The following is a 576,716-nucleotide window of genomic DNA, read 5'->3' on the forward strand; positions in this document are numbered from 1 at the left end:
AGAAGAGCACACTGAGTCAGCCCTTAACCCCAGTGATCAGAAATTGTCAAAACGTGTTTTTCAGCAGAAATAAACACGTTTTGGCAACTTTGGTCTCCCCCATGTAAGTTATATGGCTGGAACAGCACAGTTTTCAAAACGTGTTTTTCAGCCCGAAATAAACGCTTTTTCTCAGCCCTTGGAATCGCAGTGTAACTGCCTGGCTCAGAAGAGCACACTGACTCAGCCCTTAACCCCAGTGCTCAGAAATTGTCAAAACTTGTTTTTCAGCAGAAATAAACACGTTTTGGCAACTTTGGTCACCCCCATGTAAGTTATAGGGCAGGAACAGCACAGTTTTCAAAACGTGTTTTTCAGCCCGAAATAAACGCGTTTTCTCAGCCCTTAGAATCGCAGTGTAACTGCTTGGCTCAGAAGAGCACACAGAGTCAGCCCTTAACCCCAGTGATCAGAAATTGTCAAAACGTGTTTTTCAGCAGAAATAAACACGTTTTGGCAACTTTGGTCACCCCCATGTAAGTTATAGGGCAGGAACAGCACAGTTTTAAAAACGTGTTTTTCAGCCTGAAATAAACGCGTTTTCTCAGCCCTTGGAATCGCAGTGTAACTGCCTGGCTCAGAAGAGCACACTGACTCAGCCCTTAACCCCAGTGTGCAGAAATTGTCAAAACGTGTTTTTCAGCAGAAATAAACACGTTTTGGCAACTTTGGTCAACCCCATGTAAGTTATAGGGCAGGAACAGCACAGTTTTCAAAACGTGTTTTTCAGCCCGAAATAAACGCTTTTTTTCAGCACTTGGAATCACAGTGTAACTGCTTGGCTCAGAAGAGCACACTGAGTCAGCCCTTAACCCCAGTGATCAGAAATTGTCAAAACGTGTTTTTCAGCAGAAATAAACACGTTTTGGCAACTTTGGTCACCCCCAAGTAAGTTATAGGGCAGGAACAACACAGTTTTCAAAACGTGTTTTTCTGCCCGAAATAAACGCGTTTTCTCAGCCCTTGGAATCGCAGTGTAACTGCCTGGCTCAGAAGAGCACACTGACTCAGCCCTTAACCCCAGTGTGCAGAAATTGTCAAAACGTGTTTTTCAGCAGAAATAAACACGTTTTGGCAACTTTGGTCAACCCCATGTAAGTTATAGGGCAGGAACAGCACAGTTTTCAAAACGTGTTTTTCAGCCCGAAATAAACGCTTTTTTTCAGCACTTGGAATCACAGTGTAACTGCTTGGCTCAGAAGAGCACACTGAGTCAGCCCTTAACCCCAGTGATCAGAAATTGTCAAAACGTGTTTTTCAGCAGAAATAAACACGTTTTGGCAACTTTGGTCACCCCCATGTAAGTTATAGGGCAGGAACAGCACAGTTTTCAAAACGTGTTTTTCAGCCCGAAATAAACGCGTTTTCTCAGCCCTTAGAATCGCAGTGTAACTGCCTGGCTCAGAAGAGCACACTGACTCAGCCCTTAACCCCAGTGTGCAGAAATTGTCAAAACGTGTTTTTCAGCAGAAATAAACACGTTTTGGCAACTTTGGTCACCCCCATGTAAGTTATAGGGCAGGAACAGCACAGTTTTCAAAACGTGTTTTTCAGCCCGAAATAAACGCTTTTTTTCAGCACTTGGAATCACAGTGTAACTGCTTGGCTCAGAAGAGCACACTGAGTCAGCCCTACACCCCAGTGATCAGAAATTGTCAAAACGTGTTTTTCAGCAGAAATAAACACGTTTTGGCAACTTTGGTCACCCCCATGTAAGTTATAGGGCAGGAACAGCACAGTTTTCAAAACGTGTTTTTCAGCCCGAAATAAACGCTTTTTTTCAGCACTTGGAATCACAGTGTAACTGCTTGGCTCAGAAGAGCACACTGAGTCAGCCCTTAACCCCAGTGATCAGAAATTGTCAAAACGTGTTTTTCAGCAGAAATAAACACGTTTTGGCAACTTTGGTCACCCCCATGTAAGTTATAGGGCAGGAACAACACAGTTTTCAAAACGTGTTTTTCAGCCCGAAATAAACGCGTTTTCTCAGCCCTTGGAATCGCAGTGTAACTGCCTGGCTCAGAAGAGCACACTGACTCAGCCCTTAACCCCAGTGTGCAGAAATTGTCAAAACGTGTTTTTCAGCAGAAATAAACACGTTTTGGCAACTTTGGTCACCCCCATGTAAGTTATAGGGCAGGAACAGCACAGTTTTCAAAACGTGTTTTTCAGCCCGAAATAAACGCTTTTTCTCAGCCCTTGGAATCGCAGTGTAACTGCCTGGCTCCGAAGAGCACACTGAGTCAGCCCTTAACCCCAGTTATCAGAAATTGTCAAAACGTGTTTTTCAGCAGAAATAAACACGTTTTGGCAACTTTGGTCTCCCCCATGTAAGTTATATGGCTGGAACAGCACAGTTTTCAAAACGTGTTTTTCAGCCCGAAATAAACGCTTTTTCTCAGCCCTTGGAATCGCAGTGTAACTGCCTGGCTCAGAAGAGCACACTGACTCAGCCCTTAACCCCAGTGATCAGAAATTGTCAAAACTTGTTTTTCAGCAGAAATAAACACGTTTTGGCAACTTTGGTCACCCCCATGTAAGTTATAGGGCAGGAACAGCACAGTTTTCAAAACGTGTTTTTCAGCCCGAAATAAACGCGTTTTCTCAGCCCTTAGAATCGCAGTGTAACTGCCTGGCTCAGAAGAGCACACTGACTCAGCCCTTAACCCCAGTGTGCAGAAATTGTCAAAACGTGTTTTTCAGCAGAAATAAACACGTTTTGGCAACTTTGGTCACCCCCATGTAAGTTATAGGGCAGGAACAGCACAGTTTTCAAAACGTGTTTTTCAGCCCGAAATAAACGCTTTTTCTCAGCCCTTGGAATCGCAGTGTAACTGCCTGGCTCCGAAGAGCACACTGAGTCAGCCCTTAACCCCAGTGATCAGAAATTGTCAAAACGTGTTTTTCAGCAGAAATAAACACGTTTTGGCAACTTTGGTCTCCCCCATGTAAGTTATATGGCTGGAACAGCACAGTTTTCAAAACTTGTTTTTCAGCCCGAAATAAACGCGTTTTCTCAGCCCTTAGAATCGCAGTGTAACTGCTTGGCTCAGAAGAGCACACAGAGTCAGCCCTTAACCCCAGTGATCAGAAATTGTCAAAACATGTTTTTCAGCAGAAATAAACACGTTTTGGCAACTTTGGTCACCCCCATGTAAGTTATAGGGCAGGAACAGCACAGTTTTCAAAACGTGTTTTTCAGCCCGAAATAAACGCGTTTTCTCAGCCCTTGGAATCGCAGTGTAACTGCCTGGCTCAGAAGAGCACACTGACTCAGCCCTTAACCCCAGTGTGCAGAAATTGTCAAAACGTGTTTTTCAGCAGAAATAAACACGTTTTGGCAACTTTGGTCAACCCCATGTAAGTTATAGGGCAGGAACAGCACAGTTTTCAAAACGTGTTTTTCAGCCCGAAATAAACGCTTTTTTTCAGCACTTGGAATCACAGTGTAACTGCTTGGCTCAGAAGAGCACACTGAGTCAGCCCTACACCCCAGTGATCAGAAATTGTCAAAACGTGTTTTTCAGCAGAAATAAACACGTTTTGGCAACTTTGGTCACCCCCATGTAAGTTATAGGGCAGGAACAGCACAGTTTTCAAAACGTGTTTTTCAGCCCGAAATAAACGCGTTTTCTCAGCCCTTAGAATCGTAGTGTAACTGCCTGGCTCAGAAGAGCACACAGAGTCAGCCCTTAACCCCAGTGATCAGAAATTGTCAAAACATGTTTTTCAGCAGAAATAAACACGTTTTGGCAACTTTGGTCACCCCCATGTAAGTTATAGGGCAGGAACAGCACAGTTTTCAAAACGTGTTTTTCAGCCCGAAATAAACGCGTTTTCTCAGCCCTTAGAATCGCAGTGTAACTGCTTGGCTCAGAAGAGCACACAGAGTCAGCCCTTAACCCCAGTGATCAGAAATTGTCAAAACATGTTTTTCAGCAGAAATAAACACGTTTTGGCAACTTTGGTCACCCCCATGTAAGTTATAGGGCAGGAACAGCACAGTTTTCAAAACGTGTTTTTCAGCCCGAAATAAACGCTTTTTTTCAGCACTTGGAATCACAGTGTAACTGCTTGGCTCAGAAGAGCACACTGAGTCAGCCCTTAACCCCAGTGATCAGAAATTGTCAAAACGTGTTTTTCAGCAGAAATAAACACGTTTTGGCAACTTTGGTCACCCCCATGTAAGTTATAGGGCAGGAACAACACAGTTTTCAAAACGTGTTTTTCTGCCCGAAATAAACGCGTTTTCTCAGCCCTTGGAATCGCAGTGTAACTGCCTGGCTCATAAGAGCACACTGACTCAGCCCTTAACCCCAGTGTGCAGAAATTGTCAAAACGTGTTTTTCAGCAGAAATAAACACGTTTTGGCAACTTTGGTCAACCCCATGTAAGTTATAGGGCAGGAACAGCACAGTTTTCAAAACGTGTTTTTCAGCCCGAAATAAACGCTTTTTTTCAGCACTTGGAATCACAGTGTAACTGCTTGGCTCAGAAGAGCACACTGAGTCAGCCCTTAACCCCAGTGATCAGAAATTGTCAAAACGTGTTTTTCAGCAGAAATAAACACGTTTTGGCAACTTTGGTCACCCCCATGTAAGTTATAGGGCAGGAACAGCACAGTTTTCAAAACGTGTTTTTCAGTCCGAAATAAACGCGTTTTCTCAGCCCTTAGAATCGCAGTGTAACTGCCTGGCTCAGAAGAGCACACTGACTCAGCCCTTAACCCCAGTGTGCAGAAATTGTCAAAACGTGTTTTTCAGCAGAAATAAACACGTTTTGGCAACTTTGGTCACCCCCATGTAAGTTATAGGGCAGGAACAGCACAGTTTTCAAAACGTGTTTTTCAGCCCGAAATAAACGCTTTTTTTCAGCACTTGGAATCACAGTGTAACTGCTTGGCTCAGAAGAGCACACTGAGTCAGCCCTACACCCCAGTGATCAGAAATTGTCAAAACGTGTTTTTCAGCAGAAATAAACACGTTTTGGCAACTTTGGTCACCCCCATGTAAGTTATAGGGCAGGAACAGCACAGTTTTCAAAACGTGTTTTTCAGCCCGAAATAAACGCGTTTTCTCAGCCCTTAGAATCGTAGTGTAACTGCCTGGCTCAGAAGAGCACACTGACTCAGCCCTTAACCCCAGTGTGCAGAAATTGTCAAAACGTGTTTTTCAGCAGAAATAAACACGTTTTGGCAACTTTGGTCACCCCCATGTAAGTTATAGGGCAGGAACAGCACAGTTTTCAAAACGTGTTTTTCAGCCCGAAATAAACGCTTTTTCTCATCCCTTGGAATCGCAGTGTAACTGCCTGGCTCAGAAGAGCACACTGAGTCAGCCCTTAACCCCAGTGATCAGAAATTGTCAAAACGTGTTTTTCAGCAGAAATAAACACGTTTTGGCAACTTTGGTCTCCCCCATGTAAGTTATATGGCTGGAACAGCACAGTTTTCAAAACGTGTTTTTCAGCCCGAAATAAACGCTTTTTCTCAGCCCTTGGAATCGCAGTGTAACTGCCTGGCTCAGAAGAGCACACTGACTCAGCCCTTAACCCCAGTGCTCAGAAATTGTCAAAACTTGTTTTTCAGCAGAAATAAACACGTTTTGGCAACTTTGGTCACCCCCATGTAAGTTATAGGGCAGGAACAGCACAGTTTTCAAAACGTGTTTTTCAGCCCGAAATAAACGCGTTTTCTCAGCCCTTAGAATCGCAGTGTAACTGCTTGGCTCAGAAGAGCACACAGAGTCAGCCCTTAACCCCAGTGATCAGAAATTGTCAAAACGTGTTTTTCAGCAGAAATAAACACGTTTTGGCAACTTTGGTCACCCCCATGTAAGTTATAGGGCAGGAACAGCACAGTTTTAAAAACGTGTTTTTCAGCCTGAAATAAACGCGTTTTCTCAGCCCTTGGAATCGCAGTGTAACTGCCTGGCTCAGAAGAGCACACTGACTCAGCCCTTAACCCCAGTGTGCAGAAATTGTCAAAACGTGTTTTTCAGCAGAAATAAACACGTTTTGGCAACTTTGGTCAACCCCATGTAAGTTATAGGGCAGGAACAGCACAGTTTTCAAAACGTGTTTTTCAGCCCGAAATAAACGCTTTTTTTCAGCACTTGGAATCACAGTGTAACTGCTTGGCTCAGAAGAGCACACTGAGTCAGCCCTTAACCCCAGTGATCAGAAATTGTCAAAACGTGTTTTTCAGCAGAAATAAACACGTTTTGGCAACTTTGGTCACCCCCAAGTAAGTTATAGGGCAGGAACAACACAGTTTTCAAAACGTGTTTTTCTGCCCGAAATAAACGCGTTTTCTCAGCCCTTGGAATCGCAGTGTAACTGCCTGGCTCAGAAGAGCACACTGACTCAGCCCTTAACCCCAGTGTGCAGAAATTGTCAAAACGTGTTTTTCAGCAGAAATAAACACGTTTTGGCAACTTTGGTCAACCCCATGTAAGTTATAGGGCAGGAACAGCACAGTTTTCAAAACGTGTTTTTCAGCCCGAAATAAACGCTTTTTTTCAGCACTTGGAATCACAGTGTAACTGCTTGGCTCAGAAGAGCACACTGAGTCAGCCCTTAACCCCAGTGATCAGAAATTGTCAAAACGTGTTTTTCAGCAGAAATAAACACGTTTTGGCAACTTTGGTCACCCCCATGTAAGTTATAGGGCAGGAACAGCACAGTTTTCAAAACGTGTTTTTCAGCCCGAAATAAACGCGTTTTCTCAGCCCTTAGAATCGCAGTGTAACTGCCTGGCTCAGAAGAGCACACTGACTCAGCCCTTAACCCCAGTGTGCAGAAATTGTCAAAACATGTTTTTCAGCAGAAATAAACACGTTTTGGCAACTTTGGTCACCCCCATGTAAGTTATAGGGCAGGAACAGCACAGTTTTCAAAACGTGTTTTTCAGCCCGAAATAAACGCTTTTTTTCAGCACTTGGAATCACAGTGTAACTGCTTGGCTCAGAAGAGCACACTGAGTCAGCCCTACACCCCAGTGATCAGAAATTGTCAAAACGTGTTTTTCAGCAGAAATAAACACGTTTTGGCAACTTTGGTCACCCCCATGTAAGTTATAGGGCAGGAACAGCACAGTTTTCAAAACGTGTTTTTCAGCCCGAAATAAACGCTTTTTTTCAGCACTTGGAATCACAGTGTAACTGCTTGGCTCAGAAGAGCACACTGAGTCAGCCCTTAACCCCAGTGATCAGAAATTGTCAAAACGTGTTTTTCAGCAGAAATAAACACGTTTTGGCAACTTTGGTCACCCCCATGTAAGTTATAGGGCAGGAACAACACAGTTTTCAAAACGTGTTTTTCAGCCCGAAATAAACGCGTTTTCTCAGCCCTTGGAATCGCAGTGTAACTGCCTGGCTCAGAAGAGCACACTGACTCAGCCCTTAACCCCAGTGTGCAGAAATTGTCAAAACGTGTTTTTCAGCAGAAATAAACACGTTTTGGCAACTTTGGTCACCCCCATGTAAGTTATAGGGCAGGAACAGCACAGTTTTCAAAACGTGTTTTTCAGCCCGAAATAAACGCTTTTTCTCAGCCCTTGGAATCGCAGTGTAACTGCCTGGCTCCGAAGAGCACACTGAGTCAGCCCTTAACCCCAGTTATCAGAAATTGTCAAAACGTGTTTTTCAGCAGAAATAAACACGTTTTGGCAACTTTGGTCTCCCCCATGTAAGTTATATGGCTGGAACAGCACAGTTTTCAAAACGTGTTTTTCAGCCCGAAATAAACGCTTTTTCTCAGCCCTTGGAATCGCAGTGTAACTGCCTGGCTCAGAAGAGCACACTGACTCAGCCCTTAACCCCAGTGATCAGAAATTGTCAAAACTTGTTTTTCAGCAGAAATAAACACGTTTTGGCAACTTTGGTCACCCCCATGTAAGTTATAGGGCAGGAACAGCACAGTTTTCAAAACGTGTTTTTCAGCCCGAAATAAACGCGTTTTCTCAGCCCTTAGAATCGCAGTGTAACTGCCTGGCTCAGAAGAGCACACTGACTCAGCCCTTAACCCCAGTGTGCAGAAATTGTCAAAACGTGTTTTTCAGCAGAAATAAACACGTTTTGGCAACTTTGGTCACCCCCATGTAAGTTATAGGGCAGGAACAGCACAGTTTTCAAAACGTGTTTTTCAGCCCGAAATAAACGCTTTTTCTCAGCCCTTGGAATCGCAGTGTAACTGCCTGGCTCCGAAGAGCACACTGAGTCAGCCCTTAACCCCAGTGATCAGAAATTGTCAAAACGTGTTTTTCAGCAGAAATAAACACGTTTTGGCAACTTTGGTCTCCCCCATGTAAGTTATATGGCTGGAACAGCACAGTTTTCAAAACGTGTTTTTCAGCCCGAAATAAACGCTTTTTCTCAGCCCTTGGAATCGCAGTGTAACTGCCTGGCTCAGAAGAGCACACTGACTCAGCCCTTAACCCCAGTGATCAGAAATTGTCAAAACTTGTTTTTCAGCAGAAATAAACACGTTTTGGCAACTTTGGTCAGCCCCATGTAAGTTATAGGGCAGGAACAGCACAGTTTTCAAAACGTGTTTTTCAGCCCGAAATAAACGCGTTTTCTCAGCCCTTAGAATCGCAGTGTAACTGCTTGGCTCAGAAGAGCACACAGAGTCAGCCCTTAACCCCAGTGATCAGAAATTGTCAAAACATGTTTTTCAGCAGAAATAAACACGTTTTGGCAACTTTGGTCACCCCCATGTAAGTTATAGGGCAGGAACAGCACAGTTTTCAAAACGTGTTTTTCAGCCCGAAATAAACGCTTTTTTTCAGCACTTGGAATCACAGTGTAACTGCTTGGCTCAGAAGAGCACACTGAGTCAGCCCTTAACCCCAGTGATCAGAAATTGTCAAAACGTGTTTTTCAGCAGAAATAAACACGTTTTGGCAACTTTGGTCACCCCCATGTAAGTTATAGGGCAGGAACAGCACAGTTTTCAAAACGTGTTTTTCAGCCCGAAATAAACGCGTTTTCTCAGCCCTTAGAATCGCAGTGTAACTGCCTGGCTCAGAAGAGCACACTGAATCAGCCCTTAACCCCAGTGTGCAGAAATTGTCAAAACGTGTTTTTCAGCAGAAATAAACACGTTTTGGCAACTTTGGTCACCCCCATGTAAGTTATAGGGCAGGAAAAGCACAGTTTTCAAAACGTGTTTTTCAGCCCGAAATAAACGCTTTTTTTCAGCACTTGGAATCACAGTGTAACTGCTTGGCTCAGAAGAGCACACTGAGTCAGCCCTACACCCCAGTGATCAGAAATTGTCAAAACGTGTTTTTCAGCAGAAATAAACACGTTTTGGCAACTTTGGTCACCCCCATATAAGTTATAGGGCAGGAACAGCACAGTTTTCAAAACGTGTTTTTCAGCCCGAAATAAACGCGTTTTCTCAGCCCTTAGAATCGTAGTGTAACTGCCTGGCTCAGAAGAGCACACTGACTCAGCCCTTAACCCCAGTGTGCAGAAATTGTCAAAACGTGTTTTTCAGCAGAAATAAACACGTTTTGGCAACTTTGGTCACCCCCATGTAAGTTATAGGGCAGGAACAGCACAGTTTTCAAAACGTGTTTTTCAGCCCGAAATAAACGCTTTTTCTCAGCCCTTGGAATCGCAGTGTAACTGCCTGGCTCCGAAGAGCACACTGAGTCAGCCCTTAACCCCAGTGATCAGAAATTGTCAAAACGTGTTTTTCAGCAGAAATAAACACGTTTTGGCAACTTTTGTCTCCCCCATGTAAGTTATATGGCTGGAACAGCACAGTTTTTAAAACGTGTTTTTCAGCCCGAAATAAACGCTTTTTTTCAGCCCTTGGAATCGCAGTGTAACTGCCTGGCTCAGAAGAGCACACTGACTCAGCCCTTAACCCCAGTGATCAGAAATTGTCAAAACTTGTTTTTCAGCAGAAATAAACACGTTTTGGCAACTTTGGTCACCCCCATGTAAGTTATAGGGCAGGAACAGCACACTTTTCAAAACGTGTTTTTCAGCCCGAAATAAACGCGTTTTCTCAGCCATTAGAATCGCAGTGTAAGTGCTTGGCTCAGAAGAGAACACAGAGTCAGCCCTTAACCCCAGTGATCAGAAATTGTCAAAACATGTTTTTCAGCAGAAATAAACACGTTTTGGCAACTTTGGTCACCCCCATGTAAGTTATAGGGCAGGAACAGCACAGTTTTCAAAACGTGTTTTTCAGCCCGAAATAAACGCTTTTTTTCAGCACTTGGAATCACAGTGTAACTGCTTGGCTCAGAAGAGCACACTGAGTCAGCCCTTAACCCCAGTGATCAGAAATTGTCAAAACGTGTTTTTCAGCAGAAATAAACACGTTTTGGCAACTTTGGTCACCCCCATGTAAGTTATAGGGCAGGAACAACACAGTTTTCAAAACGTGTTTTTCAGCCCGAAATAAACGCGTTTTCTCAGCCCTTGGAATCGCAGTGTAACTGCCTGGCTCAGAAGAGCACACTGACTCAGCCCTTAACCCCAGTGTGCAGAAATTGTCAAAACGTGTTTTTCAGCAGAAATAAACACGTTTTGGCAACTTTGGTCAACCCCATGTAAGTTATAGGGCATTAACAGCACAGTTTTCAAAACGTGTTTTTCAGCCCGAAATAAACGCTTTTTTTCAGCACTTGGAATCACAGTGTAACTGCTTGGCTCAGAAGAGCACACTGAGTCAGCCCTTAACCCCAGTGATCAGAAATTGTCAAAACGTGTTTTTCAGCAGAAATAAACACGTTTTGGCAACTTTGGTCACCCCCATGTAAGTTATAGGGCAGGAACAGCACAGTTTTCAAAACGTGTTTTTCAGCCCGAAATAAACGCGTTTTCTCAGCCCTTAGAATCGTAGTGTAACTGCCTGGCTCAGAAGAGCACACTGACTCAGCCCTTAACCCCAGTGTGCAGAAATTGTCAAAACGTGTTTTTCAGCAGAAATAAACACGTTTTGGCAACTTTGGTCACCCCCATGTAAGTTATAGGGCAGGAACAGCACAGTTTTCAAAACGTGTTTTTCAGCCCGAAATAAACGCTTTTTCTCAGCCCTTGGAATCGCAGTGTAACTGCCTGGCTCCGAAGAGCACACTGAGTCAGCCCTTAACCCCAGTGATCAGAAATTGTCAAAACGTGTTTTTCAGCAGAAATAAACACGTTTTGGCAACTTTGGTCTCCCCCATGTAAGTTATATGGCTGGAACAGCACAGTTTTCAAAACGTGTTTTTCAGCCCGAAATAAACGCTTTTTCTCAGCCCTTGGAATCGCAGTGTAACTGCCTGGCTCAGAAGAGCACACTGACTCAGCCCTTAACCCCAGTGATCAGAAATTGTCAAAACTTGTTTTTCAGCAGAAATAAACACGTTTTGGCAACTTTGGTCACCCCCATGTAAGTTATAGGGCAGGAACAGCACAGTTTTCAAAACGTGTTTTTCAGCCCGAAATAAACGCGTTTTCTCAGCCCTTAGAATCGCAGTGTAACTGCTTGGCTCAGAAGAGCACACAGAGTCAGCCCTTAACCCCAGTGATCAGAAATTGTCAAAACATGTTTTTCAGCAGAAATAAACACGTTTTGGCAACTTTGGTCACCCCCATGTAAGTTATAGGGCAGGAACAGCACAGTTTTCAAAACGTGTTTTTCAGCCCGAAATAAACGCGTTTTCTCAGCCCTTAGAATCGCAGTGTAACTGCTTGGCTCAGAAGAGCACACAGAGTCAGCCCTTAACCCCAGTGATCAGAAATTGTCAAAACATGTTTTTCAGCAGAAATAAACACGTTTTGGCAACTTTGGTCACCCCCATGTAAGTTATAGGGCAGGAACAGCACAGTTTTCAAAACGTGTTTTTCAGCCCGAAATAAACGCGTTTTCTCAGCCCTTGGAATCGCAGTGTAACTGCCTGGCTCAGAAGAGCACACTGACTCAGCCCTTAACCCCAGTGTGCAGAAATTGTCAAAACGTGTTTTTCAGCAGAAATAAACACGTTTTGGCAACTTTGGTCAACCCCATGTAAGTTATAGGGCAGGAACAGCACAGTTTTCAAAACGTGTTTTTCAGCCCGAAATAAACGCTTTTTTTCAGCACTTGGAATCACAGTGTAACTGCTTGGCTCAGAAGAGCACACTGAGTCAGCCCTACACCCCAGTGATCAGAAATTGTCAAAACGTGTTTTTCAGCAGAAATAAACACGTTTTGGCAACTTTGGTCACCCCCATGTAAGTTATAGGGCAGGAACAGCACAGTTTTCAAAACGTGTTTTTCAGCCCGAAATAAACGCGTTTTCTCAGCCCTTAGAATCGTAGTGTAACTGCCTGGCTCAGAAGAGCACACAGAGTCAGCCCTTAACCCCAGTGATCAGAAATTGTCAAAACATGTTTTTCAGCAGAAATAAACACGTTTTGGCAACTTTGGTCACCCCCATGTAAGTTATAGGGCAGGAACAGCACAGTTTTCAAAACGTGTTTTTCAGCCCGAAATAAACGCGTTTTCTCAGCCCTTAGAATCGCAGTGTAACTGCTTGGCTCAGAAGAGCACACAGAGTCAGCCCTTAACCCCAGTGATCAGAAATTGTCAAAACATGTTTTTCAGCAGAAATAAACACGTTTTGGCAACTTTGGTCACCCCCATGTAAGTTATAGGGCAGGAACAGCACAGTTTTCAAAACGTGTTTTTCAGCCCGAAATAAACGCTTTTTTTCAGCACTTGGAATCACAGTGTAACTGCTTGGCTCAGAAGAGCACACTGAGTCAGCCCTTAACCCCAGTGATCAGAAATTGTCAAAACGTGTTTTTCAGCAGAAATAAACACGTTTTGGCAACTTTGGTCACCCCCATGTAAGTTATAGGGCAGGAACAACACAGTTTTCAAAACGTGTTTTTCTGCCCGAAATAAACGCGTTTTCTCAGCCCTTGGAATCGCAGTGTAACTGCCTGGCTCAGAAGAGCACACTGACTCAGCCCTTAACCCCAGTGTGCAGAAATTGTCAAAACGTGTTTTTCAGCAGAAATAAACACGTTTTGGCAACTTTGGTCAACCCCATGTAAGTTATAGGGCAGGAACAGCACAGTTTTCAAAACGTGTTTTTCAGCCCGAAATAAACGCTTTTTTTCAGCACTTGGAATCACAGTGTAACTGCTTGGCTCAGAAGAGCACACTGAGTCAGCCCTTAACCCCAGTGATCAGAAATTGTCAAAACGTGTTTTTCAGCAGAAATAAACACGTTTTGGCAACTTTGGTCACCCCCATGTAAGTTATAGGGCAGGAACAGCACAGTTTTCAAAACGTGTTTTTCAGTCCGAAATAAACGCGTTTTCTCAGCCCTTAGAATCGCAGTGTAACTGCCTGGCTCAGAAGAGCACACTGACTCAGCCCTTAACCCCAGTGTGCAGAAATTGTCAAAACGTGTTTTTCAGCAGAAATAAACACGTTTTGGCAACTTTGGTCACCCCCATGTAAGTTATAGGGCAGGAACAGCACAGTTTTCAAAACGTGTTTTTCAGCCCGAAATAAACGCTTTTTTTCAGCACTTGGAATCACAGTGTAACTGCTTGGCTCAGAAGAGCACACTGAGTCAGCCCTACACCCCAGTGATCAGAAATTGTCAAAACGTGTTTTTCAGCAGAAATAAACACGTTTTGGCAACTTTGGTCACCCCCATGTAAGTTATAGGGCAGGAACAGCACAGTTTTCAAAACGTGTTTTTCAGCCCGAAATAAACGCGTTTTCTCAGCCCTTAGAATCGTAGTGTAACTGCCTGGCTCAGAAGAGCACACTGACTCAGCCCTTAACCCCAGTGTGCAGAAATTGTCAAAACGTGTTTTTCAGCAGAAATAAACACGTTTTGGCAACTTTGGTCACCCCCATGTAAGTTATAGGGCAGGAACAGCACAGTTTTCAAAACGTGTTTTTCAGCCCGAAATAAACGCTTTTTCTCATCCCTTGGAATCGCAGTGTAACTGCCTGGCTCAGAAGAGCACACTGAGTCAGCCCTTAACCCCAGTGATCAGAAATTGTCAAAACGTGTTTTTCAGCAGAAATAAACACGTTTTGGCAACTTTGGTCACCCCCATGTAAGTTATAGGGCAGGAACAGCACAGTTTTCAAAACGTGTTTTTCAGCCCGAAATAAACGCGTTTTCTCAGCCCTTAGAATCGCAGTGTAACTGCTTGGCTCAGAAGAGCACACAGAGTCAGCCCTTAACCCCAGTGATCAGAAATTGTCAAAACGTGTTTTTCAGCAGAAATAAACACGTTTTGGCAACTTTGGTCACCCCCATGTAAGTTATAGGGCAGGAACAGCACAGTTTTAAAAACGTGTTTTTCAGCCTGAAATAAACGCGTTTTCTCAGCCCTTGGAATCGCAGTGTAACTGCCTGGCTCAGAAGAGCACACTGACTCAGCCCTTAACCCCAGTGTGCAGAAATTGTCAAAACGTGTTTTTCAGCAGAAATAAACACGTTTTGGCAACTTTGGTCAACCCCATGTAAGTTATAGGGCCGGAACAGCACAGTTTTCAAAACGTGTTTTTCAGCCCGAAATAAACGCTTTTTTTCAGCACTTGGAATCACAGTGTAACTGCTTGGCTCAGAAGAGCACACTGAGTCAGCCCTTAACCCCAGTGATCAGAAATTGTCAAAACGTGTTTTTCAGCAGAAATAAACACGTTTTGGCAACTTTGGTCACCCCCATGTAAGTTATAGGGCAGGAACAGCACAGTTTTCAAAACGTGTTTTTCAGCCCGAAATAAACGCGTTTTCTCAGCCCTTAGAATCGCAGTGTAACTGCCTGGCTCAGAAGAGCACACTGACTCAGCCCTTAACCCCAGTGTGCAGAAATTGTCAAAACGTGTTTTTCAGCAGAAATAAACACGTTTTGGCAACTTTGGTCACCCCCATGTAAGTTATAGGGCAGGAACAGCACAGTTTTCAAAACGTATTTTTCAGCCCGAAATAAACGCTTTTTTTCAGCACTTGGAATCACAGTGTAACTGCTTGGCTCAGAAGAGCACACTGAGTCAGCCCTACACCCCAGTGATCAGAAATTGTCAAAACGTCTTTTTCAGCAGAAATAAACACGTTTTGGCAACTTTGGTCACCCCCATGTAAGTTATAGGGCAGGAACAGCACAGTTTTCAAAACGTGTTTTTCAGCCCGAAATAAACGCTTTTTTTCAGCACTTGGAATCACAGTGTAACTGCTTGGCTCAGAAGAGCACACTGAGTCAGCCCTTAACCCCAGTGATCAGAAATTGTCAAAACGTGTTTTTCAGCAGAAATAAACACGTTTTGGCAACTTTGGTCACCCCCATGTAAGTTATAGGGCAGGAACAACACAGTTTTCAAAACGTGTTTTTCAGCCCGAAATAAACGCGTTTTCTCAGCCCTTGGAATCGCAGTGTAACTGCCTGGCTCAGAAGAGCACACTGACTCAGCCCTTAACCCCAGTGTGCAGAAATTGTCAAAACGTGTTTTTCAGCAGAAATAAACACGTTTTGGCAACTTTGGTCAACCCCATGTAAGTTATAGGGCAGGAACAGCACAGTTTTCAAAACGTGTTTTTCAGCCCGAAATAAACGCTTTTCATCAGCACTTGGAATAACAGTGTAACTGCTTGGCTCAGAGAAGCACACTGAGTCAGCCCTTAACCCCAGTGATCAGAAATTGTCAAAACGTGTTTTTCAGCAGAAATAAACACGTTTTGGCAACTTTGGTCACCCCCATGTAAGTTATAGGGCAGGAACAGCACAGTTTTCAAAACGTGTTTTTCAGCCCGAAATAAACGCGTTTTCTCAGCCCTTAGAATCGCAGTGTAACTGCCTGGCTCAGAAGAGCACACTGACTCAGCCCTTAACCCCAGTGTGCAGAAATTGTCAAAACGTGTTTTTCAGCAGAAATAAACACGTTTTGGCAACTTTGGTCACCCCCATGTAAGTTATAGGGCAGGAACAGCACAGTTTTCAAAACGTGTTTTTCAGCCCGAAATAAACGCTTTTTCTCAGCCCTTGGAATCGCAGTGTAACTGCTTGGCTCAGAAGAGCACACAGAGTCAGCCCTTAACCCCAGTGATCAGAAATTGTCAAAACATGTTTTTCAGCAGAAATAAACACGTTTTGGCAACTTTGGTCACCCCCATGTAAGTTATAGGGCAGGAACAGCACAGTTTTCAAAACGTGTTTTTCAGCCCGAAATAAACGCGTTTTCTCAGCCCTTAGAATCGCAGTGTAACTGCTTGGCTCAGAAGAGCACACAGAGTCAGCCCTTAACCCCAGTGATCAGAAATTGTCAAAACATGTTTTTCAGCAGAAATAAACACGTTTTGGCAACTTTGGTCACCCCCATGTAAGTTATAGGGCAGGAACAGCACAGTTTTCAAAACGTGTTTTTCAGCCCGAAATAAACGCGTTTTCTCAGCCCTTGGAATCGCAGTGTAACTGCCTGGCTCAGAAGAGCACACTGACTCAGCCCTTAACCCCAGTGTGCAGAAATTGTCAAAACGTGTTTTTCAGCAGAAATAAACACGTTTTGGCAACTTTGGTCAACCCCATGTAAGTTATAGGGCAGGAACAGCACAGTTTTCAAAACGTGTTTTTCAGCCCGAAATAAACGCTTTTTTTCAGCACTTGGAATCACAGTGTAACTGCTTGGCTCAGAAGAGCACACTGAGTCAGCCCTACACCCCAGTGATCAGAAATTGTCAAAACGTGTTTTTCAGCAGAAATAAACACGTTTTGGCAACTTTGGTCACCCCCATGTAAGTTATAGGGCAGGAACAGCACAGTTTTCAAAACGTGTTTTTCAGCCCGAAATAAACGCGTTTTCTCAGCCCTTAGAATCGTAGTGTAACTGCCTGGCTCAGAAGAGCACACAGAGTCAGCCCTTAACCCCAGTGATCAGAAATTGTCAAAACATGTTTTTCAGCAGAAATAAACACGTTTTGGCAACTTTGGTCACCCCCATGTAAGTTATAGGGCAGGAACAGCACAGTTTTCAAAACGTGTTTTTCAGCCCGAAATAAACGCGTTTTCTCAGCCCTTAGAATCGCAGTGTAACTGCTTGGCTCAGAAGAGCACACAGAGTCAGCCCTTAACCCCAGTGATCAGAAATTGTCAAAACATGTTTTTCAGCAGAAATAAACACGTTTTGGCAACTTTGGTCACCCCCATGTAAGTTATAGGGCAGGAACAGCACAGTTTTCAAAACGTGTTTTTCAGCCCGAAATAAACGCTTTTTTTCAGCACTTGGAATCACAGTGTAACTGCTTGGCTCAGAAGAGCACACTGAGTCAGCCCTTAACCCCAGTGATCAGAAATTGTCAAAACGTGTTTTTCAGCAGAAATAAACACGTTTTGGCAACTTTGGTCACCCCCATGTAAGTTATAGGGCAGGAACAACACAGTTTTCAAAACGTGTTTTTCTGCCCGAAATAAACGCGTTTTCTCAGCCCTTGGAATCGCAGTGTAACTGCCTGGCTCAGAAGAGCACACTGACTCAGCCCTTAACCCCAGTGTGCAGAAATTGTCAAAACGTGTTTTTCAGCAGAAATAAACACGTTTTGGCAACTTTGGTCAACCCCATGTAAGTTATAGGGCAGGAACAGCACAGTTTTCAAAACGTGTTTTTCAGCCCGAAATAAACGCTTTTTTTCAGCACTTGGAATCACAGTGTAACTGCTTGGCTCAGAAGAGCACACTGAGTCAGCCCTTAACCCCAGTGATCAGAAATTGTCAAAACGTGTTTTTCAGCAGAAATAAACACGTTTTGGCAACTTTGGTCACCCCCATGTAAGTTATAGGGCAGGAACAGCACAGTTTTCAAAACGTGTTTTTCAGTCCGAAATAAACGCGTTTTCTCAGCCCTTAGAATCGCAGTGTAACTGCCTGGCTCAGAAGAGCACACTGACTCAGCCCTTAACCCCAGTGTGCAGAAATTGTCAAAACGTGTTTTTCAGCAGAAATAAACACGTTTTGGCAACTTTGGTCACCCCCATGTAAGTTATAGGGCAGGAACAGCACAGTTTTCAAAACGTGTTTTTCAGCCCGAAATAAACGCTTTTTTTCAGCACTTGGAATCACAGTGTAACTGCTTGGCTCAGAAGAGCACACTGAGTCAGCCCTACACCCCAGTGATCAGAAATTGTCAAAACGTGTTTTTCAGCAGAAATAAACACGTTTTGGCAACTTTGGTCACCCCCATGTAAGTTATAGGGCAGGAACAGCACAGTTTTCAAAACGTGTTTTTCAGCCCGAAATAAACGCGTTTTCTCAGCCCTTAGAATCGTAGTGTAACTGCCTGGCTCAGAAGAGCACACTGACTCAGCCCTTAACCCCAGTGTGCAGAAATTGTCAAAACGTGTTTTTCAGCAGAAATAAACACGTTTTGGCAACTTTGGTCACCCCCATGTAAGTTATAGGGCAGGAACAGCACAGTTTTCAAAACGTGTTTTTCAGCCCGAAATAAACGCTTTTTCTCATCCCTTGGAATCGCAGTGTAACTGCCTGGCTCAGAAGAGCACACTGAGTCAGCCCTTAACCCCAGTGATCAGAAATTGTCAAAACGTGTTTTTCAGCAGAAATAAACACGTTTTGGCAACTTTGGTCACCCCCATGTAAGTTATAGGGCAGGAACAGCACAGTTTTCAAAACGTGTTTTTCAGCCCGAAATAAACGCGTTTTCTCAGCCCTTAGAATCGTAGTGTAACTGCCTGGCTCAGAAGAGCACACTGACTCAGCCCTTAACCCCAGTGTGCAGAAATTGTCAAAACGTGTTTTTCAGCAGAAATAAACACGTTTTGGCAACTTTGGTCACCCCCATGTAAGTTATAGGGCAGGAACAGCACAGTTTTCAAAACGTGTTTTTCAGCCCGAAATAAACGCTTTTTCTCATCCCTTGGAATCGCAGTGTAACTGCCTGGCTCAGAAGAGCACACTGAGTCAGCCCTTAACCCCAGTGATCAGAAATTGTCAAAACGTGTTTTTCAGCAGAAATAAACACGTTTTGGCAACTTTGGTCACCCCCATGTAAGTTATAGGGCAGGAACAGCACAGTTTTAAAAACGTGTTTTTCAGCCTGAAATAAACGCGTTTTCTCAGCCCTTAGAATCGCAGTGTAACTGCCTGGCTCAGAAGAGCACACTGACTCAGCCCTTAACCCCAGTGTGCAGAAATTGTCAAAACGTGTTTTTCAGCAGAAATAAACACGTTTTGGCAACTTTGGTCAACCCCATGTAAGTTATAGGGCCGGAACAGCACAGTTTTCAAAACGTGTTTTTCAGCCCGAAATAAACGCTTTTTTTCAGCACTTGGAATCACAGTGTAACTGCTTGGCTCAGAAGAGCACACTGAGTCAGCCCTTAACCCCAGTGATCAGAAATTGTCAAAACGTGTTTTTCAGCAGAAATAAACACGTTTTGGCAACTTTGGTCACCCCCAAGTAAGTTATAGGGCAGGAACAACACAGTTTTCAAAACGTGTTTTTCTGCCCGAAATAAACGCGTTTTCTCAGCCCTTGGAATCGCAGTGTAACTGCCTGGCTCAGAAGAGCACACTGACTCAGCCCTTAACCCCAGTGTGCAGAAATTGTCAAAACGTGTTTTTCAGCAGAAATAAACACGTTTTGGCAACTTTGGTCAACCCCATGTAAGTTATAGGGCAGGAACAGCACAGTTTTCAAAACGTGTTTTTCAGCCCGAAATAAACGCTTTTTTTCAGCACTTGGAATCACAGTGTAACTGCTTGGCTCAGAAGAGCACACTGAGTCAGCCCTTAACCCCAGTGATCAGAAATTGTCAAAACGTGTTTTTCAGCAGAAATAAACACGTTTTGGCAACTTTGGTCACCCCCATGTAAGTTATAGGGCAGGAACAGCACAGTTTTCAAAACGTGTTTTTCAGCCCGAAATAAACGCGTTTTCTCAGCCCTTAGAATCGCAGTGTAACTGCCTGGCTCAGAAGAGCACACTGACTCAGCCCTTAACCCCAGTGTGCAGAAATTGTCAAAACGTGTTTTTCAGCAGAAATAAACACGTTTTGGCAACTTTGGTCACCCCCATGTAAGTTATAGGGCAGGAACAGCACAGTTTTCAAAACGTATTTTTCAGCCCGAAATAAACGCTTTTTTTCAGCACTTGGAATCACAGTGTAACTGCTTGGCTCAGAAGAGCACACTGAGTCAGCCCTACACCCCAGTGATCAGAAATTGTCAAAACGTCTTTTTCAGCAGAAATAAACACGTTTTGGCAACTTTGGTCACCCCCATGTAAGTTATAGGGCAGGAACAGCACAGTTTTCAAAACGTGTTTTTCAGCCCGAAATAAACGCTTTTTTTCAGCACTTGGAATCACAGTGTAACTGCTTGGCTCAGAAGAGCACACTGAGTCAGCCCTTAACCCCAGTGATCAGAAATTGTCAAAACGTGTTTTTCAGCAGAAATAAACACGTTTTGGCAACTTTGGTCACCCCCATGTAAGTTATAGGGCAGGAACAACACAGTTTTCAAAACGTGTTTTTCAGCCCGAAATAAACGCGTTTTCTCAGCCCTTGGAATCGCAGTGTAACTGCCTGGCTCAGAAGAGCACACTGACTCAGCCCTTAACCCCAGTGTGCAGAAATTGTCAAAACGTGTTTTTCAGCAGAAATAAACACGTTTTGGCAACTTTGGTCAACCCCATGTAAGTTATAGGGCAGGAACAGCACAGTTTTCAAAACGTGTTTTTCAGCCCGAAATAAACGCTTTTCATCAGCACTTGGAATAACAGTGTAACTGCTTGGCTCAGAGAAGCACACTGAGTCAGCCCTTAACCCCAGTGATCAGAAATTGTCAAAACGTGTTTTTCAGCAGAAATAAACACGTTTTGGCAACTTTGGTCACCCCCATGTAAGTTATAGGGCAGGAACAGCACAGTTTTCAAAACGTGTTTTTCAGCCCGAAATAAACGCGTTTTCTCAGCCCTTAGAATCGCAGTGTAACTGCCTGGCTCAGAAGAGCACACTGACTCAGCCCTTAACCCCAGTGTGCAGAAATTGTCAAAACGTGTTTTTCAGCAGAAATAAACACGTTTTGGCAACTTTGGTCACCCCCATGTAAGTTATAGGGCAGGAACAGCACAGTTTTCAAAACGTGTTTTTCAGCCCGAAATAAACGCTTTTTCTCAGCCCTTGGAATCGCAGTGTAACTGCTTGGCTCAGAAGAGCACACAGAGTCAGCCCTTAACCCCAGTGATCAGAAATTGTCAAAACATGTTTTTCAGCAGAAATAAACACGTTTTGGCAACTTTGGTCACCCCCATGTAAGTTATAGGGCAGGAACAGCACAGTTTTCAAAACGTGTTTTTCAGCCCGAAATAAACGCGTTTTCTCAGCCCTTAGAATCGCAGTGTAACTGCTTGGCTCAGAAGAGCACACAGAGTCAGCCCTTAACCCCAGTGATCAGAAATTGTCAAAACATGTTTTTCAGCAGAAATAAACACGTTTTGGCAACTTTGGTCACCCCCATGTAAGTTATAGGGCAGGAACAGCACAGTTTTCAAAACGTGTTTTTCAGCCCGAAATAAACGCGTTTTCTCAGCCCTTGGAATCGCAGTGTAACTGCCTGGCTCAGAAGAGCACACTGACTCAGCCCTTAACCCCAGTGTGCAGAAATTGTCAAAACGTGTTTTTCAGCAGAAATAAACACGTTTTGGCAACTTTGGTCAACCCCATGTAAGTTATAGGGCAGGAACAGCACAGTTTTCAAAACGTGTTTTTCAGCCCGAAATAAACGCTTTTTTTCAGCACTTGGAATCACAGTGTAACTGCTTGGCTCAGAAGAGCACACTGAGTCAGCCCTACACCCCAGTGATCAGAAATTGTCAAAACGTGTTTTTCAGCAGAAATAAACACGTTTTGGCAACTTTGGTCACCCCCATGTAAGTTATAGGGCAGGAACAGCACAGTTTTCAAAACGTGTTTTTCAGCCCGAAATAAACGCGTTTTCTCAGCCCTTAGAATCGTAGTGTAACTGCCTGGCTCAGAAGAGCACACAGAGTCAGCCCTTAACCCCAGTGATCAGAAATTGTCAAAACATGTTTTTCAGCAGAAATAAACACGTTTTGGCAACTTTGGTCACCCCCATGTAAGTTATAGGGCAGGAACAGCACAGTTTTCAAAACGTGTTTTTCAGCCCGAAATAAACGCGTTTTCTCAGCCCTTAGAATCGCAGTGTAACTGCTTGGCTCAGAAGAGCACACAGAGTCAGCCCTTAACCCCAGTGATCAGAAATTGTCAAAACATGTTTTTCAGCAGAAATAAACACGTTTTGGCAACTTTGGTCACCCCCATGTAAGTTATAGGGCAGGAACAGCACAGTTTTCAAAACGTGTTTTTCAGCCCGAAATAAACGCTTTTTTTCAGCACTTGGAATCACAGTGTAACTGCTTGGCTCAGAAGAGCACACTGAGTCAGCCCTTAACCCCAGTGATCAGAAATTGTCAAAACGTGTTTTTCAGCAGAAATAAACACGTTTTGGCAACTTTGGTCACCCCCATGTAAGTTATAGGGCAGGAACAACACAGTTTTCAAAACGTGTTTTTCTGCCCGAAATAAACGCGTTTTCTCAGCCCTTGGAATCGCAGTGTAACTGCCTGGCTCAGAAGAGCACACTGACTCAGCCCTTAACCCCAGTGTGCAGAAATTGTCAAAACGTGTTTTTCAGCAGAAATAAACACGTTTTGGCAACTTTGGTCAACCCCATGTAAGTTATAGGGCAGGAACAGCACAGTTTTCAAAACGTGTTTTTCAGCCCGAAATAAACGCTTTTTTTCAGCACTTGGAATCACAGTGTAACTGCTTGGCTCAGAAGAGCACACTGAGTCAGCCCTTAACCCCAGTGATCAGAAATTGTCAAAACGTGTTTTTCAGCAGAAATAAACACGTTTTGGCAACTTTGGTCACCCCCATGTAAGTTATAGGGCAGGAACAGCACAGTTTTCAAAACGTGTTTTTCAGTCCGAAATAAACGCGTTTTCTCAGCCCTTAGAATCGCAGTGTAACTGCCTGGCTCAGAAGAGCACACTGACTCAGCCCTTAACCCCAGTGTGCAGAAATTGTCAAAACGTGTTTTTCAGCAGAAATAAACACGTTTTGGCAACTTTGGTCACCCCCATGTAAGTTATAGGGCAGGAACAGCACAGTTTTCAAAACGTGTTTTTCAGCCCGAAATAAACGCTTTTTTTCAGCACTTGGAATCACAGTGTAACTGCTTGGCTCAGAAGAGCACACTGAGTCAGCCCTACACCCCAGTGATCAGAAATTGTCAAAACGTGTTTTTCAGCAGAAATAAACACGTTTTGGCAACTTTGGTCACCCCCATGTAAGTTATAGGGCAGGAACAGCACAGTTTTCAAAACGTGTTTTTCAGCCCGAAATAAACGCGTTTTCTCAGCCCTTAGAATCGTAGTGTAACTGCCTGGCTCAGAAGAGCACACTGACTCAGCCCTTAACCCCAGTGTGCAGAAATTGTCAAAACGTGTTTTTCAGCAGAAATAAACACGTTTTGGCAACTTTGGTCACCCCCATGTAAGTTATAGGGCAGGAACAGCACAGTTTTCAAAACGTGTTTTTCAGCCCGAAATAAACGCTTTTTCTCATCCCTTGGAATCGCAGTGTAACTGCCTGGCTCAGAAGAGCACACTGAGTCAGCCCTTAACCCCAGTGATCAGAAATTGTCAAAACGTGTTTTTCAGCAGAAATAAACACGTTTTGGCAACTTTGGTCACCCCCATGTAAGTTATAGGGCAGGAACAGCACAGTTTTCAAAACGTGTTTTTCAGCCCGAAATAAACGCGTTTTCTCAGCCCTTAGAATCGCAGTGTAACTGCTTGGCTCAGAAGAGCACACAGAGTCAGCCCTTAACCCCAGTGATCAGAAATTGTCAAAACGTGTTTTTCAGCAGAAATAAACACGTTTTGGCAACTTTGGTCACCCCCATGTAAGTTATAGGGCAGGAACAGCACAGTTTTAAAAACGTGTTTTTCAGCCTGAAATAAACGCGTTTTCTCAGCCCTTGGAATCGCAGTGTAACTGCCTGGCTCAGAAGAGCACACTGACTCAGCCCTTAACCCCAGTGTGCAGAAATTGTCAAAACGTGTTTTTCAGCAGAAATAAACACGTTTTGGCAACTTTGGTCAACCCCATGTAAGTTATAGGGCCGGAACAGCACAGTTTTCAAAACGTGTTTTTCAGCCCGAAATAAACGCTTTTTTTCAGCACTTGGAATCACAGTGTAACTGCTTGGCTCAGAAGAGCACACTGAGTCAGCCCTTAACCCCAGTGATCAGAAATTGTCAAAACGTGTTTTTCAGCAGAAATAAACACGTTTTGGCAACTTTGGTCACCCCCAAGTAAGTTATAGGGCAGGAACAACACAGTTTTCAAAACGTGTTTTTCTGCCCGAAATAAACGCGTTTTCTCAGCCCTTGGAATCGCAGTGTAACTGCCTGGCTCAGAAGAGCACACTGACTCAGCCCTTAACCCCAGTGTGCAGAAATTGTCAAAACGTGTTTTTCAGCAGAAATAAACACGTTTTGGCAACTTTGGTCAACCCCATGTAAGTTATAGGGCAGGAACAGCACAGTTTTCAAAACGTGTTTTTCAGCCCGAAATAAACGCTTTTTTTCAGCACTTGGAATCACAGTGTAACTGCTTGGCTCAGAAGAGCACACTGAGTCAGCCCTTAACCCCAGTGATCAGAAATTGTCAAAACGTGTTTTTCAGCAGAAATAAACACGTTTTGGCAACTTTGGTCACCCCCATGTAAGTTATAGGGCAGGAACAGCACAGTTTTCAAAACGTGTTTTTCAGCCCGAAATAAACGCGTTTTCTCAGCCCTTAGAATCGCAGTGTAACTGCCTGGCTCAGAAGAGCACACTGACTCAGCCCTTAACCCCAGTGTGCAGAAATTGTCAAAACGTGTTTTTCAGCAGAAATAAACACGTTTTGGCAACTTTGGTCACCCCCATGTAAGTTATAGGGCAGGAACAGCACAGTTTTCAAAACGTATTTTTCAGCCCGAAATAAACGCTTTTTTTCAGCACTTGGAATCACAGTGTAACTGCTTGGCTCAGAAGAGCACACTGAGTCAGCCCTACACCCCAGTGATCAGAAATTGTCAAAACGTCTTTTTCAGCAGAAATAAACACGTTTTGGCAACTTTGGTCACCCCCATGTAAGTTATAGGGCAGGAACAGCACAGTTTTCAAAACGTGTTTTTCAGCCCGAAATAAACGCTTTTTTTCAGCACTTGGAATCACAGTGTAACTGCTTGGCTCAGAAGAGCACACTGAGTCAGCCCTTAACCCCAGTGATCAGAAATTGTCAAAACGTGTTTTTCAGCAGAAATAAACACGTTTTGGCAACTTTGGTCACCCCCATGTAAGTTATAGGGCAGGAACAACACAGTTTTCAAAACGTGTTTTTCAGCCCGAAATAAACGCGTTTTCTCAGCCCTTGGAATCGCAGTGTAACTGCCTGGCTCAGAAGAGCACACTGACTCAGCCCTTAACCCCAGTGTGCAGAAATTGTCAAAACGTGTTTTTCAGCAGAAATAAACACGTTTTGGCAACTTTGGTCAACCCCATGTAAGTTATAGGGCAGGAACAGCACAGTTTTCAAAACGTGTTTTTCAGCCCGAAATAAACGCTTTTCATCAGCACTTGGAATAACAGTGTAACTGCTTGGCTCAGAGAAGCACACTGAGTCAGCCCTTAACCCCAGTGATCAGAAATTGTCAAAACGTGTTTTTCAGCAGAAATAAACACGTTTTGGCAACTTTGGTCACCCCCATGTAAGTTATAGGGCAGGAACAGCACAGTTTTCAAAACGTGTTTTTCAGCCCGAAATAAACGCGTTTTCTCAGCCCTTAGAATCGCAGTGTAACTGCCTGGCTCAGAAGAGCACACTGACTCAGCCCTTAACCCCAGTGTGCAGAAATTGTCAAAACGTGTTTTTCAGCAGAAATAAACACGTTTTGGCAACTTTGGTCACCCCCATGTAAGTTATAGGGCAGGAACAGCACAGTTTTCAAAACGTGTTTTTCAGCCCGAAATAAACGCTTTTTCTCAGCCCTTGGAATCGCAGTGTAACTGCCTGGCTCCGAAGAGCACACTGAGTCAGCCCTTAACCCCAGTTATCAGAAATTGTCAAAACGTGTTTTTCAGCAGAAATAAACACGTTTTGGCAACTTTGGTCTCCCCCATGTAAGTTATATGGCTGGAACAGCACAGTTTTCAAAACGTGTTTTTCAGCCCGAAATAAACGCTTTTTCTCAGCCCTTGGAATCGCAGTGTAACTGCCTGGCTCAGAAGAGCACACTGACTCAGCCCTTAACCCCAGTGATCAGAAATTGTCAAAACTTGTTTTTCAGCAGAAATAAACACGTTTTGGCAACTTTGGTCACCCCCATGTAAGTTATAGGGCAGGAACAGCACAGTTTTCAAAACGTGTTTTTCAGCCCGAAATAAACGCGTTTTCTCAGCCCTTAGAATCGCAGTGTAACTGCCTGGCTCAGAAGAGCACACTGACTCAGCCCTTAACCCCAGTGTGCAGAAATTGTCAAAACGTGTTTTTCAGCAGAAATAAACACGTTTTGGCAACTTTGGTCACCCCCATGTAAGTTATAGGGCAGGAACAGCACAGTTTTCAAAACGTGTTTTTCAGCCCGAAATAAACGCTTTTTCTCAGCCCTTGGAATCGCAGTGTAACTGCCTGGCTCCGAAGAGCACACTGAGTCAGCCCTTAACCCCAGTGATCAGAAATTGTCAAAACGTGTTTTTCAGCAGAAATAAACACGTTTTGGCAACTTTGGTCTCCCCCATGTAAGTTATATGGCTGGAACAGCACAGTTTTCAAAACGTGTTTTTCAGCCCGAAATAAACGCTTTTTCTCAACCCTTGGAATCGCAGTGTAACTGCCTGGCTCAGAAGAGCACACTGACTCAGCCCTTAACCCCAGTGATCAGAAATTGTCAAAACTTGTTTTTCAGCAGAAATAAACACGTTTTGGCAACTTTGGTCACCCCCATGTAAGTTATAGGGCAGGAACAGCACAGTTTTCAAAACGTGTTTTTCAGCCCGAAATAAACGCGTTTTCTCAGCCCTTAGAATCGCAGTGTAACTGCTTGGCTCAGAAGAGCACACAGAGTCAGCCCTTAACCCCAGTGATCAGAAATTGTCAAAACATGTTTTTCAGCAGAAATAAACACGTTTTGGCAACTTTGGTCACCCCCATGTAAGTTATAGGGCAGGAACAGCACAGTTTTCAAAACGTGTTTTTCAGCCCGAAATAAACGCGTTTTCTCAGCCCTTAGAATCGCAGTGTAACTGCTTGGCTCAGAAGAGCACACAGAGTCAGCCCTTAACCCCAGTGATCAGAAATTGTCAAAACTTGTTTTTCAGCAGAAATAAACACGTTTTGGCAACTTTGGTCACCCCCATGTAAGTTATAGGGCAGGAACAGCACAGTTTTCAAAACGTGTTTTTCAGCCCGAAATAAACGCGTTTTCTCAGCCCTTAGAATCGCAGTGTAACTGCCTGGCTCAGAAGAGCACACTGACTCAGCCCTTAACCCCAGTGTGCAGAAATTGTCAAAACGTGTTTTTCAGCAGAAATAAACACGTTTTGGCAACTTTGGTCACCCCCATGTAAGTTATAGGGCAGGAACAGCACAGTTTTCAAAACGTGTTTTTCAGCCCGAAATAAACGCTTTTTCTCAGCCCTTGGAATCGCAGTGTAACTGCCTGGCTCCGAAGAGCACACTGAGTCAGCCCTTAACCCCAGTGATCAGAAATTGTCAAAACGTGTTTTTCAGCAGAAATAAACACGTTTTGGCAACTTTGGTCTCCCCCATGTAAGTTATATGGCTGGAACAGCACAGTTTTCAAAACGTGTTTTTCAGCCCGAAATAAACGCTTTTTCTCAGCCCTTGGAATCGCAGTGTAACTGCTTGGCTCAGAAGAGCACACAGAGTCAGCCCTTAACCCCAGTGATCAGAAATTGTCAAAACATGTTTTTCAGCAGAAATAAACACGTTTTGGCAACTTTGGTCACCCCCATGTAAGTTATAGGGCAGGAACAGCACAGTTTTCAAAACGTGTTTTTCAGCCCGAAATAAACGCGTTTTCTCAGCCCTTAGAATCGCAGTGTAACTGCTTGGCTCAGAAGAGCACACAGAGTCAGCCCTTAACCCCAGTGATCAGAAATTGTCAAAACATGTTTTTCAGCAGAAATAAACACGTTTTGGCAACTTTGGTCACCCCCATGTAAGTTATAGGGCAGGAACAGCACAGTTTTCAAAACGTGTTTTTCAGCCCGAAATAAACGCGTTTTCTCAGCCCTTGGAATCGCAGTGTAACTGCCTGGCTCAGAAGAGCACACTGACTCAGCCCTTAACCCCAGTGTGCAGAAATTGTCAAAACGTGTTTTTCAGCAGAAATAAACACGTTTTGGCAACTTTGGTCAACCCCATGTAAGTTATAGGGCAGGAACAGCACAGTTTTCAAAACGTGTTTTTCAGCCCGAAATAAACGCTTTTTTTCAGCACTTGGAATCACAGTGTAACTGCTTGGCTCAGAAGAGCACACTGAGTCAGCCCTACACCCCAGTGATCAGAAATTGTCAAAACGTGTTTTTCAGCAGAAATAAACACGTTTTGGCAACTTTGGTCACCCCCATGTAAGTTATAGGGCAGGAACAGCACAGTTTTCAAAACGTGTTTTTCAGCCCGAAATAAACGCGTTTTCTCAGCCCTTAGAATCGTAGTGTAACTGCCTGGCTCAGAAGAGCACACAGAGTCAGCCCTTAACCCCAGTGATCAGAAATTGTCAAAACATGTTTTTCAGCAGAAATAAACACGTTTTGGCAACTTTGGTCACCCCCATGTAAGTTATAGGGCAGGAACAGCACAGTTTTCAAAACGTGTTTTTCAGCCCGAAATAAACGCGTTTTCTCAGCCCTTAGAATCGCAGTGTAACTGCTTGGCTCAGAAGAGCACACAGAGTCAGCCCTTAACCCCAGTGATCAGAAATTGTCAAAACATGTTTTTCAGCAGAAATAAACACGTTTTGGCAACTTTGGTCACCCCCATGTAAGTTATAGGGCAGGAACAGCACAGTTTTCAAAACGTGTTTTTCAGCCCGAAATAAACGCTTTTTTTCAGCACTTGGAATCACAGTGTAACTGCTTGGCTCAGAAGAGCACACTGAGTCAGCCCTTAACCCCAGTGATCAGAAATTGTCAAAACGTGTTTTTCAGCAGAAATAAACACGTTTTGGCAACTTTGGTCACCCCCATGTAAGTTATAGGGCAGGAACAACACAGTTTTCAAAACGTGTTTTTCTGCCCGAAATAAACGCGTTTTCTCAGCCCTTGGAATCGCAGTGTAACTGCCTGGCTCAGAAGAGCACACTGACTCAGCCCTTAACCCCAGTGTGCAGAAATTGTCAAAACGTGTTTTTCAGCAGAAATAAACACGTTTTGGCAACTTTGGTCAACCCCATGTAAGTTATAGGGCAGGAACAGCACAGTTTTCAAAACGTGTTTTTCAGCCCGAAATAAACGCTTTTTTTCAGCACTTGGAATCACAGTGTAACTGCTTGGCTCAGAAGAGCACACTGAGTCAGCCCTTAACCCCAGTGATCAGAAATTGTCAAAACGTGTTTTTCAGCAGAAATAAACACGTTTTGGCAACTTTGGTCACCCCCATGTAAGTTATAGGGCAGGAACAGCACAGTTTTCAAAACGTGTTTTTCAGTCCGAAATAAACGCGTTTTCTCAGCCCTTAGAATCGCAGTGTAACTGCCTGGCTCAGAAGAGCACACTGACTCAGCCCTTAACCCCAGTGTGCAGAAATTGTCAAAACGTGTTTTTCAGCAGAAATAAACACGTTTTGGCAACTTTGGTCACCCCCATGTAAGTTATAGGGCAGGAACAGCACAGTTTTCAAAACGTGTTTTTCAGCCCGAAATAAACGCTTTTTTTCAGCACTTGGAATCACAGTGTAACTGCTTGGCTCAGAAGAGCACACTGAGTCAGCCCTACACCCCAGTGATCAGAAATTGTCAAAACGTGTTTTTCAGCAGAAATAAACACGTTTTGGCAACTTTGGTCACCCCCATGTAAGTTATAGGGCAGGAACAGCACAGTTTTCAAAACGTGTTTTTCAGCCCGAAATAAACGCGTTTTCTCAGCCCTTAGAATCGTAGTGTAACTGCCTGGCTCAGAAGAGCACACTGACTCAGCCCTTAACCCCAGTGTGCAGAAATTGTCAAAACGTGTTTTTCAGCAGAAATAAACACGTTTTGGCAACTTTGGTCACCCCCATGTAAGTTATAGGGCAGGAACAGCACAGTTTTCAAAACGTGTTTTTCAGCCCGAAATAAACGCTTTTTCTCATCCCTTGGAATCGCAGTGTAACTGCCTGGCTCAGAAGAGCACACTGAGTCAGCCCTTAACCCCAGTGATCAGAAATTGTCAAAACGTGTTTTTCAGCAGAAATAAACACGTTTTGGCAACTTTGGTCACCCCCATGTAAGTTATAGGGCAGGAACAGCACAGTTTTCAAAACGTGTTTTTCAGCCCGAAATAAACGCGTTTTCTCAGCCCTTAGAATCGCAGTGTAACTGCTTGGCTCAGAAGAGCACACAGAGTCAGCCCTTAACCCCAGTGATCAGAAATTGTCAAAACGTGTTTTTCAGCAGAAATAAACACGTTTTGGCAACTTTGGTCACCCCCATGTAAGTTATAGGGCAGGAACAGCACAGTTTTAAAAACGTGTTTTTCAGCCTGAAATAAACGCGTTTTCTCAGCCCTTGGAATCGCAGTGTAACTGCCTGGCTCAGAAGAGCACACTGACTCAGCCCTTAACCCCAGTGTGCAGAAATTGTCAAAACGTGTTTTTCAGCAGAAATAAACACGTTTTGGCAACTTTGGTCAACCCCATGTAAGTTATAGGGCCGGAACAGCACAGTTTTCAAAACGTGTTTTTCAGCCCGAAATAAACGCTTTTTTTCAGCACTTGGAATCACAGTGTAACTGCTTGGCTCAGAAGAGCACACTGAGTCAGCCCTTAACCCCAGTGATCAGAAATTGTCAAAACGTGTTTTTCAGCAGAAATAAACACGTTTTGGCAACTTTGGTCACCCCCAAGTAAGTTATAGGGCAGGAACAACACAGTTTTCAAAACGTGTTTTTCTGCCCGAAATAAACGCGTTTTCTCAGCCCTTGGAATCGCAGTGTAACTGCCTGGCTCAGAAGAGCACACTGACTCAGCCCTTAACCCCAGTGTGCAGAAATTGTCAAAACGTGTTTTTCAGCAGAAATAAACACGTTTTGGCAACTTTGGTCAACCCCATGTAAGTTATAGGGCAGGAACAGCACAGTTTTCAAAACGTGTTTTTCAGCCCGAAATAAACGCTTTTTTTCAGCACTTGGAATCACAGTGTAACTGCTTGGCTCAGAAGAGCACACTGAGTCAGCCCTTAACCCCAGTGATCAGAAATTGTCAAAACGTGTTTTTCAGCAGAAATAAACACGTTTTGGCAACTTTGGTCACCCCCATGTAAGTTATAGGGCAGGAACAGCACAGTTTTCAAAACGTGTTTTTCAGCCCGAAATAAACGCGTTTTCTCAGCCCTTAGAATCGCAGTGTAACTGCCTGGCTCAGAAGAGCACACTGACTCAGCCCTTAACCCCAGTGTGCAGAAATTGTCAAAACGTGTTTTTCAGCAGAAATAAACACGTTTTGGCAACTTTGGTCACCCCCATGTAAGTTATAGGGCAGGAACAGCACAGTTTTCAAAACGTATTTTTCAGCCCGAAATAAACGCTTTTTTTCAGCACTTGGAATCACAGTGTAACTGCTTGGCTCAGAAGAGCACACTGAGTCAGCCCTACACCCCAGTGATCAGAAATTGTCAAAACGTCTTTTTCAGCAGAAATAAACACGTTTTGGCAACTTTGGTCACCCCCATGTAAGTTATAGGGCAGGAACAGCACAGTTTTCAAAACGTGTTTTTCAGCCCGAAATAAACGCTTTTTTTCAGCACTTGGAATCACAGTGTAACTGCTTGGCTCAGAAGAGCACACTGAGTCAGCCCTTAACCCCAGTGATCAGAAATTGTCAAAACGTGTTTTTCAGCAGAAATAAACACGTTTTGGCAACTTTGGTCACCCCCATGTAAGTTATAGGGCAGGAACAACACAGTTTTCAAAACGTGTTTTTCAGCCCGAAATAAACGCGTTTTCTCAGCCCTTGGAATCGCAGTGTAACTGCCTGGCTCAGAAGAGCACACTGACTCAGCCCTTAACCCCAGTGTGCAGAAATTGTCAAAACGTGTTTTTCAGCAGAAATAAACACGTTTTGGCAACTTTGGTCAACCCCATGTAAGTTATAGGGCAGGAACAGCACAGTTTTCAAAACGTGTTTTTCAGCCCGAAATAAACGCTTTTCATCAGCACTTGGAATAACAGTGTAACTGCTTGGCTCAGAGAAGCACACTGAGTCAGCCCTTAACCCCAGTGATCAGAAATTGTCAAAACGTGTTTTTCAGCAGAAATAAACACGTTTTGGCAACTTTGGTCACCCCCATGTAAGTTATAGGGCAGGAACAGCACAGTTTTCAAAACGTGTTTTTCAGCCCGAAATAAACGCGTTTTCTCAGCCCTTAGAATCGCAGTGTAACTGCCTGGCTCAGAAGAGCACACTGACTCAGCCCTTAACCCCAGTGTGCAGAAATTGTCAAAACGTGTTTTTCAGCAGAAATAAACACGTTTTGGCAACTTTGGTCACCCCCATGTAAGTTATAGGGCAGGAACAGCACAGTTTTCAAAACGTGTTTTTCAGCCCGAAATAAACGCTTTTTCTCAGCCCTTGGAATCGCAGTGTAACTGCCTGGCTCCGAAGAGCACACTGAGTCAGCCCTTAACCCCAGTTATCAGAAATTGTCAAAACGTGTTTTTCAGCAGAAATAAACACGTTTTGGCAACTTTGGTCTCCCCCATGTAAGTTATATGGCTGGAACAGCACAGTTTTCAAAACGTGTTTTTCAGCCCGAAATAAACGCTTTTTCTCAGCCCTTGGAATCGCAGTGTAACTGCCTGGCTCAGAAGAGCACACTGACTCAGCCCTTAACCCCAGTGATCAGAAATTGTCAAAACTTGTTTTTCAGCAGAAATAAACACGTTTTGGCAACTTTGGTCACCCCCATGTAAGTTATAGGGCAGGAACAGCACAGTTTTCAAAACGTGTTTTTCAGCCCGAAATAAACGCGTTTTCTCAGCCCTTAGAATCGCAGTGTAACTGCCTGGCTCAGAAGAGCACACTGACTCAGCCCTTAACCCCAGTGTGCAGAAATTGTCAAAACGTGTTTTTCAGCAGAAATAAACACGTTTTGGCAACTTTGGTCACCCCCATGTAAGTTATAGGGCAGGAACAGCACAGTTTTCAAAACGTGTTTTTCAGCCCGAAATAAACGCTTTTTCTCAGCCCTTGGAATCGCAGTGTAACTGCCTGGCTCCGAAGAGCACACTGAGTCAGCCCTTAACCCCAGTGATCAGAAATTGTCAAAACGTGTTTTTCAGCAGAAATAAACACGTTTTGGCAACTTTGGTCTCCCCCATGTAAGTTATATGGCTGGAACAGCACAGTTTTCAAAACGTGTTTTTCAGCCCGAAATAAACGCTTTTTCTCAACCCTTGGAATCGCAGTGTAACTGCCTGGCTCAGAAGAGCACACTGACTCAGCCCTTAACCCCAGTGATCAGAAATTGTCAAAACTTGTTTTTCAGCAGAAATAAACACGTTTTGGCAACTTTGGTCACCCCCATGTAAGTTATAGGGCAGGAACAGCACAGTTTTCAAAACGTGTTTTTCAGCCCGAAATAAACGCGTTTTCTCAGCCCTTAGAATCGCAGTGTAACTGCTTGGCTCAGAAGAGCACACAGAGTCAGCCCTTAACCCCAGTGATCAGAAATTGTCAAAACATGTTTTTCAGCAGAAATAAACACGTTTTGGCAACTTTGGTCACCCCCATGTAAGTTATAGGGCAGGAACAGCACAGTTTTCAAAACGTGTTTTTCAGCCCGAAATAAACGCGTTTTCTCAGCCCTTAGAATCGCAGTGTAACTGCTTGGCTCAGAAGAGCACACAGAGTCAGCCCTTAACCCCAGTGATCAGAAATTGTCAAAACTTGTTTTTCAGCAGAAATAAACACGTTTTGGCAACTTTGGTCACCCCCATGTAAGTTATAGGGCAGGAACAGCACAGTTTTCAAAACGTGTTTTTCAGCCCGAAATAAACGCGTTTTCTCAGCCCTTAGAATCGCAGTGTAACTGCCTGGCTCAGAAGAGCACACTGACTCAGCCCTTAACCCCAGTGTGCAGAAATTGTCAAAACGTGTTTTTCAGCAGAAATAAACACGTTTTGGCAACTTTGGTCACCCCCATGTAAGTTATAGGGCAGGAACAGCACAGTTTTCAAAACGTGTTTTTCAGCCCGAAATAAACGCTTTTTCTCAGCCCTTGGAATCGCAGTGTAACTGCCTGGCTCCGAAGAGCACACTGAGTCAGCCCTTAACCCCAGTGATCAGAAATTGTCAAAACGTGTTTTTCAGCAGAAATAAACACGTTTTGGCAACTTTGGTCTCCCCCATGTAAGTTATATGGCTGGAACAGCACAGTTTTCAAAACGTGTTTTTCAGCCCGAAATAAACGCTTTTTCTCATCCCTTGGAATCGCAGTGTAACTGCCTGGCTCAGAAGAGCACACTGAGTCAGCCCTTAACCCCAGTGATCAGAAATTGTCAAAACGTGTTTTTCAGCAGAAATAAACACGTTTTGGCAACTTTGGTCACCCCCATGTAAGTTATAGGGCAGGAACAGCACAGTTTTCAAAACGTGTTTTTCAGCCCGAAATAAACGCGTTTTCTCAGCCCTTAGAATCGCAGTGTAACTGCTTGGCTCAGAAGAGCACACAGAGTCAGCCCTTAACCCCAGTGATCAGAAATTGTCAAAACGTGTTTTTCAGCAGAAATAAACACGTTTTGGCAACTTTGGTCACCCCCATGTAAGTTATAGGGCAGGAACAGCACAGTTTTAAAAACGTGTTTTTCAGCCTGAAATAAACGCGTTTTCTCAGCCCTTGGAATCGCAGTGTAACTGCCTGGCTCAGAAGAGCACACTGACTCAGCCCTTAACCCCAGTGTGCAGAAATTGTCAAAACGTGTTTTTCAGCAGAAATAAACACGTTTTGGCAACTTTGGTCAACCCCATGTAAGTTATAGGGCCGGAACAGCACAGTTTTCAAAACGTGTTTTTCAGCCCGAAATAAACGCTTTTTTTCAGCACTTGGAATCACAGTGTAACTGCTTGGCTCAGAAGAGCACACTGAGTCAGCCCTTAACCCCAGTGATCAGAAATTGTCAAAACGTGTTTTTCAGCAGAAATAAACACGTTTTGGCAACTTTGGTCACCCCCAAGTAAGTTATAGGGCAGGAACAACACAGTTTTCAAAACGTGTTTTTCTGCCCGAAATAAACGCGTTTTCTCAGCCCTTGGAATCGCAGTGTAACTGCCTGGCTCAGAAGAGCACACTGACTCAGCCCTTAACCCCAGTGTGCAGAAATTGTCAAAACGTGTTTTTCAGCAGAAATAAACACGTTTTGGCAACTTTGGTCAACCCCATGTAAGTTATAGGGCAGGAACAGCACAGTTTTCAAAACGTGTTTTTCAGCCCGAAATAAACGCTTTTTTTCAGCACTTGGAATCACAGTGTAACTGCTTGGCTCAGAAGAGCACACTGAGTCAGCCCTTAACCCCAGTTATCAGAAATTGTCAAAACGTGTTTTTCAGCAGAAATAAACACGTTTTGGCAACTTTGGTCTCCCCCATGTAAGTTATATGGCTGGAACAGCACAGTTTTCAAAACGTGTTTTTCAGCCCGAAATAAACGCTTTTTCTCAGCCCTTGGAATCGCAGTGTAACTGCCTGGCTCAGAAGAGCACACTGACTCAGCCCTTAACCCCAGTGATCAGAAATTGTCAAAACTTGTTTTTCAGCAGAAATAAACACGTTTTGGCAACTTTGGTCACCCCCATGTAAGTTATAGGGCAGGAACAGCACAGTTTTCAAAACGTGTTTTTCAGCCCGAAATAAACGCGTTTTCTCAGCCCTTAGAATCGCAGTGTAACTGCCTGGCTCAGAAGAGCACACTGACTCAGCCCTTAACCCCAGTGTGCAGAAATTGTCAAAACGTGTTTTTCAGCAGAAATAAACACGTTTTGGCAACTTTGGTCACCCCCATGTAAGTTATAGGGCAGGAACAGCACAGTTTTCAAAACGTGTTTTTCAGCCCGAAATAAACGCTTTTTCTCAGCCCTTGGAATCGCAGTGTAACTGCCTGGCTCCGAAGAGCACACTGAGTCAGCCCTTAACCCCAGTGATCAGAAATTGTCAAAACGTGTTTTTCAGCAGAAATAAACACGTTTTGGCAACTTTGGTCTCCCCCATGTAAGTTATATGGCTGGAACAGCACAGTTTTCAAAACGTGTTTTTCAGCCCGAAATAAACGCTTTTTCTCATCCCTTGGAATCGCAGTGTAACTGCCTGGCTCAGAAGAGCACACTGAGTCAGCCCTTAACCCCAGTGATCAGAAATTGTCAAAACGTGTTTTTCAGCAGAAATAAACACGTTTTGGCAACTTTGGTCACCCCCATGTAAGTTATAGGGCAGGAACAGCACAGTTTTCAAAACGTGTTTTTCAGCCCGAAATAAACGCGTTTTCTCAGCCCTTAGAATCGCAGTGTAACTGCTTGGCTCAGAAGAGCACACAGAGTCAGCCCTTAACCCCAGTGATCAGAAATTGTCAAAACGTGTTTTTCAGCAGAAATAAACACGTTTTGGCAACTTTGGTCACCCCCATGTAAGTTATAGGGCAGGAACAGCACAGTTTTAAAAACGTGTTTTTCAGCCTGAAATAAACGCGTTTTCTCAGCCCTTGGAATCGCAGTGTAACTGCCTGGCTCAGAAGAGCACACTGACTCAGCCCTTAACCCCAGTGTGCAGAAATTGTCAAAACGTGTTTTTCAGCAGAAATAAACACGTTTTGGCAACTTTGGTCAACCCCATGTAAGTTATAGGGCCGGAACAGCACAGTTTTCAAAACGTGTTTTTCAGCCCGAAATAAACGCTTTTTTTCAGCACTTGGAATCACAGTGTAACTGCTTGGCTCAGAAGAGCACACTGAGTCAGCCCTTAACCCCAGTGATCAGAAATTGTCAAAACGTGTTTTTCAGCAGAAATAAACACGTTTTGGCAACTTTGGTCACCCCCAAGTAAGTTATAGGGCAGGAACAACACAGTTTTCAAAACGTGTTTTTCTGCCCGAAATAAACGCGTTTTCTCAGCCCTTGGAATCGCAGTGTAACTGCCTGGCTCAGAAGAGCACACTGACTCAGCCCTTAACCCCAGTGTGCAGAAATTGTCAAAACGTGTTTTTCAGCAGAAATAAACACGTTTTGGCAACTTTGGTCAACCCCATGTAAGTTATAGGGCAGGAACAGCACAGTTTTCAAAACGTGTTTTTCAGCCCGAAATAAACGCTTTTTTTCAGCACTTGGAATCACAGTGTAACTGCTTGGCTCAGAAGAGCACACTGAGTCAGCCCTTAACCCCAGTGATCAGAAATTGTCAAAACGTGTTTTTCAGCAGAAATAAACACGTTTTGGCAACTTTGGTCACCCCCATGTAAGTTATAGGGCAGGAACAGCACAGTTTTCAAAACGTGTTTTTCAGCCCGAAATAAACGCGTTTTCTCAGCCCTTAGAATCGCAGTGTAACTGCCTGGCTCAGAAGAGCACACTGACTCAGCCCTTAACCCCAGTGTGCAGAAATTGTCAAAACGTGTTTTTCAGCAGAAATAAACACGTTTTGGCAACTTTGGTCACCCCCATGTAAGTTATAGGGCAGGAACAGCACAGTTTTCAAAACGTATTTTTCAGCCCGAAATAAACGGTTTTTTTCAGCACTTGGAATCACAGTGTAACTGCTTGGCTCAGAAGAGCACACTGAGTCAGCCCTACACCCCAGTGATCAGAAATTGTCAAAACGTCTTTTTCAGCAGAAATAAACACGTTTTGGCAACTTTGGTCACCCCCATGTAAGTTATAGGGCAGGAACAGCACAGTTTTCAAAACGTGTTTTTCAGCCCGAAATAAACGCTTTTTTTCAGCACTTGGAATCACAGTGTAACTGCTTGGCTCAGAAGAGCACACTGAGTCAGCCCTTAACCCCAGTGATCAGAAATTGTCAAAACGTGTTTTTCAGCAGAAATAAACACGTTTTGGCAACTTTGGTCACCCCCATGTAAGTTATAGGGCAGGAACAACACAGTTTTCAAAACGTGTTTTTCAGCCCGAAATAAACGCGTTTTCTCAGCCCTTGGAATCGCAGTGTAACTGCCTGGCTCAGAAGAGCACACTGACTCAGCCCTTAACCCCAGTGTGCAGAAATTGTCAAAACGTGTTTTTCAGCAGAAATAAACACGTTTTGGCAACTTTGGTCAACCCCATGTAAGTTATAGGGCAGGAACAGCACAGTTTTCAAAACGTGTTTTTCAGCCCGAAATAAACGCTTTTCATCAGCACTTGGAATAACAGTGTAACTGCTTGGCTCAGAGAAGCACACTGAGTCAGCCCTTAACCCCAGTGATCAGAAATTGTCAAAACGTGTTTTTCAGCAGAAATAAACACGTTTTGGCAACTTTGGTCACCCCCATGTAAGTTATAGGGCAGGAACAGCACAGTTTTCAAAACGTGTTTTTCAGCCCGAAATAAACGCGTTTTCTCAGCCCTTAGAATCGCAGTGTAACTGCCTGGCTCAGAAGAGCACACTGACTCAGCCCTTAACCCCAGTGTGCAGAAATTGTCAAAACGTGTTTTTCAGCAGAAATAAACACGTTTTGGCAACTTTGGTCACCCCCATGTAAGTTATAGGGCAGGAACAGCACAGTTTTCAAAACGTGTTTTTCAGCCCGAAATAAACGCTTTTTCTCAGCCCTTGGAATCGCAGTGTAACTGCCTGGCTCCGAAGAGCACACTGAGTCAGCCCTTAACCCCAGTTATCAGAAATTGTCAAAACGTGTTTTTCAGCAGAAATAAACACGTTTTGGCAACTTTGGTCTCCCCCATGTAAGTTATATGGCTGGAACAGCACAGTTTTCAAAACGTGTTTTTCAGCCCGAAATAAACGCTTTTTCTCAGCCCTTGGAATCGCAGTGTAACTGCCTGGCTCAGAAGAGCACACTGACTCAGCCCTTAACCCCAGTGATCAGAAATTGTCAAAACTTGTTTTTCAGCAGAAATAAACACGTTTTGGCAACTTTGGTCACCCCCATGTAAGTTATAGGGCAGGAACAGCACAGTTTTCAAAACGTGTTTTTCAGCCCGAAATAAACGCGTTTTCTCAGCCCTTAGAATCGCAGTGTAACTGCCTGGCTCAGAAGAGCACACTGACTCAGCCCTTAACCCCAGTGTGCAGAAATTGTCAAAACGTGTTTTTCAGCAGAAATAAACACGTTTTGGCAACTTTGGTCACCCCCATGTAAGTTATAGGGCAGGAACAGCACAGTTTTCAAAACGTGTTTTTCAGCCCGAAATAAACGCTTTTTCTCAGCCCTTGGAATCGCAGTGTAACTGCCTGGCTCCGAAGAGCACACTGAGTCAGCCCTTAACCCCAGTGATCAGAAATTGTCAAAACGTGTTTTTCAGCAGAAATAAACACGTTTTGGCAACTTTGGTCTCCCCCATGTAAGTTATATGGCTGGAACAGCACAGTTTTCAAAACGTGTTTTTCAGCCCGAAATAAACGCTTTTTCTCAGCCCTTGGAATCGCAGTGTAACTGCCTGGCTCAGAAGAGCACACTGACTCAGCCCTTAACCCCAGTGATCAGAAATTGTCAAAACTTGTTTTTCAGCAGAAATAAACACGTTTTGGCAACTTTGGTCACCCCCATGTAAGTTATAGGGCAGGAACAGCACAGTTTTCAAAACGTGTTTTTCAGCCCGAAATAAACGCGTTTTCTCAGCCCTTAGAATCGCAGTGTAACTGCTTGGCTCAGAAGAGCACACAGAGTCAGCCCTTAACCCCAGTGATCAGAAATTGTCAAAACATGTTTTTCAGCAGAAATAAACACGTTTTGGCAACTTTGGTCACCCCCATGTAAGTTATAGGGCAGGAACAGCACAGTTTTCAAAACGTGTTTTTCAGCCCGAAATAAACGCGTTTTCTCAGCCCTTAGAATCGCAGTGTAACTGCTTGGCTCAGAAGAGCACACAGAGTCAGCCCTTAACCCCAGTGATCAGAAATTGTCAAAACATGTTTTTCAGCAGAAATAAACACGTTTTGGCAACTTTGGTCACCCCCATGTAAGTTATAGGGCAGGAACAGCACAGTTTTCAAAACGTGTTTTTCAGCCCGAAATAAACGCTTTTTTTCAGCACTTGGAATCACAGTGTAACTGCTTGGCTCAGAAGAGCACACTGAGTCAGCCCTTAACCCCAGTGATCAGAAATTGTCAAAACGTGTTTTTCAGCAGAAATAAACACGTTTTGGCAACTTTGGTCACCCCCATGTAAGTTATAGGGCAGGAACAACACAGTTTTCAAAACGTGTTTTTCAGCCCGAAATAAACGCGTTTTCTCAGCCCTTGGAATCGCAGTGTAACTGCCTGGCTCAGAAGAGCACACTGACTCAGCCCTTAACCCCAGTGTGCAGAAATTGTCAAAACGTGTTTTTCAGCAGAAATAAACACGTTTTGGCAACTTTGGTCAACCCCATGTAAGTTATAGGGCAGGAACAGCACAGTTTTCAAAACGTGTTTTTCAGCCCGAAATAAACGCTTTTTTTCAGCACTTGGAATCACAGTGTAACTGCTTGGCTCAGAAGAGCACACTGAGTCAGCCCTACACCCCAGTGATCAGAAATTGTCAAAACGTGTTTTTCAGCAGAAATAAACACGTTTTGGCAACTTTGGTCACCCCCATGTAAGTTATAGGGCAGGAACAGCACAGTTTTCAAAACGTGTTTTTCAGCCCGAAATAAACGCGTTTTCTCAGCCCTTAGAATCGTAGTGTAACTGCCTGGCTCAGAAGAGCACACAGAGTCAGCCCTTAACCCCAGTGATCAGAAATTGTCAAAACATGTTTTTCAGCAGAAATAAACACGTTTTGGCAACTTTGGTCACCCCCATGTAAGTTATAGGGCAGGAACAGCATAGTTTTCAAAACGTGTTTTTCAGCCCGAAATAAACGCGTTTTCTCAGCCCTTAGAATCGCAGTGTAACTGCTTGGCTCAGAAGAGCACACAGAGTCAGCCCTTAACCCCAGTGATCAGAAATTGTCAAAACATGTTTTTCAGCAGAAATAAACACGTTTTGGCAACTTTGGTCACCCCCATGTAAGTTATAGGGCAGGAACAGCACAGTTTTCAAAACGTGTTTTTCAGCCCGAAATAAACGCTTTTTTTCAGCACTTGGAATCACAGTGTAACTGCTTGGCTCAGAAGAGCACACTGAGTCAGCCCTTAACCCCAGTGATCAGAAATTGTCAAAACGTGTTTTTCAGCAGAAATAAACACGTTTTGGCAACTTTGGTCACCCCCATGTAAGTTATAGGGCAGGAACAACACAGTTTTCAAAACGTGTTTTTCTGCCCGAAATAAACGCGTTTTCTCAGCCCTTGGAATCGCAGTGTAACTGCCTGGCTCAGAAGAGCACACTGACTCAGCCCTTAACCCCAGTGTGCAGAAATTGTCAAAACGTGTTTTTCAGCAGAAATAAACACGTTTTGGCAACTTTGGTCAACCCCATGTAAGTTATAGGGCAGGAACAGCACAGTTTTCAAAACGTGTTTTTCAGCCCGAAATAAACGCTTTTTTTCAGCACTTGGAATCACAGTGTAACTGCTTGGCTCAGAAGAGCACACTGAGTCAGCCCTTAACCCCAGTGATCAGAAATTGTCAAAACGTGTTTTTCAGCAGAAATAAACACGTTTTGGCAACTTTGGTCACCCCCATGTAAGTTATAGGGCAGGAACAGCACAGTTTTCAAAACGTGTTTTTCAGCCCGAAATAAACGCGTTTTCTCAGCCCTTAGAATCGCAGTGTAACTGCCTGGCTCAGAAGAGCACACTGACTCAGCCCTTAACCCCAGTGTGCAGAAATTGTCAAAACGTGTTTTTCAGCAGAAATAAACACGTTTTGGCAACTTTGGTCACCCCCATGTAAGTTATAGGGCAGGAACAGCACAGTTTTCAAAACGTGTTTTTCAGCCCGAAATAAACGCTTTTTCTCAGCCCTTGGAATCGCAGTGTAACTGCCTGGCTCCGAAGAGCACACTGAGTCAGCCCTTAACCCCAGTTATCAGAAATTGTCAAAACGTGTTTTTCAGCAGAAATAAACACGTTTTGGCAACTTTGGTCTCCCCCATGTAAGTTATATGGCTGGAACAGCACAGTTTTCAAAACGTGTTTTTCAGCCCGAAATAAACGCTTTTTCTCAGCCCTTGGAATCGCAGTGTAACTGCCTGGCTCAGAAGAGCACACTGACTCAGCCCTTAACCCCAGTGATCAGAAATTGTCAAAACTTGTTTTTCAGCAGAAATAAACACGTTTTGGCAACTTTGGTCACCCCCATGTAAGTTATAGGGCAGGAACAGCACAGTTTTCAAAACGTGTTTTTCAGCCCGAAATAAACGCGTTTTCTCAGCCCTTAGAATCGCAGTGTAACTGCCTGGCTCAGAAGAGCACACTGACTCAGCCCTTAACCCCAGTGTGCAGAAATTGTCAAAACGTGTTTTTCAGCAGAAATAAACACGTTTTGGCAACTTTGGTCACCCCCATGTAAGTTATAGGGCAGGAACAGCACAGTTTTCAAAACGTGTTTTTCAGCCCGAAATAAACGCTTTTTCTCAGCCCTTGGAATCGCAGTGTAACTGCCTGGCTCCGAAGAGCACACTGAGTCAGCCCTTAACCCCAGTGATCAGAAATTGTCAAAACGTGTTTTTCAGCAGAAATAAACACGTTTTGGCAACTTTGGTCTCCCCCATGTAAGTTATATGGCTGGAACAGCACAGTTTTCAAAACGTGTTTTTCAGCCCGAAATAAACGCTTTTTCTCAGCCCTTGGAATCGCAGTGTAACTGCCTGGCTCAGAAGAGCACACTGACTCAGCCCTTAACCCCAGTGATCAGAAATTGTCAAAACTTGTTTTTCAGCAGAAATAAACACGTTTTGGCAACTTTGGTCACCCCCATGTAAGTTATAGGGCAGGAACAGCACAGTTTTCAAAACGTGTTTTTCAGCCCGAAATAAACGCGTTTTCTCAGCCCTTAGAATCGCAGTGTAACTGCTTGGCTCAGAAGAGCACACAGAGTCAGCCCTTAACCCCAGTGATCAGAAATTGTCAAAACATGTTTTTCAGCAGAAATAAACACGTTTTGGCAACTTTGGTCACCCCCATGTAAGTTATAGGGCAGGAACAGCACAGTTTTCAAAACGTGTTTTTCAGCCCGAAATAAACGCGTTTTCTCAGCCCTTAGAATCGCAGTGTAACTGCTTGGCTCAGAAGAGCACACAGAGTCAGCCCTTAACCCCAGTGATCAGAAATTGTCAAAACATGTTTTTCAGCAGAAATAAACACGTTTTGGCAACTTTGGTCACCCCCATGTAAGTTATAGGGCAGGAACAGCACAGTTTTCAAAACGTGTTTTTCAGCCCGAAATAAACGCTTTTTTTCAGCACTTGGAATCACAGTGTAACTGCTTGGCTCAGAAGAGCACACTGAGTCAGCCCTTAACCCCAGTGATCAGAAATTGTCAAAACGTGTTTTTCAGCAGAAATAAACACGTTTTGGCAACTTTGGTCACCCCCATGTAAGTTATAGGGCAGGAACAACACAGTTTTCAAAACGTGTTTTTCAGCCCGAAATAAACGCGTTTTCTCAGCCCTTGGAATCGCAGTGTAACTGCCTGGCTCAGAAGAGCACACTGACTCAGCCCTTAACCCCAGTGTGCAGAAATTGTCAAAACGTGTTTTTCAGCAGAAATAAACACGTTTTGGCAACTTTGGTCAACCCCATGTAAGTTATAGGGCAGGAACAGCACAGTTTTCAAAACGTGTTTTTCAGCCCGAAATAAACGCTTTTTTTCAGCACTTGGAATCACAGTGTAACTGCTTGGCTCAGAAGAGCACACTGAGTCAGCCCTACACCCCAGTGATCAGAAATTGTCAAAACGTGTTTTTCAGCAGAAATAAACACGTTTTGGCAACTTTGGTCACCCCCATGTAAGTTATAGGGCAGGAACAGCACAGTTTTCAAAACGTGTTTTTCAGCCCGAAATAAACGCGTTTTCTCAGCCCTTAGAATCGTAGTGTAACTGCCTGGCTCAGAAGAGCACACAGAGTCAGCCCTTAACCCCAGTGATCAGAAATTGTCAAAACATGTTTTTCAGCAGAAATAAACACGTTTTGGCAACTTTGGTCACCCCCATGTAAGTTATAGGGCAGGAACAGCACAGTTTTCAAAACGTGTTTTTCAGCCCGAAATAAACGCGTTTTCTCAGCCCTTAGAATCGCAGTGTAACTGCTTGGCTCAGAAGAGCACACAGAGTCAGCCCTTAACCCCAGTGATCAGAAATTGTCAAAACATGTTTTTCAGCAGAAATAAACACGTTTTGGCAACTTTGGTCACCCCCATGTAAGTTATAGGGCAGGAACAGCACAGTTTTCAAAACGTGTTTTTCAGCCCGAAATAAACGCTTTTTTTCAGCACTTGGAATCACAGTGTAACTGCTTGGCTCAGAAGAGCACACTGAGTCAGCCCTTAACCCCAGTGATCAGAAATTGTCAAAACGTGTTTTTCAGCAGAAATAAACACGTTTTGGCAACTTTGGTCACCCCCATGTAAGTTATAGGGCAGGAACAACACAGTTTTCAAAACGTGTTTTTCTGCCCGAAATAAACGCGTTTTCTCAGCCCTTGGAATCGCAGTGTAACTGCCTGGCTCAGAAGAGCACACTGACTCAGCCCTTAACCCCAGTGTGCAGAAATTGTCAAAACGTGTTTTTCAGCAGAAATAAACACGTTTTGGCAACTTTGGTCAACCCCATGTAAGTTATAGGGCAGGAACAGCACAGTTTTCAAAACGTGTTTTTCAGCCCGAAATAAACGCTTTTTTTCAGCACTTGGAATCACAGTGTAACTGCTTGGCTCAGAAGAGCACACTGAGTCAGCCCTTAACCCCAGTGATCAGAAATTGTCAAAACGTGTTTTTCAGCAGAAATAAACAAGTTTTGGCAACTTTGGTCACCCCCATGTAAGTTATAGGGCAGGAACAGCACAGTTTTCAAAACGTGTTTTTCAGCCCGAAATAAACGCGTTTTCTCAGCCCTTAGAATCGCAGTGTAACTGCCTGGCTCAGAAGAGCACACTGACTCAGCCCTTAACCCCAGTGTGCAGAAATTGTCAAAACGTGTTTTTCAGCAGAAATAAACACGTTTTGGCAACTTTGGTCACCCCCATGTAAGTTATAGGGCAGGAACAGCACAGTTTTCAAAACGTGTTTTTCAGCCCGAAATAAACGCTTTTTTTCAGCACTTGGAATCACAGTGTAACTGCTTGGCTCAGAAGAGCACACTGAGTCAGCCCTTAACCCCAGTGATCAGAAATTGTCAAAACGTGTTTTTCAGCAGAAATAAACACGTTTTGGCAACTTTGGTCACCCCCATGTAAGTTATAGGGCAGGAACAGCACAGTTTTCAAAACGTGTTTTTCAGCCCGAAATAAACGCTTTTTTTCAGCACTTGGAATCACAGTGTAACTGCTTGGCTCAGAAGAGCACACTGAGTCAGCCCTTAACCCCAGTGATCAGAAATTGTCAAAACGTGTTTTTCAGCAGAAATAAACACGTTTTGGCAACTTTGGTCACCCCCATGTAAGTTATAGGGCAGGAACAACACAGTTTTCAAAACGTGTTTTTCAGCCCGAAATAAACGCGTTTTCTCAGCCCTTAGAATCGCAGTGTAACTGCCTGGCTCAGAAGAGCACACTGACTCAGCCCTTAACCCCAGTGTGCAGAAATTGTCAAAACGTGTTTTTCAGCAGAAATAAACACGTTTTGGCAACTTTGGTCACCCCCATGTAAGTTATAGGGCAGGAACAGCACAGTTTTCAAAACGTGTTTTTCAGCCCGAAATAAACGCTTTTTCTCAGCCCTTGGAATCGCAGTGTAACTGCCTGGCTCCGAAGAGCACACTGAGTCAGCCCTTAACCCCAGTGATCAGAAATTGTCAAAACGTGTTTTTCAGCAGAAATAAACACGTTTTGGCAACTTTGGTCTCCCCCATGTAAGTTATATGGCTGGAACAGCACAGTTTTCAAAACGTGTTTTTCAGCCCGAAATAAACGCTTTTTCTCAGCCCTTGGAATCGCAGTGTAACTGCCTGGCTCAGAAGAGCACACTGACTCAGCCCTTAACCCCAGTGATCAGAAATTGTCAAAACTTGTTTTTCAGCAGAAATAAACACGTTTTGGCAACTTTGGTCACCCCCATGTAAGTTATAGGGCAGGAACAGCACAGTTTTCAAAACGTGTTTTTCTGCCCGAAATAAACGCTTTTTCTCAGCCCTTAGAATCGCAGTGTAACTGCTTGGCTCAGAAGAGCACACAGAGTCAGCCCTTAACCCCAGTGATCAGAAATTGTCAAAACATGTTTTTCAGCAGAAATAAACACGTTTTGGCAACTTTGGTCACCCCCATGTAAGTTATAGGGCAGGAACAGCACAGTTTTCAAAACGTGTTTTTCAGCCCGAAATAAACGCTTTTTTTCAGCACTTGGAATCACAGTGTAACTGCTTGGCTCAGAAGAGCACACTGAGTCAGCCCTTAACCCCAGTGATCAGAAATTGTCAAAACGTGTTTTTCAGCAGAAATAAACACGTTTTGGCAACTTTGGTCACCCCCATGTAAGTTATAGGGCAGGAACAACACAGTTTTCAAAACGTGTTTTTCTGCCCGAAATAAACGCGTTTTCTCAGCCCTTGGAATCGCAGTGTAACTGCCTGGCTCAGAAGAGCACACTGACTCAGCCCTTAACCCCAGTGTGCAGAAATTGTCAAAACGTGTTTTTCAGCAGAAATAAACACGTTTTGGCAACTTTGGTCAACCCCATGTAAGTTATAGGGCAGAAACAGCACAGTTTTCAAAACGTGTTTTTCAGCCCGAAATAAACGCTTTTTTTCAGCACTTGGAATCACAGTGTAACTGCTTGGCTCAGAAGAGCACACTGAGTCAGCCCTTAACCCCAGTGATCAGAAATTGTCAAAACGTGTTTTTCAGCAGAAATAAACACGTTTTGGCAACTTTGGTCACCCCCATGTAAGTTATAGGGCAGGAACAGCACAGTTTTCAAAACGTGTTTTTCAGCCCGAAATAAACGCGTTTTCTCAGCCCTTAGAATCGCAGTGTAACTGCCTGGCTCAGAAGAGCACACTGACTCAGCCCTTAACCCCAGTGTGCAGAAATTGTCAAAACGTGTTTTTCAGCAGAAATAAACACGTTTTGGCAACTTTGGTCACCCCCATGTAAGTTATAGGGCAGGAACAGCACAGTTTTCAAAACGTGTTTTTCAGCCCGAAATAAACGCTTTTTTTCAGCACTTGGAATCACAGTGTAACTGCTTGGCTCAGAAGAGCACACTGAGTCAGCCCTACACCCCAGTGATCAGAAATTGTCAAAACGTCTTTTTCAGCAGAAATAAACACGTTTTGGCAACTTTGGTCACCCCCATGTAAGTTATAGGGCAGGAACAGCACAGTTTTCAAAACGTGTTTTTCAGCCCGAAATAAACGCTTTTTTTCAGCACTTGGAATCACAGTGTAACTGCTTGGCTCAGAAGAGCACACTGAGTCAGCCCTTAACCCCAGTGATCAGAAATTGTCAAAACGTGTTTTTCAGCAGAAATAAACACGTTTTGGCAACTTTGGTCACCCCCATGTAAGTTATAGGGCAGGAACAACACAGTTTTCAAAACGTGTTTTTCAGCCCGAAATAAACGCGTTTTCTCAGCCCTTGGAATCGCAGTGTAACTGCCTGGCTCAGAAGAGCACACTGACTCAGCCCTTAACCCCAGTGTGCAGAAATTGTCAAAACGTGTTTTTCAGCAGAAATAAACACGTTTTGGCAACTTTGGTCAACCCCATGTAAGTTATAGGGCAGGAACAGCACAGTTTTCAAAACGTGTTTTTCAGCTCGAAATAAACGCTTTTTTTCAGCACTTGGAATCACAGTGTAACTGCTTGGCTCAGAAGAGCACACTGAGTCAGCCCTTAACCCCAGTGATCAGAAATTGTCAAAACGTGTTTTTCAGCAGAAATAAACACGTTTTGGCAACTTTGGTCACCCCCATGTAAGTTATAGGGCAGGAACAGCACAGTTTTCAAAACGTGTTTTTCAGCCCGAAATAAACGCGTTTTCTCAGCCCTTAGAATCGCAGTGTAACTGCCTGGCTCAGAAGAGCACACTGACTCAGCCCTTAACCCCAGTGTGCAGAAATTGTCAAAACGTGTTTTTCAGCAGAAATAAACACGTTTTGGCAACTTTGGTCACCCCCATGTAAGTTATAGGGCAGGAACAGCACAGTTTTCAAAACGTGTTTTTCAGCCCGAAATAAACGCTTTTTATCAGCCCTTGGAATCGCAGTGTAACTGCCTGGCTCCGAAGAGCACACTGAGTCAGCCCTTAACCCCAGTGATCAGAAATTGTCAAAACGTGTTTTTCAGCAGAAATAAACACGTTTTGGCAACTTTGGTCTCCCCCATGTAAGTTATATGGCTGGAACAGCACAGTTTTCAAAACGTGTTTTTCAGCCCGAAATAAACGCTTTTTCTCAGCCCTTGGAATCGCAGTGTAACTGCCTGGCTCAGAAGAGCACACTGACTCAGCCCTTAACCCCAGTGATCAGAAATTGTCAAAACTTGTTTTTCAGCAGAAATAAACACGTTTTGGCAACTTTGGTCACCCCCATGTAAGTTATAGGGCAGGAACAGCACAGTTTTCAAAACGTGTTTTTCAGCCCGAAATAAACGCGTTTTCTCAGCCCTTAGAATCGCAGTGTAACTGCTTGGCTCAGAAGAGCACACAGAGTCAGCCCTTAACCCCAGTGATCAGAAATTGTCAAAACATGTTTTTCAGCAGAAATAAACACGTTTTGGCAACTTTGGTCACCCCCATGTAAGTTATAGGGCAGGAACAGCACAGTTTTCAAAACGTGTTTTTCAGCCCGAAATAAACGCTTTTTTTCAGCACTTGGAATCACAGTGTAACTGCTTGGCTCAGAAGAGCACACTGAGTCAGCCCTTAACCCCAGTGATCAGAAATTGTCAAAACGTGTTTTTCAGCAGAAATAAACACGTTTTGGCAACTTTGGTCACCCCCATGTAAGTTATAGGGCAGGAACAACACAGTTTTCAAAACGTGTTTTTCAGCCCGAAATAAACGCGTTTTCTCAGCCCTTGGAATCGCAGTGTAACTGCCTGGCTCAGAAGAGCACACTGACTCAGCCCTTAACCCCAGTGTGCAGAAATTGTCAAAACGTGTTTTTCAGCAGAAATAAACACGTTTTGGCAACTTTGGTCAACCCCATGTAAGTTATAGGGCAGGAACAGCACAGTTTTCAAAACGTGTTTTTCAGCCCGAAATAAACGCTTTTTTCAGCACTTGGAATCACAGTGTAACTGCTTGGCTCAAGAGAGCACACTGAGTCAGCCCTTAACCCCAGTGATCAGAAATTGTCAAAACGTGTTTTTCAGCAGAAATAAACACGTTTTGGCAACTTTGGTCACCCCCATGTAAGTTATAGGGCAGGAACAACACAGTTTTCAAAACGTGTTTTTCTGCCCGAAATAAACGCGTTTTCTCAGCCCTTGGAATCGCAGTGTAACTGCCTGGCTCAGAAGAGCACACTGACTCAGCCCTTAACCCCAGTGTGCAGAAATTGTCAAAACGTGTTTTTCAGCAGAAATAAACACGTTTTGGCAACTTTGGTCAACCCCATGTAAGTTATAGGGCAGGAACAGCACAGTTTTCAAAACGTGTTTTTCAGCCCGAAATAAACGCTTTTTTTCAGCACTTGGAATCACAGTGTAACTGCTTGGCTCAGAAGAGCACACTGAGTCAGCCCTACATCCCAGTGATCAGAAATTGTCAAAACGTGTTTTTCAGCAGAAATAAACACGTTTTGGCAACTTTGGTCACCCCCATGTAAGTTATAGGGCAGGAACAGCACAGTTTTCAAAACGTGTTTTTCAGCCCGAAATAAACGCGTTTTCTCAGCCCTTAGAATCGTAGTGTAACTGCCTGGCTCAGAAGAGCACACTGACTCAGCCCTTAACCCCAGTGTGCAGAAATTGTCAAAACGTGTTTTTCAGCAGAAATAAACACGTTTTGGCAACTTTGGTCACCCCCATGTAAGTTATAGGGCAGGAACAGCACAGTTTTCAAAACGTGTTTTTCAGCCCGAAATAAACGCTTTTTCTCAGCCCTTGGAATCGCAGTGTAACTGCCTGGCTCCGAAGAGCACACTGAGTCAGCCCTTAACCCCAGTGATCAGAAATTGTCAAAACGTGTTTTTCAGCAGAAATAAACACGTTTTGGCAACTTTGGTCTCCCCCATGTAAGTTATATGGCTGGAACAGCACAGTTTTCAAAACGTGTTTTTCAACCCGAAATAAACGCTTTTTCTCAGCCCTTGGAATCGCAGTGTAACTGCCTGGCTCAGAAGAGCACACTGACTCAGCCCTTAACCCCAGTGATCAGAAATTGTCAAAACTTGTTTTTAAGCAGAAATAAACACGTTTTGGCAACTTTGGTCACCCCCATGTAAGTTATAGGGCAGGAACAGCACAGTTTTCAAAACGTGTTTTTCAGCCCGAAATAAACGCGTTTTCTCAGCCCTTAGAATCGCAGTGTAACTGCTTGGCTCAGAAGAGCACACAGAGTCAGCCCTTAACCCCAGTGATCAGAAATTGTCAAAACGTGTTTTTCAGCAGAAATAAACACGTTTTGGCAACTTTGGTCAACCCCATGTAAGTTATAGGGCAGGAACAGCACAGTTTTCAAAACGTGTTTTTCAGCCCGAAATAAACGCTTTTTTTCAGCACTTGGAATCACAGTGTAACTGCTTGGCTCAGAAGAGCACACTGAGTCAGCCCTACACCCCAGTGATCAGAAATTGTCAAAACGTGTTTTTCAGCAGAAATAAACATGTTTTGGCAACTTTGGTCACCCCCATGTAAGTTATAGGGCAGGAACAGCACAGTTTTCAAAACGTGTTTTTCAGCCCGAAATAAACGCGTTTTCTCAGCCCTTAGAATCGCAGTGTAACTGCTTGGCTCAGAAGAGCACACAGAGTCAGCCCTTAACCCCAGTGATCAGAAATTGTCAAAACATGTTTTTCAGCAGAAATAAACACGTTTTGGCAACTTTGGTCACCCCCATGTAAGTTATAGGGCAGGAACAGCACAGTTTTCAAAACGTGTTTTTCAGCCCGAAATAAACGCTTTTTTTCAGCACTTGGAATCACAGTGTAACTGCTTGGCTCAGAAGAGCACACTGAGTCAGCCCTTAACCCCAGTGATCAGAAATTGTCAAAACGTGTTTTTCAGCAGAAATAAACACGTTTTGGCAACTTTGGTCACCCCCATGTAAGTTATAGGGCAGGAACAACACAGTTTTCAAAACGTGTTTTTCTGCCCGAAATAAACGCGTTTTCTCAGCCCTTGGAATCGCAGTGTAACTGCCTGGCTCAGAAGAGCACACTGACTCAGCCCTTAACCCCAGTGTGCAGAAATTGTCAAAACGTGTTTTTCAGCAGAAATAAACACGTTTTGGCAACTTTGGTCAACCCCATGTAAGTTATAGGGCAGGAACAGCACAGTTTTCAAAACGTGTTTTTCAGCCCGAAATAAACGCTTTTTTTCAGCACTTGGAATCACAGTGTAACTGCTTGGCTCAGAAGAGCACACTGAGTCAGCCCTTAACCCCAGTGATCAGAAATTGTCAAAACGTGTTTTTCAGCAGAAATAAACACGTTTTGGCAACTTTGGTCACCCCCATGTAAGTTATAGGGCAGGAACAGCACAGTTTTCAAAACGTGTTTTTCAGTCCGAAATAAACGCGTTTTCTCAGCCCTTAGAATCGCAGTGTAACTGCCTGGCTCAGAAGAGCACACTGACTCAGCCCTTAACCCCAGTGTGCAGAAATTGTCAAAACGTGTTTTTCAGCAGAAATAAACACGTTTTGGCAACTTTGGTCACCCCCATGTAAGTTATAGGGCAGGAACAGCACAGTTTTCAAAACGTGTTTTTCAGCCCGAAATAAACGCTTTTTTTCAGCACTTGGAATCACAGTGTAACTGCTTGGCTCAGAAGAGCACACTGAGTCAGCCCTACACCCCAGTGATCAGAAATTGTCAAAACGTGTTTTTCAGCAGAAATAAACACGTTTTGGCAACTTTGGTCACCCCCATGTAAGTTATAGGGCAGGAACAGCACAGTTTTCAAAACGTGTTTTTCAGCCCGAAATAAACGCGTTTTCTCAGCCCTTAGAATCGTAGTGTAACTGCCTGGCTCAGAAGAGCACACTGACTCAGCCCTTAACCCCAGTGTGCAGAAATTGTCAAAACGTGTTTTTCAGCAGAAATAAACACGTTTTGGCAACTTTGGTCACCCCCATGTAAGTTATAGGGCAGGAACAGCACAGTTTTCAAAACGTGTTTTTCAGCCCGAAATAAACGCTTTTTCTCATCCCTTGGAATCGCAGTGTAACTGCCTGGCTCAGAAGAGCACACTGAGTCAGCCCTTAACCCCAGTGATCAGAAATTGTCAAAACGTGTTTTTCAGCAGAAATAAACACGTTTTGGCAACTTTGGTCTCCCCCATGTAAGTTATATGGCTGGAACAGCACAGTTTTCAAAACGTGTTTTTCAGCCCGAAATAAACGCTTTTTCTCAGCCCTTGGAATCGCAGTGTAACTGCCTGGCTCAGAAGAGCACACTGACTCAGCCCTTAACCCCAGTGCTCAGAAATTGTCAAAACTTGTTTTTCAGCAGAAATAAACACGTTTTGGCAACTTTGGTCACCCCCATGTAAGTTATAGGGCAGGAACAGCACAGTTTTCAAAACGTGTTTTTCAGCCCGAAATAAACGCGTTTTCTCAGCCCTTAGAATCGCAGTGTAACTGCTTGGCTCAGAAGAGCACACAGAGTCAGCCCTTAACCCCAGTGATCAGAAATTGTCAAAACGTGTTTTTCAGCAGAAATAAACACGTTTTGGCAACTTTGGTCACCCCCATGTAAGTTATAGGGCAGGAACAGCACAGTTTTAAAAACGTGTTTTTCAGCCTGAAATAAACGCGTTTTCTCAGCCCTTGGAATCGCAGTGTAACTGCCTGGCTCAGAAGAGCACACTGACTCAGCCCTTAACCCCAGTGTGCAGAAATTGTCAAAACGTGTTTTTCAGCAGAAATAAACACGTTTTGGCAACTTTGGTCAACCCCATGTAAGTTATAGGGCCGGAACAGCACAGTTTTCAAAACGTGTTTTTCAGCCCGAAATAAACGCTTTTTTTCAGCACTTGGAATCACAGTGTAACTGCTTGGCTCAGAAGAGCACACTGAGTCAGCCCTTAACCCCAGTGATCAGAAATTGTCAAAACGTGTTTTTCAGCAGAAATAAACACGTTTTGGCAACTTTGGTCACCCCCAAGTAAGTTATAGGGCAGGAACAACACAGTTTTCAAAACGTGTTTTTCTGCCCGAAATAAACGCGTTTTCTCAGCCCTTGGAATCGCAGTGTAACTGCCTGGCTCAGAAGAGCACACTGACTCAGCCCTTAACCCCAGTGTGCAGAAATTGTCAAAACGTGTTTTTCAGCAGAAATAAACACGTTTTGGCAACTTTGGTCAACCCCATGTAAGTTATAGGGCAGGAACAGCACAGTTTTCAAAACGTGTTTTTCAGCCCGAAATAAACGCTTTTTTTCAGCACTTGGAATCACAGTGTAACTGCTTGGCTCAGAAGAGCACACTGAGTCAGCCCTTAACCCCAGTGATCAGAAATTGTCAAAACGTGTTTTTCAGCAGAAATAAACACGTTTTGGCAACTTTGGTCACCCCCATGTAAGTTATAGGGCAGGAACAGCACAGTTTTCAAAACGTGTTTTTCAGCCCGAAATAAACGCGTTTTCTCAGCCCTTAGAATCGCAGTGTAACTGCCTGGCTCAGAAGAGCACACTGACTCAGCCCTTAACCCCAGTGTGCAGAAATTGTCAAAACGTGTTTTTCAGCAGAAATAAACACGTTTTGGCAACTTTGGTCACCCCCATGTAAGTTATAGGGCAGGAACAGCACAGTTTTCAAAACGTATTTTTCAGCCCGAAATAAACGCTTTTTTTCAGCACTTGGAATCACAGTGTAACTGCTTGGCTCAGAAGAGCACACTGAGTCAGCCCTACACCCCAGTGATCAGAAATTGTCAAAACGTCTTTTTCAGCAGAAATAAACACGTTTTGGCAACTTTGGTCACCCCCATGTAAGTTATAGGGCAGGAACAGCACAGTTTTCAAAACGTGTTTTTCAGCCCGAAATAAACGCTTTTTTTCAGCACTTGGAATCACAGTGTAACTGCTTGGCTCAGAAGAGCACACTGAGTCAGCCCTTAACCCCAGTGATCAGAAATTGTCAAAACGTGTTTTTCAGCAGAAATAAACACGTTTTGGCAACTTTGGTCACCCCCATGTAAGTTATAGGGCAGGAACAACACAGTTTTCAAAACGTGTTTTTCAGCCCGAAATAAACGCGTTTTCTCAGCCCTTGGAATCGCAGTGTAACTGCCTGGCTCAGAAGAGCACACTGACTCAGCCCTTAACCCCAGTGTGCAGAAATTGTCAAAACGTGTTTTTCAGCAGAAATAAACACGTTTTGGCAACTTTGGTCAACCCCATGTAAGTTATAGGGCAGGAACAGCACAGTTTTCAAAACGTGTTTTTCAGCCCGAAATAAACGCTTTTCATCAGCACTTGGAATAACAGTGTAACTGCTTGGCTCAGAGAAGCACACTGAGTCAGCCCTTAACCCCAGTGATCAGAAATTGTCAAAACGTGTTTTTCAGCAGAAATAAACACGTTTTGGCAACTTTGGTCACCCCCATGTAAGTTATAGGGCAGGAACAGCACAGTTTTCAAAACGTGTTTTTCAGCCCGAAATAAACGCGTTTTCTCAGCCCTTAGAATCGCAGTGTAACTGCCTGGCTCAGAAGAGCACACTGACTCAGCCCTTAACCCCAGTGTGCAGAAATTGTCAAAACGTGTTTTTCAGCAGAAATAAACACGTTTTGGCAACTTTGGTCACCCCCATGTAAGTTATAGGGCAGGAACAGCACAGTTTTCAAAACGTGTTTTTCAGCCCGAAATAAACGCTTTTTCTCAGCCCTTGGAATCGCAGTGTAACTGCCTGGCTCCGAAGAGCACACTGAGTCAGCCCTTAACCCCAGTTATCAGAAATTGTCAAAACGTGTTTTTCAGCAGAAATAAACACGTTTTGGCAACTTTGGTCTCCCCCATGTAAGTTATATGGCTGGAACAGCACAGTTTTCAAAACGTGTTTTTCAGCCCGAAATAAACGCTTTTTCTCAGCCCTTGGAATCGCAGTGTAACTGCCTGGCTCAGAAGAGCACACTGACTCAGCCCTTAACCCCAGTGATCAGAAATTGTCAAAACTTGTTTTTCAGCAGAAATAAACACGTTTTGGCAACTTTGGTCACCCCCATGTAAGTTATAGGGCAGGAACAGCACAGTTTTCAAAACGTGTTTTTCAGCCCGAAATAAACGCGTTTTCTCAGCCCTTAGAATCGCAGTGTAACTGCCTGGCTCAGAAGAGCACACTGACTCAGCCCTTAACCCCAGTGTGCAGAAATTGTCAAAACGTGTTTTTCAGCAGAAATAAACACGTTTTGGCAACTTTGGTCACCCCCATGTAAGTTATAGGGCAGGAACAGCACAGTTTTCAAAACGTGTTTTTCAGCCCGAAATAAACGCTTTTTCTCAGCCCTTGGAATCGCAGTGTAACTGCCTGGCTCCGAAGAGCACACTGAGTCAGCCCTTAACCCCAGTGATCAGAAATTGTCAAAACGTGTTTTTCAGCAGAAATAAACACGTTTTGGCAACTTTGGTCTCCCCCATGTAAGTTATATGGCTGGAACAGCACAGTTTTCAAAACGTGTTTTTCAGCCCGAAATAAACGCTTTTTCTCAGCCCTTGGAATCGCAGTGTAACTGCCTCGCTCAGAAGAGCACACTGACTCAGCCCTTAACCCCAGTGATCAGAAATTGTCAAAACTTGTTTTTCAGCAGAAATAAACACGTTTTGGCAACTTTGGTCACCCCCATGTAAGTTATAGGGCAGGAACAGCACAGTTTTCAAAACGTGTTTTTCAGCCCGAAATAAACGCGTTTTCTCAGCCCTTAGAATCGCAGTGTAACTGCTTGGCTCAGAAGAGCACACAGAGTCAGCCCTTAACCCCAGTGATCAGAAATTGTCAAAACATGTTTTTCAGCAGAAATAAACACGTTTTGGCAACTTTGGTCACCCCCATGTAAGTTATAGGGCAGGAACAGCACAGTTTTCAAAACGTGTTTTTCAGCCCGAAATAAACGCGTTTTCTCAGCCCTTAGAATCGCAGTGTAACTGCTTGGCTCAGAAGAGCACACAGAGTCAGCCCTTAACCCCAGTGATCAGAAATTGTCAAAACATGTTTTTCAGCAGAAATAAACACGTTTTGGCAACTTTGGTCACCCCCATGTAAGTTATAGGGCAGGAACAGCACAGTTTTCAAAACTTGTTTTTCAGCCCGAAATAAACGCTTTTTTTCAGCACTTGGAATCACAGTGTAACTGCTTGGCTCAGAAGAGCACACTGAGTCAGCCCTTAACCCCAGTGATCAGAAATTGTCAAAACGTGTTTTTCAGCAGAAATAAACACGTTTTGGCAACTTTGGTCACCCCCATGTAAGTTATAGGGCAGGAACAACACAGTTTTCAAAACGTGTTTTTCAGCCCGAAATAAACGCGTTTTCTCAGCCCTTGGAATCGCAGTGTAACTGCCTGGCTCAGAAGAGCACACTGACTCAGCCCTTAACCCCAGTGTGCAGAAATTGTCAAAACGTGTTTTTCAGCAGAAATAAACACGTTTTGGCAACTTTGGTCAACCCCATGTAAGTTATAGGGCAGGAACAGCACAGTTTTCAAAACGTGTTTTTCAGCCCGAAATAAACGCTTTTTTTCAGCACTTGGAATCACAGTGTAACTGCTTGGCTCAGAAGAGCACACTGAGTCAGCCCTACTCCCCAGTGATCAGAAATTGTCAAAACGTGTTTTTCAGCAGAAATAAACACGTTTTGGCAACTTTGGTCACCCCCATGTAAGTTATAGGGCAGGAACAGCACAGTTTTCAAAACGTGTTTTTCAGCCCGAAATAAACGCGTTTTCTCAGCCCTTAGAATCGTAGTGTAACTGCCTGGCTCAGAAGAGCACACAGAGTCAGCCCTTAACCCCAGTGATCAGAAATTGTCAAAACATGTTTTTCAGCAGAAATAAACACGTTTTGGCAACTTTGGTCACCCCCATGTAAGTTATAGGGCAGGAACAGCACAGTTTTCAAAACGTGTTTTTCAGCCCGAAATAAACGCGTTTTCTCAGCCCTTAGAATCGCAGTGTAACTGCTTGGCTCAGAAGAGCACACAGAGTCAGCCCTTAACCCCAGTGATCAGAAATTGTCAAAACATGTTTTTCAGCAGAAATAAACACGTTTTGGCAACTTTGGTCACCCCCATGTAAGTTATAGGGCAGGAACAGCACAGTTTTCAAAACGTGTTTTTCAGCCCGAAATAAACGCTTTTTTTCAGCACTTGGAATCACAGTGTAACTGCTTGGCTCAGAAGAGCACACTGAGTCAGCCCTTAACCCCAGTGATCAGAAATTGTCAAAACGTGTTTTTCAGCAGAAATAAACACGTTTTGGCAACTTTGGTCACCCCCATGTAAGTTATAGGGCAGGAACAACACAGTTTTCAAAACGTGTTTTTCTGCCCGAAATAAACGCGTTTTCTCAGCCCTTGGAATCGCAGTGTAACTGCCTGGCTCAGAAGAGCACACTGACTCAGCCCTTAACCCCAGTGTGCAGAAATTGTCAAAACGTGTTTTTCAGCAGAAATAAACACGTTTTGGCAACTTTGGTCAACCCCATGTAAGTTATAGGGCAGGAACAGCACAGTTTTCAAAACGTGTTTTTCAGCCCGAAATAAACGCTTTTTTTCAGCACTTGGAATCACAGTGTAACTGCTTGGCTCAGAAGAGCACACTGAGTCAGCCCTTAACCCCAGTGATCAGAAATTGTCAAAACGTGTTTTTCAGCAGAAATAAACACGTTTTGGCAACTTTGGTCACCCCCATGTAAGTTATAGGGCAGGAACAGCACAGTTTTCAAAACGTGTTTTTCAGTCCGAAATAAACGCGTTTTCTCAGCCCTTAGAATCGCAGTGTAACTGCCTGGCTCAGAAGAGCACACTGACTCAGCCCTTAACCCCAGTGTGCAGAAATTGTCAAAACGTGTTTTTCAGCAGAAATAAACACGTTTTGGCAACTTTGGTCACCCCCATGTAAGTTATAGGGCAGGAACAGCACAGTTTTCAAAACGTGTTTTTCAGCCCGAAATAAACGCTTTTTTTCAGCACTTGGAATCACAGTGTAACTGCTTGGCTCAGAAGAGCACACTGAGTCAGCCCTACACCCCAGTGATCAGAAATTGTCAAAACGTGTTTTTCAGCAGAAATAAACACGTTTTGGCAACTTTGGTCACCCCCATGTAAGTTATAGGGCAGGAACAGCACAGTTTTCAAAACGTGTTTTTCAGCCCGAAATAAACGCGTTTTCTCAGCCCTTAGAATCGTAGTGTAACTGCCTGGCTCAGAAGAGCACACTGACTCAGCCCTTAACCCCAGTGTGCAGAAATTGTCAAAACGTGTTTTTCAGCAGAAATAAACACGTTTTGGCAACTTTGGTCACCCCCATGTAAGTTATAGGGCAGGAACAGCACAGTTTTCAAAACGTGTTTTTCAGCCCGAAATAAACGCTTTTTCTCATCCCTTGGAATCGCAGTGTAACTGCCTGGCTCAGAAGAGCACACTGAGTCAGCCCTTAACCCCAGTGATCAGAAATTGTCAAAACGTGTTTTTCAGCAGAAATAAACACGTTTTGGCAACTTTGGTCTCCCCCATGTAAGTTATATGGCTGGAACAGCACAGTTTTCAAAACGTGTTTTTCAGCCCGAAATAAACGCTTTTTCTCAGCCCTTGGAATCGCAGTGTAACTGCCTGGCTCAGAAGAGCACACTGACTCAGCCCTTAACCCCAGTGCTCAGAAATTGTCAAAACTTGTTTTTCAGCAGAAATAAACACGTTTTGGCAACTTTGGTCACCCCCATGTAAGTTATAGGGCAGGAACAGCACAGTTTTCAAAACGTGTTTTTCAGCCCGAAATAAACGCGTTTTCTCAGCCCTTAGAATCGCAGTGTAACTGCTTGGCTCAGAAGAGCACACAGAGTCAGCCCTTAACCCCAGTGATCAGAAATTGTCAAAACGTGTTTTTCAGCAGAAATAAACACGTTTTGGCAACTTTGGTCACCCCCATGTAAGTTATAGGGCAGGAACAGCACAGTTTTAAAAACGTGTTTTTCAGCCTGAAATAAACGCGTTTTCTCAGCCCTTGGAATCGCAGTGTAACTGCCTGGCTCAGAAGAGCACACTGACTCAGCCCTTAACCCCAGTGTGCAGAAATTGTCAAAACGTGTTTTTCAGCAGAAATAAACACGTTTTGGCAACTTTGGTCAACCCCATGTAAGTTATAGGGCCGGAACAGCACAGTTTTCAAAACGTGTTTTTCAGCCCGAAATAAACGCTTTTTTTCAGCACTTGGAATCACAGTGTAACTGCTTGGCTCAGAAGAGCACACTGAGTCAGCCCTTAACCCCAGTGATCAGAAATTGTCAAAACGTGTTTTTCAGCAGAAATAAACACGTTTTGGCAACTTTGGTCACCCCCAAGTAAGTTATAGGGCAGGAACAACACAGTTTTCAAAACGTGTTTTTCTGCCCGAAATAAACGCGTTTTCTCAGCCCTTGGAATCGCAGTGTAACTGCCTGGCTCAGAAGAGCACACTGACTCAGCCCTTAACCCCAGTGTGCAGAAATTGTCAAAACGTGTTTTTCAGCAGAAATAAACACGTTTTGGCAACTTTGGTCAACCCCATGTAAGTTATAGGGCAGGAACAGCACAGTTTTCAAAACGTGTTTTTCAGCCCGAAATAAACGCTTTTTTTCAGCACTTGGAATCACAGTGTAACTGCTTGGCTCAGAAGAGCACACTGAGTCAGCCCTTAACCCCAGTGATCAGAAATTGTCAAAACGTGTTTTTCAGCAGAAATAAACACGTTTTGGCAACTTTGGTCACCCCCATGTAAGTTATAGGGCAGGAACAGCACAGTTTTCAAAACGTGTTTTTCAGCCCGAAATAAACGCGTTTTCTCAGCCCTTAGAATCGCAGTGTAACTGCCTGGCTCAGAAGAGCACACTGACTCAGCCCTTAACCCCAGTGTGCAGAAATTGTCAAAACGTGTTTTTCAGCAGAAATAAACACGTTTTGGCAACTTTGGTCACCCCCATGTAAGTTATAGGGCAGGAACAGCACAGTTTTCAAAACGTATTTTTCAGCCCGAAATAAACGCTTTTTTTCAGCACTTGGAATCACAGTGTAACTGCTTGGCTCAGAAGAGCACACTGAGTCAGCCCTACACCCCAGTGATCAGAAATTGTCAAAACGTCTTTTTCAGCAGAAATAAACACGTTTTGGCAACTTTGGTCACCCCCATGTAAGTTATAGGGCAGGAACAGCACAGTTTTCAAAACGTGTTTTTCAGCCCGAAATAAACGCTTTTTTTCAGCACTTGGAATCACAGTGTAACTGCTTGGCTCAGAAGAGCACACTGAGTCAGCCCTTAACCCCAGTGATCAGAAATTGTCAAAACGTGTTTTTCAGCAGAAATAAACACGTTTTGGCAACTTTGGTCACCCCCATGTAAGTTATAGGGCAGGAACAACACAGTTTTCAAAACGTGTTTTTCAGCCCGAAATAAACGCGTTTTCTCAGCCCTTGGAATCGCAGTGTAACTGCCTGGCTCAGAAGAGCACACTGACTCAGCCCTTAACCCCAGTGTGCAGAAATTGTCAAAACGTGTTTTTCAGCAGAAATAAACACGTTTTGGCAACTTTGGTCAACCCCATGTAAGTTATAGGGCAGGAACAGCACAGTTTTCAAAACGTGTTTTTCAGCCCGAAATAAACGCTTTTCATCAGCACTTGGAATAACAGTGTAACTGCTTGGCTCAGAGAAGCACACTGAGTCAGCCCTTAACCCCAGTGATCAGAAATTGTCAAAACGTGTTTTTCAGCAGAAATAAACACGTTTTGGCAACTTTGGTCACCCCCATGTAAGTTATAGGGCAGGAACAGCACAGTTTTCAAAACGTGTTTTTCAGCCCGAAATAAACGCGTTTTCTCAGCCCTTAGAATCGCAGTGTAACTGCCTGGCTCAGAAGAGCACACTGACTCAGCCCTTAACCCCAGTGTGCAGAAATTGTCAAAACGTGTTTTTCAGCAGAAATAAACACGTTTTGGCAACTTTGGTCACCCCCATGTAAGTTATAGGGCAGGAACAGCACAGTTTTCAAAACGTGTTTTTCAGCCCGAAATAAACGCTTTTTCTCAGCCCTTGGAATCGCAGTGTAACTGCCTGGCTCCGAAGAGCACACTGAGTCAGCCCTTAACCCCAGTTATCAGAAATTGTCAAAACGTGTTTTTCAGCAGAAATAAACACGTTTTGGCAACTTTGGTCTCCCCCATGTAAGTTATATGGCTGGAACAGCACAGTTTTCAAAACGTGTTTTTCAGCCCGAAATAAACGCTTTTTCTCAGCCCTTGGAATCGCAGTGTAACTGCCTGGCTCAGAAGAGCACACTGACTCAGCCCTTAACCCCAGTGATCAGAAATTGTCAAAACTTGTTTTTCAGCAGAAATAAACACGTTTTGGCAACTTTGGTCACCCCCATGTAAGTTATAGGGCAGGAACAGCACAGTTTTCAAAACGTGTTTTTCAGCCCGAAATAAACGCGTTTTCTCAGCCCTTAGAATCGCAGTGTAACTGCCTGGCTCAGAAGAGCACACTGACTCAGCCCTTAACCCCAGTGTGCAGAAATTGTCAAAACGTGTTTTTCAGCAGAAATAAACACGTTTTGGCAACTTTGGTCACCCCCATGTAAGTTATAGGGCAGGAACAGCACAGTTTTCAAAACGTGTTTTTCAGCCCGAAATAAACGCTTTTTCTCAGCCCTTGGAATCGCAGTGTAACTGCCTGGCTCCGAAGAGCACACTGAGTCAGCCCTTAACCCCAGTGATCAGAAATTGTCAAAACGTGTTTTTCAGCAGAAATAAACACGTTTTGGCAACTTTGGTCTCCCCCATGTAAGTTATATGGCTGGAACAGCACAGTTTTCAAAACGTGTTTTTCAGCCCGAAATAAACGCTTTTTCTCAGCCCTTGGAATCGCAGTGTAACTGCCTCGCTCAGAAGAGCACACTGACTCAGCCCTTAACCCCAGTGATCAGAAATTGTCAAAACTTGTTTTTCAGCAGAAATAAACACGTTTTGGCAACTTTGGTCACCCCCATGTAAGTTATAGGGCAGGAACAGCACAGTTTTCAAAACGTGTTTTTCAGCCCGAAATAAACGCGTTTTCTCAGCCCTTAGAATCGCAGTGTAACTGCTTGGCTCAGAAGAGCACACAGAGTCAGCCCTTAACCCCAGTGATCAGAAATTGTCAAAACATGTTTTTCAGCAGAAATAAACACGTTTTGGCAACTTTGGTCACCCCCATGTAAGTTATAGGGCAGGAACAGCACAGTTTTCAAAACGTGTTTTTCAGCCCGAAATAAACGCGTTTTCTCAGCCCTTAGAATCGCAGTGTAACTGCTTGGCTCAGAAGAGCACACAGAGTCAGCCCTTAACCCCAGTGATCAGAAATTGTCAAAACATGTTTTTCAGCAGAAATAAACACGTTTTGGCAACTTTGGTCACCCCCATGTAAGTTATAGGGCAGGAACAGCACAGTTTTCAAAACTTGTTTTTCAGCCCGAAATAAACGCTTTTTTTCAGCACTTGGAATCACAGTGTAACTGCTTGGCTCAGAAGAGCACACTGAGTCAGCCCTTAACCCCAGTGATCAGAAATTGTCAAAACGTGTTTTTCAGCAGAAATAAACACGTTTTGGCAACTTTGGTCACCCCCATGTAAGTTATAGGGCAGGAACAACACAGTTTTCAAAACGTGTTTTTCAGCCCGAAATAAACGCGTTTTCTCAGCCCTTGGAATCGCAGTGTAACTGCCTGGCTCAGAAGAGCACACTGACTCAGCCCTTAACCCCAGTGTGCAGAAATTGTCAAAACGTGTTTTTCAGCAGAAATAAACACGTTTTGGCAACTTTGGTCAACCCCATGTAAGTTATAGGGCAGGAACAGCACAGTTTTCAAAACGTGTTTTTCAGCCCGAAATAAACGCTTTTTTTCAGCACTTGGAATCACAGTGTAACTGCTTGGCTCAGAAGAGCACACTGAGTCAGCCCTACTCCCCAGTGATCAGAAATTGTCAAAACGTGTTTTTCAGCAGAAATAAACACGTTTTGGCAACTTTGGTCACCCCCATGTAAGTTATAGGGCAGGAACAGCACAGTTTTCAAAACGTGTTTTTCAGCCCGAAATAAACGCGTTTTCTCAGCCCTTAGAATCGTAGTGTAACTGCCTGGCTCAGAAGAGCACACAGAGTCAGCCCTTAACCCCAGTGATCAGAAATTGTCAAAACATGTTTTTCAGCAGAAATAAACACGTTTTGGCAACTTTGGTCACCCCCATGTAAGTTATAGGGCAGGAACAGCACAGTTTTCAAAACGTGTTTTTCAGCCCGAAATAAACGCGTTTTCTCAGCCCTTAGAATCGCAGTGTAACTGCTTGGCTCAGAAGAGCACACAGAGTCAGCCCTTAACCCCAGTGATCAGAAATTGTCAAAACATGTTTTTCAGCAGAAATAAACACGTTTTGGCAACTTTGGTCACCCCCATGTAAGTTATAGGGCAGGAACAGCACAGTTTTCAAAACGTGTTTTTCAGCCCGAAATAAACGCTTTTTTTCAGCACTTGGAATCACAGTGTAACTGCTTGGCTCAGAAGAGCACACTGAGTCAGCCCTTAACCCCAGTGATCAGAAATTGTCAAAACGTGTTTTTCAGCAGAAATAAACACGTTTTGGCAACTTTGGTCACCCCCATGTAAGTTATAGGGCAGGAACAACACAGTTTTCAAAACGTGTTTTTCTGCCCGAAATAAACGCGTTTTCTCAGCCCTTGGAATCGCAGTGTAACTGCCTGGCTCAGAAGAGCACACTGACTCAGCCCTTAACCCCAGTGTGCAGAAATTGTCAAAACGTGTTTTTCAGCAGAAATAAACACGTTTTGGCAACTTTGGTCAACCCCATGTAAGTTATAGGGCAGGAACAGCACAGTTTTCAAAACGTGTTTTTCAGCCCGAAATAAACGCTTTTTTTCAGCACTTGGAATCACAGTGTAACTGCTTGGCTCAGAAGAGCACACTGAGTCAGCCCTTAACCCCAGTGATCAGAAATTGTCAAAACGTGTTTTTCAGCAGAAATAAACACGTTTTGGCAACTTTGGTCACCCCCATGTAAGTTATAGGGCAGGAACAGCACAGTTTTCAAAACGTGTTTTTCAGCCCGAAATAAACGCGTTTTCTCAGCCCTTAGAATCGCAGTGTAACTGCCTGGCTCAGAAGAGCACACTGACTCAGCCCTTAACCCCAGTGTGCAGAAATTGTCAAAACGTGTTTTTCAGCAGAAATAAACACGTTTTGGCAACTTTGGTCACCCCCATGTAAGTTATAGGGCAGGAACAGCACAGTTTTCAAAACGTGTTTTTCAGCCCGAAATAAACGCTTTTTTTCAGCACTTGGAATCACAGTGTAACTGCTTGGCTCAGAAGAGCACACTGAGTCAGCCCTACACCCCAGTGATCAGAAATTGTCAAAACGTGTTTTTCAGCAGAAATAAACACGTTTTGGCAACTTTGGTCACCCCCATGTAAGTTATAGGGCAGGAACAGCACAGTTTTCAAAACGTGTTTTTCAGCCCGAAATAAACGCTTTTTTTCAGCACTTGGAATCACAGTGTAACTGCTTGGCTCAGAAGAGCACACTGAGTCAGCCCTTAACCCCAGTGATCAGAAATTGTCAAAACGTGTTTTTCAGCAGAAATAAACACGTTTTGGCAACTTTGGTCACCCCCATGTAAGTTATAGGGCAGGAACAACACAGTTTTCAAAACGTGTTTTTCAGCCCGAAATAAACGCGTTTTCTCAGCCCTTAGAATCGCAGTGTAACTGCCTGGCTCAGAAGAGCACACTGACTCAGCCCTTAACCCCAGTGTGCAGAAATTGTCAAAACGTGTTTTTCAGCAGAAATAAACACGTTTTGGCAACTTTGGTCACCCCCATGTAAGTTATAGGGCAGGAACAGCACAGTTTTCAAAACGTGTTTTTCAGCCCGAAATAAACGCTTTTTCTCAGCCCTTGGAATCGCAGTGTAACTGCCTGGCTCCGAAGAGCACACTGAGTCAGCCCTTAACCCCAGTGATCAGAAATTGTCAAAACGTGTTTTTCAGCAGAAATAAACACGTTTTGGCAACTTTGGTCTCCCCCATGTAAGTTATATGGCTGGAACAGCACAGTTTTCAAAACGTGTTTTTCAGCCCGAAATAAACGCTTTTTCTCAGCCCTTGGAATCGCAGTGTAACTGCCTGGCTCAGAAGAGCACACAGAGTCAGCCCTTAACCCCAGTGATCAGAAATTGTCAAAACATGTTTTTCAGCAGAAATAAACACGTTTTGGCAACTTTGGTCACCCCCATGTAAGTTATAGGGCAGGAACAGCACAGTTTTCAAAACGTGTTTTTCAGCCCGAAATAAACGCTTTTTTTCAGCACTTGGAATCACAGTGTAACTGCTTGGCTCAGAAGAGCACACTGAGTCAGCCCTTAACCCCAGTGATCAGAAATTGTCAAAACGTGTTTTTCAGCAGAAATAAACACGTTTTGGCAACTTTGGTCACCCCCATGTAAGTTATAGGGCAGGAACAACACAGTTTTCAAAACGTGTTTTTCTGCCCGAAATAAACGCGTTTTCTCAGCCCTTGGAATCGCAGTGTAACTGCCTGGCTCAGAAGAGCACACTGACTCAGCCCTTAACCCCAGTGTGCAGAAATTGTCAAAACGTGTTTTTCAGCAGAAATAAACACGTTTTGGCAACTTTGGTCAACCCCATGTAAGTTATAGGGCAGGAACAGCACAGTTTTCAAAACGTGTTTTTCAGCCCGAAATAAACGCTTTTTTTCAGCACTTGGAATCACAGTGTAACTGCTTGGCTCAGAAGAGCACACTGAGTCAGCCCTTAACCCCAGTGATCAGAAATTGTCAAAACGTGTTTTTCAGCAGAAATAAACACGTTTTGGCAACTTTGGTCACCCCCATGTAAGTTATAGGGCAGGAACAGCACAGTTTTCAAAACGTGTTTTTCAGCCCGAAATAAACGCGTTTTCTCAGCCCTTAGAATCGCAGTGTAACTGCCTGGCTCAGAAGAGCACACTGACTCAGCCCTTAACCCCAGTGTGCAGAAATTGTCAAAACGTGTTTTTCAGCAGAAATAAACACGTTTTGGCAACTTTGGTCACCCCCATGTAAGTTATAGGGCAGGAACAGCACAGTTTTCAAAACGTGTTTTTCAGCCCGAAATAAACGCTTTTTTTCAGCACTTGGAATCACAGTGTAACTGCTTGGCTCAGAAGAGCACACTGAGTCAGCCCTACACCCCAGTGATCAGAAATTGTCAAAACGTCTTTTTCAGCAGAAATAAACACGTTTTGGCAACTTTGGTCACCCCCATGTAAGTTATAGGGCAGGAACAGCACAGTTTTCAAAACGTGTTTTTCAGCCCGAAATAAACGCTTTTTTTCAGCACTTGGAATCACAGTGTAACTGCTTGGCTCAGAAGAGCACACTGAGTCAGCCCTTAACCCCAGTGATCAGAAATTGTCAAAACGTGTTTTTCAGCAGAAATAAACACGTTTTGGCAACTTTGGTCACCCCCATGTAAGTTATAGGGCAGGAACAACACAGTTTTCAAAACGTGTTTTTCAGCCCGAAATAAACGCGTTTTCTCAGCCCTTGGAATCGCAGTGTAACTGCCTGGCTCAGAAGAGCACACTGACTCAGCCCTTAACCCCAGTGTGCAGAAATTGTCAAAACGTGTTTTTCAGCAGAAATAAACACGTTTTGGCAACTTTGGTCAACCCCATGTAAGTTATAGGGCAGGAACAGCACAGTTTTCAAAACGTGTTTTTCAGCTCGAAATAAACGCTTTTTTTCAGCACTTGGAATCACAGTGTAACTGCTTGGCTCAGAAGAGCACACTGAGTCAGCCCTTAACCCCAGTGATCAGAAATTGTCAAAACGTGTTTTTCAGCAGAAATAAACACGTTTTGGCAACTTTGGTCACCCCCATGTAAGTTATAGGGCAGGAACAGCACAGTTTTCAAAACGTGTTTTTCAGCCCGAAATAAACGCGTTTTCTCAGCCCTTAGAATCGCAGTGTAACTGCCTGGCTCAGAAGAGCACACTGACTCAGCCCTTAACCCCAGTGTGCAGAAATTGTCAAAACGTGTTTTTCAGCAGAAATAAACACGTTTTGGCAACTTTGGTCACCCCCATGTAAGTTATAGGGCAGGAACAGCACAGTTTTCAAAACGTGTTTTTCAGCCCGAAATAAACGCTTTTTATCAGCCCTTGGAATCGCAGTGTAACTGCCTGGCTCCGAAGAGCACACTGAGTCAGCCCTTAACCCCAGTGATCAGAAATTGTCAAAACGTGTTTTTCAGCAGAAATAAACACGTTTTGGCAACTTTGGTCTCCCCCATGTAAGTTATATGGCTGGAACAGCACAGTTTTCAAAACGTGTTTTTCAGCCCGAAATAAACGCTTTTTCTCAGCCCTTGGAATCGCAGTGTAACTGCCTGGCTCAGAAGAGCACACTGACTCAGCCCTTAACCCCAGTGATCAGAAATTGTCAAAACTTGTTTTTCAGCAGAAATAAACACGTTTTGGCAACTTTGGTCACCCCCATGTAAGTTATAGGGCAGGAACAGCACAGTTTTCAAAACGTGTTTTTCAGCCCGAAATAAACGCGTTTTCTCAGCCCTTAGAATCGCAGTGTAACTGCTTGGCTCAGAAGAGCACACAGAGTCAGCCCTTAACCCCAGTGATCAGAAATTGTCAAAACATGTTTTTCAGCAGAAATAAACACGTTTTGGCAACTTTGGTCACCCCCATGTAAGTTATAGGGCAGGAACAGCACAGTTTTCAAAACGTGTTTTTCAGCCCGAAATAAACGCTTTTTTTCAGCACTTGGAATCACAGTGTAACTGCTTGGCTCAGAAGAGCACACTGAGTCAGCCCTTAACCCCAGTGATCAGAAATTGTCAAAACGTGTTTTTCAGCAGAAATAAACACGTTTTGGCAACTTTGGTCACCCCCATGTAAGTTATAGGGCAGGAACAACACAGTTTTCAAAACGTGTTTTTCAGCCCGAAATAAACGCGTTTTCTCAGCCCTTGGAATCGCAGTGTAACTGCCTGGCTCAGAAGAGCACACTGACTCAGCCCTTAACCCCAGTGTGCAGAAATTGTCAAAACGTGTTTTTCAGCAGAAATAAACACGTTTTGGCAACTTTGGTCAACCCCATGTAAGTTATAGGGCAGGAACAGCACAGTTTTCAAAACGTGTTTTTCAGCCCGAAATAAACGCTTTTTTCAGCACTTGGAATCACAGTGTAACTGCTTGGCTCAAGAGAGCACACTGAGTCAGCCCTTAACCCCAGTGATCAGAAATTGTCAAAACGTGTTTTTCAGCAGAAATAAACACGTTTTGGCAACTTTGGTCACCCCCATGTAAGTTATAGGGCAGGAACAACACAGTTTTCAAAACGTGTTTTTCTGCCCGAAATAAACGCGTTTTCTCAGCCCTTGGAATCGCAGTGTAACTGCCTGGCTCAGAAGAGCACACTGACTCAGCCCTTAACCCCAGTGTGCAGAAATTGTCAAAACGTGTTTTTCAGCAGAAATAAACACGTTTTGGCAACTTTGGTCACCCCCATGTAAGTTATAGGGCAGGAACAGCACAGTTTTCAAAACGTGTTTTTCAGCCCGAAATAAACGCTTTTTTTCAGCACTTGGAATCACAGTGTAACTGCTTGGCTCAGAAGAGCACACTGAGTCAGCCCTTAACCCCAGTGATCAGAAATTGTCAAAACGTGTTTTTCAGCAGAAATAAACACGTTTTGGCAACTTTGGTCACCCCCATGTAAGTTATAGGGCAGGAACAACACAGTTTTCAAAACGTGTTTTTCAGCCCGAAATAAACGCGTTTTCTCAGCCCTTGGAATCGCAGTGTAACTGCCTGGCTCAGAAGAGCACACTGACTCAGCCCTTAACCCCAGTGTGCAGAAATTGTCAAAACGTGTTTTTCAGCAGAAATAAACACGTTTTGGCAACTTTGGTCAACCCCATGTAAGTTATAGGGCAGGAACAGCACAGTTTTCAAAACGTGTTTTTCAGCCCGAAATAAACGCTTTTTTTCAGCACTTGGAATCACAGTGTAACTGCTTGGCTCAGAAGAGCACACTGAGTCAGCCCTACTCCCCAGTGATCAGAAATTGTCAAAACGTGTTTTTCAGCAGAAATAAACACGTTTTGGCAACTTTGGTCACCCCCATGTAAGTTATAGGGCAGGAACAGCACAGTTTTCAAAACGTGTTTTTCAGCCCGAAATAAACGCGTTTTCTCAGCCCTTAGAATCGTAGTGTAACTGCCTGGCTCAGAAGAGCACACAGAGTCAGCCCTTAACCCCAGTGATCAGAAATTGTCAAAACATGTTTTTCAGCAGAAATAAACACGTTTTGGCAACTTTGGTCACCCCCATGTAAGTTATAGGGCAGGAACAGCACAGTTTTCAAAACGTGTTTTTCAGCCCGAAATAAACGCGTTTTCTCAGCCCTTAGAATCGCAGTGTAACTGCTTGGCTCAGAAGAGCACACAGAGTCAGCCCTTAACCCCAGTGATCAGAAATTGTCAAAACATGTTTTTCAGCAGAAATAAACACGTTTTGGCAACTTTGGTCACCCCCATGTAAGTTATAGGGCAGGAACAGCACAGTTTTCAAAACGTGTTTTTCAGCCCGAAATAAACGCTTTTTTTCAGCACTTGGAATCACAGTGTAACTGCTTGGCTCAGAAGAGCACACTGAGTCAGCCCTTAACCCCAGTGATCAGAAATTGTCAAAACGTGTTTTTCAGCAGAAATAAACACGTTTTGGCAACTTTGGTCACCCCCATGTAAGTTATAGGGCAGGAACAACACAGTTTTCAAAACGTGTTTTTCTGCCCGAAATAAACGCGTTTTCTCAGCCCTTGGAATCGCAGTGTAACTGCCTGGCTCAGAAGAGCACACTGACTCAGCCCTTAACCCCAGTGTGCAGAAATTGTCAAAACGTGTTTTTCAGCAGAAATAAACACGTTTTGGCAACTTTGGTCAACCCCATGTAAGTTATAGGGCAGGAACAGCACAGTTTTCAAAACGTGTTTTTCAGCCCGAAATAAACGCTTTTTTTCAGCACTTGGAATCACAGTGTAACTGCTTGGCTCAGAAGAGCACACTGAGTCAGCCCTTAACCCCAGTGATCAGAAATTGTCAAAACGTGTTTTTCAGCAGAAATAAACACGTTTTGGCAACTTTGGTCACCCCCATGTAAGTTATAGGGCAGGAACAGCACAGTTTTCAAAACGTGTTTTTCAGCCCGAAATAAACGCGTTTTCTCAGCCCTTAGAATCGCAGTGTAACTGCCTGGCTCAGAAGAGCACACTGACTCAGCCCTTAACCCCAGTGTGCAGAAATTGTCAAAACGTGTTTTTCAGCAGAAATAAACACGTTTTGGCAACTTTGGTCACCCCCATGTAAGTTATAGGGCAGGAACAGCACAGTTTTCAAAACGTGTTTTTCAGCCCGAAATAAACGCTTTTTTTCAGCACTTGGAATCACAGTGTAACTGCTTGGCTCAGAAGAGCACACTGAGTCAGCCCTACACCCCAGTGATCAGAAATTGTCAAAACGTGTTTTTCAGCAGAAATAAACACGTTTTGGCAACTTTGGTCACCCCCATGTAAGTTATAGGGCAGGAACAGCACAGTTTTCAAAACGTGTTTTTCAGCCCGAAATAAACGCTTTTTTTCAGCACTTGGAATCACAGTGTAACTGCTTGGCTCAGAAGAGCACACTGAGTCAGCCCTTAACCCCAGTGATCAGAAATTGTCAAAACGTGTTTTTCAGCAGAAATAAACACGTTTTGGCAACTTTGGTCACCCCCATGTAAGTTATAGGGCAGGAACAACACAGTTTTCAAAACGTGTTTTTCAGCCCGAAATAAACGCGTTTTCTCAGCCCTTAGAATCGCAGTGTAACTGCCTGGCTCAGAAGAGCACACTGACTCAGCCCTTAACCCCAGTGTGCAGAAATTGTCAAAACGTGTTTTTCAGCAGAAATAAACACGTTTTGGCAACTTTGGTCACCCCCATGTAAGTTATAGGGCAGGAACAGCACAGTTTTCAAAACGTGTTTTTCAGCCCGAAATAAACGCTTTTTCTCAGCCCTTGGAATCGCAGTGTAACTGCCTGGCTCCGAAGAGCACACTGAGTCAGCCCTTAACCCCAGTGATCAGAAATTGTCAAAACGTGTTTTTCAGCAGAAATAAACACGTTTTGGCAACTTTGGTCTCCCCCATGTAAGTTATATGGCTGGAACAGCACAGTTTTCAAAACGTGTTTTTCAGCCCGAAATAAACGCTTTTTCTCAGCCCTTGGAATCGCAGTGTAACTGCCTGGCTCAGAAGAGCACACAGAGTCAGCCCTTAACCCCAGTGATCAGAAATTGTCAAAACATGTTTTTCAGCAGAAATAAACACGTTTTGGCAACTTTGGTCACCCCCATGTAAGTTATAGGGCAGGAACAGCACAGTTTTCAAAACGTGTTTTTCAGCCCGAAATAAACGCTTTTTTTCAGCACTTGGAATCACAGTGTAACTGCTTGGCTCAGAAGAGCACACTGAGTCAGCCCTTAACCCCAGTGATCAGAAATTGTCAAAACGTGTTTTTCAGCAGAAATAAACACGTTTTGGCAACTTTGGTCACCCCCATGTAAGTTATAGGGCAGGAACAACACAGTTTTCAAAACGTGTTTTTCTGCCCGAAATAAACGCGTTTTCTCAGCCCTTGGAATCGCAGTGTAACTGCCTGGCTCAGAAGAGCACACTGACTCAGCCCTTAACCCCAGTGTGCAGAAATTGTCAAAACGTGTTTTTCAGCAGAAATAAACACGTTTTGGCAACTTTGGTCAACCCCATGTAAGTTATAGGGCAGGAACAGCACAGTTTTCAAAACGTGTTTTTCAGCCCGAAATAAACGCTTTTTTTCAGCACTTGGAATCACAGTGTAACTGCTTGGCTCAGAAGAGCACACTGAGTCAGCCCTTAACCCCAGTGATCAGAAATTGTCAAAACGTGTTTTTCAGCAGAAATAAACACGTTTTGGCAACTTTGGTCACCCCCATGTAAGTTATAGGGCAGGAACAGCACAGTTTTCAAAACGTGTTTTTCAGCCCGAAATAAACGCGTTTTCTCAGCCCTTAGAATCGCAGTGTAACTGCCTGGCTCAGAAGAGCACACTGACTCAGCCCTTAACCCCAGTGTGCAGAAATTGTCAAAACGTGTTTTTCAGCAGAAATAAACACGTTTTGGCAACTTTGGTCACCCCCATGTAAGTTATAGGGCAGGAACAGCACAGTTTTCAAAACGTGTTTTTCAGCCCGAAATAAACGCTTTTTTTCAGCACTTGGAATCACAGTGTAACTGCTTGGCTCAGAAGAGCACACTGAGTCAGCCCTACACCCCAGTGATCAGAAATTGTCAAAACGTCTTTTTCAGCAGAAATAAACACGTTTTGGCAACTTTGGTCACCCCCATGTAAGTTATAGGGCAGGAACAGCACAGTTTTCAAAACGTGTTTTTCAGCCCGAAATAAACGCTTTTTTTCAGCACTTGGAATCACAGTGTAACTGCTTGGCTCAGAAGAGCACACTGAGTCAGCCCTTAACCCCAGTGATCAGAAATTGTCAAAACGTGTTTTTCAGCAGAAATAAACACGTTTTGGCAACTTTGGTCACCCCCATGTAAGTTATAGGGCAGGAACAACACAGTTTTCAAAACGTGTTTTTCAGCCCGAAATAAACGCGTTTTCTCAGCCCTTGGAATCGCAGTGTAACTGCCTGGCTCAGAAGAGCACACTGACTCAGCCCTTAACCCCAGTGTGCAGAAATTGTCAAAACGTGTTTTTCAGCAGAAATAAACACGTTTTGGCAACTTTGGTCAACCCCATGTAAGTTATAGGGCAGGAACAGCACAGTTTTCAAAACGTGTTTTTCAGCTCGAAATAAACGCTTTTTTTCAGCACTTGGAATCACAGTGTAACTGCTTGGCTCAGAAGAGCACACTGAGTCAGCCCTTAACCCCAGTGATCAGAAATTGTCAAAACGTGTTTTTCAGCAGAAATAAACACGTTTTGGCAACTTTGGTCACCCCCATGTAAGTTATAGGGCAGGAACAGCACAGTTTTCAAAACGTGTTTTTCAGCCCGAAATAAACGCGTTTTCTCAGCCCTTAGAATCGCAGTGTAACTGCCTGGCTCAGAAGAGCACACTGACTCAGCCCTTAACCCCAGTGTGCAGAAATTGTCAAAACGTGTTTTTCAGCAGAAATAAACACGTTTTGGCAACTTTGGTCACCCCCATGTAAGTTATAGGGCAGGAACAGCACAGTTTTCAAAACGTGTTTTTCAGCCCGAAATAAACGCTTTTTATCAGCCCTTGGAATCGCAGTGTAACTGCCTGGCTCCGAAGAGCACACTGAGTCAGCCCTTAACCCCAGTGATCAGAAATTGTCAAAACGTGTTTTTCAGCAGAAATAAACACGTTTTGGCAACTTTGGTCTCCCCCATGTAAGTTATATGGCTGGAACAGCACAGTTTTCAAAACGTGTTTTTCAGCCCGAAATAAACGCTTTTTCTCAGCCCTTGGAATCGCAGTGTAACTGCCTGGCTCAGAAGAGCACACTGACTCAGCCCTTAACCCCAGTGATCAGAAATTGTCAAAACTTGTTTTTCAGCAGAAATAAACACGTTTTGGCAACTTTGGTCACCCCCATGTAAGTTATAGGGCAGGAACAGCACAGTTTTCAAAACGTGTTTTTCAGCCCGAAATAAACGCGTTTTCTCAGCCCTTAGAATCGCAGTGTAACTGCTTGGCTCAGAAGAGCACACAGAGTCAGCCCTTAACCCCAGTGATCAGAAATTGTCAAAACATGTTTTTCAGCAGAAATAAACACGTTTTGGCAACTTTGGTCACCCCCATGTAAGTTATAGGGCAGGAACAGCACAGTTTTCAAAACGTGTTTTTCAGCCCGAAATAAACGCTTTTTTTCAGCACTTGGAATCACAGTGTAACTGCTTGGCTCAGAAGAGCACACTGAGTCAGCCCTTAACCCCAGTGATCAGAAATTGTCAAAACGTGTTTTTCAGCAGAAATAAACACGTTTTGGCAACTTTGGTCACCCCCATGTAAGTTATAGGGCAGGAACAACACAGTTTTCAAAACGTGTTTTTCAGCCCGAAATAAACGCGTTTTCTCAGCCCTTGGAATCGCAGTGTAACTGCCTGGCTCAGAAGAGCACACTGACTCAGCCCTTAACCCCAGTGTGCAGAAATTGTCAAAACGTGTTTTTCAGCAGAAATAAACACGTTTTGGCAACTTTGGTCAACCCCATGTAAGTTATAGGGCAGGAACAGCACAGTTTTCAAAACGTGTTTTTCAGCCCGAAATAAACGCTTTTTTCAGCACTTGGAATCACAGTGTAACTGCTTGGCTCAAGAGAGCACACTGAGTCAGCCCTTAACCCCAGTGATCAGAAATTGTCAAAACGTGTTTTTCAGCAGAAATAAACACGTTTTGGCAACTTTGGTCACCCCCATGTAAGTTATAGGGCAGGAACAACACAGTTTTCAAAACGTGTTTTTCTGCCCGAAATAAACGCGTTTTCTCAGCCCTTGGAATCGCAGTGTAACTGCCTGGCTCAGAAGAGCACACTGACTCAGCCCTTAACCCCAGTGTGCAGAAATTGTCAAAACGTGTTTTTCAGCAGAAATAAACACGTTTTGGCAACTTTGGTCACCCCCATGTAAGTTATAGGGCAGGAACAGCACAGTTTTCAAAACGTGTTTTTCAGCCCGAAATAAACGCTTTTTTTCAGCACTTGGAATCACAGTGTAACTGCTTGGCTCAGAAGAGCACACTGAGTCAGCCCTACATCCCAGTGATCAGAAATTGTCAAAACGTGTTTTTCAGCAGAAATAAACACGTTTTGGCAACTTTGGTCACCCCCATGTAAGTTATAGGGCAGGAACAGCACAGTTTTCAAAACGTGTTTTTCAGCCCGAAATAAACGCGTTTTCTCAGCCCTTAGAATCGTAGTGTAACTGCCTGGCTCAGAAGAGCACACTGACTCAGCCCTTAACCCCAGTGTGCAGAAATTGTCAAAACGTGTTTTTCAGCAGAAATAAACACGTTTTGGCAACTTTGGTCACCCCCATGTAAGTTATAGGGCAGGAACAGCACAGTTTTCAAAACGTGTTTTTCAGCCCGAAATAAACGCTTTTTCTCAGCCCTTGGAATCGCAGTGTAACTGCCTGGCTCCGAAGAGCAGACTGAGTCAGCCCTTAACCCCAGTGATCAGAAATTGTCAAAACGTGTTTTTCAGCAGAAATAAACACGTTTTGGCAACTTTGGTCTCCCCCATGTAAGTTATATGGCTGGAACAGCACAGTTTTCAAAACGTGTTTTTCAACCCGAAATAAACGCTTTTTCTCAGCCCTTGGAATCGCAGTGTAACTGCCTGGCTCAGAAGAGCACACTGACTCAGCCCTTAACCCCAGTGATCAGAAATTGTCAAAACTTGTTTTTAAGCAGAAATAAACACGTTTTGGCAACTTTGGTCACCCCCATGTAAGTTATAGGGCAGGAACAACACAGTTTTCAAAACGTGTTTTTCTGCCCGAAATAAACGCGTTTTCTCAGCCCTTGGAATCGCAGTGTAACTGCCTGGCTCAGAAGAGCACACTGACTCAGCCCTTAACCCCAGTGTGCAGAAATTGTCAAAACGTGTTTTTCAGCAGAAATAAACACGTTTTGGCAACTTTGGTCACCCCCATGTAAGTTATAGGGCAGGAACAACACAGTTTTCAAAACGTGTTTTTCAGCCCGAAATAAACGCTTTTTTTCAGCACTTGGAATCACAGTGTAACTGCTTGGCTCAGAAGAGCACACTGAGTCAGCCCTACACCCCAGTGATCAGAAATTGTCAAAACGTGTTTTTCAGCAGAAATAAACACGTTTTGGCAACTTTGGTCACCCCCATGTAAGTTATAGGGCTGGAACAGCACAGTTTTCAAAACGTGTTTTTCAGCCCGAAATAAACGCGTTTTCTCAGCCCTTAGAATCGTAGTGTAACTGCCTGGCTCAGAAGAGCACACTGACTCAGCCCTTAACCCCAGTGTGCAGAAATTGTCAAAACGTGTTTTTCAGCAGAAATAAACACGTTTTGGCAACTTTGGTCACCCCCATGTAAGTTATAGGGCAGGAACAGCACAGTTTTCAAAACGTGTTTTTCAGCCCGAAATAAACGCTTTTTCTCATCCCTTGGAATCGCAGTGTAACTGCCTGGCTCAGAAGAGCACACTGAGTCAGCCCTTAACCCCAGTGATCAGAAATTGTCAAAACGTGTTTTTCAGCAGAAATAAACACGTTTTGGCAACTTTGGTCTCCCCCATGTAAGTTATATGGCTGGAACAGCACAGTTTTCAAAACGTGTTTTTCAGCCCGAAATAAACGCTTTTTCTCAGCCCTTGGAATCGCAGTGTAACTGCCTGGCTCAGAAGAGCACACTGACTCAGCCCTTAACCCCAGTGCTCAGAAATTGTCAAAACTTGTTTTTCAGCAGAAATAAACACGTTTTGGCAACTTTGGTCACCCCCATGTAAGTTATAGGGCAGGAACAGCACAGTTTTCAAAACGTGTTTTTCAGCCCGAAATAAACGCGTTTTCTCAGCCCTTAGAATCGCAGTGTAACTGCTTGGCTCAGAAGAGCACACAGAGTCAGCCCTTAACCCCAGTGATCAGAAATTGTCAAAACGTGTTTTTCAGCAGAAATAAACACGTTTTGGCAACTTTGGTCACCCCCATGTAAGTTATAGGGCAGGAACAGCACAGTTTTAAAAACGTGTTTTTCAGCCTGAAATAAACGCGTTTTCTCAGCCCTTGGAATCGCAGTGTAACTGCCTGGCTCAGAAGAGCACACTGACTCAGCCCTTAACCCCAGTGTGCAGAAATTGTCAAAACGTGTTTTTCAGCAGAAATAACCACGTTTTGGCAACTTTGGTCAACCCCATGTAAGTTATAGGGCAGGAACAGCACAGTTTTCAAAACGTGTTTTTCAGCCCGAAATAAACGCTTTTTTTCAGCACTTGGAATCACAGTGTAACTGCTTGGCTCAGAAGAGCACACTGAGTCAGCCCTTAACCCCAGTGATCAGAAATTGTCAAAACGTGTTTTTCAGCAGAAATAAACACGTTTTGGCAACTTTGGTCACCCCCAAGTAAGTTATAGGGCAGGAACAACACAGTTTTCAAAACGTGTTTTTCTGCCCGAAATAAACGCGTTTTCTCTGCCCTTGGAATCGCAGTGTAACTGCCTGGCTCAGAAGAGCACACTGACTCAGCCCTTAACCCCAGTGTGCAGAAATTGTCAAAACGTGTTTTTCAGCAGAAATAAACACGTTTTGGCAACTTTGGTCAACCCCATGTAAGTTATAGGGCAGGAACAGCACAGTTTTCAAAACGTGTTTTTCAGCCCGAAATAAACGCTTTTTTTCAGCACTTGGAATCACAGTGTAACTGCTTGGCTCAGAAGAGCACACTGAGTCAGCCCTTAACCCCAGTGATCAGAAATTGTCAAAACGTGTTTTTCAGCAGAAATAAACACGTTTTGGCAACTTTGGTCACCCCCATGTAAGTTATAGGGCAGGAACAGCACAGTTTTCAAAACGTGTTTTTCAGCCCGAAATAAACGCGTTTTCTCAGCCCTTAGAATCGCAGTGTAACTGCCTGGCTCAGAAGAGCACACTGACTCAGCCCTTAACCCCAGTGTGCAGAAATTGTCAAAACGTGTTTTTCAGCAGAAATAAACACGTTTTGGCAACTTTGGTCACCCCCATGTAAGTTATAGGGCAGGAACAGCACAGTTTTCAAAACGTGTTTTTCAGCCCGAAATAAACGTTTTTTTTCAGCACTTGGAATCACAGTGTAACTGCTTGGCTCAGAAGAGCACACTGAGTCAGCCCTACACCCCAGTGATCAGAAATTGTCAAAACGTGTTTTTCAGCAGAAATAAACACGTTTTGGCAACTTTGGTCACCCCCATGTAAGTTATAGGGCAGGAACAGCACAGTTTTCAAAACGTGTTTTTCAGCCCGAAATAAACGCTTTTTTTCAGCACTTGGAATCACAGTGTAACTGCTTGGCTCAGAAGAGCACACTGAGTCAGCCCTTAACCCCAGTGATCAGAAATTGTCAAAACGTGTTTTTCAGCAGAAATAAACACGTTTTGGCAACTTTGGTCACCCCCATGTAAGTTATAGGGCAGGAACAACACAGTTTTCAAAACGTGTTTTTCAGCCCGAAATAAACGCGTTTTCTCAGCCCTTGGAATCGCAGTGTAACTGCCTGGCTCAGAAGAGCACACTGACTCAGCCCTTAACCCCAGTGTGCAGAAATTGTCAAAACGTGTTTTTCAGCAGAAATAAACACGTTTTGGCAACTTTGGTCACCCCCATGTAAGTTATAGGGCAGGAACAGCACAGTTTTCAAAACGTGTTTTTCAGCCCGAAATAAACGCTTTTTCTCAGCCCTTGGAATCGCAGTGTAACTGCCTGGCTCCGAAGAGCACACTGAGTCAGCCCTTAACCCCAGTTATCAGAAATTGTCAAAACGTGTTTTTCAGCAGAAATAAACACGTTTTGGCAACTTTGGTCTCCCCCATGTAAGTTATATGGCTGGAACAGCACAGTTTTCAAAACGTGTTTTTCAGGCCGAAATAAACGCTTTTTCTCAGCCCTTGGAATCGCAGTGTAACTGCCTGGCTCAGAAGAGCACACTGACTCAGCCCTTAACCCCAGTGATCAGAAATTGTCAAAACTTGTTTTTCAGCAGAAATAAACACGTTTTGGCAACTTTGGTCACCCCCATGTAAGTTATAGGGCAGGAACAGCACAGTTTTCAAAACGTGTTTTTCAGCCCGAAATAAACGCGTTTTCTCAGCCCTTAGAATCGCAGTGTAACTGCCTGGCTCAGAAGAGCACACTGACTCAGCCCTTAACCCCAGTGTGCAGAAATTGTCAAAACGTGTTTTTCAGCAGAAATAAACACGTTTTGGCAACTTTGGTCACCCCCATGTAAGTTATAGGGCAGGAACAGCACAGTTTTCAAAACGTGTTTTTCAGCCCGAAATAAACGCTTTTTCTCAGCCCTTGGAATCGCAGTGTAACTGCCTGGCTCCGAAGAGCACACTGAGTCAGCCCTTAACCCCAGTGATCAGAAATTGTCAAAACGTGTTTTTCAGCAGAAATAAACACGTTTTGGCAACTTTGGTCTCCCCCATGTAAGTTATATGGCTGGAACAGCACAGTTTTCAAAACGTGTTTTTCAGCCCGAAATAAACGCTTTTTCTCAGCCCTTGGAATCGCAGTGTAACTGCCTGGCTCAGAAGAGCACACTGACTCAGCCCTTAACCCCAGTGATCAGAAATTGTCAAAACTTGTTTTTCAGCAGAAATAAACACGTTTTGGCAACTTTGGTCACCCCCATGTAAGTTATAGGGCAGGAACAGCACAGTTTTCAAAACGTGTTTTTCAGCCCGAAATAAACGCGTTTTCTCAGCCCTTAGAATCGCAGTGTAACTGCTTGGCTCAGAAGAGCACACAGAGTCAGCCCTTAACCCCAGTGATCAGAAATTGTCAAAACATGTTTTTCAGCAGAAATAAACACGTTTTGGCAACTTTGGTCACCCCCATGTAAGTTATAGGGCAGGAACAGCACAGTTTTCAAAACGTGTTTTTCAGCCCGAAATAAACGCTTTTTTTCAGCACTTGGAATCACAGTGTAACTGCTTGGCTCAGAAGAGCACACTGAGTCAGCCCTTAACCCCAGTGATCAGAAATTGTCAAAACGTGTTTTTCAGCAGAAATAAACACGTTTTGGCAACTTTGGTCACCCCCATGTAAGTTATAGGGCAGGAACAGCACAGTTTTCAAAACGTGTTTTTCAGCCCGAAATAAACGCGTTTTCTCAGCCCTTAGAATCGCAGTGTAACTGCCTGGCTCAGAAGAGCACACTGAATCAGCCCTTAACCCCAGTGTGCAGAAATTGTCAAAACGTGTTTTTCAGCAGAAATAAACACGTTTTGGCAACTTTGGTCACCCCCATGTAAGTTATAGGGCAGGAACAGCACAGTTTTCAAAACGTGTTTTTCAGCCCGAAATAAACGCTTTTTTTCAGCACTTGGAATCACAGTGTAACTGCTTGGCTCAGAAGAGCACACTGAGTCAGCCCTACACCCCAGTGATCAGAAATTGTCAAAACGTGTTTTTCAGCAGAAATAAACACGTTTTGGCAACTTTGGTCACCCCCATATAAGTTATAGGGCAGGAACAGCACAGTTTTCAAAACGTGTTTTTCAGCCCGAAATAAACGCGTTTTCTCAGCCCTTAGAATCGTAGTGTAACTGCCTGGCTCAGAAGAGCACACTGACTCAGCCCTTAACCCCAGTGTGCAGAAATTGTCAAAACGTGTTTTTCAGCAGAAATAAACACGTTTTGGCAACTTTGGTCACCCCCATGTAAGTTATAGGGCAGGAACAGCACAGTTTTCAAAACGTGTTTTTCAGCCCGAAATAAACGCTTTTTCTCAGCCCTTGGAATCGCAGTGTAACTGCCTGGCTCCGAAGAGCACACTGAGTCAGCCCTTAACCCCAGTGATCAGAAATTGTCAAAACGTGTTTTTCAGCAGAAATAAACACGTTTTGGCAACTTTTGTCTCCCCCATGTAAGTTATATGGCTGGAACAGCACAGTTTTTAAAACGTGTTTTTCAGCCCGAAATAAACGCTTTTTTTCAGCCCTTGGAATCGCAGTGTAACTGCCTGGCTCAGAAGAGCACACTGACTCAGCCCTTAACCCCAGTGATCAGAAATTGTCAAAACTTGTTTTTCAGCAGAAATAAACACGTTTTGGCAACTTTGGTCACCCCCATGTAAGTTATAGGGCAGGAACAGCACAGTTTTCAAAACGTGTTTTTCAGCCCGAAATAAACGCGTTTTCTCAGCCATTAGAATCGCAGTGTAAGTGCTTGGCTCAGAAGAGAACACAGAGTCAGCCCTTAACCCCAGTGATCAGAAATTGTCAAAACATGTTTTTCAGCAGAAATAAACACGTTTTGGCAACTTTGATCACCCCCATGTAAGTTATAGGGCAGGAACAGCACAGTTTTCAAAACGTGTTTTTCAGCCCGAAATAAACGCTTTTTTTCAGCACTTGGAATCACAGTGTAACTGCTTGGCTCAGAAGAGCACACTGAGTCAGCCCTTAACCCCAGTGATCAGAAATTGTCAAAACGTGTTTTTCAGCAGAAATAAACACGTTTTGGCAACTTTGGTCACCCCCATGTAAGTTATAGGGCAGGAACAACACAGTTTTCAAAACGTGTTTTTCAGCCCGAAATAAACGCGTTTTCTCAGCCCTTGGAATCGCAGTGTAACTGCCTGGCTCAGAAGAGCACACTGACTCAGCCCTTAACCCCAGTGTGCAGAAATTGTCAAAACGTGTTTTTCAGCAGAAATAAACACGTTTTGGCAACTTTGGTCAACCCCATGTAAGTTATAGGGCATTAACAGCACAGTTTTCAAAACGTGTTTTTCAGCCCGAAATAAACGCTTTTTTTCAGCACTTGGAATCACAGTGTAACTGCTTGGCTCAGAAGAGCACACTGAGTCAGCCCTTAACCCCAGTGATCAGAAATTGTCAAAACGTGTTTTTCAGCAGAAATAAACACGTTTTGGCAACTTTGGTCACCCCCATGTAAGTTATAGGGCAGGAACAGCACAGTTTTCAAAACGTGTTTTTCAGCCCGAAATAAACGCGTTTTCTCAGCCCTTAGAATCGTAGTGTAACTGCCTGGCTCAGAAGAGCACACTGACTCAGCCCTTAACCCCAGTGTGCAGAAATTGTCAAAACGTGTTTTTCAGCAGAAATAAACACGTTTTGGCAACTTTGGTCACCCCCATGTAAGTTATAGGGCAGGAACAGCACAGTTTTCAAAACGTGTTTTTCAGCCCGAAATAAACGCTTTTTCTCAGCCCTTGGAATCGCAGTGTAACTGCCTGGCTCCGAAGAGCACACTGAGTCAGCCCTTAACCCCAGTGATCAGAAATTGTCAAAACGTGTTTTTCAGCAGAAATAAACACGTTTTGGCAACTTTGGTCTCCCCCATGTAAGTTATATGGCTGGAACAGCACAGTTTTCAAAACGTGTTTTTCAGCCCGAAATAAACGCTTTTTCTCAGCCCTTGGAATCGCAGTGTAACTGCCTGGCTCAGAAGAGCACACTGACTCAGCCCTTAACCCCAGTGATCAGAAATTGTCAAAACTTGTTTTTCAGCAGAAATAAACACGTTTTGGCAACTTTGGTCACCCCCATGTAAGTTATAGGGCAGGAACAGCACAGTTTTCAAAACGTGTTTTTCAGCCCGAAATAAACGCGTTTTCTCAGCCCTTAGAATCGCAGTGTAACTGCTTGGCTCAGAAGAGCACACAGAGTCAGCCCTTAACCCCAGTGATCAGAAATTGTCAAAACATGTTTTTCAGCAGAAATAAACACGTTTTGGCAACTTTGGTCACCCCCATGTAAGTTATAGGGCAGGAACAGCACAGTTTTCAAAACGTGTTTTTCAGCCCGAAATAAACGCGTTTTCTCAGCCCTTAGAATCGCAGTGTAACTGCCTGGCTCAGAAGAGCACACTGACTCAGCCCTTAACCCCAGTGTGCAGAAATTGTCAAAACGTGTTTTTCAGCAGAAATAAACACGTTTTGGCAACTTTGGTCAACCCCATGTAAGTTATAGGGCAGGAACAGCACAGTTTTCAAAACGTGTTTTTCAGCCCGAAATAAACGCTTTTTTTCAGCACTTGGAATCACAGTGTAACTGCTTGGCTCAGAAGAGCACACTGAGTCAGCCCTACACCCCAGTGATCAGAAATTGTCAAAACGTGTTTTTCAGCAGAAATAAACACGTTTTGGCAACTTTGGTCACCCCCATGTAAGTTATAGGGCAGGAACAGCACAGTTTTCAAAACGTGTTTTTCAGCCCGAAATAAACGCGTTTTCTCAGCCCTTAGAATCGTAGTGTAACTGCCTGGCTCAGAAGAGCACACAGAGTCAGCCCTTAACCCCAGTGATCAGAAATTGTCAAAACATGTTTTTCAGCAGAAATAAACACGTTTTGGCAACTTTGGTCACCCCCATGTAAGTTATAGGGCAGGAACAGCACAGTTTTCAAAACGTGTTTTTCAGCCCGAAATAAACGCGTTTTCTCAGCCCTTAGAATCGCAGTGTAACTGCTTGGCTCAGAAGAGCACACAGAGTCAGCCCTTAACCCCAGTGATCAGAAATTGTCAAAACATGTTTTTCAGCAGAAATAAACACGTTTTGGCAACTTTGGTCACCCCCATGTAAGTTATAGGGCAGGAACAGCACAGTTTTCAAAACGTGTTTTTCAGCCCGAAATAAACGCTTTTTTTCAGCACTTGGAATCACAGTGTAACTGCTTGGCTCAGAAGAGCACACTGAGTCAGCCCTTAACCCCAGTGATCAGAAATTGTCAAAACGTGTTTTTCAGCAGAAATAAACACGTTTTGGCAACTTTGGTCACCCCCATGTAAGTTATAGGGCAGGAACAACACAGTTTTCAAAACGTGTTTTTCTGCCCGAAATAAACGCGTTTTCTCAGCCCTTGGAATCGCAGTGTAACTGCCTGGCTCAGAAGAGCACACTGACTCAGCCCTTAACCCCAGTGTGCAGAAATTGTCAAAACGTGTTTTTCAGCAGAAATAAACACGTTTTGGCAACTTTGGTCAACCCCATGTAAGTTATAGGGCAGGAACAGCACAGTTTTCAAAACGTGTTTTTCAGCCCGAAATAAACGCTTTTTTTCAGCACTTGGAATCACAGTGTAACTGCTTGGCTCAGAAGAGCACACTGAGTCAGCCCTTAACCCCAGTGATCAGAAATTGTCAAAACGTGTTTTTCAGCAGAAATAAACACGTTTTGGCAACTTTGGTCACCCCCATGTAAGTTATAGGGCAGGAACAGCACAGTTTTCAAAACGTGTTTTTCAGTCCGAAATAAACGCGTTTTCTCAGCCCTTAGAATCGCAGTGTAACTGCCTGGCTCAGAAGAGCACACTGACTCAGCCCTTAACCCCAGTGTGCAGAAATTGTCAAAACGTGTTTTTCAGCAGAAATAAACACGTTTTGGCAACTTTGGTCACCCCCATGTAAGTTATAGGGCAGGAACAGCACAGTTTTCAAAACGTGTTTTTCAGCCCGAAATAAACGCTTTTTTTCAGCACTTGGAATCACAGTGTAACTGCTTGGCTCAGAAGAGCACACTGAGTCAGCCCTACACCCCAGTGATCAGAAATTGTCAAAACGTGTTTTTCAGCAGAAATAAACACGTTTTGGCAACTTTGGTCACCCCCATGTAAGTTATAGGGCAGGAACAGCACAGTTTTCAAAACGTGTTTTTCAGCCCGAAATAAACGCGTTTTCTCAGCCCTTAGAATCGTAGTGTAACTGCCTGGCTCAGAAGAGCACACTGACTCAGCCCTTAACCCCAGTGTGCAGAAATTGTCAAAACGTGTTTTTCAGCAGAAATAAACACGTTTTGGCAACTTTGGTCACCCCCATGTAAGTTATAGGGCAGGAACAGCACAGTTTTCAAAACGTGTTTTTCAGCCCGAAATAAACGCTTTTTCTCATCCCTTGGAATCGCAGTGTAACTGCCTGGCTCAGAAGAGCACACTGAGTCAGCCCTTAACCCCAGTGATCAGAAATTGTCAAAACGTGTTTTTCAGCAGAAATAAACACGTTTTGGCAACTTTGGTCTCCCCCATGTAAGTTATATGGCTGGAACAGCACAGTTTTCAAAACGTGTTTTTCAGCCCGAAATAAACGCTTTTTCTCATCCCTTGGAATCGCAGTGTAACTGCCTGGCTCAGAAGAGCACACTGACTCAGCCCTTAACCCCAGTGCTCAGAAATTGTCAAAACTTGTTTTTCAGCAGAAATAAACACGTTTTGGCAACTTTGGTCACCCCCATGTAAGTTATAGGGCAGGAACAGCACAGTTTTCAAAACGTGTTTTTCAGCCCGAAATAAACGCGTTTTCTCAGCCCTTAGAATCGCAGTGTAACTGCTTGGCTCAGAAGAGCACACAGAGTCAGCCCTTAACCCCAGTGATCAGAAATTGTCAAAACGTGTTTTTCAGCAGAAATAAACACGTTTTGGCAACTTTGGTCACCCCCATGTAAGTTATAGGGCAGGAACAGCACAGTTTTAAAAACGTGTTTTTCAGCCTGAAATAAACGCGTTTTCTCAGCCCTTGGAATCGCAGTGTAACTGCCTGGCTCAGAAGAGCACACTGACTCAGCCCTTAACCCCAGTGTGCAGAAATTGTCAAAACGTGTTTTTCAGCAGAAATAAACACGTTTTGGCAACTTTGGTCAACCCCATGTAAGTTATAGGGCAGGAACAGCACAGTTTTCAAAACGTGTTTTTCAGCCCGAAATAAACGCTTTTTTTCAGCACTTGGAATCACAGTGTAACTGCTTGGCTCAGAAGAGCACACTGAGTCAGCCCTTAACCCCAGTGATCAGAAATTGTCAAAACGTGTTTTTCAGCAGAAATAAACACGTTTTGGCAACTTTGGTCACCCCCAAGTAAGTTATAGGGCAGGAACAACACAGTTTTCAAAACGTGTTTTTCTGCCCGAAATAAACGCGTTTTCTCAGCCCTTGGAATCGCAGTGTAACTGCCTGGCTCAGAAGAGCACACTGACTCAGCCCTTAACCCCAGTGTGCAGAAATTGTCAAAACGTGTTTTTCAGCAGAAATAAACACGTTTTGGCAACTTTGGTCAACCCCATGTAAGTTATAGGGCAGGAACAGCACAGTTTTCAAAACGTGTTTTTCAGCCCGAAATAAACGCTTTTTTTCAGCACTTGGAATCACAGTGTAACTGCTTGGCTCAGAAGAGCACACTGAGTCAGCCCTTAACCCCAGTGATCAGAAATTGTCAAAACGTGTTTTTCAGCAGAAATAAACACGTTTTGGCAACTTTGGTCACCCCCATGTAAGTTATAGGGCAGGAACAGCACAGTTTTCAAAACGTGTTTTTCAGCCCGAAATAAACGCGTTTTCTCAGCCCTTAGAATCGCAGTGTAACTGCCTGGCTCAGAAGAGCACACTGACTCAGCCCTTAACCCCAGTGTGCAGAAATTGTCAAAACGTGTTTTTCAGCAGAAATAAACACGTTTTGGCAACTTTGGTCACCCCCATGTAAGTTATAGGGCAGGAACAGCACAGTTTTCAAAACGTATTTTTCAGCCCGAAATAAACGCTTTTTTTCAGCACTTGGAATCACAGTGTAACTGCTTGGCTCAGAAGAGCACACTGAGTCAGCCCTACACCCCAGTGATCAGAAATTGTCAAAACGTCTTTTTCAGCAGAAATAAACACGTTTTGGCAACTTTGGTCACCCCCATGTAAGTTATAGGGCAGGAACAGCACAGTTTTCAAAACGTGTTTTTCAGCCCGAAATAAACGCGTTTTCTCAGCCCTTGGAATCGCAGTGTAACTGCCTGGCTCAGAAGAGCACACTGACTCAGCCCTTAACCCCAGTGTGCAGAAATTGTCAAAACGTGTTTTTCAGCAGAAATAAACACGTTTTGGCAACTTTGGTCAACCCCATGTAAGTTATAGGGCAGGAACAGCACAGTTTTCAAAACGTGTTTTTCAGCCCGAAATAAACGCTTTTCATCAGCACTTGGAATAACAGTGTAACTGCTTGGCTCAGAGAAGCACACTGAGTCAGCCCTTAACCCCAGTGATCAGAAATTGTCAAAACGTGTTTTTCAGCAGAAATAAACACGTTTTGGCAACTTTGGTCACCCCCATGTAAGTTATAGGGCAGGAACAGCACAGTTTTCAAAACGTGTTTTTCAGCCCGAAATAAACGCGTTTTCTCAGCCCTTAGAATCGCAGTGTAACTGCCTGGCTCAGAAGAGCACACTGACTCAGCCCTTAACCCCAGTGTGCAGAAATTGTCAAAACGTGTTTTTCAGCAGAAATAAACACGTTTTGGCAACTTTGGTCACCCCCATGTAAGTTATAGGGCAGGAACAGCACAGTTTTCAAAACGTGTTTTTCAGCCCGAAATAAACGCTTTTTCTCAGCCCTTGGAATCGCAGTGTAACTGCCTGGCTCCGAAGAGCACACTGAGTCAGCCCTTAACCCCAGTTATCAGAAATTGTCAAAACGTGTTTTTCAGCAGAAATAAACACGTTTTGGCAACTTTGGTCTCCCCCATGTAAGTTATATGGCTGGAACAGCACAGTTTTCAAAACGTGTTTTTCAGCCCGAAATAAACGCTTTTTCTCAGCCCTTGGAATCGCAGTGTAACTGCCTGGCTCAGAAGAGCACACTGACTCAGCCCTTAACCCCAGTGATCAGAAATTGTCAAAACTTGTTTTTCAGCAGAAATAAACACGTTTTGGCAACTTTGGTCACCCCCATGTAAGTTATAGGGCAGGAACAGCACAGTTTTCAAAACGTGTTTTTCAGCCCGAAATAAACGCGTTTTCTCAGCCCTTAGAATCGCAGTGTAACTGCCTGGCTCAGAAGAGCACACTGACTCAGCCCTTAACCCCAGTGTGCAGAAATTGTCAAAACGTGTTTTTCAGCAGAAATAAACACGTTTTGGCAACTTTGGTCACCCCCATGTAAGTTATAGGGCAGGAACAGCACAGTTTTCAAAACGTGTTTTTCAGCCCGAAATAAACGCTTTTTCTCAGCCCTTGGAATCGCAGTGTAACTGCCTGGCTCCGAAGAGCACACTGAGTCAGCCCTTAACCCCAGTGATCAGAAATTGTCAAAACGTGTTTTTCAGCAGAAATAAACACGTTTTGGCAACTTTGGTCTCCCCCATGTAAGTTATATGGCTGGAACAGCACAGTTTTCAAAACGTGTTTTTCAGCCCGAAATAAACGCTTTTTCTCAGCCCTTGGAATCGCAGTGTAACTGCCTGGCTCAGAAGAGCACACTGACTCAGCCCTTAACCCCAGTGATCAGAAATTGTCAAAACTTGTTTTTCAGCAGAAATAAACACGTTTTGGCAACTTTGGTCACCCCCATGTAAGTTATAGGGCAGGAACAGCACAGTTTTCAAAACGTGTTTTTCAGCCCGAAATAAACGCGTTTTCTCAGCCCTTAGAATCGCAGTGTAACTGCTTGGCTCAGAAGAGCACACAGAGTCAGCCCTTAACCCCAGTGATCAGAAATTGTCAAAACATGTTTTTCAGCAGAAATAAACACGTTTTGGCAACTTTGGTCACCCCCATGTAAGTTATAGGGCAGGAACAGCACAGTTTTCAAAACGTGTTTTTCAGCCCGAAATAAACGCGTTTTCTCAGCCCTTAGAATCGCAGTGTAACTGCTTGGCTCAGAAGAGCACACAGAGTCAGCCCTTAACCCCAGTGATCAGAAATTGTCAAAACATGTTTTTCAGCAGAAATAAACACGTTTTGGCAACTTTGGTCACCCCCATGTAAGTTATAGGGCAGGAACAGCACAGTTTTCAAAACGTGTTTTTCAGCCCGAAATAAACGCTTTTTTTCAGCACTTGGAATCACAGTGTAACTGCTTGGCTCAGAAGAGCACACTGAGTCAGCCCTTAACCCCAGTGATCAGAAATTGTCAAAACGTGTTTTTCAGCAGAAATAAACACGTTTTGGCAACTTTGGTCACCCCCATGTAAGTTATAGGGCAGGAACAACACAGTTTTCAAAACGTGTTTTTCAGCCCGAAATAAACGCGTTTTCTCAGCCCTTGGAATCGCAGTGTAACTGCCTGGCTCAGAAGAGCACACTGACTCAGCCCTTAACCCCAGTGTGCAGAAATTGTCAAAACGTGTTTTTCAGCAGAAATAAACACGTTTTGGCAACTTTGGTCAACCCCATGTAAGTTATAGGGCAGGAACAGCACAGTTTTCAAAACGTGTTTTTCAGCCCGAAATAAATGCTTTTTTTCAGCACTTGGAATCACAGTGTAACTGCTTGGCTCAGAAGAGCACACTGAGTCAGCCCTACACCCCAGTGATCAGAAATTGTCAAAACGTGTTTTTCAGCAGAAATAAACACGTTTTGGCAACTTTGGTCACCCCCATGTAAGTTATAGGGCAGGAACAGCACAGTTTTCAAAACGTGTTTTTCAGCCCGAAATAAACGCGTTTTCTCAGCCCTTAGAATCGTAGTGTAACTGCCTGGCTCAGAAGAGCACACAGAGTCAGCCCTTAACCCCAGTGATCAGAAATTGTCAAAACATGTTTTTCAGCAGAAATAAACACGTTTTGGCAACTTTGGTCACCCCCATGTAAGTTATAGGGCAGGAACAGCACAGTTTTCAAAACGTGTTTTTCAGCCCGAAATAAACGCGTTTTCTCAGCCCTTAGAATCGCAGTGTAACTGCTTGGCTCAGAAGAGCACACAGAGTCAGCCCTTAACCCCAGTGATCAGAAATTGTCAAAACATGTTTTTCAGCAGAAATAAACACGTTTTGGCAACTTTGGTCACCCCCATGTAAGTTATAGGGCAGGAACAGCACAGTTTTCAAAACGTGTTTTTCAGCCCGAAATAAACGCTTTTTTTTCAGCACTTGGAATCACAGTGTAACTGCTTGGCTCAGAAGAGCACACTGAGTCAGCCCTTAACCCCAGTGATCAGAAATTGTCAAAACGTGTTTTTCAGCAGAAATAAACACGTTTTGGCAACTTTGGTCACCCCCATGTAAGTTATAGGGCAGGAACAACACAGTTTTCAAAACGTGTTTTTCTGCCCGAAATAAACGCGTTTTCTCAGCCCTTGGAATCGCAGTGTAACTGCCTGGCTCAGAAGAGCACACTGACTCAGCCCTTAACCCCAGTGTGCAGAAATTGTCAAAACGTGTTTTTCAGCAGAAATAAACACGTTTTGGCAACTTTGGTCACCCCCATGTAAGTTATAGGGCAGGAACAGCACAGTTTTCAAAACGTGTTTTTCAGCCCGAAATAAACGCGTTTTCTCAGCCCTTAGAATCGCAGTGTAACTGCCTGGCTCAGAAGAGCACACTGACTCAGCCCTTAACCCCAGTGTGCAGAAATTGTCAAAACGTGTTTTTCAGCAGAAATAAACACGTTTTGGCAACTTTGGTCACCCCCATGTAAGTTATAGGGCAGGAACAACACAGTTTTCAAAACGTGTTTTTCAGCCCGAAATAAACGCTTTTCATCAGCACTTGGAATAACAGTGTAACTGCTTGGCTCAGAGAAGCACACTGAGTCAGCCCTTAACCCCAGTGATCAGAAATTGTCAAAACGTGTTTTTCAGCAGAAATAAACACGTTTTGGCAACTTTGGTCACCCCCATGTAAGTTATAGGGCAGGAACAGCACAGTTTTCAAAACGTGTTTTTCAGCCCGAAATAAACGCGTTTTCTCAGCCCTTAGAATCGCAGTGTAACTGCCTGGCTCAGAAGAGCACACTGACTCAGCCCTTAACCCCAGTGTGCAGAAATTGTCAAAACGTGTTTTTCAGCAGAAATAAACACGTTTTGGCAACTTTGGTCACCCCCATGTAAGTTATAGGGCAGGAACAGCACAGTTTTCAAAACGTGTTTTTCAGCCCGAAATAAACGCGTTTTCTCAGCCCTTAGAATCGCAGTGTAACTGCTTGGCTCAGAAGAGCACGCAGAGTCAGCCCTTAACCCCAGTGATCAGAAATTGTCAAAACATGTTTTTCAGCAGAAATAAACACGTTTTGGCAACTTTGGTCACCCCCATGTAAGTTATAGGGCAGGAACAGCACAGTTTTCAAAACGTGTTTTTCAGCCGAAATAAACGCGTTTTCTCAGCCCTTAGAATCGCAGTGTAACTGCTTGGCTCAGAAGAGCACACAGAGTCAGCCCTTAACCCCAGTGATCAGAAATTGTCAAAACATGTTTTTCAGCAGAAATAAACACGTTTTGGCAACTTTGGTCACCCCCATGTAAGTTATAGGGCAGGAACAGCACAGTTTTCAAAACGTGTTTTTCAGCCCGAAATAAACGCTTTTTTTCAGCACTTGGAATCACAGTGTAACTGCTTGGCTCAGAAGAGCACACTGAGTCAGCCCTTAACCCCAGTGATCAGAAATTGTCAAAACGTGTTTTTCAGCAGAAATAAACACGTTTTTGGCAACTTTGGTCACCCCCATGTAAGTTATAGGGCAGGAACAACACAGTTTTCAAAACGTGTTTTTCAGCCCGAAATAAAAGCGTTTTCTCAGCCCTTGGAATCGCAGTGTAACTGCCTGGCTCAGAAGAGCACACTGACTCAGCCCTTAACCCCAGTGTGCAGAAATTGTCAAAACGTGTTTTTCAGCAGAAATAAACACGTTTTGGCAACTTTGGTCAACCCCATGTAAGTTATAGGGCAGGAACAGCACAGTTTTCAAAACGTGTTTTTCAGCCCGAAATAAACGCTTTTTTTCAGCACTTGGAATCACAGTGTAACTGCTTGGCTCAGAAGAGCACACTGAGTCAGCCCTACACCCCAGTGATCAGAAATTGTCAAAACGTGTTTTTCAGCAGAAATAAACACGTTTTGGCAACTTTGGTCACCCCCATGTAAGTTATAGGGCAGGAACAGCACAGTTTTCAAAACGTGTTTTTCAGCCCGAAATAAACGCGTTTTCTCAGCCCTTAGAATCGTAGTGTAACTGCCTGGCTCAGAAGAGCACACAGAGTCAGCCCTTAACCCCAGTGATCAGAAATTGTCAAAACATGTTTTTCAGCAGAAATAAACACGTTTTGGCAACTTTGGTCACCCCCATGTAAGTTATAGGGCAGGAACAGCACAGTTTTCAAAACGTGTTTTTCAGCCCGAAATAAACGCGTTTTCTCAGCCCTTAGAATCGCAGTGTAACTGCTTGGCTCAGAAGAGCACACAGAGTCAGCCCTTAACCCCAGTGATCAGAAATTGTCAAAACATGTTTTTCAGCAGAAATAAACACGTTTTGGCAACTTTGGTCACCCCCATGTAAGTTATAGGGCAGGAACAGCACAGTTTTCAAAACGTGTTTTTCAGCCCGAAATAAACGCTTTTTTTCAGCACTTGGAATCACAGTGTAACTGCTTGGCTCAGAAGAGCACACTGAGTCAGCCCTTAACCCCAGTGATCAGAAATTGTCAAAACGTGTTTTTCAGCAGAAATAAACACGTTTTGGCAACTTTGGTCACCCCCATGTAAGTTATAGGGCAGGAACAGCACAGTTTTCAAAACGTGTTTTTCAGCCCGAAATAAACGCGTTTTCTCAGCCCTTAGAATCGCAGTGTAACTGCCTGGCTCAGAAGAGCACACTGACTCAGCCCTTAACCCCAGTGTGCAGAAATTGTCAAAACGTGTTTTTCAGCAGAAATAAACACGTTTTGGCAACTTTGGTCACCCCCATGTAAGTTATAGGGCAGGAACAGCACAGTTTTCAAAACGTGTTTTTCAGCCCGAAATAAACGCTTTTTTTCAGCACTTGGAATCACAGTGTAACTGCTTGGCTCAGAAGAGCACACTGAGTCAGCCCTACACCCCAGTGATCAGAAATTGTCAAAACGTGTTTTTCAGCAGAAATAAACACGTTTTGGCAACTTTGGTCACCCCCATGTAAGTTATAGGGCAGGAACAGCACAGTTTTCAAAACGTGTTTTTCAGCCCGAAATAAACGCTTTTTTTCAGCACTTGGAATCACAGTGTAACTGCTTGGCTCAGAAGAGCACACTGAGTCAGCCCTTAACCCCAGTGATCAGAAATTGTCAAAACGTGTTTTTCAGCAGAAATAAACACGTTTTGGCAACTTTGGTCACCCCCATGTAAGTTATAGGGCAGGAACAACACAGTTTTCAAAACGTGTTTTTCAGCCCGAAATAAACGCGTTTTCTCAGCCCTTAGAATCGCAGTGTAACTGCCTGGCTCAGAAGAGCACACTGACTCAGCCCTTAACCCCAGTGTGCAGAAATTGTCAAAACGTGTTTTTCAGCAGAAATAAACACGTTTTGGCAACTTTGGTCACCCCCATGTAAGTTATAGGGCAGGAACAGCACAGTTTTCAAAACGTGTTTTTCAGCCCGAAATAAACGCTTTTTCTCAGCCCTTGGAATCGCAGTGTAACTGCCTGGCTCCGAAGAGCACACTGAGTCAGCCCTTAACCCCAGTGATCAGAAATTGTCAAAACGTGTTTTTCAGCAGAAATAAACACGTTTTGGCAACTTTGGTCTCCCCCATGTAAGTTATATGGCTGGAACAGCACAGTTTTCAAAACGTGTTTTTCAGCCCGAAATAAACGCTTTTTCTCAGCCCTTGGAATCGCAGTGTAACTGCCTGGCTCAGAAGAGCACACTGACTCAGCCCTTAACCCCAGTGATCAGAAATTGTCAAAACTTGTTTTTCAGCAGAAATAAACACGTTTTGGCAACTTTGGTCACCCCCATGTAAGTTATAGGGCAGGAACAGCACAGTTTTCAAAACGTGTTTTTCAGCCCGAAATAAACGCTTTTTCTCAGCCCTTAGAATCGCAGTGTAACTGCTTGGCTCAGAAGAGCACACAGAGTCAGCCCTTAACCCCAGTGATCAGAAATTGTCAAAACATGTTTTTCAGCAGAAATAAACACGTTTTGGCAACTTTGGTCACCCCCATGTAAGTTATAGGGCAGGAACAGCACAGTTTTCAAAACGTGTTTTTCAGCCCGAAATAAACGCTTTTTTTCAGCACTTGGAATCACAGTGTAACTGCTTGGCTCAGAAGAGCACACTGAGTCAGCCCTTAACCCCAGTGATCAGAAATTGTCAAAACGTGTTTTTCAGCAGAAATAAACACGTTTTGGCAACTTTGGTCACCCCCATGTAAGTTATAGGGCAGGAACAACACAGTTTTCAAAACGTGTTTTTCTGCCCGAAATAAACGCGTTTTCTCAGCCCTTGGAATCGCAGTGTAACTGCCTGGCTCAGAAGAGCACACTGACTCAGCCCTTAACCCCAGTGTGCAGAAATTGTCAAAACGTGTTTTTCAGCAGAAATAAACACGTTTTGGCAACTTTGGTCAACCCCATGTAAGTTATAGGGCAGGAACAGCACAGTTTTCAAAACGTGTTTTTCAGCCCGAAATAAACGCTTTTTTTCAGCACTTGGAATCACAGTGTAACTGCTTGGCTCAGAAGAGCACACTGAGTCAGCCCTTAACCCCAGTGATCAGAAATTGTCAAAACGTGTTTTTCAGCAGAAATAAACACGTTTTGGCAACTTTGGTCACCCCCATGTAAGTTATAGGGCAGGAACAGCACAGTTTTCAAAACGTGTTTTTCAGCCCGAAATAAACGCGTTTTCTCAGCCCTTAGAATCGCAGTGTAACTGCCTGGCTCAGAAGAGCACACTGACTCAGCCCTTAACCCCAGTGTGCAGAAATTGTCAAAACGTGTTTTTCAGCAGAAATAAACACGTTTTGGCAACTTTGGTCACCCCCATGTAAGTTATAGGGCAGGAACAGCACAGTTTTCAAAACGTGTTTTTCAGCCCGAAATAAACGCTTTTTTTCAGCACTTGGAATCACAGTGTAACTGCTTGGCTCAGAAGAGCACACTGAGTCAGCCCTACACCCCAGTGATCAGAAATTGTCAAAACGTGTTTTTCAGCAGAAATAAACACGTTTTGGCAACTTTGGTCACCCCCATGTAAGTTATAGGGCAGGAACAACACAGTTTTCAAAACGTGTTTTTCAGCCCGAAATAAACGCGTTTTCTCAGCCCTTGGAATCGCAGTGTAACTGCCTGGCTCAGAAGAGCACACTGACTCAGCCCTTAACCCCAGTGTGCAGAAATTGTCAAAACGTGTTTTTCAGCAGAAATAAACACGTTTTGGCAACTTTGGTCAACCCCATGTAAGTTATAGGGCAGGAACAGCACAGTTTTCAAAACGTGTTTTTCAGCTCGAAATAAACGCTTTTTTTCAGCACTTGGAATCACAGTGTAACTGCTTGGCTCAGAAGAGCACACTGAGTCAGCCCTTAACCCCAGTGATCAGAAATTGTCAAAACGTGTTTTTCAGCAGAAATAAACACGTTTTGGCAACTTTGGTCACCCCCATGTAAGTTATAGGGCAGGAACAGCACAGTTTTCAAAACGTGTTTTTCAGCCCGAAATAAACGCGTTTTCTCAGCCCTTAGAATCGCAGTGTAACTGCCTGGCTCAGAAGAGCACACTGACTCAGCCCTTAACCCCAGTGTGCAGAAATTGTCAAAACGTGTTTTTCAGCAGAAATAAACACGTTTTGGCAACTTTGGTCACCCCCATGTAAGTTATAGGGCAGGAACAGCACAGTTTTCAAAACGTGTTTTTCAGCCCGAAATAAACGCTTTTTCTCAGCCCTTGGAATCGCAGTGTAACTGCCTGGCTCCGAAGAGCACACTGAGTCAGCCCTTAACCCCAGTGATCAGAAATTGTCAAAACGTGTTTTTCAGCAGAAATAAACACGTTTTGGCAACTTTGGTCTCCCCCATGTAAGTTATATGGCTGGAACAGCACAGTTTTCAAAACGTGTTTTTCAGCCCGAAATAAACGCTTTTTCTCAGCCCTTGGAATCGCAGTGTAACTGCCTGGCTCAGAAGAGCACACTGACTCAGCCCTTAACCCCAGTGATCAGAAATTGTCAAAACTTGTTTTTCAGCAGAAATAAACACGTTTTGGCAACTTTGGTCACCCCCATGTAAGTTATAGGGCAGGAACAGCACAGTTTTCAAAACGTGTTTTTCAGCCCGAAATAAACGCGTTTTCTCAGCCCTTAGAATCGCAGTGTAACTGCTTGGCTCAGAAGAGCACACAGAGTCAGCCCTTAACCCCAGTGATCAGAAATTGTCAAAACATGTTTTTCAGCAGAAATAAACACGTTTTGGCAACTTTGGTCACCCCCATGTAAGTTATAGGGCAGGAACAGCACAGTTTTCAAAACGTGTTTTTCAGCCCGAAATAAACGCTTTTTTTCAGCACTTGGAATCACAGTGTAACTGCTTGGCTCAGAAGAGCACACTGAGTCAGCCCTTAACCCCAGTGATCAGAAATTGTCAAAACGTGTTTTTCAGCAGAAATAAACACGTTTTGGCAACTTTGGTCACCCCCATGTAAGTTATAGGGCAGGAACAACACAGTTTTCAAAACGAGTTTTTCAGCCCGAAATAAACGCGTTTTCTCAGCCCTTGGAATCGCAGTGTAACTGCCTGGCTCAGAAGAGCACACTGACTCAGCCCTTAACCCCAGTGTGCAGAAATTGTCAAAACGTGTTTTTCAGCAGAAATAAACACGTTTTGGCAACTTTGGTCAACCCCATGTAAGTTATAGGGCAGGAACAGCACAGTTTTCAAAACGTGTTTTTCAGCCCGAAATAAACGCTTTTTTCAGCACTTGGAATCACAGTGTAACTGCTTGGCTCAAGAGAGCACACTGAGTCAGCCCTTAACCCCAGTGATCAGAAATTGTCAAAACGTGTTTTTCAGCAGAAATAAACACGTTTTGGCAACTTTGGTCACCCCCATGTAAGTTATAGGGCAGGAACAACACAGTTTTCAAAACGTGTTTTTCTGCCCGAAATAAACGCGTTTTCTCAGCCCTTGGAATCGCAGTGTAACTGCCTGGCTCAGAAGAGCACACTGACTCAGCCCTTAACCCCAGTGTGCAGAAATTGTCAAAACGTGTTTTTCAGCAGAAATAAACACGTTTTGGCAACTTTGGTCAACCCCATGTAAGTTATAGGGCAGGAACAGCACAGTTTTCAAAACGTGTTTTTCAGCCCGAAATAAACGCTTTTTTTCAGCACTTGGAATCACAGTGTGACTGCTTGGCTCAGAAGAGCACACTGAGTCAGCCCTACATCCCAGTGATCAGAAATTGTCAAAACGTGTTTTTCAGCAGAAATAAACACGTTTTGGCAACTTTGGTCACCCCCATGTAAGTTATAGGGCAGGAACAGCACAGTTTTCAAAACGTGTTTTTCAGCCCGAAATAAACGCGTTTTCTCAGCCCTTAGAATCGTAGTGTAACTGCCTGGCTCAGAAGAGCACACTGACTCAGCCCTTAACCCCAGTGTGCAGAAATTGTCAAAACGTGTTTTTCAGCAGAAATAAACACGTTTTGGCAACTTTGGTCTCCCCCATGTAAGTTATATGGCTGGAACAGCACAGTTTTCAAAACGTGTTTTTCAGCCCGAAATAAACGCTTTTTCTCAGCCCTTGGAATCGCAGTGTAACTGCCTGGCTCAGAAGAGCACACTGACTCAGCCCTTAACCCCAGTGATCAGAAATTGTCAAAACTTGTTTTTCAGCAGAAATAAACACGTTTTGGCAACTTTGGTCACCCCCATGTAAGTTATAGGGCAGGAACAGCACAGTTTTCAAAACGTGTTTTTCAGCCCGAAATAAACGCGTTTTCTCAGCCCTTAGAATCGCAGTGTAACTGCTTGGCTCAGAAGAGCACACAGAGTCAGCCCTTAACCCCAGTGATCAGAAATTGTCAAAACATGTTTTTCAGCAGAAATAAACACGTTTTGGCAACTTTGGTCACCCCCATGTAAGTTATAGGGCAGGAACAGCACAGTTTTCAAAACGTGTTTTTCAGCCCGAAATAAACGCGTTTTCTCAGCCCTTAGAATCGTAGTGTAACTGCCTGGCTCAGAAGAGCACACTGACTCAGCCCTTAACCCCAGTGTGCAGAAATTGTCAAAACGTGTTTTTCAGCAGAAATAAACACGTTTTGGCAACTTTGGTCACCCCCATGTAAGTTATAGGGCAGGAACAGCACAGTTTTCAAAACGTGTTTTTCAGCCCGAAATAAACGCTTTTTCTCATCCCTTGGAATCGCAGTGTAACTGCCTGGCTCAGAAGAGCACACTGAGTCAGCCCTTAACCCCAGTGATCAGAAATTGTCAAAACGTGTTTTTCAGCAGAAATAAACACGTTTTGGCAACTTTGGTCTCCCCCATGTAAGTTATATGGCTGGAACAGCACAGTTTTCAAAACGTGTTTTTCAGCCCGAAATAAACGCTTTTTCTCAGCCCTTGGAATCGCAGTGTAACTGCCTGGCTCAGAAGAGCACACTGACTCAGCCCTTAACCCCAGTGCTCAGAAATTGTCAAAACTTGTTTTTCAGCAGAAATAAACACGTTTTGGCAACTTTGGTCACCCCCATGTAAGTTATAGGGCAGGAACAGCACAGTTTTCAAAACGTGTTTTTCAGCCCGAAATAAACGCGTTTTCTCAGCCCTTAGAATCGCAGTGTAACTGCTTGGCTCAGAAGAGCACACAGAGTCAGCCCTTAACCCCAGTGATCAGAAATTGTCAAAACGTGTTTTTCAGCAGAAATAAACACGTTTTGGCAACTTTGGTCACCCCCATGTAAGTTATAGGGCAGGAACAGCACAGTTTTAAAAACGTGTTTTTCAGCCTGAAATAAACGCGTTTTCTCAGCCCTTGGAATCGCAGTGTAACTGCCTGGCTCAGAAGAGCACACTGACTCAGCCCTTAACCCCAGTGTGCAGAAATTGTCAAAACGTGTTTTTCAGCAGAAATAACCACGTTTTGGCAACTTTGGTCAACCCCATGTAAGTTATAGGGCAGGAACAGCACAGTTTTCAAAACGTGTTTTTCAGCCCGAAATAAACGCTTTTTTCAGCACTTGGAATCACAGTGTAACTGCTTGGCTCAGAAGAGCACACTGAGTCAGCCCTTAACCCCAGTGATCAGAAATTGTCAAAACGTGTTTTTCAGCAGAAATAAACACGTTTTGGCAACTTTGGTCACCCCCAAGTAAGTTATAGGGCAGGAACAACACAGTTTTCAAAACGTGTTTTTCTGCCCGAAATAAACGCGTTTTCTCAGCCCTTGGAATCGCAGTGTAACTGCCTGGCTCAGAAGAGCACACTGACTCAGCCCTTAACCCCAGTGTGCAGAAATTGTCAAAACGTGTTTTTCAGCAGAAATAAACACGTTTTGGCAACTTTGGTCAACCCCATGTAAGTTATAGGGCAGGAACAGCACAGTTTTCAAAACGTGTTTTTCAGCCCGAAATAAACGCTTTTTTTCAGCACTTGGAATCACAGTGTAACTGCTTGGCTCAGAAGAGCACACTGAGTCAGCCCTTAACCCCAGTGATCAGAAATTGTCAAAACGTGTTTTTCAGCAGAAATAAACACGTTTTGGCAACTTTGGTCACCCCCATGTAAGTTATAGGGCAGGAACAGCACAGTTTTCAAAACGTGTTTTTCAGCCCGAAATAAACGCGTTTTCTCAGCCCTTAGAATCGCAGTGTAACTGCCTGGCTCAGAAGAGCACACTGACTCAGCCCTTAACCCCAGTGTGCAGAAATTGTCAAAACGTGTTTTTCAGCAGAAATAAACACGTTTTGGCAACTTTGGTCACCCCCATGTAAGTTATAGGGCAGGAACAGCACAGTTTTCAAAACGTGTTTTTCAGCCCGAGATAAACGCTTTTTTTCAGCACTTGGAATCACAGTGTAACTGCTTGGCTCAGAAGAGCACACTGAGTCAGCCCTACACCCCAGTGATCAGAAATTGTCAAAACGTGTTTTTCAGCAGAAATAAACACGTTTTGGCAACTTTGGTCACCCCCATGTAAGTTATAGGGCAGGAACAGCACAGTTTTCAAAACGTGTTTTTCAGCCCGAAATAAACGCTTTTTTTCAGCACTTGGAATCACAGTGTAACTGCTTGGCTCAGAAGAGCACACTGAGTCAGCCCTTAACCCCAGTGATCAGAAATTGTCAAAACGTGTTTTTCAGCAGAAATAAACACGTTTTGGCAACTTTGGTCACCCCCATGTAAGTTATAGGGCAGGAACAACACAGTTTTCAAAACGTGTTTTTCAGCCCGAAATAAACGCGTTTTCTCAGCCCTTGGAATCGCAGTGTAACTGCCTGGCTCAGAAGAGCACACTGACTCAGCCCTTAACCCCAGTGTGCAGAAATTGTCAAAACGTGTTTTTCAGCAGAAATAAACACGTTTTGGCAACTTTGGTCACCCCCATGTAAGTTATAGGGCAGGAACAGCACAGTTTTCAAAACGTGTTTTTCAGCCCGAAATAAACGCTTTTTCTCAGCCCTTGGAATCGCAGTGTAACTGCCTGGCTCCGAAGAGCACACTGAGTCAGCCCTTAACCCCAGTTATCAGAAATTGTCAAAACGTGTTTTTCAGCAGAAATAAACACGTTTTGGCAACTTTGGTCTCCCCCATGTAAGTTATATGGCTGGAACAGCACAGTTTTCAAAACGTGTTTTTCAGCCCGAAATAAACGCTTTTTCTCAGCCCTTGGAATCGCAGTGTAACTGCCTGGCTCAGAAGAGCACACTGACTCAGCCCTTAACCCCAGTGATCAGAAATTGTCAAAACTTGTTTTTCAGCAGAAATAAACACGTTTTGGCAACTTTGGTCACCCCCATGTAAGTTATAGGGCAGGAACAGCACAGTTTTCAAAACGTGTTTTTCAGCCCGAAATAAACGCGTTTTCTCAGCCCTTAGAATCGCAGTGTAACTGCCTGGCTCAGAAGAGCACACTGACTCAGCCCTTAACCCCAGTGTGCAGAAATTGTCAAAACGTGTTTTTCAGCAGAAATAAACACGTTTTGGCAACTTTGGTCACCCCCATGTAAGTTATAGGGCAGGAACAGCACAGTTTTCAAAACGTGTTTTTCAGCCCGAAATAAACGCGTTTTCTCAGCCCTTAGAATCGTAGTGTAACTGCCTGGCTCAGAAGAGCACACTGACTCAGCCCTTAACCCCAGTGTGCAGAAATTGTCAAAACGTGTTTTTCAGCAGAAATAAACACGTTTTGGCAACTTTGGTCACCCCCATGTAAGTTATAGGGCAGGAACAGCACAGTTTTCAAAACGTGTTTTTCAGCCCGAAATAAACGCTTTTTCTCAGCCCTTGGAATCGCAGTGTAACTGCCTGGCTCAGAAGAGCACACTGAGTCAGCCCTTAACCCCAGTGATCAGAAATTGTCAAAACGTGTTTTTCAGCAGAAATAAACACGTTTTGGCAACTTTGGTCTCCCCCATGTAAGTTATATGGCTGGAACAGCACAGTTTTCCAAACGTGTTTTTCAGCCCGAAATAAACGCTTTTTCTCAGCCCTTGGAATCGCAGTGTAACTGCCTGGCTCAGAAGAGCACACTGACTCAGCCCTTAACCCCAGTGATCAGAAATTGTCAAAACTTGTTTTTCAGCAGAAATAAACACGTTTTGGCAACTTTGGTCACCCCCATGTAAGTTATAGGGCAGGAACAGCACAGTTTTCAAAACGTGTTTTTCAGCCCGAAATAAACGCGTTTTCTCAGCCCTTAGAATCGCAGTGTAACTGCTTGGCTCAGAAGAGCACACAGAGTCAGCCCTTAACCCCAGTGATCAGAAATTGTCAAAACATGTTTTTCAGCAGAAATAAACACGTTTTGGCAACTTTGGTCACCCCCATGTAAGTTATAGGGCAGGAACAGCACAGTTTTCAAAACGTGTTTTTCAGCCCGAAATAAACGCTTTTTTTCAGCACTTGGAATCACAGTGTAACTGCTTGGCTCAGAAGAGCACACTGAGTCAGCCCTTAACCCCAGTGATCAGAAATTGTCAAAACGTGTTTTTCAGCAGAAATAAACACGTTTTGGCAACTTTGGTCACCCCCATGTAAGTTATAGGGCAGGAACAGCACAGTTTTCAAAACGTGTTTTTCAGCCCGAAATAAACGCGTTTTCTCAGCCCTTAGAATCGCAGTGTAACTGCCTGGCTCAGAAGAGCACACTGAATCAGCCCTTAACCCCAGTGTGCAGAAATTGTCAAAACGTGTTTTTCAGCAGAAATAAACACGTTTTGGCAACTTTGGTCACCCCCATGTAAGTTATAGGGCAGGAACAGCACAGTTTTCAAAACGTGTTTTTCAGCCCGAAATAAACGCTTTTTTTCAGCCCTTGGAATCGCAGTGTAACTGCCTGGCTCAGAAGAGCACACTGAGTCAGCCCTACACCCCAGTGATCAGAAATTGTCAAAACGTGTTTTTCAGCAGAAATAAACACGTTTTGGCAACTTTGGTCACCCCCATATAAGTTATAGGGCAGGAACAGCACAGTTTTCAAAACGTGTTTTTCAGCCCGAAATAAACGCGTTTTCTCAGCACTTGGAATCACAGTGTAACTGCTTGGCTCAGAAGAGCACACTGAGTCAGCCCTTAACCCCAGTGATCAGAAATTGTCAAAACATGTTTTTCAGCAGAAATAAACACGTTTTGGCAACTTTGGTCACCCCCATGTAAGTTATAGGGCAGGAACAGCACAGTTTTCAAAACGTGTTTTTCAGCCCGAAATAAACGCTTTTTTTCAGCACTTGGAATCACAGTGTAACTGCTTGGCTCAGAAGAGCACACTGAGTCAGCCCTTAACCCCAGTGATCAGAAATTGTCAAAACGTGTTTTTCAGCAGAAATAAACACGTTTTGGCAACTTTGGTCACCCCCATGTAAGTTATAGGGCAGGAACAACACAGTTTTCAAAACGTGTTTTTCAGCCCGAAATAAACGCGTTTTCTCAGCCCTTGGAATCGCAGTGTAACTGCCTGGCTCAGAAGAGCACACTGACTCAGCCCTTAACCCCAGTGTGCAGAAATTGTCAAAACGTGTTTTTCAGCAGAAATAAACACGTTTTGGCAACTTTGGTCAACCCCATGTAAGTTATAGGGCAGGAACAGCACAGTTTTCAAAACGTGTTTTTCAGCCCGAAATAAACGCTTTTTTTCAGCACTTGGAATCACAGTGTAACTGCTTGGCTCAGAAGAGCACACTGAGTCAGCCCTTAACCCCAGTGATCAGAAATTGTCAAAACGTGTTTTTCAGCAGAAATAAACACGTTTTGGCAACTTTGGTCACCCCCAAGTAAGTTATAGGGCAGGAACAACACAGTTTTCAAAACGTGTTTTTCTGCCCGAAATAAACGCGTTTTCTCAGCCCTTGGAATCGCAGTGTAACTGCCTGGCTCAGAAGAGCACACTGACTCAGCCCTTAACCCCAGTGTGCAGAAATTGTCAAAACGTGTTTTTCAGCAGAAATAAACACGTTTTGGCAACTTTGGTCAACCCCATGTAAGTTATAGGGCAGGAACAGCACAGTTTTCAAAACGTGTTTTTCAGCCCGAAATAAACGCTTTTTTTCAGCACTTGGAATCACAGTGTAACTGCTTGGCTCAGAAGAGCACACTGAGTCAGCCCTTAACCCCAGTGATCAGAAATTGTCAAAACGTGTTTTTCAGCAGAAATAAACACGTTTTGGCAACTTTGGTCACCCCCATGTAAGTTATAGGGCAGGAACAGCACAGTTTTCAAAACGTGTTTTTCAGCCCGAAATAAACGCGTTTTCTCAGCCCTTAGAATCGCAGTGTAACTGCCTGGCTCAGAAGAGCACACTGACTCAGCCCTTAACCCCAGTGTGCAGAAATTGTCAAAACGTGTTTTTCAGCAGAAATAAACACGTTTTGGCAACTTTGGTCACCCCCATGTAAGTTATAGGGCAGGAACAGCACAGTTTTCAAAACGTATTTTTCAGCCCGAAATAAACGCTTTTTTTCAGCACTTGGAATCACAGTGTAACTGCTTGGCTCAGAAGAGCACACTGAGTCAGCCCTACACCCCAGTGATCAGAAATTGTCAAAACGTCTTTTTCAGCAGAAATAAACACGTTTTGGCAACTTTGGTCACCCCCATGTAAGTTATAGGGCAGGAACAGCACAGTTTTCAAAACGTGTTTTTCAGCCCGAAATAAACGCTTTTTTTCAGCACTTGGAATCACAGTGTAACTGCTTGGCTCAGAAGAGCACACTGAGTCAGCCCTTAACCCCAGTGATCAGAAATTGTCAAAACGTGTTTTTCAGCAGAAATAAACACGTTTTGGCAACTTTGGTCACCCCCATGTAAGTTATAGGGCAGGAACAACACAGTTTTCAAAACGTGTTTTTCAGCCCGAAATAAACGCGTTTTCTCAGCCCTTGGAATCGCAGTGTAACTGCCTGGCTCAGAAGAGCACACTGACTCAGCCCTTAACCCCAGTGTGCAGAAATTGTCAAAACGTGTTTTTCAGCAGAAATAAACACGTTTTGGCAACTTTGGTCAACCCCATGTAAGTTATAGGGCAGGAACAGCACAGTTTTCAAAACGTGTTTTTCAGCCCGAAATAAACGCTTTTCATCAGCACTTGGAATAACAGTGTAACTGCTTGGCTCAGAGAAGCACACTGAGTCAGCCCTTAACCCCAGTGATCAGAAATTGTCAAAACGTGTTTTTCAGCAGAAATAAACACGTTTTGGCAACTTTGGTCACCCCCATGTAAGTTATAGGGCAGGAACAGCACAGTTTTCAAAACGTGTTTTTCAGCCCGAAATAAACGCGTTTTCTCAGCCCTTAGAATCGCAGTGTAACTGCCTGGCTCAGAAGAGCACACTGACTCAGCCCTTAACCCCAGTGTGCAGAAATTGTCAAAACGTGTTTATCAGCAGAAATAAACACGTTTTGGCAACTTTGGTCACCCCCATGTAAGTTATAGGGCAGGAACAGCACAGTTTTCAAAACGTGTTTTTCAGCCCGAAATAAACGCTTTTTCTCAGCCCTTGGAATCGCAGTGTAACTGCCTGGCTCCGAAGAGCACACTGAGTCAGCCCTTAACCCCAGTTATCAGAAATTGTCAAAACGTGTTTTTCAGCAGAAATAAACACGTTTTGGCAACTTTGGTCTCCCCCATGTAAGTTATATGGCTGGAACAGCACAGTTTTCAAAACGTGTTTTTCAGCCCGAAATAAACGCTTTTTCTCAGCCCTTGGAATCGCAGTGTAACTGCCTGGCTCAGAAGAGCACACTGACTCAGCCCTTAACCCCAGTGATCAGAAATTGTCAAAACTTGTTTTTCAGCAGAAATAAACACGTTTTGGCAACTTTGGTCACCCCCATGTAAGTTATAGGGCAGGAACAGCACAGTTTTCAAAACGTGTTTTTCAGCCCGAAATAAACGCGTTTTCTCAGCCCTTAGAATCGCAGTGTAACTGCCTGGCTCAGAAGAGCACACTAACTCAGCCCTTAACCCCAGTGTGCAGAAATTGTCAAAACGTGTTTTTCAGCAGAAATAAACACGTTTTGGCAACTTTTGTCACCCCCATGTAAGTTATAGGGCAGGAACAGCACAGTTTTCAAAACGTGTTTTTCAGCCCGAAATAAACGCTTTTTCTCAGCCCTTGGAATCGCAGTGTAACTGCCTGGCTCCGAAGAGCACACTGAGTCAGCCCTTAACCCCAGTGATCAGAAATTGTCAAAACGTGTTTTTCAGCAGAAATAAACACGTTTTGGCAACTTTGGTCTCCCCCATGTAAGTTATATGGCTGGAACAGCACAGTTTTCAAAACGTGTTTTTCAGCCCGAAATAAACGCTTTTTCTCAGCCCTTGGAATCGCAGTGTAACTGCCTGGCTCAGAAGAGCACACTGACTCAGCCCTTAACCCCAGTGATCAGAAATTGTCAAAACTTGTTTTTCAGCAGAAATAAACACGTTTTGGCAACTTTGGTCACCCCCATGTAAGTTATAGGGCAGGAACAGCACAGTTTTCAAAACGTGTTTTTCAGCCCGAAATAAACGCGTTTTCTCAGCCCTTAGAATCGCAGTGTAACTGCTTGGCTCAGAAGAGCACACAGAGTCAGCCCTTAACCCCAGTGATCAGAAATTGTCAAAACATGTTTTTCAGCAGAAATAAACACGTTTTGGCAACTTTGGTCACCCCCATGTAAGTTATAGGGCAGGAACAGCACAGTTTTCAAAACGTGTTTTTCAGCCCGAAATAAACGCGTTTTCTCAGCCCTTAGAATCGCAGTGTAACTGCTTGGCTCAGAAGAGCACACAGAGTCAGCCCTTAACCCCAGTGATCAGAAATTGTCAAAACATGTTTTTCAGCAGAAATAAACACGTTTTGGCAACTTTGGTCACCCCCATGTAAGTTATAGGGCAGGAACAGCACAGTTTTCAAAACGTGTTTTTCAGCCCGAAATAAACGCTTTTTTTCAGCACTTGGAATCACAGTGTAACTGCTTGGCTCAGAAGAGCACACTGAGTCAGCCCTTAACCCCAGTGATCAGAAATTGTCAAAACGTGTTTTTCAGCAGAAATAAACACGTTTTGGCAACTTTGGTCACCCCCATGTAAGTTATAGGGCAGGAACAACACAGTTTTCAAAACGTGTTTTTCAGCCCGAAATAAACGCGTTTTCTCAGCCCTTGGAATCGCAGTGTAACTGCCTGGCTCAGAAGAGCACACTGACTCAGCCCTTAACCCCAGTGTGCAGAAATTGTCAAAACGTGTTTTTCAGCAGAAATAAACACGTTTTGGCAACTTTGGTCAACCCCATGTAAGTTATAGGGCAGGAACAGCACAGTTTTCAAAACGTGTTTTTCAGCCCGAAATAAACGCTTTTTTTCAGCACTTGGAATCACAGTGTAACTGCTTGGCTCAGAAGAGCACACTGAGTCAGCCCTACACCCCAGTGATCAGAAATTGTCAAAACGTGTTTTTCAGCAGAAATAAACACGTTTTGGCAACTTTGGTCACCCCCATGTAAGTTATAGGGCAGGAACAGCACAGTTTTCAAAACGTGTTTTTCAGCCCGAAATAAACGCGTTTTCTCAGCCCTTAGAATCGCAGTGTAACTGCCTGGCTCAGAAGAGCACACTGACTCAGCCCTTAACCCCAGTGTGCAGAAATTGTCAAAACGTGTTTTTCAGCAGAAATAAACACGTTTTGGCAACTTTGGTCAACCCCATGTAAGTTATAGGGCAGGAACAGCACAGTTTTCAAAACGTGTTTTTCAGCCCGAAATAAACGCTTTTTTTCAGCACTTGGAATCACAGTGTAACTGCTTGGCTCAGAAGAGCACACTGAGTCAGCCCTACACCCCAGTGATCAGAAATTGTCAAAACGTGTTTTTCAGCAGAAATAAACACGTTTTGGCAACTTTGGTCACCCCCATGTAAGTTATAGGGCAGGAACAGCACAGTTTTCAAAACGTGTTTTTCAGCCCGAAATAAACGCGTTTTCTCAGCCCTTAGAATCGTAGTGTAACTGCCTGGCTCAGAAGAGCACACAGAGTCAGCCCTTAACCCCAGTGATCAGAAATTGTCAAAACATGTTTTTCAGCAGAAATAAACACGTTTTGGCAACTTTGGTCACCCCCATGTAAGTTATAGGGCAGGAACAGCACAGTTTTCAAAACGTGTTTTTCAGCCCGAAATAAACGCGTTTTCTCAGCCCTTAGAATCGCAGTGTACCTGCTTGGCTCAGAAGAGCACACAGAGTCAGCCCTTCACCCCAGTGATCAGAAATTGTCAAAATATGTTTTTCAGCAGAAATAAACACGTTTTGGCAACTTTGGTCACCCCCATGTAAGTTATAGGGCAGGAACAGCACAGTTTTCAAAACGTGTTTTTCAGCCCGAAATAAACGCTTTTTTTCAGCACTTGGAATCACAGTGTAACTGCTTGGCTCAGAAGAGCACACTGAGTCAGCCCTTAACCCCAGTGATCAGAAATTGTCAAAACGTGTTTTTCAGCAGAAATAAACACGTTTTGGCAACTTTGGTCACCCCCATGTAAGTTATAGGGCAGGAACAACACAGTTTTCAAAACGTGTTTTTCTGCCCGAAATAAACGCGTTTTCTCAGCCCTTGGAATCGCAGTGTAACTGCCTGGCTCAGAAGAGCACACTGACTCAGCCCTTAACCCCAGTGTGCAGAAATTGTCAAAACGTGTTTTTCAGCAGAAATAAACACGTTTTGGCAACTTTGGTCAACCCCATGTAAGTTATAGGGCAGGAACAGCACAGTTTTCAAAACGTGTTTTTCAGCCCGAAATAAACGCTTTTTTTCAGCACTTGGAATCACAGTGTAACTGCTTGGCTCAGAAGAGCACACTGAGTCAGCCCTTAACCCCAGTGATCAGAAATTGTCAAAACGTGTTTTTCAGCAGAAATAAACACGTTTTGGCAACTTTGGTCACCCCCATGTAAGTTATAGGGCAGGAACAGCACAGTTTTCAAAACGTGTTTTTCAGTCCGAAATAAACGCGTTTTCTCAGCCCTTAGAATCGCAGTGTAACTGCCTGGCTCAGAAGAGCACACTGACTCAGCCCTTAACCCCAGTGTGCAGAAATTGTCAAAACGTGTTTTTCAGCAGAAATAAACACGTTTTGGCAACTTTGGTCACCCCCATGTAAGTTATAGGGCAGGAACAGCACAGTTTTCAAAACGTGTTTTTCAGCCCGAAATAAACGCTTTTTTTCAGCACTTGGAATCACAGTGTAACTGCTTGGCTCAGAAGAGCACACTGAGTCAGCCCTACACCCCAGTGATCAGAAATTGTCAAAACGTGTTTTTCAGCAGAAATAAACACGTTTTGGCAACTTTGGTCACCCCCATGTAAGTTATAGGGCAGGAACAGCACAGTTTTCAAAACGTGTTTTTCAGCCCGAAATAAACGCGTTTTCTCAGCCCTTAGAATCGTAGTGTAACTGCCTGGCTCAGAAGAGCACACTGACTCAGCCCTTAACCCCAGTGTGCAGAAATTGTCAAAACGTGTTTTTCAGCAGAAATAAACACGTTTTGGCAACTTTGGTCACCCCCATGTAAGTTATAGGGCAGGAACAGCACAGTTTTCAAAACGTGTTTTTCAGCCCGAAATAAACGCTTTTTCTCATCCCTTGGAATCGCAGTGTAACTGCCTGGCTCAGAAGAGCACACTGAGTCAGCCCTTAACCCCAGTGATCAGAAATTGTCAAAACGTGTTTTTCAGCAGAAATAAACACGTTTTGGCAACTTTGGTCTCCCCCATGTAAGTTATATGGCTGGAACAGCACAGTTTTCAAAACGTGTTTTTCAGCCCGAAATAAACGCTTTTTCTCAGCCCTTGGAATCGCAGTGTAACTGCCTGGCTCAGAAGAGCACACTGACTCAGCCCTTAACCCCAGTGCTCAGAAATTGTCAAAACTTGTTTTTCAGCAGAAATAAACACGTTTTGGCAACTTTGGTCACCCCCATGTAAGTTATAGGGCAGGAACAGCACAGTTTTCAAAACGTGTTTTTCAGCCCGAAATAAACGCGTTTTCTCAGCCCTTAGAATCGCAGTGTAACTGCTTGGCTCAGAAGAGCACACAGAGTCAGCCCTTAACCCCAGTGATCAGAAATTGTCAAAACGTGTTTTTCAGCAGAAATAAACACGTTTTGGCAACTTTGGTCACCCCCATGTAAGTTATAGGGCAGGAACAGCACAGTTTTAAAAACGTGTTTTTCAGCCTGAAATAAACGCGTTTTCTCAGCCCTTGGAATCGCAGTGTAACTGCCTGGCTCAGAAGAGCACACTGACTCAGCCCTTAACCCCAGTGTGCAGAAATTGTCAAAACGTGTTTTTCAGCAGAAATAACCACGTTTTGGCAACTTTGGTCAACCCCATGTAAGTTATAGGGCAGGAACAGCACAGTTTTCAAAACGTGTTTTTCAGCCCGAAATAAACGCTTTTTTCAGCACTTGGAATCACAGTGTAACTGCTTGGCTCAGAAGAGCACACTGAGTCAGCCCTTAACCCCAGTGATCAGAAATTGTCAAAACGTGTTTTTCAGCAGAAATAAACACGTTTTGGCAACTTTGGTCACCCCCAAGTAAGTTATAGGGCAGGAACAACACAGTTTTCAAAACGTGTTTTTCTGCCCGAAATAAACGCGTTTTCTCAGCCCTTGGAATCGCAGTGTAACTGCCTGGCTCAGAAGAGCACACTGACTCAGCCCTTAACCCCAGTGTGCAGAAATTGTCAAAACGTGTTTTTCAGCAGAAATAAACACGTTTTGGCAACTTTGGTCAACCCCATGTAAGTTATAGGGCAGGAACAGCACAGTTTTCAAAACGTGTTTTTCAGCCCGAAATAAACGCTTTTTTTCAGCACTTGGAATCACAGTGTAACTGCTTGGCTCAGAAGAGCACACTGAGTCAGCCCTTAACCCCAGTGATCAGAAATTGTCAAAACGTGTTTTTCAGCAGAAATAAACACGTTTTGGCAACTTTGGTCACCCCCATGTAAGTTATAGGGCAGGAACAGCACAGTTTTCAAAACGTGTTTTTCAGCCCGAAATAAACGCGTTTTCTCAGCCCTTAGAATCGCAGTGTAACTGCCTGGCTCAGAAGAGCACACTGACTCAGCCCTTAACCCCAGTGTGCAGAAATTGTCAAAACGTGTTTTTCAGCAGAAATAAACACGTTTTGGCAACTTTGGTCACCCCCATGTAAGTTATAGGGCAGGAACAGCACAGTTTTCAAAACGTGTTTTTCAGCCCGAGATAAACGCTTTTTTTCAGCACTTGGAATCACAGTGTAACTGCTTGGCTCAGAAGAGCACACTGAGTCAGCCCTACACCCCAGTGATCAGAAATTGTCAAAACGTGTTTTTCAGCAGAAATAAACACGTTTTGGCAACTTTGGTCACCCCCATGTAAGTTATAGGGCAGGAACAGCACAGTTTTCAAAACGTGTTTTTCAGCCCGAAATAAACGCTTTTTTTCAGCACTTGGAATCACAGTGTAACTGCTTGGCTCAGAAGAGCACACTGAGTCAGCCCTTAACCCCAGTGATCAGAAATTGTCAAAACGTGTTTTTCAGCAGAAATAAACACGTTTTGGCAACTTTGGTCACCCCCATGTAAGTTATAGGGCAGGAACAACACAGTTTTCAAAACGTGTTTTTCAGCCCGAAATAAACGCGTTTTCTCAGCCCTTGGAATCGCAGTGTAACTGCCTGGCTCAGAAGAGCACACTGACTCAGCCCTTAACCCCAGTGTGCAGAAATTGTCAAAACGTGTTTTTCAGCAGAAATAAACACGTTTTGGCAACTTTGGTCACCCCCATGTAAGTTATAGGGCAGGAACAGCACAGTTTTCAAAACGTGTTTTTCAGCCCGAAATAAACGCTTTTTCTCAGCCCTTGGAATCGCAGTGTAACTGCCTGGCTCCGAAGAGCACACTGAGTCAGCCCTTAACCCCAGTTATCAGAAATTGTCAAAACGTGTTTTTCAGCAGAAATAAACACGTTTTGGCAACTTTGGTCTCCCCCATGTAAGTTATATGGCTGGAACAGCACAGTTTTCAAAACGTGTTTTTCAGCCCGAAATAAACGCTTTTTCTCAGCCCTTGGAATCGCAGTGTAACTGCCTGGCTCAGAAGAGCACACTGACTCAGCCCTTAACCCCAGTGATCAGAAATTGTCAAAACTTGTTTTTCAGCAGAAATAAACACGTTTTGGCAACTTTGGTCACCCCCATGTAAGTTATAGGGCAGGAACAGCACAGTTTTCAAAACGTGTTTTTCAGCCCGAAATAAACGCGTTTTCTCAGCCCTTAGAATCGCAGTGTAACTGCCTGGCTCAGAAGAGCACACTGACTCAGCCCTTAACCCCAGTGTGCAGAAATTGTCAAAACGTGTTTTTCAGCAGAAATAAACACGTTTTGGCAACTTTGGTCACCCCCATGTAAGTTATAGGGCAGGAACAGCACAGTTTTCAAAACGTGTTTTTCAGCCCGAAATAAACGCTTTTTTTCAGCACTTGGAATCACAGTGTAACTGCTTGGCTCAGAAGAGCACACTGAGTCAGCCCTTAACCCCAGTGATCAGAAATTGTCAAAACGTGTTTTTCAGCAGAAATAAACACGTTTTGGCAACTTTGGTCACCCCCATGTAAGTTATAGGGCAGGAACAGCACAGTTTTCAAAACGTGTTTTTCAGCCCGAAATAAACGCGTTTTCTCAGTCCTTAGAATCGCAGTGTAACTGCCTGGCTCAGAAGAGCACACTGAATCAGCCCTTAACCCCAGTGTGCAGAAATTGTCAAAACGTGTTTTTCAGCAGAAATAAACACGTTTTGGCAACTTTGGTCACCCCCATGTAAGTTATAGGGCAGGAACAGCACAGTTTTCAAAACGTGTTTTTCAGCCCGAAATAAACGCTTTTTTTCAGCACTTGGAATCACAGTGTAACTGCTTGGCTCAGAAGAGCACACTGAGTCAGCCCTACACCCCAGTGATCAGAAATTGTCAAAACGTGTTTTTCAGCAGAAATAAACACGTTTTGGCAACTTTGGTCACCCCCATATAAGTTATAGGGCAGGAACAGCACAGTTTTCAAAACGTGTTTTTCAGCCCGAAATAAACGCGTTTTCTCAGCCCTTAGAATCGTAGTGTAACTGCCTGGCTCAGAAGAGCACACTGACTCAGCCCTTAACCCCAGTGTGCAGAAATTGTCAAAACGTGTTTTTCAGCAGAAATAAACACGTTTTGGCAACTTTGGTCACCCCCATGTAAGTTATAGGGCAGGAACAGCACAGTTTTCAAAACGTGTTTTTCAGCCCGAAATAAACGCGTTTTCTCAGCCATTAGAATCGCAGTGTAAGTGCTTGGCTCAGAAGAGAACACAGAGTCAGCCCTTAACCCCAGTGATCAGAAATTGTCAAAACATGTTTTTCAGCAGAAATAAACACGTTTTGGCAACTTTGGTCACCCCCATGTAAGTTATAGGGCAGGAACAGCACAGTTTTCAAAACGTGTTTTTCAGCCCGAAATAAACGCTTTTTTTCAGCACTTGGAATCACAGTGTAACTGCTTGGCTCAGAAGAGCACACTGAGTCAGCCCTTAACCCCAGTGATCAGAAATTGTCAAAACGTGTTTTTCAGCAGAAATAAACACGTTTTGGCAACTTTGGTCACCCCCATGTAAGTTATAGGGCAGGAACAACACAGTTTTCAAAACGTGTTTTTCAGCCCGAAATAAACGCGTTTTCTCAGCCCTTGGAATCGCAGTGTAACTGCCTGGCTCAGAAGAGCACACTGACTCAGCCCTTAACCCCAGTGTGCAGAAATTGTCAAAACGTGTTTTTCAGCAGAAATAAACACGTTTTGGCAACTTTGGTCAACCCCATGTAAGTTATAGGGCATTAACAGCACAGTTTTCAAAACGTGTTTTTCAGCCCGAAATAAACGCTTTTTTTCAGCACTTGGAATCACAGTGTAACTGCTTGGCTCAGAAGAGCACACTGAGTCAGCCCTTAACCCCAGTGATCAGAAATTGTCAAAACGTGTTTTTCAGCAGAAATAAACACGTTTTGGCAACTTTGGTCACCCCCATGTAAGTTATAGGGCAGGAACAGCACAGTTTTCAAAACGTGTTTTTCAGCCCGAAATAAACGCGTTTTCTCAGCCCTTAGAATCGTAGTGTAACTGCCTGGCTCAGAAGAGCACACTGACTCAGCCCTTAACCCCAGTGTGCAGAAATTGTCAAAACGTGTTTTTCAGCAGAAATAAACACGTTTTGGCAACTTTGGTCACCCCCATGTAAGTTATAGGGCAGGAACAGCACAGTTTTCAAAACGTGTTTTTCAGCCCGAAATAAACGCTTTTTCTCAGCCCTTGGAATCGCAGTGTAACTGCCTGGCTCCGAAGAGCACACTGAGTCAGCCCTTAACCCCAGTGATCAGAAATTGTCAAAACGTGTTTTTCAGCAGAAATAAACACGTTTTGGCAACTTTGGTCTCTCCCATGTAAGTTATATGGCTGGAACAGCACAGTTTTCAAAACGTGTTTTTCAGCCCGAAATAAACGCTTTTTCTCAGCCCTTGGAATCGCAGTGTAACTGCCTGGCTCAGAAGAGCACACTGACTCAGCCCTTAACCCCAGTGATCAGAAATTGTCAAAACTTGTTTTTCAGCAGAAATAAACACGTTTTGGCAACTTTGGTCACCCCCATGTAAGTTATAGGGCAGGAACAGCACAGTTTTCAAAACGTGTTTTTCAGCCCGAAATAAACGCGTTTTCTCAGCCCTTAGAATCGCAGTGTAACTGCTTGGCTCAGAAGAGCACACAGAGTCAGCCCTTAACCCCAGTGATCAGAAATTGTCAAAACATGTTTTTCAGCAGAAATAAACACGTTTTGGCAACTTTGGTCACCCCCATGTAAGTTATAGGGCAGGAACAGCACAGTTTTCAAAACGTGTTTTTCAGCCCGAAATAAACGCGTTTTCTCAGCCCTTAGAATCGCAGTGTAACTGCTTGGCTCAGAAGAGCACACAGAGTCAGCCCTTAACCCCAGTGATCAGAAATTGTCAAAACATGTTTTTCAGCAGAAATAAACACGTTTTGGCAACTTTGGTCACCCCCATGTAAGTTATAGGGCAGGAACAGCACAGTTTTCAAAACGTGTTTTTCAGCCCGAAATAAACGCGTTTTCTCAGCCCTTGGAATCGCAGTGTAACTGCCTGGCTCAGAAGAGCACACTGACTCAGCCCTTAACCCCAGTGTGCAGAAATTGTCAAAACGTGTTTTTCAGCAGAAATAAACACGTTTTGGCAACTTTGGTCAACCCCATGTAAGTTATAGGGCAGGAACAGCACAGTTTTCAAAACGTGTTTTTCAGCCCGAAATAAACGCTTTTTTTCAGCACTTGGAATCACAGTGTAACTGCTTGGCTCAGAAGAGCACACTGAGTCAGCCCTACACCCCAGTGATCAGAAATTGTCAAAACGTGTTTTTCAGCAGAAATAAACACGTTTTGGCAACTTTGGTCACCCCCATGTAAGTTATAGGGCAGGAACAGCACAGTTTTCAAAACGTGTTTTTCAGCCCGAAATAAACGCGTTTTCTCAGCCCTTAGAATCGTAGTGTAACTGCCTGGCTCAGAAGAGCACACAGAGTCAGCCCTTAACCCCAGTGATCAGAAATTGTCAAAACATGTTTTTCAGCAGAAATAAACACGTTTTGGCAACTTTGGTCACCCCCATGTAAGTTATAGGGCAGGAACAGCACAGTTTTCAAAACGTGTTTTTCAGCCCGAAATAAACGCGTTTTCTCAGCCCTTAGAATCGCAGTGTAACTGCTTGGCTCAGAAGAGCACACAGAGTCAGCCCTTAACCCCAGTGATCAGAAATTGTCAAAACATGTTTTTCAGCAGAAATAAACACGTTTTGGCAACTTTGGTCACCCCCATGTAAGTTATAGGGCAGGAACAGCACAGTTTTCAAAACGTGTTTTTCAGCCCGAAATAAACGCTTTTTTTCAGCACTTGGAATCACAGTGTAACTGCTTGGCTCAGAAGAGCACACTGAGTCAGCCCTTAACCCCAGTGATCAGAAATTGTCAAAACGTGTTTTTCAGCAGAAATAAACACGTTTTGGCAACTTTGGTCACCCCCATGTAAGTTATAGGGCAGGAACAACACAGTTTTCAAAACGTGTTTTTCTGCCCGAAATAAACGCGTTTTCTCAGCCCTTGGAATCGCAGTGTAACTGCCTGGCTCAGAAGAGCACACTGACTCAGCCCTTAACCCCAGTGTGCAGAAATTGTCAAAACGTGTTTTTCAGCAGAAATAAACACGTTTTGGCAACTTTGGTCAACCCCATGTAAGTTATAGGGCAGGAACAGCACAGTTTTCAAAACGTGTTTTTCAGCCCGAAATAAACGCTTTTTTTCAGCACTTGGAATCACAGTGTAACTGCTTGGCTCAGAAGAGCACACTGAGTCAGCCCTTAACCCCAGTGATCAGAAATTGTCAAAACGTGTTTTTCAGCAGAAATAAACACGTTTTGGCAACTTTGGTCACCCCCATGTAAGTTATAGGGCAGGAACAGCACAGTTTTCAAAACGTGTTTTTCAGTCCGAAATAAACGCGTTTTCTCAGCCCTTAGAATCGCAGTGTAACTGCCTGGCTCAGAAGAGCACACTGACTCAGCCCTTAACCCCAGTGTGCAGAAATTGTCAAAACGTGTTTTTCAGCAGAAATAAACACGTTTTGGCAACTTTGGTCAACCCCATGTAAGTTATAGGGCAGGAACAGCACAGTTTTCAAAACGTGTTTTTCAGCCCGAAATAAACGCTTTTTTTCAGCACTTGGAATCACAGTGTAACTGCTTGGCTCAGAAGAGCACACTGAGTCAGCCCTTAACCCCAGTGATCAGAAATTGTCAAAACGTGTTTTTCAGCAGAAATAAACACGTTTTGGCAACTTTGGTCACCCCCATGTAAGTTATAGGGCAGGAACAGCACAGTTTTCAAAACGTGTTTTTCAGTCCGAAATAAACGCGTTTTCTCAGCCCTTAGAATCGCAGTGTAACTGCCTGGCTCAGAAGAGCACACTGACTCAGCCCTACACCCCAGTGATCAGAAATTGTCAAAACGTGTTTTTCAGCAGAAATAAACACGTTTTGGCAACTTTGGTCACCCCCATGTAAGTTATAGGGCGGGAACAGCACAGTTTTCAAAACGTGTTTTTCAGCCCGAAATAAACGCGTTTTCTCAGCCCTTAGAATCGTAGTGTAACTGCCTGGCTCAGAAGAGCACACTGACTCAGCCCTTAACCCCAGTGTGCAGAAATTGTCAAAACGTGTTTTTCAGCAGAAATAAACACGTTTTGGCAACTTTGGTCACCCCCATGTAAGTTATAGGGCAGGAACAGCACAGTTTTCAAAACGTGTTTTTCAGCCCGAAATAAACGCTTTTTCTCATCCCTTGGAATCGCAGTGTAACTGCCTGGCTCAGAAGAGCACACTGAGTCAGCCCTTAACCCCAGTGATCAGAAATTGTCAAAACGTGTTTTTCAGCAGAAATAAACACGTTTTGGCAACTTTGGTCTCCCCCATGTAAGTTATATGGCTGGAACAGCACAGTTTTCAAAACGTGTTTTTCAGCCCGAAATAAACGCTTTTTCTCAGCCCTTGGAATCGCAGTGTAACTGCCTGGCTCAGAAGAGCACACTGACTCAGCCCTTAACCCCAGTGATCAGAAATTGTCAAAACGTGTTTTTCAGCAGAAATAAACACGTTTTGGCAACTTTGGTCACCCCCATGTAAGTTATAGGGCAGGAACAGCACAGTTTTAAAAACGTGTTTTTCAGCCTGAAATAAACGCGTTTTCTCAGCCCTTGGAATCGCAGTGTAACTGCCTGGCTCAGAAGAGCACACTGACTCAGCCCTTAACCCCAGTGTGCAGAAATTGTCAAAACGTGTTTTTCAGCAGAAATAAACACGTTTTGGCAACTTTGGTCAACCCCATGTAAGTTATAGGGCAGGAACAGCACAGTTTTCAAAACGTGTTTTTCAGCCCGAAATAAACGCTTTTTTTCAGCACTTGGAATCACAGTGTAACTGCTTGGCTCAGAAGAGCACACTGAGTCAGCCCTTAACCCCAGTGATCAGAAATTGTCAAAACGTGTTTTTCAGCAGAAATAAACACGTTTTGGCAACTTTGGTCACCCCCATGTAAGTTATAGGGCAGGAACAGCACAGTTTTCAAAACGTGTTTTTCAGCCCGAAATAAACGCGTTTTCTCAGCCCTTAGAATCGCAGTGTAACTGCCTGGCTCAGAAGAGCACACTGACTCAGCCCTTAACCCCAGTGTGCAGAAATTGTCAAAACGTGTTTTTCAGCAGAAATAAACACGTTTTGGCAACTTTGGTCACCCCCATGTAAGTTATAGGGCAGGAACAGCACAGTTTTCAAAACGTATTTTTCAGCCCGAAATAAACGCTTTTTTTCAGCACTTGGAATCACAGTGTAACTGCTTGGCTCAGAAGAGCACACTGAGTCAGCCCTACACCCCAGTGATCAGAAATTGTCAAAACGTCTTTTTCAGCAGAAATAAACACGTTTTGGCAACTTTGGTCACCCCCATGTAAGTTATAGGGCAGGAACAGCACAGTTTTCAAAACGTGTTTTTCAGCCCGAAATAAACGCTTTTTTTCAGCACTTGGAATCACAGTGTAACTGCTTGGCTCAGAAGAGCACACTGAGTCAGCCCTTAACCCCAGTGATCAGAAATTGTCAAAACGTGTTTTTCAGCAGAAATAAACACGTTTTGGCAACTTTGGTCACCCCCATGTAAGTTATAGGGCAGGAACAACACAGTTTTCAAAACGTGTTTTTCAGCCCGAAATAAACGCGTTTTCTCAGCCCTTGGAATCGCAGTGTAACTGCCTGGCTCAGAAGAGCACACTGACTCAGCCCTTAACCCCAGTGTGCAGAAATTGTCAAAACGTGTTTTTCAGCAGAAATAAACACGTTTTGGCAACTTTGGTCAACCCCATGTAAGTTATAGGGCAGGAACAGCACAGTTTTCAAAACGTGTTTTTCAGCCCGAAATAAACGCTTTTCATCAGCACTTGGAATAACAGTGTAACTGCTTGGCTCAGAGAAGCACACTGAGTCAGCCCTTAACCCCAGTGATCAGAAATTGTCAAAACGTGTTTTTCAGCAGAAATAAACACGTTTTGGCAACTTTGGTCACCCCCATGTAAGTTATAGGGCAGGAACAGCACAGTTTTCAAAACGTGTTTTTCAGCCCGAAATAAACGCGTTTTCTCAGCCCTTAGAATCGCAGTGTAACTGCCTGGCTCAGAAGAGCACACTGACTCAGCCCTTAACCCCAGTGTGCAGAAATTGTCAAAACGTGTTTTTCAGCAGAAATAAACACGTTTTGGCAACTTTGGTCACCCCCATGTAAGTTATAGGGCAGGAACAGCACAGTTTTCAAAACGTGTTTTTCAGCCCGAAATAAACGCTTTTTCTCAGCCCTTGGAATCGCAGTGTAACTGCCTGGCTCCGAAGAGCACACTGAGTCAGCCCTTAACCCCAGTTATCAGAAATTGTCAAAACGTGTTTTTCAGCAGAAATAAACACGTTTTGGCAACTTTGGTCTCCCCCATGTAAGTTATATGGCTGGAACAGCACAGTTTTCAAAACGTGTTTTTCAGCCCGAAATAAACGCTTTTTCTCAGCCCTTGGAATCGCAGTGTAACTGCCTGGCTCAGAAGAGCACACTGACTCAGCCCTTAACCCCAGTGATCAGAAATTGTCAAAACTTGTTTTTCAGCAGAAATAAACACGTTTTGGCAACTTTGGTCACCCCCATGTAAGTTATAGGGCAGGAACAGCACAGTTTTCAAAACGTGTTTTTCAGCCCGAAATAAACGCGTTTTCTCAGCCCTTAGAATCGCAGTGTAACTGCCTGGCTCAGAAGAGCACACTAACTCAGCCCTTAACCCCAGTGTGCAGAAATTGTCAAAACGTGTTTTTCAGCAGAAATAAACACGTTTTGGCAACTTTGGTCACCCCCATGTAAGTTATAGGGCAGGAACAGCACAGTTTTCAAAACGTGTTTTTCAGCCCGAAATAAACGCTTTTTCTCAGCCCTTGGAATCGCAGTGTAACTGCCTGGCTCCGAAGAGCACACTGAGTCAGCCCTTAACCCCAGTGATCAGAAATTGTCAAAACGTGTTTTTCAGCAGAAATAAACACGTTTTGGCAACTTTGGTCACCCCCATGTAAGTTATAGGGCAGGAACAGCACAGTTTTCAAAACGTGTTTTTCAGCCCGAAATAAACGCGTTTTCTCAGCCCTTAGAATCGCAGTGTAACTGCTTGGCTCAGAAGAGCACACAGAGTCAGCCCTTAACCCCAGTGATCAGAAATTGTCAAAACATGTTTTTCAGCAGAAATAAACACGTTTTGGCAACTTTGGTCACCCCCATGTAAGTTATAGGGCAGGAACAGCACAGTTTTCAAAACGTGTTTTTCAGCCCGAAATAAACGCGTTTTCTCAGCCCTTAGAATCGCAGTGTAACTGCTTGGCTCAGAAGAGCACACAGAGTCAGCCCTTAACCCCAGTGATCAGAAATTGTCAAAACATGTTTTTCAGCAGAAATAAACACGTTTTGGCAACTTTGGTCACCCCCATGTAAGTTATAGGGCAGGAACAGCACAGTTTTCAAAACGTGTTTTTCAGCCCGAAATAAACGCTTTTTTTCAGCACTTGGAATCACAGTGTAACTGCTTGGCTCAGAAGAGCACACTGAGTCAGCCCTTAACCCCAGTGATCAGAAATTGTCAAAACGTGTTTTTCAGCAGAAATAAACACGTTTTGGCAACTTTGGTCACCCCCATGTAAGTTATAGGGCAGGAACAACACAGTTTTCAAAACGTGTTTTTCAGCCCGAAATAAACGCGTTTTCTCAGCCCTTGGAATCGCAGTGTAACTGCCTGGCTCAGAAGAGCACACTGACTCAGCCCTTAACCCCAGTGTGCAGAAATTGTCAAAACGTGTTTTTCAGCAGAAATAAACACGTTTTGGCAACTTTGGTCAACCCCATGTAAGTTATAGGGCAGGAACAGCACAGTTTTCAAAACGTGTTTTTCAGCCCGAAATAAACGCTTTTTTTCAGCACTTGGAATCACAGTGTAACTGCTTGGCTCAGAAGAGCACACTGAGTCAGCCCTACACCCCAGTGATCAGAAATTGTCAAAACGTGTTTTTCAGCAGAAATAAACACGTTTTGGCAACTTTGGTCACCCCCATGTAAGTTATAGGGCAGGAACAGCACAGTTTTCAAAACGTGTTTTTCAGCCCGAAATAAACGCGTTTTCTCAGCCCTTAGAATCGCAGTGTAACTGCCTGGCTCAGAAGAGCACACTGACTCAGCCCTTAACCCCAGTGTGCAGAAATTGTCAAAACGTGTTTTTCAGCAGAAATAAACACGTTTTGGCAACTTTGGTCACCCCCATGTAAGTTATAGGGCAGGAACAGCACAGTTTTCAAAACGTGTTTTTCAGCCCGAAATAAACGCTTTTTCTCAGCCCTTGGAATCGCAGTGTAACTGCCTGGCTCCGAAGAGCACACTGAGTCAGCCCTTAACCCCAGTGATCAGAAATTGTCAAAACGTGTTTTTCAGCAGAAATAAACACGTTTTGGCAACTTTGGTCTCCCCCATGTAAGTTATATGGCTGGAACAGCACAGTTTTCAAAACGTGTTTTTCAGCCCGAAATAAACGCTTTTTCTCAGCCCTTGGAATCGCAGTGTAACTGCCTGGCTCAGAAGAGCACACTGACTCAGCCCTTAACCCCAGTGATCAGAAATTGTCAAAACTTGTTTTTCAGCAGAAATAAACTCGTTTTGGCAACTTTGGTCACCCCCATGTAAGTTATAGGGCAGGAACAGCACAGTTTTCAAAACGTGTTTTTCAGCCCGAAATAAACGCGTTTTCTCAGCCCTTAGAATCGCAGTGTAACTGCTTGGCTCAGAAGAGCACACAGAGTCAGCCCATAACCCCAGTAATCAGAAATTGTCAAAACATGTTTTTCAGCAGAAATAAACACGTTTTGGCAACTTTGGTCACCCCCATGTAAGTTATAGGGCAGGAACAGCACAGTTTTCAAAACGTGTTTTTCAGCCCGAAATAAACGCTTTTTTTCAGCACTTGGAATCACAGTGTAACTGCTTGGCTCAGAAGAGCACACTGAGTCAGCCCTTAACCCCAGTGATCAGAAATTGTCAAAACGTGTTTTTCAGCAGAAATAAACACGTTTTGGCAACTTTGGTCACCCCCATGTAAGTTATAGGGCAGGAACAACACAGTTTTCAAAACGTGTTTTTCTGCCCGAAATAAACGCGTTTTCTCAGCCCTTGGAATCGCAGTGTAACTGCCTGGCTCAGAAGAGCACACTGACTCAGCCCTTAACCCCAGTGTGCAGAAATTGTCAAAACGTGTTTTTCAGCAGAAATAAACACGTTTTGGCAACTTTGGTCAACCCCATGTAAGTTATAGGGCAGGAACAGCACAGTTTTCAAAACGTGTTTTTCAGCCCGAAATAAACGCTTTTTTTCAGCACTTGGAATCACAGTGTAACTGCTTGGCTCAGAAGAGCACACTGAGTCAGCCCTTAACCCCAGTGATCAGAAATTGTCAAAACGTGTTTTTCAGCAGAAATAAACACGTTTTGGCAACTTTGGTCACCCCCATGTAAGTTATAGGGCAGGAACAGCACAGTTTTCAAAACGTGTTTTTCAGCCCGAAATAAACGCGTTTTCTCAGCCCTTAGAATCGTAGTGTAACTGCCTGGCTCAGAAGAGCACACTGAGTCAGCCCTTAACCCCAGTGATCAGAAATTGTCAAAACGTGTTTTTCAGCAGAAATAAACACGTTTTGGCAACTTTGGTCACCCCCATGTAAGTTATAGGGCAGGAACAACACAGTTTTCAAAACGTGTTTTTCAGCCCGAAATAAACGCGTTTTCTCAGCCCTTGGAATCGCAGTGTAACTGCCTGGCTCAGAAGAGCACACTGACTCAGCCCTTAACCCCAGTGTGCAGAAATTGTCAAAACGTGTTTTTCAGCAGAAATAAACACGTTTTGGCAACTTTGGTCAACCCCATGTAAGTTATAGGGCAGGAACAGCACAGTTTTCAAAACGTGTTTTTCAGCCCGAAATAAACGCTTTTCATCAGCACTTGGAATAACAGTGTAACTGCTTGGCTCAGAGAAGCACACTGAGTCAGCCCTTAACCCCAGTGATCAGAAATTGTCAAAACGTGTTTTTCAGCAGAAATAAACACGTTTTGGCAACTTTGGTCACCCCCATGTAAGTTATAGGGCAGGAACAGCACAGTTTTCAAAACGTGTTTTTCAGCCCGAAATAAACGCGTTTTCTCAGCCCTTAGAATCGCAGTGTAACTGCCTGGCTCAGAAGAGCACACTGACTCAGCCCTTAACCCCAGTGTGCAGAAATTGTCAAAACGTGTTTTTCAGCAGAAATAAACACGTTTTGGCAACTTTGGTCACCCCCATGTAAGTTATAGGGCAGGAACAGCACAGTTTTCAAAACGTGTTTTTCAGCCCGAAATAAACGCTTTTTCTCAGCCCTTGGAATCGCAGTGTAACTGCCTGGCTCCGAAGAGCACACTGAGTCAGCCCTTAACCCCAGTTATCAGAAATTGTCAAAACGTGTTTTTCAGCAGAAATAAACACGTTTTGGCAACTTTGGTCTCCCCCATGTAAGTTATATGGCTGGAACAGCACAGTTTTCAAAACGTGTTTTTCAGCCCGAAATAAACGCTTTTTCTCAGCCCTTGGAATCGCAGTGTAACTGCCTGGCTCAGAAGAGCACACTGACTCAGCCCTTAACCCCAGTGATCAGAAATTGTCAAAACTTGTTTTTCAGCAGAAATAAACACGTTTTGGCAACTTTGGTCACCCCCATGTAAGTTATAGGGCAGGAACAGCACAGTTTTCAAAACGTGTTTTTCAGCCCGAAATAAACGCGTTTTCTCAGCCCTTAGAATCGCAGTGTAACTGCCTGGCTCAGAAGAGCACACTAACTCAGCCCTTAACCCCAGTGTGCAGAAATTGTCAAAACGTGTTTTTCAGCAGAAATAAACACGTTTTGGCAACTTTGGTCACCCCCATGTAAGTTATAGGGCAGGAACAGCACAGTTTTCAAAACGTGTTTTTCAGCCCGAAATAAACGCTTTTTCTCAGCCCTTGGAATCGCAGTGTAACTGCCTGGCTCCGAAGAGCACACTGAGTCAGCCCTTAACCCCAGTGATCAGAAATTGTCAAAACGTGTTTTTCAGCAGAAATAAACACGTTTTGGCAACTTTGGTCACCCCCATGTAAGTTATAGGGCAGGAACAGCACAGTTTTCAAAACGTGTTTTTCAGCCCGAAATAAACGCGTTTTCTCAGCCCTTAGAATCGCAGTGTAACTGCTTGGCTCAGAAGAGCACACAGAGTCAGCCCTTAACCCCAGTGATCAGAAATTGTCAAAACATGTTTTTCAGCAGAAATAAACACGTTTTGGCAACTTTGGTCACCCCCATGTAAGTTATAGGGCAGGAACAGCACAGTTTTCAAAACGTGTTTTTCAGCCCGAAATAAACGCGTTTTCTCAGCCCTTAGAATCGCAGTGTAACTGCTTGGCTCAGAAGAGCACACAGAGTCAGCCCTTAACCCCAGTGATCAGAAATTGTCAAAACATGTTTTTCAGCAGAAATAAACACGTTTTGGCAACTTTGGTCACCCCCATGTAAGTTATAGGGCAGGAACAGCACAGTTTTCAAAACGTGTTTTTCAGCCCGAAATAAACGCTTTTTTTCAGCACTTGGAATCACAGTGTAACTGCTTGGCTCAGAAGAGCACACTGAGTCAGCCCTTAACCCCAGTGATCAGAAATTGTCAAAACGTGTTTTTCAGCAGAAATAAACACGTTTTGGCAACTTTGGTCACCCCCATGTAAGTTATAGGGCAGGAACAACACAGTTTTCAAAACGTGTTTTTCAGCCCGAAATAAACGCGTTTTCTCAGCCCTTGGAATCGCAGTGTAACTGCCTGGCTCAGAAGAGCACACTGACTCAGCCCTTAACCCCAGTGTGCAGAAATTGTCAAAACGTGTTTTTCAGCAGAAATAAACACGTTTTGGCAACTTTGGTCAACCCCATGTAAGTTATAGGGCAGGAACAGCACAGTTTTCAAAACGTGTTTTTCAGCCCGAAATAAACGCTTTTTTTCAGCACTTGGAATCACAGTGTAACTGCTTGGCTCAGAAGAGCACACTGAGTCAGCCCTACACCCCAGTGATCAGAAATTGTCAAAACGTGTTTTTCAGCAGAAATAAACACGTTTTGGCAACTTTGGTCACCCCCATGTAAGTTATAGGGCAGGAACAGCACAGTTTTCAAAACGTGTTTTTCAGCCCGAAATAAACGCGTTTTCTCAGCCCTTAGAATCGCAGTGTAACTGCCTGGCTCAGAAGAGCACACTGACTCAGCCCTTAACCCCAGTGTGCAGAAATTGTCAAAACGTGTTTTTCAGCAGAAATAAACACGTTTTGGCAACTTTGGTCACCCCCATGTAAGTTATAGGGCAGGAACAGCACAGTTTTCAAAACGTGTTTTTCAGCCCGAAATAAACGCTTTTTCTCAGCCCTTGGAATCGCAGTGTAACTGCCTGGCTCCGAAGAGCACACTGAGTCAGCCCTTAACCCCAGTGATCAGAAATTGTCAAAACGTGTTTTTCAGCAGAAATAAACACGTTTTGGCAACTTTGGTCTCCCCCATGTAAGTTATATGGCTGGAACAGCACAGTTTTCAAAACGTGTTTTTCAGCCCGAAATAAACGCTTTTTCTCAGCCCTTGGAATCGCAGTGTAACTGCCTGGCTCAGAAGAGCACACTGACTCAGCCCTTAACCCCAGTGATCAGAAATTGTCAAAACTTGTTTTTCAGCAGAAATAAACTCGTTTTGGCAACTTTGGTCACCCCCATGTAAGTTATAGGGCAGGAACAGCACAGTTTTCAAAACGTGTTTTTCAGCCCGAAATAAACGCGTTTTCTCAGCCCTTAGAATCGCAGTGTAACTGCTTGGCTCAGAAGAGCACACAGAGTCAGCCCATAACCCCAGTAATCAGAAATTGTCAAAACATGTTTTTCAGCAGAAATAAACACGTTTTGGCAACTTTGGTCACCCCCATGTAAGTTATAGGGCAGGAACAGCACAGTTTTCAAAACGTGTTTTTCAGCCCGAAATAAACGCTTTTTTTCAGCACTTGGAATCACAGTGTAACTGCTTGGCTCAGAAGAGCACACTGAGTCAGCCCTTAACCCCAGTGATCAGAAATTGTCAAAACGTGTTTTTCAGCAGAAATAAACACGTTTTGGCAACTTTGGTCACCCCCATGTAAGTTATAGGGCAGGAACAACACAGTTTTCAAAACGTGTTTTTCTGCCCGAAATAAACGCGTTTTCTCAGCCCTTGGAATCGCAGTGTAACTGCCTGGCTCAGAAGAGCACACTGACTCAGCCCTTAACCCCAGTGTGCAGAAATTGTCAAAACGTGTTTTTCAGCAGAAATAAACACGTTTTGGCAACTTTGGTCAACCCCATGTAAGTTATAGGGCAGGAACAGCACAGTTTTCAAAACGTGTTTTTCAGCCCGAAATAAACGCTTTTTTTCAGCACTTGGAATCACAGTGTAACTGCTTGGCTCAGAAGAGCACACTGAGTCAGCCCTTAACCCCAGTGATCAGAAATTGTCAAAACGTGTTTTTCAGCAGAAATAAACACGTTTTGGCAACTTTGGTCACCCCCATGTAAGTTATAGGGCAGGAACAGCACAGTTTTCAAAACGTGTTTTTCAGCCCGAAATAAACGCGTTTTCTCAGCCCTTAGAATCGCAGTGTAACTGCTTGGCTCAGAAGAGCACACAGAGTCAGCCCTTAACCCCAGTGATCAGAAATTGTCAAAACATGTTTTTCAGCAGAAATAAACACGTTTTGGCAACTTTGGTCACCCCCATGTAAGTTATAGGGCAGGAACAGCACAGTTTTCAAAACGTGTTTTTCAGCCCGAAATAAACGCGTTTTCTCAGCCCTTAGAATCGCAGTGTAACTGCTTGGCTCAGAAGAGCACACAGAGTCAGCCCTTAACCCCAGTGATCAGAAATTGTCAAAACATGTTTTTCAGCAGAAATAAACACGTTTTGGCAACTTTGGTCACCCCCATGTAAGTTATAGGGCAGGAACAGCACAGTTTTCAAAACGTGTTTTTCAGCCCGAAATAAACGCTTTTTTTCAGCACTTGGAATCACAGTGTAACTGCTTGGCTCAGAAGAGCACACTGAGTCAGCCCTTAACCCCAGTGATCAGAAATTGTCAAAACGTGTTTTTCAGCAGAAATAAACACGTTTTGGCAACTTTGGTCACCCCCATGTAAGTTATAGGGCAGGAACAACACAGTTTTCAAAACGTGTTTTTCAGCCCGAAATAAACGCGTTTTCTCAGCCCTTGGAATCGCAGTGTAACTGCCTGGCTCAGAAGAGCACACTGACTCAGCCCTTAACCCCAGTGTGCAGAAATTGTCAAAACGTGTTTTTCAGCAGAAATAAACACGTTTTGGCAACTTTGGTCAACCCCATGTAAGTTATAGGGCAGGAACAGCACAGTTTTCAAAACGTGTTTTTCAGCCCGAAATAAACGCTTTTTTTCAGCACTTGGAATCACAGTGTAACTGCTTGGCTCAGAAGAGCACACTGAGTCAGCCCTACACCCCAGTGATCAGAAATTGTCAAAACGTGTTTTTCAGCAGAAATAAACACGTTTTGGCAACTTTGGTCACCCCCATGTAAGTTATAGGGCAGGAACAGCACAGTTTTCAAAACGTGTTTTTCAGCCCGAAATAAACGCGTTTTCTCAGCCCTTAGAATCGCAGTGTAACTGCCTGGCTCAGAAGAGCACACTGACTCAGCCCTTAACCCCAGTGTGCAGAAATTGTCAAAACGTGTTTTTCAGCAGAAATAAACACGTTTTGGCAACTTTGGTCACCCCCATGTAAGTTATAGGGCAGGAACAGCACAGTTTTCAAAACGTGTTTTTCAGCCCGAAATAAACGCTTTTTCTCAGCCCTTGGAATCGCAGTGTAACTGCCTGGCTCCGAAGAGCACACTGAGTCAGCCCTTAACCCCAGTGATCAGAAATTGTCAAAACGTGTTTTTCAGCAGAAATAAACACGTTTTGGCAACTTTGGTCTCCCCCATGTAAGTTATATGGCTGGAACAGCACAGTTTTCAAAACGTGTTTTTCAGCCCGAAATAAACGCTTTTTCTCAGCCCTTGGAATCGCAGTGTAACTGCCTGGCTCAGAAGAGCACACTGACTCAGCCCTTAACCCCAGTGATCAGAAATTGTCAAAACTTGTTTTTCAGCAGAAATAAACTCGTTTTGGCAACTTTGGTCACCCCCATGTAAGTTATAGGGCAGGAACAGCACAGTTTTCAAAACGTGTTTTTCAGCCCGAAATAAACGCGTTTTCTCAGCCCTTAGAATCGCAGTGTAACTGCTTGGCTCAGAAGAGCACACAGAGTCAGCCCATAACCCCAGTAATCAGAAATTGTCAAAACATGTTTTTCAGCAGAAATAAACACGTTTTGGCAACTTTGGTCACCCCCATGTAAGTTATAGGGCAGGAACAGCACAGTTTTCAAAACGTGTTTTTCAGCCCGAAATAAACGCTTTTTTTCAGCACTTGGAATCACAGTGTAACTGCTTGGCTCAGAAGAGCACACTGAGTCAGCCCTTAACCCCAGTGATCAGAAATTGTCAAAACGTGTTTTTCAGCAGAAATAAACACGTTTTGGCAACTTTGGTCACCCCCATGTAAGTTATAGGGCAGGAACAACACAGTTTTCAAAACGTGTTTTTCTGCCCGAAATAAACGCGTTTTCTCAGCCCTTGGAATCGCAGTGTAACTGCCTGGCTCAGAAGAGCACACTGACTCAGCCCTTAACCCCAGTGTGCAGAAATTGTCAAAACGTGTTTTTCAGCAGAAATAAACACGTTTTGGCAACTTTGGTCAACCCCATGTAAGTTATAGGGCAGGAACAGCACAGTTTTCAAAACGTGTTTTTCAGCCCGAAATAAACGCTTTTTTTCAGCACTTGGAATCACAGTGTAACTGCTTGGCTCAGAAGAGCACACTGAGTCAGCCCTTAACCCCAGTGATCAGAAATTGTCAAAACGTGTTTTTCAGCAGAAATAAACACGTTTTGGCAACTTTGGTCACCCCCATGTAAGTTATAGGGCAGGAACAGCACAGTTTTCAAAACGTGTTTTTCAGCCCGAAATAAACGCGTTTTCTCAGCCCTTAGAATCGTAGTGTAACTGCCTGGCTCAGAAGAGCACACTGAGTCAGCCCTTAACCCCAGTGATCAGAAATTGTCAAAACGTGTTTTTCAGCAGAAATAAACACGTTTTGGCAACTTTGGTCACCCCCATGTAAGTTATAGGGCAGGAACAACACAGTTTTCAAAACGTGTTTTTCAGCCCGAAATAAACGCGTTTTCTCAGCCCTTGGAATCGCAGTGTAACTGCCTGGCTCAGAAGAGCACACTGACTCAGCCCTTAACCCCAGTGTGCAGAAATTGTCAAAACGTGTTTTTCAGCAGAAATAAACACGTTTTGGCAACTTTGGTCAACCCCATGTAAGTTATAGGGCATTAACAGCACAGTTTTCAAAACGTGTTTTTCAGCCCGAAATAAACGCTTTTTTTCAGCACTTGGAATCACAGTGTAACTGCTTGGCTCAGAAGAGCACACTGAGTCAGCCCTACACCCCAGTGATCAGAAATTGTCAAAACGTGTTTTTCAGCAGAAATAAACACGTTTTGGCAACTTTGGTCACCCCCATGTAAGTTATAGGGCAGGAACAGCACAGTTTTCAAAACGTGTTTTTCAGCCGGAAATAAACGCGTTTTCTCAGCCCTTAGAATCGCAGTGTAACTGCTTGGCTCAGAAGAGCACACAGAGTCAGCCCTTAACCCCAGTGATCAGAAATTGTCAAAACATGTTTTTCAGCAGAAATAAACACGTTTTGGCAACTTTGGTCACCCCCATGTAAGTTATAGGGCAGGAACAGCACAGTTTTCAAAACGTGTTTTTCAGCCCGAAATAAACGCTTTTTTTCAGCACTTGGAATCACAGTGTAACTGCTTGGCTCAGAAGAGCACACTGAGTCAGCCCTTAACCCCAGTGATCAGAAATTGTCAAAACGTGTTTTTCAGCAGAAATAAACACGTTTTGGCAACTTTGGTCACCCCCATGTAAGTTATAGGGCAGGAACAACACAGTTTTCAAAACGTGTTTTTCTGCCCGAAATAAACGCGTTTTCTCAGCCCTTGGAATCGCAGTGTAACTGCCTGGCTCAGAAGAGCACACTGACTCAGCCCTTAACCCCAGTGTGCAGAAATTGTCAAAACGTGTTTTTCAGCAGAAATAAACACGTTTTGGCAACTTTGGTCACCCCCATGTAAGTTATAGGGCAGGAACAGCACAGTTTTCAAAACGTGTTTTTCAGTCCGAAATAAACGCGTTTTCTCAGCCCTTAGAATCGCAGTGTAACTGCCTGGCTCAGAAGAGCACACTGACTCAGCCCTTAACCCCAGTGTGCAGAAATTGTCAAAACGTGTTTTTCAGCAGAAATAAACACGTTTTGGCAACTTTGGTCACCCCCATGTAAGTTATAGGGCAGGAACAGCACAGTTTTCAAAACGTGTTTTTCAGCCCGAAATAAACGCTTTTTTTCAGCACTTGGAATCACAGTGTAACTGCTTGGCTCAGAAGAGCACACTGAGTCAGCCCTACACCCCAGTGATCAGAAATTGTCAAAACGTGTTTTTCAGCAGAAATAAACACGTTTTGGCAACTTTGGTCACCCCCATGTAAGTTATAGGGCAGGAACAGCACAGTTTTCAAAACGTGTTTTTCAGCCCGAAATAAACGCGTTTTCTCAGCCCTTAGAATCGTAGTGTAACTGCCTGGCTCAGAAGAGCACACTGAGTCAGCCCTTAACCCCAGTGATCAGAAATTGTCAAAACGTGTTTTTCAGCAGAAATAAACACGTTTTGGCAACTTTGGTCACCCCCATGTAAGTTATAGGGCAGGAACAACACAGTTTTCAAAACGTGTTTTTCAGCCCGAAATAAACGCGTTTTCTCAGCCCTTGGAATCGCAGTGTAACTGCCTGGCTCAGAAGAGCACACTGACTCAGCCCTTAACCCCAGTGTGCAGAAATTGTCAAAACGTGTTTTTCAGCAGAAATAAACACGTTTTGGCAACTTTGGTCAACCCCATGTAAGTTATAGGGCATTAACAGCACAGTTTTCAAAACGTGTTTTTCAGCCCGAAATAAACGCTTTTTTTCAGCACTTGGAATCACAGTGTAACTGCTTGGCTCAGAAGAGCACACTGAGTCAGCCCTTAACCCCAGTGATCAGAAATTGTCAAAACGTGTTTTTCAGCAGAAATAAACACGTTTTGGCAACTTTGGTCACCCCCATGTAAGTTATAGGGCAGGAACAGCACAGTTTTCAAAACGTGTTTTTCAGCCCGAAATAAACGCGTTTTCTCAGCCCTTAGAATCGCAGTGTAACTGCCTGGCTCAGAAGAGCACACTGACTCAGCCCTTAAACCCAGTGTGCAGAAATTGTCAAAACGTGTTTTTCAGCAGAAATAAACACGTTTTGGCAACTTTGGTCACCCCCATGTAAGTTATAGGGCAGGAACAGCACAGTTTTCAAAACGTGTTTTTCAGCCCGAAATAAACGCTTTTTCTCAGCCCTTGGAATCGCAGTGTAACTGCCTGGCTCCGAAGAGCACACTGAGTCAGCCCTTAACCCCAGTGATCAGAAATTGTCAAAACGTGTTTTTCAGCAGAAATAAACACGTTTTGGCAACTTTGGTCTCCCCCATGTAAGTTATATGGCTGGAACAGCACAGTTTTCAAAACGTGTTTTTCAGCCCGAAATAAACGCTTTTTCTCAGCCCTTGGAATCGCAGTGTAACTGCCTGGCTCAGAAGAGCACACTGACTCAGCCCTTAACCCCAGTGATCAGAAATTGTCAAAACTTGTTTTTCAGCAGAAATAAACACGTTTTGGCAACTTTGGTCACCCCCATGTAAGTTATAGGGCAGGAACAGCACAGTTTTCAAAACGTGTTTTTCAGCCCGAAATAAACGCGTTTTCTCAGCCCTTAGAATCGCAGTGTAACTGCTTGGCTCAGAAGAGCACACAGAGTCAGCCCTTAACCCCAGTGATCAGAAATTGTCAAAACATGTTTTTCAGCAGAAATAAACACGTTTTGGCAACTTTGGTCACCCCCATGTAAGTTATAGGGCAGGAACAGCACAGTTTTCAAAACGTGTTTTTCAGCCCGAAATAAACGCTTTTTTTCAGCACTTGGAATCACAGTGTAACTGCTTGGCTCAGAAGAGCACACTGAGTCAGCCCTTAACCCCAGTGATCAGAAATTGTCAAAACGTGTTTTTCAGCAGAAATAAACACGTTTTGGCAACTTTGGTCACCCCCATGTAAGTTATAGGGCAGGAACAACACAGTTTTCAAAACGTGTTTTTCAGCCCGAAATAAACGCGTTTTCTCAGCCCTTGGAATCGCAGTGTAACTGCCTGGCTCAGAAGAGCACACTGACTCAGCCCTTAACCCCAGTGTGCAGAAATTGTCAAAACGTGTTTTTCAGCAGAAATAAACACGTTTTGGCAACTTTGGTCAACCCCATGTAAGTTATAGGGCAGGAACAGCACAGTTTTCAAAACGTGTTTTTCAGCCCGAAATAAACGCTTTTTTTCAGCACTTGGAATCACAGTGTAACTGCTTGGCTCAGAAGAGCACACTGAGTCAGCCCTTAACCCCAGTGATCAGAAATTGTCAAAACGTGTTTTTCAGCAGAAATAAACACGTTTTGGCAACTTTGGTCACCCCCATGTAAGTTATAGGGCAGGAACAATACAGTTTTCAAAACGTGTTTTTCAGCCCGAAATAAACGCGTTTTCTCAGCCCTTGGAATCACAGTGTAACTGCCTGGCTCAGAAGAGCACACTGACTCAGCCCTTAACCCCAGTGTGCAGAAATTGTCAAAACGTGTTTTTCAGCAGAAATAAACACGTTTTGGCAACTTTGGTCAACGCCATGTAAGTTATAGGGCAGGAACAGCACAGTTTTCAAAACGTGTTTTTCAGCCCGAAATAAACGCTTTTTTTCAGCACTTGGAATCACAGTGTAACTGCTTGGCTCAGAAGAGCACACTGAGTCAGCCCTTAACCCCAGTGATCAGAAATTGTCAAAACGTGTTTTTCAGCAGAAATAAACACGTTTTGGCAACTTTGGTCACCCCCATGTAAGTTATAGGGCAGGAACAGCACAGTTTTCAAAACGTGTTTTTCAGCCCGAAATAAACGCGTTTTCTCAGTCCTTAGAATCGCAGTGTAACTGCCTGGCTCAGAAGAGCACACTGACTCAGCCCTTAACCCCAGTGTGCAGAAATTGTCAAAACGTGTTTTTCAGCAGAAATAAACACGTTTTGGCAACTTTGGTCACCCCCATGTAAGTTATAGGGCAGGAACAGCACAGTTTTCAAAACGTGTTTTTCAGCCCGAAATAAACGCTTTTTCTCAGCCCTTGGAATCGCAGTGTAACTGCCTGGCTCAGAAGAGCACACTGAGTCAGCCCTTAACCCCAGTGATCAGAAATTGTCAAAACGTGTTTTTCAGCAGAAATAAACACGTTTTGGCAACTTTGGTCTCCCCCATGTAAGTTATATGGCTGGAACAGCACAGTTTTCAAAACGTGTTTTTCAGCCCGAAATAAACGCTTTTTCTCAGCCCTTGGAATCGCAGTGTAACTGCCTGGCTCAGAAGAGCACACTGACTCAGCCCTTAACCCCAGTGATCAGAAATTGTCAAAACTTGTTTTTCAGCAGAAATAAACACGTTTTGGCAACTTTGGTCACCCCCATGTAAGTTATAGGGCAGGAACAGCACAGTTTTCAAAACGTGTTTTTCAGCCCGAAATAAACGCGTTTTCTCAGCCCTTAGAATCGCATTGTAACTGCTTGGCTCAGAAGAGCACACAGAGTCAGCCCTTAACCCCAGTGATCAGAAATTGTCAAAACGTGTTTTTCAGCAGAAATAAACACGTTTTGGCAACTTTGGTCACCCCCATGTAAGTTATAGGGCAGGAACAACACAGTTTTCAAAACGTGTTTTTCAGCCCGAAATAAACGCGTTTTCTCAGCCCTTGGAATCGCAGTGTAACTGCCTGGCTCAGAAGAGCACACTGACTCAGCCCTTAACCCCAGTGTGCAGAAATTGTCAAAACGTGTTTTTCAGCAGAAATAAACACGTTTTGGCAACTTTGGTCAACCCCATGTAAGTTATAGGGCAGGAACAGCACAGTTTTAAAAACGTGTTTTTCAGCCCGAAATAAACGCTTTTTTTCAGCACTTGGAATCACAGTGTAACTGCCTGGCTCAGAAGAGCACACAGAGTCAGCCCTACACCCCAGTGATCAGAATTTGTCAAAACGTGTTTTTCAGCAGAAATAAACACGTTTTGGCAACTTTGGTCACCCCCATGTAAATTATAGGGCAGGAACAGCACAGTTTTCAAAACGTGTTTTTCAGCCCGAAATAAACGCGTTTTCTCAGCCCTTGGAATCGCAGTGTAACTGCCTGGCTCAGAAGAGCACACTGACTCAGCCCTTAACCCCAGTGTGCAGAAATTGTCAAAACGTGTTTTTCAGCAGAAATAAACACGTTTTGGCAACTTTGGTCAACCCCATGTAAGTTATAGGGCATTAACAGCACAGTTTTCAAAACGTGTTTTTCAGCCCGAAATAAACGCTTTTTTTCAGCACTTGGAATCACAGTGTAACTGCTTGGCTCAGAAGAGCACACTGAGTCAGCCCTACACCCCAGTGATCAGAAATTGTCAAAACGTGTTTTTCAGCAGAAATAAACACGTTTTGGCAACTTTGGTCACCCCCATGTAAGTTATAGGGCAGGAACAGCACAGTTTTCAAAACGTGTTTTTCAGCCCGAAATAAACGCGTTTTCTCAGCCCTTAGAATCGCAGTGTAACTGCTTGGCTCAGAAGAGCACACAGAGTCAGCCCTTAACCCCAGTGATCAGAAATTGTCAAAACATGTTTTTCAGCAGAAATAAACACGTTTTGGCAACTTTGGTCACCCCCATGTAAGTTATAGGGCAGGAACAGCACAGTTTTCAAAACGTGTTTTTCAGCCCGAAATAAACGCTTTTTTTCAGCACTTGGAATCACAGTGTAACTGCTTGGCTCAGAAGAGCACACTGAGTCAGCCCTTAACCCCAGTGATCAGAAATTGTCAAAACGTGTTTTTCAGCAGAAATAAACACGTTTTGGCAACTTTGGTCACCCCCATGTAAGTTATAGGGCAGGAACAACACAGTTTTCAAAACGTGTTTTTCTGCCCGAAATAAACGCGTTTTCTCAGCCCTTGGAATCGCAGTGTAACTGCCTGGCTCAGAAGAGCACACTGACTCAGCCCTTAACCCCAGTGTGCAGAAATTGTCAAAACGTGTTTTTCAGCAGAAATAAACACGTTTTGGCAACTTTGGTCAACCCCATGTAAGTTATAGGGCAGGAACAGCACAGTTTTCAAAACGTGTTTTTCAGCCCGAAATAAACGCTTTTTTTCAGCACTTGGAATCACAGTGTAACTGCTTGGCTCAGAAGAGCACACTGAGTCAGCCCTTAACCCCAGTGATCAGAAATTGTCAAAACGTGTTTTTCAGCAGAAATAAACACGTTTTGGCAACTTTGGTCACCCCCATGTAAGTTATAGGGCAGGAACAGCACAGTTTTCAAAACGTGTTTTTCAGTCCGAAATAAACGCGTTTTCTCAGCCCTTAGAATCGCAGTGTAACTGCCTGGCTCAGAAGAGCACACTGACTCAGCCCTTAACCCCAGTGTGCAGAAATTGTCAAAACGTGTTTTTCAGCAGAAATAAACACGTTTTGGCAACTTTGGTCACCCCCATGTAAGTTATAGGGCAGGAACAGCACAGTTTTCAAAACGTGTTTTTCAGCCCGAAATAAACGCTTTTTTTCAGCACTTGGAATCACAGTGTAACTGCTTGGCTCAGAAGAGCACACTGAGTCAGCCCTACACCCCAGTGATCAGAAATTGTCAAAACGTGTTTTTCAGCAGAAATAAACACGTTTTGGCAACTTTGGTCACCCCCATGTAAGTTATAGGGCAGGAACAGCACAGTTTTCAAAACGTGTTTTTCAGCCCGAAATAAACGCGTTTTCTCAGCCCTTAGAATCGTAGTGTAACTGCCTGGCTCAGAAGAGCACACTGAGTCAGCCCTTAACCCCAGTGATCAGAAATTGTCAAAACGTGTTTTTCAGCAGAAATAAACACGTTTTGGCAACTTTGGTCACCCCCATGTAAGTTATAGGGCAGGAACAACACAGTTTTCAAAACGTGTTTTTCAGCCCGAAATAAACGCGTTTTCTCAGCCCTTGGAATCGCAGTGTAACTGCCTGGCTCAGAAGAGCACACTGACTCAGCCCTTAACCCCAGTGTGCAGAAATTGTCAAAACGTGTTTTTCAGCAGAAATAAACACGTTTTGGCAACTTTGGTCAACCCCATGTAAGTTATAGGGCATTAACAGCACAGTTTTCAAAACGTGTTTTTCAGCCCGAAATAAACGCTTTTTTTCAGCACTTGGAATCACAGTGTAACTGCTTGGCTCAGAAGAGCACACTGAGTCAGCCCTTAACCCCAGTGATCAGAAATTGTCAAAACGTGTTTTTCAGCAGAAATAAACACGTTTTGGCAACTTTGGTCACCCCCATGTAAGTTATAGGGCAGGAACAGCACAGTTTTCAAAACGTGTTTTTCAGCCCGAAATAAACGCGTTTTCTCAGCCCTTAGAATCGCAGTGTAACTGCCTGGCTCAGAAGAGCACACTGACTCAGCCCTTAAACCCAGTGTGCAGAAATTGTCAAAACGTGTTTTTCAGCAGAAATAAACACGTTTTGGCAACTTTGGTCACCCCCATGTAAGTTATAGGGCAGGAACAGCACAGTTTTCAAAACGTGTTTTTCAGCCCGAAATAAACGCTTTTTCTCAGCCCTTGGAATCGCAGTGTAACTGCCTGGCTCCGAAGAGCACACTGAGTCAGCCCTTAACCCCAGTGATCAGAAATTGTCAAAACGTGTTTTTCAGCAGAAATAAACACGTTTTGGCAACTTTGGTCTCCCCCATGTAAGTTATATGGCTGGAACAGCACAGTTTTCAAAACGTGTTTTTCAGCCCGAAATAAACGCTTTTTCTCAGCCCTTGGAATCGCAGTGTAACTGCCTGGCTCAGAAGAGCACACTGACTCAGCCCTTAACCCCAGTGATCAGAAATTGTCAAAACTTGTTTTTCAGCAGAAATAAACACGTTTTGGCAACTTTGGTCACCCCCATGTAAGTTATAGGGCAGGAACAGCACAGTTTTCAAAACGTGTTTTTCAGCCCGAAATAAACGCGTTTTCTCAGCCCTTAGAATCGCAGTGTAACTGCTTGGCTCAGAAGAGCACACAGAGTCAGCCCTTAACCCCAGTGATCAGAAATTGTCAAAACATGTTTTTCAGCAGAAATAAACACGTTTTGGCAACTTTGGTCACCCCCATGTAAGTTATAGGGCAGGAACAGCACAGTTTTCAAAACGTGTTTTTCAGCCCGAAATAAACGCTTTTTTTCAGCACTTGGAATCACAGTGTAACTGCTTGGCTCAGAAGAGCACACTGAGTCAGCCCTTAACCCCAGTGATCAGAAATTGTCAAAACGTGTTTTTCAGCAGAAATAAACACGTTTTGGCAACTTTGGTCACCCCCATGTAAGTTATAGGGCAGGAACAACACAGTTTTCAAAACGTGTTTTTCAGCCCGAAATAAACGCGTTTTCTCAGCCCTTGGAATCGCAGTGTAACTGCCTGGCTCAGAAGAGCACACTGACTCAGCCCTTAACCCCAGTGTGCAGAAATTGTCAAAACGTGTTTTTCAGCAGAAATAAACACGTTTTGGCAACTTTGGTCAACCCCATGTAAGTTATAGGGCAGGAACAGCACAGTTTTCAAAACGTGTTTTTCAGCCCGAAATAAACGCTTTTTTTCAGCACTTGGAATCACAGTGTAACTGCTTGGCTCAGAAGAGCACACTGAGTCAGCCCTTAACCCCAGTGATCAGAAATTGTCAAAACGTGTTTTTCAGCAGAAATAAACACGTTTTGGCAACTTTGGTCACCCCCATGTAAGTTATAGGGCAGGAACAACACAGTTTTCAAAACGTGTTTTTCAGCCCGAAATAAACGCGTTTTCTCAGCCCTTGGAATCACAGTGTAACTGCCTGGCTCAGAAGAGCACACTGACTCAGCCCTTAACCCCAGTGTGCAGAAATTGTCAAAACGTGTTTTTCAGCAGAAATAAACACGTTTTGGCAACTTTGGTCAACGCCATGTAAGTTATAGGGCAGGAACAGCACAGTTTTCAAAACGTGTTTTTCAGCCCGAAATAAACGCTTTTTTTCAGCACTTGGAATCACAGTGTAACTGCTTGGCTCAGAAGAGCACACTGAGTCAGCCCTTAACCCCAGTGATCAGAAATTGTCAAAACGTGTTTTTCAGCAGAAATAAACACGTTTTGGCAACTTTGGTCACCCCCATGTAAGTTATAGGGCAGGAACAGCACAGTTTTCAAAACGTGTTTTTCAGCCCGAAATAAACGCGTTTTCTCAGTCCTTAGAATCGCAGTGTAACTGCCTGGCTCAGAAGAGCACACTGACTCAGCCCTTAACCCCAGTGTGCAGAAATTGTCAAAACGTGTTTTTCAGCAGAAATAAACACGTTTTGGCAACTTTGGTCACCCCCATGTAAGTTATAGGGCAGGAACAGCACAGTTTTCAAAACGTGTTTTTCAGCCCGAAATAAACGCTTTTTCTCAGCCCTTGGAATCGCAGTGTAACTGCCTGGCTCAGAAGAGCACACTGAGTCAGCCCTTAACCCCAGTGATCAGAAATTGTCAAAACGTGTTTTTCAGCAGAAATAAACACGTTTTGGCAACTTTGGTCTCCCCCATGTAAGTTATATGGCTGGAACAGCACAGTTTTCAAAACGTGTTTTTCAGCCCGAAATAAACGCTTTTTCTCAGCCCTTGGAATCGCAGTGTAACTGCCTGGCTCAGAAGAGCACACTGACTCAGCCCTTAACCCCAGTGATCAGAAATTGTCAAAACTTGTTTTTCAGCAGAAATAAACACGTTTTGGCAACTTTGGTCACCCCCATGTAAGTTATAGGGCAGGAACAGCACAGTTTTCAAAACGTGTTTTTCAGCCCGAAATAAACGCGTTTTCTCAGCCCTTAGAATCGCATTGTAACTGCTTGGCTCAGAAGAGCACACAGAGTCAGCCCTTAACCCCAGTGATCAGAAATTGTCAAAACGTGTTTTTCAGCAGAAATAAACACGTTTTGGCAACTTTGGTCACCCCCATGTAAGTTATAGGGCAGGAACAACACAGTTTTCAAAACGTGTTTTTCAGCCCGAAATAAACGCGTTTTCTCAGCCCTTGGAATCGCAGTGTAACTGCCTGGCTCAGAAGAGCACACTGACTCAGCCCTTAACCCCAGTGTGCAGAAATTGTCAAAACGTGTTTTTCAGCAGAAATAAACACGTTTTGGCAACTTTGGTCAACCCCATGTAAGTTATAGGGCAGGAACAGCACAGTTTTAAAAACGTGTTTTTCAGCCCGAAATAAACGCTTTTTTTCAGCACTTGGAATCACAGTGTAACTGCCTGGCTCAGAAGAGCACACAGAGTCAGCCCTACACCCCAGTGATCAGAATTTGTCAAAACGTGTTTTTCAGCAGAAATAAACACGTTTTGGCAACTTTGGTCACCCCCATGTAAATTATAGGGCAGGAACAGCACAGTTTTCAAAACGTGTTTTTCAGCCCGAAATAAACGCGTTTTCTCAGCCCTTAGAATCGCAGTGTAACTGCCTGGCTCAGAAGAGCACACTGACTCAGCCCTTAACCCCAGTGTGCAGAAATTGTCAAAACGTGTTTTTCAGCAGAAATAAACACGTTTTGGCAACTTTGGTCAACCCCATGTAAGTTATAGGGCAGGAACAGCACAGTTTTCAAAACGTGTTTTTCAGCCCGAAATAAACGCTTTTTTTCAGCACTTGGAATCACAGTGTAACTGCCTGGCTCAGAAGAGCACACAGAGTCAGCCCTACACCCCAGTGATCAGAAATTGTCAAAACGTGTTTTTCAGCAGAAATAAACACGTTTTGGCAACTTTGGTCACCCCCATGTAAATTATAGGGCAGGAACAGCACAGTTTTCAAAACGTGTTTTTCAGCCCGAAATAAACGCGTTTTCTCAGCCCTTGGAATCGCAGTGTAACTGCCTGGCTCAGAAGAGCACACTGACTCAGCCCTTAACCCCAGTGTGCAGAAATTGTCAAAACGTGTTTTTCAGCAGAAATAAACACGTTTTGGCAACTTTGGTCAACCCCATGTAAGTTATAGGGCAGGAACAGCACAGTTTTCAAAACGTGTTTTTCAGCCCGAAATAAACGCTTTTTTTCAGCACTTGGAATCACAGTGTAACTGCTTGGCTCAGAAGAGCACACTGAGTCAGCCCTTAACCCCAGTGATCAGAAATTGTCAAAACGTGTTTTTCAGCAGAAATAAACACGTTTTGGCAACTTTGGTCACCCCCATGTAAGTTATAGGGCAGGAACAACACAGTTTTCAAAACGTGTTTTTCAGCCCGAAATAAACGCGTTTTCTCAGCCCTTGGAATCGCAGTGTAACTGCCTGGCTCAGAAGAGCACACTGACTCAGCCCTTAACCCCAGTGTGCAGAAATTGTCAAAACGTGTTTTTCAGCAGAAATAAACACGTTTTGGCAACTTTGGTCAACGCCATGTAAGTTATAGGGCAGGAACAGCACAGTTTTCAAAACGTGTTTTTCAGCCCGAAATAAACGCTTTTTTTCAGCACTTGGAATCACAGTGTAACTGCTTGGCTCAGAAGAGCACACTGAGTCAGCCCTTAACCCCAGTGATCAGAAATTGTCAAAACGTGTTTTTCAGCAGAAATAAACACGTTTTGGCAACTTTGGTCACCCCCATGTAAGTTATAGGGCTGGAACAGCACAGTTTTCAAAACGTGTTTTTCAGCCCGAAATAAACGCTTTTTCTCAGCCCTTGGAATCGCAGTGTAACTGCCTGGCTCAGAAGAGCACACTGACTCAGCCCTTAACCCCAGTGATCAGAAATTGTCAAAACTTGTTTTTCAGCAGAAATAAACACGTTTTGGCAACTTTGGTCACCCCCATGTAAGTTATAGGGCAGGAACAGCACAGTTTTCAAAACGTGTTTTTCAGCCCGAAATAAACGCGTTTTCTCAGCCCTTAGAATCGTAGTGTAACTGCCTGGCTCAGAAGAGCACACAGAGTCAGCCCTTAACCCCAGTGATCAGAAATTGTCAAAACATGTTTTTCAGCAGAAATAAACACGTTTTGGCAACTTTGGTCACCCCCATGTAAGTTATAGGGCAGGAACAGCACAGTTTTCAAAACGTGTTTTTCAGCCCGAAATAAACGCGTTTTCTCAGCCCTTAGAATCGCAGTGTAACTGCTTGGCTCAGAAGAGCACACAGAGTCAGCCCTTAACCCCAGTGATCAGAAATTGTCAAAACATGTTTTTCAGCAGAAATAAACACGTTTTGGCAACTTTGGTCACCCCCATGTAAGTTATAGGGCAGGAACAGCACAGTTTTCAAAACGTGTTTTTCAGCCCGAAATAAACGCTTTTTTTCAGCACTTGGAATCACAGTGTAACTGCTTGGCTCAGAAGAGCACACTGAGTCAGCCCTTAACCCCAGTGATCAGAAATTGTCAAAACGTGTTTTTCAGCAGAAATAAACACGTTTTGGCAACTTTGGTCACCCCCATGTAAGTTATAGGGCAGGAACAACACAGTTTTCAAAACGTGTTTTTCAGCCCGAAATAAACGCGTTTTCTCAGCCCTTGGAATCGCAGTGTAACTGCCTGGCTCAGAAGAGCACACTGACTCAGCCCTTAACCCCAGTGTGCAGAAATTGTCAAAACGTGTTTTTCAGCAGAAATAAACACGTTTTGGCAACTTTGGTCAACCCCATGTAAGTTATAGGGCAGGAAGAGCACAGTTTTCAAAACGTGTTTTTCAGCCCGAAATAAACGCTTTTTTTCAGCACTTGGAATCACAGTGTAACTGCTTGGCTCAGAAGAGCACACTGAGTCAGCCCTTAACCCCAGTGATCAGAAATTGTCAAAACGTGTTTTTCAGCAGAAATAAACACGTTTTGGCAACTTTGGTCACCCCCATGTAAGTTATAGGGCAATAACAACACAGTTTTCAAAACGTGTTTTTCAGCCCGAAATAAACGCTTTTTTTCAGCACTTGGAATCACAGTGTAACTGCTTGGCTCAGAAGAGCACACTGAGTCAGCCCTTAACCCCAGTGATCAGAAATTGTCAAAACGTGTTTTTCAGCAGAAATAAACACGTTTTGGCAACTTTGGTCACCCCCATGTAAGTTATAGGGCAGGAACAGCACAGTTTTCAAAACGTGTTTTTCAGCCCGAAATAAACGCGTTTTCTCAGTCCTTAGAATCGCAGTGTAACTGCCTGGCTCAGAAGAGCACACTGACTCAGCCCTTAACCCCAGTGTGCAGAAATTGTCAAAACGTGTTTTTCAGCAGAAATAAACACGTTTTGGCAACTTTGGTCACCCCCATGTAATTTATAGGGCAGGAACATCACAGTTTTCAAAACGTGTTTTTCAGCCCGAAATAAACGCTTTTTTTCAGCACTTGGAATCACAGTGTAACTGCTTGGCTCAGAATAGCACACTGAGTCAGCCCTACACCCCAGTGATCAGAAATTGTCAAAACGTGTTTTCAGCAGAAATAAACACGTTTTGGCAACTTTGGTCACCCCCATGTAAGTTATAGGGCAGGAACAGCACAGTTTTCAAAACGTGTTTTTCAGCCCGAAATAAACGCGTTTTCTCAGCCCTTAGAATCGTAGTGTAACTGCTGGCTCAGAAGAGCACACTGACTCAGCCCTTAACCCCAGTGTGCAGAAATTGTCAAAACGTGTTTTTCAGCAGAAATAAACACGTTTTGGCAACTTTGGTTACCCCCATGTAAGTTATAGGGCAGGAACAGCACAGTTTTCAAAACGTGTTTTTCAGCCCGAAATAAACGCTTTTTCTCAGCCCTTGGAATCGCAGTGTAACTGCCTGGCTCAGAAGAGCACACTGAGTCAGCCCTTAACCCCAGTGATCAGAAATTGTCAAAACGTGTTTTTCAGCAGAAATAAACACGTTTTGGCAACTTTGGTCTCCCCCATGTAAGTTATATGGCTGGAACAGCACAGTTTTCAAAACGTGTTTTTCAGCCCGAAATAAACGCTTTTTCTCAGCCCTTGGAATCGCAGTGTAACTGCCTGGCTCAGAAGAGCACACTGACTCAGCCCTTAACCCCAGTGATCAGAAATTGTCAAAACTTGTTTTTCAGCAGAAATAAACACGTTTTGGCAACTTTGGTCACCCCCATGTAAGTTATAGGGCAGGAACAGCACAGTTTTCAAAACGTGTTTTTCAGCCCGAAATAAACGCGTTTTCTCAGCCCTTAGAATCGCATTGTAACTGCTTGGCTCAGAAGAGCACACAGAGTCAGCCCTTAACCCCAGTGATCAGAAATTGTCAAAACGTGTTTTTCAGCAGAAATAAACACGTTTTGGCAACTTTGGTCACCCCCATGTAAGTTATAGGGCAGGAACAACACAGTTTTCAAAACGTGTTTTTCAGCCCGAAATAAACGCGTTTTCTCAGCCCTTGGAATCGCAGTGTAACTGCCTGGCTCAGAAGAGCACACTGACTCAGCCCTTAACCCCAGTGTGCAGAAATTGTCAAAACGTGTTTTTCAGCAGAAATAAACACGTTTTGGCAACTTTGGTCAACCCCATGTAAGTTATAGGGCAGGAACAGCACAGTTTTCAAAACGTGTTTTTCAGCCCGAAATAAACGCTTTTTTTCAGCACTTGGAATCACAGTGTAACTGCTTGGCTCAGAAGAGCACACTGAGTCAGCCCTACACCCCAGTGATCAGAAATTGTCAAAACGTGTTTTTCAGCAGAAATAAACACGTTTTGGCAACTTTGGTCACCCCCATGTAAATTATAGGGCAGGAACAGCACAGTTTTCAAAACGTGTTTTTCAGCCCGAAATAAACGCGTTTTCTCAGCCCTTAGAATCGTAGTGTAACTGCCTGGCTCAGAAGAGCACACAGAGTCAGCCCTTAACCCCAGTGATCAGAAATTGTCAAAACATGTTTTTCAGCAGAAATAAACACGTTTTGGCAACTTTGGTCACCCCCATGTAAGTTATAGGGCAGGAACAGCACAGTTTTCAAAACGTGTTTTTCAGCCCGAAATAAACGCGTTTTCTCAGCCCTTAGAATCGCAGTGTAACTGCTTGGCTCAGAAGAGCACACAGAGTCAGCCCTTAACCCCAGTGATCAGAAATTGTCAAAACATGTTTTTCAGCAGAAATAAACACGTTTTGGCAACTTTGGTCACCCCCATGTAAGTTATAGGGCAGGAACAGCACAGTTTTCAAAACGTGTTTTTCAGCCCGAAATAAACACTTTTTTTCAGCACTTGGAATCACAGTGTAACTGCTTGGCTCAGAAGAGCACACTGAGTCAGCCCTTAACCCCAGTGATCAGAAATTGTCAAAACGTGTTTTTCAGCAGAAATAAACACGTTTTGGCAACTTTGGTCACCCCCATGTAAGTTATAGGGCAGGAACAACACAGTTTTCAAAACGTGTTTTTCTGCCCGAAATAAACGCGTTTTCTCAGCCCTTGGAATCGCAGTGTAACTGCCTGGCTCAGAAGAGCACACTGACTCAGCCCTTAACCCCATTGTGCAGAAATTGTCAAAACGTGTTTTTCAGCAGAAATAAACACGTTTTGGCAACTTTGGTCACCCCCATGTAAGTTATAGGGCAGGAACAGCACAGTTTTCAAAACGTGTTTTTCAGCCCGAAATAAACGCTTTTTTTCAGCACTTGGAATCACAGTGTAACTGCTTGGCTCAGAAGAGCACACTGAGTCAGCCCTACACCCCAGTGATCAGAAATTGTCAAAACGTGTTTTTCAGCAGAAATAAACACGTTTTGGCAACTTTGGTCACCCCCATGTAAGTTATAGGGCAGGAACAGCACAGTTTTCAAAACGTGTTTTTCAGCCCGAAATAAACGCGTTTTCTCAGCCCTTAGAATCGTAGTGTAACTGCCTGGCTCAGAAGAGCACACTGACTCAGCCCTTAACCCCAGTGTGCAGAAATTGTCAAAACGTGTTTTTCAGCAGAAATAAACACGTTTTGGCAACTTTGGTCACCCCCATGTAAGTTATAGGGCAGGAACAGCACAGTTTTCAAAACGTGTTTTTCAGCCCGAAATAAACGCTTTTTCTCAGCCCTTGGAATCGCAGTGTAACTGCCTGGCTCAGAAGAGCACACTGAGTCAGCCCTTAACCCCAGTGATCAGAAATTGTCAAAACGTGTTTTTCAGCAGAAATAAACACGTTTTGGCAACTTTGGTCTCCCCCATGTAAGTTATATGGCTGGAACAGCACAGTTTTCAAAACGTGTTTTTCACCCCGAAATAAACGCTTTTTCTCAGCCCTTGGAATCGCAGTGTAACTGCCTGGCTCAGAAGAGCACACTGACTCAGCCCTTAACCCCAGTGATCAGAAATTGTCAAAACTTGTTTTTCAGCAGAAATAAACACGTTTTGGCAACTTTGGTCACCCCCATGTAAGTTATAGGGCAGGAACAGCACAGTTTTCAAAACGTGTTTTTCAGCCCGAAATAAACGCGTTTTCTCAGCCCTTAGAATCGCAGTGTAACTGCTTGGCTCAGAAGAGCACACAGAGTCAGCCCTTAACCCCAGTGATCAGAAATTGTCAAAACGTGTTTTTCAGCAGAAATAAACACGTTTTGGCAACTTTGGTCACCCCCATGTAAGTTATAGGGCAGGAACAGCACAGTTTTCAAAACGTGTTTTTCAGCCCGAAATAAACGCTTTTTTTCAGCACTTGGAATCACAGTGTAACTGCTTGGCTCAGAAGAGCACACTGAGTCAGCCCTTAACCCCAGTGATCAGAAATTGTCAAAACGTGTTTTTCAGCAGAAATAAACACGTTTTGGCAACTTTGGTCACCCCCATGTAAGTTATAGGGCAGGAACAACACAGTTTTCAAAACGTGTTTTTCAGCCCGAAATAAACGCGTTTTCTCAGCCCTTGGAATCGCAGTGTAACTGCCTGGCTCAGAAGAGCACACTGACTCAGCCCTTAACCCCAGTGTGCAGAAATTGTCAAAACGTGTTTTTCAGCAGAAATAAACACGTTTTGGCAACTTTGGTCAACCCCATGTAAGTTATAGGGCAGGAACAGCACAGTTTTCAAAACGTGTTTTTCAGCCCGAAATAAACGCGTTTTCTCAGCCCTTAGAATCGTAGTGTAACTGCCTGGCTCAGAAGAGCACACAGAGTCAGCCCTTAACCCCAGTGATCAGAAATTGTCAAAACATGTTTTTCAGCAGAAATAAACACGTTTTGGCAACTTTGGTCACCCCCATGTAAGTTATAGGGCAGGAACAGCACAGTTTTCAAAACGTGTTTTTCAGCCCGAAATAAACGCTTTTTTTCAGCACTTGGAATCACAGTGTAACTGCTTGGCTCAGAAGAGCACACTGAGTCAGCCCTTAACCCCAGTGATCAGAAATTGTCAAAACGTGTTTTTCAGCAGAAATAAACACGTTTTGGCAACTTTGGTCACCCCCATGTAAGTTATAGGGCAGGAACAGCACAGTTTTCAAAACGTGTTTTTCAGCCCGAAATAAACGCGTTTTCTCAGCCCTTAGAATCGCAGTGTAACTGCCTGGCTCAGAAGAGCACACTGACTCAGCCCTTAACCCCAGTGTGCAGAAATTGTCAAAACGTGTTTTTCAGCAGAAATAAACACGTTTTGGCAACTTTGGTCACCCCCATGTAAGTTATAGGGCAGGAACAGCACAGTTTTCAAAACGTGTTTTTCAGCCCGAAATAAACGCTTTTTCTCAGCCCTTGGAATCGCAGTGTAACTGCCTGGCTCCGAAGAGCACACTGAGTCAGCCCTTAACCCCAGTGATCAGAAATTGTCAAAACGTGTTTTTCAGCAGAAATAAACACGTTTTGGCAACTTTGGTCTCCCCCATGTAAGTTATATGGCTGGAACAGCACAGTTTTCAAAACGTGTTTTTCAGCCCGAAATAAACGCTTTTTCTCAGCCCTTGGAATCGCAGTGTAACTGCCTGGCTCAGAAGAGCACACTGACTCAGCCCTTAACCCCAGTGATCAGAAATTGTCAAAACTTGTTTTTCAGCAGAAATAAACACGTTTTGGCAACTTTGGTCACCCCCATGTAAGTTATAGGGCAGGAACAGCACAGTTTTCAAAACGTGTTTTTCAGCCCGAAATAAACGCGTTTTCTCAGCCCTTAGAATCGCAGTGTAAGTGCTTGGCTCAGAAGAGCACACAGAGTCAGCCCTTAACCCCAGTGATCAGAAATTGTCAAAACATGTTTTTCAGCAGAAATAAACACGTTTTGGCAACTTTGGTCACCCCCATGTAAGTTATAGGGCAGGAACAGCACAGTTTTCAAAACGTGTTTTTCAGCCCGAAATAAACGCTTTTTTTCAGCACTTGGAATCACAGTGTAACTGCTTGGCTCAGAAGAGCACACTGAGTCAGCCCTTAACCCCAGTGATCAGAAATTGTCAAAACGTGTTTTTCAGCAGAAATAAACACGTTTTGGCAACTTTGGTCACCCCCATGTAAGTTATAGGGCAGGAACAACACAGTTTTCAAAACGTGTTTTTCTGCCCGAAATAAACGCGTTTTCTCAGCCCTTGGAATCGCAGTGTAACTGCCTGGCTCAGAAGAGCACACTGACTCAGCCCTTAACCCCAGTGTGCAGAAATTGTCAAAACGTGTTTTTCAGCAGAAATAAACACGTTTTGGCAACTTTGGTCAACCCCATGTAAGTTATAGGGCAGGAACTGCACAGTTTTCAAAACGTGTTTTTCAGCCCGAAATAAACGCTTTTTTTCAGCACTTGGAATCACAGTGTAACTGCTTGGCTCAGAAGAGCACACTGAGTCAGCCCTTAACCCCAGTGATCAGAAATTGTCAAAACGTGTTTTTCAGCAGAAATAAACACGTTTTGGCAACTTTGGTCACCCCCATGTAAGTTATAGGGCAGGAACAGCACAGTTTTCAAAACGTGTTTTTCAGCCCGAAATAAACGCGTTTTCTCAGCCCTTCGAATCGTAGTGTAACTGCCTGGCTCAGAAGAGCACACTGACTCAGCCCTTAACCCCAGTGTGCAGAAATTGTCAAAACGTGTTTTTCAGCAGAAATAAACACGTTTTGGCAACTTTGGTCACCCCCATGTAAGTTATAGGGCAGGAACAGCACAGTTTTCAAAACGTGTTTTTCAGCCCGAAATAAACGCTTTTTCTCAGCCCTTGGAATCGCAGTGTAACTGCCTGGCTCCGAAGAGCACACTGAGTCAGCCCTTAACCCCAGTGATCAGAAATTGTCAAAACGTGTTTTTCAGCAGAAATAAACACGTTTTGGCAACTTTGGTCTCCCCCATGTAAGTTATATGGCTGGAACAGCACAGTTTTCAAAACGTGTTTTTCAGCCCGAAATAAACGCTTTTTCTCAGCCCTTGGAATCGCAGTGTAACTGCCTGGCTCAGAAGAGCACACTGACTCAGCCCTTAACCCCAGTGATCAGAAATTGTCAAAACTTGTTTTTCAGCAGAAATAAACACGTTTTGGCAACTTTGGTCACCCCCATGTAAGTTATAGGGCAGGAACAGCACAGTTTTCAAAACGTGTTTTTCAGCCCGAAATAAACGCGTTTTCTCAGCCCTTAGAATCGCAGTGTAACTGCTTGGCTCAGAAGAGCACACAGAGTCAGCCCTTAACCCCAGTGATCAGAAATTGTCAAAACATGTTTTTCAGCAGAAATAAACACGTTTTGGCAACTTTGGTCACCCCCATGTAAGTTATAGGGCAGGAACAGCACAGTTTTCAAAACGTGTCTTTCAGCCCGAAATAAACGCTTTTTTTCAGCACTTGGAATCACAGTGTAACTGCTTGGCTCAGAAGAGCACACTGAGTCAGCCCTTAACCCCAGTGATCAGAAATTGTCAAAACGTGTTTTTCAGCAGAAATAAACACGTTTTGGCAACTTTGGTCACCCCCATGTAAGTTATAGGGCAGGAACAGCACAGTTTTCAAAACGTGTTTTTCAGCCCGAAATAAACGCTTTTTTTCAGCACTTGGAATCACAGTGTAACTGCTTGGCTCAGAAGAGTACACTGAGTCAGCCCTTAACCCCAGTGATCAGAAATTGTCAAAACGTGTTTTTCAGCAGAAATAAACACGTTTTGGCAACTTTGGTCACCCCCATGTAAGTTATAGGGCAGGAACAGCACAGTTTTCAAAACGTGTTTTTCAGCCCGAAATAAACGCTTTTTCTCAGCCCTTGGAATCGCAGTGTAACTGACTGGCTCCGAAGAGCACACTGAGTCAGCCCTTAACCCCAGTGATCAGAAATTGTCAAAACGTGTTTTTCAGCAGAAATAAACACGTTTTGGCAACTTTGGTCTCCCCCATGTAAGTTATATGGCTGGAACAGCACAGTTTTCAAAACGTGTTTTTCAGCCCGAAATAAACGCTTTTTCTCAGCCCTTGGAATCGCAGTGTAACTGCCTGGCTCAGAAGAGCACACTGACTCAGCCCTTAACCCCAGTGATCAGAAATTGTCAAAACTTGTTTTTCAGCAGAAATAAACACGTTTTGGCAACTTTGGTCACCCCCATGTAAGTTATAGGGCAGGAACAGCACAGTTTTCAAAACGTGTTTTTCAGCCCGAAATAAACGCTTTTTCTCAGCCCTTAGAATCGCAGTGTAACTGCTTGGCTCAGAAGAGCACACAGAGTCAGCCCTTAACCCCAGTGATCAGAAATTGTCAAAACATGTTTTTCAGCAGAAATAAACACGTTTTGGCAACTTTGGTCACCCCCATGTAAGTTATAGGGCAGGAACAGCACAGTTTTCAAAACGTGTTTTTCAGCCCGAAATAAACGCTTTTTTTCAGCACTTGGAATCACAGTGTAACTGCTTGGCTCAGAAGAGCACACTGAGTCAGCCCTTAACCCCAGTGATCAGAAATTGTCAAAACGTGTTTTTCAGCAGAAATAAACACGTTTTGGCAACTTTGGTCACCCCCATGTAAGTTATAGGGCAGGAACAACACAGTTTTCAAAACGTGTTTTTCTGCCCGAAATAAACGCGTTTTCTCAGCCCTTGGAATCGCAGTGTAACTGCCTGGCTCAGAAGAGCACACTGACTCAGCCCTTAACCCCAGTGTGCAGAAATTGTCAAAACGTGTTTTTCAGCAGAAATAAACACGTTTTGGCAACTTTGGTCAACCCCATGTAAGTTATAGGGCAGGAACAGCACAGTTTTCAAAACGTGTTTTTCAGCCCGAAATAAACGCTTTTTTTCAGCACTTGGAATCACAGTGTAACTGCTTGGCTCAGAAGAGCACACTGAGTCAGCCCTTAACCCCAGTGATCAGAAATTGTCAAAACGTGTTTTTCAGCAGAAATAAACACGTTTTGGCAACTTTGGTCACCCCCATGTAAGTTATAGGGCAGGAACAGCACAGTTTTCAAAACGTGTTTTTCAGCCCGAAATAAACGCGTTTTCTCAGCCCTTAGAATCGCAGTGTAACTGCCTGGCTCAGAAGAGCACACTGACTCAGCCCTTAACCCCAGTGTGCAGAAATTGTCAAAACGTGTTTTTCAGCAGAAATAAACACGTTTTGGCAACTTTGGTCACCCCCATGTAAGTTATAGGGCAGGAACAGCACAGTTTTCAAAACGTGTTTTTCAGCCCGAAATAAACGCTTTTTTTCAGCACTTGGAATCACAGTGTAACTGCTTGGCTCAGAAGAGCACACTGAGTCAGCCCTACACCCCAGTGATCAGAAATTGTCAAAACGTGTTTTTCAGCAGAAATAAACACGTTTTGGCAACTTTGGTCACCCCCATGTAAGTTATAGGGCAGGAACAGCACAGTTTTCAAAACGTGTTTTTCAGCCCGAAATAAACGCGTTTTCTCAGCCCTTAGAATCGTAGTGTAACTGCCTGGCTCAGAAGAGCACACTGACTCAGCCCTTAACCCCAGTGTGCAGAAATTGTCAAAACGTGTTTTTCAGCAGAAATAAACACGTTTTGGCAACTTTGGTCAACCCCATGTAAGTTATAGGGCAGGAACAGCACAGTTTTCAAAACGTGTTTTTCAGCCCGAAATAAACGCTTTTTTTCAGCACTTGGAATCACAGTGTAACTGCTTGGCTCAGAAGAGCACACTGAGTCAGCCCTTAACCCCAGTGATCAGAAATTGTCAAAACGTGTTTTTCAGCAGAAATAAACACGTTTTGGCAACTTTGGTCACCCCCATGTAAGTTATAGGGCAGGAACAGCACAGTTTTCAAAACGTGTTTTTCAGCCCGAAATAAACGCGTTTTCTCAGCCCTTAGAATCGCAGTGTAACTGCCTGGCTCAGAAGAGCACACTGACTCAGCCCTTAACCCCAGTGTGCAGAAATTGTCAAAACGTGTTTTTCAGCAGAAATAAACACGTTTTGGCAACTTTGGTCACCCCCATGTAAGTTATAGGGCAGGAACAGCACAGTTTTCAAAACGTGTTTTTCAGCCCGAAATAAACGCTTTTTCTCAGCCCTTGGAATCGCAGTGTAACTGCCTGGCTCCGAAGAGCACACTGAGTCAGCCCTTAACCCCAGTGATCAGAAATTGTCAAAACGTGTTTTTCAGCAGAAATAAACACGTTTTGGCAACTTTGGTCTCCCCCATGTAAGTTATATGGCTGGAACAGCACAGTTTTCAAAACGTGTTTTTCAGCCCGAAATAAACGCTTTTTCTCAGCCCTTGGAATCGCAGTGTAACTGCCTGGCTCAGAAGAGCACACTGACTCAGCCCTTAACCCCAGTGATCAGAAATTGTCAAAACTTGTTTTTCAGCAGAAATAAACACGTTTTGGCAACTTTGGTCACCCCCATGTAAGTTATAGGGCAGGAACAGCACAGTTTTCAAAACGTGTTTTTCAGCCCGAAATAAACGCTTTTTCTCAGCCCTTAGAATCGCAGTGTAACTGCTTGGCTCAGAAGAGCACACAGAGTCAGCCCTTAACCCCAGTGATCAGAAATTGTCAAAACATGTTTTTCAGCAGAAATAAACAGGTTTTGGCAACTTTGGTCACCCCCATGTAAGTTATAGGGCAGGAACAGCACAGTTTTCAAAACGTGTTTTTCAGCCCGAAATAAACGCTTTTTTTCAGCACTTGGAATCACAGTGTAACTGCTTGGCTCAGAAGAGCACACTGAGTCAGCCCTTAACCCCAGTGATCAGAAATTGTCAAAACGTGTTTTTCAGCAGAAATAAACACGTTTTGGCAACTTTGGTCACCCCCATGTAAGTTACAGGGCAGGAACAACACAGTTTTCAAAACGTGTTTTTCTGCCCGAAATAAACGCGTTTTCTCAGCCCTTGGAATCGCAGTGTAACTGCCTGGCTCAGAAGAGCACACTGACTCAGCCCTTAACCCCAGTGTGCAGAAATTGTCAAAACGTGTTTTTCAGCAGAAATAAACACGTTTTGGCAACTTTGGTCAACCCCATGTAAGTTATAGGGCAGGAACAGCACAGTTTTCAAAACGTGTTTTTCAGCCCGAAATAAACGCTTTTTTTCAGCACTTGGAATCACAGTGTAACTGCTTGGCTCAGAAGAGCACACTGAGTCAGCCCTTAACCCCAGTGATCAGAAATTGTCAAAACGTGTTTTTCAGCAGAAATAAACACGTTTTGGCAACTTTGGTCACCCCCATGTAAGTTATAGGGTAGGAACAGCACAGTTTTCAAAACGTGTTTTTCAGCCCGAAATAAACGCGTTTTCTCAGCCCTTAGAATCGCAGTGTAACTGCCTGGCTCAGAAGAGCACACTGACTCAGCCCTTAACCCCAGTGTGCAGAAATTGTCAAAACGTGTTTTTCAGCAGAAATAAACACGTTTTGGCAACTTTGGTCACCCCCATGTAAGTTATAGGGCAGGAACAGCACAGTTTTCAAAACGTGTTTTTCAGCCCGAAATAAACGCTTTTTTTCAGCACTTGGAATCACAGTGTAACTGCTTGGCTCAGAAGAGCACACTGAGTCAGCCCTTAACCCCAGTGATCAGAAATTGTCAAAACGTGTTTTTCAGCAGAAATAAACACGTTTTGGCAACTTTGGTCACCCCCATGTAAGTTATAGGGCAGGAACAACACAGTTTTCAAAACGTGTTTTTCAGCCCGAAATAAACGCGTTTTCTCAGCCCTTGGAATCGCAGTGTAACTGCCTGGCTCAGAAGAGCACACTGACTCAGCCCTTAACCCCAGTGTGCAGAAATTGTCAAAACGTGTTTTTCAGCAGAAATAAAAACGTTTTGGCAACTTTGGTCAACCCCATGTAAGTTATAGGGCAGGAACAGCACAGTTTTCAAAACGTGTTTTTCAGCTCGAAATAAACGCTTTTTTTCAGCACTTGGAATCACAGTGTAACTGCTTGGCTCAGAAGAGCACACTGAGTCAGCCCTTAACCCCAGTGATCAGAAATTGTCAAAACGTGTTTTTCAGCAGAAATAAACACGTTTTGGCAACTTTGGTCACCCCCATGTAAGTTATAGGGCAGGAACAGCACAGTTTTCAAAACGTGTTTTTCAGCCCGAAATAAACGCGTTTTCTCAGCCCTTAGAATCGCAGTGTAACTGCCTGGCTCAGAAGAGCACACTGACTCAGCCCTTAACCCCAGTGTGCAGAAATTGTCAAAACGTGTTTTTCAGCAGAAATAAACACGTTTTGGCAACTTTGGTCACCCCCATGTAAGTTATAGGGCAGGAACAGCACAGTTTTCAAAACGTGTTTTTCAGCCCGAAATAAACGCTTTTTCTCAGCCCTTGGAATCGCAGTGTAACTGCCTGGCTCCGAAGAGCACACTGAGTCAGCCCTTAACCCCAGTGATCAGAAATTGTCAAAACGTGTTTTTCAGCAGAAATAAACACGTTTTGGCAACTTTGGTCTCCCCCATGTAAGTTATATGGCTGGAACAGCACAGTTTTCAAAACGTGTTTTTCAGCCCGAAATAAACGCTTTTTCTCAGCCCTTGGAATCGCAGTGTAACTGCCTGGCTCAGAAGAGCACACTGACTCAGCCCTTAACCCCAGTGATCAGAAATTGTCAAAACTTGTTTTTCAGCAGAAATAAACACGTTTTGGCAACTTTGGTCACCCCCATGTAAGTTATAGGGCAGGAACAGCACAGTTTTCAAAACGTGTTTTTCAGCCCGAAATAAACGCGTTTTCTCAGCCCTTAGAATCGCAGTGTAACTGCTTGGCTCAGAAGAGCACACAGAGTCAGCCCTTAACCCCAGTGATCAGAAATTGTCAAAACATGTTTTTCAGCAGAAATAAACACGTTTTGGCAACTTTGGTCACCCCCATGTAAGTTATAGGGCAGGAACAGCACAGTTTTCAAAACGTGTTTTTCAGCCCGAAATAAACGCTTTTTTTCAGCACTTGGAATCACAGTGTAACTGCTTGGCTCAGAAGAGCACACTGAGTCAGCCCTTAACCCCAGTGATCAGAAATTGTCAAAACGTGTTTTTCAGCAGAAATAAACACGTTTTGGCAACTTTGGTCACCCCCATGTAAGTTATAGGGCAGGAACAACACAGTTTTCAAAACGTGTTTTTCAGCCCGAAATAAACGCTTTTTTTCAGCACTTGGAATCGCAGTGTAACTGCCTGGCTCAGAAGAGCACACTGACTCAGCCCTTAACCCCAGTGCTCAGAAATTGTCAAAACTTGTTTTTCAGCAGAAATAAACACGTTTTGGCAACTTTGGTCACCCCCATGTAAGTTATAGGGCAGGAACAGCACAGTTTTCAAAACGTGTTTTTCAGCCCGAAATAAACGCGTTTTCTCAGCCCTTAGAATCGCAGTGTAACTGCTTGGCTCAGAAGAGCACACTGAGTCAGCCCTTAACCCCAGTGATCAGAAATTGTCAAAACGTGTTTTTCAGCAGAAATAAACACGTTTTGGCAACTTTGGTCACCCCCATGTAAGTTATAGGGCAGGAACAGCACAGTTTTAAAAACGTGTTTTTCAGCCTGAAATAAACGCGTTTTCTCAGCCCTTGGAATCGCAGTGTAACTGCCTGGCTCAGAAGAGCACACTGACTCAGCCCTTAACCCCAGTGTGCAGAAATTGTCAAAACGTGTTTTTCAGCAGAAATAAACACGTTTTGGCAACTTTGGTCAACCCCATGTAAGTTATAGGGCAGGAACAGCACAGTTTTCAAAACGTGTTTTTCAGCCCGAAATAAACGCTTTTTTTCAGCACTTGGAATCACAGTGTAACTGCTTGGCTCAGAAGAGCACACTGAGTCAGCCCTTAACCCCAGTGATCAGAAATTGTCAAAACGTGTTTTTCAGCAGAAATAAACACGTTTTGGCAACTTTGGTCACCCCCAAGTAAGTTATAGGGCAGGAACAACACAGTTTTCAAAACGTGTTTTTCTGCCCGAAATAAACGCGTTTTCTCAGCCCTTGGAATCGCAGTGTAACTGCCTGGCTCAGAAGAGCACACTGACTCAGCCCTTAACCCCAGTGTGCAGAAATTGTCAAAACGTGTTTTTCAGCAGAAATAAACACGTTTTGGCAACTTTGGTCAACCCCATGTAAGTTATAGGGCAGGAACAGCACAGTTTTCAAAACGTGTTTTTCAGCCCGAAATAAACGCTTTTTTTCAGCACTTGGAATCACAGTGTAACTGCTTGGCTCAGAAGAGCACACTGAGTCAGCCCTTAACCCCAGTGATCAGAAATTGTCAAAACGTGTTTTTCAGCAGAAATAAACACGTTTTGGCAACTTTGGTCACCCCCATGTAAGTTATAGGGCAGGAACAGCACAGTTTTCAAAACGTGTTTTTCAGCCCGAAATAAACGCGTTTTCTCAGCCCTTAGAATCGCAGTGTAACTGCCTGGCTCAGAAGAGCACACTGACTCAGCCCTTAACCCCAGTGTGCAGAAATTGTCAAAACGTGTTTTTCAGCAGAAATAAACACGTTTTGGCAACTTTGGTCACCCCCATGTAAGTTATAGGGCAGGAACAGCACAGTTTTCAAAACGTGTTTTTCAGCCCGAAATAAACGCTTTTTTTCAGCACTTGGAATCACAGTGTAACTGCTTGGCTCAGAAGAGCACACTGAGTCAGCCCTACACCCCAGTGATCAGAAATTGTCAAAACGTGTTTTTCAGCAGAAATAAACACGTTTTGGCAACTTTGGTCACCCCCATGTAAGTTATAGGGCAGGAACAGCACAGTTTTCAAAACGTGTTTTTCAGCCCGAAATAAACGCTTTTTTTCAGCACTTGGAATCACAGTGTAACTGCTTGGCTCAGAAGAGCACACTGAGTCAGCCCTTAACCCCAGTGATCAGAAATTGTCAAAACGTGTTTTTCAGCAGAAATAAACACGTTTTGGCAACTTTGGTCACCCCCCTGTAAGTTATAGGGCAGGAACAACACAGTTTTCAAAACGTGTTTTTCAGCCCGAAATAAACGCGTTTTCTCAGCCCTTGGAATCGCAGTGTAACTGCCTGGCTCAGAAGAGCACACTGACTCAGCCCTTAACCCCAGTGTGCAGAAATTGTCAAAACGTGTTTTTCAGCAGAAATAAACACGTTTTGGCAACTTTGGTCACCCCCATGTAAGTTATAGGGCAGGAACAGCACAGTTTTCAAAACGTGTTTTTCAGCCCGAAATAAACGCTTTTTCTCAGCCCTTGGAATCGCAGTGTAACTGCCTGGCTCCGAAGAGCACACTGAGTCAGCCCTTAACCCCAGTTATCAGAAATTGTCAAAACGTGTTTTTCAGCAGAAATAAACACGTTTTGGCAACTTTGGTCTCCCCCATGTAAGTTATATGGCTGGAACAGCACAGTTTTCAAAACGTGTTTTTCAGCCCGAAATAAACGCTTTTTCTCAGCCCTTGGAATCGCAGTGTAACTGCCTGGCTCAGAAGAGCACACTGACTCAGCCCTTAACCCCAGTGATCAGAAATTGTCAAAACTTGTTTTTCAGCAGAAATAAACACGTTTTGGCAACTTTGGTCACCCCCATGTAAGTTATAGGGCAGGAACAGCACAGTTTTCAAAACGTGTTTTTCAGCCCGAAATAAACGCGTTTTCTCAGCCCTTAGAATCGCAGTGTAACTGCCTGGCTCAGAAGAGCACACTGACTCAGCCCTTAACCCCAGTGTGCAGAAATTGTCAAAACGTGTTTTTCAGCAGAAATAAACACGTTTTGGCAACTTTGGTCACCCCCATGTAAGTTATAGGGCAGGAACAGCACAGTTTTCAAAACGTGTTTTTCAGCCCGAAATAAACGCTTTTTCTCAGCCCTTGGAATCGCAGTGTAACTGCCTGGCTCCGAAGAGCACACTGAGTCAGCCCTTAACCCCAGTGATCAGAAATTGTCAAAACGTGTTTTTCAGCAGAAATAAACACGTTTTGGCAACTTTGGTCTCCCCCATGTAAGTTATATGGCTGGAACAGCACAGTTTTCAAAACGTGTTTTTCAGCCCGAAATAAACGCTTTTTCTCAGCCCTTGGAATCGCAGTGTAACTGCCTGGCTCAGAAGAGCACACTGACTCAGCCCTTAACCCCAGTGATCAGAAATTGTCAAAACTTGTTTTTCAGCAGAAATAAACACGTTTTGGCAACTTTGGTCACCCCCATGTAAGTTATAGGGCAGGAACAGCACAGTTTTAAAAACGTGTTTTTCAGCCTGAAATAAACGCGTTTTCTCAGCCCTTGGAATCGCAGTGTAACTGCCTGGCTCAGAAGAGCACACTGACTCAGCCCTTAACCCCAGTGTGCAGAAATTGTCAAAACGTGTTTTTCAGCAGAAATAAACACGTTTTGGCAACTTTGGTCAACCCCATGTAAGTTATAGGGCAGGAACAGCACAGTTTTCAAAACGTGTTTTTCAGCCCGAAATAAACGCTTTTTTTCAGCACTTGGAATCACAGTGTAACTGCTTGGCTCAGAAGAGCACACTGAGTCAGCCCTTAACCCCAGTGATCAGAAATTGTCAAAACGTGTTTTTCAGCAGAAATAAACACGTTTTGGCAACTTTGGTCACCCCCAAGTAAGTTATAGGGCAGGAACAACACAGTTTTCAAAACGTGTTTTTCTGCCCGAAATAAATGCGTTTTCTCAGCCCTTGGAATCGCAGTGTAACTGCCTGGCTCAGAAGAGCACACTGACTCAGCCCTTAACCCCAGTGTGCAGAAATTGTCAAAACGTGTTTTTCAGCAGAAATAAACACGTTTTGGCAACTTTGGTCAACCCCATGTAAGTTATAGGGCAGGAACAGCACAGTTTTCAAAACGTGTTTTTCAGCCCGAAATAAACGCTTTTTTTCAGCACTTGGAATCACAGTGTAACTGCTTGGCTCAGAAGAGCACACTGAGTCAGCCCTTAACCCCAGTGATCAGAAATTGTCAAAACGTGTTTTTCAGCAGAAATAAACACGTTTTGGCAACTTTGGTCACCCCCATGTAAGTTATAGGGCAGGAACAGCACAGTTTTCAAAACGTGTTTTTCAGCCCGAAATAAACGCGTTTTCTCAGCCCTTAGAATCGCAGTGTAACTGCCTGGCTCAGAAGAGCACACTGACTCAGCCCTTAACCCCAGTGTGCAGAAATTGTCAAAACGTGTTTTTCAGCAGAAATAAACACGTTTTGGCAACTTTGGTCACCCCCATGTAAGTTATAGGGCAGGAACAGCACAGTTTTCAAAACGTGTTTTTCAGCCCGAAATAAACGCTTTTTTTCAGCACTTGGAATCACAGTGTAACTGCTTGGCTCAGAAGAGCACACTGAGTCAGCCCTACACCCCAGTGATCAGAAATTGTCAAAACGTGTTTTTCAGCAGAAATAAACACGTTTTGGCAACTTTGGTCACCCCCATGTAAGTTATAGGGCAGGAACAGCACAGTTTTCAAAACGTGTTTTTCAGCCCGAAATAAACGCTTTTTTTCAGCACTTGGAATCACAGTGTAACTGCTTGGCTCAGAAGAGCACACTGAGTCAGCCCTTAACCCCAGTGATCAGAAATTGTCAAAACGTGTTTTTCAGCAGAAATAAACACGTTTTGGCAACTTTGGTCACCCCCATGTAAGTTATAGGGCAGGAACAACACAGTTTTCAAAACGTGTTTTTCAGCCCGAAATAAACGCGTTTTCTCAGCCCTTGGAATCGCAGTGTAACTGCCTGGCTCAGAAGAGCACACTGACTCAGCCCTTAACCCCAGTGTGCAGAAATTGTCAAAACGTGTTTTTCAGCAGAAATAAACACGTTTTGGCAACTTTGGTCACCCCCATGTAAGTTATAGGGCAGGAACAGCACAGTTTTCAAAACGTGTTTTTCAGCCCGAAATAAACGCTTTTTCTCAGCCCTTGGAATCGCAGTGTAACTGCCTGGCTCCGAAGAGCACACTGAGTCAGCCCTTAACCCCAGTTATCAGAAATTGTCAAAACGTGTTTTTCAGCAGAAATAAACACGTTTTGGCAACTTTGGTCTCCCCCATGTAAGTTATATGGCTGGAACAGCACAGTTTTCAAAACGTGTTTTTCAGCCCGAAATAAACGCTTTTTCTCAGCCCTTGGAATCGCAGTGTAACTGCCTGGCTCAGAAGAGCACACTGACTCAGCCCTTAACCCCAGTGATCAGAAATTGTCAAAACTTGTTTTTCAGCAGAAATAAACACGTTTTGGCAACTTTGGTCACCCCCATGTAAGTTATAGGGCAGGAACAGCACAGTTTTCAAAACGTGTTTTTCAGCCCGAAATAAACGCGTTTTCTCAGCCCTTAGAATCGCAGTGTAACTGCCTGGCTCAGAAGAGCACACTGACTCAGCCCTTAACCCCAGTGTGCAGAAATTGTCAAAACGTGTTTTTCAGCAGAAATAAACACGTTTTGGCAACTTTGGTCACCCCCATGTAAGTTATAGGGCAGGAACAGCACAGTTTTCAAAACGTGTTTTTCAGCCCGAAATAAACGCTTTTTCTCAGCCCTTGGAATCGCAGTGTAACTGCCTGGCTCCGAAGAGCACACTGAGTCAGCCCTTAACCCCAGTGATCAGAAATTGTCAAAACGTGTTTTTCAGCAGAAATAAACACGTTTTGGCAACTTTGGTCTCCCCCATGTAAGTTATATGGCTGGAACAGCACAGTTTTCAAAACGTGTTTTTCAGCCCGAAATAAACGCTTTTTCTCAGCCCTTGGAATCGCAGTGTAACTGCCTGGCTCAGAAGAGCACACTGACTCAGCCCTTAACCCCAGTGATCAGAAATTGTCAAAACTTGTTTTTCAGCAGAAATAAACACGTTTTGGCAACTTTGGTCACCCCCATGTAAGTTATAGGGCAGGAACAGCACAGTTTTCAAAACGTGTTTTTCAGCCCGAAATAAACGCGTTTTCTCAGCCCTTAGAATCGCAGTGTAACTGCTTGGCTCAGAAGAGCACACAGAGTCAGCCCTTAACCCCAGTGATCAGAAATTGTCAAAACATGTTTTTCAGCAGAAATAAACACGTTTTGGCAACTTTGGTCACCCCCATGTAAGTTATAGGGCAGGAACAGCACAGTTTTCAAAACGTGTTTTTCAGCCCGAAATAAACGCTTTTTTTCAGCACTTGGAATCACAGTGTAACTGCTTGGCTCAGAAGAGCACACTGAGTCAGCCCTTAACCCCAGTGATCAGAAATTGTCAAAACGTGTTTTTCAGCAGAAATAAACACGTTTTGGCAACTTTGGTCACCCCCATGTAAGTTATAGGGCAGGAACAGCACAGTTTTCAAAACGTGTTTTTCAGCCCGAAATAAACGCGTTTTCTCAGCCCTTAGAATCGCAGTGTAACTGCCTGGCTCAGAAGAGCACACTGAATCAGCCCTTAACCCCAGTGTGCAGAAATTGTCAAAACGTGTTTTTCAGCAGAAATAAACACGTTTTGGCAACTTTGGTCACCCCCATGTAAGTTATAGGGCAGGAACAGCACAGTTTTCAAAACGTGTTTTTCAGCCCGAAATAAACGCTTTTTTTCAGCACTTGTAATCACAGTGTAACTGCTTGGCTCAGAAGAGCACACTGAGTCAGCCCTACACCCCAGTGATCAGAAATTGTCAAAACGTGTTTTTCAGCAGAAATAAACACGTTTTGGCAACTTTGGTCACCCCCATATAAGTTATAGGGCAGGAACAGCACAGTTTTCAAAACGTGTTTTTCAGCCCGAAATAAACGCGTTTTCTCAGCCCTTAGAATCGTAGTGTAACTGCCTGGCTCAGAAGAGCACACTGACTCAGCCCTTAACCCCAGTGTGCAGAAATTGTCAAAACGTGTTTTTCAGCAGAAATAAACACGTTTTGGCAACTTTGGTCACCCCCATGTAAGTTATAGGGCAGGAACAGCACAGTTTTCAAAACGTGTTTTTCAGCCCGAAATAAACGCTTTTTCTCAGCCCTTGGAATCGCAGTGTAACTGCCTGGCTCCGAAGAGCACACTGAGTCAGCCCTTAACCCCAGTGATCAGAAATTGTCAAAACGTGTTTTTCAGCAGAAATAAACACGTTTTGGCAACTTTTGTCTCCCCCATGTAAGTTATATGGCTGGAACAGCACAGTTTTTAAAACATGTTTTTCAGCCCGAAATAAACGCTTTTTTTCAGCCCTTGGAATCGCAGTGTAACTGCCTGGCTCAGAAGAGCACACTGACTCAGCCCTTAACCCCAGTGATCAGAAATTGTCAAAACTTGTTTTTCAGCAGAAATAAACACGTTTTGGCAACTTTGGTCACCCCCATGTAAGTTATAGGGCAGGAACAGCACAGTTTTCAAAACGTGTTTTTCAGCCCGAAATAAACGCGTTTTCTCAGCCATTAGAATCGCAGTGTAAGTGCTTGGCTCAGAAGAGAACACAGAGTCAGCCCTTAACCCCAGTGATCAGAAATTGTCAAAACATGTTTTTCAGCAGAAATAAACACGTTCTGGCAACTTTGGTCACCCCCATGTAAGTTATAGGGCAGGAACAGCACAGTTTTCAAAACGTGTTTTTCAGCCCGAAATAAACGCTTTTTTTCAGCACTTGGAATCACAGTGTAACTGCTTGGCTCAGAAGAGCACACTGAGTCAGCCCTTAACCCCAGTGATCAGAAATTGTCAAAACGTGTTTTTCAGCAGAAATAAACACGTTTTGGCAACTTTGGTCACCCCCATGTAAGTTATAGGGCAGGAACAACACAGTTTTCAAAACGTGTTTTTCAGCCCGAAATAAACGCGTTTTCTCAGCCCTTGGAATCGCAGTGTAACTGCCTGGCTCAGAAGAGCACACTGACTCAGCCCTTAACCCCAGTGTGCAGAAATTGTCAAAACGTGTTTTTCAGCAGAAATAAACACGTTTTGGCAACTTTGGTCAACCCCATGTAAGTTATAGGGCATTAACAGCACAGTTTTCAAAACGTGTTTTTCAGCCCGAAATAAACGCTTTTTTTCAGCACTTGGAATCACAGTGTAACTGCTTGGCTCAGAAGAGCACACTGAGTCAGCCCTTAACCCCAGTGATCAGAAATTGTCAAAACGTGTTTTTCAGCAGAAATAAACACGTTTTGGCAACTTTGGTCACCCCCATGTAAGTTATAGGGCAGGAACAGCACAGTTTTCAAAACGTGTTTTTCAGCCCGAAATAAACGCGTTTTCTCAGCCCTTAGAATCGTAGTGTAACTGCCTGGCTCAGAAGAGCACACTGACTCAGCCCTTAACCCCAGTGTGCAGAAATTGTCAAAACGTGTTTTTCAGCAGAAATAAACACGTTTTGGCAACTTTGGTCACCCCCATGTAAGTTATAGGGCAGGAACAGCACAGTTTTCAAAACGTGTTTTTCAGCCCGAAATAAACGCTTTTTCTCAGCCCTTGGAATCGCAGTGTAACTGCCTGGTTCAGAAGAGCACACTGAGTCAGCCCTTAACCCCAGTGATCAGAAATTGTCAAAACGTGTTTTTCAGCAGAAATAAACACGTTTTGGCAACTTTGGTCTCCCCCATGTAAGTTATATGGCTGGAACAGCACAGTTTTCAAAACGTGTTTTTCAGCCCGAAATAAACGCTTTTTCTCAGCCCTTGGAATCGCAGTGTAACTGCCTGGCTCAGAAGAGCACACTGACTCAGCCCTTAACCCCAGTGATCAGAAATTGTCAAAACTTGTTTTTCAGCAGAAATAAACACGTTTTGGCAACTTTGGTCACCCCCATGTAAGTTATAGGGCAGGAACAGCACAGTTTTCAAAACGTGTTTTTCAGCCCGAAATAAACGCGTTTTCTCAGCCCTTAGAATCGCAGTGTAACTGCTTGGCTCAGAAGAGCACACAGAGTCAGCCCTTAACCCCAGTGATCAGAAATTGTCAAAACATGTTTTTCAGCAGAAATAAACACGTTTTGGCAACTTTGGTCACCCCCATGTAAGTTATAGGGCAGGAACAGCACAGTTTTCAAAACGTGTTTTTCAGCCCGAAATAAACGCGTTTTCTCAGCCCTTAGAATCGCAGTGTAACTGCTTGGCTCAGAAGAGCACACAGAGTCAGCCCTTAACCCCAGTGATCAGAAATTGTCAAAACATGTTTTTCAGCAGAAATAAACACGTTTTGGCAACTTTGGTCACCCCCATGTAAGTTATAGGGCAGGAACAGCACAGTTTTCAAAACGTGTTTTTCAGCCCGAAATAAACGCGTTTTCTCAGCCCTTGGAATCGCAGTGTAACTGCCTGGCTCAGAAGAGCACACTGACTCAGCCCTTAACCCCAGTGTGCAGAAATTGTCAAAACGTGTTTTTCAGCAGAAATAAACACGTTTTGGCAACTTTGGTCAACCCCATGTAAGTTATAGGGCAGGAACAGCACAGTTTTCAAAACGTGTTTTTCAGCCCGAAATAAACGCTTTTTTTCAGCACTTGGAATCACAGTGTAACTGCTTGGCTCAGAAGAGCACACTGAGTCAGCCCTTAACCCCAGTGATCAGAAATTGTCAAAACGTGTTTTTCAGCAGAAATAAACACGTTTTGGCAACTTTGGTCACCCCCATGTAAGTTATAGGGCAGGAACAGCACAGTTTTCAAAACGTGTTTTTCAGTCCGAAATAAACGCGTTTTCTCAGCCCTTAGAATCGCAGTGTAACTGCCTGGCTCAGAAGAGCACACTGACTCAGCCCTTAACCCCAGTGTGCAGAAATTGTCAAAACGTGTTTTTCAGCAGAAATAAACACGTTTTGGCAACTTTGGTCACCCCCATGTAAGTTATAGGGCAGGAACAGCACAGTTTTCAAAACGTGTTTTTCAGCCCGAAATAAACGCTTTTTTTCAGCACTTGGAATCACAGTGTAACTGCTTGGCTCAGAAGAGCACACTGAGTCAGCCCTACACCCCAGTGATCAGAAATTGTCAAAACGTGTTTTTCAGCAGAAATAAACACGTTTTGGCAACTTTGGTCACCCCCATGTAAGTTATAGGGCAGGAACAGCACAGTTTTCAAAACGTGTTTTTCAGCCCGAAATAAACGCGTTTTCTCAGCCCTTAGAATCGTAGTGTAACTGCCTGGCTCAGAAGAGCACACTGACTCAGCCCTTAACCCCAGTGTGCAGAAATTGTCAAAACGTGTTTTTCAGCAGAAATAAACACGTTTTGGCAACTTTGGTCACCCCCATGTAAGTTATAGGGCAGGAACAGCACAGTTTTCAAAACGTGTTTTTCAGCCCGAAATAAACGCTTTTTCTCATCCCTTGGAATCGCAGTGTAACTGCCTGGCTCAGAAGAGCACACTGAGTCAGCCCTTAACCCCAGTGATCAGAAATTGTCAAAACGTGTTTTTCAGCAGAAATAAACACGTTTTGGCAACTTTGGTCACCCCCATGTAAGTTATAGGGCAGGAACAGCACAGTTTTCAAAACGTGTTTTTCAGCCCGAAATAAACGCGTTTTCTCAGCCCTTAGAATCGCAGTGTAACTGCTTGGCTCAGAAGAGCACACAGAGTCAGCCCTTAACCCCAGTGATCAGAAATTGTCAAAACGTGTTTTTCAGCAGAAATAAACACGTTTTGGCAACTTTGGTCACCCCCATGTAAGTTATAGGGCAGGAACAGCACAGTTTTAAAAACGTGTTTTTCAGCCTGAAATAAACGCGTTTTCTCAGCCCTTGGAATCGCAGTGTAACTGCCTGGCTCAGAAGAGCACACTGACTCAGCCCTTAACCCCAGTGTGCAGAAATTGTCAAAACGTGTTTTTCAGCAGAAATAAACACGTTTTGGCAACTTTGGTCAACCCCATGTAAGTTATAGGGCCGGAACAGCACAGTTTTCAAAACGTGTTTTTCAGCCCGAAATAAACGCTTTTTTTCAGCACTTGGAATCACAGTGTAACTGCTTGGCTCAGAAGAGCACACTGAGTCAGCCCTTAACCCCAGTGATCAGAAATTGTCAAAACGTGTTTTTCAGCAGAAATAAACACGTTTTGGCAACTTTGGTCACCCCCAAGTAAGTTATAGGGCAGGAACAACACAGTTTTCAAAACGTGTTTTTCTGCCCGAAATAAACGCGTTTTCTCAGCCCTTGGAATCGCAGTGTAACTGCCTGGCTCAGAAGAGCACACTGACTCAGCCCTTAACCCCAGTGTGCAGAAATTGTCAAAACGTGTTTTTCAGCAGAAATAAACACGTTTTGGCAACTTTGGTCAACCCCATGTAAGTTATAGGGCAGGAACAGCACAGTTTTCAAAACGTGTTTTTCAGCCCGAAATAAACGCTTTTTTTCAGCACTTGGAATCACAGTGTAACTGCTTGGCTCAGAAGAGCACACTGAGTCAGCCCTTAACCCCAGTGATCAGAAATTGTCAAAACGTGTTTTTCAGCAGAAATAAACACGTTTTGGCAACTTTGGTCACCCCCATGTAAGTTATAGGGCAGGAACAGCACAGTTTTCAAAACGTGTTTTTCAGCCCGAAATAAACGCGTTTTCTCAGCCCTTAGAATCGCAGTGTAACTGCCTGGCTCAGAAGAGCACACTGACTCAGCCCTTAACCCCAGTGTGCAGAAATTGTCAAAACGTGTTTTTCAGCAGAAATAAACACGTTTTGGCAACTTTGGTCACCCCCATGTAAGTTATAGGGCAGGAACAGCACAGTTTTCAAAACGTATTTTTCAGCCCGAAATAAACGCTTTTTTTCAGCACTTGGAATCACAGTGTAACTGCTTGGCTCAGAAGAGCACACTGAGTCAGCCCTACACCCCAGTGATCAGAAATTGTCAAAACGTCTTTTTCAGCAGAAATAAACACGTTTTGGCAACTTTGGTCACCCCCATGTAAGTTATAGGGCAGGAACAGCACAGTTTTCAAAACGTGTTTTTCAGCCCGAAATAAACGCTTTTTTTCAGCACTTGGAATCACAGTGTAACTGCTTGGCTCAGAAGAGCACACTGAGTCAGCCCTTAACCCCAGTGATCAGAAATTGTCAAAACGTGTTTTTCAGCAGAAATAAACACGTTTTGGCAACTTTGGTCACCCCCATGTAAGTTATAGGGCAGGAACAACACAGTTTTCAAAACGTGTTTTTCAGCCCGAAATAAACGCGTTTTCTCAGCCCTTGGAATCGCAGTGTAACTGCCTGGCTCAGAAGAGCACACTGACTCAGCCCTTAACCCCAGTGTGCAGAAATTGTCAAAACGTGTTTTTCAGCAGAAATAAACACGTTTTGGCAACTTTGGTCAACCCCATGTAAGTTATAGGGCAGGAACAGCACAGTTTTCAAAACGTGTTTTTCAGCCCGAAATAAACGCTTTTCATCAGCACTTGGAATAACAGTGTAACTGCTTGGCTCAGAGAAGCACACTGAGTCAGCCCTTAACCCCAGTGATCAGAAATTGTCAAAACGTGTTTTTCAGCAGAAATAAACACGTTTTGGCAACTTTGGTCACCCCCATGTAAGTTATAGGGCAGGAACAGCACAGTTTTCAAAACGTGTTTTTCAGCCCGAAATAAACGCGTTTTCTCAGCCCTTAGAATCGCAGTGTAACTGCCTGGCTCAGAAGAGCACACTGACTCAGCCCTTAACCCCAGTGTGCAGAAATTGTCAAAACGTGTTTTTCAGCAGAAATAAACACGTTTTGGCAACTTTGGTCACCCCCATGTAAGTTATAGGGCAGGAACAGCACAGTTTTCAAAACGTGTTTTTCAGCCCGAAATAAACGCTTTTTCTCAGCCCTTGGAATCGCAGTGTAACTGCCTGGCTCCGAAGAGCACACTGAGTCAGCCCTTAACCCCAGTTATCAGAAATTGTCAAAACGTGTTTTTCAGCAGAAATAAACACGTTTTGGCAACTTTGGTCTCCCCCATGTAAGTTATATGGCTGGAACAGCACAGTTTTCAAAACGTGTTTTTCAGCCCGAAATAAACGCTTTTTCTCAGCCCTTGGAATCGCAGTGTAACTGCCTGGCTCAGAAGAGCACACTGACTCAGCCCTTAACCCCAGTGATCAGAAATTGTCAAAACTTGTTTTTCAGCAGAAATAAACACGTTTTGGCAACTTTGGTCACCCCCATGTAAGTTATAGGGCAGGAACAGCACAGTTTTCAAAACGTGTTTTTCAGCCCGAAATAAACGCGTTTTCTCAGCCCTTAGAATCGCAGTGTAACTGCTTGGCTCAGAAGAGCACACAGAGTCAGCCCTTAACCCCAGTGATCAGAAATTGTCAAAACATGTTTTTCAGCAGAAATAAACACGTTTTGGCAACTTTGGTCACCCCCATGTAAGTTATAGGGCAGGAACAGCACAGTTTTCAAAACGTGTTTTTCAGCCCGAAATAAACGCGTTTTCTCAGCCCTTAGAATCGCAGTGTAACTGCTTGGCTCAGAAGAGCACACAGAGTCAGCCCTTAACCCCAGTGATCAGAAATTGTCAAAACTTGTTTTTCAGCAGAAATAAACACGTTTTGGCAACTTTGGTCACCCCCATGTAAGTTATAGGGCAGGAACAGCACAGTTTTCAAAACGTGTTTTTCAGCCCGAAATAAACGCGTTTTCTCAGCCCTTAGAATCGCAGTGTAACTGCCTGGCTCAGAAGAGCACACTGACTCAGCCCTTAACCCCAGTGTGCAGAAATTGTCAAAACGTGTTTTTCAGCAGAAATAAACACGTTTTGGCAACTTTGGTCACCCCCATGTAAGTTATAGGGCAGGAACAGCACAGTTTTCAAAACGTGTTTTTCAGCCCGAAATAAACGCTTTTTCTCAGCCCTTGGAATCGCAGTGTAACTGCCTGGCTCCGAAGAGCACACTGAGTCAGCCCTTAACCCCAGTGATCAGAAATTGTCAAAACGTGTTTTTCAGCAGAAATAAACACGTTTTGGCAACTTTGGTCTCCCCCATGTAAGTTATATGGCTGGAACAGCACAGTTTTCAAAACGTGTTTTTCAGCCCGAAATAAACGCTTTTTCTCATCCCTTGGAATCGCAGTGTAACTGCCTGGCTCAGAAGAGCACACTGAGTCAGCCCTTAACCCCAGTGATCAGAAATTGTCAAAACGTGTTTTTCAGCAGAAATAAACACGTTTTGGCAACTTTGGTCACCCCCATGTAAGTTATAGGGCAGGAACAGCACAGTTTTCAAAACGTGTTTTTCAGCCCGAAATAAACGCGTTTTCTCAGCCCTTAGAATCGCAGTGTAACTGCTTGGCTCAGAAGAGCACACAGAGTCAGCCCTTAACCCCAGTGATCAGAAATTGTCAAAACGTGTTTTTCAGCAGAAATAAACACGTTTTGGCAACTTTGGTCACCCCCATGTAAGTTATAGGGCAGGAACAGCACAGTTTTAAAAACGTGTTTTTCAGCCTGAAATAAACGCGTTTTCTCAGCCCTTGGAATCGCAGTGTAACTGCCTGGCTCAGAAGAGCACACTGACTCAGCCCTTAACCCCAGTGTGCAGAAATTGTCAAAACGTGTTTTTCAGCAGAAATAAACACGTTTTGGCAACTTTGGTCAACCCCATGTAAGTTATAGGGCCGGAACAGCACAGTTTTCAAAACGTGTTTTTCAGCCCGAAATAAACGCTTTTTTTCAGCACTTGGAATCACAGTGTAACTGCTTGGCTCAGAAGAGCACACTGAGTCAGCCCTTAACCCCAGTGATCAGAAATTGTCAAAACGTGTTTTTCAGCAGAAATAAACACGTTTTGGCAACTTTGGTCACCCCCAAGTAAGTTATAGGGCAGGAACAACACAGTTTTCAAAACGTGTTTTTCTGCCCGAAATAAACGCGTTTTCTCAGCCCTTGGAATCGCAGTGTAACTGCCTGGCTCAGAAGAGCACACTGACTCAGCCCTTAACCCCAGTGTGCAGAAATTGTCAAAACGTGTTTTTCAGCAGAAATAAACACGTTTTGGCAACTTTGGTCAACCCCATGTAAATTATAGGGCAGGAACAGCACAGTTTTCAAAACGTGTTTTTCAGCCCGAAATAAACGCTTTTTTTCAGCACTTGGAATCACAGTGTAACTGCTTGGCTCAGAAGAGCACACTGAGTCAGCCCTTAACCCCAGTTATCAGAAATTGTCAAAACGTGTTTTTCAGCAGAAATAAACACGTTTTGGCAACTTTGGTCTCCCCCATGTAAGTTATATGGCTGGAACAGCACAGTTTTCAAAACGTGTTTTTCAGCCCGAAATAAACGCTTTTTCTCAGCCCTTGGAATCGCAGTGTAACTGCCTGGCTCAGAAGAGCACACTGACTCAGCCCTTAACCCCAGTGATCAGAAATTGTCAAAACTTGTTTTTCAGCAGAAATAAACACGTTTTGGCAACTTTGGTCACCCCCATGTAAGTTATAGGGCAGGAACAGCACAGTTTTCAAAACGTGTTTTTCAGCCCGAAATAAACGCGTTTTCTCAGCCCTTAGAATCGCAGTGTAACTGCCTGGCTCAGAAGAGCACACTGACTCAGCCCTTAACCCCAGTGTGCAGAAATTGTCAAAACGTGTTTTTCAGCAGAAATAAACACGTTTTGGCAACTTTGGTCACCCCCATGTAAGTTATAGGGCAGGAACAGCACAGTTTTCAAAACGTGTTTTTCAGCCCGAAATAAACGCTTTTTCTCAGCCCTTGGAATCGCAGTGTAACTGCCTGGCTCCGAAGAGCACACTGAGTCAGCCCTTAACCCCAGTGATCAGAAATTGTCAAAACGTGTTTTTCAGCAGAAATAAACACGTTTTGGCAACTTTGGTCTCCCCCATGTAAGTTATATGGCTGGAACAGCACAGTTTTCAAAACGTGTTTTTCAGCCCGAAATAAACGCTTTTTCTCAGCCCTTGGAATCGCAGTGTAACTGCCTGGCTCAGAAGAGCACACTGACTCAGCCCTTAACCCCAGTGATCAGAAATTGTCAAAACTTGTTTTTCAGCAGAAATAAACACGTTTTGGCAACTTTGGTCACCCCCATGTAAGTTATAGGGCAGGAACAGCACAGTTTTCAAAACGTGTTTTTCAGCCCGAAATAAACGCGTTTTCTCAGCCCTTAGAATCGCAGTGTAACTGCTTGGCTCAGAAGAGCACACAGAGTCAGCCCTTAACCCCAGTGATCAGAAATTGTCAAAACATGTTTTTCAGCAGAAATAAACACGTTTTGGCAACTTTGGTCACCCCCATGTAAGTTATAGGGCAGGAACAGCACAGTTTTCAAAACGTGTTTTTCAGCCCGAAATAAACGCGTTTTCTCAGCCCTTAGAATCGCAGTGTAACTGCCTGGCTCAGAAGAGCACACTGACTCAGCCCTTAACCCCAGTGTGCAGAAATTGTCAAAACGTGTTTTTCAGCAGAAATAAACACGTTTTGGCAACTTTGGTCACCCCCATGTAAGTTATAGGGCAGGAACAGCACAGTTTTCAAAACGTGTTTTTCAGCCCGAAATAAACGCTTTTTCTCAGCCCTTGGAATCGCAGTGTAACTGCCTGGCTCCGAAGAGCACACTGAGTCAGCCCTTAACCCCAGTGATCAGAAATTGTCAAAACGTGTTTTTCAGCAGAAATAAACACGTTTTGGCAACTTTGGTCTCCCCCATGTAAGTTATATGGCTGGAACAGCACAGTTTTCAAAACGTGTTTTTCAGCCCGAAATAAACGCTTTTTCTCATCCCTTGGAATCGCAGTGTAACTGCCTGGCTCAGAAGAGCACACTGAGTCAGCCCTTAACCCCAGTGATCAGAAATTGTCAAAACGTGTTTTTCAGCAGAAATAAACACGTTTTGGCAACTTTGGTCACCCCCATGTAAGTTATAGGGCAGGAACAGCACAGTTTTCAAAACGTGTTTTTCAGCCCGAAATAAACGCGTTTTCTCAGCCCTTAGAATCGCAGTGTAACTGCTTGGCTCAGAAGAGCACACAGAGTCAGCCCTTAACCCCAGTGATCAGAAATTGTCAAAACGTGTTTTTCAGCAGAAATAAACACGTTTTGGCAACTTTGGTCACCCCCATGTAAGTTATAGGGCAGGAACAGCACAGTTTTAAAAACGTGTTTTTCAGCCTGAAATAAACGCGTTTTCTCAGCCCTTGGAATCGCAGTGTAACTGCCTGGCTCAGAAGAGCACACTGACTCAGCCCTTAACCCCAGTGTGCAGAAATTGTCAAAACGTGTTTTTCAGCAGAAATAAACACGTTTTGGCAACTTTGGTCAACCCCATGTAAGTTATAGGGCCGGAACAGCACAGTTTTCAAAACGTGTTTTTCAGCCCGAAATAAACGCTTTTTTTCAGCACTTGGAATCACAGTGTAACTGCTTGGCTCAGAAGAGCACACTGAGTCAGCCCTTAACCCCAGTGATCAGAAATTGTCAAAACGTGTTTTTCAGCAGAAATAAACACGTTTTGGCAACTTTGGTCACCCCCAAGTAAGTTATAGGGCAGGAACAACACAGTTTTCAAAACGTGTTTTTCTGCCCGAAATAAACGCGTTTTCTCAGCCCTTGGAATCGCAGTGTAACTGCCTGGCTCAGAAGAGCACACTGACTCAGCCCTTAACCCCAGTGTGCAGAAATTGTCAAAACGTGTTTTTCAGCAGAAATAAACACGTTTTGGCAACTTTGGTCAACCCCATGTAAGTTATAGGGCAGGAACAGCACAGTTTTCAAAACGTGTTTTTCAGCCCGAAATAAACGCTTTTTTTCAGCACTTGGAATCACAGTGTAACTGCTTGGCTCAGAAGAGCACACTGAGTCAGCCCTTAACCCCAGTGATCAGAAATTGTCAAAACGTGTTTTTCAGCAGAAATAAACACGTTTTGGCAACTTTGGTCACCCCCATGTAAGTTATAGGGCAGGAACAGCACAGTTTTCAAAACGTGTTTTTCAGCCCGAAATAAACGCGTTTTCTCAGCCCTTAGAATCGCAGTGTAACTGCCTGGCTCAGAAGAGCACACTGACTCAGCCCTTAACCCCAGTGTGCAGAAATTGTCAAAACGTGTTTTTCAGCAGAAATAAACACGTTTTGGCAACTTTGGTCACCCCCATGTAAGTTATAGGGCAGGAACAACACAGTTTTCAAAACGTATTTTTCAGCCCGAAATAAACGCTTTTTTTCAGCACTTGGAATCACAGTGTAACTGCTTGGCTCAGAAGAGCACACTGAGTCAGCCCTACACCCCAGTGATCAGAAATTGTCAAAACGTCTTTTTCAGCAGAAATAAACACGTTTTGGCAACTTTGGTCACCCCCATGTAAGTTATAGGGCAGGAACAGCACAGTTTTCAAAACGTGTTTTTCAGCCCGAAATAAACGCTTTTTTTCAGCACTTGGAATCACAGTGTAACTGCTTGGCTCAGAAGAGCACACTGAGTCAGCCCTTAACCCCAGTGATCAGAAATTGTCAAAACGTGTTTTTCAGCAGAAATAAACACGTTTTGGCAACTTTGGTCACCCCCATGTAAGTTATAGGGCAGGAACAACACAGTTTTCAAAACGTGTTTTTCAGCCCGAAATAAACGCGTTTTCTCAGCCCTTGGAATCGCAGTGTAACTGCCTGGCTCAGAAGAGCACACTGACTCAGCCCTGAACCCCAGTGTGCAGAAATTGTCAAAACGTGTTTTTCAGCAGAAATAAACACGTTTTGGCAACTTTGGTCAACCCCATGTAAGTTATAGGGCAGGAACAGCACAGTTTTCAAAACGTGTTTTTCAGCCCGAAATAAACGCTTTTCATCAGCACTTGGAATAACAGTGTAACTGCTTGGCTCAGAGAAGCACACTGAGTCAGCCCTTAACCCCAGTGATCAGAAATTGTCAAAACGTGTTTTTCAGCAGAAATAAACACGTTTTGGCAACTTTGGTCACCCCCATGTAAGTTATAGGGCAGGAACAGCACAGTTTTCAAAACGTGTTTTTCAGCCCGAAATAAACGCGTTTTCTCAGCCCTTAGAATCGCAGTGTAACTGCCTGGCTCAGAAGAGCACACTGACTCAGCCCTTAACCCCAGTGTGCAGAAATTGTCAAAACGTGTTTTTCAGCAGAAATAAACACGTTTTGGCAACTTTGGTCACCCCCATGTAAGTTATAGGGCAGGAACAGCACAGTTTTCAAAACGTGTTTTTCAGCCCGAAATAAACGCTTTTTCTCAGCCCTTGGAATCGCAGTGTAACTGCCTGGCTCCGAAGAGCACACTGAGTCAGCCCTTAACCCCAGTGATCAGAAATTGTCAAAACTTGTTTTTCAGCAGAAATAAACACGTTTTGGCAACTTTGGTCACCCCCATGTAAGTTATAGGGCAGGAACAGCACAGTTTTCAAAACGTGTTTTTCAGCCCGAAATAAACGCGTTTTCTCAGCCCTTAGAATCGCAGTGTAACTGCCTGGCTCAGAAGAGCACACTGACTCAGCCCTTAACCCCAGTGTGCAGAAATTGTCAAAACGTGTTTTTCAGCAGAAATAAACACGTTTTGGCAACTTTGGTCACCCCCATGTAAGTTATAGGGCAGGAACAGCACAGTTTTCAAAACGTGTTTTTCAGCCCGAAATAAACGCTTTTTCTCAGCCCTTGGAATCGCAGTGTAACTGCCTGGCTCCGAAGAGCACACTGAGTCATCCCTTAACCCCAGTGATCAGAAATTGTCAAAACGTGTTTTTCAGCAGAAATAAACACGTTTTGGCAACTTTGGTCTCCCCCATGTAAGTTATATGGCTGGAACAGCACAGTTTTCAAAACGTGTTTTTCAGCCCGAAATAAACGCTTTTTCTCAGCCCTTGGAATCGCAGTGTAACTGCCTGGTTCAGAAGAGCACACTGACTCAGCCCTTAACCCCAGTGATCAGAAATTGTCAAAACTTGTTTTTCAGCAGAAATAAACACGTTTTGGCAACTTTGGTCACCCCCATGTAAGTTATAGGGCAGGAACAGCACAGTTTTCAAAACGTGTTTTTCAGCCCGAAATAAACGCGTTTTCTCAGCCCTTAGAATCGCAGTGTAACTGCTTGGCTCAGAAGAGCACACAGAGTCAGCCCTTAACCCCAGTGATCAGAAATTGTCAAAACATGTTTTTCAGCAGAAATAAACACGTTTTGGCAACTTTGGTCACCCCCATGTAAGTTATAGGGCAGGAACAGCACAGTTTTCAAAACGTGTTTTTCAGCCCGAAATAAACGCGTTTTCTCAGCCCTTAGAATCGCAGTGTAACTGCTTGGCTCAGAAGAGCACACAGAGTCAGCCCTTAACCCCAGTGATCAGAAATTGTCAAAACATGTTTTTCAGCAGAAATAAACACGTTTTGGCAACTTTGGTCACCCCCATGTAAGTTATAGGGCAGGAACAGCACAGTTTTCAAAACGTGTTTTTCAGCCCGAAATAAACGCTTTTTTTCAGCACTTGGAATCACAGTGTAACTGCTTGGCTCAGAAGAGCACACTGAGTCAGCCCTTAACCCCAGTGATCAGAAATTGTCAAAACGTGTTTTTCAGCAGAAATAAACACGTTTTGGCAACTTTGGTCACCCCCATGTAAGTTATAGGGCAGGAACAACACAGTTTTCAAAACGTGTTTTTCAGCCCGAAATAAACGCGTTTTCTCAGCCCTTGGAATCGCAGTGTAACTGCCTGGCTCAGAAGAGCACACTGACTCAGCCCTTAACCCCAGTGTGCAGAAATTGTCAAAACGTGTTTTTCAGCAGAAATAAACACGTTTTGGCAACTTTGGTCAACCCCATGTAAGTTATAGGGCAGGAACAGCACAGTTTTCAAAACGTGTTTTTCAGCCCGAAATAAACGCTTTTTTTCAGCACTTGGAATCACAGTGTAACTGCTTGGCTCAGAAGAGCACACTGAGTCAGCCCTACACCCCAGTGATCAGAAATTGTCAAAACGTGTTTTTCAGCAGAAATAAACACGTTTTGGCAACTTTGGTCACCCCCATGTAAGTTATAGGGCAGGAACAGCACAGTTTTCAAAACGTGTTTTTCAGCCCGAAATAAACGCGTTTTCTCAGCCCTTAGAATCGTAGTGTAACTGCCTGGCTCAGAAGAGCACACAGAGTCAGCCCTTAACCCCAGTGATCAGAAATTGTCAAAACATGTTTTTCAGCAGAAATAAACACGTTTTGGCAACTTTGGTCACCCCCATGTAAGTTATAGGGCAGGAACAGCACAGTTTTCAAAACGTGTTTTTCAGCCCGAAATAAACGCGTTTTCTCAGCCCTTAGAATCGCAGTGTAACTGCTTGGCTCAGAAGAGCACACAGAGTCAGCCCTTAACCCCAGTGATCAGAAATTGTCAAAACATGTTTTTCAGCAGAAATAAACACGTTTTGGCAACTTTGGTCACCCCCATGTAAGTTATAGGGCAGGAACAGCACAGTTTTCAAAACGTGTTTTTCAGCCCGAAATAAACGCTTTTTTTCAGCACTTGGAATCACAGTGTAACTGCTTGGCTCAGAAGAGCACACTGAGTCAGCCCTTAACCCCAGTGATCAGAAATTGTCAAAACGTGTTTTTCAGCAGAAATAAACACGTTTTGGCAACTTTGGTCACCCCCATGTAAGTTATAGGGCAGGAACAACACAGTTTTCAAAACGTGTTTTTCTGCCCGAAATAAACGCGTTTTCTCAGCCCTTGGAATCGCAGTGTAACTGCCTGGCTCAGAAGAGCACACTGACTCAGCCCTTAACCCCAGTGTGCAGAAATTGTCAAAACGTGTTTTTCAGCAGAAATAAACACGTTTTGGCAACTTTGGTCAACCCCATGTAAGTTATAGGGCAGGAACAGCACAGTTTTCAAAACGTGTTTTTCAGCCCGAAATAAACGCTTTTTTTCAGCACTTGGAATCACAGTGTAACTGCTTGGCTCAGAAGAGCACACTGAGTCAGCCCTTAACCCCAGTGATCAGAAATTGTCAAAACGTGTTTTTCAGCAGAAATAAACACGTTTTGGCAACTTTGGTCACCCCCATGTAAGTTATAGGGCAGGAACAGCACAGTTTTCAAAACGTGTTTTTCAGCCCGAAATAAACGCGTTTTCTCAGCCCTTAGAATCGCAGTGTAACTGCCTGGCTCAGAAGAGCACACTGACTCAGCCCTTAACCCCAGTGTGCAGAAATTGTCAAAACGTGTTTTTCAGCAGAAATAAACACGTTTTGGCAACTTTGGTCACCCCCATGTAAGTTATAGGGCAGGAACAGCACAGTTTTCAAAACGTGTTTTTCAGCCCGAAATAAACGCTTTTTTTCAGCACTTGGAATCACAGTGTAACTGCTTGGCTCAGAAGAGCACACTGAGTCAGCCCTACACCCCAGTGATCAGAAATTGTCAAAACGTGTTTTTCAGCAGAAATAAACACGTTTTGGCAACTTTGGTCACCCCCATGTAAGTTATAGGGCAGGAACAGCACAGTTTTCAAAACGTGTTTTTCAGCCCGAAATAAACGCTTTTTTTCAGCACTTGGAATCACAGTGTAACTGCTTGGCTCAGAAGAGCACACTGAGTCAGCCCTTAACCCCAGTGATCAGAAATTGTCAAAACGTGTTTTTCAGCAGAAATAAACACGTTTTGGCAACTTTGGTCACCCCCATGTAAGTTATAGGGCAGGAACAACACAGTTTTCAAAACGTGTTTTTCAGCCCGAAATAAACGCGTTTTCTCAGCCCTTAGAATCGCAGTGTAACTGCCTGGCTCAGAAGAGCACACTGACTCAGCCCTTAACCCCAGTGTGCAGAAATTGTCAAAACGTGTTTTTCAGCAGAAATAAACACGTTTTGGCAACTTTGGTCACCCCCATGTAAGTTATAGGGCAGGAACAGCACAGTTTTCAAAACGTGTTTTTCAGCCCGAAATAAACGCTTTTTCTCAGCCCTTGGAATCGCAGTGTAACTGCCTGGCTCCGAAGAGCACACTGAGTCAGCCCTTAACCCCAGTGATCAGAAATTGTCAAAACGTGTTTTTCAGCAGAAATAAACACGTTTTGGCAACTTTGGTCTCCCCCATGTAAGTTATATGGCTGGAACAGCACAGTTTTCAAAACGTGTTTTTCAGCCCGAAATAAACGCTTTTTCTCAGCCCTTGGAATCGCAGTGTAACTGCCTGGCTCAGAAGAGCACACTGACTCAGCCCTTAACCCCAGTGATCAGAAATTGTCAAAACTTGTTTTTCAGCAGAAATAAACACGTTTTGGCAACTTTGGTCACCCCCATGTAAGTTATAGGGCAGGAACAGCACAGTTTTCAAAACGTGTTTTTCAGCCCGAAATAAACGCTTTTTCTCAGCCCTTAGAATCGCAGTGTAACTGCTTGGCTCAGAAGAGCACACAGAGTCAGCCCTTAACCCCAGTGATCAGAAATTGTCAAAACATGTTTTTCAGCAGAAATAAACACGTTTTGGCAACTTTGGTCACCCCCATGTAAGTTATAGGGCAGGAACAGCACAGTTTTCAAAACGTGTTTTTCAGCCCGAAATAAACGCTTTTTTTCAGCACTTGGAATCACAGTGTAACTGCTTGGCTCAGAAGAGCACACTGAGTCAGCCCTTAACCCCAGTGATCAGAAATTGTCAAAACGTGTTTTTCAGCAGAAATAAACACGTTTTGGCAACTTTGGTCACCCCCATGTAAGTTATAGGGCAGGAACAACACAGTTTTCAAAACGTGTTTTTCTGCCCGAAATAAACGCGTTTTCTCAGCCCTTGGAATCGCAGTGTAACTGCCTGGCTCAGAAGAGCACACTGACTCAGCCCTTAACCCCAGTGTGCAGAAATTGTCAAAACGTGTTTTTCAGCAGAAATAAACACGTTTTGGCAACTTTGGTCAACCCCATGTAAGTTATAGGGCAGGAACAGCACAGTTTTCAAAACGTGTTTTTCAGCCCGAAATAAACGCTTTTTTTCAGCACTTGGAATCACAGTGTAACTGCTTGGCTCAGAAGAGCACACTGAGTCAGCCCTTAACCCCAGTGATCAGAAATTGTCAAAACGTGTTTTTCAGCAGAAATAAACACGTTTTGGCAACTTTGGTCACCCCCATGTAAGTTATAGGGCAGGAACAGCACAGTTTTCAAAACGTGTTTTTCAGCCCGAAATAAACGCGTTTTCTCAGCCCTTAGAATCGCAGTGTAACTGCCTGGCTCAGAAGAGCACACTGACTCAGCCCTTAACCCCAGTGTGCAGAAATTGTCAAAACGTGTTTTTCAGCAGAAATAAACACGTTTTGGCAACTTTGGTCACCCCCATGTAAGTTATAGGGCAGGAACAGCACAGTTTTCAAATCGTGTTTTTCAGCCCGAAATAAACGCTTTTTTTCAGCACTTGGAATCACAGTGTAACTGCTTGGCTCAGAAGAGCACACTGAGTCAGCCCTACACCCCAGTGATCAGAAATTGTCAAAACGTCTTTTTCAGCAGAAATAAACACGTTTTGGCAACTTTGGTCACCCCCATGTAAGTTATAGGGCAGGAACAGCACAGTTTTCAAAACGTGTTTTTCAGCCCGAAATAAACGCTTTTTTTCAGCACTTGGAATCACAGTGTAACTGCTTGGCTCAGAAGAGCACACTGAGTCAGCCCTTAACCCCAGTGATCAGAAATTGTCAAAACGTGTTTTTCAGCAGAAATAAACACGTTTTGGCAACTTTGGTCACCCCCATGTAAGTTATAGGGCAGGAACAACACAGTTTTCAAAACGTGTTTTTCAGCCCGAAATAAACGCGTTTTCTCAGCCCTTGGAATCGCAGTGTAACTGCCTGGCTCAGAAGAGCACACTGACTCAGCCCTTAACCCCAGTGTGCAGAAATTGTCAAAACGTGTTTTTCAGCAGAAATAAACACGTTTTGGCAACTTTGGTCACCCCCATGTAAGTTATAGGGCAGGAACAGCACAGTTTTCAAAACGTGTTTTTCAGCCCGAAATAAACGCTTTTTTTCAGCACTTGGAATCACAGTGTAACTGCTTGGCTCAGAAGAGCACACTGAGTCAGCCCTTAACCCCAGTGATCAGAAATTGTCAAAACGTGTTTTTCAGCAGAAATAAACACGTTTTGGCAACTTTGGTCACCCCCATGTAAGTTATAGGGCAGGAACAACACAGTTTTCAAAACGTGTTTTTCAGCCCGAAATAAACGCGTTTTCTCAGCCCTTGGAATCGCAGTGTAACTGCCTGGCTCAGAAGAGCACACTGAGTCAGCCCTACACCCCAGTGATCAGAAATTGTCAAAACGTGTTTTTCAGCAGAAATAAACACGTTTTGGCAACTTTGGTCACCCCCATGTAAGTTATAGGGCAGGAACAGCACAGTTTTCAAAACGTGTTTTTCAGCCCGAAATAAACGCTTTTTTTCAGCACTTGGAATCACAGTGTAACTGCTTGGCTCAGAAGAGCACACTGAGTCAGCCCTTAACCCCAGTGATCAGAAATTGTCAAAACGTGTTTTTCAGCAGAAATAAACACGTTTTGGCAACTTTGGTCACCCCCATGTAAGTTATAGGGCAGGAACAACACAGTTTTCAAAACGTGTTTTTCAGCCCGAAATAAACGCGTTTTCTCAGCCCTTAGAATCGCAGTGTAACTGCCTGGCTCAGAAGAGCACACTGACTCAGCCCTTAACCCCAGTGTGCAGAAATTGTCAAAACGTGTTTTTCAGCAGAAATAAACACGTTTTGGCAACTTTGGTCACCCCCATGTAAGTTATAGGGCAGGAACAGCACAGTTTTCAAAACGTGTTTTTCAGCCCGAAATAAACGCTTTTTCTCAGCCCTTGGAATCGCAGTGTAACTGCCTGGCTCCGAAGAGCACACTGAGTCAGCCCTTAACCCCAGTGATCAGAAATTGTCAAAACGTGTTTTTCAGCAGAAATAAACACGTTTTGGCAACTTTGGTCTCCCCCATGTAAGTTATATGGCTGGAACAGCACAGTTTTCAAAACGTGTTTTTCAGCCCGAAATAAACGCTTTTTCTCAGCCCTTGGAATCGCAGTGTAACTGCCTGGCTCAGAAGAGCACACTGACTCAGCCCTTAACCCCAGTGATCAGAAATTGTCAAAACTTGTTTTTCAGCAGAAATAAACACGTTTTGGCAACTTTGGTCACCCCCATGTAAGTTATAGGGCAGGAACAGCACAGTTTTCAAAACGTGTTTTTCAGCCCGAAATAAACGCTTTTTCTCAGCCCTTAGAATCGCAGTGTAACTGCTTGGCTCAGAAGAGCACACAGAGTCAGCCCTTAACCCCAGTGATCAGAAATTGTCAAAACATGTTTTTCAGCAGAAATAAACACGTTTTGGCAACTTTGGTCACCCCCATGTAAGTTATAGGGCAGGAACAGCACAGTTTTCAAAACGTGTTTTTCAGCCCGAAATAAACGCTTTTTTTCAGCACTTGGAATCACAGTGTAACTGCTTGGCTCAGAAGAGCACACTGAGTCAGCCCTTAACCCCAGTGATCAGAAATTGTCAAAACGTGTTTTTCAGCAGAAATAAACACGTTTTGGCAACTTTGGTCACCCCCATGTAAGTTATAGGGCAGGAACAACACAGTTTTCAAAACGTGTTTTTCTGCCCGAAATAAACGCGTTTTCTCAGCCCTTGGAATCGCAGTGTAACTGCCTGGCTCAGAAGAGCACACTGACTCAGCCCTTAACCCCAGTGTGCAGAAATTGTCAAAACGTGTTTTTCAGCAGAAATAAACACGTTTTGGCAACTTTGGTCAACCCCATGTAAGTTATAGGGCAGGAACAGCACAGTTTTCAAAACGTGTTTTTCAGCCCGAAATAAACGCTTTTTTTCAGCACTTGGAATCACAGTGTAACTGCTTGGCTCAGAAGAGCACACTGAGTCAGCCCTTAACCCCAGTGATCAGAAATTGTCAAAACGTGTTTTTCAGCAGAAATAAACACGTTTTGGCAACTTTGGTCACCCCCATGTAAGTTATAGGGCAGGAACAGCACAGTTTTCAAAACGTGTTTTTCAGCCCGAAATAAACGCGTTTTCTCAGCCCTTAGAATCGCAGTGTAACTGCCTGGCTCAGAAGAGCACACTGACTCAGCCCTTAACCCCAGTGTGCAGAAATTGTCAAAACGTGTTTTTCAGCAGAAATAAACACGTTTTGGCAACTTTGGTCACCCCCATGTAAGTTATAGGGCAGGAACAGCACAGTTTTCAAATCGTGTTTTTCAGCCCGAAATAAACGCTTTTTTTCAGCACTTGGAATCACAGTGTAACTGCTTGGCTCAGAAGAGCACACTGAGTCAGCCCTACACCCCAGTGATCAGAAATTGTCAAAACGTCTTTTTCAGCAGAAATAAACACGTTTTGGCAACTTTGGTCACCCCCATGTAAGTTATAGGGCAGGAACAGCACAGTTTTCAAAACGTGTTTTTCAGCCCGAAATAAACGCTTTTTTTCAGCACTTGGAATCACAGTGTAACTGCTTGGCTCAGAAGAGCACACTGAGTCAGCCCTTAACCCCAGTGATCAGAAATTGTCAAAACGTGTTTTTCAGCAGAAATAAACACGTTTTGGCAACTTTGGTCACCCCCATGTAAGTTATAGGGCAGGAACAACACAGTTTTCAAAACGTGTTTTTCAGCCCGAAATAAACGCGTTTTCTCAGCCCTTGGAATCGCAGTGTAACTGCCTGGCTCAGAAGAGCACACTGACTCAGCCCTTAACCCCAGTGTGCAGAAATTGTCAAAACGTGTTTTTCAGCAGAAATAAACACGTTTTGGCAACTTTGGTCAACCCCATGTAAGTTATAGGGCAGGAACAGCACAGTTTTCAAAACGTGTTTTTCAGCTCGAAATAAACGCTTTTTTTCAGCACTTGGAATCACAGTGTAACTGCTTGGCTCAGAAGAGCACACTGAGTCAGCCCTTAACCCCAGTGATCAGAAATTGTCAAAACGTGTTTTTCAGCAGAAATAAACACGTTTTGGCAACTTTGGTCACCCCCATGTAAGTTATAGGGCAGGAACAGCACAGTTTTCAAAACGTGTTTTTCAGCCCGAAATAAACGCGTTTTCTCAGCCCTTAGAATCGCAGTGTAACTGCCTGGCTCAGAAGAGCACACTGACTCAGCCCTTAACCCCAGTGTGCAGAAATTGTCAAAACGTGTTTTTCAGCAGAAATAAACACGTTTTGGCAACTTTGGTCTCCCCCATGTAAGTTATATGGCTGGAACAGCACAGTTTTCAAAACGTGTTTTTCAGCCCGAAATAAACGCTTTTTCTCAGCCCTTGGAATCGCAGTGTAACTGCCTGGCTCAGAAGAGCACACTGACTCAGCCCTTAACCCCAGTGATCAGAAATTGTCAAAACTTGTTTTTCAGCAGAAATAAACACGTTTTGGCAACTTTGGTCACCCCCATGTAAGTTATAGGGCAGGAACAGCACAGTTTTCAAAACGTGTTTTTCAGCCCGAAATAAACGCGTTTTCTCAGCCCTTAGAATCGCAGTGTAACTGCTTGGCTCAGAAGAGCACACAGAGTCAGCCCTTAACCCCAGTGATCAGAAATTGTCAAAACATGTTTTTCAGCAGAAATAAACACGTTTTGGCAACTTTGGTCACCCCCATGTAAGTTATAGGGCAGGAACAGCACAGTTTTCAAAACGTGTTTTTCAGCCCGAAATAAACGCTTTTTTTCAGCACTTGGAATCACAGTGTAACTGCTTGGCTCAGAAGAGCACACTGAGTCAGCCCTTAACCCCAGTGATCAGAAATTGTCAAAACGTGTTTTTCAGCAGAAATAAACACGTTTTGGCAACTTTGGTCACCCCCATGTAAGTTATAGGGCAGGAACAACACAGTTTTCAAAACGTGTTTTTCAGCCCGAAATAAACGCGTTTTCTCAGCCCTTGGAATCGCAGTGTAACTGCCTGGCTCAGAAGAGCACACTGACTCAGCCCTTAACCCCAGTGTGCAGAAATTGTCAAAACGTGTTTTTCAGCAGAAATAAACACGTTTTGGCAACTTTGGTCAACCCCATGTAAGTTATAGGGCAGGAACAGCACAGTTTTCAAAACGTGTTTTTCAGCCCGAAATAAACGCTTTTTTCAGCACTTGGAATCACAGTGTAACTGCTTGGCTCAAGAGAGCACACTGAGTCAGCCCTTAACCCCAGTGATCAGAAATTGTCAAAACGTGTTTTTCAGCAGAAATAAACACGTTTTGGCAACTTTGGTCACCCCCATGTAAGTTATAGGGCAGGAACAACACAGTTTTCAAAACGTGTTTTTCTGCCCGAAATAAACGCGTTTTCTCAGCCCTTGGAATCGCAGTGTAACTGCCTGGCTCAGAAGAGCACACTGACTCAGCCCTTAACCCCAGTGTGCAGAAATTGTCAAAACGTGTTTTTCAGCAGAAATAAACACGTTTTGGCAACTTTGGTCAACCCCATGTAAGTTATAGGGCAGGAACAGCACAGTTTTCAAAACGTGTTTTTCAGCCCGAAATAAACGCTTTTTTTCAGCACTTGGAATCACAGTGTAACTGCTTGGCTCAGAAGAGCACACTGAGTCAGCCCTACATCCCAGTGATCAGAAATTGTCAAAACGTGTTTTTCAGCAGAAATAAACACGTTTTGGCAACTTTGGTCACCCCCATGTAAGTTATAGGGCAGGAACAGCACAGTTTTCAAAACGTGTTTTTCAGCCCGAAATAAACGCGTTTTCTCAGCCCTTAGAATCGTAGTGTAACTGCCTGGCTCAGAAGAGCACACTGACTCAGCCCTTAACCCCAGTGTGCAGAAATTGTCAAAACGTGTTTTTCAGCAGAAATAAACACGTTTTGGCAACTTTGGTCACCCCCATGTAAGTTATAGGGCAGGAACAGCACAGTTTTCAAAACGTGTTTTTCAGCCCGAAATAAACGCTTTTTCTCAGCCCTTGGAATCGCAGTGTAACTGCCTGGCTCCGAAGAGCACACTGAGTCAGCCCTTAACCCCAGTGATCAGAAATTGTCAAAACGTGTTTTTCAGCAGAAATAAACACGTTTTGGCAACTTTGGTCTCCCCCATGTAAGTTATATGGCTGGAACAGCACAGTTTTCAAAACGTGTTTTTCAACCCGAAATAAACGCTTTTTCTCAGCCCTTGGAATCGCAGTGTAACTGCCTGGCTCAGAAGAGCACACTGACTCAGCCCTTAACCCCAGTGATCAGAAATTGTCAAAACTTGTTTTTAAGCAGAAATAAACACGTTTTGGCAACTTTGGTCACCCCCATGTAAGTTATAGGGCAGGAACAGCACAGTTTTCAAAACGTGTTTTTCAGCCCGAAATAAACGCGTTTTCTCAGCCCTTAGAATCGCAGTGTAACTGCTTGGCTCAGAAGAGCACACAGAGTCAGCCCTTAACCCCAGTGATCAGAAATTGTCAAAACATGTTTTTCAGCAGAAATAAACACGTTTTGGCAACTTTGGTCACCCCCATGTAAGTTATAGGGCAGGAACAGCACAGTTTTCAAAACGTGTTTTTCAGCCCGAAATAAACGCGTTTTCTCAGCCCTTGGAATCGCAGTGTAACTGCCTGGCTCAGAAGAGCACACTGACTCAGCCCTTAACCCCAGTGTGCAGAAATTGTCAAAACGTGTTTTTCAGCAGAAATAAACACGTTTTGGCAACTTTGGTCAACCCCATGTAAGTTATAGGGCAGGAACAGCACAGTTTTCAAAACGTGTTTTTCAGCCCGAAATAAACGCTTTTTTTCAGCACTTGGAATCACAGTGTAACTGCTTGGCTCAGAAGAGCACACTGAGTCAGCCCTACACCCCAGTGATCAGAAATTGTCAAAACGTGTTTTTCAGCAGAAATAAACACGTTTTGGCAACTTTGGTCACCCCCATGTAAGTTATAGGGCAGGAACAGCACAGTTTTCAAAACGTGTTTTTCAGCCCGAAATAAACGCGTTTTCTCAGCCCTTAGAATCACAGTGTAACTGCTTGGCTCAGAAGAGCACACAGAGTCAGCCCTTAACCCCAGTGATCAGAAATTGTCAAAACATGTTTTTCAGCAGAAATAAACACGTTTTGGCAACTTTGGTCACCCCCATGTAAGTTATAGGGCAGGAACAGCACAGTTTTCAAAACGTGTTTTTCAGCCCGAAATAAACGCTTTTTTTCAGCACTTGGAATCACAGTGTAACTGCTTGGCTCAGAAGAGCACACTGAGTCAGCCCTTAACCCCAGTGATCAGAAATTGTCAAAACGTGTTTTTCAGCAGAAATAAACACGTTTTGGCAACTTTGGTCACCCCCATGTAAGTTATAGGGCAGGAACAACACAGTTTTCAAAACGTGTTTTTCTGCCCGAAATAAACGCGTTTTCTCAGCCCTTGGAATCGCAGTGTAACTGCCTGGCTCAGAAGAGCACACTGACTCAGCCCTTAACCCCAGTGTGCAGAAATTGTCAAAACGTGTTTTTCAGCAGAAATAAACACGTTTTGGCAACTTTGGTCAACCCCATGTAAGTTATAGGGCAGGAACAGCACAGTTTTCAAAACGTGTTTTTCAGCCCGAAATAAACGCTTTTTTTCAGCACTTGGAATCACAGTGTAACTGCTTGGCTCAGAAGAGCACACTGAGTCAGCCCTTAACCCCAGTGATCAGAAATTGTCAAAACGTGTTTTTCAGCAGAAATAAACACGTTTTGGCAACTTTGGTCACCCCCATGTAAGTTATAGGGCAGGAACAGCACAGTTTTCAAAACGTGTTTTTCAGTCCGAAATAAACGCGTTTTCTCAGCCCTTAGAATCGCAGTGTAACTGCCTGGCTCAGAAGAGCACACTGACTCAGCCCTTAACCCCAGTGTGCAGAAATTGTCAAAACGTGTTTTTCAGCAGAAATAAACACGTTTTGGCAACTTTGGTCACCCCCATGTAAGTTATAGGGCAGGAACAGCACAGTTTTCAAAACGTGTTTTTCAGCCCGAAATAAACGCTTTTTTTCAGCACTTGGAATCACAGTGTAACTGCTTGGCTCAGAAGAGCACACTGAGTCAGCCCTACACCCCAGTGATCAGAAATTGTCAAAACGTGTTTTTCAGCAGAAATAAACACGTTTTGGCAACTTTGGTCACCCCCATGTAAGTTATAGGGCAGGAACAGCACAGTTTTCAAAACGTGTTTTTCAGCCCGAAATAAACGCGTTTTCTCAGCCCTTAGAATCGTAGTGTAACTGCCTGGCTCAGAAGAGCACACTGACTCAGCCCTTAACCCCAGTGTGCAGAAATTGTCAAAACGTGTTTTTCAGCAGAAATAAACACGTTTTGGCAACTTTGGTCACCCCCATGTAAGTTATAGGGCAGGAACAGCACAGTTTTCAAAACGTGTTTTTCAGCCCGAAATAAACGCTTTTTCTCATCCCTTGGAATCGCAGTGTAACTGCCTGGCTCAGAAGAGCACACTGAGTCAGCCCTTAACCCCAGTGATCAGAAATTGTCAAAACGTGTTTTTCAGCAGAAATAAACACGTTTTGGCAACTTTGGTCTCCCCCATGTAAGTTATATGGCTGGAACAGCACAGTTTTCAAAACGTGTTTTTCAGCCCGAAATAAACGCTTTTTCTCAGCCCTTGGAATCGCAGTGTAACTGCCTGGCTCAGAAGAGCACACTGACTCAGCCCTTAACCCCAGTGCTCAGAAATTGTCAAAACTTGTTTTTCAGCAGAAATAAACACGTTTTGGCAACTTTGGTCACCCCCATGTAAGTTATAGGGCAGGAACAGCACAGTTTTCAAAACGTGTTTTTCAGCCCGAAATAAACGCGTTTTCTCAGCCCTTAGAATCGCAGTGTAACTGCTTGGCTCAGAAGAGCACACAGAGTCAGCCCTTAACCCCAGTGATCAGAAATTGTCAAAACGTGTTTTTCAGCAGAAATAAACACGTTTTGGCAACTTTGGTCACCCCCATGTAAGTTATAGGGCAGGAACAGCACAGTTTTAAAAACGTGTTTTTCAGCCTGAAATAAACGCGTTTTCTCAGCCCTTGGAATCGCAGTGTAACTGCCTGGCTCAGAAGAGCACACTGACTCAGCCCTTAACCCCAGTGTGCAGAAATTGTCAAAACGTGTTTTTCAGCAGAAATAAACACGTTTTGGCAACTTTGGTCAACCCCATGTAAGTTATAGGGCCGGAACAGCACAGTTTTCAAAACGTGTTTTTCAGCCCGAAATAAACGCTTTTTTTCAGCACTTGGAATCACAGTGTAACTGCTTGGCTCAGAAGAGCACACTGAGTCAGCCCTTAACCCCAGTGATCAGAAATTGTCAAAACGTGTTTTTCAGCAGAAATAAACACGTTTTGGCAACTTTGGTCACCCCCAAGTAAGTTATAGGGCAGGAACAACACAGTTTTCAAAACGTGTTTTTCTGCCCGAAATAAACGCGTTTTCTCAGCCCTTGGAATCGCAGTGTAACTGCCTGGCTCAGAAGAGCACACTGACTCAGCCCTTAACCCCAGTGTGCAGAAATTGTCAAAACGTGTTTTTCAGCAGAAATAAACACGTTTTGGCAACTTTGGTCAACCCCATGTAAGTTATAGGGCAGGAACAGCACAGTTTTCAAAACGTGTTTTTCAGCCCGAAATAAACGCTTTTTTTCAGCACTTGGAATCACAGTGTAACTGCTTGGCTCAGAAGAGCACACTGAGTCAGCCCTTAACCCCAGTGATCAGAAATTGTCAAAACGTGTTTTTCAGCAGAAATAAACACGTTTTGGCAACTTTGGTCACCCCCATGTAAGTTATAGGGCAGGAACAGCACAGTTTTCAAAACGTGTTTTTCAGCCCGAAATAAACGCGTTTTCTCAGCCCTTAGAATCGCAGTGTAACTGCCTGGCTCAGAAGAGCACACTGACTCAGCCCTTAACCCCAGTGTGCAGAAATTGTCAAAACGTGTTTTTCAGCAGAAATAAACACGTTTTGGCAACTTTGGTCACCCCCATGTAAGTTATAGGGCAGGAACAGCACAGTTTTCAAAACGTATTTTTCAGCCCGAAATAAACGCTTTTTTTCAGCACTTGGAATCACAGTGTAACTGCTTGGCTCAGAAGAGCACACTGAGTCAGCCCTACACCCCAGTGATCAGAAATTGTCAAAACGTCTTTTTCAGCAGAAATAAACACGTTTTGGCAACTTTGGTCACCCCCATGTAAGTTATAGGGCAGGAACAGCACAGTTTTCAAAACGTGTTTTTCAGCCCGAAATAAACGCTTTTTTTCAGCACTTGGAATCACAGTGTAACTGCTTGGCTCAGAAGAGCACACTGAGTCAGCCCTTAACCCCAGTGATCAGAAATTGTCAAAACGTGTTTTTCAGCAGAAATAAACACGTTTTGGCAACTTTGGTCACCCCCATGTAAGTTATAGGGCAGGAACAACACAGTTTTCAAAACGTGTTTTTCAGCCCGAAATAAACGCGTTTTCTCAGCCCTTGGAATCGCAGTGTAACTGCCTGGCTCAGAAGAGCACACTGACTCAGCCCTTAACCCCAGTGTGCAGAAATTGTCAAAACGTGTTTTTCAGCAGAAATAAACACGTTTTGGCAACTTTGGTCAACCCCATGTAAGTTATAGGGCAGGAACAGCACAGTTTTCAAAACGTGTTTTTCAGCCCGAAATAAACGCTTTTCATCAGCACTTGGAATAACAGTGTAACTGCTTGGCTCAGAGAAGCACACTGAGTCAGCCCTTAACCCCAGTGATCAGAAATTGTCAAAACGTGTTTTTCAGCAGAAATAAACACGTTTTGGCAACTTTGGTCACCCCCATGTAAGTTATAGGGCAGGAACAGCACAGTTTTCAAAACGTGTTTTTCAGCCCGAAATAAACGCGTTTTCTCAGCCCTTAGAATCGCAGTGTAACTGCCTGGCTCAGAAGAGCACACTGACTCAGCCCTTAACCCCAGTGTGCAGAAATTGTCAAAACTTGTTTTTCAGCAGAAATAAACACGTTTTGGCAACTTTGGTCACCCCCATGTAAGTTATAGGGCAGGAACAGCACAGTTTTCAAAACGTGTTTTTCAGCCCGAAATAAACGCTTTTTCTCAGCCCTTGGAATCGCAGTGTAACTGCCTGGCTCCGAAGAGCACACTGAGTCAGCCCTTAACCCCAGTTATCAGAAATTGTCAAAACGTGTTTTTCAGCAGAAATAAACACGTTTTGGCAACTTTGGTCTCCCCCATGTAAGTTATATGGCTGGAACAGCACAGTTTTCAAAACGTGTTTTTCAGCCCGAAATAAACGCTTTTTCTCAGCCCTTGGAATCGCAGTGTAACTGCCTGGCTCAGAAGAGCACACTGACTCAGCCCTTAACCCCAGTGATCAGAAATTGTCAAAACTTGTTTTTCAGCAGAAATAAACACGTTTTGGCAACTTTGGTCACCCCCATGTAAGTTATAGGGCAGGAACAGCACAGTTTTCAAAACGTGTTTTTCAGCCCGAAATAAACGCGTTTTCTCAGCCCTTAGAATCGCAGTGTAACTGCCTGGCTCAGAAGAGCACACTGACTCAGCCCTTAACCCCAGTGTGCAGAAATTGTCAAAACGTGTTTTTCAGCAGAAATAAACACGTTTTGGCAACTTTGGTCACCCCCATGTAAGTTATAGGGCAGGAACAGCACAGTTTTCAAAACGTGTTTTTCAGCCCGAAATAAACGCTTTTTCTCAGCCCTTGGAATCGCAGTGTAACTGCCTGGCTCCGAAGAGCACACTGAGTCAGCCCTTAACCCCAGTGATCAGAAATTGTCAAAACGTGTTTTTCAGCAGAAATAAACACGTTTTGGCAACTTTGGTCACCCCCATGTAAGTTATAGGGCAGGAACAACACAGTTTTCAAAACGTGTTTTTCAGCCCGAAATAAACGCGTTTTCTCAGCCCTTGGAATCGCAGTGTAACTGCCTGGCTCAGAAGAGCACACTGACTCAGCCCTTAACCCCAGTGTGCAGAAATTGTCAAAACGTGTTTTTCAGCAGAAATAAACACGTTTTGGCAACTTTGGTCAACCCCATGTAAGTTATAGGGCAGGAACAGCACAGTTTTCAAAACGTGTTTTTCAGCCCGAAATAAACGCTTTTTTTCAGCACTTGGAATCACAGTGTAACTGCTTGGCTCAGAAGAGCACACTGAGTCAGCCCTACACCCCAGTGATCAGAAATTGTCAAAACGTGTTTTTCAGCAGAAATAAACACGTTTTGGCAACTTTGGTCACCCCCATGTAAGTTATAGGGCAGGAACAGCACAGTTTTCAAAACGTGTTTTTCAGCCCGAAATAAACGCGTTTTCTCAGCCCTTAGAATCGTAGTGTAACTGCCTGGCTCAGAAGAGCACACAGAGTCAGCCCTTAACCCCAGTGATCAGAAATTGTCAAAACATGTTTTTCAGCAGAAATAAACACGTTTTGTCAACTTTGGTCACCCCCATGTAAGTTATAGGGCAGGAACAGCACAGTTTTCAAAACGTGTTTTTCAGCCCGAAATAAACGCTTTTTTTCAGCACTTGGAATCACAGTGTAACTGCTTGGCTCAGAAGAGCACACTGAGTCAGCCCTTAACCCCAGTGATCAGAAATTGTCAAAACGTGTTTTTCAGCAGAAATAAACACGTTTTGGCAACTTTGGTCACCCCCATGTAAGTTATAGGGCAGGAACAACACAGTTTTCAAAACGTGTTTTTCTGCCCGAAATAAACGCGTTTTCTCAGCCCTTGGAATCGCAGTGTAACTGCCTGGCTCAGAAGAGCACACTGACTCAGCCCTTAACCCCAGTGTGCAGAAATTGTCAAAACGTGTTTTTCAGCAGAAATAAACACGTTTTGGCAACTTTGGTCAACCCCATGTAAGTTATAGGGCAGGAACAGCACAGTTTTCAAAACGTGTTTTTCAGCCCGAAATAAACGCTTTTTTTCAGCACTTGGAATCACAGTGTAACTGCTTGGCTCAGAAGAGCACACTGAGTCAGCCCTTAACCCCAGTGATCAGAAATTGTCAAAACGTGTTTTTCAGCAGAAATAAACACGTTTTGGCAACTTTGGTCACCCCCATGTAAGTTATAGGGCAGGAACAGCACAGTTTTCAAAACGTGTTTTTCAGCCCGAAATAAACGCGTTTTCTCAGCCCTTAGAATCGCAGTGTAACTGCCTGGCTCAGAAGAGCACACTGACTCAGCCCTTAACCCCAGTGTGCAGAAATTGTCAAAACGTGTTTTTCAGCAGAAATAAACACGTTTTGGCAACTTTGGTCACCCCCATGTAAGTTATAGGGCAGGAACAGCACAGTTTTCAAAACGTGTTTTTCAGCCCGAAATAAACGCTTTTTTTCAGCACTTGGAATCACAGTGTAACTGCTTGGCTCAGAAGAGCACACTGAGTCAGCCCTACACCCCAGTGATCAGAAATTGTCAAAACGTGTTTTTCAGCAGAAATAAACACGTTTTGGCAACTTTGGTCACCCCCATGTAAGTTATAGGGCAGGAACAGCACAGTTTTCAAAACGTGTTTTTCAGCCCGAAATAAACGCTTTTTTTCAGCACTTGGAATCACAGTGTAACTGCTTGGCTCAGAAGAGCACACTGAGTCAGCCCTTAACCCCAGTGATCAGAAATTGTCAAAACGTGTTTTTCAGCAGAAATAAACACGTTTTGGCAACTTTGGTCACCCCCATGTAAGTTATAGGGCAGGAACAACACAGTTTTCAAAACGTGTTTTTCAGCCCGAAATAAACGCGTTTTCTCAGCCCTTAGAATCGCAGTGTAACTGCCTGGCTCAGAAGAGCACACTGACTCAGCCCTTAACCCCAGTGTGCAGAAATTGTCAAAACGTGTTTTTCAGCAGAAATAAACACGTTTTGGCAACTTTGGTCACCCCCATGTAAGTTATAGGGCAGGAACAGCACAGTTTTCAAAACGTGTTTTTCAGCCCGAAATAAACGCTTTTTCTCAGCCCTTGGAATCGCAGTGTAACTGCCTGGCTCCGAAGAGCACACTGAGTCAGCCCTTAACCCCAGTGATCAGAAATTGTCAAAACGTGTTTTTCAGCAGAAATAAACACGTTTTGGCAACTTTGGTCACCCCCATGTAAGTTATAGGGCAGGAACAGCACAGTTTTCAAAACGTGTTTTTCAGCCCGAAATAAACGCTTTTTCTCAGCCCTTGGAATCGCAGTGTAACTGCCTGGCTCCGAAGAGCACACTGAGTCAGCCCTTAACCCCAGTGTGCAGAAGTTGTCAAAACGTGTTTTTCAGCAGAAATAAACACGTTTTGGCAACTTTGGTCTCCCCCATGTAAGTTATATGGCTGGAACAGCACAGTTTTCAAAACGTGTTTTTCAGCCCGAAATAAACGCTTTTTCTCAGCCCTTGGAATCGCAGTGTAACTGCCTGGCTCAGAAGAGCACACTGACTCAGCCCTTAACCCCAGTGATCAGAAATTGTCAAAACTTGTTTTTCAGCAGAAATAAACACGTTTTGGCAACTTTGGTCACCCCCATGTAAGTTATAGGGCAGGAACAGCACAGTTTTCAAAACGTGTTTTTCAGCCCGAAATAAACGCTTTTTCTCAGCCCTTAGAATCGCAGTGTAACTGCTTGGCTCAGAAGAGCACACAGAGTCAGCCCTTAACCCCAGTGATCAGAAATTGTCAAAACATGTTTTTCAGCAGAAATAAACACGTTTTGGCAACTTTGGTCACCCCCATGTAAGTTATAGGGCAGGAACAGCACAGTTTTCAAAACGTGTTTTTCAGCCCGAAATAAACGCTTTTTTTCAGCACTTGGAATCACAGTGTAACTGCTTGGCTCAGAAGAGCACACTGAGTCAGCCCTTAACCCCAGTGATCAGAAATTGTCAAAACGTGTTTTTCAGCAGAAATAAACACGTTTTGGCAACTTTGGTCACCCCCATGTAAGTTATAGGGCAGGAACAACACAGTTTTCAAAACGTGTTTTTCTGCCCGAAATAAACGCGTTTTCTCAGCCCTTGGAATCGCAGTGTAACTGCCTGGCTCAGAAGAGCACACTGACTCAGCCCTTAACCCCAGTGTGCAGAAATTGTCAAAACGTGTTTTTCAGCAGAAATAAACACGTTTTGGCAACTTTGGTCACCCCCATGTAAGTTATAGGGCAGGAACAGCACAGTTTTCAAAACGTGTTTTTCAGCCCGAAATAAACGCTTTTTTTCAGCACTTGGAATCACAGTGTAACTGCTTGGCTCAGAAGAGCACACTGAGTCAGCCCTTAACCCCAGTGATCAGAAATTGTCAAAACGTGTTTTTCAGCAGAAATAAACACGTTTTGGCAACTTTGGTCACCCCCATGTAAGTTATAGGGCAGGAACAGCACAGTTTTCAAAACGTGTTTTTCAGCCCGAAATAAACGCGTTTTCTCAGCCCTTAGAATCGCAGTGTAACTGCTTGGCTCAGAAGAGCACACAGAGTCAGCCCTTAACCCCAGTGATCAGAAATTGTCAAAACATGTTTTTCAGCAGAAATAAACACGTTTTGGCAACTTTGGTCACCCCCATGTAAGTTATAGGGCAGGAACAGCACAGTTTTCAAAACGTGTTTTTCAGCCCGAAATAAACGCTTTTTTTCAGCACTTGGAATCACTTTGTAACTGCTTGGCTCAGAAGAGCACACTGAGTCAGCCCTTAACCCCAGTGATCAGAAATTGTCAAAACGTGTTTTTCAGCAGAAATAAACACGTTTTGGCAACTTTGGTCACCCCCATGTAAGTTATAGGGCAGGAACAACACAGTTTTCAAAACGTGTTTTTCAGCCCGAAATAAACGCGTTTTCTCAGCCCTTGGAATCGCAGTGTAACTGCCTGGCTCAGAAGAGCACACTGACTCAGCCCTTAACCCCAGTGTGCAGAAATTGTCAAAACGTGTTTTTCAGCAGAAATAAACACGTTTTGGCAACTTTGGTCAACCCCATGTAAGTTATAGGGCAGGAACAGCACAGTTTTCAAAACGTGTTTTTCAGCCCGAAATAAACGCTTTTTTCAGCACTTGGAATCACAGTGTAACTGCTTGGCTCAAGAGAGCACACTGAGTCAGCCCTTAACCCCAGTGATCAGAAATTGTCAAAACGTGTTTTTCAGCAGAAATAAACACGTTTTGGCAACTTTGGTCACCCCCATGTAAGTTATAGGGCAGGAACAACACAGTTTTCAAAACGTGTTTTTCAGCCCGAAATAAACGCGTTTTCTCAGCCCTTGGAATCGCAGTGTAACTGCCTGGCTCAGAAGAGCACACTGACTCAGCCCTTAACCCCAGTGTGCAGAAATTGTCAAAACGTGTTTTTCAGCAGAAATAAACACGTTTTGGCAACTTTGGTCAACCCCATGTAAGTTATAGGGCAGGAACAGCACAGTTTTCAAAACGTGTTTTTCAGCCCGAAATAAACGCTTTTCATCAGCACTTGGAATAACAGTGTAACTGCTTGGCTCAGAGAAGCACACTGAGTCAGCCCTTAACCCCAGTGATCAGAAATTGTCAAAACGTGTTTTTCAGCAGAAATAAACACGTTTTGGCAACTTTGGTCACCCCCATGTAAGTTATAGGGCAGGAACAGCACAGTTTTCAAAACGTGTTTTTCAGCCCGAAATAAACGCGTTTTCTCAGCCCTTAGAATCGCAGTGTAACTGCCTGGCTCAGAAGAGCACACTGACTCAGCCCTTAACCCCAGTGTGCAGAAATTGTCAAAACTTGTTTTTCAGCAGAAATAAACACGTTTTGGCAACTTTGGTCACCCCCATGTAAGTTATAGGGCAGGAACAGCACAGTTTTCAAAACGTGTTTTTCAGCCCGAAATAAACGCTTTTTCTCAGCCCTTGGAATCGCAGTGTAACTGCCTGGCTCCGAAGAGCACACTGAGTCAGCCCTTAACCCCAGTTATCAGAAATTGTCAAAACGTGTTTTTCAGCAGAAATAAACACGTTTTGGCAACTTTGGTCTCCCCCATGTAAGTTATATGGCTGGAACAGCACAGTTTTCAAAACGTGTTTTTCAGCCCGAAATAAACGCTTTTTCTCAGCCCTTGGAATCGCAGTGTAACTGCCTGGCTCAGAAGAGCACACTGACTCAGCCCTTAACCCCAGTGATCAGAAATTGTCAAAACTTGTTTTTCAGCAGAAATAAACACGTTTTGGCAACTTTGGTCACCCCCATGTAAGTTATAGGGCAGGAACAGCACAGTTTTCAAAACGTGTTTTTCAGCCCGAAATAAACGCGTTTTCTCAGCCCTTAGAATCGCAGTGTAACTGCCTGGCTCAGAAGAGCACACTGACTCAGCCCTTAACCCCAGTGTGCAGAAATTGTCAAAACGTGTTTTTCAGCAGAAATAAACACGTTTTGGCAACTTTGGTCACCCCCATGTAAGTTATAGGGCAGGAACAGCACAGTTTTCAAAACGTGTTTTTCAGCCCGAAATAAACGCTTTTTCTCAGCCCTTGGAATCGCAGTGTAACTGCCTGGCTCCGAAGAGCACACTGAGTCAGCCCTTAACCCCAGTGATCAGAAATTGTCAAAACGTGTTTTTCAGCAGAAATAAACACGTTTTGGCAACTTTGGTCACCCCCATGTAAGTTATAGGGCAGGAACAACACAGTTTTCAAAACGTGTTTTTCAGCCCGAAATAAACGCGTTTTCTCAGCCCTTGGAATCGCAGTGTAACTGCCTGGCTCAGAAGAGCACACTGACTCAGCCCTTAACCCCAGTGTGCAGAAATTGTCAAAACGTGTTTTTCAGCAGAAATAAACACGTTTTGGCAACTTTGGTCAACCCCATGTAAGTTATAGGGCAGGAACAGCACAGTTTTCAAAACGTGTTTTTCAGCCCGAAATAAACGCTTTTTTTCAGCACTTGGAATCACAGTGTAACTGCTTGGCTCAGAAGAGCACACTGAGTCAGCCCTACACCCCAGTGATCAGAAATTGTCAAAACGTGTTTTTCAGCAGAAATAAACACGTTTTGGCAACTTTGGTCACCCCCATGTAAGTTATAGGGCAGGAACAGCACAGTTTTCAAAACGTGTTTTTCAGCCCGAAATAAACGCGTTTTCTCAGCCCTTAGAATCGTAGTGTAACTGCCTGGCTCAGAAGAGCACACAGAGTCAGCCCTTAACCCCAGTGATCAGAAATTGTCAAAACATGTTTTTCAGCAGAAATAAACACGTTTTGGCAACTTTGGTCACCCCCATGTAAGTTATAGGGCAGGAACAGCACAGTTTTCAAAACGTGTTTTTCAGCCCGAAATAAACGCTTTTTTTCAGCACTTGGAATCACAGTGTAACTGCTTGGCTCAGAAGAGCACACTGAGTCAGCCCTTAACCCCAGTGATCAGAAATTGTCAAAACGTGTTTTTCAGCAGAAATAAACACGTTTTGGCAACTTTGGTCACCCCCATGTAAGTTATAGGGCAGGAACAACACAGTTTTCAAAACGTGTTTTTCTGCCCGAAATAAACGCGTTTTCTCAGCCCTTGGAATCGCAGTGTAACTGCCTGGCTCAGAAGAGCACACTGACTCAGCCCTTAACCCCAGTGTGCAGAAATTGTCAAAACGTGTTTTTCAGCAGAAATAAACACGTTTTGGCAACTTTGGTCAACCCCATGTAAGTTATAGGGCAGGAACAGCACAGTTTTCAAAACGTGTTTTTCAGCCCGAAATAAACGCTTTTTTTCAGCACTTGGAATCACAGTGTAACTGCTTGGCTCAGAAGAGCACACTGAGTCAGCCCTTAACCCCAGTGATCAGAAATTGTCAAAACGTGTTTTTCAGCAGAAATAAACACGTTTTGGCAACTTTGGTCACCCCCATGTAAGTTATAGGGCAGGAACAGCACAGTTTTCAAAACGTGTTTTTCAGCCCGAAATAAACGCGTTTTCTCAGCCCTTAGAATCGCAGTGTAACTGCCTGGCTCAGAAGAGCACACTGACTCAGCCCTTAACCCCAGTGTGCAGAAATTGTCAAAACGTGTTTTTCAGCAGAAATAAACACGTTTTGGCAACTTTGGTCACCCCCATGTAAGTTATAGGGCAGGAACAGCACAGTTTTCAAAACGTGTTTTTCAGCCCGAAATAAACGCTTTTTTTCAGCACTTGGAATCACAGTGTAACTGCTTGGCTCAGAAGAGCACACTGAGTCAGCCCTACACCCCAGTGATCAGAAATTGTCAAAACGTGTTTTTCAGCAGAAATAAACACGTTTTGGCAACTTTGGTCACCCCCATGTAAGTTATAGGGCAGGAACAGCACAGTTTTCAAAACGTGTTTTTCAGCCCGAAATAAACGCTTTTTTTCAGCACTTGGAATCACAGTGTAACTGCTTGGCTCAGAAGAGCACACTGAGTCAGCCCTTAACCCCAGTGATCAGAAATTGTCAAAACGTGTTTTTCAGCAGAAATAAACACGTTTTGGCAACTTTGGTCACCCCCATGTAAGTTATAGGGCAGGAACAACACAGTTTTCAAAACGTGTTTTTCAGCCCGAAATAAACGCGTTTTCTCAGCCCTTAGAATCGCAGTGTAACTGCCTGGCTCAGAAGAGCACACTGACTCAGCCCTTAACCCCAGTGTGCAGAAATTGTCAAAACGTGTTTTTCAGCAGAAATAAACACGTTTTGGCAACTTTGGTCACCCCCATGTAAGTTATAGGGCAGGAACAGCACAGTTTTCAAAACGTGTTTTTCAGCCCGAAATAAACGCTTTTTCTCAGCCCTTGGAATCGCAGTGTAACTGCCTGGCTCCGAAGAGCACACTGAGTCAGCCCTTAACCCCAGTGATCAGAAATTGTCAAAACGTGTTTTTCAGCAGAAATAAACACGTTTTGGCAACTTTGGTCACCCCCATGTAAGTTATAGGGCAGGAACAGCACAGTTTTCAAAACGTGTTTTTCAGCCCGAAATAAACGCTTTTTCTCAGCCCTTGGAATCGCAGTGTAACTGCCTGGCTCCGAAGAGCACACTGAGTCAGCCCTTAACCCCAGTGTGCAGAAGTTGTCAAAACGTGTTTTTCAGCAGAAATAAACACGTTTTGGCAACTTTGGTCTCCCCCATGTAAGTTATATGGCTGGAACAGCACAGTTTTCAAAACGTGTTTTTCAGCCCGAAATAAACGCTTTTTCTCAGCCCTTGGAATCGCAGTGTAACTGCCTGGCTCAGAAGAGCACACTGACTCAGCCCTTAACCCCAGTGATCAGAAATTGTCAAAACTTGTTTTTCAGCAGAAATAAACACGTTTTGGCAACTTTGGTCACCCCCATGTAAGTTATAGGGCAGGAACAGCACAGTTTTCAAAACGTGTTTTTCAGCCCGAAATAAACGCTTTTTCTCAGCCCTTAGAATCGCAGTGTAACTGCTTGGCTCAGAAGAGCACACAGAGTCAGCCCTTAACCCCAGTGATCAGAAATTGTCAAAACATGTTTTTCAGCAGAAATAAACACGTTTTGGCAACTTTGGTCACCCCCATGTAAGTTATAGGGCAGGAACAGCACAGTTTTCAAAACGTGTTTTTCAGCCCGAAATAAACGCTTTTTTTCAGCACTTGGAATCACAGTGTAACTGCTTGGCTCAGAAGAGCACACTGAGTCAGCCCTTAACCCCAGTGATCAGAAATTGTCAAAACGTGTTTTTCAGCAGAAATAAACACGTTTTGGCAACTTTGGTCACCCCCATGTAAGTTATAGGGCAGGAACAACACAGTTTTCAAAACGTGTTTTTCTGCCCGAAATAAACGCGTTTTCTCAGCCCTTGGAATCGCAGTGTAACTGCCTGGCTCAGAAGAGCACACTGACTCAGCCCTTAACCCCAGTGTGCAGAAATTGTCAAAACGTGTTTTTCAGCAGAAATAAACACGTTTTGGCAACTTTGGTCACCCCCATGTAAGTTATAGGGCAGGAACAGCACAGTTTTCAAAACGTGTTTTTCAGCCCGAAATAAACGCTTTTTTTCAGCACTTGGAATCACAGTGTAACTGCTTGGCTCAGAAGAGCACACTGAGTCAGCCCTTAACCCCAGTGATCAGAAATTGTCAAAACGTGTTTTTCAGCAGAAATAAACACGTTTTGGCAACTTTGGTCACCCCCATGTAAGTTATAGGGCAGGAACAGCACAGTTTTCAAAACGTGTTTTTCAGCCCGAAATAAACGCGTTTTCTCAGCCCTTAGAATCGCAGTGTAACTGCTTGGCTCAGAAGAGCACACAGAGTCAGCCCTTAACCCCAGTGATCAGAAATTGTCAAAACATGTTTTTCAGCAGAAATAAACACGTTTTGGCAACTTTGGTCACCCCCATGTAAGTTATAGGGCAGGAACAGCACAGTTTTCAAAACGTGTTTTTCAGCCCGAAATAAACGCTTTTTTTCAGCACTTGGAATCACAGTGTAACTGCTTGGCTCAGAAGAGCACACTGAGTCAGCCCTTAACCCCAGTGATCAGAAATTGTCAAAACGTGTTTTTCAGCAGAAATAAACACGTTTTGGCAACTTTGGTCACCCCCATGTAAGTTATAGGGCAGGAACAACACAGTTTTCAAAACGTGTTTTTCAGCCCGAAATAAACGCGTTTTCTCAGCCCTTGGAATCGCAGTGTAACTGCCTGGCTCAGAAGAGCACACTGACTCAGCCCTTAACCCCAGTGTGCAGAAATTGTCAAAACGTGTTTTTCAGCAGAAATAAACACGTTTTGGCAACTTTGGTCAACCCCATGTAAGTTATAGGGCAGGAACAGCACAGTTTTCAAAACGTGTTTTTCAGCCCGAAATAAACGCTTTTTTCAGCACTTGGAATCACAGTGTAACTGCTTGGCTCAAGAGAGCACACTGAGTCAGCCCTTAACCCCAGTGATCAGAAATTGTCAAAACGTGTTTTTCAGCAGAAATAAACACGTTTTGGCAACTTTGGTCACCCCCATGTAAGTTATAGGGCAGGAACAACACAGTTTTCAAAACGTGTTTTTCTGCCCGAAATAAACGCGTTTTCTCAGCCCTTGGAATCGCAGTGTAACTGCCTGGCTCAGAAGAGCACACTGACTCAGCCCTTAACCCCAGTGTGCAGAAATTGTCAAAACGTGTTTTTCAGCAGAAATAAACACGTTTTGGCAACTTTGGTCAACCCCATGTAAGTTATAGGGCAGGAACAGCACAGTTTTCAAAACGTGTTTTTCAGCCCGAAATAAACGCTTTTTTTCAGCACTTGGAATCACAGTGTAACTGCTTGGCTCAGAAGAGCACACTGAGTCAGCCCTACATCCCAGTGATCAGAAATTGTCAAAACGTGTTTTTCAGCAGAAATAAACACGTTTTGGCAACTTTGGTCACCCCCATGTAAGTTATAGGGCAGGAACAGCACAGTTTTCAAAACGTGTTTTTCAGCCCGAAATAAACGCGTTTTCTCAGCCCTTAGAATCGTAGTGTAACTGCCTGGCTCAGAAGAGCACACTGACTCAGCCCTTAACCCCAGTGTGCAGAAATTGTCAAAACGTGTTTTTCAGCAGAAATAAACACGTTTTGGCAACTTTGGTCACCCCCATGTAAGTTATAGGGCAGGAACAGCACAGTTTTCAAAACGTGTTTTTCAGCCCGAAATAAACGCTTTTTCTCAGCCCTTGGAATCGCAGTGTAACTGCCTGGCTCCGAAGAGCACACTGAGTCAGCCCTTAACCCCAGTGATCAGAAATTGTCAAAACGTGTTTTTCAGCAGAAATAAACACGTTTTGGCAACTTTGGTCTCCCCCATGTAAGTTATATGGCTGGAACAGCACAGTTTTCAAAACGTGTTTTTCAACCCGAAATAAACGCTTTTTCTCAGCCCTTGGAATCGCAGTGTAACTGCCTGGCTCAGAAGAGCACACTGACTCAGCCCTTAACCCCAGTGATCAGAAATTGTCAAAACTTGTTTTTAAGCAGAAATAAACACGTTTTGGCAACTTTGGTCACCCCCATGTAAGTTATAGGGCAGGAACAGCACAGTTTTCAAAACGTGTTTTTCAGCCCGAAATAAACGCGTTTTCTCAGCCCTTAGAATCGCAGTGTAACTGCTTGGCTCAGAAGAGCACACAGAGTCAGCCCTTAACCCCAGTGATCAGAAATTGTCAAAACATGTTTTTCAGCAGAAATAAACACGTTTTGGCAACTTTGGTCACCCCCATGTAAGTTATAGGGCAGGAACAGCACAGTTTTCAAAACGTGTTTTTCAGCCCGAAATAAACGCGTTTTCTCAGCCCTTGGAATCGCAGTGTAACTGCCTGGCTCAGAAGAGCACACTGACTCAGCCCTTAACCCCAGTGTGCAGAAATTGTCAAAACGTGTTTTTCAGCAGAAATAAACACGTTTTGGCAACTTTGGTCAACCCCATGTAAGTTATAGGGCAGGAACAGCACAGTTTTCAAAACGTGTTTTTCAGCCCGAAATAAACGCTTTTTTTCAGCACTTGGAATCACAGTGTAACTGCTTGGCTCAGAAGAGCACACTGAGTCAGCCCTACACCCCAGTGATCAGAAATTGTCAAAACGTGTTTTTCAGCAGAAATAAACACGTTTTGGCAACTTTGGTCACCCCCATGTAAGTTATAGGGCAGGAACAGCACAGTTTTCAAAACGTGTTTTTCAGCCCGAAATAAACGCGTTTTCTCAGCCCTTAGAATCGCAGTGTAACTGCTTGGCTCAGAAGAGCACACAGAGTCAGCCCTTAACCCCAGTGATCAGAAATTGTCAAAACATGTTTTTCAGCAGAAATAAACACGTTTTGGCAACTTTGGTCACCCCCATGTAAGTTATAGGGCAGGAACACCACAGTTTTCAAAACGTGTTTTTCAGCCCGAAATAAACGCTTTTTTTCAGCACTTGGAATCACAGTGTAACTGCTTGGCTCAGAAGAGCACACTGAGTCAGCCCTTAACCCCAGTGATCAGAAATTGTCAAAACGTGTTTTTCAGCAGAAATAAACACGTTTTGGCAACTTTGGTCACCCCCATGTAAGTTATAGGGCAGGAACAACACAGTTTTCAAAACGTGTTTTTCTGCCCGAAATAAACGCGTTTTCTCAGCCCTTGGAATCGCAGTGTAACTGCCTGGCTCAGAAGAGCACACTGACTCAGCCCTTAACCCCAGTGTGCAGAAATTGTCAAAACGTGTTTTTCAGCAGAAATAAACACGTTTTGGCAACTTTGGTCAACCCCATGTAAGTTATAGGGCAGGAACAGCACAGTTTTCAAAACGTGTTTTTCAGCCCGAAATAAACGCTTTTTTTCAGCACTTGGAATCACAGTGTAACTGCTTGGCTCAGAAGAGCACACTGAGTCAGCCCTTAACCCCAGTGATCAGAAATTGTCAAAACGTGTTTTTCAGCAGAAATAAACACGTTTTGGCAACTTTGGTCACCCCCATGTAAGTTATAGGGCAGGAACAGCACAGTTTTCAAAACGTGTTTTTCAGTCCGAAATAAACGCGTTTTCTCAGCCGTTAGAATCGCAGTGTAACTGCCTGGCTCAGAAGAGCACACTGACTCAGCCCTTAACCCCAGTGTGCAGAAATTGTCAAAACGTGTTTTTCAGCAGAAATAAACACGTTTTGGCAACTTTGGTCACCCCCATGTAAGTTATAGGGCAGGAACAGCACAGTTTTCAAAACGTGTTTTTCAGCCCGAAATAAACGCTTTTTTTCAGCACTTGGAATCACAGTGTAACTGCTTGGCTCAGAAGAGCACACTGAGTCAGCCCTACACCCCAGTGATCAGAAATTGTCAAAACGTGTTTTTCAGCAGAAATAAACACGTTTTGGCAACTTTGGTCACCCCCATGTAAGTTATAGGGCTGGAACAGCACAGTTTTCAAAACGTGTTTTTCAGCCCGAAATAAACGCGTTTTCTCAGCCCTTAGAATCGTAGTGTAACTGCCTGGCTCAGAAGAGCACACTGACTCAGCCCTTAACCCCAGTGTGCAGAAATTGTCAAAACGTGTTTTTCAGCAGAAATAAACACGTTTTGGCAACTTTGGTCACCCCCATGTAAGTTATAGGGCAGGAACAGCACAGTTTTCAAAACGTGTTTTTCAGCCCGAAATAAACGCTTTTTCTCATCCCTTGGAATCGCAGTGTAACTGCCTGGCTCAGAAGAGCACACTGAGTCAGCCCTTAACCCCAGTGATCAGAAATTGTCAAAACGTGTTTTTCAGCAGAAATAAACACGTTTTGGCAACTTTGGTCTCCCCCATGTAAGTTATATGGCTGGAACAGCACAGTTTTCAAAACGTGTTTTTCAGCCCGAAATAAACGCTTTTTCTCAGCCCTTGGAATCGCAGTGTAACTGCCTGGCTCAGAAGAGCACACTGACTCAGCCCTTAACCCCAGTGCTCAGAAATTGTCAAAACTTGTTTTTCAGCAGAAATAAACACGTTTTGGCAACTTTGGTCACCCCCATGTAAGTTATAGGGCAGGAACAGCACAGTTTTCAAAACGTGTTTTTCAGCCCGAAATAAACGCGTTTTCTCAGCCCTTAGAATCGCAGTGTAACTGCTTGGCTCAGAAGAGCACACAGAGTCAGCCCTTAACCCCAGTGATCAGAAATTGTCAAAACGTGTTTTTCAGCAGAAATAAACACGTTTTGGCAACTTTGGTCACCCCCATGTAAGTTATAGGGCAGGAACAGCACAGTTTTAAAAACGTGTTTTTCAGCCTGAAATAAACGCGTTTTCTCAGCCCTTGGAATCGCAGTGTAACTGCCTGGCTCAGAAGAGCACACTGACTCAGCCCTTAACCCCAGTGTGCAGAAATTGTCAAAACGTGTTTTTCAGCAGAAATAACCACGTTTTGGCAACTTTGGTCAACCCCATGTAAGTTATAGGGCAGGAACAGCACAGTTTTCAAAACGTGTTTTTCAGCCCGAAATAAACGCTTTTTTTCAGCACTTGGAATCACAGTGTAACTGCTTGGCTCAGAAGAGCACACTGAGTCAGCCCTTAACCCCAGTGATCAGAAATTGTCAAAACGTGTTTTTCAGCAGAAATAAACACGTTTTGGCAACTTTGGTCACCCCCAAGTAAGTTATAGGGCAGGAACAACACAGTTTTCAAAACGTGTTTTTCTGCCCGAAATAAACGCGTTTTCTCAGCCCTTGGAATCGCAGTGTAACTGCCTGGCTCAGAAGAGCACACTGACTCAGCCCTTAACCCCAGTGTGCAGAAATTGTCAAAACGTGTTTTTCAGCAGAAATAAACACGTTTTGGCAACTTTGGTCAACCCCATGTAAGTTATAGGGCAGGAACAGCACAGTTTTCAAAACGTGTTTTTCAGCCCGAAATAAACGCTTTTTTTCAGCACTTGGAATCACAGTGTAACTGCTTGGCTCAGAAGAGCACACTGAGTCAGCCCTTAACCCCAGTGATCAGAAATTGTCAAAACGTGTTTTTCAGCAGAAATAAACACGTTTTGGCAACTTTGGTCACCCCCATGTAAGTTATAGGGCAGGAACAGCACAGTTTTCAAAACGTGTTTTTCAGCCCGAAATAAACGCGTTTTCTCAGCCCTTAGAATCGCAGTGTAACTGCCTGGCTCAGAAGAGCACACTGACTCAGCCCTTAACCCCAGTGTGCAGAAATTGTCAAAACGTGTTTTTCAGCAGAAATAAACACGTTTTGGCAACTTTGGTCACCCCCATGTAAGTTATAGGGCAGGAACAGCACAGTTTTCAAAACGTGTTTTTCAGCCCGAAATAAACGTTTTTTTTCAGCACTTGGAATCACAGTGTAACTGCTTGGCTCAGAAGAGCACACTGAGTCAGCCCTACACCCCAGTGATCAGAAATTGTCAAAACGTGTTTTTCAGCAGAAATAAACACGTTTTGGCAACTTTGGTCACCCCCATGTAAGTTATAGGGCAGGAACAGCACAGTTTTCAAAACGTGTTTTTCAGCCCGAAATAAACGCTTTTTTTCAGCACTTGGAATCACAGTGTAACTGCTTGGCTCAGAAGAGCACACTGAGTCAGCCCTTAACCCCAGTGATCAGAAATTGTCAAAACGTGTTTTTCAGCAGAAATAAACACGTTTTGGCAACTTTGGTCACCCCCATGTAAGTTATAGGGCAGGAACAACACAGTTTTCAAAACGTGTTTTTCAGCCCGAAATAAACGCGTTTTCTCAGCCCTTGGAATCGCAGTGTAACTGCCTGGCTCAGAAGAGCACACTGACTCAGCCCTTAACCCCAGTGTGCAGAAATTGTCAAAACGTGTTTTTCAGCAGAAATAAACACGTTTTGGCAACTTTGGTCACCCCCATGTAAGTTATAGGGCAGGAACAGCACAGTTTTCAAAACGTGTTTTTCAGCCCGAAATAAACGCTTTTTCTCAGCCCTTGGAATCGCAGTGTAACTGCCTGGCTCCGAAGAGCACACTGAGTCAGCCCTTAACCCCAGTTATCAGAAATTGTCAAAACGTGTTTTTCAGCAGAAATAAACACGTTTTGGCAACTTTGGTCTCCCCCATGTAAGTTATATGGCTGGAACAGCACAGTTTTCAAAACGTGTTTTTCAGCCCGAAATAAACGCTTTTTCTCAGCCCTTGGAATCGCAGTGTAACTGCCTGGCTCAGAAGAGCACACTGACTCAGCCCTTAACCCCAGTGATCAGAAATTGTCAAAACTTGTTTTTCAGCAGAAATAAACACGTTTTGGCAACTTTGGTCACCCCCATGTAAGTTATAGGGCAGGAACAGCACAGTTTTCAAAACGTGTTTTTCAGCCCGAAATAAACGCGTTTTCTCAGCCCTTAGAATCGCAGTGTAACTGCCTGGCTCAGAAGAGCACACTGACTCAGCCCTTAACCCCAGTGTGCAGAAATTGTCAAAACGTGTTTTTCAGCAGAAATAAACACGTTTTGGCAACTTTGGTCACCCCCATGTAAGTTATAGGGCAGGAACAGCACAGTTTTCAAAACGTGTTTTTCAGCCCGAAATAAACGCTTTTTCTCAGCCCTTGGAATCGCAGTGTAACTGCCTGGCTCCGAAGAGCACACTGAGTCAGCCCTTAACCCCAGTGATCAGAAATTGTCAAAACGTGTTTTTCAGCAGAAATAAACACGTTTTGGCAACTTTGGTCTCCCCCATGTAAGTTATATGGCTGGAACAGCACAGTTTTCAAAACGTGTTTTTCAGCCCGAAATAAACGCTTTTTCTCAGCCCTTGGAATCGCAGTGTAACTGCCTGGCTCAGAAGAGCACACTGACTCAGCCCTTAACCCCAGTGATCAGAAATTGTCAAAACTTGTTTTTCAGCAGAAATAAACACGTTTTGGCAACTTTGGTCACCCCCATGTAAGTTATAGGGCAGGAACAGCACAGTTTTCAAAACGTGTTTTTCAGCCCGAAATAAACGCGTTTTCTCAGCCCTTAGAATCGCAGTGTAACTGCTTGGCTCAGAAGAGCACACAGAGTCAGCCCTTAACCCCAGTGATCAGAAATTGTCAAAACATGTTTTTCAGCAGAAATAAACACGTTTTGGCAACTTTGGTCACCCCCATGTAAGTTATAGGGCAGGAACAGCACAGTTTTCAAAACGTGTTTTTCAGCCCGAAATAAACGCTTTTTTTCAGCACTTGGAATCACAGTGTAACTGCTTGGCTCAGAAGAGCACACTGAGTCAGCCCTTAACCCCAGTGATCAGAAATTGTCAAAACGTGTTTTTCAGCAGAAATAAACACGTTTTGGCAACTTTGGTCACCCCCATGTAAGTTATAGGGCAGGAACAGCACAGTTTTCAAAACGTGTTTTTCAGCCCGAAATAAACGCGTTTTCTCAGCCCTTAGAATCGCAGTGTAACTGCCTGGCTCAGAAGAGCACACTGAATCAGCCCTTAACCCCAGTGTGCAGAAATTGTCAAAACGTGTTTTTCAGCAGAAATAAACACGTTTTGGCAACTTTGGTCACCCCCATGTAAGTTATAGGGCAGGAACAGCACAGTTTTCAAAACGTGTTTTTCAGCCCGAAATAAACGCTTTTTTTCAGCACTTGGAATCACAGTGTAACTGCTTGGCTCAGAAGAGCACACTGAGTCAGCCCTACACCCCAGTGATCAGAAATTGTCAAAACGTGTTTTTCAGCAGAAATAAACACGTTTTGGCAACTTTGGTCACCCCCATATAAGTTATAGGGCAGGAACAGCACAGTTTTCAAAACGTGTTTTTCAGCCCGAAATAAACGCGTTTTCTCAGCCCTTAGAATCGTAGTGTAACTGCCTGGCTCAGAAGAGCACACTGACTCAGCCCTTAACCCCAGTGTGCAGAAATTGTCAAAACGTGTTTTTCAGCAGAAATAAACACGTTTTGGCAACTTTGGTCACCCCCATGTAAGTTATAGGGCAGGAACAGCACAGTTTTCAAAACGTGTTTTTCAGCCCGAAATAAACGCTTTTTCTCAGCCCTTGGAATCGCAGTGTAACTGCCTGGCTCCGAAGAGCACACTGAGTCAGCCCTTAACCCCAGTGATCAGAAATTGTCAAAACGTGTTTTTCAGCAGAAATAAACACGTTTTGGCAACTTTTGTCTCCCCCATGTAAGTTATATGGCTGGAACAGCACAGTTTTTAAAACGTGTTTTTCAGCCCGAAATAAACGCTTTTTTTCAGCCCTTGGAATCGCAGTGTAACTGCCTGGCTCAGAAGAGCACACTGACTCAGCCCTTAACCCCAGTGATCAGAAATTGTCAAAACTTGTTTTTCAGCAGAAATAAACACGTTTTGGCAACTTTGATCACCCCCATGTAAGTTATAGGGCAGGAACAGCACAGTTTTCAAAACGTGTTTTTCAGCCCGAAATAAACGCTTTTTTTCAGCACTTGGAATCACAGTGTAACTGCTTGGCTCAGAAGAGCACACTGAGTCAGCCCTTAACCCCAGTGATCAGAAATTGTCAAAACGTGTTTTTCAGCAGAAATAAACACGTTTTGGCAACTTTGGTCACCCCCATGTAAGTTATAGGGCAGGAACAACACAGTTTTCAAAACGTGTTTTTCAGCCCGAAATAAACGCGTTTTCTCAGCCCTTGGAATCGCAGTGTAACTGCCTGGCTCAGAAGAGCACACTGACTCAGCCCTTAACCCCAGTGTGCAGAAATTGTCAAAACGTGTTTTTCAGCAGAAATAAACACGTTTTGGCAACTTTGGTCAACCCCATGTAAGTTATAGGGCATTAACAGCACAGTTTTCAAAACGTGTTTTTCAGCCCGAAATAAACGCTTTTTTTCAGCACTTGGAATCACAGTGTAACTGCTTGGCTCAGAAGAGCACACTGAGTCAGCCCTTAACCCCAGTGATCAGAAATTGTCAAAACGTGTTTTTCAGCAGAAATAAACACGTTTTGGCAACTTTGGTCACCCCCATGTAAGTTATAGGGCAGGAACAGCACAGTTTTCAAAACGTGTTTTTCAGCCCGAAATAAACGCTTTTTCTCAGCCCTTGGAATCGCAGTGTAACTGCTTGGCTCAGAAGAGCACACAGAGTCAGCCCTTAACCCCAGTGATCAGAAATTGTCAAAACATGTTTTTCAGCAGAAATAAACACGTTTTGGCAACTTTGGTCACCCCCATGTAAGTTATAGGGCAGGAACAGCACAGTTTTCAAAACGTGTTTTTCAGCCCGAAATAAACGCGTTTTCTCAGCCCTTAGAATCGCAGTGTAACTGCCTGGCTCAGAAGAGCACACTGACTCAGCCCTTAACCCCAGTGTGCAGAAATTGTCAAAACGTGTTTTTCAGCAGAAATAAACACGTTTTGGCAACTTTGGTCAACCCCATGTAAGTTATAGGGCAGGAACAGCACAGTTTTCAAAACGTGTTTTTCAGCCCGAAATAAACGCTTTTTTTCAGCACTTGGAATCACAGTGTAACTGCTTGGCTCAGAAGAGCACACTGAGTCAGCCCTACACCCCAGTGATCAGAAATTGTCAAAACGTGTTTTTCAGCAGAAATAAACACGTTTTGGCAACTTTGGTCACCCCCATGTAAGTTATAGGGCAGAAACAGCACAGTTTTCAAAACGTGTTTTTCAGCCCGAAATAAACGCGTTTTCTCAGCCCTTAGAATCGTAGTGTAACTGCCTGGCTCAGAAGAGCACACAGAGTCAGCCCTTAACCCCAGTGATCAGAAATTGTCAAAACATGTTTTTCAGCAGAAATAAACACGTTTTGGCAACTTTGGTCACCCCCATGTAAGTTATAGGGCAGGAACAGCACAGTTTTCAAAACGTGTTTTTCAGCCCGAAATAAACGCGTTTTCTCAGCCCTTAGAATCGCAGTGTAACTGCTTGGCTCAGAAGAGCACACAGAGTCAGCCCTTAACCCCAGTGATCAGAAATTGTCAAAACATGTTTTTCAGCAGAAATAAACACGTTTTGGCAACTTTGGTCACCCCCATGTAAGTTATAGGGCAGGAACAGCACAGTTTTCAAAACGTGTTTTTCAGCCCGAAATAAACGCTTTTTTTCAGCACTTGGAATCACAGTGTAACTGCTTGGCTCAGAAGAGCACACTGAGTCAGCCCTTAACCCCAGTGATCAGAAATTGTCAAAACGTGTTTTTCAGCAGAAATAAACACGTTTTGGCAACTTTGGTCAACCCCATGTAAGTTATAGGGCATTAACAGCACAGTTTTCAAAACGTGTTTTTCAGCCCGAAATAAACGCTTTTTTTCAGCACTTGGAATCACAGTGTAACTGCTTGGCTCAGAAGAGCACACTGAGTCAGCCCTTAACCCCAGTGATCAGAAATTGTCAAAACGTGTTTTTCAGCAGAAATAAACACGTTTTGGCAACTTTGGTCACCCCCATGTAAGTTATAGGGCAGGAACAGCACAGTTTTCAAAACGTGTTTTTCAGCCCGAAATAAACGCTTTTTCTCAGCCCTTGGAATCGCAGTGTAACTGCTTGGCTCAGAAGAGCACACAGAGTCAGCCCTTAACCCCAGTGATCAGAAATTGTCAAAACATGTTTTTCAGCAGAAATAAACACGTTTTGGCAACTTTGGTCACCCCCATGTAAGTTATAGGGCAGGAACAGCACAGTTTTCAAAACGTGTTTTTCAGCCCGAAATAAACGCGTTTTCTCAGCCCTTAGAATCGCAGTGTAACTGCCTGGCTCAGAAGAGCACACTGACTCAGCCCTTAACCCCAGTGTGCAGAAATTGTCAAAACGTGTTTTTCAGCAGAAATAAACACGTTTTGGCAACTTTGGTCAACCCCATGTAAGTTATAGGGCAGGAACAGCACAGTTTTCAAAACGTGTTTTTCAGCCCGAAATAAACGCTTTTTTTCAGCACTTGGAATCACAGTGTAACTGCTTGGCTCAGAAGAGCACACTGAGTCAGCCCTACACCCCAGTGATCAGAAATTGTCAAAACGTGTTTTTCAGCAGAAATAAACACGTTTTGGCAACTTTGGTCACCCCCATGTAAGTTATAGGGCAGAAACAGCACAGTTTTCAAAACGTGTTTTTCAGCCCGAAATAAACGCGTTTTCTCAGCCCTTAGAATCGTAGTGTAACTGCCTGGCTCAGAAGAGCACACAGAGTCAGCCCTTAACCCCAGTGATCAGAAATTGTCAAAACATGTTTTTCAGCAGAAATAAACACGTTTTGGCAACTTTGGTCACCCCCATGTAAGTTATAGGGCAGGAACAGCACAGTTTTCAAAACGTGTTTTTCAGCCCGAAATAAACGCGTTTTCTCAGCCCTTAGAATCGCAGTGTAACTGCTTGGCTCAGAAGAGCACACAGAGTCAGCCCTTAACCCCAGTGATCAGAAATTGTCAAAACATGTTTTTCAGCAGAAATAAACACGTTTTGGCAACTTTGGTCACCCCCATGTAAGTTATAGGGCAGGAACAGCACAGTTTTCAAAACGTGTTTTTCAGCCCGAAATAAACGCTTTTTTTCAGCACTTGGAATCACAGTGTAACTGCTTGGCTCAGAAGAGCACACTGAGTCAGCCCTTAACCCCAGTGATCAGAAATTGTCAAAACGTGTTTTTCAGCAGAAATAAACACGTTTTGGCAACTTTGGTCACCCCCATGTAAGTTATAGGGCAGGAACAACACAGTTTTCAAAACGTGTTTTTCTGCCCGAAATAAACGCGTTTTCTCAGCCCTTGGAATCGCAGTGTAACTGCCTGGCTCAGAAGAGCACACTGACTCAGCCCTTAACCCCAGTGTGCAGAAATTGTCAAAACGTGTTTTTCAGCAGAAATAAACACGTTTTGGCAACTTTGGTCAACCCCATGTAAGTTATAGGGCAGGAACAGCACAGTTTTCAAAACGTGTTTTTCAGCCCGAAATAAACGCTTTTTTTCAGCACTTGGAATCACAGTGTAACTGCTTGGCTCAGAAGAGCACACTGAGTCAGCCCTTAACCCCAGTGATCAGAAATTGTCAAAACGTGTTTTTCAGCAGAAATAAACACGTTTTGGCAACTTTGGTCACCCCCATGTAAGTTATAGGGCAGGAACAGCACAGTTTTCAAAACGTGTTTTTCAGCCCGAAATAAACGCGTTTTCTCAGCCCTTAGAATCGCAGTGTAACTGCCTGGCTCAGAAGAGCACACTGACTCAGCCCTTAACCCCAGTGTGCAGAAATTGTCAAAACGTGTTTTTCAGCAGAAATAAACACGTTTTGGCAACTTTGGTCACCCCCATGTAAGTTATAGGGCAGGAACAGCACAGTTTTCAAAACGTGTTTTTCAGCCCGAAATAAACGTTTTTTTTCAGCACTTGGAATCACAGTGTAACTGCTTGGCTCAGAAGAGCACACTGAGTCAGCCCTACACCCCAGTGATCAGAAATTGTCAAAACGTGTTTTTCAGCAGAAATAAACACGTTTTGGCAACTTTGGTCACCCCCATGTAAGTTATAGGGCAGGAACAGCACAGTTTTCAAAACGTGTTTTTCAGCCCGAAATAAACGCTTTTTTTCAGCACTTGGAATCACAGTGTAACTGCTTGGCTCAGAAGAGCACACTGAGTCAGCCCTTAACCCCAGTGATCAGAAATTGTCAAAACGTGTTTTTCAGCAGAAATAAACACGTTTTGGCAACTTTGGTCACCCCCATGTAAGTTATAGGGCAGGAACAACACAGTTTTCAAAACGTGTTTTTCAGCCCGAAATAAACGCGTTTTCTCAGCCCTTGGAATCGCAGTGTAACTGCCTGGCTCAGAAGAGCACACTGACTCAGCCCTTAACCCCAGTGTGCAGAAATTGTCAAAACGTGTTTTTCAGCAGAAATAAACACGTTTTGGCAACTTTGGTCACCCCCATGTAAGTTATAGGGCAGGAACAGCACAGTTTTCAAAACGTGTTTTTCAGCCCGAAATAAACGCTTTTTCTCAGCCCTTGGAATCGCAGTGTAACTGCCTGGCTCCGAAGAGCACACTGAGTCAGCCCTTAACCCCAGTTATCAGAAATTGTCAAAACGTGTTTTTCAGCAGAAATAAACACGTTTTGGCAACTTTGGTCTCCCCCATGTAAGTTATATGGCTGGAACAGCACAGTTTTCAAAACGTGTTTTTCAGCCCGAAATAAACGCTTTTTCTCAGCCCTTGGAATCGCAGTGTAACTGCCTGGCTCAGAAGAGCACACTGACTCAGCCCTTAACCCCAGTGATCAGAAATTGTCAAAACTTGTTTTTCAGCAGAAATAAACACGTTTTGGCAACTTTGGTCACCCCCATGTAAGTTATAGGGCAGGAACAGCACAGTTTTCAAAACGTGTTTTTCAGCCCGAAATAAACGCGTTTTCTCAGCCCTTAGAATCGCAGTGTAACTGCCTGGCTCAGAAGAGCACACTGACTCAGCCCTTAACCCCAGTGTGCAGAAATTGTCAAAACGTGTTTTTCAGCAGAAATAAACACGTTTTGGCAACTTTGGTCACCCCCATGTAAGTTATAGGGCAGGAACAGCACAGTTTTCAAAACGTGTTTTTCAGCCCGAAATAAACGCTTTTTCTCAGCCCTTGGAATCGCAGTGTAACTGCCTGGCTCAGAAGAGCACACTGACTCAGCCCTTAACCCCAGTGATCAGAAATTGTCAAAACTTGTTTTTCAGCAGAAATAAACACGTTTTGGCAACTTTGGTCACCCCCATGTAAGTTATAGGGCAGGAACAGCACAGTTTTCAAAACGTGTTTTTCAGCCCGAAATAAACGCGTTTTCTCAGCCCTTAGAATCGCAGTGTAACTGCTTGGCTCAGAAGAGCACACAGAGTCAGCCCTTAACCCCAGTGATCAGAAATTGTCAAAACATGTTTTTCAGCAGAAATAAACACGTTTTGGCAACTTTGGTCACCCCCATGTAAGTTATAGGGCAGGAACAGCACAGTTTTCAAAACGTGTTTTTCAGCCCGAAATAAACGCTTTTTTTCAGCACTTGGAATCACAGTGTAACTGCTTGGCTCAGAAGAGCACACTGAGTCAGCCCTTAACCCCAGTGATCAGAAATTGTCAAAACGTGTTTTTCAGCAGAAATAAACACGTTTTGGCAACTTTGGTCACCCCCATGTAAGTTATAGGGCAGGAACAGCACAGTTTTCAAAACGTGTTTTTCAGCCCGAAATAAACGCGTTTTCTCAGCCCTTAGAATCGCAGTGTAACTGCCTGGCTCAGAAGAGCACACTGAATCAGCCCTTAACCCCAGTGTGCAGAAATTGTCAAAACGTGTTTTTCAGCAGAAATAAACACGTTTTGGCAACTTTGGTCACCCCCATGTAAGTTATAGGGCAGGAACAGCACAGTTTTCAAAACGTGTTTTTCAGCCCGAAATAAACGCTTTTTTTCAGCACTTGGAATCACAGTGTAACTGCTTGGCTCAGAAGAGCACACTGAGTCAGCCCTTAACCCCAGTGATCAGAAATTGTCAAAACGTGTTTTTCAGCAGAAATAAACACGTTTTGGCAACTTTGGTCACCCCCATGTAAGTTATAGGGCAGGAACAACACAGTTTTCAAAACGTGTTTTTCAGCCCGAAATAAACGCGTTTTCTCAGCCCTTGGAATCGCAGTGTAACTGCCTGGCTCAGAAGAGCACACTGACTCAGCCCTTAACCCCAGTGTGCAGAAATTGTCAAAACGTGTTTTTCAGCAGAAATAAACACGTTTTGGCAACTTTGGTCACCCCCATGTAAGTTATAGGGCAGGAACAGCACAGTTTTCAAAACGTGTTTTTCAGCCCGAAATAAACGCTTTTTCTCAGCCCTTGGAATCGCAGTGTAACTGCCTGGCTCCGAAGAGCACACTGAGTCAGCCCTTAACCCCAGTTATCAGAAATTGTCAAAACGTGTTTTTCAGCAGAAATAAACACGTTTTGGCAACTTTGGTCTCCCCCATGTAAGTTATATGGCTGGAACAGCACAGTTTTCAAAACGTGTTTTTCAGCCCGAAATAAACGCTTTTTCTCAGCCCTTGGAATCGCAGTGTAACTGCCTGGCTCAGAAGAGCACACTGACTCAGCCCTTAACCCCAGTGATCAGAAATTGTCAAAACTTGTTTTTCAGCAGAAATAAACACGTTTTGGCAACTTTGGTCACCCCCATGTAAGTTATAGGGCAGGAACAGCACAGTTTTCAAAACGTGTTTTTCAGCCCGAAATAAACGCGTTTTCTCAGCCCTTAGAATCGCAGTGTAACTGCCTGGCTCAGAAGAGCACACTGACTCAGCCCTTAACCCCAGTGTGCAGAAATTGTCAAAACGTGTTTTTCAGCAGAAATAAACACGTTTTGGCAACTTTGGTCACCCCCATGTAAGTTATAGGGCAGGAACAGCACAGTTTTCAAAACGTGTTTTTCAGCCCGAAATAAACGCTTTTTCTCAGCCCTTGGAATCGCAGTGTAACTGCCTGGCTCCGAAGAGCACACTGAGTCAGCCCTTAACCCCAGTGATCAGAAATTGTCAAAACGTGTTTTTCAGCAGAAATAAACACGTTTTGGCAACTTTGGTCTCCCCCATGTAAGTTATATGGCTGGAACAGCACAGTTTTCAAAACGTGTTTTTCAGCCCGAAATAAACGCTTTTTCTCAGCCCTTGGAATCGCAGTGTAACTGCCTGGCTCAGAAGAGCACACTGACTCAGCCCTTAACCCCAGTGATCAGAAATTGTCAAAACTTGTTTTTCAGCAGAAATAAACACGTTTTGGCAACTTTGGTCACCCCCATGTAAGTTATAGGGCAGGAACAGCACAGTTTTCAAAACGTGTTTTTCAGCCCGAAATAAACGCGTTTTCTCAGCCCTTAGAATCGCAGTGTAACTGCTTGGCTCAGAAGAGCACACAGAGTCAGCCCTTAACCCCAGTGATCAGAAATTGTCAAAACATGTTTTTCAGCAGAAATAAACACGTTTTGGCAACTTTGGTCACCCCCATGTAAGTTATAGGGCAGGAACAGCACAGTTTTCAAAACGTGTTTTTCAGCCCGAAATAAACGCTTTTTTTCAGCACTTGGAATCACAGTGTAACTGCTTGGCTCAGAAGAGCACACTGAGTCAGCCCTTAACCCCAGTGATCAGAAATTGTCAAAACGTGTTTTTCAGCAGAAATAAACACGTTTTGGCAACTTTGGTCACCCCCATGTAAGTTATAGGGCAGGAACAGCACAGTTTTCAAAACGTGTTTTTCAGCCCGAAATAAACGCGTTTTCTCAGCCCTTAGAATCGCAGTGTAACTGCCTGGCTCAGAAGAGCACACTGAATCAGCCCTTAACCCCAGTGTGCAGAAATTGTCAAAACGTGTTTTTCAGCAGAAATAAACACGTTTTGGCAACTTTGGTCACCCCCATGTAAGTTATAGGGCAGGAACAGCACAGTTTTCAAAACGTGTTTTTCAGCCCGAAATAAACGCTTTTTTTCAGCACTTGGAATCACAGTGTAACTGCTTGGCTCAGAAGAGCACACTGAGTCAGCCCTACACCCCAGTGATCAGAAATTGTCAAAACGTGTTTTTCAGCAGAAATAAACACGTTTTGGCAACTTTGGTCACCCCCATATAAGTTATAGGGCAGGAACAGCACAGTTTTCAAAACGTGTTTTTCAGCCCGAAATAAACGCGTTTTCTCAGCCCTTAGAATCGTAGTGTAACTGCCTGGCTCAGAAGAGCACACTGACTCAGCCCTTAACCCCAGTGTGCAGAAATTGTCAAAACGTGTTTTTCAGCAGAAATAAACACGTTTTGGCAACTTTGGTCACCCCCATGTAAGTTATAGGGCAGGAACAGCACAGTTTTCAAAACGTGTTTTTCAGCCCGAAATAAACGCTTTTTCTCAGCCCTTGGAATCGCAGTGTAACTGCCTGGCTCCGAAGAGCACACTGAGTCAGCCCTTAACCCCAGTGATCAGAAATTGTCAAAACGTGTTTTTCAGCAGAAATAAACACGTTTTGGCAACTTTTGTCTCCCCCATGTAAGTTATATGGCTGGAACAGCACAGTTTTTAAAACGTGTTTTTCAGCCCGAAATAAACGCTTTTTTTCAGCCCTTGGAATCGCAGTGTAACTGCCTGGCTCAGAAGAGCACACTGACTCAGCCCTTAACCCCAGTGATCAGAAATTGTCAAAACTTGTTTTTCAGCAGAAATAAACACGTTTTGGCAACTTTGATCACCCCCATGTAAGTTATAGGGCAGGAACAGCACAGTTTTCAAAACGTGTTTTTCAGCCCGAAATAAACGCTTTTTTTCAGCACTTGGAATCACAGTGTAACTGCTTGGCTCAGAAGAGCACACTGAGTCAGCCCTTAACCCCAGTGATCAGAAATTGTCAAAACGTGTTTTTCAGCAGAAATAAACACGTTTTGGCAACTTTGGTCACCCCCATGTAAGTTATAGGGCAGGAACAACACAGTTTTCAAAACGTGTTTTTCAGCCCGAAATAAACGCGTTTTCTCAGCCCTTGGAATCGCAGTGTAACTGCCTGGCTCAGAAGAGCACACTGACTCAGCCCTTAACCCCAGTGTGCAGAAATTGTCAAAACGTGTTTTTCAGCAGAAATAAACACGTTTTGGCAACTTTGGTCAACCCCATGTAAGTTATAGGGCATTAACAGCACAGTTTTCAAAACGTGTTTTTCAGCCCGAAATAAACGCTTTTTTTCAGCACTTGGAATCACAGTGTAACTGCTTGGCTCAGAAGAGCACACTGAGTCAGCCCTTAACCCCAGTGATCAGAAATTGTCAAAACGTGTTTTTCAGCAGAAATAAACACGTTTTGGCAACTTTGGTCACCCCCATGTAAGTTATAGGGCAGGAACAGCACAGTTTTCAAAACGTGTTTTTCAGCCCGAAATAAACGCTTTTTCTCAGCCCTTGGAATCGCAGTGTAACTGCTTGGCTCAGAAGAGCACACAGAGTCAGCCCTTAACCCCAGTGATCAGAAATTGTCAAAACATGTTTTTCAGCAGAAATAAACACGTTTTGGCAACTTTGGTCACCCCCATGTAAGTTATAGGGCAGGAACAGCACAGTTTTCAAAACGTGTTTTTCAGCCCGAAATAAACGCGTTTTCTCAGCCCTTAGAATCGCAGTGTAACTGCCTGGCTCAGAAGAGCACACTGACTCAGCCCTTAACCCCAGTGTGCAGAAATTGTCAAAACGTGTTTTTCAGCAGAAATAAACACGTTTTGGCAACTTTGGTCAACCCCATGTAAGTTATAGGGCAGGAACAGCACAGTTTTCAAAACGTGTTTTTCAGCCCGAAATAAACGCTTTTTTTCAGCACTTGGAATCACAGTGTAACTGCTTGGCTCAGAAGAGCACACTGAGTCAGCCCTACACCCCAGTGATCAGAAATTGTCAAAACGTGTTTTTCAGCAGAAATAAACACGTTTTGGCAACTTTGGTCACCCCCATGTAAGTTATAGGGCAGAAACAGCACAGTTTTCAAAACGTGTTTTTCAGCCCGAAATAAACGCGTTTTCTCAGCCCTTAGAATCGTAGTGTAACTGCCTGGCTCAGAAGAGCACACAGAGTCAGCCCTTAACCCCAGTGATCAGAAATTGTCAAAACATGTTTTTCAGCAGAAATAAACACGTTTTGGCAACTTTGGTCACCCCCATGTAAGTTATAGGGCAGGAACAGCACAGTTTTCAAAACGTGTTTTTCAGCCCGAAATAAACGCGTTTTCTCAGCCCTTAGAATCGCAGTGTAACTGCTTGGCTCAGAAGAGCACACAGAGTCAGCCCTTAACCCCAGTGATCAGAAATTGTCAAAACATGTTTTTCAGCAGAAATAAACACGTTTTGGCAACTTTGGTCACCCCCATGTAAGTTATAGGGCAGGAACAGCACAGTTTTCAAAACGTGTTTTTCAGCCCGAAATAAACGCTTTTTTTCAGCACTTGGAATCACAGTGTAACTGCTTGGCTCAGAAGAGCACACTGAGTCAGCCCTTAACCCCAGTGATCAGAAATTGTCAAAACGTGTTTTTCAGCAGAAATAAACACGTTTTGGCAACTTTGGTCAACCCCATGTAAGTTATAGGGCATTAACAGCACAGTTTTCAAAACGTGTTTTTCAGCCCGAAATAAACGCTTTTTTTCAGCACTTGGAATCACAGTGTAACTGCTTGGCTCAGAAGAGCACACTGAGTCAGCCCTTAACCCCAGTGATCAGAAATTGTCAAAACGTGTTTTTCAGCAGAAATAAACACGTTTTGGCAACTTTGGTCACCCCCATGTAAGTTATAGGGCAGGAACAGCACAGTTTTCAAAACGTGTTTTTCAGCCCGAAATAAACGCTTTTTCTCAGCCCTTGGAATCGCAGTGTAACTGCTTGGCTCAGAAGAGCACACAGAGTCAGCCCTTAACCCCAGTGATCAGAAATTGTCAAAACATGTTTTTCAGCAGAAATAAACACGTTTTGGCAACTTTGGTCACCCCCATGTAAGTTATAGGGCAGGAACAGCACAGTTTTCAAAACGTGTTTTTCAGCCCGAAATAAACGCGTTTTCTCAGCCCTTAGAATCGCAGTGTAACTGCCTGGCTCAGAAGAGCACACTGACTCAGCCCTTAACCCCAGTGTGCAGAAATTGTCAAAACGTGTTTTTCAGCAGAAATAAACACGTTTTGGCAACTTTGGTCAACCCCATGTAAGTTATAGGGCAGGAACAGCACAGTTTTCAAAACGTGTTTTTCAGCCCGAAATAAACGCTTTTTTTCAGCACTTGGAATCACAGTGTAACTGCTTGGCTCAGAAGAGCACACTGAGTCAGCCCTACACCCCAGTGATCAGAAATTGTCAAAACGTGTTTTTCAGCAGAAATAAACACGTTTTGGCAACTTTGGTCACCCCCATGTAAGTTATAGGGCAGAAACAGCACAGTTTTCAAAACGTGTTTTTCAGCCCGAAATAAACGCGTTTTCTCAGCCCTTAGAATCGTAGTGTAACTGCCTGGCTCAGAAGAGCACACAGAGTCAGCCCTTAACCCCAGTGATCAGAAATTGTCAAAACATGTTTTTCAGCAGAAATAAACACGTTTTGGCAACTTTGGTCACCCCCATGTAAGTTATAGGGCAGGAACAGCACAGTTTTCAAAACGTGTTTTTCAGCCCGAAATAAACGCGTTTTCTCAGCCCTTAGAATCGCAGTGTAACTGCTTGGCTCAGAAGAGCACACAGAGTCAGCCCTTAACCCCAGTGATCAGAAATTGTCAAAACATGTTTTTCAGCAGAAATAAACACGTTTTGGCAACTTTGGTCACCCCCATGTAAGTTATAGGGCAGGAACAGCACAGTTTTCAAAACGTGTTTTTCAGCCCGAAATAAACGCTTTTTTTCAGCACTTGGAATCACAGTGTAACTGCTTGGCTCAGAAGAGCACACTGAGTCAGCCCTTAACCCCAGTGATCAGAAATTGTCAAAACGTGTTTTTCAGCAGAAATAAACACGTTTTGGCAACTTTGGTCACCCCCATGTAAGTTATAGGGCAGGAACAACACAGTTTTCAAAACGTGTTTTTCTGCCCGAAATAAACGCGTTTTCTCAGCCCTTGGAATCGCAGTGTAACTGCCTGGCTCAGAAGAGCACACTGACTCAGCCCTTAACCCCAGTGTGCAGAAATTGTCAAAACGTGTTTTTCAGCAGAAATAAACACGTTTTGGCAACTTTGGTCAACCCCATGTAAGTTATAGGGCAGGAACAGCACAGTTTTCAAAACGTGTTTTTCAGCCCGAAATAAACGCTTTTTTTCAGCACTTGGAATCACAGTGTAACTGCTTGGCTCAGAAGAGCACACTGAGTCAGCCCTTAACCCCAGTGATCAGAAATTGTCAAAACGTGTTTTTCAGCAGAAATAAACACGTTTTGGCAACTTTGGTCACCCCCATGTAAGTTATAGGGCAGGAACAGCACAGTTTTCAAAACGTGTTTTTCAGCCCGAAATAAACGCGTTTTCTCAGCCCTTAGAATCGCAGTGTAACTGCCTGGCTCAGAAGAGCACACTGACTCAGCCCTTAACCCCAGTGTGCAGAAATTGTCAAAACGTGTTTTTCAGCAGAAATAAACACGTTTTGGCAACTTTGGTCACCCCCATGTAAGTTATAGGGCAGGAACAGCACAGTTTTCAAAACGTGTTTTTCAGCCCGAAATAAACGTTTTTTTTCAGCACTTGGAATCACAGTGTAACTGCTTGGCTCAGAAGAGCACACTGAGTCAGCCCTACACCCCAGTGATCAGAAATTGTCAAAACGTGTTTTTCAGCAGAAATAAACACGTTTTGGCAACTTTGGTCACCCCCATGTAAGTTATAGGGCAGGAACAGCACAGTTTTCAAAACGTGTTTTTCAGCCCGAAATAAACGCTTTTTTTCAGCACTTGGAATCACAGTGTAACTGCTTGGCTCAGAAGAGCACACTGAGTCAGCCCTTAACCCCAGTGATCAGAAATTGTCAAAACGTGTTTTTCAGCAGAAATAAACACGTTTTGGCAACTTTGGTCACCCCCATGTAAGTTATAGGGCAGGAACAACACAGTTTTCAAAACGTGTTTTTCAGCCCGAAATAAACGCGTTTTCTCAGCCCTTGGAATCGCAGTGTAACTGCCTGGCTCAGAAGAGCACACTGACTCAGCCCTTAACCCCAGTGTGCAGAAATTGTCAAAACGTGTTTTTCAGCAGAAATAAACACGTTTTGGCAACTTTGGTCACCCCCATGTAAGTTATAGGGCAGGAACAGCACAGTTTTCAAAACGTGTTTTTCAGCCCGAAATAAACGCTTTTTCTCAGCCCTTGGAATCGCAGTGTAACTGCCTGGCTCCGAAGAGCACACTGAGTCAGCCCTTAACCCCAGTTATCAGAAATTGTCAAAACGTGTTTTTCAGCAGAAATAAACACGTTTTGGCAACTTTGGTCTCCCCCATGTAAGTTATATGGCTGGAACAGCACAGTTTTCAAAACGTGTTTTTCAGCCCGAAATAAACGCTTTTTCTCAGCCCTTGGAATCGCAGTGTAACTGCCTGGCTCAGAAGAGCACACTGACTCAGCCCTTAACCCCAGTGATCAGAAATTGTCAAAACTTGTTTTTCAGCAGAAATAAACACGTTTTGGCAACTTTGGTCACCCCCATGTAAGTTATAGGGCAGGAACAGCACAGTTTTCAAAACGTGTTTTTCAGCCCGAAATAAACGCGTTTTCTCAGCCCTTAGAATCGCAGTGTAACTGCCTGGCTCAGAAGAGCACACTGACTCAGCCCTTAACCCCAGTGTGCAGAAATTGTCAAAACGTGTTTTTCAGCAGAAATAAACACGTTTTGGCAACTTTGGTCACCCCCATGTAAGTTATAGGGCAGGAACAGCACAGTTTTCAAAACGTGTTTTTCAGCCCGAAATAAACGCTTTTTCTCAGCCCTTGGAATCGCAGTGTAACTGCCTGGCTCAGAAGAGCACACTGACTCAGCCCTTAACCCCAGTGATCAGAAATTGTCAAAACTTGTTTTTCAGCAGAAATAAACACGTTTTGGCAACTTTGGTCACCCCCATGTAAGTTATAGGGCAGGAACAGCACAGTTTTCAAAACGTGTTTTTCAGCCCGAAATAAACGCGTTTTCTCAGCCCTTAGAATCGCAGTGTAACTGCTTGGCTCAGAAGAGCACACAGAGTCAGCCCTTAACCCCAGTGATCAGAAATTGTCAAAACATGTTTTTCAGCAGAAATAAACACGTTTTGGCAACTTTGGTCACCCCCATGTAAGTTATAGGGCAGGAACAGCACAGTTTTCAAAACGTGTTTTTCAGCCCGAAATAAACGCTTTTTTTCAGCACTTGGAATCACAGTGTAACTGCTTGGCTCAGAAGAGCACACTGAGTCAGCCCTTAACCCCAGTGATCAGAAATTGTCAAAACGTGTTTTTCAGCAGAAATAAACACGTTTTGGCAACTTTGGTCACCCCCATGTAAGTTATAGGGCAGGAACAGCACAGTTTTCAAAACGTGTTTTTCAGCCCGAAATAAACGCGTTTTCTCAGCCCTTAGAATCGCAGTGTAACTGCCTGGCTCAGAAGAGCACACTGAATCAGCCCTTAACCCCAGTGTGCAGAAATTGTCAAAACGTGTTTTTCAGCAGAAATAAACACGTTTTGGCAACTTTGGTCACCCCCATGTAAGTTATAGGGCAGGAACAGCACAGTTTTCAAAACGTGTTTTTCAGCCCGAAATAAACGCTTTTTTTCAGCACTTGGAATCACAGTGTAACTGCTTGGCTCAGAAGAGCACACTGAGTCAGCCCTACACCCCAGTGATCAGAAATTGTCAAAACTTGTTTTTCAGCAGAAATAAACACGTTTTGGCAACTTTGGTCACCCCCATGTAAGTTATAGGGCAGGAACAGCACAGTTTTCAAAACGTGTTTTTCAGCCCGAAATAAACGCGTTTTCTCAGCCATTAGAATCGCAGTGTAAGTGCTTGGCTCAGAAGAGAACACAGAGTCAGCCCTTAACCCCAGTGATCAGAAATTGTCAAAACATGTTTTTCAGCAGAAATAAACACGTTTTGGCAACTTTGATCACCCCCATGTAAGTTACAGGGCAGGAACAGCACAGTTTTCAAAACGTGTTTTTCAGCCCGAAATAAACGCTTTTTTTCAGCACTTGGAATCACAGTGTAACTGCTTGGCTCAGAAGAGCACACTGAGTCAGCCCTTAACCCCAGTGATCAGAAATTGTCAAAACGTGTTTTTCAGCAGAAATAAACACGTTTTGGCAACTTTGGTCACCCCCATGTAAGTTATAGGGCAGGAACAACACAGTTTTCAAAACGTGTTTTTCAGCCCGAAATAAACGCGTTTTCTCAGCCCTTGGAATCGCAGTGTAACTGCCTGGCTCAGAAGAGCACACTGACTCAGCCCTTAACCCCAGTGTGCAGAAATTGTCAAAACGTGTTTTTCAGCAGAAATAAACACGTTTTGGCAACTTTGGTCAACCCCATGTAAGTTATAGGGCATTAACAGCACAGTTTTCAAAACGTGTTTTTCAGCCCGAAATAAACGCTTTTTTTCAGCACTTGGAATCACAGTGTAACTGCTTGGCTCAGAAGAGCACACTGAGTCAGCCCTTAACCCCAGTGATCAGAAATTGTCAAAACGTGTTTTTCAGCAGAAATAAACACGTTTTGGCAACTTTGGTCACCCCCATGTAAGTTATAGGGCAGGAACAGCACAGTTTTCAAAACGTGTTTTTCAGCCCGAAATAAACGCTTTTTCTCAGCCCTTGGAATCGCAGTGTAACTGCTTGGCTCAGAAGAGCACACAGAGTCAGCCCTTAACCCCAGTGATCAGAAATTGTCAAAACATGTTTTTCAGCAGAAATAAACACGTTTTGGCAACTTTGGTCACCCCCATGTAAGTTATAGGGCAGGAACAGCACAGTTTTCAAAACGTGTTTTTCAGCCCGAAATAAACGCGTTTTCTCAGCCCTTAGAATCGCAGTGTAACTGCCTGGCTCAGAAGAGCACACTGACTCAGCCCTTAACCCCAGTGTGCAGAAATTGTCAAAACGTGTTTTTCAGCAGAAATAAACACGTTTTGGCAACTTTGGTCAACCCCATGTAAGTTATAGGGCAGGAACAGCACAGTTTTCAAAACGTGTTTTTCAGCCCGAAATAAACGCTTTTTTTCAGCACTTGGAATCACAGTGTAACTGCTTGGCTCAGAAGAGCACACTGAGTCAGCCCTACACCCCAGTGATCAGAAATTGTCAAAACGTGTTTTTCAGCAGAAATAAACACGTTTTGGCAACTTTGGTCACCCCCATGTAAGTTATAGGGCAGAAACAGCACAGTTTTCAAAACGTGTTTTTCAGCCCGAAATAAACGCGTTTTCTCAGCCCTTAGAATCGTAGTGTAACTGCCTGGCTCAGAAGAGCACACAGAGTCAGCCCTTAACCCCAGTGATCAGAAATTGTCAAAACATGTTTTTCAGCAGAAATAAACACGTTTTGGCAACTTTGGTCACCCCCATGTAAGTTATAGGGCAGGAACAGCACAGTTTTCAAAACGTGTTTTTCAGCCCGAAATAAACGCGTTTTCTCAGCCCTTAGAATCGCAGTGTAACTGCTTGGCTCAGAAGAGCACACAGAGTCAGCCCTTAACCCCAGTGATCAGAAATTGTCAAAACATGTTTTTCAGCAGAAATAAACACGTTTTGGCAACTTTGGTCACCCCCATGTAAGTTATAGGGCAGGAACAGCACAGTTTTCAAAACGTGTTTTTCAGCCCGAAATAAACGCTTTTTTTCAGCACTTGGAATCACAGTGTAACTGCTTGGCTCAGAAGAGCACACTGAGTCAGCCCTTAACCCCAGTGATCAGAAATTGTCAAAACGTGTTTTTCAGCAGAAATAAACACGTTTTGGCAACTTTGGTCACCCCCATGTAAGTTATAGGGCAGGAACAACACAGTTTTCAAAACGTGTTTTTCTGCCCGAAATAAACGCGTTTTCTCAGCCCTTGGAATCGCAGTGTAACTGCCTGGCTCAGAAGAGCACACTGACTCAGCCCTTAACCCCAGTGTGCAGAAATTGTCAAAACGTGTTTTTCAGCAGAAATAAACACGTTTTGGCAACTTTGGTCAACCCCATGTAAGTTATAGGGCAGGAACAGCACAGTTTTCAAAACGTGTTTTTCAGCCCGAAATAAACGCTTTTTTTCAGCACTTGGAATCACAGTGTAACTGCTTGGCTCAGAAGAGCACACTGAGTCAGCCCTTAACCCCAGTGATCAGAAATTGTCAAAACGTGTTTTTCAGCAGAAATAAACACGTTTTGGCAACTTTGGTCACCCCCATGTAAGTTATAGGGCAGGAACAGCACAGTTTTCAAAACGTGTTTTTCAGTCCGAAATAAACGCGTTTTCTCAGCCCTTAGAATCGCAGTGTAACTGCCTGGCTCAGAAGAGCACACTGACTCAGCCCTTAACCCCAGTGTGCAGAAATTGTCAAAACGTGTTTTTCAGCAGAAATAAACACGTTTTGGCAACTTTGGTCACCCCCATGTAAGTTATAGGGCAGGAACAGCACAGTTTTCAAAACGTGTTTTTCAGCCCGAAATAAACGCTTTTTTTCAGCACTTGGAATCACAGTGTAACTGCTTGGCTCAGAAGAGCACACTGAGTCAGCCCTACACCCCAGTGATCAGAAATTGTCAAAACGTGTTTTTCAGCAGAAATAAACACGTTTTGGCAACTTTGGTCACCCCCATGTAAGTTATAGGGCAGGAACAGCACAGTTTTCAAAACGTGTTTTTCAGCCCGAAATAAACGCGTTTTCTCAGCCCTTAGAATCGTAGTGTAACTGCCTGGCTCAGAAGAGCACACTGACTCAGCCCTTAACCCCAGTGTGCAGAAATTGTCAAAACGTGTTTTTCAGCAGAAATAAACACGTTTTGGCAACTTTGGTCACCCCCATGTAAGTTATAGGGCAGGAACAGCACAGTTTTCAAAACGTGTTTTTCAGCCCGAAATAAACGCTTTTTCTCATCCCTTGGAATCGCAGTGTAACTGCCTGGCTCAGAAGAGCACACTGAGTCAGCCCTTAACCCCAGTGATCAGAAATTGTCAAAACGTGTTTTTCAGCAGAAATAAACACGTTTTGGCAACTTTGGTCTCCCCCATGTAAGTTATATGGCTGGAACAGCACAGTTTTCAAAACGTGTTTTTCAGCCCGAAATAAACGCTTTTTCTCATCCCTTGGAATCGCAGTGTAACTGCCTGGCTCAGAAGAGCACACTGACTCAGCCCTTAACCCCAGTGCTCAGAAATTGTCAAAACTTGTTTTTCAGCAGAAATAAACACGTTTTGGCAACTTTGGTCACCCCCATGTAAGTTATAGGGCAGGAACAGCACAGTTTTCAAAACGTGTTTTTCAGCCCGAAATAAACGCGTTTTCTCAGCCCTTAGAATCGCAGTGTAACTGCTTGGCTCAGAAGAGCACACAGAGTCAGCCCTTAACCCCAGTGATCAGAAATTGTCAAAACGTGTTTTTCAGCAGAAATAAACACGTTTTGGCAACTTTGGTCACCCCCATGTAAGTTATAGGGCAGGAACAGCACAGTTTTAAAAACGTGTTTTTCAGCCTGAAATAAACGCGTTTTCTCAGCCCTTGGAATCGCAGTGTAACTGCCTGGCTCAGAAGAGCACACTGACTCAGCCCTTAACCCCAGTGTGCAGAAATTGTCAAAACGTGTTTTTCAGCAGAAATAAACACGTTTTGGCAACTTTGGTCAACCCCATGTAAGTTATAGGGCAGGAACAGCACAGTTTTCAAAACGTGTTTTTCAGCCCGAAATAAACGCTTTTTTTCAGCACTTGGAATCACAGTGTAACTGCTTGGCTCAGAAGAGCACACTGAGTCAGCCCTTAACCCCAGTGATCAGAAATTGTCAAAACGTGTTTTTCAGCAGAAATAAACACGTTTTGGCAACTTTGGTCACCCCCAAGTAAGTTATAGGGCAGGAACAACACAGTTTTCAAAACGTGTTTTTCTGCCCGAAATAAACGCGTTTTCTCAGCCCTTGGAATCGCAGTGTAACTGCCTGGCTCAGAAGAGCACACTGACTCAGCCCTTAACCCCAGTGTGCAGAAATTGTCAAAACGTGTTTTTCAGCAGAAATAAACACGTTTTGGCAACTTTGGTCAACCCCATGTAAGTTATAGGGCAGGAACAGCACAGTTTTCAAAACGTGTTTTTCAGCCCGAAATAAACGCTTTTTTTCAGCACTTGGAATCACAGTGTAACTGCTTGGCTCAGAAGAGCACACTGAGTCAGCCCTTAACCCCAGTGATCAGAAATTGTCAAAACGTGTTTTTCAGCAGAAATAAACACGTTTTGGCAACTTTGGTCACCCCCATGTAAGTTATAGGGCAGGAACAGCACAGTTTTCAAAACGTGTTTTTCAGCCCGAAATAAACGCGTTTTCTCAGCCCTTAGAATCGCAGTGTAACTGCCTGGCTCAGAAGAGCACACTGACTCAGCCCTTAACCCCAGTGTGCAGAAATTGTCAAAACGTGTTTTTCAGCAGAAATAAACACGTTTTGGCAACTTTGGTCACCCCCATGTAAGTTATAGGGCAGGAACAGCACAGTTTTCAAAACGTATTTTTCAGCCCGAAATAAACGCTTTTTTTCAGCACTTGGAATCACAGTGTAACTGCTTGGCTCAGAAGAGCACACTGAGTCAGCCCTACACCCCAGTGATCAGAAATTGTCAAAACGTCTTTTTCAGCAGAAATAAACACGTTTTGGCAACTTTGGTCACCCCCATGTAAGTTATAGGGCAGGAACAGCACAGTTTTCAAAACGTGTTTTTCAGCCCGAAATAAACGCTTTTTTTCAGCACTTGGAATCACAGTGTAACTGCTTGGCTCAGAAGAGCACACTGAGTCAGCCCTTAACCCCAGTGATCAGAAATTGTCAAAACGTGTTTTTCAGCAGAAATAAACACGTTTTGGCAACTTTGGTCACCCCCATGTAAGTTATAGGGCAGGAACAACACAGTTTTCAAAACGTGTTTTTCAGCCCGAAATAAACGCGTTTTCTCAGCCCTTGGAATCGCAGTGTAACTGCCTGGCTCAGAAGAGCACACTGACTCAGTCCTTAACCCCAGTGTGCAGAAATTGTCAAAACGTGTTTTTCAGCAGAAATAAACACGTTTTGGCAACTTTGGTCAACCCCATGTAAGTTATAGGGCAGGAACAGCACAGTTTTCAAAACGTGTTTTTCAGCCCGAAATAAACGCTTTTCATCAGCACTTGGAATAACAGTGTAACTGCTTGGCTCAGAGAAGCACACTGAGTCAGCCCTTAACCCCAGTGATCAGAAATTGTCAAAACGTGTTTTTCAGCAGAAATAAACACGTTTTGGCAACTTTGGTCACCCCCATGTAAGTTATAGGGCAGGAACAACACAGTTTTCAAAACGTGTTTTTCAGCCCGAAATAAACGCGTTTTCTCAGCCCTTAGAATCGCAGTGTAACTGCCTGGCTCAGAAGAGCACACTGACTCAGCCCTTAACCCCAGTGTGCAGAAATTGTCAAAACGTGTTTTTCAGCAGAAATAAACACGTTTTGGCAACTTTGGTCACCCCCATGTAAGTTATAGGGCAGGAACAGCACAGTTTTCAAAACGTGTTTTTCAGCCCGAAATAAACGCTTTTTCTCAGCCCTTGGAATCGCAGTGTAACTGCCTGGCTCCGAAGAGCACACTGAGTCAGCCCTTAACCCCAGTTATCAGAAATTGTCAAAACGTGTTTTTCAGCAGAAATAAACACGTTTTGGCAACTTTGGTCTCCCCCATGTAAGTTATATGGCTGGAACAGCACAGTTTTCAAAACGTGTTTTTCAGCCCGAAATAAACGCTTTTTCTCAGCCCTTGGAATCGCAGTGTAACTGCCTGGCTCAGAAGAGCACACTGACTCAGCCCTTAACCCCAGTGATCAGAAATTGTCAAAACTTGTTTTTCAGCAGAAATAAACACGTTTTGGCAACTTTGGTCACCCCCATGTAAGTTATAGGGCAGGAACAGCACAGTTTTCAAAACGTGTTTTTCAGCCCGAAATAAACGCGTTTTCTCAGCCCTTAGAATCGCAGTGTAACTGCCTGGCTCAGAAGAGCACACTGACTCAGCCCTTAACCCCAGTGTGCAGAAATTGTCAAAACGTGTTTTTCAGCAGAAATAAACACGTTTTGGCAACTTTGGTCACCCCCATGTAAGTTATAGGGCAGGAACAGCACAGTTTTCAAAACGTGTTTTTCAGCCCGAAATAAACGCTTTTTCTCAGCCCTTGGAATCGCAGTGTAACTGCCTGGCTCCGAAGAGCACACTGAGTCAGCCCTTAACCCCAGTGATCAGAAATTGTCAAAACGTGTTTTTCAGCAGAAATAAACACGTTTTGGCAACTTTGGTCTCCCCCATGTAAGTTATATGGCTGGAACAGCACAGTTTTCAAAACGTGTTTTTCAGCCCGAAATAAACGCTTTTTCTCAGCCCTTGGAATCGCAGTGTAACTGCCTGGCTCAGAAGAGCACACTGACTCAGCCCTTAACCCCAGTGATCAGAAATTGTCAAAACTTGTTTTTCAGCAGAAATAAACACGTTTTGGCAACTTTGGTCACCCCCATGTAAGTTATAGGGCAGGAACAGCACAGTTTTCAAAACGTGTTTTTCAGCCCGAAATAAACGCGTTTTCTCAGCCCTTAGAATCGCAGTGTAACTGCTTGGCTCAGAAGAGCACACAGAGTCAGCCCTTAACCCCAGTGATCAGAAATTGTCAAAACATGTTTTTCAGCAGAAATAAACACGTTTTGGCAACTTTGGTCACCCCCATGTAAGTTATAGGGCAGGAACAGCACAGTTTTCAAAACGTGTTTTTCAGCCCGAAATAAACGCGTTTTCTCAGCCCTTAGAATCGCAGTGTAACTGCTTGGCTCAGAAGAGCACACAGAGTCAGCCCTTAACCCCAGTGATCAGAAATTGTCAAAACATGTTTTTCAGCAGAAATAAACACGTTTTGGCAACTTTGGTCACCCCCATGTAAGTTATAGGGCAGGAACAGCACAGTTTTCAAAACGTGTTTTTCAGCCCGAAATAAACGCTTTTTTTCAGCACTTGGAATCACAGTGTAACTGCTTGGCTCAGAAGAGCACACTGAGTCAGCCCTTAACCCCAGTGATCAGAAATTGTCAAAACGTGTTTTTCAGCAGAAATAAACACGTTTTGGCAACTTTGGTCACCCCCATGTAAGTTATAGGGCAGGAACAACACAGTTTTCAAAACGTGTTTTTCAGCCCGAAATAAACGCGTTTTCTCAGCCCTTGGAATCGCAGTGTAACTGCCTGGCTCAGAAGAGCACACTGACTCAGCCCTTAACCCCAGTGTGCAGAAATTGTCAAAACGTGTTTTTCAGCAGAAATAAACACGTTTTGGCAACTTTGGTCAACCCCATGTAAGTTATAGGGCAGGAACAGCACAGTTTTCAAAACGTGTTTTTCAGCCCGAAATAAACGCTTTTTTTCAGCACTTGGAATCACAGTGTAACTGCTTGGCTCAGAAGAGCACACTGAGTCAGCCCTACACCCCAGTGATCAGAAATTGTCAAAACGTGTTTTTCAGCAGAAATAAACACGTTTTGGCAACTTTGGTCACCCCCATGTAAGTTATAGGGCAGGAACAGCACAGTTTTCAAAACGTGTTTTTCAGCCCGAAATAAACGCGTTTTCTCAGCCCTTAGAATCGTAGTGTAACTGCCTGGCTCAGAAGAGCACACAGAGTCAGCCCTTAACCCCAGTGATCAGAAATTGTCAAAACATGTTTTTCAGCAGAAATAAACACGTTTTGGCAACTTTGGTCACCCCCATGTAAGTTATAGGGCAGGAACAGCACAGTTTTCAAAACGTGTTTTTCAGCCCGAAATAAACGCGTTTTCTCAGCCCTTAGAATCGCAGTGTAACTGCTTGGCTCAGAAGAGCACACAGAGTCAGCCCTTAACCCCAGTGATCAGAAATTGTCAAAACATGTTTTTCAGCAGAAATAAACACGTTTTGGCAACTTTGGTCACCCCCATGTAAGTTATAGGGCAGGAACAGCACAGTTTTCAAAACGTGTTTTTCAGCCCGAAATAAACGCTTTTTTTCAGCACTTGGAATCACAGTGTAACTGCTTGGCTCAGAAGAGCACACTGAGTCAGCCCTTAACCCCAGTGATCAGAAATTGTCAAAACGTGTTTTTCAGCAGAAATAAACACGTTTTGGCAACTTTGGTCACCCCCATGTAAGTTATAGGGCAGGAACAACACAGTTTTCAAAACGTGTTTTTCTGCCCGAAATAAACGCGTTTTCTCAGCCCTTGGAATCGCAGTGTAACTGCCTGGCTCAGAAGAGCACACTGACTCAGCCCTTAACCCCAGTGTGCAGAAATTGTCAAAACGTGTTTTTCAGCAGAAATAAACACGTTTTGGCAACTTTGGTCAACCCCATGTAAGTTATAGGGCAGGAACAGCACAGTTTTCAAAACGTGTTTTTCAGCCCGAAATAAACGCTTTTTTTCAGCACTTGGAATCACAGTGTAACTGCTTGGCTCAGAAGAGCACACTGAGTCAGCCCTTAACCCCAGTGATCAGAAATTGTCAAAACGTGTTTTTCAGCAGAAATAAACACGTTTTGGCAACTTTGGTCACCCCCATGTAAGTTATAGGGCAGGAACAGCACAGTTTTCAAAACGTGTTTTTCAGCCCGAAATAAACGCGTTTTCTCAGCCCTTAGAATCGCAGTGTAACTGCCTGGCTCAGAAGAGCACACTGACTCAGCCCTTAACCCCAGTGTGCAGAAATTGTCAAAACGTGTTTTTCAGCAGAAATAAACACGTTTTGGCAACTTTGGTCACCCCCATGTAAGTTATAGGGCAGGAACAGCACAGTTTTCAAAACGTGTTTTTCAGCCCGAAATAAACGCTTTTTTTCAGCACTTGGAATCACAGTGTAACTGCTTGGCTCAGAAGAGCACACTGAGTCAGCCCTACACCCCAGTGATCAGAAATTGTCAAAACGTGTTTTTCAGCAGAAATAAACACGTTTTGGCAACTTTGGTCACCCCCATGTAAGTTATAGGGCAGGAACAACACAGTTTTCAAAACGTGTTTTTCAGCCCGAAATAAACGCGTTTTCTCAGCCCTTGGAATCGCAGTGTAACTGCCTGGCTCAGAAGAGCACACTGACTCAGCCCTTAACCCCAGTGTGCAGAAATTGTCAAAACGTGTTTTTCAGCAGAAATAAACACGTTTTGGCAACTTTGGTCAACCCCATGTAAGTTATAGGGCAGGAACAGCACAGTTTTCAAAACGTGTTTTTCAGCCCGAAATAAACGCTTTTCATCAGCACTTGGAATAACAGTGTAACTGCTTGGCTCAGAGAAGCACACTGAGTCAGCCCTTAACCCCAGTGATCAGAAATTGTCAAAACGTGTTTTTCAGCAGAAATAAACACGTTTTGGCAACTTTGGTCACCCCCATGTAAGTTATAGGGCAGGAACAGCACAGTTTTCAAAACGTGTTTTTCAGCCCGAAATAAACGCGTTTTCTCAGCCCTTAGAATCGCAGTGTAACTGCCTGGCTCAGAAGAGCACACTGACTCAGCCCTTAACCCCAGTGTGCAGAAATTGTCAAAACGTGTTTTTCAGCAGAAATAAACACGTTTTGGCAACTTTGGTCACCCCCATGTAAGTTATAGGGCAGGAACAGCACAGTTTTCAAAACGTGTTTTTCAGCCCGAAATAAACGCTTTTTCTCAGCCCTTGGAATCGCAGTGTAACTGCCTGGCTCCGAAGAGCACACTGAGTCAGCCCTTAACCCCAGTGATCAGAAATTGTCAAAACGTGTTTTTCAGCAGAAATAAACACGTTTTGGCAACTTTGGTCTCCCCCATGTAAGTTATATGGCTGGAACAGCACAGTTTTCAAAACGTGTTTTTCAGCCCGAAATAAACGCTTTTTCTCAGCCCTTGGAATCGCAGTGTAACTGCCTGGCTCAGAAGAGCACACTGACTCAGCCCTTAACCCCAGTGATCAGAAATTGTCAAAACTTGTTTTTCAGCAGAAATAAACACGTTTTGGCAACTTTGGTCACCCCCATGTAAGTTATAGGGCAGGAACAGCACAGTTTTCAAAACGTGTTTTTCAGCCCGAAATAAACGCGTTTTCTCAGCCCTTAGAATCGTAGTGTAACTGCCTGGCTCAGAAGAGCACACAGAGTCAGCCCTTAACCCCAGTGATCAGAAATTGTCAAAACATGTTTTTCAGCAGAAATAAACACGTTTTGGCAACTTTGGTCACCCCCATGTAAGTTATAGGGCAGGAACAGCACAGTTTTCAAAACGTGTTTTTCAGCCCGAAATAAACGCGTTTTCTCAGCCCTTAGAATCGCAGTGTAACTGCTTGGCTCAGAAGAGCACACAGAGTCAGCCCTTAACCCCAGTGATCAGAAATTGTCAAAACATGTTTTTCAGCAGAAATAAACACGTTTTGGCAACTTTGGTCACCCCCATGTAAGTTATAGGGCAGGAACAGCACAGTTTTCAAAACGTGTTTTTCAGCCCGAAATAAACGCTTTTTTTCAGCACTTGGAATCACAGTGTAACTGCTTGGCTCAGAAGAGCACACTGAGTCAGCCCTTAACCCCAGTGATCAGAAATTGTCAAAACGTGTTTTTCAGCAGAAATAAACACGTTTTGGCAACTTTGGTCACCCCCATGTAAGTTATAGGGCAGGAACAACACAGTTTTCAAAACGTGTTTTTCTGCCCGAAATAAACGCGTTTTCTCAGCCCTTGGAATCGCAGTGTAACTGCCTGGCTCAGAAGAGCACACTGACTCAGCCCTTAACCCCAGTGTGCAGAAATTGTCAAAACGTGTTTTTCAGCAGAAATAAACACGTTTTGGCAACTTTGGTCAACCCCATGTAAGTTATAGGGCAGGAACAGCACAGTTTTCAAAACGTGTTTTTCAGCCCGAAATAAACGCTTTTTTTCAGCACTTGGAATCACAGTGTAACTGCTTGGCTCAGAAGAGCACACTGAGTCAGCCCTTAACCCCAGTGATCAGAAATTGTCAAAACGTGTTTTTCAGCAGAAATAAACACGTTTTGGCAACTTTGGTCACCCCCATGTAAGTTATAGGGCAGGAACAGCACAGTTTTCAAAACGTGTTTTTCAGCCCGAAATAAACGCGTTTTCTCAGCCCTTAGAATCGCAGTGTAACTGCCTGGCTCAGAAGAGCACACTGACTCAGCCCTTAACCCCAGTGTGCAGAAATTGTCAAAACGTGTTTTTCAGCAGAAATAAACACGTTTTGGCAACTTTGGTCACCCCCATGTAAGTTATAGGGCAGGAACAGCACAGTTTTCAAAACGTGTTTTTCAGCCCGAAATAAACGCTTTTTTTCAGCACTTGGAATCACAGTGTAACTGCTTGGCTCAGAAGAGCACACTGAGTCAGCCCTTAACCCCAGTGATCAGAAATTGTCAAAACGTGTTTTTCAGCAGAAATAAACACGTTTTGGCAACTTTGGTCACCCCCATGTAAGTTATAGGGCAGGAACAACACAGTTTTCAAAACGTGTTTTTCAGCCCGAAATAAACGCGTTTTCTCAGCCCTTGGAATCGCAGTGTAACTGCCTGGCTCAGAAGAGCACACTGACTCAGCCCTTAACCCCAGTGTGCAGAAATTGTCAAAACGTGTTTTTCAGCAGAAATAAACACGTTTTGGCAACTTTGGTCAACCCCATGTAAGTTATAGGGCAGGAACAGCACAGTTTTCAAAACGTGTTTTTCAGCCCGAAATAAACGCTTTTTTTCAGCACTTGGAATCACAGTGTAACTGCTTGGCTCAGAAGAGCACACTGAGTCAGCCCTACACCCCAGTGATCAGAAATTGTCAAAACGTGTTTTTCAGCAGAAATAAACACGTTTTGGCAACTTTGGTCACCCCCATGTAAGTTATAGGGCAGGAACAGCACAGTTTTCAAAACGTGTTTTTCAGCCCGAAATAAACGCGTTTTCTCAGCCCTTAGAATCGTAGTGTAACTGCCTGGCTCAGAAGAGCACACAGAGTCAGCCCTTAACCCCAGTGATCAGAAATTGTCAAAACATGTTTTTCAGCAGAAATAAACACGTTTTGGCAACTTTGGTCACCCCCATGTAAGTTATAGGGCAGGAACAGCACAGTTTTCAAAACGTGTTTTTCAGCCCGAAATAAACGCGTTTTCTCAGCCCTTAGAATCGCAGTGTAACTGCTTGGCTCAGAAGAGCACACAGAGTCAGCCCTTAACCCCAGTGATCAGAAATTGTCAAAACATGTTTTTCAGCAGAAATAAACACGTTTTGGCAACTTTGGTCACCCCCATGTAAGTTATAGGGCAGGAACAGCACAGTTTTCAAAACGTGTTTTTCAGCCCGAAATAAACGCTTTTTTTCAGCACTTGGAATCACAGTGTAACTGCTTGGCTCAGAAGAGCACACTGACTCAGCCCTTAACCCCAGTGATCAGAAATTGTCAAAACGTGTTTTTCAGCAGAAATAAACACGTTTTGGCAACTTTGGTCACCCCCATGTAAGTTATAGGGCAGGAACAACACAGTTTTCAAAACGTGTTTTTCTGCCCGAAATAAACGCGTTTTCTCAGCCCTTGGAATCGCAGTGTAACTGCCTGGCTCAGAAGAGCACACTGACTCAGCCCTTAACCCCAGTGTGCAGAAATTGTCAAAACGTGTTTTTCAGCAGAAATAAACACGTTTTGTCAACTTTGGTCAACCCCATGTAAGTTATAGGGCAGGAACAGCACAGTTTTCAAAACGTGTTTTTCAGCCCGAAATAAACGCTTTTTTTCAGCACTTGGAATCACAGTGTAACTGCTTGGCTCAGAAGAGCACACTGAGTCAGCCCTTAACCCCAGTGATCAGAAATTGTCAAAACGTGTTTTTCAGCAGAAATAAACACGTTTTGGCAACTTTGGTCACCCCCATGTAAGTTATAGGGCAGGAACAGCACAGTTTTCAAAACGTGTTTTTCAGCCCGAAATAAACGCGTTTTCTCAGCCCTTAGAATCGCAGTGTAACTGCCTGGCTCAGAAGAGCACACTGACTCAGCCCTTAACCCCAGTGTGCAGAAATTGTCAAAACGTGTTTTTCAGCAGAAATAAACACGTTTTGGCAACTTTGGTCACCCCCATGTAAGTTATAGGGCAGGAACAGCACAGTTTTCAAAACGTGTTTTTCAGCCCGAAATAAACGCTTTTTTTCAGCACTTGGAATCACAGTGTAACTGCTTGGCTCAGAAGAGCACACTGAGTCAGCCCTACACCCCAGTGATCAGAAATTGTCAAAACGTGTTTTTCAGCAGAAATAAACACGTTTTGGCAACTTTGGTCACCCCCATGTAAGTTATAGGGCAGGAACAACACAGTTTTCAAAACGTGTTTTTCAGCCCGAAATAAACGCGTTTTCTCAGCCCTTGGAATCGCAGTGTAACTGCCTGGCTCAGAAGAGCACACTGACTCAGCCCTTAACCCCAGTGTGCAGAAATTGTCAAAACGTGTTTTTCAGCAGAAATAAACACGTTTTGGCAACTTTGGTCAACCCCATGTAAGTTATAGGGCAGGAACAGCACAGTTTTCAAAACGTGTTTTTCAGCCCGAAATAAACGCTTTTCATCAGCACTTGGAATAACAGTGTAACTGCTTGGCTCAGAGAAGCACACTGAGTCAGCCCTTAACCCCAGTGATCAGAAATTGTCAAAACGTGTTTTTCAGCAGAAATAAACACGTTTTGGCAACTTTGGTCACCCCCATGTAAGTTATAGGGCAGGAACAGCACAGTTTTCAAAACGTGTTTTTCAGCCCGAAATAAACGCGTTTTCTCAGCCCTTAGAATCGCAGTGTAACTGCCTGGCTCAGAAGAGCACACTGACTCAGCCCTTAACCCCAGTGTGCAGAAATTGTCAAAACGTGTTTTTCAGCAGAAATAAACACGTTTTGGCAACTTTGGTCTCCCCCATGTAAGTTATAGGGCAGGAACAGCACAGTTTTCAAAACGTGTTTTTCAGCCCGAAATAAACGCTTTTTCTCAGCCCTTGGAATCGCAGTGTAACTGCCTGGCTCCGAAGAGCACACTGAGTCAGCCCTTAACCCCAGTGATCAGAAATTGTCAAAACGTGTTTTTCAGCAGAAATAAACACGTTTTGGCAACTTTGGTCTCCCCCATGTAAGTTATATGGCTGGAACAGCACAGTTTTCAAAACGTGTTTTTCAGCCCGAAATAAACGCTTTTTCTCAGCCCTTGGAATCGCAGTGTAACTGCCTGGCTCAGAAGAGCACACTGACTCAGCCCTTAACCCCAGTGATCAGAAATTGTCAAAACTTGTTTTTCAGCAGAAATAAACACGTTTTGGCAACTTTGGTCACCCCCATGTAAGTTATAGGGCAGGAACAGCACAGTTTTCAAAACGTGTTTTTCAGCCCGAAATAAACGCGTTTTCTCAGCCCTTAGAATCGTAGTGTAACTGCCTGGCTCAGAAGAGCACACAGAGTCAGCCCTTAACCCCAGTGATCAGAAATTGTCAAAACATGTTTTTCAGCAGAAATAAACACGTTTTGGCAACTTTGGTCACCCCCATGTAAGTTATAGGGCAGGAACAGCACAGTTTTCAAAACGTGTTTTTCAGCCCGAAATAAACGCGTTTTCTCAGCCCTTAGAATCGCAGTGTAACTGCTTGGCTCAGAAGAGCACACAGAGTCAGCCCTTAACCCCAGTGATCAGAAATTGTCAAAACATGTTTTTCAGCAGAAATAAACACGTTTTGGCAACTTTGGTCACCCCCATGTAAGTTATAGGGCAGGAACAGCACAGTTTTCAAAACGTGTTTTTCAGCCCGAAATAAACGCTTTTTTTCAGCACTTGGAATCACAGTGTAACTGCTTGGCTCAGAAGAGCACACTGAGTCAGCCCTTAACCCCAGTGATCAGAAATTGTCAAAACGTGTTTTTCAGCAGAAATAAACACGTTTTGGCAACTTTGGTCACCCCCATGTAAGTTATAGGGCAGGAACAACACAGTTTTCAAAACGTGTTTTTCTGCCCGAAATAAACGCGTTTTCTCAGCCCTTGGAATCGCAGTGTAACTGCCTGGCTCAGAAGAGCACACTGACTCAGCCCTTAACCCCAGTGTGCAGAAATTGTCAAAACGTGTTTTTCAGCAGAAATAAACACGTTTTGGCAACTTTGGTCAACCCCATGTAAGTTATAGGGCAGGAACAGCACAGTTTTCAAAACGTGTTTTTCAGCCCGAAATAAACGCTTTTTTTCAGCACTTGGAATCACAGTGTAACTGCTTGGCTCAGAAGAGCACACTGAGTCAGCCCTTAACCCCAGTGATCAGAAATTGTCAAAACGTGTTTTTCAGCAGAAATAAACACGTTTTGGCAACTTTGGTCACCCCCATGTAAGTTATAGGGCAGGAACAACACAGTTTTCAAAACGTGTTTTTCTGCCCGAAATAAACGCGTTTTCTCAGCCCTTGGAATCGCAGTGTAACTGCCTGGCTCAGAAGAGCACACTGACTCAGCCCTTAACCCCAGTGTGCAGAAATTGTCAAAACGTGTTTTTCAGCAGAAATAAACACGTTTTGGCAACTTTGGTCAACCCCATGTAAGTTATAGGGCAGGAACAGCACAGTTTTCAAAACGTGTTTTTCAGCCCGAAATAAACGCTTTTTTTCAGCACTTGGAATCACAGTGTAACTGCTTGGCTCAGAAGAGCACACTGAGTCAGCCCTTAACCCCAGTGATCAGAAATTGTCAAAACGTGTTTTTCAGCAGAAATAAACACGTTTTGGCAACTTTGGTCACCCCCATGTAAGTTATAGGGCAGGAACAGCACAGTTTTCAAAACGTGTTTTTCAGCCCGAAATAAACGCGTTTTCTCAGCCCTTAGAATCGCAGTGTAACTGCCTGGCTCAGAAGAGCACACTGACTCAGCCCTTAACCCCAGTGTGCAGAAATTGTCAAAACGTGTTTTTCAGCAGAAATAAACACGTTTTGGCAACTTTGGTCACCCCCATGTAAGTTATAGGGCAGGAACAGCACAGTTTTCAAAACGTGTTTTTCAGCCCGAAATAAACGCTTTTTTTCAGCACTTGGAATCACAGTGTAACTGCTTGGCTCAGAAGAGCACACTGAGTCAGCCCTACACCCCAGTGATCAGAAATTGTCAAAACGTGTTTTTCAGCAGAAATAAACACGTTTTGGCAACTTTGGTCACCCCCATGTAAGTTATAGGGCAGGAACAGCACAGTTTTCAAAACGTGTTTTTCAGCCCGAAATAAACGCTTTTTTTCAGCACTTGGAATCACAGTGTAACTGCTTGGCTCAGAAGAGCACACTGAGTCAGCCCTTAACCCCAGTGATCAGAAATTGTCAAAACGTGTTTTTCAGCAGAAATAAACACGTTTTGGCAACTTTGGTCACCCCCATGTAAGTTATAGGGCAGGAACAACACAGTTTTCAAAACGTGTTTTTCAGCCCGAAATAAACGCGTTTTCTCAGCCCTTAGAATCGCAGTGTAACTGCCTGGCTCAGAAGAGCACACTGACTCAGCCCTTAACCCCAGTGTGCAGAAATTGTCAAAACGTGTTTTTCAGCAGAAATAAACACGTTTTGGCAACTTTGGTCACCCCCATGTAAGTTATAGGGCAGGAACAGCACAGTTTTCAAAACGTGTTTTTCAGCCCGAAATAAACGCTTTTTCTCAGCCCTTGGAATCGCAGTGTAACTGCCTGGCTCCGAAGAGCACACTGAGTCAGCCCTTAACCCCAGTGATCAGAAATTGTCAAAACGTGTTTTTCAGCAGAAATAAACACGTTTTGGCAACTTTGGTCTCCCCCATGTAAGTTATATGGCTGGAACAGCACAGTTTTCAAAACGTGTTTTTCAGCCCGAAATAAACGCTTTTTCTCAGCCCTTGGAATCGCAGTGTAACTGCCTGGCTCAGAAGAGCACACTGACTCAGCCCTTAACCCCAGTGATCAGAAATTGTCAAAACTTGTTTTTCAGCAGAAATAAACACGTTTTGGCAACTTTGGTCACCCCCATGTAAGTTATAGGGCAGGAACAGCACAGTTTTCAAAACGTGTTTTTCAGCCCGAAATAAACGCTTTTTCTCAGCCCTTAGAATCGCAGTGTAACTGCTTGGCTCAGAAGAGCACACAGAGTCAGCCCTTAACCCCAGTGATCAGAAATTGTCAAAACATGTTTTTCAGCAGAAATAAACACGTTTTGGCAACTTTGGTCACCCCCATGTAAGTTATAGGGCAGGAACAGCACAGTTTTCAAAACGTGTTTTTCAGCCCGAAATAAACGCTTTTTTTCAGCACTTGGAATCACAGTGTAACTGCTTGGCTCAGAAGAGCACACTGAGTCAGCCCTTAACCCCAGTGATCAGAAATTGTCAAAACGTGTTTTTCAGCAGAAATAAACACGTTTTGGCAACTTTGGTCACCCCCATGTAAGTTATAGGGCAGGAACAACACAGTTTTCAAAACGTGTTTTTCTGCCCGAAATAAACGCGTTTTCTCAGCCCTTGGAATCGCAGTGTAACTGCCTGGCTCAGAAGAGCACACTGACTCAGCCCTTAACCCCAGTGTGCAGAAATTGTCAAAACGTGTTTTTCAGCAGAAATAAACACGTTTTGGCAACTTTGGTCAACCCCATGTAAGTTATAGGGCAGGAACAGCACAGTTTTCAAAACGTGTTTTTCAGCCCGAAATAAACGCTTTTTTTCAGCACTTGGAATCACAGTGTAACTGCTTGGCTCAGAAGAGCACACTGAGTCAGCCCTTAACCCCAGTGATCAGAAATTGTCAAAACGTGTTTTTCAGCAGAAATAAACACGTTTTGGCAACTTTGGTCACCCCCATGTAAGTTATAGGGCAGGAACAGCACAGTTTTCAAAACGTGTTTTTCAGCCCGAAATAAACGCGTTTTCTCAGCCCTTAGAATCGCAGTGTAACTGCCTGGCTCAGAAGAGCACACTGACTCAGCCCTTAACCCCAGTGTGCAGAAATTGTCAAAACGTGTTTTTCAGCAGAAATAAACACGTTTTGGCAACTTTGGTCACCCCCATGTAAGTTATAGGGCAGGAACAGCACAGTTTTCAAAACGTGTTTTTCAGCCCGAAATAAACGCTTTTTTTCAGCACTTGGAATCACAGTGTAACTGCTTGGCTCAGAAGAGCACACTGAGTCAGCCCTACACCCCAGTGATCAGAAATTGTCAAAACGTGTTTTTCAGCAGAAATAAACACGTTTTGGCAACTTTGGTCACCCCCATGTAAGTTATAGGGCAGGAACAGCACAGTTTTCAAAACGTGTTTTTCAGCCCGAAATAAACGCTTTTTTTCAGCACTTGGAATCACAGTGTAACTGCTTGGCTCAGAAGAGCACACTGAGTCAGCCCTTAACCCCAGTGATCAGAAATTGTCAAAACGTGTTTTTCAGCAGAAATAAACACGTTTTGGCAACTTTGGTCACCCCCATGTAAGTTATAGGGCAGGAACAACACAGTTTTCAAAACGTGTTTTTCAGCCCGAAATAAACGCGTTTTCTCAGCCCTTGGAATCGCAGTGTAACTGCCTGGCTCAGAAGAGCACACTGACTCAGCCCTTAACCCCAGTGTGCAGAAATTGTCAAAACGTGTTTTTCAGCAGAAATAAACACGTTTTGGCAACTTTGGTCAACCCCATGTAAGTTATAGGGCAGGAACAGCACAGTTTTCAAAACGTGTTTTTCAGCTCGAAATAAACGCTTTTTTTCAGCACTTGGAATCACAGTGTAACTGCTTGGCTCAGAAGAGCACACTGACTCGGCCCTTAACCCCAGTGATCAGAAATTGTCAAAACTTGTTTTTCAGCAGAAATAAACACGTTTTGGCAACTTTGGTCACCCCCATGTAAGTTATAGGGCAGGAACAGCACAGTTTTCAAAACGTGTTTTTCAGCCCGAAATAAACGCGTTTTCTCAGCCCTTAGAATCGCAGTGTAACTGCTTGGCTCAGAAGAGCACACAGAGTCAGCCCTTAACCCCAGTGATCAGAAATTGTCAAAACATGTTTTTCAGCAGAAATAAACACGTTTTGGCAACTTTGGTCACCCCCATGTAAGTTATAGGGCAGGAACAGCACAGTTTTCAAAACGTGTTTTTCAGCCCGAAATAAACGCTTTTTTTCAGCACTTGGAATCACAGTGTAACTGCTTGGCTCAGAAGAGCACACTGAGTCAGCCCTTAACCCCAGTGATCAGAAATTGTCAAAACGTGTTTTTCAGCAGAAATAAACACGTTTTGGCAACTTTGGTCACCCCCATGTAAGTTATAGGGCAGGAACAACACAGTTTTCAAAACGAGTTTTTCAGCCCGAAATAAACGCGTTTTCTCAGCCCTTGGAATCGCAGTGTAACTGCCTGGCTCAGAAGAGCACACTGACTCAGCCCTTAACCCCAGTGTGCAGAAATTGTCAAAACGTGTTTTTCAGCAGAAATAAACACGTTTTGGCAACTTTGGTCAACCCCATGTAAGTTATAGGGCAGGAACAGCACAGTTTTCAAAACGTGTTTTTCAGCCCGAAATAAACGCTTTTTTCAGCACTTGGAATCACAGTGTAACTGCTTGGCTCAAGAGAGCACACTGAGTCAGCCCTTAACCCCAGTGATCAGAAATTGTCAAAACGTGTTTTTCAGCAGAAATAAACACGTTTTGGCAACTTTGGTCACCCCCATGTAAGTTATATGGCTGGAACAGCACAGTTTTCAAAACGTGTTTTTCAGCCCGAAATAAACGCTTTTTCTCAGCCCTTGGAATCGCAGTGTAACTGCCTGGCTCAGAAGAGCACACTGACTCAGCCCTTAACCCCAGTGATCAGAAATTGTCAAAACTTGTTTTTCAGCAGAAATAAACACGTTTTGGCAACTTTGGTCACCCCCATGTAAGTTATAGGGCAGGAACAGCACAGTTTTCAAAACGTGTTTTTCAGCCCGAAATAAACGCGTTTTCTCAGCCCTTAGAATCGCAGTGTAACTGCTTGGCTCAGAAGAGCACACAGAGTCAGCCCTTAACCCCAGTGATCAGAAATTGTCAAAACATGTTTTTCAGCAGAAATAAACACGTTTTGGCAACTTTGGTCACCCCCATGTAAGTTATAGGGCAGGAACAGCACAGTTTTCAAAACGTGTTTTTCAGCCCGAAATAAACGCGTTTTCTCAGCCCTTGGAATCGCAGTGTAACTGCCTGGCTCAGAAGAGCACACTGACTCAGCCCTTAACCCCAGTGTGCAGAAATTGTCAAAACGTGTTTTTCAGCAGAAATAAACACGTTTTGGCAACTTTGGTCAACCCCATGTAAGTTATAGGGCAGGAACAGCACAGTTTTCAAAACGTGTTTTTCAGCCCGAAATAAACGCTTTTTTTCAGCACTTGGAATCACAGTGTAACTGCTTGGCTCAGAAGAGCACACTGAGTCAGCCCTACACCCCAGTGATCAGAAATTGTCAAAACGTGTTTTTCAGCAGAAATAAACACGTTTTGGCAACTTTGGTCACCCCCATGTAAGTTATAGGGCAGGAACAGCACAGTTTTCAAAACGTGTTTTTCAGCCCGAAATAAACGCGTTTTCTCAGCCCTTAGAATCGTAGTGTAACTGCCTGGCTCAGAAGAGCACACTGACTCAGCCCTTAACCCCAGTGTGCAGAAATTGTCAAAACGTGTTTTTCAGCAGAAATAAACACGTTTTGGCAACTTTGGTCACCCCCATGTAAGTTATAGGGCAGGAACAGCACAGTTTTCAAAACGTGTTTTTCAGCCCGAAATAAACGCGTTTTCTCAGCCCTTAGAATCGTAGTGTAACTGCCTGGCTCAGAAGAGCACACTGACTCAGCCATTAACCCCAGTGTGCAGAAATTGTCAAAACGTGTTTTTCAGCAGAAATAAACACGTTTTGGCAACTTTGGTCACCCCCATGTAAGTTATAGGGCAGGAACAGCACAGTTTTCAAAACGTGTTTTTCAGCCCGAAATAAACGCTTTTTCTCAGCCCTTGGAATCGCAGTGTAACTGCCTGGCTCCGAAGAGCACACTGAGTCAGCCCTTAACCCCAGTGATCAGAAATTGTCAAAACGTGTTTTTCAGCAGAAATAAACACGTTTTGGCAACTTTGGTCTCCCCCATGTAAGTTATATGGCTGGAACAGCACAGTTTTCAAAACGTGTTTTTCAGCCCGAAATAAACGCTTTTTCTCAGCCCTTGGAATCGCAGTGTAACTGCCTGGCTCAGAAGAGCACACTGACTCAGCCCTTAACCCCAGTGATCAGAAATTGTCAAAACTTGTTTTTCAGCAGAAATAAACACGTTTTGGCAACTTTGGTCACCCCCATGTAAGTTATAGGGCAGGAACAGCACAGTTTTCAAAACGTGTTTTTCAGCCCGAAATAAACGCGTTTTCTCAGCCCTTAGAATCGCAGTGTAACTGCTTGGCTCAGAAGAGCACACAGAGTCAGCCCTTAACCCCAGTGATCAGAAATTGTCAAAACATGTTTTTCAGCAGAAATAAACACGTTTTGGCAACTTTGGTCACCCCCATGTAAGTTATAGGGCAGGAACAGCACAGTTTTCAAAACGTGTTTTTCAGCCCGAAATAAACGCGTTTTCTCAGCCCTTGGAATCGCAGTGTAACTGCCTGGCTCAGAAGAGCACACTGACTCAGCCCTTAACCCCAGTGTGCAGAAATTGTCAAAACGTGTTTTTCAGCAGAAATAAACACGTTTTGGCAACTTTGGTCAACCCCATGTAAGTTATAGGGCAGGAACAGCACAGTTTTCAAAACGTGTTTTTCAGCCCGAAATAAACGCTTTTTTTCAGCACTTGGAATCACAGTGTAACTGCTTGGCTCAGAAGAGCACACTGAGTCAGCCCTACACCCCAGTGATCAGAAATTGTCAAAACGTGTTTTTCAGCAGAAATAAACACGTTTTGGCAACTTTGGTCACCCCCATGTAAGTTATAGGGCAGGAACAGCACAGTTTTCAAAACGTGTTTTTCAGCCCGAAATAAACGCGTTTTCTCAGCCCTTAGAATCGTAGTGTAACTGCCTGGCTCAGAAGAGCACACAGAGTCAGCCCTTAACCCCAGTGATCAGAAATTGTCAAAACATGTTTTTCAGCAGAAATAAACACGTTTTGGCAATTTTGGTCACCCCCATGTAAGTTATAGGGCAGGAACAGCACAGTTTTCAAAACGTGTTTTTCAGCCCGAAATAAACGCGTTTTCTCAGCCCTTAGAATCGCAGTGTACCTGCTTGGCTCAGAAGAGCACACAGAGTCAGCCCTTAACCCCAGTGATCAGAAATTGTCAAAACATGTTTTTCAGCAGAAATAAACACGTTTTGGCAACTTTGGTCACCCCCATGTAAGTTATAGGGCAGGAACAGCACAGTTTTCAAAACGTGTTTTTCAGCCCGAAATAAACGCTTTTTTTCAGCACTTGGAATCACAGTGTAACTGCTTGGCTCAGAAGAGCACACTGAGTCAGCCCTTAACCCCAGTGATCAGAAATTGTCAAAACGTGTTTTTCAGCAGAAATAAACACGTTTTGGCAACTTTGGTCACCCCCATGTAAGTTATAGGGCAGGAACAACACAGTTTTCAAAACGTGTTTTTCTGCCCGAAATAAACGCGTTTTCTCAGCCCTTGGAATCGCAGTGTAACTGCCTGGCTCAGAAGAGCACACTGACTCAGCCCTTAACCCCAGTGTGCAGAAATTGTCAAAACGTGTTTTTCAGCAGAAATAAACACGTTTTGGCAACTTTGGTCAACCCCATGTAAGTTATAGGGCAGGAACAGCACAGTTTTCAAAACGTGTTTTTCAGCCCGAAATAAACGCTTTTTTTCAGCACTTGGAATCACAGTGTAACTGCTTGGCTCAGAAGAGCACACTGAGTCAGCCCTTAACCCCAGTGATCAGAAATTGTCAAAACGTGTTTTTCAGCAGAAATAAACACGTTTTGGCAACTTTGGTCACCCCCATGTAAGTTATAGGGCAGGAACAGCACAGTTTTCAAAACGTGTTTTTCAGTCCGAAATAAACGCGTTTTCTCAGCCCTTAGAATCGCAGTGTAACTGCCTGGCTCAGAAGAGCACACTGACTCAGCCCTTAACCCCAGTGTGCAGAAATTGTCAAAACGTGTTTTTCAGCAGAAATAAACACGTTTTGGCAACTTTGGTCACCCCCATGTAAGTTATAGGGCAGGAACAGCACAGTTTTCAAAACGTGTTTTTCAGCCCGAAATAAACGCTTTTTTTCAGCACTTGGAATCACAGTGTAACTGCTTGGCTCAGAAGAGCACACTGAGTCAGCCCTACACCCCAGTGATCAGAAATTGTCAAAACGTGTTTTTCAGCAGAAATAAACACGTTTTGGCAACTTTGGTCACCCCCATGTAAGTTATAGGGCAGGAACAGCACAGTTTTCAAAACGTGTTTTTCAGCCCGAAATAAACGCGTTTTCTCAGCCCTTAGAATCGTAGTGTAACTGCCTGGCTCAGAAGAGCACACTGACTCAGCCCTTAACCCCAGTGTGCAGAAATTGTCAAAACGTGTTTTTCAGCAGAAATAAACACGTTTTGGCAACTTTGGTCACCCCCATGTAAGTTATAGGGCAGGAACAGCACAGTTTTCAAAACGTGTTTTTCAGCCCGAAATAAACGCTTTTTCTCATCCCTTGGAATCGCAGTGTAACTGCCTGGCTCAGAAGAGCACACTGAGTCAGCCCTTAACCCCAGTGATCAGAAATTGTCAAAACGTGTTTTTCAGCAGAAATAAACACGTTTTGGCAACTTTGGTCTCCCCCATGTAAGTTATATGGCTGGAACAGCACAGTTTTCAAAACGTGTTTTTCAGCCCGAAATAAACGCTTTTTCTCAGCCCTTGGAATCGCAGTGTAACTGCCTGGCTCAGAAGAGCACACTGACTCAGCCCTTAACCCCAGTGCTCAGAAATTGTCAAAACTTGTTTTTCAGCAGAAATAAACACGTTTTGGCAACTTTGGTCACCCCCATGTAAGTTATAGGGCAGGAACAGCACAGTTTTCAAAACGTGTTTTTCAGCCCGAAATAAACGCGTTTTCTCAGCCCTTAGAATCGCAGTGTAACTGCTTGGCTCAGAAGAGCACACAGAGTCAGCCCTTAACCCCAGTGTGCAGAAATTGTCAAAACGTGTTTTTCAGCAGAAATAAACACGTTTTGGCAACTTTGGTCACCCCCATGTAAGTTATAGGGCAGGAACAGCACAGTTTTCAAAACGTGTTTTTCAGCCCGAAATAAACGCTTTTTCTCAGCCCTTGGAATCGCAGTGTAACTGCCTGGCTCCGAAGAGCACACTGAGTCAGCCCTTAACCCCAGTGATCAGAAATTGTCAAAACGTGTTTTTCAGCAGAAATAAACACGTTTTGGCAACTTTGGTCTCCCCCATGTAAGTTATATGGCTGGAACAGCACAGTTTTCAAAACGTGTTTTTCAGCCCGAAATAAACGCTTTTTCTCAGCCCTTGGAATCGCAGTGTAACTGCCTGGCTCAGAAGAGCACACTGACTCGGCCCTTAACCCCAGTGATCAGAAATTGTCAAAACTTGTTTTTCAGCAGAAATAAACACGTTTTGGCAACTTTGGTCACCCCCATGTAAGTTATAGGGCAGGAACAGCACAGTTTTCAAAACGTGTTTTTCAGCCCGAAATAAACGCGTTTTCTCAGCCCTTAGAATCGCAGTGTAACTGCTTGGCTCAGAAGAGCACACAGAGTCAGCCCTTAACCCCAGTGATCAGAAATTGTCAAAACATGTTTTTCAGCAGAAATAAACACGTTTTGGCAACTTTGGTCACCCCCATGTAAGTTATAGGGCAGGAACAGCACAGTTTTCAAAACGTGTTTTTCAGCCCGAAATAAACGCTTTTTTTCAGCACTTGGAATCACAGTGTAACTGCTTGGCTCAGAAGAGCACACTGAGTCAGCCCTTAACCCCAGTGATCAGAAATTGTCAAAACGTGTTTTTCAGCAGAAATAAACACGTTTTGGCAACTTTGGTCACCCCCATGTAAGTTATAGGGCAGGAACAACACAGTTTTCAAAACGAGTTTTTCAGCCCGAAATAAACGCGTTTTCTCAGCCCTTGGAATCGCAGTGTAACTGCCTGGCTCAGAAGAGCACACTGACTCAGCCCTTAACCCCAGTGTGCAGAAATTGTCAAAACGTGTTTTTCAGCAGAAATAAACACGTTTTGGCAACTTTGGTCAACCCCATGTAAGTTATAGGGCAGGAACAGCACAGTTTTCAAAACGTGTTTTTCAGCCCGAAATAAACGCTTTTTTCAGCACTTGGAATCACAGTGTAACTGCTTGGCTCAAGAGAGCACACTGAGTCAGCCCTTAACCCCAGTGATCAGAAATTGTCAAAACGTGTTTTTCAGCAGAAATAAACACGTTTTGGCAACTTTGGTCACCCCCATGTAAGTTATAGGGCAGGAACAACACAGTTTTCAAAACGTGTTTTTCTGCCCGAAATAAACGCGTTTTCTCAGCCCTTGGAATCGCAGTGTAACTGCCTGGCTCAGAAGAGCACACTGACTCAGCCCTTAACCCCAGTGTGCAGAAATTGTCAAAACGTGTTTTTCAGCAGAAATAAACACGTTTTGGCAACTTTGGTCAACCCCATGTAAGTTATATGGCAGGAACAGCACAGTTTTCAAAACGTGTTTTTCAGCCCGAAATAAACGCTTTTTTTCAGCACTTGGAATCACAGTGTGACTGCTTGGCTCAGAAGAGCACACTGAGTCAGCCCTACATCCCAGTGATCAGAAATTGTCAAAACGTGTTTTTCAGCAGAAATAAACACGTTTTGGCAACTTTGGTCACCCCCATGTAAGTTATAGGGCAGGAACAGCACAGTTTTCAAAACGTGTTTTTCAGCCCGAAATAAACGCGTTTTCTCAGCCCTTAGAATCGTAGTGTAACTGCCTGGCTCAGAAGAGCACACTGACTCAGCCCTTAACCCCAGTGTGCAGAAATTGTCAAAACGTGTTTTTCAGCAGAAATAAACACGTTTTGGCAACTTTGGTCACCCCCATGTAAGTTATAGGGCAGGAACAGCACAGTTTTCAAAACGTGTTTTTCAGCCCGAAATAAACGCTTTTTCTCAGCCCTTGGAATCGCAGTGTAACTGCCTGGCTCCGAAGAGCACACTGAGTCAGCCCTTAACCCCAGTGATCAGAAATTGTCAAAACGTGTTTTTCAGCAGAAATAAACACGTTTTGGCAACTTTGGTCTCCCCCATGTAAGTTATATGGCTGGAACAGCACAGTTTTCAAAACGTGTTTTTCAGCCCGAAATAAACGCTTTTTCTCAGCCCTTGGAATCGCAGTGTAACTGCCTGGCTCAGAAGAGCACACTGACTCAGCCCTTAACCCCAGTGATCAGAAATTGTCAAAACTTGTTTTTCAGCAGAAATAAACACGTTTTGGCAACTTTGGTCACCCCCATGTAAGTTATAGGGCAGGAACAGCACAGTTTTCAAAACGTGTTTTTCAGCCCGAAATAAACGCGTTTTCTCAGCCCTTAGAATCGCAGTGTAACTGCTTGGCTCAGAAGAGCACACAGAGTCAGCCCTTAACCCCAGTGATCAGAAATTGTCAAAACATGTTTTTCAGCAGAAATAAACACGTTTTGGCAACTTTGGTCACCCCCATGTAAGTTATAGGGCAGGAACAGCACAGTTTTCAAAACGTGTTTTTCAGCCCGAAATAAACGCGTTTTCTCAGCCCTTGGAATCGCAGTGTAACTGCCTGGCTCAGAAGAGCACACTGACTCAGCCCTTAACCCCAGTGTGCAGAAATTGTCAAAACGTGTTTTTCAGCAGAAATAAACACGTTTTGGCAACTTTGGTCAACCCCATGTAAGTTATAGGGCAGGAACAGCACAGTTTTCAAAACGTGTTTTTCAGCCCGAAATAAACGCTTTTTTTCAGCACTTGGAATCACAGTGTAACTGCTTGGCTCAGAAGAGCACACTGAGTCAGCCCTACACCCCAGTGATCAGAAATTGTCAAAACGTGTTTTTCAGCAGAAATAAACACGTTTTGGCAACTTTGGTCACCCCCATGTAAGTTATAGGGCAGGAACAGCACAGTTTTCAAAACGTGTTTTTCAGCCCGAAATAAACGCGTTTTCTCAGCCCTTAGAATCGTAGTGTAACTGCCTGGCTCAGAAGAGCACACAGAGTGAGCCCTTAACCCCAGTGATCAGAAATTGTCAAAACATGTTTTTCAGCAGAAATAAACACGTTTTGGCAATTTTGGTCACCCCCATGTAAGTTATAGGGCAGGAACAGCACAGTTTTCAAAACGTGTTTTTCAGCCCGAAATAAACGCGTTTTCTCAGCCCTTAGAATCGCAGTGTACCTGCTTGGCTCAGAAGAGCACACAGAGTCAGCCCTTAACCCCAGTGATCAGAAATTGTCAAAACATGTTTTTCAGCAGAAATAAACACGTTTTGGCAACTTTGGTCACCCCCATGTAAGTTATAGGGCAGGAACAGCACAGTTTTCAAAACGTGTTTTTCAGCCCGAAATAAACGCTTTTTTTCAGCACTTGGAATCACAGTGTAACTGCTTGGCTCAGAAGAGCACACTGAGTCAGCCCTTAACCCCAGTGATCAGAAATTGTCAAAACGTGTTTTTCAGCAGAAATAAACACGTTTTGGCAACTTTGGTCACCCCCATGTAAGTTATAGGGCAGGAACAACACAGTTTTCAAAACGTGTTTTTCTGCCCGAAATAAACGCGTTTTCTCAGCCCTTGGAATCGCAGTGTAACTGCCTGGCTCAGAAGAGCACACTGACTCAGCCCTTAACCCCAGTGTGCAGAAATTGTCAAAACGTGTTTTTCAGCAGAAATAAACACGTTTTGGCAACTTTGGTCAACCCCATGTAAGTTATAGGGCAGGAACAGCACAGTTTTCAAAACGTGTTTTTCAGCCCGAAATAAACGCTTTTTTTCAGCACTTGGAATCACAGTGTAACTGCTTGGCTCAGAAGAGCACACTGAGTCAGCCCTTAACCCCAGTGATCAGAAATTGTCAAAACGTGTTTTTCAGCAGAAATAAACACGTTTTGGCAACTTTGGTCACCCCCATGTAAGTTATAGGGCAGGAACAGCACAGTTTTCAAAACGTGTTTTTCAGTCCGAAATAAACGCGTTTTCTCAGCCCTTAGAATCGCAGTGTAACTGCCTGGCTCAGAAGAGCACACTGACTCAGCCCTTAACCCCAGTGTGCAGAAATTGTCAAAACGTGTTTTTCAGCATAAATAAACACGTTTTGGCAACTTTGGTCACCCCCATGTAAGTTATAGGGCAGGAACAGCACAGTTTTCAAAACGTGTTTTTCAGCCCGAAATAAACGCTTTTTTTCAGCACTTGGAATCACAGTGTAACTGCTTGGCTCAGAAGAGCACACTGAGTCAGCCCTACACCCCAGTGATCAGAAATTGTCAAAACGTGTTTTTCAGCAGAAATAAACACGTTTTGGCAACTTTGGTCACCCCCATGTAAGTTATAGGGCAGGAACAGCACAGTTTTCAAAACGTGTTTTTCAGCCCGAAATAAACGCGTTTTCTCAGCCCTTAGAATCGTAGTGTAACTGCCTGGCTCAGAAGAGCACACTGACTCAGCCCTTAACCCCAGTGTGCAGAAATTGTCAAAACGTGTTTTTCAGCAGAAATAAACACGTTTTGGCAACTTTGGTCACCCCCATGTAAGTTATAGGGCACGAACAGCACAGTTTTCAAAACGTGTTTTTCAGCCCGAAATAAACGCTTTTTCTCATCCCTTGGAATCGCAGTGTAACTGCCTGGCTCAGAAGAGCACACTGAGTCAGCCCTTAACCCCAGTGATCAGAAATTGTCAAAACGTGTTTTTCAGCAGAAATAAACACGTTTTGGCAACTTTGGTCTCCCCCATGTAAGTTATATGGCTGGAACAGCACAGTTTTCAAAACGTGTTTTTCAGCCCGAAATAAACGCTTTTTCTCAGCCCTTGGAATCGCAGTGTAACTGCCTGGCTCAGAAGAGCACACTGACTCAGCCCTTAACCCCAGTGCTCAGAAATTGTCAAAACTTGTTTTTCAGCAGAAATAAACACGTTTTGGCAACTTTGGTCACCCCCATGTAAGTTATAGGGCAGGAACAGCACAGTTTTCAAAACGTGTTTTTCAGCCCGAAATAAACGCGTTTTCTCAGCCCTTAGAATCGCAGTGTAACTGCTTGGCTCAGAAGAGCACACAGAGTCAGCCCTTAACCCCAGTGTGCAGAAATTGTCAAAACGTGTTTTTCAGCAGAAATAAACACGTTTTGGCAACTTTGGTCACCCCCATGTAAGTTATAGGGCAGGAACAGCACAGTTTTCAAAACGTGTTTTTCAGCCCGAAATAAACGCTTTTTCTCAGCCCTTGGAATCGCAGTGTAACTGCCTGGCTCCGAAGAGCACACTGAGTCAGCCCTTAACCCCAGTGATCAGAAATTGTCAAAACGTGTTTTTCAGCAGAAATAAACACGTTTTGGCAACTTTGGTCTCCCCCATGTAAGTTATATGGCTGGAACAGCACAGTTTTCAAAACGTGTTTTTCAGCCCGAAATAAACGCTTTTTCTCAGCCCTTGGAATCGCAGTGTAACTGCCTGGCTCAGAAAAGCACACTGACTCGGCCCTTAACCCCAGTGATCAGAAATTGTCAAAACTTGTTTTTCAGCAGAAATAAACACGTTTTGGCAACTTTGGTCACCCCCATGTAAGTTATAGGGCAGGAACAGCACAGTTTTCAAAACGTGTTTTTCAGCCCGAAATAAACGCGTTTTCTCAGCCCTTAGAATCGCAGTGTAACTGCTTGGCTCAGAAGAGCACACAGAGTCAGCCCTTAACCCCAGTGATCAGAAATTGTCAAAACATGTTTTTCAGCAGAAATAAACACGTTTTGGGAACTTTGGTCACCCCCATGTAAGTTATAGGGCAGGAACAGCACAGTTTTCAAAACGTGTTTTTCAGCCCGAAATAAACGCTTTTTTTCAGCACTTGGAATCACAGTGTAACTGCTTGGCTCAGAAGAGCACACTGAGTCAGCCCTTAACCCCAGTGATCAGAAATTGTCAAAACGTGTTTTTCAGCAGAAATAAACACGTTTTGGCAACTTTGGTCACCCCCATGTAAGTTATAGGGCAGGAACAACACAGTTTTCAAAACGAGTTTTTCAGCCCGAAATAAACGCGTTTTCTCAGCCCTTGGAATCGCAGTGTAACTGCCTGGCTCAGAAGAGCACACTGACTCAGCCCTTAACCCCAGTGTGCAGAAATTGTCAAAACGTGTTTTTCAGCAGAAATAAACACGTTTTGGCAACTTTGGTCAACCCCATGTAAGTTATAGGGCAGGAACAGCACAGTTTTCAAAACGTGTTTTTCAGCCCGAAATAAACGCTTTTTTCAGCACTTGGAATCACAGTGTAACTGCTTGGCTCAAGAGAGCACACTGAGTCAGCCCTTAACCCCAGTGATCAGAAATTGTCAAAACGTGTTTTTCAGCAGAAATAAACACGTTTTGGCAACTTTGGTCACCCCCATGTAAGTTATAGGGCAGGAACAACACAGTTTTCAAAACGTGTTTTTCTGCCCGAAATAAACGCGTTTTCTCAGCCCTTGGAATCGCAGTGTAACTGCCTGGCTCAGAAGAGCACACTGACTCAGCCCTTAACCCCAGTGTGCAGAAATTGTCAAAACGTGTTTTTCAGCAGAAATAAACACGTTTTGGCAACTTTGGTCAACCCCATGTAAGTTATAGGGCAGGAACAGCACAGTTTTCAAAACGTGTTTTTCAGCCCGAAATAAACGCGTTTTCTCAGCCCTTAGAATCGCAGTGTAACTGCTTGGCTCAGAAGAGCACACAGAGTCAGCCCTTAACCCCAGTGATCAGAAATTGTCAAAACATGTTTTTCAGCAGAAATAAACACGTTTTGGCAACTTTGGTCACCCCCATGTAAGTTATAGGGCAGGAACAGCACAGTTTTCAAAACGTGTTTTTCAGCCCGAAATAAACGCTTTTTTCAGCACTTGGAATCACAGTGTAACTGCTTGGCTCAAGAGAGCACACTGAGTCAGCCCTTAACCCCAGTGATCAGAAATTGTCAAAACGTGTTTTTCAGCAGAAATAAACACGTTTTGGCAACTTTGGTCACCCCCATGTAAGTTATAGGGCAGGAACAACACAGTTTTCAAAACGTGTTTTTCTGCCCGAAATAAACGCGTTTTCTCAGCCCTTGGAATCGCAGTGTAACTGCCTGGCTCAGAAGAGCACACTGACTCAGCCCTTAACCCCAGTGTGCAGAAATTGTCAAAACGTGTTTTTCAGCAGAAATAAACACGTTTTGGCAACTTTGGTCAACCCCATGTAAGTTATAGGGCAGGAACAGCACAGTTTTCAAAACGTGTTTTTCAGCCCGAAATAAACGCTTTTTTTCAGCACTTGGAATCACAGTGTGACTGCTTGGCTCAGAAGAGCACACTGAGTCAGCCCTACATCCCAGTGATCAGAAATTGTCAAAACGTGTTTTTCAGCAGAAATAAACACGTTTTGGCAACTTTGGTCACCCCCATGTAAGTTATAGGGCAGGAACAGCACAGTTTTCAAAACGTGTTTTTCAGCCCGAAATAAACGCGTTTTCTCAGCCCTTAGAATCGTAGTGTAACTGCCTGGCTCAGAAGAGCACACTGACTCAGCCCTTAACCCCAGTGTGCAGAAATTGTCAAAACGTGTTTTTCAGCAGAAATAAACACGTTTTGGCAACTTTGGTCACCCCCATGTAAGTTATAGGGCAGGAACAGCACAGTTTTCAAAACGTGTTTTTCAGCCCGAAATAAACGCTTTTTCTCAGCCCTTGGAATCGCAGTGTAACTGCCTGGCTCCGAAGAGCACACTGAGTCAGCCCTTAACCCCAGTGATCAGAAATTGTCAAAACGTGTTTTTCAGCAGAAATAAACACGTTTTGGCAACTTTGGTCTCCCCCATGTAAGTTATATGGCTGGAACAGCACAGTTTTCAAAACGTGTTTTTCAGCCCGAAATAAACGCTTTTTCTCAGCCCTTGGAATCGCAGTGTAACTGCCTGGCTCAGAAGAGCACACTGACTCAGCCCTTAACCCCAGTGATCAGAAATTGTCAAAACTTGTTTTTCAGCAGAAATAAACACGTTTTGGCAACTTTGGTCACCCCCATGTAAGTTATAGGGCAGGAACAGCACAGTTTTCAAAACGTGTTTTTCAGCCCGAAATAAACGCGTTTTCTCAGCCCTTAGAATCGCAGTGTAACTGCTTGGCTCAGAAGAGCACACAGAGTCAGCCCTTAACCCCAGTGATCAGAAATTGTCAAAACATGTTTTTCAGCAGAAATAAACACGTTTTGGCAACTTTGGTCACCCCCATGTAAGTTATAGGGCAGGAACAGCACAGTTTTCAAAACGTGTTTTTCAGCCCGAAATAAACGCGTTTTCTCAGCCCTTGGAATCGCAGTGTAACTGCCTGGCTCAGAAGAGCACACTGACTCAGCCCTTAACCCCAGTGTGCAGAAATTGTCAAAACGTGTTTTTCAGCAGAAATAAACACGTTTTGGCAACTTTGGTCAACCCCATGTAAGTTATAGGGCAGGAACAGCACAGTTTTCAAAACGTGTTTTTCAGCCCGAAATAAACGCTTTTTTTCAGCACTTGGAATCACAGTGTAACTGCTTGGCTCAGAAGAGCACACTGAGTCAGCCCTACACCCCAGTGATCAGAAATTGTCAAAACGTGTTTTTCAGCAGAAATAAACACGTTTTGGCAACTTTGGTCACCCCCATGTAAGTTATAGGGCAGGAACAGCACAGTTTTCAAAACGTGTTTTTCAGCCCGAAATAAACGCGTTTTCTCAGCCCTTAGAATCGTAGTGTAACTGCCTGGCTCAGAAGAGCACACAGAGTCAGCCCTTAACCCCAGTGATCAGAAATTGTCAAAACATGTTTTTCAGCAGAAATAAACACGTTTTGGCAACTTTGGTCACCCCCATGTAAGTTATAGGGCAGGAACAGCACAGTTTTCAAAACGTGTTTTTCAGCCCGAAATAAACGCGTTTTCTCAGCCCTTAGAATCGCAGTGTACCTGCTTGGCTCAGAAGAGCACACAGAGTCAGCCCTTAACCCCAGTGATCAGAAATTGTCAAAACATGTTTTTCAGCAGAAATAAACACGTTTTGGCAACTTTGGTCACCCCCATGTAAGTTATAGGGCAGGAACAGCACAGTTTTCAAAACGTGTTTTTCAGCCCGAAATAAACGCTTTTTTTCAGCACTTGGAATCACAGTGTAACTGCTTGGCTCAGAAGAGCACACTGAGTCAGCCCTTAACCCCAGTGATCAGAAATTGTCAAAACGTGTTTTTCAGCAGAAATAAACACGTTTTGGCAACTTTGGTCACCCCCATGTAAGTTATAGGGCAGGAACAACACAGTTTTCAAAACGTGTTTTTCTGCCCGAAATAAACGCGTTTTCTCAGCCCTTGGAATCGCAGTGTAACTGCCTGGCTCAGAAGAGCACACTGACTCAGCCCTTAACCCCAGTGTGCAGAAATTGTCAAAACGTGTTTTTCAGCAGAAATAAACACGTTTTGGCAACTTTGGTCAACCCCATGTAAGTTATAGGGCAGGAACAGCACAGTTTTCAAAACGTGTTTTTCAGCCCGAAATAAACGCTTTTTTTCAGCACTTGGAATCACAGTGTAACTGCTTGGCTCAGAAGAGCACACTGAGTCAGCCCTTAACCCCAGTGATCAGAAATTGTCAAAACGTGTTTTTCAGCAGAAATAAACACGTTTTGGCAACTTTGGTCACCCCCATGTAAGTTATAGGGCAGGAACAGCACAGTTTTCAAAACGTGTTTTTCAGTCCGAAATAAACGCGTTTTCTCAGCCCTTAGAATCGCAGTGTAACTGCCTGGCTCAGAAGAGCACACTGACTCAGCCCTTAACCCCAGTGTGCAGAAATTGTCAAAACGTGTTTTTCAGCAGAAATAAACACGTTTTGGCAACTTTGGTCACCCCCATGTAAGTTATAGGGCAGGAACAGCACAGTTTTCAAAACGTGTTTTTCAGCCCGAAATAAACGCTTTTTTTCAGCACTTGGAATCACAGTGTAACTGCTTGGCTCAGAAGAGCACACTGAGTCAGCCCTACACCCCAGTGATCAGAAATTGTCAAAACGTGTTTTTCAGCAGAAATAAACACGTTTTGGCAACTTTGGTCACCCCCATGTAAGTTATAGGGCAGGAACAGCACAGTTTTCAAAACGTGTTTTTCAGCCCGAAATAAACGCGTTTTCTCAGCCCTTAGAATCGTAGTGTAACTGCCTGGCTCAGAAGAGCACACTGACTCAGCCCTTAACCCCAGTGTGCAGAAATTGTCAAAACGTGTTTTTCAGCAGAAATAAACACGTTTTGGCAACTTTGGTCACCCCCATGTAAGTTATAGGGCAGGAACAGCACAGTTTTCAAAACGTGTTTTTCAGCCCGAAATAAACGCTTTTTCTCATCCCTTGGAATCGCAGTGTAACTGCCTGGCTCAGAAGAGCACACTGAGTCAGCCCTTAACCCCAGTGATCAGAAATTGTCAAAACGTGTTTTTCAGCAGAAATAAACACGTTTTGGCAACTTTGGTCTCCCCCATGTAAGTTATATGGCTGGAACAGCACAGTTTTCAAAACGTGTTTTTCAGCCCGAAATAAACGCTTTTTCTCAGCCCTTGGAATCGCAGTGTAACTGCCTGGCTCAGAAGAGCACACTGACTCAGCCCTTAACCCCAGTGCTCAGAAATTGTCAAAACTTGTTTTTCAGCAGAAATAAACACGTTTTGGCAACTTTGGTCACCCCCATGTAAGTTATAGGGCAGGAACAGCACAGTTTTCAAAACGTGTTTTTCAGCCCGAAATAAACGCGTTTTCTCAGCCCTTAGAATCGCAGTGTAACTGCTTGGCTCAGAAGAGCACACAGAGTCAGCCCTTAACCCCAGTGTGCAGAAATTGTCAAAACGTGTTTTTCAGCAGAAATAAACACGTTTTGGCAACTTTGGTCACCCCCATGTAAGTTATAGGGCAGGAACAGCACAGTTTTCAAAACGTGTTTTTCAGCCCGAAATAAACGCTTTTTCTCAGCCCTTGGAATCGCAGTGTAACTGCCTGGCTCCGAAGAGCACACTGAGTCAGCCCTTAACCCCAGTGATCAGAAATTGTCAAAACGTGTTTTTCAGCAGAAATAAACACGTTTTGGCAACTTTGGTCTCCCCCATGTAAGTTATATGGCTGGAACAGCACAGTTTTCAAAACGTGTTTTTCAGCCCGAAATAAACGCTTTTTCTCAGCCCTTGGAATCGCAGTGTAACTGCCTGGCTCAGAAAAGCACACTGACTCGGCCCTTAACCCCAGTGATCAGAAATTGTCAAAACTTGTTTTTCAGCAGAAATAAACACGTTTTGGCAACTTTGGTCACCCCCATGTAAGTTATAGGGCAGGAACAGCACAGTTTTCAAAACGTGTTTTTCAGCCCGAAATAAACGCGTTTTCTCAGCCCTTAGAATCGCAGTGTAACTGCTTGGCTCAGAAGAGCACACAGAGTCAGCCCTTAACCCCAGTGATCAGAAATTGTCAAAACATGTTTTTCAGCAGAAATAAACACGTTTTGGGAACTTTGGTCACCCCCATGTAAGTTATAGGGCAGGAACAGCACAGTTTTCAAAACGTGTTTTTCAGCCCGAAATAAACGCTTTTTTTCAGCACTTGGAATCACAGTGTAACTGCTTGGCTCAGAAGAGCACACTGAGTCAGCCCTTAACCCCAGTGATCAGAAATTGTCAAAACGTGTTTTTCAGCAGAAATAAACACGTTTTGGCAACTTTGGTCACCCCCATGTAAGTTATAGGGCAGGAACAACACAGTTTTCAAAACGAGTTTTTCAGCCCGAAATAAACGCGTTTTCTCAGCCCTTGGAATCGCAGTGTAACTGCCTGGCTCAGAAGAGCACACTGACTCAGCCCTTAACCCCAGTGTGCAGAAATTGTCAAAACGTGTTTTTCAGCAGAAATAAACACGTTTTGGCAACTTTGGTCAACCCCATGTAAGTTATAGGGCAGGAACAGCACAGTTTTCAAAACGTGTTTTTCAGCCCGAAATAAACGCTTTTTTCAGCACTTGGAATCACAGTGTAACTGCTTGGCTCAAGAGAGCACACTGAGTCAGCCCTTAACCCCAGTGATCAGAAATTGTCAAAACGTGTTTTTCAGCAGAAATAAACACGTTTTGGCAACTTTGGTCACCCCCATGTAAGTTATAGGGCAGGAACAACACAGTTTTCAAAACGTGTTTTTCTGCCCGAAATAAACGCGTTTTCTCAGCCCTTGGAATCGCAGTGTAACTGCCTGGCTCAGAAGAGCACACTGACTCAGCCCTTAACCCCAGTGTGCAGAAATTGTCAAAACGTGTTTTTCAGCAGAAATAAACACGTTTTGGCAACTTTGGTCAACCCCATGTAAGTTATAGGGCAGGAACAGCACAGTTTTCAAAACGTGTTTTTCAGCCCGAAATAAACGCGTTTTCTCAGCCCTTAGAATCGCAGTGTAACTGCTTGGCTCAGAAGAGCACACAGAGTCAGCCCTTAACCCCAGTGATCAGAAATTGTCAAAACATGTTTTTCAGCAGAAATAAACACGTTTTGGCAACTTTGGTCACCCCCATGTAAGTTATAGGGCAGGAACAGCACAGTTTTCAAAACGTGTTTTTCAGCCCGAAATAAACGCTTTTTTTCAGCACTTGGAATCAAAGTGTAACTGCTTGGCTCAGAAGAGCACACTGAGTCAGCCCTTAACCCCAGTGATCAGAAATTGTCAAAACGTGTTTTTCAGCAGAAATAAACACGTTTTGGCAACTTTGGTCACCCCCATGTAAGTTATAGGGCAGGAACAACACAGTTTTCAAAACGAGTTTTTCAGCCCGAAATAAACGCGTTTTCTCAGCCCTTGGAATCGCAGTGTAACTGCCTGGCTCAGAAGAGCACACTGACTCAGCCCTTAACCCCAGTGTGCAGAAATTGTCAAAACGTGTTTTTCAGCAGAAATAAACACGTTTTGGCAACTTTGGTCAACCCCATGTAAGTTATAGGGCAGGAACAGCACAGTTTTCAAAACGTGTTTTTCAGCCCGAAATAAACGCTTTTTTCAGCACTTGGAATCACAGTGTAACTGCTTGGCTCAAGAGAGCACACTGAGTCAGCCCTTAACCCCAGTGATCAGAAATTGTCAAAACGTGTTTTTCAGCAGAAATAAACACGTTTTGGCAACTTTGGTCACCCCCATGTAAGTTATAGGGCAGGAACAACACAGTTTTCAAAACGTGTTTTTCTGCCCGAAATAAACGCGTTTTCTCAGCCCTTGGAATCGCAGTGTAACTGCCTGGCTCAGAAGAGCACACTGACTCAGCCCTTAACCCCAGTGTGCAGAAATTGTCAAAACGTGTTTTTCAGCAGAAATAAACACGTTTTGGCAACTTTGGTCAACCCCATGTAAGTTATAGGGCAGGAACAGCACAGTTTTCAAAACGTGTTTTTCAGCCCGAAATAAACGCTTTTTTTCAGCACTTGGAATCACAGTGTGACTGCTTGGCTCAGAAGAGCACACTGAGTCAGCCCTACATCCCAGTGATCAGAAATTGTCAAAACGTGTTTTTCAGCAGAAATAAACACGTTTTGGCAACTTTGGTCACCCCCATGTAAGTTATAGGGCAGGAACAGCACAGTTTTCAAAACGTGTTTTTCAGCCCGAAATAAACGCGTTTTCTCAGCCCTTAGAATCGTAGTGTAACTGCCTGGCTCAGAAGAGCACACTGACTCAGCCCTTAACCCCAGTGTGCAGAAATTGTCAAAACGTGTTTTTCAGCAGAAATAAACACGTTTTGGCAACTTTGGTCACCCCCATGTAAGTTATAGGGCAGGAACAGCACAGTTTTCAAAACGTGTTTTTCAGCCCGAAATAAACGCTTTTTCTCAGCCCTTGGAATCGCAGTGTAACTGCCTGGCTCCGAAGAGCACACTGAGTCAGCCCTTAACCCCAGTGATCAGAAATTGTCAAAACGTGTTTTTCAGCAGAAATAAACACGTTTTGGCAACTTTGGTCTCCCCCATGTAAGTTATATGGCTGGAACAGCACAGTTTTCAAAACGTGTTTTTCAGCCCGAAATAAACGCTTTTTCTCAGCCCTTGGAATCGCAGTGTAACTGCCTGGCTCAGAAGAGCACACTGACTCAGCCCTTAACCCCAGTGATCAGAAATTGTCAAAACTTGTTTTTCAGCAGAAATAAACACGTTTTGGCAACTTTGGTCACCCCCATGTAAGTTATAGGGCAGGAACAGCACAGTTTTCAAAACGTGTTTTTCAGCCCGAAATAAACGCGTTTTCTCAGCCCTTAGAATCGCAGTGTAACTGCTTGGCTCAGAAGAGCACACAGAGTCAGCCCTTAACCCCAGTGATCAGAAATTGTCAAAACATGTTTTTCAGCAGAAATAAACACGTTTTGGCAACTTTGGTCACCCCCATGTAAGTTATAGGGCAGGAACAGCACAGTTTTCAAAACGTGTTTTTCAGCCCGAAATAAACGCGTTTTCTCAGCCCTTGGAATCGCAGTGTAACTGCCTGGCTCAGAAGAGCACACTGACTCAGCCCTTAACCCCAGTGTGCAGAAATTGTCAAAACGTGTTTTTCAGCAGAAATAAACACGTTTTGGCAACTTTGGTCAACCCCATGTAAGTTATAGGGCAGGAACAGCACAGTTTTCAAAACGTGTTTTTCAGCCCGAAATAAACGCTTTTTTTCAGCACTTGGAATCACAGTGTAACTGCTTGGCTCAGAAGAGCACACTGAGTCAGCCCTACACCCCAGTGATCAGAAATTGTCAAAACGTGTTTTTCAGCAGAAATAAACACGTTTTGGCAACTTTGGTCACCCCCATGTAAGTTATAGGGCAGGAACAGCACAGTTTTCAAAACGTGTTTTTCAGCCCGAAATAAACGCGTTTTCTCAGCCCTTAGAATCGTAGTGTAACTGCCTGGCTCAGAAGAGCACACAGAGTCAGCCCTTAACCCCAGTGATCAGAAATTGTCAAAACATGTTTTTCAGCAGAAATAAACACGTTTTGGCAACTTTGGTCACCCCCATGTAAGTTATAGGGCAGGAACAGCACAGTTTTCAAAACGTGTTTTTCAGCCCGAAATAAACGCGTTTTCTCAGCCCTTAGAATCGCAGTGTACCTGCTTGGCTCAGAAGAGCACACAGAGTCAGCCCTTAACCCCAGTGATCAGAAATTGTCAAAACATGTTTTTCAGCAGAAATAAACACGTTTTGGCAACTTTGGTCACCCCCATGTAAGTTATAGGGCAGGAACAGCACAGTTTTCAAAACGTGTTTTTCAGCCCGAAATAAACGCTTTTTTTCAGCACTTGGAATCACAGTGTAACTGCTTGGCTCAGAAGAGCACACTGAGTCAGCCCTTAACCCCAGTGATCAGAAATTGTCAAAACGTGTTTTTCAGCAGAAATAAACACGTTTTGGCAACTTTGGTCACCCCCATGTAAGTTATAGGGCAGGAACAACACAGTTTTCAAAACGTGTTTTTCTGCCCGAAATAAACGCGTTTTCTCAGCCCTTGGAATCGCAGTGTAACTGCCTGGCTCAGAAGAGCACACTGACTCAGCCCTTAACCCCAGTGTGCAGAAATTGTCAAAACGTGTTTTTCAGCAGAAATAAACACGTTTTGGCAACTTTGGTCAACCCCATGTAAGTTATAGGGCAGGAACAGCACAGTTTTCAAAACGTGTTTTTCAGCCCGAAATAAACGCTTTTTTTCAGCACTTGGAATCACAGTGTAACTGCTTGGCTCAGAAGAGCACACTGAGTCAGCCCTTAACCCCAGTGATCAGAAATTGTCAAAACGTGTTTTTCAGCAGAAATAAACACGTTTTGGCAACTTTGGTCACCCCCATGTAAGTTATAGGGCAGGAACAGCACAGTTTTCAAAACGTGTTTTTCAGTCCGAAATAAACGCGTTTTCTCAGCCCTTAGAATCGCAGTGTAACTGCCTGGCTCAGAAGAGCACACTGACTCAGCCCTTAACCCCAGTGTGCAGAAATTGTCAAAACGTGTTTTTCAGCAGAAATAAACACGTTTTGGCAACTTTGGTCACCCCCATGTAAGTTATAGGGCAGGAACAGCACAGTTTTCAAAACGTGTTTTTCAGCCCGAAATAAACGCTTTTTTTCAGCACTTGGAATCACAGTGTAACTGCTTGGCTCAGAAGAGCACACTGAGTCAGCCCTACACCCCAGTGATCAGAAATTGTCAAAACGTGTTTTTCAGCAGAAATAAACACGTTTTGGCAACTTTGGTCACCCCCATGTAAGTTATAGGGCAGGAACAGCACAGTTTTCAAAACGTGTTTTTCAGCCCGAAATAAACGCGTTTTCTCAGCCCTTAGAATCGTAGTGTAACTGCCTGGCTCAGAAGAGCACACTGACTCAGCCCTTAACCCCAGTGTGCAGAAATTGTCAAAACGTGTTTTTCAGCAGAAATAAACACGTTTTGGCAACTTTGGTCACCCCCATGTAAGTTATAGGGCAGGAACAGCACAGTTTTCAAAACGTGTTTTTCAGCCCGAAATAAACGCTTTTTCTCATCCCTTGGAATCGCAGTGTAACTGCCTGGCTCAGAAGAGCACACTGAGTCAGCCCTTAACCCCAGTGATCAGAAATTGTCAAAACGTGTTTTTCAGCAGAAATAAACACGTTTTGGCAACTTTGGTCTCCCCCATGTAAGTTATATGGCTGGAACAGCACAGTTTTCAAAACGTGTTTTTCAGCCCGAAATAAACGCTTTTTCTCAGCCCTTGGAATCGCAGTGTAACTGCCTGGCTCAGAAGAGCACACTGACTCAGCCCTTAACCCCAGTGCTCAGAAATTGTCAAAACTTGTTTTTCAGCAGAAATAAACACGTTTTGGCAACTTTGGTCACCCCCATGTAAGTTATAGGGCAGGAACAGCACAGTTTTCAAAACGTGTTTTTCAGCCCGAAATAAACGCGTTTTCTCAGCCCTTAGAATCGCAGTGTAACTGCTTGGCTCAGAAGAGCACACAGAGTCAGCCCTTAACCCCAGTGATCAGAAATTGTCAAAACGTGTTTTTCAGCAGAAATAAACACGTTTTGGCAACTTTGGTCACCCCCATGTAAGTTATAGGGCAGGAACAGCACAGTTTTAAAAACGTGTTTTTCAGCCTGAAATAAACGCGTTTTCTCAGCCCTTGGAATCGCAGTGTAACTGCCTGGCTCAGAAGAGCACACTGACTCAGCCCTTAACCCCAGTGTGCAGAAATTGTCAAAACGTGTTTTTCAGCAGAAATAACCACGTTTTGGCAACTTTGGTCAACCCCATGTAAGTTATAGGGCAGGAACAGCACAGTTTTCAAAACGTGTTTTTCAGCCCGAAATAAACGCTTTTTTTCAGCACTTGGAATCACAGTGTAACTGCTTGGCTCAGAAGAGCACACTGAGTCAGCCCTTAACCCCAGTGATCAGAAATTGTCAAAACGTGTTTTTCAGCAGAAATAAACACGTTTTGGCAACTTTGGTCACCCCCAAGTAAGTTATAGGGCAGGAACAACACAGTTTTCAAAACGTGTTTTTCTGCCCGAAATAAACGCGTTTTCTCAGCCCTTGGAATCGCAGTGTAACTGCCTGGCTCAGAAGAGCACACTGACTCAGCCCTTAACCCCAGTGTGCAGAAATTGTCAAAACGTGTTTTTCAGCAGAAATAAACACGTTTTGGCAACTTTGGTCAACCCCATGTAAGTTATAGGGCAGGAACAGCACAGTTTTCAAAACGTGTTTTTCAGCCCGAAATAAACGCTTTTTTTCAGCACTTGGAATCACAGTGTAACTGCTTGGCTCAGAAGAGCACACTGAGTCAGCCCTTAACCCCAGTGATCAGAAATTGTCAAAACGTGTTTTTCAGCAGAAATAAACACGTTTTGGCAACTTTGGTCACCCCCATGTAAGTTATAGGGCAGGAACAGCACAGTTTTCAAAACGTGTTTTTCAGCCCGAAATAAACGCGTTTTCTCAGCCCTTAGAATCGCAGTGTAACTGCCTGGCTCAGAAGAGCACACTGACTCAGCCCTTAACCCCAGTGTGCAGAAATTGTCAAAACGTGTTTTTCAGCAGAAATAAACACGTTTTGGCAACTTTGGTCACCCCCATGTAAGTTATAGGGCAGGAACAGCACAGTTTTCAAAACGTGTTTTTCAGCCCGAGATAAACGCTTTTTTTCAGCACTTGGAATCACAGTGTAACTGCTTGGCTCAGAAGAGCACACTGAGTCAGCCCTACACCCCAGTGATCAGAAATTGTCAAAACGTGTTTTTCAGCAGAAATAAACACGTTTTGGCAACTTTGGTCACCCCCATGTAAGTTATAGGGCAGGAACAGCACAGTTTTCAAAACGTGTTTTTCAGCCCGAAATAAACGCTTTTTTTCAGCACTTGGAATCACAGTGTAACTGCTTGGCTCAGAAGAGCACACTGAGTCAGCCCTTAACCCCAGTGATCAGAAATTGTCAAAACGTGTTTTTCAGCAGAAATAAACACGTTTTGGCAACTTTGGTCACCCCCATGTAAGTTATAGGGCAGGAACAACACAGTTTTCAAAACGTGTTTTTCAGCCCGAAATAAACGCGTTTTCTCAGCCCTTGGAATCGCAGTGTAACTGCCTGGCTCAGAAGAGCACACTGACTCAGCCCTTAACCCCAGTGTGCAGAAATTGTCAAAACGTGTTTTTCAGCAGAAATAAACACGTTTTGGCAACTTTGGTCACCCCCATGTAAGTTATAGGGCAGGAACAGCACAGTTTTCAAAACGTGTTTTTCAGCCCGAAATAAACGCTTTTTCTCAGCCCTTGGAATCGCAGTGTAACTGCCTGGCTCCGAAGAGCACACTGAGTCAGCCCTTAACCCCAGTTATCAGAAATTGTCAAAACGTGTTTTTCAGCAGAAATAAACACGTTTTGGCAACTTTGGTCTCCCCCATGTAAGTTATATGGCTGGAACAGCACAGTTTTCAAAACGTGTTTTTCAGCCCGAAATAAACGCTTTTTCTCAGCCCTTGGAATCGCAGTGTAACTGCCTGGCTCAGAAGAGCACACTGACTCAGCCCTTAACCCCAGTGATCAGAAATTGTCAAAACTTGTTTTTCAGCAGAAATAAACACGTTTTGGCAACTTTGGTCACCCCCATGTAAGTTATAGGGCAGGAACAGCACAGTTTTCAAAACGTGTTTTTCAGCCCGAAATAAACGCGTTTTCTCAGCCCTTAGAATCGCAGTGTAACTGCCTGGCTCAGAAGAGCACACTGACTCAGCCCTTAACCCCAGTGTGCAGAAATTGTCAAAACGTGTTTTTCAGCAGAAATAAACACGTTTTGGCAACTTTGGTCACCCCCATGTAAGTTATAGGGCAGGAACAGCACAGTTTTCAAAACGTGTTTTTCAGCCCGAAATAAACGCGTTTTCTCAGCCCTTAGAATCGTAGTGTAACTGCCTGGCTCAGAAGAGCACACTGACTCAGCCCTTAACCCCAGTGTGCAGAAATTGTCAAAACGTGTTTTTCAGCAGAAATAAACACGTTTTGGCAACTTTGGTCACCCCCATGTAAGTTATAGGGCAGGAACAGCACAGTTTTCAAAACGTGTTTTTCAGCCCGAAATAAACGCTTTTTCTCAGCCCTTGGAATCGCAGTGTAACTGCCTGGCTCAGAAGAGCACACTGAGTCAGCCCTTAACCCCAGTGATCAGAAATTGTCAAAACGTGTTTTTCAGCAGAAATAAACACGTTTTGGCAACTTTGGTCTCCCCCATGTAAGTTATATGGCTGGAACAGCACAGTTTTCAAAACGTGTTTTTCAGCCCGAAATAAACGCTTTTTCTCAGCCCTTGGAATCGCAGTGTAACTGCCTGGCTCAGAAGAGCACACTGACTCAGCCCTTAACCCCAGTGATCAGAAATTGTCAAAACTTGTTTTTCAGCAGAAATAAACACGTTTTGGCAACTTTGGTCACCCCCATGTAAGTTATAGGGCAGGAACAGCACAGTTTTCAAAACGTGTTTTTCAGCCCGAAATAAACGCGTTTTCTCAGCCCTTAGAATCGCAGTGTAACTGCTTGGCTCAGAAGAGCACACAGAGTCAGCCCTTAACCCCAGTGATCAGAAATTGTCAAAACATGTTTTTCAGCAGAAATAAACACGTTTTGGCAACTTTGGTCACCCCCATGTAAGTTATAGGGCAGGAACAGCACAGTTTTCAAAACGTGTTTTTCAGCCCGAAATAAACGCTTTTTTTCAGCACTTGGAATCACAGTGTAACTGCTTGGCTCAGAAGAGCACACTGAGTCAGCCCTTAACCCCAGTGATCAGAAATTGTCAAAACATGTTTTTCAGCAGAAATAAACACGTTTTGGCAACTTTGGTCACCCCCATGTAAGTTATAGGGCAGGAACAGCACAGTTTTCAAAACGTGTTTTTCAGCCCGAAATAAACGCTTTTTTTCAGCACTTGGAATCACAGTGTAACTGCTTGGCTCAGAAGAGCACACTGAGTCAGCCCTTAACCCCAGTGATCAGAAATTGTCAAAACGTGTTTTTCAGCAGAAATAAACACGTTTTGGCAACTTTGGTCACCCCCATGTAAGTTATAGGGCAGGAACAACACAGTTTTCAAAACGTGTTTTTCTGCCCGAAATAAACGCGTTTTCTCAGCCCTTGGAATCGCAGTGTAACTGCCTGGCTCAGAAGAGCACACTGACTCAGCCCTTAACCCCAGTGTGCAGAAATTGTCAAAACGTGTTTTTCAGCAGAAATAAACACGTTTTGGCAACTTTGGTCAACCCCATGTAAGTTATAGGGCAGGAACAGCACAGTTTTCAAAACGTGTTTTTCAGCCCGAAATAAACGCTTTTTTTCAGCACTTGGAATCACAGTGTAACTGCTTGGCTCAGAAGAGCACACTGAGTCAGCCCTTAACCCCAGTGATCAGAAATTGTCAAAACGTGTTTTTCAGCAGAAATAAACACGTTTTGGCAACTTTGGTCACCCCCATGTAAGTTATAGGGCAGGAACAGCACAGTTTTCAAAACGTGTTTTTCAGTCCGAAATAAACGCGTTTTCTCAGCCCTTAGAATCGCAGTGTAACTGCCTGGCTCAGAAGAGCACACTGACTCAGCCCTTAACCCCAGTGTGCAGAAATTGTCAAAACGTGTTTTTCAGCAGAAATAAACACGTTTTGGCAACTTTGGTCACCCCCATGTAAGTTATAGGGCAGGAACAGCACAGTTTTCAAAACGTGTTTTTCAGCCCGAAATAAACGCTTTTTTTCAGCACTTGGAATCACAGTGTAACTGCTTGGCTCAGAAGAGCACACTGAGTCAGCCCTACACCCCAGTGATCAGAAATTGTCAAAACGTGTTTTTCAGCAGAAATAAACACGTTTTGGCAACTTTGGTCACCCCCATGTAAGTTATAGGGCAGGAACAGCACAGTTTTCAAAACGTGTTTTTCAGCCCGAAATAAACGCGTTTTCTCAGCCCTTAGAATCGTAGTGTAACTGCCTGGCTCAGAAGAGCACACTGACTCAGCCCTTAACCCCAGTGTGCAGAAATTGTCAAAACGTGTTTTTCAGCAGAAATAAACACGTTTTGGCAACTTTGGTCACCCCCATGTAAGTTATAGGGCAGGAACAGCACAGTTTTCAAAACGTGTTTTTCAGCCCGAAATAAACGCTTTTTCTCATCCCTTGGAATCGCAGTGTAACTGCCTGGCTCAGAAGAGCACACTGAGTCAGCCCTTAACCCCAGTGATCAGAAATTGTCAAAACGTGTTTTTCAGCAGAAATAAACACGTTTTGGCAACTTTGGTCTCCCCCATGTAAGTTATATGGCTGGAACAGCACAGTTTTCAAAACGTGTTTTTCAGCCCGAAATAAACGCTTTTTCTCAGCCCTTGGAATCGCAGTGTAACTGCCTGGCTCAGAAGAGCACACTGACTCAGCCCTTAACCCCAGTGCTCAGAAATTGTCAAAACTTGTTTTTCAGCAGAAATAAACACGTTTTGGCAACTTTGGTCACCCCCATGTAAGTTATAGGGCAGGAACAGCACAGTTTTCAAAACGTGTTTTTCAGCCCGAAATAAACGCGTTTTCTCAGCCCTTAGAATCGCAGTGTAACTGCTTGGCTCAGAAGAGCACACAGAGTCAGCCCTTAACCCCAGTGATCAGAAATTGTCAAAACGTGTTTTTCAGCAGAAATAAACACGTTTTGGCAACTTTGGTCACCCCCATGTAAGTTATAGGGCAGGAACAGCACAGTTTTAAAAACGTGTTTTTCAGCCTGAAATAAACGCGTTTTCTCAGCCCTTGGAATCGCAGTGTAACTGCCTGGCTCAGAAGAGCACACTGACTCAGCCCTTAACCCCAGTGTGCAGAAATTGTCAAAACGTGTTTTTCAGCAGAAATAACCACGTTTTGGCAACTTTGGTCAACCCCATGTAAGTTATAGGGCAGGAACAGCACAGTTTTCAAAACGTGTTTTTCAGCCCGAAATAAACGCTTTTTTTCAGCACTTGGAATCACAGTGTAACTGCTTGGCTCAGAAGAGCACACTGAGTCAGCCCTTAACCCCAGTGATCAGAAATTGTCAAAACGTGTTTTTCAGCAGAAATAAACACGTTTTGGCAACTTTGGTCACCCCCAAGTAAGTTATAGGGCAGGAACAACACAGTTTTCAAAACGTGTTTTTCTGCCCGAAATAAACGCGTTTTCTCAGCCCTTGGAATCGCAGTGTAACTGCCTGGCTCAGAAGAGCACACTGACTCAGCCCTTAACCCCAGTGTGCAGAAATTGTCAAAACGTGTTTTTCAGCAGAAATAAACACGTTTTGGCAACTTTGGTCAACCCCATGTAAGTTATAGGGCAGGAACAGCACAGTTTTCAAAACGTGTTTTTCAGCCCGAAATAAACGCTTTTTTTCAGCACTTGGAATCACAGTGTAACTGCTTGGCTCAGAAGAGCACACTGAGTCAGCCCTTAACCCCAGTGATCAGAAATTGTCAAAACGTGTTTTTCAGCAGAAATAAACACGTTTTGGCAACTTTGGTCACCCCCATGTAAGTTATAGGGCAGGAACAGCACAGTTTTCAAAACGTGTTTTTCAGCCCGAAATAAACGCGTTTTCTCAGCCCTTAGAATCGCAGTGTAACTGCCTGGCTCAGAAGAGCACACTGACTCAGCCCTTAACCCCAGTGTGCAGAAATTGTCAAAACGTGTTTTTCAGCAGAAATAAACACGTTTTGGCAACTTTGGTCACCCCCATGTAAGTTATAGGGCAGGAACAGCACAGTTTTCAAAACGTGTTTTTCAGCCCGAGATAAACGCTTTTTTTCAGCACTTGGAATCACAGTGTAACTGCTTGGCTCAGAAGAGCACACTGAGTCAGCCCTACACCCCAGTGATCAGAAATTGTCAAAACGTGTTTTTCAGCAGAAATAAACACGTTTTGGCAACTTTGGTCACCCCCATGTAAGTTATAGGGCAGGAACAGCACAGTTTTCAAAACGTGTTTTTCAGCCCGAAATAAACGCTTTTTTTCAGCACTTGGAATCACAGTGTAACTGCTTGGCTCAGAAGAGCACACTGAGTCAGCCCTTAACCCCAGTGATCAGAAATTGTCAAAACGTGTTTTTCAGCAGAAATAAACACGTTTTGGCAACTTTGGTCACCCCCATGTAAGTTATAGGGCAGGAACAACACAGTTTTCAAAACGTGTTTTTCAGCCCGAAATAAACGCGTTTTCTCAGCCCTTGGAATCGCAGTGTAACTGCCTGGCTCAGAAGAGCACACTGACTCAGCCCTTAACCCCAGTGTGCAGAAATTGTCAAAACGTGTTTTTCAGCAGAAATAAACACGTTTTGGCAACTTTGGTCACCCCCATGTAAGTTATAGGGCAGGAACAGCACAGTTTTCAAAACGTGTTTTTCAGCCCGAAATAAACGCTTTTTCTCAGCCCTTGGAATCGCAGTGTAACTGCCTGGCTCCGAAGAGCACACTGAGTCAGCCCTTAACCCCAGTTATCAGAAATTGTCAAAACGTGTTTTTCAGCAGAAATAAACACGTTTTGGCAACTTTGGTCTCCCCCATGTAAGTTATATGGCTGGAACAGCACAGTTTTCAAAACGTGTTTTTCAGCCCGAAATAAACGCTTTTTCTCAGCCCTTGGAATCGCAGTGTAACTGCCTGGCTCAGAAGAGCACACTGACTCAGCCCTTAACCCCAGTGATCAGAAATTGTCAAAACTTGTTTTTCAGCAGAAATAAACACGTTTTGGCAACTTTGGTCACCCCCATGTAAGTTATAGGGCAGGAACAGCACAGTTTTCAAAACGTGTTTTTCAGCCCGAAATAAACGCGTTTTCTCAGCCCTTAGAATCGCAGTGTAACTGCTTGGCTCAGAAGAGCACACAGAGTCAGCCCTTAACCCCAGTGATCAGAAATTGTCAAAACATGTTTTTCAGCAGAAATAAACACGTTTTGGCAACTTTGGTCACCCCCATGTAAGTTATAGGGCAGGAACAGCACAGTTTTCAAAACGTGTTTTTCAGCCCGAAATAAACGCTTTTTTTCAGCACTTGGAATCACAGTGTAACTGCTTGGCTCAGAAGAGCACACTGAGTCAGCCCTTAACCCCAGTGATCAGAAATTGTCAAAACGTGTTTTTCAGCAGAAATAAACACGTTTTGGCAACTTTGGTCACCCCCATGTAAGTTATAGGGCAGGAACAGCACAGTTTTCAAAACGTGTTTTTCAGCCCGAAATAAACGCGTTTTCTCAGCCCTTAGAATCGCAGTGTAACTGCCTGGCTCAGAAGAGCACACTGAATCAGCCCTTAACCCCAGTGTGCAGAAATTGTCAAAACGTGTTTTTCAGCAGAAATAAACACGTTTTGGCAACTTTGGTCACCCCCATGTAAGTTATAGGGCAGGAACAGCACAGTTTTCAAAACGTGTTTTTCAGCCCGAAATAAACGCTTTTTTTCAGCACTTGGAATCACAGTGTAACTGCTTGGCTCAGAAGAGCACACTGAGTCAGCCCTACACCCCAGTGATCAGAAATTGTCAAAACGTGTTTTTCAGCAGAAATAAACACGTTTTGGCAACTTTGGTCACCCCCATATAAGTTATAGGGCAGGAACAGCACAGTTTTCAAAACGTGTTTTTCAGCCCGAAATAAACGCGTTTTCTCAGCCCTTAGAATCGTAGTGTAACTGCCTGGCTCAGAAGAGCACACTGACTCAGCCCTTAACCCCAGTGTGCAGAAATTGTCAAAACGTGTTTTTCAGCAGAAATAAACACGTTTTGGCAACTTTGGTCACCCCCATGTAAGTTATAGGGCAGGAACAGCACAGTTTTCAAAACGTGTTTTTCAGCCCGAAATAAACGCTTTTTCTCAGCCCTTGGAATCGCAGTGTAACTGCCTGGCTCCGAAGAGCACACTGAGTCAGCCCTTAACCCCAGTGATCAGAAATTGTCAAAACGTGTTTTTCAGCAGAAATAAACACGTTTTGGCAACTTTTGTCTCCCCCATGTAAGTTATATGGCTGGAACAGCACAGTTTTTAAAACGTGTTTTTCAGCCCGAAATAAACGCTTTTTTTCAGCCCTTGGAATCGCAGTGTAACTGCCTGGCTCAGAAGAGCACACTGACTCAGCCCTTAACCCCAGTGATCAGAAATTGTCAAAACTTGTTTTTCAGCAGAAATAAACACGTTTTGGCAACTTTGGTCACCCCCATGTAAGTTATAGGGCAGGAACAGCACAGTTTTCAAAACGTGTTTTTCAGCCCGAAATAAACGCGTTTTCTCAGCCATTAGAATCGCAGTGTAAGTGCTTGGCTCAGAAGAGAACACAGAGTCAGCCCTTAACCCCAGTGATCAGAAATTGTCAAAACATGTTTTTCAGCAGAAATAAACACGTTTTGGCAACTTTGGTCACCCCCATGTAAGTTATAGGGCAGGAACAGCACAGTTTTCAAAACGTGTTTTTCAGCCCGAAATAAACGCTTTTTTTCAGCACTTGGAATCACAGTGTAACTGCTTGGCTCAGAAGAGCACACTGAGTCAGCCCTTAACCCCAGTGATCAGAAATTGTCAAAACGTGTTTTTCAGCAGAAATAAACACGTTTTGGCAACTTTGGTCACCCCCATGTAAGTTATAGGGCAGGAACAACACAGTTTTCAAAACGTGTTTTTCAGCCCGAAATAAACGCGTTTTCTCAGCCCTTGGAATCGCAGTGTAACTGCCTGGCTCAGAAGAGCACACTGACTCAGCCCTTAACCCCAGTGTGCAGAAATTGTCAAAACGTGTTTTTCAGCAGAAATAAACACGTTTTGGCAACTTTGGTCAACCCCATGTAAGTTATAGGGCATTAACAGCACAGTTTTCAAAACGTGTTTTTCAGCCCGAAATAAACGCTTTTTTTCAGCACTTGGAATCACAGTGTAACTGCTTGGCTCAGAAGAGCACACTGAGTCAGCCCTTAACCCCAGTGATCAGAAATTGTCAAAACGTGTTTTTCAGCAGAAATAAACACGTTTTGGCAACTTTGGTCACCCCCATGTAAGTTATAGGGCAGGAACAGCACAGTTTTCAAAACGTGTTTTTCAGCCCGAAATAAACGCGTTTTCTCAGCCCTTAGAATCGTAGTGTAACTGCCTGGCTCAGAAGAGCACACTGACTCAGCCCTTAACCCCAGTGTGCAGAAATTGTCAAAACGTGTTTTTCAGCAGAAATAAACACGTTTTGGCAACTTTGGTCACCCCCATGTAAGTTATAGGGCAGGAACAGCACAGTTTTCAAAACGTGTTTTTCAGCCCGAAATAAACGCTTTTTCTCAGCCCTTGGAATCGCAGTGTAACTGCCTGGCTCCGAAGAGCACACTGAGTCAACCCTTAACCCCAGTGATCAGAAATTGTCAAAACGTGTTTTTCAGCAGAAATAAACACGTTTTGGCAACTTTGGTCTCCCCCATGTAAGTTATATGGCTGGAACAGCACAGTTTTCAAAACGTGTTTTTCAGCCCGAAATAAACGCTTTTTCTCAGCCCTTGGAATCGCAGTGTAACTGCCTGGCTCAGAAGAGCACACTGACTCAGCCCTTAACCCCAGTGATCAGAAATTGTCAAAACTTGTTTTTCAGCAGAAATAAACACGTTTTGGCAACTTTGGTCACCCCCATGTAAGTTATAGGGCAGGAACAGCACAGTTTTCAAAACGTGTTTTTCAGCCCGAAATAAACGCGTTTTCTCAGCCCTTAGAATCGCAGTGTAACTGCTTGGCTCAGAAGAGCACACAGAGTCAGCCCTTAACCCCAGTGATCAGAAATTGTCAAAACATGTTTTTCAGCAGAAATAAACACGTTTTGGCAACTTTGGTCACCCCCATGTAAGTTATAGGGCAGGAACAGCACAGTTTTCAAAACGTGTTTTTCAGCCCGAAATAAACGCGTTTTCTCAGCCCTTAGAATCGCAGTGTAACTGCTTGGCTCAGAAGAGCACACAGAGTCAGCCCTTAACCCCAGTGATCAGAAATTGTCAAAACATGTTTTTCAGCAGAAATAAACACGTTTTGGCAACTTTGGTCACCCCCATGTAAGTTATAGGGCAGGAACAGCACAGTTTTCAAAACGTGTTTTTCAGCCCGAAATAAACGCGTTTTCTCAGCCCTTGGAATCGCAGTGTAACTGCCTGGCTCAGAAGAGCACACTGACTCAGCCCTTAACCCCAGTGTGCAGAAATTGTCAAAACGTGTTTTTCAGCAGAAATAAACACGTTTTGGCAACTTTGGTCAACCCCATGTAAGTTATAGGGCAGGAACAGCACAGTTTTCAAAACGTGTTTTTCAGCCCGAAATAAACGCTTTTTTTCAGCACTTGGAATCACAGTGTAACTGCTTGGCTCAGAAGAGCACACTGAGTCAGCCCTACACCCCAGTGATCAGAAATTGTCAAAACGTGTTTTTCAGCAGAAATAAACACGTTTTGGCAACTTTGGTCACCCCCATGTAAGTTATAGGGCAGGAACAGCACAGTTTTCAAAACGTGTTTTTCAGCCCGAAATAAACGCGTTTTCTCAGCCCTTAGAATCGTAGTGTAACTGCCTGGCTCAGAAGAGCACACAGAGTCAGCCCTTAACCCCAGTGATCAGAAATTGTCAAAACATGTTTTTCAGCAGAAATAAACACGTTTTGGCAACTTTGGTCACCCCCATGTAAGTTATAGGGCAGGAACAGCACAGTTTTCAAAACGTGTTTTTCAGCCCGAAATAAACGCGTTTTCTCAGCCCTTAGAATCGCAGTGTAACTGCTTGGCTCAGAAGAGCACACAGAGTCAGCCCTTAACCCCAGTGATCAGAAATTGTCAAAACATGTTTTTCAGCAGAAATAAACACGTTTTGGCAACTTTGGTCACCCCCATGTAAGTTATAGGGCAGGAACAGCACAGTTTTCAAAACGTGTTTTTCAGCCCGAAATAAACGCTTTTTTTCAGCACTTGGAATCACAGTGTAACTGCTTGGCTCAGAAGAGCACACTGAGTCAGCCCTTAACCCCAGTGATCAGAAATTGTCAAAACGTGTTTTTCAGCAGAAATAAACACGTTTTGGCAACTTTGGTCACCCCCATGTAAGTTATAGGGCAGGAACAACACAGTTTTCAAAACGTGTTTTTCTGCCCGAAATAAACGCGTTTTCTCAGCCCTTGGAATCGCAGTGTAACTGCCTGGCTCAGAAGAGCACACTGACTCAGCCCTTAACCCCAGTGTGCAGAAATTGTCAAAACGTGTTTTTCAGCAGAAATAAACACGTTTTGGCAACTTTGGTCAACCCCATGTAAGTTATAGGGCAGGAACAGCACAGTTTTCAAAACGTGTTTTTCAGCCCGAAATAAACGCTTTTTTTCAGCACTTGGAATCACAGTGTAACTGCTTGGCTCAGAAGAGCACACTGAGTCAGCCCTTAACCCCAGTGATCAGAAATTGTCAAAACGTGTTTTTCAGCAGAAATAAACACGTTTTGGCAACTTTGGTCACCCCCATGTAAGTTATAGGGCAGGAACAGCACAGTTTTCAAAACGTGTTTTTCAGTCCGAAATAAACGCGTTTTCTCAGCCCTTAGAATCGCAGTGTAACTGCCTGGCTCAGAAGAGCACACTGACTCAGCCCTACACCCCAGTGATCAGAAATTGTCAAAACGTGTTTTTCAGCAGAAATAAACACGTTTTGGCAACTTTGGTCACCCCCATGTAAGTTATAGGGCGGGAACAGCACAGTTTTCAAAACGTGTTTTTCAGCCCGAAATAAACGCGTTTTCTCAGCCCTTAGAATCGTAGTGTAACTGCCTGGCTCAGAAGAGCACACTGACTCAGCCCTTAACCCCAGTGTGCAGAAATTGTCAAAACGTGTTTTTCAGCAGAAATAAACACGTTTTGGCAACTTTGGTCACCCCCATGTAAGTTATAGGGCAGGAACAGCACAGTTTTCAAAACGTGTTTTTCAGCCCGAAATAAACGCTTTTTCTCATCCCTTGGAATCGCAGTGTAACTGCCTGGCTCAGAAGAGCACACTGAGTCAGCCCTTAACCCCAGTGATCAGAAATTGTCAAAACGTGTTTTTCAGCAGAAATAAACACGTTTTGGCAACTTTGGTCTCCCCCATGTAAGTTATATGGCTGGAACAGCACAGTTTTCAAAACGTGTTTTTCAGCCCGAAATAAACGCTTTTTTTCAGCACTTGGAATCACAGTGTAACTGCTTGGCTCAGAAGAGCACACTGAGTCAGCCCTTAACCCCAGTGATCAGAAATTGTCAAAACGTGTTTTTCAGCAGAAATAAACACGTTTTGGCAACTTTGGTCACCCCCATGTAAGTTATAGGGCAGGAACAGCACAGTTTTCAAAACGTGTTTTTCAGCCCGAAATAAACGCTTTTTCTCAGCCCTTGGAATCGCAGTGTAACTGCCTGGCTCCGAAGAGCACACTGAGTCAGCCCTTAACCCCAGTGATCAGAAATTGTCAAAACGTGTTTTTCAGCAGAAATAAACACGTTTTGGCAACTTTGGTCTCCCCCATGTAAGTTATATGGCTGGAACAGCACAGTTTTCAAAACGTGTTTTTCAGCCCGAAATAAACGCTTTTTCTCAGCCCTTGGAATCGCAGTGTAACTGCCTGGCTCAGAAGAGCACACTGACTCAGCCCTTAACCCCAGTGATCAGAAATTGTCAAAACTTGTTTTTCAGCAGAAATAAACACGTTTTGGCAACTTTGGTCACCCCCATGTAAGTTATAGGGCAGGAACAGCACAGTTTTCAAAACGTGTTTTTCAGCCCGAAATAAACGCGTTTTCTCAGCCCTTAGAATCGCAGTGTAACTGCTTGGCTCAGAAGAGCACACAGAGTCAGCCCTTAACCCCAGTGATCAGAAATTGTCAAAACATGTTTTTCAGCAGAAATAAACACGTTTTGGCAACTTTGGTCACCCCATGTAAGTTATAGGGCAGGAACAGCACAGTTTTCAAAACGTGTTTTTCAGCCCGAAATAAACGCGTTTTCTCAGCCCTTAGAATCGCAGTGTAACTGCTTGGCTCAGAAGAGCACACAGAGTCAGCCCTTAACCCCAGTGATCAGAAATTGTCAAAACATGTTTTTCAGCAGAAATAAACACGTTTTGGCAACTTTGGTCACCCCCATGTAAGTTATAGGGCAGGAACAGCACAGTTTTCAAAACGTGTTTTTCAGCCCGAAATAAACGCGTTTTCTCAGCCCTTGGAATCGCAGTGTAACTGCCTGGCTCAGAAGAGCACACTGACTCAGCCCTTAACCCCAGTGTGCAGAAATTGTCAAAACGTGTTTTTCAGCAGAAATAAACACGTTTTGGCAACTTTGGTCAACCCCATGTAAGTTATAGGGCAGGAACAGCACAGTTTTCAAAACGTGTTTTTCAGCCCGAAATAAACGCTTTTTTTCAGCACTTGGAATCACAGTGTAACTGCTTGGCTCAGAAGAGCACACTGAGTCAGCCCTACACCCCAGTGATCAGAAATTGTCAAAACGTGTTTTTCAGCAGAAATAAACACGTTTTGGCAACTTTGGTCACCCCCATGTAAGTTATAGGGCAGGAACAGCACAGTTTTCAAAACGTGTTTTTCAGCCCGAAATAAACGCGTTTTCTCAGCCCTTAGAATCGTAGTGTAACTGCCTGGCTCAGAAGAGCACACAGAGTCAGCCCTTAACCCCAGTGATCAGAAATTGTCAAAACATGTTTTTCAGCAGAAATAAACACGTTTTGGCAACTTTGGTCACCCCCATGTAAGTTATAGGGCAGGAACAGCACAGTTTTCAAAACGTGTTTTTCAGCCCGAAATAAACGCGTTTTCTCAGCCCTTAGAATCGCAGTGTAACTGCTTGGCTCAGAAGAGCACACAGAGTCAGCCCTTAACCCCAGTGATCAGAAATTGTCAAAACATGTTTTTCAGCAGAAATAAACACGTTTTGGCAACTTTGGTCACCCCCATGTAAGTTATAGGGCAGGAACAGCACAGTTTTCAAAACGTGTTTTTCAGCCCGAAATAAACGCTTTTTTTCAGCACTTGGAATCACAGTGTAACTGCTTGGCTCAGAAGAGCACACTGAGTCAGCCCTTAACCCCAGTGATCAGAAATTGTCAAAACGTGTTTTTCAGCAGAAATAAACACGTTTTGGCAACTTTGGTCACCCCCATGTAAGTTATAGGGCAGGAACAACACAGTTTTCAAAACGTGTTTTTCTGCCCGAAATAAACGCGTTTTCTCAGCCCTTGGAATCGCAGTGTAACTGCCTGGCTCAGAAGAGCACACTGACTCAGCCCTTAACCCCAGTGTGCAGAAATTGTCAAAACGTGTTTTTCAGCAGAAATAAACACGTTTTGGCAACTTTGGTCACCCCCATGTAAGTTATAGGGCAGGAACAGCACAGTTTTCAAAACGTGTTTTTCAGCCCGAAATAAACGCGTTTTCTCAGCCCTTAGAATCGCAGTGTAACTGCTTGGCTCAGAAGAGCACACAGAGTCAGCCCTTAACCCCAGTGATCAGAAATTGTCAAAACATGTTTTTCAGCAGAAATAAACACGTTTTGGCAACTTTGGTCACCCCCATGTAAGTTATAGGGCAGGAACAGCACAGTTTTCAAAACGTGTTTTTCAGCCCGAAATAAACGCTTTTTTTCAGCACTTGGAATCACAGTGTAACTGCTTGGCTCAGAAGAGCACACTGAGTCAGCCCTTAACCCCAGTGATCAGAAATTGTCAAAACGTGTTTTTCAGCAGAAATAAACACGTTTTGGCAACTTTGGTCACCCCCATGTAAGTTATAGGGCAGGAACAACACAGTTTTCAAAACGTGTTTTTCTGCCCGAAATAAACGCGTTTTCTCAGCCCTTGGAATCGCAGTGTAACTGCCTGGCTCAGAAGAGCACACTGACTCAGCCCTTAACCCCAGTGTGCAGAAATTGTCAAAACGTGTTTTTCAGCAGAAATAAACACGTTTTGGCAACTTTGGTCAACCCCATGTAAGTTATAGGGCAGGAACAGCACAGTTTTCAAAACGTGTTTTTCAGCCCGAAATAAACGCTTTTTTTCAGCACTTGGAATCACAGTGTAACTGCTTGGCTCAGAAGAGCACACTGAGTCAGCCCTTAACCCCAGTGATCAGAAATTGTCAAAACGTGTTTTTCAGCAGAAATAAACACGTTTTGGCAACTTTGGTCACCCCCATGTAAGTTATAGGGCAGGAACAGCACAGTTTTCAAAACGTGTTTTTCAGTCCGAAATAAACGCGTTTTCTCAGCCCTTAGAATCGCAGTGTAACTGCCTGGCTCAGAAGAGCACACTGACTCAGCCCTACACCCCAGTGATCAGAAATTGTCAAAACGTGTTTTTCAGCAGAAATAAACACGTTTTGGCAACTTTGGTCACCCCCATGTAAGTTATAGGGCGGGAACAGCACAGTTTTCAAAACGTGTTTTTCAGCCCGAAATAAACGCGTTTTCTCAGCCCTTAGAATCGTAGTGTAACTGCCTGGCTCAGAAGAGCACACTGACTCAGCCCTTAACCCCAGTGTGCAGAAATTGTCAAAACGTGTTTTTCAGCAGAAATAAACACGTTTTGGCAACTTTGGTCACCCCCATGTAAGTTATAGGGCAGGAACAGCACAGTTTTCAAAACGTGTTTTTCAGCCCGAAATAAACGCTTTTTCTCATCCCTTGGAATCGCAGTGTAACTGCCTGGCTCAGAAGAGCACACTGAGTCAGCCCTTAACCCCAGTGATCAGAAATTGTCAAAACGTGTTTTTCAGCAGAAATAAACACGTTTTGGCAACTTTGGTCTCCCCCATGTAAGTTATATGGCTGGAACAGCACAGTTTTCAAAACGTGTTTTTCAGCCCGAAATAAACGCTTTTTTTCAGCACTTGGAATCACAGTGTAACTGCTTGGCTCAGAAGAGCACACTGAGTCAGCCCTTAACCCCAGTGATCAGAAATTGTCAAAACGTGTTTTTCAGCAGAAATAAACACGTTTTGGCAACTTTGGTCACCCCCAAGTAAGTTATAGGGCAGGAACAACACAGTTTTCAAAACGTGTTTTTCTGCCCGAAATAAACGCGTTTTCTCAGCCCTTGGAATCGCAGTGTAACTGCCTGGCTCAGAAGAGCACACTGACTCAGCCCTTAACCCCAGTGTGCAGAAATTGTCAAAACGTGTTTTTCAGCAGAAATAAACACGTTTTGGCAACTTTGGTCAACCCCATGTAAGTTATAGGGCAGGAACAGCACAGTTTTCAAAACGTGTTTTTCAGCCCGAAATAAACGCTTTTTTTCAGCACTTGGAATCACAGTGTAACTGCTTGGCTCAGAAGAGCACACTGAGTCAGCCCTTAACCCCAGTGATCAGAAATTGTCAAAACGTGTTTTTCAGCAGAAATAAACACGTTTTGGCAACTTTGGTCACCCCCATGTAAGTTATAGGGCAGGAACAGCACAGTTTTCAAAACGTGTTTTTCAGCCCGAAATAAACGCGTTTTCTCAGCCCTTAGAATCGCAGTGTAACTGCCTGGCTCAGAAGAGCACACTGACTCAGCCCTTAACCCCAGTGTGCAGAAATTGTCAAAACGTGTTTTTCAGCAGAAATAAACACGTTTTGGCAACTTTGGTCACCCCCATGTAAGTTATAGGGCAGGAACAGCACAGTTTTCAAAACGTATTTTTCAGCCCGAAATAAACGCTTTTTTTCAGCACTTGGAATCACAGTGTAACTGCTTGGCTCAGAAGAGCACACTGAGTCAGCCCTACACCCCAGTGATCAGAAATTGTCAAAACGTCTTTTTCAGCAGAAATAAACACGTTTTGGCAACTTTGGTCACCCCCATGTAAGTTATAGGGCAGGAACAGCACAGTTTTCAAAACGTGTTTTTCAGCCCGAAATAAACGCTTTTTTTCAGCACTTGGAATCACAGTGTAACTGCTTGGCTCAGAAGAGCACACTGAGTCAGCCCTTAACCCCAGTGATCAGAAATTGTCAAAACGTGTTTTTCAGCAGAAATAAACACGTTTTGGCAACTTTGGTCACCCCCATGTAAGTTATAGGGCAGGAACAACACAGTTTTCAAAACGTGTTTTTCAGCCCGAAATAAACGCGTTTTCTCAGCCCTTGGAATCGCAGTGTAACTGCCTGGCTCAGAAGAGCACACTGACTCAGCCCTTAACCCCAGTGTGCAGAAATTGTCAAAACGTGTTTTTCAGCAGAAATAAACACGTTTTGGCAACTTTGGTCAACCCCATGTAAGTTATAGGGCAGGAACAGCACAGTTTTCAAAACGTGTTTTTCAGCCCGAAATAAACGCTTTTCATCAGCACTTGGAATAACAGTGTAACTGCTTGGCTCAGAGAAGCACACTGAGTCAGCCCTTAACCCCAGTGATCAGAAATTGTCAAAACGTGTTTTTCAGCAGAAATAAACACGTTTTGGCAACTTTGGTCACCCCCATGTAAGTTATAGGGCAGGAACAGCACAGTTTTCAAAACGTGTTTTTCAGCCCGAAATAAACGCGTTTTCTCAGCCCTTAGAATCGCAGTGTAACTGCCTGGCTCAGAAGAGCACACTGACTCAGCCCTTAACCCCAGTGTGCAGAAATTGTCAAAACGTGTTTTTCAGCAGAAATAAACACGTTTTGGCAACTTTGGTCACCCCCATGTAAGTTATAGGGCAGGAACAGCACAGTTTTCAAAACGTGTTTTTCAGCCCGAAATAAACGCTTTTTCTCAGCCCTTGGAATCGCAGTGTAACTGCCTGGCTCCGAAGAGCACACTGAGTCAGCCCTTAACCCCAGTTATCAGAAATTGTCAAAACGTGTTTTTCAGCAGAAATAAACACGTTTTGGCAACTTTGGTCTCCCCCATGTAAGTTATATGGCTGGAACAGCACAGTTTTCAAAACGTGTTTTTCAGCCCGAAATAAACGCTTTTTCTCAGCCCTTGGAATCGCAGTGTAACTGCCTGGCTCAGAAGAGCACACTGACTCAGCCCTTAACCCCAGTGATCAGAAATTGTCAAAACTTGTTTTTCAGCAGAAATAAACACGTTTTGGCAACTTTGGTCACCCCCATGTAAGTTATAGGGCAGGAACAGCACAGTTTTCAAAACGTGTTTTTCAGCCCGAAATAAACGCGTTTTCTCAGCCCTTAGAATCGCAGTGTAACTGCCTGGCTCAGAAGAGCACACTAACTCAGCCCTTAACCCCAGTGTGCAGAAATTGTCAAAACGTGTTTTTCAGCAGAAATAAACACGTTTTGGCAACTTTGGTCACCCCCATGTAAGTTATAGGGCAGGAACAGCACAGTTTTCAAAACGTGTTTTTCAGCCCGAAATAAACGCTTTTTCTCAGCCCTTGGAATCGCAGTGTAACTGCCTGGCTCCGAAGAGCACACTGAGTCAGCCCTTAACCCCAGTGATCAGAAATTGTCAAAACGTGTTTTTCAGCAGAAATAAACACGTTTTGGCAACTTTGGTCTCCCCCATGTAAGTTATATGGCTGGAACAGCACAGTTTTCAAAACGTGTTTTTCAGCCCGAAATAAACGCTTTTTCTCAGCCCTTGGAATCGCAGTGTAACTGCCTGGCTCAGAAGAGCACACTGACTCAGCCCTTAACCCCAGTGATCAGAAATTGTCAAAACTTGTTTTTCAGCAGAAATAAACACGTTTTGGCAACTTTGGTCACCCCCATGTAAGTTATAGGGCAGGAACAGCACAGTTTTCAAAACGTGTTTTTCAGCCCGAAATAAACGCGTTTTCTCAGCCCTTAGAATCGCAGTGTAACTGCTTGGCTCAGAAGAGCACACAGAGTCAGCCCTTAACCCCAGTGATCAGAAATTGTCAAAACATGTTTTTCAGCAGAAATAAACACGTTTTGGCAACTTTGGTCACCCCCATGTAAGTTATAGGGCAGGAACAGCACAGTTTTCAAAACGTGTTTTTCAGCCCGAAATAAACGCGTTTTCTCAGCCCTTAGAATCGCAGTGTAACTGCTTGGCTCAGAAGAGCACACAGAGTCAGCCCTTAACCCCAGTGATCAGAAATTGTCAAAACATGTTTTTCAGCAGAAATAAACACGTTTTGGCAACTTTGGTCACCCCCATGTAAGTTATAGGGCAGGAACAGCACAGTTTTCAAAACGTGTTTTTCAGCCCGAAATAAACGCTTTTTTTCAGCACTTGGAATCACAGTGTAACTGCTTGGCTCAGAAGAGCACACTGAGTCAGCCCTTAACCCCAGTGATCAGAAATTGTCAAAACGTGTTTTTCAGCAGAAATAAACACGTTTTGGCAACTTTGGTCACCCCCATGTAAGTTATAGGGCAGGAACAACACAGTTTTCAAAACGTGTTTTTCAGCCCGAAATAAACGCGTTTTCTCAGCCCTTGGAATCGCAGTGTAACTGCCTGGCTCAGAAGAGCACACTGACTCAGCCCTTAACCCCAGTGTGCAGAAATTGTCAAAACGTGTTTTTCAGCAGAAATAAACACGTTTTGGCAACTTTGGTCAACCCCATGTAAGTTATAGGGCAGGAACAGCACAGTTTTCAAAACGTGTTTTTCAGCCCGAAATAAACGCTTTTTTTCAGCACTTGGAATCACAGTGTAACTGCTTGGCTCAGAAGAGCACACTGAGTCAGCCCTACACCCCAGTGATCAGAAATTGTCAAAACGTGTTTTTCAGCAGAAATAAACACGTTTTGGCAACTTTGGTCACCCCCATGTAAGTTATAGGGCAGGAACAGCACAGTTTTCAAAACGTGTTTTTCAGCCCGAAATAAACGCGTTTTCTCAGCCCTTAGAATCGCAGTGTAACTGCCTGGCTCAGAAGAGCACACTGACTCAGCCCTTAACCCCAGTGTGCAGAAATTGTCAAAACGTGTTTTTCAGCAGAAATAAACACGTTTTGGCAACTTTGGTCAACCCCATGTAAGTTATAGGGCAGGAACAGCACAGTTTTCAAAACGTGTTTTTCAGCCCGAAATAAACGCTTTTTTTCAGCACTTGGAATCACAGTGTAACTGCTTGGCTCAGAAGAGCACACTGAGTCAGCCCTACACCCCAGTGATCAGAAATTGTCAAAACGTGTTTTTCAGCAGAAATAAACACGTTTTGGCAACTTTGGTCACCCCCATGTAAGTTATAGGGCAGGAACAGCACAGTTTTCAAAACGTGTTTTTCAGCCCGAAATAAACGCGTTTTCTCAGCCCTTAGAATCGTAGTGTAACTGCCTGGCTCAGAAGAGCACACAGAGTCAGCCCTTAACCCCAGTGATCAGAAATTGTCAAAACATGTTTTTCAGCAGAAATAAACACGTTTTGGCAACTTTGGTTACCCCCATGTAAGTTATAGGGCAGGAACAGCACAGTTTTCAAAACGTGTTTTTCAGCCCGAAATAAACGCGTTTTCTCAGCCCTTAGAATCGCAGTGTACCTGCTTGGCTCAGAAGAGCACACAGAGTCAGCCCTTAACCCCAGTGATCAGAAATTGTCAAAACATGTTTTTCAGCAGAAATAAACACGTTTTGGCAACTTTGGTCACCCCCATGTAAGTTATAGGGCAGGAACAGCACAGTTTTCAAAACGTGTTTTTCAGCCCGAAATAAACGCTTTTTTTCAGCACTTGGAATCACAGTGTAACTGCTTGGCTCAGAAGAGCACACTGAGTCAGCCCTTAACCCCAGTGATCAGAAATTGTCAAAACGTGTTTTTCAGCAGAAATAAACACGTTTTGGCAACTTTGGTCACCCCCATGTAAGTTATAGGGCAGGAACAACACAGTTTTCAAAACGTGTTTTTCTGCCCGAAATAAACGCGTTTTCTCAGCCCTTGGAATCGCAGTGTAACTGCCTGGCTCAGAAGAGCACACTGACTCAGCCCTTAACCCCAGTGTGCAGAAATTGTCAAAACGTGTTTTTCAGCAGAAATAAACACGTTTTGGCAACTTTGGTCAACCCCATGTAAGTTATAGGGCAGGAACAGCACAGTTTTCAAAACGTGTTTTTCAGCCCGAAATAAACGCTTTTTTTCAGCACTTGGAATCACAGTGTAACTGCTTGGCTCAGAAGAGCACACTGAGTCAGCCCTTAACCCCAGTGATCAGAAATTGTCAAAACGTGTTTTTCAGCAGAAATAAACACGTTTTGGCAACTTTGGTCACCCCCATGTAAGTTATAGGGCAGGAACAGCACAGTTTTCAAAACGTGTTTTTCAGTCCGAAATAAACGCGTTTTCTCAGCCCTTGGAATCGCAGTGTAACTGCCTGGCTCAGAAGAGCACACTGACTCAGCCCTTAACCCCAGTGTGCAGAAATTGTCAAAACGTGTTTTTCAGCAGAAATAAACACGTTTTGGCAACTTTGGTCACCCCCATGTAAGTTATAGGGCAGGAACAGCACAGTTTTCAAAACGTGTTTTTCAGCCCGAAATAAACGCTTTTTTTCAGCACTTGGAATCACAGTGTAACTGCTTGGCTCAGAAGAGCACACTGAGTCAGCCCTACACCCCAGTGATCAGAAATTGTCAAAACGTGTTTTTCAGCAGAAATAAACACGTTTTGGCAACTTTGGTCACCCCCATGTAAGTTATAGGGCAGGAACAGCACAGTTTTCAAAACGTGTTTTTCAGCCCGAAATAAACGCGTTTTCTCAGCCCTTAGAATCGTAGTGTAACTGCCTGGCTCAGAAGAGCACACTGACTCAGCCCTTAACCCCAGTGTGCAGAAATTGTCAAAACGTGTTTTTCAGCAGAAATAAACACGTTTTGGCAACTTTGGTCACCCCCATGTAAGTTATAGGGCAGGAACAGCACAGTTTTCAAAACGTGTTTTTCAGCCCGAAATAAACGCTTTTTCTCATCCCTTGGAATCGCAGTGTAACTGCCTGGCTCAGAAGAGCACACTGAGTCAGCCCTTAACCCCAGTGATCAGAAATTGTCAAAACGTGTTTTTCAGCAGAAATAAACACGTTTTGGCAACTTTGGTCTCCCCCATGTAAGTTATATGGCTGGAACAGCACAGTTTTCAAAACGTGTTTTTCAGCCCGAAATAAACGCTTTTTCTCAGCCCTTGGAATCGCAGTGTAACTGCCTGGCTCAGAAGAGCACACTGACTCAGCCCTTAACCCCAGTGCTCAGAAATTGTCAAAACTTGTTTTTCAGCAGAAATAAACACGTTTTGGCAACTTTGGTCACCCCCATGTAAGTTATAGGGCAGGAACAGCACAGTTTTCAAAACGTGTTTTTCAGCCCGAAATAAACGCGTTTTCTCAGCCCTTAGAATCGCAGTGTAACTGCTTGGCTCAGAAGAGCACACAGAGTCAGCCCTTAACCCCAGTGATCAGAAATTGTCAAAACGTGTTTTTCAGCAGAAATAAACACGTTTTGGCAACTTTGGTCACCCCCATGTAAGTTATAGGGCAGGAACAGCACAGTTTTAAAAACGTGTTTTTCAGCCTGAAATAAACGCGTTTTCTCAGCCCTTGGAATCGCAGTGTAACTGCCTGGCTCAGAAGAGCACACTGACTCAGCCCTTAACCCCAGTGTGCAGAAATTGTCAAAACGTGTTTTTCAGCAGAAATAACCACGTTTTGGCAACTTTGGTCAACCCCATGTAAGTTATAGGGCAGGAACAGCACAGTTTTCAAAACGTGTTTTTCAGCCCGAAATAAACGCTTTTTTTCAGCACTTGGAATCACAGTGTAACTGCTTGGCTCAGAAGAGCACACTGAGTCAGCCCTTAACCCCAGTGATCAGAAATTGTCAAAACGTGTTTTTCAGCAGAAATAAACACGTTTTGGCAACTTTGGTCACCCCCAAGTAAGTTATAGGGCAGGAACAACACAGTTTTCAAAACGTGTTTTTCTGCCCGAAATAAACGCGTTTTCTCAGCCCTTGGAATCGCAGTGTAACTGCCTGGCTCAGAAGAGCACACTGACTCAGCCCTTAACCCCAGTGTGCAGAAATTGTCAAAACGTGTTTTTCAGCAGAAATAAACACGTTTTGGCAACTTTGGTCAACCCCATGTAAGTTATAGGGCAGGAACAGCACAGTTTTCAAAACGTGTTTTTCAGCCCGAAATAAACGCTTTTTTTCAGCACTTGGAATCACAGTGTAACTGCTTGGCTCAGAAGAGCACACTGAGTCAGCCCTTAACCCCAGTGATCAGAAATTGTCAAAACGTGTTTTTCAGCAGAAATAAACACGTTTTGGCAACTTTGGTCACCCCCATGTAAGTTATAGGGCAGGAACAGCACAGTTTTCAAAACGTGTTTTTCAGCCCGAAATAAACGCGTTTTCTCAGCCCTTAGAATCGCAGTGTAACTGCCTGGCTCAGAAGAGCACACTGACTCAGCCCTTAACCCCAGTGTGCAGAAATTGTCAAAACGTGTTTTTCAGCAGAAATAAACACGTTTTGGCAACTTTGGTCACCCCCATGTAAGTTATAGGGCAGGAACAGCACAGTTTTCAAAACGTGTTTTTCAGCCCGAGATAAACGCTTTTTTTCAGCACTTGGAATCACAGTGTAACTGCTTGGCTCAGAAGAGCACACTGAGTCAGCCCTTAACCCCAGTGTGCAGAAATTGTCAAAACGTGTTTTTCAGCAGAAATAAACACGTTTTGGCAACTTTGGTCACCCCCATGTAAGTTATAGGGCAGGAACAGCACAGTTTTCAAAACGTGTTTTTCAGCCCGAAATAAACGCTTTTTCTCAGCCCTTGGAATCGCAGTGTAACTGCCTGGCTCCGAAGAGCACACTGAGTCAGCCCTTAACCCCAGTTATCAGAAATTGTCAAAACGTGTTTTTCAGCAGAAATAAACACGTTTTGGCAACTTTGGTCTCCCCCATGTAAGTTATATGGCTGGAACAGCACAGTTTTCAAAACGTGTTTTTCAGCCCGAAATAAACGCTTTTTCTCAGCCCTTGGAATCGCAGTGTAACTGCCTGGCTCAGAAGAGCACACTGACTCAGCCCTTAACCCCAGTGATCAGAAATTGTCAAAACTTGTTTTTCAGCAGAAATAAACACGTTTTGGCAACTTTGGTCACCCCCATGTAAGTTATAGGGCAGGAACAGCACAGTTTTCAAAACGTGTTTTTCAGCCCGAAATAAACGCGTTTTCTCAGCCCTTAGAATCGCAGTGTAACTGCCTGGCTCAGAAGAGCACACTGACTCAGCCCTTAACCCCAGTGTGCAGAAATTGTCAAAACGTGTTTTTCAGCAGAAATAAACACGTTTTGGCAACTTTGGTCACCCCCATGTAAGTTATAGGGCAGGAACAGCACAGTTTTCAAAACGTGTTTTTCAGCCCGAAATAAACGCGTTTTCTCAGCCCTTAGAATCGTAGTGTAACTGCCTGGCTCAGAAGAGCACACTGACTCAGCCCTTAACCCCAGTGTGCAGAAATTGTCAAAACGTGTTTTTCAGCAGAAATAAACACGTTTTGGCAACTTTGGTCACCCCCATGTAAGTTATAGGGCAGGAACAGCACAGTTTTCAAAACGTGTTTTTCAGCCCGAAATAAACGCTTTTTCTCAGCCCTTGGAATCGCAGTGTAACTGCCTGGCTCAGAAGAGCACACTGAGTCAGCCCTTAACCCCAGTGATCAGAAATTGTCAAAACGTGTTTTTCAGCAGAAATAAACACGTTTTGGCAACTTTGGTCTCCCCCATGTAAGTTATATGGCTGGAACAGCACAGTTTTCAAAACGTGTTTTTCAGCCCGAAATAAACGCTTTTTCTCAGCCCTTGGAATCGCAGTGTAACTGCCTGGCTCAGAAGAGCACACTGACTCAGCCCTTAACCCCAGTGATCAGAAATTGTCAAAACTTGTTTTTCAGCAGAAATAAACACGTTTTGGCAACTTTGGTCACCCCCATGTAAGTTATAGGGCAGGAACAGCACAGTTTTCAAAACGTGTTTTTCAGCCCGAAATAAACGCGTTTTCTCAGCCCTTAGAATCGCAGTGTAACTGCTTGGCTCAGAAGAGCACACAGAGTCAGCCCTTAACCCCAGTGATCAGAAATTGTCAAAACATGTTTTTCAGCAGAAATAAACACGTTTTGGCAACTTTGGTCACCCCCATGTAAGTTATAGGGCAGGAACAGCACAGTTTTCAAAACGTGTTTTTCAGCCCGAAATAAACGCTTTTTTTCAGCACTTGGAATCACAGTGTAACTGCTTGGCTCAGAAGAGCACACTGAGTCAGCCCTTAACCCCAGTGATTAGAAATTGTCAAAACGTGTTTTTCAGCAGAAATAAACACGTTTTGGCAACTTTGGTCACCCCCATGTAAGTTATAGGGCAGGAACAGCACAGTTTTCAAAACGTGTTTTTCAGCCCGAAATAAACGCGTTTTCTCAGCCCTTAGAATCGCAGTGTACCTGCTTGGCTCAGAAGAGCACACAGAGTCAGCCCTTAACCCCAGTGATCAGAAATTGTCAAAACATGTTTTTCAGCAGAAATAAACACGTTTTGGCAACTTTGGTCACCCCCATGTAAGTTATAGGGCAGGAACAGCACAGTTTTCAAAACGTGTTTTTCAGCCCGAAATAAACGCTTTTTTTCAGCACTTGGAATCACAGTGTAACTGCTTGGCTCAGAAGAGCACACTGAGTCAGCCCTTAACCCCAGTGATCAGAAATTGTCAAAACGTGTTTTTCAGCAGAAATAAACACGTTTTGGCAACTTTGGTCACCCCCATGTAAGTTATAGGGCAGGAACAACACAGTTTTCAAAACGTGTTTTTCTGCCCGAAATAAACGCGTTTTCTCAGCCCTTGGAATCGCAGTGTAACTGCCTGGCTCAGAAGAGCACACTGACTCAGCCCTTAACCCCAGTGTGCAGTAATTGTCAAAACGTGTTTTTCAGCAGAAATAAACACGTTTTGGCAACTTTGGTCAACCCCATGTAAGTTATAGGGCAGGAACAGCACAGTTTTCAAAACGTGTTTTTCAGCCCGAAATAAACGCTTTTTTTCAGCACTTGGAATCACAGTGTAACTGCTTGGCTCAGAAGAGCACACTGAGTCAGCCCTTAACCCCAGTGATCAGAAATTGTCAAAACGTGTTTTTCAGCAGAAATAAACACGTTTTGGCAACTTTGGTCACCCCCATGTAAGTTATAGGGCAGGAACAGCACAGTTTTCAAAACGTGTTTTTCAGTCCGAAATAAACGCGTTTTCTCAGCCCTTAGAATCGCAGTGTAACTGCCTGGCTCAGAAGAGCACACTGACTCAGCCCTTAACCCCAGTGTGCAGAAATTGTCAAAACGTGTTTTTCAGCAGAAATAAACACGTTTTGGCAACTTTGGTCACCCCCATGTAAGTTATAGGGCAGGAACAGCACAGTTTTCAAAACGTGTTTTTCAGCCTGAAATAAACGCTTTTTTTCAGCACTTGGAATCACAGTGTAACTGCTTGGCTCAGAAGAGCACACTGAGTCAGCCCTACACCCCAGTGATCAGAAATTGTCAAAACGTGTTTTTCAGCAGAAATAAACACGTTTTGGCAACTTTGGTCACCCCCATGTAAGTTATAGGGCAGGAACAGCACAGTTTTCAAAACGTGTTTTTCAGCCCGAAATAAACGCGTTTTCTCAGCCCTTAGAATCGTAGTGTAACTGCCTGGCTCAGAAGAGCACACTGACTCAGCCCTTAACCCCAGTGTGCAGAAATTGTCAAAACGTGTTTTTCAGCAGAAATAAACACGTTTTGGCAACTTTGGTCACCCCCATGTAAGTTATAGGGCAGGAACAGCACAGTTTTCAAAACGTGTTTTTCAGCCCGAAATAAACGCTTTTTCTCATCCCTTGGAATCGCAGTGTAACTGCCTGGCTCAGAAGAGCACACTGAGTCAGCCCTTAACCCCAGTGATCAGAAATTGTCAAAACGTGTTTTTCAGCAGAAATAAACACGTTTTGGCAACTTTGGTCTCCCCCATGTAAGTTATATGGCTGGAACAGCACAGTTTTCAAAACGTGTTTTTCAGCCCGAAATAAACGCTTTTTCTCAGCCCTTGGAATCGCAGTGTAACTGCCTGGCTCAGAAGAGCACACTGACTCAGCCCTTAACCCCAGTGCTCAGAAATTGTCAAAACTTGTTTTTCAGCAGAAATAAACACGTTTTGGCAACTTTGGTCACCCCCATGTAAGTTATAGGGCAGGAACAGCACAGTTTTCAAAACGTGTTTTTCAGCCCGAAATAAACGCGTTTTCTCAGCCCTTAGAATCGCAGTGTAACTGCTTGGCTCAGAAGAGCACACAGAGTCAGCCCTTAACCCCAGTGATCAGAAATTGTCAAAACGTGTTTTTCAGCAGAAATAAACACGTTTTGGCAACTTTGGTCACCCCCATGTAAGTTATAGGGCAGGAACAGCACAGTTTTAAAAACGTGTTTTTCAGCCTGAAATAAACGCGTTTTCTCAGCCCTTGGAATCGCAGTGTAACTGCCTGGCTCAGAAGAGCACACTGACTCAGCCCTTAACCCCAGTGTGCAGAAATTGTCAAAACGTGTTTTTCAGCAGAAATAACCACGTTTTGGCAACTTTGGTCAACCCCATGTAAGTTATAGGGCAGGAACAGCACAGTTTTCAAAACGTGTTTTTCAGCCCGAAATAAACGCTTTTTTTCAGCACTTGGAATCACAGTGTAACTGCTTGGCTCAGAAGAGCACACTGAGTCAGCCCTTAACCCCAGTGATCAGAAATTGTCAAAACGTGTTTTTCAGCAGAAATAAACACGTTTTGGCAACTTTGGTCACCCCCAAGTAAGTTATAGGGCAGGAACAACACAGTTTTCAAAACGTGTTTTTCTGCCCGAAATAAACGCGTTTTCTCAGCCCTTGGAATCGCAGTGTAACTGCCTGGCTCAGAAGAGCACACTGACTCAGCCCTTAACCCCAGTGTGCAGAAATTGTCAAAACGTGTTTTTCAGCAGAAATAAACACGTTTTGGCAACTTTGGTCAACCCCATGTAAGTTATAGGGCAGGAACAGCACAGTTTTCAAAACGTGTTTTTCAGCCCGAAATAAACGCTTTTTTTCAGCACTTGGAATCACAGTGTAACTGCTTGGCTCAGAAGAGCACACTGAGTCAGCCCTTAACCCCAGTGATCAGAAATTGTCAAAACGTGTTTTTCAGCAGAAATAAACACGTTTTGGCAACTTTGGTCACCCCCATGTAAGTTATAGGGCAGGAACAGCACAGTTTTCAAAACGTGTTTTTCAGCCCGAAATAAACGCGTTTTCTCAGCCCTTAGAATCGCAGTGTAACTGCCTGGCTCAGAAGAGCACACTGACTCAGCCCTTAACCCCAGTGTGCAGAAATTGTCAAAACGTGTTTTTCAGCAGAAATAAACACGTTTTGGCAACTTTGGTCACCCCCATGTAAGTTATAGGGCAGGAACAGCACAGTTTTCAAAACGTGTTTTTCAGCCCGAGATAAACGCTTTTTTTCAGCACTTGGAATCACAGTGTAACTGCTTGGCTCAGAAGAGCACACTGAGTCAGCCCTACACCCCAGTGATCAGAAATTGTCAAAACGTGTTTTTCAGCAGAAATAAACACGTTTTGGCAACTTTGGTCACCCCCATGTAAGTTATAGGGCAGGAACAGCACAGTTTTCAAAACGTGTTTTTCAGCCCGAAATAAACGCTTTTTTTCAGCACTTGGAATCACAGTGTAACTGCTTGGCTCAGAAGAGCACACTGAGTCAGCCCTTAACCCCAGTGATCAGAAATTGTCAAAACGTGTTTTTCAGCAGAAATAAACACGTTTTGGCAACTTTGGTCACCCCCATGTAAGTTATAGGGCAGGAACAACACAGTTTTCAAAACGTGTTTTTCAGCCCGAAATAAACGCGTTTTCTCAGCCCTTGGAATCGCAGTGTAACTGCCTGGCTCAGAAGAGCACACTGACTCAGCCCTTAACCCCAGTGTGCAGAAATTGTCAAAACGTGTTTTTCAGCAGAAATAAACACGTTTTGGCAACTTTGGTCACCCCCATGTAAGTTATAGGGCAGGAACAGCACAGTTTTCAAAACGTGTTTTTCAGCCCGAAATAAACGCTTTTTCTCAGCCCTTGGAATCGCAGTGTAACTGCCTGGCTCCGAAGAGCACACTGAGTCAGCCCTTAACCCCAGTTATCAGAAATTGTCAAAACGTGTTTTTCAGCAGAAATAAACACGTTTTGGCAACTTTGGTCTCCCCCATGTAAGTTATATGGCTGGAACAGCACAGTTTTCAAAACGTGTTTTTCAGCCCGAAATAAACGCTTTTTCTCAGCCCTTGGAATCGCAGTGTAACTGCCTGGCTCAGAAGAGCACACTGACTCAGCCCTTAACCCCAGTGATCAGAAATTGTCAAAACTTGTTTTTCAGCAGAAATAAACACGTTTTGGCAACTTTGGTCACCCCCATGTAAGTTATAGGGCAGGAACAGCACAGTTTTCAAAACGTGTTTTTCAGCCCGAAATAAACGCGTTTTCTCAGCCCTTAGAATCGCAGTGTAACTGCCTGGCTCAGAAGAGCACACTGACTCAGCCCTTAACCCCAGTGTGCAGAAATTGTCAAAACGTGTTTTTCAGCAGAAATAAACACGTTTTGGCAACTTTGGTCACCCCCATGTAAGTTATAGGGCAGGAACAGCACAGTTTTCAAAACGTGTTTTTCAGCCCGAAATAAACGCGTTTTCTCAGCCCTTAGAATCGTAGTGTAACTGCCTGGCTCAGAAGAGCACACTGACTCAGCCCTTAACCCCAGTGTGCAGAAATTGTCAAAACGTGTTTTTCAGCAGAAATAAACACGTTTTGGCAACTTTGGTCACCCCCATGTAAGTTATAGGGCAGGAACAGCACAGTTTTCAAAACGTGTTTTTCAGCCCGAAATAAACGCTTTTTCTCAGCCCTTGGAATCGCAGTGTAACTGCCTGGCTCAGAAGAGCACACTGAGTCAGCCCTTAACCCCAGTGATCAGAAATTGTCAAAACGTGTTTTTCAGCAGAAATAAACACGTTTTGGCAACTTTGGTCTCCCCCATGTAAGTTATATGGCTGGAACAGCACAGTTTTCAAAACGTGTTTTTCAGCCCGAAATAAACGCTTTTTCTCAGCCCTTGGAATCGCAGTGTAACTGCCTGGCTCAGAAGAGCACACTGACTCAGCCCTTAACCCCAGTGATCAGAAATTGTCAAAACTTGTTTTTCAGCAGAAATAAACACGTTTTGGCAACTTTGGTCACCCCCATGTAAGTTATAGGGCAGGAACAGCACAGTTTTCAAAACGTGTTTTTCAGCCCGAAATAAACGCGTTTTCTCAGCCCTTAGAATCGCAGTGTAACTGCTTGGCTCAGAAGAGCACACAGAGTCAGCCCTTAACCCCAGTGATCAGAAATTGTCAAAACATGTTTTTCAGCAGAAATAAACACGTTTTGGCAACTTTGGTCACCCCCATGTAAGTTATAGGGCAGGAACAGCACAGTTTTCAAAACGTGTTTTTCAGCCCGAAATAAACGCTTTTTTTCAGCACTTGGAATCACAGTGTAACTGCTTGGCTCAGAAGAGCACACTGAGTCAGCCCTTAACCCCAGTGATCAGAAATTGTCAAAACGTGTTTTTCAGCAGAAATAAACACGTTTTGGCAACTTTGGTCACCCCCATGTAAGTTATAGGGCAGGAACAGCACAGTTTTCAAAACGTGTTTTTCAGCCCGAAATAAACGCGTTTTCTCAGCCCTTAGAATCGCAGTGTAACTGCCTGGCTCAGAAGAGCACACTGAATCAGCCCTTAACCCCAGTGTGCAGAAATTGTCAAAACGTGTTTTTCAGCAGAAATAAACACGTTTTGGCAACTTTGGTCACCCCCATGTAAGTTATAGGGCAGGAACAGCACAGTTTTCAAAACGTGTTTTTCAGCCCGAAATAAACGCTTTTTTTCAGCACTTGGAATCACAGTGTAACTGCTTGGCTCAGAAGAGCACACTGAGTCAGCCCTACACCCCAGTGATCAGAAATTGTCAAAACGTGTTTTTCAGCAGAAATAAACACGTTTTGGCAACTTTGGTCACCCCCATATAAGTTATAGGGCAGGAACAGCACAGTTTTCAAAACGTGTTTTTCAGCCCGAAATAAACGCGTTTTCTCAGCCCTTAGAATCGTAGTGTAACTGCCTGGCTCAGAAGAGCACACTGACTCAGCCCTTAACCCCAGTGTGCAGAAATTGTCAAAACGTGTTTTTCAGCAGAAATAAACACGTTTTGGCAACTTTGGTCACCCCCATATAAGTTATAGGGCAGGAACAGCACAGTTTTCAAAACGTGTTTTTCAGCCCGAAATAAACGCGTTTTCTCAGCCATTAGAATCGCAGTGTAAGTGCTTGGCTCAGAAGAGAACACAGAGTTAGCCCTTAACCCCAGTGATCAGAAATTGTCAAAACATGTTTTTCAGCAGAAATAAACACGTTTTGGCAACTTTGGTCACCCCCATGTAAGTTATAGGGCAGGAACAGCACAGTTTTCAAAACGTGTTTTTCAGCCCGAAATAAACGCTTTTTTTCAGCACTTGGAATCACAGTGTAACTGCTTGGCTCAGAAGAGCACACTGAGTCAGCCCTTAACCCCAGTGATCAGAAATTGTCAAAACGTGTTTTTCAGCAGAAATAAACACGTTTTGGCAACTTTGGTCACCCCCATGTAAGTTATAGGGCAGGAACAACACAGTTTTCAAAACGTGTTTTTCAGCCCGAAATAAACGCGTTTTCTCAGCCCTTGGAATCGCAGTGTAACTGCCTGGCTCAGAAGAGCACACTGACTCAGCCCTTAACCCCAGTGTGCAGAAATTGTCAAAACGTGTTTTTCAGCAGAAATAAACACGTTTTGGCAACTTTGGTCAACCCCATGTAAGTTATAGGGCATTAACAGCACAGTTTTCAAAACGTGTTTTTCAGCCCGAAATAAACGCTTTTTTTCAGCACTTGGAATCACAGTGTAACTGCTTGGCTCAGAAGAGCACACTGAGTCAGCCCTTAACCCCAGTGATCAGAAATTGTCAAAACGTGTTTTTCAGCAGAAATAAACACGTTTTGGCAACTTTGGTCACCCCCATGTAAGTTATAGGGCAGGAACAGCACAGTTTTCAAAACGTGTTTTTCAGCCCGAAATAAACGCGTTTTCTCAGCCCTTAGAATCGTAGTGTAACTGCCTGGCTCAGAAGAGCACACTGACTCAGCCCTTAACCCCAGTGTGCAGAAATTGTCAAAACGTGTTTTTCAGCAGAAATAAACACGTTTTGGCAACTTTGGTCACCCCCATGTAAGTTATAGGGCAGGAACAGCACAGTTTTCAAAACGTGTTTTTCAGCCCGAAATAAACGCTTTTTCTCAGCCCTTGGAATCGCAGTGTAACTGCCTGGCTCCGAAGAGCACACTGAGTCAGCCCTTAACCCCAGTGATCAGAAATTGTCAAAACGTGTTTTTCAGCAGAAATAAACACGTTTTGGCAACTTTGGTCTCCCCCATGTAAGTTATATGGCTGGAACAGCACAGTTTTCAAAACGTGTTTTTCAGCCCGAAATAAACGCTTTTTCTCAGCCCTTGGAATCGCAGTGTAACTGCCTGGCTCAGAAGAGCACACTGACTCAGCCCTTAACCCCAGTGATCAGAAATTGTCAAAACTTGTTTTTCAGCAGAAATAAACACGTTTTGGCAACTTTGGTCACCCCCATGTAAGTTATAGGGCAGGAACAGCACAGTTTTCAAAACGTGTTTTTCAGCCCGAAATAAACGCGTTTTCTCAGCCCTTAGAATCGCAGTGTAACTGCTTGGCTCAGAAGAGCACACAGAGTCAGCCCTTAACCCCAGTGATCAGAAATTGTCAAAACATGTTTTTCAGCAGAAATAAACACGTTTTGGCAACTTTGGTCACCCCCATGTAAGTTATAGGGCAGGAACAGCACAGTTTTCAAAACGTGTTTTTCAGCCCGAAATAAACGCGTTTTCTCAGCCCTTAGAATCGCAGTGTAACTGCTTGGCTCAGAAGAGCACACAGAGTCAGCCCTTAACCCCAGTGATCAGAAATTGTCAAAACATGTTTTTCAGCAGAAATAAACACGTTTTGGCAACTTTGGTCACCCCCATGTAAGTTATAGGGCAGGAACAGCACAGTTTTCAAAACGTGTTTTTCAGCCCGAAATAAACGCGTTTTCTCAGCCCTTGGAATCGCAGTGTAACTGCCTGGCTCAGAAGAGCACACTGACTCAGCCCTTAACCCCAGTGTGCAGAAATTGTCAAAACGTGTTTTTCAGCAGAAATAAACACGTTTTGGCAACTTTGGTCAACCCCATGTAAGTTATAGGGCAGGAACAGCACAGTTTTCAAAACGTGTTTTTCAGCCCGAAATAAACGCTTTTTTTCAGCACTTGGAATCACAGTGTAACTGCTTGGCTCAGAAGAGCACACTGAGTCAGCCCTACACCCCAGTGATCAGAAATTGTCAAAACGTGTTTTTCAGCAGAAATAAACACGTTTTGGCAACTTTGGTCACCCCCATGTAAGTTATAGGGCAGGAACAGCACAGTTTTCAAAACGTGTTTTTCAGCCCGAAATAAACGCGTTTTCTCAGCCCTTAGAATCGTAGTGTAACTGCCTGGCTCAGAAGAGCACACAGAGTCAGCCCTTAACCCCAGTGATCAGAAATTGTCAAAACATGTTTTTCAGCAGAAATAAACACGTTTTGGCAACTTTGGTCACCCCCATGTAAGTTATAGGGCAGGAACAGCACAGTTTTCAAAACGTGTTTTTCAGCCCGAAATAAACGCGTTTTCTCAGCCCTTAGAATCGCAGTGTAACTGCTTGGCTCAGAAGAGCACACAGAGTCAGCCCTTAACCCCAGTGATCAGAAATTGTCAAAACATGTTTTTCAGCAGAAATAAACACGTTTTGGCAACTTTGGTCACCCCCATGTAAGTTATAGGGCAGGAACAGCACAGTTTTCAAAACGTGTTTTTCAGCCCGAAATAAACGCTTTTTTTCAGCACTTGGAATCACAGTGTAACTGCTTGGCTCAGAAGAGCACACTGAGTCAGCCCTTAACCCCAGTGATCAGAAATTGTCAAAACGTGTTTTTCAGCAGAAATAAACACGTTTTGGCAACTTTGGTCACCCCCATGTAAGTTATAGGGCAGGAACAACACAGTTTTCAAAACGTGTTTTTCTGCCCGAAATAAACGCGTTTTCTCAGCCCTTGGAATCGCAGTGTAACTGCCTGGCTCAGAAGAGCACACTGACTCAGCCCTTAACCCCAGTGTGCAGAAATTGTCAAAACGTGTTTTTCAGCAGAAATAAACACGTTTTGGCAACTTTGGTCAACCCCATGTAAGTTATAGGGCAGGAACAGCACAGTTTTCAAAACGTGTTTTTCAGCCCGAAATAAACGCTTTTTTTCAGCACTTGGAATCACAGTGTAACTGCTTGGCTCAGAAGAGCACACTGAGTCAGCCCTTAACCCCAGTGATCAGAAATTGTCAAAACGTGTTTTTCAGCAGAAATAAACACGTTTTGGCAACTTTGGTCACCCCCATGTAAGTTATAGGGCAGGAACAGCACAGTTTTCAAAACGTGTTTTTCAGTCCGAAATAAACGCGTTTTCTCAGCCCTTAGAATCGCAGTGTAACTGCCTGGCTCAGAAGAGCACACTGACTCAGCCCTACACCCCAGTGATCAGAAATTGTCAAAACGTGTTTTTCAGCAGAAATAAACACGTTTTGGCAACTTTGGTCACCCCCATGTAAGTTATAGGGCGGGAACAGCACAGTTTTCAAAACGTGTTTTTCAGCCCGAAATAAACGCGTTTTCTCAGCCCTTAGAATCGTAGTGTAACTGCCTGGCTCAGAAGAGCACACTGACTCAGCCCTTAACCCCAGTGTGCAGAAATTGTCAAAACGTGTTTTTCAGCAGAAATAAACACGTTTTGGCAACTTTGGTCACCCCCATGTAAGTTATAGGGCAGGAACAGCACAGTTTTCAAAACGTGTTTTTCAGCCCGAAATAAACGCTTTTTCTCATCCCTTGGAATCGCAGTGTAACTGCCTGGCTCAGAAGAGCACACTGAGTCAGCCCTTAACCCCAGTGATCAGAAATTGTCAAAACGTGTTTTTCAGCAGAAATAAACACGTTTTGGCAACTTTGGTCTCCCCCATGTAAGTTATATGGCTGGAACAGCACAGTTTTCAAAACGTGTTTTTCAGCCCGAAATAAACGCTTTTTCTCAGCCCTTGGAATCGCAGTGTAACTGCCTGGCTCAGAAGAGCACACTGACTCAGCCCTTAACCCCAGTGATCAGAAATTGTCAAAACGTGTTTTTCAGCAGAAATAAACATGTTTTGGCAACTTTGGTCACCCCCATGTAAGTTATAGGGCAGGAACAGCACAGTTTTAAAAACGTGTTTTTCAGCCTGAAATAAACGCGTTTTCTCAGCCCTTGGAATCGCAGTGTAACTGCCTGGCTCAGAAGAGCACACTGACTCAGCCCTTAACCCCAGTGTGCAGAAATTGTCAAAACGTGTTTTTCAGCAGAAATAAACACGTTTTGGCAACTTTGGTCAACCCCATGTAAGTTATAGGGCAGGAACAGCACAGTTTTCAAAACGTGTTTTTCAGCCCGAAATAAACGCTTTTTTTCAGCACTTGGAATCACAGTGTAACTGCTTGGCTCAGAAGAGCACACTGAGTCAGCCCTTAACCCCAGTGATCAGAAATTGTCAAAACGTGTTTTTCAGCAGAAATAAACACGTTTTGGCAACTTTGGTCACCCCCAAGTAAGTTATAGGGCAGGAACAACACAGTTTTCAAAACGTGTTTTTCTGCCCGAAATAAACGCGTTTTCTCAGCCCTTGGAATCGCAGTGTAACTGCCTGGCTCAGAAGAGCACACTGACTCAGCCCTTAACCCCAGTGTGCAGAAATTGTCAAAACGTGTTTTTCAGCAGAAATAAACACGTTTTGGCAACTTTGGTCAACCCCATGTAAGTTATAGGGCAGGAACAGCACAGTTTTCAAAACGTGTTTTTCAGCCCGAAATAAACGCTTTTTTTCAGCACTTGGAATCACAGTGTAACTGCTTGGCTCAGAAGAGCACACTGAGTCAGCCCTTAACCCCAGTGATCAGAAATTGTCAAAACGTGTTTTTCAGCAGAAATAAACACGTTTTGGCAACTTTGGTCACCCCCATGTAAGTTATAGGGCAGGAACAGCACAGTTTTCAAAACGTGTTTTTCAGCCCGAAATAAACGCGTTTTCTCAGCCCTTAGAATCGCAGTGTAACTGCCTGGCTCAGAAGAGCACACTGACTCAGCCCTTAACCCCAGTGTGCAGAAATTGTCAAAACGTGTTTTTCAGCAGAAATAAACACGTTTTGGCAACTTTGGTCACCCCCATGTAAGTTATAGGGCAGGAACAGCACAGTTTTCAAAACGTATTTTTCAGCCCGAAATAAACGCTTTTTTTCAGCACTTGGAATCACAGTGTAACTGCTTGGCTCAGAAGAGCACACTGAGTCAGCCCTACACCCCAGTGATCAGAAATTGTCAAAACGTCTTTTTCAGCAGAAATAAACACGTTTTGGCAACTTTGGTCACCCCCATGTAAGTTATAGGGCAGGAACAGCACAGTTTTCAAAACGTGTTTTTCAGCCCGAAATAAACGCTTTTTTTCAGCACTTGGAATCACAGTGTAACTGCTTGGCTCAGAAGAGCACACTGAGTCAGCCCTTAACCCCAGTGATCAGAAATTGTCAAAACGTGTTTTTCAGCAGAAATAAACACGTTTTGGCAACTTTGGTCACCCCCATGTAAGTTATAGGGCAGGAACAACACAGTTTTCAAAACGTGTTTTTCAGCCCGAAATAAACGCGTTTTCTCAGCCCTTGGAATCGCAGTGTAACTGCCTGGCTCAGAAGAGCACACTGACTCAGCCCTTAACCCCAGTGTGCAGAAATTGTCAAAACGTGTTTTTCAGCAGAAATAAACACGTTTTGGCAACTTTGGTCACCCCCATGTAAGTTATAGGGCAGGAACAGCACAGTTTTCAAAACGTGTTTTTCAGCCCGAAATAAACGCGTTTTCTCAGCCCTTAGAATCGCAGTGTAACTGCTTGGCTCAGAAGAGCACACAGAGTCAGCCCTTAACCCCAGTGATCAGAAATTGTCAAAACGTGTTTTTCAGCAGAAATAAACACGTTTTGGCAACTTTGGTCACCCCCATGTAAGTTATAGGGCAGGAACAGCACAGTTTTAAAAACGTGTTTATCAGCCTGAAATAAACGCGTTTTCTCAGCCCTTGGAATCGCAGTGTAACTGCCTGGCTCAGAAGAGCACACTGACTCAGCCCTTAACCCCAGTGTGCAGAAATTGTCAAAACGTGTTTTTCAGCAGAAATAACCACGTTTTGGCAACTTTGGTCAACCCCATGTAAGTTATAGGGCAGGAACAGCACAGTTTTCAAAACGTGTTTTTCAGCCCGAAATAAACGCTTTTTTTCAGCACTTGGAATCACAGTGTAACTGCTTGGCTCAGAAGAGCACACTGAGTCAGCCCTTAACCCCAGTGATCAGAAATTGTCAAAACGTGTTTTTCAGCAGAAATAAACACGTTTTGGCAACTTTGGTCACCCCCAAGTAAGTTATAGGGCAGGAACAACACAGTTTTCAAAACGTGTTTTTCTGCCCGAAATAAACGCGTTTTCTCAGCCCTTGGAATCGCAGTGTAACTGCCTGGCTCAGAAGAGCACACTGACTCAGCCCTTAACCCCAGTGTGCAGAAATTGTCAAAACGTGTTTTTCAGCAGAAATAAACACGTTTTGGCAACTTTGGTCACCCCCATGTAAGTTATAGGGCAGGAACAGCACAGTTTTCAAAACGTGTTTTTCAGCCCGAAATAAACGCTTTTTTTCAGCACTTGGAATCACAGTGTAACTGCTTGGCTCAGAAGAGCACACTGAGTCAGCCCTTAACCCCAGTGATCAGAAATTGTCAAAACGTGTTTTTCAGCAGAAATAAACACGTTTTGGCAACTTTGGTCACCCCCATGTAAGTTATAGGGCAGGAACAACACAGTTTTCAAAACGTGTTTTTCAGCCCGAAATAAACGCGTTTTCTCAGCCCTTGGAATCGCAGTGTAACTGCCTGGCTCAGAAGAGCACACTGACTCAGCCCTTAACCCCAGTGTGCAGAAATTGTCAAAACGTGTTTTTCAGCAGAAATAAACACGTTTTGGCAACTTTGGTCACCCCCATGTAAGTTATAGGGCAGGAACAGCACAGTTTTCAAAACGTGTTTTTCAGCCCGAAATAAACGCTTTTTCTCAGCCCTTGGAATCGCAGTGTAACTGCCTGGCTCCGAAGAGCACACTGAGTCAGCCCTTAACCCCAGTTATCAGAAATTGTCAAAACGTGTTTTTCAGCAGAAATAAACACGTTTTGGCAACTTTGGTCTCCCCCATGTAAGTTATATGGCTGGAACAGCACAGTTTTCAAAACGTGTTTTTCAGCCCGAAATAAACGCTTTTTCTCAGCCCTTGGAATCGCAGTGTAACTGCCTGGCTCAGAAGAGCACACTGACTCAGCCCTTAACCCCAGTGATCAGAAATTGTCAAAACTTGTTTTTCAGCAGAAATAAACACGTTTTGGCAACTTTGGTCACCCCCATGTAAGTTATAGGGCAGGAACAGCACAGTTTTCAAAACGTGTTTTTCAGCCCGAAATAAACGCGTTTTCTCAGCCCTTAGAATCGCAGTGTAACTGCCTGGCTCAGAAGAGCACACTGACTCAGCCCTTAACCCCAGTGTGCAGAAATTGTCAAAACGTGTTTTTCAGCAGAAATAAACACGTTTTGGCAACTTTGGTCACCCCCATGTAAGTTATAGGGCAGGAACAGCACAGTTTTCAAAACGTGTTTTTCAGCCCGAAATAAACGCGTTTTCTCAGCCCTTAGAATCGTAGTGTAACTGCCTGGCTCAGAAGAGCACACTGACTCAGCCCTTAACCCCAGTGTGCAGAAATTGTCAAAACGTGTTTTTCAGCAGAAATAAACACGTTTTGGCAACTTTGGTCACCCCCATGTAAGTTATAGGGCAGGAACAGCACAGTTTTCAAAACGTGTTTTTCAGCCCGAAATAAACGCTTTTTCTCAGCCCTTGGAATCGCAGTGTAACTGCCTGGCTCAGAAGAGCACACTGAGTCAGCCCTTAACCCCAGTGATCAGAAATTGTCAAAACGTGTTTTTCAGCAGAAATAAACACGTTTTGGCAACTTTGGTCTCCCCCATGTAAGTTATATGGCTGGAACAGCACAGTTTTCAAAACGTGTTTTTCAGCCCGAAATAAACGCTTTTTCTCAGCCCTTGGAATCGCAGTGTAACTGCCTGGCTCAGAAGAGCACACTGACTCAGCCCTTAACCCCAGTGATCAGAAATTGTCAAAACTTGTTTTTCAGCAGAAATAAACACGTTTTGGCAACTTTGGTCACCCCCATGTAAGTTATAGGGCAGGAACAGCACAGTTTTCAAAACGTGTTTTTCAGCCCGAAATAAACGCGTTTTCTCAGCCCTTAGAATCGCAGTGTAACTGCTTGGCTCAGAAGAGCACACAGAGTCAGCCCTTAACCCCAGTGATCAGAAATTGTCAAAACATGTTTTTCAGCAGAAATAAACACGTTTTGGCAACTTTGGTCACCCCCATGTAAGTTATAGGGCAGGAACAGCACAGTTTTCAAAACGTGTTTTTCAGCCCGAAATAAACGCTTTTTTTCAGCACTTGGAATCACAGTGTAACTGCTTGGCTCAGAAGAGCACACTGAGTCAGCCCTTAACCCCAGTGATCAGAAATTGTCAAAACGTGTTTTTCAGCAGAAATAAACACGTTTTGGCAACTTTGGTCACCCCCATGTAAGTTATAGGGCAGGAACAGCACAGTTTTCAAAACGTGTTTTTCAGCCCGAAATAAACGCGTTTTCTCAGCCCTTAGAATCGCAGTGTAACTGCCTGGCTCAGAAGAGCACACTGAATCAGCCCTTAACCCCAGTGTGCAGAAATTGTCAAAACGTGTTTTTCAGCAGAAATAAACACGTTTTGGCAACTTTGGTCACCCCCATGTAAGTTATAGGGCAGGAACAGCACAGTTTTCAAAACGTGTTTTTCAGCCCGAAATAAACGCTTTTTTTCAGCACTTGGAATCACAGTGTAACTGCTTGGCTCAGAAGAGCACACTGAGTCAGCCCTACACCCCAGTGATCAGAAATTGTCAAAACGTGTTTTTCAGCAGAAATAAACACGTTTTGGCAACTTTGGTCACCCCCATATAAGTTATAGGGCAGGAACAGCACAGTTTTCAAAACGTGTTTTTCAGCCCGAAATAAACGCGTTTTCTCAGCCCTTAGAATCGTAGTGTAACTGCCTGGCTCAGAAGAGCACACTGAGTCAGCCCTTAACCCCAGTGTGCAGAAATTGTCAAAACGTGTTTTTCAGCAGAAATAAACACGTTTTGGCAACTTTGGTCACCCCCATATAAGTTATAGGGCAGGAACAGCACAGTTTTCAAAACGTGTTTTTCAGCCCGAAATTAACGCGTTTTCTCAGCCATTAGAATCGCAGTGTAAGTGCTTGGCTCAGAAGAGAACACAGAGTTAGCCCTTAACCCCAGTGATCAGAAATTGTCAAAACATGTTTTTCAGCAGAAATAAACACGTTTTGGCAACTTTGGTCACCCCCATGTAAGTTATAGGGCAGGAACAGCGCAGTTTTCAAAACGTGTTTTTCAGCCCGAAATAAACGCGTTTTCTCAGCCCTTGGAATCGCAGTGTAACTGCCTGGCTCAGAAGAGCACACTGACTCAGCCCTTAACCCCAGTGTGCAGAAATTGTCAAAACGTGTTTTTCAGCAGAAATAAACACGTTTTGGCAACTTTGGTCAACCCCATGTAAGTTATAGGGCATTAACAGCACAGTTTTCAAAACGTGTTTTTCAGCCCGAAATAAACGCTTTTTCTCAGCCCTTGGAATCGCAGTGTAACTGCCTGGCTCAGAAGAGCACACTGACTCAGCCCTTAACCCCAGTGTGCAGAAATTGTCAAAACGTGTTTTTCAGCAGAAATAAACACGTTTTGGCAACTTTGGTCAACCCCATGTAAGTTACAGGGCAGGAACAGCACAGTTTTCAAAACGTGTTTTTCAGCCCGAAATAAACGCTTTTTTTCAGCACTTGGAATCACAGTGTAACTGCTTGGCTCAGAAGAGCACACTGAGTCAGCCCTACACCCCAGTGATCAGAAATTGTCAAAACGTGTTTTTCAGCAGAAATAAACACGTTTTGGCAACTTTGGTCACCCCCATGTAAGTTATAGGGCAGGAACAGCACAGTTTTCAAAACGTGTTTTTCAGCCCGAAATAAACGCGTTTTCTCAGCCCTTAGAATCGTAGTGTAACTGCCTGGCTCAGAAGAGCACACAGAGTCAGCCCTTAACCCCAGTGATCAGAAATTGTCAAAACATGTTTTTCAGCAGAAATAAACACGTTTTGGCAACTTTGGTCACCCCCATGTAAGTTATAGGGCAGGAACAGCACAGTTTTCAAAACGTGTTTTTCAGCCCGAAATAAACGCGTTTTCTCAGCCCTTAGAATCGCAGTGTAACTGCTTGGCTCAGAAGAGCACACAGAGTCAGCCCTTAACCCCAGTGATCAGAAATTGTCAAAACATGTTTTTCAGCAGAAATAAACACGTTTTGGCAACTTTGGTCACCCCCATGTAAGTTATAGGGCAGGAACAGCACAGTTTTCAAAACGTGTTTTTCAGCCCGAAATAAACGCTTTTTTTCAGCACTTGGAATCACAGTGTAACTGCTTGGCTCAGAAGAGCACACTGAGTCAGCCCTTAACCCCAGTGATCAGAAATTGTCAAAACGTGTTTTTCAGCAGAAATAAACACGTTTTGGCAACTTTGGTCACCCCCATGTAAGTTATAGGGCAGGAACAACACAGTTTTCAAAACGTGTTTTTCTGCCCGAAATAAACGCGTTTTCTCAGCCCTTGGAATCGCAGTGTAACTGCCTGGCTCAGAAGAGCACACTGACTCAGCCCTTAACCCCAGTGTGCAGAAATTGTCAAAACGTGTTTTTCAGCAGAAATAAACACGTTTTGGCAACTTTGGTCAACCCCATGTAAGTTATAGGGCAGGAACAGCACAGTTTTCAAAACGTGTTTTTCAGCCCGAAATAAACGCTTTTTTTCAGCACTTGGAATCACAGTGTAACTGCTTGGCTCAGAAGAGCACACTGAGTCAGCCCTTAACCCCAGTGATCAGAAATTGTCAAAACGTGTTTTTCAGCAGAAATAAACACGTTTTGGCAACTTTGGTCACCCCCATGTAAGTTATAGGGCAGGAACAGCACAGTTTTCAAAACGTGTTTTTCAGTCCGAAATAAACGCGTTTTCTCAGCCCTTAGAATCGCAGTGTAACTGCCTGGCTCAGAAGAGCACACTGACTCAGCCCTACACCCCAGTGATCAGAAATTGTCAAAACGTGTTTTTCAGCAGAAATAAACACGTTTTGGCAACTTTGGTCACCCCCATGTAAGTTATAGGGCGGGAACAGCACAGTTTTCAAAACGTGTTTTTCAGCCCGAAATAAACGCGTTTTCTCAGCCCTTAGAATCGTAGTGTAACTGCCTGGCTCAGAAGAGCACACTGACTCAGCCCTTAACCCCAGTGTGCAGAAATTGTCAAAACGTGTTTTTCAGCAGAAATAAACACGTTTTGGCAACTTTGGTCACCCCCATGTAAGTTATAGGGCAGGAACAGCACAGTTTTCAAAACGTGTTTTTCAGCCCGAAATAAACGCTTTTTCTCATCCCTTGGAATCGCAGTGTAACTGCCTGGCTCAGAAGAGCACACTGAGTCAGCCCTTAACCCCAGTGATCAGAAATTGTCAAAACGTGTTTTTCAGCAGAAATAAACACGTTTTGGCAACTTTGGTCTCCCCCATGTAAGTTATATGGCTGGAACAGCACAGTTTTCAAAACGTGTTTTTCAGCCCGAAATAAACGCTTTTTCTCAGCCCTTGGAATCGCAGTGTAACTGCCTGGCTCAGAAGAGCACACTGACTCAGCCCTTAACCCCAGTGATCAGAAATTGTCAAAACGTGTTTTTCAGCAGAAATAAACATGTTTTGGCAACTTTGGTCACCCCCATGTAAGTTATAGGGCAGGAACAGCACAGTTTTAAAAACGTGTTTTTCAGCCTGAAATAAACGCGTTTTCTCAGCCCTTGGAATCGCAGTGTAACTGCCTGGCTCAGAAGAGCACACTGACTCAGCCCTTAACCCCAGTGTGCAGAAATTGTCAAAACGTGTTTTTCAGCAGAAATAAACACGTTTTGGCAACTTTGGTCAACCCCATGTAAGTTATAGGGCAGGAACAGCACAGTTTTCAAAACGTGTTTTTCAGCCCGAAATAAACGCTTTTTTTCAGCACTTGGAATCACAGTGTAACTGCTTGGCTCAGAAGAGCACACTGAGTCAGCCCTTAACCCCAGTGATCAGAAATTGTCAAAACGTGTTTTTCAGCAGAAATAAACACGTTTTGGCAACTTTGGTCACCCCCAAGTAAGTTATAGGGCAGGAACAACACAGTTTTCAAAACGTGTTTTTCTGCCCGAAATAAACGCGTTTTCTCAGCCCTTGGAATCGCAGTGTAACTGCCTGGCTCAGAAGAGCACACTGACTCAGCCCTTAACCCCAGTGTGCAGAAATTGTCAAAACGTGTTTTTCAGCAGAAATAAACACGTTTTGGCAACTTTGGTCAACCCCATGTAAGTTATAGGGCAGGAACAGCACAGTTTTCAAAACGTGTTTTTCAGCCCGAAATAAACGCTTTTTTTCAGCACTTGGAATCACAGTGTAACTGCTTGGCTCAGAAGAGCACACTGAGTCAGCCCTTAACCCCAGTGATCAGAAATTGTCAAAACGTGTTTTTCAGCAGAAATAAACACGTTTTGGCAACTTTGGTCACCCCCATGTAAGTTATAGGGCAGGAACAGCACAGTTTTCAAAACGTGTTTTTCAGCCCGAAATAAACGCGTTTTCTCAGCCCTTAGAATCGCAGTGTAACTGCCTGGCTCAGAAGAGCACACTGACTCAGCCCTTAACCCCAGTGTGCAGAAATTGTCAAAACGTGTTTTTCAGCAGAAATAAACACGTTTTGGCAACTTTGGTCACCCCCATGTAAGTTATAGGGCAGGAACAGCACAGTTTTCAAAACGTATTTTTCAGCCCGAAATAAACGCTTTTTTTCAGCACTTGGAATCACAGTGTAACTGCTTGGCTCAGAAGAGCACACTGAGTCAGCCCTACACCCCAGTGATCAGAAATTGTCAAAACGTCTTTTTCAGCAGAAATAAACACGTTTTGGCAACTTTGGTCACCCCCATGTAAGTTATAGGGCAGGAACAGCACAGTTTTCAAAACGTGTTTTTCAGCCCGAAATAAACGCTTTTTTTCAGCACTTGGAATCACAGTGTAACTGCTTGGCTCAGAAGAGCACACTGAGTCAGCCCTTAACCCCAGTGATCAGAAATTGTCAAAACGTGTTTTTCAGCAGAAATAAACACGTTTTGGCAACTTTGGTCACCCCCATGTAAGTTATAGGGCAGGAACAACACAGTTTTCAAAACGTGTTTTTCAGCCCGAAATAAACGCGTTTTCTCAGCCCTTGGAATCGCAGTGTAACTGCCTGGCTCAGAAGAGCACACTGACTCAGCCCTTAACCCCAGTGTGCAGAAATTGTCAAAACGTGTTTTTCAGCAGAAATAAACACGTTTTGGCAACTTTGGTCACCCCCATGTAAGTTATAGGGCAGGAACAGCACAGTTTTCAAAACGTGTTTTTCAGCCCGAAATAAACGCGTTTTCTCAGCCCTTAGAATCGCAGTGTAACTGCTTGGCTCAGAAGAGCACACAGAGTCAGCCCTTAACCCCAGTGATCAGAAATTGTCAAAACGTGTTTTTCAGCAGAAATAAACACGTTTTGGCAACTTTGGTCACCCCCATGTAAGTTATAGGGCAGGAACAGCACAGTTTTAAAAACGTGTTTATCAGCCTGAAATAAACGCGTTTTCTCAGCCCTTGGAATCGCAGTGTAACTGCCTGGCTCAGAAGAGCACACTGACTCAGCCCTTAACCCCAGTGTGCAGAAATTGTCAAAACGTGTTTTTCAGCAGAAATAACCACGTTTTGGCAACTTTGGTCAACCCCATGTAAGTTATAGGGCAGGAACAGCACAGTTTTCAAAACGTGTTTTTCAGCCCGAAATAAACGCTTTTTTTCAGCACTTGGAATCACAGTGTAACTGCTTGGCTCAGAAGAGCACACTGAGTCAGCCCTTAACCCCAGTGATCAGAAATTGTCAAAACGTGTTTTTCAGCAGAAATAAACACGTTTTGGCAACTTTGGTCACCCCCAAGTAAGTTATAGGGCAGGAACAACACAGTTTTCAAAACGTGTTTTTCTGCCCGAAATAAACGCGTTTTCTCAGCCCTTGGAATCGCAGTGTAACTGCCTGGCTCAGAAGAGCACACTGACTCAGCCCTTAACCCCAGTGTGCAGAAATTGTCAAAACGTGTTTTTCAGCAGAAATAAACACGTTTTGGCAACTTTGGTCAACCCCATGTAAGTTATAGGGCAGGAACAGCACAGTTTTCAAAACGTGTTTTTCAGCCCGAAATAAACGCTTTTTTTCAGCACTTGGAATCACAGTGTAACTGCTTGGCTCAGAAGAGCACACTGAGTCAGCCCTTAACCCCAGTGATCAGAAATTGTCAAAACGTGTTTTTCAGCAGAAATAAACACGTTTTGGCAACTTTGGTCACCCCCATGTAAGTTATAGGGCAGGAACAGCACAGTTTTCAAAACGTGTTTTTCAGCCCGAAATAAACGCGTTTTCTCAGCCCTTAGAATCGCAGTGTAACTGCCTGGCTCAGAAGAGCACACTGACTCAGCCCTTAACCCCAGTGTGCAGAAATTGTCAAAACGTGTTTTTCAGCAGAAATAAACACGTTTTGGCAACTTTGGTCACCCCCATGTAAGTTATAGGGCAGGAACAGCACAGTTTTCAAAACGTGTTTTTCAGCCCGAGATAAACGCTTTTTTTCAGCACTTGGAATCACAGTGTAACTGCTTGGCTCAGAAGAGCACACTGAGTCAGCCCTACACCCCAGTGATCAGAAATTGTCAAAACGTGTTTTTCAGCAGAAATAAACACGTTTTGGCAACTTTGGTCACCCCCATGTAAGTTATAGGGCAGGAACAGCACAGTTTTCAAAACGTGTTTTTCAGCCCGAAATAAACGCTTTTTTTCAGCACTTGGAATCACAGTGTAACTGCTTGGCTCAGAAGAGCACACTGAGTCAGCCCTTAACCCCAGTGATCAGAAATTGTCAAAACGTGTTTTTCAGCAGAAATAAACACGTTTTGGCAACTTTGGTCACCCCCATGTAAGTTATAGGGCAGGAACAACACAGTTTTCAAAACGTGTTTTTCAGCCCGAAATAAACGCGTTTTCTCAGCCCTTGGAATCGCAGTGTAACTGCCTGGCTCAGAAGAGCACACTGACTCAGCCCTTAACCCCAGTGTGCAGAAATTGTCAAAACGTGTTTTTCAGCAGAAATAAACACGTTTTGGCAACTTTGGTCACCCCCATGTAAGTTATAGGGCAGGAACAGCACAGTTTTCAAAACGTGTTTTTCAGCCCGAAATAAACGCTTTTTCTCAGCCCTTGGAATCGCAGTGTAACTGCCTGGCTCCGAAGAGCACACTGAGTCAGCCCTTAACCCCAGTTATCAGAAATTGTCAAAACGTGTTTTTCAGCAGAAATAAACACGTTTTGGCAACTTTGGTCTCCCCCATGTAAGTTATATGGCTGGAACAGCACAGTTTTCAAAACGTGTTTTTCAGCCCGAAATAAACGCTTTTTCTCAGCCCTTGGAATCGCAGTGTAACTGCCTGGCTCAGAAGAGCACACTGACTCAGCCCTTAACCCCAGTGATCAGAAATTGTCAAAACTTGTTTTTCAGCAGAAATAAACACGTTTTGGCAACTTTGGTCACCCCCATGTAAGTTATAGGGCAGGAACAGCACAGTTTTCAAAACGTGTTTTTCAGCCCGAAATAAACGCGTTTTCTCAGCCCTTAGAATCGCAGTGTAACTGCCTGGCTCAGAAGAGCACACTGACTCAGCCCTTAACCCCAGTGTGCAGAAATTGTCAAAACGTGTTTTTCAGCAGAAATAAACACGTTTTGGCAACTTTGGTCACCCCCATGTAAGTTATAGGGCAGGAACAGCACAGTTTTCAAAACGTGTTTTTCAGCCCGAAATAAACGCGTTTTCTCAGCCCTTAGAATCGTAGTGTAACTGCCTGGCTCAGAAGAGCACACTGACTCAGCCCTTAACCCCAGTGTGCAGAAATTGTCAAAACGTGTTTTTCAGCAGAAATAAACACGTTTTGGCAACTTTGGTCACCCCCATGTAAGTTATAGGGCAGGAACAGCACAGTTTTCAAAACGTGTTTTTCAGCCCGAAATAAACGCTTTTTCTCAGCCCTTGGAATCGCAGTGTAACTGCCTGGCTCAGAAGAGCACACTGAGTCAGCCCTTAACCCCAGTGATCAGAAATTGTCAAAACGTGTTTTTCAGCAGAAATAAACACGTTTTGGCAACTTTGGTCTCCCCCATGTAAGTTATATGGCTGGAACAGCACAGTTTTCAAAACGTGTTTTTCAGCCCGAAATAAACGCTTTTTCTCAGCCCTTGGAATCGCAGTGTAACTGCCTGGCTCAGAAGAGCACACTGACTCAGCCCTTAACCCCAGTGATCAGAAATTGTCAAAACTTGTTTTTCAGCAGAAATAAACACGTTTTGGCAACTTTGGTCACCCCCATGTAAGTTATAGGGCAGGAACAGCACAGTTTTCAAAACGTGTTTTTCAGCCCGAAATAAACGCGTTTTCTCAGCCCTTAGAATCGCAGTGTAACTGCTTGGCTCAGAAGAGCACACAGAGTCAGCCCTTAACCCCAGTGATCAGAAATTGTCAAAACATGTTTTTCAGCAGAAATAAACACGTTTTGGCAACTTTGGTCACCCCCATGTAAGTTATAGGGCAGGAACAGCACAGTTTTCAAAACGTGTTTTTCAGCCCGAAATAAACGCTTTTTTTCAGCACTTGGAATCACAGTGTAACTGCTTGGCTCAGAAGAGCACACTGAGTCAGCCCTTAACCCCAGTGATCAGAAATTGTCAAAACGTGTTTTTCAGCAGAAATAAACACGTTTTGGCAACTTTGGTCACCCCCATGTAAGTTATAGGGCAGGAACAGCACAGTTTTCAAAACGTGTTTTTCAGCCCGAAATAAACGCGTTTTCTCAGCCCTTAGAATCGCAGTGTAACTGCCTGGCTCAGAAGAGCACACTGAATCAGCCCTTAACCCCAGTGTGCAGAAATTGTCAAAACGTGTTTTTCAGCAGAAATAAACACGTTTTGGCAACTTTGGTCACCCCCATGTAAGTTATAGGGCAGGAACAGCACAGTTTTCAAAACGTGTTTTTCAGCCCGAAATAAACGCTTTTTTTCAGCACTTGGAATCACAGTGTAACTGCTTGGCTCAGAAGAGCACACTGAGTCAGCCCTACACCCCAGTGATCAGAAATTGTCAAAACGTGTTTTTCAGCAGAAATAAACACGTTTTGGCAACTTTGGTCACCCCCATATAAGTTATAGGGCAGGAACAGCACAGTTTTCAAAACGTGTTTTTCAGCCCGAAATAAACGCGTTTTCTCAGCCCTTAGAATCGTAGTGTAACTGCCTGGCTCAGAAGAGCACACTGACTCAGCCCTTAACCCCAGTGTGCAGAAATTGTCAAAACGTGTTTTTCAGCAGAAATAAACACGTTTTGGCAACTTTGGTCACCCCCATATAAGTTATAGGGCAGGAACAGCACAGTTTTCAAAACGTGTTTTTCAGCCCGAAATTAACGCGTTTTCTCAGCCATTAGAATCGCAGTGTAAGTGCTTGGCTCAGAAGAGAACACAGAGTTAGCCCTTAACCCCAGTGATCAGAAATTGTCAAAACATGTTTTTCAGCAGAAATAAACACGTTTTGGCAACTTTGGTCACCCCCATGTAAGTTATAGGGCAGGAACAGCACAGTTTTCAAAACGTGTTTTTCAGCCCGAAATAAACGCGTTTTCTCAGCCCTTGGAATCGCAGTGTAACTGCCTGGCTCAGAAGAGCACACTGACTCAGCCCTTAACCCCAGTGTGCAGAAATTGTCAAAACGTGTTTTTCAGCAGAAATAAACACGTTTTGGCAACTTTGGTCAACCCCATGTAAGTTATAGGGCATTAACAGCACAGTTTTCAAAACGTGTTTTTCAGCCCGAAATAAACGCTTTTTTTCAGCACTTGGAATCACAGTGTAACTGCTTGGCTCAGAAGAGCACACTGAGTCAGCCCTTAACCCCAGTGATCAGAAATTGTCAAAACGTGTTTTTCAGCAGAAATAAACACGTTTTGGCAACTTTGGTCACCCCCATGTAAGTTATAGGGCAGGAACAGCACAGTTTTCAAAACGTGTTTTTCAGCCCGAAATAAACGCGTTTTCTCAGCCCTTAGAATCGCAGTGTAACTGCTTGGCTCAGAAGAGCACACAGAGTCAGCCCTTAACCCCAGTGATCAGAAATTGTCAAAACATGTTTTTCAGCAGAAATAAACACGTTTTGGCAACTTTGGTCACCCCCATGTAAGTTATAGGGCAGGAACAGCACAGTTTTCAAAACGTGTTTTTCAGCCCGAAATAAACGCGTTTTCTCAGCCCTTGGAATCGCAGTGTAACTGCCTGGCTCAGAAGAGCACACTGACTCAGCCCTTAACCCCAGTGTGCAGAAATTGTCAAAACGTGTTTTTCAGCAGAAATAAACACGTTTTGGCAACTTTGGTCAACCCCATGTAAGTTACAGGGCAGGAACAGCACAGTTTTCAAAACGTGTTTTTCAGCCCGAAATAAACGCTTTTTTTCAGCACTTGGAATCACAGTGTAACTGCTTGGCTCAGAAGAGCACACTGAGTCAGCCCTACACCCCAGTGATCAGAAATTGTCAAAACGTGTTTTTCAGCAGAAATAAACACGTTTTGGCAACTTTGGTCACCCCCATGTAAGTTATAGGGCAGGAACAGCACAGTTTTCAAAACGTGTTTTTCAGCCCGAAATAAACGCGTTTTCTCAGCCCTTAGAATCGTAGTGTAACTGCCTGGCTCAGAAGAGCACACAGAGTCAGCCCTTAACCCCAGTGATCAGAAATTGTCAAAACATGTTTTTCAGCAGAAATAAACACGTTTTGGCAACTTTGGTCACCCCCATGTAAGTTATAGGGCAGGAACAGCACAGTTTTCAAAACGTGTTTTTCAGCCCGAAATAAACGCGTTTTCTCAGCCCTTAGAATCGCAGTGTAACTGCTTGGCTCAGAAGAGCACACAGAGTCAGCCCTTAACCCCAGTGATCAGAAATTGTCAAAACATGTTTTTCAGCAGAAATAAACACGTTTTGGCAACTTTGGTCACCCCCATGTAAGTTATAGGGCAGGAACAGCACAGTTTTCAAAACGTGTTTTTCAGCCCGAAATAAACGCTTTTTTTCAGCACTTGGAATCACAGTGTAACTGCTTGGCTCAGAAGAGCACACTGAGTCAGCCCTTAACCCCAGTGATCAGAAATTGTCAAAACGTGTTTTTCAGCAGAAATAAACACGTTTTGGCAACTTTGGTCACCCCCATGTAAGTTATAGGGCAGGAACAACACAGTTTTCAAAACGTGTTTTTCTGCCCGAAATAAACGCGTTTTCTCAGCCCTTGGAATCGCAGTGTAACTGCCTGGCTCAGAAGAGCACACTGACTCAGCCCTTAACCCCAGTGTGCAGAAATTGTCAAAACGTGTTTTTCAGCAGAAATAAACACGTTTTGGCAACTTTGGTCAACCCCATGTAAGTTATAGGGCAGGAACAGCACAGTTTTCAAAACGTGTTTTTCAGCCCGAAATAAACGCTTTTTTTCAGCACTTGGAATCACAGTGTAACTGCTTGGCTCAGAAGAGCACACTGAGTCAGCCCTTAACCCCAGTGATCAGAAATTGTCAAAACGTGTTTTTCAGCAGAAATAAACACGTTTTGGCAACTTTGGTCACCCCCATGTAAGTTATAGGGCAGGAACAGCACAGTTTTCAAAACGTGTTTTTCAGTCCGAAATAAACGCGTTTTCTCAGCCCTTAGAATCGCAGTGTAACTGCCTGGCTCAGAAGAGCACACTGACTCAGCCCTACACCCCAGTGATCAGAAATTGTCAAAACGTGTTTTTCAGCAGAAATAAACACGTTTTGGCAACTTTGGTCACCCCCATGTAAGTTATAGGGCGGGAACAGCACAGTTTTCAAAACGTGTTTTTCAGCCCGAAATAAACGCGTTTTCTCAGCCCTTAGAATCGTAGTGTAACTGCCTGGCTCAGAAGAGCACACTGACTCAGCCCTTAACCCCAGTGTGCAGAAATTGTCAAAACGTGTTTTTCAGCAGAAATAAACACGTTTTGGCAACTTTGGTCACCCCCATGTAAGTTATAGGGCAGGAACAGCACAGTTTTCAAAACGTGTTTTTCAGCCCGAAATAAACGCTTTTTCTCATCCCTTGGAATCGCAGTGTAACTGCCTGGCTCAGAAGAGCACACTGAGTCAGCCCTTAACCCCAGTGATCAGAAATTGTCAAAACGTGTTTTTCAGCAGAAATAAACACGTTTTGGCAACTTTGGTCTCCCCCATGTAAGTTATATGGCTGGAACAGCACAGTTTTCAAAACGTGTTTTTCAGCCCGAAATAAACGCTTTTTCTCAGCCCTTGGAATCGCAGTGTAACTGCCTGGCTCAGAAGAGCACACTGACTCAGCCCTTAACCCCAGTGATCAGAAATTGTCAAAACGTGTTTTTCAGCAGAAATAAACATGTTTTGGCAACTTTGGTCACCCCCATGTAAGTTATAGGGCAGGAACAGCACAGTTTTAAAAACGTGTTTTTCAGCCTGAAATAAACGCGTTTTCTCAGCCCTTGGAATCGCAGTGTAACTGCCTGGCTCAGAAGAGCACACTGACTCAGCCCTTAACCCCAGTGTGCAGAAATTGTCAAAACGTGTTTTTCAGCAGAAATAAACACGTTTTGGCAACTTTGGTCAACCCCATGTAAGTTATAGGGCAGGAACAGCACAGTTTTCAAAACGTGTTTTTCAGCCCGAAATAAACGCTTTTTTTCAGCACTTGGAATCACAGTGTAACTGCTTGGCTCAGAAGAGCACACTGAGTCAGCCCTTAACCCCAGTGATCAGAAATTGTCAAAACGTGTTTTTCAGCAGAAATAAACACGTTTTGGCAACTTTGGTCACCCCCAAGTAAGTTATAGGGCAGGAACAACACAGTTTTCAAAACGTGTTTTTCTGCCCGAAATAAACGCGTTTTCTCAGCCCTTGGAATCGCAGTGTAACTGCCTGGCTCAGAAGAGCACACTGACTCAGCCCTTAACCCCAGTGTGCAGAAATTGTCAAAACGTGTTTTTCAGCAGAAATAAACACGTTTTGGCAACTTTGGTCAACCCCATGTAAGTTATAGGGCAGGAACAGCACAGTTTTCAAAACGTGTTTTTCAGCCCGAAATAAACGCTTTTTTTCAGCACTTGGAATCACAGTGTAACTGCTTGGCTCAGAAGAGCACACTGAGTCAGCCCTTAACCCCAGTGATCAGAAATTGTCAAAACGTGTTTTTCAGCAGAAATAAACACGTTTTGGCAACTTTGGTCACCCCCATGTAAGTTATAGGGCAGGAACAGCACAGTTTTCAAAACGTGTTTTTCAGCCCGAAATAAACGCGTTTTCTCAGCCCTTAGAATCGCAGTGTAACTGCCTGGCTCAGAAGAGCACACTGACTCAGCCCTTAACCCCAGTGTGCAGAAATTGTCAAAACGTGTTTTTCAGCAGAAATAAACACGTTTTGGCAACTTTGGTCACCCCCATGTAAGTTATAGGGCAGGAACAGCACAGTTTTCAAAACGTATTTTTCAGCCCGAAATAAACGCTTTTTTTCAGCACTTGGAATCACAGTGTAACTGCTTGGCTCAGAAGAGCACACTGAGTCAGCCCTACACCCCAGTGATCAGAAATTGTCAAAACGTCTTTTTCAGCAGAAATAAACACGTTTTGGCAACTTTGGTCACCCCCATGTAAGTTATAGGGCAGGAACAGCACAGTTTTCAAAACGTGTTTTTCAGCCCGAAATAAACGCTTTTTTTCAGCACTTGGAATCACAGTGTAACTGCATGGCTCAGAAGAGCACACTGAGTCAGCCCTTAACCCCAGTGATCAGAAATTGTCAAAACGTGTTTTTCAGCAGAAATAAACACGTTTTGGCAACTTTGGTCACCCCCATGTAAGTTATAGGGCAGGAACAACACAGTTTTCAAAACGTGTTTTTCAGCCCGAAATAAACGCGTTTTCTCAGCCCTTGGAATCGCAGTGTAACTGCCTGGCTCAGAAGAGCACACTGACTCAGCCCTTAACCCCAGTGTGCAGAAATTGTCAAAACGTGTTTTTCAGCAGAAATAAACACGTTTTGGCAACTTTGGTCAACCCCATGTAAGTTATAGGGCAGGAACAGCACAGTTTTCAAAACGTGTTTTTCAGCCCGAAATAAACGCTTTTCATCAGCACTTGGAATAACAGTGTAACTGCTTGGCTCAGAGAAGCACACTGAGTCAGCCCTTAACCCCAGTGATCAGAAATTGTCAAAACGTGTTTTTCAGCAGAAATAAACACGTTTTGGCAACTTTCGTCACCCCCATGTAAGTTATAGGGCAGGAACAGCACAGTTTTCAAAACGTGTTTTTCAGCCCGAAATAAACGCGTTTTCTCAGCCCTTAGAATCGCAGTGTAACTGCCTGGCTCAGAAGAGCACACTGACTCAGCCCTTAACCCCAGTGTGCAGAAATTGTCAAAACGTGTTTTTCAGCAGAAATAAACACGTTTTGGCAACTTTGGTCACCCCCATGTAAGTTATAGGGCAGGAACAGCACAGTTTTCAAAACGTGTTTTTCAGCCCGAAATAAACGCTTTTTCTCAGCCCTTGGAATCGCAGTGTAACTGCCTGGCTCCGAAGAGCACACTGAGTCAGCCCTTAACCCCAGTTATCAGAAATTGTCAAAACGTGTTTTTCAGCAGAAATAAACACGTTTTGGCAACTTTGGTCTCCCCCATGTAAGTTATATGGCTGGAACAGCACAGTTTTCAAAACGTGTTTTTCAGCCCGAAATAAACGCTTTTTCTCAGCCCTTGGAATCGCAGTGTAACTGCCTGGCTCAGAAGAGCACACTGACTCAGCCCTTAACCCCAGTGATCAGAAATTGTCAAAACTTGTTTTTCAGCAGAAATAAACACGTTTTGGCAACTTTGGTCACCCCCATGTAAGTTATAGGGCAGGAACAGCACAGTTTTCAAAACGTGTTTTTCAGCCCGAAATAAACGCGTTTTCTCAGCCCTTAGAATCGCAGTGTAACTGCCTGGCTCAGAAGAGCACACTAACTCAGCCCTTAACCCCAGTGTGCAGAAATTGTCAAAACGTGTTTTTCAGCAGAAATAAACACGTTTTGGCAACTTTGGTCACCCCCATGTAAGTTATAGGGCAGGAACAGCACAGTTTTCAAAACGTGTTTTTCAGCCCGAAATAAACGCTTTTTCTCAGCCCTTGGAATGGCAGTGTAACTGCCTGGCTCCGAAGAGCACACTGAGTCAGCCCTTAACCCCAGTGATCAGAAATTGTCAAAACGTGTTTTTCAGCAGAAATAAACACGTTTTGGCAACTTTGGTCTCCCCCATGTAAGTTATATGGCTGGAACAGCACAGTTTTCAAAACGTGTTTTTCAGCCCGAAATAAACGCTTTTTCTCAGCCCTTGGAATCGCAGTGTAACTGCCTGGCTCAGAAGAGCACACTGACTCAGCCCTTAACCCCAGTGATCAGAAATTGTCAAAACTTGTTTTTCAGCAGAAATAAACACGTTTTGGCAACTTTGGTCACCCCCATGTAAGTTATAGGGCAGGAACAGCACAGTTTTCAAAACGTGTTTTTCAGCCCGAAATAAACGCGTTTTCTCAGCCCTTAGAATCGCAGTGTAACTGCTTGGCTCAGAAGAGCACACAGAGTCAGCCCTTAACCCCAGTGATCAGAAATTGTCAAAACATGTTTTTCAGCAGAAATAAACACGTTTTGGCAACTTTGGTCACCCCCATGTAAGTTATAGGGCAGGAACAGCACAGTTTTCAAAACGTGTTTTTCAGCCCGAAATAAACGCGTTTTCTCAGCCCTTAGAATCGCAGTGTAACTGCTTGGCTCAGAAGAGCACACAGAGTCAGCCCTTAACCCCAGTGATCAGAAATTGTCAAAACATGTTTTTCAGCAGAAATAAACACGTTTTGGCAACTTTGGTCACCCCCATGTAAGTTATAGGGCAGGAACAGCACAGTTTTCAAAACGTGTTTTTCAGCCCGAAATAAACGCTTTTTTTCAGCACTTGGAATCACAGTGTAACTGCTTGGCTCAGAAGAGCACACTGAGTCAGCCCTTAACCCCAGTGATCAGAAATTGTCAAAACGTGTTTTTCAGCAGAAATAAACACGTTTTGGCAACTTTGGTCACCCCCATGTAAGTTATAGGGCAGGAACAACACAGTTTTCAAAACGTGTTTTTCAGCCCGAAATAAACGCGTTTTCTCAGCCCTTGGAATCGCAGTGTAACTGCCTGGCTCAGAAGAGCACACTGACTCAGCCCTTAACCCCAGTGTGCAGAAATTGTCAAAACGTGTTTTTCAGCAGAAATAAACACGTTTTGGCAACTTTGGTCAACCCCATGTAAGTTATAGGGCAGGAACAGCACAGTTTTCAAAACGTGTTTTTCAGCCCGAAATAAACGCTTTTTTTCAGCACTTGGAATCACAGTGTAACTGCTTGGCTCAGAAGAGCACACTGAGTCAGCCCTACACCCCAGTGATCAGAAATTGTCAAAACGTGTTTTTCAGCAGAAATAAACACGTTTTGGCAACTTTGGTCACCCCCATGTAAGTTATAGGGCAGGAACAGCACAGTTTTCAAAACGTGTTTTTCAGCCCGAAATAAACGCGTTTTCTCAGCCCTTAGAATCGCAGTGTAACTGCCTGGCTCAGAAGAGCACACTGACTCAGCCCTTAACCCCAGTGTGCAGAAATTGTCAAAACGTGTTTTTCAGCAGAAATAAACACGTTTTGGCAACTTTGGTCACCCCCATGTAAGTTATAGGGCAGGAACAGCACAGTTTTCAAAACGTGTTTTTCAGCCCGAAATAAACGCTTTTTCTCAGCCCTTGGAATCGCAGTGTAACTGCCTGGCTCCGAAGAGCACACTGAGTCAGCCCTTAACCCCAGTGATCAGAAATTGTCAAAACGTGTTTTTCAGCAGAAATAAACACGTTTTGGCAACTTTGGTCTCCCCCATGTAAGTTATATGGCTGGAACAGCACAGTTTTCAAAACGTGTTTTTCAGCCCGAAATAAACGCTTTTTCTCAGCCCTTGGAATCGCAGTGTAACTGCCTGGCTCAGAAGAGCACACTGACTCAGCCCTTAACCCCAGTGATCAGAAATTGTCAAAACTTGTTTTTCAGCAGAAATAAACTCGTTTTGGCAACTTTGGTCACCCCCATGTAAGTTATAGGGCAGGAACAGCACAGTTTTCAAAACGTGTTTTTCAGCCCGAAATAAACGCGTTTTCTCAGCCCTTAGAATCGCAGTGTAACTGCTTGGCTCAGAAGAGCACACAGAGTCAGCCCTTAACCCCAGTGATCAGATATTGTCAAAACATGTTTTTCAGCAGAAATAAACACGTTTTGGCAACTTTGGTCACCCCCATGTAAGTTATAGGGCAGGAACAGCACAGTTTTCAAAACGTGTTTTTCAGCCCCAAATAAACGCTTTTTTTCAGCACTTGGAATCACAGTGTAACTGCTTGGCTCAGAAGAGCACACTGAGTCAGCCCTTAACCCCAGTGATCAGAAATTGTCAAAACGTGTTTTTCAGCAGAAATAAACACGTTTTGGCAACTTTGGTCACCCCCATGTAAGTTATAGGGCAGGAACAACACAGTTTTCAAAACGTGTTTTTCTGCACGAAATAAACGCGTTTTCTCAGCCCTTGGAATCGCAGTGTAACTGCCTGGCTCAGAAGAGCACACTGACTCAGCCCTTAACCCCAGTGTGCAGAAATTGTCAAAACGTGTTTTTCAGCAGAAATAAACACGTTTTGGCAACTTTGGTGAACCCCATGTAAGTTATAGGGCAGGAACAGCACAGTTTTCAAAACGTGTTTTTCAGCCCGAAATAAACGCTTTTTTTCAGCACTTGGAATCACAGTGTAACTGCTTGGCTCAGAAGAGCACACTGAGTCAGCCCTTAACCCCAGTGATCAGAAATTGTCAAAACGTGTTTTTCAGCAGAAATAAACACGTTTTGGCAACTTTGGTCACCCCCATGTAAGTTATAGGGCAGGAACAGCACAGTTTTCAAAACGTGTTTTTCAGCCCGAAATAAACGCGTTTTCTCAGCCCTTAGAATCGCAGTGTAACTGCCTGGCTCAGAAGAGCACACTGACTCAGCCCTTAACCCCAGTGTGCAGAAATTGTCAAAACGTGTTTTTCAGCAGAAATAAACACGTTTTGGCAACTTTGGTCACCCCCATGTAAGTTATAGGGCAGGAACAGCACAGTTTTCAAAACGTGTTTTTCAGCCCGAAATAAACGCTTTTTTTCAGCACTTGGAATCACAGTGTAACTGCTTGGCTCAGAAGAGCACACTGAGTCAGCCCTACACCCCAGTGATCAGAAATTGTCAAAACGTGTTTTTCAGCAGAAATAAACACGTTTTGGCAACTTTGGTCACCCCCATGTAAGTTATAGGGCAGGAACAACACAGTTTTCAAAACGTGTTTTTCAGCCCGAAATAAACGCGTTTTCTCAGCCCTTGGAATCGCAGTGTAACTGCCTGGCTCAGAAGAGCACACTGACTCAGCCCTTAACCCCAGTGTGCAGAAATTGTCAAAACGTGTTTTTCAGCAGAAATAAACACGTTTTGGCAACTTTGGTCAACCCCATGTAAGTTATAGGGCAGGAACAGCACAGTTTTCAAAACGTGTTTTTCAGCCCGAAATAAACGCTTTTCATCAGCACTTGGAATAACAGTGTAACTGCTTGGCTCAGAGAAGCACACTGAGTCAGCCCTTAACCCCAGTGATCAGAAATTGTCAAAACGTGTTTTTCAGCAGAAATAAACACGTTTTGGCAACTTTGGTCACCCCCATGTAAGTTATAGGGCAGGAACAGCACAGTTTTCAAAACGTGTTTTTCAGCCCGAAATAAACGCGTTTTCTCAGCCCTTAGAATCGCAGTGTAACTGCCTGGCTCAGAAGAGCACACTGACTCAGCCCTTAACCCCAGTGTGCAGAAATTGTCAAAACGTGTTTTTCAGCAGAAATAAACACGTTTTGGCAACTTTGGTCACCCCCATGTAAGTTATAGGGCAGGAACAGCACAGTTTTCAAAACGTGTTTTTCAGCCCGAAATAAACGCTTTTTCTCAGCCCTTGGAATCGCAGTGTAACTGCCTGGCTCCGAAGAGCACACTGAGTCAGCCCTTAACCCCAGTGATCAGAAATTGTCAAAACGTGTTTTTCAGCAGAAATAAACACGTTTTGGCAACTTTGGTCTCCCCCATGTAAGTTATATGGCTGGAACAGCACAGTTTTCAAAACGTGTTTTTCAGCCCGAAATAAACGCTTTTTCTCAGCCCTTGGAATCGCAGTGTAACTGCCTGGCTCAGAAGAGCACACTGACTCAGCCCTTAACCCCAGTGATCAGAAATTGTCAAAACTTGTTTTTCAGCAGAAATAAACACGTTTTGGCAACTTTGGTCACCCCCATGTAAGTTATAGGGCAGGAACAGCACAGTTTTCAAAACGTGTTTTTCAGCCCGAAATAAACGCGTTTTCTCAGCCCTTAGAATCGCAGTGTAACTGCTTGGCTCAGAAGAGCACACAGAGTCAGCCCTTAACCCCAGTGATCAGAAATTGTCAAAACATGTTTTTCAGCAGAAATAAACACGTTTTGGCAACTTTGGTCACCCCCATGTAAGTTATAGGGCAGGAACAGCACAGTTTTCAAAACGTGTTTTTCAGCCCGAAATAAACGCGTTTTCTCAGCCCTTAGAATCGCAGTGTAACTGCTTGGCTCAGAAGAGCACACAGAGTCAGCCCTTAACCCCAGTGATCAGAAATTGTCAAAACATGTTTTTCAGCAGAAATAAACACGTTTTGGCAACTTTGGTCACCCCCATGTAAGTTATAGGGCAGGAACAGCACAGTTTTCAAAACGTGTTTTTCAGCCCGAAATAAACGCTTTTTTTCAGCACTTGGAATCACAGTGTAACTGCTTGGCTCAGAAGAGCACACTGAGTCAGCCCTTAACCCCAGTGATCAGAAATTGTCAAAACGTGTTTTTCAGCAGAAATAAACACGTTTTGGCAACTTTGGTCACCCCCATGTAAGTTATAGGGCAGGAACAACACAGTTTTCAAAACGTGTTTTTCAGCCCGAAATAAACGCGTTTTCTCAGCCCTTGGAATCGCAGTGTAACTGCCTGGCTCAGAAGAGCACACTGACTCAGCCCTTAACCCCAGTGTGCAGAAATTGTCAAAACGTGTTTTTCAGCAGAAATAAACACGTTTTGGCAACTTTGGTCAACCCCATGTAAGTTATAGGGCAGGAACAGCACAGTTTTCAAAACGTGTTTTTCAGCCCGAAATAAACGCTTTTTTTCAGCACTTGGAATCACAGTGTAACTGCTTGGCTCAGAAGAGCACACTGAGTCAGCCCTACACCCCAGTGATCAGAAATTGTCAAAACGTGTTTTTCAGCAGAAATAAACACGTTTTGGCAACTTTGGTCACCCCCATGTAAGTTATAGGGCAGGAACAGCACAGTTTTCAAAACGTGTTTTTCAGCCCGAAATAAACGCGTTTTCTCAGCCCTTAGAATCGCAGTGTAACTGCCTGGCTCAGAAGAGCACACTGACTCAGCCCTTAACCCCAGTGTGCAGAAATTGTCAAAACGTGTTTTTCAGCAGAAATAAACACGTTTTGGCAACTTTGGTCACCCCCATGTAAGTTATAGGGCAGGAACAGCACAGTTTTCAAAACGTGTTTTTCAGCCCGAAATAAACGCTTTTTCTCAGCCCTTGGAATCGCAGTGTAACTGCCTGGCTCAGAAGAGCACACTGAGTCAGCCCTTAACCCCAGTGATCAGAAATTGTCAAAACGTGTTTTTCAGCAGAAATAAACACGTTTTGGCAACTTTGGTCTCCCCCATGTAAGTTATATGGCTGGAACAGCACAGTTTTCAAAACGTGTTTTTCAGCCCGAAATAAACGCTTTTTCTCAGCCCTTGGAATCGCAGTGTAACTGCCTGGCTCAGAAGAGCACACTGACTCAGCCCTTAACCCCAGTGATCAGAAATTGTCAAAACTTGTTTTTCAGCAGAAATAAACTCGTTTTGGCAACTTTGGTCACCCCCATGTAAGTTATAGGGCAGGAACAGCACAGTTTTCAAAACGTGTTTTTCAGCCCGAAATAAACGCGTTTTCTCAGCCCTTAGAATCGCAGTGTAACTGCTTGGCTCAGAAGAGCACACAGAGTCAGCCCTTAACCCCAGTGATCAGAAATTGTCAAAACATGTTTTTCAGCAGAAATAAACACGTTTTGGCAACTTTGGTCACCCCCATGTAAGTTATAGGGCAGGAACAGCACAGTTTTCAAAACGTGTTTTTCAGCCCGAAATAAACGCTTTTTTTCAGCACTTGGAATCACAGTGTAACTGCTTGGCTCAGAAGAGCACACTGAGTCAGCCCTTAACCCCAGTGATCAGAAATTGTCAAAACGTGTTTTTCAGCAGAAATAAACACGTTTTGGCAACTTTGGTCACCCCCATGTAAGTTATAGGGCAGGAACAACACAGTTTTCAAAACGTGTTTTTCTGCCCGAAATAAACGCGTTTTCTCAGCCCTTGGAATCGCAGTGTAACTGCCTGGCTCAGAAGAGCACACTGACTCAGCCCTTAACCCCAGTGTGCAGAAATTGTCAAAACGTGTTTTTCAGCAGAAATAAACACGTTTTGGCAACTTTGGTCAACCCCATGTAAGTTATAGGGCAGGAACAGCACAGTTTTCAAAACGTGTTTTTCAGCCCGAAATAAACGCTTTTTTTCAGCACTTGGAATCACAGTGTAACTGCTTGGCTCAGAAGAGCACACTGAGTCAGCCCTTAACCCCAGTGATCAGAAATTGTCAAAACGTGTTTTTCAGCAGAAATAAACACGTTTTGGCAACTTTGGTCACCCCCATGTAAGTTATAGGGCAGGAACAGCACAGTTTTCAAAACGTGTTTTTCAGCCCGAAATAAACGCGTTTTCTCAGCCCTTAGAATCGCAGTGTAACTGCCTGGCTCAGAAGAGCACACTGACTCAGCCCTTAACCCCAGTGTGCAGAAATTGTCAAAACGTGTTTTTCAGCAGAAATAAACACGTTTTGGCAACTTTGGTCACCCCCATGTAAGTTATAGGGCAGGAACAGCACAGTTTTCAAAACGTGTTTTTCAGCCCGAAATAAACGCTTTTTTTCAGCACTTGGAATCACAGTGTAACTGCTTGGCTCAGAAGAGCACACTGAGTCAGCCCTTAACCCCAGTGATCAGAAATTGTCAAAACGTGTTTTTCAGCAGAAATAAACACGTTTTGGCAACTTTGGTCACCCCCATGTAAGTTATAGGGCAGGAACAACACAGTTTTCAAAACGTGTTTTTCAGCCCGAAATAAACGCGTTTTCTCAGCCCTTGGAATCGCAGTGTAACTGCCTGGCTCAGAAGAGCACACTGACTCAGCCCTTAACCCCAGTGTGCAGAAATTGTCAAAACGTGTTTTTCAGCAGAAATAAACACGTTTTGGCAACTTTGGTCAACCCCATGTAAGTTATAGGGCAGGAACAGCACAGTTTTCAAAACGTGTTTTTCAGCTCGAAATAAACGCTTTTTTTCAGCACTTGGAATCACAGTGTAACTGCTTGGCTCAGAAGAGCACACTGAGTCAGCCCTTAACCCCAGTGATCAGAAATTGTCAAAACGTGTTTTTCAGCAGAAATAAACACGTTTTGGCAACTTTGGTCACCCCCATGTAAGTTATAGGGCAGGAACAGCACAGTTTTCAAAACGTGTTTTTCAGCCCGAAATAAACGCGTTTTCTCAGCCCTTAGAATCGCAGTGTAACTGCCTGGCTCAGAAGAGCACACTGACTCAGCCCTTAACCCCAGTGTGCAGAAATTGTCAAAACGTGTTTTTCAGCAGAAATAAACACGTTTTGGCAACTTTGGTCACCCCCATGTAAGTTATAGGGCAGGAACAGCACAGTTTTCAAAACGTGTTTTTCAGCCCGAAATAAACGCTTTTTCTCATCCCTTGGAATCGCAGTGTAACTGCCTGGCTCCGAAGAGCACACTGAGTCAGCCCTTAACCCCAGTGATCAGAAATTGTCAAAACGTGTTTTTCAGCAGAAATAAACACGTTTTGGCAACTTTGGTCTCCCCCATGTAAGTTATATGGCTGGAACAGCACAGTTTTCAAAACGTGTTTTTCAGCCCGAAATAAACGCTTTTTCTCAGCCCTTGGAATCGCAGTGTAACTGCCTGGCTCAGAAGAGCACACTGACTCAGCCCTTAACCCCAGTGATCAGAAATTGTCAAAACTTGTTTTTCAGCAGAAATAAACACGTTTTGGCAACTTTGGTCACCCCCATGTAAGTTATAGGGCAGGAACAGCACAGTTTTCAAAACGTGTTTTTCAGCCCGAAATAAACGCGTTTTCTCAGCCCTTAGAATCGCAGTGTAACTGCTTGGCTCAGAAGAGCACACAGAGTCAGCCCTTAACCCCAGTGATCAGAAATTGTCAAAACATGTTTTTCAGCAGAAATAAACACGTTTTGGCAACTTTGGTCACCCCCATGTAAGTTATAGGGCAGGAACAGCACAGTTTTCAAAACGTGTTTTTCAGCCCGAAATAAACGCTTTTTTTCAGCACTTGGAATCACAGTGTAACTGCTTGGCTCAGAAGAGCACACTGAGTCAGCCCTTAACCCCAGTGATCAGAAATTGTCAAAACGTGTTTTTCAGCAGAAATAAACACGTTTTGGCAACTTTGGTCACCCCCATGTAAGTTATAGGGCAGGAACAACACAGTTTTCAAAACGTGTTTTTCAGCCCGAAATAAACGCGTTTTCTCAGCCCTTGGAATCGCAGTGTAACTGCCTGGCTCAGAAGAGCACACTGACTCAGCCCTTAACCCCAGTGTGCAGAAATTGTCAAAACGTGTTTTTCAGCAGAAATAAACACGTTTTGGCAACTTTGGTCAACCCCATGTAAGTTATAGGGCAGGAACAGCACAGTTTTCAAAACGTGTTTTTCAGCCCGAAATAAACGCTTTTTTCAGCACTTGGAATCACAGTGTAACTGCTTGGCTCAAGAGAGCACACTGAGTCAGCCCTTAACCCCAGTGATCAGAAATTGTCAAAACGTGTTTTTCAGCAGAAATAAACACGTTTTGGCAACTTTGGTCACCCCCATGTAAGTTATAGGGCATGAACAGCACAGTTTTCAAAACGTGTTTTTCAGCCCGAAATAAACGCGTTTTCTCAGCCCTTAGAATCGCAGTGTAACTGCCTGGCTCAGAAGAGCACACTGACTCAGCCCTTAACCCCAGTGTGCAGAAATTGTCAAAACGTGTTTTTCAGCAGAAATAAACACGTTTTGGCAACTTTGGTCACCCCCATGTAAGTTATAGGGCAGGAACAGCACAGTTTTCAAAACGTGTTTTTCAGCCCGAAATAAACGCTTTTTCTCAGCCCTTGGAATCGCAGTGTAACTGCCTGGCTCCGAAGAGCACACTGAGTCAGCCCTTAACCCCAGTGATCAGAAATTGTCAAAACGTGTTTTTCAGCAGAAATAAACACGTTTTGGCAACTTTGGTCACCCCCATGTAAGTTATAGGGCAGGAACAGCACAGTTTTCAAAACGTGTTTTTCAGCCGAAATAAACGCGTTTTCTCAGCCCTTAGAATCGCAGTGTAACTGCTTGGCTCAGAAGAGCACACAGAGTCAGCCCTTAACCCCAGTGATCAGAAATTGTCAAAACATGTTTTTCAGCAGAAATAAACACGTTTTGGCAACTTTGGTCACCCCCATGTAAGTTATAGGGCAGGAACAGCACAGTTTTCAAAACGTGTTTTTCAGCCCGAAATAAACGCTTTTTTTCAGCACTTGGAATCACAGTGTAACTGCTTGGCTCAGAAGAGCACACTGAGTCAGCCCTTAACCCCAGTGATCAGAAATTGTCAAAACGTGTTTTTCAGCAGAAATAAACACGTTTTGGCAACTTTGGTCACCCCCATGTAAGTTATAGGGCAGGAACAACACAGTTTTCAAAACGTGTTTTTCAGCCCGAAATAAACGCGTTTTCTCAGCCCTTGGAATCGCAGTGTAACTGCCTGGCTCAGAAGAGCACACTGACTCAGCCCTTAACCCCAGTGTGCAGAAATTGTCAAAACGTGTTTTTCAGCAGAAATAAACACGTTTTGGCAACTTTGGTCAACCCCATGTAAGTTATAGGGCAGGAACAGCACAGTTTTCAAAACGTGTTTTTCAGCCCGAAATAAACGCTTTTTTTCAGCACTTGGAATCACAGTGTAACTGCTTGGCTCAGAAGAGCACACTGAGTCAGCCCTACACCCCAGTGATCAGAAATTGTCAAAACGTGTTTTTCAGCAGAAATAAACACGTTTTGGCAACTTTGGTCACCCCCATGTAAGTTATAGGGCAGGAACAGCACAGTTTTCAAAACGTGTTTTTCAGCCCGAAATAAACGCGTTTTCTCAGCCCTTAGAATCGTAGTGTAACTGCCTGGCTCAGAAGAGCACACAGAGTCAGCCCTTAACCCCAGTGATCAGAAATTGTCAAAACATGTTTTTCAGCAGAAATAAACACGTTTTGGCAACTTTGGTCACCCCCATGTAAGTTATAGGGCAGGAACAGCACAGTTTTCAAAACGTGTTTTTCAGCCCGAAATAAACGCGTTTTCTCAGCCCTTAGAATCGCAGTGTAACTGCTTGGCTCAGAAGAGCACACAGAGTCAGCCCTTAACCCCAGTGATCAGAAATTGTCAAAACATGTTTTTCAGCAGAAATAAACACGTTTTGGCAACTTTGGTCACCCCCATGTAAGTTATAGGGCAGGAACAGCACAGTTTTCAAAACGTGTTTTTCAGCCCGAAATAAACGCTTTTTTTCAGCACTTGGAATCACAGTGTAACTGCTTGGCTCAGAAGAGCACACTGAGTCAGCCCTACATCCCAGTGATCAGAAATTGTCAAAACGTGTTTTTCAGCAGAAATAAACACGTTTTGGCAACTTTGGTCACCCCCATGTAAGTTATAGGGCAGGAACAGCACAGTTTTCAAAACGTGTTTTTCAGCCCGAAATAAACGCTTTTTCTCAGCCCTTGGAATCGCAGTGTAACTGCCTGGCTCCGAAGAGCACACTGAGTCAGCCCTTAACCCCAGTGATCAGAAATTGTCAAAACGTGTTTTTCAGCAGAAATAAACACGTTTTGGCAACTTTGGTCACCCCCATGTAAGTTATAGGGCAGGAACAGCACAGTTTTCAAAACGTGTTTTTCAGCCCGAAATAAACGCTTTTTCTCAGCCCTTGGAATCGCAGTGTAACTGCCTGGCTCCGAAGAGCACACTGAGTCAGCCCTTAACCCCAGTGATCAGAAATTGTCAAAACGTGTTTTTCAGCAGAAATAAACACGTTTTGGCAACTTTGGTCTCCCCCATGTAAGTTATATGGCTGGAACAGCACAGTTTTCAAAACGTGTTTTTCAGCCCGAAATAAACGCTTTTTCTCAGCCCTTGGAATCGCAGTGTAACTGCCTGGCTCAGAAGAGCACACTGACTCAGCCCTTAACCCCAGTGATCAGAAATTGTCAAAACTTGTTTTTCAGCAGAAATAAACACGTTTTGGCAACTTTGGTCACCCCCATGTAAGTTATAGGGCAGGAACAGCACAGTTTTCAAAACGTGTTTTTCAGCCCGAAATAAACGCGTTTTCTCAGCCCTTAGAATCGCAGTGTAACTGCTTGGCTCAGAAGAGCACACAGAGTCAGCCCTTAACCCCAGTGATCAGAAATTGTCAAAACATGTTTTTCAGCAGAAATAAACACGTTTTGGCAACTTTGGTCACCCCCATGTAAGTTATAGGGCAGGAACAGCACAGTTTTCAAAACGTGTTTTTCAGCCCGAAATAAACGCGTTTTCTCAGCCCTTAGAATCGCAGTGTAACTGCTTGGCTCAGAAGAGCACACAGAGTCAGCCCTTAACCCCAGTGATCAGAAATTGTCAAAACATGTTTTTCAGCAGAAATAAACACGTTTTGGCAACTTTGGTCACCCCCATGTAAGTTATAGGGCAGGAACAGCACAGTTTTCAAAACGTGTTTTTCAGCCCGAAATAAACGCGTTTTCTCAGCCCTTGGAATCGCAGTGTAACTGCCTGGCTCAGAAGAGCACACTGACTCAGCCCTTAACCCCAGTGTGCAGAAATTGTCAAAACGTGTTTTTCAGCAGAAATAAACACGTTTTGGCAACTTTGGTCAACCCCATGTAAGTTATAGGGCAGGAACAGCACAGTTTTCAAAACGTGTTTTTCAGCCCGAAATAAACGCTTTTTTTCAGCACTTGGAATCACAGTGTAACTGCTTGGCTCAGAAGAGCACACTGAGTCAGCCCTTAACCCCAGTGATCAGAAATTGTCAAAACGTGTTTTTCAGCAGAAATAAACACGTTTTGGCAACTTTGGTCACCCCCATGTAAGTTATAGGGCAGGAACAACACAGTTTTCAAAACGTGTTTTTCTGCCCGAAATAAACGCGTTTTCTCAGCCCTTGGAATCGCAGTGTAACTGCCTGGCTCAGAAGAGCACACTGACTCAGCCCTTAACCCCAGTGTGCAGAAATTGTCAAAACGTGTTTTTCAGCAGAAATAAACACGTTTTGGCAACTTTGGTCAACCCCATGTAAGTTATAGGGCAGGAACAGCACAGTTTTCAAAACGTGTTTTTCAGCCCGAAATAAACGCTTTTTTTCAGCACTTGGAATCACAGTGTAACTGCTTGGCTCAGAAGAGCACACTGAGTCAGCCCTTAACCCCAGTGATCAGAAATTGTCAAAACGTGTTTTTCAGCAGAAATAAACACGTTTTGGCAACTTTGGTCACCCCCATGTAAGTTATAGGGCAGGAACAGCACAGTTTTCAAAACGTGTTTTTCAGTCCGAAATAAACGCGTTTTCTCAGCCCTTAGAATCGCAGTGTAACTGCCTGGCTCAGAAGAGCACACTGACTCAGCCCTTAACCCCAGTGTGCAGAAATTGTCAAAACGTGTTTTTCAGCAGAAATAAACACGTTTTGGCAACTTTGGTCACCCCCATGTAAGTTATAGGGCAGGAACAGCACAGTTTTCAAAACGTGTTTTTCAGCCCGAAATAAACGCTTTTTTTCAGCACTTGGAATCACAGTGTAACTGCTTGGCTCAGAAGAGCACACTGAGTCAGCCCTACACCCCAGTGATCAGAAATTGTCAAAACGTGTTTTTCAGCAGAAATAAACACGTTTTGGCAACTTTGGTCACCCCCATGTAAGTTATAGGGCAGGAACAGCACAGTTTTCAAAACGTGTTTTTCAGCCCGAAATAAACGCGTTTTCTCAGCCCTTAGAATCGTAGTGTAACTGCCTGGCTCAGAAGAGCACACTGACTCAGCCCTTAACCCCAGTGTGCAGAAATTGTCAAAACGTGTTTTTCAGCAGAAATAAACACGTTTTGGCAACTTTGGTCACCCCCATGTAAGTTATAGGGCAGGAACAGCACAGTTTTCAAAACGTGTTTTTCAGCCCGAAATAAACGCTTTTTCTCATCCCTTGGAATCGCAGTTTAACTGCCTGGCTCAGAAGAGCACACTGAGTCAGCCCTTAACCCCAGTGATCAGAAATTGTCAAAACGTGTTTTTCAGCAGAAATAAACACGTTTTGGCAACTTTGGTCTCCCCCATGTAAGTTATATGGCTGGAACAGCACAGTTTTCAAAACGTGTTTTTCAGCCTGAAATAAACGCTTTTTCTCAGCCCTTGGAATCGCAGTGTAACTGCCTGGCTCAGAAGAGCACACTGACTCAGCCCTTAACCCCAGTGCTCAGAAATTGTCAAAACTTGTTTTTCAGCAGAAATAAACACGTTTTGGCAACTTTGGTCACCCCCATGTAAGTTATAGGGCAGGAACAGCACAGTTTTCAAAACGTGTTTTTCAGCCCGAAATAAACGCGTTTTCTCAGCCCTTAGAATCGCAGTGTAACTGCTTGGCTCAGAAGAGCACACAGAGTCAGCCCTTAACCCCAGTGATCAGAAATTGTCAAAACGTGTTTTTCAGCAGAAATAAACACGTTTTGGCAACTTTGGTCACCCCCATGTAAGTTATAGGGCAGGAACAGCACAGTTTTAAAAACGTGTTTTTCAGCCTGAAATAAACGCGTTTTCTCAGCCCTTGGAATCGCAGTGTAACTGCCTGGCTCAGAAGAGCACACTGACTCAGCCCTTAACCCCAGTGTGCAGAAATTGTCAAAACGTGTTTTTCAGCAGAAATAAACACGTTTTGGCAACTTTGGTCACCCCCATGTAAGTTATAGGGCAGGAACAGCACAGTTTTCAAAACGTGTTTTTCAGCCCGAAATAAACGCTTTTTTTCAGCACTTGGAATCACAGTGTAACTGCTTGGCTCAGAAGAGCACACTGAGTCAGCCCTACACCCCAGTGATCAGAAATTGTCAAAACGTGTTTTTCAGCAGAAATAAACACGTTTTGGCAACTTTGGTCACCCCCATGTAAGTTATAGGGCAGGAACAGCACAGTTTTCAAAACGTGTTTTTCAGCCCGAAATAAACGCGTTTTCTCAGCCCTTAGAATCGTAGTGTAACTGCCTGGCTCAGAAGAGCACACTGACTCAGCCCTTAACCCCAGTGTGCAGAAATTGTCAAAACGTGTTTTTCAGCAGAAATAAACACGTTTTGGCAACTTTGGTCACCCCCATGTAAGTTATAGGGCAGGAACAGCACAGTTTTCAAAACGTGTTTTTCAGCCCGAAATAAACGCTTTTTCTCATCCCTTGGAATCGCAGTGTAACTGCCTGGCTCAGAAGAGCACACTGAGTCAGCCCTTAACCCCAGTGATCAGAAATTGTCAAAACGTGTTTTTCAGCAGAAATAAACACGTTTTGGCAACTTTGGTCTCCCCCATGTAAGTTATATGGCTGGAACAGCACAGTTTTCAAAACGTGTTTTTCAGCCCGAAATAAACGCTTTTTCTCAGCCCTTGGAATCGCAGTGTAACTGCCTGGCTCAGAAGAGCACACTGACTCAGCCCTTAACCCCAGTGCTCAGAAATTGTCAAAACTTGTTTTTCAGCAGAAATAAACACGTTTTGGCAACTTTGGTCACCCCCATGTAAGTTATAGGGCAGGAACAGCACAGTTTTCAAAACGTGTTTTTCAGCCCGAAATAAACGCGTTTTCTCAGCCCTTAGAATCGCAGTGTAACTGCTTGGCTCAGAAGAGCACACAGAGTCAGCCCTTAACCCCAGTGATCAGAAATTGTCAAAACGTGTTTTTCAGCAGAAATAAACACGTTTTGGCAACTTTGGTCACCCCCATGTAAGTTATAGGGCAGGAACAGCACAGTTTTAAAAACGTGTTTTTCAGCCCGAAATAAACGCGTTTTCTCAGCCCTTGGAATCGCAGTGTAACTGCCTGGCTCAGAAGAGCACACTGACTCAGCCCTTAACCCCAGTGTGCAGAAATTGTCAAAACGTGTTTTTCAGCAGAAATAAACACGTTTTGGCAACTTTGGTCAACCCCATGTAAGTTATAGGGCAGGAACAGCACAGTTTTCAAAACGTGTTTTTCAGCCCGAAATAAACGCTTTTTTTCAGCACTTGGAATCACAGTGTAACTGCTTGGCTCAGAAGAGCACACTGAGTCAGCCCTTAACCCCAGTGATCAGAAATTGTCAAAACGTGTTTTTCAGCAGAAATAAACACGTTTTGGCAACTTTGGTCACCCCCAAGTAAGTTATAGGGCAGGAACAACACAGTTTTCAAAACGTGTTTTTCTGCCCGAAATAAACGCGTTTTCTCAGCCCTTGGAATCGCAGTGTAACTGCCTGGCTCAGAAGAGCACACTGACTCAGCCCTTAACCCCAGTGTGCAGAAATTGTCAAAACGTGTTTTTCAGCAGAAATAAACACGTTTTGGCAACTTTGGTCAACCCCATGTAAGTTATAGGGCAGGAACAGCACAGTTTTCAAAACGTGTTTTTCAGCCCGAAATAAACGCTTTTTTTCAGCACTTGGAATCACAGTGTAACTGCTTGGCTCAGAAGAGCACACTGAGTCAGCCCTTAACCCCAGTGATCAGAAATTGTCAAAACGTGTTTATCAGCAGAAATAAACACGTTTTGGCAACTTTGGTCACCCCCATGTAAGTTATAGGGCAGGAACAGCACAGTTTTCAAAACGTGTTTTTCAGCCCGAAATAAACGCGTTTTCTCAGCCCTTAGAATCGCAGTGTAACTGCCTGGCTCAGAAGAGCACACTGACTCAGCCCTTAACCCCAGTGTGCAGAAATTGTCAAAACGTGTTTTTCAGCAGAAATAAACACGTTTTGGCAACTTTGGTCACCCCCATGTAAGTTATAGGGCAGGAACAGCACAGTTTTCAAAACGTGTTTTTCAGCCCGAAATAAACGCTTTTTTTCAGCACTTGGAATCACAGTGTAACTGCTTGGCTCAGAAGAGCACACTGAGTCAGCCCTACACCCCAGTGATCAGAAATTGTCAAAACGTGTTTTTCAGCAGAAATAAACACGTTTTGGCAACTTTGGTCACCCCCATGTAAGTTATAGGGCAGGAACAGCACAGTTTTCAAAACGTGTTTTTCAGCCCGAAATAAACGCTTTTTTTCAGCACTTGGAATCACAGTGTAACTGCTTGGCTCAGAAGAGCACACTGAGTCAGCCCTTAACCCCAGTGATCAGAAATTGTCAAAACGTGTTTTTCAGCAGAAATAAACACGTTTTGGCAACTTTGGTCACCCCCATGTAAGTTATAGGGCAGGAACAACACAGTTTTCAAAACGTGTTTTTCAGCCCGAAATAAACGCGTTTTCTCAGCCCTTGGAATCGCAGTGTAACTGCCTGGCTCAGAAGAGCACACTGACTCAGCCCTTAACCCCAGTGTGCAGAAATTGTCAAAACGTGTTTTTCAGCAGAAATAAACACGTTTTGGCAACTTTGGTCACCCCCATGTAAGTTATAGGGCAGGAACAGCACAGTTTTCAAAACGTGTTTTTCAGCCCGAAATAAACGCTTTTTCTCAGCCCTTGGAATCGCAGTGTAACTGCCTGGCTCCGAAGAGCACACTGAGTCAGCCCTTAACCCCAGTTATCAGAAATTGTCAAAACGTGTTTTTCAGCAGAAATAAACACGTTTTGGCAACTTTGGTCTCCCCCATGTAAGTTATATGGCTGGAACAGCACAGTTTTCAAAACGTGTTTTTCAGCCCGAAATAAACGCTTTTTCTCAGCCCTTGGAATCGCAGTGTAACTGCCTGGCTCAGAAGAGCACACTGACTCAGCCCTTAACCCCAGTGATCAGAAATTGTCAAAACTTGTTTTTCAGCAGAAATAAACACGTTTTGGCAACTTTGGTCACCCCCATGTAAGTTATAGGGCAGGAACAGCACAGTTTTCAAAACGTGTTTTTCAGCCCGAAATAAACGCGTTTTCTCAGCCCTTAGAATCGCAGTGTAACTGCTTGGCTCAGAAGAGCACACAGAGTCAGCCCTTAACCCCAGTGATCAGAAATTGTCAAAACATGTTTTTCAGCAGAAATAAACACGTTTTGGCAACTTTGGTCACCCCCATGTAAGTTATAGGGCAGGAACAGCACAGTTTTCAAAACGTGTTTTTCAGCCCGAAATAAACGCGTTTTCTCAGCCCTTGGAATCGCAGTGTAACTGCCTGGCTCAGAAGAGCACACTGAGTCAGCCCTACACCCCAGTGATCAGAAATTGTCAAAACGTGTTTTTCAGCAGAAATAAACACGTTTTGGCAACTTTGGTCACCCCCATGTAAGTTATAGGGCAGGAACAGCACAGTTTTCAAAACGTGTTTTTCAGCCCGAAATAAACGCGTTTTCTCAGCCCTTAGAATCGTAGTGTAACTGCCTGGCTCAGAAGAGCACACAGAGTCAGCCCTTAACCCCAGTGATCAGAAATTGTCAAAACATGTTTTTCAGCAGAAATAAACACGTTTTGGCAACTTTGGTCACCCCCATGTAAGTTATAGGGCAGGAACAGCACAGTTTTCAAAACGTGTTTTTCAGCCCGAAATAAACGCGTTTTCTCAGCCCTTAGAATCGCAGTGTAACTGCTTGGCTCAGAAGAGCACACAGAGTCAGCCCTTAACCCCAGTGATCAGAAATTGTCAAAACATGTTTTTCAGCAGAAATAAACACGTTTTGGCAACTTTGGTCACCCCCATGTAAGTTATAGGGCAGGAACAGCACAGTTTTCAAAACGTGTTTTTCAGCCCGAAATAAAAGCTTTTTTTCAGCACTTGGAATCACAGTGTAACTGCTTGGCTCAGAAGAGCACACTGAGTCAGCCCTTAACCCCAGTGATCAGAAATTGTCAAAACGTGTTTTTCAGCAGAAATAAACACGTTTTGGCAACTTTGGTCACCCCCATGTAAGTTATAGGGCAGGAACAACACAGTTTTCAAAACGTGTTTTTCTGCCCGAAATAAACGCGTTTTCTCAGCCCTTGGAATCGCAGTGTAACTGCCTGGCTCAGAAGAGCACACTGACTCAGCCCTTAACCCCAGTGTGCAGAAATTGTCAAAACGTGTTTTTCAGCAGAAATAAACACGTTTTGGCAACTTTGGTCAACCCCATGTAAGTTATAGGGCAGGAACAGCACAGTTTTCAAAACGTGTTTTTCAGCCCGAAATAAACGCTTTTTTTCAGCACTTGGAATCACAGTGTAACTGCTTGGCTCAGAAGAGCACACTGAGTCAGCCCTTAACCCCAGTGATCAGAAATTGTCAAAACGTGTTTTTCAGCAGAAATAAACACGTTTTGGCAACTTTGGTCACCCCCATGTAAGTTATAGGGCAGGAACAGCACAGTTTTCAAAACGTGTTTTTCAGTCCGAAATAAACGCGTTTTCTCAGCCCTTAGAATCGCAGTGTAACTGCCTGGCTCAGAAGAGCACACTGACTCAGCCCTTAACCCCAGTGTGCAGAAATTGTCAAAACGTGTTTTTCAGCAGAAATAAACACGTTTTGGCAACTTTGGTCACCCCCATGTAAGTTATAGGGCAGGAACAGCACAGTTTTCAAAACGTGTTTTTCAGCCCGAAATAAACGCTTTTTTTCAGCACTTGGAATCACAGTGTAACTGCTTGGCTCAGAAGAGCACACTGAGTCAGCCCTACACCCCAGTGATCAGAAATTGTCAAAACGTGTTTTTCAGCAGAAATAAACACGTTTTGGCAACTTTGGTCACCCCCATGTAAGTTATAGGGCAGGAACAGCACAGTTTTCAAAACGTGTTTTTCAGCCCGAAATAAACGCGTTTTCTCAGCCCTTAGAATCGTAGTGTAACTGCCTGGCTCAGAAGAGCACACTGACTCAGCCCTTAACCCCAGTGTGCAGAAATTGTCAAAACGTGTTTTTCAGCAGAAATAAACACGTTTTGGCAACTTTGGTCACCCCCATGTAAGTTATAGGGCAGGAACAGCACAGTTTTCAAAACGTGTTTTTCAGCCCGAAATAAACGCTTTTTCTCATCCCTTGGAATCGCAGTGTAACTGCCTGGCTCAGAAGAGCACACTGAGTCAGCCCTTAACCCCAGTGATCAGAAATTGTCAAAACGTGTTTTTCAGCAGAAATAAACACGTTTTGGCAACTTTGGTCTCCCCCATGTAAGTTATATGGCTGGAACAGCACAGTTTTCAAAACGTGTTTTTCAGCCCGAAATAAACGCTTTTTCTCAGCCCTTGGAATCGCAGTGTAACTGCCTGGCTCAGAAGAGCACACTGACTCAGCCCTTAACCCCAGTGCTCAGAAATTGTCAAAACTTGTTTTTCAGCAGAAATAAACACGTTTTGGCAACTTTGGTCACCCCCATGTAAGTTATAGGGCAGGAACAGCACAGTTTTCAAAACGTGTTTTTCAGCCCGAAATAAACGCGTTTTCTCAGCCCTTAGAATCGCAGTGTAACTGCTTGGCTCAGAAGAGCACACAGAGTCAGCCCTTAACCCCAGTGATCAGAAATTGTCAAAACGTGTTTTTCAGCAGAAATAAACACGTTTTGGCAACTTTGGTCACCCCCATGTAAGTTATAGGGCAGGAACAGCACAGTTTTAAAAACGTGTTTTTCAGCCTGAAATAAACGCGTTTTCTCAGCCCTTGGAATCGCAGTGTAACTGCCTGGCTCAGAAGAGCACACTGACTCAGCCCTTAACCCCAGTGTGCAGAAATTGTCAAAACGTGTTTTTCAGCAGAAATAAACACGTTTTGGCAACTTTGGTCAACCCCATGTAAGTTATAGGGCAGGAACAGCACAGTTTTCAAAACGTGTTTTTCAGCCCGAAATAAACGCTTTTTTTCAGCACTTGGAATCACAGTGTAACTGCTTGGCTCAGAAGAGCACACTGAGTCAGCCCTTAACCCCAGTGATCAGAAATTGTCAAAACGTGTTTTTCAGCAGAAATAAACACGTTTTGGCAACTTTGGTCACCCCCAAGTAAGTTATAGGGCAGGAACAACACAGTTTTCAAAACGTGTTTTTCTGCCCGAAATAAACGCGTTTTCTCAGCCCTTGGAATCGCAGTGTAACTGCCTGGCTCAGAAGAGCACACTGACTCAGCCCTTAACCCCAGTGTGCAGAAATTGTCAAAACGTGTTTTTCAGCAGAAATAAACACGTTTTGGCAACTTTGGTCAACCCCATGTAAGTTATAGGGCAGGAACAGCACAGTTTTCAAAACGTGTTTTTCAGCCCGAAATAAACGCTTTTTTTCAGCACTTGGAATCACAGTGTAACTGCTTGGCTCAGAAGAGCACACTGAGTCAGCCCTTAACCCCAGTGATCAGAAATTGTCAAAACGTGTTTTTCAGCAGAAATAAACACGTTTTGGCAACTTTGGTCACCCCCATGTAAGTTATAGGGCAGGAACAGCACAGTTTTCAAAACGTGTTTTTCAGCCCGAAATAAACGCTTTTTTTCAGCACTTGGAATCACAGTGTAACTGCTTGGCTCAGAAGAGCACACTGAGTCAGCCCTTAACCCCAGTGATCAGAAATTGTCAAAACGTGTTTTTCAGCAGAAATAAACACGTTTTGGCAACTTTGGTCACCCCCATGTAAGTTATAGGGCAGGAACAACACAGTTTTCAAAACGTGTTTTTCAGCCCGAAATAAACGCGTTTTCTCAGCCCTTGGAATCGCAGTGTAACTGCCTGGCTCAGAAGAGCACACTGACTCAGCCCTTAACCCCAGTGTGCAGAAATTGTCAAAACGTGTTTTTCAGCAGAAATAAACACGTTTTGGCAACTTTGGTCAACCCCATGTAAGTTATAGGGCATTAACAGCACAGTTTTCAAAACGTGTTTTTCAGCCCGAAATAAACGCTTTTTTTCAGCACTTGGAATCACAGTGTAACTGCTTGGCTCAGAAGAGCACACTGAGTCAGCCCTTAACCCCAGTGATCAGAAATTGTCAAAACGTGTTTTTCAGCAGAAATAAACACGTTTTGGCAACTTTGGTCACCCCCATGTAAGTTATAGGGCAGGAACAGCACAGTTTTCAAAACGTGTTTTTCAGCCCGAAATAAACGCGTTTTCTCAGCCCTTAGAATCGTAGTGTAACTGCCTGGCTCAGAAGAGCACACTGACTCAGCCCTTAACCCCAGTGTGCAGAAATTGTCAAAACGTGTTTTTCAGCAGAAATAAACACGTTTTGGCAACTTTGGTCACCCCCATGTAAGTTATAGGGCAGGAACAGCACAGTTTTCAAAACGTGTTTTTCAGCCCGAAATAAACGCTTTTTCTCAGCCCTTGGAATCGCAGTGTAACTGCCTGGCTCCGAAGAGCACACTGAGTCAGCCCTTAACCCCAGTGATCAGAAATTGTCAAAACGTGTTTTTCAGCAGAAATAAACACGTTTTGGCAACTTTGGTCTCCCCCATGTAAGTTATATGGCTGGAACAGCACAGTTTTCAAAACGTGTTTTTCAGCCCGAAATAAACGCTTTTTCTCAGCCCTTGGAATCGCAGTGTAACTGCCTGGCTCAGAAGAGCACACTGACTCAGCCCTTAACCCCAGTGATCAGAAATTGTCAAAACTTGTTTTTCAGCAGAAATAAACACGTTTTGGCAACTTTGGTCACCCCCATGTAAGTTATAGGGCAGGAACAGCACAGTTTTCAAAACGTGTTTTTCAGCCCGAAATAAACGCGTTTTCTCAGCCCTTAGAATCGCAGTGTAACTGCTTGGCTCAGAAGAGCACACAGAGTCAGCCCTTAACCCCAGTGATCAGAAATTGTCAAAACATGTTTTTCAGCAGAAATAAACACGTTTTGGCAACTTTGGTCACCCCCATATAAGTTATAGGGCAGGAACAGCACAGTTTTCAAAACGTGTTTTTCAGCCCGAAATAAACGCGTTTTCTCAGCCCTTAGAATCGCAGTGTAACTGCTTGGCTCAGAAGAGCACACAGAGTCAGCCCTTAACCCCAGTGATCAGAAATTGTCAAAACATGTTTTTCAGCAGAAATAAACACGTTTTGGCAACTTTGGTCACCCCCATGTAAGTTATAGGGCAGGAACAGCACAGTTTTCAAAACGTGTTTTTCAGCCCGAAATAAACGCGTTTTCTCAGCCCTTGGAATCGCAGTGTAACTGCCTGGCTCAGAAGAGCACACTGACTCAGCCCTTAACCCCAGTGTGCAGAAATTGTCAAAACGTGTTTTTCAGCAGAAATAAACACGTTTTGGCAACTTTGGTCAACCCCATGTAAGTTATAGGGCAGGAACAGCACAGTTTTCAAAACGTGTTTTTCAGCCCGAAATAAACGCTTTTTTTCAGCACTTGGAATCACAGTGTAACTGCTTGGCTCAGAAGAGCACACTGAGTCAGCCCTACACCCCAGTGATCAGAAATTGTCAAAACGTGTTTTTCAGCAGAAATAAACACGTTTTGGCAACTTTGGTCACCCCCATGTAAGTTATAGGGCAGGAACAGCACAGTTTTCAAAACGTGTTTTTCAGCCCGAAATAAACGCGTTTTCTCAGCCCTTAGAATCGTAGTGTAACTGCCTGGCTCAGAAGAGCACACAGAGTCAGCCCTTAACCCCAGTGATCAGAAATTGTCAAAACATGTTTTTCAGCAGAAATAAACACGTTTTGGCAACTTTGGTCACCCCCATGTAAGTTATAGGGCAGGAACAGCACAGTTTTCAAAACGTGTTTTTCAGCCCGAAATAAACGCGTTTTCTCAGCCCTTAGAATCGCAGTGTAACTGCTTGGCTCAGAAGAGCACACAGAGTCAGCCCTTAACCCCAGTGTGCAGAAATTGTCAAAACATGTTTTTCAGCAGAAATAAACACGTTTTGGCAACTTTGGTCACCCCCATGTAAGTTATAGGGCAGGAACAGCACAGTTTTCAAAACGTGTTTTTCAGCCCGAAATAAACGCTTTTTTTCAGCACTTGGAATCACAGTGTAACTGCTTGGCTCAGAAGAGCACACTGAGTCAGCCCTTAACCCCAGTGATCAGAAATTGTCAAAACGTGTTTTTCAGCAGAAATAAACACGTTTTGGCAACTTTGGTCACCCCCATGTAAGTTATAGGGCAGGAACAGCACAGTTTTCAAAACGTGTTTTTCAGCCCGAAATAAACGCTTTTTTTCAGCACTTGGAATCACAGTGTAACTGCTTGGCTCAGAAGAGCACACTGAGTCAGCCCTTAACCCCAGTGATCAGAAATTGTCAAAACGTGTTTTTCAGCAGAAATAAACACGTTTTGGCAACTTTGGTCACCCCCATGTAAGTTATAGGGCAGGAACAACACAGTTTTCAAAACGTGTTTTTCAGCCCGAAATAAACGCGTTTTCTCAGCCCTTGGAATCGCAGTGTAACTGCCTGGCTCAGAAGAGCACACTGACTCAGCCCTTAACCCCAGTGTGCAGAAATTGTCAAAACGTGTTTTTCAGCAGAAATAAACACGTTTTGGCAACTTTGGTCAACCCCATGTAAGTTATAGGGCATTAACAGCACAGTTTTCAAAACGTGTTTTTCAGCCCGAAATAAACGCTTTTTTTCAGCACTTGGAATCACAGTGTAACTGCTTGGCTCAGAAGAGCACACTGAGTCAGCCCTTAACCCCAGTGATCAGAAATTGTCAAAACGTGTTTTTCAGCAGAAATAAACACGTTTTGGCAACTTTGGTCACCCCCATGTAAGTTATAGGGCAGGAACAGCACAGTTTTCAAAACGTGTTTTTCAGCCCGAAATAAACGCGTTTTCTCAGCCCTTAGAATCGTAGTGTAACTGCCTGGCTCAGAAGAGCACACTGACTCAGCCCTTAACCCCAGTGTGCAGAAATTGTCAAAACGTGTTTTTCAGCAGAAATAAACACGTTTTGGCAACTTTGGTCACCCCCATGTAAGTTATAGGGCAGGAACAGCACAGTTTTCAAAACGTGTTTTTCAGCCCGAAATAAACGCTTTTTCTCAGCCCTTGGAATCGCAGTGAAACTGCCTGGCTCCGAAGAGCACACTGAGTCAGCCCTTAACCCCAGTGATCAGAAATTGTCAAAACGTGTTTTTCAGCAGAAATAAACACGTTTTGGCAACTTTGGTCTCCCCCATGTAAGTTATATGGCTGGAACAGCACAGTTTTCAAAACGTGTTTTTCAGCCCGAAATAAACGCTTTTTCTCAGCCCTTGGAATCGCAGTGTAACTGCCTGGCTCAGAAGAGCACACTGACTCAGCCCTTAACCCCAGTGATCAGAAATTGTCAAAACTTGTTTTTCAGCAGAAATAAACACGTTTTGGCAACTTTGGTCACCCCCATGTAAGTTATAGGGCAGGAACAGCACAGTTTTCAAAACGTGTTTTTCAGCCCGAAATAAACGCGTTTTCTCAGCCCTTAGAATCGCAGTGTAACTGCTTGGCTCAGAAGAGCACACAGAGTCAGCCCTTAACCCCAGTGATCAGAAATTGTCAAAACATGTTTTTCAGCAGAAATAAACACGTTTTGGCAACTTTGGTCACCCCCATATAAGTTATAGGGCAGGAACAGCACAGTTTTCAAAACGTGTTTTTCAGCCCGAAATAAACGCGTTTTCTCAGCCCTTAGAATCGCAGTGTAACTGCTTGGCTCAGAAGAGCACACAGAGTCAGCCCTTAACCCCAGTGATCAGAAATTGTCAAAACATGTTTTTCAGCAGAAATAAACACGTTTTGGCAACTTTGGTCACCCCCATGTAAGTTATAGGGCAGGAACAGCACAGTTTTCAAAACGTGTTTTTCAGCCCGAAATAAACGCTTTTTTTCAGCACTTGGAATCACAGTGTAACTGCTTGGCTCAGAAGAGCACACTGAGTCAGCCCTTAACCCCAGTGATCAGAAATTGTCAAAACGTGTTTTTCAGCAGAAATAAACACGTTTTGGCAACTTTGGTCACCCCCATGTAAGTTATAGGGCAGGAACAGCACAGTTTTAAAAACGTGTTTTTCAGCCTGAAATAAACGCGTTTTCTCAGCCCTTGGAATCGCAGTGTAACTGCCTGGCTCAGAAGAGCACACTGACTCAGCCCTTAACCCCAGTGTGCAGAAATTGTCAAAACGTGTTTTTCAGCAGAAATAAACACGTTTTGGCAACTTTGGTCAGCCCCATGTAAGTTATAGGGCAGGAACAGCACAGTTTTCAAAACGTGTTTTTCAGCCCGAAATAAACGCTTTTTTTCAGCACTTGGAATCACAGTGTAACTGCTTGGCTCAGAAGAGCACACTGAGTCAGCCCTTAACCCCAGTGATCAGAAATTGTCAAAACGTGTTTTTCAGCAGAAATAAACACGTTTTGGCAACTTTGGTCACCCCCAAGTAAGTTATAGGGCAGGAACAACACAGTTTTCAAAACGTGTTTTTCTGCCCGAAATAAACGCGTTTTCTCAGCCCTTGGAATCGCAGTGTAACTGCCTGGCTCAGAAGAGCACACTGACTCAGCCCTTAACCCCAGTGTGCAGAAATTGTCAAAACGTGTTTTTCAGCAGAAATAAACACGTTTTGGCAACTTTGGTCAACCCCATGTAAGTTATAGGGCAGGAACAGCACAGTTTTCAAAACGTGTTTTTCAGCCCGAAATAAACGCTTTTTTTCAGCACTTGGAATCACAGTGTAACTGCTTGGCTCAGAAGAGCACACTGAGTCAGCCCTTAACCCCAGTGATCAGAAATTGTCAAAACGTGTTTTTCAGCAGAAATAAACACGTTTTGGCAACTTTGGTCACCCCCATGTAAGTTATAGGGCAGGAACAGCACAGTTTTCAAAACGTGTTTTTCAGCCCGAAATAAACGCTTTTTTTCAGCACTTGGAATCACAGTGTAACTGCTTGGCTCAGAAGAGCACACTGAGTCAGCCCTTAACCCCAGTGATCAGAAATTGTCAAAACGTGTTTTTCAGCAGAAATAAACACGTTTTGGCAACTTTGGTCACCCCCATGTAAGTTATAGGGCAGGAACAACACAGTTTTCAAAACGTGTTTTTCAGCCCGAAATAAACGCGTTTTCTCAGCCCTTGGAATCGCAGTGTAACTGCCTGGCTCAGAAGAGCACACTGACTCAGCCCTTAACCCCAGTGTGCAGAAATTGTCAAAACGTGTTTTTCAGCAGAAATAAACACGTTTTGGCAACTTTGGTCAACCCCATGTAAGTTATAGGGCATTAACAGCACAGTTTTCAAAACGTGTTTTTCAGCCCGAAATAAACGCTTTTTTTCAGCACTTGGAATCACAGTGTAACTGCTTGGCTCAGAAGAGCACACTGAGTCAGCCCTTAACCCCAGTGATCAGAAATTGTCAAAACGTGTTTTTCAGCAGAAATAAACACGTTTTGGCAACTTTGGTCACCCCCATGTAAGTTATAGGGCAGGAACAGCACAGTTTTCAAAACGTGTTTTTCAGCCCGAAATAAACGCGTTTTCTCAGCCCTTAGAATCGTAGTGTAACTGCCTGGCTCAGAAGAGCACACTGACTCAGCCCTTAACCCCAGTGTGCAGAAATTGTCAAAACGTGTTTTTCAGCAGAAATAAACACGTTTTGGCAACTTTGGTCACCCCCATGTAAGTTATAGGGCAGGAACAGCACAGTTTTCAAAACGTGTTTTTCAGCCCGAAATAAACGCTTTTTCTCAGCCCTTGGAATCGCAGTGTAACTGCCTGGCTCCGAAGAGCACACTGAGTCAGCCCTTAACCCCAGTGATCAGAAATTGTCAAAACGTGTTTTTCAGCAGAAATAAACACGTTTTGGCAACTTTGGTCTCCCCCATGTAAGTTATATGGCTGGAACAGCACAGTTTTCAAAACGTGTTTTTCAGCCCGAAATAAACGCTTTTTCTCAGCCCTTGGAATCGCAGTGTAACTGCCTGGCTCAGAAGAGCACACTGACTCAGCCCTTAACCCCAGTGATCAGAAATTGTCAAAACTTGTTTTTCAGCAGAAATAAACACGTTTTGGCAACTTTGGTCACCCCCATGTAAGTTATAGGGCAGGAACAGCACAGTTTTCAAAACGTGTTTTTCAGCCCGAAATAAACGCGTTTTCTCAGCCCTTAGAATCGCAGTGTAACTGCTTGGCTCAGAAGAGCACACAGAGTCAGCCCTTAACCCCAGTGATCAGAAATTGTCAAAACATGTTTTTCAGCAGAAATAAACACGTTTTGGCAACTTTGGTCACCCCCATATAAGTTATAGGGCAGGAACAGCACAGTTTTCAAAACGTGTTTTTCAGCCCGAAATAAACGCGTTTTCTCAGCCCTTAGAATCGCAGTGTAACTGCTTGGCTCAGAAGAGCACACAGAGTCAGCCCTTAACCCCAGTGATCAGAAATTGTCAAAACATGTTTTTCAGCAGAAATAAACACGTTTTGGCAACTTTGGTCACCCCCATGTAAGTTATAGGGCAGGAACAGCACAGTTTTCAAAACGTGTTTTTCAGCCCGAAATAAACGCGTTTTCTCAGCCCTTGGAATCGCAGTGTAACTGCCTGGCTCAGAAGAGCACACTGACTCAGCCCTTAACCCCAGTGTGCAGAAATTGTCAAAACGTGTTTTTCAGCAGAAATAAACACGTTTTGGCAACTTTGGTCAACCCCATGTAAGTTATAGGGCAGGAACAGCACAGTTTTCAAAACGTGTTTTTCAGCCCGAAATAAACGCTTTTTTTCAGCACTTGGAATCACAGTGTAACTGCTTGGCTCAGAAGAGCACACTGAGTCAGCCCTACACCCCAGTGATCAGAAATTGTCAAAACGTGTTTTTCAGCAGAAATAAACACGTTTTGGCAACTTTGGTCACCCCCATGTAAGTTATAGGGCAGGAACAGCACAGTTTTCAAAACGTGTTTTTCAGCCCGAAATAAACGCGTTTTCTCAGCCCTTAGAATCGTAGTGTAACTGCCTGGCTCAGAAGAGCACACAGAGTCAGCCCTTAACCCCAGTGATCAGAAATTGTCAAAACATGTTTTTCAGCAGAAATAAACACGTTTTGGCAACTTTGGTCACCCCCATGTAAGTTATAGGGCAGGAACAGCACAGTTTTCAAAACGTGTTTTTCAGCCCGAAATAAACGCGTTTTCTCAGCCCTTAGAATCGCAGTGTAACTGCTTGGCTCAGAAGAGCACACAGAGTCAGCCCTTAACCCCAGTGATCAGAAATTGTCAAAACATGTTTTTCAGCAGAAATAAACACGTTTTGGCAACTTTGGTCACCCCCATGTAAGTTATAGGGCAGGAACAGCACAGTTTTCAAAACGTGTTTTTCAGCCCGAAATAAACGCTTTTTTTCAGCACTTGGAATCACAGTGTAACTGCTTGGCTCAGAAGAGCACACTGAGTCAGCCCTTAACCCCAGTGATCAGAAATTGTCAAAACGTGTTTTTCAGCAGAAATAAACACGTTTTGGCAACTTTGGTCACCCCCAAGTAAGTTATAGGGCAGGAACAACACAGTTTTCAAAACGTGTTTTTCTGCCCGAAATAAACGCGTTTTCTCAGCCCTTGGAATCGCAGTGTAACTGCCTGGCTCAGAAGAGCACACTGACTCAGCCCTTAACCCCAGTGTGCAGAAATTGTCAAAACGTGTTTTTCAGCAGAAATAAACACGTTTTGGCAACTTTGGTCAACCCCATGTAAGTTATAGGGCAGGAACAGCACAGTTTTCAAAACGTGTTTTTCAGCCCGAAATAAACGCTTTTTTTCAGCACTTGGAATCACAGTGTAACTGCTTGGCTCAGAAGAGCACACTGAGTCAGCCCTTAACCCCAGTGATCAGAAATTGTCAAAACGTGTTTTTCAGCAGAAATAAACACGTTTTGGCAACTTTGGTCACCCCCATGTAAGTTATAGGGCAGGAACAGCACAGTTTTCAAAACGTGTTTTTCAGCCCGAAATAAACGCTTTTTTTCAGCACTTGGAATCACAGTGTAACTGCTTGGCTCAGAAGAGCACACTGAGTCAGCCCTTAACCCCAGTGATCAGAAATTGTCAAAACGTGTTTTTCAGCAGAAATAAACACGTTTTGGCAACTTTGGTCACCCCCATGTAAGTTATAGGGCAGGAACAACACAGTTTTCAAAACGTGTTTTTCAGCCCGAAATAAACGCGTTTTCTCAGCCCTTGGAATCGCAGTGTAACTGCCTGGCTCAGAAGAGCACACTGACTCAGCCCTTAACCCCAGTGTGCAGAAATTGTCAAAACGTGTTTTTCAGCAGAAATAAACACGTTTTGGCAACTTTGGTCAACCCCATGTAAGTTATAGGGCATTAACAGCACAGTTTTCAAAACGTGTTTTTCAGCCCGAAATAAACGCTTTTTTTCAGCACTTGGAATCACAGTGTAACTGCTTGGCTCAGAAGAGCACACTGAGTCAGCCCTTAACCCCAGTGATCAGAAATTGTCAAAACGTGTTTTTCAGCAGAAATAAACACGTTTTGGCAACTTTGGTCACCCCCATGTAAGTTATAGGGCAGGAACAGCACAGTTTTCAAAACGTGTTTTTCAGCCCGAAATAAACGCGTTTTCTCAGCCCTTAGAATCGTAGTGTAACTGCCTGGCTCAGAAGAGCACACTGACTCAGCCCTTAACCCCAGTGTGCAGAAATTGTCAAAACGTGTTTTTCAGCAGAAATAAACACGTTTTGGCAACTTTGGTCAACCCCATGTAAGTTATAGGGCAGGAACAGCACAGTTTTCAAAACGTGTTTTTCAGCCCGAAATAAACGCTTTTTTTCAGCACTTGGAATCACAGTGTAACTGCTTGGCTCAGAAGAGCACACTGAGTCAGCCCTACACCCCAGTGATCAGAAATTGTCAAAACGTGTTTTTCAGCAGAAATAAACACGTTTTGGCAACTTTGGTCACCCCCATGTAAGTTATAGGGCAGGAACAGCACAGTTTTCAAAACGTGTTTTTCAGCCCGAAATAAACGCGTTTTCTCAGCCCTTAGAATCGTAGTGTAACTGCCTGGCTCAGAAGAGCACACAGAGTCAGCCCTTAACCCCAGTGATCAGAAATTGTCAAAACATGTTTTTCAGCAGAAATAAACACGTTTTGGCAACTTTGGTCACCCCCATGTAAGTTATAGGGCAGGAACAGCACAGTTTTCAAAACGTGTTTTTCAGCCCGAAATAAACGCGTTTTCTCAGCCCTTAGAATCGCAGTGTAACTGCTTGGCTCAGAAGAGCACACAGAGTCAGCCCTTAACCCCAGTGATCAGAAATTGTCAAAACATGTTTTTCAGCAGAAATAAACACGTTTTGGCAACTTTGGTCACCCCCATGTAAGTTATAGGGCAGGAACAGCACAGTTTTCAAAACGTGTTTTTCAGCCCGAAATAAACGCTTTTTTTCAGCACTTGGAATCACAGTGTAACTGCTTGGCTCAGAAGAGCACACTGAGTCAGCCCTTAACCCCAGTGATCAGAAATTGTCAAAACGTGTTTTTCAGCAGAAATAAACACGTTTTGGCAACTTTGGTCACCCCCATGTAAGTTATAGGGCAGGAACAACACAGTTTTCAAAACGTGTTTTTCTGCCCGAAATAAACGCGTTTTCTCAGCCCTTGGAATCGCAGTGTAACTGCCTGGCTCAGAAGAGCACACTGACTCAGCCCTTAACCCCAGTGTGCAGAAATTGTCAAAACGTGTTTTTCAGCAGAAATAAACACGTTTTGGCAACTTTGGTCAACCCCATGTAAGTTATAGGGCAGGAACAGCACAGTTTTCAAAACGTGTTTTTCAGCCCGAAATAAACGCTTTTTTTCAGCACTTGGAATCACAGTGTAACTGCTTGGCTCAGAAGAGCACACTGAGTCAGCCCTTAACCCCAGTGATCAGAAATTGTCAAAACGTGTTTTTCAGCAGAAATAAACACGTTTTGGCAACTTTGGTCACCCCCATGTAAGTTATAGGGCAGGAACAGCACAGTTTTCAAAACGTGTTTTTCAGTCCGAAATAAACGCGTTTTCTCAGCCCTTAGAATCGCAGTGTAACTGCCTGGCTCAGAAGAGCACACTGACTCAGCCCTTAACCCCAGTGTGCAGAAATTGTCAAAACGTGTTTTTCAGCAGAAATAAACACGTTTTGGCAACTTTGGTCACCCCCATGTAAGTTATAGGGCAGGAACAGCACAGTTTTCAAAACGTGTTTTTCAGCCCGAAATAAACGCTTTTTTTCAGCACTTGGAATCACAGTGTAACTGCTTGGCTCAGAAGAGCACACTGAGTCAGCCCTACACCCCAGTGATCAGAAATTGTCAAAACGTGTTTTTCAGCAGAAATAAACACGTTTTGGCAACTTTGGTCACCCCCATGTAAGTTATAGGGCAGGAACAGCACAGTTTTCAAAACGTGTTTTTCAGCCCGAAATAAACGCGTTTTCTCAGCCCTTAGAATCGTAGTGTAACTGCCTGGCTCAGAAGAGCACACTGACTCAGCCCTTAACCCCAGTGTGCAGAAATTGTCAAAACGTGTTTTTCAGCAGAAATAAACACGTTTTGGCAACTTTGGTCACCCCCATGTAAGTTATAGGGCAGGAACAGCACAGTTTTCAAAACGTGTTTTTCAGCCCGAAATAAACGCTTTTTCTCATCCCTTGGAATCGCAGTGTAACTGCCTGGCTCAGAAGAGCACACTGAGTCAGCCCTTAACCCCAGTGATCAGAAATTGTCAAAACGTGTTTTTCAGCAGAAATAAACACGTTTTGGCAACTTTGGTCTCCCCCATGTAAGTTATATGGCTGGAACAGCACAGTTTTCAAAACGTGTTTTTCAGCCCGAAATAAACGCTTTTTCTCAGCCCTTGGAATCGCAGTGTAACTGCCTGGCTCAGAAGAGCACACTGACTCAGCCCTTAACCCCAGTGCTCAGAAATTGTCAAAACTTGTTTTTCAGCAGAAATAAACACGTTTTGGCAACTTTGGTCACCCCCATGTAAGTTATAGGGCAGGAACAGCACAGTTTTCAAAACGTGTTTTTCAGCCCGAAATAAACGCGTTTTCTCAGCCCTTAGAATCGCAGTGTAACTGCTTGGCTCAGAAGAGCACACAGAGTCAGCCCTTAACCCCAGTGATCAGAAATTGTCAAAACGTGTTTTTCAGCAGAAATAAACACGTTTTGGCAACTTTGGTCACCCCCATGTAAGTTATAGGGCAGGAACAGCACAGTTTTAAAAACGTGTTTTTCAGCCTGAAATAAACGCGTTTTCTCAGCCCTTGGAATCGCAGTGTAACTGCCTGGCTCAGAAGAGCACACTGACTCAGCCCTTAACCCCAGTGTGCAGAAATTGTCAAAACGTGTTTTTCAGCAGAAATAAACACGTTTTGGCAACTTTGGTCAACCCCATGTAAGTTATAGGGCAGGAACAGCACAGTTTTCAAAACGTGTTTTTCAGCCCGAAATAAACGCTTTTTTTCAGCACTTGGAATCACAGTGTAACTGCTTGGCTCAGAAGAGCACACTGAGTCAGCCCTTAACCCCAGTGATCAGAAATTGTCAAAACGTGTTTTTCAGCAGAAATAAACACGTTTTGGCAACTTTGGTCACCCCCAAGTAAGTTATAGGGCAGGAACAACACAGTTTTCAAAACGTGTTTTTCTGCCCGAAATAAACGCGTTTTCTCAGCCCTTGGAATCGCAGTGTAACTGCCTGGCTCAGAAGAGCACACTGACTCAGCCCTTAACCCCAGTGTGCAGAAATTGTCAAAACGTGTTTTTCAGCAGAAATAAACACGTTTTGGCAACTTTGGTCAACCCCATGTAAGTTATAGGGCAGGAACAGCACAGTTTTCAAAACGTGTTTTTCAGCCCGAAATAAACGCTTTTTTTCAGCACTTGGAATCACAGTGTAACTGCTTGGCTCAGAAGAGCACACTGAGTCAGCCCTTAACCCCAGTGATCAGAAATTGTCAAAACGTGTTTTTCAGCAGAAATAAACACGTTTTGGCAACTTTGGTCACCCCCATGTAAGTTATAGGGCAGGAACAGCACAGTTTTCAAAACGTGTTTTTCAGCCCGAAATAAACGCGTTTTCTCAGCCCTTAGAATCGCAGTGTAACTGCCTGGCTCAGAAGAGCACACTGACTCAGCCCTTAACCCCAGTGTGCAGAAATTGTCAAAACGTGTTTTTCAGCAGAAATAAACACGTTTTGGCAACTTTGGTCACCCCCATGTAAGTTATAGGGCAGGAACAGCACAGTTTTCAAAACGTATTTTTCAGCCCGAAATAAACGCTTTTTTTCAGCACTTGGAATCACAGTGTAACTGCTTGGCTCAGAAGAGCACACTGAGTCAGCCCTACACCCCAGTGATCAGAAATTGTCAAAACGTCTTTTTCAGCAGAAATAAACACGTTTTGGCAACTTTGGTCACCCCCATGTAAGTTATAGGGCAGGAACAGCACAGTTTTCAAAACGTGTTTTTCAGCCCGAAATAAACGCTTTTTTTCAGCACTTGGAATCACAGTGTAACTGCTTGGCTCAGAAGAGCACACTGAGTCAGCCCTTAACCCCAGTGATCAGAAATTGTCAAAACGTGTTTTTCAGCAGAAATAAACACGTTTTGGCAACTTTGGTCACCCCCATGTAAGTTATAGGGCAGGAACAACACAGTTTTCAAAACGTGTTTTTCAGCCCGAAATAAACGCGTTTTCTCAGCCCTTGGAATCGCAGTGTAACTGCCTGGCTCAGAAGAGCACACTGACTCAGCCCTTAACCCCAGTGTGCAGAAATTGTCAAAACGTGTTTTTCAGCAGAAATAAACACGTTTTGGCAACTTTGGTCAACCCCATGTAAGTTATAGGGCAGGAACAGCACAGTTTTCAAAACGTGTTTTTCAGCCCGAAATAAACGCTTTTCATCAGCACTTGGAATAACAGTGTAACTGCTTGGCTCAGAGAAGCACACTGAGTCAGCCCTTAACCCCAGTGATCAGAAATTGTCAAAACGTGTTTTTCAGCAGAAATAAACACGTTTTGGCAACTTTGGTCACCCCCATGTAAGTTATAGGGCAGGAACAGCACAGTTTTCAAAACGTGTTTTTCAGCCCGAAATAAACGCGTTTTCTCAGCCCTTAGAATCGCAGTGTAACTGCCTGGCTCAGAAGAGCACACTGACTCAGCCCTTAACCCCAGTGTGCAGAAATTGTCAAAACGTGTTTTTCAGCAGAAATAAACACGTTTTGGCAACTTTGGTCACCCCCATGTAAGTTATAGGGCAGGAACAGCACAGTTTTCAAAACGTGTTTTTCAGCCCGAAATAAACGCTTTTTCTCAGCCCTTGGAATCGCAGTGTAACTGCCTGGCTCCGAAGAGCACACTGAGTCAGCCCTTAACCCCAGTGATCAGAAATTGTCAAAACGTGTTTTTCAGCAGAAATAAACACGTTTTGGCAACTTTGGTCTCCCCCATGTAAGTTATATGGCTGGAACAGCACAGTTTTCAAAACGTGTTTTTCAGCCCGAAATAAACGCTTTTTCTCAGCCCTTGGAATCGCAGTGTAACTGCCTGGCTCAGAAGAGCACACTGACTCAGCCCTTAACCCCAGTGATCAGAAATTGTCAAAACTTGTTTTTCAGCAGAAATAAACACGTTTTGGCAACTTTGGTCACCCCCATGTAAGTTATAGGGCAGGAACAGCACAGTTTTCAAAACGTGTTTTTCAGCCCGAAATAAACGCGTTTTCTCAGCCCTTAGAATCGCAGTGTAACTGCTTGGCTCAGAAGAGCACACAGAGTCAGCCCTTAACCCCAGTGATCAGAAATTGTCAAAACATGTTTTTCAGCAGAAATAAACACGTTTTGGCAACTTTGGTCACCCCCATGTAAGTTATAGGGCAGGAACAGCACAGTTTTCAAAACGTGTTTTTCAGCCCGAAATAAACGCGTTTTCTCAGCCCTTAGAATCGCAGTGTAACTGCTTGGCTCAGAAGAGCACACAGAGTCAGCCCTTAACCCCAGTGATCAGAAATTGTCAAAACATGTTTTTCAGCAGAAATAAACACGTTTTGGCAACTTTGGTCACCCCCATGTAAGTTATAGGGCAGGAACAGCACAGTTTTCAAAACGTGTTTTTCAGCCCGAAATAAACGCTTTTTTTCAGCACTTGGAATCACAGTGTAACTGCTTGGCTCAGAAGAGCACACTGAGTCAGCCCTTAACCCCAGTGATCAGAAATTGTCAAAACGTGTTTTTCAGCAGAAATAAACACGTTTTGGCAACTTTGGTCACCCCCATGTAAGTTATAGGGCAGGAACAACACAGTTTTCAAAACGTGTTTTTCAGCCCGAAATAAACGCGTTTTCTCAGCCCTTGGAATCACAGTGTAACTGCTTGGCTCAGAAGAGCACACTGAGTCAGCCCTACACCCCAGTGATCAGAAATTGTCAAAACGTGTTTTTCAGCAGAAATAAACACATTTTGGCAACTTTGGTCACCCCCATGTAAGTTATAGGGCAGGAACAGCACAGTTTTCAAAACGTGTTTTTCAGCCCGAAATAAACGCGTTTTCTCAGCCCTTAGAATCGCAGTGTAACTGCTTGGCTCAGAAGAGCACACAGAGTCAGCCCTTAACCCCAGTGATCAGAAATTGTCAAAACATGTTTTTCAGCAGAAATAAACACGTTTTGGCAACTTTGGTCACCCCCATGTAAGTTATAGGGCAGGAACAGCACAGTTTTCAAAACGTGTTTTTCAGCCCGAAATAAACGCTTTTTTTCAGCACTTGGAATCACAGTGTAACTGCTTGGCTCAGAAGAGCACACTGAGTCAGCCCTTAACCCCAGTGATCAGAAATTGTCAAAACGTGTTTTTCAGCAGAAATAAACACGTTTTGGCAACTTTGGTCACCCCCATGTAAGTTATAGGGCAGGAACAACACAGTTTTCAAAACGTGTTTTTCTGCCCGAAATAAACGCGTTTTCTCAGCCCTTGGAATCGCAGTGTAACTGCCTGGCTCAGAAGAGCACACTGACTCAGCCCTTAACCCCAGTGTGCAGAAATTGTCAAAACGTGTTTTTCAGCAGAAATAAACACGTTTTGGCAACTTTGGTCAACCCCATGTAAGTTATAGGGCAGGAACAGCACAGTTTTCAAAACGTGTTTTTCAGCCCGAAATAAACGCTTTTTTTCAGCACTTGGAATCACAGTGTAACTGCTTGGCTCAGAAGAGCACACTGAGTCAGCCCTTAACCCCAGTGATCAGAAATTGTCAAAACGTGTTTTTCAGCAGAAATAAACACGTTTTGGCAACTTTGGTCACCCCCATGTAAGTTATAGGGCAGGAACAGCACAGTTTTCAAAACGTGTTTTTCAGCCCGAAATAAACGCGTTTTCTCAGCCCTTAGAATCGCAGTGTAACTGCCTGGCTCAGAAGAGCACACTGACTCAGCCCTTAACCCCAGTGTGCAGAAATTGTCAAAACGTGTTTTTCAGCAGAAATAAACACGTTTTGGCAACTTTGGTCACCCCCATGTAAGTTATAGGGCAGGAACAGCACAGTTTTCAAAACGTGTTTTTCAGCCCGAAATAAACGCTTTTTTTCAGCACTTGGAATCACAGTGTAACTGCTTGGCTCAGAAGAGCACACTGAGTCAGCCCTACACCCCAGTGATCAGAAATTGTCAAAACGTGTTTTTCAGCAGAAATAAACACGTTTTGGCAACTTTGGTCACCCCCATGTAAGTTATAGGGCAGGAACAGCACAGTTTTCAAAACGTGTTTTTCAGCCCGAAATAAACGCTTTTTTTCAGCACTTGGAATCACAGTGTAACTGCTTGGCTCAGAAGAGCACACTGAGTCAGCCCTTAACCCCAGTGATCAGAAATTGTCAAAACGTGTTTTTCAGCAGAAATAAACACGTTTTGGCAACTTTGGTCACCCCCATGTAAGTTATAGGGCAGGAACAACACAGTTTTCAAAACGTGTTTTTCAGCCCGAAATAAACGCGTTTTCTCAGCCCTTGGAATCGCAGTGTAACTGCCTGGCTCAGAAGAGCACACTGACTCAGCCCTTAACCCCAGTGTGCAGAAATTGTCAAAACGTGTTTTTCAGCAGAAATAAACACGTTTTGGCAACTTTGGTCAACCCCATGTAAGTTATAGGGCAGGAACAGCACAGTTTTCAAAACGTGTTTTTCAGCTCGAAATAAACGCTTTTTTTCAGCACTTGGAATCACAGTGTAACTGCTTGGCTCAGAAGAGCACACTGAGTCAGCCCTTAACCCCAGTGATCAGAAATTGTCAAAACGTGTTTTTCAGCAGAAATAAACACGTTTTGGCAACTTTGGTCACCCCCATGTAAGTTATAGGGCAGGAACAGCACAGTTTTCAAAACGTGTTTTTCAGCCCGAAATAAACGCTTTTTTTCAGCACTTGGAATCACAGTGTAACTGCTTGGCTCAGAAGAGCACACTGAGTCAGCCCTTAACCCCAGTGATCAGAAATTGTCAAAACGTGTTTTTCAGCAGAAATAAACACGTTTTGGCAACTTTGGTCACCCCCATGTAAGTTATAGGGCAGGAACAACACAGTTTTCAAAACGTGTTTTTCAGCCCGAAATAAACGCGTTTTCTCAGCCCTTGGAATCGCAGTGTAACTGCCTGGCTCAGAAGAGCACACTGACTCAGCCCTTAACCCCAGTGTGCAGAAATTGTCAAAACGTGTTTTTCAGCAGAAATAAACACGTTTTGGCAACTTTGGTCAACCCCATGTAAGTTATAGGGCATTAACAGCACAGTTTTCAAAACGTGTTTTTCAGCCCGAAATAAACGCTTTTTTTCAGCACTTGGAATCACAGTGTAACTGCTTGGCTCAGAAGAGCACACTGAGTCAGCCCTTAACCCCAGTGATCAGAAATTGTCAAAACGTGTTTTTCAGCAGAAATAAACACGTTTTGGCAACTTTGGTCACCCCCATGTAAGTTATAGGGCAGGAACAGCACAGTTTTCAAAACGTGTTTTTCAGCCCGAAATAAACGCGTTTTCTCAGCCCTTAGAATCGTAGTGTAACTGCCTGGCTCAGAAGAGCACACTGACTCAGCCCTTAACCCCAGTGTGCAGAAATTGTCAAAACGTGTTTTTCAGCAGAAATAAACACGTTTTGGCAACTTTGGTCACCCCCATGTAAGTTATAGGGCAGGAACAGCACAGTTTTCAAAACGTGTTTTTCAGCCCGAAATAAACGCTTTTTCTCAGCCCTTGGAATCGCAGTGTAACTGCCTGGCTCCGAAGAGCACACTGAGTCAGCCCTTAACCCCAGTGATCAGAAATTGTCAAAACGTGTTTTTCAGCAGAAATAAACACGTTTTGGCAACTTTGGTCTCCCCCATGTAAGTTATATGGCTGGAACAGCACAGTTTTCAAAACGTGTTTTTCAGCCCGAAATAAACGCTTTTTCTCAGCCCTTGGAATCGCAGTGTAACTGCCTGGCTCAGAAGAGCACACTGACTCAGCCCTTAACCCCAGTGATCAGAAATTGTCAAAACTTGTTTTTCAGCAGAAATAAACACGTTTTGGCAACTTTGGTCACCCCCATGTAAGTTATAGGGCAGGAACAGCACAGTTTTCAAAACGTGTTTTTCAGCCCGAAATAAACGCGTTTTCTCAGCCCTTAGAATCGCAGTGTAACTGCTTGGCTCAGAAGAGCACACAGAGTCAGCCCTTAACCCCAGTGATCAGAAATTGTCAAAACATGTTTTTCAGCAGAAATAAACACGTTTTGGCAACTTTGGTCACCCCCATGTAAGTTATAGGGCAGGAACAGCACAGTTTTCAAAACGTGTTTTTCAGCCCGAAATAAACGCGTTTTCTCAGCCCTTAGAATCGCAGTGTAACTGCTTGGCTCAGAAGAGCACACAGAGTCAGCCCTTAACCCCAGTGATCAGAAATTGTCAAAACATGTTTTTCAGCAGAAATAAACACGTTTTGGCAACTTTGGTCACCCCCATGTAAGTTATAGGGCAGGAACAGCACAGTTTTCAAAACGTGTTTTTCAGCCCGAAATAAACGCGTTTTCTCAGCCCTTGGAATCGCAGTGTAACTGCCTGGCTCAGAAGAGCACACTGACTCAGCCCTTAACCCCAGTGTGCAGAAATTGTCAAAACGTGTTTTTCAGCAGAAATAAACACGTTTTGGCAACTTTGGTCAACCCCATGTAAGTTATAGGGCAGGAACAGCACAGTTTTCAAAACGTGTTTTTCAGCCCGAAATAAACGCTTTTTTTCAGCACTTGGAATCACAGTGTAACTGCTTGGCTCAGAAGAGCACACTGAGTCAGCCCTACACCCCAGTGATCAGAAATTGTCAAAACGTGTTTTTCAGCAGAAATAAACACGTTTTGGCAACTTTGGTCACCCCCATGTAAGTTATAGGGCAGGAACAGCACAGTTTTCAAAACGTGTTTTTCAGACCGAAATAAACGCTTTTTCTCAGCCCTTGGAATCGCAGTGTAACTGCCTGGCTCCGAAGAGCACACTGAGTCAGCCCTTAACCCCAGTTATCAGAAATTGTCAAAACGTGTTTTTCAGCAGAAATAAACACGTTTTGGCAACTTTGGTCTCCCCCATGTAAGTTATATGGCTGGAACAGCACAGTTTTCAAAACGTGTTTTTCAGCCCGAAATAAACGCTTTTTCTCAGCCCTTGGAATCGCAGTGTAACTGCCTGGCTCAGAAGAGCACACTGACTCAGCCCTTAACCCCAGTGATCAGAAATTGTCAAAACTTGTTTTTCAGCAGAAATAAACACGTTTTGGCAACTTTGGTCACCCCCATGTAAGTTATAGGGCAGGAACAGCACAGTTTTCAAAACGTGTTTTTCAGCCCGAAATAAACGCGTTTTCTCAGCCCTTAGAATCGCAGTGTAACTGCTTGGCTCAGAAGAGCACACAGAGTCAGCCCTTAACCCCAGTGATCAGAAATTGTCAAAACATGTTTTTCAGCAGAAATAAACACGTTTTGGCAACTTTGGTCACCCCCATGTAAGTTATAGGGCAGGAACAGCACAGTTTTCAAAACGTGTTTTTCAGCCCGAAATAAACGCGTTTTCTCAGCCCTTAGAATCGCAGTGTAACTGCTTGGCTCAGAAGAGCACACAGAGTCAGCCCTTAACCCCAGTGATCAGAAATTGTCAAAACATGTTTTTCAGCAGAAATAAACACGTTTTGGCAACTTTGGTCACCCCCATGTAAGTTATAGGGCAGGAACAGCACAGTTTTCAAAACGTGTTTTTCAGCCCGAAATAAACGCGTTTTCTCAGCCCTTGGAATCGCAGTGTAACTGCCTGGCTCAGAAGAGCACACTGACTCAGCCCTTAACCCCAGTGTGCAGAAATTGTCAAAACGTGTTTTTCAGCAGAAATAAACACGTTTTGGCAACTTTGGTCAACCCCATGTAAGTTATAGGGCAGGAACAGCACAGTTTTCAAAACGTGTTTTTCAGCCCGAAATAAACGCTTTTTTTCAGCACTTGGAATCACAGTGTAACTGCTTGGCTCAGAAGAGCACACTGAGTCAGCCCTACACCCCAGTGATCAGAAATTGTCAAAACGTGTTTTTCAGCAGAAATAAACACGTTTTGGCAACTTTGGTCACCCCCATGTAAGTTATAGGGCAGGAACAGCACAGTTTTCAAAACGTGTTTTTCAGCCCGAAATAAACGCTTTTTCTCAGCCCTTGGAATCGCAGTGTAACTGCCTGGCTCCGAAGAGCACACTGAGTCATCCCTTAACCCCAGTTATCAGAAATTGTCAAAACGTGTTTTTCAGCAGAAATAAACACGTTTTGGCAACTTTGGTCTCCCCCATGTAAGTTATATGGCTGGAACAGCACAGTTTTCAAAACGTGTTTTTCAGCCCGAAATAAACGCTTTTTCTCAGCCCTTGGAATCGCAGTGTAACTGCCTGGCTCAGAAGAGCACACTGACTCAGCCCTTAACCCCAGTGATCAGAAATTGTCAAAACTTGTTTTTCAGCAGAAATAAACACGTTTTGGCAACTTTGGTCACCCCCATGTAAGTTATAGGGCAGGAACAGCACAGTTTTCAAAACGTGTTTTTCAGCCCGAAATAAACGCGTTTTCTCAGCCCTTAGAATCGCAGTGTAACTGCCTGGCTCAGAAGAGCACACTGACTCAGCCCTTAACCCCAGTGTGCAGAAATTGTCAAAACGTGTTTTTCAGCAGAAATAAACACGTTTTGGCAACTTTGGTCACCCCCATGTAAGTTATAGGGCAGGAACAGCACAGTTTTCAAAACGTGTTTTTCAGCCCGAAATAAACGCTTTTTCTCAGCCCTTGGAATCGCAGTGTAACTGCCTGGCTCCGAAGAGCACACTGAGTCAGCCCTTAACCCCAGTGATCAGAAATTGTCAAAACGTGTTTTTCAGCAGAAATAAACACGTTTTGGCAACTTTGGTCTCCCCCATGTAAGTTATATGGCTGGAACAGCACAGTTTTCAAAACGTGTTTTTCAGCCCGAAATAAACGCTTTTTCTCAGCCCTTGGAATCGCAGTGTAACTGCCTGGCTCAGAAGAGCACACTGACTCAGCCCTTAACCCCAGTGATCAGAAATTGTCAAAACTTGTTTTTCAGCAGAAATAAACACGTTTTGGCAACTTTGGTCACCCCCATGTAAGTTATAGGGCAGGAACAGCACAGTTTTCAAAACGTGTTTTTCAGCCCGAAATAAACGCGTTTTCTCAGCCCTTAGAATCGCAGTGTAACTGCTTGGCTCAGAAGAGCACACTGAGTCAGCCCTACACCCCAGTGATCAGAAATTGTCAAAACGTGTTTTTCAGCAGAAATAAACACGTTTTGGCAACTTTGGTCACCCCCATGTAAGTTATAGGGCAGGAACAGCACAGTTTTCAAAACGTGTTTTTCAGCCCGAAATAAACGCGTTTTCTCAGCCCTTAGAATCGCAGTGTAACTGCTTGGCTCAGAAGAGCACACAGAGTCAGCCCTTAACCCCAGTGATCAGAAATTGTCAAAACATGTTTTTCAGCAGAAATAAACACGTTTTGGCAACTTTGGTCACCCCCATGTAAGTTATAGGGCAGGAACAGCACAGTTTTCAAAACGTGTTTTTCAGCCCGAAATAAACGCTTTTTTTCAGCACTTGGAATCACAGTGTAACTGCTTGGCTCAGAAGAGCACACTGAGTCAGCCCTTAACCCCAGTGATCAGAAATTGTCAAAACGTGTTTTTCAGCAGAAATAAACACGTTTTGGCAACTTTGGTCACCCCCATGTAAGTTATAGGGCAGGAACAACACAGTTTTCAAAACGTGTTTTTCTGCCCGAAATAAACGCGTTTTCTCAGCCCTTGGAATCGCAGTGTAACTGCCTGGCTCAGAAGAGCACACTGACTCAGCCCTTAACCCCAGTGTGCAGAAATTGTCAAAACGTGTTTTTCAGCAGAAATAAACACGTTTTGGCAACTTTGGTCAACCCCATGTAAGTTATAGGGCAGGAACAGCACAGTTTTCAAAACGTGTTTTTCAGCCCGAAATAAACGCTTTTTTTCAGCACTTGGAATCACAGTGTAACTGCTTGGCTCAGAAGAGCACACTGAGTCAGCCCTTAACCCCAGTGATCAGAAATTGTCAAAACGTGTTTTTCAGCAGAAATAAACACGTTTTGGCAACTTTGGTCACCCCCATGTAAGTTATAGGGCAGGAACAGCACAGTTTTCAAAACGTGTTTTTCAGCCCGAAATAAACGCGTTTTCTCAGCCCTTAGAATCGCAGTGTAACTGCCTGGCTCAGAAGAGCACACTGACTCAGCCCTTAACCCCAGTGTGCAGAAATTGTCAAAACGTGTTTTTCAGCAGAAATAAACACGTTTTGGCAACTTTGGTCACCCCCATGTAAGTTATAGGGCAGGAACAGCACAGTTTTCAAAACGTGTTTTTCAGCCCGAAATAAACGCTTTTTTTCAGCACTTGGAATCACAGTGTAACTGCTTGGCTCAGAAGAGCACACTGAGTCAGCCCTACACCCCAGTGATCAGAAATTGTCAAAACGTGTTTTTCAGCAGAAATAAACACGTTTTGGCAACTTTGGTCACCCCCATGTAAGTTATAGGGCAGGAACAGCACAGTTTTCAAAACGTGTTTTTCAGCCCGAAATAAACGCTTTTTTTCAGCACTTGGAATCACAGTGTAACTGCTTGGCTCAGAAGAGCACACTGAGTCAGCCCTTAACCCCAGTGATCAGAAATTGTCAAAACGTGTTTTTGAGCAGAAATAAACACGTTTTGGCAACTTTGGTCACCCCCATGTAAGTTATAGGGCAGGAACAACACAGTTTTCAAAACGTGTTTTTCAGCCCGAAATAAACGCGTTTTCTCAGCCCTTGGAATCGCAGTGTAACTGCCTGGCTCAGAAGAGCACACTGACTCAGCCCTTAACCCCAGTGTGCAGAAATTGTCAAAACGTGTTTTTCAGCAGAAATAAACACGTTTTGGCAACTTTGGTCAACCCCATGTAAGTTATAGGGCAGGAACAGCACAGTTTTCAAAACGTGTTTTTCAGCTCGAAATAAACGCTTTTTTTCAGCACTTGGAATCACAGTGTAACTGCTTGGCTCAGAAGAGCACACTCAGTCAGCCCTTAACCCCAGTGATCAGAAATTCTCAAAACGTGTTTTTCAGCAGAAATAAACACGTTTTGGCAACTTTGGTCACCCCCATGTAAGTTATCGGGCAGGAACAGCACAGTTTTCAAAACGTGTTTTTCAGCCCGAAATAAACGCTTTTTTTCAGCACTTGGAATCACAGTGTAACTGCTTGGCTCAGAAGAGCACACTGAGTCAGCCCTTAACCCCAGTGATCAGAAATTGTCAAAACGTGTTTTTCAGCAGAAATAAACACGTTTTGGCAACTTTGGTCACCCCCATGTAAGTTATAGGGCAGGAACAACACAGTTTTCAAAACGTGTTTTTCAGCCCGAAATAAACGCGTTTTCTCAGCCCTTAGAATCGCAGTGTAACTGCTTGGCTCAGAAGAGCACACAGAGTCAGCCCTTAACCCCAGTGATCAGAAATTGTCAAAACATGTTTTTCAGCAGAAATAAACACGTTTTGGCAACTTTGGTCACCCCCATGTAAGTTATAGGGCAGGAACAGCACAGTTTTCAAAACGTGTTTTTCAGCCCGAAATAAACGCTTTTTTTCAGCACTTGGAATCACAGTGTAACTGCTTGGCTCAGAAGAGCACACTGAGTCAGCCCTTAACCCCAGTGATCAGAAATTGTCAAAACGTGTTTTTCAGCAGAAATAAACACGTTTTGGCAACTTTGGTCACCCCCATGTAAGTTATAGGGCAGGAACAACACAGTTTTCAAAACGTGTTTTTCTGCCCGAAATAAACGCGTTTTCTCAGCCCTTGGAATCGCAGTGTAACTGCCTGGCTCAGAAGAGCACACTGACTCAGCCCTTAACCCCAGTGTGCAGAAATTGTCAAAACGTGTTTTTCAGCAGAAATAAACACGTTTTGGCAACTTTGGTCAACCCCATGTAAGTTATAGGGCAGGAACAGCACAGTTTTCAAAACGTGTTTTTCAGCCCGAAATAAACGCTTTTTTTCAGCACTTGGAATCACAGTGTAACTGCTTGGCTCAGAAGAGCACACTGAGTCAGCCCTTAACCCCAGTGATCAGAAATTGTCAAAACGTGTTTTTCAGCAGAAATAAACACGTTTTGGCAACTTTGGTCACCCCCATGTAAGTTATAGGGCAGGAACAGCACAGTTTTCAAAACGTGTTTTTCAGTCCGAAATAAACGCGTTTTCTCAGCCCTTAGAATCGCAGTGTAACTGCCTGGCTCAGAAGAGCACACTGACTCAGCCCTTAACCCCAGTGTGCAGAAATTGTCAAAACGTGTTTTTCAGCAGAAATAAACACGTTTTGGCAACTTTGGTCACCCCCATGTAAGTTATAGGGCAGGAACAGCACAGTTTTCAAAACGTGTTTTTCAGCCCGAAATAAACGCTTTTTTTCAGCACTTGGAATCACAGTGTAACTGCTTGGCTCAGAAGAGCACACTGAGTCAGCCCTACACCCCAGTGATCAGAAATTGTCAAAACGTGTTTTTCAGCAGAAATAAACACGTTTTGGCAACTTTGGTCACCCCCATGTAAGTTATAGGGCAGGAACAGCACAGTTTTCAAAACGTGTTTTTCAGCCCGAAATAAACGCGTTTTCTCAGCCCTTAGAATCGTAGTGTAACTGCCTGGCTCAGAAGAGCACACTGACTCAGCCCTTAACCCCAGTGTGCAGAAATTGTCAAAACGTGTTTTTCAGCAGAAATAAACACGTTTTGGCAACTTTGGTCACCCCCATGTAAGTTATAGGGCAGGAACAGCACAGTTTTCAAAACGTGTTTTTCAGCCCGAAATAAACGCTTTTTCTCATCCCTTGGAATCGCAGTGTAACTGCCTGGCTCAGAAGAGCACACTGAGTCAGCCCTTAACCCCAGTGATCAGAAATTGTCAAAACGTGTTTTTCAGCAGAAATAAACACGTTTTGGCAACTTTGGTCTCCCCCATGTAAGTTATATGGCTGGAACAGCACAGTTTTCAAAACGTGTTTTTCAGCCCGAAATAAACGCTTTTTCTCAGCCCTTGGAATCGCAGTGTAACTGCCTGGCTCAGAAGAGCACACTGACTCAGCCCTTAACCCCAGTGCTCAGAAATTGTCAAAACTTGTTTTTCAGCAGAAATAAACACGTTTTGGCAACTTTGGTCACCCCCATGTAAGTTATAGGGCAGGAACAGCACAGTTTTCAAAACGTGTTTTTCAGCCCGAAATAAACGCGTTTTCTCAGCCCTTAGAATCGCAGTGTAACTGCTTGGCTCAGAAGAGCACACAGAGTCAGCCCTTAACCCCAGTGATCAGAAATTGTCAAAACGTGTTTTTCAGCAGAAATAAACACGTTTTGGCAACTTTGGTCACCCCCATGTAAGTTATAGGGCAGGAACAGCACAGTTTTAAAAACGTGTTTTTCAGCCTGAAATAAACGCGTTTTCTCAGCCCTTGGAATCGCAGTGTAACTGCCTGGCTCAGAAGAGCACACTGACTCAGCCCTTAACCCCAGTGTGCAGAAATTGTCAAAACGTGTTTTTCAGCAGAAATAAACACGTTTTGGCAACTTTGGTCAACCCCATGTAAGTTATAGGGCAGGAACAGCACAGTTTTCAAAACGTGTTTTTCAGCCCGAAATAAACGCTTTTTTTCAGCACTTGGAATCACAGTGTAACTGCTTGGCTCAGAAGAGCACACTGAGTCAGCCCTTAACCCCAGTGATCAGAAATTGTCAAAACGTGTTTTTCAGCAGAAATAAACACGTTTTGGCAACTTTGGTCACCCCCAAGTAAGTTATAGGGCAGGAACAACACAGTTTTCAAAACGTGTTTTTCTGCCCGAAATAAACGCGTTTTCTCAGCCCTTGGAATCGCAGTGTAACTGCCTGGCTCAGAAGAGCACACTGACTCAGCCCTTAACCCCAGTGTGCAGAAATTGTCAAAACGTGTTTTTCAGCAGAAATAAACACGTTTTGGCAACTTTGGTCAACCCCATGTAAGTTATAGGGCAGGAACAGCACAGTTTTCAAAACGTGTTTTTCAGCCCGAAATAAACGCTTTTTTTCAGCACTTGGAATCACAGTGTAACTGCTTGGCTCAGAAGAGCACACTGAGTCAGCCCTTAACCCCAGTGATCAGAAATTGTCAAAACGTGTTTTTCAGCAGAAATAAACACGTTTTGGCAACTTTGGTCACCCCCATGTAAGTTATAGGGCAGGAACAGCACAGTTTTCAAAACGTGTTTTTCAGCCCGAAATAAACGCGTTTTCTCAGCCCTTAGAATCGCAGTGTAACTGCCTGGCTCAGAAGAGCACACTGACTCAGCCCTTAACCCCAGTGTGCAGAAATTGTCAAAACGTGTTTTTCAGCAGAAATAAACACGTTTTGGCAACTTTGGTCACCCCCATGTAAGTTATAGGGCAGGAACAGCACAGTTTTCAAAACGTATTTTTCAGCCCGAAATAAACGCTTTTTTTCAGCACTTGGAATCACAGTGTAACTGCTTGGCTCAGAAGAGCACACTGAGTCAGCCCTACACCCCAGTGATCAGAAATTGTCAAAACGTCTTTTTCAGCAGAAATAAACACGTTTTGGCAACTTTGGTCACCCCCATGTAAGTTATAGGGCAGGAACAGCACAGTTTTCAAAACGTGCTTTTCAGCCCGAAATAAACGCTTTTTTTCAGCACTTGGAATCACAGTGTAACTGCTTGGCTCAGAAGAGCACACTGAGTCAGCCCTTAACCCCAGTGATCAGAAATTGTCAAAACGTGTTTTTCAGCAGAAATAAACACGTTTTGGCAACTTTGGTCACCCCCATGTAAGTTATAGGGCAGGAACAACACAGTTTTCAAAACGTGTTTTTCAGCCCGAAATAAACGCGTTTTCTCAGCCCTTGGAATCGCAGTGTAACTGCCTGGCTCAGAAGAGCACACTGACTCAGCCCTTAACCCCAGTGTGCAGAAATTGTCAAAACGTGTTTTTCAGCAGAAATAAACACGTTTTGGCAACTTTGGTCAACCCCATGTAAGTTATAGGGCAGGAACAGCACAGTTTTCAAAACGTGTTTTTCAGCCCGAAATAAACGCTTTTCATCAGCACTTGGAATAACAGTGTAACTGCTTGGCTCAGAGAAGCACACTGAGTCAGCCCTTAACCCCAGTGATCAGAAATTGTCAAAACGTGTTTTTCAGCAGAAATAAACACGTTTTGGCAACTTTGGTCACCCCCATGTAAGTTATAGGGCAGGAACAGCACAGTTTTCAAAACGTGTTTTTCAGCCCGAAATAAACGCGTTTTCTCAGCCCTTGGAATCGCAGTGTAACTGCCTGGCTCAGAAGAGCACACTGACTCAGCCCTTAACCCCAGTGATCAGAAATTGTGAAAACGTGTTTTTCAGCAGAAATAAACACGTTTTGGCAACTTTGGTCTCCCCCATGTAAGTTATATGGCTGGAACAGCACAGTTTTCAAAACGTGTTTTTCAGCCCGAAATAAACGCTTTTTCTCAGCCCTTGGAATCGCAGTGTAACTGCCTGGCTCAGAAGAGCACACTGACTCAGCCCTTAACCCCAGTGATCAGAAATTGTCAAAACTTGTTTTTCAGCAGAAATAAACACGTTTTGGCAACTTTGGTCACCCCCATGTAAGTTATAGGGCAGGAACAGCACAGTTTTCAAAACGTGTTTTTCAGCCCGAAATAAACGCGTTTTCTCAGCCCTTAGAATCGCAGTGTAACTGCTTGGCTCAGAAGAGCACACAGAGTCAGCCCTTAACCCCAGTGATCAGAAATTGTCAAAACATGTTTTTCAGCAGAAATAAACACGTTTTGGCAACTTTGGTCACCCCCATGTAAGTTATAGGGCAGGAACAGCACAGTTTTCAAAACGTGTTTTTCAGCCCGAAATAAACGCGTTTTCTCAGCCCTTAGAATCGCAGTGTAACTGCTTGGCTCAGAAGAGCACACAGAGTCAGCCCTTAACCCCAGTGATCAGAAATTGTCAAAACATGTTTTTCAGCAGAAATAAACACGTTTTGGCAACTTTGGTCACCCCCATGTAAGTTATAGGGCAGGAACAGCACAGTTTTCAAAACGTGTTTTTCAGCCCGAAATAAACGCTTTTTTTCAGCACTTGGAATCACAGTGTAACTGCTTGGCTCAGAAGAGCACACTGAGTCAGCCCTTAACCCCAGTGATCAGAAATTGTCAAAACGTGTTTTTCAGCAGAAATAAACACGTTTTGGCAACTTTGGTCACCCCCATGTAAGTTATAGGGCAGGAACAACACAGTTTTCAAAACGTGTTTTTCAGCCCGAAATAAACGCGTTTTCTCAGCCCTTGGAATCGCAGTGTAACTGCCTGGCTCAGAAGAGCACACTGACTCAGCCCTTAACCCCAGTGTGCAGAAATTGTCAAAACGTGTTTTTCAGCAGAAATAAACACGTTTTGGCAACTTTGGTCAACCCCATGTAAGTTATAGGGCAGGAACAGCACAGTTTTCAAAACGTGTTTTTCAGCCCGAAATAAACGCTTTTTTTCAGCACTTGGAATCACAGTGTAACTGCTTGGCTCAGAAGAGCACACTGAGTCAGCCCTACACCCCAGTGATCAGAAATTGTCAAAACGTGTTTTTCAGCAGAAATAAACACGTTTTGGCAACTTTGGTCACCCCCATGTAAGTTATAGGGCAGGAACAGCACAGTTTTCAAAACGTGTTTTTCAGCCCGAAATAAACGCGTTTTCTCAGCCCTTAGAATCGCAGTGTAACTGCTTGGCTCAGAAGAGCACACAGAGTCAGCCCTTAACCCCAGTGATCAGAAATTGTCAAAACATGTTTTTCAGCAGAAATAAACACGTTTTGGCAACTTTGGTCACCCCCATGTAAGTTATAGGGCAGGAACAGCACAGTTTTCAAAACGTGTTTTTCAGCCCGAAATAAACGCGTTTTCTCAGCCCTTAGAATCGCAGTGTAACTGCTTGGCTCAGAAGAGCACACAGAGTCAGCCCTTAACCCCAGTGATCAGAAATTGTCAAAACATGTTTTTCAGCAGAAATAAACACGTTTTGGCAACTTTGGTCACCCCCATGTAAGTTATAGGGCAGGAACAGCACAGTTTTCAAAACGTGTTTTTCAGCCCGAAATAAACGCGTTTTCTCAGCCCTTGGAATCGCAGTGTAACTGCCTGGCTCAGAAGAGCACACTGACTCAGCCCTTAACCCCAGTGTGCAGAAATTGTCAAAACGTGTTTTTCAGCAGAAATAAACACGTTTTGGCAACTTTGGTCAACCCCATGTAAGTTATAGGGCAGGAACAGCACAGTTTTCAAAACGTGTTTTTCAGCCCGAAATAAACGCTTTTTTTCAGCACTTGGAATCACAGTGTAACTGCTTGGCTCAGAAGAGCACACTGAGTCAGCCCTACACCCCAGTGATCAGAAATTGTCAAAACGTGTTTTTCAGCAGAAATAAACACGTTTTGGCAACTTTGGTCACCCCCATGTAAGTTATAGGGCAGGAACAGCACAGTTTTCAAAACGTGTTTTTCAGACCGAAATAAACGCTTTTTCTCAGCCCTTGGAATCGCAGTGTAACTGCCTGGCTCCGAAGAGCACACTGAGTCAGCCCTTAACCCCAGTTATCAGAAATTGTCAAAACGTGTTTTTCAGCAGAAATAAACACGTTTTGGCAACTTTGGTCTCCCCCATGTAAGTTATATGGCTGGAACAGCACAGTTTTCAAAACGTGTTTTTCAGCCCGAAATAAACGCTTTTTCTCAGCCCTTGGAATCGCAGTGTAACTGCCTGGCTCAGAAGAGCACACTGACTCAGCCCTTAACCCCAGTGATCAGAAATTGTCAAAACTTGTTTTTCAGCAGAAATAAACACGTTTTGGCAACTTTGGTCACCCCCATGTAAGTTATAGGGCAGGAACAGCACAGTTTTCAAAACGTGTTTTTCAGCCCGAAATAAACGCGTTTTCTCAGCCCTTAGAATCGCAGTGTAACTGCTTGGCTCAGAAGAGCACACAGAGTCAGCCCTTAACCCCAGTGATCAGAAATTGTCAAAACATGTTTTTCAGCAGAAATAAACACGTTTTGGCAACTTTGGTCACCCCCATGTAAGTTATAGGGCAGGAACAGCACAGTTTTCAAAACGTGTTTTTCAGCCCGAAATAAACGCGTTTTCTCAGCCCTTGGAATCGCAGTGTAACTGCCTGGCTCAGAAGAGCACACTGACTCAGCCCTTAACCCCAGTGTGCAGAAATTGTCAAAACGTGTTTTTCAGCAGAAATAAACACGTTTTGGCAACTTTGGTCAACCCCATGTAAGTTATAGGGCAGGAACAGCACAGTTTTCAAAACGTGTTTTTCAGCCCGAAATAAACGCTTTTTTTCAGCACTTGGAATCACAGTGTAACTGCTTGGCTCAGAAGAGCACACTGAGTCAGCCCTACACCCCAGTGATCAGAAATTGTCAAAACGTGTTTTTCAGCAGAAATAAACACGTTTTGGCAACTTTGGTCACCCCCATGTAAGTTATAGGGCAGGAACAGCACAGTTTTCAAAACGTGTTTTTCAGCCCGAAATAAACGCTTTTTCTCAGCCCTTGGAATCGCAGTGTAACTGCCTGGCTCCGAAGAGCACACTGAGTCATCCCTTAACCCCAGTTATCAGAAATTGTCAAAACGTGTTTTTCAGCAGAAATAAACACGTTTTGGCAACTTTGGTCTCCCCCATGTAAGTTATATGGCTGGAACAGCACAGTTTTCAAAACGTGTTTTTCAGCCCGAAATAAACGCTTTTTCTCAGCCCTTGGAATCGCAGTGTAACTGCCTGGCTCAGAAGAGCACACTGACTCAGCCCTTAACCCCAGTGATCAGAAATTGTCAAAACGTGTTTTTCAGCAGAAATAAACACGTTTTGGCAACTTTGGTCACCCCCATGTAAGTTATAGGGCAGGAACAGCACAGTTTTCAAAACGTGTTTTTCAGCCCGAAATAAACGCTTTTTTTCAGCACTTGGAATCACAGTGTAACTGCTTGGCTCAGAAGAGCACACTGAGTCAGCCCTTAACCCCAGTGATCAGAAATTGTCAAAACGTGTTTTTCAGCAGAAATAAACACGTTTTGGCAACTTTGGTCACCCCCATGTAAGTTATAGGGCAGGAACAACACAGTTTTCAAAACGTGTTTTTCAGCCCGAAATAAACGCGTTTTCTCAGCCCTTGGAATCGCAGTGTAACTGCCTGGCTCAGAAGAGCACACTGACTCAGCCCTTAACCCCAGTGTGCAGAAATTGTCAAAACGTGTTTTTCAGCAGAAATAAACACGTTTTGGCAACTTTGGTCAACCCCATGTAAGTTATAGGGCATTAACAGCACAGTTTTCAAAACGTGTTTTTCAGCCCGAAATAAACGCTTTTTTTCAGCACTTGGAATCACAGTGTAACTGCTTGGCTCAGAAGAGCACACTGAGTCAGCCCTTAACCCCAGTGATCAGAAATTGTCAAAACGTGTTTTTCAGCAGAAATAAACACGTTTTGGCAACTTTGGTCACCCCCATGTAAGTTATAGGGCAGGAACAGCACAGTTTTCAAAACGTGTTTTTCAGCCCGAAATAAACGCGTTTTCTCAGCCCTTAGAATCGTAGTGTAACTGCCTGGCTCAGAAGAGCACACTGACTCAGCCCTTAACCCCAGTGTGCAGAAATTGTCAAAACGTGTTTTTCAGCAGAAATAAACACGTTTTGGCAACTTTGGTCACCCCCATGTAAGTTATAGGGCAGGAACAGCACAGTTTTCAAAACGTGTTTTTCAGCCCGAAATAAACGCTTTTTCTCAGCCCTTGGAATCGCAGTGTAACTGCCTGGCTCCGAAGAGCACACTGAGTCAGCCCTTAACCCCAGTGATCAGAAATTGTCAAAACGTGTTTTTCAGCAGAAATAAACACGTTTTGGCAACTTTGGTCTCCCCCATGTAAGTTATATGGCTGGAACAGCACAGTTTTCAAAACGTGTTTTTCAGCCCGAAATAAACGCTTTTTCTCAGCCCTTGGAATCGCAGTGTAACTGCCTGGCTCAGAAGAGCACACTGACTCAGCCCTTAACCCCAGTGATCAGAAATTGTCAAAACTTGTTTTTCAGCAGAAATAAACACGTTTTGGCAACTTTGGTCACCCCCATGTAAGTTATAGGGCAGGAACAGCACAGTTTTCAAAACGTGTTTTTCAGCCCGAAATAAACGCGTTTTCTCAGCCCTTAGAATCGCAGTGTAACTGCTTGGCTCAGAAGAGCACACAGAGTCAGCCCTTAACCCCAGTGATCAGAAATTGTCAAAACATGTTTTTCAGCAGAAATAAACACGTTTTGGCAACTTTGGTCACCCCCATGTAAGTTATAGGGCAGGAACAGCACAGTTTTCAAAACGTGTTTTTCAGCCCGAAATAAACGCGTTTTCTCAGCCCTTGGAATCGCAGTGTAACTGCCTGGCTCAGAAGAGCACACTGACTCAGCCCTTAACCCCAGTGTGCAGAAATTGTCAAAACGTGTTTTTCAGCAGAAATAAACACGTTTTGGCAACTTTGGTCAACCCCATGTAAGTTATAGGGCAGGAACAGCACAGTTTTCAAAACGTGTTTTTCAGCCCGAAATAAACGCTTTTTTTCAGCACTTGGAATCACAGTGTAACTGCTTGGCTCAGAAGAGCACACTGAGTCAGCCCTACACCCCAGTGATCAGAAATTGTCAAAACGTGTTTTTCAGCAGAAATAAACACGTTTTGGCAACTTTGGTCACCCCCATGTAAGTTATAGGGCAGGAACAGCACAGTTTTCAAAACGTGTTTTTCAGCCCGAAATAAACGCGTTTTCTCAGCCCTTAGAATCGTAGTGTAACTGCCTGGCTCAGAAGAGCACACAGAGTCAGCCCTTAACCCCAGTGATCAGAAATTGTCAAAACATGTTTTTCAGCAGAAATAAACACGTTTTGGCAACTTTGGTCACCCCCATGTAAGTTATAGGGCAGGAACAGCACAGTTTTCAAAACGTGTTTTTCAGCCCGAAATAAACGCGTTTTCTCAGCCCTTAGAATCGCAGTGTAACTGCTTGGCTCAGAAGAGCACACAGAGTCAGCCCTTAACCCCAGTGATCAGAAATTGTCAAAACATGTTTTTCAGCAGAAATAAACACGTTTTGGCAACTTTGGTCACCCCCATGTAAGTTATAGGGCAGGAACAGCACAGTTTTCAAAACGTGTTTTTCAGCCCGAAATAAACGCTTTTTTTCAGCACTTGGAATCACAGTGTAACTGCTTGGCTCAGAAGAGCACACTGAGTCAGCCCTACACCCCAGTGATCAGAAATTGTCAAAACGTGTTTTTCAGCAGAAATAAACACGTTTTGGCAACTTTGGTCACCCCCATGTAAGTTATAGGGCAGGAACAGCACAGTTTTCAAAACGTGTTTTTCAGCCCGAAATAAACGCTTTTTTTCAGCACTTGGAATCACAGTGTAACTGCTTGGCTCAGAGGAGCACACTGAGTCAGCCCTTAACCCCAGTGATCAGAAATTGTCAAAACGTGTTTTTCAGCAGAAATAAACACGTTTTGGCAACTTTGGTCACCCCCATGTAAGTTATAGGGCAGGAACAACACAGTTTTCAAAACGTGTTTTTCAGCCCGAAATAAACGCGTTTTCTCAGCCCTTGGAATCGCAGTGTAACTGCCTGGCTCAGAAGAGCACACTGACTCAGCCCTTAACCCCAGTGTGCAGAAATTGTCAAAACGTGTTTTTCAGCAGAAATAAACACGTTTTGGCAACTTTGGTCAACCCCATGTAAGTTATAGGGCAGGAACAGCACAGTTTTCAAAACGTGTTTTTCAGCTCGAAATAAACGCTTTTTTTCAGCACTTGGAATCACAGTGTAACTGCTTGGCTCAGAAGAGCACACTGAGTCAGCCCTTAACCCCAGTGATCAGAAATTGTCAAAACGTGTTTTTCAGCAGAAATAAACACGTTTTGGCAACTTTGGTCACCCCCATGTAAGTTATAGGGCAGGAACAGCACAGTTTTCAAAACGTGTTTTTCAGCCCGAAATAAACGCTTTTTTTCAGCACTTGGAATCACAGTGTAACTGCTTGGCTCAGAAGAGCACACTGAGTCAGCCCTTAACCCCAGTGATCAGAAATTGTCAAAACGTGTTTTTCAGCAGAAATAAACACGTTTTGGCAACTTTGGTCACCCCCATGTAAGTTATAGGGCAGGAACAACACAGTTTTCAAAACGTGTTTTTCAGCCCGAAATAAACGCGTTTTCTCAGCCCTTGGAATCGCAGTGTAACTGCCTGGCTCAGAAGAGCACACTGACTCAGCCCTTAACCCCAGTGTGCAGAAATTGTCAAAACGTGTTTTTCAGCAGAAATAAACACGTTTTGGCAACTTTGGTCAACCCCATGTAAGTTATAGGGCATTAACAGCACAGTTTTCAAAACGTGTTTTTCAGCCCGAAATAAACGCTTTTTTTCAGCACTTGGAATCACAGTGTAACTGCTTGGCTCAGAAGAGCACACTGAGTCAGCCCTTAACCCCAGTGATCAGAAATTGTCAAAACGTGTTTTTCAGCAGAAATAAACACGTTTTGGCAACTTTGGTCACCCCCATGTAAGTTATAGGGCAGGAACAGCACAGTTTTCAAAACGTGTTTTTCAGCCCGAAATAAACGCGTTTTCTCAGCCCTTAGAATCGTAGTGTAACTGCCTGGCTCAGAAGAGCACACTGACTCAGCCCTTAACCCCAGTGTGCAGAAATTGTCAAAACGTGTTTTTCAGCAGAAATAAACACGTTTTGGCAACTTTGGTCTCCCCCATGTAAGTTATATGGCTGGAACAGCACAGTTTTCAAAACGTGTTTTTCAGCCCGAAATAAACGCTTTTTCTCAGCCCTTGGAATCGCAGTGTAACTGCCTGGCTCAGAAGAGCACACTGACTCAGCCCTTAACCCCAGTGATCAGAAATTGTCAAAACTTGTTTTTCAGCAGAAATAAACACGTTTTGGCAACTTTGGTCACCCCCATGTAAGTTATAGGGCAGGAACAGCACAGTTTTCAAAACGTGTTTTTCAGCCCGAAATAAACGCGTTTTCTCAGCCCTTAGAATCGCAGTGTAACTGCTTGGCTCAGAAGAGCACACAGAGTCAGCCCTTAACCCCAGTGATCAGAAATTGTCAAAACATGTTTTTCAGCAGAAATAAACACGTTTTGGCAACTTTGGTCACCCCCATGTAAGTTATAGGGCAGGAACAGCACAGTTTTCAAAACGTGTTTTTCAGCCCGAAATAAACGCGTTTTCTCAGCCCTTGGAATCGCAGTGTAACTGCCTGGCTCAGAAGAGCACACTGACTCAGCCCTTAACCCCAGTGTGCAGAAATTGTCAAAACGTGTTTTTCAGCAGAAATAAACACGTTTTGGCAACTTTGGTCAACCCCATGTAAGTTATAGGGCAGGAACAGCACAGTTTTCAAAACGTGTTTTTCAGCCCGAAATAAACGCTTTTTTTCAGCACTTGGAATCACAGTGTAACTGCTTGGCTCAGAAGAGCACACTGAGTCAGCCCTACACCCCAGTGATCAGAAATTGTCAAAACGTGTTTTTCAGCAGAAATAAACACGTTTTGGCAACTTTGGTCACCCCCATGTAAGTTATAGGGCAGGAACAGCACAGTTTTCAAAACGTGTTTTTCAGCCCGAAATAAACGCTTTTTCTCAGCCCTTGGAATCGCAGTGTAACTGCCTGGCTCCGAAGAGCACACTGAGTCAGCCCTTAACCCCAGTTATCAGAAATTGTCAAAACGTGTTTTTCAGCAGAAATAAACACGTTTTGGCAACTTTGGTCTCCCCCATGTAAGTTATATGGCTGGAACAGCACAGTTTTCAAAACGTGTTTTTCAGCCCGAAATAAACGCTTTTTCTCAGCCCTTGGAATCGCAGTGTAACTGCCTGGCTCAGAAGAGCACACTGACTCAGCCCTTAACCCCAGTGATCAGAAATTGTCAAAACTTGTTTTTCAGCAGAAATAAACACGTTTTGGCAACTTTGGTCACCCCCATGTAAGTTATAGGGCAGGAACAGCACAGTTTTCAAAACGTGTTTTTCAGCCCGAAATAAACGCGTTTTCTCAGCCCTTAGAATCGCAGTGTAACTGCCTGGCTCAGAAGAGCACACTGACTCAGCCCTTAACCCCAGTGTGCAGAAATTGTCAAAACGTGTTTTTCAGCAGAAATAAACACGTTTTGGCAACTTTGGTCACCCCCATGTAAGTTATAGGGCAGGAACAGCACAGTTTTCAAAACGTGTTTTTCAGCCCGAAATAAACGCTTTTTCTCAGCCCTTGGAATCGCAGTGTAACTGCCTGGCTCCGAAGAGCACACTGAGTCAGCCCTTAACCCCAGTGATCAGAAATTGTCAAAACGTGTTTTTCAGCAGAAATAAACACGTTTTGGCAACTTTGGTCTCCCCCATGTAAGTTATATGGCTGGAACAGCACAGTTTTCAAAACGTGTTTTTCAGCCCGAAATAAACGCTTTTTCTCAGCCCTTGGAATCGCAGTGTAACTGCCTGGCTCAGAAGAGCACACTGACTCAGCCCTTAACCCCAGTGATCAGAAATTGTCAAAACTTGTTTTTCAGCAGAAATAAACACGTTTTGGCAACTTTGGTCACCCCCATGTAAGTTATAGGGCAGGAACAGCACATTTTTCAAAACGTGTTTTTCAGCCCGAAATAAACGCGTTTTCTCAGCCCTTAGAATCGCAGTGTAACTGCCTGGCTCAGAAGAGCACACTGACTCAGCCCTTAACCCCAGTGTGCAGAAATTGTCAAAACGTGTTTTTCAGCAGAAATAAACACGTTTTGGCAACTTTGGTCACCCCCATGTAAGTTATAGGGCAGGAACAGCACAGTTTTCAAAACGTGTTTTTCAGCCCGAAATAAACGCTTTTTCTCAGCCCTTGGAATCGCAGTGTAACTGCCTGGCTCCGAAGAGCACACTGAGTCAGCCCTTAACCCCAGTGATCAGAAATTGTCAAAACGTGTTTTTCAGCAGAAATAAACACGTTTTGGCAACTTTGGTCTCCCCCATGTAAGTTATATGGCTGGAACAGCACAGTTTTCAAAACGTGTTTTTCAGCCCGAAATAAACGCTTTTTCTCAGCCCTTGGAATCGCAGTGTAACTGCCTGGCTCAGAAGAGCACACTGACTCAGCCCTTAACCCCAGTGATCAGAAATTGTCAAAACTTGTTTTTCAGCAGAAATAAACACGTTTTGGCAACTTTGGTCACCCCCATGTAAGTTATAGGGCAGGAACAGCACAGTTTTCAAAACGTGTTTTTCAGCCCGAAATAAACGCGTTTTCTCAGCCTTAGAATCGCAGTGTAACTGCTTGGCTCAGAAGAGCACACAGAGTCAGCCCTTAACCCCAGTGATCAGAAATTGTCAAAACATGTTTTTCAGCAGAAATAAACACGTTTTGGCAACTTTGGTCACCCCCATGTAAGTTATAGGGCAGGAACAGCACAGTTTTCAAAACGTGTTTTTCAGCCCGAAATAAACGCGTTTTCTCAGCCCTTAGAATCGCAGTGTAACTGCTTGGCTCAGAAGAGCACACAGAGTCAGCCCTTAACCCCAGTGATCAGAAATTGTCAAAACATGTTTTTCAGCAGAAATAAACACGTTTTGGCAACTTTGGTCACCCCCATGTAAGTTATAGGGCAGGAACAGCACAGTTTTCAAAACGTGTTTTTCAGCCCGAAATAAACGCTTTTTTTCAGCACTTGGAATCACAGTGTAACTGCTTGGCTCAGAAGAGCACACAGAGTCAGCCCTACACCCCAGTGATCAGAAATTGTCAAAACGTGTTTTTCAGCAGAAATAAACACGTTTTGGCAACTTTGGTCAACCCCATGTAAGTTATAGGGCAGGAACTGCACAGTTTTCAAAACGTGTTTTTCAGCCCGAAATAAACGCTTTTTTTCAGCACTTGGAATCACAGTGTAACTGCTTGGCTCAGAAGAGCACACTGAGTCAGCCCTTAACCCCAGTGATCAGAAATTGTCAAAACGTGTTTTTCAGCAGAAATAAACACGTTTTGGCAACTTTGGTCACCCCCATGTAAGTTATAGGGCAGGAACAGCACAGTTTTCAAAACGTGTTTTTCAGCCCGAAATAAACGCGTTTTCTCAGCCCTTAGAATCGCAGTGTAACTGCCTGGCTCAGAAGAGCACACTGACTCAGCCCTTAACCCCAGTGTGCAGAAATTGTCAAAACGTGTTTTTCAGCAGAAATAAACACGTTTTGGCAACTTTGGTCAACCCCATGTAAGTTATAGGGCAGGAACAGCACAGTTTTCAAAACGTGTTTTTCAGCCCGAAATAAACGCTTTTTTTCAGCACTTGGAATCACAGTGTAACTGCTTGGCTCAGAAGAGCACACTGAGTCAGCCCTACACCCCAGTGATCAGAAATTGTCAAAACGTGTTTTTCAGCAGAAATAAACACGTTTTGGCAACTTTGGTCACCCCCATGTAAGTTATAGGGCAGGAACAGCACAGTTTTCAAAACGTGTTTTTCAGCCCGAAATAAACGCTTTTTTTCAGCACTTGGAATCACAGTGTAACTGCTTGGCTCAGAAGAGCACACTGAGTCAGCCCTTAACCCCAGTGATCAGAAATTGTCAAAACGTGTTTTTCAGCAGAAATAAACACGTTTTGGCAACTTTGGTCACCCCCATGTAAGTTATAGGGCAGGAACAACACAGTTTTCAAAACGTGTTTTTCAGCCCGAAATAAACGCGTTTTCTCAGCCCTTGGAATCGCAGTGTAACTGCCTGGCTCAGAAGAGCACACTGACTCAGCCCTTAACCCCAGTGTGCAGAAATTGTCAAAACGTGTTTTTCAGCAGAAATAAACACGTTTTGGCAACTTTGGTCAACCCCATGTAAGTTATAGGGCAGGAACAGCACAGTTTTCAAAACGTGTTTTTCAGCTCGAAATAAACGCTTTTTTTCAGCACTTGGAATCACAGTGTAACTGCTTGGCTCAGAAGAGCACACTGAGTCAGCCCTTAACCCCAGTGATCAGAAATTGTCAAAACGTGTTTTTCAGCAGAAATAAACACGTTTTGGCAACTTTGGTCACCCCCATGTAAGTTATAGGGCAGGAACAGCACAGTTTTCAAAACGTGTTTTTCAGCCCGAAATAAACGCTTTTTTTCAGCACTTGGAATCACAGTGTAACTGCTTGGCTCAGAAGAGCACACTGAGTCAGCCCTTAACCCCAGTGATCAGAAATTGTCAAAACGTGTTTTTCAGCAGAAATAAACACGTTTTGGCAACTTTGGTCACCCCCATGTAAGTTATAGGGCAGGAACAACACAGTTATCAAAACGTGTTTTTCAGCCCGAAATAAACGCGTTTTCTCAGCCCTTGGAATCGCAGTGTAACTGCCTGGCTCAGAAGAGCACACTGACTCAGCCCTTAACCCCAGTGTGCAGAAATTGTCAAAACGTGTTTTTCAGCAGAAATAAACACGTTTTGGCAACTTTGGTCAACCCCATGTAAGTTATAGGGCATTAACAGCACAGTTTTCAAAACGTGTTTTTCAGCCCGAAATAAACGCTTTTTTTCAGCACTTGGAATCACAGTGTAACTGCTTGGCTCAGAAGAGCACACTGAGTCAGCCCTTAACCCCAGTGATCAGAAATTGTCAAAACGTGTTTTTCAGCAGAAATAAACACGTTTTGGCAACTTTGGTCACCCCCATGTAAGTTATAGGGCAGGAACAGCACAGTTTTCAAAACGTGTTTTTCAGCCCGAAATAAACGCGTTTTCTCAGCCCTTAGAATCGTAGTGTAACTGCCTGGCTCAGAAGAGCACACTGACTCAGCCCTTAACCCCAGTGTGCAGAAATTGTCAAAACGTGTTTTTCAGCAGAAATAAACACGTTTTGGCAACTTTGGTCACCCCCATGTAAGTTATAGGGCAGGAACAGCACAGTTTTCAAAACGTGTTTTTCAGCCCGAAATAAACGCTTTTTCTCAGCCCTTGGAATCGCAGTGTAACTGCCTGGCTCCGAAGAGCACACTGAGTCAGCCCTTAACCCCAGTGATCAGAAATTGTCAAAACGTGTTTTTCAGCAGAAATAAACACGTTTTGGCAACTTTGGTCTCCCCCATGTAAGTTATATGGCTGGAACAGCACAGTTTTCAAAACGTGTTTTTCAGCCCGAAATAAACGCTTTTTCTCAGCCCTTGGAATCGCAGTGTAACTGCCTGGCTCAGAAGAGCACACTGACTCAGCCCTTAACCCCAGTGATCAGAAATTGTCAAAACTTGTTTTTCAGCAGAAATAAACACGTTTTGGCAACTTTGGTCACCCCCATGTAAGTTATAGGGCAGGAACAGCACAGTTTTCAAAACGTGTTTTTCAGCCCGAAATAAACGCGTTTTCTCAGCCCTTAGAATCGCAGTGTAACTGCTTGGCTCAGAAGAGCACACAGAGTCAGCCCTTAACCCCAGTGATCAGAAATTGTCAAAACATGTTTTTCAGCAGAAATAAACACGTTTTGGCAACTTTGGTCACCCCCATGTAAGTTATAGGGCAGGAACAGCACAGTTTTCAAAACGTGTTTTTCAGCCCGAAATAAACGCGTTTTCTCAGCCCTTAGAATCGCAGTGTAACTGCTTGGCTCAGAAGAGCACACAGAGTCAGCCCTTAACCCCAGTGATCAGAAATTGTCAAAACATGTTTTTCAGCAGAAATAAACACGTTTTGGCAACTTTGGTCACCCCCATGTAAGTTATAGGGCAGGAACAGCACAGTTTTCAAAACGTGTTTTTCAGCCCGAAATAAACGCGTTTTCTCAGCCCTTGGAATCGCAGTGTAACTGCCTGGCTCAGAAGAGCACACTGACTCAGCCCTTAACCCCAGTGTGCAGAAATTGTCAAAACGTGTTTTTCAGCAGAAATAAACACGTTTTGGCAACTTTGGTCAACCCCATGTAAGTTATAGGGCAGGAACAGCACAGTTTTCAAAACGTGTTTTTCAGCCCGAAATAAACGCTTTTTTTCAGCACTTGGAATCACAGTGTAACTGCTTGGCTCAGAAGAGCACACTGAGTCAGCCCTACACCCCAGTGATCAGAAATTGTCAAAACGTGTTTTTCAGCAGAAATAAACACGTTTTGGCAACTTTGGTCACCCCCATGTAAGTTATAGGGCAGGAACAGCACAGTTTTCAAAACGTGTTTTTCAGCCCGAAATAAACGCGTTTTCTCAGCCCTTAGAATCGTAGTGTAACTGCCTGGCTCAGAAGAGCACACAGAGTCAGCCCTTAACCCCAGTGATCAGAAATTGTCAAAACATGTTTTTCAGCAGAAATAAACACGTTTTGGCAACTTTGGTCACCCCCATGTAAGTTATAGGGCAGGAACAGCACAGTTTTCAAAACGTGTTTTTCAGCCCGAAATAAACGCGTTTTCTCAGCCCTTAGAATCGCAGTGTAACTGCTTGGCTCAGAAGAGCACACAGAGTCAGCCCTTAACCCCAGTGATCAGAAATTGTCAAAACATGTTTTTCAGCAGAAATAAACACGTTTTGGCAACTTTGGTCACCCCCATGTAAGTTATAGGGCAGGAACAGCACAGTTTTCAAAACGTGTTTTTCAGCCCGAAATAAACGCTTTTTTTCAGCACTTGGAATCACAGTGTAACTGCTTGGCTCAGAAGAGCACACTGAGTCAGCCCTTAACCCCAGTGATCAGAAATTGTCAAAACGTGTTTTTCAGCAGAAATAAACACGTTTTGGCAACTTTGGTCACCCCCATGTAAGTTATAGGGCAGGAACAACACAGTTTTCAAAACGTGTTTTTCAGCCCGAAATAAACGCGTTTTCTCAGCCCTTGGAATCGCAGTGTAACTGCCTGGCTCAGAAGAGCACACTGACTCAGCCCTTAACCCCAGTGTGCAGAAATTGTCAAAACGTGTTTTTCAGCAGAAATAAACACGTTTTGGCAACTTTGGTCAACCCCATGTAAGTTATAGGGCAGGAACAGCACAGTTTTCAAAACGTGTTTTTCAGCCCGAAATAAACGCTTTTTTTCAGCACTTGGAATCACAGTGTAACTGCTTGGCTCAGAAGAGCACACTGAGTCAGCCCTACACCCCAGTGATCAGAAATTGTCAAAACGTGTTTTTCAGCAGAAATAAACACGTTTTGGCAACTTTGGTCACCCCCATGTAAGTTATAGGGCAGGAACAGCACAGTTTTCAAAACGTGTTTTTCAGCCCGAAATAAACGCGTTTTCTCAGCCCTTAGAATCGCAGTGTAACTGCTTGGCTCAGAAGAGCACACAGAGTCAGCCCTTAACCCCAGTGATCAGAAATTGTCAAAACATGTTTTTCAGCAGAAATAAACACGTTTTGGCAACTTTGGTCACCCCCATGTAAGTTATAGGGCAGGAACAGCACAGTTTTCAAAACGTGTTTTTCAGCCCGAAATAAACGCTTTTTCTCAGCCCTTGGAATCGCAGTGTAACTGCCTGGCTCAGAAGAGCACACTGACTCAGCCCTTAACCCCAGTGATCAGAAATTGTCAAAACTTGTTTTTCAGCAGAAATAAACACGTTTTGGCAACTTTGGTCACCCCCATGTAAGTTATAGGGCAGGAACAGCACAGTTTTCAAAACGTGTTTTTCAGCCCGAAATAAACGCGTTTTCTCAGCCCTTAGAATCGCAGTGTAACTGCTTGGCTCAGAAGAGCACACAGAGTCAGCCCTTAACCCCAGTGATCAGAAATTGTCAAAACATGTTTTTCAGCAGAAATAAACACGTTTTGGCAACTTTGGTCACCCCCATGTAAGTTATAGGGCAGGAACAGCACAGTTTTCAAAACGTGTTTTTCAGCCCGAAATAAACGCGTTTTCTCAGCCCTTAGAATCGCAGTGTAACTGCTTGGCTCAGAAGAGCACACAGAGTCAGCCCTTAACCCCAGTGATCAGAAATTGTCAAAACATGTTTTTCAGCAGAAATAAACACGTTTTGGCAACTTTGGTCACCCCCATGTAAGTTATAGGGCAGGAACAGCACAGTTTTCAAAACGTGTTTTTCAGCCCGAAATAAACGCGTTTTCTCAGCCCTTGGAATCGCAGTGTAACTGCCTGGCTCAGAAGAGCACACTGACTCAGCCCTTAACCCCAGTGTGCAGAAATTGTCAAAACGTGTTTTTCAGCAGAAATAAACACGTTTTGGCAACTTTGGTCAACCCCATGTAAGTTATAGGGCAGGAACAGCACAGTTTTCAAAACGTGTTTTTCAGCCCGAAATAAACGCTTTTTTTCAGCACTTGGAATCACAGTGTAACTGCTTGGCTCAGAAGAGCACACTGAGTCAGCCCTTAACCCCAGTGATCAGAAATTGTCAAAACGTGTTTTTCAGCAGAAATAAACACGTTTTGGCAACTTTGGTCACCCCCATGTAAGTTATAGGGCAGGAACAACACAGTTTTCAAAACGTGTTTTTCAGCCCGAAATAAACGCGTTTTCTCAGCCCTTGGAATCGCAGTGTAACTGCCTGGCTCAGAAGAGCACACTGACTCAGCCCTTAACCCCAGTGTGCAGAAATTGTCAAAACGTGTTTTTCAGCAGAAATAAACACGTTTTGGCAACTTTGGTCAACCCCATGTAAGTTATAGGGCAGGAACAGCACAGTTTTCAAAACGTGTTTTTCAGCCCGAAATAAACGCTTTTTTTCAGCACTTGGAATCACAGTGTAACTGCTTGGCTCAGAAGAGCACACTGAGTCAGCCCTACACCCCAGTGATCAGAAATTGTCAAAACGTGTTTTTCAGCAGAAATAAACACGTTTTGGCAACTTTGGTCACCCCCATGTAAGTTATAGGGCAGGAACAGCACAGTTTTCAAAACGTGTTTTTCAGCCCGAAATAAACGCGTTTTCTCAGCCCTTAGAATCGCAGTGTAACTGCTTGGCTCAGAAGAGCACACAGAGTCAGCCCTTAACCCCAGTGATCAGAAATTGTCAAAACATGTTTTTCAGCAGAAATAAACACGTTTTGGCAACTTTGGTCACCCCCATGTAAGTTATAGGGCAGGAACAGCACAGTTTTCAAAACGTGTTTTTCAGCCCGAAATAAACGCTTTTTTTCAGCACTTGGAATCACAGTGTAACTGCTTGGCTCAGAAGAGCACACTGAGTCAGCCCTTAACCCCAGTGTGCAGAAATTGTCAAAACGTGTTTTTCAGCAGAAATAAACACGTTTTGGCAACTTTGGTCAACCCCATGTAAGTTATAGGGCAGGAACAGCACAGTTTTCAAAACGTGTTTTTCAGCCCGAAATAAACGCTTTTTTTCAGCACTTGGAATCACAGTGTAACTGCTTGGCTCAGAAGAGCACACTGAGTCAGCCCTTAACCCCAGTGATCAGAAATTGTCAAAACGTGTTTTTCAGCAGAAATAAACACGTTTTGGCAACTTTGGTCACCCCCATGTAAGTTATAGGGCAGGAACAGCACAGTTTTCAAAACGTGTTTTTCAGCCCGAAATAAACGCGTTTTCTCAGCCCTTAGAATCGCAGTGTAACTGCCTGGCTCAGAAGAGCACACTGACTCAGCCCTTAACCCCAGTGTGCAGAAATTGTCAAAACGTGTTTTTCAGCAGAAATAAACACGTTTTGGCAACTTTGGTCACCCCCATGTAAGTTATAGGGCAGGAACAGCACAGTTTTCAAAACGTGTTTTTCAGCCCGAAATAAACGCTTTTTTTCAGCACTTGGAATCACAGTGTAACTGCTTGGCTCAGAAGAGCACACTGAGTCAGCCCTACACCCCAGTGATCAGAAATTGTCAAAACGTGTTTTTCAGCAGAAATAAACACGTTTTGGCAACTTTGGTCACCCCCATGTAAGTTATAGGGCAGGAACAGCACAGTTTTCAAAACGTGTTTTTCAGCCCGAAATAAACGCTTTTTTTCAGCACTTGGAATCACAGTGTAACTGCTTGGCTCAGAAGAGCACACTGAGTCAGCCCTTAACCCCAGTGATCAGAAATTGTCAAAACGTGTTTTTCAGCAGAAATAAACACGTTTTGGCAACTTTGGTCACCCCCATGTAAGTTATAGGGCAGGAACAACACAGTTTTCAAAACGTGTTTTTCAGCCCGAAATAAACGCGTTTTCTCAGCCCTTGGAATCGCAGTGTAACTGCCTGGCTCAGAAGAGCACACTGACTCAGCCCTTAACCCCAGTGTGCAGAAATTGTCAAAACGTGTTTTTCAGCAGAAATAAACACGTTTTGGCAACTTTGGTCAACCCCATGTAAGTTATAGGGCAGGAACAGCACAGTTTTCAAAACGTGTTTTTCAGCTCGAAATAAACGCTTTTTTTCAGCACTTGGAATCACAGTGTAACTGCTTGGCTCAGAAGAGCACATTGAGTCAGCCCTTAACCCCAGTGATCAGAAATTGTCAAAACGTGTTTTTCAGCAGAAATAAACACGTTTTGGCAACTTTGGTCACCCCCATGTAAGTTATAGGGCAGGAACAGCACAGTTTTCAAAACGTGTTTTTCAGCCCGAAATAAACGCTTTTTTTCAGCACTTGGAATCACAGTGTAACTGCTTGGCTCAGAAGAGCACACTGAGTCAGCCCTTAACCCCAGTGATCAGAAATTGTCAAAACGTGTTTTTCAGCAGAAATAAACACGTTTTGGCAACTTTGGTCACCCCCATGTAAGTTATAGGGCAGGAACAACACAGTTTTCAAAACGTGTTTTTCAGCCCGAAATAAACGCGTTTTCTCAGCCCTTGGAATCGCAGTGTAACTGCTTGGCTCAGAAGAGCACACAGAGTCAGCCCTTAACCCCAGTGATCAGAAATTGTCAAAACATGTTTTTCAGCAGAAATAAACACGTTTTGGCAACTTTGGTCACCCCCATGTAAGTTATAGGGCAGGAACAGCACAGTTTTCAAAACGTGTTTTTCAGCCCGAAATAAACGCGTTTTCTCAGCCCTTGGAATCGCAGTGTAACTGCCTGGCTCAGAAGAGCACACTGACTCAGCCCTTAACCCCAGTGTGCAGAAATTGTCAAAACGTGTTTTTCAGCAGAAATAAACACGTTTTGGCAACTTTGGTCAACCCCATGTAAGTTATAGGGCAGGAACAGCACAGTTTTCAAAACGTGTTTTTCAGCCCGAAATAAACGCTTTTTTTCAGCACTTGGAATCACAGTGTAACTGCTTGGCTCAGAAGAGCACACTGAGTCAGCCCTACACCCCAGTGATCAGAAATTGTCAAAACGTGTTTTTCAGCAGAAATAAACACGTTTTGGCAACTTTGGTCACCCCCATGTAAGTTATAGGGCAGGAACAGCACAGTTTTCAAAACGTGTTTTTCAGCCCGAAATAAACGCTTTTTCTCAGCCCTTGGAATCGCAGTGTAACTGCCTGGCTCCGAAGAGCACACTGAGTCAGCCCTTAACCCCAGTTATCAGAAATTGTCAAAACGTGTTTTTCAGCAGAAATAAACACGTTTTGGCAACTTTGGTCTCCCCCATGTAAGTTATATGGCTGGAACAGCACAGTTTTCAAAACGTGTTTTTCAGCCCGAAATAAACGCTTTTTCTCAGCCCTTGGAATCGCAGTGTAACTGCCTGGCTCAGAAGAGCACACTGACTCAGCCCTTAACCCCAGTGATCAGAAATTGTCAAAACTTGTTTTTCAGCAGAAATAAACACGTTTTGGCAACTTTGGTCACCCCCATGTAAGTTATAGGGCAGGAACAGCACAGTTTTCAAAACGTGTTTTTCAGCCCGAAATAAACGCGTTTTCTCAGCCCTTAGAATCGCAGTGTAACTGCCTGGCTCAGAAGAGCACACTGACTCAGCCCTTAACCCCAGTGTGCAGAAATTGTCAAAACGTGTTTTTCAGCAGAAATAAACACGTTTTGGCAACTTTGGTCACCCCCATGTAAGTTATAGGGCAGGAACAGCACAGTTTTCAAAACGTGTTTTTCAGCCCGAAATAAACGCTTTTTCTCAGCCCTTGGAATCGCAGTGTAACTGCCTGGCTCCGAAGAGCACACTGAGTCAGCCCTTAACCCCAGTGATCAGAAATTGTCAAAACGTGTTTTTCAGCAGAAATAAACACGTTTTGGCAACTTTGGTCTCCCCCATGTAAGTTATATGGCTGGAACAGCACAGTTTTCAAAACGTGTTTTTCAGCCCGAAATAAACGCTTTTTCTCAGCCCTTGGAATCGCAGTGTAACTGCCTGGCTCAGAAGAGCACACTGACTCAGCCCTTAACCCCAGTGATCAGAAATTGTCAAAACGTGTTTTTCAGCAGAAATAAACACGTTTTGGCAACTTTGGTCACCCCCATGTAAGTTATAGGGCAGGAACAGCACAGTTTTCAAAACGTGTTTTTCAGCCCGAAATAAACGCGTTTTCTCAGCCCTTAGAATCGTAGTGTAACTGCCTGGCTCAGAAGAGCACACAGAGTCAGCCCTTAACCCCAGTGATCAGAAATTGTCAAAACATGTTTTTCAGCAGAAATAAACACGTTTTGGCAACTTTGGTCACCCCCATGTAAGTTATAGGGCAGGAACAGCACAGTTTTCAAAACGTGTTTTTCAGCCCGAAATAAACGCGTTTTCTCAGCCCTTAGAATCGCAGTGTAACTGCTTGGCTCAGAAGAGCACACAGAGTCAGCCCTTAACCCCAGTGATCAGAAATTTTCAAAACATGTTTTTCAGCAGAAATAAACACGTTTTGGCAACTTTGGTCACCCCCATGTAAGTTATAGGGCAGGAACAGCACAGTTTTCAAAACGTGTTTTTCAGCCCGAAATAAACGCTTTTTTTCAGCACTTGGAATCACAGTGTAACTGCTTGGCTCAGAAGAGCACACTGAGTCAGCCCTTAACCCCAATGATCAGAAATTGTCAAAACGTGTTTTTCAGCAGAAATAAACACGTTTTGGCAACTTTGGTCACCCCCATGTAAGTTATAGGGCAGGAACAACACAGTTTTCAAAACGTGTTTTTCTGCCCGAAATAAACGCGTTTTCTCAGCCCTTGGAATCGCAGTGTAACTGCCTGGCTCAGAAGAGCACACTGACTCAGCCCTTAACCCCAGTGTGCAGAAATTGTCAAAACGTGTTTTTCAGCAGAAATAAACACGTTTTGGCAACTTTGGTCAACCCCATGTAAGTTATAGGGCAGGAACAGCACAGTTTTCAAAACGTGTTTTTCAGCCCGAAATAAACGCTTTTTTTCAGCACTTGGAATCACAGTGTAACTGCTTGGCTCAGAAGAGCACACTGAGTCAGCCCTTAACCCCAGTGATCAGAAATTGTCAAAACGTGTTTTTCAGCAGAAATAAACACGTTTTGGCAACTTTGGTCACCCCCATGTAAGTTATAGGGCAGGAACAGCACAGTTTTCAAAACGTGTTTTTCAGTCCGAAATAAACGCGTTTTCTCAGCCCTTAGAATCGCAGTGTAACTGCCTGGCTCAGAAGAGCACACTGACTCAGCCCTTAACCCGAGTGTGCAGAAATTGTCAAAACGTGTTTTTCAGCAGAAATAAACACGTTTTGGCAACTTTGGTCACCCCCATGTAAGTTATAGGGCAGGAACAGCCAAGTTTTCAAAACGTGTTTTTCAGCCCGAAATAAACGCTTTTTTTCAGCACTTGGAATCACAGTGTAACTGCTTGGCTCAGAAGAGCACACTGAGTCAGCCCTACACCCCAGTGATCAGAAATTGTCAAAACGTGTTTTTCAGCAGAAATAAACACGTTTTGGCAACTTTGGTCACCCCCATGTAAGTTATAGGGCAGGAACAGCACAGTTTTCAAAACGTGTTTTTCAGCCCGAAATAAACGCGTTTTCTCAGCCCTTAGAATCGTAGTGTAACTGCCTGGCTCAGAAGAGCACACTGACTCAGCCCTTAACCCCAGTGTGCAGAAATTGTCAAAACGTGTTTTTCAGCAGAAATAAACACGTTTTGGCAACTTTGGTCACCCCCATGTAAGTTATAGGGCAGGAACAGCACAGTTTTCAAAACGTGTTTTTCAGCCCGAAATAAACGCTTTTTCTCATCCCTTGGAATCGCAGTGTAACTGCCTGGCTCAGAAGAGCACACTGAGTCAGCCCTTAACCCCAGTGATCAGAAATTGTCAAAACGTGTTTTTCAGCAGAAATAAACACGTTTTGGCAACTTTGGTCTCCCCCATGTAAGTTATATGGCTGGAACAGCACAGTTTTCAAAACGTGTTTTTCAGCCCGAAATAAACGCTTTTTCTCAGCCCTTGGAATCGCAGTGTAACTGCCTGGCTCAGAAGAGCACACTGACTCAGCCCTTAACCCCAGTGCTCAGAAATTGTCAAAACTTGTTTTTCAGCAGAAATAAACACGTTTTGGCAACTTTGGTCACCCCCATGTAAGTTATAGGGCAGGAACAGCACAGTTTTCAAAACGTGTTTTTCAGCCCGAAATAAACGCGTTTTCTCAGCCCTTAGAATCGCAGTGTAACTGCTTGGCTCAGAAGAGCACACAGAGTCAGCCCTTAACCCCAGTGATCAGAAATTGTCAAAACGTGTTTTTCAGCAGAAATAAACACGTTTTGGCAACTTTGGTCACCCCCATGTAAGTTATAGGGCAGGAACAGCACAGTTTTAAAAACGTGTTTTTCAGCCTGAAATAAACGCGTTTTCTCAGCCCTTGGAATCGCAGTGTAACTGCCTGGCTCAGAAGAGCACACTGACTCAGCCCTTAACCCCAGTGTGCAGAAATTGTCAAAACGTGTTTTTCAGCAGAAATAAACACGTTTTGGCAACTTTGGTCAACCCCATGTAAGTTATAGGGCAGGAACAGCACAGTTTTCAAAACGTGTTTTTCAGCCCGAAATAAACGCTTTTTTTCAGCACTTGGAATCACAGTGTAACTGCTTGGCTCAGAAGAGCACACTGAGTCAGCCCTTAACCCCAGTGATCAGAAATTGTCAAAACGTGTTTTTCAGCAGAAATAAACACGTTTTGGCAACTTTGGTCACCCCCATGTAAGTTATAGGGCAGGAACAGCACAGTTTTCAAAACGTGTTTTTCAGCCCGAAATAAACGCGTTTTCTCAGCCCTTAGAATCGCAGTGTAACTGCTTGGCTCAGAAGAGCACACAGAGTCAGCCCTTAACCCCAGTGATCAGAAATTGTCAAAACATGTTTTTCAGCAGAAATAAACACGTTTTGGCAACTTTGGTCACCCCCATGTAAGTTATAGGGCAGGAACAGCACAGTTTTCAAAACGTGTTTTTCAGCCCGAAATAAACGCTTTTTTTCAGCACTTGGAATCACAGTGTAACTGCTTGGCTCAGAAGAGCACACTGAGTCAGCCCTTAACCCCAGTGATCAGAAATTGTCAAAACGTGTTTTTCAGCAGAAATAAACACGTTTTGGCAACTTTGGTCACCCCCATGTAAGTTATAGGGCAGGAACAACACAGTTTTCAAAACGTGTTTTTCTGCCCGAAATAAACGCGTTTTCTCAGCCCTTGGAATCGCAGTGTAACTGCCTGGCTCAGAAGAGCACACTGACTCAGCCCTTAACCCCAGTGTGCAGAAATTGTCAAAACGTGTTTTTCAGCAGAAATAAACACGTTTTGGCAACTTTGGTCAACCCCATGTAAGTTATAGGGCAGGAACAGCACAGTTTTCAAAACGTGTTTTTCAGCCCGAAATAAACGCTTTTTTTCAGCACTTGGAATCACAGTGTAACTGCTTGGCTCAGAAGAGCACACTGAGTCAGCCCTTAACCCCAGTGATCAGAAATTGTCAAAACGTGTTTTTCAGCAGAAATAAACACGTTTTGGCAACTTTGGTCACCCCCATGTAAGTTATAGGGCAGGAACAACACAGTTTTCAAAACGTGTTTTTCAGCCCGAAATAAACGCGTTTTCTCAGCCCTTGGAATCGCAGTGTAACTGCCTGGCTCAGAAGAGCACACTGACTCAGCCCTTAACCCCAGTGTGCAGAAATTGTCAAAACGTGTTTTTCAGCAGAAATAAACACGTTTTGGCAACTTTGGTCAACCCCATGTAAGTTATAGGGCAGGAACAGCACAGTTTTCAAAACGTGTTTTTCAGCCCGAAATAAACGCTTTTTTTCAGCACTTGGAATCACAGTGTAACTGCTTGGCTCAGAAGAGCACACTGAGTCAGCCCTACACCCCAGTGATCAGAAATTGTCAAAACGTGTTTTTCAGCAGAAATAAACACGTTTTGGCAACTTTGGTCACCCCCATGTAAGTTATAGGGCAGGAACAGCACAGTTTTCAAAACGTGTTTTTCAGCCCGAAATAAACGCGTTTTCTCAGCCCTTAGAATCGCAGTGTAACTGCTTGGCTCAGAAGAGCACACAGAGTCAGCCCTTAACCCCAGTGATCAGAAATTGTCAAAACATGTTTTTCAGCAGAAATAAACACGTTTTGGCAACTTTGGTCACCCCCATGTAAGTTATAGGGCAGGAACAGCACAGTTTTCAAAACGTGTTTTTCAGCCCGAAATAAACGCTTTTTTTCAGCACTTGGAATCACAGTGTAACTGCTTGGCTCAGAAGAGCACACTGAGTCAGCCCTTAACCCCAGTGTGCAGAAATTGTCAAAACGTGTTTTTCAGCAGAAATAAACACGTTTTGGCAACTTTGGTCAACCCCATGTAAGTTATAGGGCAGGAACAGCACAGTTTTCAAAACGTGTTTTTCAGCCCGAAATAAACGCTTTTTTTCAGCACTTGGAATCACAGTGTAACTGCTTGGCTCAGAAGAGCACACTGAGTCAGCCCTTAACCCCAGTGATCAGAAATTGTCAAAACGTGTTTTTCAGCAGAAATAAACACGTTTTGGCAACTTTGGTCACCCCCATGTAAGTTATAGGGCAGGAACAGCACAGTTTTCAAAACGTGTTTTTCAGCCCGAAATAAACGCGTTTTCTCAGCCCTTAGAATCGCAGTGTAACTGCCTGGCTCAGAAGAGCACACTGACTCAGCCCTTAACCCCAGTGTGCAGAAATTGTCAAAACGTGTTTTTCAGCAGAAATAAACACGTTTTGGCAACTTTGGTCACCCCCATGTAAGTTATAGGGCAGGAACAGCACAGTTTTCAAAACGTGTTTTTCAGCCCGAAATAAACGCTTTTTTTCAGCACTTGGAATCACAGTGTAACTGCTTGGCTCAGAAGAGCACACTGAGTCAGCCCTACACCCCAGTGATCAGAAATTGTCAAAACGTGTTTTTCAGCAGAAATAAACACGTTTTGGCAACTTTGGTCACCCCCATGTAAGTTATAGGGCAGGAACAGCACAGTTTTCAAAACGTGTTTTTCAGCCCGAAATAAACGCTTTTTTTCAGCACTTGGAATCACAGTGTAACTGCTTGGCTCAGAAGAGCACACTGAGTCAGCCCTTAACCCCAGTGATCAGAAATTGTCAAAACGTGTTTTTCAGCAGAAATAAACACGTTTTGGCAACTTTGGTCACCCCCATGTAAGTTATAGGGCAGGAACAACACAGTTTTCAAAACGTGTTTTTCAGCCCGAAATAAACGCGTTTTCTCAGCCCTTGGAATCGCAGTGTAACTGCCTGGCTCAGAAGAGCACACTGAGTCAGCCCTTAACCCCAGTGATCAGAAATTGTCAAAACATGTTTTTCAGCAGAAATAAACACGTTTTGGCAACTTTGGTCACCCCCATGTAAGTTATAGGGCAGGAACAGCACAGTTTTCAAAACGTGTTTTTCAGCCCGAAATAAACGCGTTTTCTCAGCCCTTAGAATCGCAGTGTAACTGCTTGGCTCAGAAGAGCACACAGAGTCAGCCCTTAACCCCAGTGATCAGAAATTGTCAAAACATGTTTTTCAGCAGAAATAAACACGTTTTGGCAACTTTGGTCACCCCCATGTAAGTTATAGGGCAGGAACAGCACAGTTTTCAAAACGTGTTTTTCAGCCCGAAATAAACGCGTTTTCTCAGCCCTTGGAATCGCAGTGTAACTGCCTGGCTCAGAAGAGCACACTGACTCAGCCCTTAACCCCAGTGTGCAGAAATTGTCAAAACGTGTTTTTCAGCAGAAATAAACACGTTTTGGCAACTTTGGTCAACCCCATGTAAGTTATAGGGCAGGAACAGCACAGTTTTCAAAACGTGTTTTTCAGCCCGAAATAAACGCTTTTTTTCAGCACTTGGAATCACAGTGTAACTGCTTGGCTCAGAAGAGCACACTGAGTCAGCCCTACACCCCAGTGATCAGAAATTGTCAAAACGTGTTTTTCAGCAGAAATAAACACGTTTTGGCAACTTTGGTCACCCCCATGTAAGTTATAGGGCAGGAACAGCACAGTTTTCAAAACGTGTTTTTCAGCCCGAAATAAACGCTTTTTCTCAGCCCTTGGAATCGCAGTGTAACTGCCTGGCTCCGAAGAGCACACTGAGTCAGCCCTTAACCCCAGTTATCAGAAATTGTCAAAACGTGTTTTTCAGCAGAAATAAACACGTTTTGGCAACTTTGGTCTCCCCCATGTAAGTTATATGGCTGGAACAGCACAGTTTTCAAAACGTGTTTTTCAGCCCGAAATAAACGCTTTTTCTCAGCCCTTGGAATCGCAGTGTAACTGCCTGGCTCAGAAGAGCACACTGACTCAGCCCTTAACCCCAGTGATCAGAAATTGTCAAAACTTGTTTTTCAGCAGAAATAAACACGTTTTGGCAACTTTGGTCACCCCCATGTAAGTTATAGGGCAGGAACAGCACAGTTTTCAAAACGTGTTTTTCAGCCCGAAATAAACGCGTTTTCTCAGCCCTTAGAATCGCAGTGTAACTGCCTGGCTCAGAAGAGCACACTGACTCAGCCCTTAACCCCAGTGTGCAGAAATTGTCAAAACGTGTTTTTCAGCAGAAATAAACACGTTTTGGCAACTTTGGTCACCCCCATGTAAGTTATAGGGCAGGAACAGCACAGTTTTCAAAACGTGTTTTTCAGCCCGAAATAAACGCTTTTTCTCAGCCCTTGGAATCGCAGTGTAACTGCCTGGCTCCGAAGAGCACACTGAGTCAGCCCTTAACCCCAGTGATCAGAAATTGTCAAAACGTGTTTTTCAGCAGAAATAAACACGTTTTGGCAACTTTGGTCTCCCCCATGTAAGTTATATGGCTGGAACAGCACAGTTTTCAAAACGTGTTTTTCAGCCCGAAATAAACGCTTTTTCTCAGCCCTTGGAATCGCAGTGTAACTGCCTGGCTCAGAAGAGCACACTGACTCAGCCCTTAACCCCAGTGATCAGAAATTGTCAAAACGTGTTTTTCAGCAGAAATAAACACGTTTTGGCAACTTTGGTCACCCCCATGTAAGTTATAGGGCAGGAACAGCACAGTTTTCAAAACGTGTTTTTCAGCCCGAAATAAACGCGTTTTCTCAGCCCTTAGAATCGTAGTGTAACTGCCTGGCTCAGAAGAGCACACAGAGTCAGCCCTTAACCCCAGTGATCAGAAATTGTCAAAACATGTTTTTCAGCAGAAATAAACACGTTTTGGCAACTTTGGTCACCCCCATGTAAGTTATAGGGCAGGAACAGCACAGTTTTCAAAACGTGTTTTTCAGCCCGAAATAAACGCGTTTTCTCAGCCCTTAGAATCGCAGTGTAACTGCTTGGCTCAGAAGAGCACACAGAGTCAGCCCTTAACCCCAGTGATCAGAAATTTTCAAAACATGTTTTTCAGCAGAAATAAACACGTTTTGGCAACTTTGGTCACCCCCATGTAAGTTATAGGGCAGGAACAGCACAGTTTTCAAAACGTGTTTTTCAGCCCGAAATAAACGCTTTTTTTCAGCACTTGGAATCACAGTGTAACTGCTTGGCTCAGAAGAGCACACTGAGTCAGCCCTTAACCCCAATGATCAGAAATTGTCAAAACGTGTTTTTCAGCAGAAATAAACACGTTTTGGCAACTTTGGTCACCCCCATGTAAGTTATAGGGCAGGAACAACACAGTTTTCAAAACGTGTTTTTCTGCCCGAAATAAACGCGTTTTCTCAGCCCTTGGAATCGCAGTGTAACTGCCTGGCTCAGAAGAGCACACTGACTCAGCCCTTAAACCCAGTGTGCAGAAATTGTCAAAACGTGTTTTTCAGCAGAAATAAACACGTTTTGGCAACTTTGGTCAACCCCATGTAAGTTATAGGGCAGGAACAGCACAGTTTTCAAAACGTGTTTTTCAGCCCGAAATAAACGCTTTTTTTCAGCACTTGGAATCACAGTGTAACTGCTTGGCTCAGAAGAGCACACTGAGTCAGCCCTTAACCCCAGTGATCAGAAATTGTCAAAACATGTTTTTCAGCAGAAATAAACACGTTTTGGCAACTTTGGTCACCCCCATGTAAGTTATAGGGCAGGAACAGCACAGTTTTCAAAACGTGTTTTTCAGCCCGAAATAAACGCGTTTTCTCAGCCCTTGGAATCGCAGTGTAACTGCCTGGCTCAGAAGAGCACACTGACTCAGCCCTTAACCCCAGTGTGCAGAAATTGTCAAAACGTGTTTTTCAGCAGAAATAAACACGTTTTGGCAACTTTGGTCAACCCCATGTAAGTTATAGGGCAGGAACAGCACAGTTTTCAAAACGTGTTTTTCAGCCCGAAATAAACGCTTTTTTTCAGCACTTGGAATCACAGTGTAACTGCTTGGCTCAGAAGAGCACACTGAGTCAGCCCTACACCCCAGTGATCAGAAATTGTCAAAACGTGTTTTTCAGCAGAAATAAACACGTTTTGGCAACTTTGGTCACCCCCATGTAAGTTATAGGGCAGGAACAGCACAGTTTTCAAAACGTGTTTTTCAGCCCGAAATAAACGCTTTTTCTCAGCCCTTGGAATCGCAGTGTAACTGCCTGGCTCCGAAGAGCACACTGAGTCAGCCCTTAACCCCAGTTATCAGAAATTGTCAAAACGTGTTTTTCAGCAGAAATAAACACGTTTTGGCAACTTTGGTCTCCCCCATGTAAGTTATATGGCTGGAACAGCACAGTTTTCAAAACGTGTTTTTCAGCCCGAAATAAACGCTTTTTCTCAGCCCTTGGAATCGCAGTGTAACTGCCTGGCTCAGAAGAGCACACTGACTCAGCCCTTAACCCCAGTGATCAGAAATTGTCAAAACTTGTTTTTCAGCAGAAATAAACACGTTTTGGCAACTTTGGTCACCCCCATGTAAGTTATAGGGCAGGAACAGCACAGTTTTCAAAACGTGTTTTTCAGCCCGAAATAAACGCGTTTTCTCAGCCCTTAGAATCGCAGTGTAACTGCCTGGCTCAGAAGAGCACACTGACTCAGCCCTTAACCCCAGTGTGCAGAAATTGTCAAAACGTGTTTTTCAGCAGAAATAAACACGTTTTGGCAACTTTGGTCACCCCCATGTAAGTTATAGGGCAGGAACAGCACAGTTTTCAAAACGTGTTTTTCAGCCCGAAATAAACGCTTTTTCTCAGCCCTTGGAATCGCAGTGTAACTGCCTGGCTCCGAAGAGCACACTGAGTCAGCCCTTAACCCCAGTGATCAGAAATTGTCAAAACGTGTTTTTCAGCAGAAATAAACACGTTTTGGCAACTTTGGTCTCCCCCATGTAAGTTATATGGCTGGAACAGCACAGTTTTCAAAACGTGTTTTTCAGCCCGAAATAAACGCTTTTTCTCAGCCCTTGGAATCGCAGTGTAACTGCCTGGCTCAGAAGAGCACACTGACTCAGCCCTTAACCCCAGTGATCAGAAATTGTCAAAACGTGTTTTTCAGCAGAAATAAACACGTTTTGGCAACTTTGGTCACCCCCATGTAAGTTATAGGGCAGGAACAGCACAGTTTTCAAAACGTGTTTTTCAGCCCGAAATAAACGCGTTTTCTCAGCCCTTAGAATCGTAGTGTAACTGCCTGGCTCAGAAGAGCACACAGAGTCAGCCCTTAACCCCAGTGATCAGAAATTGTCAAAACATGTTTTTCAGCAGAAATAAACACGTTTTGGCAACTTTGGTCACCCCCATGTAAGTTATAGGGCAGGAACAGCACAGTTTTCAAAACGTGTTTTTCAGCCCGAAATAAACGCGTTTTCTCAGCCCTTAGAATCGCAGTGTAACTGCTTGGCTCAGAAGAGCACACAGAGTCAGCCCTTAACCCCAGTGATCAGAAATTGTCAAAACATGTTTTTCAGCAGAAATAAACACGTTTTGGCAACTTTGGTCACCCCCATGTAAGTTATAGGGCAGGAACAGCACAGTTTTCAAAACGTGTTTTTCAGCCCGAAATAAACGCTTTTTTTCAGCACTTGGAATCACAGTGTAACTGCTTGGCTCAGAAGAGCACACTGAGTCAGCCCTTAACCCCAGTGATCAGAAATTGTCAAAACGTGTTTTTCAGCAGAAATAAACACGTTTTGGCAACTTTGGTCACCCCCATGTAAGTTATAGGGCAGGAACAACACAGTTTTCAAAACGTGTTTTTCTGCCCGAAATAAACGCGTTTTCTCAGCCCTTGGAATCGCAGTGTAACTGCCTGGCTCAGAAGAGCACACTGACTCAGCCCTTAACCCCAGTGTGCAGAAATTGTCAAAACGTGTTTTTCAGCAGAAATAAACACGTTTTGGCAACTTTGGTCAACCCCATGTAAGTTATAGGGCAGGAACAGCACAGTTTTCAAAACGTGTTTTTCAGCCCGAAATAAACGCTTTTTTTCAGCACTTGGAATCACAGTGTAACTGCTTGGCTCAGAAGAGCACACTGAGTCAGCCCTTAACCCCAGTGATCAGAAATTGTCAAAACGTGTTTTTCAGCAGAAATAAACACGTTTTGGCAACTTTGGTCACCCCCATGTAAGTTATAGGGCAGGAACAGCACAGTTTTCAAAACGTGTTTTTCAGTCCGAAATAAACGCGTTTTCTCAGCCCTTAGAATCGCAGTGTAACTGCCTGGCTCAGAAGAGCACACTGACTCAGCCCTTAACCCCAGTGTGCAGAAATTGTCAAAACGTGTTTTTCAGCAGAAATAAACACGTTTTGGCAACTTTGGTCACCCCCATGTAAGTTATAGGGCAGGAACAGCACAGTTTTCAAAACGTGTTTTTCAGCCCGAAATAAACGCTTTTTTTCAGCACTTGGAATCACAGTGTAACTGCTTGGCTCAGAAGAGCACACTGAGTCAGCCCTACACCCCAGTGATCAGAAATTGTCAAAACGTGTTTTTCAGCAGAAATAAACACGTTTTGGCAACTTTGGTCACCCCCATGTAAGTTATAGGGCAGGAACAGCACAGTTTTCAAAACGTGTTTTTCAGCCCGAAATAAACGCGTTTTCTCAGCCCTTAGAATCGTAGTGTAACTGCCTGGCTCAGAAGAGCACACTGACTCAGCCCTTAACCCCAGTGTGCAGAAATTGTCAAAACGTGTTTTTCAGCAGAAATAAACACGTTTTGGCAACTTTGGTCACCCCCATGTAAGTTATAGGGCAGGAACAGCACAGTTTTCAAAACGTGTTTTTCAGCCCGAAATAAACGCTTTTTCTCATCCCTTGGAATCGCAGTGTAACTGCCTGGCTCAGAAGAGCACACTGAGTCAGCCCTTAACCCCAGTGATCAGAAATTGTCAAAACGTGTTTTTCAGCAGAAATAAACACGTTTTGGCAACTTTGGTCTCCCCCATGTAAGTTATATGGCTGGAACAGCACAGTTTTCAAAACGTGTTTTTCAGCCCGAAATAAACGCGTTTTCTCTGCCCTTAGAATCGCAGTGTAACTGCTTGGCTCAGAAGAGCACACAGAGTCAGCCCTTAACCCCAGTGATCAGAAATTGTCAAAACGTGTTTTTCAGCAGAAATAAACACGTTTTGGCAACTTTGGTCACCCCCATGTAAGTTATAGGGCAGGAACAGCACAGTTTTAAAAACGTGTTTTTCAGCCTGAAATAAACGCGTTTTCTCAGCCCTTGGAATCGCAGTGTAACTGCCTGGCTCAGAAGAGCACACTGACTCAGCCCTTAACCCCAGTGTGCAGAAATTGTCAAAACGTGTTTTTCAGCAGAAATAAACACGTTTTGGCAACTTTGGTCAACCCCATGTAAGTTATAGGGCAGGAACAGCACAGTTTTCAAAACGTGTTTTTCAGCCCGAAATAAACGCTTTTTTTCAGCACTTGGAATCACAGTGTAACTGCTTGGCTCAGAAGAGCACACTGAGTCAGCCCTTAACCCCAGTGATCAGAAATTGTCAAAACGTGTTTTTCAGCAGAAATAAACACGTTTTGGCAACTTTGGTCACCCCCAAGTAAGTTATAGGGCAGGAACAACACAGTTTTCAAAACGTGTTTTTCTGCCCGAAATAAACGCGTTTTCTCAGCCCTTGGAATCGCAGTGTAACTGCCTGGCTCAGAAGAGCACACTGACTCAGCCCTTAACCCCAGTGTGCAGAAATTGTCAAAACGTGTTTTTCAGCAGAAATAAACACGTTTTGGCAACTTTGGTCAACCCCATGTAAGTTATAGGGCAGGAACAGCACAGTTTTCAAAACGTGTTTTTCAGCCCGAAATAAACGCTTTTTTTCAGCACTTGGAATCACAGTGTAACTGCTTGGCTCAGAAGAGCACACTGAGTCAGCCCTTAACCCCAGTGATCAGAAATTGTCAAAACGTGTTTTTCAGCAGAAATAAACACGTTTTGGCAACTTTGGTCACCCCCATGTAAGTTATAGGGCAGGAACAGCACAGTTTTCAAAACGTGTTTTTCAGCCCGAAATAAACGCGTTTTCTCAGCCCTTAGAATCGCAGTGTAACTGCCTGGCTCAGAAGAGCACACTGACTCAGCCCTTAACCCCAGTGTGCAGAAATTGTCAAAACGTGTTTTTCAGCAGAAATAAACACGTTTTGGCAACTTTGGTCACCCCCATGTAAGTTATAGGGCAGGAACAGCACAGTTTTCAAAACGTATTTTTCAGCCCGAAATAAACGCTTTTTTTCAGCACTTGGAATCACAGTGTAACTGCTTGGCTCAGAAGAGCACACTGAGTCAGCCCTACACCCCAGTGATCAGAAATTGTCAAAACGTCTTTTTCAGCAGAAATAAACACGTTTTGGCAACTTTGGTCACCCCCATGTAAGTTATAGGGCAGGAACAGCACAGTTTTCAAAACGTGTTTTTCAGCCCGAAATAAACGCTTTTTTTCAGCACTTGGAATCACAGTGTAACTGCTTGGCTCAGAAGAGCACACTGAGTCAGCCCTTAACCCCAGTGATCAGAAATTGTCAAAACGTGTTTTTCAGCAGAAATAAACACGTTTTGGCAACTTTGGTCACCCCCATGTAAGTTATAGGGCAGGAACAACACAGTTTTCAAAACGTGTTTTTCAGCCCGAAATAAACGCGTTTTCTCAGCCCTTGGAATCGCAGTGTAACTGCCTGGCTCAGAAGAGCACACTGACTCAGCCCTTAACCCCAGTGTGCAGAAATTGTCAAAACGTGTTTTTCAGCAGAAATAAACACGTTTTGGCAACTTTGGTCAACCCCATGTAAGTTATAGGGCAGGAACAGCACAGTTTTCAAAACGTGTTTTTCAGCCCGAAATAAACGCTTTTCATCAGCACTTGGAATAACAGTGTAACTGCTTGGCTCAGAGAAGCACACTGAGTCAGCCCTTAACCCCAGTGATCAGAAATTGTCAAAACGTGTTTTTCAGCAGAAATAAACACGTTTTGGCAACTTTGGTCACCCCCATTTAAGTTATAGGGCAGGAACAGCACAGTTTTCAAAACGTGTTTTTCAGCCCGAAATAAACGCGTTTTCTCAGCCCTTAGAATCGCAGTGTAACTGCCTGGCTCAGAAGAGCACACTGACTCAGCCCTTAACCCCAGTGTGCAGAAATTGTCAAAACGTGTTTTTCAGCAGAAATAAACACGTTTTGGCAACTTTGGTCACCCCCATGTAAGTTATAGGGCAGGAACAGCACAGTTTTCAAAACGTGTTTTTCAGCCCGAAATAAACGCTTTTTCTCAGCCCTTGGAATCGCAGTGTAACTGCCTGGCTCCGAAGAGCACACTGACTCAGCCCTTAACCCCAGTGATCAGAAATTGTCAAAACTTGTTTTTCAGCAGAAATAAACACGTTTTGGCAACTTTGGTCACCCCCATGTAAGTTATAGGGCAGGAACAGCACAGTTTTCAAAACGTGTTTTTCAGCCCGAAATAAACGCGTTTTCTCAGCCCTTAGAATCGCAGTGTAACTGCTTGGCTCAGAAGAGCACACAGAGTCAGCCCTTAACCCCAGTGATCAGAAATTGTCAAAACGTGTTTTTCAGCAGAAATAAACACGTTTTGGCAACTTTGGTCACCCCCATGTAAGTTATAGGGCAGGAACAGCACAGTTTTCAAAACGTGTTTTTCAGCCCGAAATAAACGCGTTTTCTCAGCCCTTAGAATCGCAGTGTAACTGCTTGGCTCAGAAGAGCACACAGAGTCAGCCCTTAACCCCAGTGATCAGAAATTGTCAAAACATGTTTTTCAGCAGAAATAAACACGTTTTGGCAACTTTGGTCACCCCCATGTAAGTTATAGGGCAGGAACAGCACAGTTTTCAAAACGTGTTTTTCAGCCCGAAATAAACGCTTTTTTTCAGCACTTGGAATCACAGTGTAACTGCTTGGCTCAGAAGAGCACACTGAGTCAGCCCTTAACCCCAGTAATCAGAAATTGTCAAAACGTGTTTTTCAGCAGAAATAAACACGTTTTGGCAACTTTGGTCACCCCCATGTAAGTTATAGGGCAGGAACAACACAGTTTTCAAAACGTGTTTTTCAGCCCGAAATAAACGCGTTTTCTCAGCCCTTGGAATCGCAGTGTAACTGCCTGGCTCAGAAGAGCACACTGACTCAGCCCTTAACCCCAGTGTGCAGAAATTGTCAAAACGTGTTTTTCAGCAGAAATAAACACGTTTTGGCAACTTTGGTCAACCCCATGTAAGTTATAGGGCAGGAACAGCACAATTTTCAAAACGTGTTTTTCAGCCCGAAATAAACGCTTTTTTTCAGCACTTGGAATCACAGTGTAACTGCTTGGCTCAGAAGAGCACACTGAGTCAGCCCTTAACCCCAGTGATCAGAAATTGTCAAAACGTGTTTTTCAGCAGAAATAAACACGTTTTGGCAACTTTGGTCACCCCCATGTAAGTTATAGGGCAGGAACAGCACAGTTTTCAAAACGTGTTTTTCAGCCCGAAATAAACGCGTTTTCTCAGCCCTTAGAATCGCAGTGTAACTGCCTGGCTCAGAAGAGCACACTGACTCAGCCCTTAACCCCAGTGTGCAGAAATTGTCAAAACGTGTTTTTCAGCAGAAATAAACACGTTTTGGCAACTTTGGTCACCCCCATGTAAGTTATAGGGCAGGAACAGCACAGTTTTCAAAACGTGTTTTTCAGCCCGAAATAAACGCTTTTTTTCAGCACTTGGAATCACAGTGTAACTGCTTGGCTCAGAAGAGCACACTGAGTCAGCCCTACACCCCAGTGATCAGAAATTGTCAAAACGTGTTTTTCAGCAGAAATAAACACGTTTTGGCAACTTTGGTCACCCCCATGTAAGTTATAGGGCAGGAACAGCACAGTTTTCAAAACGTGTTTTTCAGCCCGAAATAAACGCTTTTTTTCAGCACTTGGAATCACAGTGTAACTGCTTGGCTCAGAAGAGCACACTGAGTCAGCCCTTAACCCCAGTGATCAGAAATTGTCAAAACGTGTTTTTCAGCAGAAATAAACACGTTTTGGCAACTTTGGTCACCCCCATGTAAGTTATAGGGCAGGAACAACACAGTTTTCAAAACGTGTTTTTCAGCCCGAAATAAACGCGTTTTCTCAGCCCTTGGAATCGCAGTGTAACTGCCTGGCTCAGAAGAGCACACTGACTCAGCCCTTAACCCCAGTGTGCAGAAATTGTCAAAACGTGTTTTTCAGCAGAAATAAACACGTTTTGGCAACTTTGGTCAACCCCATGTAAGTTATAGGGCAGGAACAGCACAGTTTTCAAAACGTGTTTTTCAGCTCGAAATAAACGCTTTTTTTCAGCACTTGGAATCACAGTGTAACTGCTTGGCTCAGAAGAGCACACTGAGTCAGCCCTTAACCCCAGTGATCAGAAATTATCAAAACGTGTTTTTCAGCAGAAATAAACACGTTTTGGCAACTTTGGTCACCCCCATGTAAGTTATAGGGCAGGAACAGCACAGTTTTCAAAACGTGTTTTTCAGCCCGAAATAAACGCTTTTTTTCAGCACTTGGAATCACAGTGTAACTGCTTGGCTCAGAAGAGCACACTGAGTCAGCCCTTAACCCCAGTGATCAGAAATTGTCAAAACGTGTTTTTCAGCAGAAATAAACACGTTTTGGCAACTTTGGTCACCCCCATGTAAGTTATAGGGCAGGAACAACACAGTTTTCAAAACGTGTTTTTCAGCCCGAAATAAACGCGTTTTCTCAGCCCTTGGAATCGCAGTGTAACTGCCTGGCTCAGAAGAGCACACTGACTCAGCCCTTAACCCCAGTGTGCAGAAATTGTCAAAACGTGTTTTTCAGCAGAAATAAACACGTTTTGGCAACTTTGGTCAACCCCATGTAAGTTATAGGGCATTAACAGCACAGTTTTCAAAACGTGTTTTTCAGCCCGAAATAAACGCTTTTTTTCAGCACTTGGAATCACAGTGTAACTGCTTGGCTCAGAAGAGCACACTGAGTCAGCCCTTAACCCCAGTGATCAGAAATTGTCAAAACGTGTTTTTCAGCAGAAATAAACACGTTTTGGCAACTTTGGTCACCCCCATGTAAGTTATAGGGCAGGAACAGCACAGTTTTCAAAACGTGTTTTTCAGCCTGAAATAAACGCGTTTTCTCAGCCCTTAGAATCGTAGTGTAACTGCCTGGCTCAGAAGAGCACACTGACTCAGCCCTTAACCCCAGTGTGCAGAAATTGTCAAAACGTGTTTTTCAGCAGAAATAAACACGTTTTGGCAACTTTGGTCACCCCCATGTAAGTTATAGGGCAGGAACAGCACAGTTTTCAAAACGTGTTTTTCAGCCCGAAATAAACGCTTTTTCTCAGCCCTTGGAATCGCAGTGTAACTGCCTGGCTCCGAAGAGCACACTGAGTCAGCCCTTAACCCCAGTGATCAGAAATTGTCAAAACGTGTTTTTCAGCAGAAATAAACACGTTTTGGCAACTTTGGTCTCCCCCATGTAAGTTATATGGCTGGAACAGCACAGTTTTCAAAACGTGTTTTTCAGCCCGAAATAAACGCTTTTTCTCAGCCCTTGGAATCGCAGTGTAACTGCCTGGCTCAGAAGAGCACACTGACTCAGCCCTTAACCCCAGTGATCAGAAATTGTCAAAACTTGTTTTTCAGCAGAAATAAACACGTTTTGGCAACTTTGGTCACCCCCATGTAAGTTATAGGGCAGGAACAGCACAGTTTTCAAAACGTGTTTTTCAGCCCGAAATAAACGCGTTTTCTCAGCCCTTAGAATCGCAGTGTAACTGCTTGGCTCAGAAGAGCACACAGAGTCAGCCCTTAACCCCAGTGATCAGAAATTGTCAAAACATGTTTTTCAGCAGAAATAAACACGTTTTGGCAACTTTGGTCACCCCCATGTAAGTTATAGGGCAGGAACAGCACAGTTTTCAAAACGTGTTTTTCAGCCCGAAATAAACGCGTTTTCTCAGCCCTTAGAATCGCAGTGTAACTGCTTGGCTCAGAAGAGCACACAGAGTCAGCCCTTAATCCCAGTGATCAGAAATTGTCAAAACATGTTTTTCAGCAGAAATAAACACGTTTTGGCAACTTTGGTCACCCCCATGTAAGTTATAGGGCAGGAACAGCACAGTTTTCAAAACGTGTTTTTCAGCCCGAAATAAACGCGTTTTCTCAGCCCTTGGAATCGCAGTGTAACTGCCTGGCTCAGAAGAGCACACTGACTCAGCCCTTAACCCCAGTGTGCAGAAATTGTCAAAACGTGTTTTTCAGCAGAAATAAACACGTTTTGGCAACTTTGGTCAACCCCATGTAAGTTATAGGGCAGGAACAGCACAGTTTTCAAAACGTGTTTTTCAGCCCGAAATAAACGCTTTTTTTCAGCACTTGGAATCACAGTGTAACTGCTTGGCTCAGAAGAGCACACTGAGTCAGCCCTACACCCCAGTGATCAGAAATTGTCAAAACGTGTTTTTCAGCAGAAATAAACACGTTTTGGCAACTTTGGTCACCCCCATGTAAGTTATAGGGCAGGAACAGCACAGTTTTCAAAACGTGTTTTTCAGCCCGAAATAAACGCTTTTTCTCAGCCCTTGGAATCGCAGTGTAACTGCCTGGCTCCGAAGAGCACACTGAGTCAGCCCTTAACCCCAGTTATCAGAAATTGTCAAAACGTGTTTTTCAGCAGAAATAAACACGTTTTGGCAACTTTGGTCTCCCCCATGTAAGTTATATGGCTGGAACAGCACAGTTTTCAAAACGTGTTTTTCAGCCCGAAATAAACGCTTTTTCTCAGCCCTTGGAATCGCAGTGTAACTGCCTGGCTCAGAAGAGCACACTGACTCAGCCCTTAACCCCAGTGATCAGAAATTGTCAAAACTTGTTTTTCAGCAGAAATAAACACGTTTTGGCAACTTTGGTCACCCCCATGTAAGTTATAGGGCAGGAACAGCACAGTTTTCAAAACGTGTTTTTCAGCCCGAAATAAACGCGTTTTCTCAGCCCTTAGAATCGCAGTGTAACTGCCTGGCTCAGAAGAGCACACTGACTCAGCCCTTAACCCCAGTGTGCAGAAATTGTCAAAACGTGTTTTTCAGCAGAAATAAACACGTTTTGGCAACTTTGGTCACCCCCATGTAAGTTATAGGGCAGGAACAGCACAGTTTTCAAAACGTGTTTTTCAGCCCGAAATAAACGCTTTTTCTCAGCCCTTGGAATCGCAGTGTAACTGCCTGGCTCCGAAGAGCACACTGAGTCAGCCCTTAACCCCAGTGATCAGAAATTGTCAAAACGTGTTTTTCAGCAGAAATAAACACGTTTTGGCAACTTTGGTCTCCCCCATGTAAGTTATATGGCTGGAACAGCACAGTTTTCAAAACGTGTTTTTCAGCCCGAAATAAACGCTTTTTCTCAGCCCTTGGAATCGCAGTGTAACTGCCTGGCTCAGAAGAGCACACTGACTCAGCCCTTAACCCCAGTGATCAGAAATTGTCAAAACGTGTTTTTCAGCAGAAATAAACACGTTTTGGCAACTTTGGTCACCCCCATGTAAGTTATAGGGCAGGAACAGCACAGTTTTCAAAACGTGTTTTTCAGCCCGAAATAAACGCGTTTTCTCAGCCCTTAGAATCGTAGTGTAACTGCCTGGCTCAGAAGAGCACACAGAGTCAGCCCTTAACCCCAGTGATCAGAAATTGTCAAAACATGTTTTTCAGCAGAAATAAACACGTTTTGGCAACTTTGGTCACCCCCATGTAAGTTATAGGGCAGGAACAGCACAGTTTTCAAAACGTGTTTTTCAGCCCGAAATAAACGCGTTTTCTCAGCCCTTAGAATCGCAGTGTAACTGCTTGGCTCAGAAGAGCACACAGAGTCAGCCCTTAACCCCAGTGATCAGAAATTGTCAAAACATGTTTTTCAGCAGAAATAAACACGTTTTGGCAACTTTGGTCACCCCCATGTAAGTTATAGGGCAGGAACAGCACAGTTTTCAAAACGTGTTTTTCAGCCCGAAATAAACGCTTTTTTTCAGCACTTGGAATCACAGTGTAACTGCTTGGCTCAGAAGAGCACACTGAGTCAGCCCTTAACCCCAGTGATCAGAAATTGTCAAAACGTGTTTTTCAGCAGAAATAAACACGTTTTGGCAACTTTGGTCACCCCCATGTAAGTTATAGGGCAGGAACAACACAGTTTTCAAAACGTGTTTTTCTGCCCGAAATAAACGCGTTTTCTCAGCCCTTGGAATCGCAGTGTAACTGCCTGGCTCAGAAGAGCACACTGACTCAGCCCTTAACCCCAGTGTGCAGAAATTGTCAAAACGTGTTTTTCAGCAGAAATAAACACGTTTTGGCAACTTTGGTCACCCCCATGTAAGTTATAGGGCAGGAACAGCACAGTTTTCAAAACGTGTTTTTCAGCCCGAAATAAACGCTTTTTTTCAGCACTTGGAATCACAGTGTAACTGCTTGGCTCAGAAGAGCACACTGAGTCAGCCCTTAACCCCAGTGATCAGAAATTGTCAAAACGTGTTTTTCAGCAGAAATAAACACGTTTTGGCAACTTTGGTCACCCCCATGTAAGTTATAGGGCAGGAACAGCACAGTTTTCAAAACGTGTTTTTCAGCCCGAAATAAACGCGTTTTCTCAGCCCTTAGAATCGTAGTGTAACTGCCTGGCTCAGAAGAGCACACTGACTCAGCCCTTAACCCCAGTGTGCAGAAATTGTCAAAACGTGTTTTTCAGCAGAAATAAACACGTTTTGGCAACTTTGGTCACCCCCATGTAAGTTATAGGGCAGGAACAGCACAGTTTTCAAAACGTGTTTTTCAGCCCGAAATAAACGCTTTTTCTCATCCCTTGGAATCGCAGTGTAACTGCCTGGCTCAGAAGAGCACACTGAGTCAGCCCTTAACCCCAGTGATCAGAAATTGTCAAAACGTGTTTTTCAGCAGAAATAAACACGTTTTGGCAACTTTGGTCTCCCCCATGTAAGTTATATGGCTGGAACAGCACAGTTTTCAAAACGTGTTTTTCAGCCCGAAATAAACGCGTTTTCTCAGCCCTTGGAATCGCAGTGTAACTGCTTGGCTCAGAAGAGCACACAGAGTCAGCCCTTAACCCCAGTGATCAGAAATTGTCAAAACGTGTTTTTCAGCAGAAATAAACACGTTTTGGCAACTTTGGTCACCCCCATGTAAGTTATAGGGCAGGAACAGCACAGTTTTAAAAACGTGTTTTTCAGCCTGAAATAAACGCGTTTTCTCAGCCCTTGGAATCGCAGTGTAACTGCCTGGCTCAGAAGAGCACACTGACTCAGCCCTTAACCCCAGTGTGCAGAAATTGTCAAAACGTGTTTTTCAGCAGAAATAAACACGTTTTGGCAACTTTGGTCAACCCCATGTAAGTTATAGGGCAGGAACAGCACAGTTTTCAAAACGTGTTTTTCAGCCCGAAATAAACGCTTTTTTTCAGCACTTGGAATCACAGTGTAACTGCTTGGCTCAGAAGAGCACACTGAGTCAGCCCTTAACCCCAGTGATCAGAAATTGTCAAAACGTGTTTTTCAGCAGAAATAAACACGTTTTGGCAACTTTGGTCACCCCCAAGTAAGTTATAGGGCAGGAACAACACAGTTTTCAAAACGTGTTTTTCTGCCCGAAATAAACGCGTTTTCTCAGCCCTTGGAATCGCAGTGTAACTGCTTGGCTCAGAAGAGCACACTGAGTCAGCCCTACACCCCAGTGATCAGAAATTGTCAAAACGTCTTTTTCAGCAGAAATAAACACGTTTTGGCAACTTTGGTCACCCCCATGTAAGTTATAGGGCAGGAACAGCACAGTTTTCAAAACGTGTTTTTCAGCCCGAAATAAACGCTTTTTTTCAGCACTTGGAATCACAGTGTAACTGCTTGGCTCAGAAGAGCACACTGAGTCAGCCCTTAACCCCAGTGATCAGAAATTGTCAAAACGTGTTTTTCAGCAGAAATAAACACGTTTTGGCAACTTTGGTCACCCCCATGTAAGTTATAGGGCAGGAACAACACAGTTTTCAAAACGTGTTTTTCAGCCCGAAATAAACGCGTTTTCTCAGCCCTTGGAATCGCAGTGTAACTGCCTGGCTCAGAAGAGCACACTGACTCAGCCCTTAACCCCAGTGTGCAGAAATTGTCAAAACGTGTTTTTCAGCAGAAATAAACACGTTTTGGCAACTTTGGTCAACCCCATGTAAGTTATAGGGCAGGAACAGCACAGTTTTCAAAACGTGTTTTTCAGCCCGAAATAAACGCTTTTCATCAGCACTTGGAATAACAGTGTAACTGCTTGGCTCAGAGAAGCACACTGAGTCAGCCCTTAACCCCAGTGATCAGAAATTGTCAAAACGTGTTTTTCAGCAGAAATAAACACGTTTTGGCAACTTTGGTCACCCCCATGTAAGTTATAGGGCAGGAACAGCACAGTTTTCAAAACGTGTTTTTCAGCCCGAAATAAACGCGTTTTCTCAGCCCTTAGAATCGCAGTGTAACTGCCTGGCTCAGAAGAGCACACTGACTCAGCCCTTAACCCCAGTGTGCAGAAATTGTCAAAACGTGTTTTTCAGCAGAAATAAACACGTTTTGGCAACTTTGGTCACCCCCATGTAAGTTATAGGGCAGGAACAGCACAGTTTTCAAAACGTGTTTTTCAGCCCGAAATAAACGCTTTTTCTCAGCCCTTGGAATCGCAGTGTAACTGCCTGGCTCCGAAGAGCACACTGACTCAGCCCTTAACCCCAGTGATCAGAAATTGTCAAAACTTGTTTTTCAGCAGAAATAAACACGTTTTGGCAACTTTGGTCACCCCCATGTAAGTTATAGGGCAGGAACAGCACAGTTTTCAAAACGTGTTTTTCAGCCCGAAATAAACGCGTTTTCTCAGCCCTTAGAATCGCAGTGTAACTGCTTGGCTCAGAAGAGCACACAGAGTCAGCCCTTAACCCCAGTGTGCAGAAATTGTCAAAACATGTTTTTCAGCAGAAATAAACACGTTTTGGCAACTTTGGTCACCCCCATGTAAGTTATAGGGCAGGAACAGCACAGTTTTCAAAACGTGTTTTTCAGCCCGAAATAAACGCTTTTTCTCAGCCCTTGGAATCGCAGTGTAACTGCCTGGCTCAGAAGAGCACACTGACTCAGCCCTTAACCCCAGTGATCAGAAATTGTCAAAACGTGTTTTTCAGCAGAAATAAACACGTTTTGGCAACTTTGGTCACCCCCATGTAAGTTATAGGGCAGGAACAGCACAGTTTTCAAAACGTGTTTTTCAGCCCGAAATAAACGCGTTTTCTCAGCCCTTAGAATCGTAGTGTAACTGCCTGGCTCAGAAGAGCACACAGAGTCAGCCCTTAACCCCAGTGATCAGAAATTGTCAAAACATGTTTTTCAGCAGAAATAAACACGTTTTGGCAACTTTGGTCACCCCCATGTAAGTTATAGGGCAGGAACAGCACATTTTTCAAAACGTGTTTTTCAGCCCGAAATAAACGCGTTTTCTCAGCCCTTAGAATCGCAGTGTAACTGCTTGGCTCAGAAGAGCACACAGAGTCAGCCCTTAACCCCAGTGATCAGAAATTGTCAAAACATGTTTTTCAGCAGAAATAAACACGTTTTGGCAACTTTGGTCACCCCCATGTAAGTTATAGGGCAGGAACAGCACAGTTTTCAAAACGTGTTTTTCAGCCCGAAATAAACGCTTTTTTTCAGCACTTGGAATCACAGTGTAACTGCTTGGCTCAGAAGAGCACACTGAGTCAGCCCTTAACCCCAGTGATCAGAAATTGTCAAAACGTGTTTTTCAGCAGAAATAAACACGTTTTGGCAACTTTGGTCACCCCCATGTAAGTTATAGGGCAGGAACAACACAGTTTTCAAAACGTGTTTTTCTGCCCGAAATAAACGCGTTTTCTCAGCCCTTGGAATCGCAGTGTAACTGCCTGGCTCAGAAGAGCACACTGACTCAGCCCTTAACCCCAGTGTGCAGAAATTGTCAAAACGTGTTTTTCAGCAGAAATAAACACGTTTTGGCAACTTTGGTCAACCCCATGTAAGTTATAGGGCAGGAACAGCACAGTTTTCAAAACGTGTTTTTCAGCCCGAAATAAACGCTTTTTTTCAGCACTTGGAATCACAGTGTAACTGCTTGGCTCAGAAGAGCACACTGAGTCAGCCCTTAACCCCAGTGATCAGAAATTGTCAAAACGTGTTTTTCAGCAGAAATAAACACGTTTTGGCAACTTTGGTCACCCCCATGTAAGTTATAGGGCAGGAACAGCACAGTTTTCAAAACCTGTTTTTCAGTCCGAAATAAACGCGTTTTCTCAGCCCTTAGAATCGCAGTGTAACTGCCTGGCTCAGAAGAGCACACTGACTCAGCCCTTAACCCCAGTGTGCAGAAATTGTCAAAACGTGTTTTTCAGCAGAAATAAACACGTTTTGGCAACTTTGGTCACCCCCATGTAAGTTATAGGGCAGGAACAGCACAGTTTTCAAAACGTGTTTTTCAGCCCGAAATAAACGCTTTTTTTCAGCACTTGGAATCACAGTGTAACTGCTTGGCTCAGAAGAGCACACTGAGTCAGCCCTACACCCCAGTGATCAGAAATTGTCAAAACGTGTTTTTCAGCAGAAATAAACACGTTTTGGCAACTTTGGTCACCCCCATGTAAGTTATAGGGCAGGAACAGCACAGTTTTCAAAACGTGTTTTTCAGCCCGAAATAAACGCGTTTTCTCAGCCCTTAGAATCGTAGTGTAACTGCCTGGCTCAGAAGAGCACACTGACTCAGCCCTTAACCCCAGTGTGCAGAAATTGTCAAAACGTGTTTTTCAGCAGAAATAAACACGTTTTGGCAACTTTGGTCACCCCCATGTAAGTTATAGGGCAGGAACAGCACAGTTTTCAAAACGTGTTTTTCAGCCCGAAATAAACGCTTTTTCTCATCCCTTGGAATCGCAGTGTAACTGCCTGGCTCAGAAGAGCACACTGAGTCAGCCCTTAACCCCAGTGATCAGAAATTGTCAAAACGTGTTTTTCAGCAGAAATAAACACGTTTTGGCAACTTTGGTCTCCCCCATGTAAGTTATATGGCTGGAACAGCACAGTTTTCAAAACGTGTTTTTCAGCCCGAAATAAACGCTTTTTCTCAGCCCTTGGAATCGCAGTGTAACTGCCTGGCTCAGAAGAGCACACTGACTCAGCCCTTAACCCCAGTGCTCAGAAATTGTCAAAACTTGTTTTTCAGCAGAAATAAACACGTTTTGGCAACTTTGGTCACCCCCATGTAAGTTATAGGGCAGGAACAGCACAGTTTTCAAAACGTGTTTTTCAGCCCGAAATAAACGCGTTTTCTCAGCCCTTAGAATCGCAGTGTAACTGCTTGGCTCAGAAGAGCACACAGAGTCAGCCCTTAACCCCAGTGATCAGAAATTGTCAAAACGTGTTTTTCAGCAGAAATAAACACGTTTTGGCAACTTTGGTCACCCCCATGTAAGTTATAGGGCAGGAACAGCACAGTTTTAAAAACGTGTTTTTCAGCCTGAAATAAACGCGTTTTCTCAGCCCTTGGAATCGCAGTGTAACTGCCTGGCTCAGAAGAGCACACTGACTCAGCCCTTAACCCCAGTGTGCAGAAATTGTCAAAACGTGTTTTTCAGCAGAAATAAACACGTTTTGGCAACTTTGGTCAACCCCATGTAAGTTATAGGGCAGGAACAGCACAGTTTTCAAAACGTGTTTTTCAGCCCGAAATAAACGCTTTTTTTCAGCACTTGGAATCACAGTGTAACTGCTTGGCTCAGAAGAGCACACTGAGTCAGCCCTTAACCCCAGTGATCAGAAATTGTCAAAACGTGTTTTTCAGCAGAAATAAACACGTTTTGGCAACTTTGGTCACCCCCAAGTAAGTTATAGGGCAGGAACAACACAGTTTTCAAAACGTGTTTTTCTGCCCGAAATAAACGCGTTTTCTCAGCCCTTGGAATCGCAGTGTAACTGCCTGGCTCAGAAGAGCACACTGACTCAGCCCTTAACCCCAGTGTGCAGAAATTGTCAAAACGTGTTTTTCAGCAGAAATAAACACGTTTTGGCAACTTTGGTCAACCCCATGTAAGTTATAGGGCAGGAACAGCACAGTTTTCAAAACGTGTTTTTCAGCCCGAAATAAACGCTTTTTTTCAGCACTTGGAATCACAGTGTAACTGCTTGGCTCAGAAGAGCACACTGAGTCAGCCCTTAACCCCAGTGATCAGAAATTGTCAAAACGTGTTTTTCAGCAGAAATAAACACGTTTTGGCAACTTTGGTCACCCCCATGTAAGTTATAGGGCAGGAACAGCACAGTTTTCAAAACGTGTTTTTCAGCCCGAAATAAACGCGTTTTCTCAGCCCTTAGAATCGCAGTGTAACTGCCTGGCTCAGAAGAGCACACTGACTCAGCCCTTAACCCCAGTGTGCAGAAATTGTCAAAACGTGTTTTTCAGCAGAAATAAACACGTTTTGGCAACTTTGGTCACCCCCATGTAAGTTATAGGGCAGGAACAGCACAGTTTTCAAAACGTATTTTTCAGCCCGAAATAAACGCTTTTTTTCAGCACTTGGAATCACAGTGTAACTGCTTGGCTCAGAAGAGCACACTGAGTCAGCCCTACACCCCAGTGATCAGAAATTGTCAAAACGTCTTTTTCAGCAGAAATAAACACGTTTTGGCAACTTTGGTCACCCCCATGTAAGTTATAGGGCAGGAACAGCACAGTTTTCAAAACGTGTTTTTCAGCCCGAAATAAACGCTTTTTTTCAGCACTTGGAATCACAGTGTAACTGCTTGGCTCAGAAGAGCACACTGAGTCAGCCCTTAACCCCAGTGATCAGAAATTGTCAAAACGTGTTTTTCAGCAGAAATAAACACGTTTTGGCAACTTTGGTCACCCCCATGTAAGTTATAGGGCAGGAACAACACAGTTTTCAAAACGTGTTTTTCAGCCCGAAATAAACGCGTTTTCTCAGCCCTTGGAATCGCAGTGTAACTGCCTGGCTCAGAAGAGCACACTGACTCAGCCCTTAACCCCAGTGTGCAGAAATTGTCAAAACGTGTTTTTCAGCAGAAATAAACACGTTTTGGCAACTTTGGTCAACCCCATGTAAGTTATAGGGCAGGAACAGCACAGTTTTCAAAACGTGTTTTTCAGCCCGAAATAAACGCTTTTCATCAGCACTTGGAATAACAGTGTAACTGCTTGGCTCAGAGAAGCACACTGAGTCAGCCCTTAACCCCAGTGATCAGAAATTGTCAAAACGTGTTTTTCAGCAGAAATAAACACGTTTTGGCAACTTTGGTCACCCCCATGTAAGTTATAGGGCAGGAACAGCACAGTTTTCAAAACGTGTTTTTCAGCCCGAAATAAACGCGTTTTCTCAGCCCTTAGAATCGCAGTGTAACTGCCTGGCTCAGAAGAGCACACTGACTCAGCCCTTAACCCCAGTGTGCAGAAATTGTCAAAACGTGTTTTTCAGCAGAAATAAACACGTTTTGGCAACTTTGGTCACCCCCATGTAAGTTATAGGGCAGGAACAGCACAGTTTTCAAAACGTGTTTTTCAGCCCGAAATAAACGCTTTTTCTCAGCCCTTGGAATCGCAGTGTAACTGCCTGGCTCCGAAGAGCACACTGACTCAGCCCTTAACCCCAGTGATCAGAAATTGTCAAAACTTGTTTTTCAGCAGAAATAAACACGTTTTGGCAACTTTGGTCACCCCCATGTAAGTTATAGGGCAGGAACAGCACAGTTTTCAAAACGTGTTTTTCAGCCCGAAATAAACGCGTTTTCTCAGCCCTTAGAATCGCAGTGTAACTGCTTGGCTCAGAAGAGCACACAGAGTCAGCCCTTAACCCCAGTGATCAGAAATTGTCAAAACATGTTTTTCAGCAGAAATAAACACGTTTTGGCAACTTTGGTCACCCCCATGTAAGTTATAGGGCAGGAACAGCACAGTTTTCAAAACGTGTTTTTCAGCCCGAAATAAACGCGTTTTCTCAGCCCTTAGAATCGCAGTGTAACTGCTTGGCTCAGAAGAGCACACAGAGTCAGCCCTTAACCCCAGTGATCAGAAATTGTCAAAACATGTTTTTCAGCAGAAATAAACACGTTTTGGCAACTTTGGTCACCCCCATGTAAGTTATAGGGCAGGAACAGCACAGTTTTCAAAACGTGTTTTTCAGCCCGAAATAAACGCTTTTTTTCAGCACTTGGAATCACAGTGTAACTGCTTGGCTCAGAAGAGCACACTGAGTCAGCCCTTAACCCCAGTGATCAGAAATTGTCAAAACGTGTTTTTCAGCAGAAATAAACACGTTTTGGCAACTTTGGTCACCCCCATGTAAGTTATAGGGCAGGAACAACACAGTTTTCAAAACGTGTTTTTCAGCCCGAAATAAACGCGTTTTCTCAGCCCTTGGAATCGCAGTGTAACTGCCTGGCTCAGAAGAGCACACTGACTCAGCCCTTAACCCCAGTGTGCAGAAATTGTCAAAACGTGTTTTTCAGCAGAAATAAACACGTTTTGGCAACTTTGGTCAACCCCATGTAAGTTATAGGGCAGGAACAGCACAGTTTTCAAAACGTGTTTTTCAGCCCGAAATAAACGCTTTTTTTCAGCACTTGGAATCACAGTGTAACTGCTTGGCTCAGAAGAGCACACTGAGTCAGCCCTACACCCCAGTGATCAGAAATTGTCAAAACGTGTTTTTCAGCAGAAATAAACACGTTTTGGCAACTTTGGTCACCCCCATGTAAGTTATAGGGCAGGAACAGCACAGTTTTCAAAACGTGTTTTTCAGCCCGAAATAAACGCGTTTTCTCAGCCCTTAGAATCGCAGTGTAACTGCTTGGCTCAGAAGAGCACACAGAGTCAGCCCTTAACCCCAGTGATCAGAAATTGTCAAAACATGTTTTTCAGCAGAAATAAACACGTTTTGGCAACTTTGGTCACCCCCATGTAAGTTATAGGGCAGGAACAGCACAGTTTTCAAAACGTGTTTTTCAGCCCGAAATAAACGCTTTTTTTCAGCACTTGGAATCACAGTGTAACTGCTTGGCTCAGAAGAGCACACTGAGTCAGCCCTTAACCCCAGTGATCAGAAATTGTCAAAACGTGTTTTTCAGCAGAAATAAACACGTTTTGGCAACTTTGGTCACCCCCATGTAAGTTATAGGGCAGGAACAGCACAGTTTTCAAAACCTGTTTTTCAGTCCGAAATAAACGCGTTTTCTCAGCCCTTAGAATCGCAGTGTAACTGCCTGGCTCAGAAGAGCACACTGACTCAGCCCTTAACCCCAGTGTGCAGAAATTGTCAAAACGTGTTTTTCAGCAGAAATAAACACGTTTTGGCAACTTTGGTCACCCCCATGTAAGTTATAGGGCAGGAACAGCACAGTTTTCAAAACGTGTTTTTCAGCCCGAAATAAACGCTTTTTTTCAGCACTTGGAATCACAGTGTAACTGCTTGGCTCAGAAGAGCACACTGAGTCAGCCCTACACCCCAGTGATCAGAAATTGTCAAAACGTGTTTTTCAGCAGAAATAAACACGTTTTGGCAACTTTGGTCACCCCCATGTAAGTTATAGGGCAGGAACAGCACAGTTTTCAAAACGTGTTTTTCAGCCAGAAATAAACGCGTTTTCTCAGCCCTTAGAATCGTAGTGTAACTGCCTGGCTCAGAAGAGCACACTGACTCAGCCCTTAACCCCAGTGTGCAGAAATTGCCAAAACGTGTTTTTCAGCAGAAATAAACACGTTTTGGCAACTTTGGTCACCCCCATGTAAGTTATAGGGCAGGAACAGCACAGTTTTCAAAACGTGTTTTTCAGCCCGAAATAAACGCTTTTTCTCATCCCTTGGAATCGCAGTGTAACTGCCTGGCTCAGAAGAGCACACTGACTCAGCCCTTAACCCCAGTGCTCAGAAATTGTCAAAACTTGTTTTTCAGCAGAAATAAACACGTTTTGGCAACTTTGGTCACCCCCATGTAAGTTATAGGGCAGGAACAGCACAGTTTTCAAAACGTGTTTTTCAGCCCGAAATAAACGCGTTTTCTCAGCCCTTAGAATCGCAGTGTAACTGCTTGGCTCAGAAGAGCACACAGAGTCAGCCCTTAACCCCAGTGATCAGAAATTGTCAAAACGTGTTTTTCAGCAGAAATAAACACGTTTTGGCAACTTTGGTCACCCCCATGTAAGTTATAGGGCAGGAACAGCACAGTTTTAAAAACGTGTTTTTCAGCCTGAAATAAACGCGTTTTCTCAGCCCTTGGAATCGCAGTGTAACTGCCTGGCTCAGAAGAGCACACTGACTCAGCCCTTAACCCCAGTGTGCAGAAATTGTCAAAACGTGTTTTTCAGCAGAAATAAACACGTTTTGGCAACTTTGGTCAACCCCATGTAAGTTATAGGGCAGGAACAGCACAGTTTTCAAAACGTGTTTTTCAGCCCGAAATAAACGCTTTTTTTCAGCACTTGGAATCACAGTGTAACTGCTTGGCTCAGAAGAGCACACTGAGTCAGCCCTTAACCCCAGTGATCAGAAATTGTCAAAACGTGTTTTTCAGCAGAAATAAACACGTTTTGGCAACTTTGGTCACCCCCAAGTAAGTTATAGGGCAGGAACAACACAGTTTTCAAAACGTGTTTTTCTGCCCGAAATAAACGCGTTTTCTCAGCCCTTGGAATCGCAGTGTAACTGCCTGGCTCAGAAGAGCACACTGACTCAGCCCTTAACCCCAGTGATCAGAAATTGTCAAAACGTGTTTTTCAGCAGAAATAAACACATTTTGGCAACTTTGGTCACCCCCATGTAAGTTATAGGGCAGGAACAGCACAGTTTTCAAAACGTGTTTTTCAGCCCGAAATAAACGCGTTTTCTCAGCCCTTAGAATCGCAGTGTAACTGCCTGGCTCAGAAGAGCACACTGACTCAGCCCTTAACCCCAGTGTGCAGAAATTGTCAAAACGTGTTTTTCAGCAGAAATAAACACGTTTTGGCAACTTTGGTCACCCCCATGTAAGTTATAGGGCAGGAACAGCACAGTTTTCAAAACGTATTTTTCAGCCCGAAATAAACGCTTTTTTTCAGCACTTGGAATCACAGTGTAACTGCTTGGCTCAGAAGAGCACACTGAGTCAGCCCTACACCCCAGTGATCAGAAATTGTCAAAACGTCTTTTTCAGCAGAAATAAACACGTTTTGGCAACTTTGGTCACCCCCATGTAAGTTATAGGGCAGGAACAGCACAGTTTTCAAAACGTGTTTTTCAGCCCGAAATAAACGCTTTTTTTCAGCACTTGGAATCACAGTGTAACTGCTTGGCTCAGAAGAGCACACTGAGTCAGCCCTTAACCCCAGTGATCAGAAATTGTCAAAACGTGTTTTTCAGCAGAAATAAACACGTTTTGGCAACTTTGGTCACCCCCATGTAAGTTATAGGGCAGGAACAACACAGTTTTCAAAACGTGTTTTTCAGCCCGAAATAAACGCGTTTTCTCAGCCCTTGGAATCGCAGTGTAACTGCCTGGCTCAGAAGAGCACACTGACTCAGCCCTTAACCCCAGTGTGCAGAAATTGTCAAAACGTGTTTTTCAGCAGAAATAAACACGTTTTGGCAACTTTGGTCAACCCCATGTAAGTTATAGGGCAGGAACAGCACAGTTTTCAAAACGTGTTTTTCAGCCCGAAATAAACGCTTTTCATCAGCACTTGGAATAACAGTGTAACTGCTTGGCTCAGAGAAGCACACTGAGTCAGCCCTTAACCCCAGTGATCAGAAATTGTCAAAACGTGTTTTTCAGCAGAAATAAACACGTTTTGGCAACTTTGGTCACCCCCATGTAAGTTATAGGGCAGGAACAGCACAGTTTTCAAAACGTGTTTTTCAGCCCGAAATAAACGCGTTTTCTCAGCCCTTAGAATCGCAGTGTAACTGCCTGGCTCAGAAGAGCACACTGACTCAGCCCTTAACCCCAGTGTGCAGAAATTGTCAAAACGTGTTTTTCAGCAGAAATAAACACGTTTTGGCAACTTTGGTCACCCCCATGTAAGTTATAGGGCAGGAACAGCACAGTTTTCAAAACGTGTTTTTCAGCCCGAAATAAACGCTTTTTCTCAGCCCTTGGAATCGCAGTGTAACTGCCTGGCTCCGAAGAGCACACTGACTCAGCCCTTAACCCCAGTGATCAGAAATTGTCAAAACTTGTTTTTCAGCAGAAATAAACACGTTTTGGCAACTTTGGTCACCCCCATGTAAGTTATAGGGCAGGAACAGCACAGTTTTCAAAACGTGTTTTTCAGCCCGAAATAAACGCGTTTTCTCAGCCCTTAGAATCGCAGTGTAACTGCTTGGCTCAGAAGAGCACACAGATTCAGCCCTTAACCCCAGTGATCAGAAATTGTCAAAACATGTTTTTCAGCAGAAATAAACACGTTTTGGCAACTTTGGTCACCCCCATGTAAGTTATAGGGCAGGAACAGCACAGTTTTCAAAACGTGTTTTTCAGCCCGAAATAAACGCGTTTTCTCAGCCCTTAGAATCGCAGTGTAACTGCTTGGCTCAGAAGAGCACACAGAGTCAGCCCTTAACCCCAGTGATCAGAAATTGTCAAAACATGTTTTTCAGCAGAAATAAACACGTTTTGGCAACTTTGGTCACCCCCATGTAAGTTATAGGGCAGGAACAGCACAGTTTTCAAAACGTGTTTTTCAGCCCGAAATAAACGCTTTTTTTCAGCACTTGGAATCACAGTGTAACTGCTTGGCTCAGAAGAGCACACTGAGTCAGCCCTTAACCCCAGTGATCAGAAATTGTCAAAACGTGTTTTTCAGCAGAAATAAACACGTTTTGGCAACTTTGGTCACCCCCATGTAAGTTATAGGGCAGGAACAACACAGTTTTCAAAACGTGTTTTTCAGCCCGAAATAAACGCGTTTTCTCAGCCCTTGGAATCGCAGTGTAACTGCCTGGCTCAGAAGAGCACACTGACTCAGCCCTTAACCCCAGTGTGCAGAAATTGTCAAAACGTGTTTTTCAGCAGAAATAAACACGTTTTGGCAACTTTGGTCAACCCCATGTAAGTTATAGGGCAGGAACAGCACAGTTTTCAAAACGTGTTTTTCAGCCCGAAATAAACGCTTTTTTTCAGCACTTGGAATCACAGTGTAACTGCTTGGCTCAGAAGAGCACACTGAGTCAGCCCTACACCCCAGTGATCAGAAATTGTCAAAACGTGTTTTTCAGCAGAAATAAACACGTTTTGGCAACTTTGGTCACCCCCATGTAAGTTATAGGGCAGGAACAGCACAGTTTTCAAAACGTGTTTTTCAGCCCGAAATAAACGCGTTTTCTCAGCCCTTAGAATCGCAGTGTAACTGCTTGGCTCAGAAGAGCACACAGAGTCAGCCCTTAACCCCAGTGATCAGAAATTGTCAAAACATGTTTTTCAGCAGAAATAAACACGTTTTGGCAACTTTGGTCACCCCCATGTAAGTTATAGGGCAGGAACAGCACAGTTTTCAAAACGTGTTTTTCAGCCCGAAATAAACGCTTTTTTTCAGCACTTGGAATCACAGTGTAACTGCTTGGCTCAGAAGAGCACACTGAGTCAGCCCTTAACCCCAGTGATCAGAAATTGTCAAAACGTGTTTTTCAGCAGAAATAAACACGTTTTGGCAACTTTGGTCACCCCCATGTAAGTTATAGGGCAGGAACAACACAGTTTTCAAAACGTGTTTTTCTGCCCGAAATAAACGCGTTTTCTCAGCCCTTGGAATCGCAGTGTAACTGCCTGGCTCAGAAGAGCACACTGAGTCAGCCCTTAACCCCAGTGATCAGAAATTGTCAAAACGTGTTTTTCAGCAGAAATAAACACGTTTTGGCAACTTTGGTCACCCCCATGTAAGTTATAGGGCAGGAACAGCACAGTTTTCAAAACGTGTTTTTCAGCCCGAAATAAACGCTTTTTTTCAGCACTTGGAATCACAGTGTAACTGCTTGGCTCAGAAGAGCACACTGAGTCAGCCCTTAACCCCAGTGATCAGAAATTGTCAAAACGTGTTTTTCAGCAGAAATAAACACGTTTTGGCAACTTTGGTCACCCCCATGTAAGTTATACGGCAGGAACAACACAGTTTTCAAAACGTGTTTTTCAGCCCGAAATAAACGCGTTTTCTCAGCCCTTGGAATCGCAGTGTAACTGCCTGGCTCAGAAGAGCACACTGACTCAGCCCTTAACCCCAGTGTGCAGAAATTGTCAAAACGTGTTTTTCAGCAGAAATAAACACGTTTTGGCAACTTTGGTCACCCCCATGTAAGTTATAGGGCATTAACAGCACAGTTTTCAAAACGTGTTTTTCAGCCCGAAATAAACGCTTTTTTTCAGCACTTGGAATCACAGTGTAACTGCTTGGCTCAGAAGAGCACACTGAGTCAGCCCTTAACCCCAGTGATCAGAAATTGTCAAAACGTGTTTTTCAGCAGAAATAAACACGTTTTGGCAACTTTGGTCACCCCCATGTAAGTTATAGGGCAGGAACAGCACAGTTTTCAAAACGTGTTTTTCAGCCCGAAATAAACGCGTTTTCTCAGCCCTTAGAATCGTAGTGTAACTGCCTGGCTCAGAAGAGCACACTGACTCAGCCCTTAACCCCAGTGTGCAGAAATTGTCAAAACGTGTTTTTCAGCAGAAATAAACACGTTTTGGCAACTTTGGTCACCCCCATGTAAGTTATAGGGCAGGAACAGCACAGTTTTCAAAACGTGTTTTTCAGCCCGAAATAAACGCTTTTTCTCAGCCCTTGGAATCGCAGTGTAACTGCCTGGCTCCGAAGAGCACACTGAGTCAGCCCTTAACCCCAGTGATCAGAAATTGTCAAAACGTGTTTTTCAGCAGAAATAAACACGTTTTGGCAACTTTGGTCTCCCCCATGTAAGTTATATGGCTGGAACAGCACAGTTTTCAAAACGTGTTTTTCAGCCCGAAATAAACGCTTTTTCTCAGCCCTTGGAATCGCAGTGTAACTGCCTGGCTCAGAAGAGCACACTGACTCAGCCCTTAACCCCAGTGATCAGAAATTGTCAAAACTTGTTTTTCAGCAGAAATAAACACGTTTTGGCAACTTTGGTCACCCCCATGTAAGTTATAGGGCAGGAACAGCACAGTTTTCAAAACGTGTTTTTCAGCCCGAAATAAACGCGTTTTCTCAGCCCTTAGAATCGCAGTGTAACTGCTTGGCTCAGAAGAGCACACAGAGTCAGCCCTTAACCCCAGTGATCAGAAATTGTCAAAACATGTTTTTCAGCAGAAATAAACACGTTTTGGCAACTTTGGTCACCCCCATGTAAGTTATAGGGCAGGAACAGCACAGTTTTCAAAACGTGTTTTTCAGCCCGAAATAAACGCGTTTTCTCAGCCCTTAGAATCGCAGTGTAACTGCTTGGCTCAGAAGAGCACACAGAGTCAGCCCTTAACCCCAGTGATCAGAAATTGTCAAAACATGTTTTTCAGCAGAAATAAACACGTTTTGGCAACTTTGGTCACCCCCATGTAAGTTATAGGGCAGGAACAGCACAGTTTTCAAAACGTGTTTTTCAGCCCGAAATAAACGCGTTTTCTCAGCCCTTGGAATCGCAGTGTAACTGCCTGGCTCAGAAGAGCACACTGACTCAGCCCTTAACCCCAGTGTGCAGAAATTGTCAAAACGTGTTTTTCAGCAGAAATAAACACGTTTTGGCAACTTTGGTCAACCCCATGTAAGTTATAGGGCAGGAACAGCACAGTTTTCAAAACGTGTTTTTCAGCCCGAAATAAACGCTTTTTTTCAGCACTTGGAATCACAGTGTAACTGCTTGGCTCAGAAGAGCACACTGAGTCAGCCCTACACCCCAGTGATCAGAAATTGTCAAAACGTGTTTTTCAGCAGAAATAAACACGTTTTGGCAACTTTGGTCACCCCCATGTAAGTTATAGGGCAGGAACAGCACAGTTTTCAAAACGTGTTTTTCAGCCCGAAATAAACGCGTTTTCTCAGCCCTTAGAATCGTAGTGTAACTGCCTGGCTCAGAAGAGCACACAGAGTCAGCCCTTAACCCCAGTGATCAGAAATTGTCAAAACATGTTTTTCAGCAGAAATAAACACGTTTTGGCAACTTTGGTCACCCCCATGTAAGTTATAGGGCAGGAACAGCACAGTTTTCAAAACGTGTTTTTCAGCCTGAAATAAACGCGTTTTCTCAGCCCTTAGAATCGCAGTGTAACTGCTTGGCTCAGAAGAGCACACAGAGTCAGCCCTTAACCCCAGTGATCAGAAATTGTCAAAACATGTTTTTCAGCAGAAATAAACACGTTTTGGCAACTTTGGTCACCCCCATGTAAGTTATAGGGCAGGAACAGCACAGTTTTCAAAACGTGTTTTTCAGCCCGAAATAAACGCTTTTTTTCAGCACTTGGAATCACAGTGTAACTGCTTGGCTCAGAAGAGCACACTGAGTCAGCCCTTAACCCCAGTGATCAGAAATTGTCAAAACGTGTTTTTCAGCAGAAATAAACACGTTTTGGCAACTTTGGTCACCCCCATGTAAGTTATAGGGCAGGAACAACACAGTTTTCAAAACGTGTTTTTCTGCCCGAAATAAACGCGTTTTCTCAGCCCTTGGAATCGCAGTGTAACTGCCTGGCTCAGAAGAGCACACTGACTCAGCCCTTAACCCCAGTGTGCAGAAATTGTCAAAACGTGTTTTTCAGCAGAAATAAACACGTTTTGGCAACTTTGGTCAACCCCATGTAAGTTATAGGGCAGGAACAGCACAGTTTTCAAAACGTGTTTTTCAGCCCGAAATAAACGCTTTTTTTCAGCACTTGGAATCACAGTGTAACTGCTTGGCTCAGAAGAGCACACTGAGTCAGCCCTTAACCCCAGTGATCAGAAATTGTCAAAACGTGTTTTTCAGCAGAAATAAACACGTTTTGGCAACTTTGGTCACCCCCATGTAAGTTATAGGGCAGGAACAGCACAGTTTTCAAAACGTGTTTTTCAGTCCGAAATAAACGCGTTTTCTCAGCCCTTAGAATCGCAGTGTAACTGCCTGGCTCAGAAGAGCACACTGACTCAGCCCTTAACCCCAGTGTGCAGAAATTGTCAAAACGTGTTTTTCAGCAGAAATAAACACGTTTTGGCAACTTTGGTCACCCCCATGTAAGTTATAGGGCAGGAACAGCACAGTTTTCAAAACGTGTTTTTCAGCCCGAAATAAACGCTTTTTTTCAGCACTTGGAATCACAGTGTAACTGCTTGGCTCAGAAGAGCACACTGAGTCAGCCCTACACCCCAGTGATCAGAAATTGTCAAAACGTGTTTTTCAGCAGAAATAAACACGTTTTGGCAACTTTGGTCACCCCCATGTAAGTTATAGGGCAGGAACAGCACAGTTTTCAAAACGTGTTTTTCAGCCCGAAATAAACGCGTTTTCTCAGCCCTTAGAATCGTAGTGTAACTGCCTGGCTCAGAAGAGCACACTGACTCAGCCCTTAACCCCAGTGTGCAGAAATTGTCAAAACGTGTTTTTCAGCAGAAATAAACACGTTTTGGCAACTTTGGTCACCCCCATGTAAGTTATAGGGCAGGAACAGCACAGTTTTCAAAACGTGTTTTTCAGCCCGAAATAAACGCTTTTTCTCATCCCTTGGAATCGCAGTGTAACTGCCTGGCTCAGAAGAGCACACTGAGTCAGCCCTTAACCCCAGTGATCAGAAATTGTCAAAACGTGTTTTTCAGCAGAAATAAACACGTTTTGGCAACTTTGGTCTCCCCCATGTAAGTTATATGGCTGGAACAGCACAGTTTTCAAAACGTGTTTTTCAGCCCGAAATAAACGCTTTTTCTCAGCCCTTGGAATCGCAGTGTAACTGCCTGGCTCCGAAGAGCACACTGAGTCAGCCCTTAACCCCAGTGATCAGAAATTGTCAAAACGTGTTTTTCAGCAGAAATAAACACGTTTTGGCAACTTTGGTCTCCCCCATGTAAGTTATATGGCTGGAACAGCACAGTTTTCAAAACGTGTTTTTCAGCCCGAAATAAACGCTTTTTCTCAGCCCTTGGAATCGCAGTGTAACTGCCTGGCTCAGAAGAGCACACTGACTCAGCCCTTAACCCCAGTGATCAGAAATTGTCAAAACTTGTTTTTCAGCAGAAATAAACACGTTTTGGCAACTTTGGTCACCCCCATGTAAGTTATAGGGCAGGAACAGCACAGTTTTCAAAACGTGTTTTTCAGCCCGAAATAAACGCGTTTTCTCAGCCCTTAGAATCGCAGTGTAACTGCTTGGCTCAGAAGAGCACACAGAGTCAGCCCTTAACCCCAGTGATCAGAAATTGTCAAAACATGTTTTTCAGCAGAAATAAACACGTTTTGGCAACTTTGGTCACCCCCATGTAAGTTATAGGGCAGGAACAGCACAGTTTTCAAAACGTGTTTTTCAGCCCGAAATAAACGCGTTTTCTCAGCCCTTAGAATCGCAGTGTAACTGCTTGGCTCAGAAGAGCACACAGAGTCAGCCCTTAACCCCAGTGATCAGAAATTGTCAAAACATGTTTTTCAGCAGAAATAAACACGTTTTGGCAACTTTGGTCACCCCCATGTAAGTTATAGGGCAGGAACAGCACAGTTTTCAAAACGTGTTTTTCAGCCCGAAATAAACGCGTTTTCTCAGCCCTTGGAATCGCAGTGTAACTGCCTGGCTCAGAAGAGCACACTGACTCAGCCCTTAACCCCAGTGTGCAGAAATTGTCAAAACGTGTTTTTCAGCAGAAATAAACACGTTTTGGCAACTTTGGTCAACCCCATGTAAGTTATAGGGCAGGAACAGCACAGTTTTCAAAACGTGTTTTTCAGCCCGAAATAAACGCTTTTTTTCAGCACTTGGAATCACAGTGTAACTGCTTGGCTCAGAAGAGCACACTGAGTCAGCCCTACACCCCAGTGATCAGAAATTGTCAAAACGTGTTTTTCAGCAGAAATAAACACGTTTTGGCAACTTTGGTCACCCCCATGTAAGTTATAGGGCAGGAACAGCACAGTTTTCAAAACGTGTTTTTCAGCCCGAAATAAACGCGTTTTCTCAGCCCTTAGAATCGTAGTGTAACTGCCTGGCTCAGAAGAGCACACAGAGTCAGCCCTTAACCCCAGTGATCAGAAATTGTCAAAACATGTTTTTCAGCAGAAATAAACACGTTTTGGCAACTTTGGTCACCCCCATGTAAGTTATAGGGCAGGAACAGCACAGTTTTCAAAACGTGTTTTTCAGCCCGAAATAAACGCGTTTTCTCAGCCCTTAGAATCGCAGTGTAACTGCTTGGCTCAGAAGAGCACACAGAGTCAGCCCTTAACCCCAGTGATCAGAAATTGTCAAAACATGTTTTTCAGCAGAAATAAACACGTTTTGGCAACTTTGGTCACCCCCATGTAAGTTATAGGGCAGGAACAGCACAGTTTTCAAAACGTGTTTTTCAGCCCGAAATAAACGCTTTTTTTCAGCACTTGGAATCACAGTGTAACTGCTTGGCTCAGAAGAGCACACTGAGTCAGCCCTTAACCCCAGTGATCAGAAATTGTCAAAACGTGTTTTTCAGCAGAAATAAACACGTTTTGGCAACTTTGGTCACCCCCATGTAAGTTATAGGGCAGGAACAACACAGTTTTCAAAACGTGTTTTTCAGCCCGAAATAAACGCGTTTTCTCAGCCCTTGGAATCGCAGTGTAACTGCCTGGCTCAGAAGAGCACACTGACTCAGCCCTTAACCCCAGTGTGCAGAAATTGTCAAAACGTGTTTTTCAGCAGAAATAAACACGTTTTGGCAACTTTGGTCAACCCCATGTAAGTTATAGGGCAGGAACAGCACAGTTTTCAAAACGTGTTTATCAGCCCGAAATAAACGCTTTTTTTCAGCACTTGGAATCACAGTGTAACTGCTTGGCTCAGAAGAGCACACTGAGTCAGCCCTACACCCCAGTGATCAGAAATTGTCAAAACGTGTTTTTCAGCAGAAATAAACACGTTTTGGCAACTTTGGTCACCCCCATGTAAGTTATAGGGCAGGAACAGCACAGTTTTCAAAACGTGTTTTTCAGCCCGAAATAAACGCGTTTTCTCAGCCCTTAGAATCGCAGTGTAACTGCTTGGCTCAGAAGAGCACACAGAGTCAGCCCTTAACCCCAGTGATCAGAAATTGTCAAAACATGTTTTTCAGCAGAAATAAACACGTTTTGGCAACTTTGGTCACCCCCATGTAAGTTATAGGGCAGGAACAGCACAGTTTTCAAAACGTGTTTTTCAGCCCGAAATAAACGCTTTTTCTCAGCCCTTGGAATCGCAGTGTAACTGCCTGGCTCAGAAGAGCACACTGACTCAGCCCTTAACCCCAGTGATCAGAAATTGTCAAAACTTGTTTTTCAGCAGAAATAAACACGTTTTGGCAACTTTGGTCACCCCCATGTAAGTTATAGGGCAGGAACAGCACAGTTTTCAAAACGTGTTTTTCAGCCCGAAATAAACGCGTTTTCTCAGCCCTTAGAATCGCAGTGTAACTGCTTGGCTCAGAAGAGCACACAGAGTCAGCCCTTAACCCCAGTGATCAGAAATTGTCAAAACATGTTTTTCAGCAGAAATAAACACGTTTTGGCAACTTTGGTCACCCCCATGTAAGTTATAGGGCAGGAACAGCACAGTTTTCAAAACGTGTTTTTCAGCCCGAAATAAACGCGTTTTCTCAGCCCTTAGAATCGCAGTGTAACTGCTTGGCTCAGAAGAGCACACAGAGTCAGCCCTTAACCCCAGTGATCAGAAATTGTCAAAACATGTTTTTCAGCAGAAATAAACACGTTTTGGCAACTTTGGTCACCCCCATGTAAGTTATAGGGCAGGAACAGCACAGTTTTCAAAACGTGTTTTTCAGCCCGAAATAAACGCGTTTTCTCAGCCCTTGGAATCGCAGTGTAACTGCCTGGCTCAGAAGAGCACACTGACTCAGCCCTTAACCCCAGTGTGCAGAAATTGTCAAAACGTGTTTTTCAGCAGAAATAAACACGTTTTGGCAACTTTGGTCAACCCCATGTAAGTTATAGGGCAGGAACAGCACAGTTTTCAAAACGTGTTTTTCAGCCCGAAATAAACGCTTTTTTTCAGCACTTGGAATCACAGTGTAACTGCTTGGCTCAGAAGAGCACACTGAGTCAGCCCTTAACCCCAGTGATCAGAAATTGTCAAAACGTGTTTTTCAGCAGAAATAAACACGTTTTGGCAACTTTGGTCACCCCCATGTAAGTTATAGGGCAGGAACAACACAGTTTTCAAAACGTGTTTTTCAGCCCGAAATAAACGCGTTTTCTCAGCCCTTGGAATCGCAGTGTAACTGCCTGGCTCAGAAGAGCACACTGACTCAGCCCTTAACCCCAGTGTGCAGAAATTGTCAAAACGTGTTTTTCAGCAGAAATAAACACGTTTTGGCAACTTTGGTCAACCCCATGTAAGTTATAGGGCAGGAACAGCACAGTTTTCAAAACGTGTTTTTCAGCCCGAAATAAACGCTTTTTTTCAGCACTTGGAATCACAGTGTAACTGCTTGGCTCAGAAGAGCACACTGAGTCAGCCCTACACCCCAGTGATCAGAAATTGTCAAAACGTGTTTTTCAGCAGAAATAAACACGTTTTGGCAACTTTGGTCACCCCCATGTAAGTTATAGGGCAGGAACAGCACAGTTTTCAAAACGTGTTTTTCAGCCCGAAATAAACGCGTTTTCTCAGCCCTTAGAATCGCAGTGTAACTGCTTGGCTCAGAAGAGCACACAGAGTCAGCCCTTAACCCCAGTGATCAGAAATTGTCAAAACATGTTTTTCAGCAGAAATAAACACGTTTTGGCAACTTTGGTCACCCCCATGTAAGTTATAGGGCATTAACAGCACAGTTTTCAAAACGTGTTTTTCAGCCCGAAATAAACGCTTTTTTTCAGCACTTGGAATCACAGTGTAACTGCTTGGCTCAGAAGAGCACACTGAGTCAGCCCTTAACCCCAGTGTGCAGAAATTGTCAAAACGTGTTTTTCAGCAGAAATAAACACGTTTTGGCAACTTTGGTCAACCCCATGTAAGTTATAGGGCAGGAACAGCACAGTTTTCAAAACGTGTTTTTCAGCCCGAAATAAACGCTTTTTTTCAGCACTTGGAATCACAGTGTAACTGCTTGGCTCAGAAGAGCACACTGAGTCAGCCCTTAACCCCAGTGATCAGAAATTGTCAAAACGTGTTTTTCAGCAGAAATAAACACGTTTTGGCAACTTTGGTCACCCCCATGTAAGTTATAGGGCAGGAACAGCACAGTTTTCAAAACGTGTTTTTCAGCCCGAAATAAACGCGTTTTCTCAGCCCTTAGAATCGCAGTGTAACTGCCTGGCTCAGAAGAGCACACTGACTCAGCCCTTAACCCCAGTGTGCAGAAATTGTCAAAACGTGTTTTTCAGCAGAAATAAACACGTTTTGGCAACTTTGGTCACCCCCATGTAAGTTATAGGGCAGGAACAGCACAGTTTTCAAAACGTGTTTTTCAGCCCGAAATAAACGCTTTTTTTCAGCACTTGGAATCACAGTGTAACTGCTTGGCTCAGAAGAGCACACTGAGTCAGCCCTACACCCCAGTGATCAGAAATTGTCAAAACGTGTTTTTCAGCAGAAATAAACACGTTTTGGCAACTTTGGTCACCCCCATGTAAGTTATAGGGCAGGAACAGCACAGTTTTCAAAACGTGTTTTTCAGCCCGAAATAAACGCTTTTTTTCAGCACTTGGAATCACAGTGTAACTGCTTGGCTCAGAAGAGCACACTGAGTCAGCCCTTAACCCCAGTGATCAGAAATTGTCAAAACGTGTTTTTCAGCAGAAATAAACACGTTTTGGCAACTTTGGTCACCCCCATGTAAGTTATAGGGCAGGAACAACACAGTTTTCAAAACGTGTTTTTCAGCCTGAAATAAACGCGTTTTCTCAGCCCTTGGAATCGCAGTGTAACTGCCTGGCTCAGAAGAGCACACTGACTCAGCCCTTAACCCCAGTGTGCAGAAATTGTCAAAACGTGTTTTTCAGCAGAAATAAACACGTTTTGGCAACTTTGGTCAACCCCATGTAAGTTATAGGGCAGGAACAGCACAGTTTTCAAAACGTGTTTTTCAGCTCGAAATAAACGCTTTTTTTCAGCACTTGGAATCACAGTGTAACTGCTTGGCTCAGAAGAGCACACTGAGTCAGCCCTTAACCCCAGTGATCAGAAATTGTCAAAACGTGTTTTTCAGCAGAAATAAACACGTTTTGGCAACTTTGGTCACCCCCATGTAAGTTATAGGGCAGGAACAGCACAGTTTTCAAAACGTGTTTTTCAGCCCGAAATAAACGCTTTTTTTCAGCACTTGGAATCACAGTGTAACTGCTTGGCTCAGAAGAGCACACTGAGTCAGCCCTTAACCCCAGTGATCAGAAATTGTCAAAACGTGTTTTTCAGCAGAAATAAACACGTTTTGGCAACTTTGGTCACCCCCATGTAAGTTATAGGGCAGGAACAACACAGTTTTCAAAACGTGTTTTTCAGCCCGAAATAAACGCGTTTTCTCAGCCCTTGGAATCGCAGTGTAACTGCTTGGCTCAGAAGAGCACACAGAGTCAGCCCTTAACCCCAGTGATCAGAAATTGTCAAAACATGTTTTTCAGCAGAAATAAACACGTTTTGGCAACTTTGGTCACCCCCATGTAAGTTATAGGGCAGGAACAGCACAGTTTTCAAAACGTGTTTTTCAGCCCGAAATAAACGCGTTTTCTCAGCCCTTAGAATCGCAGTGTAACTGCTTGGCTCAGAAGAGCACACAGAGTCAGCCCTTAACCCCAGTGATCAGAAATTGTCAAAACATGTTTTTCAGCAGAAATAAACACGTTTTGGCAACTTTGGTCACCCCCATGTAAGTTATAGGGCAGGAACAGCACAGTTTTCAAAACGTGTTTTTCAGCCCGAAATAAACGCGTTTTCTCAGCCCTTGGAATCGCAGTGTAACTGCCTGGCTCAGAAGAGCACACTGACTCAGCCCTTAACCCCAGTGTGCAGAAATTGTCAAAACGTGTTTTTCAGCAGAAATAAACACGTTTTGGCAACTTTGGTCAACCCCATGTAAGTTATAGGGCAGGAACAGCACAGTTTTCAAAACGTGTTTTTCATCCCGAAATAAACGCTTTTTTTCAGCACTTGGAATCACAGTGTAACTGCTTGGCTCAGAAGAGCACACTGAGTCAGCCCTACACCCCAGTGATCAGAAATTGTCAAAACGTGTTTTTCAGCAGAAATAAACACGTTTTGGCAACTTTGGTCACCCCCATGTAAGTTATAGGGCAGGAACAGCACAGTTTTCAAAACGTGTTTTTCAGCCCGAAATAAACGCTTTTTCTCAGCCCTTGGAATCGCAGTGTAACTGCCTGGCTCCGAAGAGCACACTGAGTCAGCCCTTAACCCCAGTTATCAGAAATTGTCAAAACGTGTTTTTCAGCAGAAATAAACACGTTTTGGCAACTTTGGTCTCCCCCATGTAAGTTATATGGCTGGAACAGCACAGTTTTCAAAACGTGTTTTTCAGCCCGAAATAAACGCTTTTTCTCAGCCCTTGGAATCGCAGTGTAACTGCCTGGCTCAGAAGAGCACACTGACTCAGCCCTTAACCCCAGTGATCAGAAATTGTCAAAACTTGTTTTTCAGCAGAAATAAACACGTTTTGGCAACTTTGGTCACCCCCATGTAAGTTATAGGGCAGGAACAGCACAGTTTTCAAAACGTGTTTTTCAGCCCGAAATAAACGCGTTTTCTCAGCCCTTAGAATCGCAGTGTAACTGCCTGGCTCAGAAGAGCACACTGACTCAGCCCTTAACCCCAGTGTGCAGAAATTGTCAAAACGTGTTTTTCAGCAGAAATAAACACGTTTTGGCAACTTTGGTCACCCCCATGTAAGTTATAGGGCAGGAACAGCACAGTTTTCAAAACGTGTTTTTCAGCCCGAAATAAACGCTTTTTCTCAGCCCTTGGAATCGCAGTGTAACTGCCTGGCTCCGAAGAGCACACTGAGTCAGCCCTTAACCCCAGTGATCAGAAATTGTCAAAACGTGTTTTTCAGCAGAAATAAACACGTTTTGGCAACTTTGGTCTCCCCCATGTAAGTTATATGGCTGGAACAGCACAGTTTTCAAAACGTGTTTTTCAGCCCGAAATAAACGCTTTTTCTCAGCCCTTGGAATCGCAGTGTAACTGCCTGGCTCAGAAGAGCACACTGACTCAGCCCTTAACCCCAGTGATCAGAAATTGTCAAAACGTGTTTTTCAGCAGAAATAAACACGTTTTGGCAACTTTGGTCACCCCCATGTAAGTTATAGGGCAGGAACAGCACAGTTTTCAAAACGTGTTTTTCAGCCCGAAATAAACGCGTTTTCTCAGCCCTTAGAATCGTAGTGTAACTGCCTGGCTCAGAAGAGCACACAGAGTCAGCCCTTAACCCCAGTGATCAGAAATTGTCAAAACATGTTTTTCAGCAGAAATAAACACGTTTTGGCAACTTTGGTCACCCCCATGTAAGTTATAGGGCAGGAACAGCACAGTTTTCAAAACGTGTTTTTCAGCCCGAAATAAACGCGTTTTCTCAGCCCTTAGAATCGCAGTGTAACTGCTTGGCTCAGAAGAGCACACAGAGTCAGCCCTTAACCCCAGTGATCAGAAATTGTCAAAACATGTTTTTCAGCAGAAATAAACACGTTTTGGCAACTTTGGTCACCCCCATGTAAGTTATAGGGCAGGAACAGCACAGTTTTCAAAACGTGTTTTTCAGCCCGAAATAAACGCGTTTTCTCAGCCCTTAGAATCGCAGTGTAACTGCTTGGCTCAGAAGAGCACACAGAGTCAGCCCTTAACCCCAGTGATCAGAAATTGTCAAAACATGTTTTTCAGCAGAAATAAACACGTTTTGGCAACTTTGGTCACCCCCATGTAAGTTATAGGGCAGGAACAGCACAGTTTTCAAAACGTGTTTTTCAGCCCGAAATAAACGCGTTTTCTCAGCCCTTGGAATCGCAGTGTAACTGCCTGGCTCAGAAGAGCACACTGACTCAGCCCTTAACCCCAGTGTGCAGAAATTGTCAAAACGTGTTTTTCAGCAGAAATAAACACGTTTTGGCAACTTTGGTCAACCCCATGTAAGTTATAGGGCAGGAACAGCACAGTTTTCAAAACGTGTTTTTCAGCCCGAAATAAACGCTTTTTTTCAGCACTTGGAATCACAGTGTAACTGCTTGGCTCAGAAGAGCACACTGAGTCAGCCCTACACCCCAGTGATCAGAAATTGTCAAAACGTGTTTTTCAGCAGAAATAAACACGTTTTGGCAACTTTGGTCACCCCCATGTAAGTTATAGGGCAGGAACAGCACAGTTTTCAAAACGTGTTTTTCAGCCCGAAATAAACGCTTTTTCTCAGCCCTTGGAATCGCAGTGTAACTGCCTGGCTCCGAAGAGCACACTGAGTCAGCCCTTAACCCCAGTTATCAGAAATTGTCAAAACGTGTTTTTCAGCAGAAATAAACACGTTTTGGCAACTTTGGTCTCCCCCATGTAAGTTATATGGCTGGAACAGCACAGTTTTCAAAACGTGTTTTTCAGCCCGAAATAAACGCTTTTTCTCAGCCCTTGGAATCGCAGTGTAACTGCCTGGCTCAGAAGAGCACACTGACTCAGCCCTTAACCCCAGTGATCAGAAATTGTCAAAACTTGTTTTTCAGCAGAAATAAACACGTTTTGGCAACTTTGGTCACCCCCATGTAAGTTATAGGGCAGGAACAGCACAGTTTTCAAAACGTGTTTTTCAGCCCGAAATAAACGCGTTTTCTCAGCCCTTAGAATCGCAGTGTAACTGCCTGGCTCAGAAGAGCACACTGACTCAGCCCTTAACCCCAGTGTGCAGAAATTGTCAAAACGTGTTTTTCAGCAGAAATAAACACGTTTTGGCAACTTTGGTCACCCCCATGTAAGTTATAGGGCAGGAACAGCACAGTTTTCAAAACGTGTTTTTCAGCCCGAAATAAACGCTTTTTCTCAGCCCTTGGAATCGCAGTGTAACTGCCTGGCTCCGAAGAGCACACTGAGTCAGCCCTTAACCCCAGTGATCAGAAATTGTCAAAACGTGTTTTTCAGCAGAAATAAACACGTTTTGGCAACTTTGGTCTCCCCCATGTAAGTTATATGGCTGGAACAGCACAGTTTTCAAAACGTGTTTTTCAGCCCGAAATAAACGCTTTTTCTCAGCCCTTGGAATCGCAGTGTAACTGCCTGGCTCAGAAGAGCACACTGACTCAGCCCTTAACCCCAGTGATCAGAAATTGTCAAAACGTGTTTTTCAGCAGAAATAAACACGTTTTGGCAACTTTGGTCACCCCCATGTAAGTTATAGGGCAGGAACAGCACAGTTTTCAAAACGTGTTTTTCAGCCCGAAATAAACGCGTTTTCTCAGCCCTTAGAATCGTAGTGTAACTGCCTGGCTCAGAAGAGCACACAGAGTCAGCCCTTAACCCCAGTGATCAGAAATTGTCAAAACATGTTTTTCAGCAGAAATAAACACGTTTTGGCAACTTTGGTCACCCCCATGTAAGTTATAGGGCAGGAACAGCACAGTTTTCAAAACGTGTTTTTCAGCCCGAAATAAACGCGTTTTCTCAGCCCTTAGAATCGCAGTGTAACTGCTTGGCTCAGAAGAGCACACAGAGTCAGCCCTTAACCCCAGTGATCAGAAATTTTCAAAACATGTTTTTCAGCAGAAATAAACACGTTTTGGCAACTTTGGTCACCCCCATGTAAGTTATAGGGCAGGAACAGCACAGTTTTCAAAACGTGTTTTTCAGCCCGAAATAAACGCTTTTTTTCAGCACTTGGAATCACAGTGTAACTGCTTGGCTCAGAAGAGCACACTGAGTCAGCCCTTAACCCCAATGATCAGAAATTGTCAAAACGTGTTTTTCAGCAGAAATAAACACGTTTTGGCAACTTTGGTCACCCCCATGTAAGTTATAGGGCAGGAACAACACAGTTTTCAAAACGTGTTTTTCTGCCCGAAATAAACGCGTTTTCTCAGCCCTTGGAATCGCAGTGTAACTGCCTGGCTCAGAAGAGCACACTGACTCAGCCCTTAACCCCAGTGTGCAGAAATTGTCAAAACGTGTTTTTCAGCAGAAATAAACACGTTTTGGCAACTTTGGTCAACCCCATGTAAGTTATAGGGCAGGAACAGCACAGTTTTCAAAACGTGTTTTTCAGCCCGAAATAAACGCTTTTTTTCAGCACTTGGAATCACAGTGTAACTGCTTGGCTCAGAAGAGCACACTGAGTCAGCCCTTAACCCCAGTGATCAGAAATTGTCAAAACGTGTTTTTCAGCAGAAATAAACACGTTTTGGCAACTTTGGTCACCCCCATGTAAGTTATAGGGCAGGAACAGCACAGTTTTCAAAACGTGTTTTTCAGCCCGAAATAAACGCGTTTTCTCAGCCCTTAGAATCGCAGTGTAACTGCCTGGCTCAGAAGAGCACACTGACTCAGCCCTTAACCCCAGTGTGCAGAAATTGTCAAAACGTGTTTTTCAGCAGAAATAAACACGTTTTGGCAACTTTGGTCACCCCCATGTAAGTTATAGGGCAGGAACAGCACAGTTTTCAAAACGTGTTTTTCAGCCCGAAATAAACGCTTTTTTTCAGCACTTGGAATCACAGTGTAACTGCTTGGCTCAGAAGAGCACACTGAGTCAGCCCTACACCCCAGTGATCAGAAATTGTCAAAACGTGTTTTTCAGCAGAAATAAACACGTTTTGGCAACTTTGGTCACCCCCATGTAAGTTATAGGGCAGGAACAGCACAGTTTTCAAAACGTGTTTTTCAGCCCGAAATAAACGCTTTTTTTCAGCACTTGGAATCACAGTGTAACTGCTTGGCTCAGAAGAGCACACTGAGTCAGCCCTTAACCCCAGTGATCAGAAATTGTCAAAACGTGTTTTTCAGCAGAAATAAACACGTTTTGGCAACTTTGGTCACCCCCATGTAAGTTATAGGGCAGGAACAACACAGTTTTCAAAACGTGTTTTTCAGCCCGAAATAAACGCGTTTTCTCAGCCCTTGGAATCGCAGTGTAACTGCCTGGCTCAGAAGAGCACACTGACTCAGCCCTTAACCCCAGTGTGCAGAAATTGTCAAAACGTGTTTTTCAGCAGAAATAAACACGTTTTGGCAACTTTGGTCAACCCCATGTAAGTTATAGGGCAGGAACAGCACAGTTTTCAAAACGTGTTTTTCAGCTCGAAATAAACGCTTTTTTTCAGCACTTGGAATCACAGTGTAACTGCTTGGCTCAGAAGAGCACACTGAGTCAGCCCTTAACCCCAGTGATCAGAAATTGTCAAAACGTGTTTTTCAGCAGAAATAAACACGTTTTGGCAACTTTGGTCACCCCCATGTAAGTTATAGGGCAGGAACAGCACAGTTTTCAAAACGTGTTTTTCAGCCCGAAATAAACGCTTTTTTTCAGCACTTGGAATCACAGTGTAACTGCTTGGCTCAGAAGAGCACACTGAGTCAGCCCTTAACCCCAGTGATCAGAAATTGTCAAAACGTGTTTTTCAGCAGAAATAAACACGTTTTGGCAACTTTGGTCACCCCCATGTAAGTTATAGGGCAGGAACAACACAGTTTTCAAAACGTGTTTTTCAGCCCGAAATAAACGCGTTTTCTCAGCCCTTGGAATCGCAGTGTAACTGCTTGGCTCAGAAGAGCACACAGAGTCAGCCCTTAACCCCAGTGATCAGAAATTGTCAAAACATGTTTTTCAGCAGAAATAAACACGTTTTGGCAACTTTGGTCACCCCCATGTAAGTTATAGGGCAGGAACAGCACAGTTTTCAAAACGTGTTTTTCAGCCCGAAATAAACGCGTTTTCTCAGCCCTTAGAATCGCAGTGTAACTGCTTGGCTCAGAAGAGCACACAGAGTCAGCCCTTAACCCCAGTGATCAGAAATTGTCAAAACATGTTTTTCAGCAGAAATAAACACGTTTTGGCAACTTTGGTCACCCCCATGTAAGTTATAGGGCAGGAACAGCACAGTTTTCAAAACGTGTTTTTCAGCCCGAAATAAACGCGTTTTCTCAGCCCTTGGAATCGCAGTGTAACTGCCTGGCTCAGAAGAGCACACTGACTCAGCCCTTAACCCCAGTGTGCAGAAATTGTCAAAACGTGTTTTTCAGCAGAAATAAACACGTTTTGGCAACTTTGGTCAACCCCATGTAAGTTATAGGGCAGGAACAGCACAGTTTTCAAAACGTGTTTTTCAGCCCGAAATAAACGCTTTTTTTCAGCACTTGGAATCACAGTGTAACTGCTTGGCTCAGAAGAGCACACTGAGTCAGCCCTACACCCCAGTGATCAGAAATTGTCAAAACGTGTTTTTCAGCAGAAATAAACACGTTTTGGCAACTTTGGTCACCCCCATGTAAGTTATAGGGCAGGAACAGCACAGTTTTCAAAACGTGTTTTTCAGCCCGAAATAAACGCTTTTTCTCAGCCCTTGGAATCGCAGTGTAACTGCCTGGCTCCGAAGAGCACACTGAGTCAGCCCTTAACCCCAGTGATCAGAAATTGTCAAAACGTGTTTTTCAGCAGAAATAAACACGTTTTGGCAACTTTGGTCTCCCCCATGTAAGTTATATGGCTGGAACAGCACAGTTTTCAAAACGTGTTTTTCAGCCCGAAATAAACGCTTTTTCTCAGCCCTTGGAATCGCAGTGTAACTGCCTGGCTCCGAAGAGCACACTGAGTCAGCCCTTAACCCCAGTGATCAGAAATTGTCAAAACATGTTTTTCAGCAGAAATAAACACGTTTTGGCAACTTTGGTCACCCCCATGTAAGTTATAGGGCAGGAACAGCACAGTTTTCAAAACGTGTTTTTCAGCCCGAAATAAACGCGTTTTCTCAGCCCTTAGAATCGCAGTGTAACTGCTTGGCTCAGAAGAGCACACAGAGTCAGCCCTTAACCCCAGTGATCAGAAATTTTCAAAACATGTTTTTCAGCAGAAATAAACACGTTTTGGCAACTTTGGTCACCCCCATGTAAGTTATAGGGCAGGAACAGCACAGTTTTCAAAACGTGTTTTTCAGCCCGAAATAAACGCTTTTTTTCAGCACTTGGAATCACAGTGTAACTGCTTGGCTCAGAAGAGCACACTGAGTCAGCCCTTAACCCCAATGATCAGAAATTGTCAAAACGTGTTTTTCAGCAGAAATAAACACGTTTTGGCAACTTTGGTCACCCCCATGTAAGTTATAGGGCAGGAACAACACAGTTTTCAAAACGTGTTTTTCTGCCCGAAATAAACGCGTTTTCTCAGCCCTTGGAATCGCAGTGTAACTGCCTGGCTCAGAAGAGCACACTGACTCAGCCCTTAACCCCAGTGTGCAGAAATTGTCAAAACGTGTTTTTCAGCAGAAATAAACACGTTTTGGCAACTTTGGTCAACCCCATGTAAGTTATAGGGCAGGAACAGCACAGTTTTCAAAACGTGTTTTTCAGCCCGAAATAAACGCTTTTTTTCAGCACTTGGAATCACAGTGTAACTGCTTGGCTCAGAAGAGCACACTGAGTCAGCCCTTAACCCCAGTGATCAGAAATTGTCAAAACGTGTTTTTCAGCAGAAATAAACACGTTTTGGCAACTTTGGTCACCCCCATGTAAGTTATAGGGCAGGAACAGCACAGTTTTCAAAACGTGTTTTTCAGTCCGAAATAAACGCGTTTTCTCAGCCCTTAGAATCGCAGTGTAACTGCCTGGCTCAGAAGAGCACACTGACTCAGCCCTTAACCCCAGTGTGCAGAAATTGTCAAAACGTGTTTTTCAGCAGAAATAAACACGTTTTGGCAACTTTGGTCACCCCCATGTAAGTTATAGGGCAGGAACAGCACAGTTTTCAAAACGTGTTTTTCAGCCCGAAATAAACGCTTTTTTTCAGCACTTGGAATCACAGTGTAACTGCTTGGCTCAGAAGAGCACACTGAGTCAGCCCTACACCCCAGTGATCAGAAATTGTCAAAACGTGTTTTTCAGCAGAAATAAACACGTTTTGGCAACTTTGGTCACCCCCATGTAAGTTATAGGGCAGGAACAGCACAGTTTTCAAAACGTGTTTTTCAGCCCGAAATAAACGCGTTTTCTCAGCCCTTAGAATCGTAGTGTAACTGCCTGGCTCAGAAGAGCACACTGACTCAGCCCTTAACCCCAGTGTGCAGAAATTGTCAAAACGTGTTTTTCAGCAGAAATAAACACGTTTTGGCAACTTTGGTCACCCCCATGTAAGTTATAGGGCAGGAACAGCACAGTTTTCAAAACGTGTTTTTCAGCCCGAAATAAACGCTTTTTCTCATCCCTTGGAATCGCAGTGTAACTGCCTGGCTCAGAAGAGCACACTGAGTCAGCCCTTAACCCCAGTGATCAGAAATTGTCAAAACGTGTTTTTCAGCAGAAATAAACACGTTTTGGCAACTTTGGTCTCCCCCATGTAAGTTATATGGCTGGAACAGCACAGTTTTCAAAACGTGTTTTTCAGCCCGAAATAAACACTTTTTCTCAGCCCTTGGAATCGCAGTGTAACTGCCTGGCTCAGAAGAGCACACTGACTCAGCCCTTAACCCCAGTGCTCAGAAATTGTCAAAACTTGTTTTTCAGCAGAAATAAACACGTTTTGGCAACTTTGGTCACCCCCATGTAAGTTATAGGGCAGGAACAGCACAGTTTTCAAAACGTGTTTTTCAGCCCGAAATAAACGCGTTTTCTCAGCCCTTAGAATCGCAGTGTAACTGCTTGGCTCAGAAGAGCACACAGAGTCAGCCCTTAACCCCAGTGATCAGAAATTGTCAAAACGTGTTTTTCAGCAGAAATAAACACGTTTTGGCAACTTTGGTCACCCCCATGTAAGTTATAGGGCAGGAACAGCACAGTTTTAAAAACGTGTTTTTCAGCCTGAAATAAACGCGTTTTCTCAGCCCTTGGAATCGCAGTGTAACTGCCTGGCTCAGAAGAGCACACTGACTCAGCCCTTAACCCCAGTGTGCAGAAATTGTCAAAACGTGTTTTTCAGCAGAAATAAACACGTTTTGGCAACTTTGGTCAACCCCATGTAAGTTATAGGGCAGGAACAGCACAGTTTTCAAAACGTGTTTTTCAGCCCGAAATAAACGCTTTTTTTCAGCACTTGGAATCACAGTGTAACTGCTTGGCTCAGAAGAGCACACTGAGTCAGCCCTTAACCCCAGTGATCAGAAATTGTCAAAACGTGTTTTTCAGCAGAAATAAACACGTTTTGGCAACTTTGGTCACCCCCATGTAAGTTATAGGGCAGGAACAGCACAGTTTTCAAAACGTGTTTTTCAGCCCGAAATAAACGCGTTTTCTCAGCCCTTAGAATCGCAGTGTAACTGCTTGGCTCAGAAGAGCACACAGAGTCAGCCCTTAACCCCAGTGATCAGAAATTGTCAAAACATGTTTTTCAGCAGAAATAAACACGTTTTGGCAACTTTGGTCACCCCCATGTAAGTTATAGGGCAGGAACAGCACAGTTTTCAAAACGTGTTTTTCAGCCCGAAATAAACGCTTTTTTTCAGCACTTGGAATCACAGTGTAACTGCTTGGCTCAGAAGAGCACACTGAGTCAGCCCTTAACCCCAGTGATCAGAAATTGTCAAAACGTGTTTTTCAGCAGAAATAAACACGTTTTGGCAACTTTGGTCACCCCCATGTAAGTTATAGGGCAGGAACAACACAGTTTTCAAAACGTGTTTTTCTGCCCGAAATAAACGCGTTTTCTCAGCCCTTGGAATCGCAGTGTAACTGCCTGGCTCAGAAGAGCACACTGACTCAGCCCTTAACCCCAGTGTGCAGAAATTGTCAAAACGTGTTTTTCAGCAGAAATAAACACGTTTTGGCAACTTTGGTCACCCCCATGTAAGTTATAGGGCAGGAACAGCACAGTTTTCAAAACGTGTTTTTCAGCCCGAAATAAACGCTTTTTTTCAGCACTTGGAATCACAGTGTAACTGCTTGGCTCAGAAGAGCACACTGAGTCAGCCCTACACCCCAGTGATCAGAAATTCTCAAAACGTGTTTTTCAGCAGAAATAAACACGTTTTGGCAACTTTGGTCACCCCCATGTAAGTTATAGGGCAGGAACAGCACAGTTTTCAAAACGTGTTTTTCAGCCCGAAATAAACGCGTTTTCTCAGCCCTTAGAATCGTAGTGTAACTGCCTGGCTCAGAAGAGCACACTGACTCAGCCCTTAACCCCAGTGTGCAGAAATTGTCAAAACGTGTTTTTCAGCAGAAATAAACACGTTTTGGCAACTTTGGTCACCCCCATGTAAGTTATAGGGCAGGAACAGCACAGTTTTCAAAACGTGTTTTTCAGCCCGAAATAAACGCTTTTTCTCATCCCTTGGAATCGCAGTGTAACTGCCTGGCTCAGAAGAGCACACTGAGTCAGCCCTTAACCCCAGTGATCAGAAATTGTCAAAACGTGTTTTTCAGCAGAAATAAACACGTTTTGGCAACTTTGGTCTCCCCCATGTAAGTTATATGGCTGGAACAGCACAGTTTTCAAAACGTGTTTTTCAGCCCGAAATAAACGCTTTTTCTCAGCCCTTGGAATCGCAGTGTAACTGCCTGGCTCAGAAGAGCACACTGACTCAGCCCTTAACCCCAGTGCTCAGAAATTGTCAAAACTTGTTTTTCAGCAGAAATAAACACGTTTTGGCAACTTTGGTCACCCCCATGTAAGTTATAGGGCAGGAACAGCACAGTTTTCAAAACGTGTTTTTCAGCCCGAAATAAACGCGTTTTCTCAGCCCTTAGAATCGCAGTGTAACTGCTTGGCTCAGAAGAGCACACAGAGTCAGCCCTTAACCCCAGTGATCAGAAATTGTCAAAACGTGTTTTTCAGCAGAAATAAACACGTTTTGGCAACTTTGGTCACCCCCATGTAAGTTATAGGGCAGGAACAGCACAGTTTTAAAAACGTGTTTTTCAGCCTGAAATAAACGCGTTTTCTCAGCCCTTGGAATCGCAGTGTAACTGCCTGGCTCAGAAGAGCACACTGACTCAGCCCTTAACCCCAGTGTGCAGAAATTGTCAAAACGTGTTTTTCAGCAGAAATAAACACGTTTTGGCAACTTTGGTCACCCCCATGTAAGTTATAGGGCAGGAACAGCACAGTTTTCAAAACGTGTTTTTCAGCCCGAAATAAACGCGTTTTCTCAGCCCTTAGAATCGCAGTGTAACTGCTTGGCTCAGAAGAGCACACAGAGTCAGCCCTTAACCCCAGTGATCAGAAATTGTCAAAACATGTTTTTCAGCAGAAATAAACACGTTTTGGCAACTTTGGTCACCCCCATGTAAGTTATAGGGCAGGAACAGCACAGTTTTCAAAACGTGTTTTTCAGCCCGAAATAAACGCTTTTTTTCAGCACTTGGAATCACAGTGTAACTGCTTGGCTCAGAAGAGCACACTGAGTCAGCCCTTAACCCCAGTGATCAGAAATTGTCAAAACGTGTTTTTCAGCAGAAATAAACACGTTTTGGCAACTTTGGTCACCCCCATGTAAGTTATAGGGCAGGAACAACACAGTTTTCAAAACGTGTTTTTCTGCCCGAAATAAACGCGTTTTCTCAGCCCTTGGAATCGCAGTGTAACTGCCTGGCTCAGAAGAGCACACTGACTCAGCCCTTAACCCCAGTGTGCAGAAATTGTCAAAACGTGTTTTTCAGCAGAAATAAACACGTTTTGGCAACTTTGGTCAACCCCATGTAAGTTATAGGGCAGGAACAGCACAGTTTTCAAAACGTGTTTTTCAGCCCGAAATAAACGCTTTTTTTCAGCACTTGGAATCACAGTGTAACTGCTTGGCTCAGAAGAGCACACTGAGTCAGCCCTTAACCCCAGTGATCAGAAATTGTCAAAACGTGTTTTTCAGCAGAAATAAACACGTTTTGGCAACTTTGGTCACCCCCATGTAAGTTATAGGGCAGGAACAGCACAGTTTTCAAAACGTGTTTTTCAGCCCGAAATAAACGCGTTTTCTCAGCCCTTAGAATCGCAGTGTAACTGCCTGGCTCAGAAGAGCACACTGACTCAGCCCTTAACCCCAGTGTGCAGAAATTGTCAAAACGTGTTTTTCAGCAGAAATAAACACGTTTTGGCAACTTTGGTCACCCCCATGTAAGTTATAGGGCAGGAACAGCACAGTTTTCAAAACGTGTTTTTCAGCCCGAAATAAACGCTTTTTTTCAGCACTTGGAATCACAGTGTAACTGCTTGGCTCAGAAGAGCACACTGAGTCAGCCCTACACCCCAGTGATCAGAAATTGTCAAAACGTGTTTTTCAGCAGAAATAAACACGTTTTGGCAACTTTGGTCACCCCCATGTAAGTTATAGGGCAGGAACAGCACAGTTTTCAAAACGTGTTTTTCAGCCCGAAATAAACGCTTTTTTTCAGCACTTGGAATCACAGTGTAACTGCTTGGCTCAGAAGAGCACACTGAGTCAGCCCTTAACCCCAGTGATCAGAAATTGTCAAAACGTGTTTTTCAGCAGAAATAAACACGTTTTGGCAACTTTGGTCACCCCCATGTAAGTTATAGGGCAGGAACAACACAGTTTTCAAAACGTGTTTTTCAGCCCGAAATAAACGCGTTTTCTCAGCCCTTGGAATCGCAGTGTAACTGCCTGGCTCAGAAGAGCACACTGACTCAGCCCTTAACCCCAGTGTGCAGAAATTGTCAAAACGTGTTTTTCAGCAGAAATAAACACGTTTTGGCAACTTTGGTCAACCCCATGTAAGTTATAGGGCAGGAACAGCACAGTTTTCAAAACGTGTTTTTCAGCTCGAAATAAACGCTTTTTTTCAGCACTTGGAATCACAGTGTAACTGCTTGGCTCAGAAGAGCACACTGAGTCAGCCCTTAACCCCAGTGATCAGAAATTGTCAAAACGTGTTTTTCAGCAGAAATAAACACGTTTTGGCAACTTTGGTCACCCCCATGTAAGTTATAGGGCAGGAACAGCACAGTTTTCAAAACGTGTTTTTCAGCCCGAAATAAACGCTTTTTTTCAGCACTTGGAATCACAGTGTAACTGCTTGGCTCAGAAGAGCACACTGAGTCAGCCCTTAACCCCAGTGATCAGAAATTGTCAAAACGTGTTTTTCAGCAGAAATAAACACGTTTTGGCAACTTTGGTCACCCCCATGTAAGTTATAGGGCAGGAACAACACAGTTTTCAAAACGTGTTTTTCAGCCCGAAATAAACGCGTTTTCTCAGCCCTTGGAATCGCAGTGTAACTGCCTGGCTCAGAAGAGCACACTGACTCAGCCCTTAACCCCAGTGTGCAGAAATTGTCAAAACGTGTTTTTCAGCAGAAATAAACACGTTTTGGCAACTTTGGTCACCCCCATGTAAGTTATAGGGCAGGAACAGCACAGTTTTCAAAACGTGTTTTTCAGCCCGAAATAAACGCTTTTTCTCAGCCCTTGGAATCGCAGTGTAACTGCCTGGCTCCGAAGAGCACACTGAGTCAGCCCTTAACCCCAGTGATCAGAAATTGTCAAAACGTGTTTTTCAGCAGAAATAAACACGTTTTGGCAACTTTGGTCTCCCCCATGTAAGTTATATGGCTGGAACAGCACAGTTTTCAAAACGTGTTTTTCAGCCCGAAATAAACGCTTTTTCTCAGCCCTTGGAATCGCAGTGTAACTGCCTGGCTCAGAAGAGCACACTGACTCAGCCCTTAACCCCAGTGATCAGAAATTGTCAAAACTTGTTTTACAGCATAAATAAACACGTTTTGGCAACTTTGGTCACCCCCATGTAAGTTATAGGGCAGGAACAGCACAGTTTTCAAAACGTGTTTTTCAGCCCGAAATAAACGCGTTTTCTCAGCCCTTAGAATCGCAGTGTAACTGCTTGGCTCAGAAGAGCACACAGAGTCAGCCCTTAACCCCAGTGATCAGAAATTGTCAAAACATGTTTTTCAGCAGAAATAAACACGTTTTGGCAACTTTGGTCACCCCCATGTAAGTTATAGGGCAGGAACAGCACAGTTTTCAAAACGTGTTTTTCAGCCCGAAATAAACGCGTTTTCTCAGCCCTTGGAATCGCAGTGTAACTGCCTGGCTCAGAAGAGCACACTGACTCAGCCCTTAACCCCAGTGTGCAGAAATTGTCAAAACGTGTTTTTCAGCAGAAATAAACACGTTTTGGCAACTTTGGTCAACCCCATGTAAGTTATAGGGCAGGAACAGCACAGTTTTCAAAACGTGTTTTTCAGCCCGAAATAAACGCTTTTTTTCAGCACTTGGAATCACAGTGTAACTGCTTGGCTCTGAAGAGCACACTGAGTCAGCCCTACACCCCAGTGATCAGAAATTGTCAAAACGTGTTTTTCAGCAGAAATAAACACGTTTTGGCAACTTTGGTCACCCCCATGTAAGTTATAGGGCAGGAACAGCACAGTTTTCAAAACGTGTTTTTCAGCCCGAAATAAACGCGTTTTCTCAGCCCTTAGAATCGTAGTGTAACTGCCTGGCTCAGAAGAGCACACAGAGTCAGCCCTTAACCCCAGTGATCAGAAATTGTCAAAACATGTTTTTCAGCAGAAATAAACACGTTTTGGCAACTTTGGTCACCCCCATGTAAGTTATAGGGCAGGAACAGCACAGTTTTCAAAACGTGTTTTTCAGCCCGAAATAAACGCGTTTTCTCAGCCCTTAGAATCGCAGTGTAACTGCTTGGCTCAGAAGAGCACACAGAGTCAGCCCTTAACCCCAGTGATCAGAAATTGTCAAAACATGTTTTTCAGCAGAAATAAACACGTTTTGGCAACTTTGGTCACCCCCATGTAAGTTATAGGGCAGGAACAGCACAGTTTTCAAAACGTGTTTTTCAGCCCGAAATAAACGCTTTTTTTCAGCACTTGGAATCACAGTGTAACTGCTTGGCTCAGAAGAGCACACTGAGTCAGCCCTTAACCCCAGTGATCAGAAATTGTCAAAACGTGTTTTTCAGCAGAAATAAACACGTTTTGGCAACTTTGGTCACCCCCATGTAAGTTATAGGGCAGGAACAGCACAGTTTTCAAAACGTGTTTTTCAGCCCGAAATAAACGCTTTTTCTCAGCCCTTGGAATCGCAGTGTAACTGCCTGGCTCAGAAGAGCACACTGACTCAGCCCTTAACCCCAGTGATCAGAAATTGTCAAAACTTGTTTTTCAGCAGAAATAAACACGTTTTGGCAACTTTGGTCACCCCCATGTAAGTTATAGGGCAGGAACAGCACAGTTTTCAAAACGTGTTTTTCAGCCCGAAATAAACGCGTTTTCTCAGCCCTTAGAATCGCAGTGTAACTGCTTGGCTCAGAAGAGCACACAGAGTCAGCCCTTAACCCCAGTGATCAGAAATTGTCAAAACATGTTTTTCAGCAGAAATAAACACGTTTTGGCAACTTTGGTCACCCCCATGTAAGTTATAGGGCAGGAACAGCACAGTTTTCAAAACGTGTTTTTCAGCCCGAAATAAACGCGTTTTCTCAGCCCTTAGAATCGCAGTGTAACTGCTTGGCTCAGAAGAGCACACAGAGTCAGCCCTTAACCCCAGTGATCAGAAATTGTCAAAACATGTTTTTCAGCAGAAATAAACACGTTTTGGCAACTTTGGTCACCCCCATGTAAGTTATAGGGCAGGAACAGCACAGTTTTCAAAACGTGTTTTTCAGCCCGAAATAAACGCGTTTTCTCAGCCCTTGGAATCGCAGTGTAACTGCCTGGCTCAGAAGAGCACACTGACTCAGCCCTTAACCCCAGTGTGCAGAAATTGTCAAAACGTGTTTTTCAGCAGAAATAAACACGTTTTGGCAACTTTGGTCAACCCCATGTAAGTTATAGGGCAGGAACAGCACAGTTTTCAAAACGTGTTTTTCAGCCCGAAATAAACGCTTTTTTTCAGCACTTGGAATCACAGTGTAACTGCTTGGCTCAGAAGAGCACACTGAGTCAGCCCTTAACCCCAGTGATCAGAAATTGTCAAAACGTGTTTTTCAGCAGAAATAAACACGTTTTGGCAACTTTGGTCACCCCCATGTAAGTTATAGGGCAGGAACAACACAGTTTTCAAAACGTGTTTTTCAGCCCGAAATAAACGCGTTTTCTCAGCCCTTGGAATCGCAGTGTAACTGCCTGGCTCAGAAGAGCACACTGACTCAGCCCTTAACCCCAGTGTGCAGAAATTGTCAAAACGTGTTTTTCAGCAGAAATAAACACGTTTTGGCAACTTTGGTCAACCCCATGTAAGTTATAGGGCAGGAACAGCACAGTTTTCAAAACGTGTTTTTCAGCCCGAAATAAACGCTTTTTTTCAGCACTTGGAATCACAGTGTAACTGCTTGGCTCAGAAGAGCACACTGAGTCAGCCCTACACCCCAGTGATCAGAAATTGTCAAAACGTGTTTTTCAGCAGAAATAAACACGTTTTGGCAACTTTGGTCACCCCCATGTAAGTTATAGGGCAGGAACAGCACAGTTTTCAAAACGTGTTTTTCAGCCCGAAATAAACGCGTTTTCTCAGCCCTTAGAATCGCAGTGTAACTGCTTGGCTCAGAAGAGCACACAGAGTCAGCCCTTAACCCCAGTGATCAGAAATTGTCAAAACATGTTTTTCAGCAGAAATAAACACGTTTTGGCAACTTTGGTCACCCCCATGTAAGTTATAGGGCAGGAACAGCACAGTTTTCAAAACGTGTTTTTCAGCCCGAAATAAACGCTTTTTTTCAGCACTTGGAATCACAGTGTAACTGCTTGGCTCAGAAGAGCACACTGAGTCAGCCCTTAACCCCAGTGTGCAGAAATTGTCAAAACGTGTTTTTCAGCAGAAATAAACACGTTTTGGCAACTTTGGTCAACCCCATGTAAGTTATAGGGCAGGAACAGCACAGTTTTCAAAACGTGTTTTTCAGCCCGAAATAAACGCTTTTTCTCAGCCCTTGGAATCGCAGTGTAACTGCCTGGCTCCGAAGAGCACACTGAGTCAGCCCTTAACCCCAGTGATCAGAAATTGTCAAAACGTGTTTTTCAGCAGAAATAAACACGTTTTGGCAACTTTGGTCTCCCCCATGTAAGTTATATGGCTGGAACAGCACAGTTTTCAAAACGTGTTTTTCAGCCCGAAATAAACGCTTTTTCTCAGCCCTTGGAATCGCAGTGTAACTGCCTGGCTCAGAAGAGCACACTGACTCAGCCCTTAACCCCAGTGATCAGAAATTGTCAAAACTTGTTTTTCAGCAGAAATAAACACGTTTTGGCAACTTTGGTCACCCCCATGTAAGTTATAGGGCAGGAACAGCACAGTTTTCAAAACGTGTTTTTCAGCCCGAAATAAACGCGTTATCTCAGCCCTTAGAATCGCAGTGTAACTGCTTGGCTCAGAAGAGCACACAGAGTCAGCCCTTAACCCCAGTGATCAGAAATTGTCAAAACATGTTTTTCAGCAGAAATAAACACGTTTTGGCAACTTTGGTCACCCCCATGTAAGTTATAGGGCAGGAACAGCACTGTTTTCAAAACGTGTTTTTCAGCCCGAAATAAACGCTTTTTTTCAGCACTTGGAATCACAGTGTAACTGCTTGGCTCAGAAGAGCACACTGAGTCAGCCCTTAACCCCAGTGATCAGAAATTGTCAAAACGTGTTTTTCAGCAGAAATAAACACGTTTTGGCAACTTTGGTCACCCCCATGTAAGTTATAGGGCAGGAACAACACAGTTTTCAAAACGTGTTTTTCAGCCCGAAATTAACGCGTTTTCTCAGCCCTTGGAATCGCAGTGTAACTGCCTGGCTCAGAAGAGCACACTGACTCAGCCCTTAACCCCAGTGTGCAGAAATTGTCAAAACGTGTTTTTCAGCAGAAATAAACACGTTTTGGCAACTTTGGTCAACCCCATGTAAGTTATAGGGCAGGAACAGCACAGTTTTCAAAACGTGTTTTTCAGCCCGAAATAAACGCTTTTTTCAGCACTTGGAATCACAGTGTAACTGCTTGGCTCAAGAGAGCACACTGAGTCAGCCCTTAACCCCAGTGATCAGAAATTGTCAAAACGTGTTTTTCAGCAGAAATAAACACGTTTTGGCAACTTTGGTCACCCCCATGTAAGTTATAGGGCATGAACAGCACAGTTTTCAAAACGTGTTTTTCAGCCCGAAATAAACGCGTTTTCTCAGCCCTTAGAATCGCAGTGTAACTGCCTGGCTCAGAAGAGCACACTGAGTCAGCCCTACACCCCAGTGATCAGAAATTGTCAAAACGTGTTTTTCAGCAGAAATAAACACGTTTTGGCAACTTTGGTCACCCCCATGTAAGTTATAGGGCAGGAACAGCACAGTTTTCAAAACGTGTTTTTCAGCCCGAAATAAACGCTTTTTTTCAGCACTTGGAATCACAGTGTAACTGCTTGGCTCAGAAGAGCACACTGAGTCAGCCCTTAACCCCAGTGATCAGAAATTGTCAAAACGTGTTTTTCAGCAGAAATAAACACGTTTTGGCAACTTTGGTCACCCCCATGTAAGTTAAAGGGCAGGAACAGCACAGTTTTCAAAACGTGTTTTTCAGCCCGAAATAAACGCGTTTTCTCAGCCCTTAGAATCGCAGTGTAACTGCCTGGCTCAGAAGAGCACACTGACTCAGCCCTTAACCCCAGTGTGCAGAAATTGTCAAAACGTGTTTTTCAGCAGAAATAAACACGTTTTGGCAACTTTGGTCACCCCAATGTAAGTTATAGGGCAGGAACAGCACAGTTTTCAAAACGTGTTTTTCAGCCCGAAATAAACGCTTTTTTTCAGCACTTGGAATCACAGTGTAACTGCTTGGCTCAGAAGAGCACACTGAGTCAGCCCTTAACCCCAGTGATCAGAAATTGTCAAAACGTGTTTTTCAGCAGAAATAAACACGTTTTGGCAACTTTGGTCACCCCCATGTAAGTTATAGGGCAGGAACAGCACAGTTTTCAAAACGTGTTTTTCAGCCCGAAATAAACGCGTTTTCTCAGCCCTTAGAATCGTAGTGTAACTGCCTGGCTCAGAAGAGCACACTGACTCAGCCCTTAACCCCAGTGTGCAGAAATTGTCAAAACGTGTTTTTCAGCAGAAATAAACACGTTTTGGCAACTTTGGTCACCCCCATGTAAGTTATAGGGCAGGAACAGCACAGTTTTCAAAACGTGTTTTTCAGCCCGAAATAAACGCTTTTTCTCAGCCCTTGGAATCGCAGTGTAACTGCCTGGCTCCGAAGAGCACACTGAGTCAGCCCTTAACCCCAGTGATCAGAAATTGTCAAAACGTGTTTTTCAGCAGAAATAAACACGTTTTGGCAACTTTGGTCTCCCCCATGTAAGTTATATGGCTGGAACAGCACAGTTTTCAAAACGTGTTTTTCAGCCCGAAATAAACGCTTTTTCTCAGCCCTTGGAATCGCAGTGTAACTGCCTGGCTCAGAAGAGCACACTGACTCAGCCCTTAACCCCAGTGATCAGAAATTGTCAAAACTTGTTTTTCAGCAGAAATAAACACGTTTTGGCAACTTTGGTCACCCCCATGTAAGTTATAGGGCAGGAACAGCACAGTTTTCAAAACGTGTTTTTCAGCCCGAAATAAACGCGTTTTCTCAGCCCTTAGAATCGCAGTGTAACTGCTTGGCTCAGAAGAGCACACAGAGTCAGCCCTTAACCCCAGTGATCAGAAATTGTCAAAACATGTTTTTCAGCAGAAATAAACACGTTTTGGCAACTTTGGTCACCCCCATGTAAGTTATAGGGCAGGAACAGCACTGTTTTCAAAACGTGTTTTTCAGCCCGAAATAAACGCTTTTTTTCAGCACTTGGAATCACAGTGTAACTGCTTGGCTCAGAAGAGCACACTGAGTCAGCCCTTAACCCCAGTGATCAGAAATTGACAAAACGTGTTTTTCAGCAGAAATAAACACGTTTTGGCAACTTTGGTCACCCCCATGTAAGTTATAGGGCAGGAACAACACAGTTTTCAAAACGTGTTTTTCAGCCCGAAATAAACGCGTTTTCTCAGCCCTTGGAATCGCAGTGTAACTGCCTGGCTCAGAAGAGCACACTGACTCAGCCCTTAACCCCAGTGTGCAGAAATTGTCAAAACGTGTTTTTCAGCAGAAATAAACACGTTTTGGCAACTTTGGTCAACCCCATGTAAGTTATAGGGCAGGAACAGCACAGTTTTCAAAACGTGTTTTTCAGCCCGAAATAAACGCTTTTTTCAGCACTTGGAATCACAGTGTAACTGCTTGGCTCAAGAGAGCACACTGAGTCAGCCCTTAACCCCAGTGATCAGAAATTGTCAAAACGTGTTTTTCAGCAGAAATAAACACGTTTTGGCAACTTTGGTCACCCCCATGTAAGTTATAGGGCATGAACAGCACAGTTTTCAAAACGTGTTTTTCAGCCCGAAATAAACGCGTTTTCTCAGCCCTTAGAATCGCAGTGTAACTGCCTGGCTCAGAAGAGCACACTGAGTCAGCCCTACACCCCAGTGATCAGAAATTGTCAAAACGTGTTTTTCAGCAGAAATAAACACGTTTTGGCAACTTTGGTCACCCCCATGTAAGTTATAGGGCAGGAACAGCACAGTTTTCAAAACGTGTTTTTCAGCCCGAAATAAACGCTTTTTTTCAGCACTTGGAATCACAGTGTAACTGCTTGGCTCAGAAGAGCACACTGAGTCAGCCCTTAACCCCAGTGATCAGAAATTGTCAAAACGTGTTTTTCAGCAGAAATAAACACGTTTTGGCAACTTTGGTCACCCCCATGTAAGTTAAAGGGCAGGAACAGCACAGTTTTCAAAACGTGTTTTTCAGCCCGAAATAAACGCGTTTTCTCAGCCCTTAGAATCGCAGTGTAACTGCCTGGCTCAGAAGAGCACACTGACTCAGCCCTTAACCCCAGTGTGCAGAAATTGTCAAAACGTGTTTTTCAGCAGAAATAAACACGTTTTGGCAACTTTGGTCACCCCAATGTAAGTTATAGGGCAGGAACAGCACAGTTTTCAAAACGTGTTTTTCAGCCCGAAATAAACGCGTTTTCTCAGCCCTTAGAATCGTAGTGTAACTGCCTGGCTCAGAAGAGCACACTGACTCAGCCCTTAACCCCAGTGTGCAGAAATTGTCAAAACGTGTTTTTCAGCAGAAATAAACACGTTTTGGCAACTTTGGTCACCCCAATGTAAGTTATAGGGCAGGAACAGCACAGTTTTCAAAACGTGTTTTTCAGCCCGAAATAAACGCGTTTTCTCAGCCCTTAGAATCGTAGTGTAACTGCCTGGCTCAGAAGAGCACACTGACTCAGCCCTTAACCCCAGTGTGCAGAAATTGTCAAAACGTGTTTTTCAGCAGAAATAAACACGTTTTGGCAACTTTGGTCACCCCCATGTAAGTTATAGGGCAGGAACAGCACAGTTTTCAAAACGTGTTTTTCAGCCCGAAATAAACGCTTTTTCTCAGCCCTTGGAATCGCAGTGTAACTGCCTGGCTCCGAAGAGCACACTGAGTCAGCCCTTAACCCCAGTGATCAGAAATTGTCAAAACGTGTTTTTCAGCAGAAATAAACACGTTTTGGCAACTTTGGTCTCCCCCATGTAAGTTATATGGCTGGAACAGCACAGTTTTCAAAACGTGTTTTTCATCCCGAAATAAACGCTTTTTCTCAGCCCTTGGAATCGCAGTGTAACTGCCTGGCTCAGAAGAGCACACTGACTCAGCCCTTAACCCCAGTGATCAGAAATTGTCAAAACTTGTTTTTCAGCAGAAATAAACACGTTTTGGCAACTTTGGTCACCCCCATGTAAGTTATAGGGCAGGAACAGCACAGTTTTCAAAACGTGTTTTTCAGCCCGAAATAAACGCGTTTTCTCAGCCCTTAGAATCGCAGTGTAACTGCTTGGCTCAGAAGAGCACACAGAGTCAGCCCTTAACCCCAGTGATCAGAAATTGTCAAAACATGTTTTTCAGCAGAAATAAACACGTTTTGGCAACTTTGGTCACCCCCATGTAAGTTATAGGGCAGGAACAGCACAGTTTTCAAAACGTGTTTTTCAGCCCGAAATAAACGCGTTTTCTCAGCCCTTAGAATCGCAGTGTAACTGCTTGGCTCAGAAGAGCACACAGAGTCAGCCCTTAACCCCAGTGATCAGAAATTGTCAAAACATGTTTTTCAGCAGAAATAAACACGTTTTGGCAACTTTGGTCACCCCCATGTAAGTTATAGGGCAGGAACAGCACAGTTTTCAAAACGTGTTTTTCAGCCCGAAATAAACGCTTTTTTTCAGCACTTGGAATCACAGTGTAACTGCTTGGCTCAGAAGAGCACACTGAGTCAGCCCTTAACCCCAGTGATCAGAAATTGTCAAAACGTGTTTTTCAGCAGAAATAAACACGTTTTGGCAACTTTGGTCACCCCCATGTAAGTTATAGGGCAGGAACAACACAGTTTTCAAAACGTGTTTTTCAGCCCGAAATAAACGCGTTTTCTCAGCCCTTGGAATCGCAGTGTAACTGCCTGGCTCAGAAGAGCACACTGACTCAGCCCTTAACCCCAGTGTGCAGAAATTGTCAAAACGTGTTTTTCAGCAGAAATAAACACGTTTTGGCAACTTTGGTCAACCCCATGTAAGTTATAGGGCAGGAACAGCACAGTTTTCAAAACGTGTTTTTCAGCCCGAAATAAACGCTTTTTTTCAGCACTTGGAATCACAGTGTAACTGCTTGGCTCAGAAGAGCACACTGAGTCAGCCCTACACCCCAGTGATCAGAAATTGTCAAAACGTGTTTTTCAGCAGAAATAAACACGTTTTGGCAACTTTGGTCACCCCCATGTAAGTTATAGGGCAGGAACAGCACAGTTTTCAAAACGTGTTTTTCAGCCCGAAATAAACGCGTTTTCTCAGCCCTTAGAATCGTAGTGTAACTGCCTGGCTCAGAAGAGCACACAGAGTCAGCCCTTAACCCCAGTGATCAGAAATTGTCAAAACATGTTTTTCAGCAGAAATAAACACGTTTTGGCAACTTTGGTCAACCCCATGTAAGTTATAGGGCAGGAACAGCACAGTTTTCAAAACGTGTTTTTCAGCCCGAAATAAACGCGTTTTCTCAGCCCTTAGAATCGCAGTGTAACTGCTTGGCTCAGAAGAGCACACAGAGTCAGCCCTTAACCCCAGTGATCAGAAATTGTCAAAACATGTTTTTCAGCAGAAATAAACACGTTTTGGCAACTTTGGTCACCCCCATGTAAGTTATAGGGCAGGAACAGCACAGTTTTCAAAACGTGTTTTTCAGCCCGAAATAAACGCTTTTTTTCAGCACTTGGAATCACAGTGTAACTGCTTGGCTCAGAAGAGCACACTGAGTCAGCCCTTAACCCCAGTGATCAGAAATTGTCAAAACGTGTTTTTCAGCAGAAATAAACACGTTTTGGCAACTTTGGTCACCCCCATGTAAGTTATAGGGCAGGAACAACACAGTTTTCAAAACGTGTTTTTCTGCCCGAAATAAACGCGTTTTCTCAGCCCTTGGAATCGCAGTGTAACTGCCTGGCTCAGAAGAGCACACTGACTCAGCCCTTAACCCCAGTGTGCAGAAATTGTCAAAACGTGTTTTTCAGCAGAAATAAACACGTTTTGGCAACTTTGATCACCCCCATGTAAGTTATAGGGCAGGAACAACACAGTTTTCAAAACGTGTTTTTCAGCCCGAAATAAACGCTTTTTCTCAGCCCTTGGAATCGCAGTGTAACTGCCTGGCTCAGAAGAGCACACTGACTCAGCCCTTAACCCCAGTGATCAGAAATTGTCAAAACTTGTTTTTCAGCAGAAATAAACACGTTTTGGCAACTTTGGTCACCCCCATGTAAGTTATAGGGCAGGAACAGCACAGTTTTCAAAACGTGTTTTTCAGCCCGAAATAAACGCGTTTTCTCAGCCCTTAGAATCGCAGTGTAACTGCCTGGCTCAGAAGAGCACACAGAGTCAGCCCTTAACCCCAGTGATCAGAAATTGTCAAAACATGTTTTTCAGCAGAAATAAACACGTTTTGGCAACTTTGGTCACCCCCATGTAAGTTATAGGGCAGGAACAGCACAGTTTTCAAAACGTGTTTTTCAGCCCGAAATAAACGCTTTTTTTCAGCACTTGGAATCACAGTGTAACTGCTTGGCTCAGAAGAGCACACTGAGTCAGCCCTTAACCCCAGTGATCAGAAATTGTCAAAACGTGTTTTTCAGCAGAAATAAACACGTTTTGGCAACTTTGGTCACCCCCATGTAAGTTATAGGGCAGGAACAACACAGTTTTCAAAACGTGTTTTTCTGCCCGAAATAAACGCGTTTTCTCAGCCCTTGGAATCGCAGTGTAACTGCCTGGCTCAGAAGAGCACACTGACTCAGCCCTTAACCCCAGTGTGCAGAAATTGTCAAAACGTGTTTTTCAGCAGAAATAAACACGTTTTGGCAACTTTGGTCAACCCCATGTAAGTTATAGGGCAGGAACAGCACAGTTTTCAAAACGTGTTTTTCAGCCCGAAATAAACGCTTTTTTTCAGCACTTGGAATCACAGTGTAACTGCTTGGCTCAGAAGAGCACACTGAGTCAGCCCTTAACCCCAGTGATCAGAAATTGTCAAAACGTGTTTTTCAGCAGAAATAAACACGTTTTGGCAACTTTGGTCACCCCCATGTAAGTTATAGGGCAGGAACAGCACAGTTTTCAAAACCTGTTTTTCAGTCCGAAATAAACGCGTTTTCTCAGCCCTTAGAATCGCAGTGTAACTGCCTGGCTCAGAAGAGCACACTGACTCAGCCCTTAACCCCAGTGTGCAGAAATTGTCAAAACGTGTTTTTCAGCAGAAATAAACACGTTTTGGCAACTTTGGTCACCCCCATGTAAGTTATAGGGCAGGAACAGCACAGTTTTCAAAACGTGTTTTTCAGCCCGAAATAAACGCTTTTTTTCAGCACTTGGAATCACAGTGTAACTGCTTGGCTCAGAAGAGCACACTGAGTCAGCCCTACACCCCAGTGATCAGAAATTGTCAAAACGTGTTTTTCAGCAGAAATAAACACGTTTTGGCAACTTTGGTCACCCCCATGTAAGTTATAGGGCAGGAACAGCACAGTTTTCAAAACGTGTTTTTCAGCCCGAAATAAACGCGTTTTCTCAGCCCTTAGAATCGTAGTGTAACTGCCTGGCTCAGAAGAGCACACTGACTCAGCCCTTAACCCCAGTGTGCAGAAATTGTCAAAACGTGTTTTTCAGCAGAAATAAACACGTTTTGGCAACTTTGGTCACCCCCATGTAAGTTATAGGGCAGGAACAGCACAGTTTTCAAAACGTGTTTTTCAGCCCGAAATAAACGCTTTTTCTCATCCCTTGGAATCGCAGTGTAACTGCCTGGCTCAGAAGAGCACACTGGGTCAGCCCTTAACCCCAGTGATCAGAAATTGTCAAAACGTGTTTTTCAGCAGAAATAAACACGTTTTGGCAACTTTGGTCACCCCCATGTAAGTTATAGGGCAGGAACAGCACAGTTTTCAAAACGTGTTTTTCAGCCCGAAATAAACGCTTTTTTTCAGCACTTGGAATCACAGTGTAACTGCTTGGCTCAGAAGAGCACACTGAGTCAGCCCTTAACCCCAGTGATCAGAAATTGTCAAAACGTGTTTTTCAGCAGAAATAAACACGTTTTGGCAACTTTGGTCACCCCCATGTAAGTTATAGGGCAGGAACAACACAGTTTTCAAAACGTGTTTTTCAGCCCGAAATAAACGCGTTTTCTCAGCCCTTGGAATCGCAGTGTAACTGCCTGGCTCAGAAGAGCACACTGACTCAGCCCTTAACCCCAGTGTGCAGAAATTGTCAAAACGTGTTTTTCAGCAGAAATAAACACGTTTTGGCAACTTTGGTCACCCCAATGTAAGTTATAGGGCAGGAACAGCACAGTTTTCAAAACGTGTTTTTCAGCCCGAAATAAACGCTTTTTTTCAGCACTTGGAATCACAGTGTAACTGCTTGGCTCAGGAGAGCACACTGAGTCAGCCCTACACCCCAGTGATCAGAAATTGTCAAAACGTGTTTTTCAGCAGAAATAAACACGTTTTGGCAACTTTGGTCACCCCCATGTAAGTTATAGGGCAGGAACAGCACAGTTTTCAAAACGTGTTTTTCAGCCCGAAATAAACGCGTTTTCTCAGCCCTTAGAATCGCAGTGTAACTGCTTGGCTCAGAAGAGCACACAGAGTCAGCCCTTAACCCCAGTGATCAGAAATTGTCAAAACATGTTTTTCAGCAGAAATAAACACGTTTTGGCAACTTTGGTCACCCCCATGTAAGTTATAGGGCAGGAACAGCACAGTTTTCAAAACGTGTTTTTCAGCCCGAAATAAACGCGTTTTCTCAGCCCTTAGAATCGCAGTGTAACTGCTTGGCTCAGAAGAGCACACAGAGTCAGCCCTTAACCCCAGTGATCAGAAATTGTCAAAACATGTTTTTCAGCAGAAATAAACACGTTTTGGCAACTTTGGTCACCCCCATGTAAGTTATAGGGCAGGAACAGCACAGTTTTCAAAACGTGTTTTTCAGCCCGAAATAAACGCTTTTTTTCAGCACTTGGAATCACAGTGTAACTGCTTGGCTCAGAAGAGCACACTGAGTCAGCCCTTAACCCCAGTGATCAGAAATTGTCAAAACGTGTTTTTCAGCAGAAATAAACACGTTTTGGCAACTTTGGTCACCCCCATGTAAGTTATAGGGCAGGAACAACACAGTTTTCAAAACGTGTTTTTCAGCCCGAAATAAACGCGTTTTCTCAGCCCTTGGAATCGCAGTGTAACTGCCTGGCTCAGAAGAGCACACTGACTCAGCCCTTAACCCCAGTGTGCAGAAATTGTCAAAACGTGTTTTTCAGCAGAAATAAACACGTTTTGGCAACTTTGGTCAACCCCATGTAAGTTATAGGGCAGGAACAGCACAGTTTTCAAAACGTGTTTTTCAGCCCGAAATAAACGCTTTTTTTCAGCACTTGGAATCACAGTGTAACTGCTTGGCTCAGAAGAGCACACTGAGTCAGCCCTACACCCCAGTGATCAGAAATTGTCAAAACGTGTTTTTCAGCAGAAATAAACACGTTTTGGCAACTTTGGTCACCCCCATGTAAGTTATAGGGCAGGAACAGCACAGTTTTCAAAACGTGTTTTTCAGCCCGAAATAAACGCGTTTTCTCAGCCCTTAGAATCGTAGTGTAACTGCCTGGCTCAGAAGAGCACACAGAGTCAGCCCTTAACCCCAGTGATCAGAAATTGTCAAAACATGTTTTTCAGCAGAAATAAACACGTTTTGGCAACTTTGGTCACCCCCATGTAAGTTATAGGGCAGGAACAGCACAGTTTTCAAAACGTGTTTTTCAGCCCGAAATAAACGCGTTTTCTCAGCCCTTAGAATCGCAGTGTAACTGCTTGGCTCAGAAGAGCACACAGAGTCAGCCCTTAACCCCAGTGATCAGAAATTGTCAAAACATGTTTTTCAGCAGAAATAAACACGTTTTGGCAACTTTGGTCACCCCCATGTAAGTTATAGGGCAGGAACAGCACAGTTTTCAAAACGTGTTTTTCAGCCCGAAATAAACGCTTTTTTTCAGCACTTGGAATCACAGTGTAACTGCTTGGCTCAGAAGAGCACACTGAGTCAGCCCTTAACCCCAGTGATCAGAAATTGTCAAAACGTGTTTTTCAGCAGAAATAAACACGTTTTGGCAACTTTGGTCACCCCCATGTAAGTTATAGGGCAGGAACAACACAGTTTTCAAAACGTGTTTTTCTGCCCGAAATAAACGCGTTTTCTCAGCCCTTGGAATCGCAGTGTAACTGCCTGGCTCAGAAGAGCACACTGACTCAGCCCTTAACCCCAGTGTGCAGAAATTGTCAAAACGTGTTTTTCAGCAGAAATAAACACGTTTTGGCAACTTTGATCACCCCCATGTAAGTTATAGGGCAGGAACAACACAGTTTTCAAAACGTGTTTTTCAGCCCGAAATAAACGCTTTTTCTCAGCCCTTGGAATCGCAGTGTAACTGCCTGGCTCAGAAGAGCACACTGACTCAGCCCTTAACCCCAGTGATCAGAAATTGTCAAAACTTGTTTTTCAGCAGAAATAAACACGTTTTGGCAACTTTGGTCACCCCCATGTAAGTTATAGGGCAGGAACAGCACAGTTTTCAAAACGTGTTTTTCAGCCCGAAATAAACGCGTTTTCTCAGCCCTTAGAATCGCAGTGTAACTGCTTGGCTCAGAAGAGCACACAGAGTCAGCCCTTAACCCCAGTGATCAGAAATTGTCAAAACATGTTTTTCAGCAGAAATAAACACGTTTTGGCAACTTTGGTCACCCCCATGTAAGTTATAGGGCAGGAACAGCACAGTTTTCAAAACGTGTTTTTCAGCCCGAAATAAACGCTTTTTTTCAGCACTTGGAATCACAGTGTAACTGCTTGGCTCAGAAGAGCACACTGAGTCAGCCCTTAACCCCAGTGATCAGAAATTGTCAAAACGTGTTTTTCAGCAGAAATAAACACGTTTTGGCAACTTTGGTCACCCCCATGTAAGTTATAGGGCAGAAACAGCACAGTTTTCAAAACGTGTTTTTCAGCCCGAAATAAACGCGTTTTCTCAGCCCTTAGAATCGCAGTGTAACTGCTTGGCTCAGAAGAGCACACAGAGTCAGCCCTTAACCCCAGTGATCAGAAATTGTCAAAACATGTTTTTCAGCAGAAATAAACACGTTTTGGCAACTTTGGTCACCCCCATGTAAGTTATAGGGCAGGAACAGCACAGTTTTCAAAACGTGTTTTTCAGCCCGAAATAAACGCGTTTTCTCAGCCCTTGGAATCGCAGTGTAACTGCCTGGCTCAGAAGAGCACACTGACTCAGCCCTTAACCCCAGTGTGCAGAAATTGTCAAAACGTGTTTTTCAGCAGAAATAAACACGTTTTGGCAACTTTGGTCAACCCCATGTAAGTTATAGGGCAGGAACAGCACAGTTTTCAAAACGTGTTTTTTAGCCCGAAATAAACGCTTTTTTTCAGCACTTGGAATCACAGTGTAACTGCTTGGCTCAGAAGAGCACACTGAGTCAGCCCTACACCCCAGTGATCAGAAATTGTCAAAACGTGTTTTTCAGCAGAAATAAACACGTTTTGGCAACTTTGGTCACCCCCATGTAAGTTATAGGGCAGGAACAGCACAGTTCTCAAAACGTGTTTTTCAGCCCGAAATAAACGCGTTTTCTCAGCCCTTAGAATCGTAGTGTAACTGCCTGGCTCAGAAGAGCACACAGAGTCAGCCCTTAACCCCAGTGATCAGAAATTGTCAAAACATGTTTTTCAGCAGAAATAAACACGTTTTGGCAACTTTGGTCACCCCCATGTAAGTTATAGGGCAGGAACAGCACAGTTTTCAAAACGTGTTTTTCAGCCCGAAATAAACGCGTTTTCTCAGCCCTTAGAATCGCAGTGTAACTGCTTGGCTCAGAAGAGCACACAGAGTCAGCCCTTAACCCCAGTGATCAGAAATTGTCAAAACATGTTTTTCAGCAGAAATAAACACGTTTTGGCAACTTTGGTCACCCCCATGTAAGTTATAGGGCAGGAACAGCACAGTTTTCAAAACGTGTTTTTCAGCCCGAAATAAACGCTTTTTTTCAGCACTTGGAATCACAGTGTAACTGCTTGGCTCAGAAGAGCACACTGAGTCAGCCCTTAACCCCAGTGATCAGAAATTGTCAAAACGTGTTTTTCAGCAGAAATAAACACGTTTTGGCAACTTTGGTCACCCCCATGTAAGTTATAGGGCAGGAACAACACAGTTTTCAAAACGTGTTTTTCTGCCCGAAATAAACGCGTTTTCTCAGCCCTTGGAATCGCAGTGTAACTGCCTGGCTCAGAAGAGCACACTGACTCAGCCCTTAACCCCAGTGTGCAGAAATTGTCAAAACGTGTTTTTCAGCAGAAATAAACACGTTTTGGCAACTTTGGTCAACCCCATGTAAGTTATAGGGCAGGAACAGCACAGTTTTCAAAACGTGTTTTTCAGCCCGAAATAAACGCTTTTTTTCAGCACTTGGAATCACAGTGTAACTGCTTGGCTCAGAAGAGCACACTGAGTCAGCCCTTAACCCCAGTGATCAGAAATTGTCAAAACGTGTTTTTCAGCAGAAATAAACACGTTTTGGCAACTTTGGTCACCCCCATGTAAGTTATAGGGCAGGAACAGCACAGTTTTCAAAACCTGTTTTTCAGTCCGAAATAAACGCGTTTTCTCAGCCCTTAGAATCGCAGTGTAACTGCCTGGCTCAGAAGAGCACACTGACTCAGCCCTTAACCCCAGTGTGCAGAAATTGTCAAAACGTGTTTTTCAGCAGAAATAAACACGTTTTGGCAACTTTGGTCACCCCCATGTAAGTTATAGGGCAGGAACAGCACAGTTTTCAAAACGTGTTTTTCAGCCCGAAATAAACGCTTTTTTTCAGCACTTGGAATCACAGTGTAACTGCTTGGCTCAGAAGAGCACACTGAGTCAGCCCTACACCCCAGTGATCAGAAATTGTCAAAACGTGTTTTTCAGCAGAAATAAACACGTTTTGGCAACTTTGGTCACCCCCATGTAAGTTATAGGGCAGGAACAGCACAGTTTTCAAAACGTGTTTTTCAGCCCGAAATAAACGCGTTTTCTCAGCCCTTAGAATCGTAGTGTAACTGCCTGGCTCAGAAGAGCACACTGACTCAGCCCTTAACCCCAGTGTGCAGAAATTGTCAAAACGTGTTTTTCAGCAGAAATAAACACGTTTTGGCAACTTTGGTCACCCCCATGTAAGTTATAGGGCAGGAACAGCACAGTTTTCAAAACGTGTTTTTCAGCCCGAAATAAACGCTTTTTCTCATCCCTTGGAATCGCAGTGTAACTGCCTGGCTCAGAAGAGCACACTGAGTCAGCCCTTAACCCCAGTGATCAGAAATTGTCAAAACGTGTTTTTCAGCAGAAATAAACACGTTTTGGCAACTTTGGTCTCCCCCATGTAAGTTATATGGCTGGAACAGCACAGTTTTCAAAACGTGTTTTTCAGCCCGAAATAAACGCTTTTTCTCAGCCCTTGGAATCGCAGTGTAACTGCCTGGCTCAGAAGAGCACACTGACTCAGCCCTTAACCCCAGTGCTCAGAAATTGTCAAAACTTGTTTTTCAGCAGAAATAAACACGTTTTGGCAACTTTGGTCACCCCCATGTAAGTTATAGGGCAGGAACAGCACAGTTTTCAAAACGTGTTTTTCAGCCCGAAATAAACGCGTTTTCTCAGCCCTTAGAATCGCAGTGTAACTGCTTGGCTCAGAAGAGCACACAGAGTCAGCCCTTAACCCCAGTGATCAGAAATTGTCAAAACGTGTTTTTCAGCAGAAATAAACACGTTTTGGCAACTTTGGTCACCCCCATGTAAGTTATAGGGCAGGAACAGCACAGTTTTAAAAACGTGTTTTTCAGCCTGAAATAAACGCGTTTTCTCAGCCCTTGGAATCGCAGTGTAACTGCCTGGCTCAGAAGAGCACACTGACTCAGCCCTTAACCCCAGTGTGCAGAAATTGTCAAAACGTGTTTTTCAGCAGAAATAAACACGTTTTGGCAACTTTGGTCAACCCCATGTAAGTTATAGGGCAGGAACAGCACAGTTTTCAAAACGTGTTTTTCAGCCCGAAATAAACGCTTTTTTTCAGCACTTGGAATCACAGTGTAACTGCTTGGCTCAGAAGAGCACACTGAGTCAGCCCTTAACCCCAGTGTGCAGAAATTGTCAAAACGTGTTTTTCAGCAGAAATAAACACGTTTTGGCAACTTTGGTCACCCCCATGTAAGTTATAGGGCAGGAACAACACAGTTTTCAAAACGTGTTTTTCTGCCCGAAATAAACGCGTTTTCTCAGCCCTTGGAATCGCAGTGTAACTGCCTGGCTCAGAAGAGCACACTGAGTCAGCCCTTAACCCCAGTGATCAGAAATTGTCAAAACGTGTTTTTCAGCAGAAATAAACACGTTTTGGCAACTTTGGTCACCCCCATGTAAGTTATAGGGCAGGAACAGCACAGTTTTCAAAACGTGTTTTTCAGCCCGAAATAAACGCTTTTTTTCAGCACTTGGAATCACAGTGTAACTGCTTGGCTCAGAAGAGCACACTGAGTCAGCCCTTAACCCCAGTGATCAGAAATTGTCAAAACGTGTTTTTCAGCAGAAATAAACACGTTTTGGCAACTTTGGTCACCCCCATGTAAGTTATAGGGCAGGAACAACACAGTTTTCAAAACGTGTTTTTCAGCCCGAAATAAACGCGTTTTCTCAGCCCTTGGAATCGCAGTGTAACTGCCTGGCTCAGAAGAGCACACTGACTCAGCCCTTAACCCCAGTGTGCAGAAATTGTCAAAACGTGTTTTTCAGCAGAAATAAACACGTTTTGGCAACTTTGGTCACCCCCATGTAAGTTATAGGGCATTAACAGCACAGTTTTCAAAACGTGTTTTTCAGCCCGAAATAAACGCTTTTTTTCAGCACTTGGAATCACAGTGTAACTGCTTGGCTCAGAAGAGCACACTGAGTCAGCCCTTAACCCCAGTGATCAGAAATTGTCAAAACGTGTTTTTCAGCAGAAATAAACACGTTTTGGCAACTTTGGTCACCCCCATGTAAGTTATAGGGCAGGAACAGCACAGTTTTCAAAACGTGTTTTTCAGCCCGAAATAAACGCGTTTTCTCAGCCCTTAGAATCGTAGTGTAACTGCCTGGCTCAGAAGAGCACACTGACTCAGCCCTTAACCCCAGTGTGCAGAAATTGTCAAAACGTGTTTTTCAGCAGAAATAAACACGTTTTGGCAACTTTGGTCACCCCCATGTAAGTTATAGGGCAGGAACAGCACAGTTTTCAAAACGTGTTTTTCAGCCCGAAATAAACGCTTTTTCTCAGCCCTTGGAATCGCAGTGTAACTGCCTGGCTCCGAAGAGCACACTGAGTCAGCCCTTAACCCCAGTGATCAGAAATTGTCAAAACGTGTTTTTCAGCAGAAATAAACACGTTTTGGCAACTTTGGTCTCCCCCATGTAAGTTATATGGCTGGAACAGCACAGTTTTCAAAACGTGTTTTTCAGCCCGAAATAAACGCTTTTTCTCAGCCCTTGGAATCGCAGTGTAACTGCCTGGCTCAGAAGAGCACACTGACTCAGCCCTTAACCCCAGTGATCAGAAATTGTCAAAACTTGTTTTTCAGCAGAAATAAACACGTTTTGGCAACTTTGGTCACCCCCATGTAAGTTATAGGGCAGGAACAGCACAGTTTTCAAAACGTGTTTTTCAGCCCGAAATAAACGCGTTTTCTCAGCCCTTAGAATCGCAGTGTAACTGCTTGGCTCAGAAGAGCACACAGAGTCAGCCCTTAACCCCAGTGATCAGAAATTGTCAAAACATGTTTTTCAGCAGAAATAAACACGTTTTGGCAACTTTGGTCACCCCCATGTAAGTTATAGGGCAGGAACAGCACAGTTTTCAAAACGTGTTTTTCAGCCCGAAATAAACGCGTTTTCTCAGCCCTTAGAATCGCAGTGTAACTGCTTGGCTCAGAAGAGCACACAGAGTCAGCCCTTAACCCCAGTGATCAGAAATTGTCAAAACATGTTTTTCAGCAGAAATAAACACGTTTTGGCAACTTTGGTCACCCCCATGTAAGTTATAGGGCAGGAACAGCACAGTTTTCAAAACGTGTTTTTCAGCCCGAAATAAACGCGTTTTCTCAGCCCTTGGAATCGCAGTGTAACTGCCTGGCTCAGAAGAGCACACTGACTCAGCCCTTAACCCCAGTGTGCAGAAATTGTCAAAACGTGTTTTTCAGCAGAAATAAACACGTTTTGGCAACTTTGGTCAACCCCATGTAAGTTATAGGGCAGGAACAGCACAGTTTTCAAAACGTGTTTTTCAGCCCGAAATAAACGCTTTTTTTCAGCACTTGGAATCACAGTGTAACTGCTTGGCTCAGAAGAGCACACTGAGTCAGCCCTACACCCCAGTGATCAGAAATTGTCAAAACGTGTTTTTCAGCAGAAATAAACACGTTTTGGCAACTTTGGTCACCCCCATGTAAGTTATAGGGCAGGAACAGCACAGTTTTCAAAACGTGTTTTTCAGCCCGAAATAAACGCGTTTTCTCAGCCCTTAGAATCGTAGTGTAACTGCCTGGCTCAGAAGAGCACACAGAGTCAGCCCTTAACCCCAGTGATCAGAAATTGTCAAAACATGTTTTTCAGCAGAAATAAACACGTTTTGGCAACTTTGGTCACCCCCATGTAAGTTATAGGGCAGGAACAGCACAGTTTTCAAAACGTGTTTTTCAGCCTGAAATAAACGCGTTTTCTCAGCCCTTAGAATCGCAGTGTAACTGCTTGGCTCAGAAGAGCACACAGAGTCAGCCCTTAACCCCAGTGATCAGAAATTGTCAAAACATGTTTTTCAGCAGAAATAAACACGTTTTGGCAACTTTGGTCACCCCCATGTAAGTTATAGGGCAGGAACAGCACAGTTTTCAAAACGTGTTTTTCAGCCCGAAATAAACGCTTTTTTTCAGCACTTGGAATCACAGTGTAACTGCTTGGCTCAGAAGAGCACACTGAGTCAGCCCTTAACCCCAGTGATCAGAAATTGTCAAAACGTGTTTTTCAGCAGAAATAAACACGTTTTGGCAACTTTGGTCACCCCCATGTAAGTTATAGGGCAGGAACAACACAGTTTTCAAAACGTGTTTTTCTGCCCGAAATAAACGCGTTTTCTCAGCCCTTGGAATCGCAGTGTAACTGCCTGGCTCAGAAGAGCACACTGACTCAGCCCTTAACCCCAGTGTGCAGAAATTGTCAAAACGTGTTTTTCAGCAGAAATAAACACGTTTTGGCAACTTTGGTCAACCCCATGTAAGTTATAGGGCAGGAACAGCACAGTTTTCAAAACGTGTTTTTCAGCCCGAAATAAACGCTTTTTTTCAGCACTTGGAATCACAGTGTAACTGCTTGGCTCAGAAGAGCACACTGAGTCAGCCCTTAACCCCAGTGATCAGAAATTGTCAAAACGTGTTTTTCAGCAGAAATAAACACGTTTTGGCAACTTTGGTCACCCCCATGTAAGTTATAGGGCAGGAACAGCACAGTTTTCAAAACGTGTTTTTCAGTCCGAAATAAACGCGTTTTCTCAGCCCTTAGAATCGCAGTGTAACTGCCTGGCTCAGAAGAGCACACTGACTCAGCCCTTAACCCCAGTGTGCAGAAATTGTCAAAACGTGTTTTTCAGCAGAAATAAACACGTTTTGGCAACTTTGGTCACCCCCATGTAAGTTATAGGGCAGGAACAGCACAGTTTTCAAAACGTGTTTTTCAGCCCGAAATAAACGCTTTTTTTCAGCACTTGGAATCACAGTGTAACTGCTTGGCTCAGAAGAGCACACTGAGTCAGCCCTACACCCCAGTGATCAGAAATTGTCAAAACGTGTTTTTCAGCAGAAATAAACACGTTTTGGCAACTTTGGTCACCCCCATGTAAGTTATAGGGCAGGAACAGCACAGTTTTCAAAACGTGTTTTTCAGCCCGAAATAAACGCGTTTTCTCAGCCCTTAGAATCGTAGTGTAACTGCCTGGCTCAGAAGAGCACACTGACTCAGCCCTTAACCCCAGTGTGCAGAAATTGTCAAAACGTGTTTTTCAGCAGAAATAAACACGTTTTGGCAACTTTGTGTCACCCCCATGTAAGTTATAGGGCAGGAACAGCACAGTTTTCAAAACGTGTTTTTCAGCCCGAAATAAACGCTTTTTCTCATCCCTTGGAATCGCAGTGTAACTGCCTGGCTCAGAAGAGCACACTGAGTCAGCCCTTAACCCCAGTGATCAGAAATTGTCAAAACGTGTTTTTCAGCAGAAATAAACACGTTTTGGCAACTTTGGTCTCCCCCATGTAAGTTATATGGCTGGAACAGCACAGTTTTCAAAACGTGTTTTTCAGCCCGAAATAAACGCTTTTTCTCAGCCCTTGGAATCGCAGTGTAACTGCCTGGCTCCGAAGAGCACACTGAGTCAGCCCTTAACCCCAGTGATCAGAAATTGTCAAAACGTGTTTTTCAGCAGAAATAAACACGTTTTGGCAACTTTGGTCTCCCCCATGTAAGTTATATGGCTGGAACAGCACAGTTTTCAAAACGTGTTTTTCAGCCCGAAATAAACGCTTTTTCTCAGCCCTTGGAATCGCAGTGTAACTGCCTGGCTCAGAAGAGCACACTGACTCAGCCCTTAACCCCAGTGATCAGAAATTGTCAAAACTTGTTTTTCAGCAGAAATAAACACGTTTTGGCAACTTTGGTCACCCCCATGTAAGTTATAGGGCAGGAACAGCACCGTTTTCAAAACGTGTTTTTCAGCCCGAAATAAACGCGTTTTCTCAGCCCTTAGAATCGCAGTGTAACTGCTTGGCTCAGAAGAGCACACAGAGTCAGCCCTTAACCCCAGTGATCAGAAATTGTCAAAACATGTTTTTCAGCAGAAATAAACACGTTTTGGCAACTTTGGTCACCCCCATGTAAGTTATAGGGCAGGAACAGCACAGTTTTCAAAACGTGTTTTTCAGCCCGAAATAAACGCGTTTTCTCAGCCCTTAGAATCGCAGTGTAACTGCTTGGCTCAGAAGAGCACACAGAGTCAGCCCTTAACCCCAGTGATCAGAAATTGTCAAAACATGTTTTTCAGCAGAAATAAACACGTTTTGGCAACTTTGGTCACCCCCATGTAAGTTATAGGGCAGGAACAGCACAGTTTTCAAAACGTGTTTTTCAGCCCGAAATAAACGCGTTTTCTCAGCCCTTGGAATCGCAGTGTAACTGCCTGGCTCAGAAGAGCACACTGACTCAGCCCTTAACCCCAGTGTGCAGAAATTGTCAAAACGTGTTTTTCAGCAGAAATAAACACGTTTTGGCAACTTTGGTCAACCCCATGTAAGTTATAGGGCAGGAACAGCACAGTTTTCAAAACGTGTTTTTCAGCCCGAAATAAACGCTTTTTTTCAGCACTTGGAATCACAGTGTAACTGCTTGGCTCAGAAGAGCACACTGAGTCAGCCCTACACCCCAGTGATCAGAAATTGTCAAAACGTGTTTTTCAGCAGAAATAAACACGTTTTGGCAACTTTGGTCACCCCCATGTAAGTTATAGGGCAGGAACAGCACAGTTTTCAAAACGTGTTTTTCAGCCCGAAATAAACGCGTTTTCTCAGCCCTTAGAATCGTAGTGTAACTGCCTGGCTCAGAAGAGCACACAGAGTCAGCCCTTAACCCCAGTGATCAGAAATTGTCAAAACATGTTTTTCAGCAGAAATAAACACGTTTTGGCAACTTTGGTCACCCCCATGTAAGTTATAGGGCAGGAACAGCACAGTTTTCAAAACGTGTTTTTCAGCCCGAAATAAACGCGTTTTCTCAGCCCTTAGAATCGCAGTGTAACTGCTTGGCTCAGAAGAGCACACAGAGTCAGCCCTTAACCCCAGTGATCAGAAATTGTCAAAACATGTTTTTCAGCAGAAATAAACACGTTTTGGCAACTTTGGTCACCCCCATGTAAGTTATAGGGCAGGAACAGCACAGTTTTCAAAACGTGTTTTTCAGCCCGAAATAAACGCTTTTTTTCAGCACTTGGAATCACAGTGTAACTGCTTGGCTCAGAAGAGCACACTGAGTCAGCCCTTAACCCCAGTGATCAGAAATTGTCAAAACGTGTTTTTCAGCAGAAATAAACACGTTTTGGCAACTTTGGTCACCCCCATGTAAGTTATAGGGCAGGAACAACACAGTTTTCAAAACGTGTTTTTCTGCCCGAAATAAACGCGTTTTCTCAGCCCTTGGAATCGCAGTGTAACTGCCTGGCTCAGAAGAGCACACTGACTCAGCCCTTAACCCCAGTGTGCAGAAATTGTCAAAACGTGTTTTTCAGCAGAAATAAACACGTTTTGGCAACTTTGATCACCCCCATGTAAGTTATAGGGCAGGAACAACACAGTTTTCAAAACGTGTTTTTCAGCCCGAAATAAACGCTTTTTCTCAGCCCTTGGAATCGCAGTGTAACTGCCTGGCTCAGAAGAGCACACTGACTCAGCCCTTAACCCCAGTGATCAGAAATTGTCAAAACTTGTTTTTCAGCAGAAATAAACACGTTTTGGCAACTTTGGTCACCCCCATGTAAGTTATAGGGCAGGAACAGCACAGTTTTCAAAACGTGTTTTTCAGCCCGAAATAAACGCGTTTTCTCAGCCCTTAGAATCGCAGTGTAACTGCCTGGCTCAGAAGAGCACACAGAGTCAGCCCTTAACCCCAGTGATCAGAAATTGTCAAAACATGTTTTTCAGCAGAAATAAACACGTTTTGGCAACTTTGGTCACCCCCATGTAAGTTATAGGGCAGGAACAGCACAGTTTTCAAAACGTGTTTTTCAGCCCGAAATAAACGCTTTTTTTCAGCACTTGGAATCACAGTGTAACTGCTTGGCTCAGAAGAGCACACTGAGTCAGCCCTTAACCCCAGTGATCAGAAATTGTCAAAACGTGTTTTTCAGCAGAAATAAACACGTTTTGGCAACTTTGGTCACCCCCATGTAAGTTATAGGGCAGGAACAACACAGTTTTCAAAACGTGTTTTTCTGCCCGAAATAAACGCGTTTTCTCAGCCCTTGGAATCGCAGTGTAACTGCCTGGCTCAGAAGAGCACACTGACTCAGCCCTTAACCCCAGTGTGCAGAAATTGTCAAAACGTGTTTTTCAGCAGAAATAAACACGTTTTGGCAACTTTGGTCAACCCCATGTAAGTTATAGGGCAGGAACAGCACAGTTTTCAAAACGTGTTTTTCAGCCCGAAATAAACGCTTTTTTTCAGCACTTGGAATCACAGTGTAACTGCTTGGCTCAGAAGAGCACACTGAGTCAGCCCTTAACCCCAGTGATCAGAAATTGTCAAAACGTGTTTTTCAGCAGAAATAAACACGTTTTGGCAACTTTGGTCACCCCCATGTAAGTTATAGGGCAGGAACAGCACAGTTTTCAAAACCTGTTTTTCAGTCCGAAATAAACGCGTTTTCTCAGCCCTTAGAATCGCAGTGTAACTGCCTGGCTCAGAAGAGCACACTGACTCAGCCCTTAACCCCAGTGTGCAGAAATTGTCAAAACGTGTTTTTCAGCAGAAATAAACACGTTTTGGCAACTTTGGTCACCCCCATGTAAGTTATAGGGCAGGAACAGCACAGTTTTCAAAACGTGTTTTTCAGCCCGAAATAAACGCTTTTTTTCAGCACTTGGAATCACAGTGTAACTGCTTGGCTCAGAAGAGCACACTGAGTCAGCCCTACACCCCAGTGATCAGAAATTGTCAAAACGTGTTTTTCAGCAGAAATAAACACGTTTTGGCAACTTTGGTCACCCCCATGTAAGTTATAGGGCAGGAACAGCACAGTTTTCAAAACGTGTTTTTCAGCCCGAAATAAACGCGTTTTCTCAGCCCTTAGAATCGTAGTGTAACTGCCTGGCTCAGAAGAGCACACTGACTCAGCCCTTAACCCCAGTGTGCAGAAATTGTCAAAACGTGTTTTTCAGCAGAAATAAACACGTTTTGGCAACTTTGGTCACCCCCATGTAAGTTATAGGGCAGGAACAGCACAGTTTTCAAAACGTGTTTTTCAGCCCGAAATAAACGCTTTTTCTCATCCCTTGGAATCGCAGTGTAACTGCCTGGCTCAGAAGAGCACACTGGGTCAGCCCTTAACCCCAGTGATCAGAAATTGTCAAAACGTGTTTTTCAGCAGAAATAAACACGTTTTGGCAACTTTGGTCACCCCCATGTAAGTTATAGGGCAGGAACAGCACAGTTTTCAAAACGTGTTTTTCAGCCCGAAATAAACGCTTTTTTTCAGCACTTGGAATCACAGTGTAACTGCTTGGCTCAGAAGAGCACACTGAGTCAGCCCTTAACCCCAGTGATCAGAAATTGTCAAAACGTGTTTTTCAGCAGAAATAAACACGTTTTGGCAACTTTGGTCACCCCCATGTAAGTTATAGGGCAGGAACAACACAGTTTTCAAAACGTGTTTTTCAGCCCGAAATAAACGCGTTTTCTCAGCCCTTGGAATCGCAGTGTAACTGCCTGGCTCAGAAGAGCACACTGACTCAGCCCTTAACCCCAGTGTGCAGAAATTGTCAAAACGTGTTTTTCAGCAGAAATAAACACGTTTTGGCAACTTTGGTCACCCCAATGTAAGTTATAGGGCAGGAACAGCACAGTTTTCAAAACGTGTTTTTCAGCCCGAAATAAACGCTTTTTTTCAGCACTTGGAATCACAGTGTAACTGCTTGGCTCAGGAGAGCACACTGAGTCAGCCCTACACCCCAGTGATCAGAAATTGTCAAAACGTGTTTTTCAGCAGAAATAAACACGTTTTGGCAACTTTGGTCACCCCCATGTAAGTTATAGGGCAGGAACAGCACAGTTTTCAAAACGTGTTTTTCAGCCCGAAATAAACGCGTTTTCTCAGCCCTTAGAATCGCAGTGTAACTGCTTGGCTCAGAAGAGCACACAGAGTCAGCCCTTAACCCCAGTGATCAGAAATTGTCAAAACATGTTTTTCAGCAGAAATAAACACGTTTTGGCAACTTTGGTCACCCCCATGTAAGTTATAGGGCAGGAACAGCACAGTTTTCAAAACGTGTTTTTCAGCCCGAAATAAACGCGTTTTCTCAGCCCTTAGAATCGCAGTGTAACTGCTTGGCTCAGAAGAGCACACAGAGTCAGCCCTTAACCCCAGTGATCAGAAATTGTCAAAACATGTTTTTCAGCAGAAATAAACACGTTTTGGCAACTTTGGTCACCCCCATGTAAGTTATAGGGCAGGAACAGCACAGTTTTCAAAACGTGTTTTTCAGCCCGAAATAAACGCTTTTTTTCAGCACTTGGAATCACAGTGTAACTGCTTGGCTCAGAAGAGCACACTGAGTCAGCCCTTAACCCCAGTGATCAGAAATTGTCAAAACGTGTTTTTCAGCAGAAATAAACACGTTTTGGCAACTTTGGTCACCCCCATGTAAGTTATAGGGCAGGAACAACACAGTTTTCAAAACGTGTTTTTCAGCCCGAAATAAACGCGTTTTCTCAGCCCTTGGAATCGCAGTGTAACTGCCTGGCTCAGAAGAGCACACTGACTCAGCCCTTAACCCCAGTGTGCAGAAATTGTCAAAACGTGTTTTTCAGCAGAAATAAACACGTTTTGGCAACTTTGGTCAACCCCATGTAAGTTATAGGGCAGGAACAGCACAGTTTTCAAAACGTGTTTTTCAGCCCGAAATAAACGCTTTTTTTCAGCACTTGGAATCACAGTGTAACTGCTTGGCTCAGAAGAGCACACTGAGTCAGCCCTACACCCCAGTGATCAGAAATTGTCAAAACGTGTTTTTCAGCAGAAATAAACACGTTTTGGCAACTTTGGTCACCCCCATGTAAGTTATAGGGCAGGAACAGCACAGTTTTCAAAACGTGTTTTTCAGCCCGAAATAAACGCGTTTTCTCAGCCCTTAGAATCGTAGTGTAACTGCCTGGCTCAGAAGAGCACACAGAGTCAGCCCTTAACCCCAGTGATCAGAAATTGTCAAAACATGTTTTTCAGCAGAAATAAACACGTTTTGGCAACTTTGGTCACCCCCATGTAAGTTATAGGGCAGGAACAGCACAGTTTTCAAAACGTGTTTTTCAGCCCGAAATAAACGCGTTTTCTCAGCCCTTAGAATCGCAGTGTAACTGCTTGGCTCAGAAGAGCACACAGAGTCAGCCCTTAACCCCAGTGATCAGAAATTGTCAAAACATGTTTTTCAGCAGAAATAAACACGTTTTGGCAACTTTGGTCACCCCCATGTAAGTTATAGGGCAGGAACAGCACAGTTTTCAAAACGTGTTTTTCAGCCCGAAATAAACGCTTTTTTTCAGCACTTGGAATCACAGTGTAACTGCTTGGCTCAGAAGAGCACACTGAGTCAGCCCTTAACCCCAGTGATCAGAAATTGTCAAAACGTGTTTTTCAGCAGAAATAAACACGTTTTGGCAACTTTGGTCACCCCCATGTAAGTTATAGGGCAGGAACAACACAGTTTTCAAAACGTGTTTTTCTGCCCGAAATAAACGCGTTTTCTCAGCCCTTGGAATCGCAGTGTAACTGCCTGGCTCAGAAGAGCACACTGACTCAGCCCTTAACCCCAGTGTGCAGAAATTGTCAAAACGTGTTTTTCAGCAGAAATAAACACGTTTTGGCAACTTTGATCACCCCCATGTAAGTTATAGGGCAGGAACAACACAGTTTTCAAAACGTGTTTTTCAGCCCGAAATAAACGCTTTTTCTCAGCCCTTGGAATCGCAGTGTAACTGCCTGGCTCAGAAGAGCACACTGACTCAGCCCTTAACCCCAGTGATCAGAAATTGTCAAAACTTGTTTTTCAGCAGAAATAAACACGTTTTGGCAACTTTGGTCACCCCCATGTAAGTTATAGGGCAGGAACAGCACAGTTTTCAAAACGTGTTTTTCAGCCCGAAATAAACGCGTTTTCTCAGCCCTTAGAATCGCAGTGTAACTGCTTGGCTCAGAAGAGCACACAGAGTCAGCCCTTAACCCCAGTGATCAGAAATTGTCAAAACATGTTTTTCAGCAGAAATAAACACGTTTTGGCAACTTTGGTCACCCCCATGTAAGTTATAGGGCAGGAACAGCACAGTTTTCAAAACGTGTTTTTCAGCCCGAAATAAACGCTTTTTTTCAGCACTTGGAATCACAGTGTAACTGCTTGGCTCAGAAGAGCACACTGAGTCAGCCCTTAACCCCAGTGATCAGAAATTGTCAAAACGTGTTTTTCAGCAGAAATAAACACGTTTTGGCAACTTTGGTCACCCCCATGTAAGTTATAGGGCAGAAACAGCACAGTTTTCAAAACGTGTTTTTCAGCCCGAAATAAACGCGTTTTCTCAGCCCTTAGAATCGCAGTGTAACTGCTTGGCTCAGAAGAGCACACAGAGTCAGCCCTTAACCCCAGTGATCAGAAATTGTCAAAACATGTTTTTCAGCAGAAATAAACACGTTTTGGCAACTTTGGTCACCCCCATGTAAGTTATAGGGCAGGAACAGCACAGTTTTCAAAACGTGTTTTTCAGCCCGAAATAAACGCGTTTTCTCAGCCCTTGGAATCGCAGTGTAACTGCCTGGCTCAGAAGAGCACACTGACTCAGCCCTTAACCCCAGTGTGCAGAAATTGTCAAAACGTGTTTTTCAGCAGAAATAAACACGTTTTGGCAACTTTGGTCAACCCCATGTAAGTTATAGGGCAGGAACAGCACAGTTTTCAAAACGTGTTTTTTAGCCCGAAATAAACGCTTTTTTTCAGCACTTGGAATCACAGTGTAACTGCTTGGCTCAGAAGAGCACACTGAGTCAGCCCTACACCCCAGTGATCAGAAATTGTCAAAACGTGTTTTTCAGCAGAAATAAACACGTTTTGGCAACTTTGGTCACCCCCATGTAAGTTATAGGGCAGGAACAGCACAGTTCTCAAAACGTGTTTTTCAGCCCGAAATAAACGCGTTTTCTCAGCCCTTAGAATCGTAGTGTAACTGCCTGGCTCAGAAGAGCACACAGAGTCAGCCCTTAACCCCAGTGATCAGAAATTGTCAAAACATGTTTTTCAGCAGAAATAAACACGTTTTGGCAACTTTGGTCACCCCCATGTAAGTTATAGGGCAGGAACAGCACAGTTTTCAAAACGTGTTTTTCAGCCCGAAATAAACGCGTTTTCTCAGCCCTTAGAATCGCAGTGTAACTGCTTGGCTCAGAAGAGCACACAGAGTCAGCCCTTAACCCCAGTGATCAGAAATTGTCAAAACATGTTTTTCAGCAGAAATAAACACGTTTTGGCAACTTTGGTCACCCCCATGTAAGTTATAGGGCAGGAACAGCACAGTTTTCAAAACGTGTTTTTCAGCCCGAAATAAACGCTTTTTTTCAGCACTTGGAATCACAGTGTAACTGCTTGGCTCAGAAGAGCACACTGAGTCAGCCCTTAACCCCAGTGATCAGAAATTGTCAAAACGTGTTTTTCAGCAGAAATAAACACGTTTTGGCAACTTTGGTCACCCCCATGTAAGTTATAGGGCAGGAACAACACAGTTTTCAAAACGTGTTTTTCTGCCCGAAATAAACGCGTTTTCTCAGCCCTTGGAATCGCAGTGTAACTGCCTGGCTCAGAAGAGCACACTGACTCAGCCCTTAACCCCAGTGTGCAGAAATTGTCAAAACGTGTTTTTCAGCAGAAATAAACACGTTTTGGCAACTTTGGTCAACCCCATGTAAGTTATAGGGCAGGAACAGCACAGTTTTCAAAACGTGTTTTTCAGCCCGAAATAAACGCTTTTTTTCAGCACTTGGAATCACAGTGTAACTGCTTGGCTCAGAAGAGCACACTGAGTCAGCCCTTAACCCCAGTGATCAGAAATTGTCAAAACGTGTTTTTCAGCAGAAATAAACACGTTTTGGCAACTTTGGTCACCCCCATGTAAGTTATAGGGCAGGAACAGCACAGTTTTCAAAACCTGTTTTTCAGTCCGAAATAAACGCGTTTTCTCAGCCCTTAGAATCGCAGTGTAACTGCCTGGCTCAGAAGAGCACACTGACTCAGCCCTTAACCCCAGTGTGCAGAAATTGTCAAAACGTGTTTTTCAGCAGAAATAAACACGTTTTGGCAACTTTGGTCACCCCCATGTAAGTTATAGGGCAGGAACAGCACAGTTTTCAAAACGTGTTTTTCAGCCCGAAATAAACGCTTTTTTTCAGCACTTGGAATCACAGTGTAACTGCTTGGCTCAGAAGAGCACACTGAGTCAGCCCTACACCCCAGTGATCAGAAATTGTCAAAACGTGTTTTTCAGCAGAAATAAACACGTTTTGGCAACTTTGGTCACCCCCATGTAAGTTATAGGGCAGGAACAGCACAGTTTTCAAAACGTGTTTTTCAGCCCGAAATAAACGCGTTTTCTCAGCCCTTAGAATCGTAGTGTAACTGCCTGGCTCAGAAGAGCACACTGACTCAGCCCTTAACCCCAGTGTGCAGAAATTGTCAAAACGTGTTTTTCAGCAGAAATAAACACGTTTTGGCAACTTTGGTCACCCCCATGTAAGTTATAGGGCAGGAACAGCACAGTTTTCAAAACGTGTTTTTCAGCCCGAAATAAACGCTTTTTCTCATCCCTTGGAATCGCAGTGTAACTGCCTGGCTCAGAAGAGCACACTGAGTCAGCCCTTAACCCCAGTGATCAGAAATTGTCAAAACGTGTTTTTCAGCAGAAATAAACACGTTTTGGCAACTTTGGTCTCCCCCATGTAAGTTATATGGCTGGAACAGCACAGTTTTCAAAACGTGTTTTTCAGCCCGAAATAAACGCTTTTTCTCAGCCCTTGGAATCGCAGTGTAACTGCCTGGCTCAGAAGAGCACACTGACTCAGCCCTTAACCCCAGTGCTCAGAAATTGTCAAAACTTGTTTTTCAGCAGAAATAAACACGTTTTGGCAACTTTGGTCACCCCCATGTAAGTTATAGGGCAGGAACAGCACAGTTTTCAAAACGTGTTTTTCAGCCCGAAATAAACGCGTTTTCTCAGCCCTTAGAATCGCAGTGTAACTGCTTGGCTCAGAAGAGCACACAGAGTCAGCCCTTAACCCCAGTGATCAGAAATTGTCAAAACGTGTTTTTCAGCAGAAATAAACACGTTTTGGCAACTTTGGTCACCCCCATGTAAGTTATAGGGCAGGAACAGCACAGTTTTAAAAACGTGTTTTTCAGCCTGAAATAAACGCGTTTTCTCAGCCCTTGGAATCGCAGTGTAACTGCCTGGCTCAGAAGAGCACACTGACTCAGCCCTTAACCCCAGTGTGCAGAAATTGTCAAAACGTGTTTTTCAGCAGAAATAAACACGTTTTGGCAACTTTGGTCAACCCCATGTAAGTTATAGGGCAGGAACAGCACAGTTTTCAAAACGTGTTTTTCAGCCCGAAATAAACGCTTTTTTTCAGCACTTGGAATCACAGTGTAACTGCTTGGCTCAGAAGAGCACACTGAGTCAGCCCTTAACCCCAGTGTGCAGAAATTGTCAAAACGTGTTTTTCAGCAGAAATAAACACGTTTTGGCAACTTTGGTCACCCCCATGTAAGTTATAGGGCAGGAACAACACAGTTTTCAAAACGTGTTTTTCTGCCCGAAATAAACGCGTTTTCTCAGCCCTTGGAATCGCAGTGTAACTGCCTGGCTCAGAAGAGCACACTGAGTCAGCCCTTAACCCCAGTGATCAGAAATTGTCAAAACGTGTTTTTCAGCAGAAATAAACACGTTTTGGCAACTTTGGTCACCCCCATGTAAGTTATAGGGCAGGAACAGCACAGTTTTCAAAACGTGTTTTTCAGCCCGAAATAAACGCTTTTTTTCAGCACTTGGAATCACAGTGTAACTGCTTGGCTCAGAAGAGCACACTGAGTCAGCCCTTAACCCCAGTGATCAGAAATTGTCAAAACGTGTTTTTCAGCAGAAATAAACACGTTTTGGCAACTTTGGTCACCCCCATGTAAGTTATAGGGCAGGAACAACACAGTTTTCAAAACGTGTTTTTCAGCCCGAAATAAACGCGTTTTCTCAGCCCTTGGAATCGCAGTGTAACTGCCTGGCTCAGAAGAGCACACTGACTCAGCCCTTAACCCCAGTGTGCAGAAATTGTCAAAACGTGTTTTTCAGCAGAAATAAACACGTTTTGGCAACTTTGGTCACCCCCATGTAAGTTATAGGGCATTAACAGCACAGTTTTCAAAACGTGTTTTTCAGCCCGAAATAAACGCTTTTTTTCAGCACTTGGAATCACAGTGTAACTGCTTGGCTCAGAAGAGCACACTGAGTCAGCCCTTAACCCCAGTGATCAGAAATTGTCAAAACGTGTTTTTCAGCAGAAATAAACACGTTTTGGCAACTTTGGTCACCCCCATGTAAGTTATAGGGCAGGAACAGCACAGTTTTCAAAACGTGTTTTTCAGCCCGAAATAAACGCGTTTTCTCAGCCCTTAGAATCGTAGTGTAACTGCCTGGCTCAGAAGAGCACACTGACTCAGCCCTTAACCCCAGTGTGCAGAAATTGTCAAAACGTGTTTTTCAGCAGAAATAAACACGTTTTGGCAACTTTGGTCACCCCCATGTAAGTTATAGGGCAGGAACAGCACAGTTTTCAAAACGTGTTTTTCAGCCCGAAATAAACGCTTTTTCTCAGCCCTTGGAATCGCAGTGTAACTGCCTGGCTCCGAAGAGCACACTGAGTCAGCCCTTAACCCCAGTGATCAGAAATTGTCAAAACGTGTTTTTCAGCAGAAATAAACACGTTTTGGCAACTTTGGTCTCCCCCATGTAAGTTATATGGCTGGAACAGCACAGTTTTCAAAACGTGTTTTTCAGCCCGAAATAAACGCTTTTTCTCAGCCCTTGGAATCGCAGTGTAACTGCCTGGCTCAGAAGAGCACACTGACTCAGCCCTTAACCCCAGTGATCAGAAATTGTCAAAACTTGTTTTTCAGCAGAAATAAACACGTTTTGGCAACTTTGGTCACCCCCATGTAAGTTATAGGGCAGGAACAGCACAGTTTTCAAAACGTGTTTTTCAGCCCGAAATAAACGCGTTTTCTCAGCCCTTAGAATCGCAGTGTAACTGCTTGGCTCAGAAGAGCACACAGAGTCAGCCCTTAACCCCAGTGATCAGAAATTGTCAAAACATGTTTTTCAGCAGAAATAAACACGTTTTGGCAACTTTGGTCACCCCCATGTAAGTTATAGGGCAGGAACAGCACAGTTTTCAAAACGTGTTTTTCAGCCCGAAATAAACGCGTTTTCTCAGCCCTTAGAATCGCAGTGTAACTGCTTGGCTCAGAAGAGCACACAGAGTCAGCCCTTAACCCCAGTGATCAGAAATTGTCAAAACATGTTTTTCAGCAGAAATAAACACGTTTTGGCAACTTTGGTCACCCCCATGTAAGTTATAGGGCAGGAACAGCACAGTTTTCAAAACGTGTTTTTCAGCCCGAAATAAACGCGTTTTCTCAGCCCTTGGAATCGCAGTGTAACTGCCTGGCTCAGAAGAGCACACTGACTCAGCCCTTAACCCCAGTGTGCAGAAATTGTCAAAACGTGTTTTTCAGCAGAAATAAACACGTTTTGGCAACTTTGGTCAACCCCATGTAAGTTATAGGGCAGGAACAGCACAGTTTTCAAAACGTGTTTTTCAGCCCGAAATAAACGCTTTTTTTCAGCACTTGGAATCACAGTGTAACTGCTTGGCTCAGAAGAGCACACTGAGTCAGCCCTACACCCCAGTGATCAGAAATTGTCAAAACGTGTTTTTCAGCAGAAATAAACACGTTTTGGCAACTTTGGTCACCCCCATGTAAGTTATAGGGCAGGAACAGCACAGTTTTCAAAACGTGTTTTTCAGCCCGAAATAAACGCGTTTTCTCAGCCCTTAGAATCGTAGTGTAACTGCCTGGCTCAGAAGAGCACACAGAGTCAGCCCTTAACCCCAGTGATCAGAAATTGTCAAAACATGTTTTTCAGCAGAAATAAACACGTTTTGGCAACTTTGGTCACCCCCATGTAAGTTATAGGGCAGGAACAGCACAGTTTTCAAAACGTGTTTTTCAGCCTGAAATAAACGCGTTTTCTCAGCCCTTAGAATCGCAGTGTAACTGCTTGGCTCAGAAGAGCACACAGAGTCAGCCCTTAACCCCAGTGATCAGAAATTGTCAAAACATGTTTTTCAGCAGAAATAAACACGTTTTGGCAACTTTGGTCACCCCCATGTAAGTTATAGGGCAGGAACAGCACAGTTTTCAAAACGTGTTTTTCAGCCCGAAATAAACGCTTTTTTTCAGCACTTGGAATCACAGTGTAACTGCTTGGCTCAGAAGAGCACACTGAGTCAGCCCTTAACCCCAGTGATCAGAAATTGTCAAAACGTGTTTTTCAGCAGAAATAAACACGTTTTGGCAACTTTGGTCACCCCCATGTAAGTTATAGGGCAGGAACAACACAGTTTTCAAAACGTGTTTTTCTGCCCGAAATAAACGCGTTTTCTCAGCCCTTGGAATCGCAGTGTAACTGCCTGGCTCAGAAGAGCACACTGACTCAGCCCTTAACCCCAGTGTGCAGAAATTGTCAAAACGTGTTTTTCAGCAGAAATAAACACGTTTTGGCAACTTTGGTCAACCCCATGTAAGTTATAGGGCAGGAACAGCACAGTTTTCAAAACGTGTTTTTCAGCCCGAAATAAACGCTTTTTTTCAGCACTTGGAATCACAGTGTAACTGCTTGGCTCAGAAGAGCACACTGAGTCAGCCCTTAACCCCAGTGATCAGAAATTGTCAAAACGTGTTTTTCAGCAGAAATAAACACGTTTTGGCAACTTTGGTCACCCCCATGTAAGTTATAGGGCAGGAACAGCACAGTTTTCAAAACGTGTTTTTCAGTCCGAAATAAACGCGTTTTCTCAGCCCTTAGAATCGCAGTGTAACTGCCTGGCTCAGAAGAGCACACTGACTCAGCCCTTAACCCCAGTGTGCAGAAATTGTCAAAACGTGTTTTTCAGCAGAAATAAACACGTTTTGGCAACTTTGGTCACCCCCATGTAAGTTATAGGGCAGGAACAGCACAGTTTTCAAAACGTGTTTTTCAGCCCGAAATAAACGCTTTTTTTCAGCACTTGGAATCACAGTGTAACTGCTTGGCTCAGAAGAGCACACTGAGTCAGCCCTACACCCCAGTGATCAGAAATTGTCAAAACGTGTTTTTCAGCAGAAATAAACACGTTTTGGCAACTTTGGTCACCCCCATGTAAGTTATAGGGCAGGAACAGCACAGTTTTCAAAACGTGTTTTTCAGCCCGAAATAAACGCGTTTTCTCAGCCCTTAGAATCGTAGTGTAACTGCCTGGCTCAGAAGAGCACACTGACTCAGCCCTTAACCCCAGTGTGCAGAAATTGTCAAAACGTGTTTTTCAGCAGAAATAAACACGTTTTGGCAACTTTGTGTCACCCCCATGTAAGTTATAGGGCAGGAACAGCACAGTTTTCAAAACGTGTTTTTCAGCCCGAAATAAACGCTTTTTCTCATCCCTTGGAATCGCAGTGTAACTGCCTGGCTCAGAAGAGCACACTGAGTCAGCCCTTAACCCCAGTGATCAGAAATTGTCAAAACGTGTTTTTCAGCAGAAATAAACACGTTTTGGCAACTTTGGTCTCCCCCATGTAAGTTATATGGCTGGAACAGCACAGTTTTCAAAACGTGTTTTTCAGCCCGAAATAAACGCTTTTTCTCAGCCCTTGGAATCGCAGTGTAACTGCCTGGCTCCGAAGAGCACACTGAGTCAGCCCTTAACCCCAGTGATCAGAAATTGTCAAAACGTGTTTTTCAGCAGAAATAAACACGTTTTGGCAACTTTGGTCTCCCCCATGTAAGTTATATGGCTGGAACAGCACAGTTTTCAAAACGTGTTTTTCAGCCCGAAATAAACGCTTTTTCTCAGCCCTTGGAATCGCAGTGTAACTGCCTGGCTCAGAAGAGCACACTGACTCAGCCCTTAACCCCAGTGATCAGAAATTGTCAAAACTTGTTTTTCAGCAGAAATAAACACGTTTTGGCAACTTTGGTCACCCCCATGTAAGTTATAGGGCAGGAACAGCACCGTTTTCAAAACGTGTTTTTCAGCCCGAAATAAACGCGTTTTCTCAGCCCTTAGAATCGCAGTGTAACTGCTTGGCTCAGAAGAGCACACAGAGTCAGCCCTTAACCCCAGTGATCAGAAATTGTCAAAACATGTTTTTCAGCAGAAATAAACACGTTTTGGCAACTTTGGTCACCCCCATGTAAGTTATAGGGCAGGAACAGCACAGTTTTCAAAACGTGTTTTTCAGCCCGAAATAAACGCGTTTTCTCAGCCCTTAGAATCGCAGTGTAACTGCTTGGCTCAGAAGAGCACACAGAGTCAGCCCTTAACCCCAGTGATCAGAAATTGTCAAAACATGTTTTTCAGCAGAAATAAACACGTTTTGGCAACTTTGGTCACCCCCATGTAAGTTATAGGGCAGGAACAGCACAGTTTTCAAAACGTGTTTTTCAGCCCGAAATAAACGCGTTTTCTCAGCCCTTGGAATCGCAGTGTAACTGCCTGGCTCAGAAGAGCACACTGACTCAGCCCTTAACCCCAGTGTGCAGAAATTGTCAAAACGTGTTTTTCAGCAGAAATAAACACGTTTTGGCAACTTTGGTCAACCCCATGTAAGTTATAGGGCAGGAACAGCACAGTTTTCAAAACGTGTTTTTCAGCCCGAAATAAACGCTTTTTTTCAGCACTTGGAATCACAGTGTAACTGCTTGGCTCAGAAGAGCACACTGAGTCAGCCCTACACCCCAGTGATCAGAAATTGTCAAAACGTGTTTTTCAGCAGAAATAAACACGTTTTGGCAACTTTGGTCACCCCCATGTAAGTTATAGGGCAGGAACAGCACAGTTTTCAAAACGTGTTTTTCAGCCCGAAATAAACGCGTTTTCTCAGCCCTTAGAATCGTAGTGTAACTGCCTGGCTCAGAAGAGCACACAGAGTCAGCCCTTAACCCCAGTGATCAGAAATTGTCAAAACATGTTTTTCAGCAGAAATAAACACGTTTTGGCAACTTTGGTCACCCCCATGTAAGTTATAGGGCAGGAACAGCACAGTTTTCAAAACGTGTTTTTCAGCCCGAAATAAACGCGTTTTCTCAGCCCTTAGAATCGCAGTGTAACTGCTTGGCTCAGAAGAGCACACAGAGTCAGCCCTTAACCCCAGTGATCAGAAATTGTCAAAACATGTTTTTCAGCAGAAATAAACACGTTTTGGCAACTTTGGTCACCCCCATGTAAGTTATAGGGCAGGAACAGCACAGTTTTCAAAACGTGTTTTTCAGCCCGAAATAAACGCTTTTTTTCAGCACTTGGAATCACAGTGTAACTGCTTGGCTCAGAAGAGCACACTGAGTCAGCCCTTAACCCCAGTGATCAGAAATTGTCAAAACGTGTTTTTCAGCAGAAATAAACACGTTTTGGCAACTTTGGTCACCCCCATGTAAGTTATAGGGCAGGAACAACACAGTTTTCAAAACGTGTTTTTCAGCCCGAAATAAACGCGTTTTCTCAGCCCTTGGAATCGCAGTGTAACTGCCTGGCTCAGAAGAGCACACTGACTCAGCCCTTAACCCCAGTGTGCAGAAATTGTCAAAACGTGTTTTTCAGCAGAAATAAACACGTTTTGGCAACTTTGGTCAACCCCATGTAAGTTATAGGGCAGGAACAGCACAGTTTTCAAAACGTGTTTTTCAGCCCGAAATAAACGCTTTTTTTCAGCACTTGGAATCACAGTGTAACTGCTTGGCTCAGAAGAGCACACTGAGTCAGCCCTACACCCCAGTGATCAGAAATTGTCAAAACGTGTTTTTCAGCAGAAATAAACACGTTTTGGCAACTTTGGTCACCCCCATGTAAGTTATAGGGCAGGAACAGCACAGTTTTCAAAACGTGTTTTTCAGCCCGAAATAAACGCGTTTTCTCAGCCCTTAGAATCGCAGTGTAACTGCTTGGCTCAGAAGAGCACACAGAGTCAGCCCTTAACCCCAGTGATCAGAAATTGTCAAAACATGTTTTTCAGCAGAAATAAACACGTTTTGGCAACTTTGGTCACCCCCATGTAAGTTATAGGGCAGGAACAGCACAGTTTTCAAAACGTGTTTTTCAGCCCGAAATAAACGCTTTTTCTCAGCCCTTGGAATCGCAGTGTAACTGCCTGGCTCAGAAGAGCACACTGACTCAGCCCTTAACCCCAGTGATCAGAAATTGTCAAAACTTGTTTTTCAGCAGAAATAAACACGTTTTGGCAACTTTGGTCACCCCCATGTAAGTTATAGGGCAGGAACAGCACAGTTTTCAAAACGTGTTTTTCAGCCCGAAATAAACGCGTTTTCTCAGCCCTTAGAATCGCAGTGTAACTGCTTGGCTCAGAAGAGCACACAGAGTCAGCCCTTAACCCCAGTGATCAGAAATTGTCAAAACATGTTTTTCAGCAGAAATAAACACGTTTTGGCAACTTTGGTCACCCCCATGTAAGTTATAGGGCAGGAACAGCACAGTTTTCAAAACGTGTTTTTCAGCCCGAAATAAACGCGTTTTCTCAGCCCTTAGAATCGCAGTGTAACTGCTTGGCTCAGAAGAGCACACAGAGTCAGCCCTTAACCCCAGTGATCAGAAATTGTCAAAACATGTTTTTCAGCAGAAATAAACACGTTTTGGCAACTTTGGTCACCCCCATGTAAGTTATAGGGCAGGAACAGCACAGTTTTCAAAACGTGTTTTTCAGCCCGAAATAAACGCGTTTTCTCAGCCCTTGGAATCGCAGTGTAACTGCCTGGCTCAGAAGAGCACACTGACTCAGCCCTTAACCCCAGTGTGCAGAAATTGTCAAAACGTGTTTTTCAGCAGAAATAAACACGTTTTGGCAACTTTGGTCAACCCCATGTAAGTTATAGGGCAGGAACAGCACAGTTTTCAAAACGTGTTTTTCAGCCCGAAATAAACGCTTTTTTTCAGCACTTGGAATCACAGTGTAACTGCTTGGCTCAGAAGAGCACACTGAGTCAGCCCTTAACCCCAGTGATCAGAAATTGTCAAAACGTGTTTTTCAGCAGAAATAAACACGTTTTGGCAACTTTGGTCACCCCCATGTAAGTTATAGGGCAGGAACAACACAGTTTTCAAAACGTGTTTTTCAGCCCGAAATAAACGCGTTTTCTCAGCCCTTGGAATCGCAGTGTAACTGCCTGGCTCAGAAGAGCACACTGACTCAGCCCTTAACCCCAGTGTGCAGAAATTGTCAAAACGTGTTTTTCAGCAGAAATAAACACGTTTTGGCAACTTTGGTCAACCCCATGTAAGTTATAGGGCAGGAACAGCACAGTTTTCAAAACGTGTTTTTCAGCCCGAAATAAACGCTTTTTTTCAGCACTTGGAATCACAGTGTAACTGCTTGGCTCAGAAGAGCACACTGAGTCAGCCCTACACCCCAGTGATCAGAAATTGTCAAAACGTGTTTTTCAGCAGAAATAAACACGTTTTGGCAACTTTGGTCACCCCCATGTAAGTTATAGGGCAGGAACAGCACAGTTTTCAAAACGTGTTTTTCAGCCCGAAATAAACGCGTTTTCTCAGCCCTTAGAATCGCAGTGTAACTGCTTGGCTCAGAAGAGCACACAGAGTCAGCCCTTAACCCCAGTGATCAGAAATTGTCAAAACATGTTTTTCAGCAGAAATAAACACGTTTTGGCAACTTTGGTCACCCCCATGTAAGTTATAGGGCATTAACAGCACAGTTTTCAAAACGTGTTTTTCAGCCCGAAATAAACGCTTTTTTTCAGCACTTGGAATCACAGTGTAACTGCTTGGCTCAGAAGAGCACACTGAGTCAGCCCTTAACCCCAGTGTGCAGAAATTGTCAAAACGTGTTTTTCAGCAGAAATAAACACGTTTTGGCAACTTTGGTCAACCCCATGTAAGTTATAGGGCAGGAACAGCACAGTTTTCAAAACGTGTTTTTCAGCCCGAAATAAACGCTTTTTTTCAGCACTTGGAATCACAGTGTAACTGCTTGGCTCAGAAGAGCACACTGAGTCAGCCCTTAACCCCAGTGATCAGAAATTGTCAAAACGTGTTTTTCAGCAGAAATAAACACGTTTTGGCAACTTTGGTCACCCCCATGTAAGTTATAGGGCAGGAACAGCACAGTTTTCAAAACGTGTTTTTCAGCCCGAAATAAACGCGTTTTCTCAGCCCTTAGAATCGCAGTGTAACTGCCTGGCTCAGAAGAGCACACTGACTCAGCCCTTAACCCCAGTGTGCAGAAATTGTCAAAACGTGTTTTTCAGCAGAAATAAACACGTTTTGGCAACTTTGGTCACCCCCATGTAAGTTATAGGGCAGGAACAGCACAGTTTTCAAAACGTGTTTTTCAGCCCGAAATAAACGCTTTTTTTCAGCACTTGGAATCACAGTGTAACTGCTTGGCTCAGAAGAGCACACTGAGTCAGCCCTACACCCCAGTGATCAGAAATTGTCAAAACGTGTTTTTCAGCAGAAATAAACACGTTTTGGCAACTTTGGTCACCCCCATGTAAGTTATAGGGCAGGAACAGCACAGTTTTCAAAACGTGTTTTTCAGCCCGAAATAAACGCTTTTTTTCAGCACTTGGAATCACAGTGTAACTGCTTGGCTCAGAAGAGCACACTGAGTCAGCCCTTAACCCCAGTGATCAGAAATTGTCAAAACGTGTTTTTCAGCAGAAATAAACACGTTTTGGCAACTTTGGTCACCCCCATGTAAGTTATAGGGCAGGAACAACACAGTTTTCAAAACGTGTTTTTCAGCCCGAAATAAACGCGTTTTCTCAGCCCTTGGAATCGCAGTGTAACTGCCTGGCTCAGAAGAGCACACTGACTCAGCCCTTAACCCCAGTGTGCAGAAATTGTCAAAACGTGTTTTTCAGCAGAAATAAACACGTTTTGGCAACTTTGGTCAACCCCATGTAAGTTATAGGGCAGGAACAGCACAGTTTTCAAAACGTGTTTTTCAGTCCGAAATAAACGCGTTTTCTCAGCCCTTAGAATCGCAGTGTAACTGCCTGGCTCAGAAGAGCACACTGACTCAGCCCTTAACCCCAGTGTGCAGAAATTGTCAAAACGTGTTTTTCAGCAGAAATAAACACGTTTTGGCAACTTTGGTCACCCCCATGTAAGTTATAGGGCAGGAACAGCACAGTTTTCAAAACGTGTTTTTCAGCCCGAAATAAACGCTTTTTTTCAGCACTTGGAATCACAGTGTAACTGCTTGGCTCAGAAGAGCACACTGAGTCAGCCCTACACCCCAGTGATCAGAAATTGTCAAAACGTGTTTTTCAGCAGAAATAAACACGTTTTGGCAACTTTGGTCACCCCCATGTAAGTTATAGGGCAGGAACAGCACAGTTTTCAAAACGTGTTTTTCAGCCCGAAATAAACGCGTTTTCTCAGCCCTTAGAATCGTAGTGTAACTGCCTGGCTCAGAAGAGCACACTGACTCAGCCCTTAACCCCAGTGTGCAGAAATTGTCAAAACGTGTTTTTCAGCAGAAATAAACACGTTTTGGCAACTTTGGTCACCCCCATGTAAGTTATAGGGCAGGAACAGCACAGTTTTCAAAACGTGTTTTTCAGCCCGAAATAAACGCTTTTTCTCATCCCTTGGAATCGCAGTGTAACTGCCTGGCTCAGAAGAGCACACTGAGTCAGCCCTTAACCCCAGTGATCAGAAATTGTCAAAACGTGTTTTTCAGCAGAAATAAACACGTTTTGGCAACTTTGGTCTCCCCCATGTAAGTTATATGGCTGGAACAGCACAGTTTTCAAAACGTGTTTTTCAGCCCGAAATAAACGCTTTTTCTCAGCCCTTGGAATCGCAGTGTAACTGCCTGGCTCCGAAGAGCACACTGAGTCAGCCCTTAACCCCAGTGATCAGAAATTGTCAAAACGTGTTTTTCAGCAGAAATAAACACGTTTTGGCAACTTTGGTCTCCCCCATGTAAGTTATATGGCTGGAACAGCACAGTTTTCAAAACGTGTTTTTCAGCCCGAAATAAACGCTTTTTCTCAGCCCTTGGAATCGCAGTGTAACTGCCTGGCTCAGAAGAGCACACTGACTCAGCCCTTAACCCCAGTGATCAGAAATTGTCAAAACTTGTTTTTCAGCAGAAATAAACACGTTTTGGCAACTTTGGTCACCCCCATGTAAGTTATAGGGCAGGAACAGCACAGTTTTCAAAACGTGTTTTTCAGCCCGAAATAAACGCGTTTTCTCAGCCCTTAGAATCGCAGTGTAACTGCTTGGCTCAGAAGAGCACACAGAGTCAGCCCTTAACCCCAGTGATCAGAAATTGTCAAAACATGTTTTTCAGCAGAAATAAACACGTTTTGGCAACTTTGGTCACCCCCATGTAAGTTATAGGGCAGGAACAGCACAGTTTTCAAAACGTGTTTTTCAGCCCGAAATAAACGCGTTTTCTCAGCCCTTAGAATCGCAGTGTAACTGCTTGGCTCAGAAGAGCACACAGAGTCAGCCCTTAACCCCAGTGATCAGAAATTGTCAAAACATGTTTTTCAGCAGAAATAAACACGTTTTGGCAACTTTGGTCACCCCCATGTAAGTTATAGGGCAGGAACAGCACAGTTTTCAAAACGTGTTTTTCAGCCCGAAATAAACGCGTTTTCTCAGCCCTTGGAATCGCAGTGTAACTGCCTGGCTCAGAAGAGCACACTGACTCAGCCCTTAACCCCAGTGTGCAGAAATTGTCAAAACGTGTTTTTCAGCAGAAATAAACACGTTTTGGCAACTTTGGTCAACCCCATGTAAGTTATAGGGCAGGAACAGCACAGTTTTCAAAACGTGTTTTTCAGCCCGAAATAAACGCTTTTTTTCAGCACTTGGAATCACAGTGTAACTGCTTGGCTCAGAAGAGCACACTGAGTCAGCCCTACACCCCAGTGATCAGAAATTGTCAAAACGTGTTTTTCAGCAGAAATAAACACGTTTTGGCAACTTTGGTCACCCCCATGTAAGTTATAGGGCAGGAACAGCACAGTTTTCAAAACGTGTTTTTCAGCCCGAAATAAACGCGTTTTCTCAGCACTTAGAATCGTAGTGTAACTGCCTGGCTCAGAAGAGCACACAGAGTCAGCCCTTAACCCCAGTGATCAGAAATTGTCAAAACATGTTTTTCAGCAGAAATAAACACGTTTTGGCAACTTTGGTCACCCCCATGTAAGTTATAGGGCAGGAACAGCACAGTTTTCAAAACGTGTTTTTCAGCCCGAAATAAACGCTTTTTTTCAGCACTTGGAATCACAGTGTAACTGCTTGGCTCAGAAGAGCACACTGAGTCAGCCCTTAACCCCAGTGATCAGAAATTGTCAAAACGTGTTTTTCAGCAGAAATAAACACGTTTTGGCAACTTTGGTCACCCCCATGTAAGTTATAGGGCAGGAACAACACAGTTTTCAAAACGTGTTTTTCAGCCCGAAATAAACGCGTTTTCTCAGCCCTTAGAATCGCAGTGTAACTGCTTGGCTCAGAAGAGCACACAGAGTCAGCCCTTAACCCCAGTGATCAGAAATTGTCAAAACATGTTTTTCAGCAGAAATAAACACGTTTTGGCAACTTTGGTCACCCCCATGTAAGTTATAGGGCAGGAACAGCACAGTTTTCAAAACGTGTTTTTCAGCCCGAAATAAACGCTTTTTCTCAGCCCTTGGAATCGCAGTGTAACTGCCTGGCTCAGAAGAGCACACTGACTCAGCCCTTAACCCCAGTGATCAGAAATTGTCAAAACTTGTTTTTCAGCAGAAATAAACACGTTTTGGCAACTTTGGTCACCCCCATGTAAGTTATAGGGCAGGAACAGCACAGTTTTCAAAACGTGTTTTTCAGCCCGAAATAAACGCGTTTTCTCAGCCCTTAGAATCGCAGTGTAACTGCTTGGCTCAGAAGAGCACACAGAGTCAGCCCTTAACCCCAGTGATCAGAAATTGTCAAAACATGTTTTTCAGCAGAAATAAACACGTTTTGGCAACTTTGGTCACCCCCATGTAAGTTATAGGGCAGGAACAGCACAGTTTTCAAAACGTGTTTTTCAGCCCGAAATAAACGCGTTTTCTCAGCCCTTAGAATCGCAGTGTAACTGCTTGGCTCAGAAGAGCACACAGAGTCAGCCCTTAACCCCAGTGATCAGAAATTGTCAAAACATGTTTTTCAGCAGAAATAAACACGTTTTGGCAACTTTGGTCACCCCCATGTAAGTTATAGGGCAGGAACAGCACAGTTTTCAAAACGTGTTTTTCAGCCCGAAATAAACGCGTTTTCTCAGCCCTTGGAATCGCAGTGTAACTGCCTGGCTCAGAAGAGCACACTGACTCAGCCCTTAACCCCAGTGTGCAGAAATTGTCAAAACGTGTTTTTCAGCAGAAATAAACACGTTTTGGCAACTTTGGTCAACCCCATGTAAGTTATAGGGCAGGAACAGCACAGTTTTCAAAACGTGTTTTTCAGCCCGAAATAAACGCTTTTTTTCAGCACTTGGAATCACAGTGTAACTGCTTGGCTCAGAAGAGCACACTGAGTCAGCCCTTAACCCCAGTGATCAGAAATTGTCAAAACGTGTTTTTCAGCAGAAATAAACACGTTTTGGCAACTTTGGTCACCCCCATGTAAGTTATAGGGCAGGAACAACACAGTTTTCAAAACGTGTTTTTCAGCCCGAAATAAACGCGTTTTCTCAGCCCTTGGAATCGCAGTGTAACTGCCTGGCTCAGAAGAGCACACTGACTCAGCCCTTAACCCCAGTGTGCAGAAATTGTCAAAACGTGTTTTTCAGCAGAAATAAACACGTTTTGGCAACTTTGGTCAACCCCATGTAAGTTATAGGGCAGGAACAGCACAGTTTTCAAAACGTGTTTTTCAGCCCGAAATAAACGCTTTTTTTCAGCACTTGGAATCACAGTGTAACTGCTTGGCTCAGAAGAGCACACTGAGTCAGCCCTACACCCCAGTGATCAGAAATTGTCAAAACGTGTTTTTCAGCAGAAATAAACACGTTTTGGCAACTTTGGTCACCCCCATGTAAGTTATAGGGCAGGAACAGCACAGTTTTCAAAACGTGTTTTTCAGCCCGAAATAAACGCGTTTTCTCAGCCCTTAGAATCGCAGTGTAACTGCTTGGCTCAGAAGAGCACACAGAGTCAGCCCTTAACCCCAGTGATCAGAAATTGTCAAAACATGTTTTTCAGCAGAAATAAACACGTTTTGGCAACTTTGGTCACCCCCATGTAAGTTATAGGGCATTAACAGCACAGTTTTCAAAACGTGTTTTTCAGCCCGAAATAAACGCTTTTTTTCAGCACTTGGAATCACAGTGTAACTGCTTGGCTCAGAAGAGCACACTGAGTCAGCCCTTAACCCCAGTGTGCAGAAATTGTCAAAACGTGTTTTTCAGCAGAAATAAACACGTTTTGGCAACTTTGGTCAACCCCATGTAAGTTATAGGGCAGGAACAGCACAGTTTTCAAAACGTGTTTTTCAGCCCGAAATAAACGCTTTTTTTCAGCACTTGGAATCACAGTGTAACTGCTTGGCTCAGAAGAGCACACTGAGTCAGCCCTTAACCCCAGTGATCAGAAATTGTCAAAACGTGTTTTTCAGCAGAAATAAACACGTTTTGGCAACTTTGGTCACCCCCATGTAAGTTATAGGGCAGGAACAGCACAGTTTTCAAAACGTGTTTTTCAGCCCGAAATAAACGCGTTTTCTCAGCCCTTAGAATCGCAGTGTAACTGCCTGGCTCAGAAGAGCACACTGACTCAGCCCTTAACCCCAGTGTGCAGAAATTGTCAAAACGTGTTTTTCAGCAGAAATAAACACGTTTTGGCAACTTTGGTCACCCCCATGTAAGTTATAGGGCAGGAACAGCACAGTTTTCAAAACGTGTTTTTCAGCCCGAAATAAACGCTTTTTTTCAGCACTTGGAATCACAGTGTAACTGCTTGGCTCAGAAGAGCACACTGAGTCAGCCCTACACCCCAGTGATCAGAAATTGTCAAAACGTGTTTTTCAGCAGAAATAAACACGTTTTGGCAACTTTGGTCACCCCCATGTAAGTTATAGGGCAGGAACAGCACAGTTTTCAAAACGTGTTTTTCAGCCCGAAATAAACGCTTTTTTTCAGCACTTGGAATCACAGTGTAACTGCTTGGCTCAGAAGAGCACACTGAGTCAGCCCTTAACCCCAGTGATCAGAAATTGTCAAAACGTGTTTTTCAGCAGAAATAAACACGTTTTGGCAACTTTGGTCAACCCCATGTAAGTTATAGGGCAGGAACAGCACAGTTTTCAAAACGTGTTTTTCAGCCCGAAATAAACGCTTTTTTTCAGCACTTGGAATCACAGTGTAACTGCTTGGCTCAGAAGAGCACACTGAGTCAGCCCTTAACCCCAGTGATCAGAAATTGTCAAAACGTGTTTTTCAGCAGAAATAAACACGTTTTGGCAACTTTGGTCACCCCCATGTAAGTTATAGGGCAGGAACAGCACAGTTTTCAAAACGTGTTTTTCAGCCCGAAATAAACGCGTTTTCTCAGCCCTTAGAATCGCAGTGTAACTGCCTGGCTCAGAAGAGCACACTGACTCAGCCCTTAACCCCAGTGTGCAGAAATTGTCAAAACGTGTTTTTCAGCAGAAATAAACACGTTTTGGCAACTTTGGTCACCCCCATGTAAGTTATAGGGCAGGAACAGCACAGTTTTCAAAACGTGTTTTTCAGCCCGAAATAAACGCTTTTTTTCAGCACTTGGAATCACAGTGTAACTGCTTGGCTCAGAAGAGCACACTGAGTCAGCCCTACACCCCAGTGATCAGAAATTGTCAAAACGTGTTTTTCAGCAGAAATAAACACGTTTTGGCAACTTTGGTCACCCCCATGTAAGTTATAGGGCAGGAACAGCACAGTTTTCAAAACGTGTTTTTCAGCCCGAAATAAACGCTTTTTTTCAGCACTTGGAATCACAGTGTAACTGCTTGGCTCAGAAGAGCACACTGAGTCAGCCCTTAACCCCAGTGATCAGAAATTGTCAAAACGTGTTTTTCAGCAGAAATAAACACGTTTTGGCAACTTTGGTCACCCCCATGTAAGTTATAGGGCAGGAACAACACAGTTTTCAAAACGTGTTTTTCAGCCCGAAATAAACGCGTTTTCTCAGCCCTTGGAATCGCAGTGTAACTGCCTGGCTCAGAAGAGCACACTGACTCAGCCCTTAACCCCAGTGTGCAGAAATTGTCAAAACGTGTTTTTCAGCAGAAATAAACACGTTTTGGCAACTTTGGTCAACCCCATGTAAGTTATAGGGCAGGAACAGCACAGTTTTCAAAACGTGTTTTTCAGCTCGAAATAAACGCTTTTTTTCAGCACTTGGAATCACAGTGTAACTGCTTGGCTCAGAAGAGCACACTGAGTCAGCCCTTAACCCCAGTGATCAGAAATTGTCAAAACGTGTTTTTCAGCAGAAATAAACACGTTTTGGCAACTTTGGTCACCCCCATGTAAGTTATAGGGCAGGAACAGCACAGTTTTCAAAACGTGTTTTTCAGCCCGAAATAAACGCTTTTTTTCAGCACTTGGAATCACAGTGTAACTGCTTGGCTCAGAAGAGCACACTGAGTCAGCCCTTAACCCCAGTGATCAGAAATTGTCAAAACGTGTTTTTCAGCAGAAATAAACACGTTTTGGCAACTTTGGTCACCCCCATGTAAGTTATAGGGCAGGAACAACACAGTTTTCAAAACGTGTTTTTCAGCCCGAAATAAACGCGTTTTCTCAGCCCTTGGAATCGCAGTGTAACTGCTTGGCTCAGAAGAGCACACAGAGTCAGCCCTTAACCCCAGTGATCAGAAATTGTCAAAACATGTTTTTCAGCAGAAATAAACACGTTTTGGCAACTTTGGTCACCCCCATGTAAGTTATAGGGCAGGAACATCACAGTTTTCAAAACGTGTTTTTCAGCCCGAAATAAACGCGTTTTCTCAGCCCTTAGAATCGCAGTGTAACTGCTTGGCTCAGAAGAGCACACAGAGTCAGCCCTTAACCCCAGTGATCAGAAATTGTCAAAACATGTTTTTCAGCAGAAATAAACACGTTTTGGCAACTTTGGTCACCCCCATGTAAGTTATAGGGCAGGAACAGCACAGTTTTCAAAACGTGTTTTTCAGCCCGAAATAAACGCGTTTTCTCAGCCCTTGGAATCGCAGTGTAACTGCCTGGCTCAGAAGAGCACACTGACTCAGCCCTTAACCCCAGTGTGCAGAAATTGTCAAAACGTGTTTTTCAGCAGAAATAAACACGTTTTGGCAACTTTGGTCAACCCCATGTAAGTTATAGGGCAGGAACAGCACAGTTTTCAAAACGTGTTTTTCAGCCCGAAATAAACGCTTTTTTTCAGCACTTGGAATCACAGTGTAACTGCTTGGCTCAGAAGAGCACACTGAGTCAGCCCTACACCCCAGTGATCAGAAATTGTCAAAACGTGTTTTTCAGCAGAAATAAACACGTTTTGGCAACTTTGGTCACCCCCATGTAAGTTATAGGGCAGGAACAGCACAGTTTTCAAAACGTGTTTTTCAGCCCGAAATAAACGCTTTTTCTCAGCCCTTGGAATCGCAGTGTAACTGCCTGGCTCCGAAGAGCACACTGAGTCAGCCCTTAACCCCAGTTATCAGAAATTGTCAAAACGTGTTTTTCAGCAGAAATAAACACGTTTTGGCAACTTTGGTCACCCCCATGTAAGTTATAGGGCAGGAACAGCACAGTTTTCAAAACGTGTTTTTCAGCCCGAAATAAACGCGTTTTCTCAGCCCTTAGAATCGCAGTATAACTGCCTGGCTCAGAAGAGCACACTGACTCAGCCCTTAACCCCAGTGTGCAGAAATTGTCAAAACGTGTTTTTCAGCAGAAATAAACACGTTTTGGCAACTTTGGTCACCCCCATGTAAGTTATAGGGCAGGAACAGCACAGTTTTCAAAACGTGTTTTTCAGCCCGAAATAAACGCTTTTTCTCAGCCCTTGGAATCGCAGTGTAACTGCCTGGCTCCGAAGAGCACACTGAGTCAGCCCTTAACCCCAGTGATCAGAAATTGTCAAAACGTGTTTTTCAGCAGAAATAAACACGTTTTGGCAACTTTGGTCTCCCCCATGTAAGTTATATGGCTGGAACAGCACAGTTTTCAAAACGTGTTTTTCAGCCCGAAATAAACGCTTTTTCTCAGCCCTTGGAATCGCAGTGTAACTGCCTGGCTCAGAAGAGCACACTGACTCAGCCCTTAACCCCAGTGATCAGAAATTGTCAAAACGTGTTTTTCAGCAGAAATAAACACGTTTTGGCAACTTTGGTCACCCCCATGTAAGTTATAGGGCAGGAACAGCACAGTTTTCAAAACGTGTTTTTCAGCCCGAAATAAACGCGTTTTCTCAGCCCTTAGAATCGTAGTGTAACTGCCTGGCTCAGAAGAGCACACAGAGTCAGCCCTTAACCCCAGTGATCAGAAATTGTCAAAACATGTTTTTCAGCAGAAATAAACACGTTTTGGCAACTTTGGTCACCCCCATGTAAGTTATAGGGCAGGAACAGCACAGTTTTCAAAACGTGTTTTTCAGCCCGAAATAAACGCGTTTTCTCAGCCCTTAGAATCGCAGTGTAACTGCTTGGCTCAGAAGAGCACACAGAGTCAGCCCTTAACCCCAGTGATCAGAAATTGTCAAAACATGTTTTTCAGCAGAAATAAACACGTTTTGGCAACTTTGGTCACCCCCATGTAAGTTATAGGGCAGGAACAGCACAGTTTTCAAAACGTGTTTTTCAGCCCGAAATAAACGCGTTTTCTCAGCCCTTAGAATCGCAGTGTAACTGCTTGGCTCAGAAGAGCACACAGAGTCAGCCCTTAACCCCAGTGATCAGAAATTGTCAAAACATGTTTTTCAGCAGAAATAAACACGTTTTGGCAACTTTGGTCACCCCCATGTAAGTTATAGGGCAGGAACAGCACAGTTTTCAAAACGTGTTTTTCAGCCCGAAATAAACGCGTTTTCTCAGCCCTTGGAATCGCAGTGTAACTGCCTGGCTCAGAAGAGCACACTGACTCAGCCCTTAACCCCAGTGTGCAGAAATTGTCAAAACGTGTTTTTCAGCAGAAATAAACACGTTTTGGCAACTTTGGTCAACCCCATGTAAGTTATAGGGCAGGAACAGCACAGTTTTCAAAACGTGTTTTTCAGCCCGAAATAAACGCTTTTTTTCAGCACTTGGAATCACAGTGTAACTGCTTGGCTCAGAAGAGCACACTGAGTCAGCCCTACACCCCAGTGATCAGAAATTGTCAAAACGTGTTTTTCAGCAGAAATAAACACGTTTTGGCAACTTTGGTCACCCCCATGTAAGTTATAGGGCAGGAACAGCACAGTTTTCAAAACGTGTTTTTCAGCCCGAAATAAACGCTTTTTCTCAGCCCTTGGAATCGCAGTGTAACTGCCTGGCTCCGAAGAGCACACTGAGTCAGCCCTTAACCCCAGTTATCAGAAATTGTCAAAACGTGTTTTTCAGCAGAAATAAACACGTTTTGGCAACTTTGGTCTCCCCCATGTAAGTTATATGGCTGGAACAGCACAGTTTTCAAAACGTGTTTTTCAGCCCGAAATAAACGCTTTTTCTCAACCCTTGGAATCGCAGTGTAACTGCCTGGCTCAGAAGAGCACACTGACTCAGCCCTTAACCCCAGTGATCAGAAATTGTCAAAACTTGTTTTTCAGCAGAAATAAACACGTTTTGGCAACTTTGGTCACCCCCATGTAAGTTATAGGGCAGGAACAGCACAGTTTTCAAAACGTGTTTTTCAGCCCGAAATAAACGCGTTTTCTCAGCCCTTAGAATCGCAGTGTAACTGCCTGGCTCAGAAGAGCACACTGACTCAGCCCTTAACCCCAGTGTGCAGAAATTGTCAAAACGTGTTTTTCAGCAGAAATAAACACGTTTTGGCAACTTTGGTCACCCCCATGTAAGTTATAGGGCAGGAACAGCACAGTTTTCAAAACGTGTTTTTCAGCCCGAAATAAACGCTTTTTCTCAGCCCTTGGAATCGCAGTGTAACTGCCTGGCTCCGAAGAGCACACTGAGTCAGCCCTTAACCCCAGTGATCAGAAATTGTCAAAACGTGTTTTTCAGCAGAAATAAACACGTTTTGGCAACTTTGGTCTCCCCCATGTAAGTTATATGGCTGGAACAGCACAGTTTTCAAAACGTGTTTTTCAGCCCGAAATAAACGCTTTTTCTCAGCCCTTGGAATCGCAGTGTAACTGCCTGGCTCAGAAGAGCACACTGACTCAGCCCTTAACCCCAGTGATCAGAAATTGTCAAAACGTGTTTTTCAGCAGAAATAAACACGTTTTGGCAACTTTGGTCACCCCCATGTAAGTTATAGGGCAGGAACAGCACAGTTTTCAAAACGTGTTTTTCAGCCCGAAATAAACGCGTTTTCTCAGCCCTTAGAATCGTAGTGTAACTGCCTGGCTCAGAAGAGCACACAGAGTCAGCCCTTAACCCCAGTGATCAGAAATTGTCAAAACATGTTTTTCAGCAGAAATAAACACGTTTTGGCAACTTTGGTCACCCCCATGTAAGTTATAGGGCAGGAACAGCACAGTTTTCAAAACGTGTTTTTCAGCCCGAAATAAACGCGTTTTCTCAGCCCTTAGAATCGCAGTGTAACTGCTTGGCTCAGAAGAGCACACAGAGTCAGCCCTTAACCCCAGTGATCAGAAATTTTCAAAACATGTTTTTCAGCAGAAATAAACACGTTTTGGCAACTTTGGTCACCCCCATGTAAGTTATAGGGCAGGAACAGCACAGTTTTCAAAACGTGTTTTTCAGCCCGAAATAAACGCTTTTTTTCAGCACTTGGAATCACAGTGTAACTGCTTGGCTCAGAAGAGCACACTGAGTCAGCCCTTAACCCCAATGATCAGAAATTGTCAAAACGTGTTTTTCAGCAGAAATAAACACGTTTTGGCAACTTTGGTCACCCCCATGTAAGTTATAGGGCAGGAACAACACAGTTTTCAAAACGTGTTTTTCTGCCCGAAATAAACGCGTTTTCTCAGCCCTTGGAATCGCAGTGTAACTGCCTGGCTCAGAAGAGCACACTGACTCAGCCCTTAACCCCAGTGTGCAGAAATTGTCAAAACGTGTTTTTCAGCAGAAATAAACACGTTTTGGCAACTTTGGTCAACCCCATGTAAGTTATAGGGCAGGAACAGCACAGTTTTCAAAACGTGTTTTTCAGCCCGAAATAAACGCTTTTTTTCAGCACTTGGAATCACAGTGTAACTGCTTGGCTCAGAAGAGCACACTGAGTCAGCCCTTAACCCCAGTGATCAGAAATTGTCAAAACGTGTTTTTCAGCAGAAATAAACACGTTTTGGCAACTTTGGTCACCCCCATGTAAGTTATAGGGCAGGAACAGCACAGTTTTCAAAACGTGTTTTTCAGCCCGAAATAAACGCGTTTTCTCAGCCCTTAGAATCGCAGTGTAACTGCCTGGCTCAGAAGAGCACACTGACTCAGCCCTTAACCCCAGTGTGCAGAAATTGTCAAAACGTGTTTTTCAGCAGAAATAAACACGTTTTGGCAACTTTGGTCACCCCCATGTAAGTTATAGGGCAGGAACAGCACAGTTTTCAAAACGTGTTTTTCAGCCCGAAATAAACGCTTTTTTTCAGCACTTGGAATCACAGTGTAACTGCTTGGCTCAGAAGAGCACACTGAGTCAGCCCTTAACCCCAGTGATCAGAAATTGTCAAAACGTGTTTTTCAGCAGAAATAAACACGTTTTGGCAACTTTGGTCACCCCCATGTAAGTTATAGGGCAGGAACAACACAGTTTTCAAAACGTGTTTTTCAGCCCGAAATAAACGCGTTTTCTCAGCCCTTGGAATCGCAGTGTAACTGCCTGGCTCAGAAGAGCACACTGACTCAGCCCTTAACCCCAGTGTGCAGAAATTGTCAAAACGTGTTTTTCAGCAGAAATAAACACGTTTTGGCAACTTTGGTCAACCCCATGTAAGTTATAGGGCAGGAACAGCACAGTTTTCAAAACGTGTTTTTCAGCTCGAAATAAACGCTTTTTTTCAGCACTTGGAATCACAGTGTAACTGCTTGGCTCAGAAGAGCACACTGAGTCAGCCCTTAACCCCAGTGATCAGAAATTGTCAAAACGTGTTTTTCAGCAGAAATAAACACGTTTTGGCAACTTTGGTCACCCCCATGTAAGTTATAGGGCAGGAACAGCACAGTTTTCAAAACGTGTTTTTCAGCCCGAAATAAACGCTTTTTTTCAGCACTTGGAATCACAGTGTAACTGCTTGGCTCAGAAGAGCACACTGAGTCAGCCCTTAACCCCAGTGATCAGAAATTGTCAAAACGTGTTTTTCAGCAGAAATAAACACGTTTTGGCAACTTTGGTCACCCCCATGTAAGTTATAGGGCAGGAACAACACAGTTTTCAAAACGTGTTTTTCAGCCCGAAATAAACGCGTTTTCTCAGCCCTTGGAATCGCAGTGTAACTGCTTGGCTCAGAAGAGCACACAGAGTCAGCCCTTAACCCCAGTGATCAGAAATTGTCAAAACATGTTTTTCAGCAGAAATAAACACGTTTTGGCAACTTTGGTCACCCCCATGTAAGTTATAGGGCAGGAACAGCACAGTTTTCAAAACGTGTTTTTCAGCCCGAAATAAACGCGTTTTCTCAGCCCTTAGAATCGCAGTGTAACTGCTTGGCTCAGAAGAGCACACAGAGTCAGCCCTTAACCCCAGTGATCAGAAATTGTCAAAACATGTTTTTCAGCAGAAATAAACACGTTTTGGCAACTTTGGTCACCCCCATGTAAGTTATAGGGCAGGAACAGCACAGTTTTCAAAACGTGTTTTTCAGCCCGAAATAAACGCGTTTTCTCAGCCCTTGGAATCGCAGTGTAACTGCCTGGCTCAGAAGAGCACACTGACTCAGCCCTTAACCCCAGTGTGCAGAAATTGTCAAAACGTGTTTTTCAGCAGAAATAAACACGTTTTGGCAACTTTGGTCAACCCCATGTAAGTTATAGGGCAGGAACAGCACAGTTTTCAAAACGTGTTTTTCAGCCCGAAATAAACGCTTTTTTTCAGCACTTGGAATCACAGTGTAACTGCTTGGCTCAGAAGAGCACACTGAGTCAGCCCTACACCCCAGTGATCAGAAATTGTCAAAACGTGTTTTTCAGCAGAAATAAACACGTTTTGGCAACTTTGGTCACCCCCATGTAAGTTATAGGGCAGGAACAGCACAGTTTTCAAAACGTGTTTTTCAGCCCGAAATAAACGCTTTTTCTCAGCCCTTGGAATCGCAGTGTAACTGCCTGGCTCCGAAGAGCACACTGAGTCAGCCCTTAACCCCAGTTATCAGAAATTGTCAAAACGTGTTTTTCAGCAGAAATAAACACGTTTTGGCAACTTTGGTCTCCCCCATGTAAGTTATATGGCTGGAACAGCACAGTTTTCAAAACGTGTTTTTCAGCCCGAAATAAACGCTTTTTCTCAGCCCTTGGAATCGCAGTGTAACTGCCTGGCTCAGAAGAGCACACTGACTCAGCCCTTAACCCCAGTGATCAGAAATTGTCAAAACTTGTTTTTCAGCAGAAATAAACACGTTTTGGCAACTTTGGTCACCCCCATGTAAGTTATAGGGCAGGAACAGCACAGTTTTCAAAACGTGTTTTTCAGCCCGAAATAAACGCGTTTTCTCAGCCCTTAGAATCGCAGTGTAACTGCCTGGCTCAGAAGAGCACACTGACTCAGCCCTTAACCCCAGTGTGCAGAAATTGTCAAAACGTGTTTTTCAGCAGAAATAAACACGTTTTGGCAACTTTGGTCACCCCCATGTAAGTTATAGGGCAGGAACAGCACAGTTTTCAAAACGTGTTTTTCAGCCCGAAATAAACGCTTTTTCTCAGCCCTTGGAATCGCAGTGTAACTGCCTGGCTCCGAAGAGCACACTGAGTCAGCCCTTAACCCCAGTGATCAGAAATTGTCAAAACGTGTTTTTCAGCAGAAATAAACACGTTTTGGCAACTTTGGTCTCCCCCATGTAAGTTATATGGCTGGAACAGCACAGTTTTCAAAACGTGTTTTTCAGCCCGAAATAAACGCTTTTTCTCAGCCCTTGGAATCGCAGTGTAACTGCCTGGCTCCGAAGAGCACACTGAGTCAGCCCTTAACCCCAGTGATCAGAAATTGTCAAAACATGTTTTTCAGCAGAAATAAACACGTTTTGGCAACTTTGGTCACCCCCATGTAAGTTATAGGGCAGGAACAGCACAGTTTTCAAAACGTGTTTTTCAGCCCGAAATAAACGCGTTTTCTCAGCCCTTAGAATCGCAGTGTAACTGCTTGGCTCAGAAGAGCACACAGAGTCAGCCCTTAACCCCAGTGATCAGAAATTTTCAAAACATGTTTTTCAGCAGAAATAAACACGTTTTGGCAACTTTGGTCACCCCCATGTAAGTTATAGGGCAGGAACAGCACAGTTTTCAAAACGTGTTTTTCAGCCCGAAATAAACGCTTTTTTTCAGCACTTGGAATCACAGTGTAACTGCTTGGCTCAGAAGAGCACACTGAGTCAGCCCTTAACCCCAATGATCAGAAATTGTCAAAACGTGTTTTTCAGCAGAAATAAACACGTTTTGGCAACTTTGGTCACCCCCATGTAAGTTATAGGGCAGGAACAACACAGTTTTCAAAACGTGTTTTTCTGCCCGAAATAAACGCGTTTTCTCAGCCCTTGGAATCGCAGTGTAACTGCCTGGCTCAGAAGAGCACACTGACTCAGCCCTTAACCCCAGTGTGCAGAAATTGTCAAAACGTGTTTTTCAGCAGAAATAAACACGTTTTGGCAACTTTGGTCAACCCCATGTAAGTTATAGGGCAGGAACAGCACAGTTTTCAAAACGTGTTTTTCAGCCCGAAATAAACGCTTTTTTTCAGCACTTGGAATCACAGTGTAACTGCTTGGCTCAGAAGAGCACACTGAGTCAGCCCTTAACCCCAGTGATCAGAAATTGTCAAAACGTGTTTTTCAGCAGAAATAAACACGTTTTGGCAACTTTGGTCACCCCCATGTAAGTTATAGGGCAGGAACAGCACAGTTTTCAAAACGTGTTTTTCAGTCCGAAATAAACGCGTTTTCTCAGCCCTTAGAATCGCAGTGTAACTGCCTGGCTCAGAAGAGCACACTGACTCAGCCCTTAACCCCAGTGTGCAGAAATTGTCAAAACGTGTTTTTCAGCAGAAATAAACACGTTTTGGCAACTTTGGTCATCCCCATGTAAGTTATAGGGCAGGAACAGCACAGTTTTCAAAACGTGTTTTTCAGCCCGAAATAAACGCTTTTTTTCAGCACTTGGAATCACAGTGTAACTGCTTGGCTCAGAAGAGCACACTGAGTCAGCCCTACACCCCAGTGATCAGAAATTGTCAAAACGTGTTTTTCAGCAGAAATAAACACGTTTTGGCAACTTTGGTCACCCCCATGTAAGTTATAGGGCAGGAACAGCACAGTTTTCAAAACGTGTTTTTCAGCCCGAAATAAACGCGTTTTCTCAGCCCTTAGAATCGTAGTGTAACTGCCTGGCTCAGAAGAGCACACTGACTCAGCCCTTAACCCCAGTGTGCAGAAATTGTCAAAACGTGTTTTTCAGCAGAAATAAACACGTTTTGGCAACTTTGGTCACCCCCATGTAAGTTATAGGGCAGGAACAGCACAGTTTTCAAAACGTGTTTTTCAGCCCGAAATAAACGCTTTTTCTCATCCCTTGGAATCGCAGTGTAACTGCCTGGCTCAGAAGAGCACACTGAGTCAGCCCTTAACCCCAGTGATCAGAAATTGTCAAAACGTGTTTTTCAGCAGAAATAAACACGTTTTGGCAACTTTGGTCTCCCCCATGTAAGTTATATGGCTGGAACAGCACAGTTTTCAAAACGTGTTTTTCAGCCCGAAATAAACGCTTTTTCTCAGCCCTTGGAATCGCAGTGTAACTGCCTGGCTCAGAAGAGCACACTGACTCAGCCCTTAACCCCAGTGCTCAGAAATTGTCAAAACTTGTTTTTCAGCAGAAATAAACACGTTTTGGCAACTTTGGTCACCCCCATGTAAGTTATAGGGCAGGAACAGCACAGTTTTCAAAACGTGTTTTTCAGCCCGAAATAAACGCGTTTTCTCAGCCCTTAGAATCGCAGTGTAACTGCTTGGCTCAGAAGAGCACACAGAGTCAGCCCTTAACCCCAGTGATCAGAAATTGTCAAAACGTGTTTTTCAGCAGAAATAAACACGTTTTGGCAACTTTGGTCACCCCCATGTAAGTTATAGGGCAGGAACAGCACAGTTTTAAAAACGTGTTTTTCAGCCTGAAATAAACGCGTTTTCTCAGCCCTTGGAATCGCAGTGTAACTGCCTGGCTCAGAAGAGCACACTGACTCAGCCCTTAACCCCAGTGTGCAGAAATTGTCAAAACGTGTTTTTCAGCAGAAATAAACACGTTTTGGCAACTTTGGTCAACCCCATGTAAGTTATAGGGCAGGAACAGCACAGTTTTCAAAACGTGTTTTTCAGCCCGAAATAAACGCTTTTTTTCAGCACTTGGAATCACAGTGTAACTGCTTGGCTCAGAAGAGCACACTGAGTCAGCCCTTAACCCCAGTGATCAGAAATTGTCAAAACGTGTTTTTCAGCAGAAATAAACACGTTTTGGCAACTTTGGTCACCCCCATGTAAGTTATAGGGCAGGAACAGCACAGTTTTCAAAACGTGTTTTTCAGCCCGAAATAAACGCGTTTTCTCAGCCCTTAGAATCGCAGTGTAACTGCTTGGCTCAGAAGAGCACACAGAGTCAGCCCTTAACCCCAGTGATCAGAAATTGTCAAAACATGTTTTTCAGCAGAAATAAACACGTTTTGGCAACTTTGGTCACCCCCATGTAAGTTATAGGGCAGGAACAGCACAGTTTTCAAAACGTGTTTTTCAGCCCGAAATAAACGCTTTTTTTCAGCACTTGGAATCACAGTGTAACTGCTTGGCTCAGAAGAGCACACTGAGTCAGCCCTTAACCCCAGTGATCAGAAATTGTCAAAACGTGTTTTTCAGCAGAAATAAACACGTTTTGGCAACTTTGGTCACCCCCATGTAAGTTATAGGGCAGGAACAACACAGTTTTCAAAACGTGTTTTTCTGCCCGAAATAAACGCGTTTTCTCAGCCCTTGGAATCGCAGTGTAACTGCCTGGCTCAGAAGAGCACACTGACTCAGCCCTTAACCCCAGTGTGCAGAAATTGTCAAAACGTGTTTTTCAGCAGAAATAAACACGTTTTGGCAACTTTGGTCAACCCCATGTAAGTTATAGGGCAGGAACAGCACAGTTTTCAAAACGTGTTTTTCAGCCCGAAATAAACGCTTTTTTTCAGCACTTGGAATCACAGTGTAACTGCTTGGCTCAGAAGAGCACACTGAGTCAGCCCTTAACCCCAGTGATCAGAAATTGTCAAAACGTGTTTTTCAGCAGAAATAAACACGTTTTGGCAACTTTGGTCACCCCCATGTAAGTTATAGGGCAGGAACAGCACAGTTTTCAAAACGTGTTTTTCAGCCCGAAATAAACGCGTTTTCTCAGCCCTTAGAATCGTAGTGTAACTGCCTGGCTCAGAAGAGCACACAGAGTCAGCCCTTAACCCCAGTGATCAGAAATTGTCAAAACATGTTTTTCAGCAGAAATAAACACGTTTTGGCAACTTTGGTCACCCCCATGTAAGTTATAGGGCAGGAACAGCACAGTTTTCAAAACGTGTTTTTCAGCCCGAAATAAACGCGTTTTCTCAGCCCTTAGAATCGCAGTGTAACTGCTTGGCTCAGAAGAGCACACAGAGTCAGCCCTTAACCCCAGTGATCAGAAATTTTCAAAACATGTTTTTCAGCAGAAATAAACACGTTTTGGCAACTTTGGTCACCCCCATGTAAGTTATAGGGCAGGAACAGCACAGTTTTCAAAACGTGTTTTTCAGCCCGAAATAAACGCTTTTTTTCAGCACTTGGAATCACAGTGTAACTGCTTGGCTCAGAAGAGCACACTGAGTCAGCCCTTAACCCCAATGATCAGAAATTGTCAAAACGTGTTTTTCAGCAGAAATAAACACGTTTTGGCAACTTTGGTCACCCCCATGTAAGTTATAGGGCAGGAACAACACAGTTTTCAAAACGTGTTTTTCTGCCCGAAATAAACGCGTTTTCTCAGCCCTTGGAATCGCAGTGTAACTGCCTGGCTCAGAAGAGCACACTGACTCAGCCCTTAACCCCAGTGTGCAGAAATTGTCAAAACGTGTTTTTCAGCAGAAATAAACACGTTTTGGCAACTTTGGTCAACCCCATGTAAGTTATAGGGCAGGAACAGCACAGTTTTCAAAACGTGTTTTTCAGCCCGAAATAAACGCTTTTTTTCAGCACTTGGAATCACAGTGTAACTGCTTGGCTCAGAAGAGCACACTGAGTCAGCCCTTAACCCCAGTGATCAGAAATTGTCAAAACGTGTTTTTCAGCAGAAATAAACACGTTTTGGCAACTTTGGTCACCCCCATGTAAGTTATAGGGCAGGAACAGCACAGTTTTCAAAACGTGTTTTTCAGTCCGAAATAAACGCGTTTTCTCAGCCCTTAGAATCGCAGTGTAACTGCCTGGCTCAGAAGAGCACACTGACTCAGCCCTTAACCCCAGTGTGCAGAAATTGTCAAAACGTGTTTTTCAGCAGAAATAAACACGTTTTGGCAACTTTGGTCACCCCCATGTAAGTTATAGGGCAGGAACAGCACAGTTTTCAAAACGTGTTTTTCAGCCCGAAATAAACGCTTTTTTTCAGCACTTGGAATCACAGTGTAACTGCTTGGCTCAGAAGAGCACACTGAGTCAGCCCTACACCCCAGTGATCAGAAATTGTCAAAACGTGTTTTTCAGCAGAAATAAACACGTTTTGGCAACTTTGGTCACCCCCATGTAAGTTATAGGTCAGGAACAGCACAGTTTTCAAAACGTGTTTTTCAGCCCGAAATAAACGCGTTTTCTCAGCCCTTAGAATCGTAGTGTAACTGCCTGGCTCAGAAGAGCACACTGACTCAGCCCTTAACCCCAGTGTGCAGAAATTGTCAAAACGTGTTTTTCAGCAGAAATAAACACGTTTTGGCAACTTTGGTCACCCCCATGTAAGTTATAGGGCAGGAACAGCACAGTTTTCAAAACGTGTTTTTCAGCCCGAAATAAACGCTTTTTCTCATCCCTTGGAATCGCAGTGTAACTGCCTGGCTCAGAAGAGCACACTGAGTCAGCCCTTAACCCCAGTGATCAGAAATTGTCAAAACGTGTTTTTCAGCAGAAATAAACACGTTTTGGCAACTTTGGTCTCCCCCATGTAAGTTATATGGCTGGAACAGCACAGTTTTCAAAACGTGTTTTTCAGCCCGAAATAAACGCTTTTTCTCAGCCCTTGGAATCGCAGTGTAACTGCCTGGCTCAGAAGAGCACACTGACTCAGCCCTTAACCCCAGTGCTCAGAAATTGTCAAAACTTGTTTTTCAGCAGAAATAAACACGTTTTGGCAACTTTGGTCACCCCCATGTAAGTTATAGGGCAGGAACAGCACAGTTTTCAAAACGTGTTTTTCAGCCCGAAATAAACGCGTTTTCTCAGCCCTTAGAATCGCAGTGTAACTGCTTGGCTCAGAAGAGCACACAGAGTCAGCCCTTAACCCCAGTGATCAGAAATTGTCAAAACGTGTTTTTCAGCAGAAATAAACACGTTTTGGCAACTTTGGTCACCCCCATGTAAGTTATAGGGCAGGAACAGCACAGTTTTAAAAACGTGTTTTTCAGCCTGAAATAAACGCGTTTTCTCAGCCCTTGGAATCGCAGTGTAACTGCCTGGCTCAGAAGAGCACACTGACTCAGCCCTTAACCCCAGTGTGCAGAAATTGTCAAAACGTGTTTTTCAGCAGAAATAAACACGTTTTGGCAACTTTGGTCACCCCCATGTAAGTTATAGGGCAGGAACAGCACAGTTTTCAAAACGTGTTTTTCAGCCCGAAATAAACGCGTTTTCTCAGCCCTTAGAATCGCAGTGTAACTGCTTGGCTCAGAAGAGCACACAGAGTCAGCCCTTAACCCCAGTGATCAGAAATTGTCAAAACATGTTTTTCAGCAGAAATAAACACGTTTTGGCAACTTTGGTCACCCCCATGTAAGTTATAGGGCAGGAACAGCACAGTTTTCAAAACGTGTTTTTCAGCCCGAAATAAACGCTTTTTTTCAGCACTTGGAATCACAGTGTAACTGCTTGGCTCAGAAGAGCACACTGAGTCAGCCCTTAACCCCAGTGATCAGAAATTGTCAAAACGTGTTTTTCAGCAGAAATAAACACGTTTTGGCAACTTTGGTCACCCCCATGTAAGTTATAGGGCAGGAACAACACAGTTTTCAAAACGTGTTTTTCTGCCCGAAATAAACGCGTTTTCTCAGCCCTTGGAATCGCAGTGTAACTGCCTGGCTCAGAAGAGCACACTGACTCAGCCCTTAACCCCAGTGTGCAGAAATTGTCAAAACGTGTTTTTCAGCAGAAATAAACACGTTTTGGCAACTTTGGTCAACCCCATGTAAGTTATAGGGCAGGAACAGCACAGTTTTCAAAACGTGTTTTTCAGCCCGAAATAAACGCTTTTTTTCAGCACTTGGAATCACAGTGTAACTGCTTGGCTCAGAAGAGCACACTGAGTCAGCCCTTAACCCCAGTGATCAGAAATTGTCAAAACGTGTTTTTCAGCAGAAATAAACACGTTTTGGCAACTTTGGTCACCCCCATGTAAGTTATAGGGCAGGAACAGCACAGTTTTCAAAACGTGTTTTTCAGCCCGAAATAAACGCGTTTTCTCAGCCCTTAGAATCGCAGTGTAACTGCCTGGCTCAGAAGAGCACACTGACTCAGCCCTTAACCCCAGTGTGCAGAAATTGTCAAAACGTGTTTTTCAGCAGAAATAAACACGTTTTGGCAACTTTGGTCACCCCCATGTAAGTTATAGGGCAGGAACAGCACAGTTTTCAAAACGTGTTTTTCAGCCCGAAATAAACGCTTTTTTTCAGCACTTGGAATCACAGTGTAACTGCTTGGCTCAGAAGAGCACACTGAGTCAGCCCTACACCCCAGTGATCAGAAATTGTCAAAACGTGTTTTTCAGCAGAAATAAACACGTTTTGGCAACTTTGGTCACCCCCATGTAAGTTATAGGGCAGGAACAGCACAGTTTTCAAAACGTGTTTTTCAGCCCGAAATAAACGCTTTTTTTCAGCACTTGGAATCACAGTGTAACTGCTTGGCTCAGAAGAGCACACTGAGTCAGCCCTTAACCCCAGTGATCAGAAATTGTCAAAACGTGTTTTTCAGCAGAAATAAACACGTTTTGGCAACTTTGGTCACCCCCATGTAAGTTATAGGGCAGGAACAACACAGTTTTCAAAACGTGTTTTTCAGCCCGAAATAAACGCTTTTTCTCAGCCCTTGGAATCGCAGTGTAACTGCCTGGCTCAGAAGAGCACACTGACTCAGCCCTTAACCCCAGTGTGCAGAAATTGTCAAAACGTGTTTTTCAGCAGAAATAAACACGTTTTGGCAACTTTGGTCAACCCCATGTAAGTTATAGGGCAGGAACAGCACAGTTTTCAAAACGTGTTTTTCAGCTCGAAATAAACGCTTTTTTTCAGCACTTGGAATCACAGTGTAACTGCTTGGCTCAGAAGAGCACACTGAGTCAGCCCTTAACCCCAGTGATCAGAAATTGTCAAAACGTGTTTTTCAGCAGAAATAAACACGTTTTGGCAACTTTGGTCACCCCCATGTAAGTTATAGGGCAGGAACAGCACAGTTTTCAAAACGTGTTTTTCAGCCCGAAATAAACGCTTTTTTTCAGCACTTGGAATCACAGTGTAACTGCTTGGCTCAGAAGAGCACACTGAGTCAGCCCTTAACCCCAGTGATCAGAAATTGTCAAAACGTGTTTTTCAGCAGAAATAAACACGTTTTGGCAACTTTGGTCACCCCCATGTAAGTTATAGGGCAGGAACAACACAGTTTTCAAAACGTGTTTTTCAGCCCGAAATAAACGCGTTTTCTCAGCCCTTGGAATCGCAGTGTAACTGCCTGGCTCAGAAGAGCACACTGACTCAGCCCTTAACCCCAGTGTGCAGAAATTGTCAAAACGTGTTTTTCAGCAGAAATAAACACGTTTTGGCAACTTTGGTCAACCCCATGTAAGTTATAGGGCATTAACAGCACAGTTTTCAAAACGTGTTTTTCAGCCCGAAATAAACGCTTTTTTTCAGCACTTGGAATCACAGTGTAACTGCTTGGCTCAGAAGAGCACACTGAGTCAGCCCTTAACCCCAGTGATCAGAAATTGTCAAAACGTGTTTTTCAGCAGAAATAAACACGTTTTGGCAACTTTGGTCACCCCCATGTAAGTTATAGGGCAGGAACAGCACAGTGTTCAAAACGTGTTTTTCAGCCTGAAAAAAACGCGTTTTCTCAGCCCTTAGAATCGTAGTGTAACTGCCTGGGTCAGAAGAGCACACTGACTCAGCCCTTAACCCCAGTGTGCAGAAATTGTCAAAACGTGTTTTTCAGCAGAAATAAACACGTTTTGGCAACTTTGGTCACCCCCATGTAAGTTATAGGGCAGGAACAGCACAGTTTTCAAAACGTGTTTTTCAGCCCGAAATAAACGCTTTTTCTCAGCCCTTGGAATCGCAGTGTAACTGCCTGGCTCCGAAGAGCACACTGAGTCAGCCCTTAACCCCAGTGATCAGAAATTGTCAAAACGTGTTTTTCAGCAGAAATAAACACGTTTTGGCAACTTTGGTCTCCCCCATGTAAGTTATATGGCTGGAACAGCACAGTTTTCAAAACGTGTTTTTCAGCCCGAAATAAACGCTTTTTCTCAGCCCTTGGAATCGCAGTGTAACTGCCTGGCTCAGAAGAGCACACTGACTCAGCCCTTAACCCCAGTGATCAGAAATTGTCAAAACTTGTTTTTCAGCATAAATAAACACGTTTTGGCAACTTTGGTCACCCCCATGTAAGTTATAGGGCAGGAACAGCACAGTTTTCAAAACGTGTTTTTCAGCCCGAAATAAACGCGTTTTGTCAGCCCTTAGAATCGCAGTGTAACTGCTTGGCTCAGAAGAGCACACAGAGTCAGCCCTTAACCCCAGTGATCAGAAATTGTCAAAACATGTTTTTCAGCAGAAATAAACACGTTTTGGCAACTTTGGTCACCCCCATGTAAGTTATAGGGCAGGAACAGCACAGTTTTCAAAACGTGTTTTTCAGCCCGAAATAAACGCGTTTTCTCAGCCCTTGGAATCGCAGTGTAACTGCCTGGCTCAGAAGAGCACACTGACTCAGCCCTTAACCCCAGTGTGCAGAAATTGTCAAAACGTGTTTTTCAGCAGAAATAAACACGTTTTGGCAACTTTGGTCAACCCCATGTAAGTTATAGGGCAGGAACAGCACAGTTTTCAAAACGTGTTTTTCAGCCCGAAATAAACGCTTTTTTTCAGCACTTGGAATCACAGTGTAACTGCTTGGCTCTGAAGAGCACACTGAGTCAGCCCTACACCCCAGTGATCAGAAATTGTCAAAACGTGTTTTTCAGCAGAAATAAACACGTTTTGGCAACTTTGGTCACCCCCATGTAAGTTATAGGGCAGGAACAGCACAGTTTTCAAAACGTGTTTTTCAGCCCGAAATAAACGCGTTTTCTCAGCCCTTAGAATCGTAGTGTAACTGCCTGGCTCAGAAGAGCACACAGAGTCAGCCCTTAACCCCAGTGATCAGAAATTGTCAAAACATGTTTTTCAGCAGAAATAAACACGTTTTGGCAACTTTGGTCACCCCCATGTAAGTTATAGGGCAGGAACAGCACAGTTTTCAAAACGTGTTTTTCAGCCCGAAATAAACGCGTTTTCTCAGCCCTTAGAATCGCAGTGTAACTGCTTGGCTCAGAAGAGCACACAGAGTCAGCCCTTAACCCCAGTGATCAGAAATTGTCAAAACATGTTTTTCAGCAGAAATAAACACGTTTTGGCAACTTTGGTCACCCCCATGTAAGTTATAGGGCAGGAACAGCACAGTTTTCAAAACGTGTTTTTCAGCCCGAAATAAACGCTTTTTTTCAGCACTTGGAATCACAGTGTAACTGCTTGGCTCAGAAGAGCACACTGAGTCAGCCCTTAACCCCAGTGATCAGAAATTGTCAAAACGTGTTTTTCAGCAGAAATAAACACGTTTTGGCAACTTTGGTCACCCCCATGTAAGTTATAGGGCAGGAACAGCACAGTTTTCAAAACGTGTTTTTCAGCCCGAAATAAACGCTTTTTCTCAGCCCTTGGAATCGCAGTGTAACTGCCTGGCTCAGAAGAGCACACTGACTCAGCCCTTAACCCCAGTGATCAGAAATTGTCAAAACTTGTTTTTCAGCAGAAATAAACACGTTTTGGCAACTTTGGTCACCCCCATGTAAGTTATAGGGCAGGAACAGCACAGTTTTCAAAACGTGTTTTTCAGCCCGAAATAAACGCGTTTTCTCAGCCCTTAGAATCGCAGTGTAACTGCTTGGCTCAGAAGAGCACACAGAGTCAGCCCTTAACCCCAGTGATCAGAAATTGTCAAAACATGTTTTTCAGCAGAAATAAACACGTTTTGGCAACTTTGGTCACCCCCATGTAAGTTATAGGGCAGGAACAGCACAGTTTTCAAAACGTCTTTTTCAGCCCGAAATAAACGCGTTTTCTCAGCCCTTAGAATCGCAGTGTAACTGCTTGGCTCAGAAGAGCACACAGAGTCAGCCCTTAACCCCAGTGATCAGAAATTGTCAAAACATGTTTTTCAGCAGAAATAAACACGTTTTGGCAACTTTGGTCACCCCCATGTAAGTTATAGGGCAGGAACAGCACAGTTTTCAAAACGTGTTTTTCAGCCCGAAATAAACGCGTTTTCTCAGCCCTTGGAATCGCAGTGTAACTGCCTGGCTCAGAAGAGCACACTGACTCAGCCCTTAACCCCAGTGTGCAGAAATTGTCAAAACGTGTTTTTCAGCAGAAATAAACACGTTTTGGCAACTTTGGTCAACCCCATGTAAGTTATAGGGCAGGAACAGCACAGTTTTCAAAACGTGTTTTTCAGCCCGAAATAAACGCTTTTTTTCAGCACTTGGAATCACAGTGTAACTGCTTGGCTCAGAAGAGCACACTGAGTCAGCCCTTAACCCCAGTGATCAGAAATTGTCAAAACGTGTTTTTCAGCAGAAATAAACACGTTTTGGCAACTTTGGTCACCCCCATGTAAGTTATAGGGCAGGAACAACACAGTTTTCAAAACGTGTTTTTCAGCCCGAAATAAACGCGTTTTCTCAGCCCTTGGAATCGCAGTGTAACTGCCTGGCTCAGAAGAGCACACTGACTCAGCCCTTAACCCCAGTGTGCAGAAATTGTCAAAACGTGTTTTTCAGCAGAAATAAACACGTTTTGGCAACTTTGGTCAACCCCATGTAAGTTATAGGGCAGGAACAGCACAGTTTTCAAAACGTGTTTTTCAGCCCGAAATAAACGCTTTTTTTCAGCACTTGGAATCACAGTGTAACTGCTTGGCTCAGAAGAGCACACTGAGTCAGCCCTACACCCCAGTGATCAGAAATTGTCAAAACGTGTTTTTCAGCAGAAATAAACACGTTTTGGCAACTTTGGTCACCCCCATGTAAGTTATAGGGCAGGAACAGCACAGTTTTCAAAACGTGTTTTTCAGCCCGAAATAAACGCGTTTTCTCAGCCCTTAGAATCGCAGTGTAACTGCTTGGCTCAGAAGAGCACACAGAGTCAGCCCTTAACCCCAGTGATCAGAAATTGTCAAAACATGTTTTTCAGCAGAAATAAACACGTTTTGGCAACTTTGGTCACCCCCATGTAAGTTATAGGGCAGGAACAGCACAGTTTTCAAAACGTGTTTTTCAGCCCGAAATAAACGCTTTTTTTCAGCACTTGGAATCACAGTGTAACTGCTTGGCTCAGAAGAGCACACTGAGTCAGCCCTTAACCCCAGTGTGCAGAAATTGTCAAAACGTGTTTTTCAGCAGAAATAAACACGTTTTGGCAACTTTGGTCAACCCCATCTAAGTTATAGGGCAGGAACAGCACAGTTTTCAAAACGTGTTTTTCAGCCCGAAATAAACGCTTTTTCTCAGCCCTTGGAATCGCAGTGTAACTGCCTGGCTCCGAAGAGCACACTGAGTCAGCCCTTAACCCCAGTGATCAGAAATTGTCAAAACGTGTTTTTCAGCAGAAATAAACACGTTTTGGCAACTTTGGTCTCCCCCATGTAAGTTATATGGCTGGAACAGCACAGTTTTCAAAACGTGTTTTTCAGCCCGAAATAAACGCTTTTTCTCAGCCCTTGGAATCGCAGTGTAACTGCCTGGCTCAGAAGAGCACACTGACTCAGCCCTTAACCCCAGTGATCAGAAATTGTCAAAACTTGTTTTTCAGCAGAAATAAACACGTTTTGGCAACTTTGGTCACCCCCATGTAAGTTATAGGGCAGGAACAGCACAGTTTTCAAAACGTGTTTTTCAGCCCGAAATAAACGCGTTATCTCAGCCCTTAGAATCGCAGTGTAACTGCTTGGCTCAGAAGAGCACACAGAGTCAGCCCTTAACCCCAGTGATCAGAAATTGTCAAAACATGTTTTTCAGCAGAAATAAACACGTTTTGGCAACTTTGGTCACCCCCATGTAAGTTATAGGGCAGGAACAGCACTGTTTTCAAAACGTGTTTTTCAGCCCGAAATAAACGCTTTTTTTCAGCACTTGGAATCACAGTGTAACTGCTTGGCTCAGAAGAGCACACTGAGTCAGCCCTTAACCCCAGTGATCAGAAATTGTCAAAACGTGTTTTTCAGCAGAAATAAACACGTTTTGGCAACTTTGGTCACCCCCATGTAAGTTATAGGGCAGGAACAACACAGTTTTCAAAACGTGTTTTTCAGCCCGAAATTAACGCGTTTTCTCAGCCCTTGGAATCGCAGTGTAACTGCCTGGCTCAGAAGAGCACACTGACTCAGCCCTTAACCCCAGTGTGCAGAAATTGTCAAAACGTGTTTTTCAGCAGAAATAAACACGTTTTGGCAACTTTGGTCAACCCCATGTAAGTTATAGGGCAGGAACAGCACAGTTTTCAAAACGTGTTTTTCAGCCCGAAATAAACGCTTTTTTCAGCACTTGGAATCACAGTGTAACTGCTTGGCTCAAGAGAGCACACTGAGTCAGCCCTTAACCCCAGTGATCAGAAATTGTCAAAACGTGTTTTTCAGCAGAAATAAACACGTTTTGGCAACTTTGGTCACCCCCATGTAAGTTATAGGGCATGAACAGCACAGTTTTCAAAACGTGTTTTTCAGCCCGAAATAAACGCGTTTTCTCAGCCCTTAGAATCGCAGTGTAACTGCCTGGCTCAGAAGAGCACACTGAGTCAGCCCTACACCCCAGTGATCAGAAATTGTCAAAACGTGTTTTTCAGCAGAAATAAACACGTTTTGGCAACTTTGGTCACCCCCATGTAAGTTATAGGGCAGGAACAGCACAGTTTTCAAAACGTGTTTTTCAGCCCGAAATAAACGCTTTTTTTCAGCACTTGGAATCACAGTGTAACTGCTTGGCTCAGAAGAGCACACTGAGTCAGCCCTTAACCCCAGTGATCAGAAATTGTCAAAACGTGTTTTTCAGCAGAAATAAACACGTTTTGGCAACTTTGGTCACCCCCATGTAAGTTATAGGGCAGGAACAACACAGTTTTCAAAACGTGTTTTTCAGCCCGAAATAAACGCGTTTTCTCAGCCCTTGGAATCGCAGTGTAACTGCCTGGCTCAGAAGAGCACACTGACTCAGCCCTTAACCCCAGTGTGCAGAAATTGTCAAAACGTGTTTTTCAGCAGAAATAAACACGTTTTGGCAACTTTGGTCAACCCCATGTAAGTTATAGGGCAGGAACAGCACAGTTTTCAAAACGTGTTTTTCAGCCCGAAATAAACGCTTTTTTTCAGCACTTGGAATCACAGTGTAACTGCTTGGCTCAGAAGAGCACACTGAGTCAGCCCTACACCCCAGTGATCAGAAATTGTCAAAACGTGTTTTTCAGCAGAAATAAACACGTTTTGGCAACTTTGGTCACCCCCATGTAAGTTATAGGGCAGGAACAGCACAGTTTTCAAAACGTGTTTTTCAGCCCGAAATAAACGCGTTTTCTCAGCCCTTAGAATCGCAGTGTAACTGCTTGGCTCAGAAGAGCACACAGAGTCAGCCCTTAACCCCAGTGATCAGAAATTGTCAAAACATGTTTTTCAGCAGAAATAAACACGTTTTGGCAACTTTGGTCACCCCCATGTAAGTTATAGGGCAGGAACAGCACAGTTTTCAAAACGTGTTTTTCAGCCCGAAATAAACGCTTTTTTTCAGCACTTGGAATCACAGTGTAACTGCTTGGCTCAGAAGAGCACACTGAGTCAGCCCTTAACCCCAGTGTGCAGAAATTGTCAAAACGTGTTTTTCAGCAGAAATAAACACGTTTTGGCAACTTTGGTCAACCCCATGTAAGTTATAGGGCAGGAACAGCACAGTTTTCAAAACGTGTTTTTCAGCCCGAAATAAACGCTTTTTCTCAGCCCTTGGAATCGCAGTGTAACTGCCTGGCTCCGAAGAGCACACTGAGTCAGCCCTTAACCCCAGTGATCAGAAATTGTCAAAACGTGTTTTTCAGCAGAAATAAACACGTTTTGGCAACTTTGGTCTCCCCCATGTAAGTTATATGGCTGGAACAGCACAGTTTTCAAAACGTGTTTTTCAGCCCGAAATAAACGCTTTTTCTCAGCCCTTGGAATCGCAGTGTAACTGCCTGGCTCAGAAGAGCACACTGACTCAGCCCTTAACCCCAGTGATCAGAAATTGTCAAAACTTGTTTTTCAGCAGAAATAAACACGTTTTGGCAACTTTGGTCACCCCCATGTAAGTTATAGGGCAGGAACAGCACAGTTTTCAAAACGTGTTTTTCAGCCCGAAATAAACGCGTTATCTCAGCCCTTAGAATCGCAGTGTAACTGCTTGGCTCAGAAGAGAACACAGAGTCAGCCCTTAACCCCAGTGATCAGAAATTGTCAAAACATGTTTTTCAGCAGAAATAAACACGTTTTGGCAACTTTGGTCACCCCCATGTAAGTTATAGGGCAGGAACAGCACTGTTTTCAAAACGTGTTTTTCAGCCCGAAATAAACGCTTTTTTTCAGCACTTGGAATCACAGTGTAACTGCTTGGCTCAGAAGAGCACACTGAGTCAGCCCTTAACCCCAGTGATCAGAAATTGTCAAAACGTGTTTTTCAGCAGAAATAAACACGTTTTGGCAACTTTGGTCACCCCCATGTAAGTTATAGGGCAGGAACAACACAGTTTTCAAAACGTGTTTTTCAGCCCGAAATTAACGCGTTTTCTCAGCCCTTGGAATCGCAGTGTAACTGCCTGGCTCAGAAGAGCACACTGACTCAGCCCTTAACCCCAGTGTGCAGAAATTGTCAAAACGTGTTTTTCAGCAGAAATAAACACGTTTTGGCAACTTTGGTCAACCCCATGTAAGTTATAGGGCAGGAACAGCACAGTTTTCAAAACGTGTTTTTCAGCCCGAAATAAACGCTTTTTTCAGCACTTGGAATCACAGTGTAACTGCTTGGCTCAAGAGAGCACACTGAGTCAGCCCTTAACCCCAGTGATCAGAAATTGTCAAAACGTGTTTTTCAGCAGAAATAAACACGTTTTGGCAACTTTGGTCACCCCCATGTAAGTTATAGGGCATGAACAGCACAGTTTTCAAAACGTGTTTTTCAGCCCGAAATAAACGCGTTTTCTCAGCCCTTAGAATCGCAGTGTAACTGCCTGGCTCAGAAGAGCACACTGAGTCAGCCCTACACCCCAGTGATCAGAAATTGTCAAAACGTGTTTTTCAGCAGAAATAAACACGTTTTGGCAACTTTGGTCACCCCCATGTAAGTTATAGGGCAGGAACAGCACAGTTTTCAAAACGTGTTTTTCAGCCCGAAATAAACGCTTTTTTTCAGCACTTGGAATCACAGTGTAACTGCTTGGCTCAGAAGAGCACACTGAGTCAGCCCTTAACCCCAGTGATCAGAAATTGTCAAAACGTGTTTTTCAGCAGAAATAAACACGTTTTGGCAACTTTGGTCACCCCCATGTAAGTTAAAGGGCAGGAACAGCACAGTTTTCAAAACGTGTTTTTCAGCCCGAAATAAACGCGTTTTCTCAGCCCTTAGAATCGCAGTGTAACTGCCTGGCTCAGAAGAGCACACTGACTCAGCCCTTAACCCCAGTGTGCAGAAATTGTCAAAACGTGTTTTTCAGCAGAAATAAACACGTTTTGGCAACTTTGGTCACCCCAATGTAAGTTATAGGGCAGGAACAGCACAGTTTTCAAAACGTGTTTTTCAGCCCGAAATAAACGCTTTTTTTCAGCACTTGGAATCACAGTGTAACTGCTTGGCTCAGAAGAGCACACTGAGTCAGCCCTTAACCCCAGTGATCAGAAATTGTCAAAACGTGTTTTTCAGCAGAAATAAACACGTTTTGGCAACTTTGGTCACCCCCATGTAAGTTATAGGGCAGGAACAGCACAGTTTTCAAAACGTGTTTTTCAGCCCGAAATAAACGCGTTTTCTCAGCCCTTAGAATCGTAGTGTAACTGCCTGGCTCAGAAGAGCACACTGACTCAGCCCTTAACCCCAGTGTGCAGAAATTGTCAAAACGTGTTTTTAAGCAGAAATAAACACGTTTTGGCAACTTTGGTCACCCCCATGTAAGTTATAGGGCAGGAACAGCACAGTTTTCAAAACGTGTTTTTCAGCCCGAAATAAACGCTTTTTCTCAGCCCTTGGAATCGCAGTGTAACTGCCTGGCTCCGAAGAGCACACTGAGTCAGCCCTTAACCCCAGTGATCAGAAATTGTCAAAACGTGTTTTTCAGCAGAAATAAACACGTTTTGGCAACTTTGGTCTCCCCCATGTAAGTTATATGGCTGGAACAGCACAGTTTTCAAAACGTGTTTTTCAGCCCGAAATAAACGCTTTTTCTCAGCCCTTGGAATCGCAGTGTAACTGCCTGGCTCAGAAGAGCACACTGACTCAGCCCTTAACCCCAGTGATCAGAAATTGTCAAAACTTGTTTTTCAGCAGAAATAAACACGTTTTGGCAACTTTGGTCACCCCCATGTAAGTTATAGGGCAGGAACAGCACAGTTTTCAAAACGTGTTTTTCAGCCCGAAATAAACGCGTTTTCTCAGCCCTTAGAATCGCAGTGTAACTGCTTGGCTCAGAAGAGCACACAGAGTCAGCCCTTAACCCCAGTGATCAGAAATTGTCAAAACATGTTTTTCAGCAGAAATAAACACGTTTTGGCAACTTTGGTCACCCCCATGTAAGTTATAGGGCAGGAACAGCACAGTTTTCAAAACGTGTTTTTCAGCCCGAAATAAACGCGTTTTCTCAGCCCTTAGAATCGCAGTGTAACTGCTTGGCTCAGAAGAGCACACAGAGTCAGCCCTTAACCCCAGTGATCAGAAATTGTCAAAACATGTTTTTCAGCAGAAATAAACACGTTTTGGCAACTTTGGTCACCCCCATGTAAGTTATAGGGCAGGAACAGCACTGTTTTCAAAACGTGTTTTTCAGCCCGAAATAAACGCTTTTTTTCAGCACTTGGAATCACAGTGTAACTGCTTGGCTCAGAAGAGCACACTGAGTCAGCCCTTAACCCCAGTGATCAGAAATTGTCAAAACGTGTTTTTCAGCAGAAATAAACACGTTTTGGCAACTTTGGTCACCCCCATGTAAGTTATAGGGCAGGAACAACACAGTTTTCAAAACGTGTTTTTCAGCCCGAAATTAACGCGTTTTCTCAGCCCTTGGAATCGCAGTGTAACTGCCTGGCTCAGAAGAGCACACTGACTCAGCCCTTAACCCCAGTGTGCAGAAATTGTCAAAACGTGTTTTTCAGCAGAAATAAACACGTTTTGGCAACTTTGGTCAACCCCATGTAAGTTATAGGGCAGGAACAGCACAGTTTTCAAAACGTGTTTTTCAGCCCGAAATAAACGCTTTTTTCAGCACTTGGAATCACAGTGTAACTGCTTGGCTCAAGAGAGCACACTGAGTCAGCCCTTAACCCCAGTGATCAGAAATTGTCAAAACGTGTTTTTCAGCAGAAATAAACACGTTTTGGCAACTTTGGTCACCCCCATGTAAGTTATAGGGCATGAACAGCACAGTTTTCAAAACGTGTTTTTCAGCCCGAAATAAACGCGTTTTCTCAGCCCTTAGAATCGCAGTGTAACTGCCTGGCTCAGAAGAGCACACTGAGTCAGCCCTACACCCCAGTGATCAGAAATTGTCAAAACGTGTTTTTCAGCAGAAATAAACACGTTTTGGCAACTTTGGTCACCCCCATGTAAGTTATAGGGCAGGAACAGCACAGTTTTCAAAACGTGTTTTTCAGCCCGAAATAAACGCTTTTTTTCAGCACTTGGAATCACAGTGTAACTGCTTGGCTCAGAAGAGCACACTGAGTCAGCCCTTAACCCCAGTGATCAGAAATTGTCAAAACGTGTTTTTCAGCAGAAATAAACACGTTTTGGCAACTTTGGTCACCCCCATGTAAGTTAAAGGGCAGGAACAGCACAGTTTTCAAAACGTGTTTTTCAGCCCGAAATAAACGCGTTTTCTCAGCCCTTAGAATCGCAGTGTAACTGCCTGGCTCAGAAGAGCACACTGACTCAGCCCTTAACCCCAGTGTGCAGAAATTGTCAAAACGTGTTTTTCAGCAGAAATAAACACGTTTTGGCAACTTTGGTCACCCCAATGTAAGTTATAGGGCAGGAACAGCACAGTTTTCAAAACGTGTTTTTCAGCCCGAAATAAACGCTTTTTTTCAGCACTTGGAATCACAGTGTAACTGCTTGGCTCAGAAGAGCACACTGAGTCAGCCCTTAACCCCAGTGATCAGAAATTGTCAAAACGTGTTTTTCAGCAGAAATAAACACGTTTTGGCAACTTTGGTCACCCCCATGTAAGTTATAGGGCAGGAACAGCACAGTTTTCAAAACGTGTTTTTCAGCCCGAAATAAACGCGTTTTCTCAGCCCTTAGAATCGTAGTGTAACTGCCTGGCTCAGAAGAGCACACTGACTCAGCCCTTAACCCCAGTGTGCAGAAATTGTCAAAACGTGTTTTTCAGCAGAAATAAACACGTTTTGGCAACTTTGGTCACCCCCATGTAAGTTATAGGGCAGGAACAGCACAGTTTTCAAAACGTGTTTTTCAGCCCGAAATAAACGCTTTTTCTCAGCCCTTGGAATCGCAGTGTAACTGCCTGGCTCCGAAGAGCACACTGAGTCAGCCCTTAACCCCAGTGATCAGAAATTGTCAAAACGTGTTTTTCAGCAGAAATAAACACGTTTTGGCAACTTTGGTCTCCCCCATGTAAGTTATATGGCTGGAACAGCACAGTTTTCAAAACGTGTTTTTCAGCCCGAAATAAACGCTTTTTCTCAGCCCTTGGAATCGCAGTGTAACTGCCTGGCTCAGAAGAGCACACTGACTCAGCCCTTAACCCCAGTGATCAGAAATTGTCAAAACTTGTTTTTCAGCAGAAATAAACACGTTTTGGCAACTTTGGTCACCCCCATGTAAGTTATAGGGCAGGAACAGCACAGTTTTCAAAACGTGTTTTTCAGCCCGAAATAAACGCGTTTTCTCAGCCCTTAGAATCGCAGTGTAACTGCTTGGCTCAGAAGAGCACACAGAGTCAGCCCTTAACCCCAGTGATCAGAAATTGTCAAAACATGTTTTTCAGCAGAAATAAACACGTTTTGGCAACTTTGGTCACCCCCATGTAAGTTATAGGGCAGGAACAGCACTGTTTTCAAAACGTGTTTTTCAGCCCGAAATAAACGCTTTTTTTCAGCACTTGGAATCACAGTGTAACTGCTTGGCTCAGAAGAGCACACTGAGTCAGCCCTTAACCCCAGTGATCAGAAATTGACAAAACGTGTTTTTCAGCAGAAATAAACACGTTTTGGCAACTTTGGTCACCCCCATGTAAGTTATAGGGCAGGAACAACACAGTTTTCAAAACGTGTTTTTCAGCCCGAAATAAACGCGTTTTCTCAGCCCTTGGAATCGCAGTGTAACTGCCTGGCTCAGAAGAGCACACTGACTCAGCCCTTAACCCCAGTGTGCAGAAATTGTCAAAACGTGTTTTTCAGCAGAAATAAACACGTTTTGGCAACTTTGGTCAACCCCATGTAAGTTATAGGGCAGGAACAGCACAGTTTTCAAAACGTGTTTTTCAGCCCGAAATAAACGCTTTTTTCAGCACTTGGAATCACAGTGTAACTGCTTGGCTCAAGAGAGCACACTGAGTCAGCCCTTAACCCCAGTGATCAGAAATTGTCAAAACGTGTTTTTCAGCAGAAATAAACACGTTTTGGCAACTTTGGTCACCCCCATGTAAGTTATAGGGCATGAACAGCACAGTTTTCAAAACATGTTTTTCAGCCCGAAATAAACGCGTTTTCTCAGCCCTTAGAATCGCAGTGTAACTGCCTGGCTCAGAAGAGCACACTGAGTCAGCCCTACACCCCAGTGATCAGAAATTGTCAAAACGTGTTTTTCAGCAGAAATAAACACGTTTTGGCAACTTTGGTCACCCCCATGTAAGTTATAGGGCAGGAACAGCACAGTTTTCAAAACGTGTTTTTCAGCCCGAAATAAACGCTTTTTTTCAGCACTTGGAATCACAGTGTAACTGCTTGGCTCAGAAGAGCACACTGAGTCAGCCCTTAACCCCAGTGATCAGAAATTGTCAAAACGTGTTTTTCAGCAGAAATAAACACGTTTTGGCAACTTTGGTCACCCCCATGTAAGTTAAAGGGCAGGAACAGCACAGTTTTCAAAACGTGTTTTTCAGCCCGAAATAAACGCGTTTTCTCAGCCCTTAGAATCGCAGTGTAACTGCCTGGCTCAGAAGAGCACACTGACTCAGCCCTTAACCCCAGTGTGCAGAAATTGTCAAAACGTGTTTTTCAGCAGAAATAAACACGTTTTGGCAACTTTGGTCACCCCAATGTAAGTTATAGGGCAGGAACAGCACAGTTTTCAAAACGTGTTTTTCAGCCCGAAATAAACGCTTTTTTTCAGCACTTGGAATCACAGTGTAACTGCTTGGCTCAGAAGAGCACACTGAGTCAGCCCTTAACCCCAGTGATCAGAAATTGTCAAAACGTGTTTTTCAGCAGAAATAAACACGTTTTGGCAACTTTGGTCACCCCCATGTAAGTTATAGGGCAGGAACAGCACAGTTTTCAAAACGTGTTTTTCAGCCCGAAATAAACGCGTTTTCTCAGCCCTTAGAATCGTAGTGTAACTGCCTGGCTCAGAAGAGCACACTGACTCAGCCCTTAACCCCAGTGTGCAGAAATTGTCAAAACGTGTTTTTCAGCAGAAATAAACACGTTTTGGCAACTTTGGTCACCCCCATGTAAGTTATAGGGCAGGAACAGCACAGTTTTCAAAACGTGTTTTTCAGCCCGAAATAAACGCTTTTTCTCAGCCCTTGGAATCGCAGTGTAACTGCCTGGCTCCGAAGAGCACACTGAGTCAGCCCTTAACCCCAGTGATCAGAAATTGTCAAAACGTGTTTTTCAGCAGAAATAAACACGTTTTGGCAACTTTGGTCTCCCCCATGTAAGTTATATGGCTGGAACAGCACAGTTTTCAAAACGTGTTTTTCATCCCGAAATAAACGCTTTTTCTCAGCCCTTGGAATCGCAGTGTAACTGCCTGGCTCAGAAGAGCACACTGACTCAGCCCTTAACCCCAGTGATCAGAAATTGTCAAAACGTGTTTTTCAGCAGAAATAAACACGTTTTGGCAACTTTGGTCACCCCCATGTAAGTTATAGGGCAGGAACAGCACAGTTTTCAAAACGTGTTTTTCAGCCCGAAATAAACGCGTTTTCTCAGCCCTTAGAATCGCAGTGTAACTGCTTGGCTCAGAAGAGCACACAGAGTCAGCCCTTAACCCCAGTGATCAGAAATTGTCAAAACATGTTTTTCAGCAGAAATAAACACGTTTTGGCAACTTTGGTCACCCCCATGTAAGTTATAGGGCAGGAACAGCACAGTTTTCAAAACGTGTTTTTCAGCCCGAAATAAACGCGTTTTCTCAGCCCTTAGAATCGCAGTGTAACTGCTTGGCTCAGAAGAGCACACAGAGTCAGCCCTTAACCCCAGTGATCAGAAATTGTCAAAACATGTTTTTCAGCAGAAATAAACACGTTTTGGCAACTTTGGTCACCCCCATGTAAGTTATAGGGCAGGAACAGCACAGTTTTCAAAACGTGTTTTTCAGCCCGAAATAAACGCTTTTTTTCAGCACTTGGAATCACAGTGTAACTGCTTGGCTCAGAAGAGCACACTGAGTCAGCCCTTAACCCCAGTGATCAGAAATTGTCAAAACGTGTTTTTCAGCAGAAATAAACACGTTTTGGCAACTTTGGTCACCCCCATGTAAGTTATAGGGCAGGAACAACACAGTTTTCAAAACGTGTTTTTCAGCCCGAAATAAACGCGTTTTCTCAGCCCTTGGAATCGCAGTGTAACTGCCTGGCTCAGAAGAGCACACTGACTCAGCCCTTAACCCCAGTGTGCAGAAATTGTCAAAACGTGTTTTTCAGCAGAAATAAACACGTTTTGGCAACTTTGGTCAACCCCATGTAAGTTATAGGGCAGGAACAGCACAGTTTTCAAAACGTGTTTTTCAGCCCGAAATAAACGCTTTTTTTCAGCACTTGGAATCACAGTGTAACTGCTTGGCTCAGAAGAGCACACTGAGTCAGCCCTACACCCCAGTGATCAGAAATTGTCAAAACGTGTTTTTCAGCAGAAATAAACACGTTTTGGCAACTTTGGTCACCCCCATGTAAGTTATAGGGCAGGAACAGCACAGTTTTCAAAACGTGTTTTTCAGCCCGAAATAAACGCGTTTTCTCAGCCCTTAGAATCGTAGTGTAACTGCCTGGCTCAGAAGAGCACACAGAGTCAGCCCTTAACCCCAGTGATCAGAAATTGTCAAAACATGTTTTTCAGCAGAAATAAACACGTTTTGGCAACTTTGGTCACCCCCATGTAAGTTATAGGGCAGGAACAGCACAGTTTTCAAAACGTGTTTTTCAGCCCGAAATAAACGCGTTTTCTCAGCCCTTAGAATCGCAGTGTAACTGCTTGGCTCAGAAGAGCACACAGAGTCAGCCCTTAACCCCAGTGATCAGAAATTGTCAAAACATGTTTTTCAGCAGAAATAAACACGTTTTGGCAACTTTGGTCACCCCCATGTAAGTTATAGGGCAGGAACAGCACAGTTTTCAAAACGTGTTTTTCAGCCCGAAATAAACGCTTTTTTTCAGCACTTGGAATCACAGTGTAACTGCTTGGCTCAGAAGAGCACACTGAGTCAGCCCTTAACCCCAGTGATCAGAAATTGTCAAAACGTGTTTTTCAGCAGAAATAAACACGTTTTGGCAACTTTGGTCACCCCCATGTAAGTTATAGGGCAGGAACAACACAGTTTTCAAAACGTGTTTTTCTGCCCGAAATAAACGCGTTTTCTCAGCCCTTGGAATCGCAGTGTAACTGCCTGGCTCAGAAGAGCACACTGACTCAGCCCTTAACCCCAGTGTGCAGAAATTGTCAAAACGTGTTTTTCAGCAGAAATAAACACGTTTTGGCAACTTTGATCACCCCCATGTAAGTTATAGGGCAGGAACAACACAGTTTTCAAAACGTGTTTTTCAGCCCGAAATAAACGCTTTTTCTCAGCCCTTGGAATCGCAGTGTAACTGCCTGGCTCAGAAGAGCACACTGACTCAGCCCTTAACCCCAGTGATCAGAAATTGTCAAAACTTGTTTTTCAGCAGAAATAAACACGTTTTGGCAACTTTGGTCACCCCCATGTAAGTTATAGGGCAGGAACAGCACAGTTTTCAAAACGTGTTTTTCAGCCCGAAATAAACGCGTTTTCTCAGCCCTTAGAATCGCAGTGTAACTGCTTGGCTCAGAAGAGCACACAGAGTCAGCCCTTAACCCCAGTGATCAGAAATTGTCAAAACATGTTTTTCAGCAGAAATAAACACGTTTTGGCAACTTTGGTCACCCCCATGTAAGTTATAGGGCAGGAACAGCACAGTTTTCAAAACGTGTTTTTCAGCCCGAAATAAACGCTTTTTTTCAGCACTTGGAATCACAGTGTAACTGCTTGGCTCAGAAGAGCACACTGAGTCAGCCCTTAACCCCAGTGATCAGAAATTGTCAAAACGTGTTTTTCAGCAGAAATAAACACGTTTTGGCAACTTTGGTCACCCCCATGTAAGTTATAGGGCAGGAACAGCACAGTTTTCAAAACGTGTTTTTCAGCCCGAAATAAACGCGTTTTCTCAGCCCTTAGAATCGCAGTGTAACTGCTTGGCTCAGAAGAGCACACAGAGTCAGCCCTTAACCCCAGTGATCAGAAATTGTCAAAACATGTTTTTCAGCAGAAATAAACACGTTTTGGCAACTTTGGTCACCCCCATGTAAGTTATAGGGCAGGAACAGCACAGTTTTCAAAACGTGTTTTTCAGCCCGAAATAAACGCGTTTTCTCAGCCCTTGGAATCGCAGTGTAACTGCCTGGCTCAGAAGAGCACACTGACTCAGCCCTTAACCCCAGTGTGCAGAAATTGTCAAAACGTGTTTTTCAGCAGAAATAAACACGTTTTGGCAACTTTGGTCAACCCCATGTAAGTTATAGGGCAGGAACAGCACAGTTTTCAAAACGTGTTTTTCAGCCCGAAATAAACGCTTTTTTTCAGCACTTGGAATCACAGTGTAACTGCTTGGCTCAGAAGAGCACACTGAGTCAGCCCTACACCCCAGTGATCAGAAATTGTCAAAACGTGTTTTTCAGCAGAAATAAACACGTTTTGGCAACTTTGGTCACCCCCATGTAAGTTATAGGGCAGGAACAGCACAGTTTTCAAAACGTGTTTTTCAGCCCGAAATAAACGCGTTTTCTCAGCCCTTAGAATCGTAGTGTAACTGCCTGGCTCAGAAGAGCACACAGAGTCAGCCCTTAACCCCAGTGATCAGAAATTGTCAAAACATGTTTTTCAGCAGAAATAAACACGTTTTGGCAACTTTGGTCACCCCCATGTAAGTTATAGGGCAGGAACAGCACAGTTTTCAAAACGTGTTTTTCAGCCCGAAATAAACGCGTTTTCTCAGCCCTTAGAATCGCAGTGTAACTGCTTGGCTCAGAAGAGCACACAGAGTCAGCCCTTAACCCCAGTGATCAGAAATTGTCAAAACATGTTTTTCAGCAGAAATAAACACGTTTTGGCAACTTTGGTCACCCCCATGTAAGTTATAGGGCAGGAACAGCACAGTTTTCAAAACGTGTTTTTCAGCCCGAAATAAACGCTTTTTTTCAGCACTTGGAATCACAGTGTAACTGCTTGGCTCAGAAGAGCACACTGAGTCAGCCCTTAACCCCAGTGATCAGAAATTGTCAAAACGTGTTTTTCAGCAGAAATAAACACGTTTTGGCAACTTTGGTCACCCCCATGTAAGTTATAGGGCAGGAACAACACAGTTTTCAAAACGTGTTTTTCTGCCCGAAATAAACGCGTTTTCTCAGCCCTTGGAATCGCAGTGTAACTGCCTGGCTCAGAAGAGCACACTGACTCAGCCCTTAACCCCAGTGTGCAGAAATTGTCAAAACGTGTTTTTCAGCAGAAATAAACACGTTTTGGCAACTTTGGTCAACCCCATGTAAGTTATAGGGCAGGAACAGCACAGTTTTCAAAACGTGTTTTTCAGCCCGAAATAAACGCTTTTTTTCAGCACTTGGAATCACAGTGTAACTGCTTGGCTCAGAAGAGCACACTGAGTCAGCCCTTAACCCCAGTGATCAGAAATTGTCAAAACGTGTTTTTCAGCAGAAATAAACACGTTTTGGCAACTTTGGTCACCCCCATGTAAGTTATAGGGCAGGAACAGCACAGTTTTCAAAACCTGTTTTTCAGTCCGAAATAAACGCGTTTTCTCAGCCCTTAGAATCGCAGTGTAACTGCCTGGCTCAGAAGAGCACACTGACTCAGCCCTTAACCCCAGTGTGCAGAAATTGTCAAAACGTGTTTTTCAGCAGAAATAAACACGTTTTGGCAACTTTGGTCACCCCCATGTAAGTTATAGGGCAGGAACAGCACAGTTTTCAAAACGTGTTTTTCAGCCCGAAATAAACGCTTTTTTTCAGCACTTGGAATCACAGTGTAACTGCTTGGCTCAGAAGAGCACACTGAGTCAGCCCTACACCCCAGTGATCAGAAATTGTCAAAACGTGTTTTTCAGCAGAAATAAACACGTTTTGGCAACTTTGGTCACCCCCATGTAAGTTATAGGGCAGGAACAGCACAGTTTTCAAAACGTGTTTTTCAGCCCGAAATAAACGCGTTTTCTCAGCCCTTAGAATCGTAGTGTAACTGCCTGGCTCAGAAGAGCACACTGACTCAGCCCTTAACCCCAGTGTGCAGAAATTGTCAAAACGTGTTTTTCAGCAGAAATAAACACGTTTTGGCAACTTTGGTCACCCCCATGTAAGTTATAGGGCAGGAACAGCACAGTTTTCAAAACGTGTTTTTCAGCCCGAAATAAACGCTTTTTCTCATCCCTTGGAATCGCAGTGTAACTGCCTGGCTCAGAAGAGCACACTGAGTCAGCCCTTAACCCCAGTGATCAGAAATTGTCAAAACGTGTTTTTCAGCAGAAATAAACACGTTTTGGCAACTTTGGTCACCCCCATGTAAGTTATAGGGCAGGAACAGCACAGTTTTCAAAACGTGTTTTTCAGCCCGAAATAAACGCTTTTTTTCAGCACTTGGAATCACAGTGTAACTGCTTGGCTCAGAAGAGCACACTGAGTCAGCCCTTAACCCCAGTGATCAGAAATTGTCAAAACGTGTTTTTCAGCAGAAATAAACACGTTTTGGCAACTTTGGTCACCCCCATGTAAGTTATAGGGCAGGAACAACACAGTTTTCAAAACGTGTTTTTCAGCCCGAAATAAACGCGTTTTCTCAGCCCTTGGAATCGCAGTGTAACTGCCTGGCTCAGAAGAGCACACTGACTCAGCCCTTAACCCCAGTGTGCAGAAATTGTCAAAACGTGTTTTTCAGCAGAAATAAACACGTTTTGGCAACTTTGGTCACCCCAATGTAAGTTATAGGGCAGGAACAGCACAGTTTTCAAAACGTGTTTTTCAGCCCGAAATAAACGCTTTTTTTCAGCACTTGGAATCACAGTGTAACTGCTTGGCTCAGGAGAGCACACTGAGTCAGCCCTACACCCCAGTGATCAGAAATTGTCAAAACGTGTTTTTCAGCAGAAATAAACACGTTTTGGCAACTTTGGTCACCCCCATGTAAGTTATAGGGCAGGAACAGCACAGTTTTCAAAACGTGTTTTTCAGCCCGAAATAAACGCGTTTTCTCAGCCCTTAGAATCGCAGTGTAACTGCTTGGCTCAGAAGAGCACACAGAGTCAGCCCTTAACCCCAGTGATCAGAAATTGTCAAAACATGTTTTTCAGCAGAAATAAACACGTTTTGGCAACTTTGGTCACCCCCATGTAAGTTATAGGGCAGGAACAGCACAGTTTTCAAAACGTGTTTTTCAGCCCGATATAAACGCGTTTTCTCAGCCCTTAGAATCGCAGTGTAACTGCTTGGCTCAGAAGAGCACACAGAGTCAGCCCTTAACCCCAGTGATCAGAAATTGTCAAAACATGTTTTTCAGCAGAAATAAACACGTTTTGGCAACTTTGGTCACCCCCATGTAAGTTATAGGGCAGGAACAGCACAGTTTTCAAAACGTGTTTTTCAGCCCGAAATAAACGCTTTTTTTCAGCACTTGGAATCACAGTGTAACTGCTTGGCTCAGAAGAGCACACTGAGTCAGCCCTTAACCCCAGTGATCAGAAATTGTCAAAACGTGTTTTTCAGCAGAAATAAACACGTTTTGGCAACTTTGGTCACCCCCATGTAAGTTATAGGGCAGGAACAACACAGTTTTCAAAACGTGTTTTTCAGCCCGAAATAAACGCGTTTTCTCAGCCCTTGGAATCGCAGTGTAACTGCCTGGCTCAGAAGAGCACACTGACTCAGCCCTTAACCCCAGTGTGCAGAAATTGTCAAAACGTGTTTTTCAGCAGAAATAAACACGTTTTGGCAACTTTGGTCAACCCCATGTAAGTTATAGGGCAGGAACAGCACAGTTTTCAAAACGTGTTTTTCAGCCCGAAATAAACGCTTTTTTTCAGCACTTGGAATCACAGTGTAACTGCTTGGCTCAGAAGAGCACACTGAGTCAGCCCTACACCCCAGTGATCAGAAATTGTCAAAACGTGTTTTTCAGCAGAAATAAACACGTTTTGGCAACTTTGGTCACCCCCATGTAAGTTATAGGGCAGGAACAGCACAGTTTTCAAAACGTGTTTTTCAGCCCGAAATAAACGCGTTTTCTCAGCCCTTAGAATCGTAGTGTAACTGCCTGGCTCAGAAGAGCACACAGAGTCAGCCCTTAACCCCAGTGATCAGAAATTGTCAAAACATGTTTTTCAGCAGAAATAAACACGTTTTGGCAACTTTGGTCACCCCCATGTAAGTTATAGGGCAGGAACAGCACAGTTTTCAAAACGTGTTTTTCAGCCCGAAATAAACGCGTTTTCTCAGCCCTTAGAATCGCAGTGTAACTGCTTGGCTCAGAAGAGCACACAGAGTCAGCCCTTAACCCCAGTGATCAGAAATTGTCAAAACATGTTTTTCAGCAGAAATAAACACGTTTTGGCAACTTTGGTCACCCCCATGTAAGTTATAGGGCAGGAACAGCACAGTTTTCAAAACGTGTTTTTCAGCCCGAAATAAACGCTTTTTTTCAGCACTTGGAATCACAGTGTAACTGCTTGGCTCAGAAGAGCACACTGAGTCAGCCCTTAACCCCAGTGATCAGAAATTGTCAAAACGTGTTTTTCAGCAGAAATAAACACGTTTTGGCAACTTTGGTCACCCCCATGTAAGTTATAGGGCAGGAACAACACAGTTTTCAAAACGTGTTTTTCTGCCCGAAATAAACGCGTTTTCTCAGCCCTTGGAATCGCAGTGTAACTGCCTGGCTCAGAAGAGCACACTGACTCAGCCCTTAACCCCAGTGTGCAGAAATTGTCAAAACGTGTTTTTCAGCAGAAATAAACACGTTTTGGCAACTTTGATCACCCCCATGTAAGTTATAGGGCAGGAACAACACAGTTTTCAAAACGTGTTTTTCAGCCCGAAATAAACGCTTTTTCTCAGCCCTTGGAATCGCAGTGTAACTGCCTGGCTCAGAAGAGCACACTGACTCAGCCCTTAACCCCAGTGATCAGAAATTGTCAAAACTTGTTTTTCAGCAGAAATAAACACGTTTTGGCAACTTTGGTCACCCCCATGTAAGTTATAGGGCAGGAACAGCACAGTTTTCAAAACGTGTTTTTCAGCCCGAAATAAACGCGTTTTCTCAGCCCTTAGAATCGCAGTGTAACTGCTTGGCTCAGAAGAGCACACAGAGTCAGCCCTTAACCCCAGTGATCAGAAATTGTCAAAACATGTTTTTCAGCAGAAATAAACACGTTTTGGCAACTTTGGTCACCCCCATGTAAGTTATAGGGCAGGAACAGCACAGTTTTCAAAACGTGTTTTTCAGCCCGAAATAAACGCTTTTTTTCAGCACTTGGAATCACAGTGTAACTGCTTGGCTCAGAAGAGCACACTGAGTCAGCCCTTAACCCCAGTGATCAGAAATTGTCAAAACGTGTTTTTCAGCAGAAATAAACACGTTTTGGCAACTTTGGTCACCCCCATGTAAGTTATAGGGCAGGAACAGCACAGTTTTCAAAACGTGTTTTTCAGCCCGAAATAAACGCGTTTTCTCAGCCCTTAGAATCGCAGTGTAACTGCTTGGCTCAGAAGAGCACACAGAGTCAGCCCTTAACCCCAGTGATCAGAAATTGTCAAAACATGTTTTTCAGCAGAAATAAACACGTTTTGGCAACTTTGGTCACCCCCATGTAAGTTATAGGGCAGGAACAGCACAGTTTTCAAAACGTGTTTTTCAGCCCGAAATAAACGCGTTTTCTCAGCCCTTGGAATCGCAGTGTAACTGCCTGGCTCAGAAGAGCACACTGACTCAGCCCTTAACCCCAGTGTGCAGAAATTGTCAAAACGTGTTTTTCAGCAGAAATAAACACGTTTTGGCAACTTTGGTCAACCCCATGTAAGTTATAGGGCAGGAACAGCACAGTTTTCAAAACGTGTTTTTTAGCCCGAAATAAACGCTTTTTTTCAGCACTTGGAATCACAGTGTAACTGCTTGGCTCAGAAGAGCACACTGAGTCAGCCCTACACCCCAGTGATCAGAAATTGTCAAAACGTGTTTTTCAGCAGAAATAAACACGTTTTGGCAACTTTGGTCACCCCCATGTAAGTTATAGGGCAGGAACAGCACAGTTCTCAAAACGTGTTTTTCAGCCCGAAATAAACGCGTTTTCTCAGCCCTTAGAATCGTAGTGTAACTGCCTGGCTCAGAAGAGCACACAGAGTCAGCCCTTAACCCCAGTGATCAGAAATTGTCAAAACATGTTTTTCAGCAGAAATAAACACGTTTTGGCAACTTTGGTCACCCCCATGTAAGTTATAGGGCAGGAACAGCACAGTTTTCAAAACGTGTTTTTCAGCCCGAAATAAACGCGTTTTCTCAGCCCTTAGAATCGCAGTGTAACTGCTTGGCTCAGAAGAGCACACAGAGTCAGCCCTTAACCCCAGTGATCAGAAATTGTCAAAACATGTTTTTCAGCAGAAATAAACACGTTTTGGCAACTTTGGTCACCCCCATGTAAGTTATAGGGCAGGAACAGCACAGTTTTCAAAACGTGTTTTTCAGCCCGAAATAAACGCTTTTTTTCAGCACTTGGAATCACAGTGTAACTGCTTGGCTCAGAAGAGCACACTGAGTCAGCCCTTAACCCCAGTGATCAGAAATTGTCAAAACGTGTTTTTCAGCAGAAATAAACACGTTTTGGCAACTTTGGTCACCCCCATGTAAGTTATAGGGCAGGAACAACACAGTTTTCAAAACGTGTTTTTCTGCCCGAAATAAACGCGTTTTCTCAGCCCTTGGAATCGCAGTGTAACTGCCTGGCTCAGAAGAGCACACTGACTCAGCCCTTAACCCCAGTGTGCAGAAATTGTCAAAACGTGTTTTTCAGCAGAAATAAACACGTTTTGGCAACTTTGGTCAACCCCATGTAAGTTATAGGGCAGGAACAGCACAGTTTTCAAAACGTGTTTTTCAGCCCGAAATAAACGCTTTTTTTCAGCACTTGGAATCACAGTGTAACTGCTTGGCTCAGAAGAGCACACTGAGTCAGCCCTTAACCCCAGTGATCAGAAATTGTCAAAACGTGTTTTTCAGCAGAAATAAACACGTTTTGGCAACTTTGGTCACCCCCATGTAAGTTATAGGGCAGGAACAGCACAGTTTTCAAAACCTGTTTTTCAGTCCGAAATAAACGCGTTTTCTCAGCCCTTAGAATCGCAGTGTAACTGCCTGGCTCAGAAGAGCACACTGACTCAGCCCTTAACCCCAGTGTGCAGAAATTGTCAAAACGTGTTTTTCAGCAGAAATAAACACGTTTTGGCAACTTTGGTCACCCCCATGTAAGTTATAGGGCAGGAACAGCACAGTTTTCAAAACGTGTTTTTCAGCCCGAAATAAACGCTTTTTTTCAGCACTTGGAATCACAGTGTAACTGCTTGGCTCAGAAGAGCACACTGAGTCAGCCCTACACCCCAGTGATCAGAAATTGTCAAAACGTGTTTTTCAGCAGAAATAAACACGTTTTGGCAACTTTGGTCACCCCCATGTAAGTTATAGGGCAGGAACAGCACAGTTTTCAAAACGTGTTTTTCAGCCCGAAATAAACGCGTTTTCTCAGCCCTTAGAATCGTAGTGTAACTGCCTGGCTCAGAAGAGCACACTGACTCAGCCCTTAACCCCAGTGTGCAGAAATTGTCAAAACGTGTTTTTCAGCAGAAATAAACACGTTTTGGCAACTTTGGTCACCCCCATGTAAGTTATAGGGCAGGAACAGCACAGTTTTCAAAACGTGTTTTTCAGCCCGAAATAAACGCTTTTTCTCATCCCTTGGAATCGCAGTGTAACTGCCTGGCTCAGAAGAGCACACTGAGTCAGCCCTTAACCCCAGTGATCAGAAATTGTCAAAACGTGTTTTTCAGCAGAAATAAACACGTTTTGGCAACTTTGGTCTCCCCCATGTAAGTTATATGGCTGGAACAGCACAGTTTTCAAAACGTGTTTTTCAGCCCGAAATAAACGCTTTTTCTCAGCCCTTGGAATCGCAGTGTAACTGCCTGGCTCAGAAGAGCACACTGACTCAGCCCTTAACCCCAGTGCTCAGAAATTGTCAAAACTTGTTTTTCAGCAGAAATAAACACGTTTTGGCAACTTTGGTCACCCCCATGTAAGTTATAGGGCAGGAACAGCACAGTTTTCAAAACGTGTTTTTCAGCCCGAAATAAACGCGTTTTCTCAGCCCTTAGAATCGCAGTGTAACTGCTTGGCTCAGAAGAGCACACAGAGTCAGCCCTTAACCCCAGTGATCAGAAATTGTCAAAACGTGTTTTTCAGCAGAAATAAACACGTTTTGGCAACTTTGGTCACCCCCATGTAAGTTATAGGGCAGGAACAGCACAGTTTTAAAAACGTGTTTTTCAGCCTGAAATAAACGCGTTTTCTCAGCCCTTGGAATCGCAGTGTAACTGCCTGGCTCAGAAGAGCACACTGACTCAGCCCTTAACCCCAGTGTGCAGAAATTGTCAAAACGTGTTTTTCAGCAGAAATAAACACGTTTTGGCAACTTTGGTCAACCCCATGTAAGTTATAGGGCAGGAACAGCACAGTTTTCAAAACGTGTTTTTCAGCCCGAAATAAACGCTTTTTTTCAGCACTTGGAATCACAGTGTAACTGCTTGGCTCAGAAGAGCACACTGAGTCAGCCCTTAACCCCAGTGTGCAGAAATTGTCAAAACGTGTTTTTCAGCAGAAATAAACACGTTTTGGCAACTTTGGTCACCCCCATGTAAGTTATAGGGCAGGAACAGCACAGTTTTCAAAACGTATTTTTCAGCCCGAAATAAACGCTTTTTTTCAGCACTTGGAATCACAGTGTAACTGCTTGGCTCAGAAGAGCACACTGAGTCAGCCCTACACCCCAGTGATCAGAAATTGTCAAAACGTCTTTTTCAGCAGAAATAAACACGTTTTGGCAACTTTGGTCACCCCCATGTAAGTTATAGGGCAGGAACAGCACAGTTTTCAAAACGTGTTTTTCAGCCCGAAATAAACGCTTTTTTTCAGCACTTGGAATCACAGTGTAACTGCTTGGCTCAGAAGAGCACACTGAGTCAGCCCTTAACCCCAGTGATCAGAAATTGTCAAAACGTGTTTTTCAGCAGAAATAAACACGTTTTGGCAACTTTGGTCACCCCCATGTAAGTTATAGGGCAGGAACAACACAGTTTTCAAAACGTGTTTTTCAGCCCGAAATAACCGCGTTTTCTCAGCCCTTGGAATCGCAGTGTAACTGCCTGGCTCAGAAGAGCACACTGAGTCAGCCCTTAACCCCAGTGATCAGAAATTGTCAAAACGTGTTTTTCAGCAGAAATAAACACGTTTTGGCAACTTTGGTCACCCCCATGTAAGTTATAGGGCAGGAACAGCACAGTTTTCAAAACGTGTTTTTCAGCCCGAAATAAACGCGTTTTCTCAGCCCTTAGAATCGCAGTGTAACTGCCTGGCTCAGAAGAGCACACTGACTCAGCCCTTAACCCCAGTGTGCAGAAATTGTCAAAACGTGTTTTTCAGCAGAAATAAACACGTTTTGGCAACTTTGGTCACCCCCATGTAAGTTATAGGGCAGGAACAGCACAGTTTTCAAAACGTGTTTTTCAGCCCGAAATAAACGCTTTTTCTCAGCCCTTGGAATCGCAGTGTAACTGCCTGGCTCCGAAGAGCACACTGAGTCAGCCCTTAACCCCAGTTATCAGAAATTGTCAAAACGTGTTTTTCAGCAGAAATAAACACGTTTTGGCAACTTTGGTCTCCCCCATGTAAGTTATATGGCTGGAACAGCACAGTTTTCAAAACGTGTTTTTCAGCCCGAAATAAACGCTTTTTCTCAGCCCTTGGAATCGCAGTGTAAATGCCTGGCTCAGAAGAGCACACTGACTCAGCCCTTAACCCCAGTGATCAGAAATTGTCAAAACTTGTTTTTCAGCAGAAATAAACACGTTTTGGCAACTTTGGTCACCCCCATGTAAGTTATAGGGCAGGAACAGCACAGTTTTCAAAACGTGTTTTTCAGCCCGAAATAAACGCGTTTTCTCAGCCCTTAGAATCGCAGTGTAACTGCCTGGCTCAGAAGAGCACACTGACTCAGCCCTTAACCCCAGTGTGCAGAAATTGTCAAAACGTGTTTTTCAGCAGAAATAAACACGTTTTGGCAACTTTGGTCACCCCCATGTAAGTTATAGGGCAGGAACAGCACAGTTTTCAAAACGTGTTTTTCAGCCCGAAATAAACGCTTTTTCTCAGCCCTTGGAATCGCAGTGTAACTGCCTGGCTCCGAAGAGCACACTGAGTCAGCCCTTAACCCCAGTGATCAGAAATTGTCAAAACGTGTTTTTCAGCAGAAATAAACACGTTTTGGCAACTTTGGTCTCCCCCATGTAAGTTATATGGCTGGAACAGCACAGTTTTCAAAACGTGTTTTTCAGCCCGAAATAAACGCTTTTTCTCAGCCCTTGGAATCGCAGTGTAACTGCCTGGCTCAGAAGAGCACACTGACTCAGCCCTTAACCCCAGTGATCAGAAATTGTCAAAACATGTTTTTCAGCAGAAATAAACACGTTTTGGCAACTTTGGTCACCCCCATGTAAGTTATAGGGCAGGAACAGCACAGTTTTCAAAACGTGTTTTTCAGCCCGAAATAAACGCGTTTTCTCAGCCCTTAGAATCGCAGTGTAACTGCCTGGCTCAGAAGAGCACACAGAGTCAGCCCTTAACCCCAGTGATCAGAAATTGTCAAAACATGTTTTTCAGCAGAAATAAACACGTTTTGGCAACTTTGGTCACCCCCATGTAAGTTATAGGGCAGGAACAGCACAGTTTTCAAAACGTGTTTTTCAGCCCGAAATAAACGCTTTTTTTCAGCACTTGGAATCACAGTGTAACTGCTTGGCTCAGAAGAGCACACTGAGTCAGCCCTTAACCCCAGTGATCAGAAATTGTCAAAACGTGTTTTTCAGCAGAAATAAACACGTTTTGGCAACTTTGGTCACCCCCATGTAAGTTATAGGGCAGGAACAACACAGTTTTCAAAACGTGTTTTTCTGCCCGAAATAAACGCGTTTTCTCAGCCCTTGGAATCGCAGTGTAACTGCCTGGCTCAGAAGAGCACACTGACTCAGCCCTTAACCCCAGTGTGCAGAAATTGTCAAAACGTGTTTTTCAGCAGAAATAAACACGTTTTGGCAACTTTGGTCAACCCCATGTAAGTTATAGGGCAGGAACAGCACAGTTTTCAAAACGTGTTTTTCAGCCCGAAATAAACGCTTTTTTTCAGCACTTGGAATCACAGTGTAACTGCTTGGCTCAGAAGAGCACACTGAGTCAGCCCTTAACCCCAGTGATCAGAAATTGTCAAAACGTGTTTTTCAGCAGAAATAAACACGTTTTGGCAACTTTGGTCACCCCCATGTAAGTTATAGGGCAGGAACAGCACAGTTTTCAAAACGTGTTTTTCAGCCCGAAATAAACGCGTTTTCTCAGCCCTTAGAATCGCAGTGTAACTGCCTGGCTCAGAAGAGCACACTGACTCAGCCCTTAACCCCAGTGTGCAGAAATTGTCAAAACGTGTTTTTCAGCAGAAATAAACACGTGTTGGCAACTTTGGTCACCCCCATGTAAGTTATAGGGCAGGAACAGCACAGTTTTCAAAACGTGTTTTTCAGCCCGAAATAAACGCTTTTTTTCAGCACTTGGAATCACAGTGTAACTGCTTGGCTCAGAAGAGCACACTGAGTCAGCCCTACACCCCAGTGATCAGAAATTGTCAAAACGTGTTTTTCAGCAGAAATAAACACGTTTTGGCAACTTTGGTCACCCCCATGTAAGTTATAGGGCAGGAACAGCACAGTTTTCAAAACGTGTTTTTCAGCCCGAAATAAACGCTTTTTTTCAGCACTTGGAATCACAGTGTAACTGCTTGGCTCAGAAGAGCACACTGAGTCAGCCCTTAACCCCAGTGATCAGAAATTGTCAAAACGTGTTTTTCAGCAGAAATAAACACGTTTTGGCAACTTTGGTCACCCCCATGTAAGTTATAGGGCAGGAACAACACAGTTTTCAAAACGTGTTTTTCAGCCCGAAATAAACACGTTTTCTCAGCCCTTGGAATCGCAGTGTAACTGCCTGGCTCAGAAGAGCACACTGACTCAGCCCTTAACCCCAGTGTGCAGAAATTGTCAAAACGTGTTTTTCAGCAGAAATAAACACGTTTTGGCAACTTTGGTCAACCCCATGTAAGTTATAGGGCAGGAACAGCACAGTTTTCAAAACGTGTTTTTCAGCTCGAAATAAACGCTTTTTTTCAGCACTTGGAATCACAGTGTAACTGCTTGGGTCAGAAGAGCACACTGAGTCAGCCCTTAACCCCAGTGATCAGAAATTGTCAAAACGTGTTTTTCAGCAGAAATAAACACGTTTTGGCAACTTTGGTCACCCCCATGTAAGTTATAGGGCAGGAACAGCACAGTTTTCAAAACGTGTTTTTCAGCCCGAAATAAACGCGTTTTCTCAGCCCTTAGAATCGCAGTGTAACTGCCTGGCTCAGAAGAGCACACTGACTCAGCCCTTAACCCCAGTGTGCAGAAATTGTCAAAACGTGTTTTTCAGCAGAAATAAACACGTTTTGGCAACTTTGGTCACCCCCATGTAAGTTATAGGGCAGGAACAGCACAGTTTTCAAAACGTGTTTTTCAGCCCGAAATAAACGCTTTTTCTCAGCCCTTGGAATCGCAGTGTAACTGCCTGGCTCCGAAGAGCACACTGAGTCAGCCCTTAACCCCAGTGTGCAGAAATTGTCAAAACGTGTTTTTCAGCAGAAATAAACACGTTTTGGCAACTTTGGTCACCCCCATGTAAGTTATAGGGCAGGAACAGCACAGTTTTCAAAACGTGTTTTTCAGCCCGAAATAAACGCTTTTTTTCAGCACTTGGAATCACAGTGTAACTGCTTGGCTCAGAAGAGCACACTGAGTCAGCCCTACACCCCAGTGATCAGAAATTGTCAAAACGTGTTTTTCAGCAGAAATAAACACGTTTTGGCAACTTTGGTCACCCCCATATAAGTTATAGGGCAGGAACAGCACAGTTTTCAAAACCTGTTTTTCAGCCCGAAATAAACGCGTTTTCTCAGCCCTTAGAATCGTAGTGTAACTGCCTGGCTCAGAAGAGCACACTGACTCAGCCCTTAACCCCAGTGATCAGAAATTGTCAAAACTTGTTTTTCAGCAGAAATAAACACGTTTTGGCATCTTTGGTCTCCCCCATGTAAGTTATATGGCTGGAACAGCACAGTTTTTAAAACGTGTTTTTCAGCCCGAAATAAACGCGTTTTCTCAGCCCTTAGAATCGTAGTGTAACTGCCTGGCTCAGAAGAGCACACTGACTCAGCCCTTAACCCCAGTGATCAGAAATTGTCAAAACGTGTTTTTCAGCAGAAATAAACACGTTTTGGCATCTTTGGTCTCCCCCATGTAAGTTATATGGCTGGAACAGCACAGTTTTTAAAACGTGTTTTTCAGCCCGAAATAAACGCTTTTTTTCAGCCCTTGGAATCGCAGTGTAACTGCCTGGCTCAGAAGAGCACACTGACTCAGCCCTTAACCCCAGTGATCAGAAATTGTCAAAACTTGTTTTTCAGCAGAAATAAACACGTTTTGGCAACTTTGGTCACCCCCATGTAAGTTATAGGGCAGGAACAGCACAGTTTTCAAAACGTGTTTTTCAGCCCGAAATAAACGCGTTTTCTCAGCCATTAGAATCGCAGTGTAAGTGCTTGGCTCAGAAGAGAACACAGAGTCAGCCCTTAACCCCAGTGATCAGAAATTGTCAAAACATGTTTTTCAGCAGAAATAAACACGTTTTGGCAACTTTGGTCACCCCCATGTAAGTTATAGGGCAGGAACAGCACAGTTTTCAAAACGTGTTTTTCAGCCCGAAATAAACGCTTTTTTTCAGCACTTGGAATCACAGTGTAACTGCTTGGCTCAGAAGAGCACACTGAGTCAGCCCTTAACCCCAGTGATCAGAAATTGTCAAAACGTGTTTTTCAGCAGAAATAAACACGTTTTGGCAACTTTGGTCACCCCCATGTAAGTTATAGGGCAGGAACAACACAGTTTTCAAAACGTGTTTTTCAGCCCGAAATAAACGCGTTTTCTCAGCCCTTGGAATCGCAGTGTAACTGCCTGGCTCAGAAGAGCACACTGACTCAGCCCTTAACCCCAGTGTGCAGAAATTGTCAAAACGTGTTTTTCAGCAGAAATAAACACGTTTTGGCAACTTTGGTCAACCCCATGTAAGTTATAGGGCATTAACAGCACAGTTTTCAAAACGTGTTTTTCAGCCCGAAATAAACGCTTTTTTTCAGCACTTGGAATCACAGTGTAACTGCTTGGCTCAGAAGAGCACACTGAGTCAGCCCTTAACCCCAGTGATCAGAAATTGTCAAAACGTGTTTTTCAGCAGAAATAAACACGTTTTGGCAACTTTGGTCACCCCCATGTAAGTTATAGGGCAGGAACAGCACAGTTTTCAAAACGTGTTTTTCAGCCCGAAATAAACGCGTTTTCTCAGCCCTTAGAATCGCAGTGTAACTGCCTGGCTCAGAAGAGCACACTGACTCAGCCCTTAAACCCAGTGTGCAGAAATTGTCAAAACGTGTTTTTCAGCAGAAATAAACACGTTTTGGCAACTTTGGTCACCCCCATGTAAGTTATAGGGCAGGAACAGCACAGTTTTCAAAACGTGTTTTTCAGCCCGAAATAAACGCTTTTTCTCAGCCCTTGGAATCGCAGTGTAACTGCCTGGCTCCGAAGAGCACACTGAGTCAGCCCTTAACCCCAGTGTTCAGAAATTGTCAAAACGTGTTTTTCAGCAGAAATAAACACGTTTTGGCAACTTTGGTCTCCCCCATGTAAGTTATATGGCTGGAACAGCACAGTTTTCAGAACGTGTTTTTCAGCCCGAAATAAACGCTTTTTCTCAGCCCTTGGAATCGCAGTGTAACTGCCTGGCTCAGAAGAGCACACTGACTCAGCCCTTAACCCCAGTGATCAGAAATTGTCAAAACTTGTTTTTCAGCAGAAATAAACACGTTTTGGCAACTTTGGTCACCCCCATGTAAGTTATAGGGCAGGAACAGCACAGTTTTCAAAACGTGTTTTTCAGCCCGAAATAAACGCGTTTTCTCAGCCCTTAGAATCGCAGTGTAACTGCTTGGCTCAGAAGAGCACACAGAGTCAGCCCTTAACCCCAGTGATCAGAAATTGACAAAACATGTTTTTCAGCAGAAATAAACACGTTTTGGCAACTTTGGTCACCCCCATGTAAGTTATAGGGCAGGAACAGCACAGTTTTCAAAACGTGTTTTTAAGCCCGAAATAAACGCTTTTTTTCAGCACTTGGAATCACAGTGTAACTGCTTGGCTCAGAAGAGCACACTGAGTAAGCCCTTAACCCCAGTGATCAGAAATTGTCAAAACGTGTTTTTCAGCAGAAATAAACACGTTTTGGCAACTTTGGTCACCCCCATGTAAGTTATAGGGCAGGAACAACACAGTTTTCAAAACGTGTTTTTCAGCCCGAAATAAACGCGTTTTCTCAGCCCTTGGAATCGCAGTGTAACTGCCTGGCTCAGAAGAGCACACTGACTCAGCCCTTAAACCCAGTGTGCAGAAATTGTCAAAACGTGTTTTTCAGCAGAAATAAACACGTTTTGGCAACTTTGGTCAACCCCATGTAAGTTATAGGGCAGGAACAGCACAGTTTTCAAAACGTGTTTTTCAGCCCGAAATAAACGCTTTTTTTCAGCACTTGGAATCACAGTGTAACTGCTTGGCTCAGAAGAGCACACTGAGTCAGCCCTTAACCCCAGTGATCAGAAATTGTCAAAACGTGTTTTTCAGCAGAAATAAACACGTTTTGGCAACTTTGGTCACCCCCATGTAAGTTATAGGGCAGGAACAACACAGTTTTCAAAACGTGTTTTTCAGCCCGAAATAAACGCGTTTTCTCAGCCCTTGGAATCGCAGTGTAACTGCCTGGCTCAGAAGAGCACACTGACTCAGCCCTTAACCCCAGTGTGCAGAAATTGTCAAAACGTGTTTTTCAGCAGAAATAAACACGTTTTGGCAACTTTGGTCAACGCCATGTAAGTTATAGGGCAGGAACAGCACAGTTTTCAAAACGTGTTTTTCAGCCCGAAATAAACGCTTTTTTTCAGCACTTGGAATCACAGTGTAACTGCTTGGCTCAGAAGAGCACACTGAGTCAGCCCTTAACCCCAGTGATCAGAAATTGTCAAAACGTGTTTTTCAGCAGAAATAAACACGTTTTGGCAACTTTGGTCACCCCCATGTAAGTTATAGGGCAGGAACAGCACAGTTTTCAAAACGTGTTTTTCAGCCCGAAATAAACGCGTTTTCTCAGTCCTTAGAATCGCAGTGTAACTGCCTGGCTCAGAAGAGCACACTGACTCAGCCCTTAACCCCAGTGTGCAGAAATTGTCAAAACGTGTTTTTCAGCAGAAATAAACACGTTTTGGCAACTTTGGTCACCCCCATGTAATTTATAGGGCAGGAACATCACAGTTTTCAAAACGTGTTTTTCAGCCCGAAATAAACGCTTTTTTTCAGCACTTGGAATCACAGTGTAACTGCTTGGCTCAGAAGAGCACACTGAGTCAGCCCTACACCCCAGTGATCAGAAATTGTCAAAACGTGTTTTTCAGCAGAAATAAACACGTTTTGGCAACTTTGGTCACCCCCATGTAAGTTATAGGGCAGGAACAGCACAGTTTTCAAAACGTGTTTTTCAGCCCGAAATAAACGCGTTTTCTCAGCCCTTAGAATCGTAGTGTAACTGCCTGGCTCAGAAGAGCACACTGACTCAGCCCTTAACCCCAGTGTGCAGAAATTGTCAAAACGTGTTTTTCAGCAGAAATAAACACGTTTTGGCAACTTTGGTCACCCCCATGTAAGTTATAGGGCAGGAACAGCACAGTTTTCAAAACGTGTTTTTCAGCCCGAAATAAACGCTTTTTCTCAGCCCTTGGAATCGCAGTGTAACTGCCTGGCTCAGAAGAGCACACTGAGTCAGCCCTTAACCCCAGTGATCAGAAATTGTCAAAACGTGTTTTTCAGCAGAAATAAACACGTTTTGGCAACTTTGGTCTCCCCCATGTAAGTTATATGGCTGGAACAGCACAGTTTTCAAAACGTGGTTTTCAGCCCGAAATAAACGCTTTTTCTCAGCCCTTGGAATCGCAGTGTAACTGCCTGGCTCAGAAGAGCACACTGACTCAGCCCTTAACCCCAGTGATCAGAAATTGTCAAAACTTGTTTTTCAGCAGAAATAAACACGTTTTGGCAACTTTGGTCACCCCCATGTAAGTTATAGGGCAGGAACAGCACAGTTTTCAAAACGTGTTTTTCAGCCCGAAATAAACGCGTTTTCTCAGCCCTTAGAATCGCATTGTAACTGCTTGGCTCAGAAGAGCACACAGAGTCAGCCCTTAACCCCAGTGATCAGAAATTGTCAAAACGTGTTTTTCAGCAGAAATAAACACGTTTTGGCAACTTTGGTCACCCCCATGTAAGTTATAGGGCAGGAACAACACAGTTTTCAAAACGTGTTTTTCAGCCCGAAATAAACGCGTTTTCTCAGCCCTTGGAATCGCAGTGTAACTGCCTGGCTCAGAAGAGCACACTGACTCAGCCCTTAACCCCAGTGTGCAGAAATTGTCAAAACGTGTTTTTCAGCAGAAATAAACACGTTTTGGCAACTTTGGTCAACCCCATGTAAGTTATAGGGCAGGAACAGCACAGTTTTCAAAACGTGTTTTTCAGCCCGAAATAAACGCTTTTTTTCAGCACTTGGAATCACAGTGTAACTGCTTGGCTCAGAAGAGCACACTGAGTCAGCCCTACACCCCAGTGATCAGAAATTGTCAAAACGTGTTTTTCAGCAGAAATAAACACGTTTTGGCAACTTTGGTCACCCCCATGTAAATTATAGGGCAGGAACAGCACAGTTTTCAAAACGTGTTTTTCAGCCCGAAATAAACGCGTTTTCTCAGCCCTTAGAATCGTAGTGTAACTGCCTGGCTCAGAAGAGCACACAGAGTCAGCCCTTAACCCCAGTGATCAGAAATTGTCAAAACGTGTTTTTCAGCAGAAATAAACACGTTTTGGCAACTTTGGTCAACCCCATGTAAGTTATAGGGCAGGAACAGCACAGTTTTCAAAACGTGTTTTTCAGCCCGAAATAAACGCGTTTTCTCAGCCCTTAGAATCGCAGTGTAACTGCTTGGCTCAGAAGAGCACACAGAGTCAGCCCTTAACCCCAGTGATCAGAAATTGTCAAAACATGTTTTTCAGCAGAAATAAACACGTTTTGGCAACTTTGGTCACCCCCATGTAAGTTATAGGGCAGGAACAGCACAGTTTTCAAAACGTGTTTTTCAGCCCGAAATAAACACTTTTTTTCAGCACTTGGAATCACAGTGTAACTGCTTGGCTCAGAAGAGCACACTGAGTCAGCCCTTAACCCCAGTGATCAGAAATTGTCAAAACGTGTTTTTCAGCAGAAATAAACACGTTTTGGCAACTTTGGTCACCCCCATGTAAGTTATAGGGCAGGAACAACACAGTTTTCAAAACGTGTTTTTCTGCCCGAAATAAACGCGTTTTCTCAGCCCTTGGAATCGCAGTGTAACTGCCTGGCTCAGAAGAGCACACTGACTCAGCCCTTAACCCCAGTGTGCAGAAATTGTCAAAACGTGTTTTTCAGCAGAAATAAACACGTTTTGGCAACTTTGGTCACCCCCATGTAAGTTATAGGGCAGGAACAGCACAGTTTTCAAAACGTGTTTTTCAGCCCGAAATAAACGCTTTTTTTCAGCACTTGGAATCACAGTGTAACTGCTTGGCTCAGAAGAGCACACTGAGTCAGCCCTACACCCCAGTGATCAGAAATTGTCAAAACGTGTTTTTCAGCAGAAATAAACACGTTTTGGCAACTTTGGTCACCCCCATGTAAGTTATAGGGCAGGAACAGCACAGTTTTCAAAACGTGTTTTTCAGCCCGAAATAAACGCGTTTTCTCAGCCCTTAGAATCGTAGTGTAACTGCCTGGCTCAGAAGAGCACACTGACTCAGCCCTTAACCCCAGTGTGCAGAAATTGTCAAAACGTGTTTTTCAGCAGAAATAAACACGTTTTGGCAACTTTGGTCACCCCCATGTAAGTTATAGGGCAGGAACAGCACAGTTTTCAAAACGTGTTTTTCAGCCCGAAATAAACGCTTTTTCTCAGCCCTTGGAATCGCAGTGTAACTGCCTGGCTCAGAAGAGCACACTGAGTCAGCCCTTAACCCCAGTGATCAGAAATTGTCAAAACGTGTTTTTCAGCAGAAATAAACACGTTTTGGCAACTTTGGTCTCCCCCATGTAAGTTATATGGCTGGAACAGCACAGTTTTCAAAACGTGTTTTTCAGCCCGAAATAAACGCTTTTTCTCAGCCCTTGGAATCGCAGTGTAACTGCCTGGCTCAGAAGAGCACACTGACTCAGCCCTTAACCCCAGTGATCAGAAATTGTCAAAACTTGTTTTTCAGCAGAAATAAACACGTTTTGGCAACTTTGGTCACCCCCATGTAAGTTATAGGGCAGGAACAGCACAGTTTTCAAAACGTGTTTTTCAGCCCGAAATAAACGCGTTTTCTCAGCCCTTAGAATCGCAGTGTAACTGCTTGGCTCAGAAGAGCACACAGAGTCAGCCCTTAACCCCAGTGATCAGAAATTGTCAAAACGTGTTTTTCAGCAGAAATAAACACGTTTTGGCAACTTTGGTCACCCCCATGTAAGTTATAGGGCAGGAACAACACAGTTTTCAAAACGTGTTTTTCAGCCCGAAATAAACGCGTTTTCTCAGCCCTTGGAATCGCAGTGTAACTGCCTGGCTCAGAAGAGCACACTGACTCAGCCCTTAACCCCAGTGTGCAGAAATTGTCAAAACGTGTTTTTCAGCAGAAATAAACACGTTTTGGCAACTTTGGTCAACCCCATGTAAGTTATAGGGCAGGAACAGCACAGTTTTCAAAACGTGTTTTTCAGCCCGAAATAAACGCTTTTTTTCAGCACTTGGAATCACAGTGTAACTGCTTGGCTCAGAAGAGCACACTGAGTCAGCCCTACACCCCAGTGATCAGAAATTGTCAAAACGTGTTTTTCAGCAGAAATAAACACGTTTTGGCAACTTTGGTCACCCCCATGTAAATTATAGGGCAGGAACAGCACAGTTTTCAAAACGTGTTTTTCAGCCCGATATAAACGCGTTTTCTCAGCCCTTAGAATCGTAGTGTAACTGCCTGGCTCAGAAGAGCACACAGAGTCAGCCCTTAACCCCAGTGATCAGAAATTGTCAAAACATGTTTTTCAGCAGAAATAAACACGTTTTGGCAACTTTGGTCACCCCCATGTAAGTTATAGGGCAGGAACAGCACAGTTTTCAAAACGTGTTTTTCAGCCCGAAATAAACGCGTTTTCTCAGCCCTTAGAATCGCAGTGTAACTGCTTGGCTCAGAAGAGCACACAGAGTCAGCCCTTATCCCCAGTGATCAGAAATTGTCAAAACATGTTTTTCAGCAGAAATAAACACGTTTTGGCAACTTTGGTCACCCCCATGTAAGTTATAGGGCAGGAACAGCACAGTTTTCAAAACGTGTTTTTCAGCCCGAAATAAACGCGTTTTCTCAGCCCTTAGAATCGCAGTGTAACTGCTTGGCTCAGAAGAGCACACAGAGTCAGCCCTTAACCCCAGTGATCAGAAATTGTCAAAACGTGTTTTTCAGCAGAAATAAACACGTTTTGGCAACTTTGGTCACCCCCATGTAAGTTATAGGGCAGGAACAGCACAGTTTTCAAAACGTGTTTTTCAGCCCGAAATAAACGCTTTTTTTCAGCACTTGGAATCACAGTGTAACTGCTTGGCTCAGAAGAGCACACTGAGTCAGCCCTACACCCCAGTGATCAGAAATTGTCAAAACGTGTTTTTCAGCAGAAATAAACACGTTTTGGCAACTTTGGTCACCCCCATGTAAATTATAGGGCAGGAACAGCACAGTTTTCAAAACGTGTTTTTCAGCCCGATATAAACGCGTTTTCTCAGCCCTTAGAATCGTAGTGTAACTGCCTGGCTCAGAAGAGCACACAGAGTCAGCCCTTAACCCCAGTGATCAGAAATTGTCAAAACATGTTTTTCAGCAGAAATAAACACGTTTTGGCAACTTTGGTCACCCCCATGTAAGTTATAGGGCAGGAACAGCACAGTTTTCAAAACGTGTTTTTCAGCCCGAAATAAACGCGTTTTCTCAGCCCTTGGAATCGCAGTGTAACTGCCTGGCTCAGAAGAGCACACTGACTCAGCCCTTAACCCCAGTGTGCAGAAATTGTCAAAACGTGTTTTTCAGCAGAAATAAACACGTTTTGGCAACTTTGGTCAACCCCATGTAAGTTATAGGGCAGGAACAGCACAGTTTTCAAAACGTGTTTTTCAGCCCGAAATAAACGCTTTTTTTCAGCACTTGGAATCACAGTGTAACTGCTTGGCTCAGAAGAGCACACTGAGTCAGCCCTACACCCCAGTGATCAGAAATTGTCAAAACGTGTTTTTCAGCAGAAATAAACACGTTTTGGCAACTTTGGTCACCCCCATGTAAATTATAGGGCAGGAACAGCACAGTTTTCAAAACGTGTTTTTCAGCCCGATATAAACGCGTTTTCTCAGCCCTTAGAATCGTAGTGTAACTGCCTGGCTCAGAAGAGCACACAGAGTCAGCCCTTAACCCCAGTGATCAGAAATTGTCAAAACATGTTTTTCAGCAGAAATAAACACGTTTTGGCAACTTTGGTCACCCCCATGTAAGTTATAGGGCAGGAACAGCACAGTTTTCAAAACGTGTTTTTCAGCCCGAAATAAACGCGTTTTCTCAGCCCTTAGAATCGCAGTGTAACTGCTTGGCTCAGAAGAGCACACAGAGTCAGCCCTTATCCCCAGTGATCAGAAATTGTCAAAACATGTTTTTCAGCAGAAATAAACACGTTTTGGCAACTTTGGTCACCCCCATGTAAGTTATAGGGCAGGAACAGCACAGTTTTCAAAACGTGTTTTTCAGCCCGAAATAAACGCTTTTTTTCAGCACTTGGAATCACAGTGTAACTGCTTGGCTCAGAAGAGCACACTGAGTCAGCCCTTAACCCCAGTGATCAGAAATTGTCAAAACGTGTTTTTCAGCAGAAATAAACACGTTTTGGCAACTTTGGTCACCCCCATGTAAGTTATAGGGCAGGAACAACACAGTTTTCAAAACGTGTTTTTCTGCCCGAAATAAACGCGTTTTCTCAGCCCTTGGAATCGCAGTGTAACTGCCTGGCTCAGAAGAGCACACTGACTCAGCCCTTAACCCCAGTGTGCAGAAATTGTCAAAACGTGTTTTTCAGCAGAAATAAACACGTTTTGGCAACTTTGGTCACCCCCATGTAAGTTATAGGGCAGGAACAGCACAGTTTTCAAAACGTGTTTTTCAGCCCGAAATAAACGCTTTTTCTCAGCCCTTGGAATCGCAGTGTAACTGCCTGGCTCAGAAGAGCACACTGAGTCAGCCCTTAACCCCAGTGATCAGAAATTGTCAAAACGTGTTTTTCAGCAGAAATAAACACGTTTTGGCAACTTTGGTCTCCCCCATGTAAGTTATATGGCTGGAACAGCACAGTTTTCAAAACGTGTTTTTCAGCCCGAAATAAACGCTTTTTCTCAGCCCTTGGAATCGCAGTGTAACTGCCTGGCTCAGAAGAGCACACTGACTCAGCCCTTAACCCCAGTGATCAGAAATTGTCAAAACTTGTTTTTCAGCAGAAATAAACACGTTTTGGCAACTTTGGTCACCCCCATGTAAGTTATAGGGCAGGAACAGCACAGTTTTCAAAACGTGTTTTTCAGCCCGAAATAAACGCGTTTTCTCAGCCCTTAGAATCGCAGTGTAACTGCTTGGCTCAGAAGAGCACACAGAGTCAGCCCTTAACCCCAGTGATCAGAAATTGTCAAAACGTGTTTTTCAGCAGAAATAAACACGTTTTGGCAACTTTGGTCACCCCCATGTAAGTTATAGGGCAGGAACAGCACAGTTTTCAAAACGTGTTTTTCAGCCCGAAATAAACGCTTTTTTTCAGCACTTGGAATCACAGTGTAACTGCTTGGCTCAGAAGAGCACACTGAGTCAGCCCTACACCCCAGTGATCAGAAATTGTCAAAACGTGTTTTTCAGCAGAAATAAACACGTTTTGGCAACTTTGGTCACCCCCATGTAAATTATAGGGCAGGAACAGCACAGTTTTCAAAACGTGTTTTTCAGCCCGATATAAACGCGTTTTCTCAGCCCTTAGAATCGTAGTGTAACTGCCTGGCTCAGAAGAGCACACAGAGTCAGCCCTTAACCCCAGTGATCAGAAATTGTCAAAACATGTTTTTCAGCAGAAATAAACACGTTTTGGCAACTTTGGTCACCCCCATGTAAGTTATAGGGCAGGAACAGCACAGTTTTCAAAACGTGTTTTTCAGCCCGAAATAAACGCGTTTTCTCAGCCCTTAGAATCGCAGTGTAACTGCTTGGCTCAGAAGAGCACACAGAGTCAGCCCTTAACCCCAGTGATCAGAAATTGTCAAAACATGTTTTTCAGCAGAAATAAACACGTTTTGGCAACTTTGGTCACCCCCATGTAAGTTATAGGGCAGGAACAGCACAGTTTTCAAAACGTGTTTTTCAGCCCGAAATAAACGCTTTTTTTCAGCACTTGGAATCACAGTGTAACTGCTTGGCTCAGAAGAGCACACTGAGTCAGCCCTTAACCCCAGTGATCAGAAATTGTCAAAACGTGTTTTTCAGCAGAAATAAACACGTTTTGGCAACTTTGGTCACCCCCATGTAAGTTATAGGGCAGGAACAACACAGTTTTCAAAACGTGTTTTTCTGCCCGAAATAAACGCGTTTTCTCAGCCCTTGGAATCGCAGTGTAACTGCCTGGCTCAGAAGAGCACACTGACTCAGCCCTTAACCCCAGTGTGCAGAAATTGTCAAAACGTGTTTTTCAGCAGAAATAAACACGTTTTGGCAACTTTGGTCAACCCCATGTAAGTTATAGGGCAGGAACAGCACAGTTTTCAAAACGTGTTTTTCAGCCCGAAATAAACGCTTTTTTTCAGCACTTGGAATCACAGTGTAACTGCTTGGCTCAGAAGAGCACACTGAGTCAGCCCTACACCCCAGTGATCAGAAATTGTCAAAACGTGTTTTTCAGCAGAAATAAACACGTTTTGGCAACTTTGGTCACCCCCATGTAAGTTATAGGGCAGGAACAGCACAGTTTTCAAAACGTGTTTTTCAGCCCGAAATAAACGCGTTTTCTCAGCCCTTAGAATCGCAGTGTAACTGCCTGGCTCAGAAGAGCACACTGACTCAGCCCTTAACCCCAGTGTGCAGAAATTGTCAAAACGTGTTTTTCAGCAGAAATAAACACGTTTTGGCAACTTTGGTCACCCCCATGTAAGTTATAGGGCAGGAACAGCACAGTTTTCAAAACGTGTTTTTCAGCCCGAAATAAACGCTTTTTCTCAGCCCTTGGAATCGCAGTGTAACTGCCTGGCTCCGAAGAGCACACTGAGTCAGCCCTTAACCCCAGTGATCAGAAATTGTCAAAACGTGTTTTTCAGCAGAAATAAACACGTTTTGGCAACTTTGGTCTCCCCCATGTAAGTTATATGGCTGGAACAGCACAGTTTTCAAAACGTGTTTTTCAGCCCGAAATAAACGCTTTTTCTCAGCCCTTGGAATCGCAGTGTAACTGCCTGGCTCAGAAGAGCACACTGACTCAGCCCTTAACCCCAGTGATCAGAAATTGTCAAAACTTGTTTTTCAGCAGAAATAAACACGTTTTGGCAACTTTGGTCACCCCCATGTAAGTTATAGGGCAGGAACAGCACAGTTTTCAAAACGTGTTTTTCAGCCCGAAATAAACGCGTTTTCTCAGCCCTTAGAATCGCAGTGTAAGTGCTTGGCTCAGAAGAGCACACAGAGTCAGCCCTTAACCCCAGTGATCAGAAATTGTCAAAACATGTTTTTCAGCAGAAATAAACACGTTTTGGCAACTTTGGTCACCCCCATGTAAGTTATAGGGCAGGAACAGCACAGTTTTCAAAACGTGTTTTTCAGCCCGAAATAAACGCTTTTTTTCAGCACTTGGAATCACAGTGTAACTGCTTGGCTCAGAAGAGCACACTGAGTCAGCCCTTAACCCCAGTGATCAGAAATTGTCAAAACGTGTTTTTCAGCAGAAATAAACACGTTTTGGCAACTTTGGTCACCCCCATGTAAGTTATAGGGCAGGAACAACACAGTTTTCAAAACGTGTTTTTCTGCCCGAAATAAACGCGTTTTCTCAGCCCTTGGAATCGCAGTGTAACTGCCTGGCTCAGAAGAGCACACTGACTCAGCCCTTAACCCCAGTGTGCAGAAATTGTCAAAACGTGTTTTTCAGCAGAAATAAACACGTTTTGGCAACTTTGGTCAACCCCATGTAAGTTATAGGGCAGGAACAGCACAGTTTTCAAAACGTGTTTTTCAGCCCGAAATAAACGCTTTTTTTCAGCACTTGGAATCACAGTGTAACTGCTTGGCTCAGAAGAGCACACTGAGTCAGCCCTTAACCCCAGTGATCAGAAACTGTCAAAACGTGTTTTTCAGCAGAAATAAACACGTTTTGGCAACTTTGGTCACCCCCATGTAAGTTATAGGGCAGGAACAGCACAGTTTTCAAAACGTGTTTTTCAGCCCGAAATAAACGCGTTTTCTCAGCCCTTCGAATCGTAGTGTAACTGCCTGGCTCAGAAGAGCACACTGACTCAGCCCTTAACCCCAGTGTGCAGAAATTGTCAAAACGTGTTTTTCAGCAGAAATAAACACGTTTTGGCAACTTTGGTCACCCCCATGTAAGTTATAGGGCAGGAACAGCACAGTTTTCAAAACGTGTTTTTCAGCCCGAAATAAACGCTTTTTCTCAGCCCTTGGAATCGCAGTGTAACTGACTGGCTCCGAAGAGCACACTGAGTCAGCCCTTAACCCCAGTGATCAGAAATTGTCAAAACGTGTTTTTCAGCAGAAATAAACACGTTTTGGCAACTTTGGTCTCCCCCATGTAAGTTATATGGCTGGAACAGCACAGTTTTCAAAACGTGTTTTTCAGCCCGAAATAAACGCTTTTTCTCAGCCCTTGGAATCGCAGTGTAACTGCCTGGCTCAGAAGAGCACACTGACTCAGCCCTTAACCCCAGTGATCAGAAATTGTCAAAACTTGTTTTTCAGCAGAAATAAACACGTTTTGGCAACTTTGGTCACCCCCATGTAAGTTATAGGGCAGGAACAGCACAGTTTTCAAAACGTGTTTTTCAGCCCGAAATAAACGCTTTTTCTCAGCCCTTAGAATCGCAGTGTAACTGCTTGGCTCAGAAGAGCACACAGAGTCAGCCCTTAACCCCAGTGATCAGAAATTGTCAAAACATGTTTTTCAGCAGAAATAAACACGTTTTGGCAACTTTGGTCACCCCCATGTAAGTTATAGGGCAGGAACAGCACAGTTTTCAAAACGTGTTTTTCAGCCCGAAATAAACGCTTTTTTTCAGCACTTGGAATCACAGTGTAACTGCTTGGCTCAGAAGAGCACACTGAGTCAGCCCTTAACCCCAGTGATCAGAAATTGTCAAAACATGTTTTTCAGCAGAAATAAACACGTTTTGGCAACTTTGGTCAACCCCATGTAAGTTATAGGGCAGGAACAGCACAGTTTTCAAAACGTGTTTTTCAGCCGAAATAAACGCTTTTTTTCAGCACTTGGAATCACAGTGTAACTGCTTGGCTCAGAAGAGCACACTGAGTCAGCCCTTAACCCCAGTGATCAGAAATTGTCAAAACGTGTTTTTCAGCAGAAATAAACACGTTTTGGCAACTTTGGTCACCCCCATGTAAGTTATAGGGCAGGAACAGCACAGTTTTCAAAACGTGTTTTTCAGCCCGAAATAAACGCGTTTTCTCAGCCCTTAGAATCGCAGTGTAACTGCCTGGCTCAGAAGAGCACACTGACTCAGCCCTTAACCCCAGTGTGCAGAAATTGTCAAAACGTGTTTTTCAGCAGAAATAAACACGTTTTGGCAACTTTGGTCACCCCCATGTAAGTTATAGGGCAGGAACAGCACAGTTTTCAAAACGTGTTTTTCAGCCCGAAATAAACGCTTTTTTTCAGCACTTGGAATCACAGTGTAACTGCTTGGCTCAGAAGAGCACACTGAGTCAGCCCTACACCCCAGTGATCAGAAATTGTCAAAACGTGTTTTTCAGCAGAAATAAACACGTTTTGGCAACTTTGGTCACCCCCATGTAAGTTATAGGGCAGGAACAGCACAGTTTTCAAAACGTGTTTTTCAGCCCGAAATAAACGCTTTTTTTCAGCACTTGGAATCACAGTGTAACTGCTTGGCTCAGAAGAGCACACTGAGTCAGCCCTTAACCCCAGTGATCAGAAATTGTCAAAACGTGTTTTTCAGCAGAAATAAACACGTTTTGGCAACTTTGGTCACCCCCATGTAAGTTATAGGGCAGGAACAACACAGTTTTCAAAACGTGTTTTTCAGCCCGAAATAAACGCGTTTTCTCAGCCCTTGGAATCGCAGTGTAACTGCCTGGCTCAGAAGAGCACACTGACTCAGCCCTTAACCCCAGTGTGCAGAAATTGTCAAAACGTGTTTTTCAGCAGAAATAAACACGTTTTGGCAACTTTGGTCAACCCCATGTAAGTTATAGGGCAGGAACAGCACAGTTTTCAAAACGTGTTTTTCAGCCCGAAATAAACGCTTTTTTTCAGCACTTGGAATCACAGTGTAACTGCTTGGCTCAGAAGAGCACACTGAGTCAGCCCTTAACCCCAGTGATCAGAAATTGTCAAAACGTGTTTTTCAGCAGAAATAAACACGTTTTGGCAACTTTGGTCACCCCCATGTAAGTTATAGGGCAGGAACAGCACAGTTTTCAAAACGTGTTTTTCAGCCCGAAATAAACGCGTTTTCTCAGCCCTTAGAATCGCAGTGTAACTGCCTGGCTCAGAAGAGCACACTGACTCAGCCCTTAACCCCAGTGATCAGAAATTGTCAAAACGTGTTTTTCAGCAGAAATAAACACGTTTTGGCAACTTTGGTCACCCCCATGTAAGTTATAGGGCAGGAACAGCACAGTTTTCAAAACGTGTTTTTCAGCCCGATATAAACGCTTTTTCTCAGCCCTTGGAATCGCAGTGTAACTGCCTGGCTCCGAAGAGCACACTGAGTCAGCCCTTAACCCCAGTGATCAGAAATTGTCAAAACGTGTTTTTCAGCAGAAATAAACACGTTTTGGCAACTTTGGTCTCCCCCATGTAAGTTATATGGCTGGAACAGCACAGTTTTCAAAACGTGTTTTTCAGCCCGAAATAAACGCTTTTTCTCAGCCCTTGGAATCGCAGTGTAACTGCCTGGCTCAGAAGAGCACACTGACTCAGCCCTTAACCCCAGTGATCAGAAATTGTCAAAACTTGTTTTTCAGCAGAAATAAACACGTTTTGGCAACTTTGGTCACCCCCATGTAAGTTATAGGGCAGGAACAGCACAGTTTTCAAAACGTGTTTTTCAGCCCGAAATAAACGCTTTTTCTCAGCCCTTAGAATCGCAGTGTAACTGCTTGGCTCAGAAGAGCACACAGAGTCAGCCCTTAACCCCAGTGATCAGAAATTGTCAAAACATGTTTTTCAGCAGAAATAAACACGTTTTGGCAACTTTGGTCACCCCCATGTAAGTTATAGGGCAGGAACAGCACAGTTTTCAAAACGTGTTTTTCAGCCCGAAATAAACGCTTTTTTTCAGCACTTGGAATCACAGTGTAACTGCTTGGCTCAGAAGAGCACACTGAGTCAGCCCTTAACCCCAGTGATCAGAAATTGTCAAAACGTGTTTTTCAGCAGAAATAAACACGTTTTGGCAACTTTGGTCACCCCCATGTAAGTTATAGGGCAGGAACAACACAGTTTTCAAAACGTGTTTTTCTGCCCGAAATAAACGCGTTTTCTCAGCCCTTGGAATCGCAGTGTAACTGCCTGGCTCAGAAGAGCACACTGACTCAGCCCTTAACCCCAGTGTGCAGAAATTGTCAAAACGTGTTTTTCAGCAGAAATAAACACGTTTTGGCAACTTTGGTCAACCCCATGTAAGTTATAGGGCAGGAACAGCACAGTTTTCAAAACGTGTTTTTCAGCCCGAAATAAACGCTTTTTTCAGCACTTGGAATCACAGTGTAACTGCTTGGCTCAAGAGAGCACACTGAGTCAGCCCTTAACCCCAGTGATCAGAAATTGTCAAAACGTGTTTTTCAGCAGAAATAAACACGTTTTGGCAACTTTGGTCACCCCCATGTAAGTTATAGGGCATGAACAGCACAGTTTTCAAAACGTGTTTTTCAGCCCGAAATAAACGCGTTTTCTCAGCCCTTAGAATCGCAGTGTAACTGCCTGGCTCAGAAGAGCACACTGAGTCAGCCCTACACCCCAGTGATCAGAAATTGTCAAAACGTGTTTTTCAGCAGAAATAAACACGTTTTGGCAACTTTGGTCACCCCCATGTAAGTTATAGGGCAGGAACAGCACAGTTTTCAAAACGTGTTTTTCAGCCCGAAATAAACGCTTTTTTTCAGCACTTGGAATCACAGTGTAACTGCTTGGCTCAGAAGAGCACACTGAGTCAGCCCTTAACCCCAGTGATCAGAAATTGTCAAAACGTGTTTTTCAGCAGAAATAAACACGTTTTGGCAACTTTGGTCACCCCCATGTAAGTTAAAGGGCAGGAACAGCACAGTTTTCAAAACGTGTTTTTCAGCCCGAAATAAACGCGTTTTCTCAGCCCTTAGAATCGCAGTGTAACTGCCTGGCTCAGAAGAGCACACTGACTCAGCCCTTAACCCCAGTGTGCAGAAATTGTCAAAACGTGTTTTTCAGCAGAAATAAACACGTTTTGGCAACTTTGGTCACCCCAATGTAAGTTATAGGGCAGGAACAGCACAGTTTTCAAAACGTGTTTTTCAGCCCGAAATAAACGCTTTTTTTCAGCACTTGGAATCACAGTGTAACTGCTTGGCTCAGAAGAGCACACTGAGTCAGCCCTTAACCCCAGTGATCAGAAATTGTCAAAACGTGTTTTTCAGCAGAAATAAACACGTTTTGGCAACTTTGGTCACCCCCATGTAAGTTATAGGGCAGGAACAGCACAGTTTTCAAAACGTGTTTTTCAGCCCGAAATAAACGCGTTTTCTCAGCCCTTAGAATCGTAGTGTAACTGCCTGGCTCAGAAGAGCACACTGACTCAGCCCTTAACCCCAGTGTGCAGAAATTGTCAAAACGTGTTTTTCAGCAGAAATAAACACGTTTTGGCAACTTTGGTCACCCCCATGTAAGTTATAGGGCAGGAACAGCACAGTTTTCAAAACGTGTTTTTCAGCCCGAAATAAACGCTTTTTCTCAGCCCTTGGAATCGCAGTGTAACTGCCTGGCTCCGAAGAGCACACTGAGTCAGCCCTTAACCCCAGTGATCAGAAATTGTCAAAACGTGTTTTTCAGCAGAAATAAACACGTTTTGGCAACTTTGGTCTCCCCCATGTAAGTTATATGGCTGGAACAGCACAGTTTTCAAAACGTGTTTTTCAGCCCGAAATAAACGCTTTTTCTCAGCCCTTGGAATCGCAGTGTAACTGCCTGGCTCAGAAGAGCACACTGACTCAGCCCTTAACCCCAGTGATCAGAAATTGTCAAAACTTGTTTTTCAGCAGAAATAAACACGTTTTGGCAACTTTGGTCACCCCCATGTAAGTTATAGGGCAGGAACAGCACAGTTTTCAAAACGTGTTTTTCAGCCCGAAATAAACGCGTTTTCTCAGCCCTTAGAATCGCAGTGTAACTGCTTGGCTCAGAAGAGCACACAGAGTCAGCCCTTAACCCCAGTGATCAGAAATTGTCAAAACATGTTTTTCAGCAGAAATAAACACGTTTTGGCAACTTTGGTCACCCCCATGTAAGTTATAGGGCAGGAACAGCACAGTTTTCAAAACGTGTTTTTCAGCCCGAAATAAACGCGTTTTCTCAGCCCTTAGAATCGCAGTGTAACTGCTTGGCTCAGAAGAGCACACAGAGTCAGCCCTTAACCCCAGTGATCAGAAATTGTCAAAACATGTTTTTCAGCAGAAATAAACACGTTTTGGCAACTTTGGTCACCCCCATGTAAGTTATAGGGCAGGAACAGCACAGTTTTCAAAACGTGTTTTTCAGCCCGAAATAAACGCTTTTTTTCAGCACTTGGAATCACAGTGTAACTGCTTGGCTCAGAAGAGCACACTGAGTCAGCCCTTAACCCCAGTGATCAGAAATTGTCAAAACGTGTTTTTCAGCAGAAATAAACACGTTTTGGCAACTTTGGTCACCCCCATGTAAGTTATAGGGCAGGAACAACACAGTTTTCAAAACGTGTTTTTCAGCCCGAAATAAACGCGTTTTCTCAGCCCTTGGAATCGCAGTGTAACTGCCTGGCTCAGAAGAGCACACTGACTCAGCCCTTAACCCCAGTGTGCAGAAATTGTCAAAACGTGTTTTTCAGCAGAAATAAACACGTTTTGGCAACTTTGGTCAACCCCATGTAAGTTATAGGGCAGGAACAGCACAGTTTTCAAAACGTGTTTTTCAGCCCGAAATAAACGCTTTTTTTCAGCACTTGGAATCACAGTGTAACTGCTTGGCTCAGAAGAGCACACTGAGTCAGCCCTACACCCCAGTGATCAGAAATTGTCAAAACGTGTTTTTCAGCAGAAATAAACACGTTTTGGCAACTTTGGTCACCCCCATGTAAGTTATAGGGCAGGAACAGCACAGTTTTCAAAACGTGTTTTTCAGCCCGAAATAAACGCGTTTTCTCAGCCCTTAGAATCGTAGTGTAACTGCCTGGCTCAGAAGAGCACACAGAGTCAGCCCTTAACCCCAGTGATCAGAAATTGTCAAAACATGTTTTTCAGCAGAAATAAACACGTTTTGGCAACTTTGGTCACCCCCATGTAAGTTATAGGGCAGGAACAGCACAGTTTTCAAAACGTGTTTTTCAGCCCGAAATAAACGCGTTTTCTCAGCCCTTAGAATCGCAGTGTAACTGCTTGGCTCAGAAGAGCACACAGAGTCAGCCCTTAACCCCAGTGATCAGAAATTGTCAAAACATGTTTTTCAGCAGAAATAAACACGTTTTGGCAACTTTGGTCACCCCCATGTAAGTTATAGGGCAGGAACAGCACAGTTTTCAAAACGTGTTTTTCAGCCCGAAATAAACGCTTTTTTTCAGCACTTGGAATCACAGTGTAACTGCTTGGCTCAGAAGAGCACACTGAGTCAGCCCTTAACCCCAGTGATCAGAAATTGTCAAAACGTGTTTTTCAGCAGAAATAAACACGTTTTGGCAACTTTGGTCACCCCCATGTAAGTTATAGGGCAGGAACAACACAGTTTTCAAAACGTGTTTTTCTGCCCGAAATAAACGCGTTTTCTCAGCCCTTGGAATCGCAGTGTAACTGCCTGGCTCAGAAGAGCACACTGACTCAGCCCTTAACCCCAGTGTGCAGAAATTGTCAAAACGTGTTTTTCAGCAGAAATAAACACGTTTTGGCAACTTTGATCACCCCCATGTAAGTTATAGGGCAGGAACAACACAGTTTTCAAAACGTGTTTTTCAGCCCGAAATAAACGCTTTTTCTCAGCCCTTGGAATCGCAGTGTAACTGCCTGGCTCAGAAGAGCACACTGACTCAGCCCTTAACCCCAGTGATCAGAAATTGTCAAAACTTGTTTTTCAGCAGAAATAAACACGTTTTGGCAACTTTGGTCACCCCCATGTAAGTTATAGGGCAGGAACAGCACAGTTTTCAAAACGTGTTTTTCAGCCCGAAATAAACGCGTTTTCTCAGCCCTTAGAATCGCAGTGTAACTGCTTGGCTCAGAAGAGCACACTGACTCAGCCCTTAACCCCAGTGTGCAGAAATTGTCAAAACGTGTTTTTCAGCAGAAATAAACACGTTTTGGCAACTTTGGTCACCCCCATGTAAGTTATAGGGCAGGAACAGCACAGTTTTCAAAACGTGTTTTTCAGCCCGAAATAAACGCTTTTTCTCAGCCCTTGGAATCGCAGTGTAACTGCCTGGCTCCGAAGAGCACACTGAGTCAGCCCTTAACCCCAGTGATCAGAAATTGTCAAAACGTGTTTTTCAGCAGAAATAAACACGTTTTGGCAACTTTGGTCTCCCCCATGTAAGTTATATGGCTGGAACAGCACAGTTTTCAAAACGTGTTTTTCAGCCCGAAATAAACGCTTTTTCTCAGCCCTTGGAATCGCAGTGTAACTGCCTGGCTCAGAAGAGCACACTGACTCAGCCCTTAACCCCAGTGATCAGAAATTGTCAAAACTTGTTTTTCAGCAGAAATAAACACGTTTTGGCAACTTTGGTCACCCCCATGTAAGTTATAGGGCAGGAACAGCACAGTTTTCAAAACGTGTTTTTCAGCCCGAAATAAACGCGTTTTCTCAGCCCTTAGAATCGCAGTGTAACTGCTTGGCTCAGAAGAGCACACAGAGTCAGCCCTTAACCCCAGTGATCAGAAATTGTCAAAACATGTTTTTCAGCAGAAATAAACACGTTTTGGCAACTTTGGTCACCCCCATGTAAGTTATAGGGCAGGAACAGCACAGTTTTCAAAACGTGTTTTTCAGCCCGAAATAAACGCGTTTTCTCAGCCCTTAGAATCGCAGTGTAACTGCTTGGCTCAGAAGAGCACACAGAGTCAGCCCTTAACCCCAGTGATCAGAAATTGTCAAAACATGTTTTTCAGCAGAAATAAACACGTTTTGGCAACTTTGGTCACCCCCATGTAAGTTATAGGGCAGGAACAGCACAGTTTTCAAAACGTGTTTTTCAGCCCGAAATAAACGCTTTTTTTCAGCACTTGGAATCACAGTGTAACTGCTTGGCTCAGAAGAGCACACTGAGTCAGCCCTTAACCCCAGTGATCAGAAATTGTCAAAACGTGTTTTTCAGCAGAAATAAACACGTTTTGGCAACTTTGGTCACCCCCATGTAAGTTATAGGGCAGGAACAACACAGTTTTCAAAACGTGTTTTTCAGCCCGAAATAAACGCGTTTTCTCAGCCCTTGGAATCGCAGTGTAACTGCCTGGCTCAGAAGAGCACACTGACTCAGCCCTTAACCCCAGTGTGCAGAAATTGTCAAAACGTGTTTTTCAGCAGAAATAAACACGTTTTGGCAACTTTGGTCAACCCCATGTAAGTTATAGGGCAGGAACAGCACAGTTTTCAAAACGTGTTTTTCAGCCCGAAATAAACGCTTTTTTTCAGCACTTGGAATCACAGTGTAACTGCTTGGCTCAGAAGAGCACACTGAGTCAGCCCTACACCCCAGTGATCAGAAATTGTCAAAACGTGTTTTTCAGCAGAAATAAACACGTTTTGGCAACTTTGGTCACCCCCATGTAAGTTATAGGGCAGGAACAGCACAGTTTTCAAAACGTGTTTTTCAGCCCGAAATAAACGCGTTTTCTCAGCCCTTAGAATCGTAGTGTAACTGCCTGGCTCAGAAGAGCACACAGAGTCAGCCCTTAACCCCAGTGATCAGAAATTGTCAAAACATGTTTTTCAGCAGAAATAAACACGTTTTGGCAACTTTGGTCACCCCCATGTAAGTTATAGGGCAGGAACAGCACAGTTTTCAAAACGTGTTTTTCAGCCCGAAATAAACGCGTTTTCTCAGCCCTTAGAATCGCAGTGTAACTGCTTGGCTCAGAAGAGCACACAGAGTCAGCCCTTAACCCCAGTGATCAGAAATTGTCAAAACATGTTTTTCAGCAGAAATAAACACGTTTTGGCAACTTTGGTCACCCCCATGTAAGTTATAGGGCAGGAACAGCACAGTTTTCAAAACGTGTTTTTCAGCCCGAAATAAACGCTTTTTTTCAGCACTTGGAATCACAGTGTAACTGCTTGGCTCAGAAGAGCACACTGAGTCAGCCCTTAACCCCAGTGATCAGAAATTGTCAAAACGTGTTTTTCAGCAGAAATAAACACGTTTTGGCAACTTTGGTCACCCCCATGTAAGTTATAGGGCAGGAACAACACAGTTTTCAAAACGTGTTTTTCTGCCCGAAATAAACGCGTTTTCTCAGCCCTTGGAATCGCAGTGTAACTGCCTGGCTCAGAAGAGCACACTGACTCAGCCCTTAACCCCAGTGTGCAGAAATTGTCAAAACGTGTTTTTCAGCAGAAATAAACACGTTTTGGCAACTTTGATCACCCCCATGTAAGTTATAGGGCAGGAACAACACAGTTTTCAAAACGTGTTTTTCAGCCCGAAATAAACGCTTTTTCTCAGCCCTTGGAATCGCAGTGTAACTGCCTGGCTCAGAAGAGCACACTGACTCAGCCCTTAACCCCAGTGATCAGAAATTGTCAAAACTTGTTTTTCAGCAGAAATAAACACGTTTTGGCAACTTTGGTCACCCCCATGTAAGTTATAGGGCAGGAACAGCACAGTTTTCAAAACGTGTTTTTCAGCCCGAAATAAACGCGTTTTCTCAGCCCTTAGAATCGCAGTGTAACTGCTTGGCTCAGAAGAGCACACAGAGTCAGCCCTTAACCCCAGTGATCAGAAATTGTCAAAACATGTTTTTCAGCAGAAATAAACACGTTTTGGCAACTTTGGTCACCCCCATGTAAGTTATAGGGCAGGAACAGCACAGTTTTCAAAACGTGTTTTTCAGCCCGAAATAAACGCTTTTTTTCAGCACTTGGAATCACAGTGTAACTGCTTGGCTCAGAAGAGCACACTGAGTCAGCCCTTAACCCCAGTGATCAGAAATTGTCAAAACGTGTTTTTCAGCAGAAATAAACACGTTTTGGCAACTTTGGTCACCCCCATGTAAGTTATAGGGCAGGAACAGCACAGTTTTCAAAACGTGTTTTTCAGCCCGAAATAAACGCGTTTTCTCAGCCCTTAGAATCGCAGTGTAACTGCCTGGCTCAGAAGAGCACACTGACTCAGCCCTTAACCCCAGTGTGCAGAAATTGTCAAAACGTGTTTTTCAGCAGAAATAAACACGTTTTGGCAACTTTGGTCACCCCCATGTAAGTTATAGGGCAGGAACAGCACAGTTTTCAAAACGTGTTTTTCAGCCCGAAATAAACGCTTTTTTTCAACACTTGGAATCACAGTGTAACTGCTTGGCTCAGAAGAGCACACTGAGTCAGCCCTTAACCCCAGTGATCAGAAATTGTCAAAACGTGTTTTTCAGCAGAAATAAACACGTTTTGGCAACTTTGGTCACCCCCATGTAAGCTATAGGGCAGGAACAACACAGTTTTCAAAACGTGTTTTTCAGCCCGAAATAAACGCGTTTTCTCAGCCCTTGGAATCGCAGTGTAACTGCCTGGCTCAGAAGAGCACACTGACTCAGCCCTTAACCCCAGTGTGCAGAAATTGTCAAAACGTGTTTTTCAGCAGAAATAAACACGTTTTGGCAACTTTGGTCACCCCCATGTAAGTTATAGGGCAGGAACAGCACAGTTTTCAAAACGTGTTTTTCAGCCCGAAATAAACGCTTTTTCTCAGCCCTTGGAATCGCAGTGTAACTGCCTGGCTCCGAAGAGCACACTGAGTCAGCCCTTAACCCCAGTGATCAGAAATTGTCAAAACGTGTTTTTCAGCAGTAATAAACACGTTTTGGCAACTTTGGTCTCCCCCATGTAAGTTATATGGCTGGAACAGCACAGTTTTCAAAACGTGTTTTTCAGCCCGAAATAAACGCTTTTTCTCAGCCCTTGGAATCGCAGTGTAACTGCCTGGCTCAGAAGAGCACACTGACTCAGCCCTTAACCCCAGTGATCAGAAATTGTCAAAACTTGTTTTTCAGCAGAAATAAACACGTTTTGGCAACTTTGGTCACCCCCATGTAAGTTATAGGGCAGGAACAGCACAGTTTTCAAAACGTGTTTTTCAGCCCGAAATAAACGCGTTTTCTCAGCCCTTAGAATCGCAGTGTAACTGCTTGGCTCAGAAGAGCACACAGAGTCAGCCCTTAACCCCAGTGATCAGAAATTGTCAAAACATGTTTTTCAGCAGAAATAAACACGTTTTGGCAACTTTGGTCACCCCCATGTAAGTTATAGGGCAGGAACAGCACTGTTTTCAAAACGTGTTTTTCAGCCCGAAATAAACGCTTTTTTTCAGCACTTGGAATCACAGTGTAACTGCTTGGCTCAGAAGAGCACACTGAGTCAGCCCTTAACCCCAGTGATCAGAAATTGTCAAAACGTGTTTTTCAGCAGAAATAAACACGTTTTGGCAACTTTGGTCACCCCCATGTAAGTTATAGGGCAGGAACAACACAGTTTTCAAAACGTGTTTTTCAGCCCGAAATAAACGCGTTTTCTCAGCCCTTGGAAACGCAGTGTAACTGCCTGGCTCAGAAGAGCACACTGACTCAGCCCTTAACCCCAGTGTGCAGAAATTGTCAAAACGTGTTTTTCAGCAGAAATAAACACGTTTTGGCAACTTTGATCACCCCCATGTAAGTTATAGGGCAGGAACAACACAGTTTTCAAAACGTGTTTTTCAGCCCGAAATAAACGCTTTTTCTCAGCCCTTGGAATCGCAGTGTAACTGCCTGGCTCAGAAGAGCACACTGACTCAGCCCTTAACCCCAGTGATCAGAAATTGTCAAAACTTGTTTTTCAGCAGAAATAAACACGTTTTGGCAACTTTGGTCACCCCCATGTAAGTTATAGGGCAGGAACAGCACAGTTTTCAAAACGTGTTTTTCAGCCCGAAATAAACGCGTTTTCTCAGCCCTTAGAATCGCAGTGTAACTGCTTGGCTCAGAAGAGCACACAGAGTCAGCCCTTAACCCCAGTGATCAGAAATTGTCAAAACATGTTTTTCAGCAGAAATAAACACGTTTTGGCAACTTTGGTCACCCCCATGTAAGTTATAGGGCAGGAACAGCACAGTTTTCAAAACGTGTTTTTCAGCCCGAAATAAACGCTTTTTTTCAGCACTTGGAATCACAGTGTAACTGCTTGGCTCAGAAGAGCACACTGAGTCAGCCCTTAACCCCAGTGATCAGAAATTGTCAAAACGTGTTTTTCAGCAGAAATAAACACGTTTTGGCAACTTTGGTCACCCCCATGTAAGTTATAGGGCAGGAACAGCACAGTTTTCAAAACGTGTTTTTCAGCCCGAAATAAACGCGTTTTCTCAGCCCTTAGAATCGCAGTGTAACTGCCTGGCTCAGAAGAGCACACTGACTCAGCCCTTAACCCCAGTGTGCAGAAATTGTCAAAACGTGTTTTTCAGCAGAAATAAACACGTTTTGGCAACTTTGGTCACCCCCATGTAAGTTATAGGGCAGGAACAGCACAGTTTTCAAAACGTGTTTTTCAGCCCGAAATAAACGCTTTTTTTCAACACTTGGAATCACAGTGTAACTGCTTGGCTCAGAAGAGCACACTGAGTCAGCCCTTAACCCCAGTGATCAGAAATTGTCAAAACGTGTTTTTCAGCAGAAATAAACACGTTTTGGCAACTTTGGTCACCCCCATGTAAGTTATAGGGCAGGAACAACACAGTTTTCAAAACGTGTTTTTCAGCCCGAAATAAACGCGTTTTCTCAGCCCTTGGAATCGCAGTGTAACTGCCTGGCTCAGAAGAGCACACTGACTCAGCCCTTAACCCCAGTGTGCAGAAATTGTCAAAACGTGTTTTTCAGCAGAAATAAACACGTTTTGGCAACTTTGGTCACCCCCATGTAAGTTATAGGGCAGGAACAGCACAGTTTTCAAAACGTGTTTTTCAGCCCGAAATAAACGCTTTTTCTCAGCCCTTGGAATCGCAGTGTAACTGCCTGGCTCCGAAGAGCACACTGAGTCAGCCCTTAACCCCAGTGATCAGAAATTGTCAAAACGTGTTTTTCAGCAGTAATAAACACGTTTTGGCAACTTTGGTCTCCCCCATGTAAGTTATATGGCTGGAACAGCACAGTTTTCAAAACGTGTTTTTCAGCCCGAAATAAACGCGTTTTCTCAGCCCTTAGAATCGCAGTGTAACTGCTTGGCTCAGAAGAGCACACAGAGTCAGCCCTTAACCCCAGTGATCAGAAATTGTCAAAACATGTTTTTCAGCAGAAATAAACACGTTTTGGCAACTTTGGTCACCCCCATGTAAGTTATAGGGCAGGAACAGCACAGTTTTCAAAACGTGTTTTTCAGCCCGAAATAAACGCGTTTTCTCAGCCCTTAGAATCGCAGTGTAACTGCTTGGCTCAGAAGAGCACACAGAGTCAGCCCTTAACCCCAGTGATCAGAAATTGTCAAAACATGTTTTTCAGCAGAAATAAACACGTTTTGGCAACTTTGGTCACCCCCATGTAAGTTATAGGGCAGGAACAGCACAGTTTTCAAAACGTGTTTTTCAGCCCGAAATAAACGCTTTTTTTCAGCACTTGGAATCACAGTGTAACTGCTTGGCTCAGAAGAGCACACTGAGTCAGCCCTTAACCCCAGTGATCAGAAATTGTCAAAACGTGTTTTTCAGCAGAAATAAACACGTTTTGGCAACTTTGGTCACCCCCATGTAAGTTATAGGGCAGGAACAACACAGTTTTCAAAACGTGTTTTTCTGCCCGAAATAAACGCGTTTTCTCAGCCCTTGGAATCGCAGTGTAACTGCCTGGCTCAGAAGAGCACACTGACTCAGCCCTTAACCCCAGTGATCAGAAATTGTCAAAACGTGTTTTTCAGCAGAAATAAACACGTTTTGGCAACTTTGGTCAACCCCATGTAAGTTATAGGGCAGGAACAGCACAGTTTTCAAAACGTGTTTTTCAGCCCGAAATAAACGCTTTTTTTCAGCACTTGGAATCACAGTGTAACTGCTTGGCTCAGAAGAGCACACTGAGTCAGCCCTTAACCCCAGTGATCAGAAATTGTCAAAACGTGTTTTTCAGCAGAAATAAACACGTTTTGGCAACTTTGGTCACCCCCATGTAAGTTATAGGGCAGGAACAGCACAGTTTTCAAAACGTGTTTTTCAGCCCGAAATAAACGCGTTTTCTCAGCCCTTAGAATCGCAGTGTAACTGCCTGGCTCAGAAGAGCACACTGACTCAGCCCTTAACCCCAGTGTGCAGAAATTGTCAAAACGTGTTTTTCAGCAGAAATAAACACGTTTTGGCAACTTTGGTCACCCCCATGTAAGTTATAGGGCAGGAACAGCACAGTTTTCAAAACGTGTTTTTCAGCCCGAAATAAACGCTTTTTTTCAACACTTGGAATCACAGTGTAACTGCTTGGCTCAGAAGAGCACACTGAGTCAGCCCTTAACCCCAGTGATCAGAAATTGTCAAAACGTGTTTTTCAGCAGAAATAAACACGTTTTGGCAACTTTGGTCACCCCCATGTAAGTTATAGGGCAGGAACAACACAGTTTTCAAAACGTGTTTTTCAGCCCGAAATAAACGCGTTTTCTCAGCCCTTGGAATCGCAGTGTAACTGCCTGGCTCAGAAGAGCACACTGACTCAGCCCTTAACCCCAGTGTGCAGAAATTGTCAAAACGTGTTTTTCAGCAGAAATAAACACGTTTTGGCAACTTTGGTCACCCCCATGTAAGTTATAGGGCAGGAACAGCACAGTTTTCAAAACGTGTTTTTCAGCCCGAAATAAACGCTTTTTCTCAGCCCTTGGAATCGCAGTGTAACTGCCTGGCTCCGAAGAGCACACTGAGTCAGCCCTTAACCCCAGTGATCAGAAATTGTCAAAACGTGTTTTTCAGCAGTAATAAACACGTTTTGGCAACTTTGGTCTCCCCCATGTAAGTTATATGGCTGGAACAGCACAGTTTTCAAAACGTGTTTTTCAGCCCGAAATAAACGCTTTTTCTCAGCCCTTGGAATCGCAGTGTAACTGCCTGGCTCAGAAGAGCACACTGACTCAGCCCTTAACCCCAGTGATCAGAAATTGTCAAAACTTGTTTTTCAGCAGAAATAAACACGTTTTGGCAACTTTGGTCACCCCCATGTAAGTTATAGGGCAGGAACAGCACAGTTTTCAAAACGTGTTTTTCAGCCCGAAATAAACGCGTTTTCTCAGCCCTTAGAATCGCAGTGTAACTGCTTGGCTCAGAAGAGCACACAGAGTCAGCCCTTAACCCCAGTGATCAGAAATTGTCAAAACATGTTTTTCAGCAGAAATAAACACGTTTTGGCAACTTTGGTCACCCCCATGTAAGTTATAGGGCAGGAACAGCACTGTTTTCAAAACGTGTTTTTCAGCCCGAAATAAACGCTTTTTTTCAGCACTTGGAATCACAGTGTAACTGCTTGGCTCAGAAGAGCACACTGAGTCAGCCCTTAACCCCAGTGATCAGAAATTGTCAAAACGTGTTTTTCAGCAGAAATAAACACGTTTTGGCAACTTTGGTCACCCCCATGTAAGTTATAGGGCAGGAACAACACAGTTTTCAAAACGTGTTTTTCAGCCCGAAATAAACGCGTTTTCTCAGCCCTTGGAAACGCAGTGTAACTGCCTGGCTCAGAAGAGCACACTGACTCAGCCCTTAACCCCAGTGTGCAGAAATTGTCAAAACGTGTTTTTCAGCAGAAATAAACACGTTTTGGCAACTTTGATCACCCCCATGTAAGTTATAGGGCAGGAACAACACAGTTTTCAAAACGTGTTTTTCAGCCCGAAATAAACGCTTTTTCTCAGCCCTTGGAATCGCAGTGTAACTGCCTGGCTCAGAAGAGCACACTGACTCAGCCCTTAACCCCAGTGATCAGAAATTGTCAAAACTTGTTTTTCAGCAGAAATAAACACGTTTTGGCAACTTTGGTCACCCCCATGTAAGTTATAGGGCAGGAACAGCACAGTTTTCAAAACGTGTTTTTCAGCCCGAAATAAACGCGTTTTCTCAGCCCTTAGAATCGCAGTGTAACTGCTTGGCTCAGAAGAGCACACAGAGTCAGCCCTTAACCCCAGTGATCAGAAATTGTCAAAACATGTTTTTCAGCAGAAATAAACACGTTTTGGCAACTTTGGTCACCCCCATGTAAGTTATAGGGCAGGAACAGCACAGTTTTCAAAACGTGTTTTTCAGCCCGAAATAAACGCTTTTTTTCAGCACTTGGAATCACAGTGTAACTGCTTGGCTCAGAAGAGCACACTGAGTCAGCCCTTAACCCCAGTGATCAGAAATTGTCAAAACGTGTTTTTCAGCAGAAATAAACACGTTTTGGCAACTTTGGTCACCCCCATGTAAGTTATAGGGCAGGAACAGCACAGTTTTCAAAACGTGTTTTTCAGCCCGAAATAAACGCGTTTTCTCAGCCCTTAGAATCGCAGTGTAACTGCCTGGCTCAGAAGAGCACACTGACTCAGCCCTTAACCCCAGTGTGCAGAAATTGTCAAAACGTGTTTTTCAGCAGAAATAAACACGTTTTGGCAACTTTGGTCACCCCCATGTAAGTTATAGGGCAGGAACAGCACAGTTTTCAAAACGTGTTTTTCAGCCCGAAATAAACGCTTTTTTTCAACACTTGGAATCACAGTGTAACTGCTTGGCTCAGAAGAGCACACTGAGTCAGCCCTTAACCCCAGTGATCAGAAATTGTCAAAACGTGTTTTTCAGCAGAAATAAACACGTTTTGGCAACTTTGGTCACCCCCATGTAAGTTATAGGGCAGGAACAACACAGTTTTCAAAACGTGTTTTTCAGCCCGAAATAAACGCGTTTTCTCAGCCCTTGGAATCGCAGTGTAACTGCCTGGCTCAGAAGAGCACACTGACTCAGCCCTTAACCCCAGTGTGCAGAAATTGTCAAAACGTGTTTTTCAGCAGAAATAAACACGTTTTGGCAACTTTGGTCACCCCCATGTAAGTTATAGGGCAGGAACAGCACAGTTTTCAAAACGTGTTTTTCAGCCCGAAATAAACGCTTTTTCTCAGCCCTTGGAATCGCAGTGTAACTGCCTGGCTCCGAAGAGCACACTGAGTCAGCCCTTAACCCCAGTGATCAGAAATTGTCAAAACGTGTTTTTCAGCAGTAATAAACACGTTTTGGCAACTTTGGTCTCCCCCATGTAAGTTATATGGCTGGAACAGCACAGTTTTCAAAACGTGTTTTTCAGCCCGAAATAAACGCGTTTTCTCAGCCCTTAGAATCGCAGTGTAACTGCTTGGCTCAGAAGAGCACACAGAGTCAGCCCTTAACCCCAGTGATCAGAAATTGTCAAAACATGTTTTTCAGCAGAAATAAACACGTTTTGGCAACTTTGGTCACCCCCATGTAAGTTATAGGGCAGGAACAGCACAGTTTTCAAAACGTGTTTTTCAGCCCGAAATAAACGCGTTTTCTCAGCCCTTAGAATCGCAGTGTAACTGCTTGGCTCAGAAGAGCACACAGAGTCAGCCCTTAACCCCAGTGATCAGAAATTGTCAAAACATGTTTTTCAGCAGAAATAAACACGTTTTGGCAACTTTGGTCACCCCCATGTAAGTTATAGGGCAGGAACAGCACAGTTTTCAAAACGTGTTTTTCAGCCCGAAATAAACGCTTTTTTTCAGCACTTGGAATCACAGTGTAACTGCTTGGCTCAGAAGAGCACACTGAGTCAGCCCTTAACCCCAGTGATCAGAAATTGTCAAAACGTGTTTTTCAGCAGAAATAAACACGTTTTGGCAACTTTGGTCACCCCCATGTAAGTTATAGGGCAGGAACAACACAGTTTTCAAAACGTGTTTTTCTGCCCGAAATAAACGCGTTTTCTCAGCCCTTGGAATCGCAGTGTAACTGCCTGGCTCAGAAGAGCACACTGACTCAGCCCTTAACCCCAGTGATCAGAAATTGTCAAAACGTGTTTTTCAGCAGAAATAAACACGTTTTGGCAACTTTGGTCAACCCCATGTAAGTTATAGGGCAGGAACAGCACAGTTTTCAAAACGTGTTTTTCAGCCCGAAATAAACGCTTTTTTTCAGCACTTGGAATCACAGTGTAACTGCTTGGCTCAGAAGAGCACACTGAGTCAGCCCTTAACCCCAGTGATCAGAAATTGTCAAAACGTGTTTTTCAGCAGAAATAAACACGTTTTGGCAACTTTGGTCACCCCCATGTAAGTTATAGGGCAGGAACAGCACAGTTTTCAAAACGTGTTTTTCAGCCCGAAATAAACGCTTTTTCTCAGCCCTTGGAATCGCAGTGTAACTGCCTGGCTCAGAAGAGCACACTGACTCAGCCCTTAACCCCAGTGATCAGAAATTGTCAAAACTTGTTTTTCAGCAGAAATAAACACGTTTTGGCAACTTTGGTCACCCCCATGTAAGTTATAGGGCAGGAACAGCACAGTTTTCAAAACGTGTTTTTCAGCCCGAAATAAACGCTTTTTCTCAGCCCTTAGAATCGCAGTGTAACTGCTTGGCTCAGAAGAGCACACAGAGTCAGCCCTTAACCCCAGTGATCAGAAATTGTCAAAACATGTTTTTCAGCAGAAATAAACACGTTTTGGCAACTTTGGTCACCCCCATGTAAGTTATAGGGCAGGAACAGCACAGTTTTCAAAACGTGTTTTTCAGCCCGAAATAAACGCTTTTTTTCAGCACTTGGAATCACAGTGTAACTGCTTGGCTCAGAAGAGCACACTGAGTCAGCCCTTAACCCCAGTGATCAGAAATTGTCAAAACGTGTTTTTCAGCAGAAATAAACACGTTTTGGCAACTTTGGTCACCCCCATGTAAGTTATAGGGCAGGAACAACACAGTTTTCAAAACGTGTTTTTCTGCCCGAAATAAACGCGTTTTCTCAGCCCTTGGAATCGCAGTGTAACTGCCTGGCTCAGAAGAGCACACTGACTCAGCCCTTAACCCCAGTGTGCAGAAATTGTCAAAACGTGTTTTTCAGCAGAAATAAACACGTTTTGGCAACTTTGGTCAACCCCATGTAAGTTATAGGGCAGGAACAGCACAGTTTTCAAAACGTGTTTTTCAGCCCGAAATAAACGCTTTTTTTCAGCACTTGGAATCACAGTGTAACTGCTTGGCTCAGAAGAGCACACTGAGTCAGCCCTTAACCCCAGTGATCAGAAATTGTCAAAACGTGTTTTTCAGCAGAAATAAACACGTTTTGGCAACTTTGGTCACCCCCATGTAAGTTATAGGGCAGGAACAGCACAGTTTTCAAAACGTGTTTTTCAGCCCGAAATAAACGCGTTTTCTCAGCCCTTAGAATCGCAGTGTAACTGCCTGGCTCAGAAGAGCACACTGACTCAGCCCTTAACCCCAGTGTGCAGAAATTGTCAAAACGTGTTTTTCAGCAGAAATAAACACGTTTTGGCAACTTTGGTCACCCCCATGTAAGTTATAGGGCAGGAACAGCACAGTTTTCAAAACGTGTTTTTCAGCCCGAAATAAACGCTTTTTTTCAGCACTTGGAATCACAGTGTAACTGCTTGGCTCAGAAGAGCACACTGAGTCAGCCCTACACCCCAGTGATCAGAAATTGTCAAAACGTGTTTTTCAGCAGAAATAAACACGTTTTGGCAACTTTGGTCACCCCCATGTAAGTTATAGGGCAGGAACAGCACAGTTTTCAAAACGTGTTTTTCAGCCCGAAATAAACGCTTTTTTTCAGCACTTGGAATCACAGTGTAACTGCTTGGCTCAGAAGAGCACACTGAGTCAGCCCTTAACCCCAGTGATCAGAAATTGTCAAAACGTGTTTTTCAGCAGAAATAAACACGTTTTGGCAACTTTGGTCACCCCCATGTAAGTTATAGGGCAGGAACAACACAGTTTTCAAAACGTGTTTTTCAGCCCGAAATAAACGCGTTTTCTCAGCCCTTGGAATCGCAGTGTAACTGCCTGGCTCAGAAGAGCACACTGACTCAGCCCTTAACCCCAGTGTGCAGAAATTGTCAAAACGTGTTTTTCAGCAGAAATAAACACGTTTTGGCAACTTTGGTCAACCCCATGTAAGTTATAGGGCAGGAACAGCACAGTTTTCAAAACGTGTTTTTCAGCCCGAAATAAACGCTTTTTTTCAGCACTTGGAATCACAGTGTAACTGCTTGGCTCAGAAGAGCACACTGAGTCAGCCCTTAACCCCAGTGATCAGAAATTGTCAAAACGTGTTTTTCAGCAGAAATAAACACGTTTTGGCAACTTTGGTCACCCCCATGTAAGTTATAGGGCAGGAACAGCACAGTTTTCAAAACGTGTTTTTCAGCCCGAAATAAACGCTTTTTCTCAGCCCTTGGAATCGCAGTGTAACTGCCTGGCTCCGAAGAGCACACTGAGTCAGCCCTTAACCCCAGTGATCAGAAATTGTCAAAACGTGTTTTTCAGCAGAAATAAACACGTTTTGGCAACTTTGGTCTCCCCCATGTAAGTTATATGGCTGGAACAGCACAGTTTTCAAAACGTGTTTTTCAGCCCGAAATAAACGCTTTTTCTCAGCCCTTGGAATCGCAGTGTAACTGCCTGGCTCAGAAGAGCACACTGACTCAGCCCTTAACCCCAGTGATCAGAAATTGTCAAAACTTGTTTTTCAGCAGAAATAAACACGTTTTGGCAACTTTGGTCACCCCCATGTAAGTTATAGGGCAGGAACAGCACAGTTTTCAAAACGTGTTTTTCAGCCCGAAATAAACGCGTTATCTCAGCCCTTAGAATCGCAGTGTAACTGCTTGGCTCAGAAGAGCACACAGAGTCAGCCCTTAACCCCAGTGATCAGAAATTGTCAAAACATGTTTTTCAGCAGAAATAAACACGTTTTGGCAACTTTGGTCACCCCCATGTAAGTTATAGGGCAGGAACAGCACTGTTTTCAAAACGTGTTTTTCAGCCCGAAATAAACGCTTTTTTTCAGCACTTGGAATCACAGTGTAACTGCTTGGCTCAGAAGAGCACACTGAGTCAGCCCTTAACCCCAGTGATCAGAAATTGTCAAAACGTGTTTTTCAGCAGAAATAAACACGTTTTGGCAACTTTGGTCACCCCTATGTAAGTTATAGGGCAGGAACAACACAGTTTTCAAAACGTGTTTTTCAGCCCGAAATTAACGCGTTTTCTCAGCCCTTGGAATCGCAGTGTAACTGCCTGGCTCAGAAGAGCACACTGACTCAGCCCTTAACCCCAGTGTGCAGAAATTGTCAAAACGTGTTTTTCAGCAGAAATAAACACGTTTTGGCAACTTTGGTCAACCCCATGTAAGTTATAGGGCAGGAACAGCACAGTTTTCAAAACGTGTTTTTCAGCCCGAAATAAACGCTTTTTTCAGCACTTGGAATCACAGTGTAACTGCTTGGCTCAAGAGAGCACACTGAGTCAGCCCTTAACCCCAGTGATCAGAAATTGTCAAAACGTGTTTTTCAGCAGAAATAAACACGTTTTGGCAACTTTGGTCACCCCCATGTAAGTTATAGGGCATGAACAGCACAGTTTTCAAAACGTGTTTTTCAGCCCGAAATAAACGCGTTTTCTCAGCCCTTAGAATCGCAGTGTAACTGCCTGGCTCAGAAGAGCACACTGAGTCAGCCCTACACCCCAGTGATCAGAAATTGTCAAAACGTGTTTTTCAGCAGAAATAAACACGTTTTGGCAACTTTGGTCACCCCCATGTAAGTTATAGGGCAGGAACAGCACAGTTTTCAAAACGTGTTTTTCAGCCCGAAATAAACGCTTTTTTTCAGCACTTGGAATCACAGTGTAACTGCTTGGCTCAGAAGAGCACACTGAGTCAGCCCTTAACCCCAGTGATCAGAAATTGTCAAAACGTGTTTTTCAGCAGAAATAAACACGTTTTGGCAACTTTGGTCACCCCCATGTAAGTTAAAGGGCAGGAACAGCACAGTTTTCAAAACGTGTTTTTCAGCCCGAAATAAACGCGTTTTCTCAGCCCTTAGAATCGCAGTGTAACTGCCTGGCTCAGAAGAGCACACTGACTCAGCCCTTAACCCCAGTGTGCAGAAATTGTCAAAACGTGTTTTTCAGCAGAAATAAACACGTTTTGGCAACTTTGGTCACCCCCATGTAAGTTATAGGGCAGGAACAGCACAGTTTTCAAAACGTGTTTTTCAGCCCGAAATAAACGCTTTTTCTCAGCCCTTGGAATCGCAGTGTAACTGCCTGGCTCCGAAGAGCACACTGAGTCAGCCCTTAACCCCAGTGATCAGAAATTGTCAAAACGTGTTTTTCAGCAGAAATAAACACGTTTTGGCAACTTTGGTCTCCCCCATGTAAGTTATATGGCTGGAACAGCACAGTTTTCAAAACGTGTTTTTCAGCCCGAAATAAACGCTTTTTCTCAGCCCTTGGAATCGCAGTGTAACTGCCTGGCTCAGAAGAGCACACTGACTCAGCCCTTAACCCCAGTGATCAGAAATTGTCAAAACTTGTTTTTCAGCAGAAATAAACACGTTTTGGCAACTTTGGTCACCCCCATGTAAGTTATAGGGCAGGAACAGCACAGTTTTCAAAACGTGTTTTTCAGCCCGAAATAAACGCGTTTTCTCAGCCCTTAGAATCGCAGTGTAACTGCTTGGCTCAGAAGAGCACACAGAGTCAGCCCTTAACCCCAGTGATCAGAAATTGTCAAAACATGTTTTTCAGCAGAAATAAACACGTTTTGGCAACTTTGGTCACCCCCATGTAAGTTATAGGGCAGGAACAGCACAGTTTTCAAAACGTGTTTTTCAGCCCGAAATAAACGCGTTTTCTCAGCCCTTAGAATCGCAGTGTAACTGCTTGGCTCAGAAGAGCACACAGAGTCAGCCCTTAACCCCAGTGATCAGAAATTGTCAAAACATGTTTTTCAGCAGAAATAAACACGTTTTGGCAACTTTGGTCACCCCCATGTAAGTTATAGGGCAGGAACAGCACAGTTTTCAAAACGTGTTTTTCAGCCCGAAATAAACGCTTTTTTTCAGCACTTGGAATCACAGTGTAACTGCTTGGCTCAGAAGAGCACACTGAGTCAGCCCTTAACCCCAGTGATCAGAAATTGTCAAAACGTGTTTTTCAGCAGAAATAAACACGTTTTGGCAACTTTGGTCACCCCCATGTAAGTTATAGGGCAGGAACAACACAGTTTTCAAAACGTGTTTTTC

Source organism: Atractosteus spatula, chromosome 2 (genome assembly GCF_055471065.1).
Source record: "Atractosteus spatula isolate fAtrSpa1 chromosome 2, fAtrSpa1.hap1, whole genome shotgun sequence".
Taxonomy (NCBI): Eukaryota; Metazoa; Chordata; class Actinopteri; order Semionotiformes; family Lepisosteidae; genus Atractosteus; species Atractosteus spatula.